Here is a 418,722-nt window from a genome sequence, read left to right on the forward strand (position 1 = left end):
CCAGTTTCTTCAAAGTAGAGTGTGATAGGACATGTGCAATGAGCATAATATGAGACAAGGAATGTTCAGGATGGAAAATTGAAAAAGGACTGGGAAAAGGACTGGAAAAATGACTTTTTTTTTTTTTTTTTTTTTTTTTTTTAATTTTTTTTTTCAACTCTGAAGACAGTCAAGCACTGAAACAGGTTGCCCAGAGAGGATATAATGTCTCCCTCCATCCTTGGAGAATTTCAGGACCACACTGAATAAAGCCTTATACAATTTGGTCTAATCTCACAGATGACCCTGCTCATAACAGAAGATGGAAATACAGATCTCCTGAGATCCTCCCAGCCTGAATTATCCTATGATCCTGTGTTGTATTAAAGAGTAAATGTAGTCTGTTTTCTGATGATACAAATCTGTTCTGCAGCCTGAGGATACCAGTACTGTGGCCAGTATTGTGTCAGGAGGCAGAGAAAGAAACCATGAGAACACCATGTCTGCAGAGTGGTGTGTGCTCAGCACCTGCCTTTGCCTTTAGACCCTCCTACAATCCCACATGCAGGATTTGGAGTATTTTTCAATTTTATGTCTGAAAATCATTAGAGAAAATTATTTTGTAATCTCCTAACAAGCCCTGTTAATTCCATGTGTAAGAGTAAGGTCCAGCTACTTGGAACTTGGGTATAGATATTGATATTTGTTTCAAGAAAAGTAATTTAAGCCAGACTACTATTATTTTTAAATCATCTTTCCCCTCAAGATCAGAAGGCCCAAAGCAGATTCAGTCAAATTCAATGATACACCTTTCCCTTTTTTTCCCTAAAGTCAGCAGGTAACCATATTAGTCTAAGAATCAAAATGGGACTTCTAGGATATGAAACATTAACAATCATAAAACATGAGGGCCACTATTATTTTTATTTTAATATAAAATTTTTCATATGTGAGCAAATGATCATTTTCCAGACTCATTCAGAAGCTAAGTTAAGTAATTTGGTTTTCCCATCCACTGGCGTCTGGCACTGAATCAGACTTAATGTACAATAGTGAAAGTAAGGCTGGTAGGTTTGAGTCATATTTCATTCATGACAATAGATCAACTTGTATTAGAGAAGCAGTAGACAGGGTTGTAAAGAAGGTTAATTCCCAGGCATATAAAGTGGAAATGGATAATGAAAGACTGTAATAATGAAGGGTTGTGAAAGAGTAAAAGGAAACCAAAGTTGCTGGATGAGTGAGTGTATGTCTTATCAGTTGGAACTTAATATGGATGAATGTCTGGAAACAACAATGTAAGGAAAAGTTATGATCACAATGTAGAAGGACAAGATCTTTTCCAAAAACTTGACTCCCAAACTGAAGACTAAATAAGAATTTAGGTGGCTAACCAGGAAGACCAAGCACTTAAGAATTTAGGAATAGTGTTGGATCAATGGTCTCATCTTCAAAATGAGGTCTGCAAAAAATTATTTCTGCAAGAGGTATATTTGCATGTAGAAGTCAAAAAACACACTTAGCAGAAAGCCATATATAGCATGCATTAAGTTTTGCTAGTCTCATACAGTCCAAAACATTATTGACTCACAGTGGTGATACGTGATGTAATGATTATAGGTATTAGTCTTACCTACTTTTCCATAACCCAAGATCATCACAGGACAATTAATAGAGTGATAAAATCTCTGTAGCTGTGATAGTAACTTGTTTTCTCTTAGTTCTTTTTGAGTTATCCTGTTTTTAAGCATAAGACTTTTTTTAAAATAAAAACAAAAGTGAAAAAAAAAATCTGAATGCACCAGCAAGTGAAATATATGCTTTTTATTTGTATCTGACTATTTAAAAGAGGCTTACTCTTGAATGAACTTGCATTAGTCTTATAGGTCATCCTCATTATCAGTAGAGCCATGGTGTATTAACAATGAACACAAAGATACTACAATATAATACAACTGATAGAACAAAATCCTAACAAGACTGTATTGCTTTGGAATGTGTTGTTGCCAGACCTGTTTAAATACTTCTTAAAAAGGAATTTTTACTTGGGAAGTGGGACCTACATGCATGATTTGAAGTCTGAAAACCATGGCAGGAATGACAAGAGTAGATTCAGATGGTTTAGTGAATTTAATCTACAGAACTTATTCACAGTCCTGTGATATATAAATGAACTCAGTGTTACAGGTCTTGTAAACAAAATTGCAAGAAGGGTAATTGGATATATTTTGCTAAGTATCAGAATACATACTGATCATTTTCTGATGTTGTTCCTGACCCTGGTTTTGTTATGTTTTCTTCAGTTTTATAGCACTGGAATGAGGCTGAGCTAGGAACAACTCAACAGAAAATCAGTTTCACCTGAAACCATCAAAAAAAGTCATTCAACTCGTCAATACAGATGTCTTCAGGTAGCCCAAGAGGGAACAAGAAGGGAATGAATGCTGCAGAGCTCCTGTCCTTTATTGCTTAGCTTCATTTAAATAATTTACTTATCACTCATGTAAATGCGATATTAAAAGAAAAATGTTTCCTCCTGGGTATGAAGCCTTAAGGCATCTTACTGGCAATAAAAACTAGAACTAAGCTTAGATTTTTGAAAGGGAAATGCCAGGCATTTTGAAAAAAAAAAAAAAAAACAAAAAACAAGAAAGACCTTGTGAACATTAGAAGGCATGAAATTCTATCTAGTTTGTGTTAAGGCTAATAGAATAGGTATTGATAGACCCAGTGCATAAAAAGGTACGGCTGATATACAGAATTCCTTGTACAAATACTGTAAGAGGGAGGATGACAATTCATGTCATCCAGATGGATGCAGAATTCCCCAAAAGCTAAAATACTCCTCTTTAAATTGCTTATGTTCCTTTGCTCTCCCTATGTTTTTTATACATGACAGATTTGGTTTTGTCCCTACTACAGAAGGTTGAACTGCCTTGTTCACCAGGAAGGAAGAGTAGCTCACAGCTCTGAATGAGACAGGTGGCCTAGAGTACAGTCTGTGCAGATAGTGGCTGCAGACCAGGATTTCAGCTTTCAGTTGCCCACAGGTCCTTCAGTTAAGTGATCTGCCAGTGAGACCCACAGTGAACAAATTGCATTAGCAAGGTTGTTGGGATTGAGCTCATCTTACTCCTGTGCTCCTCACATCCTCTTGCACCAATTTGTTTCCAGATGCAGAGATAGAAACACAGGGATGTTCAGCCAGGTAAGTGTGGAGTGGTCTTAAGGCTAAAGGCATTTTAGATATGTTGGATTACATATCTACATCCTTATTCACATGTTGATTCACATGAGCAGTGTCTCTAAGTAAAGACAAAAATAATGTAAACCTGACACCAAGTGGGTATATAATTTTGAAGGCCACCAAATGAAAAGATAATTTATATTGAATAAGTGTTTTCCTAGAAAATATGTTTACTTGTCTAGAAGTGTTGTGGGTGCCAAAAACTCAATTTTAAAAGACAAATGACTCTGCAGGAAAGCGGAAGGACTGTGCAGGCCATGCACTTCCCTCAAGCTATTACAATGATTGACTCAAATGGCTTATTAGTTTAAGAGACTTCTAGCAGGAACTGGAGCATGCTGTATACAGTTTATGTTTTAAGAAAACATGGACTATGTTGATTTACAGCTCTCCAGGTTTCTTCTTTAAGCAAAAATACAGACTACAGAAAAATTCCATAGAAGGAAAAGAAAAAAAAAAACACCAAAATAAATGAACCCACAAAAAATTCATAATTCTAGAGTTAGAGGACATTATACTCAGGCGAGTAGCAGCATTCAGTTTCCTAGTTTCACCATCTGCTTTTCAACTTCACTCCCTACATGCAAAGCTAAAAGTTTTAGAAGGGCAGAGGGTCACCATTACTTCAAATAATTGGTATTTTAAATATGTCAGAAATACCATGAGTGCTGGCAGGAAGCCATTAGCTACAGACAAGGAAGCAAAATTTGTCTTCTCAGATTTATAATGAAAACTCCATGCATTATACTAAATCCCTGCAAAGAGGAATCATTAGATATCAATTCAATTCCTCAGAGTTTCACATTTTCATCAGACTATTCCTCTGCCTTGGGCATTTTAAATAGCTATTTGTGCAAGAGAATTCATAACATAGAGGAACAGAGCTCACACTGCATGAATTCTCTGGTTTCATGCTTTTGAGAACAAACATGAACTTAAATCCCTACTTTCAAATGGCATGTGCACTGGGTTTTCATTTTATTTTGTTTTTTCCTTAAATTCTGTTAATCTTGTCATTCTCCCAGTTAGTAGCACAAAATTTTTCTTTAGGTTCGTGAGCACAAAGGCTTCAATTTTGTCTGATTGTTAAGATACAATCTTAAAACCTTTAGCCATTGTATCACAGAGTGCGACTAAGCCTCTGAAGTCAAATATGCCACACCAAAATACTTTTCCACGAAGAGCTTAGAATACAAAGGGAAATCAAGCTAAGCCTTTCAAAATGCAGTGCAGCCCAAGTGAGTCCAGTTAAGGAGACATGCACGAGTGACCCAACAGCTGATCTTGATTAATAAATTTATTTCTTCACATAGGCACGTCTGAGTGGCACCTAGTATAGCCTGACTGAAGGGGATAGGAACTCCTGCACCTATTTCGTCTGAAGTGAAAATTCTGCACACATGAGTGAGAGTCATACCTTCTCCACCAAGTCACATCTATTTTGCTTTACTCTGGGGAGAGTCCATCAAGTCCCGTTGAAGGGAGAGGGAGAATTTAACAGCAAGAACTTTTTAAAATTCAACACAACTTCTACTAGTCATTTTTAATTCAGTGCTTCTTTCATGAAAATGGTACTTATTAGGTAAAATTTCATTTATCCCATGCAATTAATTTGAACTAATAATGCTTAGACAGTTCTTAGAAATATGATATTAGTGTTGGCAGAGTTTCCTCTATTGTCTGCCATGTTCTCTAAAATTATGCCAAGCCACAAACTAGGTCGTCACTGCTTATAAAGAGTCAAGTAAAGCTAGCTAGCAATAGTATGTTTTGGCAATTTTGGACTTGCTATTTTAAAGCTCCTTTGCCTGGAGCTATCTAGTCTCAAGGGTTACAAAAGGAATCCTTGACTTTCCAATGTAGCATCCTAGAAAAGGATGTATCCTGACTTTTCAGTAATTGAGAATAGCCATAGGATTAGACCACCATTTGATACTGTGTTTGGATAAGACCCTCAATTTAGATGTTATTCATATCAGATGTTTATTTTAAAGTGAGGCATATTTAGGGTTTTAGTAGCTCAAGCCAGATTCCACATCAGTTTTCTCCATGCTATACATAGCCACCATCTGGCACAACTGCACCAGCACAACCCCCCAAGGCTCCAAAGGGCAGCTCTCTGTGACACCAGTAGAGCTTAGCACAGTTCCAAGCAGGTGCAAGTTCAACTGGAGCTGCAGCTCAGCCTCTGCAGGACTAACACTAGAGCAGATCACAGGTTTCCAGTACCTGAGGTTTCCATACATGAGGCTTGCATCAGATCAAGCTCAGATCTCTGTTCTCTGTTCACCTGCATTTGTCTAAATTATGGACTGAAAAGCTTCAAACAAGCTACCATCTGATTTCAATGAGCCTGCTGGGCCTCTTTTCTAACATCACAGTGCTGAGTCAGCTTACTCATGAGCAGGGACTTGCCCATCAAGCCTCTAGAGAAACAGTCTGGTGTGTATGAGAACTGCGTTACAAGAATCCAGTTAAGGAGAACAAACTTTAGGTAGATGAAAATATTTCATGGTGGGCAACCTTGTCAGTATTCATTTCTTTCACTGCTGACCTCTCAGACTGATACAGATTGTTTCAGCTGAACCCTTTAGGTGAGGTTGTTGATACTCAAAAGCTCAGACCTTCATCTCTTAGTATGATCTCTAGACCACTCTTGAATAAATCCAGCTGCAGATCTGACATTAATTAGTGATACCAAATATTTTATGCAATCATTAAAGATTAACTGTATATGCAAAGTACACAACAGTCTGCACAAATATGCTTGAACTACCATTATATTTCTTTGCAAAAGCCAAGACGGACTGCCCTTAAAAAAGTATACATAAACTATTTCTATTTTTCACAGGGCAGCAACTTCCAGCCAGACCCCACAGAGCAATGACTTAATTGGGCTATGAGGTAGTCAGCCCACATAACCATATTTATCACATTTCCTTGCTTTGTTTGCAAGGATAACTAATTGGAAACATCACATCCAAACATATTAGGAAAGAGCTGAACACAACACCTGCTGTGCATAGTTTGTGTGCTGCATACACAAAGAGTGCAGAATTGCACACTGGAGAAAGTCAACATGTGGCTAATGAGAGACTCTGCCACTGCAAAGCAACAAAGCTTTTGGCATTTCATATATAATGATGAAAGGGAAGGTAAACAGTTTTGAAATTATTGATTTTATGCTAAGAGTCAAAACAGTAGCTTTCTTTTTGATTTGTGTTCTGCTTTGCATTGTGACACAAAACTGAAACACAGAAATTAGAGGGATAAACCTCTGTGATATCCTTAGGGAAATACTTGTAAGGGGCCAGGCTTCTGCCAGGGCAGGAAATGGTATAACAGTTCTGCAGGGTTATACCAAAGGTATGGCCAGAATAACAGCTAATACCTGGAAAAGAGTGTGGCAGCACACTCATGTTCTGACACATTCCCAGAATACTTTTTCATCCTTTAGCAATTTGCTGTTTGTTGGCTTCCACCAGTAGATATTGCAGACTTGGATGTGGTGACCTTCAATGGATACTCTTCTGGGAATGCTTGGCTGCTTTTCGAATGTGTGTACACCAGCAGTGTCCACAGCACCCCTTGGCAAGAGATTTCTTGCAACCATTTAGCTTTACATTGGAAGAGGAGATACTTCCTTTTCCTTTTATTTGAGCTCTCCCTACTTCTAATCTGGCATGCTGACCAATTCTTCTCTTGGGAGAACAGTCAAACAGCCAATATAACCTCACCATCTCCAGGGCAATGGATTTTTAGGACTGAGTCTCTCTCCAGTTATCCCTTTTCCAAACTGAAGAGTCCTGATCTTAGTGGGGAAGATCTTTCACATTTTGACAGCTTTCACTAGACCTCTTCTAATTATGTTTCATCCTTATTGAATTGAACATGCAGAACTGCACACTAGATCTATAATGGGGCTGTGCCATGGAAGTATTCAGAGGCACACTGATATAATCTGTCTTCTACATCTTTGCTAGTAACTTTCAACATGATTCTTGTTTTCTGAATGCTACTAATGTATCCACACATTAATAAGTAAATTCTTACTTGTGAGTTATAATAGTTTGTTGAGAGTATTTGAATTGTGAGCATGTATTTTCATGAACACCACTTAATACTGAACTAAAATTGAAGTTCAACCCTCATTTGAAATTCCAGCCACAATAAGGGCTACATGCAATTCATTCTTCCTATCCTCTAAAAACTGAAATAATTGGAGGATTTTCTCATATTGTTGCTTGTGTCCTTCCAATTTCTTTATGGCTGTGCTGAACAGCCTATGTCATCACATCAGCCTTACCACATTTCACCATTATGTGCGCTACTGATGTCCCTCTCCATAACTAAAATCAAACTTTTTCTCCTGTCCTTGTATATTAACTATTTAATTATCTACGGAGTTTTCTTCTCTTGTATGCAAAGGCCACCTCCTTTCCTTGAGAGCTCTCTGGAAGTCCAGGAAGACTAAATAAGACTGCACCTTCAAAAGTTACAAGAGATTTTTGAGACGTGACTTCCTTTACAAAAACATTGATCCTCTGAAGTGTGTCATTTATCCACGTGTTGGTTATATAAAGTAGCTCTGCAACAACAGCCAACTCACTGATCGAGTTTCCTGAACCTCCCCTGGAATTTCTTTTTATGAAAACATCAAGGAAGTTTATCCAGATGATTTTAACCTGTTAGGAAGAATCTGCATGCCAGCCCAAACATGAAGATATTTATAGATTTCTTGCTGGAATTCCCTACAGATTGTATCAAGAAAATCATACGCTAGCATGCAAAGTCTTCTGCATTGTGCTTCATTAACTCAGAGCAGTAGTATAAGCAGCAGGGCAGAATTAAGAAAAAACTGATAGAGAGGGGAAAAAAGATCCTCAGAGCCAATATCAGGTTCAAAGGAGCCTGTCTTTATCTATAGCAGTGATTACAGACACATATATAATGTAGATATGTATATTCCTCCACAATCAGTATTTTCTAAAAGAGTATATAAGTTGGAGATGATAACTCCTATGTTATCTCACTTTCTCACTATGAGAATAAAAATCATTTGTGCTTGAGCCACACGGGTGTCCTGTGATGCCCCAAGAGGGGATGCAAGGCACCAGAAAGTAGTAGCTGAGTGATAAAGCAGATGTGTTTCATCTCATATTACAAGTTTTATATTAGAAAACAAAGTATTGAGAATGTGTTTTCAGAGGCCACAAGATCCCACCACTTCTGATCAGGTGGTATTTCAGATGCTTCAGTACCCTGTGAATTGGGCTTTGTACCCTGTGAATTGAACATTTGCAAATACGCTAACCAAAGACAATAAGGTCTTTACTGGGCACCCTGTTTTGAAAACACAATTATTGTGTTGTACTTTTCTTAAAGCACAGTGATTTGGAGATTCTCTTTATTACTTACATATTTCAATTAGAACATTAATTGTTGTCACTGACAACAACTGGAAATTTCACAACATAAAATGACACTTCACGTTATCTCAGACTCAGTGCAAGCCCATAAGTGTGATTGCAATTTGAAGAGAGCCATACATTTTGAAATTTGCATTAGTCAGAATACTACTGGAAAAAATGCATATCAGGTGACTTCAGTGCTGCGGGGGTAGTGGATCAATGGGGCGTAACCACATTAACTGTGGTGTGTAACTAATGCATAACTAACTTTCACCTTTCAGTAGGGATTACAGTGGGCAATGGAAACTTTAATATTGGTAAGGTCTTTGCTGTACTCCTCCGATATGTTGAGACTATCTGCCATGGTTGTTCTGGGAATTAATATGGTTAGGAACAAACTGCTAAACACAAAAAAAAATTTCCAGGCCTAAATGTACCACCTCACTGTTATTGTTACCCATTGGCTTCTTAAGCTCCTGACTGAAACAAAGCTGTGAATATTCATCTTGCAAATTGCAGTGAAAATGTCAGAAACAAGAAGAAAAATAATTCTTTAATAGCGGTGATTTTCTAAAACAGGTTTAAAATCTTCCTGAGAAATCTGAAAGCATCTATAGGGTGACTGCCAAAGAGAACTGGATGATACATAGGGTTTACACTGCATGCATTCAAAAGCTTCTCTTACTTCATTTGTGGCCACAGTTCAACTAATTCTGATAAAGCACCTTTTTGGACAAACAAATGGGAAAAAAATCCATCAAATTCTATTAAGTAAAAAGACATCATCTTTCTCAGTGAGTCTCAGCCACAAAATGGCAGAAGCTGGGAGAGCATTTAGAAGATGTGTCTTTATATAATAGCCCCACTCTTGTATTTCCCCTACGTCTGCTATAAGATACTGTTTTTCCCATAAGCACTGACAACTGTCCCCAGAAGAAATGGGAGGGTAGAGAAACACCAAAAGGGAGAGGTAGAAGCAGCAAGCTCAGGAAGAAGCACAAGTGAACCTACAGAAGATGTGTTAAAAGGATGGGGTGAAGGATTAAAGAATCAAAAATGCAAAGTAGCCGGATGAGATGCTTAGCTGGAATCTCCAACAGTGCCCATTGCTCCACAAAATGTATGAGGAAGCAGTGGATTCTGACAGGGTACTCTATGTGGAGACACAACAGAAAAAGAGCAGAAACAGGATCTCTACAGTTGCTGAGGTGTCCCCTTGTCATGCTGGTTTTTTTGACTGCAGTGGGGGTCAGTTCAGTTTGGACAAGAAGAGCATGAGTAAGGATGTCAGGTACCAAAACTGAGTGGGCAAGTGCAGCCAGAACCTCAGCAATAGGGTTTGGATTCAAAAGAAAGGGTACAGCCTGGGGCATTTGATACACTCAATATACTCCCCTTTCCCATGAGTTGGAAGCACAGCCATGTCCATCAGTCTAAAGCTGAGTTTTCAACTCCTCTGATCTGTAGGAAAACATACATCAAACTTAGGTCATATTCTAACACCCCAAATCACAAATCCAATAATGAGAAAGGTTTAGGTTATAACCTTGAAAAAAAGTAATATTCTGAACTATATGGTGGAGTTTCCAGTCACAGAAAAGGAAGCTGTTCTGAAAACTTGGTTACAGTACATTAAGAAACACAGAGGGTATATAACTAGTGTGTAAGATGTGATATTTGGGATATTTGTGCCAGCTGTGAAGCTAACTGAAAGTTTCTGTGGCTGGGCACCCAGTTAAAATTATTTAAATTAAAATTCTTCCTGCAATGGTACTCCCGTGTCTTTCAGGAATGGTGACAGTTGTTTCATTACTATTTTTAGAGCACATATGGATATCTTGACCAAAAATTTGAAATGGTAGGTACTATTTTATTCCAATTCTTTGTTATTGAACGTGACTAAAACACCACAAGATCTAAATACTTTTTAGTATACTATAGAGCTTTCTATTTCTTATTTGAAAGTGGCAATACTACCACACTTTATTTTTAGAAATAAGACTGCATTTTTAGAAATAAGATTGCATTAAGACAAGTTAAGTTTTGTCTGTTTAGTCTCCTTTGTTCTGACAACATTATTGCCATTTTTGGTAAGCGTGTGTCTGCATTTTACATGGCAACACTATAAGAAACAATAAAAAGTTGCATCTTGGGAATTCTGCCATATATGGATGATATTTTAGCTGTGTTCTTGGATGCACATGGTTGAATAAACTGCTTATTCAGCATATTGGTGAGAAACGCTTTCAGCTAATTGGTGGCTGAAGCTCAGTTTTAGTTTAGGCCAATACATTTTAATTTAACATAACTTTTCTGATTGGCTAGAAAGAACAGCTAGAATAATATTGTCTCTCCAACATTACCAAAGGTGTCGTTTTCAGGAAATGACATAAAATGGAGAGGAATTAAAATTAAAACCTAGTCTGAGTAGCTGCAAACATTGCAAGTGTTGGGAGTTAGAATCTAAATTCAGCATCATCTGTTACATTTGACCTTGAATGTGTGAGTTGGGATAAATCCATTGGAGAACCACATCAACCTGGAGATCAACTCTCACATTTCTCTTTTTGCCAAATCAAGACCTAGTGGCCATTCCCTCTGCCTTCAAAAGTGAATCCTGGTGTACATGTTACTGCAGCTGTGGTGTGTCTCTTACTTGGAAGCCTGGCCCCTATGGTCCCTATATCCAGGGTGCAGAGGAGCAGTTGTGTGAGATGGGAGCTGTACAGGCTTTAGACCATATGATCATTCTCAGCCAGTGGCTCATATGAGCTCACTTTCCTTCTCTGCATGAATAAAGAGTGCTTTGTTTGTACTGCAGAATCAAAGAATACACACAGGCGATTCCCATGGTATAGTAGGACTGCAGAAACTTGGCAGGAGGAGAAGCCAGTGCCAAATATGCTGTGTGCCTCCAACCAGCCTGCACCCTGGTTTGCATCCCATAACCACCCACTGTTACAGACCAGGAAGACTAGTGAGAATTTTCTTTCAAAGCAGAAGACCATGGAAAGGAGCCCAAATGTACCTGTCTGCTCTGTGGGGACCTAATTAGTAGGGGAAAAAAAAAAAAAACAATTGGAAAAAAGCCAAACATATCCAGACAGCCAGCCTTCCTCCTTCAGGCTCTGCTGCCATCCTGCTGCTCTGCCAGACACTCTGCCCTGCCTTCACATCTATCTTTTGTCTCCTAGGCTCACCTCCATTTCTCTTTGCTAAGACAGGGAATTAAAATCCCTCTTTCTGGCCAGTGTCTGACACGTGCTGCCGTTGCCAAGAGAGAGAAGCCCTTTTCAAACACTGCTCCTTCTTTTCTCTGTGCAAACACAGCACTTAATTGATTTTGCAAACAGTTCAATCTGCTTTTCCGAGGGTTATAGCAAACTGTAAACTTTGCACTTTGCACTACAACTTAGTGTGGAAAAAAATAAAAATTGATCATTCTTGGGCCGTGAAGAGTTTCCACACTACATGGCAAGAGCTGCCTGTGCTGACAGAAGCAAGCATTGCCAACTGCATGTGTTGAAAAATGAGATGTCCCACACCAAAGAGCAGGGAGCACTTCTCTTCCCAAGGATGTACTTGTGTGTTAGTAAGTAGCAGCTTCTGTTAAAAGAAAACGTATTACCAAAGTACGTGATCCTAACAGGGAGTAGGGACTGTTACCAATCATCCCTAAGTGCAAAAACCTTGCAAAGTGTTTGATATGAGCTGCCACATGTGGGTAGGACAAGACTGCAGAGTCTGAAATCATGGACCCATATTTTAAGGCAGAAGCTTGGGAGTTGTTAGGGTAACAAAATTTTTATGGCAATCCTTTGACAAAGGCTTTGGAGACTGACTTTGTAAAGATAGAGAGACTGTCACTCATTTTTCACTACAGAAGTTAAAGGCAGGGTACACATTAGTTTGAGAGCAGCTTGGATATCCTAAACTAAAGCCCTAGTTTATTTTCCTGCTTCTCAGCTCCAAGTGCAGTTGCATTTCACTGCTGACTCCCACATGGCTGCATGATGATTCCACCCAGATATGGATCCTCTGAGAAGTATCTAGTAGAAATGAGAAATTGATAGAAAACTTCTGTTGCACAGAATTTGCATGAACTATCTTAATCAGGCAAATTCAAAGTTTATAAGCCTTGAGAAGAATTAGAGAATCTTTTATATACATGTTTTATTCCTTTTTAGCTAATGTCTTGATACTGTGGATTGCAGATAGGTATTTCAGTCCTTCTTGTAGATTATCTCATCAAAACTGAGTGAACGGAGAAGGACAGCTGATAGCAAATTTTCAGAACAAAAAGGCACTGAAGAAATGACATAAACTTCTTCCCTTTGATGAAAGTAACTGAAGTTTGAAGATGTAAGAGGCATTAGTGTTTACATTATTTTATTTTGTTTCTATTATTGTCCCTAGTTGGGAATATTAACTGATGATACACTGAAGTGAAAACAAGCTTGGTTTACAGAAGACCTGTCCTTGCCCCTCATAACACGTCTTTTTCTTCATACACTTCTGGTATATTTACAATGTATATAGTTTTAACAACAAGGCAAACCTTTGTCCAGAAGGTTTATAGTGGTGCCAGGCTCCCTGTCCTTTCCTCTTTAATTTGAATCTATATTTCTTTGTGCATTAGTTTAGAGACAACAGGATATTGCATCATTACCTTCCCTGAAGATGTCTTCCTTTATTTTTCTGAAGCAGCCATAATTGCTAGCTCTCAGTAAACTGCTGCAACCAGCTCCTAATTGCCTTTCTTTAATAATAAATATAACATATGTTGGCTACTTAACTTTTAAATTTGAGATAGCCAGTGGACTTAACATCACACTATCTGTGTGAGGTTACAAAAATATAGTTAAGGAAATTTGTATTTGGAAATCTCAGCTTTTTTGTCTAAACTAGCAGTGTACCATGCCCATTTTATGAATGGCAAAAAAATGGAAATTAACATTGAAGACAGCGGTTTGTTCTTTCCAGCATGGTGCACATTCTGTTCCTGGCTCTTGGAGGTCCCATCACAAATGTTCCTATACTGCAGTAGTAATAGATCCTACTCCAAACTTTGTATTTTCACATATGTGAAAAAGAAAAGACACATTATGTAACATTTTCTTAGAATATATGTATAGGGAACCATTTCTTGGCAAATATTCCCAAAAGGACTGTAATTATATGCCCCAAAGTTTAGGGCCAAAATAAATTATTAATTATATAAATATCAAAATGTAGAAATATTTCATTTTTTATTTGATTCTGCTCCAGTATATTGTACCATGTAACACTACCTATTTTATAGTGCCTTCTTACTGAGGATGTAATAATTAGTATTCAACTTGTCATTTTTTAAAGTTGACAAATCCATTATATTCAGTGTGTGAAAGTTACTAGAAACTAATTAAAATTACATCCAATTGTCTACTGTAGCTGCATTCACTGTGTACTTGAGGGAGTTTGACGTCATGCCTGTGGCTGAAACCTCAGTGGATACTCTTAGGACAAGCAGTGACTAAAGAAGTACTTGGGATGGGCACAAGTCCCTGCTGATGTACACGTGGGCTTGGCTTGGTCAGCCAGACCTGGTCTGCAGAAATGTTTGTGCTACCACTGCAAAGTCTTAAAACTGGGCACTCTGCTATTCATATTTGAAACAGGGGATGAACTACATGTTTCTTGTGCCCAAACAGGGTTAAAACCTGCAGGGTGAGTGAGTCTAGATCAGTTTATACAAGTACAGAAGAAGAGTCAAAGCTATAATTCCCCCTCCCCTCCACTGCTTCACACAGCTGAGCACTAACAATTCTGGAACAGTTCATATAGCACCTTTGCAGAGGATTTTCCTCTTCCATTCTTAAATCCCAGAGGTCAGGTGTAGCACCACCAAGAACCTCCCCCTGCAGGAAGAGAATTGTTGAAAAATTACTAGTGAGCATGTTTGAATAGCAGGATTTAATATACAGCTTAGCAAGAGGGATAGTCACACAAAAGCTTAAGAGAAGAGTTTGACATTACTGAGATGCCCAGAGGCAGCAGGTTTTTTTTTAAATGTGCATTTGGATGTTGCTGGTTTTCATTGTTGCTCTTTGCTCAGTAAGGCTGTGTTCATGTCCAGGTCTGACGTACCTTCCCGTACAGGGGCTGGCTGGCTGAGAGCTGGCAACTGAGGGCTCAGCAGGAACCTCAGGAAATCAAGTCTGGTTTCTCTTACTCATATGCAGCACAAAGAATGTCCTTTTTTACTCTGGGGTGTAAGCAAAGAACATCTAGTTTAATTTTGTTTGATCACTTTTTAGTTTATAGTGCTGCGTAGAATCACAGAATATGCTGAGTTGGAAGGGATCTTCAGGATCATTGAGTCCAACTCTTGATCCCAAGCAAGAGTCAAGAGTTGGCAACCCAAAAATCACAGTATGTGCCTGAAAGTGTTGTCAAAACATATCCCGGACTCAGACAGTCTTGATGCTGTAAACATTTCCCCAGCAAGCTTGTTCCAGTGCCCAAACACCCTCTGGGTGAAAAGTCTTTTCCTGATATCCAAACTAAACCTCCCCTAACTCAGCTTCATGCTTCTCTGACTCCTGTCATTGATCACTAAAGAGAAGTGATCAGTGCCTGCCCCTCTGCATCCCCTCATGAGGAAGTTGCAGACTGCAGTGAGGTGTCCTCTCAGATTCCTCTTCCTTGGGCAGAACAGACCAAGTGACTTCAGCCACTTCTCATGCAGTTTCCCCTCCAGACCCTTCACCATCCTTGTTGCCCTCCTTTGGATGCTCTCTAACAGCTTAATGTCTTTTTTTTTATATTGTGGCACCCAAAACTGCCCCCAGAACTCGAGGCGAGGCCACCCCAGCTCAGAGCAGAGCAGGATAATCCCGTCCCTTGCCCAGCTGGTGATGCTGTGCCTGATGCACCCCAGGACAGGGTTGGCCCTCCTGGCTGCCAGGGCACTGCTGGCTCATGTTCAACTTGCCATTGACCAGGGACTCCAGGTCCCTTTCCACAATTCTGCTGTACAGCATCTCATTCCCAGTCTATACACATAATAAGGCTTGCCCCACCCCAGTTGCAGAATCCATAATTTTTCTCTCTTTAATTTCATATGGTTGGTGGTTGCCAGCCCTCTAATTTGTCAAGGCCCTCTCTGCAGGGCTTTTCTGCCCCTCAGGGAGTCAACACCTCCTCCTAACTTAGTGTCAATGGCAAACTTACTTAGTGTTCCTTCAAGTCCTGTTTCTTAGTTGTTGAAAATGTTGAAGAGAACTGAGCCCAAGTTAGAGCCCCGTGAAATCCCACTAAAGACCAGATGCCAGCTGATGCCACCCATCACATGATGTGGCGTTTATCCAGCTGTGTGCTGGATATTTGGTCCAGAAGGATACTGAGAGAGTATCAAAGCTTTGCTGAAGTCCAAAAGATCTACTGGCATCTACTGGCTTCCCTTGATCAGTGAGGTGGGTTACCCTGTAGTAGAAGGAAATTTTCTCCCTACAACGGCTTCTGTAGTATTAGTCTTCACTAATCCACTTTCCTGAAGCTACAGCACCCAGATAATTGAGGGAAAACAGCCCAAAGAGATGTAAATATCTAGCAAAAGTGACGTGGGAACTCTTAAAATTAAAACATTGCCTTTTCAAGTTTCAAGAACAAAATGTTTTCTTCAATATGAAATCACTCTTTTGGAGGAATTCTTGCAGCTTCCAGATCTATCAAATATGTTTCCCCTGAGCACCGCAATAAGAAATCCACTGCTCAGAGCAAGATTAGGTAGCTGAAATGGAAGATACATGGAACCATTATGCTGATAAACCTAATTGTCTTGTCTCTCTTTTACCCCAAAAACTATTAATATCACAAATTGGGAATTCCTCTGAAGTAATGAAGGAAGTGATTAAACTGACTGTGAATTTGACAGTATACCTGAACAGTCAGCATGCAAATCAGAACAGATGCTAAAATAGCTGTAGATGGCTCTGGTTCACATTGTCTTACTTTGCTTCTATGTACTTATCTTTTGGTCTGACGGCACCAGCATGCACATGAAATGAGTACCTAGACACTGTAATGGAAGCTAAGTGGAGTATTAAAAACCTCTTTCCATCACTGCTTATCCAGAGAGGAGATGAATGTTTTCCTAGAGAATGAAATAAAGTAATAAAGCAGAGCAAATCCTCAGGGCACAGCATCACTTGCTGCATAATAAATAACAGCATCATTATGAAGGATCCTGTTGTTCCAGGTGTAAAGATTCTGCATGACATTGTAGCTATAAGAAAACTGATTTTGGGTGCACTAAAATGAATTCCTTCACCTTTTGTGAAGAGAAGGAATAAATTTCCTCTCCCCATCTGTTTTGCTGCTTCCAGGTCATGAGAGATTCCCCACCTTTTTCCTGTAACTGCTACAGGGAAGCCTGCAGTGTTGTTCTGCAGCCTGTCTTTCACATGTGTTGCTCCAGAGAAAGAGAGGGCATGGGAGAGCAGGAGGCCAACAACAGTTCCTATGGCATAAGTTCTTCAAGCAGTCCTTACCTCACCAAACACAGCAATTTTAGTGAATTTTTACCATTTATCCATCATCCACAGCACAGGGGATGTATCATATTTTTCTTAACAAACAAGATGGCACTAAGGCAGGTGAGCAGGTGAGTTTTAGAGAAGACGCTCAGGTAAGATCAGCTGGTTAGAGCATGTGCTAATAATGCAAAGGTTGCAAGTTCAATCCCTATTCACTTAAGAGTTGGACTTGATGATCCTTATGGGTCCCTTCCAACTCAAAATATTCTATGATTCTATGACATCAGAGTAGGTAGGACTTAATTTATCTTAATACAGACTTGAAAATAGCTACTAACCATAAATGCAATAATGGAGATTAAAGAATGGATAAACTGTTTAGTCTGAAAACACATGAGCTGGAAATTTCCAAGGTCTCTGAGGATGCAACTGTCAGGAAAAAATTGCCAAACATCTTGACTTCAAAGGTAGAGCAACTTCTGCTTATCAGGATGACTCCTTACTGAGCCTCAGGGGAGGCAAGGCTGCTTCCCTTTGTACATCCCTGGGAGATGAGATGTTACACACTGGAGTGCTGTGCACAACACCTGCACAGAGTTAAATGCTGATGGACCTGTTTACATGGAGTGAAAAGGTGATGTTGAAATGAAGTTCTAATTAAAAAAAAAAAAATAAAAGTAATGAAATACTGTGTTGGTCCTCACGTTCAGGGTGGCTCATGCGTTGGACTTGAAGATCAAGTTGCGTAAGAGCTCTGTTTTCCAGCCCACACTCAATTGTTAGAAAGAAGAGCAAAAAAAAGTGAATTTCACTGGTCATTTCTACATGGTATTTGCCCTGTTAACTGGTCTTGTTCAGTGGAATGGGAGACATCTGATTTTCATCTGCTGATTTGGGTGGAAGTGAGGTCATCCCACAATGTCTGATACCTTTACTAATGTGTTGGGAATGTGTGCTCCAGCCATATCATTCCTCCAAGTGAATAATACAAAGTTCACAGGTATGAACAGAGCCAAACAAGCCAGGGACTATTTCTTAGTCATGCTAGTGTGGGAAAAAAGTCATAGGAGAAGGGTAGACAAGCACTATGTCTCTAGTCATCATAGCAGTAAATTGGGTTTGAGACAGAATTCAACCTCCTTCCAGTACCTGGAAACTGGAGACCTCAAACAGGTCATAAATTGAATATTTTGAGTACCTACTGTAGCTCTGGGCAAGGGGAAGAAAGTAACCTATTTTTTAGTAGCATTTTGTGCTGAATAAAGCCTAGTGTTTGTCCACCAGTTCCTTTGGGTAACTGGATTGGGCAAGGAGTAGCCAATGACCCTGAACTGACTGTTAAGATGAAATTTGCATGGGGAAATGTTGGGAAGTGTTTGGAGACATACAGCCCAAACTGAGCAGCTTTAAGGTTACACCAGGAAAGCCAGCCTTCTAGTATATATTCATTCACGAAGGTAAATGTACAGAAACAGGTTCCAAAGCCTTTAATGAAAGGGATGAAAAAGTTTTACTCTTTGGTTACTAGGTCTCAAACCCTCAGACATATAAAAGATATCCTTAGGCAGAATCAGGTCAGTGCTATGGACTCAAAGGCACTACAAGTCCTGAATGTCCCTGCCAGCCTCTCCTTGGTTACAGCCACACTACCCATGGCTCAGGACCTCATCTTAACCCTTCCTGAGGCACACAGACCTTTGAGCTATGCCAGAGGAGTCCTGGTCTCCAGCCTTGCTTCATGGATGGAAGACCTATGCTGCAGCTTCATGTCCATCCCTGGCTCTGTCTTTGTCCCTTTTTGCTCCAGAATGCACCCCCTGGAGGAACCCTGAGTTGGCTCAACGGCTGCTTTACATGTGGCTGCCAACAGACCCTGACATCAGCCTGATGTATTTAGATCCTGTAAGACAGGCACCAAGTAGAACCCCATCTTCTCCTCTCTTGTCAAGCAGCTCCACTTTCACTGCTTCCTGGCATTCTTGGATCATGTTTTGAGATTAAACAGCACTGTATATAACAGCCCCTCAGCAGTGTTAAATAACAGTAAGATGTAAAACTGAGCCTCACAACACTAAGACCTTTTTTGCTAATTTTTAAAAACACTGTGTTGTGTTCTTTCATAAGCTCCTCATTTGAAGATTTTTTTGGTAAGTATTTCATTTTTAGTTACTTGTTCTGACTATGGGATTTTCCCAGTATATTTATGCACATGCAACAATAACGTCCAAAGGTTGTATATGTCACCCAGGCACAACAAAATCATGCTGGATTAAGTTGTCTCTATTCAACCCATACTTGACACTTCCTACTGTCACTAGACCAAGCAAATAGCTCAGATGTTGATGTGCGCAGTTCAGATGCATTTTTCCTTTCTTTTCTGTCACTTGAAACTCAGCATTAAAATTCTCAGGTATGGCTTCTTAACAGAATAAATTGTTCCTATCGAATTTTCAGGCAAGGATAAGGGAGCAACATTAATAATTCAAAGATTTCTGCTTCTTTCAGAGTTTCAAAAGCCAGGTGTGTTGTGTGATATTTTCCAAAAGGTCAAAGGCTTGTTTTAACTGCCAGTGAAATATTTCATATTTGGGTATTATGACTGCACTTTACATCAAGTGAGCACTAAAAATCGGACAGTCAATGCATGTTTAGAAAGTTTGTGTCAACCTGAATGCTTCTGCTGCAGATGATTATTTCAGCTGTATCTACTAATCATGTGGCCAAGGGAACTTTTTCACCAAACTGTGAAACAGTTCACAAAGAACAGCCTCAGGCTGACCTTTAGTGGTGTTTTCCAAAGACTTCTGCCATAAGAAAAAATATTCCATTACACATTCAGAGTAGCCCTAAGGAGACATGGATGGGCTTTTCTAGTAGGATAGGAGTGTGGAGAACAAGACAAGTGTTTGGCCTGCTGGTTTGTGTCTAACAAATTTATCTACCTCTAGCAGCCATCTAAAAGACAGCCATCTAGCTAAAAATTGATTTTTCTATGGAGACACAGAAGATTAGTTTTAAAAACACAAAAATGGAATTATTTCTTGCAATCTGGAGCATTTCTCCATAGCACTAACTTACTGCAAATTGAGAATATACTAATTTTTTTTAAAAAAGGTAATGTAATCTAAGGATAAAGTAATCTTTAATGTGGTATAGCCATGATAGCCCATGCATCTAAGCATGTAACCTTAGCTCATAGCCATGAATTTTGGATAATGACGTGTCAGAGAACACAAAAATCTCTGAAGCCATGGTTGCATCTATGTATTAAAAAAACCCAATAAATCCTGTGCTTAGTAAAAACAGTGAAGAAAGTAAATCCCCAACTGTAGGGTTGGGGTAGCTGTAGGATGCTGACAAACTGTGGGAGTCAAGATCACTAGAAGTTGGTCTGTTGACTTTATCCAAGTCTAATTAAGTTAGAAATCTTTAAAGATTTAGGTTTCTTGCAAGATTTACAGTAATATGTGATTTTTGGCTTGGGAGGAAATACCATGAGAACAGTCTTTTCATGGACATTAAAGCAGTAAACTTTGGTTGGAGCCAACTGCACAGAACATGATGAGGTGTTTGCCAAAAGGGAATTGGAAAAGTTTAAAAACTTAAACATCTTAGGCCAAAAAACAGTGATGAAATGTAAGCATCAGGGAAAATTCAAACTGGTTTGTGTATTACCTGAGTATGTTTCCTTTCCTCTTAAGGTGATGGCAAGGCTCCTGTTGTCTTTTTTGTGCTTTGAATTGTATTGGCACCATTACCTTAGTTCCAGTACAGCTGTTTATTATGAATACTTTGAGTGAAAATTTTGATGAAAAATATATTCAGCCCCTGCTTTTCTTCCATAACACATTTGCATCTTCATCTCCTTCTCATGCTTACTTTCTGTAGAGCTGTCTTGAGCATCTGATCTCTTACTCATGAGCACAGCCATATCCTTAAAGTCATTACCAGGCTTTCTTTGGGCTTAGCTGCTCCACACTGCCAGAAAATATCACAGATCTCCATCTTAGCTTATAATGAAAGTGTTTGAAAGGAATCAATAATTCTTTGTAGGGTGGGGACGTGTTGGTGGCATATCACAGTGAAGTTTCACTGAGCTTCTAACAAGGCCTCAGATGGACTACCTTTTATACTATTATTCTTGCATATTAGAGGTCTGCTGTTTATATAGTACATGATGGGCAAAAAAAGTATTGCTTCCCAGAGCTTGCTGCTGATCAACAGCATGAAGTTATTAAACTAGGCCAACAGAAATAATGCTGCATGGAGGTTCAGTTCTTTAGAGAGCAGTCCATTTGGCTGAGAGATCTGAGAATGTAAAACTATAGAACTTTAGAAACAGGCTGCAACTTATCTTGCAAACAAAATTATTTTCAGACAAACATCTTTTTTCTCTGTCATACATATACACATGATAATATGTGAAAAGTTATATTTATTATTTTGGCCAAATGAGGACAACTGGATTTCAGAGTAGTTTGAAATTTTCTAGCCTGAAAATATTGTCATTATAATCTATATCAATTCACTTTTGAACTATGCTGTTGAACTAAGGATCATCATTTGCTTTTCTTAGATTATCTACATACGCACACCAAGCTCTGCTCTTCTAGATAAACTTATCTACTAAGGAAAAGACAGTACTTCTAATAGCAAGATGAGATATATTTCCATGCAACCTATTCAGTATAGGAAAAAAAAAAAGCATAAAATATGAATTACATCAAAACTGAATCAGTGGGAAAAAAATTCTGGTTTAGGACAGTATTAAGGACAGAATATCAGCCATGATAAGTTGTTAAAAGCACTGGTTAGAAGCTATGCATGCTTTTATAAGGCCAAGTAGTTTTCAGCTCTTTCTGTTATGTACTGATAACAAATAACTTTAGGTTTTGGCTTATTTTATGAAAATATTTATGTTTCAAAGTCCTTGGGGGAAGGAGAGCTCTTTTTATTTTGCCTCATCTTCAGGAGTCTTTCTGAAGTTATTGAAATCAGAAAAAGGTGGGTAGATGAAACCAAAAGATTGCCAACATGACAAGTCACAAAGCATCACACTGTGCTTTCTGTCATTCTATCAGCTCAAGCCTACCATGACTGTTCAACTCAACAGTGATAATTTATTTCCTCACCTCATGAAAGTGTCCTGTTTAATTCCCTGAGAGACTAAACCACGGGTGATTACACTGTCTTCAGCCAGTTGTGGCCCTATTCACCCTCCCAGTCTTTGAAATACCACAGATGAAAACCCCTACAATAATTACTGTAAGCTTCATAAAAAAAAGAATGACTCAGAAGTTTCTACTTTGATAACTACTACAATTTTTTTTTGCTTGTTTCCTTTTTAGATGTTGAGAACCTCACCCAGAAGAAATGCTCAGAGCTGAGATGACTATGAGCTCACCTGTAGGAAATCAGACTCCATTAGTGCTCACAGCCCCACTGATCCCTAAGGTGCTTTGCAACAGCTAGCAGTGGATATCCTCTTCCTTTTCTGGGTCATTACTGGGCAAGAAAACAAAGAAACACGCAACAAAGCCACCAGATAATACCCATTCACTTCTTGAGTAGATCAAGATCAGACCTAGCTAGGAACAAGCAGTACAGCTGAGAGGAGTTTCTTGTCCTGTCCAAGAGAACTACAGTCATCATCCTATGCCCTCTTTAATCTATATATAATGGGTAAAAAGGTTTGGATTTTCAGAAATTTATCACTTACTTCAAAATAATGTGAGCAAAGAGGTGAATTGTATACTCTTCAAGACTATAAAACGTTTTTTCTTTCACCAAAGCTATTTTCATTTTGTTAGAAGTTACTTGATGTATTAATTCACATAGCAGCAGAATTGTCAGGGCAGAGGACTCTACCTTAACCTTTTTCTTGTTTTTTTTTCCCCAAAGTATGCAAGATTTCTAATTTTGACTTTAGCAGGATAGCTTCCCCTACAATCCTAAAACAAAAGTAATTTTCATCACTGTGCAGTCCAGTATAAATAGCCCTAGAAAAGACCTTCCAGGCTTCCAGCAGCCACTTGATATCCTCTTTGGTAACTGTTTGGCTGCAGTAGGGATAAAGAGAACCTATGAATCTATCACTTGTTTGATTTTTGCAATTGTATCTTCATCACTGCTAGTTATATTAGTCCTATTGCAAAATTGAGTTAGTGGTCTAAACATTACTTAAGCAAGCATGTTTTCCATTCCCCTCCTTTCTTTCCTGTTCTTTCAGTGCTATGCAATTTTTACCTTGGGTATCCTAGATGTTTCTTTTCCTTTTAGCTCCTCTAAATTAACATACCTGATATTATATATATAATACATAATGTTATATATATTATATATAATATATTGTATTATATGCCATATATATAATGGTATATAATATTATAAAGCATTATATATCATTCGCTGATATTATAGTCATGTTTTACCTACTGAAATATTAAGGACAGGCTTTGGTGTTTTTAATTGTCCTATCATTCCCAGCTAGCCAGGCCTGCTGTCAATGATTCCTGGGCCTTCTATAAGATAAAGATTTTTTCTTCTCCAATATACACTAGGGGTTGGTGGAAGAACAAACATCAAGATGTTGGTGTCTATTTCTGGGGATATCTGAGAGAAATTTTTTGACTACTCTAGAACTGGCAGTTGTGCAAACCTGATGATCACAGCTTTAGCTGATGGCCAGCAGAGATGAGAACTGTCCTCCAAAAACTTGAACCAGCAAGAACCTTATATTAACACAAGTCACAATCCTACATTTGAAAGAGTGACTTGTCAGGAACTTCAGAAAATAAAGGAAAGTAACTACAAGTTACTAAGTTTCACAAGATGAGGCAGGCTTCATTTTCACTGGTGCTCTATTATATTCAGAACATTTCTGTTAAAGATGGCTATATTTTAACCTTGGATGAACATTTATTTGCACCAGGAAGTCAAGTGTGCTGCACACTAGAGAGTTCACATAAATTCAATATTGTGGACTAGAAGCCAGTCTCAGAGTGTCAGAGTCTAGATGAATTTGGTTTTATAACATCTGCATTTTTGTGTGTTTCTGGGAATATGGTCAACTGTTGTAGGTTGGGTTGATTTAGTCAGGACTTTTATTAAATGTTAGTTAGGTTTGTTCCTTGTACTCCCCTATTTTTCCCCTCACAGTGGTTTGCTCCAAGTTGTTTACCCCGAAAGTTCCTGCCACTCAGATCCACAGTTACCTGTCAGTCTTCTCACCTCTCCCTGTTTTCTCCTTGTTTGGTTTGATCACTCCATGTTGAGTGTCAATCTTGTAACCACCCCCAGCTTCTTCATGAAAGTTCTGTATCAATCACCCCACCTTAGCCCTTCTATTAATCCCAGGACTCTGAACCCACCTCTGTTATGTTACCATTGGTTGTTATAATCAATGTCGCTTCCCTATCATTTGTCCCCATTAGGTGAGCCAGGTTTCCACCTCTGTCTGCCCACCCCCTACTTAACCTGTTGTTGTTCTTTGTTCTCTGGCATTTTGCATTGCATCGCTCTGAGAGCATTTTGTTCTGACCACGCATGGGGGAATAAAAGTTCTTAGGGCTCGCAAAGTGTCCTTCTCTCGTCCCTTCATCTCCTCTCAGCATGAAGCTACCAAAGCTGCATTACCCACGCCACAGCACCCAGCACTACCAGGCTGGCAGACACCGTTCCCCTGGAATGCCCGAACACACATGACGGCCACCCAGCCTCTCACAGGCAGTGCTAGCCGGCGCTTCTCGACTGCTTGAGGTTGTGGCAGGTAGCCACCACAGTCAACAATGAGATGTGGCAAGGTCTTAATTGTCTATGTCTGATTTCATGCTGCCAAACCACAATGCAGTGGGCTCTTCTGTTTTGATGTGGCAGGTGAAGTTAATAAGGAGGCGTTAGGCAAGATTGTGAACTGTTGGCAAGCACATCCATGTAGGTTTGAATAAGGTGAATTATAAAAAAGGTAAGGATTACAAAGTTTTCAGCTTTGGTAATAACACATGTAATAGCTTTGATAATTTCACATAGTAGCCCAAAAGCAAAAGTTATGACTCTTGACCTCATTAGTACAGGCAGCAGGCTGAACATGGGCTTCAGTTGTTCCTGTGTTTTTTCTTCCTTGTACACTGAGATACACTCATCCTCCCAGGAATGTTTTGTTCATGTGGTTCTGTGACTTAGAAAAATTTTCAATAAAGAACAAGTCCTGTCCAATGTTTTTTGGCCTAAATTATATTCTTTTTTGTCACAGACCAACAAAAATGTTTATGACCAGAATCATCAGCACTGCTACAAGTCCCTCAGTAGTATCTGTGGCAAATCAGTGAGACACCAAGTGTCATCCTGCGGGCCCTGGGCAGCCTGTCAGTGACTGTAACACAAGTTTAAATATTGCAGCTCTGCCAAATACAGTGCTTCAATAAGAATCTCAAATTCCTATGTTCTGGCATGACAATCATAGCAGTCACTCTCAAACTGTACAAGTGAAAAAAAAAAATGGAAAGGAATATTTTCTTTTAAGCTTTAAAGTATAGCACAGACAATTTAAGAAGTATCAACTAGCATTTATACTACACTACTATACTGTGGGAAGACTTAGAAAGAAGCTATGGAAGACTAGAACTGTCTATTTTGTAAAGACTAAGCTGGAACTAGTCTGGGATGTAAGTCATAACATTGTCACCCCTGAGTGAACTTGCCCACATGAACTTGCCCATCAATAAAGACAGTTCAACCATTTGTTTTCTCTTTCAGAAAACAAAGAAAATAATAAAGTAGAGCTGGGCTGTGGAAGCTCACAGAGTCTCAGTTGCATCATTTGTCAGTTCTTATTGCAGAAATACTCACACAATCATTGAAGCATTGGTTAGGGTCAGCATCTGGATACCAGTCAGTCCATTCTTCTGTTTAAAACAAGAATATAATAATTCCCAGTTCATTACATCTATCACCAGCTACCATTGACTTTAAGCAACAGTAGAGCAATGGGTTTGCTTACTTGAATATTTAAAAGCAGAAAAGTCCACCCTCTCTCTTCCTAGCTTCTTTCAGTGTTTCACTGCCCTGCTTGTGAAGAAATTCATCCTAGTGTCCCATCTGAAAATTCAAAGTCAGAATACATGTTTCTTGCCCCTCATTAGGTTGTCTTCTACTGCCGTGAGAAGTCTGTGTTATCCTTGTAATATCAAATTTGTGGACAACACTAAGCTGGGTCAGAGTGTTGATTTGCCGGAGGGTAGGAAGGCCCTGCACAGGGCCTGGACAGGCTGGATCAATGGGCCAAGGCCAACAGCATGAAGTTCAACAAGGCAAAGTGCCAAGTCCTACATTTTGGCCACAACAACCCCATGCAATGATACAGGCTGGGGACAGAATGGCTGGAAAGCTGCCCAATTGAAAAGGACCTGGGAGTGCTGGTTTACAGCAGCTGAACATGATCCACCTGTGCCCAGCTGGCCATGAAGGCCAAAGGTATCCTGGCCTACATTAGCAGTAGTTTGGCCAGCAGGACCGGGGCAGTGACCGTCCCTCTATACTTGGCATTGTGAGGTCACAGCTTTAGTTCTGTGCCCAGTTTTGGCCCTCTCAATTTGTAAGGACATTGAAGTGCTGGAGCAGAGAAGGGCAATAGAGCTGGTGAAGAGTCTGGAGCACATGTCCTGTAAGGAGCCTGGAGAAGAGGAGGCTCAGGGGAGACCTTATAACTCTCCACAACTCCCTCAATGGAGGTTGCAGCAAGGTGAGGGTTGGCATCTTCTCCCAGTCAACAACTGACAAGGATGAGAGGACACAGTTTTAAGCTGCACCAGGGGAGGTTTAGCTTGGACATCAGGAAGCAATTCTTCACAGAAAGTGTGATTAGATATTGGAATGAGCTTTCCAGGGAGGTGGTGGGGTACTTGGAGGTGTTTAAGGAAAGGCTGGATATAGCACTTAATGCCATGGTCTCATTAATATGGTGGTGTTAGGTCATAGGTTGGATTCAATGACCTCAGAGGTCTTTTCCAACCAAATCCATTCTGTAATTCTGTGATACCCTGATGTCTTTGTGTAGTCATAGTCTGCTACTGAATTCCCTTTTAGCCCTTCCTTTACCAGACAAAGAAGTACAACTCCCTGAGGTTTTCCTCGAAGCTCATGCTATTTATGTCCCTGGCCATCACTGACAGACAGTTCATAGACCCTCTCCAAATTTTAACATTGTTCTTGAAGTGTATGTAGGTTCCCAAAAGTACACAGTAGACCAGCTATGTCCCGTTCCTCCAGCAACAGATTAAGCACAGAATAACCTGCCTTGATCTGCTAAGTTATCCCCTAAGGTGGGGAAACCCTTAGTGGTTTGCTTTGATCATGATGGGAGCACTTGGTTGGCACATGTTCAGCCTGGCATCAACTTTACTGATTGTTTTAAGAGATGTGTTATATCTGGATGCTTACAGTGGATCCTAAGTTCTTCTCCTGGTTTGCAATGTAAAAGATCTCTCCTGAATGGACTGGACCCTAGGTGAATAATGCTAAGAGAAGAAGGTGACATGTAATAGTCACCAGATGGCTTCTGCCCACATGGTACTTTTTTTAGAGAAGAACTGTCCTGTGCTGCTTTCTTACAAGCTGATCTACTTTAGCTGCTCAAAAAACAGCTGTGGTAGTTCTTAAAAAGTGTTTACTGATTGAAACCATGTCATATTATTAGAAACATTTAGCAGTATTGAAAACATAACAATGCTGAATGATCTAGCATCTTCATGGAGCAGTTGATATGCTGGTACCATTCTCTGAGATACGTTTTACAGCTGTAAATAGTGATTAAAAGAGTGGGGGAAAAGGAGCACAACAGTGGGAAGAGTTCCAAGGGCAGTGATAAAGATCTCCTTCCTTGTCTGGAATTGCCCTTTAAGCCCTAGACTCTTAATCAGCAGCAAAAGGAAGCAAAAGCTTCCTTCCCTGACTAGACCTGATTTCAACAAAGATGTGAGAGTGTCTTTCACAAAATGCTCCTGTCACAATCTGTGTAAGAGGTGCTTTAAAAATAAAAATCAAAATAGCTTGGTTGTTCGCTTCCTTCAGTTGTTAGACTAAATAATAAGGGACCCTTTCTGATGGTCACTTTCATGAATACAAAGCTGCCCCTGTTCCACTGAGATAAAACACTTCAGCAGTGTGTGTTCTGCTTCTCCAGATACAGTTTATCTTTTTTAGATTATGACATATATGCAAGTAATCTACATCCAAAAAGTGAGATATAATCATCTTTATAGGAAAAAAAAATTAAGTTTAAAAAATTCTAAAGTTTGCTGGTAGATGATTGTATTCTTCAAATTTTCCCATCAGTAGAAAATTTTTTCCAATTCCAGATCTGACAGGGAATTAGGACTGTTGTCCTAAAGTGTATTTCACAATGTGTCATGTAAAGAGCATAAATTTCTGTCTTACTAGCTCAGGACAGAGAAGGAACACAGGACAGACTGAAAAGCAGAGGGACATCTGTACCTCATTACTATGAAAGAGCCTCTGCCCTTTCCAATGCTAACATAGCCCAAAGACAGTGAAACATAACGGAATAATGGTGACTAGGCCTGAAGAATGATGAACCCATATGGAAATGGGCTTTATGAAAGGAGCAAAGGAAGACTGACAGGAACTGGGGTCAGAAATAATAGCAAAATGTAGTCAGCTGCTGAGGCAGAATACTCTCTATGTTTTCAGTGCTTGGCTTGGCAGGTTGCTTGAACAGTCTCCTTGCTTGAACAGAGCAATGGAAAATTGATAAATGCTGGTATTTAAGTATTTAAAGAGCATGCTGCATCTATATTGAAGGGAACTTTTATTCCAGGCATAGATAAGAATTTGGGTACTTTAAAAAAGTCCCATTAACCAGTTTTATAAATCCTTAAGTGACAAGTGTGGTAGTAAATCACAGAAGAAAGTCTTCCATTGTATACCACAAGAGGAAAGCTGTTGTGTTTTATACAGGATAATCATTATTCCAAATATAATGAGTCAGGCTGTAGATCTGTCATGGAGAGCTTTGTACTCATCCCAAAAAGCCATAACTCATAGCACTTACAATTTGGACTGTTTACTTAGGATTGCATGTGGCCATTCCTTTAAAGAGACTAGGAAATGTCACTAAATCTGCTTAAACAAACTGACTGTACTGTAATAAGTGTTGCTCTCATATTTCTTTTCCCTTTTACCAGCAGATTCTCAGGTCAGAACTAGAGCCCTGAATCTGTCTTTCCCTAAAGGAAAAACATCTTTTCCCTTTGTTTGCCTATCCTTGTTACTTTTATGACCTCCAGTAGCTTCAGAAAACTGCTCCATAGAAGACAAAAGAGCTTTAGTTCCTGTTGTATGACTGAAGAAGTAGGCATGTAGGCATGTCTGTAAGAGTTGGGGAATGGAGCAGTAACATACTTCAAGTGCTTCTATCTGGGGCACAGTTGAATATTATGCTAAATTAAGTTTGCTGACAAGTACCACAGACCAGTCTATGAAACCTCTTTTTCTGTTTAGGTTTGCTAGCTTTGATGTTCTTATCTGCAGTCCTTTAAAAATGCAAAGGCTACCCAGAGAAGTTCAACATCTGAAGTTAAGTGTGAATTTAAACCTGTATAAATACTCCCTTTTTCTTTGAGCAGTTCCCATGGTCTTTGGTATAGTTATTTTGATCTTGCAAATATTGGTGAAATGTGTGGATTTGCACCATCTGCATTTTTGTTCCCAATAAGTTGTCTTAGTTTACAGTTGATATTCATGTTAAGTGCTGAAGAAAGCACTTTACTTAAATATTAATTGGAGTGAGTCTGAAAAATATGTTTCAACTAAAAAAAAAAAAAACCTGACAGTTTAAAATCCTGACCCAATTAAAATTTTTAAATTAAGCATGTTGGTCAGCGTAATATGTTAATTTTCCTTGCCATGTTGTGTAAGATGCTTTAAGCAGGCTGTGCTGTTCAGCCTAAGCAGAGTATAGACAGAGTATGCATAACTCCAAGGAAACTTTTCCCATCTGTGGGGTTTTTTTGCCCTGCAGCTTTAAGCCAACTCCCAAATGACAGAAATGGGATGTTTGACAGGCATTAGGAGTTTGTATGCAAAGAGCAGAGAAATAATGAGTGAGCAGGGCAGTTTTCAGCTGGAAACTAGAATCTGCAGGGTTTACAGGTGGCTGTGGGATATCCTTTGTTAACTGGTCATGCAAATTGGATCAATAGGAAAGAGCTGATAGCGGGGCTCCAAAGGGCAGTGGGTTTTGGTGAGTGCAGGAACAAGGCTGACAGTGATGCTTCCCTACACAAGGGTAGTGTTGTTGCTGCGGGTTTTAATCTGAGATAGATGCATGAATACAGATGTCACTAGGAAAGAATTTAAAATGTTCAGGTTGCCAGAGGTTGTGAAAGAAATTAACAAGGGGTGATAATGTGATTGGTCACATGTTTATTCTCAAAGTATTTTTTCCCAAGAAAGCATTAGCCTGGGTCATTCATGCTGCACAGAGTAGAGGGTGTCCACGATGGTTTTGGCTACCCAGTGTTCAATATCATGCAGTGCTTAATTCAGAGCAATAATTATGAATTATGGGGTTTCTTATCCATGTATTCAATTACCATTCATTAGCTTTAGGTTTGAGAAAGGGTTTGTATGAAAACAGAAGCATATACAAGTGAATGTGTGCCTGCAGGGTGCCACAGTTTGTCCTTGCTTTTAGAATTTTTCAGAAAAAAGTATGAAGTTACCATTTTCTCCACAGAAGCTGATGCATTGCACAGACATCACTGGGTGAAGGCAGAGCCAGGCTGCAGATATGAAAATGACAGGGAGGGTTAGCTCCTATATTTCATTTTTAATGATTGAATTCCAAGCTAAATTTAGAGGGCCTTGTTTATTACAAGCTCTTCTGACACTGTCAAAGAATCAGTTAACTGCTACAGACAGATTGGTAACTAGGATTTTATATAAGCTCCTTTTTACCAAATGCTTCTATTTGTCAAATGCAATTGAGACTGAACTTCCTTGGGATATTTGCATAAGGAGAAGTGGGTTTTGATAATCAACTTCAATATTGAAGTTGTTTCTATGACCAATACCACAGAGAAAGACATAGTTCTATTGATAGAAATTCAGTAAATTGGAGAAGATTCAGGGGACAAGGATAAAGAGGATAGTATGGGGTATCAACAGGGATCAGAGAGGGGAGAGAAGATACTAAAAAAAAGGACGAGTGGTGAGGATGTGGACAGACAGTAGCAGAAAAGGTCTACAGAAGTAGGATAAAATAAATTAGGCAGTAGGGACTGTGAGGAACTAGAAGGAATTGGATTCAACTACCTGAAAAGGCTCAGGAAAAGTCACATGGGTCTCCTCCAGTAATCTGCCTGAGCAGAGAGGAGCAGTCTATTGTAATTACTGTTGCCTCAAATGATAGAGGTCTGTGCCATGATATTAAAAATCCAGCTCTGTTGATAGGCATTGCTAGAGTTGTCTTTTATAAGACCTGGAAAAGGGCCTGACAATTACTGCCTGTGAAAATATTAAGACTTTAAAATGAAACTCTCGTGAATCGTGTCAGAAATAGTTACCTGTACTGTTTAAGTTGATTGTCTGTAACTTTCTATATAGAGCATAGTATGACCTTTTCCCTCTCACTGTCTTCATGATTTTGGCTTACATTATGTCACCTTTCACGATACTCAGGCGTTTGTTCAATATATTGAGAAGTATCAATAATACATTTTGCAGGCACTGCAAATATTTTTAGAGGACTACTGATTTCTTATACTGTAATACAAATCTGAGCCAAATTTCTTTACTGAATAATATCATGAATTGAACCACAAGAAGACATTATCTGTTTGAAATAAACTGGAATTGCTGTGTTTTCCTGAGAGGATTCAGCTTTAAAAATGGAAATTCATTCATAAAAAAAAGTAAATGTATCTCATGAAATGCCTCTTTCAAAAGTTAATTTGATGTTTTCAAACTACCATGTTTTGCAGGCATGTCAAAAGATCTAGAGAGCTTGTAGGGATTTAGTAAAGTACCAGCTTAAAAACGAGCTAAAGAATGCTTAATGTCTCAGCTTTCTCACTGATTAATGTGTATTTTTAGTGGCTCCTGTCTTTTAACTAATTAAAGCAATGTATTAAAGCTGTGTATGGTTGACATACACCAAATAACATGTGTAACATATTTTAGTTAATAAAAGGGGAATTGCTGATCAGTAGTTTATAAATGACAAGAGGACACTGCTCTTAGTTATATAAATTATTCTTTAACTTGAAGGCTGCTAATGTTGCTAATATAGCCCATTGTTGAATGTAGCCTGCTACAAAGTTTTTAGTACCTCTGACTTTCATTAGTACAAAATCCTTGAGTGGTTCTTAATCACGTTGCCAATTTTTAAGCAGCTTTGAGACACCAAGAGAAATTACTCCTTTTAAACCCAGTAAGTCCTGACCTGTAGTTCTTAACCTATCCCTCCTTAGACAGTGTGTAATGTTTAATGGGTGTACACACAAGTTCTAAATTCAAATTCAGCATCCCTACAGAGAATGGTTTCAACCACCACCATCAGTCTCACCCCCACCATCAATACCCCAGAGGTACACAACTTCCAAAAGGGTAAATGTGTGAAAATTAGGAATTTGTTAAATTGAACCTAAAGTGAGTGAAGCTTTGCAGGACAAGAAAGTTAGTGTAGAACTGCATACTGGAAACCCAGCAGTGCACCACCTGTTAAGAAGGCTTGAATAAGGGTGAAAAGGAAGCAAGCATGTCTAATCAAAACAATAAGCAGATTATTAGAATAAGAAGACATCTTTCAAAAAGATGGAATTGTACCCAAACGAGGAAAAGACAAAGGATTTTCAACTCTGGCAGATTAATTGTATAAGTGCAATAGTGCATGTCAAAATAGAACTCAAGGAACAATGAGCTAAAAGGATCAAATGAATATTACATTTTCTTGCAGACATATGAAGAGCAGGAAGCATGCTAGAGAGGCTGCAGAGCCAAAAGGTGCTCATGGCATTGCAGGAGCACTGAGAGAGCACAAACACTGCTGAGAAGCCATATACATTCTTTATTTAAGCTTTCTTTGTGAAGTAAATTGCAGATGCATGTTTGGAGAGAGAAGATGTTCCTCAGAGAGTATGTCTGACTTAAGTGGCTAGAGAGGTCAAGGAGACATTGACAATGGAAATGCTAACTAAGGATGGACAGTGTTTATACCTGGGCTTTAAGAGAAGTTAAGGATGAAATTGTTGAATTGACAGTGGTAATGTGTAGCCACTTCGTTTAAAACTATTTTGGTACATGATGACTGGAATGATGGCAGATAGTATACCTGTCTTTAAAACAGGTTCCAGGGAGAAGGAAGGAAACCACACATCTGTAGCACAAAATTTAAATTAAAAAAAAAGTTAGTAAAACTCTGAGAAATAATTTAATTAATGGACATATGAATACATGTGATTTGTGTGGGAAGGTACCTGGTTCAGAATTAGTCAAGTCATTTTCCTTCAAAAGCTCTTGGGAATCCAAAGAGCCATGTGGTAAGACATGGATCAGCTATGAGATGGAATGTGAGGGATGAAGGAAAATGTTAATTACAGCCTTTCAGAAAACTCACCAAAGTCTGTGGGTGTCCATGCTTAAATCCAGGCTACCTAAATGACAGGGGAAGGAGAAGACAAGGAAGATATTGAGTAAGAAGTGAAAGGATTTACAGATGATTTGTGTTCTTTCTGATAGTAAGGATGAAGACAACAATGAAGAAGTATAGCAGAACGTTCTGAAACTAGTGACTGGAAAATAGAATATTATATGAAATTCAATGCAGGTAAAGGTAAAGTGGAAGAATTCCTTTTTGCATAAATAATGGATTCTGCACTGACCAGTGACATTCAGGAGTCAAGCCTTTTGATTATGAACTGCAATTCAATGGAAAATGTACAATTCAAAATCTATTGAATAGAGTTCAAAAAAAGGCAAAATAAAACTTAGGCATGATTTAGAAAGGAATGAAGGGAAAATCAATAGCATTATTTTGTATGCATAAATGCATTGTTCGCCCTCAGCATTAATTCTCCATGCAGTTCTGCCTACCTTATCATAAAAACAAACAAAGAAACAAACAAAACCCCTAAAACTCAAAAAAAAAACCCACATAAAATCATAGAATATGCTGAATTGGAAGAGACTCATCAGGATAATCAAGTCCAACTCCTGACTCTGAGAAGGACACTCCAAGAGTCACACCATGTGACTGAGAGCATTGTCCAAACACTTCTTGAACTCTGTCAGGCTTGGTGCTGTGAACACTTCCCTGGGGAGCCTGTTCTAGTGCCCAGCCATGCTCTGGGTGAAAAACCTCTTCCTAATATCTAACCTAATCCTCCCTTGACTCAGCTTCATGCTTTTTCCTCAAGTCTGTCACTGGTCATGTGAGTGAAGAAATTGGTGCCTGTGCCTTCTCTTCCCCACATGAGGAAGATGCAGAAAGCAATGACATGCCCCCTCAGTCTCCTCCAGCCTGAACAGACCAGGTGACCTCAGCCATTTCTCCTATGGCTTCCCCTTAAGGCCTTTCACCACCTTCATTGCCCTCCTTTGGAAACTCTTACGAGTTTAATGTATTTTTTTATATTGTGGTGCTCAAAACCTTATACTGTACTCAAGGTAGGCTGCAAAAAAATTAAGTTTGACTAAAACTGGAAAATCATTTCAAAGAAGATAAACAAGGATGATTGAGTACATGCCAGAACCACAGCCACGGTAGGGTTTCCCAATTTGAAAAATAAAGGATTTATAAGGCAATGTGATAAAGGTCTTCACAATGCATTCTGTAGACATAATGGTACAGATTGTGAGTTCGCCGTATTTTGCAGTGTATGACAGGCTTTTAGTAGGAACTGAATCCAAAGCAAATGGAAGAAGGGAGGTTTTGGCACAGTTGGTGGCAGACTTGAAGTCCTTTCTAAAGAATGTTGTGGATGCTTTAATTTTGTGTGAGTTGAAAAGGATAACTTGGAGAAAAGATCTATTTAGGGTTTTTAAATGGAAAAATCATGTTAGGCCTAGACTATGTCGATCTAAAAATATGTGGTGGTTAAGAGAGTATTTGAGATAAGTCTCGTGCCCTATACTTACTCTTAATCAGCATCTGTTTATTGCCATTGTTGAAGAGAGGTTATGAAACAGGAAATTGGTCTGTACTGGATCCTCAATGAGCATGCCTCACTGTAGGCTTTCCACTGGGATTATTCTAGGAGGATAAAATATATTGTTGTGATAAACCTCTCTTGTTAGGAGACTTGAATGAATTATCTGCTCTGAAACAAATTTAATCTGTGGTTTATGAAGGATACTCTTAAAACTAGAGAACTATTCAGGCAATATGCTTTATTGTGGTCATTCTGCCTAGAGTTTGAGAGAGTTAGATGTGCTTAGTAGTCCAAATTAGAAATGGTACTCATTATTTAACCCTTGCACAATGTTTACTATTGCCAAAATCACCATAACCCTCTAATCACAGGTGAAATTGGATCATCTACTGCCTGGTGACAGTCAGCTTTATTTGATTGAGGATTTGATTAAGAACATAAGGAGAAACAACACTGATTCATACTAGCATCTAATATCTTGCCTATGACAGAAGCCAACAGAGAAAGAAGATAATAAGGCATAATGGATATGTTCCTTAAATACCTAGATCTGCCCTTAGGCAACTTCCTATATGGAAACGACTCCATGTGTTTTCCTTTCTCTGCATCTCTTCCAGTTCTCCTGCATATATTTTGAATGATAATGGATCTGTATGAAGTATTTTACATGTAGGGGTACATTTAGCAGGAGTATTTAAACACAGGATTTTATATAGTGGCATGATATCTTCTGCATTCTTCTCCATTCCTTACTTAGAACTTCCTAATATGTGGTTGGTTTTGTGCTTGTATTGGACACAGAGTCAAAGATTTTGGGGAAGTATAACTCCTAGATCTTGTTACTGCATGGAAACATTGATTTCAGATCCTATAGTAAAGTGTGTATAAATTTAAGATTGCTCTAAATTTATCTGAATTTCATCTGCTATTTTATGGCCTAGTAAATCTCATAACATCTTTCAGCTAGACATTTCTCTTCATTGTCCTCAAAAAATTGCCTTATAATGCAATTTTCTTGTCTTATCCTTTGTGTGTCCCTTCACAGTGACCTGCAATGAAAGATACCTCCAAAGAGAATACATGTTTAGAGTCCTGCTTTATTTAATTTAGCCCTGACTCTGCTGTTAGTCCAGTGTTTTCATAGTGGACTCTGGCAAAGTATTTCCTCTCCGGACATTATGCTATGAAACAATAATGTAAAACAATTCCATTTGTCATTGATTTCATGCTATGCTTTTCTACAGCAGATCAGCAAATACTCTGAAATAGTTTCTTTGTGGGAACTCAAGGGCTATGTTATTTAGAGTTATTAAGATTGTGACTGCTGTATTAAGGAAGGAAAAGCTTCAATGGAAGCCTGAGGCATTTTCTACTAAAGTTAAATACATTTTATAAGGGCATTGTTGGCCAAACCCCGTCAGGATCACAATACAATCAAAATGAAGTGGGTGCTGCTTGATACTGTGTTTCTCACTGCATGATAACATGCCATTGTAGTGACCTATGAGAAAAAAACAGTATTTATCATGTTTGTTACTCTCCTCCATAAACTTTTATGATAAATTGTCGTAGTTGAGACGGTTACAATGCAAAGCAACACACTCCATTTTCAGAAGGCTTCAAACCATTTTTATTATAGTATGCATGCTTTTTATACATTCTTACAAAACTCATAAGTTTACACTTTACTCATTGGTCACGAAAGACAAACAAAGTGCTTATTGGAATAGGCAGTTGCAGGTTTCTCTTATTTATCCTTATTTCTTTCTTGGTTTCTGTGTCAATGACCTTGATAGAAAATTCTTTCAGGGGTAGACATGGATCCTGGTATCAAACTTCTCTCTGGCTCACAGAAGTTGCTGTAAAACCTCTTCCACAATAAATGGCATTTGACACCGTTGGAGGAAAATAAATGCTGGTGTAAAGCAAAACTCAGCACATAATCAAATGGAGACCAGTATATAGTTTAAATACTGTCCCATATGGTTGGCATATTAGCCACAACCTCAAGGCAGCACAAATGTATTGAAGCAAGCTACAATTCCCTAAAAGCCACCCCCCAGCACTGACAATATTGATTAGGTGAATTCTTGGTAAAAGGGGTCTAGGGTGCGAAACCTGTCAAACACCAACCTGATAAAAAAGTTCAAAATTTATTCCTTTTTACAACAGACTTTCTTACTGCCAGACCAAACTAGCATAAGTTTGTGCAGGGAGGGGACTGGGAGCATGTGGCTGGAGAAAAAGAGGGCACCCATAGCAGCTGACATTCTGTAAGTTCTCTCTCTATAAGATATATATGCGCCTTCTTTTCTCAATGTATTCTTGACTTATACTGCATGATTGCAGAAATATTCTTACTTTGGTACTTTTCTTCCTTCTGACATTAATTTAAAATCAGCAGAAGATAATTTCTTATTTTGTGGATAGAAAACAGCACTTAGTCTACTAAATTAATTTTTATGACAAGCAGTTTTTCAAATTTGTGTATAAACAAGGGGCAAATAATGTACTTTTCCACTTGTAAAAGTTCAAGAACTTTATTAGCCTTGATATATTTTCCTTTTTGCTACTCACTTTTTGTAAGAGACATATAATATTAATTTTAGAGAATAGTCATTACCGGGGTCTAGCAGTCCCATTTTGGTGGTTCTGCATTGTAAAGGTATCACTTGCAAATAATGGGAGAGAAATTTCACTTGTAAAACTGCATTTTCAGACCAGTGATGATGTATAAGAAACATAAGAACAGGTCTACCATAGTTAAAAGTCCAGTTTAACTGTAGCCAGAGCTGAAACACAATGCCATCTCTTTGTTTCATTCTTCCTGTGCTGAACTTTTTGAATTTGTCATAAATAACTGCAAAGAGCATAGGCAAAAATTAATTCAGATGATTAATTCAATGGCAACACTGTTTAGCCCCTTTTTTTCCAGGGTTACAGAACTTTGCTTCTCTATACCCTCTGCCTGGCCTTAAATCCTGAGATCACAGGCATTGTGAAACTGTAAAACAGAAGATTTTAATTAAAGGTGACTATTTAACTATTGTGTCATGAGCAATTAAGTAACCCGGGAATAAAGTTTGTGCAGAAATTCTGAAGCAAGCATAGTAAAGACTGGCTTCTTTCGTCAATCCATGGAAGATAAATGCAATCTCTGTTAAAAAAAAATAATTATAGGCTTGACATCAGAAAGGAAAACTAAACAAGTATAGTTTCACAATCAGTGAGGGAATTGGAATTTCTATTTATCTTCTGCTAATGTCTTTTGGTATAACACAGGATGAATGGCTCACTTTATAGAGAAGTTATTTGTGGTAGTGGGACAATGATAGAATCATAAAATGTTTTGTGTTGGACAGGACCCTAAAGATCATTTAGATACAACCCCACATGGAGCAGCATGTCTTCTGCTGTTTCAAATTGCTCAAAGCCCCATCCAGCTTGGATAGTCTCAGTCTTATCTGTTTCTTTACCCTAATTCTTTTCACTTGTTGCTCCATTTTCATCTCCTTTATGTTAGTCTACTTCAGATCTTGCTTTGAAATGTATCTCTTGTTCCTTGTCCTTGTCCTCATGCTCTCCATTCCTCAAGCAACACTGCTCCAGCCTCACAGTTTGGGTTCAGCTGCACTCCCTCACAAGTGCCCACCATGCTTTGACCCATCGGAGGGGGTTCCTATGTTGAACTTATTTGTTAAATACTGGACTCTACTTGCTGATGAACAAAATATACCTGAGGCAAGTTGTGTTTCACTGACCTAAGATAGGTTTTCCATGAAGAGCAGTCATTTCTCAAGAAGTCCCATGTTCCCTATATCTCACTGATAACAGTATCCTGGCTTTCTGGCCAGAGATCCCTACAGTGCACCAGGCAGGATGAGCTGTGGCAGCCTGGAGCTAAGGGTGCTCTCCTGCTTGCAGCTGTCCAGCTGGCAGGAGGGTCAGCCTCAGCTTCTCTCCTTGGGGACCCTATTTTACATCAGTCACAAAGCTTGAGGAAAGAAAACATTTATAGAAGTCTGTCCACATATACTATTTTAAAACCTTATTTTTAAAAGTGGTACGTTTTTCCTCTTAAAACTCACATACATAAAAGTAATATTGCTTACTAAAAAAAAAAAAAAAGCATTTTGGTTCTCTTTTGCCATGTGAGAGTGAATAAGTCTTGGAACTTATTTCCTATATAATTCTAGAAGAAATTAAAGATTTTAATTTTCTTCCTATAAAGGATGGTTGATTTCTACATCATAGGAATGGTGCTATTTACACAGTTTATAGTGGGGATGCCACTGTATCAGACATTTTGAATAGAGCCCCTTTTCAGAACTGCTGCCCATCTGATAGGTGCAAAATGAAATGAGGGAAATTCTCTCTCCCTCAAACAGACTGTGTAGCCTCCTGACTTGGTATTTGAAAATTTCTCCTTTGTCATATGTAGTTTTAAAGAAGTAGATGTAAGGAATGGGAAGAGACTCAAGCAGGCCTGTATGGATTAAACCTGGTAAGCAAGACTGGATTTGACTAGTTAGGATTTACTGTTTTCTGTATTATCTGTTTAGCAGAGGCCATGCAACTTTCACCCCAAGCAATTTACATCCAGCATGGTAATTTATGTAAACTGTAACATACTGTAAAACATTGCATTCTGAAAGGAAAACAATCTTCCTGTGTAAACAGTATAAACAGCCATTAAAGCTTGTACCTAATTTGTGGTGTGAACTTCACCTCCGCGAACTTCATCTCTGGCCACTGAATATTGGAAGACCTTTATTTCGTGAGCTCTCTATCAAATCTTCATCACAGCATTTGTGACTCTTAACCTTGCTGCAAATAAGCACAGAGCTCATCTTTTTTTATTCCTCTGGCCTCTACATGTTTGTTTGACCTCTCTTGTTTCACCCATAGCAGCTTCTTCCAGTGCTTATGATTTTTATGTCATCAGTCTTATTTTAGCTCATAAATTCCAACCAGGAACTTTTTTTACCCATTGCCATGTATTAACACTGCTGTCTAAAGTCAAATTTTCACTATAAGAATAAATTGTGTTGCATAACCCAACAATAATTCTAATACCAGTGTTCTGTTATTAGCCTAAATAAATATTCTGAGTGGTTTCTCCATGTTTGCCACAACAGTTTAGGCTTTTTTTTTTTTTTTAAGCAGTAGTCTTATGTGATTTTTAGTCCTGAAGTACAGGTCTTTTCTAAGGACTTCTGTAATGCTAAATTAAACATGTATATGAACTTTACATCCATACCTGAAGTAAGTGAGTTTGAGGCAGACATTTATTTACATAATACCCAGGAAGTAAAAGAAGAATCAGTACTTCCCTATAGTTATGTCTCTGTATGATTTGGTCCTTTTCAACACTGATAAATCAGATTTGCTCAAGTTTCATATTGGAACTACTAATGATGGCAATTTTTTTAGTTTTTCCAGTGAAGCCTTTTAGAGGCCAAAGTACATCATCACCTGAGGGTGAGGGAAGTGTGTTCTTAACCATGTATTTTGTAAAATGGTAACATTTTGTGAACTTCCTATAAATGGTAATTTGTGCTTGCATTAAGTAGTTAGGGTTAAAATTACTCACTAGAGCACTTGTTTTACTTAAACTGACAAGAAGTATTTTAGAAATGGCATTACTTTTGACAATGTTAACAGCAGAATATACTCCAGCATTTTTTCTCACCTAGTTATTAGATATAGATCCTTTAAATCATTTACCAACTGTTGATAGCATAGGTGAGTTGTATTTTGATAGGAAAGTTTACTCAAATGTCATTTATATCAGAGAATTATTGGGAAGACCATAAGCCACTAACTCCAGATGCTGAGCATGTGCTTGCCTCTAAGTCTGTAAAAGTTTATGAGTGTTTTGTTCCTCCAGCCCTGTTTGTGTAAGGTACTTAGTCAACATTTGAATGATAGAAGGAAAAGCACAAATCATTTATGCCTTCTCAGGACTCCTTTGTGACAGTCTGTCTATGTTGAAGCCACTTCTGTGGAGACAATACTATGTAGACCTGACTGAACTACCTATAAACTGGTTAGTATGGCTTGTGAGCAGCACAGCAATGTAGGACTGCACTAGACAGAAAATGCATTCATTGTTCCATTACTTGGATAGCTTTTCAAGGGCGTGTTTCAACACAGGTCATATCTTGTAGCTCCTCTTGACCAGGCTGGCATAGGAGGCTGCAGCAGTATTCCCAGTGAAGATGTCTTCTTTGATTTTTGAGTTGAGTGATTTCAAATCTAAAACTGTTGTGTGTCAAGTCCACTGGTACTGAACACAGGGCCAGTGCCATCATCAGGCACTGAAGTATGGTGTAAGGAGCCAGAAAAAACCTTGTACAGACTTATGTATCCCCACAATGCAGTGAAGCAGCTGTGTGAGCAATGAAGTTCTTCTGGAGTGGCACTACAGGAAGCAAAGCAAGCCTGTCTCTTGAACGTGAAGCCTCTTGGACCTTAAGCACAGAAATGCTCTGACCCATAAGCACTGCTTCCTTTTCTGGAGACTGCTTCTAGAATACACATGCCCAACTCCATCATGTACTTCCATTCCCTAAAAGAGCTTTTGTACAAAATTCCAGTCCCCTCAGTCCATGCTTTGCATTAGCTTAAAGGCATAAAAATCACAAATATAAATTTCCTGCAGATCCTTGTCAAGTATAATAGAAGAACATCTTGTCAGACATTTCCCATTTCCCATTGTAAAGGAAATCAGATATAATATGAACCTCTTATCTACCTTCTGAAAAACTTCATTATAAATATTTTTTTGTCATGTTGTCCTAAGTCATCTTAAAAAGTCTTAAATAGTCTTGAAAATACTATTCCAGTATGTGTAGCATTCCAGTTGTGCAGCATTCTTTTTGGGAGAGGATGACCAGGTGAGGTTGCACCCCCAGTTTAAGGAGAGTTGTGTCTCTCTGGCTCTATTTTCCCTGTCCCTTGTCCATCTGACTGCTCTGCCAGTAGCTTTGCACAGCTGGTCTGTCATCAAAGACTGTCATCATGGTGTTCCTGAAGTAACTGGCAGCCAGCTGCCCTTCCTGCCATGATTTACAAAGCTGCAGGCAGGAGTCTGGCTGTGGAAGCTGCATGGGATAGAGACCAGGGCAGTCTCCTGCCCTGCAGTACAGAGATAGCTGGGTTTCAGCTTGAACATTAGAGGAGGGAAAGCTCTTCTTTCCCAAAAGTATCTCAGGAGGTGGTTTCTGGAAGAAGTGGAGCTTTGGTAGCCTCCGAGAGCAAATTATGCCCTATGAAGTTCTGGAATGATAATTCTTGTGTATCTCGCTCTTGCAGAACCCATGAGGCAGGTGTGAGTAGTGTAAACTTTGCCTACCAGTCAATACTAAAATTCATTTCTCAGCTTGTTGTCCATTCACTTACTGATGTCGTCCCAAATTTTCTCACATCTCTTTTCATGACTTTCACATTACTTGAAAAATGCTGCTATCCTTTCCTTGTGCTCTCCTCTCTGCTCACATACACAGTGATACTAAGCACTGGAGCAGACTGCCTAGGGAAATTTTGGAGTCACCATCCCTGAAGGCATTTAAAAGATGTGTAGATGTGGCACTTGGGGACTTGGTCTAGTGGGACTTGGCAGTGCTGGGTTAACAGTTGCACTGGCTGATCTTAAAGGTCCTTTCCAAATGAAATTATTCTATGATTCATGACAGAGCTTTACTGCAAAACGGCTACATACAGGAATCAGAAATGGGGCCAGGCTACAAAAGAGGGCTTAGAGATATTGCCCAGACATGCAGAGGTGGGGTTAAGAAAGCCAAAGCTCAGCTTGAACTGGCAAGGCCATCAAGGGCAAGGCAAAGAGCTTCAGCCTCTGCCTGAGCAAAAAAAGGCCAAACAAGATGTGAGCTCACTGCTAAGCAAGGTTCTTGATATCATGTCTGCAAAGACGGAAAATTAACAAATTGCTGCTACATTCTGAATTATAAAAACAAATCTTAACCCATTAAATCTCAAAAATATACATAGATTAAGAAGTCCTTTAGGACTGGATAACTGTATGTTCACTTGCTGGCATACGGCACACATGTTTTTAGCACATGAATCTTTCCTGACTGAAACTTAAATTCTTAAGGTCACACAGCTTATAGTACTAATATTGGGTTAATCCTGTTTCAAAGATAGGCAAAGTAATAGTTCTTTTTTAAAGGCAACACTAGAAATGAAAGAATATAAAATATTTTCAAATTAAGTATTGCATGTCTTTGTTGCTACAGAAAAAAAGCTTGAAAACTTACAAAAAAATGTGACAAGTAGGAGGCTAAAAGAAAAAAGAGTCCAAATTATTACTCAGTTCTTGAAAGATAAGCTCATCACCTGGATTTTGAGGATCAAATGAATATTTTTGATTAATAGTTTGAGTTGCCTGATACAAAGCTGGATTATATCAATGGACAAGCTCTCATTAGTTGTTGCGACATCTGCTGCAAAAGGAAAATTACAAAGTAAAAGTACCTTTGCTAAGGCACCATTAAGAACTGTTCTGTTGAAATGTTTTCTGATTCCCTTTTGGTATTGTGCAACATATCGTGTTTGTGGTTATGACTTCAACATAATGAAGTATAAAATATCTTCACGTACTGCACCAAAAAGCATAATTTCTTTCCTCATAATGATAATTATTAGAACTGACAATTATTGTGAGATGCATGGAAGCTTTAGTTCCTTTTAAATACAAAATAACTGTTTCATGGCACTGTGTCCCAAGGCAATGTCAGACATTGATTCAACAGTGTTACAGGGAATAGAAGATAGACCACTGGACCCCTAGTTTTGCATCATAAATACAGCAATCCCTTCTGGGTTGCTTAAAAAAAATAGGAGAGTGCTTTGACATTTAGAAAGCTAATATTAGAAGAGTTGATGATCTTAAAAAAGCTATCAGGGATTTATTGCCACAGTTCTGTGAAGCATTGAATTTGTAATGTGTTGGTTAATGACAAAGATAGACTTAACCATCATCCCATCCCTAGCCAGTGTTGCAGAAGGTTAACATCCCCCATCCTTTGATGGTTTACAGCAGCAGTTCATGCAGAATTGGGTGACTAACAGTATGGAGCAGATCCAGACTCAAGGGACATGATGCATATTTCCTTCAACCCCTGCAGCTCTTTGACAGTACACTTCAATTATGATTTGCATCATCACTGCAAGACCTGTCTTTCATGTTTCCTGAATAAAAACAGTCATTGTTTGACACGTGTGCAAAGGGCTGGAAACAAGTCCCCTAATATTATTTTTAATACTGTTCTGTTGAGAATGGGAGTAGCCTTTTTTATCCAGTAAGAGATTTAATTTGCAAAACAAGACTGGAACCTTTCTTCTGACTCACCTGTTTTGTACCATGTATCTCCCATCTTAAGTGTTTCCTTTGCATTCCCTTTATAAATACCATCTGTTCTAAATAAAAAGTAAGTCAGGATGCTGTGTTTATATCAAAGTTCTTTAGTGCATGTAGATACTACCATATGGTTTTATTTAATTTCTAAAAGGAAATTCCTTCAAGGTCCACCTGTGCAACAGCTGAATAGGAAACCTTCAGAGCTATTACAGTTCTCAAATAAGTTACTTCCTGCCCAGATTTCCACATAGAATTCTTCCAAACCTCCAGAGAGGGTGTGCTTTTGACCTATAGCTGATTTTCTACTGAATCCCAGCTTATTCACTTAAAACAACCCCAAACAAACAAACCAAAAACAAACCCCAAAACTTAAATAATATCATAAGTATTGGAAGATGTATGTGAGGGAGGAAGTTCTTCAGGCTGGGACCTTGTTTTCATGGCATCATTGGCTAGGACAGCAGGATTGTACCTCATCAGAACTCCTGGGAATGACTCCTATACAAATGCAGAGGTGGGTGAAGATAACAGTATCAAGTTGAACGTATACTTTAAAAATTACTGGAACAGTTTCTTCTGCAGATGCAGAAGAGAACTTATAAAGGGTCAGAACTAATTTATAGTAATCTCAGTGCAGGAACGGATTTTAAGCTAACTTTGTGTTAGCTAACAAAAGCCAGATGAGCTTTTGGTGAGACTCCATATAGCCACAGGGCTAGAACTGCGTGGGAATGTTTTACCTATACCACACTAATTTGTGTGTTAAAAACTGTTTGAAATCCACCAAGCTGATGAAGGAAGTTGTCTCAGAGTAGCTAATGTATCTGGGTGATCCTCTAGGCCACTTAGGGTAACTCCATATTCCAGTGTCTTCATTTATACCAGGATATGTTACCCCTGCAGGGTGACTGTTCTTGGAAAGAGTGGTTTGGGCAGGATATTTCTATTTCTTCCTTTGAAGCTTTTCTGTGTTAATCATTGAATATTTTGGAAAGCCCAGCCGTGAGATCTGTAACTTGGGGCAGTGGAAACTAAGGTTCAGGTCCTCACTGCACAGAACATGACAAAAACCATGAGAAGTAGACCATTCCAACAGCAGAGACTGGGAAACCTGCTCAGCATTCACCTGTAGTCTGGTTATCTGTGTTGGGAAGCTGAATCAGACTAAGGAGTAATTTAAACCTTAGCCTGGCTTATCAGCTATTCCAATGTATATAATCTGGATCAAAAGTCTCCCTTAATGAAATTTCCATCAATATTAACACATTCCCACAACCTTTTCTTAATCATTGGTATCTTCTGTCAGTTTACTTGGAGAATTTCCCATTATCTATACTGGGTGTTAACAACGGTGTGGTATAAAAATAGCCAAAGACTCACAGGACCAGCTGAGAATAAGAAGAGCTTAAGAGAAAGAGATGTGCTAGTCCTAGATCTGCTGACAGGGAGAGCTAGCAGAGGATCACACCGGTAGCTTTCTATCTTTTACTGTATTGCTTTCTTGTAAGGTGTACCCAGCACAATACAGGAATACAGGAAATAGCACAATATAACCTTAAGAGAAAGATATGGTGGTATGGAGATCAGAAAATGATAATATGATAACAACTTGTTATATGTGAAAAGTAATTGTAAGAAGACTATGTTCAGAATAATTTTATTTATGCCAAAAGATAACAAAATGTCTAGAAAGTCACTGCCAAAGAAAACTGAGAAATAGAGAGGTTTTCCAGAGGGAGAAATCAGAGCTAGTTTAATTGTTAATCTATTCACAAATTACTTTATGCAAGACAGAATAATCAATATTATCAGTGATGTTTAATTACCTTATCAGAATAACAATATTTTGTGTAGCTCAGGAAAGTTTTACATTAATAATAACACAGTAAAAGAAGAGAGATCTTCCGAGACATTGCTAAGCAATATCTTTGTGGGAAATAGTAAAGGTAAGAAGATTTTTAGAAAGCTGGGAAAAGCAGGCCTTAGAAATGGAAAGAACAGAGAACTAGCTGCAGCTGCAAAGCCTGAAAGTAGGAAAGTTACAATAATATGGCAAGCAAAGACATTAAACAATAGCTGGAGTTATAGGCTTGGCTAAGATAGACCTTAAGACTGCAGAAAAATATGCTTAGCAAGATAGTAGAAGGTTTTAAGCTTAATAATAGTGTATTGTGTATTGCTAACAGAAGGCATACAAGCAAGTATTGTGTGAAGCAGGTGTACCTGTACTTTTATTGATTGGCTAGAACAATTGTCTGTAAGCTTTAGCAATATGCTATTGGCTAGAAAGTTTTTTAAATGCTCTGTAACAAAGAAATCTTTGGCTGTTGTTGGCAGTACATGAGCTTTTGCCATCTTTCTATTGTCTCAACCAAGTAATGAGGGTGATGCTGCAATAAAAGCTCAAGGAACATCTCCCAGCAGTCCTGTCCTGTTCGTGAAATAACCTCCAAACATATATCTTGACCTGCTGCTGCCTTCAAATCTTTGAAAATCAGACTCTGAATTTACATAAGAAAACTTTTCATATTTTATAGAATGGATTTCCTATTTGTTGTTTTCTGAAATAATATTCTAGGTTTTGAGTGAACTTTCTATTCACCCAATTACTAAACTTACATGTGCATCATTGCTCTAAATCTCTAATTTATTATTACAAATCCCTCATGATACATAATTTTGTATTAATATTTATTTATCTGGCATGTGCATATTTGAAAATTCAACTTATCTTTTAAAAAATACATTGTTGTGACAGCTTAAATTTTGGGAGGTGGGTTCACTGACCTCTTCTGGTTCCCTGGTGATTAGCATTTGTGATTTTTATTTTTAGTTACTGCTCATCTGTTCACTATTTACAAAAAACTAATCTTTTTTTTTTTTTTTTTTTTTTTTTTTGTGAATGGCAAATAATTGGTGGGTGATGTCCTTCATATGGTATCACAATCCAGACACTTTTCCAAGTATTAGAAACTATAGCCAATATTACAGATCTTACTAGAATACTAAGTCTCTCATTTTATAATCACGTTAGTTAGATACTTTTAACAGTTCAGGCTGAATAACTAATCCTAATAGAATTGTTCTGTTAGGCATGAGTCCAGGTTGTCTGGCTTACATGCCCCTTTTTGCCAAATTACTAAACCTCTTTGTGTGTCACTGTTTCCTTAAAGTGGAAATAGCACATGGAAATAGCATGTGGAGTGTTAAAGAACATTTAATATTAGAAATGGCTTTGAGATCCTTGCATAAAAGATATCACAGAAAATTGTAAACATTAGATTCTGTAGGTTCCTATCCATGAGGACTTTATTTCCAAAATTGCTATAAAGTTCCAGTTAACTGTGTATAAATGGGCTTCAGTATGTTCTACAAACTGAAAATAAACATTCTAAATCTCCTTGAATACATCAGCTCTAGCCAAACTTATGCCAAACTTGGTTTTGAATTAAAAGGGTTTTGAATTAAAATTATTTTGAATTAAAGGGTTTTTTTTTTTTTCAGATACAAGGCTAGAGATGGTGAGATAAATGAAGTGATGTTAGGCACCGGGAAGCCCATGTAAAATTAGCCGAGACAAAGAGCCCCAGGGATGAGCTCAGAGTTTCCCACAGATCAGAGTGCATTTTTGCAGTGTGCACAGGCAGGTATTTAGTGAGCTGCTCACAGAGATGATCTCGATGGATCACCACTGGCATTTAATTCCTGGTGTTGCCAGGGGCTTGTGGAAATGGAGGTGAGTGCTGGCTCTTTCAATTCCTGCCTTCAAGCCATTGTGTTAATTTAAAATCCTAGCTGATTTTAGGGAGGATTTGTAGCAAAGCTGTTCTGAAAAATGCTGAGATAGGTATATCATATCACTGAAAATCACCTTATTTTTACAAGCAGTACTCCAGTATGTTACTTGTAAATAAATAAAAGTGCCTTATATTACCATTAAGCTTTAATTGAAATTTGGACAAGCCTTTAAGAAATCTAAGAGGCATGAAAACAACAACAAGCAACTGCAACACCAAGGATAATGGAGACTGCAAAATTTAGATGACTTCAACTGCTGACCTAGAGTACAAGCTCAGATAAAGAAGCTGAAAGAGCAGGAGAGATGGAAGCTCTATCAAAACCATTTATCAAAATACATTAATAATATAATGCACAACATATCTAAATTATTGCTACAGTTTTATTTCCCCATGGCCAAATCCTGATGCTGTTTTCACAATAAAGAAAGAAAAAATGTTTTTACCTGAATGGGAATACTAGGATTACTGCATTCTCATGGGGAAATGAGAAGAATGCAGAAAGACAAATGCTGGTTATGCATATGGATGTAAATTTGATGGTGAGTGTAACTCACTTTCCCATGTTCTTCTTTGCAATTTGGTATCTGGTGAATATTATTCAAACCCTTACAGCTCTAGAAAAATGTAGGCAGAATTAGTAATTTTTAGGAAATAATCTCTCATGATTTTGAATTCATCTATTTCCAAGCAGGTCAAGTCCAGAGTTGGCTAGCTAATATAAATGTTGATTATCGCCCCCAAACCAGCTTTTATTCATAGTGTTTTTTACTAAAACTATGCACTATAAATAATATAGACCATTTGCAAGAACATGAAGTGAATTTTGACCACCCAAGAGTGAATTTAAATTTGCTCCAGGCATGAATAAGAAAACAATTAATTTAATAGCAAGAAAATCACATTCCCTAATTTCAAGTGGGATCTGGACTTTATCATCCCACAAAGCAGATGAGCTGCCTTAACCACCAAACTGTTCGTTCTCCTGGCATGCCTTCTTCCTTTTCAATAATACTTTATTCTGAACTGAAAATACAATTAAATACCTTACACTTTTTATTTCGGTGAATATTTCAGAAAAAAAAAAATTGTCCAAATAAAAATTGTAAAGATTCTTGCAAGTTTCTAATCTGCTGAACAGAACTACTGAAATGAATCTCTGATTTAAACCTTCTGGTTACAACATGCCTTGGTTGTGCCTCTGTCCCAAATGCACGTTGTTTTTCGCATTGCCTTAGGAGGTCCTCTGCTGCTCGCCTGTGCCTGGAAGAAGAGCTGATGGGGGGAGTAGAAGATGCTCAACTTTCCCCAACCTCATCCTACTCCTGGACGTGGATTAAGTCAGCTGGATCCAAAACTCCGCATATTCCTGAGCAGACCTCAGATGTAGGGTAGCTGAGCTTTCAGATGGCTTTGGGTACAATCTGATGGCTGCTTGATTTTTTTTGTTTTTGATGCCACTCCTCTAGCACTTCTTTCCTCTTAACAAGAAGTACCAGAAGTAGCGGCAGGAGAGCCAAGCGTGAGGAGAAAAGGTGGTCTGTGGGCATCTGCAACAGCCTCTCTCCTGAGACTAGGGCAGGGGAAACACTGTGAGCACTGCCAGACCCACCCTAGGGAAACTTGACAAGAAAAGAGGATTTTTCCACTCCCTTCCCATCTGTAAGCCCCTCATATCAGCCTCTCGTGTCAGCCATAGCATAATGCCAACAGAGAAAAAGTAGAAGCAGAGAGTTGAGAAAGACCTTCGTCCTCCCTGTGTTACTGGAAAACTTAGAAACCAGCACCACAAACCTGCAGCCCCTGTTCTATTGCTTTTATTACATGGATGGAATATCTTTGGACTGGACTGATGTTTTCAGCTGGCTTTAAACTCCACACTAAAATTCTTATTTCAAAGCAGCAAGATTATATGTGCCCTTGGGTACAAAAGCCTATGGATCCTGCTGAAATGGAAGAAAAAATAAGAAAAAGGGATTGTCATTAACACTTTTCAAACTCTGATTAATAACCTGATTTTTGTTTTGAGGCTAACATACTAAATTTTAAGGAGATCTGTTGCAGGAGATAAGTGACACCAGAAGAAAAATGAGAGATTATTAATGAGTGCCCATGATCTGCTTGCCTTGTTTTTCAGAGGAATTTTCCAGCTTGGAAAGGTTCTTAAATTAATTTCATGCTGATTTATTATTACTTCATCTTTTCATTTTTGCTTAGTATTGTTGCTTGTGTACTTTTACAATTTCTTTCTACAGAGTATACCCTAGACTCATTTTTCAATTACTTTTGCTTACTTTAACAGTAATAGATCACAGCCTCCACCTGCCTTTTGAGATAAACACTGATTTCTGCTTTAGAATTTTGGCCCACCTATAACTGAAAAAGAGTGAACCTGACACATGTAGAGCCCTTGTATTCACGAGTAAATAACAGGGCATTTGATTACTCAGTCAGCATGCAGTAAATGCTGCAGTTTAAGCAGTATGGGTAATCTGTTTTTTAACTCTGTACCATCTTCACTGTTGTAATATAATGGGGTAGTATTTATACTGGATAAAGAAATAGCCAATTGGATCTTTCCTATCTAATATTTCATAAATGTTAATGTAGATATTCCTCAATTGTCCTAGAAGCTCTTCTTAGTCTGATTACTAGCTAAAAAGGAGAGGATTATTATTTATGGTTTTAGTACAACACAAAATCCTAGCATAGCTAATCCAGTGGGTAGAAATAACAATCTTACTGCATTTCCAGCTGGGGTCTCTCTATAAAATTACAAAATCAGCAACTGTGTGTGCTATAAACAGCCACTATAGAAGCAGTGTAACAGTTACTGTTCCTCTTTTGCCTTCACATTTGTGAGAGTACCAGGGAAAGCTTCTCCCAAAAGAGAATTTCTAAGAAATTTGATCTTTGAAAATGTTTTGTATTGAACAATATTTTATAGTGTATTGAAAATAATTTTTAATAGAATGAGGTTTTTTTCCCATTTATGTAAACAAAAATTTCTTTGAAAAATAAATTTGATGGCTAGGAAACCTTGAGAAACAGAGCTTGGTAGTGATCTCAATGGATCTTCTAGCAACATATCTGGTTTTAGATGTGCTAAAGAATTGGATAAACTCTCATCAGCATCCCTGAAGAATAATTTCTATATAAGATGGACTTTACATGCAGTTTTTTGTGCTTCCTTTCCCTCAGTTTTTCCCACTTTTTGTACAAGAGAAAACTGAATATGTAGGAATTGCAGGGGTTTTGTTTGAGCTGAAAGTTTAGCAAATTTCCATGTGGGTTTTACCATTGCTTTTTGGTTATTTTTTCTGGCACAGACCACCTCGATACCATAAACTTGGTGGTTGCTGGTGCTGCTCTAAACATCTGGCAGAGAAGTCTGCCGAAGGAGAATCATTACCGTGTGATGACAAAATAAAGCCCGCACAAATGGAGAAAATTAAGGTTGCCGAGGTTACCTTAAGGCATTTCCTGTCTGCTCTGTGCTTTGCCCTGCAGGATGGTTGGTTGTTCATTTTGATATGGCATCTGTATGTACATAAACTCCAGGACTTTAAAATTGCAAACAGAACTATGTCCTAAAGTGAAAGGTCCCAAAGATAATTCTCCTGCTCTTTTTCCATGCAACAGTTCCACAGCTGTTCTCAGCATGGATAAGGGGCCAGTGCTGCAGAAAACAGCTGCCAGAGGAAACTTGGTCTGTCAAGATGATTCAATAAACAATTAGGGCCTGTTGCTGAAGGAAGTTGTTTTTCTCCGCTTTTTGTTGCTTAGGATGAGTTGAAGGAAAAGAGTATCTGATAAAATTAACTTACAGATTTGTCAAAGACACCTTTGCATACAAGGTAATCTTTCCTTTGAGGATCCAAATATGTAAATGAATGCACGGACACAACATTGAAGGCCTAATCATTTCACAAGTTTACTAAGTCCCACAGGAATCAAGTTTGCCTGGCAGTGGGCCAGTAGACATTTTTAGTGAGTTGCCCAAGGTCAAGAGGAAAATCAGTGACAAACTCGCATGCAGAATTCAGGTGTACATACCCCACATCATACAGGCATGTTTCATTTTAGTGATGTGGATACACTGTTAGGGTTAGGCCGTTCAAACAGCACAGTAGGTCTCCAATCTTTATAAAATTGCATGCATTATACTCAGTTAGATGTGATTTAAATTCTATTAGAAAAATGTGTAACATTCAACATGGGCATAAATCCCTGCAGTGTCATAGCAAATCAAAGATTATAGCTGCACATAATGAACAACTTAAATTGCTTTCAACACAAATTTTTATAATGACCTGAAGATAATTTTTGCTATTCATGCATATTTTAAACATCTTTGCAGTTCTTGAAGTCAGTAAATTAGAGGAAGGCTTACAGATTATTTTCCCAACAAGCACATTTTAAAAAGTTACTGTAATTTACATTTAGCGCAGTGTCCTGGCACACTGGTGACTCTCAAGGGGATTTGCCTTGTCTGTGCCAGTGCATGGCCCTTTTAGGCAGATGCAGTTTCCACATTTTTTCCCAATATTTTTCTCTTGAAGTAATAGGATTAGCATTGTATTAAAGAAAATATAAAGTCCCTGTAACAACCATTTCACTGGGAGCTTTTTTATTGCATTTTCTGATTTGATTTTAGATTCTTACTTTAATAATAAGTCTTGGTTTCATATATCAGACACCAACAATATCCTTTCAAAAAATTTGAATCTTCAAAACCCTTGAATCTTAAAAAAAAAAAAAAAGTCTTCATTGTTGCAAATGCTCAACAAAAATTAGACCATGATTAATTTTTAAATTTTCTATTGGCATAAATGGGATTGTTCATGTGTTCAACGCCTTCAACACCAAATCTATGTTTACTCTGAAAAATCAAAGATTAAAAATTAATATGGCTTTTTTGTACTGATTGATTTTGCCCTGACCAGTTACACTTCAAAGGAACAATAAGACTGAAATTAGGTTGTACTCTCCTGCCAGTTTATGTTCTTCTTCTAAAAAATCATCTGCAGATAAGCTGGTGGTGAAGAAGGTGCACTATCAGTATGGTGAAATGATCTAAGCTTTGTTAATCCACTTTGACCAAGGTGATACATCCAACAAACCATTAGTTTTATGGATATTTACAGTCTCCATAAGTGCTTACTATGAAAGGTGAAAATCAGGTAGATGTAGTTTCCATTTTAAAATGGAAGTCTGCAGGTTTTTTAAAATACTTTTCCACATCAGACTTCAAAATTGGGTCCTTCTGGTCTGCAGGGACTTTCCCCACTGCCTAATTACTGCTAATGACACCAAAACATAACCAGCATCATGAGCATTATTTCACTCTGTGAAATCCTGGACTCACAAGCACAGACTTTGATGATGTGCAATGTCCCTGCACTAATTACAAGGGAATTTCAAGAACAATTTTAATTAGGTCCTTGGCTAGGATCACACACAGCTGTCATATTTCTGCACCTGTACAATCTGCTTTCTACTGCCAAATTCTGCAAGTCCTGGCTTTTTGCAGCTCAGCTTCTGGGTTTTATTTGCTAGCTACTAGGTTTATTTAACCCTTGCTAGCTATTAGATTTACTTTACCTTTCCAATATCAGCTGATCTGCAATGTTTTCAGAAAGCTACAATACGTTAAATTGTGAGCACTAGGGAAGATAAGGAGAGGTGTAGCTCATCCAGGTGTAAATTATGTACACCATATATTTTTATTTGTTAACATTTCAATAAAGTGTGGGCAGGCATTAGGTGACACGACTGAGTCCCAGTGACAAGGGCTTGGTGCACTGCACTTTGAAACCAGTGTGGGTCCTGGAGCCCTGATGACTCGCTGGCACTTGGCTGCACCTACCAGTGCACTGGCTGGGGACATGGAAGAGGTTCTTCCTCTAGTTTCCAGGTCCCCTGACTTTGCTATTAAATATATTTTCATTCAGTGTTAGAATTGGAATGAACCACAGGTCTGCATTTGTCAAACATAAGCGGTTGAGTCCTGGACAGACTGCATGTGAATGTCACAGCCATATATATACACCGATATATCCTCACAGGAGAGGTAAAATTCCCTTTCTGTACTGTGCCAGGCAGTACAAACAGGGTAGGAAAATGCACAGTGGATCATCAAAAGAGCTACAATTATGAATGCCTTGGTTTGCCTGCTCCTTTAGAGAAGGTGGAAACCCTTTCTCCCTGGGTTGTGGTGACCAAGGTGGTGGCACAGACTGACAGTGCATCCCAAGAATTTGCATCAGGATAGGGGCTATGCTACACCCCAGATACACCATTCTTCCACCAGGAAGTTAGGACAGACACTTTCATTGATGGATTACTGGCCTGTAGACTTCTGTGCATCATGAATTGTCCCATATTTGCTTTTGCTGACTTTTCTGCAGAGGCAGTCCAGTGTTAATGCACAGTAGAATAGACAGACATTAGGATTCATGAGCCTTAAAATTGCAGCTGAGATAGTGACTTTATCTGCCACTCAAAGCAACATGCCCATGGATGTGAGGAGTCACAAAAACAAGGGAAAGATGAAGCAGGAGTTGAGAGAAGTGAATCTAGGTGAGGAGGTGTATATGCATCAGTATTTCCTCACAAAGAATTTGTATGTATAATTGCAAATAAGATGAAGTTACAAATCTGGGATTTTTGTGAATCAGGCTCCTCTCCTGTGGTTCATGACATTACCTGATGCTTTTAATAGAACTGCAATCTGGTAATTCACAACTGGTTGTAATTCATGCATTATATAAATCTGTCAAAGGCTTTCAATGATCCCATAAACAATGATAGCATAAATTTAAAATTTAAAGTAAAAAACTTTATACAGCTTATAATTGGACAAGGTACTGGCATCCATTAATTTTAATAATGTATGAGTAAGATGAAAACTTGTATTTAGATGTTAGATGCACATGTAAAAATCCATGCCCAGTGTATTCTTTTGACAGTGAGTATCTTTTACAAAGACCATTTCTGCTAGAAAAGACAATCTTCAACTTTTTTTTCAGATCTGTATCTGTTCATCCCCTTGCATATAGTGTTGTATTTCATCTGTGCACCATAAAATTCTAAACCATAACATACGTATTCCAGCAAACTAGAATATTTATATACAACAAACATAAAGCTAGCTGTCATCTAGTAATAAGGAAAAGCAGTAAATATCTGATCTGGGAATAGGTCAGTGGGTATTTCATTGTCCTCGAGACAGATCAATAATAGCTTGTTTGCTGTATCTCTTGTCATCTTCCCTGGGCTCGATGGTGTGCTTTTATTGACCTTAATAACTACTATAATATATCCAGAAGAAATTAAAAAAACCTCTTCTCTGTAATGAAAATCTGATCGCTTATCTGTCAAGCTGTCCTATGCAAAGAGCTATGTCCATTCTGCCCCATCCACCAGGAAAATTGCCATTAGATGTGTCACAAGATTATGAACTACCACAGAATTTTATATGAGGTTCATTTTGCGACTTCTCTATACAGGGGTATTTCTCCCAATCTCAGTTTTATCCTCAATAAATTGAATCCTGTTTCTTTCTGTCTTTTATTTTTAAGAATTCTTTAACTGAAGGGATTTTTCATCAGGGAAAAGGACAGTAAGTGAAAGAAAACTAGGCCCATAATGTACCTCATCCCATTCTGTTTTAAAAAAAATAATTATTATATGTATTCAGAGATTAAATTCCCCATTCTTATTGCACAACTTTCAACCCAGGAAGCAGCTCTGAAATTCAGATTTTCCATCACTGTATAACTAAAGTTCCTAAAACTAGTGATTTTTCGAAGATCTTTCAAAACATAGTTTACCTTCAGAATTATTTGGACTCCAAACCATTAGGTAAGAGTATGGTGGCACCAGTTTTGAGATGTGAATGTTTAAGGGCTGTTTCAGAATTTCCATATTGGCAGTATTTTCTTCATTTCACTCTACTTCTGCAGAAACAGAGACTGCATGCTGGTTTTATATGAAGTCTTTACTTGCAGACTTTAAAGATCTGATATTATTCGACTGTCACTAATTGGATGACCTATTCATATGCCTGCAGACCTCACTCTCATTGCCATCCCTGTGGACTGTGATGTTCCTGAACAAGCATAGCTTTAGCACAGCTAAAGAAACACCAGCTGTTTCACAAGCTTATGTGCTGCTATCAGGAATATTTAGTATTGGTGCTTACTCTTCGTGGCAGGCTTCCAGGCAAAAACAGGATTATATTTAGAAGCTGGATTGCACCTGGTTAACTGAAAAAGCCTCAAAAATACTTTTACTTTGAAAAATTTCAAAAGCTGGAAACTGCCAGCAGTTGAGTCAAGAAAACATTTTCTGATTTTTATTTGTCCATTGCATAGCATCCAAGTTTGAGTGTGGGTAATTAGACATAATGTGCCCTTTTTGACTGCTGTTTTATCATGGTGAACATAAAGACTGACCACAAAAGAAGTCATGAGATTACTGTACCAGAAGCACTGATGCTGTTCTGTCAGCATTTCAAATTTTGCTACTGAGAAATATATAGATAAGTCTAAAGCTGAGGTCAAAGCAATTTGACAATAAACTTCTACAAAATGAAGACAATATTCTCTTTGTTGGCCTGTTTCTCTAGATGGGAATGCTTCGGTCTCCATTCTGTTTCCTGCTGGCATTATTTTTTGGAATCTCAATTCTGCCTTTGTGAATTTTTTAGGAATAGTGTAAGACTGGAAGAAGAAAACCTCATGAATAGATCTGATGTATTTTGGACAAAAGATGTTGGGGGAGGACTACAGAGCAAGAAGTGGCCACTGTGACTGTCCTGATCATGCCACCCATTGTATAGTCTGGGTAAGTTAAGGTCATTCAGGAAAAAAATCTTCCATTCCCCAAAGCCAAAAAGAAACCCATTTTGACTGACAGTTTTAAAGCAGTAGAGACATTTTAATTAGAAACCATCTTGATGTCTATGAACTGGGAAGTCTTATTCAAATTTGTGCTCTTAGAGACTGACCAATCGCTTGCTGTGCCAGCACTGCATCACACTTTGCAGTAGCACTGCACTGCCAAATTGCACAGGTGAGGAACAGTTCTCAGAGCCCAGACAAGTGCAGAAGAACACCAGAATACCCACAGGACTCAAGGGTGCAGCACAAAGCTTTCCTCTTCAGGTGTTACAGTTTCCAGCACAGAGTTCTGGCAGGGCTTAGCCACAGGCGGAAGACTTACATATTTGCCCTGTTCATGCAGCAGCATGTGGTAATGGGCAGCTGCAGAATGAGGCCTGAGCAGCATTTACTCCACTGAAACTGGAGCTGCTTTCCCACTGCATCACTGTTCAGAGTGCAGTCCAACTACTTGAATGTCATTTGTTGGTAAATCCCAGCACATTTCCAATAGACCATGGGAGTAACTTACAATTAGATAAAAATAACGTTGGGCATATTTCATAAACATTGTTATCAAGTTTAAATGTTTAAAACAGGAAGGATTTAAAAATTAACATTTAAAATAGCTCACACATCACTTAATGTTCTTGGGTTTTATTGCTGAGCAGTAGCTGTGTGTTTTAAGGACCACTTCATGAAGAGTACTGTCCTTTGGTGCAGTTCAGTAACAGCTGAAGCATAAGCTCATCTTCAAGCAGCTAAGCCATCACAGCAACCCTAACATGTAGTGTGAAGGGAGTCTGTGAACTGCTCACTGCTGCCACTCATGCACAGGACTCTGTGCCTTAGCCAGAGCTCCAGGCAGTTCCAAAAGCCCACTCACATGGCAATAATGTGGAAACAAAAGGTGCCTGGTAGCAACAGAAACAAACAGGCAGAGGTGAATAAGAGAGGAATGAAAAGAAAACTCTAGGAGTGCTTCAGCAGGTTCCTAGATCTGTGAGCATCCTCAGGGCATCTTTTCAGTGCATGCATAACTAATTTGCTCAACAGAACCCTGCCCAGACTTTCCAAACTGCATTAGCACTTTACATCTAAGTATGGAATCTTGTTGGTTTTAAAATTTTCTAAGCTTGGGTGCTTCTATAAAACACATGGACTACTAAAAATAATTAACTGTAAAATTAAAAATACATACTTTTTCTGTAGGAATAGTTATGGATTGCTACCTTGCTGCAGTCAGGCCAAGTGTTAGGAAAACATACAATGACAATTCTGCAATTCTGACTGAAAGATACTGATAATGATAATCCTTTATTATCTTACCACTGGGAAGGTCCATTTCCTACATGCTACATTTAGTGCAGCATGAAGGCAAAACAGGCCTTACAATTGCTACTCCCTTCAACAGTGCCAGCATCACAGAGACTTCACTATGATTTTGACTGCTAGAAGGTCCTGGTAAACATCTAGTAGTGGTAAAAGAAGGTGACTTCCGGTATGATGTTTGAATTGTTTATCTCTTTTCCTTAAAAGCAGATGTTTCCCACAGCAGTAATCCTGACACCTGAGTAATAGGAAGAGTTGAATTTCTAATCAGGCTAAAACACCTAAGTATAAACACAGTGCTGAGTCAGACATGTGCAGCCCTTTAATCTAGCACTTCCTAGGAACAACAGAAAAACAACTGAAAGTGTGCAAAGAGAAGACACAGGAATTTTCATCAGAGAGAGGCTCTGAAGGCAGCCAAAATGGATGAGAACAAATTAATCCAGCTGGCTCCTTTAACTCTCCTCCTCTGACCAGTTGTGGTCTGTCTGTGTCCATAGCTGGCAAAGCCCTCCTTGCTGGGAAAGGGTGAATGGGTGACTTGCAAAACCAATCACTGGTCTGACTGAGTGGAAAAAGAGCAGTACTTAAAGGCTGATGAAATCCTGATTGTTCCCTGTTAGAAAACCTCACCAGTAGCTGAATAACCTCACAAGATAACTTGTTCCATTTTAGAGAGCCCTACTTAAGTGCTTTGCTGCCCCTATTTCTTAGTATTGAAGCACACAACAATTGAATCTGGAAGCTTCCTTATATTAAGAGAAGAGCTTCCCTAGTTCTAGGATGAGTGACTCAGGATGGGTCCCAAGCCACAAGCACTTCCGTCATCCAGTGAGTCAGGATCCTCTGAGGATGCCATTAATAAAAAGCAAAACATACAACCCTAATTTAACACACATTTGGTTCTTAACAAAACTCAGCTCAATCTCTTGATGTTTGTTTTTTAATGCTGACTTTTTACCTGAGAAGAGATTCACCTATTTTTCTGAAGATAAGAGGAAATCTTCTCGCAATGATTCTAGGCAAAAGTTGATTCGCTGAATGGATACCCACAAAGTTGATCTACTTGTCTCTTTCAACTAGTAAAGCTTATTTAGGTCAGTCAGTAGCAAAGGCTGCCTTGAATTCAGCCAGGCATTCTTATTTTTAGTCATGACAAAATGTCCTTCAGATTTGTTGCCACCAAGAAAATTAGTCTAGATTAGAATTTAAAGATTCTGTCTCCAGCCTAGGCAGAGTCCTTCTGCCAGATTTGTTTTCAGTAGATGAACATTGGCTGCACAGTTTTACCTGTGCACAGAGCAAGGTCTTGATCTTCTGCACTTTTTACACTGATAACTGTGACTGGGAGCAATGGCACTATCTGCTCACCCTCCAGATGATTTCCCTCCATCTGAGTTGATTCTGCTGGGATTGCCCCACAAATACATCACTCTTGGCTTCCTCTCTGAAAAGATTTACACTTGCTTTTGAAGTCTTTAGACTTGAAGGAGAATTTGTGCTAGATGCAGAAAGGGTTAGCTGTGTTGCAGGGCTTCCAAAATGGTTTAGAATGCTTTTGAGCAGAAAAACCCTCTAGCAAATATCCAGTAGTTTTCCAATGGAAAAAATTACCAACATAACTGAAGGGCAGATCCCACATACACCACACTGTTGTACTCAAACTTTTGCCCACAAATACAAAGAAAATAAATATTTCCAGTTGTGGAGTTCAGAACCAATTGTGGAGGGGAAATGGGGAAAAGGGTTCACTGCTCAATATATTCCACTGTATCCTATTTGTAGCAACTGTGCAGAAAAGGCAAAAAGGAACAAAGTTCTGGTAGTGCAAACACACAGGTGTTTGCTGTTTCAAAAAGAGTTTGCAAAGATCCAAAGACAAGTTCTTTCCCAGTTTCCGGCTGAAATCCCATTGGAATTAGAAGGCTGGATACTGTCAGGCTGTTGAAAAATACCATGTTTGCTACTGTGTTTGTTGCTCAAATGTTAACAACTGTATTTATGGAATTGTTTTCTACTTCATTTTTTGTTTACGTCTTGCTGCTGCATCCTGTGCAAATCCTGTAATTCATTGACTAAGAAAAGAATTGCATTGCTATGGTTTTATGGGTGTTAGGGGACTGGTAAATGGTAAAACAGTTGGGATAAGAATCAAGGGAAATAGAAGATGAAGTCTCACATATCCTTTAACCAGCCTTGTACTAAACATGACTATTTACTTGCTACATATGAATGTGTGGCAAGTAAATAGAAACACCAAATACTGCTACAGGCAGACTGCATGCCAAGAATGTAGCACTGGGCTTGCTAACCCCCAACTTCCTCTAACATCTCACACTGGAGTGCTCAGTGTCTGTGTACACAAAACAAAGGTTTTCCTATTTCTAAATAGGGACCTAAGCTACCTCAGCAGCCTTTGATTCTATTCTGGGACAACAGACTGATGTAAGCCAGGAACTTTGCTTTTGTTTATAACAAAGAAATGGCATGTTTATTCACTTGAATGCATTCAGTAAATAAGCAAACTTACATAGTTATAGTTTGACTGAGACCTAAACACATCCTAAAATTATGCACAATAATATACTAAAGCAAAACAAGTCTATTTGGGCAACAATTTAGCTACCAAAATGGAACCTACCACATCAGTGCAAGACCAGTGAAGGTTTTTAAGATGATTTCAGACAAGATTCGTTAAGCTGTAAATGTGATTATAAAAGATACAATCATTACATTTCATTTTCATATTACTAAATACTATTTTCAAAAAACTTCTGAATAACATTCTCCTCTAAAATGTGTAGGTTCTCAAGTGTTCTGAGTGTCTCACTAAGACTGTGTGGTTGTCATTTAAGCCCTCACAGACTTTGTGGGAAACTCTGTCTCCTTTGAAATGAATATTTAGCTCTCCTGTGCTATGATGGGATTTCTTGATTTCAAACACAGGAAGGAATCTAGGGGCAAAGGGGAAGAATATTTCTTACCGTAGCAGACACATGGAAAGAAAGTTCTTAACAGAAGAGAACTGACGGAAAGTATCAATTACCATTCAGGCTGATAAAGCCTTAAATATCCAAAATGGATAAACTTTCTCCGAAGCACAAGAGATTGTGGAGGTTGTTCCTCCTGGCCCTTTGAAGCTGTGACCTGCTCCAAGGAACAAATGCCAGCAGCAATGCAGAGTACCTTGTTCCTGTACTTTTTCATGTTGCAACAATAATTGTTTGAGAGGTGTTTATATGAACCTGCTCAGGTAATTGATCAGAATCAAAACTTTTTCTGACAAGTTTTTGTTTTAAGAAAACAAACACAAAACCAGAACCCAAACCAAAATAATAGTTCGGATCAGTTGTTCTATCCCCCATTTGCTGCCTCAACCCACAGAGATAAAACAGCTATGCTACACAAGTAAGGAGTACAGGAAAATAAGAGCACATCTGTGGAGTGAAATATCACACTGGGGCCCATTACCCATCCTAGGTGCACTTCAGAAGCTGCATTTCAGACAAGCACTAATCTGGTCCTATATCCTGATCCTTATTTACCAAGACTGTTTCTGGAGCATAACTTTTAGCTTGATTTTCCACAGAGGGCACTCAGTTTGCATACTCTGGAACTGTTCCCCAACAGGAATCCAAGCCTGAGAAGTGGGAGATATCTGGAAAATAATTTGTAAAGTGCCAAGCTACAGGGCTCAGGTAGGCTTACCTTCACACACCACAGCTGAGGAAGTAATAAATGGTGGGGAGAGAGCATGGGCATGGTTTAAACTGGCCTGACACCACAACTGAGAAGGTAGCCTTTGATTTATATTTGCTGGCTGAACAGTGCCAATTGCTTAAGGTATGACTGGCCCTTGCTGGGCTTTGATGCCCTTTTACTGAAAATTTTCCCTTCCACAGCACTGCCAGCGGCAAGGAAAGTGTGGGTGTTGCTCGTTTTCCTCAGCAGAACAAGGATGACCTAGTTTAAAGTGCTAGGGGAAGTGTTTTGAACTAACCTGGCTTACATGGCACTGAGGCAGCAAAAGGTGCCCTCATGGGCTCCCCTCTGGGTCCTGCTCTGTGGGCGGTGACCTTCAGAGAGGTGCTGAGATGTTTTGCACAGGTCTGACTACCTGATAAATGAACATATCATAAACTGTGACTTCGGGGTTTGCAACTACAAGTTGCCTTCACACACCTGTCTTCATACATGCTTCCTGGGTGAAGGCAAGGAAAACGTGTTCACAGATTGATTCAGAAGATGAGAAAAGCTTTCATTTATTTTTATGGTTTTTTTTCTTATGTTTTACTACTGTCTTTATCCCTTAAATGATTCTAAGCTTTTTGATAGTTTTTGTCTGTCACTTCACTGCTTTTCTTCCAGTGGGTATCTTTATGTGATAAACCAATATTCTTGTACAATACAACTCTTTCTCAGTTGACATCTTCTGTAACAAAATATATTCCAAGTTCATGAAGAGAATTTAACTTAATAGGTTGCAAGTAACATTGTAGAGAAGACCAACTGGATTAAAAGATGCTAGTGACAACTAAGTGCAGCATCAATCTTAAATGAGACGAAGGGTCAGTGAAGCTCAGAACACCAGGACTGAGCTGCACACAGGGAATAGGCTGCCACCACGAGCAGTGGTGCTGCCTGAGGGGCCCAGAAGGAGGCAGGTCACTTCATGACATAAAGGATGGAGGGAAGAGGCATACAAAGGGTTGTAAGCACTGAAGAGAAAGGCTCTGCAAAGGGGCTGAGTAGAATTCAGGAAATGGGTAAAAACATACAGAGTCTGTCTTCATATGTGCTGCCAGATGTTGAATGAAGAGGTGGCTCTGTGACATTGGGAAAAAAGTCTGTAGTCTGCGAAATCATATACTGAAATCTTGTAATAGAGAACATTTTCTTATGTGGAAATTAAAACTTAGAATCTCCCAGGTAGAGGTTCTGCTCAGAAACTCAGTATAACCACACATACTTAATGGCCTTCACCAGACCCTAACCTGGTAGTGCTAAATGTGCTGTCACATGGCAATCCAGCTCTGTGATAACAGCTTTGGATCTGTGCATCCCAAAGAAGAAATGGGCATTCCTCAAAACTGGTGTGGTCTGTACTAGCAGTCTGCCTGTACACTGTCACCCACTGTGGAAACATTTGTCAATGCCCAACATCTTGTCTACAAAAAGCTGGTTAGCTAAAACCTGACAGGAGCTGACAAGTGCAATTGCAGCCCCAGAGTGGGGGTAAAACTCCTCTTTTGGAGTCAGTTTAAAGAAACAGAAATTCTCATCAGAAATATAGACCATAAGCAAGCCTGCTCAAAAATTATGTGTGCTGTGAACAAAGACACCAAGGGGAACAATCTGAGAGCAGATTTTACAGATAATACTGGATGAAATGAGGCCTTGAGCCGTGAATAAAAAAGCACTGCCTCATTTTGGTGAGTAGAGAATGTTAATTTAGGCTCCTTTTAATCAATAAGATTGAATTAACTGAATGCATCATTTAATTCTTTGACTGAAATCAATCCACATGCCTTACAGAAGGGACAGTAGTGCTTTGGCTAAGGCAGATAACCTACTTCAGTGCTATCAGTAGGGAAAAGAAAACTCCAGAGGGTGAAAAAACCTTTTGTGCAATAAACCTGTAAGGCATGCAAAAGCTAAAATCACTCAGTTCAATGATACCACTGTGGAAAAAATGTCAACTAAAAATAAGCTAAGAAAGAGCAAAGCATCATATGCATGCAATGAAAATTCATCAGCCTTTCTAAAAAATCATTCAGTATAAAGCCTTTAGCATAAAGATGCCCCCCACAGATCTTCTGCTGAGGTTTGGTTTTTGTAGGTGAAAACCAGGGGAAAGGTTACTTTTAAAAAGAGGCATCTAGAATTTGACCAAGTGTCCTCAAAGTACTGAATGAGTTAATGGTTTGTTGGGATGCAATCACGTCGACAAACTTTGTAATATATGCAATAAATCTTTAAAAAAGTCCCTACAAATCTGGTCTGTGGAAATTCCTTGTGAAGAAACACAGCTCAGGTGAAACATATGATTTATAGATAACTGGGCTGTAGTCAGTAAGCTGGTTTTGCCTGTGGAGCAGAAATGGAAATCTGCATGCAATGGGATAGAGTTGTTGATAGAGACAGGAGTAATTTAAATCTGTTTTAAAAGTCCAGGGTCTTACAAAAGCCCCAGCTGCTAAGAATTCTTTGGGATCCAAGGAAGGAAGAGATGTCTGTTTTTGTCAGACACTTTGGTCAGATACAGACTTTAGCAACTACTGGGGGAAGGGAAAAAAGATCAGAAAGACTGGATGAAGATGAGTCCTGGCCCATGTAATGCAGCAAATGTAACTGAGGCATACTAAAATAGCCTAACAGACCAGCTGAGAGCAAAGCCAACCTAGCAAATGCCAAAGCTCTTGCATGGAGCAAGAGAGAGGCTGGAACAAGGAAAGGGGACCAAGGACCAGACACCTCACCACCAACCACCCACACAAGATCTTCATGGCCTGGGAGGTGTCTCATCAGGGAGGTGGAATGGAGCTTTTGGTCCATTCCTGGTCCTCACCGGAGCTGAAAGCTGAGCCGGCATGCATGTGAGCAGCTTCAAAAGGAAGTAATTTACCTTAGGCACACAATCAGTGAAGGAATTTCTACCGATTAAAAGAAAATCGGAGCTGTGCAGAACTGGCCAAGTCTCCAGATGTTCATGGAGCTTTGTACACTGTGTCTGTGGGGTTTTCCAAATTCCAGAACAATTGCATAAAACGAGTAAGAGACTAGTTTGGGGTCATTTTCAGAGCGGGAAAAGGAAACGCCATGTTTCAAACCCCCTTTCCTATGAAACACAGATGCTAGTGCTTACAAACTGTGAGCAGAACTGACACAAAAAGACACAGAAGGAGAAAAGGAAGAAGCCTGTTGGAGTGTCTGTTCCCCTCTACTCCTGCAATCCTTTTCTACTCTACTTCTGCAATCCTTCCTGCAACTTTTCAGTCATTCTAAATCTTAACAAAGTCTCAGGAGTTCAACAACTTTTTTGCAATGCCTCCCCACCACAAGAGAATACTCATTCTTTCTGCAATGTATTTTTAGGCTTCATAAAACTATTCTATTGGTAATGCTTTCTTGTAATTTACTGAAATTCTCATTTAAAAAAACACAGGCCACTTTTGTTAGGTGACTGGTTCAAGGTTTTCATTAATTCCTGTGCCAGTTGTGTTTCACAGACCTGAGTACAATGCAGTAGCCAGACATGCATGCTACATTCTGATAACATGGTGTTAAACAAAGTATTCAATCAGAAGTCAAAATAATTTAACAAATACCTCTAATCTGACTCAACCCTTGCCAAACTAGGGCTTGTATGAGAGGGGAAGCTTTCTGTCACAGTGATTGTGGATAACAAACCCTGTTTCCCTGGAATAACTTTCAAAGTGCAGTAGTTTGAAATAGAGTTATGGAGCTCCCACACTGGAGCTTATACCTTAGAATCTACAGAAGCATAATGATTTAGGCTAACTTCTGTTTGAGCTGATACCGTGTAGACAGGTGAATTCAGGTGAAATCACTTGCAAATCTTGAGTTTCAGAGGAACTGTAAGAAGGTGCAACCTGTTTACCCAGGAGTAGATGTTAGGGGGGTGACAAGAGGAGTGATCCTCCAGCAGTCCCCAGGGTGCTGCAGGGTGTCCAGCAGGATATCTCCCAGCTGGGCTTGGCAAGCTGCAACAGGGATGCTCAAGGGGCTCTGTGCTGTGCTACAAGCAAGCTGGGAAGTGTTTCTGCTTTTTCTGATGCAAGCCACTGTCACTGGCTGTGGGAAGGTGAGCTGGGGAGAGCTGCTGGTCTCTAGGAGCTAGCCATGTCCAAGGCAGTTACTCTCTGCCTGAAAACTTCCACCCACCTGGTTTCTGTGTGATGGGACAGGAAGCCAGAGCCCCCACGTAGGCTCTAACAGGTACTTGTGTGGCAGAAAGTCCCTCTTCTGTTGATTTGCCCCAGTGCTAATCTTGACAGCACATCAGTTTTCATGGATGTCACTGTGTGAATCTCCAAGACCAGCACAACTCCATTTTGGACATGACCTATCTCAAAGTCAAACATCTTTTACCTGCTCTCCTCCTTATTCAAATAAAAATGGTTTTTTGACACAAAGGTGAAACTTGTGTTATGTATCTAATCTTAAACTTGCTTTTTCTTTGTGGTGCTTGTGCTCTGTGTGTTGGGCATGACACCTTAAAAAATGACAGTTGCAGACTCATGGTTATTTCTGCTATCAAGGGCTGGTCTCCCATATCTCTGCTCACATGCTTAAGCTCCCAAACCATTATTAGGGTTCTGCCTGTGCCATAAAAGCAGAATACTGCATTTGCTTTCTTTATGGCTGTGACTTTTTTTTTTTTTTGGTACATTTCTTTCTGCAGTGTGAAAGAAATCAGTGTCCACAAGATTTGAGTCTTCTTTGCTGAGTTTCTTGGGCTGTTAGCTACTACAGGGTTAGCACAAAATTATTAACAAGATATGTCTCCAAAACCTGAGCACTTTAAATGTGCTTTGCAGAAATATAAAGGATGGAAAACTATATAAAGGAGGGCTATTTTCATTTGCAGTGATGTCTCAGTGAGTGGCTGCTGCAAGATGTTTAGTAAAGGAACACGGATAAGGCTGAGGAGAGCTCCTACACAAGTTTGCTACACATTTACCTAAGGGCTACCTGTCCGCAGCAGAACCCTGCAGGTACGTATTCTTTAAACACCTCGGGCAGCACCTTTCTCCGGATGGTGGAGCTTTGCACTGCTGTGCCCTGTCGGGCACGGGAGCGGAGCCGCCCCCAGACCGGGGCGAGCCTCCGCTCCCCTTCCAGCCCTCGCGTTCCTTTCACTCCGCATTCCAACGCGGGTTTCCGCGCCCCGAGCAGACGGGCACGCGTCCCCAGGACGCCAGGGCCGACGTACCGGAGGCAGCAGTGGGACGGGACGGGACGGGACGGGACGGGACGAGCGCGGAGCGCGGGGGGCGCTGCCCGCACTGTGGCCAGGGCGGGGCGGGGCGGGGGCGCGGCTGAGAGCGGCGCAGGGAGCGGCGCGGCCCCGGCTCCGCCTCTGCTCCTGCCCCGCCTGGACGGGACGGGGGCGGCCCCGGGCAGGAGCGTGCGGCGGCGGGAGCTTTCCTTGTCCTCCTCCTCCGCGTCACCCAAGCTGCCGGCTCCCCGCGGCGGCTATGCGCTGACGGGACCGCCCGGCCGAGCGGCGCTGAGGGGGCGGGCGGACAAAGGCTGCAGGCTGGTGCCGGCTCTGGGGCGCGATGGAGCGGCGCGGCGGCTGAGGCGGCTCGGTGGGGCGAGCCGAGCCGAGCCGAGCCGGGCCGGACGAGAGCGGCACATGGTGCGCGGCTGGTGCCCGGCGCTGCGCACCCGCGGGCGGGCCGAGGGGCCACCATGGACAACTTCTTGGCGGAGGTGAGCGCGGGCCGGTGGGATTCTCCTCCTACTCGTTCTCCAACGTGGGGTCGCTTTGTGGGACAGGATACCGGCAGCAAAGCGGCGGGAGGCTCACGGAAAATGTTCGTTCCCTCGAGTAGTTCGGTTTGCAGGGTGTTCACAGGAGCAGCGCCCGGGGAGCGGGAAGCAGGCGGAGAGGGAGGGAGAGAAGGAGCTGCGCCCCCCAAATTCCCGGCCTCTGTGGCTGTGGCCGAGGCGGAACTCGGAGTCGCCGAACTGCAGCGGTGCTGCCGCGGGCTGTCCGCAGCCGGGCGGGCTCACGGCGCTGACTGGGGCTCATTAGAGCGGCGGGGGATGGAGGCTCCGGTGCCGCCGCGCTGCCCCCCAGCCCCGCGCCCACCGGCGGCGCTTCTCCTCGGCCGGGACCCCGCGGGACGCGGGCAGCGGGGGCGCCGGTGCGGACCCTGCCCCGCTTCCTGCTGCCTGCGGCGGGGCAGCCTCTGAAGCCGTGCCTGGGTGGGAGTGGGGAGTCCCTCCTCGGGGGTTCCCCGTGTGAAAGCCGGGGAGCGCGCTTTGTCCGCCTTGCACGGGCACCAGAGGCTTCAAACGATGAAGGTTTCAGAGACAGGGCTGCCGTTGGGCACCCTTTTTAAAAGGTTTGTTTATTGAGTGTGTGTCATTAAGTACAGACGAAATCTTTTATACAAAATGCAAAGGAGGCAGGCTGAATTCCTGAAAGTCGTTTGAGCTTTACCGTGGTCTTGTGGATCTTGACAACTTAAGTATGTCGGGTGAGGAATCAAATCAAAGGTGCTTTGCTACTGACTCAGGATATTTGATAAAACTCAGAACCTGGGTCCTCTTCTGGTCCAAGCTAGCTGAATTTTGTACAACAATACTTTACTGGATCAGTTTATCCCGCCTGGTGTAGACACAGCCTTATGAACTTAAAATGTGCAAGATCAATGTCTTCTCTGTGTGTGGGTGTTGTGTCTGTAGTTTGCTGGCAAAGCCCGTGACTGGGTTGTGACTTCTGGTGACTGCCTGCACACTTGCTTTAATTGCACCTCTTGCTAAAGCAGTTGTACTGTCAGGGTTGTAAATACAGGCCAGGCATCTGTTTTACAGGATTGTGATTAATCTGCAAAATTGTCCTTTGCCCTCATGAAACAGCATCCTTCGTGTTCTTGGTGCTACTGTTTATGCTTCCGCAAGAAAAATAGGTGATCTGTTTACCGAAATAGTAATTAGTCAAATAAAAGAAGGTCATACACTTTATTGCTTGTTGGCTTTTCATTTGTCAGACAACAAAAGTTTTGTCAACTGCACTCAGAAGGAAGAAATGCAGGATTAGCTTTGATGAAGTCTGAGTTAAGTAGTAATACTACCTTTTTTTTTGTTTAGAGGATGTAGCCTTCACCTTTCAAAAGCTTGTGAGCCATGAGCAATATGGTAGTATTAACCTAGCCTTGCAAAATTAGTCTGAAGAGTCATTTGCCCCAACACAAAGTACTGCAGTGTGCCCTACATAAAGGTGAAGAAGAGTTTTCATGGTTTTGACTCCCCTATTAGGCAAAATTACTTGCTCCAGGGAAAATACAAGTAAATTTTGCCTGTCTGTGTTACCATTTCAGCATATATTTATGTTAATCTGCGGTTGCTTCATGTGGACTTTGATCTTTCTTAAGAACTTTGACTCCCTTTCAACATGCAGATATTACTTTAAAAGATCAGTAAATATAGCACCTTGACTTTAATCTGCATCCAAAGTCCCACCCACAAGTATAAACATTTTCCTTCCCTCACTCTGGAGCAGAGCATATGTAAATGGAAAATAGAGAGGATGAGGCACAATAGCAGAAATGCACTGAATCTGACCCAGCTACCACAGAAGAATATCTGTTGAAGGCACTGGATTGAGCCACTAGGTAACTTAATTTGTGCGAGGCAGACATCCTGCAGCTGCTCTTTAAAAAAATATTTGCTGACTTACCTAAGGGAATTACTGTTCTCCTTAAAATAAGTTATAGTATAAGGAAGAAGGAGGAAGCTAGATGAAAGGCACAGGTGAAAAGCCCAACGTGCTCAGCTCTTCTTTGTCAGTGATGTAAGCCTGCTGATATAATTATATTTTGGGAGAAAAGCTGGTAGTGGGAAGGGTAAATACTGGCACTTCAGAGGGCTCGTTCCTCAGTGTTACTAAGAAGCTCCTGTTCGCCACACTGGAGGCAGAAGTGTCTTCAGTCTGGGTTTTGCAGAAAATATTGTACAACTTAAAGGTTAACAGGAAAAAACGAAAACTCTGCATTATTATTTCTCCCTAGCTACATGCTAAATATAACATGCCTCACTATAGGGTGATGCTTACTGGAATAAAATGAGGCAACTGAGTGAGACACCTCTGGAAAGCAGGAGGTGCATCACAAGGGATGTACTCCTGTTGGGACTTGCTGCCTTAAGTGAGGTGTGGGTTAATGCCAGGCTCGTGCCAATCATCTGACACTGCCATCTTTTGTGACTTACAGCTCTTTGACTTCTCCTTCTTGCTGCCCAATTTCCTTTCTTTACTCTTTCTTAGTATTCATAGCTTTTATTGTTAAAGGACAACAAGTGGTTGCACTTGTCTCCTGGGAAGCCTTGATTTCCATCCCTGTCACAATTTTCTAGCTCCACCAATTAAAAAAAAAAAAAAAAAACAACATGGCTCTAAGTAAAGAATTAGGCTAGAAAAGTTTGTCCTGTAACTTACTCCCCAACATGCTCTAATTGCTGCAAGGTATTAATGTAATAACAAAGTTGCATTCTAAATACAGAGGAAAAGTATTTTCTGATGCTTTTTTTAAAGGCTATTGATTGGTCTATGCTACCTTACAATCTTTGAAGGAAAGTTGGAGGTAGAGTTTTATTTTTTTGTTTGTTTGTTTTTGTAGACATATTTGCTTACCTAAAGTATTGAAACCTGTAGAAATCCTCTATGGGTATGTGCAATAAAGCCATTTGGCTGTGTTGCTTAAAACAGCCTGAAAAAATTGTTCCCATATGTTTTGCCAACAGCGAGAACGGTCTCAGGGGAACAGGCTCCTGTGGTAGCTGAGGTCAGACTTTTTTCCAGTGAGAATGCATCCCTGCTTGAGAGGGGATGTATGCCATGAGGGAAGGAAGAAAGTAATTTCCAGATGAGGCAGAAGACAAGGAGAGGGGAGCTCAAACTGCCCCTTCAGCAGCTAAAGATCCCAAGGAGTGCTTATCAGGGCAGCAGGGGAAGAGGATGCAGAAGTCAGGTTTATCTTCTTCCTCTTACATGGTAGTCACTTTGACCAATACGTACGGCATGTTGCACCCAACCGTGATTGCTGTCCTTGTCACAGAAGAAGTCTGGCATTTGCTGACCCAGCAGAGGTCAGAAAGGGCTTGAAGTTAGGAGAAACTTCTTTAGGACATCTTGTCCTAACCTGTCCTCAAAGCTGGTGCTTAGCTTCTGGGGAACTAACTTGCAGCACGGTGTGTATAGTGGTGGCTGCAGGGATTGTTTGGATTTAGCTATTGCCAACCTTAAAGGAATCCCCCCACCCTTGCAACTGGGGAAATTGAGGAAAACGGAGGAGAAGAACTGTGTGTCATGCCTTCTGTGTAGCATGTCTGGCTAGATGATGTTGAGGGAGATCACTATAAAGGCATCACCGACATAGAGGTCCTGCTGATGTTTATCCAACACTGCAAAGAAGTTTATTTGGAACTGCAAGGTACCCTCCCAGTGTCCTTTGAGGCACAGCAGATACTTTGTGCCTGCCATGCTTTTAATTTTAGCATTACCACTGGTACCTGGAGTTCCGAATGGTTTCCTTAATTTCTGCTCTCTGCAGTTGCCGATACTTGCCTGTGTACCCTGTTTCAAGGAGAGGGCTCCCAGCATGTATTCTCAGGGAGCAAGTGTTGAACCTCCCTCTGTGGGAAGGATATGGGACAAAAATTTAGCTTCAGGAAGATGTCAGAGGAGGTATCTGCTTGAACCTGGAATCTCTTAATTCAGCAGCTTGCAGCAAGCTTTTTCTGTATTCTCTCTTGTTGCAACATTTGGCAGATCACAGCCTCGCAGCACTGAGTCCTTTGAGGGATTCATCATCTCCTGCAGACAGGTGGCCTTGGCACCACCAAGGTAATTCACCTAATGAAAAAACCTGGTGATGCAAATAAATACCTGCATTGATATACATGGGTTCTGGCTGTGCTGTGCAACACAGTGTATACGTTTGGGATGACCTTTGAAGTTTCCCCAGTTTTCATTTACAAATGTTTTGATGACAACACAAGCATGGGTCTGATGTTCCAGCTTTTAGTATTGGTGTAAGCTGTGTAGCTTACACCAGCAAAGTTGTCCTTTAGTCTGGTGGGGCAAAGCCTGTGAGTGATGGCATAAAGGTGTTTCTGGAGACCTTCTTTGCACCAAAGCCATGCCAAGCAGAAACAGTGTCTCTTTTGGCTGTTGACGTTGGCTGTGTTCTCTGAATTTTCTGAGCTCTGACTTCTCATATTTAGGTTTTTTTGAAAGCTGATGGTTGCTCTGTCTGCAGTTATTTTTAGGTTAATTGGAGAGCACTGTGTTTTGAATAGAAGATGTTTCAAGGGGGCTTAGATCTACCTTATCAAGTCAGAAAGATGAAGTTTTTTTCAGATTTATTGCTCCAACTTGGAAATCACATTCAGCTCATCAGTATCATGTAATGGTTACTGCCCACCACTGATACTCACATGTGCCTTTCATAAGACAAATTTGTGCAACTGAAACATTGTCGTGGCTGGGCTGGAGCCTAGCAATCCAGTTGGCACTGCACGTATTGTAAAATGACACAAGAATTCTCTTAAAGCTACAAAACACGTAAGTTTTGAAGTTGGCAGTGGGAGGCTCTACATTCTGCAGGGTCTGCTTGTGGTTTTTTTTTTGTATGTTCAGTCAGTCTCCAACCAAAGAAAAGCTGTGAAACCCACTATTACAGGAGACTTGGCTGCTTCTGAGTCTGGTTTTTTTTTTTTTTACATTCTGGTGACACCTCACTGAAATGTTAACTTATTTTTTGGTCTTTTCCCTAATTGTATATTTGTGTTAGCACTTTGTCTGTAAGCTATTTTGCTCTAAGAAGATGTTCTTCTTTATACATGTTTTAAATTGGTGAGTACTGTGTATGGGTGATATTGACCATGGTGAGCCTCTTCAGTGTTTTGTTTGTTTGTTTGTTTGGTTTTTTGTGTTTTTGTTTGTTTTGGTTTTTTGATTTTTGATTTTTTTTGTTTGTTTGTTTCAGGGCTGTCACACAGCTTGATGGCTGGTAAAAGGGAATAGTGCTTGAAAGCATGGCTAATCCCAACTTATTTTTGAGGCCAAGTGGCACAGGTTTTTATCAGAAACGTTCCACATTTTTTTCCATGATTCTGTAATGGCAGGAGAGAACCACTTTGAAGGAGAGAGGGAAGCAAAAAGAAAGGGTAGCTTGAGCTTTTGATGTCATGTGGGGAGTTTAGTGCACTGGTCCAATGAGTAACCTGAGATACCTTGCAACCTTTCAGTGCTCTTGTTGCCCCAGTGTGCCTCAAAAGATAAAAGGAAAAGTTTGGGGCCCCTTATCAATAATTATGCATGGTTGTACCACAATAGGCTTCTGCTCTGGTGATTTCAGCTGAATCTTTGTTTTCAGTGTGATAAGACCAATATAGCCTCATGAATCTGTTTTTTGACTTTAGAAAATAGCTCAAGAAAAACTGGTAGGTCCGTGGCTCTGTGTGCTGGAGCATATATCTGAATATCTATATACATTGTCACTGTGGTAATCAACCCCTAGCAAGTGAATAATGTGCCTCCTTCTTTTTTTCTTTCAATATGGATTGTTAATATTGGTGGTACTTCTAAAAAATTTCTAGCAAGACAAATGCCTTTTTGTGTCTCCTGGACGGGTGCAGACCCTGTGGAAGGTACAGCAGCCTCCAGCCAAGAGCAGGAGAAGCAGCTCCACCCCTGGAGTGCCTGGCAGGTTGACTCCAGTGCAGTGGCAGTTCTGAAGGGAAGCGTGTCCTCTGGGTAGTTTGATCTCACCAACCTTTTTGGCTGCAGGGCCAGTACTTTTCCTTAGTGAATCACTGTCTCCAGATGTGGTCAGAGCCAGGAACATAGTTTTGGGTGGAGTACGGGTAGAAGGGAAGGAGGTAAAATTCACTCTGAATTAAGACTTTTGCTGAGGGGGCAAAAGAAAAGAATTATCAGCCTTAAGTCACTAATTGTGACAACTTTACAAGTTTTAGGATGTGACCTCAAAACTTGCTTGATTAATTATGACTTCAGGCTTGTATCAGAGGGTCATGGCTTAGATGTTCTTGTTTCTCTTGGTTTTTCCTGATATTTATCATTATGTGACATTTTAAACCATTAGTGAGACATGAATGAGGATGATGTGGTGTTGGGACCACAGCTAATGGTAAATTACTGGATTTAGGTATTATTGGTTCAAATTTTGCCTGGTGGATTTTTTTTTTGTCTCCAATTATTTAGGATTTTCTAAGATGTCCTATGTCTGACATATGAGCATTATCCACTGGCCATATTTACTGTAATGCAACTTTGTTCTGGACAACACCCTGATTAAGAAAGGTTAAGTGGATTATCCTTTTCTTAAGAAGTCTCCTGAGTAGCTCAAACACTCCATTCTTATAAAGGCAGAACTTTTTAAGTTTGGATTCAGAATGGGAACAGATAATTGACCATGGTCCAGATCTGCCTTGTGAAGTAAACTATATCTATGCTGAAGAAGAAACTACTCCTTTGCCATGTGGAAAATATGAGCATTATATTAGGAAAACATACTGGGAAAGATTCATTAGGAGAGAAGAAATGAGTAAAAATTGTTTGTATTTCTAAATGTTCCTGTAAGAAGAAGGGGGATGTTTGGGGAGAATATACTGTCCAGTTCTAGACTCATTTCTGCAAAGCTGGTGATTAATACTGTAATCTCAGGTAGGTTCAAATATCATTTATGCTTGTTCCTGATATCATGAGCCAGGACAGCCAATGTAGGGATGTCTGTCAGCTTTTCTGCAAGGTCTTGTTCTGTAGGCATTGTGACTGGATGGACACTTTCCCATTGCAGACCGGTGACTGACTGAGGAAGGCTGCTGAGTTGATTCAGCTGTAAATGCGTCATACCTGTGCTTGTTTTACTTATAAATGTAAATACTTGCTCTCTATTTAGCTGCTGTTTTCCTTTGGGCCAAGTGACCTTTTTTCAGTCCAGCCTGTGAAAGCCTTCTTATTTGGAATAAAGTTTAGGGAGTTGAGGTTTTGTTGTTTTTTTTTTTTCATTGAAATTGCAAGCATGAGTGATGTTGGAGTAACTTAATAATATATAGGGTTTTCTGTTGAATAGGTTACTAGGAACAGACACAATTTTTGTTCACACTGAAAGCATGGCAGAAATTGGGGTGTGTTCGGTTTTGCTGGCCAAAGTTAACATTTCTGTTTTCTGTAGGCTCTTCTGTAGAGGGGTTTAACATAAAATTTCTCTAAGAGATCTTGTAGTTTTTCCTAGTGTGCAGCTGTGCTTAGGTACTTTTTCACCAAGGGGTAGCCACAGTCAGTAACTGGAAAAAAAACCAAGACACACTTCAGCCCTTTTAAGGCTTTGAGGAAAACTCTGCAGTTTACTGTGGTGTATGGAAGGAAGTATTCAAAAGTGAAAGGTACTGGTAATTTGTATGGTTTTTTAAAGTTGCATTGAAAATCAGATGAAATAAACCTTCAGCTGGATTTCTTGTGTGTTTCAATGACCTTGTCCCCAGTAGGTAAACGTGAGCATATTGGAGCAGAGCCTAAATATGGGAGTCAGTTTAATACCTTTTACTCCTTCTAGGATTAGTGGCATACTGCAGGAAAACCTTCTAGAGGATAGACTTTACTCATGTACAATCCAGTGTCCTGCCAGACTTTAGAGTTTAATAGGTTTCCTGTATTTGTATGTTAATACCTTATAGCAGATACATACCTTGTTTCAGTGGGGCATGCTGCCTGGTTTATGGTATCAGACTTTCTTTTCTTTGAGAGTATGTTGTCTTCATCTTGCAGCAAGCCTCACTAGGCTTTTGGCTTAATATTAAGCTAAGGTGAATGTTCAAGAAATCAATGCTTTTTTTAAACCAACTCTTAGATGGATTAAATGTGTCTATGACATTTTTGGTGGGTTTGGTTCTGGTTTGTTCCAAATGAGGGAAGGAGGAAGAAAGAGAGGGTAGCTCAGCAGCAGATTTCAGGGACCAAGCTGTGCCTTCACACAGGATCCTGGCTGGTGGCATGTACAGGGTGAAGGGCTGTGTTGGAGGACTCAGGAAATAAAAGATTAACTGCTCTTTGATGGATTAGTATTGCCTTTTCCTATATATTCTTGGGAAACTATTCATAATCTTTTATTATAAGTCAGTGATACAAGAGTGTGTTAATACAAGTCTCTTTTGTTTTGGAAAATGCCCTAAAGGGTGTTGCTGTAAGGACACCTTAGCAGAGGAAAATGTTTGGTTGTTGTTTTTTCCCCTGGGGGGCAAAATTATATTTCCACTCTGAGCAGGTTTACCCGAGGGCATTTTATCACGGCACATCTGGCTCTATACTGGGGTTATCATTAAAAGTATTGAGGGTCTTCTGGGTTGTGTTCTCTGCTCTTAACTTCTTGGCATGGTAATGCTGACAGAGTGGTACCCAGCTGCCCAAGTCTGCAATCAAAGTCAGGATTGATTGTGGTGCCTGTAGCACAACCTCAGGTAGAGACCTGAGGCTAAAGGGTTGTTAAGTACCAGCTGTCAGCTGGAATTACAAAGCAGAGTATTACTGAAAGTTGTCATCAGAGTTAACACCCCAAATCCCTGGGCCCTCTTTCTCTTACCGACTTTCAGAAGTCTTTAGAAAACTACTTTTGATGAACTTTCCAGCATCTGGAGAAAACATTTCTGCAGTTCTTGAAATGACTGTGAACTGTGAAAGTGGTGCTACTGGCAAAGCCTTGTGTGGTTTTGGTGTTGTGTGCTGCATGTGCCTGTTGATCTTGCTGAGAGAAGTGCAGGATTTCTCTGAAAGGTTCTCACGCCTTCTCTTTTGCATTCAGCTAAACTGGCCCTGGGTTTGGGGACAGGAGATAAGAGAAGTTTATTCGTTGTTTTAAAAAAAGTATTGATGTTTATAGCATTATCGGAAATGGATTATTTGTTCTTATTTTAGTTGCTGTTGTTTAGAGTGACATTGAAATGTTTTCTCAGATTAAGTTAAATATATTTGTTAAGAGAATGGGATTGTTTTTCTTATGAAGTTGTTTATTTTGAGGAGAAGTCAAATCCTTTTGTTTAATGTATACATCTGATTACAGAGCCAGTGGACATCATTTCTATTTGACCATTTCAGTGGCTCAAACCCAGCTTTGTGTCTTGGTTAGGTTATATTTTTATTTGCTTCAGAAAGGAGCCAAGTTGGCGGGACACGAGTCACGTCGGGAGTCACACTGGAGTTCACGTCGGGACAAGGAATAGACGCTCATTCTGTAGGTCAGACTTCTTGCTTTGTTGGTTATCTTCTTGGTTCTCTTCCCCTTATTAAATATAGACTGGGTTTGTGATTAGGGTTTATCCCCTCATTACAGCTTTCTGGTGATGGGTATGATGAATAGGTTTGTTTGGTGTGTCCAATCAATTAGTATATTCCCCAGAAGAAAATAAGAGCAGCGTTTACAGCAGGGCTTTGAAGGGTGGTATTTCCTGCTGCCTTTCAGACCGTGTACCAGGAGGAGTGTCCTATGAAGTGAGCTCTTTGTTCTTGAAACTCCAGTCGGATTCTGCCCTGTGATACTTGATAAGCTCTTTCAAGGAATAAACATACCCAGAAAATCTATGCTAGGAGATGTAATTTGCAGCAGACCCTTTTTTTCCTCCTTGCAATAACATTTCTAGTAATTTGCACACCAAATTTGAGAAGATTTAACAGATGATAAATGGGACTTCGGCGTTTTCACAGCACTTAAGGCAAAAGGCTGATTCTCTGTTTTTTGTTAGTTTTAAGAGTCTCTACTCCCAATTTCTGTTCCTATCACACCATCATTTTGCCTTGGTGATGCAGTACCTTAAATGACTAGGACTCTGGTGCAGTAGTTAATACCCCAGATTTCTTTTTACAGAAGCCCATGAATAAACTTAATTGCAATGTGATGAAATAGTTATATTAAAATTTTACTGTGTAGTTACACCTTTGTTGCATGCCTTTGTACCATGCAGTTAAGGTGGAGATGCCATCAGGACCTGGTGGAGGACAGAAAGTGGTACAGAAATCTGTGCATTTTCTTATGAGCATCCAGTGATCCTTTGCTGGTGGCTTGTTCTCAGCAGTCCTCACTGAGTGAAAAAGGAAAACATTGAGTCATGGAATCCTTTTCCTTCAGACAGGGAATCAGCAGTTATTGTGTTCCAGGTGCTTCTGGACTCAGGCAAATAAAGACAGTAATTCTGAATTTTGATTTCTTGAACTTGTGTGCCGCTTACAGAAACACTTCTTTATATTGCTTGGAAACATTTGATTTGAAAAGTGCACAGTCGCTTTATGCAGTCAGAGAGGCCACAAAAGCTTTGCTGTTTTCCTGAGAATTTTTTTTTCTTTTCCTGCTGGAAGGCATCGGAGGTTTTGGTAGGCAATATGAGCTGTGACTGTCGAAGAGCACAGGGATGTGCCTCCCACTCTGCATGTAGACATTAGGCAAGAAGAGTGGCTGCACATAAATCAGTGGCTAAATTGAAGGGACAAGAAAGGCTTAAGGCAGCCAAGGCCCAGACACTGGCAGCAACAGATCATGGGTCACACTGCTGCTGGGATGGCCCCAGGCGCTCCTGGGGAGGTTCAGGAGAGGAGCTAGCATCAGGCTCTGAGCAGGAGCAGATGGTTTAGCAGGATGACTCCTCAAAGGGGGCTCCTTGTTGGATACAGTGCCTGATAGCTACTGCTTTAAAATGCATGAATTAAGTTTGGTTGTGTTTTTTTTTGTTTGTTTGTTGTTTTTTTTTTTTTTTTTTTTTTTTTGCTTTGTAATTCCTTTCAACTTTGTAGAATAATCTTCTGTTGCTGTCCTCTAACCAGCTGGAGTTTTCTTTCCTAGCTGTAGGTTTTGAGTGTGTATTTGCTGGTTGGGTCTTGGGTCTGTGGTATTATTGGGAAAGACCCACAAGAATCACTGAAGTCCAACTCCTGGATGTGCACAAGACAACCCAAGAATTACACCATGTGCCTGAAAGCATTGTCCAATGCTTCTTGATGTGTGTTGGGCTTGGTGCTGTGACCACTCCCCTGGGGAGCCTGTTCCAGTGCCCAATAACCCTCTGGATGAAGAACCTCTTCCTGGTATCCAACCTAGACTCCCCTAACACAGTTCCACATCATTCCCTTGGGTCCTATCACTGGACACCAGAGAGGAGTCTCCCCCTCTGTTTTCCTTCAGAAGGAAATTGTAGACCTTGATGAAGTCTCCCCTTACTCTTCTCTTCTCCAGGATGAACAGACCAAGTTACCTCAGCTGCTTCTCGTATGGCTTCACCTCCCGATTCTTCACCATCTTTGTGGCCTTCCTTTGGATGCTCCTTAATGGCTTTATATGTTTCTTACATCGTGGCACTCAAAACTGCACACAGGACTCAAGACTGAGGCCACCCCAGCTCAGAGCACAGCAGGACAATCCCCTCCCTTGTCCGGCTGGCGATGCTGTCCCTGATTCCCCCACAGGACATGGTTGGCCCTCCTGGCTGCTGGGGCACTGCAGACTCATATACAACTTTCCATCAGCCAGGGCACCCAGCCCCAGTCTCTCCATCCCCAGGCTGCACATACATTCAGGGCTGCCCCATCCCAGGTGCAGAATCCGACACTTTTCCCTTTTTGAACTTCGTATGGTTGGTGATTGCCCAGCCCTCTGATTTGTCTAGGTCTCTCTGCAGGGCCTCTCTTCCTGTGAGGGAGTCAACAGCTCCTTCCATTATAAATGCCAAAATTCTGGAAATTCTTGCATTTTATAGTAGTCTTTTTAAATATCTTTTTTTTAGTGGTATTGAGCAATGATGTGCTTCTAGATAGTTTGGTATAGGCATATTGGAGAAACCTGTGGTTTTTCTCAAGAAAGCTGCTGTAATACATGTTTCAAAAAATGGGATTTTGGCATTTGTTATTAGTGCTTCATGGGTGGCAAAAATTATTGTAATAAAATCTTCCCTTTTGCGGTTTCTCTACTTTTTGTTACTGTGTGATCATCTTTTCCACTCATTTTGTTCCAGACACTCTACCAGAGGAACAAATAGTCAGCAAGTGGCTCTTTCTTTCCAGAAGTCCAGTTGTGGTATTACTGCTTGTTTTTCAGGAAAGAGCTGGATTTTTATCAGATCTCTGTAACTGTTAGAAAAGGGAAAAATTTCGGGAGTTCTGTCACTTGGCAAATGTTTTGTTGCTGGAGGTAGTCTGTACCTGCAACCATAGGGATTTTTGCTCTTTACATCTTCACTTGTGGAAGGGTCTCAGACCACTGGGAAGTAAGGATGCTCCTTATGTGTGCTTTGCAAAAGAAAAGGTTGTGTCAGTAAGCTCAAAGGTCTGATTCTATAAGGTGCTTGTTCCTTTGTAGGTGTGTGTATTTATTTAGCTTGCTGATATTTTATTGTACTCCAGCTGCAATGCTATGCTGTTCCTTCCTTTCCCTACGTACCAATGAGGAGGAAAGGCGTGGGGGAAGAGAATACCTTGTATTGTTTGCTGGTGTAGATCTAAACAGGATATTTGTGCCTTCTGTTAACCTGTTGTTCCTTGCTAATATTGATGTTACCTATGATTCTTGTATATTGCATGTATTTTTTTTTCCATTTCTTAAATTTAAGTAAATTATTAGGCACAGCTGTTGTGTCTGCACAGGAGGAAATATAAGGCGAGGAATTGCTTCAAGGTTATTTAGAAGCAAAAAAGTTTGGTTAGTTTGTGTATCTTCTCCCTCTTTCTTATTTTGTAGTTTGAATTAACTGAAGCAGCAAAAAAAAAAAAAAAAAAGAAAAATCTGTTTGTTTGTTTATTTTTCCCAGTGACCTTGTTCACAGCTCAAAAGCCATACTGAGCAAGAATAACATAAATGTTGGAATTGCTGAAAACTTAAATTCCCTGATGGAAAGGTGGTTTGTTGAGGAGAAAAAATAAGGTCAGAACTAGTGGCCATTAGTGGCTATAAATAAAGTTTCTCATTTAGGCCCTCAGACGGGTAAAAGAGAGAAGTTGTTTCAGTTTTTCATCTTTACCATGTGGTAAAAAGTAAGGTATGTCATGCCCTGCTGTTTTTTAGGTGGCTTTAAAAATAGCTCTACTTGTGCTGTTTTCTGCTCAAAGGAAGGTTTTCAAGCATACTTGGATAAGTGATGAAAGCTGTTTGGCCCTAGTCTGAAATAAATACATGAGCTTATGAATCATTTCACTTCTAGTAAGTTGTGTTCCCTGCAGGGCAGTGTCTATTCTGTCAGTACATTTACAGTTCTGATAAAACTCTGAATTTTGTTTTAAACCTGTATCTGTGATCATGTGAGCAATATGGAAATGGTGCAGGGAACAGCTAATGTGTACCCGTGGGTCAGTTGGCCTCTTTTATAAAATAAAACATGGTTTGCGACCTCATGAAGGAGCAGACTGATTTTCTTCCTTGGGGACAACAGCCATGGAAGTGAGGAGGAGGCAACAAACCAGCCTAAAGTAGCAATGCACTGAGACTGCCCTGGGGACCCTGGCAGAGTCTTGAAGAATCCAGGGGCTCCCTACTGAGTTTGGAAACCACTTCAGACAGACGGCTGGTTTTCCTAGGCTCCAGGTGTTGCATTTAACCTTATTTCAGAAGGGCACCGAGTGCAGTCTGGCTCTTTCTGTGTCTTTATTGCACTGTGTACAGTGCTGAACCCACAAATTACACTTTTAGTTTAAAAGTCTTTGTTTAAGAAGCAACTTTCTTCTATGCTTAGCTGTGTTTTCACCCAATTAAGTGAAGGATTTTGAGGCTTGCCTGAATAGCTGAATAATAATTAGCCTCTCTTTGACTTAGTGGTGCAGAACTGGAACGTTCGTCTTCAGAGCTAGATTTCTTCTGCCTTGGTGGTGTTGGCTGACCGAGCAGTGACATGTGTCATGTCCTCTTTCCTCTGTAAAGCCAAGTGTATTTGTGGACATGTTACATTTTTCGGGCTTCTCTGGAAAGTAATAATAAAGATGCAATGCTCTTGGGCTTATTCTGAGTCCTTTATTAGGACACTGATTGTCCTACTCATTGTGACTCCCAGCTCGCTGTGTGCATTTTGCCCAGCAGCTCTTCCGAGGCTGAGTGGGCTGTTATAAAGGTCTCTCCTGATCCATGGGGGATGCAGGTAAGCAGATTGTTCCCAGTCTGTGAGATTTGCTTCTCTTATCAGCAGATGTTGGCAGTTCCCAAACAAGTGGATGCAGTTGCGGTTTCTGACTGGGCAGGAGCAGGAAGTTGCTGGGTAAGCAAAGGCTTATGGGTGGGTAGGCTTAAAGGCACAGAAGAGTTTTAGGGTTTTGATGATCTATAGCTAAGCTATGTGATCATGTCTAAAGATAATGAACCCAAAACAAGCAGTGGGAGTGAGTTTCTAAAATTTGGTGCCTTGACCTGCATAGTACCGGGCTGTGTAATTCTTTCCATGGAAATTTCGTTCCTGATGTTGCTCTACTTAAAATAAGACATGGTAATCCCAGGATGAATATGGGACACAATTCCACCAGAGTAAGAGCAGAGTCATAATGTGTTTAAGCATTTTCTGAAATACCTCCTATTTTTCATTTCTAGTTGCATGCAAGTCCAAGCTTGTTGTGAGAGAATTAATGAACATTTAGGGAAAGATGTCCCTAACTCTGACAGGGAAGGCTGAACTAGATGATCTTTAAAGATCCCTTCCAACATAAACCAGTCTATGACTGTGAACACTGCATCTACTGGGATTCAGGAAACTCCCAAAAATCCACTTAACAGTAACCAGGAAAAAATGATTGAAATCCAGGAGGTAACTACTGCTGGTCTTGGTACAAGTTATATTGAAGTAGCAGCGACCAGGCACAGCTTCTGCAGATCTGCTGTCACACTCACTGCAATGCACACTGCAGGGCCCCACTGCATTGCTGCCGTAGCTCCCAGGTGGGCAGCAGTGGGTGGCACAGCCCGGAGTGGCCTCCGCAGCCATGGCCGTCCTGTCAGGGACGAGGGCAGGAAGCCTCTGCCACAGTCATGTCTCTGTGCTCTTCACACAGACATGGCTTGGTTAGCAGATGACTTGTCTAACTTACCACTGCTTTTTAACCCATCTCAGGATCATTGTTACATTGATTTGTACATTGACTGTAGAGCTGCTTTTATTGCAGACACGTCCTTGGAAAGACAGAAAACAGGTTTTTATTTCTAATTAATTTCTTTTAATGAAGCTACCAAGCTGTCTCCTTACCTGTACACAAGCATGGCATGTATTGAGGGAAGATCATTTACCCCAGTGCCTTTTGAAGGGAAGATGTTCAAATCTGATCCACAAGATCCACAAGAGATATTTTTTGTTTTTTAGGAAATTGTCCTTAAGAGACTACTGTCTTTGAAAGACTACAAATACTGCTGCCATATTGGCACACAGAAGGTCAAGTTCAATGGTGTTGCCTTTAAATTATCAGAAAGGATAGGCAGTTATCAGCAGGATAAGCATCAAAGCAGTGTATGAAGTTGAGAGTAAAGAGCAGGTGCCGTTTTTACCTCTGCCAGTGCAACAGAATTGCCTCAGGGCTGGATAGGGTTAATTACACATCAGCCTTTGTCTTTCAGGCACCAGATGGTATCATGAGAGCTGCTGTTAGGAGCACAAAGTCCCAAGCTGGAAACACGGTGAAGAAAATAGACTTAAAGAAGAACTGGATATTGCTCTTTCCTCCAAATGAGCAGGAAGAAGTTGCGTGTGACATTATACGTTATTCTGTAAAGTAGTAACCGTGTTTTACAGGGCAAGCAGTGCTCCACACCTGTGGCACAGCATGGTCCTTGTTACTCATGCAGCTGCCTCGGGAACAGCGGGTGTGGATGTGTGTGCACTTGGGGTGATCCATCACCAGCCCATGCTCAGTCTTGAGTATTCAAGAATCAACTTGCTGGGGAAAATTTCTGCTGGAAGCTTTTTTTTTTTTCGCAAGAGAAGAACCACTGAATGATTCACATCCTGTATTTCTGTAAACGTGTCCATAAATCATTTTTAGACAAAAAATAAATGGATACAGTTTTATCTGAGAGAAAGCCTTGTACAGCATATTAGGCTGAAAAACCCCAAACAAGCTTCTTGCAAGTTGTCTGAAGTTGTGATATACCTCTGGAAATTGGATATGTTTGAGGTGGGTCTTAATGTGATCTGAAGGAATGAAAATGGAGCAAGTGTCTCTTCATACTAGCTATGGACCTATATTCTGTAATTCTCCTGTACAAATGGGATCTTGCTTATGTGAACATGAGGTGTGGGTCTAACTCCTACAAGAAGAGAATGTCATGAAACCATGTGTATATCTGAAAATATACACAGAAGTTCTGAAGGTCACATTTGAGCATAAACAAATATGCTTGTGTCTCTGGAGATGAAAGGGAGCTGAAAACGTGACCAAAACAATGCCATGTCAGCGCTCTCTTAACAAGATTTTTGTTCAGTGATAAACATGCTGCCAGAATTGAGCTGTGCTCATCTTATGAGTAAGCAGCTAGAATTATGATGAAATTATAGTAATGTCTTCAAAATAAAGACAAGTTGATACTTGAAACAACAGTGAAATTGTAGGAAGAGTGGCTCACGAGCAATGCAGGGAAAGTGATGTCATGTGAATGCTGTCGTGGGATTTGAATGATTTAAATTGCATTGCTGCACATGCCAAAGTGCTGCAGCCCTCAGCAAGGGCTTTTGTCATAGTCCTCGAGTTACTACAGCGTTTTCCCTTGCCAATATGTTTTTCCCTCTCCTTGAGTGAAGTCGTGTAGTGTATAAATAAGACTCTTGCCCTCCCTTGGACTTTGCACACATGCAAATAAAACCAGATCTACTGCCTGTGCTAAGCTCTGGGTAACTTGCTTGGAGGAGGAGCAGCAGGCACATAGTCCCTGCAGCTTGCTATATTTTCCACTGCATACATGAAAATGGTATGGAGCTCTGAGGACTCAAAATTAATTTCCTTAGAGGTGAGGAAATCTCCGTTCCTGCCTGCAGAATGAAGTATTTCATACGCTGCATCATGGGTTAGAGGTAGTATGTGTGATAAGCAGAAAGTGCTGCAGCCCTCAACAAGATGGTGATTTATGACTTCTTTGAAGAGAAATTTGGTTATTTTTAAGGCCAAGTCTTTTTGACCAGCCAAGTAAAAGCTTGGAGGAAGCTAATACAGAGCTGGCAGTGTAGGAAGGCATTGCTACTCTAACATTTATTTGGAGTAAAGCCTAAGCAACTTTTCGTGTTGTCTACTTCCTAGAGTTCAGGAGTGTTGAAGAGCCACCAGCTTCAGGTAAACTGTCTTGTAAGGCTGTGTGTCTTGATAGTCACGAGCAAGATGCTTCTCAGTTGTTTCGACGCTGAGATTAGTGATAATAGACTTTTGTGTTTGTTTTTTGGAGATTAAAAATACAATTTTGGCTAAAGCAGTATGAATAATTAGTAACATGCTTGGAAACATTCACTTTTTTTGAAATGACATTTCTGAGAGTAATTCAGTAGGGATGAGGACCCCTCCAGGTGACCATGTTAGAGCATTTTTCCTAGAGGAGGTCTGGGCTGAAGAAGCAATCATTAATTCTTGTGTTTGTGTCACATTCATCTCAGCTGAAATGAAGCACGTGCTCTTTCTGACTAATGAGGCTTATCCAAATCCTCCTCTAATTGCTCTACACTAATTAGCCAAAAATGCTTCTTTTTGCACAATTCCATGCTTCAGCATTTGTGGGAAAGGGTTTTTATCAGTCATTTTATTTTACCTAAGAGTTCTTAAAAAATCCCAACAAAACAAGACAAAAACCACCACCCCAACAGAACAAATAGCTGGTTTGTTTTTTTTTTTTTTTTTTTAATTGACAGCATAGTAATATGAGGAGTGACTTTATGATTAGCGTGGAAAGTAGTAAAAGATACTGTGTGGGTATAGGCAGAGGAAGGTATTTATATTTGTTTTATACTTGCATTCTTTTGTGCCATAAAAATCTGATTATGAGCATGTACAATTAAATATGTTTTAATAGCACTGTATGAAGCAGTCATGGAAAATTCCCAGTTTGAGCTTCTGCAGGCCTGCTATGAAGCCCATTTGCTTTGAATTTTGTTTGTGTTATTACTTCTGCTTTAGGGCTTTGGGTTTGTTTGTTTGTTTGTTTGGGGGGTTTTTGTTTTGTTTTGTTTTTAATTTAAGAATAAGCATGTTTCTGGGCAAGGAAGAATCAGCAATACTGCATTCTGCGTGCTGCACTTGCTTTTTAATTTAGGCACACTGACAATTTAACTTGAAATTATTGTGCAGTCAGCTTCTTTATAGATAATTTAAAGCATCATCCTTGTGATGGAAAGCTTGCAAAGCCCTCCCAGGTCTCACAGACTGGGGAACTGCACTCTGCTGTGGGAAGCAGGTGTTTATGGAATTGTCTGGGCTGACATTTACAGAGTAGTTGGCTGATTTAATTCAAAAGTTTATAGAGGAGTTGGTTGATGTAATTCATTGTGAAGTAAAATGAATTTCCATGCAAACATTTGTGCTGCTGAGTAGACACACTTTCAGAGGTAACTGAAGAGAAAATTCATGGTTCCCTGGGCTTTAGGGTCAATGAAGGTTGCTTGTGAGGACTTCCAGCATACCTTTTGGGTGGCAGAGTGAGGGAGGAAGCTGGGAGATGCAGAGCAGGGTTGCGTAAATCTACTGGAGCAGTTACCTTGTAGGAGAAAATTATGGTTTTGTCAGACTTAAAGTTGCTCTATGATATGTGTGTGTTGTCTATCTGTTGCCTGATAGCAGTGTCTCTCGACAAATATCTGTAAGGAGGTGAAAGCCGGTGGGGTTGGTCTCTTGTCACAAGTAGCAAATGATGGGACAAGAGGAAACAGCCTCCATTTGCACCAGGGAAGATCTAGACTGGATATGAGCAAAAATTTTTTCACCAAGAGTGTTGTCAAGCTTTGGATCAGGATGCCAAGGAAGGTGATACAATTACTATACCTGGAGATATTTGAAATATGTGCAGACATGACACTTTAGGGATGTGCTTGAGTGATCAATGATCTTAGACGTCTTTCCCAACCTAAATGATTCTGTGATTTTATGTTGGTCTGTGGATAGTCTGAAGTATTGGATGATGTGCACTGAAATATGAGTACTTCTTGAAGACAAGATGTATAGAATGGAAAAAGGAGCTTGCTCTTGGCTATGTAGTAGAGCCTACTAAAAAGTAGAGCTTACTCTTTTTAGTAGAGCCTAAAATTCTACTGAATTTCAGTTTTGAATATCATAGAGTCATAGAATATTTTGGGCTGGAATGGACCTTAAAAACCATTTCGTTCCAACCCTCCTCTGCATGGGCCCTCTCATTGCCTGGGCAGGGAGACCTTCCCCTAGACCAGGTTGGTCGAATTCACATCCAGGCTGTACTTTGACACTTCCGGGCAGGGGGTGTCCGCAGGTTCTCTGGGCAACCTCACAGTAAAGAGTTTCTTCCTTATATTTAATGTAAACATGCCCTCTCTCAGTTTAGAGCCGTTTCTCCATGTGCTTGCACTACATGCTCTTTCAAAAAGTCTTCCTCCAGCTTTCCTGTAGGCCTGCTTTAGGTACTGGAAGACCATAATAAGGTCTCCCTGGAGCCTTCTCTTCTCCAGCCTAAACAACCTCAACTCTCTTTGTAAGGGAGTTGCTGCATACCCCCACACATCTTCATGGCCTTTCTTTGTCTCCTATATCTCTGTCTCAAAGCAGCTGTGTTCTTGCCAGCTTGTTCCTCTGGTCTCGTATCAGTTTTTCTAATATGGGGAACCACAGCTTTCCACAGCTGGCTCTTGCAGGCTCTTCCAAGGCTGGGGAAATGTGACTGTCAGTCACAGCTAGCAGGTGTTTGTGTGAAGGAAACGGGACCTCCTCCCTGGTTGAGTTTGGCATCTCAACCCAAGTAGGTCACATTAGTTGGTAAAGAGTGTGATTTTTTTTCAGACCTGATCCTGGAGAAATGGGGGGTGGGGGTGTGAAATTTTGCCTCTCTGCTGCAGCAATGCTTCACTGCTTGCTTGAGCTAATCTGCTTGGCTAATGGGAAGGGCTTAGGTGCAAGGGGTTCCCACCTTGATAGATGATTGGTGCATCTCTGGGAGATTACAGTGTATAATCAAAATTATTTGGCTGAGGAGGTCCTTTGCCTGCTGACAGGCATGTAGCTGTTCAACCCTGGTTTAATGATGCTTTTGCACACTGGACATAGTAAACTAGAAGAGAGTCTGAACCCAGATGTATTTCCTTATTCCTGGTTATCTCTGGGATAAATGCCTGTTTTGTCAGGGGGCAATGCTTTAAATCACTTCTGCTTGGTTAAGCTCTTCTAATTGCTTTGTGTTTTAGTTTTAGATTAAATCTTCAACAACCTGCTGTACAGTAAAACACACAGGTGTGCAAAAAAATAATTACAGAAACAACTTCTTTGTGTTTCTGCTTCTCCTACTCCTGCTATAAGTACTAGGTTGAGGTAGTCATTTTTCCTTTTGACAATTACCAGCTCTTGTAAACATGCACTGAAAAAAGAAAAAAAAAAAAAAAAAGTAGCAGAGTCATACAGTAGGTGTCTGTCCTTGTCATGGAAACAAGGATGCAGAATGGGAATGCGTCAAGTCTCTAGGTGTGCCTGCAAATGAGGAAACGTGATGTACCTTTCTGTTGAAAGGTGGAATGCAGATTTTAAGCTTCTTTGGAAAAGGTGCTGCAAGCCATGAGGAAGGGTGTGTCACTGCACATCCAAGGAACCTGTGAGCTGCCTTGGGGGTTTGTCCATCTATGTGAGATGGAACAATATGCAATTACAGTGTTCTGTCCAGTGTATGATGTGTAAGTATCCATGACAGGAGGAGAGGTTTGCTTATATAAAATACATAAAATACTCTATTTCTGTGTTTCCTACTAAAGGTGTTCCCTTCTGACAGTTCAGTAGTGAATGAAATTTAAAGGAGTAATTTTTTTTAATGTAATATCTAGGAAAAATGCCAATAAAAGCAATAATGACATGCCATAATGACTCCGCTGATTTGCCCTGTAGACATTTCATTTTCTAGTTGCTCAAGTGCAGAAGAACCTAAACAGATACCCTAATAAGGGTAGCATTACTGCAGGGAAATGTCTGTGGTCAGGGAGAAGTGGAGTAAGCAAAAAAGCAGGAGATTGCTTTTCAGAGGGTTGTGACCTTGGGCAGCTGAATATAATGAATGCAGTGTTTCAGGCTGCCTTTTTACCTTGCAACTGCTGCATACCATTGGTATTCATCAGCAGTGACCAGGCTCTGCAGTGGGGAGCATTGCAAAGCAACACCTTGTTTCCGAGAAGTTTAAAGTTGATAAAATGCAAAAGCATTCAAAGTGCATGCAGGAAATGCTGTCTTTCATCTGAACTTCATGGATTTCTTACTTTACCTGCTATATAAACATTATTGCTAAATCTTCCTTCAACATGGATCCCAAACTCCCTTTTATACTGAGTTGCACCTTCTGCCTGTGTTACAGTGGTGTGAAATGCCACCTGTGCAGCCTGCTTTGGTGTCAGGTGTCCTCTGGGAAAGCAGAGATTAGCCCTGATTGACAGTGTTATGCTCATACTGTGCAACAGCTAAGGAGACTGGGCTGGGATTAAATTTCTCTTCCACCACTGCCACCTAAATTTCCTTGTCCTGTGTGTTGGCAAAGTGAATCAGATGTTTTCAACTGCCTGTTGCAATTTATTCTTCTTTAAAAACATATGAATACAGGTTTGAGAAGTAACTCATAAGTAGCTATTTCATATTTACTGACACCTTTGTGTTTGTTTTATGGTTGGTAGGTTAGATCCTGTTTATAAACTACCTATTTGAATTGAATAACAAGTTATTTAAGTTATAGGCTTCTGTCCTTTGCAGTTTGACACATTGTCTTCATACTTCAAGAGAAAATGGAATAACATTGAAAGGCCACAATGATCAAATCTTTATGTGCTTTACATCTTTGTTCATGGCTGAGTTCTAAAATTTGTTGGGGGTCTTTTCTGAGTTCCTGACCTGGGAAGGAAGAGAAGAAGGTAATCATTGGAGAAGGGGGGAATGGGAAGAGCTAGCAATTCTCCTGTATGCTCCAGGCCCAAGAGAAGTGTCTACCAACGTCTCAGGGAGTGTTTCCTCCCAGGCATCCCAGAATATTGATCAGGGTACTTACGACAAAAAAAAAGATCATATAGGAAAGTGGAAGAAAGGACACTCTTCAGGATTGTAGACAGGTGCAATAATTTTAGAGTGCTCTTAGTATCCTTTTTTCAGATGCTGGAAATGTGAATTAATTCTAAAATAAATGGAAAGTGAAATAAACTTTTTTTTTTTCTGTGTGTAGACTTGTGTGTCTCTTCGCAGGTGTGCTGGGGAGTCTAGCTGAGGGTCACCTTTCGACTCTTTCCACCACTCCTTCTCTTCTAAAAATGGAGAAAATCTATTTAAACAGTGTTACCCAGATTACTCTTTTACTTAGGTACTTAGTTCTGTTCTGTTGACTAAAACTCCCGTAACTCTCCAGCAAAGAATCTTTTCCTTTTCTGTGTAGAAGTACAATATCCATTAGTTAGTGTGTTATGAATGCTTTCATACATTGCTGGAATTTAATTAAAGCACTGTTGCCTACTTACTTTTGTTTTTTAAGATGTGCATTCATTGCTGCATGCAAGGCAGTGAGCTTCAGAAAGTCAGAGGGCAAAAGGCATCAGATACTATGCACCATAAGAAGTGCACACGTCCTTCTGAGTTACAAAATCTTTCCCACAGTGAGGCTGGTCACGAATATTCTGTGTGAGGAGCCAGCCTGAGCTCAGGCAGTGCTCAGCAAGCCCAGCAATGTACCTCTGCATCCCCCAGGCTCCCAGTAAGCATGCATGGTGCTTGCCACCTTTCTGCCTCGGGTGCATGGGAATAAGCCAGTGCTCTGCCCTCTAATGATAGTGTGCCATTACGTTTTGCTTAATTGGTTGTGTTTTCATCAGGTGATCTCCAGACAGGCAATTTGGAGTTGCTCAGTGATTATTGTGGTTTGCAGTGTACAAATTAGTGTGGGAAGTTGCTAACATTAGCCTTCCAACTTAGGACTTTAGTGGCAGTGTCGTCTCTTTCAGTGTTTATCCAAATTGCAAAAGGCAAGGAAGGACACTGTGTTGCCTGCCATTCACTGGGACACCCATGCTCTGGCAAAGAGCATTTTCCAAACCTGCTTCTAGAAGCCAGGCAGCACAGGTGGAGGAGTATGATTCCCTTCCTCCTTACCACCTGGATTTTTAGTATTTTTTTAAATTTAATTTTTAAGGATGCTTAGGTCCTGGGAATGTAGTACTGGCTCCCCAGCACCTCAAGTTGTTTAATAACCCATGTTGGACCCATTCTGCATGATGCTGAAAGCCTGATAACGTCTGCCCAAGCTTCCCAAATGCACCTCAGTGCTGCTGCTACCCACTTGCTGCAGGCCAGAAATCCATGTTTTTCTGGCTAGATGTAGACATGATGTGTTTAATCTTCAGCAGGCTTCCCTGGGCTCCTGTTCCTGCCTTTGAGCTGTGGTGCGCTACCTTGTGCCCACTCTGAGGGACCACATGTGTGTGGGGCAGGCTGCTGGGCTGCCCAAGTGTCTCATCTGTTGGAGCTGGTGTTGTGAAGAGATGCTTGTCCCGAATCCAGGATATTGGCCCTGAGTTTTAACAGAGCATATAAACAGGATGGAGCTGGGGCTGCTGGTGCAAGCTGCTCTGAGAGTCACTGTGGCTTGTGGGAATGGAGGACCTGAGCTCTAACTGCTAAGGTCTGAGCAGCCCAAACCTCTCAACTGCTTGTGGTCAAAGTGTAGCTGGGATTTGTTCCTCAGTGAGGGGTCAGACCGGTCAGATGGGCTTGAGAAAAGCAAGGCTGAAATGCTTGTTGAAAAGGCTACTGTACAGGTGCAACAGCACATCTTAATTTACCAACCGTTTTTCATCTGTTTCTCCTTATTCTATAGGTATTTACCTATATACGGGGTCCTGTGGACATCTGAAGGACATCATAGGCAGGCAAGGTTAGCAAAGAGTTCTAGGGTTTGTAGGGCAAACCCCATATAGCTTACCAAAATTTGATTTAAAAAACAGAAAACAAAGAAAAAAAACCCAAACCAACCAAACAAAAAAAACCTCCCAAAAAACCAAACAAAAACCCCAAAACACCCAAAAAAACCCCAAACTAAAGCATGAGCTAGCCAAATAAAAAAATAATTCAGTATAAAATACATACTTCTAATATCTGTGTCCCTGTGTCAAGAGAGAGATATGTAGTGATCATATTGTGAGAGCAAAGTTGCCAAGTGAAATGAAGCATACTAAATCATCAATTGTAATTGATCCCCTCAATGTGAGGGGATCAATGCAACTTAGCAAAAGAACTTATGACCTTTAAAATTCTCCTATTTTCAATAATCAGTGTTTATATTAATAAAAGAATTAAAGAACTGTGGTCCATTATTCTCTTTTCTCACTCCTTTTCACGCTTACTCTCTTAGGCTTGGAATTAAGTCTTGCTAAGTCTTACAGCACCAAAGTGTAACCTGTGTCTCTACAACATCCTGAGTTTTAATTTCAAGCAAATATGGTCCTTGGAAGAAGAGAGGGGGGAAAATACCCCAAACTACTTACAAAGAATGTGGGCTGGGTGGGTCAGTTTGTTTTTGTCTTATGGCTCTGATCTTATAGCTGGTTTTTTCAACAGTTGAGTCTGGGAATACTTTCCTTGCTTGCCCATCCCTCCTTCAATGCATGAAAATTGTTCATGTGTAAACTGATATTTTTGACTTAGAGAGAGACATAAACAAAATACAAAAAAATCCCGTTAATGTTTTCAGACCTGTAAAAGGATCATGAAAACTGACAATATGGAATATAAAACTAAATTGGAACCTTTTGTACTTTGATGCTAGTAAATTGAAAAGTGAAAGTGGTAGTATTAGTCTTGGGAATAATTTGTAAGTATGCTTGTTACCTTGCACAGTCTGCTGTTCAATATGGATTAGTTTTTTCACACCAGAATCCCACTTGATACCTTGATAAAGGTATGCTTTCCTGGAATTGCCTGCTTCTTTGGCATGAGAAGAGAAAAAAAGAAAAAGGTGACACTGAGCTTCCTAGAAGCCAGGAATAATCCTTACTTTGCTAAATGCAATTCCTCCTGCTTGCTTTTAGGTGCAACACTGGCATTGTATCAGTGATGCTTCTTGATGCAAGAAGACTTTGACTAATACTACCAGAATAAAAACAGATCGCTGACAAAGACTATTCAAAGGTAGAAGATGTATATTGATCAGAAATTTCATCTGCTTTGTAAATTCAAATCAGGCTGAATCATTACAATGCCCTTCTAGACAAGGCATATCCATGCTTGTGTAGCACAACTAGCATCTGTAGAAAAACTAGTACTACTGTGTAGTTGTTTCATACTGGATTATCTTCAAAAATTTCCATATCCAGGTACATAGAGATCAGTGTTAAGAACTAAACAGTGCTTGACTGATGAACCCTAGGAAAAGTCTAATGTCTAATGAATGTAAATGATAAGTGCTTCTCTTCAGAACAAATGTGCCAAAATGAATGTTTTTCTTTTCCTACTTAATCATCTTTGAAGTACTCAATTAAGATGTTCCTCCTCAACAAAATGTTCTGAAATGGGACTGAACATGTACATTTGCAAGCAGAAGTTCGTATTTTGGAAACAAGAGTCTCCTTGGGCTTTACAGACAGTCAATGAGAAACATCCCTCAAGTTCAGTCTCAAACTAAACCTTGATTCAGAATGGTTGTCTCTCCTATGCCCTGGGGCTGGTGCTCATGAGTTGGCTTGCCTGGCCTTTGCTTTGTGTCCAGACAGGAGAGGCAAGAGGAAGGTGAAAAAATTGCTTGGTGTTTTGCAAAACTTGTGAAAAGTGGCTTTGAGACCACCTGTTCAGATGACTTCTGTGTTTTTAAGGGCAAAGTTTCTGAAGAAGAGCAAAGCTCTGTGACTGAGCCCCAGCAAAGAAGGTAGTGAAGAAATTTCTACCATTGCTTTGCCTCGTTGGTTTTTGAAACCCCAGTCCCAAGAGAGCAGCTTAAGCAAGGAATGAGAAGAGAGTGCTAGCATGACTTCTTACATGTGTGGATTTTAAAATCCTCCCCCTTGATGTGCATTTATAAGCATGTCATGTAGCATAAGCAAAACTTAGGCCAAGCTGGCAGCTTTTGGACTGGAGACTGCCAGGCCCAAGCAGGCATGGTGGATGAGCTACAGGCATTTTGGCAGGCTGTTCTCCTTTTCCCTGAGTCACTGGTAGAGCTGCACAGAGATGTAAGAGCTGACTAGAGGATGTGGCAAAGAGTATGTAAGCAGAAGCTAGTGGTGATTGAAATTGTCTTGTTTGGGCAGTCGTGCTGGGACAACTGTTCCTGCTGGCTGCATTGCTGTAGGCTTTGGTGAATGATTCTTAGTGGAGTCTCTCTTCCCCTGCTGCTCTCTTGTGCACTGTCCTTCCTTGGTTCTGCATTCCTTAAAATACCTGTTGGAATTTTTGTGTTTGGCTTTGTTGTTAGTTGTTTTGTTCATGTGTTTTCACATTTGTGGTCATGACTGCAGCTAATTAAAAAATTAGTTTCTGAAAAAAATATGAGTGCTTGACAAGACTTTACTATCATCAAAGACAGAACTGCAACTCTGCAACTCATATTGAATTCTTTGGAAGCAGAGTTAAGTCTTGTTTGGTTCTCAGGATAAATTTTAAGGGGGTTTTTGAGTGTATTGTATATTCCTCTTCAAGAACTCAAATCAGGGGAGAGAATTACATGCTACTTTTAAGATGACCTTGAATATACCAGGGTGTCTGTCACTTGCCTGGCCATTGGTCCCCCCTGCCCCATGTAGACCCGGAGAGAAAGATGTGCAGTGGCCCTAAGCTCCATTGCCCTACATCTCACTGCTGTCATCAGTAGTTGTCTCCTCTTCCTTCTCCTCACCCATGTGTTTTCTTTTTAGTTTACTTATCTTCCTTATTGAGTTTTAACAGATCAAAATCCTGCCTCCTCATTCCAACCTAAGGTAGAGGGGTGAGAGTGCTGGAGGCAGTGCCATAAGCCAGGCAAGTCTGTGATACCCGATGATGTTGATGTAAAGTAGGACCTGAAACTGTAGATCCAGTAGGTAAAGTTACTGTATGTGTTTCCCTGTTTCATTTCTGCAGTTCTATTCATGGTCAGTTGCCAAGTAGTACTTGGAGCAATTATTTTTCATTTCAGAATTAACCAATAATGCCATTGTCTGGACTACACAGAAACTGTTATTTCGTTACCTTACATTTGCAGGCATGAGAACAAGCTGTTGTCTGCTAGCAGCCTAATTTGACCACAATCGATAATGGCAGTAGGCTTTCCACACTCCTGCAATGTCATGTGTTTGCAGCCAAGATGCTGGGGTATGGTTAGGCAGTCTTGAATGTGAAAAACTTGTCAAAACAAGTTTGCTGAATCTCTCATGAAAGTCATAACTCAGACTGTACCAATACCAGTAACTCTTCCAAAGAGACTTGATGGTGTCTTCTTGCTGGATTTGCTTTTGATAAAGTTGCTGCGTGATAAAGTTGCTGCTTCCTAGCCATGTGGAAATCTGTTGTCCTCAAGAGCTGACAACCACATCTTCAGAAGCTCTAGCAGAGAAGTTCAGTTGCTTTTTGATGGCGTTGTCTTTTGGCTTTTGAGTGAGGTCTATTAGTGATGTGTGTCTTCACACTCAACAGCAGAAGATGAGGAGGAACATGCTTGTCCACCTTCATATATTGAGAGTAATGTCTGTGTGCTGTTTGTGTTGGGCATAATGGAAAGATAATTTTTTTTGTGCAGTTATTTGTTGGGTTTTTTTAAATGTATGTAGAAAATACTATCTAATACGAAGCAGTGGTCTTTTAAGAAGTGCTGCTGCCTTCAAAGGGATGAGGAAGGTACAAATTTATTCTGGTTCCCTTTCAAGTCAGTAATAATATATGTTTTAATCCAGTTTCTTGTTTTTAAAGTAGCATACCATCACTAGCTCTGTGCTATCTCCAGTTACTGAAACAGGAGGAGATGGAGCCTATTCAAGGTTAGTCAGCAGCTGTTACACAGACCTCAGGAGCAGGAGAGCTGGTGCTTTGATCTGATGTGGGGAATTGACAGACAACAGAAACATCTCATTTTCAAGGACGTTTTGCTCTGCAGGAAACTAACCCCCCTGAACTGGCCTTATATCCCATGGAAACATCTTCATGGCTTTGTTCTGCTTTAAAACAGGAAAGAAAATAGTATAGTGTAAGAGACAGAATGAAATTTGTTGAGGGGAAGTTGTTAGTATTTTACCCCTGAGTGTTTTCTGAGGAAATTGTGAATACTACTGTAAGGATTTGAAAAGTAATTTTACCGTATTAAGCTGGATTAAGTATATGCCTTGATTTATGTAAATAATCAGTTCATGAAGTTGAGTTTAAGGAACTGAAATTTAGATTGCCTTTTCAAATAAATTTAAAAAGTACTTTCTCTCACTACAGGGTTCAACTAGTCCTTCTCTGTAACTCTGTCCATCCCTTTCCACCCAGTCATCCTTGAATAAATACTGCTGATTCCTTACTGTTGGCAGAGAGGGGTAGCCTGGCTGTCGAGAAATGGAGCCTGTTGGTGGCACTGTCTTGGAGAAATTTCTGGAGTGTCCATTTATTTCCCTTTTGTACATTGTGTGACAGTAGTAGCCACAGACCTTTATAGTAGGTCCCACATTCAGCCACCACTGATGTCCAGCTCTTCTGGAAGCCTTTTGTTGATGGAAAGCAGCACCAGGGAAGCCAGACAGTTCAAAGGGGGGCATCTAGACCAACATTTTGAATTAAAGAGCAATACATTAGACAAATGGCCATTACTACTTGTTTTCCTGGACTTAGATATGGAAGAACAGGTCTGGTTTTCTGCTCAAGAGGCTGAATGGTTCATATGTGAATCGAAATCAGTGAAGGATATTCAGTTTCCAGTGAACTTTCCACTGAGTAGTCTGGCCAGGCACTTAATATGTTTTTGGGTACCTAAATGTAACTGTTTTCAGTAGCCAAACCCAACAGGGAAGGGTGAGTTTTCAGCACAATAACTGACTATTCATATGAAATTATGAAAGTTGTGGTCTTTTTCTTGATGACTTCTTTCTTTTCATGTCCACTCCTTAATTGCCACCAGTTTGTGACTTAGGAAAGAGAAGGAATGAAGATATATGTGGTTTTGGTTATCTTTTGCATTAAGAAGCTATGTCCTGCTTGACCCAGTTAATAACATCTCTTCCTGTCTCTCAGACTTTGTATTTGGAGCCAAGCTACTGAGATGAATAAACAAAAAGTTCTCTAAACACATATTGACTATTGTTCCTTTCACTTTGCCAAGCCTCAATAGTGACATGCTTTTTGAATGCAGATGCAGCATAACCTACATTCATAGCTCTTAATTTAAGGCAATTTTAATGGTTTTGAATCAACTGCCTTGATGTATTGACTGGATTTCACATTATAAGGTGTGATTGAGTAGCATTTGCACTGAGATGAGAACACAGTTGTTATACAGTATCTGCTTTTTTCTATGTAGACATTTATATGATATCTATGCATATAAAATGTAATTAATGTGCAGTTATTTTGTTCAGCAGACAGCATGGATGCATATCAAATCTAACTTGTTAATTAGAGTTTTGCAATGAATGCTCCACCATTTTACTTAATTGAGATAAAGTTCTTTATTAATTTTGTGATTTTCAGCATATATATCCAACAGAAAGTTAAAAAAGAATGGATTTTTGTCATCTCCAAGTACAGAATACTGAGGAAGACAAGAAGTAGTGTTTGCATTTTCAGCATTAGGATCTGTGAGGTTGAAGGACCCAAGGCTTCTCCAGGTGGTCTTGCAGCTGTGAGATCTCCAAAGCTATTTCCTTTCAGTTTTGCAGTCAGGAGAAATTTATTTGCTACGGAAATTATGGCATATGGCTGTTCTTCTACAAACGCTATTCCAAGTATTTTTACAACCTTACTTCATGGAAATAAAAAACACTGGGCTGTAGTTAGTGCGCCATGGCTTTCTTTGCCCTCTTACCACAGAATGCTGCCTGTCAGGGAGCTCCAGAGTAACCCAAGACACCATGCTTGTCCCTGCAAAAGAGGTTGAGGTCAGTGTAGCCACGATGTGCATTGAGAGGATTCCTTCCTCAGGTGGGTCCTGTCTGCCAAGTCGTGTCCATAAATAAGCAGTGGTGATGATTTTGTCACCAGTGCATGGTTAATGCACTGTAGAGGGATGGCAGCTGGATCATTGTCTGTAGCTTGCATAGTTGGTGAGGTATCTCTTTCCAAGAGCTTTTTGTTTTGCCCCCACCCAGAGGGGAAGGCCCATGGACAGACGCTCCATTGTAGAGTTACCTTGCCAGGGAACACGTTGTATTTGCATTCCAGATGCCTCCGGCTTTGTGAACTGCATTGTTCCAGCCTCCTTTGAATAGCAACTATTGACCCCTAACAATGTACATTTGTTTAAATCAACCCCTTTCCCTGCTTTAAAAAGCTTATTATAGCACTAACTCAACCAAGTGAAGGCTTCTGTGCAGGCCCCTTCTTTTCCCCTTCATAGCCAGAAAAAAAAAAAAAATTACAGCGTTAATTATTTAATTTCAAGATGGAAAATATTCTCCTCCTTCTGAGAGGCTTTTTTGAATGCTGAGGTTTTGGCAAATTTTATTGTGGCTTAATGTTTACAAGCTTTTCATTGCTCTTGAAAGCATAAACTTCACGTTACTTGAGCTTCTGAGATGCTGGCAAATAATAAACCAGTGGAATAACAGGGTTTTGATTGTCCTGAGACACTTGAAGAACTTGACTGCATTTTGGCAGATAGTTTTTTTTTTGCTCTTTATGTGTGCATTTAGGTGGATTGAGCTCACGTAGAAGGTGACGGTAGAGACTGACCAGGACAGGCCTTTAGTGCCCAGCAGCAGGCTGGCAAAAGTATTTCTGGGCGGGGGAGGTAGGCTGGGACCAAATTCTCTTTGCTGCTTGGGCTTGGGGTGACAGTAGTACATTCATCTGCTCCTCAGGCCGTCAGGTCTCCAGAGCCTGATGGTGACACCATTGTTAAATCCCTTGAAATTTGTGAACCAAACTATGGCTGTTTGCTGTGGGTGAAAGCTTTGCTGTGCCTTGCTCCTGTGGAGTTACTAGGTCAAGGCAGAAAAGACCAGTGAAATAAAAATTTTCTGAGTGCTGGACAACTTCTAGCCCTTTCATTTTATGCCATAATAATCCCACTAATAACAAAAAAAAAAAACCATTCAAATGTGAAACAGTGGTTGTCTGATTGAGTGGGATGGTTTAATGAGCTGAAGATTCTTTCTTCTGGTGTCCTGTGTTAAGTCAGGAGTATATAATCTCATGAGGTTTCTATAGACATTACTGTTGAACATATTAGTAAAGTTGCCTGCAAGTTGGTGGAGGTGATCCTACCCCTCTTCCCAGCTCTGGTGAGCTGTGAGCTGGAGTGTTGTGTCCAGTTGTGTGCTCCCCAGTGCAGGAGGGACATGGATATACTGGATAGGGTCTAACAAGGGACCAAAAAGATCATGGAGGCTCTCTCTCTCCTAGGACTACAAGCTGAGAGAGCTAGAATTCTTAAGCCTGGATAAGGCTCAGGGGGAATCTCACCAGTGTATGTAGATACCTGGAGGGAAGATAAAAGAGGAGGGGACTCTTCTTGGTGATGCTCAGTGACAGGCTCAGAGGCAGTGGGCACAGGCTGAAACACAGGAAGCTCACACTGAACTTCAGGAAACACTTTCTACTGTGGGAGTGACTGAATGCTTTCACAGCCAGCTCTGTGTGAGCCTGCTTGAGCCCCTGGGCTAGAGGCTCACCAGAGGTCCCTCTGTGATGCGCGAATGAAGTGAGGTGGCTGAGGACATGCAGGAATCCCAGGCAAAGCTCAGCTCACCTTGCTTTCATTGTATGGCATGGTGTAGCATGGTGCATCATCACACCATCTGTCTTGCTGTGCACTCATGCTTATGGGTTTTAGACCCATTACATGGTGAATTAAGTGGGCTCTGCATCGCCCAGCCCCACAGGGCAGCTGCAAGCCTCAGGTTTCACTCTCAGGCACTCTTGGGGACAGTGAGCTGATGGCAGCACCTGCATTAATTTGAAAAAAAAACCCTTTGTCTCTATATGGTGGTTGTGGTAGATATTCCTTAGTACCAAATATGTAGCCTTCAAGTTACCGTTGCTCCTGTGTCTGTACCTGAGGGACACAGGACATTTCTGTTTGCTGGCTCTGGTGCAGAGGAAGTCCAAGAGCAAAGCCCTCACATCAGGCTTCCTTCCTCTGGGAAGTGAAGGGTGAGAGGTACCCTTGAACCAGTCAGCATTGGGATGTTTGTGGGGTTCAAGAGAATAAAAACAGAGCAGTGCCCTTAGTTTTCTGAACACCAGAATCTGATGTAGACCAAGGAGAGTGGATGGAAGTGTTCCAACTGCTGTTACTGGATTTTGAATTTAATGTTCAAGTTTTATCTGTTGCTTTTACCACTTCTGGGGAGGTGTCTCCCCAATCCCCTGCTCCCCGCTACCCACCTCAGGAACTGGTGCTCTCCTTTCTGCTTCCATCTGCCTTAACCCTGCACATTGGAGTTTATGAACATGGCATTTGAACTGCTTCAGAATTGCTGTATATCTAGAAACCCGAGAAACCATCTGACTTGAGGTTTTGGAAGTAAAAGGGCAAATGCTCTACAGGTGTTTGCAGCATTGAAAATGGAAAGCAGTTTGTGAAAAGATGTAGTAGCAAAAAATAAAGAGGGATGCTCTTGCCTCATCCTCTTTGTCCAGGTGAGGTCTTCCCATTTAGGGAAACCAATTTTGTCTCAGTGCTGCTATTGTCCCACCATAGAAAGAAGAATAACATTTATTCAACACTGTCTAAGAACATATGTAACTTGTAATGTGGCTGAACTCCATGGTAAGCTCATGGGCCACTCATCTTAAATAGGCAGCAGAATAAAAATCTGTATTTGTCTTGATTATTAATCAGGACTGCACCCCCTCTACCTTAAAAAGACTTTATGTCTGGTCTCCCTGTGAAAATTCAGGCAAGGACAGCCTTTGGATGCTAGCATGCAAAATTACATTAATTGGTTTTTTTTTTGTATGATTGTACACCCAAACCTTATGATTGTCAGTGTATATCCCAGCACTTTCCTATCACTCCTTTACTTTTTCTTTAGGAGGATGTTTGATTGTTCTGGTGAAAAAAAATCTCTGTTCTCTGAAAGCCACTAAAATGCTGTTGCCCTGATATGGAGCCAGATGTTTGAAGAGAACGGGAGTGTAGTTTGGGTTGGAAGTCAGGCCATGGGTCACTGCTGCTAAGTGTTTTCATGCCAGCTAAAGTCTTCTCCTACGCAGGAGCAACTCGAGTGGCTGTTGCTTATGGGATGGCTTTTGCTGCAGATGCAGCATCAGCTGTGGTCCTCCTCCTTTGTTCTCGGTGCTAGATATTTCTGTTTTCTTAATGCTGCATCTGCACCACCAGCCAGGTGGTAGATGGAGCATTAAGCTCTACCTGCTATACTAGACTGGCTTAGGTGTCTCACTGGTAGTGTCTTCAATGCCTCCATAGCAAGTATCAATTCTTTGTAACCTTGCTTGCTACTAGTTGGTGTTTTTTTTTTTAATCCTTGCATTGTTGTGCAGTCAAGAGAGGAGAACCATATAAAGGGAAGTAGTTTAGAAAAAAGGTGAAAGATAGAAGTACTGGGAGTGTCTGACTGAGGTTGAAAATAAACAGGTAGGGAGCCAGCTGGCTTTGGGGTGGATCTTCTAAACTATGTGTAAATTCAAATACTGTTCTGTAATTTTACATGTGCTAGCATGAGGCACATGACTCAGAGAATCAGAGGATTGGCTCCAGCTGCTCTTGCTGGCATTTAGGAACTTGTGGAAAAAAAAAAAAACAAAAAACACTTCAGTGTAGTTCTCCCATGTTTACTGATCAAGCAGAAACCAACAAATACTTGCTAAGAGCTTATTTTATTTTCTTTCACTTGCTTATTTGGATTTTGCTTTCTCTTTCTCTCCTATTCCTTGAGAAGTATTTCCAGAGAAAAATAGTGAGTAGAATTATTTTTTCAGTTTTTCTGCTATGTCATCTATAATTCTGTTTGTTTTTTTTTATTGCAGGGGTCTCGGGTCTGGCTGAGAGAAAATAATCAGCATTATCCCAGCACTGTTCATTCCTGTGCAGAAGGAGTTGTTGTATTCAGGACAGACTATGGTCAGGTATGGGCATTTCTTCTCTATGTTTTGTCTTTCTCACAACTCTGTAAAAAATAAGCTTTCACAGAATCACAGAGTGGGTCAGGTTGGAAGGGACCACAGTGGGTCATCTGTTCCAACCTCCCTGCTCAGGCAGGGTTATCCTAGAGCATGTGGCACAGGATTGTGTCCAGGTGGTTCTTGAATATCTCCAGTGAGGGAGACTCCACAACCTCTCTGGGCAATCTGTTCCAGTGCTTAGTCACCCTTTACCTGCAGTAAAGAAGTTTTAACTTCTGTTTAGGTGGAACTTCCTGTGCATCAGTTTCTGCTGGTGACTTATTTTCCTGTTGTTTGGCACCACCAAGCAGAGCCTAGCTCCATCCTCTTGACATCCTCCCTTCAGATATTTATACAGATTAATGAGGTCATTTCATAGTTGCCTCTTCTTGAGGTTGAATAGGCCCAGCTTCCTCAGCCTTTCTTAAGGCTGTGAATAAAAGAGATTGTCCAGACTCTTTACCAAGAGGTCTCAGCTGGACCTGCTCCAGAAGCTCCATATCTCTTGTACTGTGAACTCCAGAACTGTACACAATACTCCAGATGTGGCCTCACCAGGGCTGAGCAGAGGGGCAGGATCACCTTCCCTTGACCTGCCAGCAATGCTCTTTCTAATGTATCCCAGGATACCATTGGCCTTCTTAGCCATAAGGACAAACTGTTGGCCACCAGGATCCACAGGTTCTTCTGTGCAGGACCCTGCAGTTGCCTTTGTTGAATTTCAGAAGGTTCTTCTCTGCCCAGCTCTCCAACGTGTCCAGGTCCCTCTGAAAGGCTGGACAACCTGATCACAACCTTGTGGGATCTGCCAGTTGGCCAGTTCCGAATCCGTTCTGCTGTCCACTCATCCAACATAACACTTCTTGAGTTTAGGATTGAGGATATGAGGATTTAGTGAGAGACAGTGTCAAAAGCCTTGATGATGTCAAGGTAGAAAATATCTGCTGCGCTCCCTTCATCCATCCAGGTGGTTCTTTCAGCACAGAAGGCAATCAGTCTGGTCAGGCATGAGTTACTTTTAGTGAACCCATGCTGACTACTCCTGGTCACCTTCCTGTCTCCTTTGTGGGTCGAGATGGCCTACAGAATGAGGCCCTCCATCACCTATCCAGGGATTGAGGTGAGGCTGCCTGGCTGGTAGTTTCCTGTGTCCTCCTTCTTGCTCGTTTTGAAGACTGGGGTGATGTTTGCTTTCTTCCAGCCCTCAGGCACCTCTCCTGATCTCCATAAACTTCCAGAGGTGATTGTGAGCAGCCTTGCTGTGGTGTTCAACAGCTCTCTCAGCAGTCCATGGATGCATCCTGTTAGAGCCCATGGACTTGTGAATGTCAAGTTTGCCTAGGTGTTCTCTGACCAAATCTTCCTTGACTAAGGGAAGGTCTTCTTCCTGGCGTTCATTTGGTCCCTGAGGGCTGATCTTGTCAGTGAAGATTGATGCAAAGAAGGCATTCAGCAACTCTGGCTTCTCTGTGTCCTCTGTTACCAGGGTCCCCCCTCCATTTATTAATGGGCCCACATTATCCTTTGGTTTCTTCTTGTTACTGATGTTTTTGAAGAAGTTCTTTTTATTATCTTTTACATGCTTGGCCAGATTTAATTCTAGATGGCCTTGGCTTTTCTAGTCTCATTTCTACTTATCCTGATAACCTTTCTAAATTCACTCCAAGGGGCCTGACCTTACTTTCATCTCCTGTGAACCTTTTTGCTTATACTTGAGCAATGACAGTTCTTTATTAATTCACAGAAGTTTCTTGTGCCCTTGGTCTGACCTGTTTTTCATTGGTTAGCATTGTTCTTGAGCCTGAAGGAAGTGAGCCTTGATTATTGACTAACTCCCCTGGACCCCCCTTCCCTGCAAGGCCTGCTGTCATGGAATTCTTCCAAGAATATCCCTAAAGAGGCCTAAGTTAGCTATCTGAAGTCCATGGTCATAATCTTGCTCACTGCCCTACCATCTCTTTGTTCAATACTGAACCCTGCAATCTCATGGCCACTCTAGCCAAGACTGCGCCCAACCTTCATCTCCAGTAAGGCCTTCCTTGTCGGTTACTGTGAGGTCAAGCAGCACAACATTCCTTGTGGGATCCTCAAGTATCTCTGGAGGAAGTTGTCATCAGTGATTTCCAGGAGCCTTCTGGCTTGTTTGCTGTGTAGCTTTCCAGCAGATATCAGGGTAGTTAAAGCCCCTCCCATGTGACTTTGAGGCTGCTGTAACTGCCTAGAAGGGCTCACCCACCTCCTCCTCCCAGTCAGGCAGCCTGGAGCAAACACCCGAAGTGTCAGCCTTACTCGTCTGCCCTTTTATCCTGACCCATAAGCTCCTGACTTGCTCATCATCCACCCCGAAACAGAGCTCAATACATCCCAAGTGTTGCATCACTGAAAGGGCAACTCCACTACCATGCCTTCCTGGTCTGTCTCTCCTAAACAGCATGTAACCCTTCTTAGGAACATCCCACTGTGGGAACTATCCCACCACATCTCCATAATCACAGTAAGATTGAAGTCTCGCTGACAAAGGTGAGTCACATCTATGCCAGCATGCCTGGCGCTGCATAGGCCATTCTGTTGTCAAAACCCCTAGAATTATGGTGGTGACACCAGCTGTGCATTTTCTCCTTGTGTGGAGGGCATAGTGGAACGCTAAAAGGTTTGTGAATAAAATATTCATTTTGTATGACCTGAATGTGCAACTTGGTTTTAATAGTTCTTTCTGTTGCCTCTCGAGTCAGTTGCTATGATTGTGTCTGACAAAGCTGAAGTAATACTGCTGGGTGTGAGAGCCTTGTTCCACATAGGTTGGTGATTATGTAGTTTACTGGAGAAAGGTGGCCTCTCAAAGGTTATATTCCCTTACAGTAACAGAAAGTTGGGGCTGGCACATGGCCAAAAAATAAAAGCATGTCTTTCAGAGACAGAGAACCCTTGCTTTCTTTACATGCCTTTCTCCAGGCAGGAAAGGAACCAGACAGAATTGCAGAGTGGCTTTTGATGGGCAAAATTTAATGTACTCATGATTAAATTGCTGTTGTGCTGGCACTGTGGGATGAAAATGATGGAGAAACCACATCAGTGAAGAAGGGAAGAGCTGTGCATGTCATCTGTCTGGACTTCTGTAAAGCCTTTGACACGGAACCCTGCAACATCCTTCCCTCTAAATTGGAGAGATAGGTATTGGATGGATGAACTGTTCGGTGGATGAGGAATTGGTTGGATGGTTGCATCCAGACAGTGGTGATCAAGAGCTGAATTGGTGGCAAGGGTGTCCCTTGGACTTCTGGGCTGGGACCAGAATTGTTTAATGCCTTCATCAACAGCATTGGCAGTGGGATAGGGCACAGCCTCAGCAAGTTTGCAGATAACTCCAAGCTAAGTGCAGCAGCTGACAAGCCTGAAGGATGGAATGCCATCCAGAGGGACCTGGACAAGCTTGAGAAGTGGGCACATGCATATACTTCATGAAGATACATGAGGTCAAGTAGAAGGTCCATGCATTTGGGTTAGGGCATCCCCTGGTATCCATACAGATTGATTGAGAACAGCCCTGCCAAGAGGGATTTCAGGGTACTGGTAGATGAAAAACTGGACAGGAGCTGTCAGTGTGTTGACAGCCCAGGACACAAGCTGTATCTTGGGTTGTATCAAAAGCAGCATTGCCAGTAGGTTAAGGGAGGGAATTCTGCCTCTCTACTCCACTCTTGTGATACCTCACCTGAAGTGCTGTATCCAATATCCAACTCTGAGACCCCCAGCACTGTAAGGTCATTGACCTGTTGGAGCCGTGGAGGAAGGCTATGGAAATGATCAGGGGGGTGGAACACCTCTCTTATGAGGTCAGGCTGAGAAACTTGAGGTTGTTCAGCATGGACAAGAGAAGGCTCCAGGGGGACCTTATAGCACCTTCCAGTGCCAAAAGGGGGCCTACGAGAAAGCTGGGGACAAACCTTTTAGCAGGGCCTGTTGCAGCAGGACAAGGGGTAGTTGTTTTAAACTAAAAGAGGGTAGATTTAGATGAGATTAAGGAAGAAATGTTTTATTTTGAGGGTTGTGAGACAGTAGAACATATTGCCCAGGAAGCTGTGGATACCTAAAAGACTTAAAGGTCAAGTTGAATGGGGTTTTGAGCAACATGGTCTAGTGGAAGGTATTCTCCCCTGCAGCAGGGAGGTTGGACTGAATGACCTTTACAGGTCTCTTCCAATCCAAAATATTCTATGATTCTGTCATCCTTTTCTCTTGCACCAACTTATTGGTGACCCAGACACCAGGTGTCTGGTGGGGGATGGCATCCATGAAATCAGACTGAGAAGAACAACTACCTCTGGGTACAAAGCCTCCTCTCAGAGAAACAAGAAAGCCACCTATGTGCTGGTGTGTTCCCTGTGAGTTGCATGTAAAACCTTTAAGGTTCTCAGATTTGTGACGTTTCATATTTTGGTTTTTCTTACTGAAATTTGAAGTCCAGTTAAGTGGAAAGGCTGAAACTGTCTCCTCTTTTGGCTTTCTCAAGCTAAAATAAGAAGGCTCCATCACATTAAAACATCACCATTACAATTGAGCTGCAGTGTAGAAAGGCTGCTGTGTGTGTTGTTATGCTAATATACTCCAGGAAATGCCATCTTAAACACATCTTTCATCTTAAACACAAGCCCTCTCCAGCTCCTAGTACTAGTAACCCACATGCTTACATGGGACACTGCCTGTAATTTTCACAGGATTTTTTAATTTGGTTGTGTAGCCATAAAGAGCTTGACTTTGACAAGTGTTTTGAGCTGCAAAATCCTTATACTTAAGGGAACCACAGATGCCACTGTAAACGGGACAGCTTGCTTTGGTGCCCTAGCAAAGAATGGCAGAGCTAGTGCTGACATCCACCAGCAGATATGTTGTTTGTTAATGGTGTTCTGTGTGCGTGTTGTGTGTGATGTTACTGCCTTTCCATGGTGTCCATAATGCGAGCTGAAACTTCAGGTAATATGGAAAAAGTCTCAAGTCTTTACTGTGATGTCATCCAATTTACTAAATTTGCTTAGAAAACCCTGGTGTTACAAATATCACTGGGCAAAAAATTGCCTCCTTTGTTTGGGTGTGCATGTGATAAAATCAGGTGGTGCAAAATGGGAAAGACATAGGGATCGGCCTTCAGACCTGTGCTGTGGCATTCCACGTCCTCAGTGGGTCTGAGCTGGCTGCTGCACAGCCAAAGGCAAAGCAAAAATTCACTGCATTTGATAACTGCAGTCATTTTCAGGGCTTATGGTTTCAGGAGTGGACTTTGTGTGTAAAAGGACTGTGCCAGCTGACATTGGTCAATTATTATCTTTTCTTCCATTGCTTTTCCTGATGTGCTTTTAGACCATCCTCCCCTTGCTGTTTGGTTACCTGTGGGATGCAGAAGGTTGCAAGCAGGTGAAATGGAACTGAGATAATGCTTGACTATTACCTTTGACTGTTTGGCAATTCCTGCAATGCTCGATACCACTTTGAAGAACCAGAGAGGGGAAGCAAGGAGTGAGGTTGCAGAAATATGGGGTGATGATGCTTTTTGAAGCATGGCTGGTGTATTGATTCCCACATCATTTTTGACAGCTGGAGCTCATGTTCAAGTCTAATGACAAACTGATGAAAACATTGGGACCTTATCAAAGCACAGCATTGTTATTCTTCTTCTCTGATTCAGTAGCTTCTACTAGACTTTGCACTTCTCACCTTTCCACTGAGCTTTCTGCATGTCTTCCAGTGACATGATTGGCCGGGCAGTGGGAATGGGAGGATCTGTTGCTGGAGTTGGTTTCGGATTTTACTTTTATGAGTCTGGACTTCAAGTCTTTGCCAATGTTGGTTTGCAGAATTATTAAATTTTCATATCACAGTACACTACTTCTTAGTTTCTTCTCTCTGTTCTGTTGTGAGTTGCAGAAATTAATTTGCCAGAAAAACCTGTAGCAGCATACAGTTGTATGCTGAAGGGGTGGTTTTAGGGAATCCTACCCAGTGTGAAGGTAGGATTATATAATTATATTTTAACAAGCTGCATAGCAATTTCTTGATTATCACATAGTGATACAATTCTCCTCAAGTGTTCTTGTATATATTACCTGAGTGTTGCAGTTAAACAGTTTATTTGCTAATTATCATTATAGATAACTGTGATACTGTTTCCTGCTGTTGTCATCCTCTCTGTGAGATGGTTGTAAAACTAGCTGATTTGATGGTCTGTGGGAAATACCCAATACATGAAATGTGGTGTACTAAAATGGGACTATCACATTGTAAGTTTGGATTTCCCTGAGCAAATAGCAGTGAAAAATTCATAGCTCTTTGTGAAAAGAAGAAAAATGTGGCACTGTATGGGGGTAGATGAAAGCCTCATTAAATACAAGGAGGGGAAGAGTGCGTCAGGCCTGTGTTTCAGCCTGGCCCAAGATAAAGGAGTGGGAGATGAAAGGTGTGACCTCCCTCTTAGCACATGTTCATGATGCTGGGTTGCAGCTGGCTCTGGAGTAGCTCTCCAAAACTTCCTGCAGGCTCACCTTCAAAACAGAGAGTCTGCAGTAACTGGAAAAGCTACCATGTGCAGACAATTAATATTGTAAATATGTTTCCCTTTATAAGCACAAACCTCACACTTTCCAAAAGAGAAGATGCTGTACTCATTTGCTAGCTAGTGGGTGGGTTGGTTGTGTTGTTTGTTTTTCTGTTCCATTAGTGCAGAGAGCTGGTGAAGGGCTCTGTCCTGGATATTTCGGAAACATGTCTATGACTCTACTGTATTAATACAGTATATTCATACTTAGTAGGAATATATTAAGTATGTCAATGAAGTCTATGAATATTTAGAATTAAAAAAGTAGGTCCTAATCTTTCCTGGTGTGTTTAAATACACAATTGTATATAAGATGACGTTACAGTTACGGAATTTTTTTTTCATGTTTGAGGGTATTTTTGCTGCATTTAGTTTTGGTGTTAAAATTATTTCTTCCTTAAAGGTTTTATTTATGGTAAAGCAGACATTTCCTCATGGTCTTACTGTATTTTTAATGAAGTTGTGTGAGCTTATAAAGTTGGCAAGTGAATTTTAAAATAAAATTCTAAATGCCCTGCTGTCATTCTGTGCTTTGTTTGAAATTACTTTCTTGTGTATATTCAGTAATAACGGTTCCATTGAGGGAAAAACCTCTTTCCAGTTCCTATCCTTTTTCTTTTTTTTTTTCCTGAATACTGTGAACTTTACTTTATTTCAGATCAAAGAGGACTGCATTGTGCTCCTGACTTGTACAGACACACGTGAAGCTGTCTGCAGTGAAGGCACAGACAGCAAATAGAAAAAGCCTGGGGGGGAGTGAAATCTTTCAGAAGAGCTGTGTTGTTTTGCATGGCATTGATTTCAGGAACATTCTTCTACTCACCTAAATAGGACTCTCTACTTTTTCTTCCATTTATACATCCAAGTATATATAAAAGTAATGCCAATAACTATATAGTCAGCGCTATAAATATATAGTCTGCAGACCAAGGACTCTTTTTTTTTAATGCAATTATTGCTGTTGGTGTAAGTAGCACTATGTTTGAGCCTTTGCGAATTGAGGACTTCCAGAACAGTACCTGAGAACACACATTTTTAATAACATCCATTCCCTTGTAAGGGAAGAATTGTATAATGTAAAACATAACTAATGTATGTGTGTGTAGGGGAAATCTTATCTGAGCAAACTCATCCAAGGAGAAGTAAAAGTTGAATCAATTGCTGCAAACTGTTCTCAGTCTGATACTAAAATTTCAGGATACTTAATTGCATACCTACTTAGCTGACTGACAGAAACTTTTACATCAAATATTATAAATAGAAGCAGCTGAGTGATAATATGCAAAAAATGTAGCCTCTTTAAAAACAGATGTCATATTTCACCAGTAAAGACTTTGTCAGTTAAACCAGCTTTCAGTGAGTTTTCTTCACAAAGAAGTCCTTCACAGCATGGTGTTATGTCAGCAAACAGAGTAGAGCTTGGTATCCTTAGTTTCAAGTCAGAGGCACCTGTAAATGGTTTGGGTAGCAACAAAAGTATTTTTTCCTGCGTGTTTAACTTATTGTGGCTCTTCTGCGGCATTTCTGCATCTCAGGAATTGGAAGGCTACAGATGTTCCTTGTTAAACACAGCTCAAGAATGTTTTCCATGGAGTTTTCACTTTTTTTTTTCTTTCTGGTTAGAGGGCTGGGAGAGTTTCTCATCGTGACCTCATACATAAGTTGTAGACCTGGGTTTTGTTTGAGGTTTGGGGTTTGTTCTGTCTGTTTAGGTTAGTCTGGGGAGGGGAGGGGGGTCCTTTTTTTTGACTTTTGAGCTAGCAATAGGATTATGTTGACATTACTGTGTGGTTATACCAGCAGAGCTCATGTTTTCTTCACTTCTAGTTTAAAATTAAAAAGAAAGCCTCAAATGCAGGTAATGGCTAAGCATTTCTCATAAGGACTCTTTTCTTTGCCTTGTGTCCTTTCTCACCCTCACTTGGGACTCTTTTGTGCTAGCCTTTGCTGTTGTGAGGAGCCCTTTTAAACAAGAGTCTTCCGTTCATATTCATAGGGCATGAATAACGCCACTGAAGTTACTTGGCTTAAGTTACTGAAGTCAGTAGGACTGTTTATCAGTAAATGCTGTGTTTGGCTGCATCCATAGCTCATAGGATCAGGCATCAGAGAAGTAAATCCTTCTGGACAAGGGTTTTCTTAGCTAGCATTGAAAAGCATCATGATTGTTTCTAGCTGTTCCACATGAAGGCCTAAAAATATTTCCAAACAGTGATTTTCTGGACATTTCCCTGAATTCAATATCTATTACCCTTCAAATGCACATTTACAAGGGAACATTTTAAAGAAGCCCTTTGTGAGCTCCCTTGTATATACAGCGTCTTAAGAAAATACACAAATATATGCAGTGAGCTTTGGTCTTGGCTGCTCTTAGTGTTGAATGAATCCATCTCTTATTTATGAAGACTTTAATGCTTTTTAATTTAATGGTGCATATGAAGGGTAGTGACTACTGATTCCGGACATTGGGTAGCTCGTGCGTGTTTTGGGCAGCAGATCCCCTGCCTTTGGGGATCAGCATCAATGCCAAATTCAGCAGCTTTACAGCAGGAAATCAGATTCCATCTGTCTAAACATTGTAAAGTTCATTTTATTCTCCAGTTAGTTATATTTGGCTTATTTGTTTTAATTCTACTGATTAGCATACTTTAAAAACCTTGGTGCTGTGGCTACTGGTATATTAATTTCTTGGGGGTTTTTTTGTGCTTTGGGTCTTTCTTACTGTTGTTGTTTTTAAGGGATATGTGTGGGAGTTTTGGGTTTGGCGGATGATGTGGGGTTGAGGAGGGCCAGAAGTCAGCCAGAGCACCTTTTAGTACTGAGAATTTATCTTCTATGGAGAAGTGTTTACATCTTTATGTTGGATGTCAAAGTTCAGCGACTCTCGCTGCAAGCATCTGTTGGCGCGCCTGTAAACAGAGTTCGTGACAGATGTGAGCCGGCAGCTTCCTCCAGGAGCATCCGCAGGGAGTCTGGCCTCCCTGCCTTGCACAACTGCACTTGGCTGGCCCAGGGGCCCTTTGGTACCCCAGCCTGTGGGGCATCTCCTAGAAGGAGCTGCAAGGAGGGATGACTGTGCCCCGCTTGCCTGTGCTTGCTCCATCGCGTGCTCTTTGCAGAAAGAAGCCAGTGAAGCAAGCGACATGGCAGAGGCTGCACGTGCCCTGCAAGCCCACGTGTCCCACAGGCCCACCGAGCTGTGCCACCCCAGCCCTCCTGTGGAGCATTTAATGGAGTGTAACTGCTATGCACAAAAGCCTCCCCGTGCCTAGTAAGGATTTAATGCAACTGCAGCAAATGTTTTCCTTAATGGAAATGCTACTTTTAAACCCCAAGCATTACTTATCACTACTGTGTTTGAGCACTGGTTCAAGTGGAAGCACTCACAAATTGAACAAGTGTTTTGGATTTTTTCCATGTGTCCCATCTTCTTTTACTTTTTAAATACTTGCTAATTGGAAAAAATCATTAATTTGTGTCTCTTAAATTCTCCAACATGGAAATACTAAAATTAATAATTCAGCATATTAAAATAAAATTTAGCATAATTTAATTATGCTGAAAGAAGCAGTATCTGTATCTGTAATAGCAGAGAACATTTTCCTGCCCCTAATTCACGAGCTAATTCAGCTTGTCTTTTTATCCCTTTATATCAAGGGTGATATTTTTACATGACTGCCATTCTCTGAATTTTTGTCAAAGGGTAATAGGGAAAGCCTCTTTTTGTGTGTACTTTTCCCTGAACTATGTATCTATTACATAAAAAATACACAGCTAGTTATGAATTACTTCTTGGATATGTTGCACATGTTCTGTTCTTACCTTTTTCCTGTTACTTCCCTTTCTGCCAAAACCACTATCAGTTTGATTGATTTCAGGAAGGGGAAAGTTTTAATCCTGAAGTGAGATATTTTAAAAGAAAGGCAGAATTGTAAAAAAAAAAACACCAATGCAACACAAAACAAAAACCAAACCCCAAAACCTATCCCAACTGCCAGACTAAGGTGCTTGTATTATCCCTGCAAAATGAACTTTCAGGTTATCAGTGTGTGGCCAGTTTTGGTCAGAAGTCACAGAGTTTGCAAGTGAGCAGTCAGGAGATTTCTAATGCACAAATGATGGGGGCAGGAGGGCTGAGCAATGACCATAAATAAGTCCTTTAATGTCAGATTTTCAAGGGTTGTGTTCTGTGCTGCCTAAACAGAACAGTAGTGTTTGCTCTAGCTTTACTGAAATTAATTTGTTTGGCATTAGTGTGGCCATTGTTAAGTGTTTTCCTACTCATATAAATTAAATCTTCATGAACAAAAGCATTTATCTCTGAGCAGAGTTGTTTTATGCTTTTTATAAGAGCTGACTGAAAGCAGTCGGCGTCTGAGGCGCTGACAAAGAGGTACTTTCTGCATCCCCCCTGGTTTGCTGTGGCCACGTAATGGGTTGTGGCTACGTAAACAGTTGAGATGTCAGTCTTCTCTCTTGCTTTCTGCAAAGAAAATCCAAACCATCTGTCTTTTTTTTGGTGCTTTTATTATGCTTGTACTAAAGATAGCAAAACTGCTTTGTTTTAAGATTAAAGCAGATGTACACAGGCTGCCATATTGATTTCTTTTGTAAGGTAACACAGTTCAGCTGTTCACAAAACATGGGAAGGAATTCAGGCAGCATCGTGCCAAAAAACGACGACAACAATGAATCTTCAGCTCTGTGATGAACAAGCTTGTCACTTTGGTTGTTCCCCTGTTCCTAAATTCCACTGGATGTGAGGCTGGTCTCATTGTTCAGCATTGTTGGTGTTTTTAGGAACATATGGTTTAGGTTAAGCACAATTACATGGCGGGATACTTCACTCTACAACAGGGCATTGCTCAGTTTTGCTCTGGTGAGGCTTTGTACCTTACAGTGCGGATAAATGGTGGGTGGCCCCTGAGATTTTTACTTGGAGAGGATGAGTTGAGAAAAACACAAGTGGCCTAGAGCACCCTATTTTTTTATTATATGGATTTTTAAATTCCATAGTATTTTTTTATTTTTTTAAATTAAAAAGTTAAATGACTGGATAATTCTGGACAGGATTTTACACAGTGATGGCTTCTGAGAAAATGCTAGTGCATGTGCAAGCACCATTTTAAAAAGTTGGTAGTGGTGACCAGAGGCCACAGTCAGCCCCCTGGGAGCCACTCTTTGGAACAGCCATGTCCCATCCCCACCCCACTTCACCATCAGGGACTGAAGACTGCACTTATGGGGGTGAGCTGTGAAAAATCTTTTTTTTTTTCATTGCTATTTCAAGTCATTCAAATAATTTTAAAAGTGTAACCATTGGGCAGGTGTGTGGGGTACTGCATTAGATGTGCTGGTGATCCCAGCCCGTGGGCTGGACAGCAGGTATGGCGAGGTGGAGTGATGAATCTGTAGGAAAGGAGACTGTGTCTACTGGCAGCTCCTCTGGGGAAGGCTGATGGTGCTGGTTCTGTAGATGGAAAGCTCATTTGATCTTTCCCCTATCCTGTGGTCACTCAAGTAGTTCCTGAAATCTATATTACTTCTGTGTACCAGACAAATACAGAAACAAAGGGGAATCTTCTGCAGGTAAGCTCCAGGTACCTTTCACTATACAAGCTAACTTTAAAGAAATTAAATCTGAGCAGCCAGACCGGTGTTGCAATGCCAGATCACTTTCAAAGCTTGATGTTTGAAATACTGTTTGAAAGATGAGGTACTTCTTGCAGAGCTTCAGGTTCTTTAAGCGGGCAACACAGGAGCTTCCCTTTGTGATAAGATGTGTCATTGCACCTTTGGGAGCCTCATGACATTTGTATTCTTGAACATTTCAAAGTGACTTGTTTGAAAACGTCAAGTGTTCTCATGAGAACACTATCAGAGCAAGATTTCCCCTAAAGCATTTCTGCAGTGTCATAATAAACTCTTTCAATGTTAGCTGCAAAAGGAACTTTAAGCGCTCTTTCATAGCGGAGCTTTTATTTATGCTAAACCAGGGGAAGAAAATGTTAGTGTAGGTCATGTGCCTCCTCCTCATCCAGCACTCTTTATTTTGTAAAACAAGCCAGGTCCTGTTTAGCATACACATGGTGAAGCTGAGAGAAAATTTAAGGAGATTTATCTTCCCAAGCTGACTTTACCAAGAACAGTCACAAAATGTACATGGAAAAAACTCCTCTATGTTGCAAAGTCATACCCTGGAGAGTTCAGAAATGCTGCAGGGCCCCTTTTTGCACTGTAGAAAAAGCAGTGTGCTGCCCCTTTGCAGTTAGGTGATTGTGGCACACACTGGAGAGAAGAAGGACCTGTATCAGGGAAAGCAGTATCAGTCATCTCTAAGCAGCTTCTGGATGTTCTGGAGTTATAAGGATATGTACAAATGGGGAGAAAAGTAAAGGGTGCTTCCTCAAAGCACCCTAGTAGTCTTCCTTGTTCATTTTTTTTTTGTTTGTTTGAAGGGGGTTTTTGTGCCTCCTACCTGCCCATTGTTCTGTCTTCCATGCATGGGCTCCTGTGCTTTTATTTGTTTGGTCTCTCCAAGCTTCTGCTTCAGATTCAGTTCCCATTCATTATTCATCCTGCTCCTTCATCCCTGCAGCCTTACTCCCTGCTTTTCTCTCAGACACCCGAGTACACGTGCTCACACGTCGGGGCACAGGGCAGGCTGGCAGTTCTGGGGCTGGGAGCACAGGATCTGTCCGGGTGGGTGATGGCCGGGGCCACTGCGCTCCCCAGCCAGCAGCAGGGCAGCGGGGAAGGAAAGGCAGCAAACTGTAAAGGCAGCAAACCTTTACTCTCTGTAAAGGCAGCAAACCTCAACAAAGCAGCAAGCCTCACGTAGCCTCCTTCGGCTGATGAGGAGCCTAAGGGTCAGATGACCTTCTCATCCTCCATTCCAGGATTTGGTCAGGGACAGCATGAACAGCAAGCAGCATGTTGGAGCTGCCAAGGGAAGCTCCAGGAGTTCCTGCTCAGCAGCATGTAGAGCATGCCAAGGGCAGGAGGCCTTTCCCAAGGTGTTTGGCTGCTAAATGTCTGAGCCTCTACTGAAGGCTTGCTGCAGGATTTTTCTCCAGTGATTTGTAACTTTGTAGAGCTGATGACTTTTTCAGGAAAGATAAATGGAAACAATTGTTCCATTTTTAATTTAAATGTGCCTCTCCAAAGAACGCCTCGGAGAATGTTCATGTATCAGATCACCAGAGTTATTGTAGGCCTGAATGACACCAAAGTACTGTTTTGCCTATGATAATAAAATAAGCTACTTTGGAAAACCATGCATTTCTAGTGAGATGTGTACCTGCCACTGAATACTTTGTTCAAAGCTTTCCACATGTAGCAGAATTGGGAAACAGATTTGGGAAGGGAGCAATCTTAATAGGTAGAAGTGACACAAGCCTATAATGAAAATAATTACACGTATTTTACTGCTGATTATTTCTCTCTTGAAAGTGTGTTTTTTCACTAGCATCAGCAAGGAGTTCTAATTAGAAGAAAATAATAAATCCATTCCATTATTAATGCTGCTTTCAGGCAGGCATTTAATATACATTGAATTCTGATGGTCAGACTTCATTGGTGTTATCAGTGCATCATTAATGGCTTAAATGCAATTACAGAGAGCTCCTGTCACCGCAAGATTTGCTCAGGAAATGTGAAGTTCTGACAAGGATACTTCAAGGTCTGCTAGGCATTTGAGATATGTTAATGTTTTTCACATGTCCTCAGTGGAGCGGGGGAAGAGAAGGCAGTATTGCTGCGTGATCAGGAAAGCAAAGGGAGCGTGACAAAGGCTTGGTAAGCCCAGCACAAGAGCATGTATTTCTAGGAAGAATGGGATCACTGCACTGAGTTTGTACATGAACAAAACCCTTGATGTGGGTACGGGCTGCAGCCAGCAAAGACTGTGCAGAAGGTGAACAGGAGGCTAAGAAGTATAAGGCTGCTGGGGGTCTGTTTTTTCTTAAGCAGTACCCTTGGTTTTCTTCTGGGTTGATTTTCTGGGCATTTTTAAAAATGCTTGCCCTACATTCCCTGTGTGTGACCGTGTTAACAGATCAACTAGACGCTGCTGTGAATATTCAATTACTCCAAATTGATTGCTTATCTCTGTTAATCCCAAGCATGTTGACAATGTACATATCAAATACTTTTGTCCACATTTCAGAAATAATCAGAGCTATTGCAATGAAATGCTGAGTCTTAATGCCCCTAATATGCAGATACAGCTCTCCTGGAAAGTATTGTCATGCATACGTATATTGTATAGATGATGAAATGGGGAAATGTGTGTGTAGGTGCTCACACACACACACACACACACATATACATATATATATATGTATATATATATGTGTGTGTGTGTGTGTGTGTGTGTGTGTATTGTTTCTTAAAATCAATGGACTTAGAATGTGTTTACTCTGCATCGCATGCAGGTCCATATCTGTAGAAAAAATGGTGGACAACAGAAGCCTGTAGAAGTTTTCTAAGTGAAGGCTTAGATTTTTCAGTTATAGCTTCACACTGATGCTAGATTAAAGCAAAACCCAAGGTCTTGGCTAAAGAAAACACAGTCAGGTAGAGTAGTATTCAACTTGTGGTATTGATAAGCTCCACAGATGCACTTTGAAAAGTCCTTGAACATTGCTACTTGAATCAGTGCTGTTTGAATATGGAATCCTTAAATCTGACTCTCTGCAAGCTGAACAAACAGCATACTGTACATTATGTCCTTAGAGAAGATTAGGCAGCTTGAAGTTGACAAAGATTCAGACACCACAAAGATTCAGAGCTGTGGAAGCTGCTCTTGAGCCATGCATTTTTTACATAACTTCTAACTTGTGTACAATGTAATGCACTTATCAGTTTTAGTGTGGATGCTTTGTAAATACTAAGCACCTTATCACATGTGGTTCAAGGTTGCAGTTACAAGCAGTGCTTCCTCTGTTTATGTATGAAAATTAAAACAAATGTCTTATTAGAAGAGTGCAATTGAATAGCAAACCAGGGACGAGTATTACCACACTGACAATTGTAAAGCAAATTCACCTTTAAAGTGATAGCAATGGGAAACAGTAGCCAATTCTCTTTTGTCGAGAAATTTCTAAAGGGACAGACTAATTTTTATAATGGAAGATGAAATTAACTGATAACGAAGCTGTTGGAACCTTGTTCCAGGTTTTTTCTACTGGTAAGTGGTATCTTGAACACTTAGGACCTGTGAATTAATGGTGCCAGACTTTGCCGTGTGAAAGGGAATCCAGTCAGCTCTTTCCCTTGCAGGTTTTACCTCTGTTTTTAGTTTGCATTTGGGATTATGTGTCAGTGATCAAAATACACTAGTAGAAGTGTTACTCTGAAGACAGTGTCCTGTCACCTCCATAGAATCTCAGGTACGGAGGGATGTAAAGTAGCAGGTCCTGCATTTGCAGGAGGACACAATGGAAGCAGGTGAGTTACTGGCTGAGGTGACCCCTCCCCAATCTTAGCATTAAGTTTTCATGGCAGGCATAAGGGAAAATTGAGCACAAGTTGCGTAAGGAGACATAGCTGTCCTTTGTATTTCCAGACTTACTTACTGGTCCAAAATATTCTTGCCTTTTGGAAGAGTTTGTGAGATGATGGACAAGTGCAACAAAAATCTGAATGCTAAGATAGTAGTTTAATCTACTCCTGTAATTAAGCTCTGAGCACTTGTAGCTTTGTTGAATCTCTGTTTTATTTGAAGCTAATGTGGTTTCCAATCTGGCAGGAACTGTCCCCTTAATGTCAGTTTTTCCTTACCCTCCTTGTCACAGTGCATGCTTTCCAGAGACCAGCATGTTATTTCTGTCTAGTGAAGGCACCACCGCCATGCTGATGTAGCTCTTGAATCATACAGCTACTAGCATGCACATCCCTAGAGTGAGTAACAGCTCTTTGCAGGACATGTGTAAATATTTACATCAATTTCCCTCCCACTTGGTAAAGCACTCCATTTTTCTACAGTACAAAGTGCTTTGTATACAGAAAAAAACACATTGTTTAGTTGGTTGGGTTTGTTTTGAGGGGGCGTTATGTTTATTTAACAGAAGGCCAAACGAGTTGCAGCATGCATTTTGTGGGGTAGTCCTGCTTTCATCCAGTTTCACAGTTGGCCTGGCAGATTTATGATGAGGTGAGGGACTTCTTCAAGGTCAGACAGTGAATCAGTGGTTGAGTAGAACTTCGGGTCCTGCTGACTCCAGCACTTTGTTTAAAAGTTCCAGCATACAGCTCTGGCTTTGCAAATTAATGCAGAAAATAAACCAAACTTATCCTCAGCCCCACAGTAAATTTCAATAAACAAATTTTGTGGGGGCTATTATGCTTATTTAAAATGAGCTTGATTGGTACTGAGAAGCTCAGACCTGTCCTTGCAGTAGCAGGGAATTCTGGAAATTATTGTGGTGCTTCTTTTTCACTCTTTGAAAAGGTCTGAGTGCTTAAAGCCACAAATTTAATACAAGTTGATTTGTGCATCAGCTGCTGCTGTTTTATCTTTGTTGCAGAGCAGTAACACATGAAGATCCTCACCCACTTGTTACACCACTGTACCAAGTAGGACATAAAAACAAAAGTGACAAACTTGTAGTGCCAAAACCATTGGAAAACTCATGGAAGGTTTAGGTTGGCATCTCGCTGTGTTGCAGTCACATGTTGTGAGCTGCAGCAGTGAGGATGGCTGGGGCTCCTGCAGCCAGCCCTGGCAGCAGCTGTACTTGTAAGGAGCAAGTGCATCCCTGGTATTTTCCTTTACAGCACCATGCAGTATGGCCATTCATGTCATCAGAGGGACCAGCTCTTGCTGCCCTGGACTTGCAGTAGAGAGGTTCCTTAGGTTTAGAACTCTCTCCATGTTTTTTGTGCTTGTGATTTTAACTTTTTCCAGCATTTATATAGATGGCAGGTTCTGGCTGTTGCCTTCAGCCAAGGGCACCGCAGGATGGCTGCTGACTGAGGTGAGTTTATGAATGCTCTTTGCTAATTTCCAGTTATGAAACTTAAGAAGTGATCTGCATTTCTGTTAGACAAAAAGTTATGAAACTACCGCTGGAAAAACAATTAGTGTCTGTGTCAGCACAGGTTTGCCAACAGCAGAGCATCTTGCTATGTTGTCCTGACATGTCGACTGAGTTTGGAGTCACCCAGAGTGGTGGGATTTCCATGATTTGTCAGCAATAATTCCAACTTCCCTTCCTTTTTGCTGTTTCATCTGAATTCACACTCAGCTATCCATGTCTGAATGTGCAAGGCCTTGTGAATAAAGTCTGGAAAATGTAGCAATTAAATTATTTCTTTAACTGTCTTGGTTTAGATTATTTTCTTTCTCAGTAAGCTGTATTTAGGACAGGCATGTGGTTTAATTTAATTTTCTCATCAAAATGTGTTGTTGCTAACTTCAGATCTTAAAACTTTCTTTTGTTGTGTATTGACTGCAGTATTCCTGAGGCACTTCTTTGTGCTTTTATTTTTTTGTCTTCTACATATGGATGCAAATGGATATATTCAATTCAGTTCTTTTATGATAACTGAGTTCTGGCCTTGATTTGAATTCCTCTTATCATTTCTGCCTACATGCAAAAGTTAGAGCATGTCAGAAAAGTAAGGTATGCTCTCACTATCTGTCAGATGCAAGGCAAAAATAAAATCTCCAGCTTTATGCATTTAATAGTAAATTAAGAGAGATCTTATCATTTGTTAGAGATGTATATTACTAACCTCAGCTGAAAACTTGATGTGTGGTAGGAAATCAAGCTAATACTTGCTCCATCCATTAATAGGAGCAAGCACAGCAAGAGGCCAGGATAATGAGATGAGCATAAAGGGAGCAATGAATTTTACTATAGTTTTGAAAGCTCATTATTGAACAAGAGGTTTGTGAAGAGGTTTGGAAGAAAAGCCAGCTCTTGCTGTTGGAATACAAATGGAGTTCGAACTTTCTTTTAAAAGATCTTGAATCTGTTACAAGTGTATTGAACTATATAGTAGCGGTAAGTGTCTGAGTTTTGGTATCTGAGCTCATGGAAATCTTAGTTTCTGGGTGTATAAATTTAGTATTAAAAGGCCTGTTATTTACTTCTTGGTTTGTGTTTGAAAATAGGTCTGGGAGTCAAAAAGAAAAACAAACCACCCTCAAATGACACGCTTTGTTTTCCTATTTCATTTGAGAAGAATTGCAACTTTTTTAAATTGTAAATAGTCAGAAACAGGTCTGTGTCCATGGGAACATAAGCATTTTTCTTAATAGAAAATACTAATGAATACAGCCCATTACACTTTTCAGCTCCAGTAAGTTTAGCAGCCATATGTGCAGCAGTTCTGTGGGCAGTACCTACAGTGATTTTCACACATGTGTGTTGGGTTTAGCCAGAGATTCTGTTGCTATCCCTGCAGGGTGGATGTAGCCTGAGGTTGGCAAGGTGAGCATCCAAGGGTGAAAGCTGTCTGTCTGAAGTGAGCACAGTGTTTGGTCAATAGAGTAACCAGAATCTGCACTCCTGGCAGCCTCTGACCACTGGAAATAAACATTTACTGGTTGCTGATCTGAATGCACTTCTTCGCCCAATGATCTAGCGGGAGTGCTTGCCTGAACTTGTCTCGGCAGTGTTATCTTCTGGGATATTTAGACAAGATGGTAGTGGTAGGGTCTTACTAACAGTTAAAACTCCTTTGTGTTTCAGGAGTGTGTCCTGTGCCCTTGCTACATAGCATATTTTGTGCCTTGATAGCTTGCATTGTGGAATCTGTTTCCTGTGGTCAGTATCCCATTCAAAGCATCTGCCTGTCGTGTTGTGCTCTAAGGGGATGTCTCTCCACTGCTTCAAAACATCTTTCAGAGATCACTGATAAGGCTATGCATGCTAACTCACATCTTGCACCACTGTTTAGAAACAAGTTTTCTTTCACCCCTTCTTTTCTTCACAGCACTTTTTCTTTCTAGGAAGTGGATTGTGCAAAGTCAAAATAAAAATCTCTGTGTGGGCACTGCTACCACTGTAATTTCAGCTGATGTAGCAGAGTGGTTTCACTGTAGTGCTGCAGAGTGGTGCAGTTGTATGAGAGGAAGGAGGACATGCTTGCAGTTAGGTGCTGATTTTCTGGGGGCAAAGCTGTTGTCAGTTTCTTCTCAGCTGGGCAAAAAAATTCCTTTATGTCGAAGGACCCCAGGCCAGTCAGCATGGTTTTGCCTCAAATGCACATGGAAAAGGGTCAAGTGATTTCAGAAATAGCTGATACAGCTCTCTTGGAAGGAGTTTGACTTCAAGTTGCTGGCACTATAGTAGAGGGAAGGACCTTTGGACTGCTGTAGCCCACAGCACCAAGGGAATAATTTTTGAGTTTTATTGCTTTTGTGCGTGTTTTAATTGGATTGAGCTGTGCCCCAAGGGACCTGGAAAAACGTTTTGGCAGATGTGTGCTAGCACTTCCCTGACTGTGTGGACAGCCTGCTACCCTGGAACAAGTAACCCCAGTAGCCCCATGAGCAAAAGAAAATTCACTGAAAAAGTACCATCAGTGTAATCATGGTGAGGTCAAGGGCCTCTGCTGGGAAAACCTCATATCTGTGTTTCACAGGATGCATCAGCAGGCTCTGGTGTAGACCTGTCTTAACCGGAGAAGCCTTTGGTGATGAGAAGTGAATTTGTGTGGAGACCAGCGGTTGCTTGCTCTCTGTTGGCAGCCCTGCGTATCTGGGTGCTTGAGTTACCTTGCAGGAGCAGACAGAGGGGATCAAAAAGAGTGCTGCTTCAATTTCATTATTGACTTAATCCCTCTGATGAGGTCTGTGCCTGGCATGTGCTCTCTTGGCTCATCCTCTCCAGAAGTGCATCCTGATAGTCCAGGTTAAACCTTCCCCTCACCAGCAGCCTTCCTCTGCCAGTAGCTCGGCTGCAAGTACTGCGCCCCTGCCTGGGAACGTGAAGCAGAGTTTATGGACAGTCTCGTGGTAGGGTGGAGGTTCTGTCTTTTTGTGCAACATCTGATAAGGGGACCTATTTTGGTCTTGGTCAGAACAGTTAAATCAAACCCTATAAAAAATGATAATTGAAATCAGGTGCTCTAATTTAGATAGTGGTAGGAACCTGTATAGCTTGCTTTTAGGGTTGCTAAGTTTCTTCCCAGCAGCTGTTGAATATTAGATATTAAGATTTTGTGCTCAACTTCCAGTGCCTAAGTTGCAGCCTTTTCAAGCCATTTCCTTCTCTGAAAATTTCAGCTACAAAGAAACCTAATTTGGTGCTTTGGAAACTTGCATTTATGCCTATGCTTTTGCAAGTGGTCATTCTCTAGGTATGCTCCTGTGACGTGTTTTTTTCTTCCCACAGCATAGTAGTATTTTTGCAGAGATGCACAAGATTGTGTATTTTCTGTTGAATCTGCAAAGCATGTAAAGCCTTGTAAGGGTAGTATCAGCAAATTTGTTGGTTTGACTGAACTTTTTCAGATGAGTGAAGCCCAGAATTGAGAACATCAATACAGCAGTAGTTTTATATTCTTTACAACAGAGGGATCTCATAAGAATAATTTAATTTTAAAAATTAATTTAAGATTAATTTTAAAACCATACTAAATTTTTTTTTTGTTTTACCTATCTGTCTTGAACTACATGAAGTGTTGGGTAATTCCTCACTGGTGCCTCTGGGTATAACTCATTGTTGAAGGTCTTTGTGAGCTTTGCCTTGTTAGTTGTGTCTTGTTTCTCAAAGCATATGCTAACAAAAAGTGTGTGAAGATACTGGTATAAAGATTTCTACTTGAAGTTGTACTAATGGCATGCACTTTTTTTCCCTCCCTCTGTGTTCTAACTGTGACAAGTGTAAGCAGTTACTCAAAGGCCCAAGTCTGGCCTTCAGTCCAGAGCACTTGACTTTCAACAAGACATAGTGTCTTTTTTAGAGCCCAGCTGTGCTGCACATGATGGTGCAGTGGGAACCATTCTTGCCCTGCTGTGTCCACAAGTGCACTTTGCTCATTTGTTGCTTCATGAAACATCTTTCTTGATTGCTGAGGCTGTGTTTCCATGATTGCCTTGATATTAAACAGAACTACAACCACACTTGAACTTGGATATTAGGTAGTACCTCTGTCCCACCTTAGTGGAACTGCCCAGATGTGTCCTTCCTATGGTCTTTACTTTCCACACCACTGAGAGTGGATTTGCCTGCATGATGTAAAATGTGATGGTACATGATCAGAGCGATGGGCTTCATAGCTCTTGGATGAGGACAAGCGAAGATGGGTATCACACAGAACATCACTAAACTCAGGCTTTAAAAAATCAGATGGGCAAGAGTTGGGAGCCATTAATCTTGCACAAGAAGTGCCCATAGAGAAGTTTCCTCTACTAGTTTAAGTTAATATTATGAATAGCAAAAATCCAAATGGATGGTAGTGAATGCAAGATACTTTAGGGGGAAGGAAAGAGATTTGCAGTATTTCAGGGTTCAGACTTTGCTAAACAGAAACTGAATTTAGGTATTTCTGGGTTTTCCTATGTTACGCAGCTGCTCACATCAAAAGATCATAATGGTTTCTTTAGCTTCATAATCTTCAGCTGTAGGATTGAAACATGCTCTTGTTTCTAGAAACTTCTGATTTAATCTGCCAGGCTGAAGCTATTTGCAAAAAAATCATGGCACTGTCAGAGCAGGAGAGAGCTTATGTATGGAACTAAGTCACTGGATTTAACCAGCGAACATAAGCGTAGGACTCAGTTCTGAAGCATACACTGGTAAGATGGAACAGGTGAGAAAAATAATAAAATAATAGAATAATTTTGGTTAGAAAAGACCACAAAGGTTATTGAGTGCAACTGTTAACCTAGCACTGCCATTGCTTGAATCGCATTAGGTCAGTACTCCCAGGAAGAAGTGGCATTTAGCTCAGGCTTTGGGTAGCTAAATTAAATGTTTTTTTTAATGCATCCTTTGTCTCTTAATCTGATGCTTTTTGTTCTGCAGGAGGATTTTTTCAGTGTTATAGCTTGTATGCTGTACTGCAGTAGGTTCAGGCAAGTATACCCATCAGCCTGTAAGTTACATGGAAAAATAGACCAGCTCTGCATTTTTTTTCTTCTACATCCCTTGCAGCAGAACTTGTTCTCTTTCTAATGAGGAGGAATAAAAGAGAAAAAGAGAAAAATTAAAAAGTCCTTGCTCATCTTTTATTCCACAGATATCATAATGAACAACATAAAGAACTTTGTAGACTATTGGAAATTTATGGTGAATAATTCTAGCATTTAGAGGGATAGGGACTGGGATATAAAAAGCCAGACAACCCATACAATCCCCAGTGTCCTTCGGTGCAGGGCATTCTGACTCAGATCTGCCTGGGCATATCTGCCATCAGGTCAGCTCTGTCCTGGCTGGACATGCAGCTTCATTCCCTATTCCAAGCCTGTTTCAAGTTCAGGCTTATGCACTGAAAGTGTCTGTTACACAAAGAACAACTGGTTTGTGTCCTGACAGGGAGATTGCACCCTCAACAAGATTGTGTATTTATAAGCTGAACCTCTCTTGGGAGATGAGAGGAGTCACATCTTTAGGGGAAGAGAACATTGAAAAGGCAGCCTTTTGTCGCTAGCAGGGATCTCTAAACCTGAATTCTAAGATGTATATTTTTCAGAAAACACAGTAAAAGAAACTTCTTTGAGTGCTGAGAATAGCCTGGGAAGGTAAATAGAGGGCAACACTATTCACTAATCTATGAGATTGCCATGTCCATGTATCTCTCTCACAACCCTTCCTGCAATGCAAGAAATCAGAAAAGGTAGTCCAATTTTAATGTGTCTGTTCTAATTGGGTTTTAGTAACATGTTAAGGTAATCTCACAGTATTTCATGTCAGACTTCTGGCTAACCCTCATTTTAAAGAATATAAACTGGCACTTTTACAGCTTCATGTGCTTGAGGTTTGTCAAAGTAAATTCAAAAACAAACAGCAGTATCCTTACAAAGACAGAAAAGTACTGGTGTATTTTTCTTTGCAGCAATAGTTTGGGTTTTTCTTTCCAGAGCTATAAACATTATGGTTAGGTGTAAAGCTACTAAGTAATTCTCTGAATATAAGACATCTTTGTTTTCTGTCTCCATAACTCTGACACAACTACTAAAGTAGTACTGTCCTTATTTGGGGTGGAAAAAGTAGTGCTGTGAATTACTCTTTGCTGGTATCATGGGAACAGTTGTAATTGGGCTTCTCCAGCATACACATATGTGCTATCTGGTATGTGATTCAACTGTGGTTTTCAAATGTAAGCACAGGCAAGCTGTGGAAAATAAAATCACACACACACCTTTTAATACGGAGAGCGACCTTCATGTGTGTTCGTTTTGCCCTTTTGCTTCTTGCAGGGCAGGAGTTTTATAGTTCAAATGCAAACCAGCCAGTTTATATGCAGATTTTATGGGAGTAACATATAGAACAGTCTCTCAAACTTTTACAGCCAAGAGCAACTTCTTTCCCTTACCTGTATATAGTGCATGTTCTCACACATAAAGCAATATCTTTGCTGTGCAATAAGACTTACGGCATGGCTTTGAAAAGTGTTGCATCTCTCAACCACTCCATCTGCCCATATCTGTGGATTCATGCTCTGCAATGAACAATTGGTGCTCCTGTCTCCTCACCAAATTCTAGCAGTGCCACTTGTCCTTTCCCTCAAGGAAGCCTACCACAGGAATATGATCAAGACATAGTCAAACCTTCTATCATTGCTTTTTTTAAAAAAAAAAAAAGATTTTGCATTTAACATCCACAAGCTTTTCCCAAGTGCAATGAAAGGAAATTCTTACCTCCATGATAACATAAAATGAACAGTATTATATGCAATATTATCTCTAAGGATGTAAGAAAGGGGAACTTGTGGAGACTCTTAAGACAGAAAGAAGAAATGGTCTTTTAAGCTGTTCTGTGAATTCTTGGGCTCCTGGGCCTGGTATATTTGTTCATGCTCCTTGTAATATTATCAAGCAGAAGAATGTAATATTGTTTTTCCCAAAACTAGACATATTAAAATTTAGAAGTGTTTTCATATTTGTACTTTAAAAATCTCCAAGAGGTCTTTGTGCTAGACACTGTAAAATTTTATAGCAAAGAGGTAGGGTTTTTTCCTAAAAAGGTTTCAGTCAAAGAGCCCACTCTGGCATTCCTAACAACGTATGCTTTATTTGAGTAATAATCAAATTTACTAGTATGCATTTGAGAGAGCCTAAGTAATTGGTACCTGACTGTGCAATCAGTCTGAGTAATGCTCCTGCAGCAGCCCAGGAGTGCACTGTGCAACTTCAGTGCGAGTTAGAAGGTGACTGTGCTGCTTGTAAATGAGCAATTTCTCTTTTTCACATCTTTTTTTTAAAAGACTTTGAACTAGAGGATAAATACGCATTTGTGCCCTCTCCCTTACTTCTGCACATTTTCAAAACAAGATATGGTAGAGTTTATTTATTGTTTTTAATGAATGCATCACCTTTTTTTTCTTTTATTTACTCCACTGCTTCCATCTCTCTTTGCTATGGTATCATGATTGAACCATTGGGCAACATTCAGCTGGTTTTGTTGATCTTTAATCAGAGCAGTTGTTGGGCAGGGGAAGCCTGGAAAACTTAGTCAGGTGGTGTTCCCTCCCCCCTAAATGTAAATGAAAATATCATAAATAACCTGCCAGGGGCATTCTGACCCCTCTGACTCAGCAAGGGCTGGCATGTGGCTGCAGGAACCCTCCAACTCCAGCTGCACATGGCTCTGAGGGACCTCAGTTGACAGGGCCCAGTTGGGCTCTCCGGGTGTGGATCTGGGTTTCAAGTTTGTAATGAAAAATGCTTAACAGTCTTGGCTGCTATCTTGAGATACGTGTAGCTTGGTTTCATGCTTGTCCAAACCTGTTTTGTTCTTCCTGGCAGCAGAGTCTTCCCTTGCTGCAGCTAACAGTGCTGGGAAGGGCGGGGGGGGTGGAGAGCCAGTCCCCATTTAGGCACGTTTGGGAGGTTTCAGATTTCCTTGCTGAACACTGTTGAGGCTGTCTAGGACAGTTCAGCCTAAAATGTTGGTGGGCACCTTGTTGTGAGAGTAACATGCAAACAGGAGAGCCCTGAGAGTCTTGAAGTTTTAAGCTTTGCTGTGTAGCACAGCTAGCAAAGGGCCTGGGTAACTTTTTAGGAGGAATTCCTGGTTGAAGAGAACGAAACAAAGCCCTACTGCAACATGCTGGCTGACCAGTAGCAATGCTGACTGACCTACAGTGTTTCTCCAGGAGCTGTCAATGGTCATCTGCTGGAGACTGCTGCTGTTGTCTAAGCATGCTTATCCTGGAGAAAAGTAAGATTCCAAGGGCAGAATATACTCCATAGAACTGTAAATAAAGATGGCTTCATGCTTTTTGAAAATAATGTTTATGATCATTTTTGTTGCTGAAATCTCCTTGATTAGTTAACCTATCAGAATATATTATTAAGAAGAGCCCAAGTTTTTGCTTACTGTCTGGAAATTCCTGATTATTCCAGCTTTTTCCTCCTTTCTTCCACCTTTCACCTGTCAATTGCTATTTTTGCCAAGTCTCTTGAGCAGCGGTAGGAGCAGAGGGACCCCCTGCCCTCTGACCTGTGGTTGTCTGCTGGTAGGGAGGCAAGATCCCTTGCTCCTTCCCTCTGCAGACACAGAGTCTTTTGTCACAGTCCTGCTTGCAGGGCATGTGAGAGCAGTGCCTCTCAGGAGGGATTATTGTATATTATTATTGCACACTTGGGCAGCCAACCCTGCAGTAATCAGACACTGGCAGGTTGCTAGCCACAGAAACAGCACTGTGGACCTGCCTGTTGAGGTTCAGTGTTTGAGCCTCTGAGAAGAGGGGTTCACTGGGGTGCAGAGCGGAAGCTGATCTTCTCTTTATCTCTGGCAAAGCCAGTAAATCCATGCCTGCTGCATGAAGCTTTCTGCTGTGGCCTGTTGCTCTTTTTGGCACTGCCATGGGTTGTGGTGAGCTCACTACGAGGTCCAGGGAGATCAGCAGGAAAGCTGAGTGAATGATCAGTCCTTTCCTAGACCCAGGCTAGTTCTATACCATGGACTGTCATGTGCCTCTCGACCAAATGTGCTGGGATCCTGGTTAACATGTATGAGTAGGAGGAAGCTGTGCTCATGCTGTGTGAAGCCAGCTGAGATTCAGTTGCAGCCTAGACAATGAAATAGGGCTAAAGCCTCTTCTGTCCCAAGACAGTGCTGCCCCTGGCAATGGTACTGGCTAATTCTGAATGTGGATAAACCACCTGCACTTATTTTTTTTTATTTGACAATGCTTCCATGCTAGCAAAAAATAATTTGTTGATATTTAGGGTGCCTTCTCAGGCAGGAGAAACTATGCTGTTGTGAGACCCAGCACTAACTTGGGTAGATTAAAAGGCAGCTTTGAACACCTGCTGAGAGCTGGTCTGTCACTGCCTACAGTATAATTACAATTACCTCTGCATGGTCAGATCCAGGCACATAAGTAAGAGGAAGTCACCTCCTCCTGCACTTATTTAAGGGCACCTTCTATTATCTTGGGTCAGAACTGGAAAAAATCCCAGTTGCTGTTCAGCTGATTGAATGGCTGTAGTGACAGAGGGATTGGCCTTCTGTTCCTCCTCAGACAGCATTTTCCTAAAAGCCCGATGAATTGTTTTCATCATACATCAGCATACATGGTAAAAATCAACTTTGAAATGGCATAGCCTTGTTGACTAGGCTGTTGTAGAAACTGTATTCTGTGCTTAGGTTTGGGGAAAATGCCCAATGTTTCATGTTCACCTGCCCATAATCCTGCTTTGAGCATTCTCCATTGTGTGTTAGGGCTCATCGTGTCCATATTTGTTTTCATGGATGGATGTTCTTAGGAGCTTACTGTATTCGGGGCTTCAGTTCCTCCCTTTTCCACTTCTTGCCCTCTCTCTCCCCCCTGCAGTGTAAGTTACCATTGTACACCTGCAAGTTTTGGGGGAAGGGAAGTTGAGTACACACGGTTACCTTCTTTAAAGGACCGCTTTGAGCTGTAGATAAAATATGCCCTTGGCTGTGTTTCTAGCAGCATAGCTGTGTCAAAACCTCTCACCGCAGGCAACCTGCAGGAACAGCAGGTAGTAAATACTGGCTTAATGAAAAGCCCCTCTGATCCTTTAAAGATGAGAAAAGAGTGAGTGAGGGGCTGATGTTCACGCCAGGGTTGTACCCAGTTCCTATTTTCTGGGCTTGAGCAGCAGTGAGTAGTGCCAGGGGTGTGGATGGGAGTGTGGCATGCTGGTAAAGGGGAGAGGTTGGTTTGTATTTACAAGGCAATTAGGAATGCTGTAGAAGTGCCATTTTGTAATATTGTAGAAAAAAAATATTAAAATTTAACTTTAAAAATAAATATAAAAGGGCTTTTTCTTCTAAAACAAATAATGCATGGTTCAATTTGGAGTTAAGCTTTCACAAGTGGAAATTACATGAAGTGTGTGTGTGAGGTTAGGTCAGATATTAGGGGCAGAATCTTCACCCAGAGGGTGGCTGGGCACTTGAACAGGCTTCCCAGGGAAGTGGTCACGACACCAAGCCTGACAGAGTTCAAGGAGCATCTGGACAATGCTGTTAGTCACATGGTTTAATTTCAAGTAGTTCTGCAAGGAACAGGGAGCTGGACTCCATGATCCTTAAGGCTCCCTCTCAACTTGAGATAGTCTATGATCTGTGATTGCTGCAAACTCATACAGAGCTTTGTACCGCCTGTCATTTAGATTTTTTATTCTTGTAACATAAAGGCAAAAAAACCCTAAAACTATTTTTTAACAAGCAAATATCAGAGTAGACCCTTATCTAAATTTCACTGGAGTGGGTTCAAAAGAACTTGAAAAGGAATCCAATCCCTCAAAGATAATGTCAAGCTCCACCAGTTCACTCTCATGTCAATCTCTTGCCTATTCTGCTTCTCTGGAAACATGTCAATACATAAAGATCTAAAAGGTGTTTCTTTAAATTAAGGCAGGAAGGTCCTATAGGAGCTGGCACATTGCTGTTGTGAACAAAAGGTTGTTTGATTAAAAAGCTGAGTACAATCAAATATTGTTGCTGTGAAGCATACAGTACTTACACTGGCAAAAATCAAGCCAAGATTTGGAGAAATTTAAAAAAACAACTGAGGGAAAATTAAGAGTTTTATAGCTAAAACTTGTCAGGAGATCTGAAAGCTGAGATTATGTGTTTATGGACTTCCTCTACACATATGCAAGGTGTCATGTCTTTAATTCACAAACAGCTTTAAATATAGTCTGTGCAGTGGGTTTTTTTGCCCTCAGCACTGGATTCATGACTAATGCCTGCCAGTATCCTATTCTTGCTCCTATTATTTTATTGCCCCAATGTATTTAGGGCATCTCACATGATGTTTACACTCCTAATTCAAGTAGAGCATTAATTTGATGTCTGACAACCCTTCTGTGTTTTCTGTGACATTGAGGTCCTCCCTTGGGTGTGGGCAGAACATACAGGGTGCCAGTTGACTGACAGCTGGTCTGAGGTGCACCTCTGCCAGATTTCAGGGACTGGACACTTTAAATTCAAAATGAAATGCATGTGTGGGTTGGAAAGCAAGTTCTTGCCTTGACAGCTGGGACAGGGTGGTTCCAAAGGGACAGATCTCCCCATGGGGAGGTGATGGGCAGGAGAGGGCACCAGGAGGGAAACTGGGACCATAATGGCAAGGGGCAGAGGTGTGTGATGGGGAGGAGAAATGACTGGAAATAGGGGAGGTTTTGCAAGAGAAACACAGAGGTGGAGTTGGTGGTGGAAAGCCCTGGAGGAGAAGCATGCTTTGCTCTGTTGCCAGTGGTGTAAGACCTGCAGGAGAAGAAGGTGTGAGCGAATTGGGTCTGGGATGTTACTGCTCGAGCCTCTGGGTGGTGCCTTTCAGGATGGAGGTAGTTGAGGGTTGTAAGGCCTTGCAGTCCTCCCTGACTGGTGCATTGCTGTGGGAGTGCACTGGATCATGCTGCCAGCAGCTAAGTGCAGTCTGTGCTGGCTCTTCTCCAGCCTGGCTCCTGGCCATGTTGGTTGTGAGGGTGGCCCTGGCACTGTAGCCTGCTGGGGTGCTCCTGCAGGTCTGCCAGCTCCTGACACCCAGCTAGTACCAGGGAGTGAACCATGAGCTGCAGCAAAACCTTCAGTGTCTGGCTGCATCTGACCAGAGCTGAGGGGTTGGTTGCTGCCAGGTAGGAGGGCTGAATGAAACTTAAGCCCTAAATTGTCTCAGCACATGGAAATTTGCCGTGAAGACCATCCATTCCTATGCAAAAACCTTTCTTCTGTGTCTGTTTTCTTTTTATTCCCTCCCAGTCCTCTGCAGCAGCAGCTGCCTTGCAGGGGGAGGAGCACCCCAGCCCAGTGGCTGTGGTCCTCCTGTGCAGGGGGACCAGCTTGCACTGGGTTGATGTAAGGACCGTTCATCCATTACAGCTGGTGTTGTGGCAGAGCCTCCTTGGTTCTGGCAATACTACAGAGGTGATAAGTGCCAGAAACTTTCCTGATGGGAAATTCCTACCAGGCAGCTGTGCCTGGTAGCAGCTTCCCAGGTAGCTCCTGGTCCCCCTGTGCATGACTTCATGCAGGTGGGACAATTCCTACAGGGCTTAGGCACCATCAGCACCCACAGGCCATGGGGGCTGCACTGGCAGCCCAGGCAGGGTCAGTTCGTGTAAAGTGCTGGGTTGAGAAGAATGTAGAGGGAGGAGGCCAAAAGGCTCACGATGGCATTGCTTGGGTTTTGTTTGGAATCCCGGAGAGCACCACTGGAGTATCACCTTCTCTGGTGAGCCTTCATCTGGGACAAGGCTTGCTCTATAGGGATGCTCCTTTAGAGCTCCAGCTCCCATAGAAACATTGCCTCTGATTTCACTGCTGTGGAGTTGCACACAGCCTGCTCCTATTCTAGTCTTGGAGACAGTCCAGTCAGCTATCTGTCAGCTATCTATTTTTCCTTTTTTATTTTGTTCTTAGAAAAAAGACCTATTGAAATTAATTGCTTTGTGTCTCTAAAAAAGCTGGTATAATTTGTAGGCTGCTTATTGACCATAGTTGTTCCACTTCTTGATAGTGGGGCATATTACTCAAATCCAGCTTTGTTCATTCCATTGCAGATAGTCATTGTTTATTTCTGTGAATCACAGAATAAATACAAATTTGAAACTGAAACTTTCACTTGAGCAGTAAGTAACATTGAGAGGAAAGCTAATGCTTTCAGTGCCTGGCATTGCCCGTAGTTGCGCTTTTCCATTGTGTGGAAAATGATGGATAAAGGGTGAGTGATTTTAGTGTTCTGGTCTTCCTCCTGCAGAGACCATCAGTTTTCACCCCCTTGTCCTTTGAGCTAGTTATGGTGATGTACGCTGAAAGCAAAAGGCGTGATTGCCATTATATCTCTTTGCTGGTTGCTCCTTACAGTAACACTGATTTGGGAGTGCCTTTGGTGGGGTGTCCCAAGACAGATGGAGATTGAACCCATGGGGAACATGGGCCCAGACCTTCTGTTTCTCTGCTACAAGACGGGGTCTGCTCTCTGTCTCATCTCACAGTGATGTGCAGGTCAGAGACCCCTCCCTGGGTTTCTGCGTGGCTGGAGCTGGTCAGACTTTGCTGATGCCTGGCTGCCTATCAGGAAGCTGGAGACATGATGGGGTACATCTCCTGTGTCCTGCCCTTGGACTGCTTCGCTTGTTCCAGCATTGTGGGAAAGCTTGGGCAGCTGCAGTTCTCTCACTTTGTTCACAGACAGAAAGGAACACTTTTGCATGGTGAAGAAGGTGCTGGTGACATGTGAAGGGTGTTGCACATTTTCTGTAGTACTGCAGTTGCAGTATTTATTGGTGGGCTTCTTAAACTTTGAGCTTTTTGGTGTCTGCAGGTGCTTTTAGTTATACGAGATCACTTGGAAAGAAGATTAAAGATGCACTTCTGTTTTTTCCTTGGAAGAATTATATGGACTGCCTAGAGGCTTAGCTTACAGTAGTGTAATCTAGGTAGAATGGATGTGTTTAGTTCCAATGAAATTTCTTAATTGTCTGTGTAGGGAAGCCCAATTGAAGGGTCATAAGTTCTGAACCTGTAATTAGAAGCTTGTTCATACTTGATGGCAGAGTTTGTCTGTGAATGGAAATGGTTCAGAGAGTGAAGTAAACTTTAATACCTCTTGTGGAATGGGTGTTAGGTGGGAAGTGTTGATCAGACAAGATTGTTGATGGTGGTCAGCATGTAAAGGAACAACAAAGAGGCACAATTTAGTGGGTTGATGAGCTCTGCTGTGGCACTGACCAGGGCTGTCATCCTGGCAGTGTGCTTCCTGTCACTGTGGAGCTTGGGAGCAGAAAGGGATATTCTGCGTGGGTGTGAGAACCTGCAAGTTGTAGTAGGAAAGCCATTTGGAGAGGTGCTGCGAGTCACTGCTGGTGCTATCACTGCTGGAAGCTGGGGAGAGGGTGAGGAAGGCTTCAGGGCAGGCTCCCAGCACTTGAACCTGGGAGCAGCTACTGACACAGGTGTCTGAAGCCCCAACGAGCCTGAGAAGAGATATGAAATGAGGACTGAGATGAAGGGTTTGGAAGGGGGTTGATTGATAGGACAAAGAACAAAGACTGAAAATGGCAGGAACCAAAGTGAATAGAGGGTAAGGATAAAGTGTAGGATTGCCACAATTTACAGGCTGTGTGTTACTAAATTGATGGGGTAGGTACCATTAGACATTTTCCATTAGAGATCAAGATTAACATCTAACAGGTAAGGGAGGCCAGAGTCTGCAGTGGTACCCAGCACAAAAGGGGGAGAATTTTTACAAAACAGATGGAAAATAGGCTGATTCTCAATAGATGTGTGTATGGGATTGTTGCTTGAAGACAGGGCCAGAAGGTCACAGATACCAGATTGGTGGTAATTTTTTCCTGACATCAATAAATGTTTTACATATAATTATTTTATTTTCCTCCATAGTGTCATGGGTAAGAAACTTCATTGTGGAGTTTTCTGGTTACTCTGATAGAGATTAAATTACCTTACATCAAAGCAAACCTTGGGCCCTAGTACATCTTGTTATCTGAAAGATTATTTTGGAACAACACAGTGGGTGTCTAAGGTCAACTGATGCAGAAAAATAGTAAATTACTGGACAAAAACATTACTTGGGTTACACTCTTGTCATTCTAACTGTAGAATTTTACAATGCCAATAGTTCTTCTGCTTTACATTTGATCTTAAATTACTTCAGATTTATAGGAGAGCATCCTTGTCCCGTATTTTAAGTTTCTAATTAGGCAGTAGATCTCTCCAGGAAAAAAGGGTAAAATACTACATTTTTATTTTTGTTTTTAATCTCTGGATCCTTGGACTTGTCATGATTTATTTTTCTCCCTGGAACGCTGCATTCCACAACTTTTAATGGCCTCCTTTTTCTGCTTGGACTCATCTATAAAGACATTTTGTAAGATTTATTGCATTCTTTTAACTTCTAAACATGAGGGAAACACAAATGATGATCCTCAGTTCAGACCAACAGCAGAGAATGAAAAAAGAATTAATATTTTTAAGTGGATGTTTCTCTGTACAGTCCTGTGTGTTTTGTTGGGCTGTGCTCATCTCTGCTGTAGGGTCAGTGACAATAGGCAAAAAGATGCCTCACATAACAGAGGGCACTGATGTTGTGAAGTTGTATGTTGTATGAGCCAAGTCCTCTGGAGCTGCTCTTGTGTCATGCATTTTTATGGACATCACAGTAGCCATTGGGATTAACCCTGTGGAGAGTTCACATAGGGCAGTCCATGGGAAAGCAACAGGAAGGCTGTGAGCCTTTTTGGGGTCAATTAGTTTTGCTTTCTGGTGCTTGTGGACTGCCCAGATGCTGTAGCAGCTAATTTTCAAGTATCACAGGAATTACTGAAAAAATTGTGGTTGTTTGCTTGTATATTTTTACTTTGTAAACCTGTCTCTCAGGTGACTTCTGTACAGTAGCTCTTTGTTTTCACTTTGCCTGTCCTATTAAATTTTATGTTTACCATATTTTACATTATCCTTCTGGTTATATGGATTTGAGCAACTTAATTTAAATTAAGTGTGTGACAAAACTTTAATATTTTTGATTTATGTGTTTGGATATCAGGATTATCTTCTGTAAGGCCCTGCAATTTATAGAGTACACCTAGGGTTGATAAAAAAAAAAAATTCTTGTGCAGGAAAGAGCAGCCTATGGTGATTGGTTGCTCCATGTCTGTTACCCCTACCAATAAACCCTCTTGATTTACTGGAACAAGACTGACAACAGGGACATGTTAAGCTGCATAACCATGTCCAAGCAGGCTGTACTTGGCATCAGTCAGGCAGTACCACGTTCAGCATGTGTTATTAATGGTGAGGCTATGGCAGGTGACCAACTGATGCCCACGTGGTGGGTAATGGGTCAATGTGTAGAAGGGGTTGTTCTAAAATGGTTGCAGTATGTGAACTCTTCAGTAGGTGACTTTGCACATTTTCAGAGAACAATTTTAATAATAATCCAGCTCATGTCAGGGCTTCCATGGTGCATATGTCCCTACTTCTGCCTTTAAATAAAAATCTCACAGAAATCTCACTAAAACAATGAAGGTTGTAATTCAAATACCGACTTGTTGATCAGGAACATTTTGGAGTAACTTCTGCCTTCCTCCCATCCATATGGGTCACCAGCACCAAACCAAAACCTCATCTCCTTGTGAAAAACACCCTGAATGATTCAGTTGTGTATTGGCTCCATGCAGGCTGGAAATCCCTAGTGTGACTTGTAGCTTTTGCAAGATGTGGGGATTGTGGGGGTTTTTTGATGTACATAAGCACTTAATTCAGCGTTCTCTTAAACTCAATTGACTCAGCTGTTGTGAAATCAGATGCCATTTAATGATCTTTTTTAAATTTGGCATCATGTCACAAAATGGTGCCATAAGATAGAAAGCATGTGTACTTCTGTTGTTGAGAGCCTATTTTGATGTACTTTGCTCATGTTAATAAATTGTATTACAAATTACATCTTTTGTTAAAACACAATTTCCATTAAATCTTGAGCTTAGGGGTATTTTTTCATGTAGAAAATTAATTTTACATTCTTTTGTGGTATTTCCCTTAAATGGAAGTCTTGAAAGACAACTTTTGTTTTCCCCCAAGATGCCAGATTAATTGTGCAGGGTAGCATTTGTCCTCTGGCTTTTTAGGCCACTTCTTCATTTGAGTCCCTTTTTGGCATGTTCATCACAGCACTAGTAAGCTGTGGTAGGGACAGCAGGGCGGTTTTGAAGGGTTCTCCTTTCTCAGTAAAATGTACTTGACTGTTGTTAGGCTGAGTTTGCTGTTTTGTTTTATATTTCTTAAGCTTGTTCTTTTGCTTGTTGCTCTTTGCATTGGTCCATCCTATCTCAACCTCTAATTTTCATTTCCAGAATAACATTGAGAGTTCTTATTTTGCATGCTGTCTCTTTAAGGTTTGTTTCAGAGTTTTTCATGTGTTCAGCGTGTTTGTTATCTTGAACCATTTATATCTAGAAAGGAAAGAAGTTTTTGCTGAATTCTCATTTAGGCTTGTCTTAAATCTTATTCTAGTTTCCTGCATATTGCACTTGACCTTCCAGAAATGCTGGGAGGGTCCTTGAGGATGGGTTTTCTTGCACTCTGCCAACGAGGTCCTCTTGAAGTTCAGGAGCCAACTTGGTCATCTTCCTGTTCTTTGTGCTGACCCTGCAGAGTGACTCTGGGTTCCTATTTCCTGAGGATTTCAAGTGCTGTAATATTTCATAACATGATCTTCTAGTTAGTAATGATAAAGTTCAAGGTAGTTTTTCCAAGTCCTTATCCTAATAAAGGCCTGATTCAAGATGAAATAAAACAAAGCAGGCTTTTTCAGAGCTTGAGCAGGACTGCAAAAAGCTCGTTTTAAGGAGATGAGGTCTGTACATGTGATCCTGCAGCCCTCTCTCATGACTTTGGTCTTGTTAGATGATTTTGATTAAGTGTTAACGGTGGTTTTAAGAAGTATGAGGGATGCATGGTTCTGGTAAAAATGAAAGGAAAAGTAGCTACTCAGTTTTCAAGAAGAGCTCCTCCTTCTTTCTTATTTGTGTGGCAGCTTTTATTAGAAGTTGATGTGTTTTCTAGCTAAGTGATACACAGTCCTATCTCTGAATCAGCTCACAGAACAATTTCTTCACCCAAACAAGAAAGCAGTGTGTGGCAGAGATGGAAGTATTAGAACAACTGGACTGAAGAAGAGAAAATAGTGAGTTTGAGTGGGAAGGATGAATCTGCAGAAACCATCTTCTGTCGTGCTGCCACATGCAACTCATTTGTCGTGTTGTTTTTCTTGGTGTTTGTGAATTCTTTACATTAATAAACTTGCTAAGTGATGTCCGGGGTGCTCTGCCTACCCTACTAACCTGTGCATCACTCATCAAAGGCTAGACATCACAAATATGGAGGTTATCCTCCTAGAAGTGATATTTTGCTTCCTTTCCATGTTCACATGAGATGCACTCACAGGATATGTGTCGTCTCCTTTTGGTTTCCTAATTCTCTCACTGAGTCTGTTTTTCTGTATCCAGGATGATACATAGCCTCTGTTAAGTAGCTCCCTTTCTAGGATTTGCTCTCCTTATATCCCTTTTATTTTCAAATCCTTCAGCTTGTGGTATTTTTGTTCTAGAGTATGACCTTTGGGTTTTCCTTTATGGTTCTTATGACTAGGGAGTGCAGTTAATAACTTTTGAGATATAATTACCTCTAATTCCACTTACAGTTTGTGTGGTTAATCTTAGGACTGCTAATATATTTTTCAGCCCCAAAAGCTTTACTATCAGTTGATGCTCTTCACATTCATTCTGTCTATTAGATGTTCTGTCTGGACCACGTGCAAGTGGCTACTTTCTCCATCTTGGCAGGGTCCCTCTGTCCTGTACAAATCCTTGTCCTGTTATCTTTATGGCTCCTCACTGCAAAATGAGGCTCTGATCTCTCCATGTTTGTCTTTTTCCCCTCAGCCAGGGATTATACCTAGGATGTTCTGAACCTGTTGGAACTTTGTGATGGTTTGCTCGCATACCCTGTCATGGTCTGTGATGCGTCCCAGCTCCTGTCAGAAATGTCTTTCCCAGATCTCCTTTATTTCCCCAGTTTTCCTTCAGTATGCTTTGTGCTGGTGCAAGTGACATCTGTAACAGTGTGATGGCAGTTGCTGTGTTTAGGATACTATTTTAATGAAGAAATATCTTCAGGCTGTACTCCTCTGTCAGCAGTTAGGATATCCAAGTACAGAGCTTCGGTGTTTCATCTGATCTGCCTTCAGCCTCTGGCTTCTTCAGCCTCTCTTTTCTCACTTGTCTCAGCAGGACAGATAACATCACTGTTTGTCTGGATGGCCTCCTACAATGTCACTTGTTCAGTCTTTCATTGCCAGGAACATACATAAGGTTTTATGGTGAAAAACCTCTGAGGGGTTTCTTCCTCCTGTGCAGAGGTGGCCCCTCAGGCATAGTATGACCCCCAGCCCACAGCAGCATTCCCACAGTGCTTGCTGGTGCTTGGCTGACAGTTATAGCTCTGCTTCTGTTGGCTTCATAAATATTATTTTAAACGATTCTGGAAGGGTTTCGGTTTTTTCTAATGTTCCACATAAGTATTTCCACAAAGTAGTTGCATTAGTTCCATGCTTTGACTTTTTAACACCGAAATGGTGCCATTAGCAGGGACAGGTATTGGCTGAGGAGCGTTGGCTATGCAAATGTGGGCATATGTCTATAAGGATGAGGTGCCAAGATGCAAATTTGCAGGAAAGGGGATGATGAATTCAAAATCAATTGTTTTGTAGTCTATATTGATGTTATTAGTATTCATAAAAGTTTAACTCTATTGAGATTGTGTACATCTTCGTGCATATTTGTGATAGTTTTACAGAAGATATATGGAAGTGTTTTCTAACAAAGTATTTAAATTCTTTTTTAGAGCTTTTACTGTTTGTTAAGAACTGGCTTCAGAAATTAGTCCCAAAAGTCAATTAGGAAATCTGTTGGCTTATTAATTTCTAAATATCTGCTGCAGATAGAACGTAAAATGCTACTGGCATTAGGTGTAATGACTATTTCCTGACTGGAGAGTTGAATGGAAACATTTAAGTGGGTTTCAGACCAAACATATGAACACTTGCAGCCTATTAGAGCATTAATTTTATTTTGCTGTTTTGCACAGTCAAACGTTTCCTCCCAGAGCAATTTGAGTGTAAGTGGGTTTTACTGTAAGAGGTGGTTGATTGTTTGGTTGGTTTTGTGTTTTTAGGAATGGTTATTGCTTGGTTTATTTTTCTCTTGATAAAGTCTAGCACTAATGCAGTGTGAAACAAGACTGCATTTGCCCTTTAACAGGAAAAGCCCTTACAGTCCTCAGTGCACTGTCAGTGTGTTCTAGTTTCTTATGACCCATGTAGGTATTTGGGGCTTCAATCAGTGTCAGAGAAGCTTTAGAGGAAGGTATCCCTGCCAGGCTATTATATTTTGCAAGTCTGGACACCGATAAGCTGGATAGGGGATATGAATGGGTATGAAAGCTCCATTCTCAAACAGGAGTTTTTGAATGTGTGCTCTGACTAATATGTTTTTGTTTCCCCTCTTTCAGGTATTCACTTATAAACAGAGCACGATCACACACCAAAAAGTAACGCCTATGCATCAAACAAGCACAGAGAGTGTGGAAGACATGGCATCACTTGTAGATCTCCATGAAGGCTCCATTATGCACAACTTATTCCAGCGATATCAGCAAGATAAAATCTATGTACGTTTTTTCTAAAATTAAGAAAAATATCCAATGGGAATGTTTTTGAATGTATAAGTGCTGTGTGTGTTTTGATGTTCTGTGCTATCTCCTCTCCTAATGCTTTCCAATTCCTTGTGTATCCACATAGAGCTGAAGCATGCCTCATGTAGTGACTTCTCACCCACAGGGATGGAAGGAGAAGGTAGCTCAGACTGAACATGCAATCCCATGGAAATCTTGAAAAACTGGCATGCTACGTACGCTTCTACACTTTCAGTGACAGGGCTGTGTAAAAGACGCTCGTTTTCCTCTTCTCCTTTAGACTCTCTGCCCCGACAACATGTGCTGTGTATGTCACCAGAGAGGATGTGGTGGAACTTAGTCTGTCACTGCCATTTGAGATCCTGTTAGGAGGCCAAGATCCAATTCTGATCAGCTTCCCCTCTTGCATTGTAGTAGAAAGGTTATTATGAAAGAAGCATACAATTGTCAAGCTGAGCATTTGTACTGTTAAAAAAAAGACAGTTGGAGTTTGGGGTCTATGGGAACAGACAGCTGTTTATCAGTTTCCAAAATTAGGAATTAGTCCAGACAGAATTCCTTTTCTTAACTCTGTAATGAAGATTTTTATTATTAGATTTACCTGCTCCTTCAATATTTTCATTAATCTTAAATTAGAAACAGATCTTTCCTGAGTCTGGAACTGCACTAAATGTGAGAAAGATACAAAGAATATTAGCAGCTGCTACAGGTTGCAAAATTGCACTTCTCAGTGGTTCAGTGGTTAGCAGTTTTGGTTTGGGTTTTTTTACTAATAATTACAGAACACAATTTTTGTTTCATCACATGTCTGGGCCCTTGATTTGACCATATACATCCTTTATTTCAAGCTTCATCTACTGAGTTTGGCTTCTTATTTTTAAATATTAACATATCTAAGTGAAAAAATAAACTTTCTCTGTATTTAAGATTTGATAAAAAGCAAATAAGGGCACAACGAAATAATATTCCTTTGCACATTACCCTAAAAGTGGCTAGCATGGGGAATCCTCAATACTGAGGCAATTCTCTTTACGTAAGTCTTTATGTATATTATCTTTCTAAAAACAAATGAACTGTTTTACCGTTCAGAAAAATCAGCAAACAAAAGATGAATGGCATAAATGAACAACCCTGCATGTGCGAGTAAAAAACATACACTTGTTAAAAATTTAGTTTTCCATCAGTGTTGTTAGATTAGCATATGGTACTCAGTGTGAGTCAAAATTTTTAAAAATTGTTTTATGATGTGCGCTTACATACAGGACACGCCCCCTTTTAAAAAAACATGAGGGTATGAGTGTGATTTTTTTGATGAGGCATAGAACAGCCTTGTTCTGAAGAGACATGTCCTAGCTTCTTAGCTTGTCAAGGCAAGTTTAGGGTGTTCTGATCCTTGGTGCTTAGTGCGGTGTACTTTTCTAGACAAACAGGTTTGTGTGCTGTTAATGATGACAGATCTGCAGTTGCTACTGACTATGCATTGTCCCTTCAGTTTTGCTAATTTAACTGCTTACTCTTTTGAATCCACCTGAAAAATGATTGAAAAGGTGGTTGGAAAAAAATGTGTGTTTTGAAATGGGTATGAAAGCTTTTCTCTTGCCCTGTATATGTAACCAGGACCAGACTATAGAAGCTATCTTCTTTTCTCCAACCTTATTGGTACCCCACTCCTACTGCAGCAATAATATTGTTTTAGCAGGAAAGGACTTCAGGAACAAAAATATCCCAAAAAACTGATTGAATGTCTTGAATAATGTCATGAAAGTTTATAAATATAGGAGCGTGTATTTTAGAAAGGGGTGTTATTATTGCAAAAGGAAGTCTGTCATTTTGACCCAAAATTGCTTCACTATATTGAGCAATTCAATCATATTTTAATGTTAAAAAAAAAGATTGAAGATGCATTAAGCTTACCTTTGTTGAAGGTTACTTTGCAGCTGATCATTCAAACTTGCTCAATCATTCTGCTTTGGGACCAAACTAGTTCTAGTACAGGACTGTAAAGGCATTGGAATTTATGCCAGGAGCAATCAAAACTTTACAGATTATATATTTGCCTTCTTCCTTGACCAGGAATGGCTTCATCATTGTAGTTCACACATTGTCTCTTGTATCTGCCTCATCACCTTGGCTGGATCTACCCCTGGTGCATTAGGGATAAATTGGGAAGGCATACCACTCTCCACTGTGGGCTTAGGGCTGATCATCCCATTGAAAGACTTCTTGCCATCCCCGGATAGGCCACCCTATAATTGCTGTGTTCTATCTTTTAGCTTACAGATCCCTTTTATCTCAGTTCTGTGCACCTTCTTGTTCACATCCTGAGTAGGGGGATGAGATATGCAAATGTGTATGCTGTCATTTTTTGAGTTCTCTGCTTGTAGTATTACAAATACATTAGTGTGGTTCTTGAGCATGGCAGCTTTTTGTTCCTTTTCTCAGTTGCATTGAGACCATGAAGCACCTTTTTACCTTAACAAAGAATACACTTAGTTGGGATTTAAGTTTTGGGGCTTGCTTGTTAACACACACATAAAAATATCAAGTGCAATATACTTAATTGTAGTGTAAAGTGTATGTAATTTCAAATGTACAGAAGAAAGAATTAAAGGGAAATTTAAGCAGTTACTTTCTCAGCAAGACAGTTATTTATACAGATCTTCCACTGTTAACTTAATACAGAACAAGTGTGTGTTGTTCTGTATTTGAAGAGCTGTTTCTCTAGCAATGAGAATTTAAATAAATATCTTCAGATGTTTGAGCTAAGTTTAATCTTCTGTTACTTATTAACATTTTTGTCTCACATACTCATACCTGTGTTCCTAAACTTTTCACTACTTCCTAATTCATACTACAGGGTTATTTGCTGCTGATGCCAAGTTTTGTCAAACATGTCAGTGACTTTATTTGCTGCAGCCAACAACTGTAGCTTTAAAGTGTCAGAAGAGGATTTTCTATATTTCCTGATATCTCCTGGGGAGGGAAGAATATTGACTTAGATTACAGATTATGTTCACAGTGTGAATGATGCCTGGCTCTGAACATAATTGAGGCTCTAAGCTGAATTTTCGCTGTTTGTGAGAAGGTGAATGACAAAATGTTCTTGTCTATGTGCAACCATCTTTTTGTATCAGTGTCAAGTCTGTTAATATTTTGTGATACATTTTGTGTGAATTTCCATAAAAGGGTGTGTGCCTTCCCTTTTTGGCCTGTGAGAAGCATAGGACATACAAGTCCTTTCTTAATTTTTCCCAGCAGCCTGGTACTGTCTGGCATTTTTTTCAGGCTTTGTGATTAATACTGCATTTATTTGAAAGCTTGGTTCTATGCTATCACCACGTTTGTTGTCCAGGAAAGGACAAAATTTAGGATGGCAATGATCATACAGTGCACGAGCTTTCATTGCTACTTCATCTCCCATTTTGTTCCTATTGGGAACAACAGTGGGTGATCCAGCTGTGGACATCAGCATAAAAGGTTTAATGCTCATCTTTGAATGCTCAGATTAGCTTGCATGCTAGACTGGTATGTGGCAAAATATGGAAAGATAAACACTAATGCTAAAAATGGAGGATGCCCACATTTGAAAACAGAGCCTTTTGTGAAGCACTTGGGGGATTTGGTCACCTCTGAAGCGAGGCCATCACAGAGCACGTGGTGTGGAGAGGGCAAGTGCTGTGGCAGCCACTCTTGTCAACATTCAAAGGCAAATTATTCCCAAGCTGTTGATTCTGGTTTACTTTTAGTTAAGTACACACTGCAGAGCAGACTGGCTCAGCCTTGGAGAGAATGCCATAAACCACACGGCGTGGATTGTGCTGTGAGTTGCACAAATTATGGTGTTTGGACTGGCTCTGGGATGAGTTGCAGTTGTCTCGTCTCTGCCAGTGGTTGGTTATTGATGCAGATGAGCAAATTTCAGAAGAGCAGAGTGGAGGATGAGAGAACAGCATTTGCTGAGGTGAGAGGCAGGTTGGAAATAACTGCAGTATATATTGTGCAGGTCATTGCAGAGGCTTTCAATGTCATCTCCACCCTCATTTGCATGTGTTCAAGCAATAAACAAGTTTCAAACCTCTTTTGATTAGCTTTTTCCTTTTGAATTAAGTTAAGAAATGCTAGGTGGGCACATCCACCTTTGAAGTGGTGATGATGATTTGACACGTGCCTGTCTTGTTTAGGTGGAGAATGTGCACCATGCCCAGAGCAGCCTTCTGCTTGGGCTGCAGTGTGGTGGTCACTTGGTCACCCTCCCCTGATGGGGGAAAAAGTGACCTCCAGGTTGTCCAACAGTTGGGTGTGGTGTCCAGGAAGGGTGAGGGACAACACAACCTATTTTTGCTCACTCTCAAATTAGGACTGCAGCTCGCCTGCCGATAATTATAACCATCTGTTATGTTTGCGTGCATATGTATGAAAAGTTCTGTACCAGCCACGTCGACATGTATTGCTGTACCAGCCACATCCACATCAGAGGGAGGATGGTGGTAATTAGGAGCTCAGTTTTCATGGCTAGCTTCCCTTCTCTCTTCAGCTGAAGCAACAAACATTGAATAACTTGGATGAAAAAGCAACATTTATCCGATTTTTGAAAAAGGTGTTAAACTGGAAAAGTTGTCTCTTCCCTGACAAGGTTGTTACACAGCTCCTAGCCACTTCATTGTGCAGAATGCTCAGTCCTATCTGTTCTTAAAAGGGATTTTCAGTTATTTATGCATTGATTTTTAAATCTATTAGTGTTTATTTACTTAAGCAGCATGTTCAGTTGTAGTTTGTTAAGCTTGCAGTAATTAGATAATTTATCTCCCTCGAAGTCATGAGGGCTCCCAGAGGCAACTAGCTGATGTCTATGCAGTATTAATCAATAATCACCACAGGGTTTTTTTCAAATTCTGTTTGCAGACACAGACACTTTAGTATCTAGGTCAGTTGCTCTCTGTGACTTGTTTTGCTGGGTTTTTGCATATTTGGTTTTTTTCCGAGTACAGTAAAACTCCTTTTTAATCCAGTGCAGTTGCTCTGTACTGTGCTTTGATGGTCAGCAGGAAGTGAATACTGCTGCATGTTACAGTGAGAAAATAGTGGGGCACACTACAGTCATGTTTGATGTAATGCAGACAGACATAATTCAGACACTTCAATAGCACTCCTGCTCAGATGTCCTCTAACATGGACACAAGTTGTAGGTGAAGGCAGAGGAACAAAGGAATATCAGAAGAAGATACTAGAATCATAGAATCACTGAGGTTGGAAAGGACCTCCAATGTCTTCAAGGCCAACCTTTGACTGAATGCCACCATAAATACCACTAAACCATACCCTTAAAGTGTTTACTGATAAAGACAAAACCTCATGACTGGTTTCTTAAATGGCAAAAGTTGGACACACTCCGTGCGGAAACTGAACCTAAAAAGAATGTATGTCATGGACCCCTACAATGTCCTGGACAGCTTGACAGCCTTGGTCTTTGGCCTATCATGTGCCTTGTTATAAATAATTGTGGGCCATGGACTAAAAAATCCCCAGACAGCGGTACCCAGAAACTGTGTCATTAATTAGTACCATAAAACATGTATATAAAACCAGTACATGTCCCTAGAACAATTACACTAGCCCCTAGAACTACATTTATCCTGGTCTTGTATGCAATCCAGCTGTGGTTGCATAGTTCCTCTCCAGAGGCATCTACTGCTGTAGAGCAGTCCCAGGTAACCAGTTTGCAGGATCTGCTCTGTGGTCACTGGGGAAGCTGCTGTTTATTTAATTGCTCTCCTTTTACAGTAAAGAAATCTTAAAAGTGTGCTGATGAATCACAGTTTTTTTCATGCTGTGCTGCTGAGAAGATGGGGAAAATTCTTGCCACCAGCTCTTTCCACAGAAGTGTGGAAGCAGAGAATGCTGTTGCTAAGAATGCATGACAAATGTCTATACATAGCTGCTTACCTCCATAATTAGAATGTTATGCTTGCACACATCAGATAATGTTTTCAAAATGCGGTTCAAAGCGAGTTCCTGTCTCCAAGCATTAATTACAGCTTCCATTTCACATCTGTTACTAGAGAGCAGCAGACAAAGATCTATAAAAACACAGCAGGGTTTTAATTGGAAATGTAGTGAAATTTATTACTGGTGATTGTTATTTCTAAAGGCTGGTCAGTTATATAGATCAACAATTGTCTACCACAGGCAAATTAACATTATTTTTTATTTGTGTTTTTTCAAATATGTGTAATGGAGAAACATAGCTGTAATGATATGAGAAGTAAACAAATGCCATCAATTGGTTAACCAACCTTGCTTCTGACTTCCTCCATTCTGCATGACTTGTGGAACTGCTAATAGTTATAGTAACAACAACAATAGTGTTTGTTTGAACTTTGTCCTCACAAAGTCTTCAACTGAAAATACCGGGGATTTTAAAGATGCCTATTTTCAGATCCTAGGAAGTATTTCAGCCTGAGGTGTTGTGATCAATGTGATACCATTAAAAGAAATGCAAGGTGTGTGTCGCTGAGTACACTGCCATGTATGCCACAACTACACAAACACTTTGCAGTGTTTGCAGTGGCTACATGTGCGCAAAGCCTACACCAACACATAAATTTATATTACGGTTTGCAGTGTATTAGGTGGTGTTGGTAACCTGCTGGGTATACACATGGCAGTAAGGATCTTACCTAACATCAGTGGGCTGCTTTAGTGAGGTGGAAAGGGTGAAGAGGTCAAAGTTTTATTAAAACATGAAAGCTTGCTCTTTCTATTCTGCTCTGTACCAGTATTTTTTTTCTCGGTTGGTTGGGGAATAAATAATAGATGCACTGGCAACAGGGTCAGTTTCTGTTGACTTCCACAAGTCTTCTATTTGTAATACAAAAGCTCTAAGCTATCTTTGATGGTAACTTTATATAGAAAACTGCAAAGTAGAAATCTGTCATCACGTGCAGATTTTGTCATTGGTGATGGTATATATTGCTAATGTCTTCCCAGATTTGAAGGCTAGTATTGATTTATTGCATGTCACTTCTAACTCTATGAGCCAAGAACAGAAAGCAGACCAACATGCAGAATCAAAAGAAAAATTATAAGTCATTTGCACAAATGCCAACAGCAGCTTAGTGCTGTTCAGTCAAGGCTTTTGCAAACGGTGCTGAATGTTTCTGCATGTGCCATTGCCCTACTTGGAGGTAAGCTTTGGCTCCTTTCTGTAATGTCTGTTGTTCCCAGTCCAGCAAAGTCATTAAAAGGAGGGCAGGAATTTGGGCTTCAAAACTTAGGGCACTTACCTGTCGCCAGCATGTTTTACATGAGTTAGGCTTTTACTGTAAAGCGAGCTGTGCAAAATTTCCTGTGCTGCACTGTCCAACTATCTTATATGCATATTCCAGCAGTTTAATACTAGAAAGGCTGCAAACAACCAATTTAAGTTGGGAGTGAATTAATTTTTATAGCTATTGTTTATCTGTGTAAATGGATTATTGATTCATAGCCAGCCTGTTACTTTTATTTGAAAAAAGGTGGTCCCTTTCTCACAGGCAGTTTCAGCTTTTTCCCTTTGACGTTTGTCAGTCTCTCCTTTTAAAAGCAAATGGAATCCAAAAGTTCCATTTAGCAGATTTTTGACAGTTAATTCCATTTGCCATCTCAGTCCTGATTTCTCAACTGACAGCTATTTGGCTGCCGTTCAGTGCCATCCAGCTAACTACCTGGCATAGAGATAGTTTTCAGTTATGCCGGCTTTTGATTTCTCTTTTCATGCTCTGTTAAAGAGTAATTCCTGCTCTTCCTGCTTTCCTCCTAAAAAAGCCATTTCTATAGAAGAGGTCTTCAAATATTAAAAAGACACGGAAGTTATGGACATCTGGATATCAGTATGTAAAATACTTTCAGGAAGAATTAAACGGATCTGTGAAGCTTTATATAAAAATATTTCACCAGTGTTCTAGAGACACTGCTCTTTGGTTCATCGTTTTACCAGTATTTTGGTTTTCCTTTGTGTGTATTTTCTCTGAAAAGCCCCTTCATCTCTCCAGTATGAATGTATAGGAAGGAAGAAGACCATTTTTTTCTTTTCCTTGCTGGAGGCTAAATTAGACCTTCAGACAGTTTTAAAAGGCTCATTTGAGCATTGTGCAATAACAGAGCAGGAGGAAGAACTAGTTTGTGCCACAGGCCATTTGAAATGAAGTGATAAGCCATGGGGGTCTCTGCTTTTTGTGAGGCCTTTTTTGATTTGAGCTAGAGCTTGCCTGGTTAAAACTGTGCTCCCAGATTGCTACAGTCTCATGTGGAAACTTATTTTCACATGCTGTATTGCAGCCCATGAAAATAACAAAAATCAATGTCTTGTTCTAATCAATCATATTTGTGTTCAGGAGGTCACCACCTCTATCTGCTTGGCAATGATGAAGAGAGAAATTCTTCAGTAATTGTTTATATGAAAACTGTACAAAAGATCATTATTCTGACCCAGTAGATAAGACTGCTGCACAGTAGAGATTGCATTATATTAGTCAGCAAAAAAGTAGAGTAAAAACAAGGAGACTCGGTACTTTTTATACACGAGAAAAACTGCCAGAGACCTATGAATATCTTAAAGAAGGAAAAAATGTCTGTCTGACATCTGTATTATTATCTGCTGGTTTGGTTTTTACCTTTGGCTGTAACAGTGCTCTGTTATCAACCTTTCTTTAAATTGGTTTCATGCTTCCTAACTGGATTGCTTTGTGTGTGGATTCAGGATAACACTTGTAGTGTTTCCTTGAATAATCCCTGTTGACATGGAACAACCTGTCCAATAGGAGAAAATGAAGAGAAAAGAAGATGAGATTAAGCTGTGAGCTTATCTCTTAACCAAGGGGAGAGGTCTTCACCATCTCTGAGCCTTCTGTGGAAGCAGAAAGGTGTCTGCCTCCATGCAGTTTTGGGTATTTACATTGGCAACTAAGGTGACCAAATCCCAGTCTTTTACCTTTAAGAAACAGACCTAGACAGATTCATTTAACTTCCTACGACAAGGACTTAATAAATGTGCAAGACTGAAGCTATAGGGAGCGGAAGTGTAGAAGTGTAGTGTTCTCTTAGTGTAGAAGTTAAGGTAAGCTGGGTTACAAAGTACAACTTTTTTCTTGAAGAGATAGCTCAGCCTTTGTCCTCAGAAGGGTTTGGGAACAGGAGGGTGTTGCTTAATACTGTTGGACCAAGGGAAGCTTAAGGTCACATTGAAGGGATTGAAGGGTCAACATAACAGACAAAGCTGCATCTAAGAGGGTGTCCTGTTGCCCAGCAGTTGCCTGTGATCATGTGAAATCACGTTTTAAAATAGTCCAAAACTATTCCAGAATCTTCTTGTGAACTGTGCTGGTGGAATCAAGCATAAAGCCTGGCTTTGAAAAGTCCTTGGTCTGTTATTCCTTGGATCCGTTCTGTGCTTCACAGAAGGAGAAAAGGCCAGCAGGGAGGTGGCTGGTAGAAGAGGCTGCTGCAGTTTCCATCAGGAACTGAAGGACGTGGTTTGAAAGTAGAGCTGAGCAGTGTGAGAAAACACTTTTCAAAAACATTGACAGGGAGAACATGTAGAAGGTAGGTCTTGGCTGTAGGTAGCTGATCTTTCTAATGATATTCCGTGTCATGTTCTGGTTCCCTTCTAAAGGTATTCTCCTATGGGTGCTAACTGTTGTATTTGTAGTGTGGCCTGTGTATTTACAAGCAGCTCATTTTGCAATCAATCCTACAGCTGACCTTAAGAAGAAAAAAAAGGACAGTTGAGTGCAATGACAAGAAGCACAGATATTGAGAAAAGCAAAGCTGATGTAAATTTGGGCAGTTTGAAGTTCACTGTGAGTCACCAGACATGGTGAAGACTTCTGGAGCCCAACCATGTAAAGATGATTATAGAGTATGCCATTTCCATCTTAGAAATGGCTTGAAAACATTTAAAACATGTAGTTTTAAAAAACATTAAATTGTAGTTTAGTACTTCACTTTGATTATGTACTTCACTTCTAAGAAGCTTTGCTTCAGACATGAGACAACTGGATTCTGTCCCACTGAAATTAGCATGGGACTAGCTGAAAGACAGGGTATACTTACCACAGTGAGGATAAATCAAGGTCCTACCATGAATGAGGGCATTAATTACCATCCTCTTTATGGCATACCATTGCCCCTTCTTCTGCCTCCCCTAAAATGCATACGAAAATGTGGCCCAGCCATCTTTCTCCTTTTTCTGCTGATGTGTATGTGGTAGACATTTGGTTGTCTTTGCCACAGAATAAACTCAAAACTGATTGCCATTAATCCTTTCACCTGAGAGAACTCTGAACCACAAAGGCCATAGCTGCAGTGTGGATCAAACTCTTCGGTTCCCAGGTTTTTCATCCTGATACCCTAAAATTTGGTGCTGAAAATGTAATGAAGTGTGATGGCTATTTTGTGGTCTTTTAAAAGTTGCCTGCCACTGCATGTTCTGTGAAAACACCAGCTTTGTTATTTGGTAATATTCCTGTAGCTGTGATGATTTAGAGGTATGTGAGATGCAGAGTTTGTGTGGAATGGTGATAAAAATCTTTTCCCATACCTTTTGTAAAAGTAACATAGAAGTAGCTTTGAGGTGAGCCTGCATTTTAATTTGAAGTTTCCCATATATTAAGGATAAGCCCAGAAAGTAATACTGGTGGAATAAATTGGCAGGTTGATACCAATACCCCATTAAAAAAAAACCAAAAAAACCAAAAAACTTTTACTTTTCAGAAACAGAATCAGTTCCTTAAGAGACTCCAGGAAATTCAGGAGTTGTTCAGAAATGGTCCAGAACATATTTTTTGAAGCGTCAGTAAGCATGCTTTTCTTTCTGTAATAACATAGAGTTTTCATGCTCTGAAGAAGAAAGGCTTGAAAGTGCTCTTAAGAGAGTAGAACAAAGTCCTGTTTCTTGATGTTAGTGTATATATCTGTAACAAAACATCTTAATTTCTGTGTTTGATCTAGTCCAGCATCTCTAGTTCCAAACTGTGAGGAATATTTTGATTTTTGGTGGTAGTGAAGAAACACAACGATAGAAAGAAATAGAGTAATGCAGTCTTCTTATGCCTGTTTTAATCATGCAAGCAGTTTTAGTTTCTGTTGAGATTGTTGATCAAACATTTACTTCAGGAGCAGCACATAATGTGCTTCAACAGAGTCCTCCAGTCTGCTTCTGCCTTTTCTCTCCCACTCTCCCTGTAGCATGAGATATGGAAAGCTTAAGTGTGTGTCCTTCCCTGCTTCCCCCTTTTTATTTATTTATTTATTTGTGAAAGTAGGAAGACTGGGATGTCTCAGATGCTAGAGGTCTGTGAAGTACAGAGGGACACCTTGATGTAGAGAGTGAAAGGTCATGAGAAAAGCAGTGTAGAATAAATTTAATGACCTTACATGGGAAAAGCGAGATTGGGTAGAACACAGATATCATAAAGGATCCTCAGAAACAGAAAAGTTATTGTGAAGAAGTTTTGACATAATGGGAAGAAGTGCAAGGTGTATGGTTGCTGGATATGGAACAAACCTGAAAGGATATACCCCAAAATTCTAAAAAGCATCTGTGAAGGGGAAAAGATGAAAAGCAGAGTAGCTCTGGTGTATTTGGTATGTTTGGTTTATAGGAATAAAGACGTGGTCTTCCATTACGGCAATTTTCTTTTTCATTGCTTTTTCATTGTAGAGAACCTGAAAAAAAAATTGAGGGGGAAATTTCCTACTCTACTTTTTTCTCTTTTAGTCTGAAAGCCTTTTCTACATGGATAAGTAAGACATTTCAAACTGTACTTTGTTCCTACATTGCAAACTTTTTTCTTGCAATTCTAAGTGTAAAATACACTGAAGTGTATTTAGATCAATAAAACCTTGTATATAATTTAGATTTGTTTGGCATCAAACTAAAATAAATTGATTGTGTCTTTATTAAAAAATCCCCGCCCTCTCATGTGAGACAGGACTACTCTGACTATATTAAGTTTTGCTAGAGTATTTCTGTGGGTATCAGCAGTATTTGTCAGCTCTTGTTAAAGAACAAATTGTTTTTCAGTGTTTGAAGAGCTGTGGGATAATTTCAAGACAGAGGCTCAAAACTAATTGCTATCAGAAGGCAACAAACAAAACAAAAAGCATTCAAAGAATGATAAAAAATCACTTCCTTTCTAATGTACATATTTCATTTTGTCTTTTCTTACTCAATGTCTAGCTGAGAAGATAGGATTGGAACTTCTAATGTTGAAAGTCCTTGTAGAGGATCAGCAAACAATCTTGGTTTTCCTTTTTGCTGAAAGAGGGAGCAGGAGTGTCTGTGGTTTGTGAGTGAAAGTGTTTTAGGAGATGAATTAACAGTGTAAGGTTCCAGTAAAAGTTTAAAAGTGCAAAAGGAACCCAACCTTTAATATAGTAATCAAAGTGTTGCATTGGGATTCAGGCTGAGTAACTTAACTTTCATTTATTCTTTGGCTTAAATAAATATATTAGTCCTGATCTGATAACAAGTTGTTGCTGGTTTAGTCTGTACCAAAGTAGTTCAAGAGTTTGTGTGTGGTTCTGTGTGAAGCCTTGAGTCAGTCATATATCAGGGAATAGTAAACTGCCCTGTTCGTTGCCATGGATTTAAAAGGTCAGGCTTCTAACAGGAGTTCTCACAATGTATCACTGGAAAAACTCTCAAACTATTTCAACTGTAAGTCTTCAGAACTCTCCTATCTGCTTGCTAGTGCTCTGGCAGCATTTCTCCCATTCATAAATGCTTTGGAATGCTTTCATTAAAATAAGTAATTATTGACTTCCAGAATCAGATTAGAAACTGCAAAGAACAAAAAGAACATTTAGATTACTGTCTTACAAGCAAAGTGGAAGTGTCATTCTTATGTGAAAATACCTTTTCTGAAATTTCACCTGCTTTGCGATGTTGGCATAATACATAATTTAGAGATCCTGCTTCTTGTTGCTAACCCATTTAATTTGCCATATGCTGATGTTTGGTGCAGAAATAGTGCTTAGGAGACAACACACGTCCACTGAGCAGTCCTGCATTTTTTGTGTATTTTTACACCGGTTTGACCTGCTGCTAAGATGCTTGCATTTGCCAAACCAGAAGGTCTGCCCTGCAAGAAAGGGGTTATGTGATGTGGCTGCTCAGGGTCTCCAAGGGAGGGGAAGTGGAGGAGCCTACAAGAAAGATTCAGAGGGACTTTTTACAGGGGCATGTAATGACAGGACAAGGGGGAATGGCTTCAAAATGAAAGAGAGAATGTTACATACTAGGAAGAAATTCTTCACTGTGAGAGTGGGGACACTGGAACTGTTTGCCTAGAGAAGCTGTGGATGCCCCATCTCTGGAAGTCTTAAAAGGCCACATTGGATGGGCATTAAGCAATCTGTTCTAGTGGAAGCTGTCCCTGCCCATGACAGGGGTGTTGGAACTACATGATCTTGGCTCTCCTTCCAGCCCAGGCCATTCTGTGATTCTATAAAACTGGGAGATGGTAGCTTTCTTTATGGGAGTACATGTATCCTTCCCTCCTCCCCCAGGTCCCTAACTTTGGGGCTCTTGAAGCTGCCAGTCTAGGATCTACTACTTATAAAATACTACTGCTAGTAAGACCTTGTGATAGATACTGGATGGGATAAGTAGTAAGCCTGGAAGTGATGTAGGCAATGATTCTTGCAGCAGCAGATCTTGCTGCAGTGGAGTATCCCAGAGGCAATTTACAAAGACTTCTGGAAGATTTGTCTTTTAACATGACCTTTTAAAATAATTGGAACAGTTTTTTAATAACAGTGCTTCAGCCCATTGATACTTTGCTGAACTAACTTGGGTGAAGGCAGAACTTTTGCTTGGGCCAGCTAACTCCTTAGTCCATGCAGACTAAGCTGGTGGTGGCTACCCCTGGGTCAGACTGTGACACCTGGTAGGTGATAAATGTGATACACTGCATCTGTGAAGAATATACTTTTTTCATGATCTTGCCTTGGGATGAGGAAGTTGTTTTTTGAAGTCCTGAGTTTGTTCTGTCACGTGCCATTATAATTTGGTGGCAGTCTGTGCAGGCGTTTAACTTGTCCTGCAAAGAGGTAGTACATACTTAAAGCACCAGAAGACTGGAACCACAAAGCTGCACCTTTGTCAGTAGAGACTGTAGTTCTTCACATTTTTGCTGAAAGAAAAAGATAGAGAGACAGGATTTTTAAAATAGTGACATGTCCTAAGCATTACTCAATGAGGTGATTCTTTTCACCAGTATGATTTGTGCTGTTCAGCAGGTTTCTTTTATTGCCTTAATACACCACCCATTTCTCTATTATACATTATTGAATTACAAGGCAATGAAGCCAGCTCACTTTATTCAATAAACTTTTATAATTCACAGTAATGACTAATATTCTGGAAGTCTTTCTATCACTTTAAAAATAATGTGCTTAAGTCATGTGGAAGACTACCCCATTTTAGATGAGTGTATGCAGAAGTGGACTGCTGTCACCTCTTCTGATATTCACTGTTTTGAAGAGAAGCAAGAAAAGTCACAATGTGTAGCCCGTGGTGATGCAGTTTGGCCAGTGCTTTATCGTGGAGGTATTGTTCTGTCAGCTATTTACACTTGCAGAAGCTATAGAGTGATTATTTACTTATGAAGCTAGATGATACCATGTTTCATGGGGATTTTTTTTATTTACATCTTTGCCAAGGCATCTGTTGTGATGATGTGTCTCAAGTTACTCTTTTCCAAAGACTTCAGCCAGACTTTAATAAGGGAAAGAGGAAGATCTGTAGCAGTCTCTCTTATTGGTCATTCTTGAACTGCAGTCATGTAATTAAAAAAAAGAAGCCTCTTAAAATTTTTCCCTGTGCAATCTGTGCTGAAATATGTATCAAACAGAGGAAGTTTGTTTTCAGAGCCTTCCTTGTTACTTATTTAAGAATCTAAGAGGAGATGATCGCAGGAAATTAAGCTGTTGTCTCAGTGCTGTAATTGCCCTGTGATACAATCTCATCGAAATAGTATCTCTCCTCTAGATGAAATCTTCTGAGCTGTTGCACAGCATGGGAGGGTGGGGCATGGTGTTATAAAACACACAGATTGAAAATTCACCACTCTGTAAAAGGGGCTAGAGTTACAGTAAGGAGCTATATTCCCCTTACTGCTAATAAAATTGTCATGATTTCAAGGACACTGCTGCAGTTCCCTTAGCAAAAGCTCAAAGCTGCAATTTGTGTCGGACCTGATGGAGGGTGAACAGGTGGATAATGGGGACTGGAACAGCAGGGTAACAGTGAGAAAGGAGAGCTGATACACAGTGATAATTGCATGTTAATTAAGGAGAAAAAGAGGGAGGCTGGTAGATGTGGACTGTAAATGCTGCAAAAGAGACTGATAGAGGGAAAAGGAAAGTATGGGGGAACTGATGGTCCCTTTGTCTTAGTGAATGCCCTGTGATGGCTTGGAGAAGGAGGCTGCAAGGGGAGCACATGGGGCTGCCTTTCGGTGGCTTGCAAGATGCTGCTTCCCTTATCCATCCGTCTCTGGTTAGGGTGCTGTGGAGAGGAAGAGAGCCCCAGTCCTGCTGTCAGCTTCACAGCTGGTTCCTGTCGGCGAGGAGAGGGTTGACTGCTGGTGAGGCATCTGTCTGTACATGGGGGCTGTGTTACAGGGCTGGAGGCTGCCCAGCCTGGCTCTTCACCAGTCCAGAGCAGGGCTGTTGAAGCCGGTATCAGCTTCCTGCCTGTAACTGCAGAAAGGGCATTTAACGAAACAAAACTGGTACCGCAGAAGTAACACTGCACACACAGTGTATCAATTAATTTCACATGCCCCAGAAACTCTGGAGATAGCATGCTTAATGTTATCTCCTACCTCACTTAATGGGATTTTATTAGAAAAGTATATTGAAGTGGATAGAGGGTGAGGGAGAAATTGAACAGCATTGTGAACAGACTGTTGCAAATGATCAGGTTACCACAGCCTAATAAGTTAAGGCATGGGAATGGGCATAAGCTGCTACCTGGGTGGTTTTGACTGATGTGCTCTCTAATTGCAGTGGGATAGAAATTAATGACTTGCCAGCTGCTGTTCTGCATCCAACTAATATTAAAAATGTTGTGGAAACCTAGTGGTTCTGGAGCATCTGCCACTTCACATGCTTTTCTTAGAGCTTGCTATTCTAAATATAATGGTCCTAGTGTCTACCATAATGCCTGATACTTCTGTTTTAAAAGTGAGTAGCAGAGAAGGACTTGGATACTCTACATGGAAATACAGACTTTACCACCATTACTTTGGGCTCAGTCAGGTTTTTAGTAAGTTTAGCAAGTCCCTAAGGACACATGAGAAGCAACTGTAGGCCAGTGCTGATAGGCATTACCATGCAGCTGTAAGCAGCATTAAGGCAAGGGATTTGTACAGTCAGTAAGCTCAGTGTTATAGGTGGGGTAAGCCTGAGAACATGGCAGAGATGGGAACAACTTTCGTCCTTTTGTTGCTTTTCTTGAAAGAAAGAAATCAGGGAAAATTGCTGGCCACCTTTATCCAAAGGATTGTTACAGTTTTGCAACATGTATTTCTTGTCTGTCATTAGAGAAGAGTGTTGATCTGTTCCACCAGGTATGTGCTAACAGCTCTGGGGGGTGCTGTGTTCTTGCAGACCTATATTGGCTCAATAGTCGCCTCCGTGAACCCCTACAAGAGCATCCCGGGGCTGTACGACTGCGCCGCCGTGGAGCGATACAGCAAGCACCACATGGGAGAGATCGCGCCTCACATCTTCGCCGTGGCCAACGAGTGCTACCGCTGCCTCTGGAAGCGCCACGACAACCAGTGTATCCTCATCAGGTGAGTGCTGGCTGCTGCTGCTCCGGGTATCCCTGATGGTGAGCCTTTCAAGGTGATTTGGGAGCATGGCTGTGGGCCACCTGGGGTGAACTCCAAAAAAAAGCAGGCTTTTAAAACAGCACCATTTCAAGAGAGTTCTGAACTTGTTTTGTGTCATGCTGTGCACTTCTAACAAAACATTAACTTTTTTTTACGCATCTTACAGTTACACTTTGTGAAAAAAATCTGTTGTATTTTTGTGCATTTTTTGGTCATCACACATCAAATGTTACCCTAAGTGCTTTCCCACCAGTTTAAACTGAGCTCTGTGCAGCTCAGTAGTTTGTCACCACTAGACCCTGATTCCAGTATGGAGAGGAAGAGAAAAAATTAACCTACCAGTTCTTGAGATATGCAGTAAATAAGAATAGCAAAAGAGAAACCCCTCCACATTTCAGCCACTTAATTCTGCCTGATTAATCTTCCTTGTTTAATCTTGTTGTGCTTTAATTTAATGGTGCTTTAAAAGCTTCCCGTTTGAGCCACTGTGTTGCTGGTGTTCAGGATCTGGCTGGGACCGAGTGTGTCTTAAGGAGCAGTTGGCAATTCAATACCTTTTCACTGCTTTCAGCTCCTCCTTCCTTCTGGCTCCAGAAGAGCTGAAAATGCAGCCAGCTCTTCTCCCATTCCCTAGCCTGCCAGCTCAGCTGTGTTGGCTCACACACAGGCAGGGAGACCAAAGTCTGGCCCGCTGGATAGGGAGGAGCAGGTCACTGCAGCATGGCCCTGGCCACGGGGCTCCGGACGGGGGGGTGATGCTCAGAGGAGACCTTGTGTTCCCCCTCCCTTTCCTCTCTTGCCTTCACAACATTTTTGTGATTAGGACTACTTGCTGTCACTTTCCTGCACCACAAAGTTACACGTGTAGAGTTCTTCAGGCACAAGTTGACATGATTTTGGCTTGTCTCCCGACCTCCCCAGGAGTCCTTGTGGTGGCTGTAGGACTGACTGCAGCATGGGGCAGATGGTTGGACACAGAGGGGATGAGGCAAAGTGAGAGCAGCACCTTTGGCAATAGGCAGTTTCTACTGACATTTCAGATTGTGGGCCAGGTTGCAAGGCTTCATGATAAGAGGGGGGATTTGGTGTATGTAGTTCAGCACCCAAGCTGTTATTGGAAATGTAGATTAGCTGCAACACAGCCAGGCCTGCTTGCAAATTTCTTCAGGCTCTCAGGTCACTGTGCCCACCTGCCCTCACCTCTAGGCAGGTTCTGCTTTGCAGTGACACAAAGCTGAAGAGTGTGTTTTTTCCAGCTTTCTTTAACTGTTTTTCTCCTTCCTATTACTTAATACATAGTTCCATACATATAAAGATGAGCTCAGGTAAGGGTCCAAGCAAAAATAAAATTCACAGAGATCTTTGTCATGTGACAGTAGCTAGCTTGGAGTCATGATTTTGTGTTTTATTGCCAGGCAGTTACTTGTGAACAATCTGTGTACACAAATTTAGGGACCAGACCAATTTCTGGTGGCCACTGGTATTTTTGCCATTCTGTACTAGTCTCAGTATTTTACCTTTCATTCCTGTTCCTTACAAGCTGCCAAGAGGAAAGGAGGTTATGTCCTAAAATGGACATAAGCAGAAGTCTGTGATCTTCCAGGGGAATCTTCAGCACTTTCTCCTCTGTAAACCATGTGCTTTGGTACAGATGAGCTATAATGTGGAGAAGTTTTGTATTAGGAATCTCTTTTAAAATTGTTTACTGTGGTCATGGTTTGAAACAGTGATTTGTGTAAGTTCTGTGTTTCAGATAAGTGGCACAATACAACCGTATAAGGGTGTCTTGTTACTGCAGAAACTGAGGAAACATGCAATTCAAATTAAAAAAAACTGAATGTCAAATCTTCTTTCCTAAAAGAGCATTATCTGATCTATCTGTGAAGGACTCAGAATAGGATTTTTAAAAATTACTGTGGGTTTCCATGGCCTTCCTACAGCTTAGGAAAGTCCCTGTTGTCACATGCCTAGTTTAGGGCATAGGAAGCGGAGGTATAAAAGTGTGCTTGGCAAATTCAGCATCCTGGTAGTTCCTGCATCTTTTACTGGCTTAGAATTAGACATTGCAACAAGTACTGTCACTTTAACTTTCTTGGTTAGTCCTGGCATTTGAAAAAAAAAAGTAACCAAGTGGAGCTCTTTAGTATTTGGACTCAGACAAATATTCTGGTCTTGCATTTAATGTAAGAGATGATGAAGAGGAAAATTCTGTTGCATCTCGAAAACACAGTGGTTGAAATAACGGAATTATTCACATTCTGATAGGCAGTTTGAGCTGCTCCTGACCTTGGGATGTCAGCAAATTATAACAGCCCCACAAAGGAAGGCGCTTGGAATGGTTTCTGATGATCTTCTGGACTTGAAGTGCCCTCTGCTGGCCCCCAGAGTTAGCTCAGCTTTGGTTTGGAACTTTGGTTTCTTCAGGCTTTGGGTTCAAAAACCTGTGAAAAAGCTTCTAGTGTTTTGAAATATTAATATTGGGATATTTTTCTAGCTGGGGTAGGTTGAGAGGGTGAATTACAGAACACGAATTAGAAAAACTCAGAATGTCATTAAAATGTGAGACCATTTTTCCAGTATAACCATCCAGGTCAGAGGTGAAAAGGAAGGAAATACAGAAAAGATGATAAATTGACCAAAGATGACCCAAAGATGCTTATTTATTGGTGTGTGTAACAGGCATTAATTCATGATAATGCTGCATAAAAATGTCAACATTTAGCAGCCTAAAATGTCAACAAAACAGCACACTGAAGAAGCTGTACACAATTGGTGTATTACAATATATACATAGTTGTGAAATTGTGTTTTAACTCTCCCAGGCTAAAAAAAGTAGGATTTTTCTGTAGACAAAAACATCTGCATCAATGAATTCTCAGTTTCACGTTGGTCTGAACCATTACTGCAGGGTCCAGTTTCATTTAAAACAAGGGGGGAAAAAAGCCCACCATGTTAAAAATGTCTTCTGATTTTTCAGCTGGGTGCCTCAGGAACCTGAAGAAAGTCCATCTAATTTGAACAACAGCCAAACAACTTTTCCTGGTGTAGGAAAGGGGCTGACCTCCCCCATGATTAGCTGAAGTTCACAGGTTGAGACCAATTTCAAACCTCTATGCCTTTATTACAAGAATACAAAAATATCTTTAGGTTTGGTTTGGTTTGAGGTTTTTTTTGCTGCTCTGTTTAAGGTGATCTAGTCTGTGCAGAAGCAAACACATGCTCTTCTCTCAGATAAAATTGCAATTGATCCACATCAGAGCACTCCCAAAGAAGTGTAAAGGGAGCCACAACCATTGCTCTCTGTGACATTCAAGTCAGTGCCATAAATGGGAAATCACTGTCTGATACCAATTTGTTCTCTCTGTTATTATTATCTCATAGCCTGAAACTTCTTGTTACTGTTTTTCAGCTTGAAAATCGATATGAACCATATCTTTTATATGGGACTCAGACCTGTGATGGGTGTGATATCCTTATCAGACTGATGAACCAAAGTTCAGATGTGCATTTGATGAAGTATATTTGCTGAAGGGGCCTGTTTTATCTGTATGTATCTGTCTTGGGGTTTTAAAGGCAGCAGACTGTAAGGCCCCAGAAACCTCACTTGAGAAGGCTCTTAGAAGGATTTATGGTTGTTCATGTACTCAGATGCATGGGAGAAGTACTGTGAAGATATTTTCAAGGGGTCAAAACAACAAAAAACTTTACTGACAACTTTAGAAAATCAAAGAACTTTTGCAAAGGTTTAGAGCAGCCTTCCATCAACATGAAACACTTCTCAAAGCATTAACTTAGTCCTTTAACTTTGCAAACTCTAAGCTTATCCAATATTAAGTTACACAAAACTCTGAGAAGAGGGAATTAGAGGGAGAAAGAGAGAAAGGCAGAAAAGATACAGAAAATAACAAAGTATAGCTATCACTCCTGGTTCCAGCAGTGTTCAGCTGATAGAAATTCCAAGAGGAGGTAGGGTCAAGACATGTGTTGGCCTCCTGTCTCAGTTCAAGTACCCTTTGGCCTTCCTGGGCCTTTCCTCCATGTGGAGCTTCTGGTCATTTGGCTCTCAGTAGCTGGGTTAGGGGTTCCAGAGGTGCTCATGGAGCAGTGCCTTTAGTGTGTCAGCAATTTGCAGCCACTACGGACTGTTCTTCTGTCTCTTACCCAGACAGAACAGGGAAATTATTTAGTGTTATGTCCTTCAGAAGGAGGAGTCACTCTCAGTGACCCCTTTTTATGCTGTGGCAGTTATGAGTCCAGGCTGCTGTGCCCTTAGCCCTGCATAGAACAAGTCATGGAGAAAGTCTAAAGATCTAAGTGGGGGCCTTCTAGCCTGCTGTCAGACTTAATATGTTCACAGTCCTGAATGTAGTGATGTGGAACAAGCTGGGCACTTAAACTCGTGGGCTGGAAAGGTTACTGGAAAGGTTGCACTAAAAAATTTGTCCTTTTACTGACCTTGTATGCAAAAGCTTTCTAAGGACTCTGAAAGATTGATCCCGTGTAACTGTAAAAGTGAATAGAATGGAGTGCTTACTACTAAATTAGTAGAGAACATTGTGTAAACCCATCCTTTGGTGGAACTGAAGGTGGTTCAGAGGAAAATTTTAAAAGTAATAAGAAGTATAACATGGGAAATGGCTAATGGAGACAGGCACCTTCAATTTGGGGCACTAACCATCAAGTCATGCACAGCAGAAAGTGCACCAGGATGAATTGTTGGTTTCTCCTTCCACCATGAGAACTGAGAGGTATCAAATGAAGCTAAAAGGAGGTGGATCTGAAAAAACAAGACTATTTGCTTTTTAAGGGAGTATGGCTAGAAACTCATAGAAGATAAATATATTGAGGGTTACAAGACATGTAAAAACCAGATTTAGATCAGGAAGCCTCTGAACAGTGAATAACTGGAAGCTGGAATAACACACAAGGGAAATAATTGCATGTCTTCCATGAGCATCTCCAATTGGCAGCTGTCAAAATAGGACACTGGGCAGGTTCAGAATCTAACCAGTTCTGAGTCTCTCTTGTTCTAAGAAAAAAAACAAAAGCATGTAATTGTGCATAATGCCAGCTGTACCAGAGAGAGGTGCAGGAGATATTTTTCCATCAGCTTTGAATATCTCACTTGTAGAATTGCTCTCAATTACAGTGGGGTGACTTTCAGCTTCCATAGAACTACAGATTCTCCAGATCAGGGGACAGTGGGTGGGGGCAGAGGAAGGACGATATCAATGAAAGCAGTGATGTCCTCAGTGTCACCCTGTGCCTGCTATTGAGCTATATGCATAGCTCAGAGGGAGAGAATTAGGCAGGAGGAGGTGTGTATCACCTGATGATTTATTGCACTAAACAAGAATAATGCAAGCGTTTGTGAAACTCTCTCAAAACTACTAGTAAAAATGGGTTTTTTTTATGGCAAATATTGAATGCAGGAATATGAATTATTTCTTCTTGGGCAGAAGAGATGAGTGAGTGAGGACCTGCAAAGAAAAAGGGAAGGAATACTGAAAAGGCCAGACGTCAAGGGTAAAATTACATTAAAAACATTACAGAATTTGTTTGATGTGATATAAATATAATGGATGAATCACACTTGCTGGAACATATTGGCAGTTAAGAAGATGTCTCATTATGTTTCCTGAATGTCTCTTCCCTAATTTTGTTGTTGACATTCATCTGCAGGAAAATGTCATGCTGTATTTATGGGCAGTACCTTTCTTCCTTGCATTTTACTACAAAGCATCATTATACTTTGTTGTAATCTAAAGTCAGTGGGGTCATTACCAGCAATGGCACAACAAAAGACTGTCAAATTATCTAGGCTTGCTCCACATGCCCAGTTGTGCTCCATCAAAGTCAAAATTCCCACGTGCTCCAATGAAAAAGGTGAAGTAAGACCAAAATGTACCCCCTTTCTTTGGGAGTAAACTGGAATTAGGTACGGCTTAATTAGGAGCTAGGCCATAGCTGAGGATACAATGCTATTTCTGTAGATGAAGAGTGAGAAAATTAGACAAACTTTCCCTACAAGTTATATTTCTTAATGGCTCACAGTGTGTGTTTCCACTACATAATTGAAGGGAAAGGGTATTAGGGAAATGAGCCAAATCTAAACTTTCCCTTTTTAGAGTGTTGGTTTTGAAAAGAAACTGAGTATATTGCTTTCTATTTTTATTAGCAGGGTTGTTTATTAATAATTTGGTTTTAAAATGTCAATTTAGCATTATCAAACAGCTTTGTTCTCCTGTGGGTGGTGATGAGAGGTTTTATATCTCTGATGGTAATGAGAGGTGGAAATTGGATATTTTGAACTCACATGAATCTGGTTTGTTTCAACAGGTATATAAAAAGTTTGTTTAAAGAGTATGTAGCTCACTAAGAATTTCAGTATTAATTATATGAGTAGCCTTTATGTGTTACAATGTGCACTGGTGTCTCTAACTTCCTCCTCCTCCCAGCAGGGCTCCTTCATTAGCTAGATTGCTGCAATGTATCCCAGACTTTCCCATCCTAATTCTTAGTTTGGTCTTTATCCCTGACCATTGCCATGTCTTTGTTGTGAGTTTTTTTTAACGTGATGGTGGGAAGTGTTGGATAATTGTTTGCATTCAGAGAGCTCTTTCTTGCCTCCTAGGTGCATGTACATACGCAGTCAGTGCCTTGAAATGCTGTCTGGGCAGTTATAAAACTTAAGGACAGCTGGTGTTTTTCACGGGATGTCATGTTCAGGAAGTTTAACAGGGTGTTCTGGCTTCATTTGACCATCACGTCTAATCTCCCCAGTCTTCCTGACCTCCAGTAATGTAGAGTTTGGGTGGCTAGCCAGAGGGCTTCTTTGCTGGCCACTGGGACTTTGCAAATCATTTCCTCCTCTTCTTTCCTTTTTTCAGTGGCGAAAGTGGTGCTGGTAAGACGGAGAGCACTAAGCTGATTCTCAAGTTCTTGTCTGCAATGAGCCAACATTCACTGGAGCTGTCCTCCAGAGAGAAGACCTCCTGTGTGGAGCAAGCTATTCTTGAGAGCAGGTACAGGATCTTTCAGTACATGGGTATTTTTTTCAGAAGACATAAGCCTTGACATTTAAAAAAGAGCTTGCAATGTAATCAAATATGTGTGTGTGTTTACTGAACAGTAAAATGTATACTGGAGAAAGGGAAATACTCCATTAAACAAAATTACCTGGCTGCTCTAGAGAATTGTGAGCATGGTGCTATCTCTTAGTGAAGCAAAAATACGCAGTTTTTAAATGGATGAAGCTTTAATGGTGGCTTTCATTTTTGTTTGGGGCTGAATTCAGATAATCAGAGTAAGGGAAATGGGTAATGGGAGGGGGAAACCTTTGGTTCAGTTTGTGTAGCCTGAGGATACTGTAGAACAAGATACAGCATGGTGAGGATAAAGTGCTCAAGTGGTAAAAGCATGCTGAGGAAAGGGAGGATAAGGAGAACTGATAAGACAGATGAGTAAATGCATCAGATAAATTGGACACAATCTATGCAAGCAAAAAAGAAATCTTGGTGTTGACGTGAAATGACATGGTTCTAAACTATTTAAAAACAAAGGCAATTTGAGATGCTATTACTTTTGTTTATCTTGCTTCATCTCTGCTGTACATGCTGTATCTTGATGTAGTTATTTTGTTTAATTTCCCTAGGACAAGGACTCTTTGCATCTATCTAGCAATTTGCATGTGCTGAGATTTCTTATTTCTATAATTTGAGTACTGCAGTGTACATCTTTTTGAGCGATTACAAAAGAAGTAGCAAGTAGCAGTTACTACTCTGAAGCTGCAGAGTACTTCAGTATGATTTATCTTCCTGTTGCATGAATACTTCCATCTTCTGTTAGGAAACTGAGATGCCCATTGCTAAATGGAGGGTAATGCTAGGATGTATGCTGCTGCTGAGGAGAGTGTCAGAGGGGAGCTTGTCAGAGTGCTGTTCCTTTCACCAGCCCCATGTGAAGTTGTTGGCATGCTGGTCACATGTTAACACTCCTGTCATTCTCTGTCTTCACAGTCCAATTATGGAAGCTTTTGGCAATGCGAAGACTGTTTACAACAACAACTCAAGTCGCTTTGGGAAGTTTATTCAGCTGAACATCTGTCAGAAAGGAAACATTCAGGGAGGAAGAATTATGGATTGTATCCTTGTTTGGTGATTTGACCCGTGTTTGTGGGAAGTGCCTATGTACCTCCTTGATGGAGGACTGAGGGAGAACTGGCTTGCCTTTTTCTGTCCTTTCACCCCATCCTGAAATATACGCAGTTAAATTGAGCTGGTGTAGGTTGGAAGGGGAAGCAGCAACACCAAATTCACACATGCACTCATGCTTTTGTGGTGGCGTGGGGTGTATATACTCTTGGAGGAGCAACACTTCGGGTTGCTGCCGCTAGCGTGACATGGCTCATAAGCATTTCCCCTGTAATGAGCTAAAACAGCCTAAATCCTCGGGAATAACTTGAGTTGTCAGCCATTTCCCTCATTACTGTATCCAAAGATAAGCTGCTTACTCCTCTGGAAAAGTACTTGAAAGAGCAGAGCTGCTCAATTTCTGCAGTGTGAGTTTGGGTGGGTTAAATCCTCAGATTGGTCCTGCATTTGGCAAAATCAGTCTATGAGCCAGCTCCACCAGAGCAACAGAGGTGTGGGGATGAGGAATATTCCAAGGAGATCCTACCTGCTGTTTTAAACATAAACTGCTTTTTCAGTGGGAAAAATTTAATTCTTGAGGTTGTTTCCAAGCTTTAGAGGAAAAAAAAAGGCAAAGGAAAACAGATGTCATTTAAAATGCAGAATCTGCCAAGTCCAGTTTTGATGAGATGGAAGAGAAGGTGTTGATACACTGATACTAGAACTGCTACAACATTATCATTGTTGCTACTTTATTTATCTTGCTGTAGGTGTATTGTATGAAACAGATTTAGCATGTTTTAAGAAAAGACCATGATAGTCTTCCTGTTGTTTCAAACGAAAGAAGGACGATTATAAAAAGCCTCTGCATGAATTGATTTTTACTTTATTCCTTGACTGAAGCTTTTCTTGCTGGCTCCAGATTTATTGGAAAAAGTAAGTTGATGTTTCCTTTTGCTTAGTTAATTTTGTTTGATTAAATTTTTTTTGTCTGAAACTGTGGATAAAAAATTTGTCTTCAAAAATGATCACCTAAGTGGAAACTATTTTTTACTTTGACAGAATCGTGTAGTAAGACAAAACCCCGGGGAAAGAAATTATCATATATTCTATGCTCTGCTGGCAGGGATAGAAGAGAGAGAGAAAGGTGAGTGGCAAAGCACAAGTCACACAGCTGTAGTGGTTTTCTGCTAGCAGTCAGCAGTGGTGACAGCAGTGAAGAATTTAACTGCAGAAACCCACTAACCCAAGCTGAGAAATAGGTTATTTATTCAGCTGGGATTCAGTGAGTGTGAATTTGAGCTCAACTTGATAAAGGAACCTCCTTAGCTGAAGAATGTCACTGAGCTGACGGTAGTTTTCCTCCCAGCTTCTGCTGTGGCCTTGGGAAAATTACGTGGGGACAAACATGCCTCATTGTGTTCAATCTGAATATTTTTGCTGGTACTAAATAACTCCACAGCAACAAAGATAAATAATTCTGGTTGCTCTAATCCTTTCTCATAAAGAGTAAATCCACTGAACAAAAGAAATGACATTTGTATATGTGCAAAATAGCCTAAAGCTGTTTCAGCATCTCCCTGTGGGCCTGCTGTCTTTGCATGCTAAAAAGTAGAGTTAACTCTATTATGCAGCTAAAGCAAAATAACACCCCATCTGATTTTAATACAAAACCTTGTCTTGTGCATTGTCATAATTTCTGAGCAGATGAATTGTGAACTGTTTAAGTCTGACATAGTAACTTGTGGAGTACTTCTGTTTTGGTATTCCTTTTCACTCACCCTGTTTTCTCTCATTAGATGCTTTTTACTTATCTGTACCTGAGAACTACCACTACCTGAACCAGTCTGGATGTATAGCGGATAAGACAATCAGTGACAAAGATTCTTTCAAGGAAGTCATTGTGAGTTGCTTCCCTAGTTCTTTGCTTTAAAAGTGTTGGAAGTTCAATTGTGTGAGGCCCATTGACAGAGCAGGGTACAAAGCCTTCCTGTGCTTTTCTACATGTGCAGCTCTCTCATTGAGGCATTTATCCTACAGGGATTTATATTTTCTCAAAATGCTTCACTGTCATTTTGAGCATGCCTTTATCTTTCCTCCACTATTTCATTTTTACTCTGTTGTTTCAAAGTGTGCTGTAATTTAGCAAAATGTTTACGTTTTGAAATGAAAATAATATCTGTTGGGAAGTCAGTAAGACTTTTACATTCCTTTGCCTTTCCCTGCATTGTTCTATATTACAGATATGTATGCATATACATATATTTATATATGTGTGTCTATATATAAATACATACACACATATATATATATATATCACCATTTTTCAATCCGAAAGCTTTGCCCAAATCATGTGGCATCTACTGGGTGGAGTCTGCAGTGCAGCACACAGGGAGCAAAGCACCTGTGACTCTTTTAAGTTACAGCTGGGAAATCCAGTTGTGTGGAGTAACTTATACAATAGATTTATGAAAACATAAGCACAGATTAAAAACCTGGGTCCTGATGGAATATCTCTGAATGGCTTTGTATCTCACTTACACAGCAATTAGTCCATACTGACCATGCTAATTGGGTATTGTAGCACTGAGGTGCTGTGTGTTAGATTTTAAAAATCAGATAAAACATTTGGTTTTATGCCCTTCACCAAACTTTTTTTGCTTTGCTATGTTAATCTTTTTGCCAAACTGATGAACTAATGTCTCGCAGATGCAGCAGATTTTTTCATTGTAAAAATCCCTCATCTTGTATGGCAGAAGGAAGTGTTGGAAACGTTGATAACTTACCTATATTGTAGTCACATGCTGAAGTTGATTATCATGACATTTAATTTGTGCTAATCATCCCAGGCTAGGCAGACCATGAAATCATTTGGGCAGGTGATGTTTGCCTGCTGCCTGCAGCATGGGCAGGCTGGAAGCAAGGCTGCCAGGCTGTATTCCCAGAGCAGGAGGTGGGCAGAAACCCCCACAGCTCACCCTCACCTCTCTTTTCCTGTTACAGTTATCTCCTTTGCCTGCTTTTATTGCAGTGTAAGTCTTGGAAATGTTACTGAAGGGAAACTTTTTAATGGGAGACAGGAAGGAACAGCACAGTGCTCAGGGAGATGGACTTGTAGCGCTGCTTCCCTTTTGTTGTGAGAGGTTTTCTTTACAAAATAAACCTTCAACCATTATCTCTACCCTGCTTTGAATTGTGGAATGAGTCTGAGACTTTTCCATCTGTAATGGATGATTTATGAAAGACAAAATGTGTCATCTGTCAAACACCTGCAGTGACTATAACATGATGAGTCTGACTGTAAGGGTACAAAACAGTGATCTGGTCTCAGACAGGCTCATATTACACCCAGATTTGGAAGGTTTGGTCATTTCAAGAGGCATACAATTACGCCTTCTGTGTCAAAGGAAAGTATGTGTTTAGTGTTTTAATATTTTACTGTTTGCTCTTCTCCTTATTTATGTAGTTGAGCCTTGATTGTTGCCATGTTGTTAAATCATAAATTCAATGCTTTTTATATAGATACCTTTCTTCCTCAGTTTGACTGGAAGTTGTCAGACCACATTGGTGAGGTTCATGTTTGGGCACAAAAATGATCAAATCTTAAATGCTGCTGTGTTTTCTCCCCCGTGTCTTGTTACCTACAAGGCCAATAGGCAAATTTTGGTAAAAACATGCAGGACGTAATCAATTAATAATTCAAATGATAGTAATTGCATCTGATGCACAACTCAGTGGGTCGTTCCAATATTTATACTATTTTAATGATGAATTTGAAAGCAAATTACATCATCATTACAGCATCAAAGTGAAATTTCTTAAAAGCAGAGTGATACTTTCATGTTCCAAGATGTCCCAGTGATGCCTTAGAGTGGATTCAGTTTGGGATAAAACCAAAGGAATGGATTCGAGCCAGCTCTCTTTTAGTCCTGACTTGCTTTCCTGAGGCCTCTCATTTTTGAGTCTGTGCATGTTATTGAAGAAGCTCACATGTCATTCCAGACTGCAATGGAAGTGATGGAGTTCAGCAGGGAGGAAGTACGAGAAATTCTGAGGCTGTTGGCTGGCATTTTGCATCTGGGAAATGTTGAGTTCATCACTGCTGGTGGGGCTCAAGTGTCCTTTAAAACAGGTGAGAAGGCTGTGCATCAAAATCTAAATGTTTCTTGGGGTTCTGATAGCCTTATTTGTTGTTAGTATATTGAACATAGCAAGGACAAGGAGTAAAAGGGTTTTACTGCTTTTTAACATCTGTAAATGTTGATTAAAATATTAATTTGGGAGGATGGGGTTTGACAGATAAGGCAAAGTAGTCTGCTGCTAGATGCTGGGTCTTAATTTGGGAAGACCTTGGGCACATACTTATTCCATTAACAGTAATGAAATTCTATTTGAATCTAATTCCGTCTTTGAAATATTCTCAAGCTGATAAAACATAAGTGCTCAAATGCATTCCCTAACCAAGATCTCCACTGAAAGTATCTTTTTTTAGAGCTTTCAGTATTTCAATTACATATCTGAAAGAATGTGCTGGTATGTCTAAAGACTGAGCTGGTGGGCATTTAAAATTAAAAATATTTGTTTAAGTATGGCATGAGAGAGTAGCATTATGTACTGCTTTATATACCACATTATAGCAAAACTGAAGATTAAAGTAAGCATGGAAGAAAAATTTCACTGGTTTATCCTCATCATCCCAAGCAAATCAGAAACACGTTCATGCGGACAAAGAGTCAATTTCTGTTTGTGTCTGGAAAAATGTGTTAGTAGATTGTTTGAGTTCTTGACATGTAACATTAAGAGGAAAATAAATATTTGTGACTACTTGTTATGTGCTTCTACTACCAATTTCCTTCAGTTGCACATATTTATGCCTTTTCATGAGCAGCAAAACAGAATTTCTCACTGTGTTTTCATCTCTAATCCCTGTCATTTCAGGAGTGTCTTGAATGGTTGTGGTGGTTGTAGTAGTAGTAATAATAGTAAAAAACCAAATTGGTATAATAGCTTTATATATTTAGGGACATGTTTGTATTTGTCTTTCTCTTTTGTCAGCCCTGGGTCGATCTGCTGAGTTACTGGGATTGGACTCCACACAGCTAACAGAAGCATTGACTCAGAGGTCGATGATTCTCAGGGGAGAAGAAATCCTAACACCTCTTAGTATACAACAGGTAAAGGCATCTCAATTTTGACATATTTTTAGGGTCTTTGAAAGATGTCTTAGTCTTCAAGTCCAGAGAAATCATTGATCACTCAAGAACAGAAGCTTAGCTCATGCATCAGAGTTGTAATCAAAAGTACTACATAATTTTTTGGGGAAGGGTGTAATCTCTTTAGATCCCATCCTATTACTCTGGCCAGGGCTTATAGCTTGTCCCTTGATATTCTTATGAAGACTGATTACTTCCCATGTTTTTCAAATTCTAAACATGTAGGCTGATATTTTTTTTACTGTGGACACTTGTGTCAGGGGGGTGTTTTTTCAAAATTTTCAGGAGAAATATTTTTGTAATTTAAAATAAAAGAATTAGAAATAGGTATGCATAACATTATGTTTCCCTCTGGAAAAGGGTGAATTAAGGTATTGTTTCCTACACTTCTCTTTCCTTCCTCCACACCTGAAGTTTATTATTTCCTAGTTTTTTGAATGCTTTAGCTCTGAAACATAATTTTAAAACCACATTTTAAAGTACAGCTGTTTAATTTAAACTGTTAAAGCTCAAATTGTGATGCTTTGTAAGTACTACTACAATTGCTGCCAAGCTACATAGGAATAGGAAGCTGCTTGCATTATGTATTGTTTTGTGCTGTGCTAAGGACACTGACCAGCAGAGTCTTATCAGTTCCCAGTCATGGGGTGGTTGATGTGTTGTGTATTCCCTCTTTACGCAGGCAATAGACAGCAGAGATTCTATGGCTATGGCACTTTATTCTCAGTGTTTTGCATGGGTCATTAAGAAAATCAATAGCAGAATCAGGAGCAAGGAAGACTTCAAGACTATTGGAATTTTGGACATATTTGGATTTGAAAACTTTGAGGTAGGTTTCAAAAGCTTATTCAAATGGATTGTATAATATTTATGCTTTATTGCTTTACATATTTTTGTCATCTTTTCTGGAACTTGATTTTTAAACATGTTATTACCTAACCCATTCCCTTGTTTGCAAAGTGAAATACTTAAAGTGTATGCATTTTTGAAAATTTCTTGTCTCTTTAGGTAAACCGTTTTGAACAGTTCAATATTAACTATGCAAATGAGAAGCTTCAGGAGTATTTCAACAAGCACATATTTTCCTTGGAGCAACTGGAATACAGCAGGTAAGAGAGAGAGGAGAAATTGGAAAGAATTTTGACAATATCATATTCACCTGAAGTCTTAATTCGTAGCTACCTTAGCTTCCTTTGAAAGTCTCTGTCTGGAGCTGTGTATTTTATAAAACAAGCTGATTTTGCTGTAATTTGCAAGATAAATACACCAGCTTCTCCTATTTTTACAACTAAAATAATTTCAATAAAAAGGCCCACTTTATTTTCCTTAGGGAAGGACTAATTTGGGAAGATATTGACTGGACAGACAATGGAGAGTGCTTGGATCTTATTGAAAAGGTAAGAAGGAATTTGATACTGTTACCTATTTTTAGTTTTTTTGTTCTGAGGTGATATGTCTTTAAAATATTTGCCAACGCAAAGAACAAATGAAGAAAATGGTGGATCTTGCATGTTTAAATAGCAAACTTTTAATCACATCATTTTTGTGTAAGGCTATGTTAAGGATTATATTATAAGCTCTTTTCCTTGCAGCAACTTTTCTCTGTCTGTGATTATATACAAAAGCAATATTTGAGATGATTAAAAAGAGCCATTTGATCCATGCTCTCTCCTGCCATCAGTACAAGGCGGGCTGTGTGAGCTTATCTCCATGGCAGGGTGTGTGACTGCAAGAGTTCAGACGGGCACAGAAGCGAGTGGCAGCAGGCAGGGCATCCAGCGGGCAGGACGTCAGGGCAGTGCTGCTTTTCAGGAGCTGCTCTGAGCCCTTGGGAAGTGGCTTATTAAAATGTGCACCTGGACAACCATGTTTTCCTGAAAGGCTGTTATCAACCTGGAGCTTGCTGGACACATTAATTAACTGTGGGGTAGCTTGCTTTGTTTACCACATTTTGTAGCATGAAAAGTGGGGAACATCAAAGGAAATCACACAGAGGCATATGTAAAGCAAAGGGAGGTTGTGCTTCACGCAGGGTGAAGTTAAACTGTGTATCTTTTGCTCTGCCCCTGGGCACTGTGGGTGCTAAAAGTTTGCATTGGGTCAACAACTGAGTGGATAATTATATGGAAGAAACTTTTTTGAAAGGCTGTTTTACACAAACTCCTCAGACTTCTGATCATTGGAGATTTTGGAAGCTGGGGATATATTCTGCGGCAATGTCATTGTATGCATCTAAAAACTGCCTACGTCAGGAGTACTGATTCTTCCAGTAGCTTGTTTTTATTTATTTTGCCCACAGATCATATCCTCTATATTTCAAAAGGAGCGTTGCCAGAAAAACAGGATTACAGTCACCTTCAATAGTGGGGTTTTAGTTTTGTATAAGTGGTTTTGTGCCTCTCTGCACACAGCAACTTCAAGGACTGTGATTTTTCCAAACTGGGAACAACAGCTGTGTCCATCTGTGCACTAATTCATCTTCTGCCTCTTCTTGCTGTTCTAGAAACTGGGACTACTAGCACTCATCAATGAGGAGAGCCATTTTCCTCAAGCTACTGACTCCACCTTACTGGAGAAGTTGAATGCCCAGCATGCTGTATGTGATGTTTTGCTGATATTTGCTGTGCAAATTATGTAGGATCTCTTTGCTTTGGTAGAAATTCATGGTTAAAACATATGGGTGCATAGTTCTAGAGGCTTTTTTGGATGTGGTCCTACTTCCATGGCAATCCATATACTTTGTTGTCAAGGCTGAGTTGGTTACTGGAAGAACATACCCTTGTTGCTGTTCACGTAAAGGTTTCTATTGTGGTTAGTAAGTCAAATTCTTCTCTTAATGAGAGCTCTGTCAACCTGCAGTAGCTTAGATTATTTAGATCTTCAATTTCCTTTGATGTAATAAAGCATTTACCTTGATGTCATTTACTGAAAGTTTTCTGTTTCCTTTGTCCAGATTAGTATTACCTTTATTTGTGATACTGGAATTATTTTTCACAATTTCTGGGATGCAAGCATATCCACCAATCTTCATAACTGCCAGTTTAAGACAGAGCCTTCTCTTTCAAAGTGCTTTTTATAGATGGTTCTGCCAGATGGGGTTCAAGTTTAGTATAATGCCTTTTTATGTGCTATAAATCTGTTATTACTGCATTTGAAGCAGCCCAGACTAACAAATCCTATTATCATGAGTTGCTTGTTTGCTTTTGGAGCACTAATCTTCCAGAGAGTTTACTGGAAGACAATGGTCTGTTTAGGTATGGGTTGAGAGGATTATATGACAACCCCCTCCAAATATTTTTCTCTTTTTTTCCCCCCTCCAATTAGAACAATCCTTTTTATGTAAAACCAAGGGTTGCCGTCCACAACTTTGGAGTGAAGCACTACGCTGGGGAGGTAATTTCTTTATTTGCTGAAATTATTCCAAGCAGAACTTTCATTAGCTTAATTTTCCCCCAAGGCTGCTCAAAATTAACTAAAGCACTCTGTTCCCTCAGCACTTTTTACAGCACCACTCTTGTGAGAGGTGCCTGACTTTTTGGCTTGTTGTTTGAACCAGCTCTGTTTCCTTCTAGGTCCAGTATGATGTCAGGGGGATCTTGGAGAAGAACAGGGATACTTTTAGAGATGATCTCCTGAACTTGTTACGTGAAAGCAGGTAAGTTTCTGTGATTTTTGTTAAGGACATATGCTAAGGGGTGTTGTATTAACTAATTCTGGCAGGATTAAACACCTAATTCTGCTGGGGTTTGAGTACATTAGATGTTGCATAGCAGCAGACATTGACAGACCTGAAAGGAGCACAGAATGAAATAGAGATGAGCATATCATATCACAGAAATGAGCATATCAGAGTTGCCTGTAAGCAGGTCTGACTGTAATCAGTTCTCACTAAGTTGGGTTTACATACATTGTAGTATTGTTGCTGTTCAGTCCAGGGGCTTCCTGGAGAACTAACGTGCTGCTCTGTAATGAGTAAGGATGCTGGAAGGCGGTCGTGGTTTTTAACTGTTTCAGAGTACCTCATAGGCAGCGTGCATGTGTGAGTTTTTACTTCATGTTTGTATTTCTGGCATTCCCTAATTGGTTGAACACTTGCTATCGGAGACTACCACAGTGCAAACTGCCATATAGCAATTGCTTTAAGGGGAGGACTTCTATTAAGATTTATCTGACTGAAAGTCTGAGCTTGGATGCCTTTGGTACCTGCATGTCTCATGTCATTCTGCTGTGTAAGGTCTTAGGGTCCTTATGGTGGTACTCTGTGAGCTGTGGTGGTACCACAGCCCTTTTTGTAGATATTTGGTTGAGACTCAAGAACACACAGAGGAATGGCAGAAGAAAAGGGAGCTGAGCCTGGATGTTGCTGTCTCATCTGGTGCCCTTCCCTATCCCCTCCAGTCATCCTGCCTTGCTGTGCGAGTTGCTTGTTTGTAAATCCCTTAAGCCCTTCTGTGCCAGGGAAACTGTTAATAAGCAATTCCCTCTGTGTTATTTGTTCTGGATTTATGACATTTCTGATATAACATCTGTCAACTGAAGTATCTAGGTAAAAACATTAAATGAGTTAAACTGGGCTGGGTCTGGTTTTGCTTTTGCACCAAAATCTGTGTGGAGTTTGAATTAAAATGTCTGTGTTTCTGTAGAAATGCTAAGAGGAAAGTACCCAACCAATAGGGTAGAAAACAGCATGCACAGCTGTTATCTGAAAATGAGGCTTGCATGGATGGCTGTTTTGTGTTATGTCCCTAACCAAGCTGGAAATCTTGTTTTTCAGTCAGTTCAGGTACAATTCTGGTTGAAGTCAGCTGCAGTTTTGGTTGAGTGAAATGCAGTAAAGCCTCTAGGATTTCACACTTCATTTCCCTAATGAGGTGTTTGGAATTGAGAAGAAAGAACCTCCTTGTTTTGTTGGTTTTTTGGGGGAGGGGTTTGTTTTTTTGTTTTGTTTTGTTTTGGGTTTTTTGTTTGTTTTTTTGTGGGTTTTTTTTGTTTTGTTTTGTTTTTTCTCCCCTGGAAAATTCTGCAAAGGCAAAATCTATTGTTTATTAAAGATTGTGGAGAAAAACAATGAGCATGTTTTTGATGATGGAGCTTCTTGCTAAGAGACAGTGCTTTCTTTGCATTCTACAGTGATGAACCTCATAGTCTGTTAAGATACCCTTTAGAAATACTATTTTTCTTTTCCGTTTCAGTCTTGATTTCATCTATGATCTGTTTGAACACGTTTCAAGTCGCAACAATCAGGACACTCTTAAATGTGGAAGCAAGCACCGAAAGCCTACTGTCAGTCTCCAGTTCAAGGTTAGTTAATGTGTTGGCTCTGCTCTGTAGCTCATCAGTGACAGACAGACCCTGGTCAGTAAGGAACAGGTGCAGATGGAGAAAGGCAGAACTTGAGCATGAAAGCACTTCTGTGTCTTCTATGACACTGCCCTTGCTAATTGATTGACTGTTCTGGCTAGCTTCAAGTAGACACTAACCTTTCCATCACACCATCCCCACAAAACTTCTGTTGCATTCCCCACTTGCCTATTTGTTCTTATTTTCAAACCTCTTCTATGAAGTTGGTCTCTCTTGTCCTGATTTGTCTTTATAATCTAAATCTAGCCACAAAATCCCACAAAGCCTTACAGCAGTGCCTGTAATGCTGAGAAAAATAAGTGCTGAATAAATACCTCATTAAGGTGTTGCCTTGCTTTAACTTAAAGTTTGGAAGGCATTTTTGTTAAACACCTTTTTATGAGGCTTTATAGCCTCTCATCAAAAATGGCACCAAATTGAAATGTAGCATAAAGTCTAATCTGCAAATTATTTAAAAGGGAAAGATTGGCATGAAACATCTCCTAAATTGCCTGAGTACAAGTCTGGATTAGTTGCCTTTCATTTTGTTTGAATTAATATATTTTTGCAGAGTTCATTCACTTTTTTTAAAGAAGAGTAGACTCAAACCCCTTAAGGGCAGATTTTATCCTAATAGACTATTGCTACGTGTTGGACAGAACAGCAAGGAGTGTATGCTGGGGCACCCACAATGTGTTTTATTAAAAAACACTGATGTATTTTCGGGACAGCTTGCTTTATGCTACCATAACTCATCTCAGAAGTACCCATTTCTTGTCATGAGATGGTGTTATTTGCTGGTTTTCTGGGATAGCTGAAGGTACTATTTCCACTTGGTAATTTCTATATGTGCAAAGTAGACCTTTAAATGTTAACCTTACAAAAACAGACCATATTTTTTCGCTCATTTGGCAAGGTAGAACAAAGTGTAGTAGTCCTGTTCTCTGTCAGGGGCCCTGGAAAACATAAGGGTGATAAAACATGAAATCAAAACATTATTGCCTCTTATCTAACACTGCAGTAACTGACCATTAACCAGCTGGGCTGCTTTACAAGATGTTGACCTTCACATCATGCCTTCCCCAGAGAATTAGGTTGGGTGGTTTTTACCTGTTTTAAAGCCTTACAGGGATTAGTCCATCTTATTTCAACTGAAGATTAGAACTTTGCCTTCACAGTTTTATTCTCATGATAAATTGGTTGACTCTTCTTTTCATTTGATGACCTGCCTAATGCAGGCCTGGGGGTGCATGCAGGATAGCAGAGTTTAGATACCATCTGTTCAGCCTGTTGATTACCAGGGCAAGCTCCAGATTAGCTCATCACCTGACAGTGACTTAGAGGCTTGCAGCACTGTGGAGAATCTGCTGGCTGTACTACAGGTGAAAGTGAAAATAGTTTACATCATTTTTGTTTAGACTGACCAGCTTTTCCAATCTGCAAGTGGGAGCCTGGGATGAGAGAATTGTGCACAGATGTAATGTTCACACAGGTTTAATATGAATGAAACTTATTTTTCAGAGCTGTAAATATTTGTCTTTACACAAAGATTTTCGTCTTTGTATATTCTGTTTAATATTTGCTGCCCAACTCCCTGGTCCATAGGCTGGCAAAGGCAAGCGAACCAAGGACTACCATTTATGTTCCCAGTTATTTTGCTGTTTCCTCACTTTGCCCTGCACCAGCGTGTGCACAGCCATAACTCTGCCTGCTGCCTTTCTCACTGCATGTTCAATCACCAAGTAAGTGCTTGGTCTGCAGATTAAAGCAAGAATTTGTTATAACAGACTGACATTGACAGTTTTGCTCCAAGACATATGGCAGGACACACAGTGTTGCTCCTTTAAAATGTGCACTTTCTGCCTCCTTGGCAGCCTTCTCTGTATTCTCTCTGCTGCCTGGAACAAAGTGCCACCTTTGAGGGGTGTAACTTTACCATTGCTAACTTTGTGGGCTCTTCAGAGCCTGAGCTCCTCTCCTGTACAATCATTTGTATCTCTGCAAAGTAAATGGAAGACTTCAGTTTAAAAAGGCTCATCATACTTAATGATACAGAATGAGGCAAGTTGGAATAAGATACAGAATGATGGCTCAGGCGGGAAAGGGGCGGATGTGTAATTAAAGTAATAATCATAAAAGGACTGAGGGATTTTGTGATTTTTATCTCAAGGCTGAGGTTCAGACAACTGATAGTCTAATGTGCATTGGCTCATTCAGAGTTCTAAAGCTAGGAAAAAACCTGTTGTCTTCAGGGAAGATGGAAAATGAGTGGGTTTGGGGTAGTTGAAATGAAAAGAGGAAATCTGAGTTGGTGGATTTTGCCATAGACCCCTTATCTTTCCTTTTGACTTGCTCAAGTTTAGCTGTTTGGGAATGTGGATCCTAACTCTTAAGCAGTCATTTGAAAGATGCCTGAAACAACAATTTTGTGTTTCCTTATGAACAGTTGTCTTCATATCAGTCTGTGAATCTTGTTCATTGTTAAACGGTGATGTCAGTTTTGATCAGAAGAGCCAGTGGAAGAAGGGAACACACACGTATTGACCCCATCTGTTTGGAAGCAAGAGCTTCCACGGTGCAGTAACTTCTGGTGTGCACCACTAGGTGTTGCAGTTAGATGCTGTCTGCAGGGCTGAGCTGCAGGACCTCTTGTCCAGGGTTATGTTGCTTGTACAAAAATCCAGCTTGTGAACTACTGTCTTCTCTCTGCCATTGTTTCAGGAATCACTTCATTCCTTAATGGCGACACTGAGTTCTTCAAACCCTTTCTTTGTTCGGTGCATCAAACCCAACGTGCAGAAGGTAAGATTTTAAATGGTGTCCGTCTTTTCTGTACATCTCAGGCCTAATCTTTTGTTGCCTGTCTGGTCATTTACCACTGTGTGAAGCAGAGGATAGCATTCTTCACTGGTTTTGTAGAAGGCTTTCAAGGGAAAGGCACTGGGAAGGGCTTTTGAATTTTTTTTTTTTTTTTAGCACATGGCCTATGTACCTCTTTAATAGTCATTGCTCACAACTCTGATAAATGACTGGCTCTAAGGAAGGTTATAAACAGAAGGTAGAAGGCTGAACTTCTTGTGTGACACCTCTGTGAGAGCCTTTTTAGGGAGAAAATATCAAAATCGCAAAGTTTTAAATCACTAGAGGCAGTGATTCAGATGTGTATAGAAAAACCAGTGTGAATGACTCTGTTGTCAGACTCTTGGTCTTTCAATTTATGAAAATACCTAGAACTGTACATGCTGGATGTTTTGTTCTGTTTCAGATTTTTGTTCTTAAAACAAAAAGAAGAGCAGACTCCAAGGAGATTAAGGCTTACAATATCAATTTGTCTTTTGAGTTACAGATAATGAAAGGCAGTGTCAAGATTTGCCTAAATGTGTTGGAGGGCTCTCTAGAAATGAAGTGGTAGTGGTACAGTAGTAATTGAAATTAATTTTATTAGCCTGGTTCTGGTATCCTGGGGTTTTCCATATCTGTTTTGGGCATAATAGACTGTTATTCAGGCATGGTCTGCTTTTGTCAAAAATACAACAGCCAGAGATGCTAGTGAATCTGATTTATGGCTTTCACATGGCAACTCAGAGATTAGTGACTTTACTATAAATCCATTTTTAGATGTTCCATTTTTCTGGGCTGCCTAGTTAATCAGGATAGCAACAAAACAGATGTGTGGATTTCATTGTAGGTTTTAGTGCCACCTGGACAGTGGGCATCCTTTACTTTACATGTTTTCATTTGCTGACTGTTCTGCTACTTGTGATGTGCCAAATGACACGTAGATTTTGGGCACCTTAGCCAGAGGAAGCAGCCTAGAAGCAAATAAAAATAACTTTCTGTGTCTTGAGGTGTTTGGTGCTCTGAGGTGTGAAGCCACCCAGGCGGCTGAACCCACATGGATGACAGAGCCCTGACGAGTAGCTGGCATTTGTGGGCTTGCATGTTTAGCAAAGTCAAAAGGCAGTTTTGAAAAGCTTGTCTGCTTCCCTGCTCCTGTTCTCCTGTTTCTGTCTGGGAGCCCCATGGCCCTTTAATAGAAGGATTTTGGTAACAAACTCACAGGTTTTCCTTATCTGTCCTTTCATACCTGACTAATAAGGCTCATCTCCACAGTAGCAAAGGTACAAGGATTTGCTGTGATTGATGCAAGAATCAGGCATTTCTTGCATTTCCATAGCAAGAAAAACACCGAGTTCCTACTCCTATGTTCCTTGTTCTTCCAGTCTTTTCCCACTAAAGTGCTTCATCTCTGACAGTTTTGGCGAGTGTTACTGTATCTGCACATATATTTTACTACCACTAAAACACAGTTCTCACAGAATTAGCAGCTGTGAAAGGAGAAGAAGCTTGAGACAGTCTCTGGGGACCACCTCTAACTGCAGGAGTGCATGCAGGAACGGATTGGGAAATTTCTGTAGACAATCCATTTCAATGTATGTGTAAAATCTCACTGAAATCTTATGCAAAAATGGTTGTTTTCCATTTGCGTTTATTTGATTGCAAATTTAACTTAAATGAATGGCTTTACTTAATAAGAAATACTGTTTGAAGAACAAGAGTCAAGGGCTTCCCTTTTGTAGCTGACTCAGTAGAAGACTTGACTGAAAATGAGAAGGAAAGCCATATATAATGCTTGTCAATGGCATTCTTCATTCAGCGAAGTGTTACCAAAATGCACCTTCGGGATTCACTGTTGGAAGTTTTGCCTGCTGTATGCTGCTCTCTATCTCCCACTCCCCGTTGAACAGGCACAGTAATTTTTAGTGCTGACCTCGTGACATCGGTGGTGCCTCTCCTTCTGCAGCAGTGGAGGTATTGGAGCAGGCACAAAGCCAGTGTTTTGGCTGCTGTGTACCTTTGCTGGGTTCTCTAGGTGCACATCCCATTGAGTGGTATGCAGTTTATCCTCTCGTACAACATGTCACTTCTTTCCAATTAGACAAAAGAAAATAAGGTGACTCAGTTTGCTGTGAACCAACATGGCTCAGAGACAGAGGAGCTGTGCATGGACTACCAGGGATCACCACATACATGACTCACTGTGCAGGGCTAGTTAGAAAAAAACAAACTGCTTGAAAGATTTGGATGAGCTACTGAAGTGGAGTAAACTTGGATCAAAATAAGCATTTTCCTGACCATTTTCCTCTGTGTGTGCAGTCATAGTGATATGGAATGATAAATGTCACTCAGAAGGTACTTAAACAGTGCTTGCCAAATACCTAAGTATGTGGAAGAAAGGGGTGTTTTACTGCTTTTTTGAAATACACAGCATTAAAGGAGAGCTGGACCAGAGAGATTTGTCAAGGAGAGAGCTGAAAGAGGGTTATTGGGAGCAAAGCCTCTCCATCTACTTGTTCCTCTCTCGATTGGATACAAATAGGGATACACCTGTTGATAAATATCCTTTGTAACTGGAGGGGAGGAGCTGGGGGAACTCAAAAAGTATGTTTGAATTCTGTAGGTGCATGAAGTTAAGCAAATAGAAGTAAAATTCAAGCCTTTGAAAAGCAGAATGTATAGCAAGATACTTTCTCTGCTGTTCTAGATATTGAAGCATATTCATGTTGGTAGCAGATGTGATAATTTACAGTAATTATTTCATTGTTTTAATTTTTCTAAAGTTCAATTTTTAAATATGTTGCAGTGGCAAGCAAAAACAATTCAGCTTAAGCAGTAAACCACTGAACATTTACATATGAAAGCAGGTTCTGCACTCATTAGTGCAATTTCCTAAAGGGAGCGCATGGAGTACGTGACCTTTTGTCACAAGACATTTCAGCAGGCAGGCCTCAGACAGAAGGACAGAGGACCCATTAATTTTTGGGAGACCCCAGAACAATCAGGGTATCTGTTTTCACAATTTCCAATCTGTTCTGAACTATCCATAACATGGAAACTTTTCCACTTGGTATGCTTAATGAGTGTTTTCTGCTAATGAAGTGTCTTTCTCCTCAGCTCCCCTTATCTTCACTGCAGCTGGCAGAACTATGTATCATTTCATCCCTTTGAACTTTAGCACATCTTTCTGTTTCTTGGTTTCATGTTTCTTTTTCTGTCTCCTGTTTTACTTGATATTGATTCCTCTCTGCAACCTTCCCTTTTCTGATCTCTGTCTCCTTTTCTTTGTGTGCCTTAAATTAAAAAACAAACACTACAAAAAAAAAACCCAACAACAAAAAAAAGACTGTCTTTTTAAAAGAAGCTGCAGCCATTGCTAAAATCATCAGCTGAATGTTCTTCCAGCTTGATGCTATTAATAAAGTTGCTAAGCCTTAGTGCTATTCAGGAGACTGATCAGAGTAAATTTAAGATCTAAACTTCCTATTCAAGCTGTTTCAGAGGCAGAAGTTTTCCTGTTGCCCAGAAGCAGCCACCCTTGGGCAGCTTGGCTCAAGTGCTTTCTCAGGTTCCTTTTTCCATTTAGGCTATTTCTTGAAAATACATTGTCATAATCTCCAGTGGCACAATACTGGTATAATCATAGTGAGTGGCCCCACCTCCAGCATCTGCAGGTCCTCAGCTGTTCTGGTCTCTCAAAACCTCAGTTATTACAGTTTGTTTTTATAATCCCCTGTTCTCAAGACTTCAGCAGGTTCAGATGTGGTCATTCTCTCCTGTGCATAAATAGATGCATGCACTTCTCTTTGGTTACAGATCTAAGACCAGTTTGGTCCTGATAGACAAAATTCTGGCTTAATTATAGTTCACATAAATTTTTGTCTACATCAAATACTTTAACTTTTTAAATAGTTTTTGTAGGAAACTTGTATGAGTTACACCAGGCAACAGGATTCCAGGATCCCAGTCACGTCTGTCTGGTCATTTATTGTCAGTGTCATTCTTCTGTTGTAGTGATGGTCCTGTCACTGTCAAGATAAAAGCTGCCTTCTCTCAGACCTTATGATCTCTAAAGGAACAATTCTGTTTCTCTTTTTACATTTTTTTAGGTTTTTACATTAACTTTTTTTTTTAATCTTAAAGTTTAATTAGGTTTGGTAAATAAGTGAGACAAAATTAAACCGTATTGTAAAGCTACTGCAGGATAGGGGCTACAGGGAGCAACAGAAAAAATGAAAGTGGTAATACCTTAGCAGTACAAAGGAAGATGGTAGAAAAAAATCTGTAATAAATTCTGTGAAGTCTACTGCTCTTAGAGTCCTATCATGCTCCATATTCATTCTGGGAAAATTAGTATCAAGGCAATAAGATTGTTAACATCGCTCTGGGGACAGAGCCATTTGAAGGGATCAAGGTATGGCTATTGGCACCTGCAGTGTACTTTGAGGTATAGGTCATTAATGACCATGAGACACCCTGGAATAGAAAGCAGTTTGTCCTCTAATATGAAATAAGATACAAACCTATTTTGCTTGGCGCCTGAATTAAAGTTGTGTTCTTAAAATAGATCTGAATCATTACAAATGTAAGTTTAGCATGATACCAGCCTAAACACCAGGTAGAAGTACAGCTCAGGAATGCAGTGCAAAGGAACAGTGATAGCACAGCTTGACCCCATCTGCAAGGGTGATTGTGTGCAGGGTGTGGAGCAGGTACAAGTGCAGGGAATGCAGTAGGTGAGCTGGTTGTCAAGCTGGAATTGCAGTATTGTCATATTGAGACTCAGTATGAATTACTGAGTTTGCCTTCTGGGGAGATTTTTTTTTTTTTTTTTTTTGCAGAAATATGGATGAGAAGAGTCCAAGTCTAATGGTACTGCCCTGGGAAGAGCATTGACACATAACCTTGAAAGATTCAGACAGAGAAATTCTGAACTTCAGGGTATTCTGTACCTGAAACACAGGATTGCTAAGCATCTGGATAACTTCACTTTCAGAAGTCCTTTTTTAAAAAAAATTATCCTTAATTAGGTGGTCTAGTTCCAAATTTCTCTGGCCATCCTATTGGAGTTGTATACCACGCGTTTGCTTTATACAGTAAAATTCAGTACATTCTGGGTCTCCTTAGAGGGGAGCAGATGCCTTTGTGGGTTTTTAAATATGCTGAGCCTAGCAGTTAAAAGATAAAAAGTGTTAGGCCCTAAATGGAGGTGTCTCTATGGTTTAGTCAGTTGCCAAGCCCTGGGATATCTCTTCTGCAGCAAAACTGCAGTGGTGTCTGGTACTGAGAGCTAGCAGATCACAGGGTAAATTTGACTTGCTGTCCAAAAGGGAAAGGTAATAGATAGCCTGATCACGTTAATAGTTACTCTGTCATACTTTGAAAGTAGAGGAAATAGATAATATAGCCCAGGTGGAGCTGCTGGGTGTGTGTGTGCCTGTCTGTAGAAAGTTAAGGTCTAGCAGTATTCATTTACAGCTGTATAAGCAGCTCATATATAAGAGATCCTTTTTGCCTTTTTAAAAATCTCTCTTTAATCTCAGTTGTTCTCAATAAATACTTGGTTTAAGAAAGCTTTCTGGCTGCCAATTGCTGCTGTCATTGCTTCTGGAGGCAGCAGAGCCACAGGCTGTGAGCACAGACTACTCTTGCTTGGGCAGCTTGGGTCAGACTCAGGCAGCTGCTGCTCAGGCTCATCATTTGGGAAAAGAGCAACTGTTTCCCAAAAACACAGCATGCTGGCCTGATCTTGCAGGTCAACAATTGCGAACAATTTATCCTCCTTACCCTTTAACTAGCTCAGAAGGCTTTATTATTCATAACCAGGAAGGCGCAGTCGGAAGGTGTGGTGTCGTGCCTGGCCAACGCCAATTAATTCAGCTACCTGGATCTTGTCGCCTTGGGTTTTGTAGAATTACATAGCTTCAAATCAAGACTTGTGGAGTATGTCCCAGCTGCATCATTTTCTGACACATCACTTGAGTAATTAGGTCAGGCGCTAGAGGACTCATTCCTTAGGTAAAAGTGGTAGGGAGAGTGGGTGTGAGGAAAGCAATCGCTCCTGCTCGCAGAGTGCTGGCAGTAATGTTACATGTGAATCTGAATCCCTGTCTGAAAGAACAAGGTGTTTCGTGCTGTATGTAAGCCATGCTTCAGTGTCTTCTCTGAAAGATCACTCCCATCACTGCTGTGGTGCAGCCTCTTGGTTATACTGCCTGAGAGCCACTGGGTTGTCCCTTTGTCCCCATCTCAGAGTATCCCTGCTTGCTGGGCTGAAGTAGGTCATTCCACTCGCCGAGCAGTCACCCAGACAAGGCATGTTCTTCTCCATCAAGGTTTGTTGTTTGCTAAGCAGGGCTGACAAGGCATTCCTTTGCTAAGTGTATTAGGGTTTGTCTTTCAGTGACCGTGGTTAAGGGGTTTAAAATTGAGCTGTTTAAGGCTAGGGACAGAGAGCTGAGATGGGATGCTGCAGGCAAGGCAGCAGACACTCTGCTGTAAAGGTTGCACTCAACTCCAGGCAGAGCAGGCAAACAAGAGTTTTGCATGTTTTACAGCATGGACCATTTGGTAGGACTCTGTCCACAAGTGGTAGGAGTAATTTCTGGATCTTGGATAGTAACTGTGGCAGTATGTAAGCAGGATGGAGGGACACATGGGGAGCAATTGCTGCTTCTGGAGGGACTTGGATGGGGGTGTCCCAGATGACAAAGTATCAGAACAATTCTGTGGAAAAATCAAATGCCCGGAGATGGGATATTTTTAATGTACAATGCTTGCTGTGTAGTTCAGTGTAATATCTAAGAGTGAGAAAGACTTTGACTGCTTCAGCAATTGATCTGCCAGCAGCAGAGGATCTTACTGCCTACAGCTGTCTTCAGGCACTACAATAATTCTTGCGTGTTGTGCCACCTGATCGATTTTTTTGTGGCTTATGAATTCCTTTATATGTGGCTATGTGGCATAGATAGGCAATCGAGGAACTGCAACTACTGATCCAAGTCTGAAGTATTTGCTTTTTATAAATACCAGCAAAGAACTTGGCTTTTCTTTCTTCTTGTGCGCTCTACAAAGCATTTGAATTGCAAACATTGTCATGCAAATGTATGCGTTCAAAAACTGTGTACTTCATCAAGCTCTGGAAGTTTTCTTCTTTAACTACTACAAAAAAAAAAAAAATCCCCCCATCTCTAAATGGCAATTTACATTCAAATCCTGTTTGCTGTGTTCTCATGGTAACTACTCTGAGGGAACATGCACAGTCCATGATAAATAGACATCTCTAGAGCTCCAAAAGCATCACTGGGGTACAGAGCATTGTTCTTTAGCAAAAACTTTAAAGTTTACAGATCTCTTCTTTGCTAAGCTGTGTCATAGGGCATATTGTGCATTTTATCTCTTAAGGTTTCGGAATTTGTTGGCTGTGAAATAAATATATTTACATTCTTGCTGCCTATAAGGTGAGATTAGCCCTCGTGTCCTGTTAGTCAGGAATATCTTCAGTGATTGCTGTAGAGCCAGCCCTCGCTAGGCTTGACTTCCTTTGAGTAGCAGCAGGAATGAATTAAGCAAGTACAGCCAAAGATATCACATGAAAGACTTGAAATACCAGAGCTGAAGAAAGCTCTGTTCTGTGTGTGTCTCTGTGTGTGTGTGTGCATAGCTGCAAAAAAAAAAACTGCTAAAGATTCGGTTTTTCACAATGGATGAACGCTGAAGAGGGAAAACATCTTGAAAGGTAAGGGGTTTAATTCATGCAGGTTTTTAAATTATCTTAATTTTGCATACTTGAAGCTGCAGTGGACTTGTAAAAAAAGTATAGAAAGTACCTGGAGTTCGCCTGAGCAAGCTGTACTGGAAATGTTTCTACGCTTGTATTTTCTTTTAAAGAGGGTAAATGCATGCAGAATCAAGTTTATGAAAAAAGAACTAAATTTACTTGTCTAATCATATTTTCGAACTCCAGAAGAGCTTTGCTGCCAAGCAGTCTGCTTTAATAAATCACACTTTGTTTGAAAGTTAAAGGGGTGATTGTTTGCAGAGCTGGGAAAAAGTCGACAGAAGTAGAGCTGTGTGTGCAGATGGGGGAAGACCTCTGTTGTAGTGATGGGCTGCTTTCTGGAGAAAGATCTTTTCTGTTGATCAGTCCATAGTGTATATTCAGTAAAACCAGCTATATGAAGTTAAGGATTATAGTATTCCTGCCATTTATTAAGGCAAAAGGCACGTATTTTTGTATTGATTGCATTATAAGAAAGTAATACTGGGGACAAGTGTATTTGGGGTGGTGGTGGGAGTCAAACAAGGTATCTTCAGAACCCAGAAGTCTCAATTAATTTTGAATTTTACTGGAGAAACTTTGGTGGGGCACACTTGAAACAGTATTTTTTTGCCATAGAAATACAGGAAATGGAAGATGCCTGGGGAAAAAAAAATACTGCAGTAGTAATGGAAAGGACAGCATAGCAGTTGGTATATTTTGACCTTCTTTGCTGTGTCAACTCTCCCTTCTGCCCCCAGTGAAATAGCCCTCTAATACAGCAGGTAAAATAATGCTGTTCACCACTGATTGCCTTTGCTTCTGGGATCTGCACTTTGTGCCTTGCTTTCCCACTTAAAGTGCTTGTCTCTGCAAACATTAGAATTCAGCCACAGGGTAGAAAATTAGGATAAAATTGCTTGAGAGAACCTGTTATGAAGGGAATGGGTTTTGATCCTGCATCATTGAAGTCTATGGGAGTTTTATTCTGGTCTCAAGAAGCGCAGCCCTAGATTTGCCTTGCAAATCTAGATGGAGGGTACATGATCTGATAAAGTGCCTATGAGACCAGGAAACAGTGTTGCCATAACTTGCAGTTGTTCTTCTCTCACTGATGGTAAAATATGTCCTTTTAAACCCCAAGTGCTAGCAGAGGTGGTTGGTCAAAATGTAGCTGATTTTGTTGTATGCACATTGATGATATGTATTCAGTATTTCTGTTGCTAAATCTGCTTAGTTTCAAAAAAGATAAAATTTATTTTGTTTATCATTTGTTGGCTTATTCAAAAAAATGTATTTAAAACCTGTAGCATAAATGAAAGCTTAACAACAGTGTTTATAGCATAAAAATCAGATTACTGAAAGAGTGCTGTCACAGCTATTCACAGATCTTTGTCAAATCTACCCTCAGAACACAAAATCTGTGTGAAGAGCAGAAGTTAATGTTAAGAGTAGAATTTGGATCAGTTACTAAAGCTTTGTCTCTTTGACTGTATCTATCTGTTTACATACATACATACATATATGTGAGTTTTCTTAATTTATTCTTAACAGGATGTGGCAAAGACTTCAGGGGGAACCTCACTGTGATCCATTTGTAAGGACTATGTATGCTTCAGAACATCTGGTGCCATCTCATCAGATGAAATATTAAACACAAAATGCTTACTCAAAGCACATCAAAGTGTTTTATCTTTATTGTTTTATACTAAGAATTTACTGTTTCTGGTGGGTTTAGGCAGTTTATAAACCTCAGTAGCAAGGCAAGTCCATCACTGTCCGTAGCAGTCAGGTTGTGGTTTCAGTTGTATGAAGTGGAATGTAGTAGCTGTAAAGTCTGTGTTTGAGGACATCATCAGAGATGGAAGGGTGGTCAGTCTAACCTACAGGAAGTTTTTGGCTGATGCATGATGAGGTTTGAGGTTGCTTTCATTGGTTTGTCTCCTCTCCACCTTCCTGATGCATATTCCCTATTCAGGAAACAGGGAGATGGGCAGCTGGTGCTGCTTACAGGAGCTTTGCTGGGGAGGTGATAGCAGCACAATTCCTCAGGCTTTGTGGGCAGTATTTGTTTTATTGCTTGGTCCCAAACACCAGGCAAGTGCACAGAGTTCAGGTTTGTGAAGTTGCTGGTTGCCAAGAAGCTCATTGCACCATGTAAATCATTTGGGACACTGGCAAGTTTTTTTGTTTTGGCAGGCACCTTGGATTGTGGCACACACCCATGAGTATTATACAATATCTAGTGTAGAGAAGGCAATTTTGTCACCAAACTCATAGTGATATGTTCTATTTCCACTGTTTACATGATGTAATCAATCATGGAATTTTTGAAGCTCACTCTCAGTAGATCTAAAAATCTAAGTATGTAGCAAGTAGGTGCTTCGGAGGGGTCTCCAAACCTTTATTTAGCAAACCAGAGATAATGTAGATGGGTTGGGAGAAGACATCCACTTTCAGAAAGCCAGATAAATGCCAGATCAGCTGTGATACTGGCTTTCTCAAACAAATGGCTGCCCCAGATTCAGCATTATGAAGATGAGTATGAGCTTGCCAAACACACCATTTGTGCATACTTCATACTTAGCCAAAAAGAAACAGTGACCAGCCTCATCAATTAAAAGCAGTATTTCAAAGGGAGAAATGATGATTTTTATTAGAAGTGGTGCAACACTTAAATTAGCTTCATGGAAGTTTTAAATGTAGGCACACAATTCACATGTCAAACAAAATTGCTTTTAGGAAAGCTGATTTTATCTTAAGTGTTCCCTTCTGAGTCACACATTAAGGGTTATATTGGGTTGTATACTTAAGCCAGCCTAGGAATTTCTCAGGGAAGAAATGGCTGTTCAGCCATCTAAAATTGCATTTCCCTGTGACCCCTGGCATGCACAACGTAGTGCATCTCAAATCAGCCTGGTTCTTACAAGATATGCACATCTCATTGGCCTCAATGAGCTCCAAGCACACATGTAAATGCTTTGCATACATTATTACTGGTTTGATGCTGTTTTGGCCAGCATGTAACAGAGCACCTGGAGCCACAATACCTCTTGTCACACAGCTGTGAAGGGGCGAGACATTTGTGCACCTCCCTTACAGTGCATGCCCAGCCTAAAGTCACAAATCATCTGCACAGAGAGGACAAGACTTGTTACATCCATTGCTTCCAGTTGTGTGTGTTCCATGCAGCTGACCAGTTCCCCGGGAAAGAATGCTGGTAAAGCAGCAGTGAGAATGCACTTAACCACTCATGGAATCTCAACACTCTGTTTTCACCATGATCAGAAAATATGGAAGAGGGATAGAAAAAAATCCACTTGTAGGACAAGAAGAGGCATATTCTTATTTGAATATGACACAACAGATTGTCAGGCTGTAAGTAAGGGCAGGAGTTTTCTCCACAAAATCATCTTAAAAATGGATAGAGTCAACCAAATGTGTGGTTCATGTAACTAAGTGAAGATGGAACTAAACCTTACTGAAACAAAGGGCTGTTGACTAGATTCCATGGCTGTGAATTCTGCAGGCTTGGAGGAGATGAGCAGTGGCATCACAGTTAAGTCCCTCAGAAGGCAGTTGAATGGTAAATTAGTTAGATCCTGATATACTGCTACCATTTATTATAATTCATTCTTTCTATCGCTCTTTAGATATGTGTGTGTAGATAAATCAGTTAATAGTTACTTTGATGACCATATTGATGTTAAGGAGGTTTATTGCTATTCATTTTGGATAACCCTGCACCATGCTAATAAAGCAAAGTGAATTTACTCTACAGTTAACTCTTAGTTCATAGTTGTATAGGAATTGAAACAATAAAATCATGCTAATGCTTGTCAATGCATAACCTGTTGCAATGATGTGACAGTGGTGGGTTTTTTTTTTCTCTACTAAATGCAATTAGTATCAATGCAAAAGACACAGGAGGTTTCTGCTGTTCTGGCCCAAGGTGATGTTGACTCACCTGTGTGTGGCCTCTGTGGCAGCACGGAGAGCTGTGATCCACAGTTCCTCCATCTCATGTTTATATAAAATATGAAGAAATCAGTAAAGGGGCTTTTGGTTTGACTTACACTGGAAATTTCAGAATTGCCATAAATATCTATTTTGATTTTGATGCAGTTCTCAGAAACATTAAAGAACTGAAGGAGGAGAATCTCCAGCTCTCAGTGGGAGGATGGGATAGGACTGTTGTGTTATAACAAAGCTGTCCAAGGAGAACATATTTATTGCCTTTTTCTGTGAAATTGATGTACGCAAGAACAAACAACTCCCTTCTTTTTCTGCCCCTGCCCTGCAAACACACACATACGCACATTTCACTGTCTTGTCTCTTGTCTAGTCATTTGCAGATCTGCAAAGCAAGTCCTGAGTATATAATGTAAAAATATATAGGAATACAAGAACAGCAGGTCAGGGGACCAAATTCTAAGAAAAATGCCAAAATTAGACTGACACTTCCTGAGATGCACTGAGCTATAAGATGCAGTAGTAATTAACACACCAGTTACATGGGATTGAGCTGGGCCGTTCATGTGGACCATCACACAGTTCTTGCTGTCATCTAGGTAGACATCTGTGCTGGTCACAGGGATCTCTATCACCTCTGTAAACTTGAATTTCCCCCCTCTAGACGTAAAAATGGTCTTAAATGCCATGTTACAGGGTTCCTGATAACTTAAAGGAGATCTCCAGACAACACACTGCAAGTCTGCTGGATCCCCACTCTGGAACACCACCCCGGTACCCTGGGCTCCCTCAGGTTGAAGCAAGCCTTTGGAAATGATCCAAATCAGCCAGAGCCATGTGCAGCCCACTGGGGCATTTTTGCCCCAGAGGGGCTGGTGTGCTGGGCACTGTGGCAAGTGCCAGCGCAGGGAGTTGGGAGGCAGGGATGCTCCGGGAGGGCTGGGTAGCAGAGCCCAGAGGCAGCTGTGAATGGAGCCCTGTGCTGGGTGGGAATAATCTGCCCTTTCAGTGCTGCCCGACCTCGGGTGTCCTAGCAACACAAAGCTGCTTGGCTGAATATTTTGTTGCGTTCCTCATTTGCACATAGCAGATACTGGCTGTGATTTAAGCCTGGCTGATTTCCCATTATGACTTTCGAACAACAGGCTCGGTACAGGAAGGAGAGGAGAAAGGGCTACTTAGGAGAAAATTTTATAAGACCACATACTTTTTCTCGGCAGAGGAATGGCTCTGAAACATTTCATTGCTTGAGAAGGCACGGAGCAGCAAGTCTGAGCATTACGTCAGCCTTGTGCTTTGTAGGCATCTTACATGGAGAGAATGAGCTGTGTGCAGTGGCAAAATGCATTGCAGAAACTGCTGGTGGCCTCAGTATTGAAAAGGGGGTGTGATCAAGTGCTGACTTTTTAATGTTTCTCAAACTTGATTTTAATTTTTTTAGCTATGCAGTTGCAGGCCTTTGGGGCCTTGCAACAAGCAGGAGCACTCCACATCTAAATCAACTGAAGCCAACCGACACTTTTATTATTCTAAATCTTGTAGTTTGCAGAGGTCTGATTCATGATTGTTGTGTCACACAGCTGAGCAGCACAGGTTTACTCACAAATCACTGAACTGACTTCCAAAATAGCAGCGAATTTTAAGTATTCTCTTTAAATCAATGCCTCAAAATAGAAGAATATCAAGAAGTAAATGACATTTGGGCATGGGATCCTAAAGAGATAGTGTGTGATGAGATCTAGAGAAGCAGCAAGTGGGTGCCCAAGACTGAAGATGGGAATAAAGACAGATTTGGATTCAGAATCCTCTTTTACTCTTGTGCTTTAGGATTTGATGTCCCTTGTCCCTCTGTGGAATGCAGTGTTAGTGCCCTCCACCCATGAGGTGGAAGTGAGGTTCTTCCACCTCGGACTTTTCACTTAACCTGCAGTGAAGAAGAGAAGACAATAACCCTATATCCTCTCTTCCTTTGAAAGCAGCTATAGTCTGAAAAGAGGTTGCTGAGTTTTGTGTCACCAGGGAGAGCAAAGAAAATTGTGATAATGTGGATCGAAGTTATTTGCAATACCACTTGAGGATGTACTGCTGAAGTGATCCTGTGTTAGCATATCAGTGAGAACTGGCTTCTTGGAGGGTTTCAGGGGTGAGATTACTTGTAGTAACAGTGCACCAGGTACTAGAAATGCACAGGACTAGGTTCTTACGCAGATTGCTGCACGATTTTACAGCCATGTCAGGCTTTGGCTGTGCAAGAGGAAATGAATCTTAAACATGTTCTCTCAACTATTTCCATTTTAGTTTTCTATTCCCTGATGAAACTTTGTATCTTCTGGGAATAAATGCTTGATACCAAGCACTATTATTTGAAGAAATCATGTTAGAGCGACCATGATAAAACATGTTTTACTGCTTTTAAGCATTTAGTAATGTAGTAATGTGTTTGTATGTCCAGCCTGCCAATAAATTGTCAAAAAACATCTTGTAAGCTATTAATAAAAAGTCTGTCATGGAGGAGTGATAGTACAGTGGAAAAATTGAAACAAAAAAACAACAAAAAAAAACCAAAACAAAACAAACCAAACAAAAAAAAAAACCCAAAAAACAAATCCCCCCCCCCCCAAAAAAAAAAAAAAAAAACAAAACAGAAGAAAAAGAAGGGTGAGGTCTCAGTCTGTATAAATTATTAGATGACATGGAGGGTCAGGGTTTCTCCCTGCAGCTAGTCTGTGTGCAACCTCAGCAGATGTGGAGTGGTGTGTGCACAAATCTTCTTAACCCAGAATGAACAATGGCGATGTTGGTGTTGGTTGTCTTGACATGGGGTTGGTAAGGAAGGATAGCTCTCCCTGCAATTAGTACCTCACAGCATGTTTCTTCATGTTAGGTCTGGGGCTCAGGCAGCCTGATTGATTTTCTTCAGAAGCCTGCTGATTACTCACAATGTGAGGAGAATGAGGCCAGATTGGGGTTTAGTCTGCAGGGACCAGAGGCTTTAGTAAGGACGACCTCAGATTAAACGGCAGCAGATTACACACAGGTGGAAAGGAGGGTCCATGAAAAGTTCCAGCTGGGGTCTGTGCTGTGAGTCACACCTTCTGTCAGTGTTCTGTGACCCTGCCAGCAAGGCTTCAAACCTTAAATCCCTGTTTCCCAAATGCTTTTAATTGCCTGTCTCACATGGATGGTCCTGCAGCACTGGGACAAACAGCACATGGGACTTGCTGTGCATTTCAATGGAGGCCCTGAATAATGTATTCAAACAACAAGGGTTCACTTCAGCTGAAAGTTTAGGCAATTACTTACAGAGCTCTAAATATGCCCTTAGAAAACTTTGGTATCTCCAGCATTTAAGCCTGTGCCTTTAACAATCCTTTCCTATTCCATGAAATTGTAACCAGGGTGTAAGAAATAAGTAATTCTGAGTAGCTAGCATTCCTCTGGGCCCATATGAGAGAAGTAGCAAATCCTGGCTTCCTTTAGAAGAAAATACGGATACCTTTAAAAAGGAAGGTTCATGAAGAGGATGTTGTATATTTACGCAGGAGTAGTTTTAGTCCATACAAACCAAACAGAAAGATTGAAATGCAAGTGTACACGGACAATGACTAATAAAAAGTCTATTAAATAGCCCTGCAATTGTGATTTTATTGTTGTTGATGAAAGCATTGAAATCTCAGCAAGCCAGTCAGAATCATTTGAGCATCTTTTCCCCAACAAAGCAGCTACTTCCAGCTCTTCTCTTGCTGAATATAGTCAAGCAGGACCTGAAAAACGACCACAGCATTTTTGTGGATGGATCTTTTTCAACAGTGTCTTGATGAGTTGAAATCTTTAAACACTAGTGCAAATAGTCAGTGTAGCAATGCACTGCCTCATAGTTCTTAAATGGGTTGCAGTCTTAAAAATGTCCTTGGGATGCCCTTACTTGTAAAGTAAGCTGGGTAACAGGCTGAATATAAATACAAAAGCATTTTCACATTCATTTATTGAGGCTCCTGCTTTGACTGTTTTGGTAGAGTAGAAGACCTCTAAAATTACAGTGTTCCTTCTATGCAGTACTATTTTTAGCACAGGAAATTGTAACCTGTGGCATGAGAGTGGCTAATTTTGCAGTCTGCCTCTTATCTGAAATACTCAGGGCTGCAAGATGAGTGATGCAGGTCAGATGCAGTAGTAGGAGTTGAAATGATCAGCTAATGGTGTAAATGATTGCTGCTGGTAAAGGCAGTGCTTTCAGGTTCAGACCTGTAGAGACTGTAAAAAGAGCCAGAATGTCATTACTGAGCTTGCAGTGAAATCTGGCATGGAGTTTGCAGCGGAACTTCTTTGAGGCACCAGAATTGTTGCAATATATCCATGTTCTTTTTCTAGTAAGTTGCACTACCAGCAGTGTTAGTCATTTTTAAAGGTTGTTCATGGATTTTTGAGGTGGGTGTATGGAAAAAGGCCAGGAGAACTTTGGACATGTGAAACACTTCCTGTTATTTCAGGTTTATTCAAATATTCCTTGACTTGCCAGTGCCATACAGTAGAAATCCCAAATAAATAATAGCTGTGGCATGTTCTTTGTTTTCATTGTCCTGCATTTTTATGTGTTTATCTGGACACAAGTACTCTGGGACAGCAAAGGAATGCCTTCCAAAAAACTTGTCTGTGTTTCGACCCAACCTCTTCCAGTTGGAGCTGGCTGCATGCTAGAGAACAATGTAGAGGGTTTCTTCCTTGGAAATAGGCTTTTAGGTAAGTGGGGTCAAATGCTCCAGGTCCTTGGGCAGGACATGCACAGGTTTTAATGCTCCTTACTTTATGTGCTGAAAGCACATAAATTCTGAGATTGAAAATCTGTTGAATAAACTGTTGTCATCAAAGCTGATGGTGCAAATGACTGAAGAAATGATGGCTAGAAAAGCACAGGGTGAAATGATTTGTTGGAGGTAGGAGGATGACACAACACAGCTGTGCAGCTGCAGTCTCCAGGTTTGACAGGCCTTATCCCTGCCTGTCCTGGTGTCCTAGAGCATTTTCCTATTGCAGGCGAGGGCATTTCCCTTTCACTTCTTTCAGATTACTGGCTTGAATCTTTGACACCAGTAAAGGCTGCTAAGCAGTACATTTGGATAAGAATCACTGATCATAATTTGGTTTAGAAAAGGCAAGCAATGGGCATGCAGAATTCTTCATATCAGTTCAGCTAGATTATAAATATTAAAAATTAAATTTGTCACATTTTTCAAACTTGTCTGTGAGGAAAGCCTGGCATTTGTTTTGACTCATGGAGCTGTTGTCTGAAATCAGAAGACCCTGGGGACCATTTCAGAAACATCTAGCTTAGTAAGTCTTGCTATTTCTGACAAAATATATACATTTGTATGTGAAAACTAGTTCCAAACCCCCTATAAAGCAGAGAAAGACTGGACTCTCCTTGATTTCTGGTGGTTTTCTCCAGAGTAAAACTGCCAGGGTTTCATTTTAGGAGTGAAAGAGCAGATTTAAAGAAAGTAAGACATTGAATAAAAAACTTACTAGTGTTTAAATTTAGAAAATTAGTTTTTTATATCTTATCTGTTTAATTTTTTCTTTCTCTGTATGTATCTTCCATGAAAGACTTTCCTAAGCTGGAAAATCAACAGTTTAAAGACACAGTAGCAAAACTGACGTAGTTCTACTGAAGTTCTTACAGAGAAATCAGAAACAAAGGAGCGGGATTTTTTTCCTTCTCTCCTCTCACCCCTATCCCTCTTGCCAGTCTCTTTGTTAACTGCCTCCTGCGTACCTAAAGTGTGTGAGGGTGCTGTAATTCATCATTATTGCGTCTGTACTCTGGTGAGACAGCCAGAAGTTCAGGTAGGAAGAAGGATTTCTACAGGGTGAAGTCAGGTATCTGCTGAAACACACATCTCTGTGTTTCAGCAGATGATTGATTTCTGTGCAAATGATGCACAGAACGAAAAAAAATGTTGGGTTCTCTGTGCTATTCAGACCTTGGGGTCTTCACTAAAGGTACTGTCCAAGGAAAGGGGAAGAAAAAGAAAAGTTTTAAGAAAGCTCAGTCAAACTGTAATCTGAAGAACTATTTTATTATTAAAATTACGCACAGGTGTTAAATGTCTGTCCTAATGGCTGCTCCTAATTGTGATTTCAGGCAGAAGCTTTGCCCTTCTGGAGACTCACTGTAGATCAGAGCAAGCATTTAGCAGCTTAAGGAACCAAAGTCTCGCCAGTTGAGACTCCAGGTCATGCTAAAGTCCTGGCTTTGGTGCTGTCTGGCGCAAATTCGGTGGAGACTTTTGGATCTAGGAAATAATGAATTACAAATTGTGTCAGCAACACAAAAAAAAGCACCCTTATCATGTGGAACAGACCTAGCTTGTAGTTATTAATTTCACACTGATATTACTCAGTGCCTTAACATGACTTGACTGATGTGATTCTAGCTGTTGTCCAGTGATTTTTGTGTTCTGGAGTGGTTCAGCACTGCCATTCCATGATAAAAGTGAAATATCTATTGAAAATTTAGTTGGCTGCATTTTGAAAACTATCTGTTGACTTTCTTTTCTGTTGCTTTCTCTTTTGCAAATTTGATCTTACTTTGCAGGAGTCTTAGTTTTAGGAATGGCTTCAAATTTTTACTATGGAAGATGTACTGTTTTAAAATCAGTCATGGTTCTGTTGTCTATCTGAAGTTTTCCTAGAGAATACAATTGCTTCCCAAGTGTTCATTTGTGAGCCCAGTCAAGCTTTAACAGCAATACTGATAGAAATTCAGCAGACCCCAGAGGTGAGTCCTGTCCTGTATTACTTTGGTATCAATCAGAAGGTTAGCTTGCTTACCACAGAAGTCTGAAGGAGCACCAGTAAAGAGGGAAAGGTGATCATCAGCTGCACAGGTAACCCTTTGCATGGAGATTTGATGCTATTGCAAGTTTAACTCATTGCTACACCAAGCAATGTTCAAGTGGTGATGGTTGTCACTCTGAGAAGTGTCTGCAGTTCAGTAGTGGGATATGTGCAGTTCTTGCACTCTAGTTCAATAAAGGCACATGAAATTGATTTCTTTAATTGCGAGGAGTCCTGCTAGAAGTTATGCTTAAGGTTATCCCTGCTATGGGAGGAGGGGGGGGAATCTTTTAGTATTTCATATTGAAATGCATAAGAGATAAGTCCAGCGCATCTCTTATCACCAGCTCTCTGTTTTCTCAAAGCAGCCATACTTGTTGCAGATGTAATTCCAATGGTATGCCAGGAGGATTTGACCCTTCAATTTAATGTCTCATGTGTCTGTGAGTAATTAAAAATAGTGAGTTATGTAAAGTGATGGAGTAGGCATTTAAAGTGGTTGATTAAAGTTGCAATGGTCTCCATGTTGTCTTGTGTTGATAGCATGCTAACATTTCTTGCAATGTTTAATGCTTTTTTTTAAAAACTGCAGGTGTTTGAAGTTAGGTATCTGTGTGACATTTCCACCTTCTGGTGACAGAGCAGGGCTTTTTCAAACTTATATAGTTGTAGGGAAAATGTTACCAAAATGTTTCTTCTTCCTCTGTGACTCAAGTTTTTTTAAAACAGTAACGTGAGCTTTCAAGCCAGGTGTGGTGTCTGACTTCTGTTTTATTAAGTGCCTGGAGGTGGCAATAGAAGGGTTAGGTGATACATCAGCCATCTGTGTCTTAAAGCAGGAGCTGCTCCCTTGCTTAGTGAGAGAGACATCTGTCATGTCACCAGCATTTTGTCTGGCTGTGGTGTATCCCCACTCCCATCCATGCATGTTTCTCCCCATCTCAGCACGCCGAAAATACTGTTGTGTTTGCAAGTCTTGGGAAAAACGTCACCTTTTGAGCCAGCAAGTTTGGGTGGGTTAAAAGGACTAAAAGTAGTTTTAGTGTTAAAGAAAAAAAAAAAAGAGCTGTGTCTGCTTGTGGCAAGCATCAGCCTTGAGTTACACAAAGTGAAAAGTGAAAGCTTTTCCTTACGATTTCTGTGTGTACGTCTGTGTCCATTCCCTGCCTTTCCCATCGGGCATCATCAGCCATCTGCACAGAAAGAGGCAGGCATAAACATGCAAAGGGCAGCTTTGCCAGGCTGGTTCCCTGACATTTGGATGCTGTACAGTGGGCATGTACAGGAGACCCTCCTGGCAATACCAGCCATGACAGTATTGATACCCTCACTGAAAGCATTCATGCTGCGTGTTCACTGAAATACAGAGATTTTACTCACCATGGCAAAATCCAGATGAAACAAATTGTTGAGGAAGATGGGTTTGTTCCCATCTTTCACAGAGAATTTTTCTCCCTCTCGTGTCACCACCAGCAGACAGCATTTTGTTTCATGAATAAAGGCGCTGATGGAAAAGGTTATACTGGATAGTTAAAATGAACTTTTGAGTCTGCTTTCTTGAAGGTACATTTTATAAAAAGTTAAAATTTGGGGGTGTAATTTATTTCTTAAGTAGAATTTATTTGTCAGGTTAAAATCCAGAGGAGTAATTTGTTTGCTAAGTTGAACAAGAGGCATCATTAAAGCCAGTTAATAAATACCAAGACAGTCCTCTGACTGATGGTTTCCCAGGGCTTAATCTTGCTGTCACTTTTGTCAGCTGAAGAACTTCAGATCTTTATGTGAACCATTGACTGTATCTGTGAGATCTCATCTCCTGAACTTGCAAAATACTGAACACTGTGCTCCAGCTCTGCAAATGGCTGTGGAGGAGGGTAGCTGATGGGTTAAAGTGGATGATGGTAATTCATGCTGATGAATTAAATGGCGTGTTTACATGTGGTGGCATTTCCGCATGGGGGTTGCCCGTGTTTTGCCAGGCAGCAATTAGTGCTGTCTTGAGCAGCTTTGCATGGCTCTGTTTGGGTTACCTCAAACCATGGTGAAAACACCAGTGACTGGGGGGGTTCTCAGATGGGATGAGAGCATTCTTGAGGCTCCCAATGGCAGAACCATACTGACCAGTATTCACAGGATTGCATGACTGAATGGATGTGGGGTTATCTGTTTTCTGAGTGGAAAACTGCTGAAAGAACTGCAGGAAAACTAAGGGAAAATTACTTCAGATGAGCAGGGTGGGGTCTGTTTACACAGGAGACTATTTCTACTGTTCAGAATATCAATAAATAGAAACTCTTTTAAATACAGCTTATTTAAGATTTGAGACATCACTGCCAAACTTTCCTCCCTATCCATTGCAGATAATTGTCAGTACACCAAAAATTGAATATTTTCTGTACTTCTGGTTTTGTTTTTTATTAAATCCGTATGGCTTGTATTTGTGTATCTTCAACATTTGGAATCCTCTACAGAGACTTTAAATTAAATTGCTGAAGAAGCAAAATAATCAAGCTTATATCTGTTGACCTGTTAACTGCCTATACTTCTTTCTGTTGTTTCTGCCTGCACAGCAATAGCCTGCAAATACCCATGAAATGGAAAGAGACAGTTGATGAGATTAAATGGCTGTAAATGCCCTTTCTATGGAAATTATATTCTGTAATTACCCCATGATTTCCATTATGTAGATATTTTTATATGCTCAGGACTGCTAATATCCTTTAAGACATTGTGTAGCCAGTTATTAGTCTTTGTGCATTTCAGATTCATACAATTTGCCCTTCTTTATTTCCCCTGACATCTCTTACCATTTCTATTAAAATTGTTGTTTTGAACTTGCTCATTTCAGATGCCAGACCAGTTTGATCAGACAGTGGTGCTTAACCAGCTGCGCTATTCTGGGATGTTGGAGACGGTCAGGATTCGGAGGGCTGGGTTCCCAGTCCGGAGGCCCTTTCAAGACTTTTATAAAAGGTAAACACACTGACTTGTGGACTTCAAGTGTAAGTCAATATTCCCATGTTGAGGAATAAAAGTAAAAAGAATCATATGGCAAAAATAGAACTTAATTGCTTAAGTGAAGCAATAAAAAAACTTTTTGGTTGCCAGGTATAAAGTCCTCATGCGAAACTTAACTCTCCCTGAAGATTTAAATGAGAAATGTGCCGTCTTACTTCGTCTGTATGACAACACAAGCACTGAATGGCAGCTTGGAAAAAATAAGGTAAAATAAGCTGACTGTGCATATTATGGTGCTGGTGCATATACAAAGCTGAGGGGACAGGATTTAGACTGCACAGCTGCAGAGATGTAGTTCTAATGGTAATTACTTCTGGCCTTTAAAGAAGCTGCGCATGCCTGTTGGTGCTCTTGAAACTCTTAAAGCAACAATTAATGGTTGTGCTGAGGAATTTGCTGTCTAAGGCACTTAAAAACTGACTGGTGATTTCAGTCACAGAGAAAGAGTCTACCTGAATTTTCTGTCACTGCTCACAAGTGGTAGCACTGGTGAGGATCAGAACTTAAAATGTGGTATTTGGATTTTTTTTTTTTTTTAGAAGTATGGAACATGTGCGTAAACATTTTTGTTCTGCAGGGAGCTCCACTCATACTAGTAAACTGACCTAACCGATACCTCTTCAGTGGCAGAAATCAGGGGGAAGAACTTTAGCCAGTCTTCACGTGGCAGAATTGAGCTCCAGGTGTATTTGCCATCCTAGTCTGAGAGTCTTTTCCAGGGGTAGATTAGACTTTGATGTGTGTTCTCCTAGACAACCTGACCTTCACCCATATATTTTTTTCTTTAAAGAAAAAGAGATCAAATTATTTTAGAATAAATTAAAGAATCAAATTTTAATTTGAGAAATAAAATAATCTGGGTGTTTTTACATGCTCATTTTGCAAGTTGGATTGTAGACAACAGCTTGTGATTTGTGTCTTGGATTTCAGCAAATGATATTAAAGCATTGCAGACTCAGGAGAAGATTCCCCATTTCAGGATTTGAGATCTAAATACTAAAAACTTTTTAAAAACACTTTTTAGTGCCATAAGGTAGCAAATATATTTTGTAAAATCTCATTGATTTCTGTAGGAAATGCTCTTCCCTTCCCCCTCTTCTCTGCACAGCTGGATGGTTTGGAAGGGTTTCCTCTCTTCCTCTGTATGCTTAAGACTGTATGCTTAAGGACTCAGACTTGCATTGGGAAAGTTGTTTTAATCATCTTACAGTTGCTGTAAGAAAGAAGAAAGAATCTGAAATATTCTGATGGCAATTAATGTCATCTTCCATCCCATTTTTGTAGCCAATGGCTCTCAAATAGCACAGTGGTAGCACTGGGCTGCAGAGCTGGGCTGTGCATCCCATTCTATTTCAGATGTAGCATATTAACAGTATTTATACATGGACCATGGACCCATGGACCTTGGCATCTTAGAGACACATGTTTATCAGAAATTGGTTTTTATCAACTGCTCATCAGGACCTCGGCAGGAGCCAGAGCGCTGTTGTAACTTCCCTTACTGTGGCCTGGGCTTATCCTCCCTCAGGAGCTGCCTGCGCATTTGTGAGACTGCATAAATAGGAGAAGAGCACAACAGGATGCTGCTTTCAGACTGAACATGGGATGAGGCACTGTCCTGCCCCTATATTATTTTAGAGGGATAATAGTGACATTGCAATGATTTGGCTCCAGTGTGATCTTTTTTTTCCTTGTCTTTTATATCTCAAGCTGCAATGCACCTGGTCAGGAAAAGGCATTAGTCTGAGCTTAACATCTGCTTACCATCCATTTTTGTTCCAGAAGTAGCCAAATGCTTTTCTGAAGAGTTTTGCTGTGTTTTTGAAAGCCTGTGTGTACAGCAAAGAAAGATTGCCCACTGAGTGAAAGAAAAGGTTTTTTCCGTGAGGGAAAACTTCATACAGAAAGAGCTGACCAGTGCAGCTCTGACATTGGGACTTCAAGATTTTCTGTGGAACTTTTTCTGTTCCTGTTTCTTGAGTAACTTCTGCTATAAAGTCCCTTTCTAGCTTTATTCAAAACTCACAACTGTGCCTCTCCTCGAAAGTGCTGCTTTGGCTTTGATGATAGGCTTTTTTTCATGTAAACACAGAGGAAAAACCAGCTCCGTTTGCATGTGAACACCCCCAAAAGTCCACTGGGTTTGTTGGTTTTTTTGGTTTTGTTTTTTTGTTTGGTGGTTTTTTGTTTGTTTGTTTGTTTTTGGTGTTTTGTTTTTTTTTTTTTTAGTGGGGGAGTGTGAGTGTGGTTGGATTTTTGGGTTTTTTTTTCGCATCAAGAGAAAACACCCACCACTTCAAAGATGCATTCCTGCTTGTAGATGTTTTTGCAGCCCTCCTCCCTTAGCAGAGCCCACCCTGTCCATGAGCTTTCCTCATCCCCACACTGTGGCGTGCAGCCTGGCTCTCATCCCGCATTATCAAAGTGTCACGGAACTGGCTATTTCCAGCTGCCCATGTGTGTGGCAGCAGCATGCCAGGCTGTTGTCACCCATAGCTGACACCAGCATACTTGGCCTTTAGGAAAGAAAAGTTGAGAAGAGCTGGAAAAAGTGCTGACAGCAGATAGCTCACCACTATGTGAGTGTGTGGTAAAGAGCAGATGTCAAGACAGGTGGAAGAGGGAAGCCGCCTCCCCCATGCCCCTGCTCGACTGGAGAAGCAGTTTTACTCATTTAAGGCGAAAGAGGCTGTATTAGCTCAGTTTATGTCAATGCCAAAGCTCATCTGATAGGCACTAGGCAGTGCAGGTGAATGGTCCAGGTTAGTGCTTGGAAGAGAGCCTAGGAAGCATTCTGTGTGTGGGAGGGTGGCCGGCTCTGGTGAGGTGTCTGGCTCTGGCAGCTCTGTCCACGTAACGTCAGGAAAACATAGTCGAGTCCATGTGAACACAAAGGCACTCTCATTTCTGCCTACTTCTGCAGTCCTGTAGCAATGTCTTTGGAAGCAGCAAGCCTTGTAAAGGGTATGTAGCTTGATGTGCCTGTGAAAAAAGTAAACGATCAGGGTGGTATTTCTGCCCCTCTGATTAGAAAGTCCATGCTAAGCCCTGCAGCTTCTTTGGCCTGTGTTACTCTGGTGGGAAAGGCTGTTTAATGAATCCAGTAATTACATTACATTTGGAAAAACCCTGCTCCTAATTAAAAGTTACAATAGAGTAATCTGACCCTTCCCATTGAAATCCAAAGTTACAGGATCATCTGCAGGTGTTCTCTTTTAAGAGGATTACATTTTGTTTTACTTTTTTCTGCTAAGGAAATAGTACATTTTTCTCTGAATTCAAAGCTGAGGATTGCTGCTTAGACTGATCTGGCTCTCTCTTAAATATGATGCTCACCAAAATTTGTTAAGTCAGAAGTTTTCTTATGTAGGTGTTTCTCCGGGAGTCCTTAGAACACAAGTTGGAGAAGCAGCGAGAAGTGGAAGTCACCAAGGCAGCAATGATCATCCGAGCACACATCTTAGGTTATGCAGCCCGGTAAGTGACTACATGAGAATATTAATAGTAAGGATTTGAAATAAATAGATGAGTTGTCAAGAAGTTAAATCCTTCTGACACAATTCTCAACTTTTTGTAGGGGCCAGGCATTCAAATCCTGTATGTGGCTTTTGAAAATAGCAGCTGAAAATACTCATGAATAATACAAAGTTTGAATTGTTTTAATATAATGAATAGGACAATACAGAAATTTGGAACTCAGCCACTGTCCATCTGATTGTATCATGGCATTAGAGCCATGGTAGGAACTGTAGTTGGATGGCACTAGTGGGGCCCCCCCAAGTCACCAGCTGAGATCCTGATTTATCTTTGCTTCTTCATGGTAAGAAAACAGAAGAAAATAAAACTAATCAATTTGGTTCTCGGAGATGAAGAATATATGTTACTGATTAATGTTTGACTTGATTATCTGGCTTCATGCATTATGTGTTAGGTGGAGTTGTTCATCCCATCTATTTATTTCTCTGCTTTTTCTGTAAGTCAGTTGAGGATAGTTTAAGGAAGCTTGTTTGCATAATGAGGTAATTTCTTTTCATGTGCTTATTAGTCCTGTTCTTATATTCTGACCAGTATGTTACTTAAAAACAATATTTCTTTTTTAATGCCAGCTATCCTGCTACGCATGGTCTTTCTTTTCAGAGATGTGAGATGGCTGTATATATTCTTTCTCTGCATGTGTGCACACACACAGAACTGTCTTTTTAGCAGCTCCTTGGCAGGGGCATAATAACATGTAAGACATGTGCATTTCCTTAATGAAGACACACTTGGTGCTGTCAAGAGATGAAAGAATCTTGCTTCTCAAAGGGAGAAGAATGTGAACAATGTGGGAGCTATCACAGAACTAGAACTACCATGGGCTCACTATTGCAGGTCACCATGGCAAGATCCCTCACCACTGTTTCATTACAAATTTGCTTCTTCTTTTTCTCCCCCCAGAAAGCGGTATAGAAAGGTTCTCTACTATGTGGTTGTGATACAGAAGAACTACAGGGCATTCAGTGGTAGGAAGAAGTTCCTGTGCCTGAAGAAAGCAGCCACTGTCCTTCAGAAGCAGCGGCGAGGCCAGCTTGCTCGGCGTCTTTACAGGGAGCGACTGGAGGAGAAGCGGAGACAAGAGGAGGAAAGAAGAAAAGAGGAGGAAGAAAGGTGCAGTCTCTGGCTTACATCACTCTCCTGCCTGTGCCATATTAGGTGTTGGTCTGAAAGCCTTTATTTCAGGCTATTCTTGAACAAGTGATTTTGGAAACCTTTGCTGCTTTTGCTGAAAGACCTATATAGCTATCATGGTGGTTTGATAGTCACAAACATATTCGTTGTGATCTTATTTTTGGCTGTCTTTTCCAGGTGGCAGATGATCTCTGTAAGTTGAGCTATTGCCATAGCAAAGGAATGCAATGAGCTTATGTTGAACTTGATTGACTTGACTTTTTTTCTTCACTCACTTTTAGGGAAAGACAAAGGCAAGAAGCAGAGCGTCTTGCCCAGCAGGTAAATTACATTCTTAATGCTTTCAGCCACCCTGTTTATTTGAGTATCTCAACCCAGCAATTAAAAAAATAAAAGGTACCTGTAGCATTAAAACTAAACTAATTACAGGAGCTGGAAGATAAAGCCAAAGGAAACTCAATATAGTTTGCATGGAAATTTCTTTCACCTGATGCTTCATTTAATTTCTGGCAAAGATTGAATTTTCTGCACATACTTGGACTTTCTCTACTCAGCTATCTCTGAGCAAATGTCATCATGCTTTAGTTTGTTTCTTTTTCTTTCCTTTTCATTTCTTGCTCAGAAAGCTAGGGCTCATTTTAAATGAATGAGCATGGTGAAGTATAGAGATTTAGAAACAAATTTTTAAAAAGAAGCTTGCATTTAGGGGCCTAACTGGATTTTATTTTGTTTCATTTTATTTTTATGCAGGCTGAAGAAGAGAGAAAGAAGCAGGAACTGGCTGCCATTCAGAAAGCTCAGAAGGAGGCAGAACTGAAGCAGGAGGTGGAGAAGCAGAAAGAAAGCAGGCAGGTGGAAGAAATCCTGCGTCTGGAAAAAGAAATCGAAGACCTGCAGCGCGTGAAGAAGCAGCAGGAGCTGTCCTTGACTGAGGCTTCATTACAGAGGCTGCAGCAGCGTCGAGATGAGGAGCTCCGGCGGCTTGAGGATGAAGCATGTCGAGCAGCCCAAGAGTTCCTGGAATCTCTGAACTTTGATGAGATTGACGAATGTGTCCGAAACATTGAGAGGTCTCTCTCTGTGGGCAGTGGGTATCCTGCTGAGCTGGCTGAACAGACTGGAAATGCCTGCAGTGAAAAGCCCAATTTTAACTTCAGCCAGCCATATCCTGAGGAGGAGGTAGATGAGGGCTTTGAAGCTGATGATGATGCATTTAAGGATTCACCCAACCCGAGTGAGCATGGCCATTCTGATCAAAGGACCAGTGGCATCAGAACAAGTGATGATTCCTCAGAAGAGGATCCTTACATGAATGATACCGTGGTGCCAACAATTCCTGGTGCCAGCGACACCATGGTCGTACCTCCTGCCCATGACACAGTGAGTCTCCACAACTCTTCAAGCGGCGAATCCACGTACTGCATGCCAGAAAACATATCCTGCAGACCCCCAAATTCTGTGGAACTTATTTCTCCTGACGGAGACTATGATTACGACCAGGACGATTATGAAGATGGTGCTATCACTTCTGGCAGCAGTGTGACCTTCTCTAACTCGCACAGTAGCCAGTGGTCACCGGACTACCGGTGTTCCGTGGGGACGTACAATAGCTCTGGAGCATACCGGTTCAGCTCTGAGGGAGCTCAGTCTTCTGTAAGTAGCGATGTTTATATTATCTAATAATTGATTGGTGCTTTCTGATTTTTTTTTTCCCCACTGTGCAGCTGCAGATTCACTGTAGCTGTTCTTAGAAAACATTGTGTAGCTTGATTTGCTCAGAGCACCTATGGAAATAGTGGTCTGTTGCCATCTAGATGCCACTGGGGTGAGTGCATTAGAGTCAGAGGCTGCTCAGATGCTGTTTGCAGTCCTGAGCTTTTGCACAGATATGATTTTAACTGCTTTAATGCAGCACTGTGTGTTACTTGGTGAGGAGCTCAGTGCGCAGCGAAGTTCTTCTCCGTGCATGTGTTTGGAACTGGGTACCAGGTAGCATGTTGGGGAATTAATTTCAGGAAAACTAAATTTAGTTATATGTGCAAGTTGCAAGAGTATTGATGAATAAGATGCCTGCAGAAGTCCCTGACGTGCCAGGTATATTTTGAGATTATTTGGAGAGTAAAGTTCATGCAATGGAAAATGTTTAAATTACTGAGGCAGACACCCATTCTGCAGAGAAATTTTTCAGTGCTGTTTACTGAGTATACTCTGCGGTTTCCTTCTACAAATAATTTTGAAAGAATAGGATTTCCTCTACCACTTACCCTGTGTTTCTGTGAGACTGTCTGATTGGGAAAGTGAAAAGGTATTTCAGGAACACTGACTTGTTTAGAAGGAAAGCTTTAATGATATAATATCTACTACATTTGAGGCAGTGATAAGCAGTCCAAGAACCATTGTAGGTGTTGGGATAAGTTGACAATTCTTGCCTGAGAAAAAAACACTTTCAGTGTCTCTGTTGAGGATGCCTTCCTGCTGCATGACTCTGGATGTGTGTCAGATACAGAACAGAAATTCTGACTTTCTGGGGTGAGGGAAAGCTAGTGCCACAGCTTGTGCAAGATTTCCTTTTCAATACATTTTTAAGCTGCTCCCCATAGTACTTCAGTGATGGAGCAAATAGCGCAGGATAGCTTACCCTGACCATACTCTTGCAAAGGGATAACTTTCCTGAGTATCTGCAAAACTTTTACTCAGATTTGTTGTGTAATCAAACAATTCAAGCTGAAACTTACTACAGTGTACTCCTTCCTTCCTTTGTTAGCTGGGTAAAAACCAATGAGGAACCTTCCAATACATAATAAATGTTTCAGCTAGAGTTTTCTAACCAACTTGATCTAAACTCTTTCCTGAGAGATTATGACCTTTCTTTCCTTTCTTGTGTAGTTTGAAGACAGTGAAGAAGATTTTGACTCCAGGTTTGATACAGATGATGAACTTTCCTATCGGAGGGATTCAGTCTATAGCTGTGTCAGCCTGCCCTACTTCCACAGTTTTCTGTACATGAAAGGTACTGGATGAATCAGAATTTGCTAAATAGACAAAATAACCAGAAATATTTATTGTGTATTACACTTCCAATTCCTATAGAGTTAAGCTATTTTCTCATTTTTCAAAGGGTGATGGAAAAGTGACTTTATTTCATTTGAGCTGTTCTCAAGTTATTTGCAGTGGCATATATCTAGCAATGTTTTTCCCCTCTGCAAAAAGAGATCAATATTTTGGGATGCCTCTGTTTCATCTTACATCTTTGCTGACTCGCAAACAATGAAATATTCAGTATACATAGAGAAAAATAACTCACAAATCCAATTGTACCAAATTTTGAGGAAAGCTGATTCCTGCTGTCAAAAACTTGTGACATAGACCGCATTCTACATTGCAGACCAATTTTACTTAGTCAAATTTCACTTTGGATCTGGAAGACATGAGAAGGCTACATATAGCAAAGACGTGTGAGAGACTGTGAAAGAACATACACAGGAGTTCTCTGCTTAAAATTCTTGGGTTTATCTTCTGATGATTGATAGCAAATTGTAATCTAGCTGAATACTTGTATGATTTCATCACTATAGTATACCTTATTTAGGTATGGGAGCAGTGATGAGTGTACACACCACAATGTTCTTGTGAAAAATAATGCAGTTGGAAGTAGCATGGCTTTTACTTTCTGACATAGCCAGCAGTCAGTTTTTGTGGGATGACAGGATTTGGTCATCCAACAGGATTAGTTTGGTTAAGGTTTTTATGACTGTGTTGTAACTCCAGTGCAAAAGGTGCATTGCCTACTGCATGGCCACACTTCGAAATGACTGAGCTCACACTGGTGTATTTCCTGCTCTAAACGTAACTTTGCTAAACATTGTTACCTCCTAATAACCCGGAGAGAGGAAAGAGCTTAACACTAATTTTTTTTTAGATTATCACTGAAATACATTGAAAACAGTCTTAAAGATCAGATTCTCATGTGCAGCAAGACTTTTCAGTAATTTTTGTTATAGATATGTTATGTATATGTACATGTAATTATATGTATGTTTCATATATTTTTTGTAATACAGAGACCTACTACAACTTAAAATTTAAGGATGTTTAGATTGACAACAATATTGGTGGCCATAAGGATGTGCAAAAATGAGGTTTTGTGGCTTACAGCAGACACTCATTTTAACTGCAGTGTTGTTGGTCAGCACCTTCCAGTTTTGGTGCTGTTCACAGCATCTGTTTTATGATACAGCTGTTTGTTTTAACTGCATATAAACCCACATTTGTCTCTCTTGTCAGGTGGCTTAATCAACACATGGAAGCGACGCTGGTGTGTCCTGAAAGATGAGACCTTCCTGTGGTTTCGTTCTAAGCAGGAAGCACTTAAGCAGGGTTGGCTTCACAAAAAGGGGGGTGGATCATCTACGCTTTCCAGAAGGAACTGGAAGAAAAGATGGTTTGTTCTCAGACAGTCCAGGTTGATGTACTTTGAAAATGACAGTGAGGAAAAGCTAAAGGGTGCCATGGATGTCCGAACTGCCAAGTAGGTTTACATGGTTTTATGTTAGCCATGGTTCCTTCTAAGCAGTACTTGGGGCTCAGTCTGGGAAGACATTGAGTGCCCTGCCTATAAATTGTGTGAATGCAAGCAGGAGAGTGTGTGTGGTGAAGTTAGTGAAAGCAAGTGTTGTCCTTAGTTGGCTCTCTCTTAAGTCTAGAGAGTGCTCCAGAGCTAAGGCAGTGCCAAATACTTCAGAAAAATGCTGCTGTAATGAACCCGTCTATGCTTTCTCCCAGACTAGAGGCCCTACTTACTCTGTAATGATTCCCAAGGCAATCTGGGGCATGTTGCCAAGTCTGTAGCTGCAGGCAAACCCAGAATGAACAGGGTGGAATTAATAGGCCCTGAGTATACTGAAGTTCGCATGGGTCAAAGCTGAATCTTCTGTATGTATTTAGATTTTTTTTCATGCTTTAAATAATTGTGGTAGTCTAGAAAAGTCTTTAAAATGCATATATTCATTAAAAAACCAAGATTATTAAACCTAATAACTTATGCCTTGTTAACTGAAGTTCCTTAAGCCTAAGAATTTTATGTTTCCTGAAGCATGCAGAAAAAAAAGTTTTCTACTGGATGGTATTTCTCTTTCTAAACAATTTAGGATTATCTACCTAATTTTAAAAATTAGAGTGTGCTAACATTAGTTGTCTGTTTTCTCTTAAAGTGTACCTAAGCTTTCATCCAAAGCAGAGAGAAACAGATATGGCTAGTAACACTCAATTCCACTCTGTGCCTTGTAATCTGCAACTATCCAAATTGTTTGTTACTTCAACAGAGAGTTTAAACTAAATTTAAATATTTGATTAATCTTTTCTTTGGCGGTCCTGGCTTGAGCCTGATTTCAAGTAGGACAGAAAGGAGTTTCGGTGAGAATCCTGACTTGCTCCTGAAATTCAGTGGGCTGTTGGCAGTCAAGAAAATCTCTGAATAGAAGCTGAAGATCCTACGTTTTTTTTTTCCTATTAAAACTAGATTTAACGCTGTCTCATTAGCATTTATTTAGCATATTTTTCTAATATGTTCAATCAGTCATTCTTTTTTGTTGTTGTTGCCTCATTGCTTCATTGGCTGTGCCCTACAGACGTTCTTTAAAATTATCAGACAAAGGTTACTGAACCTAGTTTGAACTGTAGGTTCAATCAATAACTATTTGTTTATAAATTAGCTAAAAGAAAAGGTACATGTATTTAAAGAACTGTGTTTCATAAGACATAAACAATAACTTTTCTAGATAGTGTTAATATTTACTGAGTACATTCCTAACCTATAGTGCAACTCACGCATTTCACCACTCTCTACTAGGGACCCTGTTCAGTTTAAAAAATCTCAGGCTGATTCACTTAAAACACAGAACAGGGAGGTATTCTATTGGACACTGTTACTGAGAGAGAAGGAATCAAACAGTAAAAAATTACAGCTTTTTGTATTGATAGCAGATAGATCGTCCTCATGAGTCTGATATGCAGAGCTTGCATATATTGTTTATAGGACTGAGATGTAAGAGAATAGTATAGCTGATACGGAATTATAGTCAGTTAATGAAATAGTAACCTTCAGGCAAATACAGCAAAACAGCAAAAATGAAATTAGGTGTATTTCTTAAGCTACAGGGAATTCTAATGTCATACTTTAATTATTACTAAAATCTTCACAGTTGTTTTTATATCAATATTTAGATGTCCAAACTAAAAATTAGAAATATGTAATTTTTGAACAGATGAGTGCTCAGCTTTTTCTGTAAGTCATGTTTGGAATTGTCCTTTTGCTGACTCACAGCCACACAGAATCACTGATCCAGGTTTTGTTTGCTTTTAGTTTTCAATCTTCGACAGCTTTCCTTTAGCACTCCAAAAATCGCATGGTTATGCAGTCAGTTCAGAAATATATCCATTTCTTAACTCAGTTATCTTTGCCTCTCTTGGGGTTTGATAATGCTTTGCTTTTTCTTTAGCTCTTGGTAAAATGGTAACAGAATGGTCACTTCGTTATAGTGACATTCATAGTAGTTTGAATATTTGTACTGTGTGGGCAGAAAACACAGCTGTAGTTTGGCAAACTAATACTGGGTCTGAAAAATCACGTTGCGAGTCTTACAAATGAACCTGATGAAGACTGCTGTTATTTTAAGTATCAGTAGTTTGTGAGCTTCTCAGCAGAACAGAATTTTCACAATGTTGATAATCTGTAATGCTCAATATTGGTGTTTTCCTTTTTTTCAGAGAGATTGTTGATAATACAGGCAAAGAAAATGGTATTGATCTAATAATGAGTGATAGGACCTACCACTTAATTGCTGAATCTCCTGAGGATGCAAGGTAGGAAAATTATCAGGCCTATCTTCTTTTCCTTTTCTTTTCCTTTTTAACCTCTATGCCATTCTGACTTTGGCTTGTCACTAATTTGTTTGGCCACTGTCACAAAATATTCGGGCTGTGTTAAACACGTTACATTTAACACACTGTTTGAAAGGCTTGCTGAGGAGAAAACCTTGTGGCAGACAATTACTGGGAAGACTCAGATTGCCAATGAAAACATGCCTAGAATTTGGCTGTTACCCATGTGTTAGTAGCAACTTTCTGAAACACAGTTTGTCTATGGAGAGGAAGTCATTAGCCACTGATGCTTTCCTTGCGGATTACCCTGCTGTGTTTAGCTGCATTGATCAAATCAATATTTGAGACCCTGTAGTCTGCCTGAAATGAAGCATTTTGTTCTTAGGGGTGGGGTCTGTTTGTTCAAGTGGAACCTAAATTTTTTTCAGATAGAAGTTGTAATGCACTCACTGTATTTTAGAGCAAAAGCATATTCATGTAAGAGTGTGTAAGAGAGTGCTTCCATTTCTGCATATTTAAAAAGGGTCTTGCTTTTGTTGCTAAAGGATCCATATCTAACCATGGAGGAGGCAGGTGGGTGAGGAGCAAGTCTGACTTGTCCTATCAGTTGTAGAGCATCTTTAAAAAAAATCACCATGCCACAGCTCATGCAAGATAATAATATGCTTGCCTATAAAAATCAAGCATTTAAATAAAGTTAACTTAGTAATCAGAGCTTATTATCCATTGCCTTGCTGCACCAAGGCCAGAATACAGTGTGCCTTTGTCAACATCACTTGAGGCTCAGAAGCCTCAAAAATTCTTTCATATTCTGTTCTTTGCAAAGGTAGAATGCCTTCCTATATCACAGGACCCTGAGTACAGATGTAGATGTAGCAATGCAAAATCCATCCTCATTTTTTTAGGTTTCCTTAAAGTCATCCTTAAAATAACTAAGGAGCTTTCTAGCAGTTACTGTTAAGATTCTTGTGGGATGTAAGCATATTTTAAAATGAAGGCTTAGCTGAAGTCTCTTCTACCAGACTTGTGTACGTGCCCTAGGGACCAATAAGCAATTATCAGCACATAGATTTGTCTGTTGCCATGCATCTCTTTCATTTCTTCCTTAAAGATGCAGGAGGAGACACTATACACTCTTGTTGTGTATAGTACAAATAACAAACCATCCAGATTAAATTACCTTTTACCAGTGTCTTTCCTGTTTCTTTTTTCTCACTCATCCCAGAAGATTTAATGAGGAAGATGTATAAGGATTTGCAGACAGGCTTAAGTCAAAGCCTTGTTAACAAAGCATTTTAAAAAGTGAAGTATGAATAATTGGGCTGTGTTTGGTCCATATCTGCTGTAGAAAAAATATTTTGTACCTGGGCTTAGATCAGGATCTGAGGTTGCTTTTTGTTCAAATTAAGGGAAAAACGAAGAAAAACATGGCACAAGCCCCCAGAAGAGGAGTTACTATTACTGAAGAAGTAATGCTTCAGTGGGCAGCCATTGCTTTTAAATCCCTAGCCTTTTTCCCTATTTCTGTGTTCTGGGACTCAGCTGAAAAACAAAGGAGATCTTGAGACAAAAATAAAGTCTGCCTTTGTTTTTTGCAAAGTGCCATGATTCATTTCGTTTTCATTGTTTACACAAAGATTAAATGAAATCAGGAAAACTCTGAATTGTTCTTTAAAATCCATCCATAAATTATCACTAGATGTGCATACAGTGCTAGGAAGTCTTTTTTCTTTTTTTAATTGAAATAGAAGTTTCGCTTTAAATACATTTGTAATTCCTGAGCCCAGAAAGGAAAGATGAATTTAATTTGTGGGAATCTTTTGGTTGGTGAGGCTTAGTTTTCTTCAGTTTCTTTACTTTGGTTTCAGCTTTACTTCAGCTGGTGGTTCCTCCTCCATAGATGACAGCTTCTCTCCTTTTTTTAGTGGCATTGCCTTACATCCAGCAAAGTGTTATGTACAGTCTCTCTGTGGGTGTCTCTGAGTCTTAAAAAAAGAACCGGAACTAAATATGTTCTTGTCTGCTTTATGGTCTGGCACTCTCAATCTTCGTTTTTCTTCATTGCTTGCACTGTTTCTAATAAAAGTGTGAGCCGATAAAAAGAATTTAGGATACAGCAGTGATGGTACCATTTGACAGCCTACACAGTTTTTCTCAAGCTATTTTAGCAGTTCCGTTTCCAGAAATCTACATTTTGGGAGAACAGTTGGCTTCTGAATGCTGGAGTTAAGGAGGTAGCTCTTCAGTGTCCTAGACAAAAATTCCGTGACTAAAAGCAATTGCAGAAAACATAACTTCATATTTAAGTCCAGTGGTTTTGCAGTAGGTTGAGTTTTTCCTCAACCCCATGATGGCAGAGGAGCCTCTGCAGCAAAGTGAGGAGTCTGTTCTAAAGGCTGGGCTTTTGAGCCCTTTGAAAACTTGGCCCCAGGTGGTTTCCATTAGAATGGCAAATTCATATCTCAAAGAATGGCATTCAGGAACCTGTTGAACAGGCCAAGCTCTGTGCCCTTAGATTTCAGTGGGATTCCTTAAAGCAGTTGAGCTTTATCATGTACAAGTGCCAGAAGGATGGAGGTTTCCCAGAAGCAAAAGGTGTGGTTGGAATTAAATCCATCTGCAATCGCTGCTCAGGACTAGGGACTGAAGCACTGGAAACCTCTCTGCCACTTTTCCTATTGTGGATATGTACAGTGCCACTGGAGTGGCACAAATTTGCTCATCCTTCCAGCAGCTGGATTTTTCAGTGCTCCACAGAGAACAAAAAACTGTAGAGGTATTTGCTTGGGGGCTTTATTCTTTTTTTCCCTCTCAGTTGTGCTTCTACAGAGAACTCAGTGGACTTGAGTGATCTTTGCAGAAGTAACACTGTAAGAAATTACTACCAGTCATGCTATCGGTGCAGCACAATTTATAATCTGAAGGTTGGGATTCCCATTAAAGGCTTTGTGTGTAGCTAGCAATGTATTTTATTCCACATGAAACATGTGGAATGTGTTACAAAGACTCTCCAAGCACTCAGATGTTTCAGTGTGCTTACAGCAGTTTTTCAGAGATGCCACTTAGTGTACAAGGTACTTTTTGTCAGGAAGAAGGGTATGACACAAGCTTGGATGGAAGATCTGGAGCGGCTTGCTTGCACCCGGTGTTACTTGAACTGACATAAAGCCTTGCTGCTTTTATGCCTGTTGACAAAAGGAATCTTAAGCAATTTCAAAAACCTGCAGAACCTGCTACATCTCTGCAGAACAAAGGTGACAGAAGGCTTGTGCAGAGCCAAAATTTTACTCACACTGCTGCCTTTCTCTCCCCAGCCAGTGGTTCAGTGTACTGAGTCAAGTCCATGCGTCCACAGAGCAGGAGATCCGGGAGATGCATGATGAGCAGGCAAATCCACAGAATGCTGTGGTAAGTCTAAATCTGAAGAACTTTTCAAACCAAATATTTTTAGAAAACAGGGACACTGTGGTGTCAGTTTCTGAGAGTCACAACCTACTTTGTTTAAATGTGGTGGTAGCTGTGACACTGGCTAGAGCTCTGATGTCTTTGGTCCCATAGCTGTATGAGGAGAGAGTGTGACTTCTGATTCCTCTCCCATCATTCACCTTGATGAAAAATGACTGTTGGTTTTGGGGGTGGTTTTTCTGGTCCACTTCCTTATCACATCACAATGTATGCTTGATTTTGAAATTTTGCAAAGATACTGTTAAAGAGTAAATTAAAAACCCAAGAGTCAAAAACTCAGTATTTCTCTGATCCTTCATTTACCATTCTGTGCAACATATATTGGTAATTAATAGAATACATCTGGAACCTAATAGCAAGCAAAGGAAAACAAAATCTTCTGCTTAATGGCTTTAGAAGTTGGTTTTGAGAGAATGCCATTTCTTTTGGGATGGCAGTTTTCAGTGAAAAATCTCAAGCATGTTTGGAAGCATAGAAAAGAGCAGCTTTTGAGCTGTCTCCATCCCAACTACAAATAATCTTTTACTGGATCTATTCGTCCGAGTCTCTTAGTTTTCCCCTCAGCAGTTTTAATGGTTGAGAGAAACTGATGCGCAAACCTGCAGTTCATTTTGCTTGATCAAAGCTGCTGCTTCTTTCTCCTGTCTCTCAGAAGAATACTGTGAGTAATGTAACAGTGAATGTCTTCCTCATTTTCTGGTTGGGTATTTGTTTATAGGGTACACTCGATGTAGGACTAATTGATTCTGTCTGTGCTGCTGACAATCCAGACAGGTAAGTCAGAAGCATGCCTGGTGACTTTCTTTTTCTCCTGTCTCTAGCCAAAATCAGACACTTTACGCTTTAGTCTCTATATTCTACTGGCCAAACATGTATTAAAATGATTCATTATTGCCTCCCTTTTCATAGCACTAAACACCACATGTTAAAACATGGAGTAGGAATGGTGGTGCATTTTGGGGAGGCTTCAGTAACTTCCATGACACTGCTTCATACCCAAACTCTTCAGCTCCTAAAGTGATCCAAACCTGGAAGATTACATATTTCTTTCATTTATACAAGTAATGCTCCTGAAAAAAAAAATAACAGCAGATTTTTGAGTTCCTTAGTAATGTAATAGGCAGAAAATTTAATTTTAATGTTTTTTTTTCTGTTCAGCTTCTCCTTCATGAATGTTGTATTCTCCAGAGAGGAAAACTACTTCCCCAGAATAAAAATGTCTTATAACAAAGAAGACATTGCAGCATAAGAACAACAAAAATGCCCGGTTATTCTTAGTTCTTGAACTACTAATGGTGTTTAGGGAAATAAAAAGTAATCTGGGTTCAGACTACAACTGGTTTATAAGTTTACTGGATGTGAGGTGTTATTTGAACTGCAGGGGTTCACTCCAGTTTCTCCTCATTGTGCACATATGTAAAACAGCTGGTTTTAATTTAGTGCTTTGTCCTTGGCAGGCCAAAACACTGATACCAGAAGTAACAGTGAATTTACAAGCCTGGGTTTCCTAAGCTATACAACACAAATGTCCAGAGCTTTCACATTTCTAAATTAACATTTCTCCTGCATTAAGTTAATGCAATAAGTTAAGCAATTCTCTTGTAAGCATTTTTCACATGGATTTTTTTATTTTTGTGGGGGGATTTTGTGTTATGTTTTGGGGGTTTGCTCCAGATGAAAAAATTAGTGCTAAAGGGTTAAAGCAAGCACTGTAGTCCAAGGATCCTGCCTGTCTGATCCAGAGAGCCATCAGCACACTTCTCTTGGGCTAGTTCTTCATGCTTCAGTGAATCCTGGTGTAGGATTGGGCAAAAGCCAGACTCTCATTAAAAATAGATTGTATTCTCTGTGAATTGGGTTGCACTGCATTAAAAATAAAAGAATCCATGTTCACATGCTGCTTTACTATAGACCTTTGTATACTGTAGTTTGTTTTAGCTAATGTAGCTACTGAAGCAAATACTCTAAACAGATCTGACCCTGAAACAGTTCTGATTCACATGCAAAAGTGAATGATTAAAGTTTGGAAGTTTTTCTCACCACAGATTTTTTTTTTTGAGATATGACAAGTTGCAATTTAATGTGAATTATCCCACCATTCATAGCCCTTGCATTTTGGTGTAAATGTAACATAACTGAGTCTTTTCAAATGCTTAATATTTTTCTTTAGGTGATAACTAAGTAACACATTAGAGGTGGACAGTATTTTTCTGGATAGAAAATGCAAACAATGAACAATTTTTATGATTATGGGGAGTGAGATAAAAAGTATGCATGCTAATTATAAAGACTGTTTCAATTGTCATTTATTTTCATAGACCCAATTCATTTGTGATCATCACTGCTAATCGTGTTCTTCACTGTAATGCTGACACTCCTGAAGAGATGCATCATTGGATAACCCTGCTCCAGAGGTCAAAGGGGGACACTAGAGTGGAGGGACAAGAATTCATTGTGCGGGGTAAGAACTGAGTGGGGCAGTAAAAAGTAAATAACATCTGTTATGCTTTGAAGAGATTGTTCCCACAATACAATGTGGGTAATATGCCAACACAATTAGTATTGCAGCCTCCTCTTCGTGTGGTGTGGTAATACAGCTGAAATTTTTTTTGAGAGGATGCCATTTCTGTTGGGATGGCCATTTTCAGTGATAATTCTTCTAGTGAAACATCAAAATGGAGAGGTTTTCACATTAATTTTATCTTCATAATTTCATTGTTTGAGAATTCTACTCAATGTTTTTTCATATGTGAGCTTATCAATTCACACAATGTTTTGTTGTTGTTGAAAGTATACAACTTACTTTTAGCAACCTACTTTTGTCCAACTCTGTTCAAGAAAAAGAAGTGTGATTCAAATTGTGTTCTAAACAGGGTGGCTACACAAGGAAGTGAAGAACAACCCGAAGATGTCCTCATTAAAACTAAAGAAGCGTTGGTTTGTCTTGACACACAATTCTTTGGACTACTACAAGAGTTCGGAGAAAAATGCTTTGAAATTGGGTACACTGGTCCTGAACAGCCTCTGCTCAGTGGTCCCACCTGATGAAAAAATCTTCAAAGAAACAGGTAATTGCTCTTGTTCAAGTATGCCTTCTAGCATGCCTGCAAGTATGTCCTTCTAGCTAGTAGTGCAAGAAACAATGCATGAAAATATTTTAAATGGATTATTATGGGTGCAGTTCCATGAACAAATCCAGTTCCCAAGTCACTGAGGTGTTCTACAGAGTATTATTGGGTGAAAAACAAAGGTAGAGCAGTAAAATTTCTTCTCACCAACATTCAAATTATCACAGACTGACACTACTGCCAAGTTAATCTGAACACTTACGTTTGCACATCAAAGACCTAGGGAAAACATGGGTAGCAGTCTCCTCATACATTACTTTATGTGGAATTATGAGGGCCAACATTGGAGCAGGTATAAGGAGATGCAGAGTAAGAGTCCAGTTTGTGGTAACCTACATCCTACACCTGAGTCAGCTCCGCTGTGCATTTTCAGAACTGGTTTTCAACTCGGAAGCGTCTGTTTGCAAATGAGAAGTGACTGTTGACAGTCCTGTATTATCTCATTGGGGTCACTGACACTTCAAAGAGGCTTTCACTAGTGAAAGATGAAACACATTTCCTTTTACTGAATCTGTTTCATAAAGAGCCTATACAGTGATGCAGCCAGAGAATTTGAACTGAAATGCTCTTCCTGTTATAGTTTCCACTTCATTGGTGTAAAATTAAAGACAGAGGAGGTAGTTTGTGCTTTATGCCTGTTTTGACGTGTGCCACAGACTATGAAAGACTCTCGCATACAAAGCAAGTCTGTCTCAGATTTTCCTGTTACAGACAGGACTGGAGAAGTAGGGCCCACAAGCTACAAGGACCTAAGAGTACTCCACAGTATTAACAGTGTTGTCTTACAGTGATTTTTACTAAGATTACTGGGTAAAACAGGGAGCTGCACGATGCATAGTTGTAGTCTGAGGCTACTCCTAGGCTTCATTAAAGGAGAAAATCTCCTTTAATTCCACAGTATCTGTATTGTGATACTTAATAACTGGCACAACTTTAGTTCCTGAAAGACTACCAGCCTGATCTGGGATGCAGCACTGAGTGTCTGCTGGGCTGCAGCTTGTAATGATGACCAATTTTGCTGTTGTGCCAGGTTACTGGAATGTGACCGTGTATGGACGCAAACACTGTTACCGTCTCCATACGAAATTGCTTAATGAGGCGACCCGCTGGTCAAGTGCCATCCAGAATGTGATTGACACAAAGGCACCCATTGATACTCCAACTCAGCAGCTTATTCAAGATATTAAGGTAGGCACAAGCAGGATGGCGTGGGGTAAGAAAGAATGGTTCCTTAAATCATTGTTTTGGCTTTGCCATATTGGGTAATAAAGCAGAAAATTACGTTTTAATTACATAGTGACATGGACTAAAATTGTGAAACCTAAATGTCTTCTCTGACCTGATAAAGGAATTTCTGTCTAAACATTAGAAGAGCAAACTTTGATGTGCAGCTTGGAGGGCAAGAGGGATAACTTTTTTCCATTAAAATAGTAACAAGTTTTACTGGTTTGTGTAACTTGACAGGCTACACCTGGCAGTAGAGCACATTGTTCAGGTTCATCAGTTAGCAGATGTGTTTGGCTCTGTCCGCAGTGAGCAGCACACCACAATGAGGACTACACAGCTCTTCTGACTTTTTTTTTTTTTGTCATTATGGTTCTTTTCTTTTCTTACGATAGCATGGGCTAAGCATCTCATATCTCTGTGTGATGAGAAAAACATTCAATTAATGTTTACTGTTTTACAATCTCATTGGAGACAGTGCATGCATAGCCAGAGAATGTGCTACTGGAGCTTTTTGCTAATGTGCATTTATGAGAGGATGAGGATTCTCACAAGAGACCAAAGAAATAGGCAAGAGGGGAGAACTGCTACTGACCTTTTCCTTTAAAGAGTGCCACCTCTTCTCTCATGGAAAAGAAGTATTAAGTTCTCAGTTCCAAGATTATGAACGCTATTCTTCGGAGCAGGAGAAATATATGGAATTCAGGACTGATAGAAGACAGTGGTCACACATCTGTCAAACCTGGCCTAAGAAGAACAGTAAGAGCAGTATTTGGATGTGTAGAGTGGGTGCACCAGGTTTACAGCAGCACTTTGGACTATTTTGTTTGGTAGCTTGTACAGTTTCTAACTGAAAGGCCAATTAGTTATGCTGGAGAAATACTTTTAAGTAAAACTTTAATGCAGGTATCGTATTTCCCATTATGAATTACTGGAATAAAAATGAATATAAAATGAAAACACACTTCAGAAATTGTTATGATAGTTCATTTTGGTGTCTTGCAGCTCTGCTGTAGTTTGGTTTTTTTCTGCACAGATAAAGCAAGCCTGTCCAAGGCCTGAGATTGGCAGGTATTGAGCATTCATAGCCCACAGCATGCCATGGCAGCCACAGCACCCACAACTGGATTTTGCACCAAATAGTGTTGGTAAAACTGATTGCTCAGTTTTTTACAACCAACCTAAGGGCACAACACATTGCATTATTCTTAAAGCTGGACCCCAAAACCTCTTTTTTCTTCTTACCCCAATAGGAAAACTGCCTGAATGCTGATGTGGTTGAACAGATTTATAAGAGGAATCCCATTCTCCGTTACACTCATCATCCATTGCACTCACCATTACTGCCACTGCCATATGGGGACATCAATCTAAACTGTAAGTTTTCCAATAATAGAGCCACTTTTCCTTATGAAAGACTAAACCAGAGGATGGAATTTTTAAGTCTACAGTGAAGTAATGGTGGCAAAATACATGTTTATAATACAAATAGACAAGCTTCCCTGTTCTCTTTTGAGAGTAGCAGTTTGCTAGCAAAATGCCATAGGCTAGTGGTATTCCTTCAAGAGTGTTACAGAAGGGAAGGTTTCTATTTCTTTCAGCAATGCAGCTAAGACTGAGTTTGAAAAATCTAGCACTGAAATAAGCAACTAAACATGATTCAGTCAGTCCCCTTGAATCATATTCTTCTCTTCAAATTATTGTTGCTTCTTACCCTCTGCAGGAAGCTGCAGCTGCCACAGCTTCCAATTAACAGGTGTACATTTTATAAAATGGGAAAGGAAGCCTTATTTATGGGAAATAGCATTTAGGAGTGTACATGGTTTTAAAAAGTAATGCTTTGTTTAGTCCTGAAATTAGTGTAATCCTCTCTTTTAATATTCCAGATTAAAACACTAATTTAGAAGTCTCTTTTGAATGAATGGTTCAGAGTATTGATGACTGTGAACTTGGTGTCCTTAAAAAGGATTTGATTATCTTAGATTGCAACTGCATATTAAATAAGATATTACTCAGACCACAGGTTTCATCCTTTGGAGGAGGGTGAGAGGTTAATTTGGAGTGTGATATGGCACTTCAGCAGTGTGACTCGCTCTGAAAGAAAAATTCTCCATCACAAAAAAGCAATCAGTCAAGATACACCTTTTCAATTAAATTCGGAACAAATCTCAATAGCAAATAAGCTCATAAAATGAGTTTGCATCATACATTTGAAATGGAAAATACAGATTCTAATATCCTGCATAACAAGGGTCACAGAGTAGCATTAAGTGATTTCCACATTAAGGCTGAGTGCTTTTTCTTTCATATCTCATCTAAGCACATTTCTCCCAATATTTCTTTCGTAGTGCTGAAAGACAAAGGCTACACAACTCTGCAGGATGAAGCCATCAAGATATTTAATTCTTTACAGCAGTTGGAGTCTATGTCTGATCCCATCCCTATAATCCAAGGTATCCTCCAAACAGGACACGACTTAAGACCTCTCCGAGATGAGCTCTACTGTCAGCTCATCAAGCAAACCAATAAAGTGCCTAACCCTGGGAGCGTGGGGAACCTCTATAGTTGGCAAATACTCACCTGCATGAGTTGCACATTTCTGCCCAGTCGCAGCATCCTCAAATATCTCAAGTTTCATCTCAAAAGGTGAGAAGCTTTGGTCTACTAAAGCAGCACAACACACAACAGTGTTTAAGTATATAGAAGTGAGACTTCAAGTGGTATTCACTTAGTAAATTGGCTATGCCAAACAGTGAATCTAAAAACAAAATGTTATAGGAAAAGTGTGTATGAGTTGGTCTGGATCGAATTACACACATTTGAGGAATCAAGCAAAATGCCACAAAGTTGAATGCATGGTTCCTTAATGTTGGCAAAAGGGCTGCTTCCTATAACTGTATAAATGTAAATGACTTTCAGCCCATATCCCCAGGTCCCATTCTCAACTGTCCAAACTGTTAAAAATTCTTCATCCTGCTTACCTTAATTTTACGAGATATGCATCGTGCACATAAAAGAACAGTATTACATTTAAAGATGTATTTGAGGTACAAACCTATGATTGTAAATCTGATTTTAAAATATTAGTGAATGTTAAATAATAATAAATCATTGTTGTTAGTTTAGCATTAACCAGAATGTGGAGTTCCTCTTGCTATGATGCACTGGAGGAATGCAGAGTGTGTCATTAGGAAAGTTAGTCCACCAACAAACTCAATAATTAAAAAGCTTCATCTGTACTTGGAGTATGCCAGTTAAGCAGTGTACTGGATACAGAAATACTCTCAGGGGAAAAAAATTCTCAAATAAGCAAACTTCCCAGACTGGCAGCTTAAAGTAATAAGCTTTGTCTCACAGGGTTCGTGACCAGTTTCCAGGAACTGAAATGGAGAAATACGCACTTTTCACTTACGAATCTCTGAAGAAAACCAAATGCAGAGAGTTTGTGCCATCGCGAGATGAAATAGAAGCACTAATTGGCAGGCAGGAGATGACATCCACAGTTTACTGCCATGGTGGGGGCTCCTGTAAGATTACAATCAACTCACACACTACAGCTGGAGAGGTGAGAAGTGGTGACAGAATGTCTTTGTAACAAAATCAGCATGTCCCTTCACATGCCAGTCCCAGGCAGCAGTAGTGTGGTTACACTTTGGAAGCTCTGAGGCTCTCTCTGCCAGTCTCTCCTTTTTGGGAAGGAAAGGCTTACAGTGTTGTGCCCCCAGGACAGCTGTCCCTCCCCACAATAAGTTCTGGAGAAATCCCTGCTATAAAAACTTTGTGCTGCAGAGGCTTTCCCAGCTGTAGTTGCTTCTTACAGGAAGGATTACAGGAAACACTAAGCAATTAGGCAGAGAGCATTACTGGAGAAACTTTAGTAGACATCGGTGTGTATGAGAGCCAAGCTGCTTCCTAAAACTGGAAGACTCTTGCTGAGTTGGTGAAATACAGGGGGTTATGTCTGGCCGGGAGATAGCACATACCTATTCTGAAAGAATAAAAATTACAGTGGAATTTGACAACAATTAATAATGCTGATGAGGACAGCATTATTAAGCAAGCAAAAATTAATAATATTTTTAACCTAATGTAAAACCCTGTTCTAATTTTTTTTCAAAGTATCTGTCTTACTCTGTGGTACTGTTTTTCCATGCTATGGTTTTTTCATGTGCTGTTTTTCCATTAGGTGGTTGAAAAGTTAATTCGTGGCTTGGCCATGGAGGATAGCAGAAATATGTTTGCTTTGTTTGAATACAACGGAACTACTGATAAAGCAATTGAAAGCAGAACTATTGTAGCTGATGTCTTGGCAAAGTTTGAAAAGTGAGTGTACCTCTCCTTCTCTCTTCACTCTAATAAGTAGCAATTAAATAAATTTCCAATGTCAGTAATGCTGAATTTTCCCTTTGACTTGCTTGTTTGTGATGATGCAGCTGAATTATACACGTGGCCATTTCTGGAACAAAAGGATCTCTTTTTTTAGTTTCCTTAAAATAATTAATAGCCACTTGTGTTGGTTTTCTTCTGTCCTGACACCAGTAGAGTAATATTTCTCATCACTATTTCCACATTTTCTTCTCCACTACTACAAATTTTTCCACCGTCACTGGCAATGTGACTGTGAGAACTGAGCTCCAGGCAGTCACTGCCATTCTGACTATCTAACTTCACATGGAAGTCATCACAGTACAGCTCACAACTTTTCTCTTACCAGTAAAATTGAAACCACATTATAGCACTGCAGTAAGAAAATGCAATACAAGCCTAAATACCTGTTTGTCATCCTTACTTTTTATGCATGGCAATGGGCCCCCGTTATCCACATAAAAATGGGGAAAAAAGGAATGTTTTAAGTGTTATGCAGTTCTATAACAGGACTTAATAATGTCACTTTTATTATCACCTGACTTATCTAAAGTCAACATTTATTAAGAGAATATGGGTTAGAAACCTTTGACTTCAGAACTGAGCCAACATTTGCCCTTGACTTTGCTGTAGGCTCTAAATACACAGACACACATAAAGCAAAGTTCAGCTGATGCCTTGCTTAGATTCTGCAGGTGGCAATTTAGAAAAGAGTTTGATTTCACAGATCTGATCTCTCTTAACACAATGATGCAGGCTTGCTGCCACTGCTGAAGTTGGGGAGATGCACTGGAAGTTCTACTTCAAGCTCTACTGCTTCCTGGACACAGAAAACGTCCCAAAAGATAGCGTGGAATTTGCCTTTATGTTTGAGCAGGTAAAGAACAAAGATTCTGTTTTGAGACACTTTAAAGAGGAGGGGGAAGACGGTTCTAGGCAGCAAAGAGAGTGTTGTTATTTTGCTTCTGTTCAGCTGAATGCACTACTACTCAAGCATCAAGAGCAAAGGAAGCAGTTCAGTAGTCAAAATAGGCCTATCCTGACATAAGTGAAGCACATATGATTTTTCTAGTGTTATGTTTCTTACTTCTGCATTACTTGTGAATTGTTTTCTGTATAGTGGTAGAAAAATGAGTAACTGGATCTAAGCTGCATAAAAAAGAATAATACTTGCTTTTAATTTTCCTCTTCTTGAACTATTTTCTGAAGAAATTGTAAGAAATAAAATGAAAAAAGTGACTGGCAACAAATTAATTAATAAGAGATTCCTGCTGGAGCTCTACAGAACTAATTGAGCAATAGCCTTTTATCTTTTCAAAAACTGATTGTTTCATAAGTACCATAGTATAATAGTCCAGTCTCAGCAGTAAGACAGCTATGATAAACAGAAAACCACTTAGTGAACATGCTGAGCCCAGAATGAGGCTACACTGCAAAACATAAAATAAGTTAAATTGATTTCTGATGAAAATTAAATGCATCAGCAGCTGGATTTCTATTATATCAATCCCTGTAGTTGCTCAGAAACTCACTGATGGCTTTTATTATTGTTGATTGATCTTCTCCTGTTCTACTATATTGCAAATGATTAAAAATTCTTCCAGTAGTCAACTTCTTTCAGTGGACACTAGACACAGATAAAGATTTCTGTAGAGGGTTAAGATTTCTGTCTCTTTGCAACACCAAGACACTGACATTCTGTTGGTGAGCAACAAATGTGATCAAGAACTGACATACCTCAATTTTCGTACATATGAAGGGTTTTCCCCTTCTACGTCTTCCCTGTAATAGAGTATTTCTTCCTTGTTCAGTTTAAGTTTTAAGACACCATATTACACCACAAGTCTACCAAAAGTCTCCTTCCACAGCCTACTACTGTAGCTCAGCCCAGAACTGTTTATTGTTGGCTGAAGGATCTGGGCAATAGGTTGCCCTGGCTGGGCTTAGAGTCATGGCCAATCTGTCTGTCTGTTGTGACCTCTAGAGGAGTCCTCCAGTGCCTTCGTTAGGGAGGAAGTTCAAACATCAAGAAGAAAATCTCTGAGAACTCTGCATCCAATCTGCTACGTTACATTAATGGCTTAAGAAGCAGATTCAGGCAGTTTTCTGTATGAACAGCTAAAACAAGCACATTTGCTGAAGCAGATTGTTTTCATGTGGCATTCTGTGCTGACTAGTGTTTAGCCAAATACTTCATGTCTTGCCAAAACCAGTAGTATTTGTTATAAAGCATGACATTCAATCCCTACCAGCAATATTACAGCAATACCTTGAAGAGGTAACATTACATTCTAACATCAATTCTGTTCTGTTTTTTCTAATTATCTGCTTTTGATGTCTGACATCAACTTTTTTCAGACAATTATTAAAATTCCCTTTTGTCATCAGTTTTAACTCTGCAGTCTCCATTATTTTAAAGTCTGAATCCTTTAATGATCATAAGGCACTGAAGAAAATCCTTTAGTTCTTCCTCATTAAAATACTGTCCTTCCATTTCTAAAAGACAGCTCTTTCTTCTGCATGTGTAGAATCTCAGGTAAACAATTTTGCATGTTTAAAGGCACATTTTGTACACCTAAACAAACTGGTTGTTACTTAGGTGTGAGTTATCTCTGTCTGTTTACTGAACTTGCAATTCCTGGATCTCCAGACACGATGGGTGTTTGTTTCCTCTACTACTGTCATATGAAAGAAAACACCTAGCTGCTGCACATTTTCACATTCACATTTTGAATGAGTGTGCAGAGAGCAGGGATTTTGAAAGAGTCTTCTTGATTCAGAATCTCATCCCCAATGGTACAGAGCACTGCAATATGTAGATGTTGTACTATCTTGATTTGGGATCCATTGAAGATGTATTGTTTCCCCTCAGTAAAATTACAAAGCTGTCCTAGAGCTTGGCTTGTTTGGCTGGAAACATCGGTTTTCACAGCCAGGTTATTCATAGCAGTAAACAAAATAGGAGACCCGTTTCTTCCTAATGCCCTTGAACATAGATGGCTTCTCCGCAATCAGACGTTTAGATCCTGTTTTCTCCTCTTTACATTTTATTTTCCTTTTTCATAGTTCAGTTACTCTTAGATATGGGAGTTCACTAAAAGCTGTCCTAGTAAAAGTAATTCCCATTTAGCAGGTTTCTCAGTTGCCTTGCAGTTCTTCTGATAAACCCAGTTTTATCCAGCTTCAATTTGCCAAGAGATTTATCCCATTTAATTTATTTAATAGATCATTTATTTCAGGTCCTGGGTTGGCCTGGAAGTAAATTTACTCCCCATGTTTCTCGTATTTCGTTCAAAGACTGCTTTATAAAAAGTTACCTTTTTTTCCCCTTGATAGGCTCATGAAGCAGTGATTAAAGGACATTACCCTGCTCCTGAGGAAACCCTCCAGGTCCTTGCAGCTTTGCGTCTTCAGTACCTTCAGGGAGATTACACTGTGCACACCACCATACCAGAACTAGAGGAAGTCTATCCCTTGCAAAAGCTGAAATCTAGGATTACTCAGTCAACCAAAACATTTACTGCATCAGAGAAGGCTGAGAAGAAACGAGCCAGCTTTCTTGAAGGAACACTGCGGAGGAGTTTCCGAAGTGGCTCTGTCAGCAAACAGAAGGTTGAGGAGGATCAGATGTTAGACATGTGGGTCAAAGAGGAAATCTCAGCTTCCAGGACTAGTATTATTGACAAATGGAAAAAACTCCAGAGGATGAATCAGGAGCAGGCCATGGCAAAGTACATGGCTTTGATTAAGGAATGGCCTGGCTATGGTTCAACACTCTTTGACGTAGAGGTAAGACCATATGAACATTCAAACCACAGCTTACACTGTATAGGTGATGATTTCATTCCAGAGCAGTGAAACCATAAATACAATATCACAATGCTCAGACAGCTGATGTGATAAACTCTGAGCTATTAAAAACCTACTCCCTTTAGCAAGAACTGTAGCTATTTAAATCCACCAGTTAACCCTAAAATAGAGGGACAGAATGCTATTCTGACAGGTTGCAAACAAGTATAAGAAGTATAAAAGGCTACATTTAAAGAGAGACAAGCAGTATGCACTTTTTAACAAATGGTTACAGACAAAAACATCAACAGTAAGTGTTGTGTGGCTCCCACTGTTCCCCTGCTGTTAATTTACATTTTTTTCTCTAGTGTAAAGAAGGGGGATTCCCACAGGAGTTGTGGCTTGGAGTCAGCGCTGATGCAGTTTCTGTCTACAAGCGTGGGGAAGGAAGGCCTCTGGAGGTGTTCCAGTATGAACATATCTTGTCATTTGGTGCTCCACTTGCCAACACGTACAAGATCGTGGTGGATGAAAGAGAACTGCTTTTTGAAACTAGCGAGGTAAGAGCAAGGTAGTTTTGTTATTGTGGTCTTCCTGTTCTCATAGCCAGGCCGCTTAGTAATTCAAGTGATGGCTGCAAATGTTAGAGATTTGTTCAAGATCCCTGTAAAGCTAAAGGGAAGATAGAATTAGATGGAGAGAAGTGCTGAGTATTTTTATTTCTTTAGCTGCAAAAGGGTTTTGTTGAAAGCTTGACAGTTTTTATACTGTTAGTGTCCAAAGAAATTCATTCATTTACTGGTACCTTACTAAGAACTGTGCTCTTCATACTCTTGGCAGGTGGTTGACATTGCAAAGCTGATGAAAGCTTACATCAGTATGATCGTGAAAAAACGCTACAGCACCTCTCGATCCGTGAGTAGTCATGGAAGTCAAGGCAGCTCCAGGTGAAAACAAAACCAGTTCTACTGCACCCTAAATAGAATATATCACTCCTTGGCCTCAGAACAACCTGGGGACATCGATCACCTTTGTTGACAAGCTAACCGAGAACCAGAGTTTCAACGGAAAATATCTTCAAACAATGTTTTAGAAAGACCACAGGGGAGTAGGGGAAAATCAGCTGAAATAGTCACATACTAGAACTGCTGGCTCATTCAAAACTTTCCAAAGCATTATTACCTTCTGTTGATGTAACAAATGCCTTAAGACTTGATCCACTGCAATACAAGCAGTAATAAGTGCCTTACAATATTAAGCCTAACTTGTATTGACCTAAAATTGCTGATAAAAGCCAAGAGGATTTCCTTTGTCCTTTCAGAACACTGAAAACAAAGTTATATTCATCCATTCTGCACTAATCTACTGGCCTGTATACAGGTGGGAAGGGAGAGGGAAGAAGAGCAAGGTATATTTTTTGGAGCGCTGCTGGCAGCTTTCCTGATGGACGCCAACACTTTGTTTCCCCTTGCTTCCATGGATGTGCACACTGTGTATGTGTATTTGAGCTGTCAGTAAAATTTGACAAATTTTATTCTGTTTCACAAGTCTTTTGAAGCAAAGGGAATAAGTATGTGCAATGGTGTAAACAGTCTTTCTGTACATTTTAATAGTTCAGAGTTATAGTTGTTGCAATTGTATGGTTACTTTATAAGCAGTTTTATTAACAAGTAAATTCCAAAATTTTCATACACTGATTTTACTTTTGCAAATATGTATTACCATATAACTAGCAGAAGTCTGCATTCTGTATCTGCTGTATGATAAAGAGAGATGTAGCTGAGAATATTTATAGACTACCCTAATATGGAAATACAGTTATCAGTTCAATTCTCCATAATGTCAGCTTAAGTTTTTAATATTAATTTTTACTTTGAAAGACATCACTGTTTTATACTTCTGGCTGGACTCCTCAACCCAGACTGACTGCCAAAGGCCAGAGCCCTTCAGAGTTGACTAGAGAAGGCAACGTTATACAATGCAACTGCTTTAATATTTTACCTGGTTGCCTGATGAAGGTTCTTGACAGTACCCTGTAAATAAATTGGGGAATATCAGCTAATAATAATTTGATTTTGGACCTTTATTTTTGTACAGAAATACTGTAATATAAGGCAAAACTTTGTTCAAAGGTATCTTTTTGTCCACAGGAAAAAAAAAAAAAGAGACCTGAAAAACCTTACTGTTGTAAAAAACCTCAGCCTTTAAGGAATCATGCCTACTTACTGGGAAAAAAAAAAAAGTCCAGCAATAAAGAAAATATATGTAATGTGCTCTGTTTCTATTTCCTACCGAGTCAGACTTGCAACAAAACTTTAATTTCCTGTCTTCTCCGGAGGCAAGCCTACTGCACAGGCTGTGTGTGTGCGCTTTTGCCTGTGTGTAAAGAAGCTCAGAGAAGTCTCTGCACATCATCATGATCAGTAATTGGTTAACAACCCAGGAATACACATTATGACAGTCTTGTACAGGGTCACAGTCTTGAGAAGCAGGCACCACTACCTAATTAATTTGCCTCCTGACTGACTTCTGGATGCCGTCAACCATTGGGAGGGATGTTTGCTCTTGGTCAGTACACAGAAGTGCTTGTCACTACATCACTGTAATTAAGAGCTTCTCTTCATTCATGCCAAGCCTATCAACCTGCCATGCAATTCTTAGTCCAATAACTGTTACTGAGGCAAAGAGAAAAAAATCCATAATTGTCGATACTCAACAAATGCACAGATTATCAAAATAAATACAGCATAATAGACACATGTGAGTTTGGAAGTGGAATACCTGTCCACGTGCTTGGAACTGACCCCAGTTGTGGAACTGCCACTCATTCCCCCTCTGGAAGATGGGGGTTGCCCCAGGTGGTTGCACCAACTCTGTCAAAAACCCTCCAGAGCACACATTGGATTCCCACAGCCTGGGACTGCACCTGGTGGAATACAGCCACACCAAGGAGAGCCCAGGAGCCCATGAGCCAGGCACCCTGCAAGAGCACAGGGCTGAGCAGAAACCATGCAGTCAGGCCTAGGAACAGTGTCAGCTGCAATAGAAGTAAAATTGCATAGCTTCATCTTAGTATGCCCTTAAATCATAAAATTGCAGAATGGTTTGGGTTGGAAGGGATCTTAAAGATCATTTAGTTCCAGTCCCCTTGATGTGGGCAGGGACACCTTCCACTGGACCAGGTTGCTCAGGGCTCCATCCAGCCTGGCCTTGAACACTTCCAAAGATGGGGCATCCACAGCTTCTCTGGGCACCCTGTGCCAGTGCCTCACCACTCTCACAGTAAAGAATTTCTAATATCCAATCTAAACCTTCCCTCTCTCAGTTGAAGCAATTTCCCCTTGCTCTATCATTACATGCCCTTATATAAACTCCTGCTCCAGCTCTCTTGTAGTCCCCTTTAGGTACTGGAAGGCTGCTCCAAAGCTTCCCTGGAGCCTTTACCAGATAGAATGACCCCAACTCTTCCCAGGCTGTCTTCATAAAAGAGGTGTTCTGTCCCATGTTAGATATAGGAGGACAATCCCTTGTATCCATCAAGTTGTCACTGTAAGCCCCCTCCTGATAGTTGAGCAGATGTATGCAGATATTGTCCCCCTAATCATCTTTGTGGCTCTCCTCTGGACTTAGCTGGCCATGCTTCAATTCCTCCTACATCGTCAGGCTTCTGTCTAGCACTTTCCCTGTGCGTCATAATACAATACAACCATTTGTCAGGGCACCAGAATTCTTAATAAACTTAATTACAGAAGCTACGCAGAGGAAATTGCTTTACCCCAGAAGTGTTGCATCAGAAAGCTAGGTTTCAAGCACCACATTTCTGAGTCATTACACGTACTCACAGGTCTGCACCAGCTCAAATGCTCAACACAGGCACGTTGTTGCCTGCCAGTCATGCTGGCCCAAGTCCATTTTGCAGAAACATGGCCAGAACAGTGTCTGCTTTTCAATGCTCTGACTCTTTCTCACAGCACAAGCACTCCACAGCACTCCACATCATTTACGACTCTGTGAAGTAAGTACAAAAGGGTACCAACCACATATGACAGCATTGTCCTGAATAAAACTAATCCACTTTGTGGAGCCCAGCCTTATAAAGTCACTGCATTTCATTCCACAACCTCCCATAATACCACAACAGACACAAGGCCTTTGGTGCAATGCAAAAACTCCCCATGCCACAACAGCCTTGGGAAAGCCAGCAGAAGAGGGCAGCAGCGATCCAAGGAAGTGAACTATACACCGAGTGGTTCCACCTGTAGTATGAATTTACCTGGTCTTTATCAGGAATTTGGGGTAGGAGAGAGAACAGGGAGGGAGCCTTCTCATTATTCTTGCTCTCCATGTGTCACAAATTGCTCAAATCACCAGCTAAAAGGTACCAGCAAAAGCAGGTTTAATATTAAAGTGTGACAAAATTTGTTTAAAGGTTTGCCCTACTGCTTACTAGATGGTTAAAGAACACAGAGAAAAATTAGACCAAAATCTAAAATCAATCAATATAAATCTAAAATCTACCAAAAGTAACTTACATGGAGGCTGGAGATGGAAAAAGGGTGAGAATGGGAAAGGATAAGGATAAAAAGGAATGAGGGAGACCCACCTATTGAGTCACAAGGTTCAGAGTGGACCCCTTTGCCAAACTTAGTTCCAGAAGAGACCAGTGGTTTAGGCCTAAAGGTTTAAACCACACTTAACAGCACTTAATTGATAACCTAATTCAAACAATTTTAAGAAAGATTCTACAGAATTTACTACAAGTATGACAGTAACTCACTGGCCTCACTTACTTATTAATCTAAAATATTTAAGAATGTAAGAGACCAATATTCATGGTAAATTTTCTATGGCATATTCAGACTTGCACGCAAACAAACCTAAAGGAGTTGTACCTGTGAAAAATTCCCCTTGAGTTCAGCTCATGTTGGATGCCATTGCACCTTTTCAAAGGGGCAAAGGGTTGATCCTCAAGCAGTGGGTGTATCATCCAAGGGCTGTCAGTGGTTCCAAGTATAGCAAATTTGAGAGTTCACTAGCCCTGAGAGGCCCCACTCAGAAAGAGGCTGCTGATTGCAGCCTGCTGTGGTCCTGGGGAGTTCACAGGGTCTCAGTTAGGACTGATGTTTATGGGGTTGCCTTAAGAGATCTGCCTTAAGTCATAGTAATTTTCCATCCTGGCAGCAGTTCAGGTCAGTACTTTCTTTGAAAGTTTGATAACAAAAACATTGTTCCACTTGGGTTGTTATTCAGGCAGGAAAAATAATTTTCTAAGGGTGTTTGTTAAAAAGCAGGAGCTCATCAGACAGCCCAAGTTCCTGGGAACAGTGTTTCTGATGAGCTCAAGAGGAGTTTAGCCCAGGTGTTATTTCCTTTTTCTTGCATAAAAAGTAATTTTTCCTTTGCTCCCTGACACCCACACACATCTCCTTGGGCAGACAGGAATCACACTTCTGATATTTATCAGCTGACCAACAATAAGGGGGACAGGAACAGGGATAGGGCCAGACCTGCTAGAGGTTTAGGAAAGGGGAGAACTATAGTAACCAATCTAGCAGCAAAAGGAGGCTTAAGAGGCGATACTTCAATTAAGCACAAGCAGACAAATGGACAGCCACTAGGCAGGACTATGGGGTATCCCTCTGCACCCCCACTGGGATATTAAACACTTCTGTTAAATGTCTGTACCCCAACATGCAGTGGGGGAAACAAGCAGGAGAAGTGAGAGCTCTATGTGCAGTCACAAGGCTTTGGCCTCACTGCAGTTACAGAGATGTGGTGGGATAACTCCCACAGTGGAATGTTGCCAAGAAGGGCTACACTGTTTAGGAGAGACAGACTAGGAAGGCATGGTGGTGGAGCTGCCCTCTCAGTGAGGCAACACTTAGAACTCTGTCTTGGGGTGGATGATGAGCAAGTCGGGAGCTTATGGGTCAGGATAAAAGGGCAGATGTGTAAGGTTGACACTCCGAGTGTTTGCTCCAGGTTGCCTGACTGGGAGGACAAAGTGGGTTATCCCTTCTACAGGCAATTACAGCAGCCTCAAAGTCATGGACTCTTGTTCATGTGGGGGACTTCAACCACCCTGACATCTGCTGGAAAGCTACACAGCAAAGCACAAACAGACCAGGGGGGTCCTGGAAAGCACTGATGAGAACTTCCTGCCACAGGTAGTGGAGGATCCAACAAGGAACAATGAGCTGCTCAATTCATAAACAAACAGGGAAAGACTTGTTGGAGATGTGAAGGTTGGGTGCAGCCTCGGCTGTTGCGGCCATGAGCTAGTGGGGTTCAGCAACAGGAGAGGAGGAAGCAGGGCAGCAAGTGGACTTCAGAAGAGCTAACTTTAGCTCAGGGACCTTCTTGGAAGAATCCCATAGGAACAGGCCTTGCAGGGAAGAGGGGTCCAAGAGAGTTGGTCAATATTCAAGGATCACTTCCTCCAGGCTCAAGAACAATGCATCCTGATAAGCGAGAAGTCAGGCAAAGGGAGCAACACACCTGTTGGATGAAAAAAGAACTGCTGTCATTACTTATGCATACATGGGAACTATACATGAGATGAAAGCAGGGTCAGGCCACTTTGTATACAGAGCGGTTGTCAGAGTAAGCAGAAATGAGGCAAGGAAAGTCAAGGCCCACCCAGAATTAAATCTGGCCAAGGATGTCAAGGAAAAGAAGGGCTTTTTCAAATACATCAAAAACAAACGGAAACCAAAGGATTATGTGGGACTGTTACTAAATGGAGGGGGGTCCCTGCTGAATGCCTTCTTTGCATCAATCTTCACTGACAAGATCAGCCCTCAGGGACCTCTCACCCTGGAGACAAGGGCAAATGAACATCAGGAGGAAGACCTTCCCTTAGTCAGGGAGGATTTGGTCAGAGAACACTTAGGCAAACTTGACATCCACAAGTCCATAGGCCTTGATGAGATGCATCCGTGCATCCTGAGAGAGTAGGTGGACATCATAGCAAGGCCACTAACGATCACCTTTGAAAGGTTATGGAGATCAGGAGAGGTGCCTGAGGGCTGAAAGAAAGCAAAGATCACCCCAGTCTTAAAAAAAGACAAAAGAAGGACTCAGGGAACTACCAGCCAGCAGCCTCACTTCAATCCATGGAAAGGTGATGGTGTGCCTAATTCTGAAGTGACAAAACAAAGCTGGGAGAAGTGGCCAATACCCCAGAACACCGTGCAGCTTTTCAGAAGGACCTCAACAGGCTGCAGAGAGGGACAAAGAACTGCCTGAAATTTAACAAGGGCAAATGCAGGGTCCTGCCCCTGGAGAACAATAACCTTATGCACCAGGACATGCTGGGGCCCGACCTGCTGGAAAGCAGCTCTGTGGAGAAGGACCTGTGAGTCCTCATGGACAAGAAACTGTCCATGGGGTGCATTAAAAATAGCATTGCAAGCAGGTTGAGGGAGGTGATCCTGCCCCCCTGCTCAGCCCTGGTGAGGCCATATCTGGAGTGCTGTGTCCAGTTCTGGGCTCCTCAGTACAAGAGAGACATGGAGCTCCTGGAGCAGGTCCAGAAGAGGGTGAAAAAGATTATTCTTTTAATCTGTTGATGACTGGAGCATCTCTGTTATGAGGAAAGGCTGAGGCAATTGGGCCTGATCAGCCTTGAGAAGAGAACTGAGGTGGAGTCTTATCAATGTTGATAAGTATCTGAAGGGAGAGTGTCAAGAGGATGGAGTCAGGCTCTTGTACGCGCCAAGCCATAGGACAAGAGGCAGAAACTGATGCACAGGAAGTTCCACCTGAACATGAGGAAGGACTTCTTTATGGTACAGGTGCCAGAGAACTGGGGCAGATTGCCCAGAGAGGTTGTAGAGTCTCTCTTACTGAAGATATTCAAGAATTGTCTGGACACAATCCTGTGCCATGTGCTCTGGGGAACAGGGATGACCCAGTTGGACCAGATGACCCAGTGTGGTCCCTTCCAACCTGATCCATCCTGTCACTCTGTGAAACATCCTGTCATTTGAATGCGTTAGAGTTAAGCAATAGTAGGTTCTGATGAAATTCCATCTTCAAGTCCTGTTTTTTTTCAATCATAAGGAAGGCTCTTGCATGCACTCTGCACAATTCCATATAAAGGAGACTATCTCTTCTGCATTCTGAAAGACATTTCCCTTTTTTCTTACACCCTGCCTTCTGAAAGAGTATTTCCCCATCCATTTTACCACATTCAGATGTCTAGGTACAGTGCCAGTATCCAGGCATTTCTCCCACTAGGAACTTCTAGTTTACTAAACCTAACATTGCACCTAATGTTTTTACTTAGATCACTCTTTCTACAAAAAAAAGCCAAAATGTCCAAACTTGCTGATTCATAGTAATTTTGATTCTTCCTTGACAATGACAACTCCAGTACGAGCTTGCCCGTTTCATAAACTCTAAATAAATGCTAGATTCAAAAATGTTGCTGGCCTGCTTGGCCTGCTCTCACGTGAAGTTGATTGAAGAATGGAGCTAAACCTATAAAGTCATTATCAACTCTCCACCACACATAATCAAACAGGTAATGCCATCTAAGAGATTACAGTAATTAGCTCCAAAATTAGATCCATGAAAATCAATTATTCCTACTGATCTTCTACATGATATGATTACACAGACAGGAAGATCAGCACAGTTTGGTGTTAAACGCCTATAAATTGTTGCATAAATATTTTATGAGATTGCTGTACAGTACTGTTTCTGGGCTAAGAACACTTGTTTTAAGTGGCTTAACTGGGTTTGACCATAGCTGTTGAGCCATACATTTTCTCCTGTAAACTCCCTTGTTCCAAGTCCTAAACAGTTACATCAGAAATGCTATTCTTTCTAATAACTCAAGACATATAAATAATTGCTAAAATAAGTGTATATAATTGCTACATTAGCACAACTCTATAAAACCAGGATTCAGAAGCAAACAACACTGCATTTGAGCATGCAATATTTACTACTGTCCTCGCACACTTTTACTAAACAAAAAGTAATATCTGATGTGGGAGATACTAGAGCTCCCTGATCATCATATCTATTACAGAAAATATAAAATTGAAGCATTTTTCTTCCATATATTAATTCATTGTTGAGTTCTAGTCTTAAAGCTTTGAGTTCATAGGCACTAAGCATAACCTCTAGAAGTAAGAGAAAAAGTCCCAAACACTAGCATTTTTGAATAAGAAGGAGCATCAACACTCATATATTTTTGTCACTTGTGTTAAATTTTTCATCTTATGCCTTCTGGTATTATGCACCTTGTATTGGGTTTGCATGGCAAGGTGCTGGTAGTGGCAAGGGGAAGAAGGAGGGGAACTACAGGGGTGGCTTCTGTGAAAAGCTGCCAGAAGCTTTCCCTGTGTCTGCAGAGCCAATGCCTGCCAGCTCCAATGCAGACCTGCTGCTGGCCAAGGCCGAGCACATCAGTGATGGTGATGGTACCTCTGGGATAATACATGTAAGAAGGAGAAAAAAACTGCTGTGCAACAACAGGTGGGAGACAGGAATGAGAACATGTTGGAGAAACAACCTTGCTGACACCAAGGTCAGTGAAGAAGGAAGGGAGGAGGTGCTCCAGGCACTGGAACATAGATTCCCCTGCAGCCCATGGTGCAGCCCGTGGTGGGGTAGCTGTCCCTCTGCAGCCCATGAAGGTCCATGGTGGAGCAGAGATCCACCTGCAGTCAACTGATGATCCTTTTCGGGTCCATCCACATTTGGGCAGGTGGGTGCCCAAATGAGGCTGTGACCTTGTGGAAAACCCACGCAGGAATTGTGACCTCACAGGAGGCCGTCACTGGAGCAGCCTGTACCTGAAGGACTGCACCACATGGAAGGGACCCTACACTGGAGCAGGGGAAGAATGTGAGGATTCCTCTCTCTGAGGAGGAAGGAGCAGCAGAGACAATGTGTGATGAACTCACTACAGCCCCCATACCCTGTTACCCTGCACCACTGTAGGGAGGAGGAGGAGGATGATGAGAAATCAGGAGTAAAGTTAAGCCTGGGAAGAAGGGAGTCATGGGGGGGAAGGTGTTTGGAAGGTGGTTTTATGATCTTGTTTTATTTCTCATAATTTGATTGGTAATTAAACTAATTTCCCAGTGCTAAGCCTGTTTTGCCTATGACAGTAACTGCTGAGTGATCTCTCCCTGTCCTTATCTTGACTGCTGAGCCTTTCGTTGTATTTTCTCTCCCCTGCCCAGTTGAGGAGGGAAGTTATGGGATGGCTGTGTGGGCATCTGGCACAAAGCCACAGTCAAGCTACCACATAGTTTTAGTTTACAAGGTCAATCAGGTCCCATGTATTCCAACTGCCCAACAGATAAATATTTCAGTGAACACAAGAGTATTTTGAAATGCACAGACTTGTACATAAACTACTTTAAAGATATGTCACAGTTCTAATTATATTTTGCATATCACAGGACAACACTTAATGCACTCCTGTTCCATAATTAAATATTATATTACAGTTAAATAAAAGAACAAAGAGGATGTAGTTTCAAACATATTCTTTAACAGAGACCTTAGGGATGCTGCAAAGGCTAAGAGGGTGTGCATCAAAGGAGGAAACTGTTTGCCAATTATTAGTTGGAAAGTTATTCTATACTTAAATGGTAACTGGGAAAGATATCAGAGTTTAGTGAAAAGACACAGGAGAAATTCCACAAAAGCATGCATGAAGCTTCAGGATGAAATAGGATTAACTAAAAGTGCATGGTATGTATGTCACCTATGACACCAGTCTTTAGAGTTTTGAGGAATCTAGGCAACTAAAGACTTTCAATGTTAACTACTCAATATTATAATAAACCATATACTGAGTGGACACCTGAAGAAATATGATTATTGAGAAGAGACAGCATCAGTTCTGATTATTAAAGCTCTGCCCTAGAAGTCTGCTGAACTTCTCTGACAGATCTCTGAATGAGGGCAGTCTGGTTTACCCAGATTTCAAAAATTGTTTTGGCCAAATTCATCACCTAAGGCTTAAAGGAAGCTATGTATACACATAAAAAGTCCTGATGTGGGTAAATAATTGGCTAGAAGTTAGGGAAAAGACAGTAAGAGAAAACAATCCATTCCAAACAAAGGAAGGAGATAATTCCCGAGGTTCAGAAGAGGCTCTAAGATCTTCAACCTACAGTGAACAGTGAACTGGAAAATGATGAAGAGCAAGCTTAGAGTTTAGTGATGACACCAAGTTATTCAGGAAAGCCAGGATAAGTGCAGACTGAAAAAACCTGCATGACTTTACGAAACTGAATAGTTGTCCAATGAAATGACAAATAAATTTCAAGTAGATAAAGTGAGGCAGGTGAGGTGATAGGGAAGCCCAATACCAGAATGAGCTGTATGGCAGGCTCTGAAGTGAACATTAGCACTTAGGGACAAAATGGTGACGTTTCATTAGTTACAGAAAAAAAAGAAAAAAAAAAAGGAAAAAAAAAAAGAAGGAAAGCAGTCCTTAGGAATTAATACAAAAGCAAACCACAGTGTTATGAACTATTCAAATCTTTGATCTCTTTCTACTTCAAACAAATGCAGAGATGATGTGACTAGAACCACACAAGAAAGTTATTTCTTGTTGAGAAATCTTATTTCAGTTATAGAACCGAAAAAAAATTCAGGGTAAGGGAAGATGGATGTTCAAAGTCATACCTTATTAAGAGTGACTAAGACACAAGAGTGCTGCCATAGTAAGAGTGACTAAGACACAATTCCTCAGCCTCAAAGCAGAGACTAGTAAAGAAGTGCCATGGGTATGACTGGGCAAAGAGTCAATAATCCTGCACTAATTACCAGTCACCAGTAGGACAAGGGAAGCAATTGTTCCCCTCCCTCTACCATTTGTGAGACCACATATGGAATACTTTGTCCAGTTTGGGCCAGCTCAAAACAAGACAGATGCTGACGTATTAGAAGAAGCCCGGAAGGTACCTGGAATGTAAGTGGCACACAGCTCATGACAAAGAAGGAAAGGCTGGGAGAGTTGGGTTCACTCACTCTAGAGGACAGGGGATCTCCTTACAGAGTACCTGATGTGTGGTTACAGAATGGATGGGGACAGAGCCCTTCCCTGCGAGGTGCAGAACCGAATTAGAGGAAATAGATGAAATAAGAAATTTTGAATAGATAATAAGAAAATACTCTTCACAATGAATGTGGCCAAATGTTCAAACAGGTTGCCCAGAGTGCATTGCAGAATCTCTAGCCCCCAGAGATGATCAGAGCTAATCTGGGCATGATACAGAGCAACATGTCCCAGCCAAGTAACAGGGGTGCTGAGTGTCTATGTGGGGAAAAAGGTCAGATCAAATGTCTTACAGGCATTCCTTCCAAACTAACCTAGTCTGTGATTCTGTGAGGAAATGAAGCTAATGGAAAACAAGCTTAGACAAAAAAGAAAAAGGAGGGAAATTAATTCCATTTCAGTTGGAATTCTCAGCTGAATTCAATACTTTATGATGACATTATTTTATTATAAATATTATTTTCAAAAATATTTCAGATGCATTAGAATGCTTTTATATTTGTAAACTCCTTTGAAACAACCACTTACAAAGCTTTCTTCTTGGTTTTCATCCATCATTTACACTGTAGTCCCTAGCACCAGACCCACAGTCCCTAACCTAGTTCTATCCATTACAGCTCACCCATGCAACTGCTCACTGGTTGCTAGTCCTAGTTTTTCCCATCCCAAACTCAAACTGCACACAAACCTTTTAAACCCTGGCAGGCAAAACATCAAAGTACAGGAAGATCAAAGCCAGATGACCTATTTACTATTTTTTTTTTTTTTGAAAAAGACATCTAAACTTTCAGTGGCTGGGAATGAAGCATCCATTTCTTCTCTCACAGTAATGATTATACCAGAGTGCTTTCAGTAAAATCATTCATATAAACAAAGCCCCCCAAAAAAACAACAGTGAAAAAAGGAGAACTGGCATCCATCAAGCATTCTTTTTTTCCATTAGCTAAATTACAGAACCTATTCTGGGAGAGCTTTTCACTAATTTCTGTTCATATCCTTCATGGTATATGTCAGGAAAGCAGAGGCCAGTAATCTAGAATGGATGCAACCTTATTCAAAATCCAAAGGAGTTCCCTTATTTGTAGTCTACCACTTCCATGGAAACCTCACCTCATCCTCCCTCACCCAGATTCCATTCCCCCTTTTCTGAGGAGAGGGGGGAATTTTTGAACACCAGTGACTGAAGGGAGTGTGACAGAGAGTAAAAATTTGGGGGAGGGGGAACATACAATTGTCCTCAAATGTTTAAAGAAAGAAGTGAAATATTGGTAAGGGAGGATTGCCTGAAACCTGCCATGGTTATGATCCTTAGGGCAGTGGGATTACATTGCTATTATCCTATAGCTGGTTATACCCAAATTTTAACATTTTAACCCCAATGTCTAATTATCCCATGGTCACTTTAAAAGTGCGTGAGGAACATCTGACTCCTTCCCAGGCTTACCTATTAACTGTTTGGAGTCAGCTAGATTTGGGTGCTGGAGAGAACCACCCACATTACTGAAATAACTGAATGCTAGCAAGGGAAAGCAAATTGCCACTGGCTAAGCTGGGGATGGTTTTTGCAAGTTATGGGCAGTGTTCGCTAGAGCAGCAGCTTGGCATCCTGCAATGACCTGAAAAAAAGGGTGAGTATAGGAGAAACTCTCTCATTTGTGCCTATCTCTCTACCTCATTTTCCTTGCAAAAAGGCTGGCTTTACTCCTGTGGACTGTTAAGATTTTCTGTTAGGATTTCCTCTGCTCCCTATTTCAAAACCAGGGAAGCAAACAACTACTACTCAGCCTAGGAAAGCATGAGATGCCCAAGTGACAGCAGGAGGAGTGCTCAGTAACTGTGAGCAGCTGCACACATAGGAGACAGCTGCCTGCTTTCCAGAACACCCTGCTTTGACCAAGTCTTTTTAGGACAAATTTTTATTCATCAGCACAAAACTGAAGCAAGAGAACAAAGTATTACTCCAGCCTTGCTGCAACTACTTCCCTTTCTTTTTCACGTGTGTTTCAGGTTGCTAGAGGAGCCTGTCTCTTTCCTTTTGCTCTCCCAGACTTTCAGAGACAACACTTAATCGCATTTTAGCTGGGCTTATTAGGTAGGTCTGCCTGGCTCTGGGTTTTTAGACATAAGAGCATAGAAGTAAAACTAATTAGCATAAAACTAAAATGTCCTTTAGAAAAATGTTTATTGCCTATTTAGAATAACATTCTGTATGTTTCCTCTCAGGTGCTAGAGAGAGCATGTGGAATAAGAAAAATAAAGTAACTCCTTCCCAAGGCTATTTGGTGAAAACACACAGTAGACTTGCAATCCGCAGCCAATGTTACAACTTAATGCTGTAATTTTATTTTGTCTCAGAGAAAAAAAAAAAGACACATTGACCTTCAAGTGAGTGTGACTCCTATTCCATTAAAAAAAAAAAAACATTCTAATGGGGTAGCTCAAGCTTGAAATAGACGTCGATTCCCAATCCAAAATTATTATTCTTGCTCTTGCAGTAAAAAATATTTTATTTTACACACTTTATCCTGTGAAACACTTTCAATGATTCCAATTTTTGGCTCTTCTTATGCAGCAACAGATGCTCAAGTGACAATTCTCACCAGGCATGCTCCCCAGAATTCAGATTCCCAGCAGTCACATCAGGTATTACACACATCACCAGCTTGAACATAGTGCCACGCTTCCATCTGGAGCCTGGGGCTGGCCAGATAGGTAGCAGTGCAGAGGACAGGACAGCACGGTATAGATTTTAGGTATGCTTTTTGGATATTTAAGATGCAGATGTAAGCCATCAAACTCCCATAGGCTCCTTTGTGGTCTTAGAAGCTTCCAGTATTATGACAATAGCAACTTACTTCCATTTAGTTTTTTTAGGATTTTGGGGACTGTTATCTTAGAATCATGGAATCACAGAATGTCAAGGAGTTAGAATAGACCTTAAAGATCATCAATTCTCACCTCTCCTGCCAGGGGCAGGGATACCTCCCACTAGACCAAGCTGCTCCATGCTTTATCCAGCCTGACTTTGAATGCTGCCAGGGATGGGGCATCCACAACGTCCCTGGACAACCTCTTCCAGTGTCTAACCACCCTCACAGCAAAGAATTTCTTCTTAATGTCTAACCTAAATTTCCTCTCTTTCAATTTGAACCCATTACCCCTTGTCCTATCACTGTAGTCCCTGACAAAGAATCCCTCTCCAGCTTCCCTGTAGACTCCCATCAGATACAGGGAGGTTGCCATGAGGTCTGCACACAACCTCCTCTTATCCAGGCTGAACAGCTTCCTCAGCCTGTCTTCGTAGGGGAGGTGCTCCAGTACTCCTATCAACTTGGTGGCCCTCCTCTGGACGTGCTCCAGCTGTGCTTGGCTGTGGCACATACATATACGCGAGGAGCAGATGAAGGACAAGTCTCAGTGGCAACACCTTCCGCTGGGCTTCACCTTCCCAAATCTAGAACGCGACTGGGCTGCCCAGCTTTCCCCCGGCAGGGAACCGGAAGGCTCACGCCGGTCTCTCCTGCAGCCGGGGAAAGCTCCCGCCAGGGGTGGCAGCCTCGGGCCCGCCCGCTCCCGGAGCCTCCCCCCGTCCCCGCCCGCCGGGCACCGCCCCCGCGGCACCTGCGCGGAGGCGGGCGCGGGGTAACGCGGGGGCAGCGCCGCGCTCCGCCCCGGGCCCGCCTCCACCGCCCCGGCACGGCCCCGGCCCCAGCCCCGGCTCCGCCCGGCCCAGCCGCAGCCCGGCGGCCGCACCGAGCCATGGCGAGCGCGGCGCTCCCCGCGCAGCCCCGGGAACCGGAGGCCGCGCAGGAGCGAGGCGCGGCGGCGCCCGGGGAGACGGAGCCGACGGAGGTGTCAGGCGGGGCCGGGGCGGCGGCGGTGCTGGGAGAGACGGGGCTGGCCGTGGGCTGCTGCATCGCGGCGGCGCTGAGCTGGGAGCGGCCCCTCCGCAGCCTGGGCGGCTTCGTTTGCGCCAACCTGCTCTTCTGGTGAGCCAGCCGGGCCCGGGTGGGCGCCGGGGCCGGGGTCGGGACCGCCCCCCGGGACGGGAGAGCCCCCGCCCGGCCCGCGCCGCCCCGCCCGCAGCGGGCGTCTCCTGCCCCCGCCCCGCGCTTCCCTCGGCCCCCGGGAAGAGCGTTCGCCCCCTGCCCTGCTCTCCCGACCGCCCCTGGCGGGGAGCTGACCCGCGCCCCCAGCGAAGGAAGGTCCTGCTCTTCGCTTCACCTGCGCCACGGCGTTCCCTGCCCCCAGCCGCTGCTTCGGGTCTGGCCATGGCCCTCGCGCTCAGTGCATCTGCTTGGTCGGGTTCTTTCACCCTCGGTTTCTGCCCCAGCCTCACACACATACACATTCTGCCCCCGTATCCCACAGCCTGATGCGCGATGATGATGAGGAGGAGTCTCGCATGGAAGCTGAGCAGGGCGGCTGCAGGACACCCCGCCGAGATCTCGCGTTTGTCACAGCCGAAAGGAGCCGCGGGCCCGCATTTCTGTGCAGAGTTTTGAAACCTGCTGAAATCAGGTCCCGAGCCCATCGGTTGTGCTGTGCTGATGCCTTGGTCCAGTGCTTTAGAGTTCACTTTGGGTATATGTGCTTTTCCAAATTGGTGGCCTACTTAGTGGAGTCTTTGTGAAGTGGGCACAGCCGGAATGTTACTGCAGTGCACCAGTTCTCTTTTTGGACTAAGCTTTTTGTAGTCGGAGACAGTTTAGTTGAATAAGCCCCAGAGATTAACATAGGGATGTGTTCATTGTTGTGTTTGTCATGTCTCTTCTGTTAATTTCTGTAGGAAAAAAGTTGTCTATGTGAAACTTCTTCAGAGCTTTCCCATGATCTTAGGTTTTGCCAATGCCTATGTTTTGTTTTTTTTTTTTTTTTGCTTTCTGATCTAAAATGTTGTATGCCTGCTTGATCATGTAGAGCAATTTATAAGTTAGTGCACTGTCTAACAATGCTGCAGAGGCTCTTACAACTGAATAGTGTTTCCTTTCCTGTGGCTAGAACAGCCTCCTTTCCTCTTAAGCAAATAAGAGGTAAACAAGCAGTGCAGTGAATTAACAGCAAACTCCTCTTGGTTCTCTATAACCCTAGCAGTGAGATCTAAGTCATAGAAGGAAGACTTTCTGGAGCTTTGTGCTGCACAAGAAAATCTCAGCAAATATTTTCAAAATCATTTTATCCTCTTTGATTCCAGGAGCAGAGTGTACATGACATCTAATTTAGGTTGACTTTTATTTTCCATCTTGCTCTTAGGTATCCATGGTAAATCCTTTCATTGAGGAAGTTACATGGTTTTGCTCTCATTTTCTGCATACTTCAGAGGTCACCTGTTCTTTCAGCCATTTGGAAGAGTCATAATGCTTTATATTTCTTTGCAGTGTGGCTCTGATAAAACTTTCAGGGGCAAAATCTAGCAGAATACATTTCCATGTCTCAAGGAATAGCTGCTGGGCAACTTGTTTGCTTTTTTTTTTTTTTCCAGATGTGACCCAAGCAAGGTATAAAGTGCCTGCATTATTCAATGCCTGTAAGAAGTCTCCTTTGGTAGTCTTACTGGAAATTTGTTATGGTGACCAGTATTTGAAGTTATTTTATCAAAAGTCATAGCTCCCTCTACTTTGTTACTTTCAAGATGAGTTGGAACAGCAAAAGTCAGGGCACAGATTGCTCATTTTAATTTGGTGGTATTGTACCTCAGAAGGAAGCTCGCTATCCTAGTGCCAGGGAGTTTTGAAAGGTGTAGACAAACAAGGAAATGTGTAGCAGGGATGATGACCAGTAAACTTCTGTGGTTTGAGAACATAAGGAAAGATCTCGTTAACAAACCTATGAAATCTGACACTTTGAAAATTAAACATTAAAATTTAAATCTAAGATCATATTTCCCTCCTTTGGTGTTGGGATCGTCAGTGTTTGCAGCGCAGTGTTTGCTGCTTCTCCTTTTCTTGTTTGAGATCCAGCTGGTCAGCCTGGTTTGTGATGACTCAGACAGTCACAACTGTTTCAGGACTTGGAACAAGTGTCCACCCCTGCTGCCTGTGAAGTCTCTTCTGGCAGGGCTTTGTGCTGGCTGGAGCCAGGTAGAAGGGACATTTCCTAGTTGCTGTTTCATGTGCCTTTTCTTTCTTTGTCGTGTGTCTACAAGTATCCATGCCCCATAGGGGGACTCCCAGTGCATGTGGCCTCTAATCAGGGTATCTCTGAGTTCAGAAGTCTGTATTGCTGGATGGGAGACTTCTCCCACTATAGCAGCAACAGCATTGGTGGAAGAAGGAGAAAGGGGAGGTGAGGTTTAATTTTACAGTTTTCTGAATTTTGGAAAAGCAACACCAGGTCCTTCCTCCCATCCGTTTAATTTTGTTGGGACTGTTTTCCTCATGGTTAGTTTAGTTCTTGTATGTTCACCCATCAAAATATTTCAGGTGTAAACTGTTGGAGTAGGGGCTGCTGAGAGTGAACTGTTTCTCTGGTGTCACCAGATTTTATTTTTTTTTAATATATTCCATTGTAGCCTCTTTTGTGTTAAAAAAATCTCTTAGCCATTGTACTGTATATAAATGCATTTTTGATGGTTACTACTAAAATATTGTTCTTGTAAGTACAAGAAGATTACTAACTTAATTTCATTCTGATTTCCTTGATTTTCATAATATTCCTGACAAATTATTGTAGACTCTTTAACAAGAGAATAGTAAAAGTAGACACAAATCTGGCTACTGAAAAAGCATTTTTCAGTTACCACCTCCATTGTTTTTTCACTGTGAACAGCTTTAAGCCTCTTGCCCTAAATGAACCTGACCAAAAATCTTTTAAATGAACAAGGGTTAAATATATATATATATTATTTTGCACCCAACCATCTGAAATAAGATTTAGATTCTTGTGCTGTATATAATTTGCAGACTGAAGTCAAAATAACAGGAAAACAAGGCTGTTTTTTCCCCTCTGTTTTATACCCATTGTACTGAAAAAGTGAGCGATTGGGCCACGAACAGAGAAACTCTGTGCTGGTGCCAGAAGTTCACTCCAGGTGTTGTGAGTGTTAGGCTGTTGACTGATATCTTCCAGTCTTGGGTTTAATCTTATCCAAATATTAACATTCAGTCCTAGACTTTTAAGCTAGAATTCTATCCTAATTATTATTCTCTGTGTGCATGGAATAGAGGGGATAGTGGCAGCTTTTTGTTCTCCCAATCTGTAATTTTAAATTTCTACAAGGTCAGAGGGACAAGTTTATTTTCAGTAATTCCGTACTATTCCATGTGTTTTGTAGTTTGCAGATATCTATCTCAAATACATGTTTTCTATCTGCAGATAAATCTTTCAAACTAAAGAGCATTCTTGTCTGCAAGGTCATCCCTATATACACCAGTTGCATCTGTTCACCAATTGTCCAATTTCCTGATTTCCCTAGGATTTTTTGTGAAGGGAGGCAGCAAAAAGACTAAGATGTAATAGATCTTTTTTCTTTTCCCATCTCCTTGTGGAACAAATGTATTGCATTACACTATTTGCTATTCTCTTGACCAGCCCAAATCCACATTTTTCTTTGAGGATATTTTAATACACCTTCTGACCTCGGAAGGTATATTTGCATGTTACTGCAGGTCTGTTTTTAACAATGTTACATAATGTTATTTTACTGACTCAACAAAGTAACTGACCAGCTGTGTAAAATACAAGTATCAGTCCTTGATTTAGACAGGGGTGCAGGCAGGCCTAATTTTCCATTTAAAGTATCTTTTGTCACCATCCATACCCATACTTTTTGTTTGTTTGTTTGGTCTCAGATCTAGTGAATATTTCCATTGTCTGAGATAAACAATCAAAAGAGAAAACAATATTGCTTATATCTGAATTGTCTGTGTGCATTGCATCAGGTAAAGATTATGTGTTTTCCAGACAGAAAATCTAATTGCTCTTTAAATATTAGCAACAAAACACATTCAGAGTTTAGCAGCTTGGTGTGTTTTGTTTATAAGTATCCAATTTGTTTTAGGAGGTGTTATTGAAGTGTTTGTTTTAATTTAAAGTATCCAGTTCACTTTAAGATTTGTTCTTAAAGTGTTTCTTACTTGAAATCTGTGCTTAGCAATGATAAAGTATACCATGAAAAGATCTCAAAATACTTTTCATTCAGTAATTTATTCTCTCAATGTAAGAAAGCAGTACTAAGCTAAGCATTTCTTTCATGTATTTGCACACAACTTGTAAATGCTACCACTACTGTACCTCACTTGTCTATAAATCAAGATTTCTGCCCATTTAGAGAGCAGCGTCCATGCTCTCTAATAAAGAATAGCAATGCTTGCATTTTTATTCTTTGTTACAAGAAGAAAGACATGCAGCAGCCCTGTTTTATGTTTTTGTGGACTGTATGTTTTTGTTCACTGTCGGCACTGACTGTGGAAATGTAGTCTAGGGGACCTACTCAGACATTCTTGGTGACAAAATGTCAAATTAAGTGAGAATTGGAATAAAAGAAATCTTTGAAATCAAAGCATAAAGAAAATACATGAAAATTAAGTGAGTTGGACTAAGGCAGGGTATTGATATTCTGAGGCCAGTTTGTAGTATGCTGGTCTTCAGATCGCTTAATTAAATTTATAATATCTTCCAAGTCAGTAGAACACCTATGGATTTTTCATTATAGCACCCAGATGCTAAATATGGTTTTGAATGTGGGAAATTTTGGTCTTTGGCTATCTTTGTTACAGGAAATCTTAGAACTACATTCGTAGTTGTCTTAACTTTACCAATTACTTTTCCAAAATCCAAAGTATCAGGATAGCACACAAGTGAATACTCCTGCCTTAAATTCTAATAAGAGTTTAGGTCTCTGACCACTCAAGTAGGAATAGTAGAGTAGGTTAACTATTGACATTATTATTTTGTAATGTTAATACCTTCATTATCAGAAAATAGAAAAAAAATTCTGGCATAGACAGTTTTGAAATTCACTGTGCATTCACATGAATGGGTTTCTTATATGGTTGCTAGTTTGTTTCTTCTAGTCTGATAGTCCTTAACTTATTTAATTTGCTGCCTTTTGCTAAGTCTTTGTAACTTACTGGTATTGCAATTTATTTTATTCTGCATAGCTATAGTACAGCAAATTGCTGATATTTCTTTAAGCATAAACAAATGTTTATGGTTTATTGTTTTTTCCTTCCTAGAAGGTGGTATTCCAAAAGACTCTTCCTCACGTAAAGCTAAAATTCCAACTTCAGCACAAGTTGTGATATAATTTTAGAGTCTTCTTGTTTTTACCCAGGCAGTTTTAGGCTTATGTTCACTTTTCCAATACAAATTATGTATACTTTTGAACGCTTTGAAGGTAGAAAAGTGGAACAGAAAGTTAAATTAATTTGATTTAGTTAACAAAAATGATTAAAAGCCATTAACAGCTTTTTAGTGACAGTTTTCATACTTCTGGCTGAGAGATTAGTTTACAGGAATGAAAATTGACATTGTTTAAGAGCCAGACAGTGTTACATAAAAACCTGGACAGTTGACAGCATTTTTCAACCAATAAGATGAAATCAGGATCAGTCAGAAAAGAAATCAAGTAGGATAATTGAGGAAAAGCAAGCATTACTGAAAAATTTAGGATCAAATCTAGGATGAGAACATTATGGAAGATGGAAGTCCGGAACAAAGGAGAACAGAAATTAATTGCAGCATGGCTTGTGTTTATTCTGTCTTGCTGAAATGTACTTATGCTGTGTCTAAAGCAGTTGTTTCAAGAGAGAAATTATAATTTCTTCATGTATTGCTTCAAAATAATGAGACCTTTCAAATAGTAAGTAGAATTTTGAGAACAATGGACGTTTTAGGGGGATATGCTATGCTCCATGGTAGATGTTACAGGACTAATGAGAGCATTAAAGAAAAGGAGATTTAGGGCACCACGGTAGAGGTGCTACTGCTCAAACTGCTGCTACTGTATGAGAAAATGGGATTAAGATTTCTTCTGTGCTTTGCCAGAGCACAGGTTAATTAAGGTCATCTGGGCATTTGTCTGCTAAAACAAAGGAAGCAAGGTTATTTGATGTTATGTGTTTAAATCAAAATAATTTTAACTTCCATGGAAATATCATCCCCTCTTTTCACTGATGTAACAGTAGGATTTGATGTCATGGTAGACTCAGAAGGTAAGTAGTTTAGGTCATTTAAACTTTCTCCTTCTCAATTGTTTATTATGTGCCTGTCTGAATGCAACAGGTTGCAGTAAATCTGATCCAAAAGCACAAATATTGAAACATGATTCTAACTGCTGTATTCCTCAAGAAGTTGTCTTGCAAACAGTGTGAGATAATTTTGCAATGTGAAGTTATTAACTTAATCCTATTTCCCTGACCACCAATATACTTCCAAATGTACCAGTTTAAAAGCACGTTTATCTTTGGTGATTAAATGCAAAGCATTGGAACAATTTTTCCAGTGTTTTTTCTTAGGGACTTAGACTATTTTTTGTTTTATTTAGACTTACTTTTAAGGGTAAGAGGTGGTTTCTTGAGTTGGAGTAGAGAAAATACACAATTTAAATTCCCATCCTATGTGTTAAGTTAGCGTTGTCCAGCTGTCTTTGCTTTTGCCCTGAAACCTGTGCACAGACCTTCCAGAGGTACCCCTTCGACAGACGGCTGTCAAAGTAACAGTAATTTAAATTTCTGGGAGTCTGTTTCTTAGGACAAGAGGTTTATTTATTATTCAAAAATTTTTGAATTCTAGTAAGTTCTAGAAGGTTTTCTAAAGAAAAACTGATTTGGTCTGTGCTTTCTGGCTGAATAAATACGATCCAATCTTTTCAATGAAACCTGACAAATGAGCTCTTTGAATAAAAGGTTGATGGCTGAGTTTTCTTTGTCTTAACAAAGAATGAATTTTAAAAAATGATCCAAGTTTTAGAATAATAAGCATGCCCTTTCTGCTTGAGGGTTATTTTTTTTTTAATTATTTGTTTATTTTTGTGTACCTAGTGATAGAATTTTTAGATTTCTGGCTGCTATCCAATGGAACGCTCTTTGCTAGCTGGCACATAGGTTACAAATCAACTGCTTTTCAGTACTTCATTTTACTCCATTTGAAGTATCTCAAAGACCTAAGTCTTTCTCTTATTTAGAGAAAAACTTGAAGTGAAAAACGGTGTTCTTTCTAATTTATGCCTTTATGGAAGGTTTTTCTCCACTAAGTTAGACATGATCTAAAACATTTTTAATGTACGTGTTTTTAAGAAGCATTCTATTACAACATTTCACAGGTTTTCAGCTAAACAGATATACAGCTTTCTAAGTTCAAAATCCCAGGCACCCAGAGTGCTAGTGTGTATATTTAAAATTTTAATTAACATTAGATGTGGAGTAAATGCTTTTGAAATTATTTTATTCAACAAATTGTACTTTTTGGAAGGATGGGGAGTTTGTTTAGACTGAATTTAAGCCCTTGTTCCTTCTAAAATTTTTGCTAGAACATATACAAATGTGGTTTTTACATGTAGTTCCCTTTCTTCAACATGGAATCTGCTGTACCGGTTTTTATGCATTTCTCAGGCATGCAAGCTAAATATCATATAAATATAATAATATTGTATGAAATTCTATTCTATAAAGAGATTCTACCAAAAAGTGTGCATAACTTACTCTGATTTAAGTGAAAAACTATATGTTTTGTGTAGGAATTGGGAAGGGATTTTTGCATTTTAATTCTTGACCAGGTGTCTTGGTTTCAGCTGGGATGGAATTATTTTTCTTCCTGATACAGTGTTGCAGTGCTATATTTTGGATTCAGTATGAGAGAAAAGTTGATAAGAAACTGATATTTCAGTTGTTGCTGATCTGTGTTTACCCTAAGTCAAGGATTTTCCAGTTTTCCATGCTCTGCCAGCAAGCAGGTGCACAAGAAGCCAGGAAGGAGCACAGCTAGGACAGATGACCTGAGCTGGCCAAAGGGATATTCCAAACCACACTGTGTCACGCCCACTACACAACCTGGAAGGAGCTGGCCAGGAGCTGCCCATCACTGATCAGGTTGGGCTGAGCACCAGTCAGTGGGTGATGAGCAGTGGTACTGTGCTTCACTGGGCTTTCTTGGATTTTATTCCTCTCTCTTTTTGTTGTATCACATTTCATTTATTATTATTGTTACTCTTATTAACTTTATTTCAATTATTAAAGTGTTCTTAAGCCCTGGCATTTACTTCTTTCCATTTTCCCTCCCATCTCACCAGGGCAGGAGAAAATGAGCAACCTTAATTGTCAGCTAGTGTTATACCACAACGCCAAGATGTACTAAAGGAACAATAGGAAAAATACTGGAGTTCTGACTCCCAATGTTTTGAATACTCGAGGATTGGATTTCTGTATGTGTAGATAAAGCATTTTGATATTTACAGAGGCTTAGTATGAAAATCATTTATATAAAAGATCAATTCACATAAAAGTTGTAAATTTAATAGACGTAAACAGCAGGATTCGCAAACCTGCTTTGGGATGGTTTTTCAGTTAGGAGAGTTTAAGCATTAAATAAAATAGTGTTGAATATATTTTTTTCCTTCTTGATTCACAGGAGGGCAAACAAAATGATTGACCCTCTCATCAGTAAGGCAACAAACTTTCTGATACTTCCTTTGCCATATATTTCAAATATGTTGCTCAGGCAGTGTACTTCCTTCATGCAGTAATTAGAAGAAAACAAGTCCTCTTCCACTTCCTCAGAATTCTTGCTTGAGACAGTCATCAGAATTCACTGCAACCAGACAGGTGTTGGTTGCTCCATCAGTAAGTGTGGAGGAATGGTCTACATTCAGCTCCAAGCAGGAAACAGTTACCACCATGAAACAGTTACTGCTACATCTTTTCCTTACCCAAATACCTTCACTGTAGATGTTTGTCTGAAACAGCATTAGGTGGTCCCCTGTAAGAGCGAAGTACACGTAGCTTTGAAATTAGTAGTTCAGTATTCTCAAAATGCACTAGAAATATTTCCTCTCCACAGGGGAGAGCCCTTCTCTATGTGGTTTATGTCACAGGCCATGCTTGCTTATCAGTGTCTGATTGGAGGGAGACCAGTTCTATGGAAATCTCTGGCTGAAAGCTGTCAGTAGATTTTCACCTAAACATTTTATGAGGAAACAGTTATATACGAACCTGCACTCCTTAGAACTCCATGGAATTACTCTGAAGAGTTTGGCCTCTGGTTTTAAGATGTAAATATGAGTTTGTGGAACACTGAACTGAAGTCCACAAGTCACTCATGCAGCCAGTAAATGTGCCATAAAAGCTGATGGTGAAGCAAAACTCAATGTTTACATCTGTGTTATTGACAGCTTTCATTTATTTATGTGACTGTCTCTGAATTTCATCTAGGGATATATGGCTATTAAAAATGAACCTGCTAAGGCTTCCCAGAAATAACTAGCACTGGCTGCTGATAATCTAAATAATTTAATTTTTGATTAAATGTTTTCTTATGTTTTGTGTTTACAAAGTGCAACTCATTCATAGCTCTAGAATGTGTTGTAAAAAACCCAGAACCTTAACAGCTGAAATGAAAGAATCAAATTGATTTATTTAACATTTGAAACAATTTTGTAGGTCTGCACCTTCCCTGTATCTCATGATACAATTGAAAACAGCTTTTGTCATGCCCTATAAGTTTTATTATGTTTACTGACTGCAATATTGTATGATATCGTTAACCATCAAAATTTCTTACCTGGTTCATGACACTTGAATAACTTTGTACAATCCGGTTTGTGCAGTTCATTGTCCCAGGTGCTCTGGGACAATTCTGGTGTGCTGTGAGATACCTGCTTTTTGATACAGCAAATTGACAGTATTGACATATGACCAGCCCTTACTTTAAAGAACTAGAGAAAAGACAAGAAGAAGGTACCTTAGGATACTTTTCTGTGTTTAGGTTCACCATCATGCAGTTGAAGAATTTCCACTTTTAATTGTGGAAGTTGTCAAATTTTGATTCTTACTTCTGCAGTTTAGAATCATTTCAGAACAGCTACAATATAACCAGGCCCAGAAAAAGAAACTCTTGTGCCTTTAAGGTCAGCATCTTACCAAAAAAATATTTGCCAATCACTTCTAATAGCCTACAATAGTCACAGAATGAAAATACCATTAGCATTGGTAGGGGCTTCACGAGGTCTCTAAAATGGCTTGCAGCTCAGAATAAGTTCAAGTACTTAATTCAGATCAGATTGCTCAGGGTTTTGTCTTCACAGCCATCAAGGTTGGAAATTCCACAACCTTTGTGGACAAGCACTGCTTAATTATCCATTGATATTGCTCCTATTTCATTTTACAAAAATGGTTTCTCAATCTTCCACAGTGGAGTTGAGTGGCAGGCTGGCTCTATCACACTTACATTCTTCCTACATAGAAGAACATAGGATAGAAGAACAGTCGGACATCAGCTAGTCTGGCTTGCTCAAATGAGCTCCATTTGCAGCACATTGCTCAGATTCTCACACAGCTAAGCTTTTGAAAGTCCTACTCCATTGTGGTCTGCCACCTGCTTAGCACCTCCATTAGCTCTTTCACTTGAGTGCTCTGGACCAGAGGACATCCTTCACAGTGAGGCCACTGTTCCTTCTTGCAGCCTCAAAGCCAGGTGGCCGTATCCCACCCCTGGGGCTGTGTCTGAGTGAGGGCTTCACTGTGCAAGGAGTGCCTGTTTCAGCCAGTGACAGGGACTGAGTCCTGGGCACCACATGTCTGGGTTTTTTTGCAGTCCTGCACTGCCTACAGCAGAATTTCTTGTCCCCTTGTTGTGCAAGCTGTCCTAGTAACTGCTGAAGTAGTTATCTGGAATGCATTATTCTGTACACTGTTTCTTAACCCCTCTGTTCCCCCCAAAAAAACATTCACAAAGTGCTGCAGAACTCAAGGGGGGAACAAATCTTGGTTATGTCTCCAGTAATCGTTTTTACTTCCGCACTATTTGTAGAAGAAATTAAACAATTTGAACTCCAGTGTGTTTTGTTTATTGCTTAAAAAGGAAAGCATGTTCAGTAAGCTTCTCTTACATGGCATTCTTCTACAATACAGAAGGAGTGCAGTATATGAAGATTTCATTCTGGAGCCTTTAATTTTTGTCAGATCTGTGACAAGAGTACAATCTGTTATTTTTTAAAAAAAAAAGAAGGAGCAAAAATGCCCTAACTTTCATTATTAAGCAAAAGTAGCACAGAAACTGTTAGTTTGGTTGCTGTGCATCATGTTGATAACTCCTAGAAGAATTATGAATCCTGACAGTGGTAGTAGCATATTAAGTGGTTTTCAGATCCCTGCATGTTGAACTAACTGTTTGATAAGCTTATGTTTGATAGATATATGCCAAAAGAATGCAAGGGGGCCATAGCAGCTTTCCACCAGGAAGAGCTTCAAGGACACAGATCTCTGACACATAGCTCACAAATAGTTTTTCTAATCTATGTTGCTCTGGCACCTGAGAGCTGACACAAGCTGGCTGAGTGAATTCACAAGGGATGGTCTTTCTTGCAAACATCACAGTCTAGATAAAGAGCTAATAATGTTAAGATATGGGAAGTTCAGTCAGAATGATTCAAAGCTCTCCAAAGAAGTTAAGAGTCCTTGTTTGGTGACTACATTAGCTGCTTCAACTGGATTACAGGTTTTTTTCCTCAAACATTGGAGCAGGGACACTGCAGTATTGAGAAGGTGTAATGACATGACTTGGAAGCATCTTTCAGAAGGATGCTACCTTGTTAATCCTTGCTTGCTAATCCTAGTCTGCATTAGTGCAATTGTTTTTAACAGCAGGTGACAGCTGTGATTGCAGTGAAACTAACAGTGTGGTTTAGTTGTGAGCATAAAGTAGGTCAAACATGTTCTGTACATTTTTTGAAAGACACACTAAGCTTCTTAGTAAGCATCTGATCTTACCTTGAAAAGCTAGTAAGATGTGTGTATATGTACACACATGCACACACTTGTATATAAATTTTGGTATTGATGTATGTATTTGAGACCATCAAAGAGTGGCAATGGTAATTGCTAAGTCAGGGCATTCTGTGTGATTCTATAAACATTCATGCATAAGCACCATGAAGACCCTATAGAATAGACATGGTATTAAGCCCAAACAGTTTGAAGGTCTGCATTTGTTATAAACTCCTGCTGCCTAGAAATTGGATGAAAAATTCTTCATTTGATTTTTTTATACAGCATCACATCTCTCCCCCAGCCCATTATCAGTAAATTAAGTAGGTAGGGTAAACAAAGTCTTCCATGCAGTGGAACTTAACACTTAAACACAATCAAAGATTTTTTAATGCTGAATAATATTACCAAGAAAAATAGTAGGACAATATGATGCAAAGCTGTTACAAGTTTTGAATTACTGAGCTATGATTGGGTAGTTTTGATAGAGTTTGCCTTGTAATAATTTTTCTCTACACTTCTCTGTTGGTTTTCTTCAGCTGGCTGAATTATACAAAGGTGCTGACTTTATATATTTATTGTATAGAATAATCTTATAATTCAAAATCTCTATAGATATAAAAATCCTTTGTGTTTGGATGAAACCTTCAGAGTGAGCTTATTTGTTTGTATTGGAATTCGTATACTGGTCTGCTCAGGGTGATTGGTATTATGAGTTTGTGTTAAATGTGGAAATTAGTGGCATGTACATTGTTTAAATGCAGATTTTCTTTTTGAGGTTTTCAAGGAATAGAACTGGAGCAGTTTGCTACTGCAGCAGTGTGTCCTGAGCTTGTTAAGAAATATTGTGAAGTCAATTATCTTTCTAAAAAATCCCAAGTGTGCTCAAAGGGTACCTCTTGGATTCCTGCAATGGCCATGTTTGCTACAATTTTCTCTCCCTTTCCCCCTCTTTTTTGTAGAAAAGCTCTGAAGCAGAAACTGGGTAGAAGATGGGTAGCCTGTTTTCAAATCTGAGAGGTTTCTTGAACACATCCCAGCTTTGTATGATTTTCTTTCTGTTGCTATTCTCATTTAATTCAGTGCCTTGGACAGTGGCTTCTTACTGGTTTTGGCTAACCTCTACTTTTTAAAGTTAATTGCTTTTACTTTGAAAAATTAACTTGTTCACTGTTTCTGTTCAGATCACTGATTTAAAGTGTTCAAAACCAGCTATTAAAATACTTTAGCTTTTTTTATTTATTTAGTTGAATTTTAATTCTTTTTACTTCATACTCCCTTTTTTTGTGAGTTAAGATATTTGCCATTAAAACACATAGAAGAGCTAATCTCCAAACACACCAGCAGCAAAGTCAGCAGTGCATGAGATTATAATTCATACTTTCTGAGTCTAGGTCTGTTTGACTTGACTAGACATGTTCTAAAAAATTATGTAATTAAAACCAAAATTCACGTTATGAAGACAAATTTTAGTGTTACGCTGCTATATATATTTACTTCATCTTTGTGTTTGAAAGAATGATTTGTATAAAAATATTACTTAAACATAGGTTCTGTAGGAAGCAAACAAAAATTTTTGACCTTTTTTGTGCATTGTGCCAAGACAATTAGTTTTAATGAAACCACAGTTAATTTAAAAGTAGTATTTTCTATGCAATAATTAAAATATTTTATTTTCTTTATTTTCTCTGTGTGTAAATAAAAGTATGGACAAAAATCTACTACAAACTCAATGTTTAATCTTTGTATCTTTAAATGCCATGCTTAGAGCTCTCAGTACTTGCTTCTCATGGAAAGGTTGTGGGGAGAAACTGAACTCAGTTATTGCAATTACTAAGTCTATTACTTCCTATTTATTTTCAGTATTAGTAGCAGCTCTTAGTTTTTGCATGCTTCCAATGAGTTTTGAAGTATTCAACATTTATTTCTTCTTGATATTCTAGGTTTGTTGCATTGACCCCTTGGAGAGTGTATCATCTGACTTCCCTTATAATACTTGGAGTGTTAATTCTTCAGATAATGAAGGATTTGATATTCTCAAAGATAAAAGGTAAGTGTACTGATAGACTTCTCTGCTTAAACACCTGCACTTTGGAGCATGCTAATTCATTACTAAAGCCAGGTCAATATTATGATTATTGTAAAAGTATCAGCTAATTGTAGAGAGTGATAATAGATCAGTGATGGTCTATTGCCATTTTTAATTAAATTTTGCTATATTTTGTAGGGAGGGCATTAGGAGATTTGTTTTAGCATTTAGATGAGTGTAATTGTTAGGAGTGGACAGTCATTCTTGTTTCTCAACTGCTAGGTCTAAAAATGCATTCTTTTCTAAAATACAATGTTTTCCTAGACATTCATACTTCTTCCAACATTAATAATGTAATTTTTGGAAATTTTGGGACATCCAGTATATATCAGTGAAATCTGTAAATAGATAGAGAAATTACCTATCTTAGCACAGTTGAAATAAGAAGTGAACAGTATTTTCTTTTTACTTTGTATAGCATTTAGTCTCCAGAGCGTATAAAGTCTTATGTGAATACAACCAATTTTGAAAGGGATTTTGAGTCTGTTGGCTGGTCTGGTGTTTTGGATTTTTTTTTTTTTTTGCAATTCCTGTCCTGTATTTCATTACCATCTTGAAAATTCTTTGACAAAATGCTTACCATAAGTTTTTAATTTCTATTGCCATGACGATTGTTTTTTTCAAGATTCTTATTTTGCCTTTTGTTTATTGTTAAATCCCATGCAAAGTGTTTGAAAAACCATCTGAACATAGTACAAAAGCAGGAGATGGATGTCAGAGAAGCATGGTATTCCTCTGTGATGTACTAACACTTAATTTCTCACTGCCAAAGCCAGTTGTTCCCTGCTTAGTTACAGCAGGTATTTGCTGCCTTTTCTGAAGGATGATTTACTGTCATTCCCTTTTCTGGGAGTCTTGGTTAGCTTTCTGTTTCCTGCTTGAGTATTACAAGCCCGGAGGCCAACATATAAAGCTAAGCAGAATTTGATTTTTTTCAGCTCTGTGCTGTATAAATCACCACAAACATTGAACACCTTGCTAGCTGGAAGGCAATGATTTAGGTAAATTCACTTGTACCTGTAAATAATATTTTTGTAGTGACCAAATTCAGGATGTACCACTCACCACTCTCACGTTTGTGTGGTTATTTAACCATTCATTTTAGAGATGAGGCTAGGAAGACCTCTGTTTCCTAGCTTATAGAGTAATTATTTACTGTAGTAAATGAATTTATTCTGCTATTGCCTTTGATGCCATTGTAGACAGAGTTTAAGAAAAACCAGACCCTCAAAGTAATACTGTAGGAGTCTTGTGGTAATGAACAGAAATCAATTAAGTGCCACTACAAGAAGCAGAAAAAATTCTTCCCTTCTTCCTAGTATATCACGTCCGTGTAGCTGCTTCACGCTTCCAGCCAGCCACTAGATGGCAAGACTATTACAGATTCATGAGGAATGTAGAGTGGTTGTCAGTGTATAGAAGTAGATGGTATGTTCATGTTAAAGTTATGTTATCATCTTAATGAGATTCTTCCATGTGGAAATGTAGCCATAGAAGATCCTTACTTTTTCCATTAATAATTTTAACTATATATTAAGTTTATAGAAAGCAATTCAAGAACTGTTACTGTAAGATGATATAGCTTTCCTATTTGACTGATACAGAGAACTCCTTAGTAATTTTGTCCCAATTCTGAATATGTTCTATGAATAAAAAATAAAATTCTTTGTGATTTAGTGCATTGTGTTTCATCTTACGTTCTTACAATTGCAGGTGCGCAGCTCTGGAGGACCATCACTGGCAAGTAGGTACTTTATTTTTAATGCGTGGTTATTTATTACTTTATTTTTTATAGTTGACCTGGAATTTTTTTTAAAGTCTGTTTTCTTCTAATAAGTTGCTGAATTATTTTGATTTTAAAATATTTTCTAAGTTTATTAGTGCTTGTTCATGATTTTTAATAAATTATTGCTTCTGATTTGAGGAACATTAAAGTATATAGTAACATATCAGAATACCTCTAGAAATGCTTTATGTTACACTGGGATTATCATGCTTTGTGTTTTCTGTGAATTAGTGCTTTCTTTGAAAAGCAGACTATTACTGTTTTGGTCAAGGGGGTAATATTAGAATTTATAGAACTTTTAGAACTTATACCAGTGCTGCTGACTAGAAGTAGGTAAGATGGCTGTAGTTTCTCTTTAAGTCAGCATAAGTAATTGATCATTATAATTGCAAATAAATATCAGTTGATATCCATATGAATAGAAATTAATAATTTTGAAGCCTGTTGACTTGTCTGTTTTAGGCAAATGTTTATGTCATGTTACCATAGAGTATATAATTAAGTTGTTGGCAGTTGTCCTGGTTCCTGCCAAGACAGAGTTTATTTTTTGCAGTAGCCAGAAGGGGTGTGGCCAGGACTCAAAGGTTATTCTCTAGCACCTCTCCTCATTTTCCTGGGATGGGGCAAGGAGTCCCTTCCAGGTCAAGTAGTGTGGCAGCACAGTCAGGTGTTGTTGGGAATTTACAGCTGGTGTGTGAATCATTCACGTCCCACCTACACTCTGATATTGTTGCTGTTGCTGTTTATTGTTCTTTCTCATTGCTGTTTCCCATAAATTGTTCTTATTTCAACCCATGATCTTTACCTTTTTTGTCTCTAGTTCTCCTGTCCAGCCCTTCACAGGTGAGGGGGTGATGGGGGAATGAGCGAGCAGTGTGTGGTTTGGAGTGTTTCAGTGGAAACACTGAACTGGCGAACACCATTCTTTAAGCACAACAGCAGAATAATCAATGTCTAAACGATTGCAGATAATTCATTTTCGGAACAAAAGGTTGCATATTTAAGGCATTATTCTTCTTCTAAACAGACCACCAGGATTTATTATATATCTGACATAATTTGAAAGCATATCCATTAGTACACTATTGTGTTGTAACCTGACACTGAAGAAACAGTAATGCAGACTTGAAAAAGGGAAGATGCAGGGTTTTGTCCTCTGTCTAGAGACAGATACCAGTGTCATAGCAATTACAGGAAGCAGCTCAGATGTGCACCTCCTGTTCAGTTTCATACCTCTGAACTTCCACAGGTAAGAAATCTCATAAGCATAAAATTGAGCTGTATGGAATTGATGACTGCTTAGTTTATAAACTGAGCAGAGTAAAATGCTTTTACCATAGCTAGTGCTACTTCATGTATCTGTGTGGAGCAGCAGTGCTTCAAAAAATTTAATTGAGGAGCCATTCCTGTGGCACAGTAGATTAGTGTGATTTATGTTTCATTTCTCCCTCCTGTTATTTGCCAGAGTAATTTACATAAAGTTTACTGTCTTTCAGGGTTTTGAATCTGACTTTACCTGTCTGTTTACATTCAAAAAGAGGAAGGCAAAGAAAACTCAATTGCTTGTGAAGTGAAAGGAAACGTAGGTTTTTGACTGCCTTTTATTTCCATGAAAAATAATTCTGCAGTCTGATACATTTTTCTTCTCTTACTCCCCAGTTCATCAGGTCACCAAAGCAGAATAGTTGATTTTAATGAAAAGGCTATAAGTAATACTTGAAATATCTTGGATTCAGGTTTTCAGTTGTTCAGAATGCTGGACTTGATTTGCTGTTCTGCAGGGAGACAATGCAGAGAGTGAAAAAGAGAATTTGATGAGCTCACCATAGCTCATGCCTTTGGGTAATATAATACAAGCATTGTATGTGTCCCTCTAGCCCAGCATCTGCTCTCTGAAGGGATCCAGCCTGGAGAAACATGACCTTGGGTAATGCCCTGCATTAAAGCAGGACAAGCTTGCAAGGTTGTCCTGGTGTATTTTCCCAGCAGCTTCCAGATGAACCTTACCCCCACCCCCCTCCCAAGCTGTTCTAGGTGGACCTTCTGTGAATTTGTCTCATTGGTTTTGTTCTTAGAAACTTCCGCTGTTGGCAACATCCTGTACACAGAGATCCACAGATGAACCACATGCTTTGTCAACAGTCTTCTGTTTGTTTACTGCTCTATAATAGTTTGTAAGCTCTTCCTATATTTTTTCTTGTTGGAAGAAATACTGAGCAATTACTCTATTAGCATTCTCCAGGAAGCTGTGACTTTTATAAACTTCTGTCCTGACCTGTTCTCTTCAGTTCATGACTGCTTAATTGTTCCTAAAATAGAGGTTTTCTGAGTTTTGATGTCTTCATTGTGCTTTTCTGCAGTTTTCTTCCATTTCTGTGCCCCTTTCTGTTGGAGAGACAGAATTACAAATAGCATTCAGGGAGATCTTTGGACTATACATTGTCCCTCTCTTATTTTCATAATAAATCCCAACATGTGACTGGAGGCTTTTTAACCTCTGCTGAGCTCTGAAAAGATGTTTTCATGGATCCATGTTTCCATGGATAATCACTTCAAGGTAATGTCCTGAGTAGTAAAGATCAGCTTAAAGCCCATATGACTTTAAGAGTTTTGGGAGTTTTTTTTCTCTTTTAATTTCTCCACATTTCATCTGACTTTTTGCAAGAAATCATGTGGTACTAGATTAAATTCTGCTAATCCTTGCACCTGGTCTCTGTCCTTACCAGAATAATTCCTCTCATTTGTCATGGCTTCTTAGGCTCCATAAAAGCATTTTATGAGAGACCTTGTTGAAAGCCTTCTCAGAAATCCAGGTGACTTTTTATGGACATCAGTGTTCATCTAAAAGCAGGTTCACTTCTGGAAAGAACAGAAGGTTTGTGATATGATGTTCTTTACAGCTTACATTAGGACAGGCATGGATGTCCTTTGTTCATTTTCCTGACAGTTTGCACAGAGCAGAGATGAGTGTTTAGTGGTTTGCAGTTCTCTGGCTCTTGTGTGCCTTCCCTAAAAATAGATATTGCTCTAGACACTTCACAGTCCTTTGCCTTAAGGCAGCTTTAAGAGATGCTGTTTAACCGAAATGAAATTTCAACTGTTGCACCCAACCTTTCATTTATAGCTTTTATAAGTTCACATAAAGACTTGCATTTGTTTGCACTGTGGGTGGGTTTTTCTTTTTCTGAATGCTACTATAAATGTGCCTGTTGTTTGTGTTGAAATTGAAGGAACTGCTGTAAGATGTTGAGGCTGGGTGCACGGTTCCTTTTTATTTTACTCAAAATTGGATATGAAAAACTGTTTTCATGTTATCATATATGAGCAAGACATGCCAAATATATCCCCATATCCAGCAGAGAATCACCTGCTCTTAAGTAACTCACAGAGAAAAAAAATGTGGTAGATCTGTGATACTTTCAGTGAGAGACAACACCTATTCTAATAAATGTCTATTCTAATAAATTAAATGTGTGCATGATTTTTCTTTGGCATCATGGCCTTACAGCCCTGCATCCATAGTTTGCAACTGCCTTAAGGTCCATGCAGAATGACTGTGCAGGCAGGAAAGGATTTCTAGTCTGTGCCAACTTTGAAACTCTTCTGGATTGCTTTGGCAAGTTCTAGTTGGCATCCACCAAAAATGTGCTAAGAGCTATTTTAATGGTTTAACTGCAGAACTGACCAATTCTAGTGCCTGACAGAATTGCCACACACAGTTTGGTTTATCAAAACAGATGTAGGTAGTAACAAAATTATCTGAACAGACTCGTTTCCTGCCCTACCTTTTTGTTATGTGATTCTGGTTTTGAAAATTAGTATCAGTCAGTCACCAACACAATAGAATGTTTCATAAATGGTGGCACCAATTTCTGATGAGTTTTATAGTGAAATGGTAAACTTTTGGTAGTTGGAGGGTGAATTACTAATTGTGACTGTTCTGAAACTTGTATTTTTTCAACATTCACATGCATTGTGTATTTCGTCTGCTGCATGTACATTCCAAGTATCAGAGACTGAAGGACTTAAATGAAAATGCTGTTAATTTGTGGCACTTGTTTTTAGTCCTCCTTCATCTTTGTTGAGCACTGCTGACTAATCAAAGCAAATATAGCATTACTTTTTTCATTGCCATAACTTAAATGAAGAATGCTTGTTATCTCATATGTAAAATGTGTCTATGTAAGAAGACCTGTGATTGTATTTCTAATGGAGTCATTTAGTACTATTTTAAGTTTAAAATTTCAAACTGAAGATAAGCTGAACCTTCCTTAGGGATGGTAGCACCGTAGCACTTTTTTTCCCCCTAAATCTTGTTCCATTTCTGAGGAACTGCTGTACAAGTATCTTTTCTTTTTATTAAAAATGGGTGACAGTTGTTAAAGGAACTCTGGAAAAGGTCACTTATTAAATTACTCTTCCTCATTATAAAGCTGTTTTATTTCTTCCTGTCCTAGAGAGATTTCTTTGATTTCTCTAGTCAGTAGATGTATTAGAATATCCACAGGAAGTGTCACACACCTTCATTTCTTGAGTGGTCAAACTTAAGAAGGCCAAATTAATATTAACGCAGAATTATTATTTTATAGCAAGCCTAAAAAAAACCTAGTTGCAGCCTGAGAAGGGACTAAGTAACAGTCCTTTTAAAAGGCCATCAGAGAGTCACTGAAGAGAATAAGCCAGAAAGAAAGGAGTTAATGCTCTGAAGAAGCTCTGCACAACTTGATTTCCGTCCTCTGTTATGTTTTATCATTTTCTCAGATCAAAGCTACCTGGGACTTCTGGGAAGAGCTTTGCCTGACCAGTCATGGTGTTAGGCTCCCTACTGCACTAATGGCTGCTTCAGCCACACGGACTGCAGTAGGTGTGTAGTACCTACAATATTATTAAACGTTGAATTTTGTGGATATAATCCTTTGTGCTATGAAAATAAATCCTGAAAGGGTTCTCTTGGCCTTGTAGGTTGAAAGAAGGGTTTTTTTTATTCTCAAAGCACACATTCTCCTCTGCTCCCAAGAGGAGGGAAAAATAAGCAGGTGCAGCACCATGAACAGCATGTCTCATCCACTGTTGCTCATGTGATCAGGTCAATGAAGATTTGGAATTCTGTTAGAAGAAACAGAACATTTACAAGAGAAAAAGGACACTTCTTGGTGGAAGCTTTTAACTGGCAGCTGTCTTTATTGGAACACTTTAGGACTTGATGTTGAAAACCATGGTTAATATTGAAGTGCTCTTGAAGCTCAGTAGTTAGCTAACTGGGATATTTCTGAAGCTATAGCCTTCACTGATAGAAGGTTACAAACAGACACACAGAGGTTATTTTCTAAGCCCAGGACATTCCTGTTCCTCACCACCTCCCTCCTCCAGTCTCTTCTTTGTGGAGTCCTTTTATGAGAGTTAGCTGTGATGAGACTTGTGGACTCTCAGAGCCATCAAAGTTGCTGCCCCCTTCCGGGCAAGCATTTGGTAGGTAACAACCTCCATTACTGGGTCAGCTGATGTGACAGATCAGCTTCAAATTCAGGTCATAGCTTCTCCAGACCTGAATTCATCTTTTGAGCTACACTGATTTCACACTTGCATCAGCCCAGCTCATAGACGTTTGTATGCATTACAATGGTCAGTGTGTTCTCAAGAACAATATTCTGTGCTAGCACCATTCAGAGCTTGACAGACTTCACGTAATGTGTGGCTATTGGGCTTTTTTTTCCAAGAAGAAGAAAAAATGATCTTTTGAATCTAATAACTCCGTAACTCTAATAACTCCATAATGCACTTGTGCAAAATTATTCCTAATATTTCACTGAGAGCAATGAAAAAAACTCTTCATGTTGTCCCTAAATAGAAATGAGACAGTTGCCCCTTTCATCTAATTACCATGCTTTGTTTATTATGTCAGAGGCTTTGCATAACTCTGATTTACGTATGTTTTGCCTGCTGGGTTTGCTTAAGACAATCTGCAAGTCATGTGCCTAAATATTTCTGACATAGTCTGCTTAGTCTAATTTCATGATCAATGGAAAAAGATTTGAAATACTACATGAGATATATATCCTGATCTATGTCCTCCCAAACAAATGCCTGTAGATGGGTCAGGTATATTGTGTGTTAAAAGGTTACTGTTTCCCTTGAATATATAAAAGCATAGGGTGGTGAGACAAGTGAGGGCATTTACAACCCTTGTGTCATTGTCCCCTGTTGATCTGAAGGCCTGTCTGTTTTGGAGATACATTGCTGCTTGTGGCTACAATAAGAAACTGACTCTTGCACCCTTGGCACAACACACAGGAATACCAATCCTCAGCAGTAACAACTGCAGGGCACGGGACTTGATTTATTTACCTCTTTGTGTACATAAAGTTTCTCTGAAATGGTCTCAGGCACGGTGTGATTGTGTATTCAGATCACTCTTGAGACACCAAGGATATGCTGCTTCACTGTATCTCAATATAAAAGTCCTGTCCTTCAGGGTGTTGCAAAGAGATTTCTTTGCAGATGAGCAGGTTAGGAAATAAGAGGTCTTTTTCCATTAGGAACCCCAACAAGATCAAGGCTGTAGCTGAAGTGTTTCTGTTTTACACTTGCTAATCTATTTCCTTGATGTTATAGATAGGAAAAAATGTAATGTGAGCCAAGGGCAGTCATGTGGGCCAGTCAGTACCAAAACACGGCATCACCAGTTCCAGTTTCTGTTGCACAGTCTGTTTGTCTTGTTTTGGTCATCCAGACAGGATCCATTCCTCACACGGCCCTACACAACTACACAATCTGGTGACAGACTGAAGAAAATACTTCCTGTGGACCTACAGCAAGGCAGAGGGCAGAATACAGTCTAACAGATAAATAGATACAAATAGGCTCCAGGGAGCAAATATTTGCTTCTTCAGTTATTTTAATATAGTCTGAAGGCATCTGGAGTATTCAAAGGCTTCCACCCTTGGTATTTCATAGTGGTTGCTGTTCTGTTCATTTTACCTCATATATTCATATGTGTTGGAAGATATATATGGCTGGATAACACACCTCAAACAATTCTGCTTCAAATATGGTTCCCCTAAATGCTCTTAATATATAAAAGGTGTTGCAGTCCTTCAGGAAGTGAATGCAGACTTGTGGAAAGCAAATGGAAATTGAGTTTTATTTGCAGCCTAAACACTTACTTTTTCAGTAGCCACTGTACTGTTCAAATATCAGATTGTAATTATCCTTTGTTTTATAGAATGTGTTGCTACAACTCAGATAGGCAGCAATATGTGTGGTGGGGTTTTTTCTAAAGGCATTTTACGCAGGAATGATCAAATCTTCCGCAGATTGCAGAAAGAATTGTCTATAGTACAAAAACCTCTCGATGCTTCATTTTTTTTATTTTTTTTTTTTAATATCATGTGACCTTATTTCTCCTTTCTGGCTAGTTATTTCCAAGTTGTTAGCTACCTTTCCAAGTAATATATCCTCCTGTATTTTTTTTTTTTTTTTTTTTTTTTTTTTTTTTTTTTTTTTTTTTTTTTTTATATATTGATACATGATAAAATAAAAATACTGGTAAAGATTTTCTTACAGGAGCAAAAACCAATACTTCAGTAGAAAGGCTGTAACTTTAGCACAATTATCATACTTAGTCTAAAAACTGTTTAATACCTTTTTCTATACAATTGCAGGAAAAGGTTGGTGGTTGGTTCGTTCTTTTCTTGTTTAAGGGGAGGGGAAATGAGGGATTTTGCACAGCATTTGTAGGTGCCATGTATCTCACTAGTAGAAAAAGTTGGCTTGTTTGGCTTGTTATTTTTCTTATATTTGCCAGAAATTATGTAGTACACATAACCAATTTCTTCTCATATAAAGTGGTTTGCAAACTTTTGAAGTCAGGCCTACTCTCTGTGGTTCTCTAGTAATTTGGTTATATCTCAATTCTGTCTTAGCCATCACAAGGCATTTTCCTCTCTTCCTTGTCCCCAGAAGCTCAGCTCACCTTTCATTATGGAGGGTGCACAGAAGAGATGAGGAGAAAATGTTGGAATCGTCCCATTTCTTTACAATTACAAAAAAAATACTGCAGTCCTCTTTCTGTAAACCTTACTTGTCTTCTGTTCCTATTAGTTAAACATAAAGGTTAAGCATTATTTTGGCTGCAGGAGCAACTTCTGAAGAAGTAAGGGCAGAAACAAAGGACCAGCAGAATTGTACTGGGGCTGGTTTAACTGTCTTTATACAAGGATATATTCTAACCCAGTTATATTTACAGAAACTGTCATTATTCATGTGTGAGTATCTCTATTGTTCTGAGCATGATGCTCAAACTGAGCAACATCAGTAAACACTTATCAGTATCATATAAAAGACATGACTGGTGGTACATATGATAAATGTCTTGTAAATGCATCTCAGGCGTAGATTTTTTTTCTTCTAAGACTTGTAAATAAGTCAAGCAGAAACATTATCCTTTTCCGCTGCACTGCTTGTTTAATAAGTTGTTTCCCATCTTGCATTTATGGATTTGGTTTGTCAAATATGGCATATTCCTGATGAGTTAGGGAAGTTGATTTTGTGCCATTTCCCAGTCTGAGCTCCTATATATTTTGAACCATGATTCTGTCCTTTGCTGTATCTACCACTCCTCCTGGGGTATTGCAGCTCACTCTTCTGAAGGATTAAGGCAAATACTGAATGAAAATGTTAAGGACATACCAGTCTCATATAACAAGGCACTTCTAATACCCTGCTCTTGCCCTTTGGTATAACTTTTCAATTAAATGTGAAGTTATGGGGATTGCATATATGCTGTATTTTTTCCAGTTTGCTTTTAAGTATCATATAGCTGAATTTCAAAAGCATTGTAGCAGTTGAGATGTATGCTTTCATCTTCAGGACAGGCTGTGAACTTTTTAAAAAGAAATGTGCCTTCTTTTTACTTTTTTGGATGCTGAATAATCCTCCTTGACTGCTTTAACAACTTCTTAGCTTTGCTACTTACTTGCTCAGTATCTTTCTAATATCCAAGTGAGAGCAGTTGATCTAAAATTGCTTGGATAGCCCTTTTTTTTCCCTTGTTTTACTTTGTAAACTGCAATTCCTAGAGAAATTTATTACTCTAATTCTTTGTCTCACAATCCTGTCCTTTCCTGTACCCCACTGGCTAGTTGTAAGCAAAATTATTCAGAACTATTTTAAGCTTTTTGTTCTACTTAGAGACCTCTGCAAGCATTCCATATTGTTTATTTTGGGGTTTCAGTACTGAGATACAAAGGAAAAATTTAGAAGATTGCTGTAGTGTACATCTGTGATTTTTTTTCTTTCTGTTCTGGTAACAGAAGTGTTCTTACACAAATATTTAATCAAAATTTTGAGATTCAAAAGAACACCTCACATTGTCTGATTTAACAGTTATTTTTTGGTCTTGCTAATCTCACAAACAGGTGATTTCAATTATAATTTCTAAGCATAATGTTTGAAAGTCTTTTGGGGTGTGTGTATGTTCTGTTTGTATCTTGTCAAGGATAAACAAATATTATTCGTCTATTAAGCCAGAAGGATTGATTTCATGAAAGAGCACAAGGCAATTTCATGTGGAGACTTCAAAAGATCCTTATACCTAGCATTGTGGTTGGACTGGATGATCTTGAAAGCCTTTTCCAACCCAAAAGGTTCTGTGGTTTTGTCAGTTTGCCTCCATGCTGTAAAAAACGTTCATTGGGGTACTGTGAGATGTGTATTTTTACTATACTTAAATAAAATAAGTGTGAAATACTTATTTTTTAAATTTTGCAATACTTTGTTCAAGTGAAGTCTCTGTATCCATGATTAAATGTGTGAAATAAATACCTGACATAAGTGCAGTCTTTGCAAACTGCAGGGTGTGTTGCAACCTGTGCAAAAGTGGCTCAGTAATTAACTTCCTTTGTTACACATTGGTAAAAATGAAATGCTACACTCAGTTGGAAAATGTGATCGTAGTCTGTGGTGATGGGAGGATGGATATCCAGCCTTTGTTCATCATTTTTTGTTGAAATATAGTGCATTTTTTCTTCAGCAATTTTCAACATATAGTAAAGCCTGCTCTATTTATTCCATGTTTGATATTTTTAAGTATGGAGCTGCAGTCACCGTTCAGTTTTTTGTGAGTGTTTTGCTTCTGGATCCACTTGGTCTAAAATGAAGTTCTGTTAAAGGCATCTGTGAGCACAGGCAGGTGGATTTGCCCGTTGTGAACAACCTGAGAGCTGCTAATTCTGAGCTGACCCAGTTCTGACATGCTCACTGGCATGTCATGTGCCACCCATATTGTCATCACTGGGGAAAAAATGCAACATCCCCACTGCTGCCTGCCATCATCTCGGCTTTCTCACATCTTTTTTTTTGTCACTATATTTATTGTAATGATAGAATGTTTATTTTGATCACAGCACTAACCAAACATTAGGAAGAAGATTCATAGAATTTAAGATATTTGAGGGTTTTTGAAGTACAGTTTTTTCTAGCACTTTGAAAATAAAATAACTTCTTAAAAATGATGGAGTTGAAAGGAAAATTAGAAAACAAATACAGAAAATGGCACAGAGGGAGGTGAGTGGAGAAACAAACCAGGGATTCAAGGAGAAAATTGCTAAAACAAGTTAGTGTTACTCTGAAGGTCTCCCATGCCACTTGTCCCTGTCTCAGCTTTGTGCTTTCTCAGTAGGGAGTGCTTAGATCTACTCTTCCATCTTAGACAAGAGCAAGTATGGCAAGTGCTGCATTTGAATTTGCAGTCTTGTGTCTGCAGCAGGTGTGGTCGCCTGCTGTTTGGCAAGTTTTCCCAGCTTTCAGCGAGGGAGTCTGGAGGTGTCCTTCATCTTTTAATACATTCATATTTCTTACTTATACAGCAATATTGACCAGTATTTTTTACCAGCTGAGCTAAAGCTTTTAAAATCTTAATTACAGGGAAAACAAACCATACTCTCTTCTGTTTTGAGATGTGGGCCACACTTTGGTCATACAATGAAAGCTACAAGCTTCTCTTAAAATACTTGCCTATGCCATCTTCATGGGTTGACTTAAGTCTGTGAACATCTCTGTAGAGAAAATCTATCTGAAAAACTGCAGAGGAATTGTGCTGGTACCATCCATCTCAGATTACTTTTTCTGTTTTCAGGGACCTCTTGTGAAGCAAGCAATTAATCTTGTTGTGGAGTGCAACACCCCACAGAGACTATCAAATGAATTAAAAGGGACAATATCTGGTTACCTCCTGAATCTAATGAAATGTTGTTTTCTGGCTGTTCTTGAGCAGGTCAGCTTTTTCATGCTAACCATAGCATCTGTTACTCTTTCCCTTTTTTTTTTTTTTTTCAAAGCTGCTTGGAAATTGTCAGTAATGGCAGGCACATTTACATATTGTTGTCAATTCTGAATATTACTGCACTTTCAGTATAAATACTTTGCTTTAGGTTTTGGTTTTTTTTTAAACTTGTTTCTATTTACAAATTGTTGATATAAATAGAAGGCTTCAGCGCAGGGTGGAGGAGGATACACTCTTAATTTGGCTGCCAGCCTAAATAGCATTACAGGAGAACCTGTCCAGGGATGTGATTGACAGGTATGTTGTCAATAAGAAAGTGAAACTTGGAATTGAGTGTATCTGGTGGAAAGTGACAAAGACCCCTCATATCTTAAGTAAAGATTCTTCCATTTGAAGGATCCAAGAGGCTTGGACATAGTCTTACAAAATGTCAGCCAAAAAATAATGCCATGTACTTCAACTCATGTGTTGAACTTACCAGGTTCAAGTTACATGAATTGCCTCTTGAAGGGTGGCAACAGCCTTCCCAACCAGCTCAGCCAAGGAAAGGAGATGCCTTGGAGTCAGTCACATCATTTTGAACAGAACAACTGGTCACTGCCTCTGTCAGGTCTCACCCTGATTTATCCCTAATCCATAAAGATTTATGAACGAGTATTCTGTATTCTGGGATTTTCTAATTTTTGGTGGGAATCCATGTGTCTTGCAATTTGTGACTATGCAGAAGTAGCTTCATATGAATACAGTAGAACTGACACTAAGTTACTGACCAGAGTGCAATCTTTAATTCCTTATTTTCAAGTGGAGATACTGTACTCCAAGGCTTTGCAGAGAGCACAAAAAGTCAATTCCTTGTAAAGGACATTTGTTTTCTAGGGCAATTCTCCAAGTTAGCAAGGCTATCTCTTCTAGTTCAAAGACTTCAAGAGCTTAGGCAGACGTAGTAAGATGTCTAGACAGTCAGACCTTAGCTGCACATTGTTGTAAGTTTGAATTGGTTAACAAGCAATAGTACTTTTTTTAGAGTACCAAGGTGCCAAGCCTTGCAAAAGTGAACAGAAACCTGACATACAGTTGAAACATCCTTTTTCTAAGTCTTTGTAGGCTTACACCATAAATGTAACTACTGCCTAGTCTGGAAGCAGCCTGTCAGATTGCCACAGAGCTGCTGGATATGTTTGCCTGCCTTGGAGATTTGTTTTGCTTGCAAACATAATGTTGCTATTTTTCACATTTTTAATGTATTTTTAAATGTACATTATTATAGAATTAGGTGGGTTACATCAAATTAGTGCCTAAACTAGCAGAATATTGTTGCAACAAGTACCAGACTGATCATAAGTAAAGGATGACTGCATTTTTGATGAATGGAATGACAGACCTCAAATTGCTCATCAGGAGAGAAGTTCACAAAGCTGACCTTTTCAAAGACTAGCGAGTAAATTTAAGTGAAAAGAATAATGTTAAAATGGTCATGTCCTGTGTGCTATGTTTGTCCCATTGCACATGTAATATTTTTGCCATTGGTTTTTTATTCTATTCTTACCACTTTCCATTTTAACGGTTGAACAACTGTGAGAGATAACTTGCAATCCTGAAGTCATTTGACTTGTCATCTTAAAGGGTATTTATAAACTATAGCATTCAGGGAGCTCCCAGTGTTACCTTAAATAGAGAGATTCCTTTTGGGATTAAGAAGAAAATTGGACTGTTTCATTTTGGAATGGCTTTCCTTAAATGTAAGTCTAATGATGGTTGATTAAAATCTCTATAAAAATAGGTAGCAAGCTTAACCATATTTTGTGTTTTTATATTATCATTAAAGACTGTGTGAAAAGCAGATAGAATGTCTTATGCTAAACATGTGAAAAAGATGTTTTTCTCCTGCAAATACAAGTAGCTTTTATCCTCTTTTAATATTGGCCTGTATTAACTGTTTCCTGTAGGCAGAAATGCTGCTTTTGCTATATATATTTTTTTTTAAGAGTAGGGTTTGTGCCGCAAAAACAACAACAAAAAAGTGCTGGTCTCCTACCAGCCTATTGAGTTAATTTCTGTCAAGCTTTCAAATTCTAAACAATTTTTAAAGGACAATGGAAATCTGAGGGTAATAAGAAAGAAAAAGAAGCAAGCAATTTTGATTAATTTGAGAACTCGATAAAAGAAGCAAGAAACATTTGTGATCAGTGAAACAAGAAATATATACTAGTTATTGACATGGAGGGAAGAGGACATCCTTGCTTATTTGGAATGGTGATAATCAAGAGAAAGATCAGAAGTAGTAGAGTAGTCAGGTACTTTCAATAGTAGTCAGGTTTTGACCTTTAATTGCATCTGGTTTGCCAAATGCAAGCATTAGATTACAAAACGCATGATGGAAATTATTTATAGGGGACACAAGAACATATAGTTGTAGTTGGGGTTTTTTTTGATTTTTTTTTTTTAATGCTGCAGATGTCTGGGTGGTTGTAACATGTGAGGGTGTGCTTCCCAGCCCAGCATCTGATTAGTCACTAATTTAGGAAGGAATGTCCTGGCACAGTTTTGTTGAAGCATGTGAGTCTATCAGCAGAATAACATATTACACTCTTTTAGGTGTTTCAACATGCAGTTGAATAAAACAGCTCAGCTGTTTTGAAACAAACTTCATGGTATTCCTTCCAAGTCTCCTGTTCGTCTCTTATTCCTTATTGACACAAGAGATGTTATATGTTTACTTACTAAAATATATTTCACACTTTAAAAACTTTTAAAATTAATATTCCAAATGTTTTAAAGTCTAAATAACAGTGAAGATAAATTCTAGACAGCTATAAGTATTTTATTTTTACAATAAGGGAAACAGAAAGTTTCTGCTCATATTCTACATGTTCTGCAAGTTTCCACACTCAAAGAATACAGATGATCAGACATATTGAGGTGACCAATTTAATTAAAATTTTCAGAGATAAATATTTGCTGTGGTGCAGAACCACATTCTCCCAAGTCAACCTGTATGCTATGGCCACAGCACCATATGACATACATTTCCTTTCCCTAGCTTAGATTTTCCCTAGCTCCTCTTTCAGAAGTTCAGCCTTTTTTTACCAAGTGCTTGAATTAGTAGTATGATTAACAGGTAACTGATGTAGTTGTGGCCATTGAGGTTATTCTAGCTCAGTTCATAGCAAGAGGTAATGCTTAAGAGAATTTCACAGTGGATAAAAAAATATCCGCTATTTGAGCTGGAGCTTTTCTGACAAATGCATTCCTAAGGGATGACCAGGTACCAAATTATTCAAGAAAATTAAGACAAGGATCAACTATGAAGAATTCGAGAAGGTCCTTACAGGATTATTTCCCTGTAATAAAGTAGCATCTGAAATTCAGTGTAGATAACTGTGAAGTTATGCGGAAATACCAGTACTAAATTCACATATAAAATAATAGTGTCTGAAGGTGACTGTAACCACTCATCAATAAGATGTGGTCTCACAAAACCAGCATTAATCAACAGACTAAGTCTGCTTTTAAGTATCATTAAAAAAGACATGCATGGAAAAAGCAACGACAGTCACCTGCCACTCTCGTAAACCTATTGTATGTCCAAATCCTGAATACTCTCTGTGGGACTGATCTGCTACCTTCCAGAAAACGATACAGGAGAAAAAATAATCCAGAGCACAGCAACAAGGTAGATCAAATTCACAGAACTATTTACTGATAAAGAACAAGTAAATGAGGTAGGACTTTTAAAAAGAGAAAATGAATAATTAAAGAAAAATACAGTAGAGGTCTCTCAAAATATGACAAGGGGCCTTCTCTCTTTTGGAATGAGGAGACATCAAAACAGCAGGCAGAATGGTGAGGAAAAATAAAAATATGCAATACGTTTCAGAAATCCTTGACACATGATTTTTGTGAATATTAGAACTATAGATGGATTTAAAATATAAATTACAGGACAATTTTTTAAAAGAAAATTAATGGAAGGCTTTTAAATAAAAAATCACCACCTGTGACTCTGGAAGTTCCTAAGAGTTTCAGAAGCTCTGTTATATTTTATGGAGCTATAATTATGTATTATCCCATATTTTTATTCTGTTGCTTAGGTATGCCCAAGTATTCAGTTTTGGCAAGCGTTAAAGACAGGGCACAGGGCTAGATGTGCCTTTGGCAGGCCCAGTCTAGCTGGTCGTGGTAATACCCAAGCATTGACTTTTTATTCAGTTAAGTGATACAGTAAGACTGAAATAAATGTAACTATTTTTATCTGCATTTGTATATAAATTGTATATAAATGTTAAACTCTGAGAAATCCGAGAAGGGCACGTGAGATGGCTGTTGTTCAGTTTTAGATGGAGTGTCTGTTCCTACCACTACATTCCAAGGAAGTTGCAAGGTCAGTGTGTACCTTAACATCATGCATTTATGCATTTGGGCATGAGATCAGAGTAATATAATTAATCAGAGCAACAATATCTGAGGTTTGCATGTCTGATCTTTAAAAAAATACTGTTCTAAATATATGTAGCTTGCCTTAGAACACAAATTGAGATGTGTCCGAACAATTACTGGATGGAGTTCTCATATCAGGGCTGTACAGCATCAAGCTGTTTCCATTGTGTGAAGACAATTTTCTTAGAATGTGTACCTTGACAACTTCTGTCCTAACCACTTAGCTGAATCAGATATTTTTTATTATAATCAAAGTCTCAAAGTGTGGGAATTCAGCTAGAAACTCAATATGATGATACACAGAAAGAGAAGTGTCTGAAAACGACACATAAATATAACTTTTTTATTAAAGTTTCAAATGTTTTGTTCAAAATTCTTGCAGATGTACCTTGGAAAATACTTATTTCTTCAATCAATAATCAAACTCAAAACATACTGAAGAGGGGCTTTCTTTTGTAATGAGTACTTTTAAAAGGAAATTAGTCTTTGGGGGCTTTCTTAGTCACTGAAAGAAGGTGAAAAGCACTGCAGGTTACCTGAAAAGCAGTTGAAAAATTATGTATTTAAAGTGCTCTGAATGTTTCCCAGATAAATTATTTGGGGGGTTTAGAACACAGGTATGCACAGGAGGTTTTTTTGTGGGTTTATTTTGTTTTGTTTTGGATTTAGGAGGGTTTTTTGTGTTTTTTTTCCTTGCGTTTTTTAATATGAAAAAACCACCTCACTGAATTAAAGTAAAAGTCTGAGTAGAGAGGGGTTTTCCCAATTAATTAATTTTTCAGTCTTCTAGCAACAAATTTCACTTTTAAAGTGTATTTCATACAGCTTAATAAAAAAGGATTCTTTATACGTTTTTTGATGTCCCTTTAGAAGTGAGGAAAAGGAAGTTTTAGCGATGACCGGAGCGGCTGTTGTGCTGTACAATACAAATGGTGTACACCTGTGTTCTAAACCACCTTCTGAAATGCCCTGAATTTAAATAAAAATTAATAGTAAAGGAGTAGGGAATGGCAAATTTATCTCTGGGACAAAAGCCTAGCTAACTGAAGTTAGTTTTGACTTCCCAGCGGTTCTGTCAGCCCTTGAGCAGAATGCCATGGGTCCTGTCATCCTCTCCAGCAGGGTGAAGGTTATCAGGTGCTCTGCCCTTCTGGCTGAGTGCTCTGGCAGCGCTCGCCTGGCCAGCTCGGGGGATTCCTCTCAGTCACAACTCAGCAGGTGCCCTTGCTGACAAACGGGTTAAGCTGCAGGTCCTCATTGATCATCATCCCTTGTCTGAACCCTTCTTGACTTCTACTAGCCCAGGTGCCACTTGACTGTAGTTTTTTTGGTGGTTGCGGGAGAGTGCTGAGTTCTCTCTTGCAGTCTTGGCTACCCCTCTGCCTTTTCCATGGAGCTGTGTGGTGTTGCATTGGCTTCTCATTGCTTTAAATTTGCAGATGTTTCACAGAGGGCTGGATATTAAAAGAGCAGAATGGTTGGGTTTGACAAGTATTCACTTTAGAGAAGCTTTGTGAAGCAAGTGGTTTACCTAGTCACTTCAGGATAAAGTTAGCTTTGTTTTAATCAGTGCACTCAGAATTAACCATCTTACCCAGCTTCTAATTGTGTATGTGTATGAATTGCCATTGTGTGAAGCGTACTGTTGCTTTGTATAATGTATTTCTTGCTGCTGCTTCTCATTATTACCTATCTTACCGTTCTATGTTGTCACAAGTGATACTAGGAAGAACTATTTTCTTTAAGTTTTGATGTTAGCATTTAAGAAGTTTATGTCTGCTTTCTTTCTTCAGCTGGTAGTGCTATAATGTGAGGTCAAAACGTAATATCAACTGTGGTTCAGGTTCCTTTATTTTTTTTAAACCAGCTGATTGATCAGCGTACACAAATACATGCATTCTAAAGTGGCATGTACTCTGACATTTTCTCCATGATTTTAGTTTGTAAATACTTAAAAATTTGCTTATATAAATTGTTACTGTTTTTCTTATAGTATATCAGAATTACTAACTTGCTGTTATAAGTGTTGGAGTTGGAAAGTAGCATACAGATGTAGCCTACAGATTACCAGTTTCTTCATCACATAAAATTATAGCCTTGAAATTGAGTAATGTTAGTGATAATTTAATAATCTTTTCTTTTGCCACAGTTGCACTACCACACTGAGACTGAAGAAAGACAATTTTAATGAAAAAAAGCTCATTTAAAAGGGAGAGAATATGATTGCAATTTTACCATTGGACATGTAAACACCGGAGAGTTCATGTCTTGTCACATAGTAAGCAAACAAATAGATAAGTTGATCTTAGTAAGTTGATGAATTTGCAGCCATTTACTTATCTGTCTCACTTCCACTACACAGGCATTGAAAAAGGCTGTGAAGCTTAAGGAATCAAAATGAATCATACCTACTATGAAAGCGCTCAGCTAGCAATTCTGAATATTAATCAAAAGTTTGGCTATTTGTGCTGGGACAGAAGAATAGGGTTGGTGTCAGTGAAAATGATGAATGATATATAACTGTGTGCTGTGTTTACATTATACTGTATTTGAAGTCCTGAAGTTATTCATCCTTAAGCTTCTAAGGTCTAATTGAGAGCTGGTGACCTGGACTTGGATCTAGTTATGGCTTGAAATTGCACTAATCTCTCTCTGGAGAGATTTTCTTACTCTGCACCAAACAAGAAATTATATAATTAGGTGGAAAACTGTCTCCTATCCTCATGTTCATAGGATGATTGCGGCGTTGAAGTAATGGTGTGTCATCTAAGCAAACTGTGAGCATACCAGCAAGATCTTTTAGACATAGGTGCTCTCAGAATGTGGTCTGAGTATCTTGCTGTATGGTCTGCCTTTCATATAGTTCATCTTTTTGTCAGTAGGAGAAGAAAACAACTGCTGAGAAGAAACAGATTCAGAGTGCTACAAAGAGACAGGGAGATGGGCAGGTTTCAGAATCTTGAGTAGCATGTATGCTATGCCTAGGGGGAAAAAAAGCATTTTAATATGACTTGACTGAATTACAGATCATGAGAACTAGGAGAGAACTAGTACCTTGGTAGAAATGCAGTATAATAAATCAAATAATTTCATGAAACAATATGTAAAAGGTTTCTTGAAAATTTTGAGAAAATACTCAGTTATCTTCAGAAATGGTTGAGACATTGCTAGGTGGGTTTGGGTTTTTTGTTTAGTCTTTTTTTTTTTTTTTTTGCCTCCAAATATGTGTTTCTTTTATAGCTGTTTAACAAGATTCCATGGCCAAAAAGTCACAGAGCAGTTGAGATTTTCACCCTTAGTGGTAAGATCTACCTTCCTGTCTCCAGCTCCTGTTTGTCACACAAATCCAGCATGATCTGTCATATTTGTAAACAGCAGGATTTGCTGTCTTCATGTGACTAAAATTTAATAATCTGCTTTTAAAACTGCCGTTGACGTGTCTCTTACTTCTTTTAACTCCTCTTTCTGCTTGTGTTTAAAACTTGGAAATATTGTCATGCACCAGAGAGCATTATTATGTGTGCTTTGTGAGAAACACTAAAACCTCATAGTGACAACTCATTGTTGCTGATACAAATCAGGTTTTGGTGTCTGTTTAGTCAGTTTGCTTTCATACTCAATTTTTTATGATTCTCTAAAAATACATATTAATGTGCTTTGTTCTGCCCAGTGAATATTTCTTGCATGTGGTATCTTATTTAGCTTTTTGAATGTTGCACTACTTTTTTTTTGTCAAAATGGAATGCTGTTTGTTTGGGGTGCTTTTTTCTGAAAATGCAACTTGTGATCTTAAAAATGTTTAACAATTAATTATTTCATCCAGGTACAAATAAGAATCCTGCATAAAATGCAGAATCCCGTGAAGAAAGAAAAATTTTCCTGAGCACTTTCATTCTTTGCTTTTATTCGTCTTCAACTGTTTAAAGATTTTTTTTTTCTTTTTATTTTATTTCCAATCCTGAACCTTGGTACAGCTAAATACCAGACTATGTTTTGTGTGTAATAGGTGTCTTAATATTTTTTAGCACACTGCTTACTGCTTGTGGTTTCATCTGGAATAATACCCCAGCAAAGAACTGAGCGGGTCCAGCAGGTCCAGTCTGAGTATTTTTCACTTATGCTTGTATGAAAGGTCTCTTCTCTTTTAAAACCAGCCTCCTTTGTATATCTCACAGTGTATGGAGAGACCTCAAAGTTAAGTAAATATAATAAGTATTTGCAGTTTGAATTCAGCTTTACATAGAAAGAATCAGGACAGGAAACCTTTAGCAAATTTTGGCTGAAAATACGGGAAAATCGGGCATGCCCTTCAAATTAATGAAATATGGTAAAACAGATACTTTCATATGTGTGTGCTTATAAATATATAAATGTACACATGCCCGCACACACACAAAAATGTGATCATTTTACTCAGTTTCCTAAATTGAAGAAGAGGGGAAATAGGTAATTTTGGAGGACTTCATGTATGTTAATAATATGATTTTTTTTCAATAGCATTAAAAGTCATTACACATTCATTTTCATCCTAAACATGTCTTTGACAATCATGGTAATTTTTAAACCCATGCTTCTGCTGAACATAACATCAGTACAAACCATCTACATAAAGTAAAATGATAGACTTTTCCATTAGTTCTGGAAATGCAAACTAAACTAGATGTTCTTTTGGGAGTGGGATTGTGTGTGTGTATATATATATATATATATGTGTGTGTGTGTGTGTGTGTGTAGATTATATATACTTTTTCTAATGTCAGTTGAGGGTTTTTAGGGTGTCTTTAAGTGTACAGTAGGGAGTTCATTGTTTTTCATTCACATTATTGGAAGTGAGACTCAGGGTTATACATTGAAAGCACTGTGTTTCCTTTTAGGTGAGGAGAGACATAGAAGGCAGCAGTGGTTGTGAGTGGTTCTGGAGCTGGTTGTCCAGCTAAAGCATGCCACAGGCTGATTAATTAAAATCTTTGAAAGCTTGCAGCCTGGGTGGGACACACCACCTACCTCCTAAAACCTTTGAGCATCATCAGTATCTATCTGAATTTGTAAAACAGTGTATGTGACACTATTTCCAATCCTTTTTAGCTTTTCAGTGGGGCTGCTTCCTTGTCTCTGGCAAGAGCATAGCTTTTATTTCCCTTCTTTTGCTGAAGGCTTGTGCAGTCTTTGGTGCCTGCCGGTAAAAGGAAAATTTTGCATAGATGTCCATGCTATTTGGGGAAAAGGTCATTTACTTGATAATTTTCATACATGTTCAGTCCAAGTCTGTACTCAGCTAGAGCAAAACTGGTAAGATTCTCTGGATTCCCTGATCAAGCAATATGTCAGGCAGACTGTCAATCTGATATACATGCCAGCACATCTTTTGGGGTGTCTTCATACCTGACAATAAAGAGCTGTTACTCAACAGCTCTCAAGGAAGTTTTCAGAAAGGTCTAGAAGAGGTCAGCTTAGAAAACAGGATAATGGAGAGAAGCAGAAGTAAGAAGAATTTATTCCTAAAGTTATCCAAATAACATAAAGAAGATCAGGTACTCTGGAAAGCTCTGTGTAAAAATGTGGTAATGACAGCCAACAGAGCATGAGAAAAGAGGTCAAAATGAGTAAATAATAGTATGCTCTCACTGGGAATAACTACATTTCTGGTCTCTCCTGCCTTAAATTAGTTATGGTAAACACAGGAAGAATTTACAAAAGAATAGTGAGGATGTTTGAAGGCATGCAAGAGCTTACACGAATGAAACAGGTGAGCAAAATTGGACTTTTAAAGATGAATGAGCTGACCAAGAGCAGGACATTGTAGATAGAATCTTCTTCCTCTTGATTACGAAACCAAGGGCTTCCATGTTTCTTTCAGAAGTAATAGCACAAGGAGGAGGAATTCACTGTAACGTAGAAGGGGTTGTTCTTTCTGTTGAAGAATCAACAGAGCCAAGGGGAGGGAAAATTTCAGAAAATGATGCAAGAAGTGAGAGAGACACGGCAAGGCTGGAATCTAGCAGCTCAGACAAAGAAGTAGCTCAGAGAAGCATGGATTAGTCATGTGAGTTGAGGCCTCAAAAGTGGCAAGAAGGAACTTAGAAGGACAGAGAAGCGTGACTCAAGCCCACTGCAGTTAATGCAGGGCTTAGCTGCAACTAAGCAAGAAAATAAGGATCTCCTTGAAAAATAACATGGGTAGGAAAATACTTTCCTTTCTTATTCTGTCATTTCTAGTCACTTTAAGTTTTCCATATTGGAGAAGTTTAAAACTGATTTTTAGCAATGATAAAAAATTGTAAGCTCTTTTCTAAACAGCTTTGTCTTTCAATTTTGCAGTCCCATCAAAAAACAACTATAATGGTCTGCAAAAACAATAAATCGCTGTGAAAAGCTGAAGAGAGTTAACTGTCATCTACCTGCTCCAGTATCAGACATCTTGGAAACCAGTTGAAGTGGCTAGACCAGAGCAAACAATATTGGGTGGGGGTTGGCTGGTTTTTTGTTCCCAAACAGTATGCAGTTAAGCTGCAGATGCCCTTGCCACAAGATGTTGTAGGTGTTACCATAGGATGGAAATCCACTCAGAGCTAAAATACAGGCATCACTGCTGGCTTAAATCACCACAAGCTGGAGTCTGGAAGACTATCTGTAGAAGGCAGCAATGTATTTTTTCCTTGGCTGTTCCTTTTGGACACAATAAAAGATGCCAAAGCCCTTTGGCCTGATTTGGTACAGTACTTCTGTTTACCTGCTGTTTCCACCCAAGTGTTCTTGGAGAGGTCAGTCCATCTCATGCTGCTGTGAAATAATATGGAACCTGTTCTGCAAGAAACCTCCAGATGGGCCAATACAAACTCCAATTCCCTTGGGTGCAGAAGAATTTAGAATGATGAAAAAAATTAGATGATTTTTCTATATAGTCTTTGTGATATCAAGCAAAATACTTCAGTGTGATTGCAGTTCCACTAATTATGTACTCATGCTGTTCTCAAGTATGATTTTCAAAAGTGATGAGCAGTGATACCACTAGAATACCACTTCAATACTAAAGTATTGAAGTGTTTTATAAATGCTCTAATTCCAGCTTAACAGGTCCTTGACATTTTAGATAGGTACTCATTTAGTAGACAGTTTTGAACCTAATCTTTCCAGGTCTTCCTTATGAATAAGTAAATAAGGTGATATTATCCTCCTTGCCTCAGTGAGAGCAAGAAAAGAATTGTAAGGAATTGTAAACGTAAACAGTTTTTCTGCTGTAGCAATAAGCTCTGTGTGGAGAGTGTGACAATGAAATGAACAGTCCAAAGCTGCACTTTGAAGAGTTTGGAGTACATCAAGTTCCAAGGCTGAAATACAAGGATAGACTTGATACTGAAAGCTTTTCAGCTTCTGAGTGCAATCATCAAATGCATTAAAATGGAATATTTTGTAAAAAGGCATTTAACATAGTAAATTTATGTGATTGTGTAAGAGTATATTGCAGTGCATGGAAACTAAAGCAGCCCAAGTTGCATAAGGGGTTCAGTTTTGTTTGCTTTCATATTTGATGCTGCATTTAAATTTTGATAGATGCTCATATGTGTTTGCAGATTTCCTATGTGTTTTGCTTTGTTTCCTAATTAGAAGACATCACAAGTTCAATCTGAAGATGAAACTGTTATACAGAATCATTTCATTCATTAAGATTTTTGAATTTAGCAGCTCTGTTTTTTCAGGGCAAGCTTGAAGAAATTCAACTTTTAGTTATTTCATCTATAACTATCAGAAGTAAGAAAAGAAAAAAGAAAAAGAAAGAAAACAAAAAAATGATTACATTGGAATATGGAGGTATCAGTGATCATGGAAAGTCTCAGTTGTAGGCATGACATTTATTAATGCTTCTTTATATATTTCATTGCATCATTTAGTCAGAGGACTTTACTCCTGGTTTTTTAGGCCTTACTAGTCCTTTTGAAGAAATTTGTATGAAAAAAAAAAAGAAGAAGGGGTAGAATCCTTCATTGTTCTAAAAGTTAAACAGCTTTCCAGAAATTATGCATTACTCACAATGCACCACATATAGCTTAGCAAATCAAAGATACATGGCATATCTTTTTTCCAGCTTTGCTTTTTATTTTTTTTTATTTTTTATTTTTTATTTTTTTATTTTTTTATTTTTAACATTTGACATCCCAGGACAATTCTTACTGTCTCATGCAGGACAGGCAGGTGTAAATCTTGCTGGGTTTTTTCCTAGAAAAAGAGATTTCTTACGTGAAGGTCTCTGGATGTAATGTGGATTTGAAAATATATTAAGAACAACAGGTCAGCCTGTTCAGTGAGGGAGGGGAGCTGTGTGAAGGAGCAGTGCTGAGCCATGTGCTGAACAACAGACATACGGATCCTTGGAGTCTTGGACTGTGTGACAAAGCTTCACCAGCACAGATAAGGTTGCGGGGGTGTTGAAAATTAATAGAGACGTAGCTGGTGTAGCTGGAGTGACAGAATCCTTGTCTTGCATGCAGCAACAGGAGGAAAAGCCGTAGGAGGAAATCCATATTCAATTCACCTTCACAGAATCAATCAAAGTATTTTGGCAGAAAGCTTCCTTCTGCCAGCATACTTCAGTTTTTGAGGACTCTTTCAACACAGTGTTCTGGTATTCCTATCTAAGATTAGTTGTGGCAGATGTGTCACCCTGATTCTTAAGAGTTTTTTAAAGCCTTCTGAGTTTACATTCTTGTAGAGAACTTTCTCACACAACTTTCTGTAAATAACCTATTGTTTTGCATTCTTTCATAGAGGCGGAGAAATTTGATGTACAGGTAGTTTGTCCAGTGTCGTTGGAGAGGTGGCACGTTCACCCTCCAATCCACTGGCACCTTTTAAAAACTATAAATGATTAGAGTCAGAGAAAATAAATTAGTCTCTTCATCGTGACCAAAGCTGTGGTGCGTCGTTTTTGCTTGTGTCATCTAGTAACACAGATGAGCTTGGAATCAGAACGTAAAAGCAATGCAATTAATCATTATTGAAAACTTGCCTTCCTATTCCTTATTTAAAAGAATTACTAAGTTTTTGTGCATTTTTTTCATCTGTGAATTTAGTCATTGGAGAATAATTTGGCTTCTTCTGACAGCTTGTGACTGATGCTTTGCAGGGAGAAAAAAAAGGATTTTTTATAGTTTTAAGAATAAATTCTTTGCTCTCATATTTTCAAGCCTTTCACTTTATTAACATTTGAGTGATTTAGCTTCTCATCCTTTGGGTTGCTACTTACACCTGAGCAAAATGGGAGATATTGAGGAAGATTTCCAGTAGAAGTAGAAAAATAAAAGTACTAAATGGGTGGTGATTCTCCCTCACATGACCAGAAGGAAAACAAACTGTTTGGCTTTTGACTGTGCTTGCTACTAAACACCCTGTCATAGTGTGTGAGGTGAGTCACGACTTGTTTATTTATAGCCACGGCCAATCAAAGCCGACCGCTCTGAACTTCATTCAAGACCAGCAGCTCTTAGGATGTCTTGTAAACATTTGCTCTCTGAGCAAGGAGCATTCTTCCTGGCAGTGAGCAGCACAGGTGCCTGGCTGGTGGCTCCTAAAACACAAAACAGACTAGAAGATTGTTGCCTGGATTATCTAGATTGGTAGAGAGAGACTGAGAACTCCCTTTTACATCTGAAATGCCAGACAGTGAGGATCTGGGACAAGATGACAGGTACTGTACTTTGCTTGTGCTGGCCCTCCCGTGCAGTGCAGCAAGGATTGAGGCTTCATGTAATTAATCTGTGTGTGCTCCTGAGTGCTCAGCCTGAGATCAGTTTTCTCTGCGTTGTAAACGATCTTCTGCTTCTCGAGGGCTTTGCCTCTAATGCTAACCTTCTCAGGAGGGAAGTGTGAGTCTTAATGTCTGGTAGGGGGTAAATGGAACAGTTCTGAGATACTTCTTAAACTGAAGGTGAAAGGAAGAAAATAGTGTGGTTTCTAACCTGGTCACTTTTTCCTTCAAAACCTCAATATGCCAGGCATGGAAGTAATTTAGTTGGAGCCATGCTACTGACAGAACACTAACTCATTTCTGTGAGATAGGGCACTGGGTCCCTTTGAGGTACGCCTGTGTTTCTGAAGTTCTGCTTTTATTTTAATTAGCTGATAAAACCAACAGTCAGGACAAAAAAAAAGTTATTGGATCAATTTTTTTTTGGATAACAATTTTCAAAATACTGTTTTTCTCAAATATGATTCAACACATTCCTATGAAATGAATATCCTAATTAAATTTAACCAAATAGTTTTTAAAATAGATATTTGAAATGTAGATGTTATTGATGTTTGGCTATGACAGAGTTTATAATCTAGAATTCTTAAAGTTCACATGGTTTTTCCATAGTCTTGATGCTAATCAAAATGGTGTTAATGAAATATTTGATGTTGTAAAAAGAGCATTTGTCACATATGTAGAAAGAGATGCTTTTTTTTAGAAGTTAGTGAACAAAATGCCAGCATACAGAGGCAAATCTAAGCAATTAAGCAACTACAGGGATCAGAATTGGGCATTTCATTATGGTTTTGGGTTTGATTTCTTCTAGTTAAATTTAAATCTAAAATTTAAATTTATGTGGATGTTTTTCCAGTATGTTTGTCAGTGTGTTGGGAGATGAAACACAGGAGGTAGCTCTGGTTGTCTGTTTTAGAGCAGCACATTCAAGCACGGCCCCCTAACTGGATGAGCGTGGGTGAATGGATCCCCAGGGGCAATTGGGTCTCTGCAGGGGTGGGGTCACCTACACATTTCCGTTTGCAGGGATATCTGGGCTGTGCCCTATATATATATGACATAGATTACAATTAATTGTAGTTGCACGTAGCATTTTTTCTTCTCTTAAGGAAATGTTGACTCATTACTGATAACCACCAAAGTGTTAATTGCTCTTCTTCAAAAAATGTTTGGTGAGGTCTCCACTTTGTTCAATTGTTTCTTTTTCAATAAAGAAAACCAGAAATATGTGTGACCCCTTAAAAAAAGTTTTCAGCTTTGTAACGATATCTAATTTGTTTTGTTCATAATTCTTTCTCTATAAAGGCTTGCAGCAAAATTTGGCAGCTAAACAGAAGGCCTAAGACCCTAAGACCTGTTTTTCTATCAAAGTTGAGAGTTTTGGTTTTGGAAGAAAAAAGATGAACTTTTCTAAAGCAGTAACCTGGGAAAACGTAACAGAGCCTGCTCTGGCCATTTATCATTTTTGAAGCTACTATTAAATTAACTGACCCTGATGTTCATCCCTCATCCTTTTGTGTCTTCCAATTTCTTTTCCTGAAATTATTTTGCCTTTTTGTCTTGGTCATAACAAATAGGATACAACTGGAGAACATTGCTAAAGAAGTGCTAATGAGGCTTGGTGGACGTCAGAATATTTTAGTCCAAGTTAAACAAGAGGGAATAGAAGGAGGAACTATGGGAGCTGTACAGGGGCAATTAATCTTACAATTGCAAAGGAAGAAATTGTAATGTAAATGTACAGATAATGGTGTAATTTTAAGGGCACACTGAATCAAAGCTTCAACTTGTAAGCATTTAAAAAAGGAGAGCAGTGGTATTTTTGTGGAAGGTGCAGAATGAGCTTTGATCCCTGATTGGTTTCAGTGCAGTGCTCTCCTTGTAAGCCCTTCTCAGATGCAAATACTTCTTACGTCCTCTCTCCAAGTTCATGTCCTACATCAGAAAATATGTAATATTGTGTAACAAGTGTATTTCATGACCATTGTTACATCATAGTTAAATATGTGGCATTGGTCAATACTCTCTTATTCATACTGCGAATTAAAATGAAAAATAAGCAAAGGAACAGATGCACAACTACTTCTTAGTATGGCTAGGCAAAAAGTGAAGAGTTGTGAAGAGCAGGTACCCACTCTATCTTCTGTTGTGTTTTGGCACGTGATCATGGCTGGTAACAGTTGAAGAACAGTGAGGAAACACATGGCTGCAGGTAGAGGATTGAAAACAATTTAGCAAAAGGAGATATCTTCCCTCCGTAATTCTTTATCATCGGGTCCACTGCAGTTTTGGTGTAAGGCAGTATAATTTTTTTTTCTTGAAATTGACATTTTGTGAGGAATCTAATTATAGTCAAGAATGTATAAAAGACACTGTGAATATTGATCCTGAAGTGGTAGGAACATTTGGCTTTAGGAACTTTCAGTAAGGCATCAGAGTAGTAAGCGATAACCTACTTCTACAAAATACCTTAAAACCCATGGAAAAGAGACAAAATGAAGTTGTGCACAGAAAAAGTTACAGTCATCTTTTTAGGTAACACAGAGAGTAATTAAAAAAAATATTCTTTGGCACTTTGGCACATGAAAATACAGTTTTCCTTTTGTTTTCTTTTTTTTTTTAATTTTTTTTTTATTTTGTGCAGCTATTCTGCACTTCAGGGAATACTAAGCTCATCTTTCCTAGCTGTTTGACTTTGAAAGGCCTTGAGCTAGGAATATCCCAGCTGAAGAATGTGGAAGCTGTGAAGTAGAAAAATCAATTGATTTTGTGAGAAAGCACTAAAAGAGTTGTCTTTTCAAGAGAAAAATAATTCCAAAAGAATTACTTCCAACAGCTGGGCAGATCTGTTTAAAGTTCTGCAAATGGAACTTTATGGTCTTGTTGCTTAGCAAGGAGTTTCCTTACTTTTCTGTGCAAAAATATCTCTTTTGTGTTTGTAACAGTTGCAAATGGGAACCTGACCTGAAGGATCCCAGCCCTTGGACCATCTTGGTAAAAGGACAGCAGCACATATTTACCAGCATTATAGTCTTTGCTAAACAGCAAGCAAGTCAATAATAGTATTTACATGGCACTGAAACACTCCCTTCTCATGCAAAGAGACGTTTAAAAAAAACTTAATGACTTAAGTGATTAATTTGGACTAATGGCACTTGACTGTCAGATCATGCTTTGAATGACCTCGAACTGCAGCAGTAGCTGTTGTTCTCCTCAGGGAGCTGGGCAGGAGGAGTACAGGTCAGAGGAAGGGTTTCCTATGGGAGCTGGCCTGCCAGTCTGCTCTCCAGAGTCTGCCCAGAGGAGCTGGAAACGCTCCAATTTAGCTGGAGTATCTTTTGTTTGTCTTAGCAGAACATTCAGCAAAAAGTGACAACATTTAATCCCATCTGCTGTATTGAGGAACTTGTATATTGGAATCACCTTCAAAAAAAGCTGGAATTAACCAGTTTGTGTTCAGTCAGCTGAAGAAATACAGTGCAGCTCCTTATTAAGACTTCATAAGATGACTGATGTATTATACCTGAATAGATGAACACATGCCCTCTAAAGTAAAATGTTGTTAGTAATGGGTCATTGTTTTCATTTAAGCAATCTGTTGGACAAGATGAATTCCCCTGTCTCTTTACAGAACACTTCAGTGTATTTTTATAAGTTTGCTTTCATTTTCAGAAAACTTTGTTCTCTACTAGTAATATAAGCAAAAAAACTACCTTAATTTATTGAATTAATATTGTTTAGCAGGACACCAGTGGTAAAATGTTCCTGTGTCAGTTGAAGAGAAGAAAATATAATTATGGCTTTGGTTTAACATTCTGTGCAAGGAGTATAAGGAGTTAGGGATGAAAAGTTGCTTATCTGTCACATGGCCCCACCTGCTATGCAGTCCAGTGGGAAAGGCATATCCAGCCTCATCAAATGCTGATGATTTAAACATATTTCTTGTACAGTAATATTACAAAAAATCATCTTGGTCAGGAAATAAAAGGAAGAAAGCTGTGAAATAAGATTTTTTTGCCAGCTTTTATTCCACACCTTCCCTTGGGAAAAAGCCAAAACAGGAACAGCAAATTGGACGGATGCGCTGTTAATAGAAATTGAAGTGTCAGATGCAGATAGACGAGGCTGGGAACAAAACACTTTAAGAGTTTGAGAAGCAATGATACACAGTATTACACAATTCATTTTGTTTTAATAAACAATGTATTTGTAGTACTGGAGGTATGATAATTAAAGGAGATTTTTGGATTGGGAAATGTTGGCTACTCTTTAAGGTTGATAACTACATTCTCCAGCTTCAATTTAAAAATGAGATCTGTCTCTATATCTTAGAGATTCCAAGGTGCCAAATACTCAACATTGAAGGGATGGTCAAGTGTGATCTGTTGAAGGATGTCAGCCACAGTACCATGTTAGTGAGCCTAAATCTATGCAGCACCTGTGGATTAGCAATGGGAAATAGGGTACATATGGATATCTACAAGCTGAAGAGATTTCTGTTAGAAAAGCTTTGCAATATTTGGAGCAAAAAGGTGATAGATGAAAATTCTTCCTGAAGAATGGGGTATATTTGTAGATGCATCCTGCTTTTGCTTTTTCTTTTGTGGAAGTCTTTGATGCAAGGACAATTTTACATAGTATCCCAGTGATTCATTTAAATTGCAGGTCTTGTTAACTTGGTCATGGCCACATGACACAAATACAATTATTTTAGTATACTTAATGATTGCATAGGATCCAAAAGTGGCACAGGATAGAGCCCAGTTTTACATAGTCACCTTTAAAATTAGCCACATAGGTCATTAGGATGCTGTGCTGTGAGTTTAGTAGTGCTGGCCATTCTGTCTTTCTACATAGTGCACATAACATTCACAAATGTGTTACATTGTGTGTTTGTAAGGCTAATCAATAGTGCATTGTGTTCCACCACAGTTCAATAGTAGCTTTTAGAGGTTTTGCCACTGGTACTTTAATATACTTAACTGTGAAATTTCCTTTTAACACTATTTTATATATTGGAAAGAGAAAGGGGTGTTTATTTTCATTTTCAGTATATGTCCTCCTTAAATTTCTATGTAAAATAAAAACACAAACCTTTTTAGTCTAGATACTATTTTAAACCCTTTATCTCTATACCTTAATAATTTAGAAGACAAAATTTAAAACCTGCTTTTTTTGTATAGGTCTTCAGGTATAAAATGTTTGCTTCAGAGAAAAACTGTATCATTATAATCACTCCCTTCTGCACTGTGATGACTTCTTTCTTACAGAAGAAACCTGTGAAAGCTCTGAAAGGGTAGACCTGCTTGATTGGGGTTTGCTAACAGTTTATACCCTGGATTTCATTTGATTAAGTTTCATGATGAACTCCTGGTTGCCTATTTGTCCTTTGATATCCAGATCCCTTACAGTTGCACCATTCTATAGGTTCTATATACTACCTTTTTAGAAACTACCAAATAGCCATATTACCCATATTTTAATTTACATATCTTTAGCAATGTAACTTTGGGTTCTTCCACCTTGACTACTACATTCCAAGTTACCCTGAAAATTACAGAGTGCACAGGCTTCTAATGTGTGTGGTTACAGCTGGGAAATCAAGAGAGTTTAGAAGCTCTATAATTACAAACTCTATGTTTATGTGGGTGCAGTCCTTCTGATCCACCACATCATGGTGTTCTCCTGTCACTGCTGCAGTTCTGAGTAGCGTATCTGCATGAAGATACATAGAAAACTGTGTACGCATAATTCAAAACAATCCAGCACAGCACGAAGAGATCTTTAAACCAGTAACATGAGATCTGCTGACCTTTCTGAGAGAAATGTGATGGGGCTTTGCTTGAGCAGATGTCTAGCTACGAAGTGGGAGCGTGACACCATCAGTCATTTTTAGCAAATGTAATGCCTCTGCCTCTTCTGGCCAGGGTTTGTGACTGTGATCAGTGGAAGCGTCTGGGTGGTAGAGTGTTTTGGCTAGGTTTTTTTTACAATTACTAGGCAACAGTTTATATATTTGCTCAGTTATAGAAATGATGCAATAGGCAGTCAGAAGGATGTGAGTAATATATTTTTTCTGAACGCCCTCAACCTTATTGACAGTAGTTTTAGAATGGAAGTGTAGCACTGTATATCAAACTAAGGATAAGTGATGGGAGCATAAAATGTTATTCTTTCTAAATGACCCACGAAAGCCTTTAAAAGTCTTCAGAGTTGGCTACTTATCCCCAAAGGAGCACTGGGACACCAGTCCCCAAAGCTGTTTTGGCAGGAAGTATAGGGTTCACATTTAAGTAATGTACTAATATTATGCTGAAATAGATTTATATTCTTGGTTGAGTTATGTCATAGTCAGGCACTCCACATTCGTCATCTACATGAATTCACGTGTCTTCTTTTTCCCTTTTTATCTTTAAATGTGACCACTGGAAAATTAATTTCTCTGGGGTATGCATTATTGTGTGCCTGTTTCCTTTTGATCTAATGCAGGCTTAATAATTATCTCTGTTTTTACAGGGCCATGACATAACCTCTCTGTCTTTGTGTACATACATTATATGTTGTACCTGCCACTATATGATGTACCGCCTTTCTTTCTCACTCCCCCTTCACCAGGATCTGTTGCTTCCCCCTTGTTCCAATGCTCTGGACTGTGGGTAACCCTGCTATTTAAGTCAGCTCAGGGTAAAAAGACAGGAAAGAGAGATATCACCAAGACTGGTAGTTGTTGGGAGGTGTGAAAAAGAAGAGGCAGCATGCGCATCTGGTGGTCACACCTAAGATCAGCAAGCTGACTTTCTTATGCCTCTAATTGCCTAAGATCAGAATAAGGCTTCAAAATAGTCCCTGGTGTTCCTTGTAAAATAGAAAATTGTAGCTATTATAGAACTAACAAAGGTGTCTTACGATTTCTTGTGGCCTAGAGGCAACTGCCAAGTACTCTTTTGTGGAGTTCAGTAGTGGTTTTGCAAGGTTTTGAAGCAAATTTCACCTGTACCATCCACTCCTCTTGCTTGTCTTCTTGTCCATGTACCACATGTGGACCATAGGGCCAAAGCATATAGCAAGGTATTTTATCTGCACTGCAGCTCATGCTTTCAAAAACTTGGCTAATGAAAGCATCACTATCACCAAGCGAGGCAACTGCAGAGAACTTTCCCTGCAAATGTGCATTTTTTCTTTATAATTTGCATTTTTGTTTTTGAATTGTTACTAGTTATCCCATTGTGCCTTGTTATAGCTCCTTCTCTTTAATCTAGATTGTCTTTATATTAGTGGTGAAAATAGTTTATATTTTTATTGTACTTTCTGCTTTTGTCTTTCCCCGTCTGTTTTTGCTGTCAGCTTAAAATTATTAACATATCTACAGTTGTCCTAGGTATTTCAAAGCTCTAATTTGATAGCAGGCATCAGGCCTGTTCATTTTTGCTTTATGCTTCCACAAAGTTCTACTTTGATTGTCAACAATTTCAAATAACGGGTAGGAGTAAAAGTCTGTAAAAGGATTTTATTATTCAGAGCACTGTCATAATAGTAGTTTTCAGTAATGGAATAAATGGGCAGCTCTTAAAATACTTATTATTAATGCTGTAGAATGGTTTACAGAAGGTGGAAGCAGTGTTTCTTTAGGGGGAGTAGCCCTATCCATAAAAATTGCAGTTCCCGTAAGCCAAAACCCTTGTATGATACTTTCCTGAAGCCACTAATTATCAGAGATTATGGAAATTGAAATCTCTACTGTGGGTGGGATGCAGACAGAAAGTTCTGTGTAATGTTGCTCATCCTTCCAGCTGGGTTCCTGCAGTGAGCTCTCTGAGTTATGTTATGGTTTTATTTGCACCCTGTGTCACGGGCAAATATCTGCATTCAGTGACTTGCATGGCTGGGAAATTGCAAAAGTCACCTAGTCCAAGACGCAGGGCTCTGTGCATTTCAGGGCATTTTGGGCACACTGTTTTAAACAGCTCATTGTTTGTTTTCCTCAAAGGGAGGAAAAATCCCTCACCCTGACTATTTCGTAGTGTAAGAGGAAATCACATCACTGTAACACCATAAATACTATAATGCAGTCAGGAACAGGGCACCAGTTTTGGGGTTCGGACTTCAATGAGCCTTACCCCGTGGCTGAAACCGCTGTTTCATGCAGGTGGCGATGCCCGGGCGGTGTGGCTGTGTCCCCGCCCTGTCCCCCCCGCCCCTCCCGTCCCCTCCGCCCCTCCCGTCCCTGGCTGGTCCCCGCGGTTGTGCCATCCCCTCGTGGCGAACGAGGACCGCCGGGAGGGAAGGGTCTCCGCGGAGCATTTCTGAGCGAAATCGTGCTTTTTTACAAAAGCGAGGCTTCAGAGACCGCGTATAGCTGATAGGACTTGCGAGTTTGATCTGACCGTCTGTGTGTCCCTTGTTGGCTGTGCACCGACCCATGTACAGTCATTTTTTCATAATGCAGATTTTTATTTATCTTGTAATTCAATCTACTTGTGACAAAACGTTTACTATTAATGCATTAGACATGTAATGGGTTATATATCTCAGTGAAATGACCAGAGTTGCTCATGGCCAGCTTGCATTCACTGTGATCAAAGCTGTGTGTACTCAGCAGTGCGTTTTGCAAAAAGTAACTCAATAAAGCTGGTGTAGAATTGTCTTCAGATTCTCAGTGTTTGCACAATGGTTTGTCCATTCTTTGTGCCAGTTTGACTTGACATGGACTGGCCTGTGCATGTCTTTATTATTATTTGTTGTTTCATAAACCAGTTTTTTTGTAGATGCTCTGTTTACTCCACAAAGATGATATGACCATTTCAGCTCAGTATTGGATAAACTCATCAGCCCCAAATGTGATAGACACATAATGCTGTCCCATGGTTTCCTGAAAATTCTTTGGTGAAGGTTTTTTTGGGGGAGGTTGTTATTTTATTAAAAGCACTGAACAGTCATAAGATAAGCTTTAGAAACAGTCCTTTCAATATAATAAAAAAAACCCTAAAATTCAGTAGGAAAATTAATGTAAACATCAAGACTCCAAAAGCAATTTCTTTTTTTCTAGGTTTCATCATCATCATTTGCAGAACAAAATCAAAAATAGAAAAGAAAAAGCACAAGGATTAAATGCATAAAATGAAATGCATTAATATGTGTTGCCATCTTGTGGCAATAAAAAGTACTGTGGTATATTTTTAAAAGAAAAAATAGGATTTAAAATCAAGTTTGGGGTCAGTTGCTTGATTTCGATGACAACTGTGCCTTCAACTCAATGTCTTCATATGACAAGAATGAATAAGCAGTAATTTTTTATGGACTGAAAACTACTACTACTGAACAGATTAATTTCTTTTTAGTTAAGAAGATCAAAGTAGCTCAACATAAAATACAAAGAAAGAAGCACAGGTTTCTCTAGCATAGCAACAGCCATTGGATTGCTAGAGGCTAAGACTTTACATGATGTTTTCAACCAATTTCAACTTCCATATGAACTGTAAACAAAGTCGGGTATTTTTGTTTGTTTTACTCAGCTGGAAAGTCACCGATTCCAGTCAAGACTACAGACCCAGAATAAATCAGTGCATTGCAGAAACACTGATGAATTTATTTGTATTTCTGCAAGAAATGTCCCACTTTAAGGAACAAAACCCTGGCAAGGTAAGCACTCCCCAGTAAGATTTACAGTAAGATTTTTTTAATAAAAAGGTGAGAAAGATTTAGAAAAAAAAACAAGTGAACAAGAAAAAAAAAAAGGTACATTCTGACACATTCAGTAATGAGTTTCTGCTTCTTTTTGCTGTGAATAATATGAGTAGGTAGTCAGTGGGAAAATCTGTTCACAGTAAAGTTTATAAAGCAATACAGTCCATCCCCTTACAGCTGTTGGAACTTCATCAGTTATTCCATGGACTTTTTAAAGGAAATTGAAAACACCATAATTTAATAAAAACTTGAAAAAGCAAAGAATAGGCATGTTCCTAAACATAAACTTTTTTTTTTTTTTTCTCAAATAATTGTAGTTTTCAGGAATAGCTGCATGAAGAGAGTTCCTCATACTTCATTGTGGCAATTTTTCTTCTATACACTAATACTTGGTGATTTCCCCTTTTTTTTACTGGAAAAAATGAGCTGGAGAACCCAGCTCATGAAGAGGCAAGACAAGAGTAAGGCTTTTATTTTCCTCCAGGTTGGAAGAATATAATTATTTACTTCTAGTCAAACATGAAGCATGTTTTTTTTTTCCCAAAGAGAAATATAAATAAAATAAATGTATATTATGATAATAATATATGACATTTTTATATTTGTATTGCTAAATACAAGTTAAAAGAAGACTCTTTTAAGCTCTCTTAATTTTGCCAGAAAATCTTTCCTGAAAACAGGCCATTCAGAATTAGCAAATAGAACATATATAGCACCACACTCAAATATTAGCAGTTTAGACTGAAAATACAGATGAGCAACTGGATGAAAAAAAAAAGAAAATTATAGAAGAATGAAAATTATCTAGAAAAAATTAATAAATTATATAAAGAGCAGTTGTATATTTGGACAATAAAGTCATATTTAAAAGAAGTTTATAGTGAAGTAAGGACATGTGGTATCAGTAATGTGGTAACATGACAGTAACTGTATGTTAAGAGATATCTAATACTAGTTTAGAAAATACAATTTTGATAGCATGTTTTCCCTTCTTTTCCCTGACCTCATTCTCTAAGCCATGCCATTATTTTACTGCTATAATTAGAAGCAAATTAGGCAGTAATGCTGTGTGCAAAATTTCTTTGAATTAACCATATTATTGCAATTCAGCTCCAAAAGCAAATGGTTCCTTTCTGCAAACTTTCAACAGATCAGTTGAGCACTGTGCAGTGGTGAAAAAATGCACTGTTATGTCTCAGTCACCACAAAGGCCAAATCTCAAATTTTATATTGAAAATTCGGCTCAGCCTTGTCATTAACAGGGGTGCTAGAGCAGCCAACAAGCATCAAGAGATTGCTTGCCAGCATATGAGAGAAAAGAGTTTCACAAAGTAATACAACAGGAGAGAGAGCTGTAGCTGGAGGAAGGATGTTTTGCTTTTGTACACATGCAGCAAGCATGCATTGTAATATTGCAATTAGTGAGTTGGGTTTTTTCCTGCATATAAATTATCTAGCCTATTTTCACGCAATGAGGGTATAATTTCTAATAATTTTAACAATAAACATGAGTTTGTTAAATCTTTACAGTAAATGAATAAAAATAGCATGTTTTTATGGTAGAAGAGGGGATGCATCCCTAATTATCCAAAATGGACTGTTTGAGGCTTATTTTCACCAGAAGTGTTAAAAGTAATTCCCAGTTTTAAAAAACAAACTTCAATTTTGCACTGCATTCTAGATTTCATAGCATGCAACATCTTCCTTTTGCAAAATGACCTAATCATTTAAGTGAAAGTGTTAATTGTGTATTTTAATGTTTTTGCCAGTTTTGCCTACTAGTCTGCAGCATATGTACATTTTTCACTGTCTTGGGAAGTTACATTCCTGGAGTTGTCCTCTCCTATGTCTTGTGTAAGTATGGTCTCTTTTCCTGTCATGATTTGTGTATGTGTGTAGTGTTCATTATTTGGTCTCTGCGTAGGGACTATTTACTTATTTATTTATATACCTGTTTACGCACTCATGCAAGTTTGCAGAAGACACCAATCTCTGTGGTGCTGTTGACAAGTCTGAGGGACAGGATGCCATCCAGAGGAACCTGGACGAGCTCGAGAAATGGGCCAGCCTATGGGAATCTCATGAGATTTAATGAGACCAAGTGCAAGGTGCTGCTCCTGGGTTGGGGTAAACCCTGGTATCAACCCAGGCTGGAGGATGAACAGATCCAGAGCAGCCCTGCCCAGAAGGACTTGGGGATGCTGGTGCATGAGAGGTTAGACATGACCCAGCCATGGGCACTCACAGCCCAAAGAGCCAGACATGTCCTGGGCTGCATCTAGAGCAGTGTGGCCAACAGGGGAGGGAGGGAGGGGATTCTGCTCCTCTACTCTGCTCTGGTGACACCCCACCTGGAGTCCTGGGAGTCTCCAGCACAGGAAGGACATGGACCTGTTGAGTCCAAAGGAGAGGACATGGAGATTATCAGAGGGCCCTAGCACCTCTCCTATGAAAACAGGCTGAGCAAGTTGGGGATGTTCAGCCTGGAGAAGAGAACACTCTGGGGAGAGGCCTTTCAGTTCCTAAAGAGAGCTTTTAAGAAAGCTGGGGACAAACATTTGAGCACTGCCTGCTGCAATAGCACAAGAGGTGATGGTTTTAAACTGAAGGAGGGTCAATTTAGGTTAGATAAAAGAAAGAATTTGTTTACAATTTTTTGTCTCGTGGAAGTCGGCTTACAAGTTTTTTCATCGTGTTGATTCTGGCACAATGTTGCACAGTCACTTTCGTCAAGTTGAGATATCAAAATCAGACTAAGTCAAGGTATTGATAGATATAATGACCATAAATCATGTCTTACTGATAATAAAAATATGTCAATTGGTATGTATATAATGGTATTTTCTGTGATGAGTAGGAATGGCTTCTGAAAATTGGATTTTACCTTAAAAGTGTCTGACATGGGTATTTCACAATGCATTTTTATGTAAAACTAACTATATTATGTAAAGTTAATAGTTATCTTATGCAAAGCATCGTTTAAGCTTTTTGAGTAACTTCTTGTACAGCAATATTTCAATACCATTTTTTTCTCTGTCTTCATTTTTATCACAGTATTGTGTGCCTTTTTATGTCCCTTCCTTAAGTGCAATGAACTTGGACAGAAACTGTGCAGCAAAATAAAGGCTGTTCTGATGAAACTAGATTTTGGAATTGTGGAATATATCAACCAGAAGAAAAAAGAAAGATATGGTGAGTAGTTAATTATAGTCCCATATATTATTATATAATATTATTGTATTTCTGTATGCAGAGCATTTTATTTACCTTGCAGAAAGTTTACTTTCTCCTGAGAAGCCAACTGTAGAGATATTTCTTGCTTTGAACCTGGTTACTGTTATGAGCTTTATAAGGAGGGACAACGTATGTCAAATATCTGGGTATGATAATAAGAAAATTATTACTTCATGGAAAGAAACAAGGCAAGCTCTTTGTATGTGATTAGATGTACTGCTTGTAAGTTTTCAGAAAAAAACCTGCTTGCTGTAAGCTTGCAATGCTTATCTCTCTTTAGATAAGGCAAACTTACCCAGCAGAGAGACTCACTCAAGAGTCTCAAAGTAAGTACATAACAGAATTTTCAGTAAGAGACCAAGCTCTGTTCCTGTATCTAAATCTGCCTTGGTTTTACTCCCTCCATCAAAAAAAAAATTGTTTTCTTCTCCAAATATTCCAAAAGCATATAAGAATTGCCACAGGATAGCAGCTACAAATTAATCTGAGTTTCTATGTGGAAAGGGGAGAAATCAATTTAAAACAAAATCTCGCATATCTCACCCAGTATCTTTCTAATACTGAAAACTTAGATTTTAAATAGTAAAGCTATTTCAAGGAAAATCTGTATATGAACAGTGTTAGTTTGTTTCTTGTGCATGCTCCAGTTTTGGTAATTAAACCTTTGCAGTGTAAACCCACTATTTGCAGGTAGCCTACCCTTTTAAATTAGTGCTACATCAGTCGACTTAATATCTGCTTTAAAACATGCATTTCTTGTAACCATTATACAATTCATTATACAATGTGCTGTTCCTAGACCCAAGGAGAACCACCATGTGTCTTTTCCCCTTCTCTTATATGTAAGGTGATAGTAATTGAAAATAAGGAATAATGCATTGGAAATTTTCTCTCATGCATTATTCTACTTGTTCAGTTTTTAAGTGAAACTGGCAGAGAAAAAGATCAGACTATAGTTCAATAAACTTCATAAGCACTGGGAAAATGGTTGAGGTTAGATGTGTTCTTTCCTGCATTTCATCCTTCAGTTGAATTTAACACAGACAAGTTCTCTACCTTGCTTTGCCTCTTGGGTTCACCACATGGGCTCACAAACCTTGTGTTGGCACAAGAGAGGAAAGAGCAAGTTGCAGGATGAAGCAATCAAGAACACTTTGACTGTGTTTTTCATTTTATATTGGTTTAAAAGATTCTCAGACAAAGGAGGCAAAATTTGTATCTCTGCTTACCTGTAAAGAGCAACATTCTACCAGACTTCAGAGGATGCTTTGTATACATATTTGCATATGACTGTGAATGCAGGGTAGCTGGGTGTTGGTAGAAGAAGGGGTTTGTGAATGAAGATTACATGCAATTATCAAGAAAATTGCACGTACTCATGTAAAAGTAATGTGGTGGGATAACTACACAGCCTGTTCTAACAACACATTACACCTGTGCATTTTACCAGCAGTGTAGTCTAAAAGAGAGACATCTATTTGCCAGGGCAGATAACATTCTAGTGAGCAACAGAAACTCCTGAAGGAAGTACAGTGCAGGTAAATAGATCTACTGGAATATATTCAGAATAACATTCTTTCTGCCACTGTGGTTGCTGTATTTTGATAAGCAGCCAGTCTCTCAGTCAGGCTTGTTTCCCTGGTAGCATAGCACATAAAGGATGTACTGTGTCAGCAGGTGGAGAGTTATTGTGCTGCACAAGCTGTGTGACAGAGAACACACACTGAACCTGGAAATCCATTGTCATGAGTAGGATAAAAAATATATCTTTTTTCTTTCAGAAACAGCAAAAACAAAACCCACAGAAGATGACAGTGAATTAGACATATCAGCTCTGTGTCCTAAGGTGACTTTTTTCAGTCAGCCCTGTCTTGCTTTTAAAATCTAAATAGATAATGGGAGGCTATCTAGATTGCTGTCTCTGTTCTTCTGTGGAAGACTTTGCCCTCCCCAGGAGGCTGTTTTCCTGAACTAAGCAGTATGTTTTAGAAGTGATTCGCAGTCTCCACCTTTAGCCTTATACTAATCAACCTACTGCATTTGTGACTTCTGGCCTTCAAGGTAATGGTTTCATTGCCCTACTGAGCTAAGAATATGTTTATTTTGTATTGGCTGTAGAATGATTACATTAATATTTAAAAGCAAAGGTGGTTACTTTTATTTCCAATACTAAAATTGCAGTTGATTTTTATCAAATTAAAATACAAATGGGAAACATTAATAGAAAACTGTAATGGTTCTATGTAATTTGTCAGATATTTTTGTAAACACTTGTCTAATAATTTTCAATGATGGTGCAAATAGGTATATTATCTATAAAATCTTTCTAGATATGTATGAGAACACTCAAATTTCTCATTTTTCTTCTAGTATTCTAAATGACTGTATGGCAAAGCTTTTTCTGTTATAATCAGAATACCAGTTGATATTGAAAAAATCATCTTAATAGGAATTATTATGCAGTATTTGATCAGTAGTGTATAAAGCCTGACTTCAACAGGGATTGCTTTGGAGGTAGTTTTGTGCTGAGAAAAAAAAATATCCCATGGGATAAAAATTTGTAGCTGGCATAACTAAATATTGTTCAATAAATTGGTAAGGGATAATGATATTTTTGTTCTGCTAATTTTTTATGTCTTATAGATATTGGGCTGGTTTTACTGGTTCAAGTTTACTCATTTTGTTACATTAAGCCATTTTGTATTTTCAGGCTCATTTTGTTTTCATTACAGTAACTGGAATTTTCAATGCTTCTTTAGTATAATACAGCCTTTAGTTATTACAAAGAGGGATGCTTCTAAGCATTGTATAGTATTTTCATGTTTCTTCAATTAAGGCTTAAATAGGAGGTGCTTTATGTTGCTAGGGATTTTTTTCAGTCTCTAAGCACTGGCTTTCTGTAGTGTGATTTTAAAAAAATTATAATAATACCACGTATGGGACTATTTTCTGTGTAGGTTAGTCCTGCAATTGTTGCCAAAGAACTGTCAGTGTCTGACACAGATGTCTCAGAAGTATCCTGGACTGATAATGGGACCTTTAACTTATCCGAGGGGTATTCTCCACAGACAGACACATCTGATGGTATGTAACAGCTTCATCTATATCACCACTGGATTCCAGACATGCAGGTTACCTCAAAATTATTAGACAATTTGAGGACAGAAGGTTTTGAGGCTGTTACTTTTCCCTGTGAAATTAATTTAAGGTTAATCTTAGTGTTTTGTATAGTTTTGGATACATCTTGTGTAAGAACTGTCTTCATCTTAAAAATGTTAAAGTACATCAGCAAGTGTCTAAAATAAATAAGTAGCGCCTGGTAAAACCCAACACATTCAATACATGCCAGGTGTAGCACTCTCTTCTACCAAACCTTTTAAGCAAATAAACCTTTTAAAATTACTACTATTGCTTTTGTGGGTAAGCTAAGCAAATAAAAGCTGAGAAAGAAACAGTGAATACACTGACTTGTTAAACAGCCAATTAAAGAAAGTCTTATCAGGTTTTATTACTAGAAATTAAGACAGCCAGCAATGAGCCTATGAAGACTTAGACTAGAAAAGATTCTCAAGCACTTGGCTAGATCTTGACCAGAATAAAGTTCTTACTTTTTATGGACCAAGCCATCAGTAAACACTTTGCTGGAATAAAGATTAAGAACAACAGTAGTTTGATGTAATCTTACCTGTGGATCTGTTGCTCTGCTCATCTTGCATTTCTCCTAGGAAAAGTTCTTTGTAAATGGCAAGCAGGATGATACTACAGGCCAAATTAATAATTTCAGTTATTTTCCTAATATTTCAAGTTGTAAATAGGCAGCATTGTATGATCACAGAACTGTAAGTTGTAAAAAGCAATTGTCATTCATCTCATCTATCTTCCTATCTAAAGCAGGTTCAAAGCTCTTCATTAAAGCTTTATGAAGTTTCTCAGGGCTGTGACCACTTGAATTCTGAACACCTCTAGTGGTAGAGATTCAGCAACTTCCCTGGAAAGCCTTTTTCAATATTTGCTTACCCTTATGATGAAGAGGTTTTCTTCTCATAGTGAGTCAAAATTTCCCCATGTTCCAGTTTGTGTCAGTTTAGTCTGATCCTTTCACTGTGGACTAGAAAAGTCAGGCTCATCTTCTCTCTACCTTCCCATTCAGCAGTTAAACTGATTCCCCCTTTGCCGCCTTCTTTTGGGGCCAAACAAGGCCCATTCTCTCAGCATCTACATACATCCTGTTTTCTAGCCCCCTAAATAATCATGCTGGCCCTCCATGGGATTCAGTCCTGTGTCTAAAACTGGAGAAGTCAAAACTGGGCAAAGTACTTCAATGTGTACTCTCAGTTGCTGAATAGAGGAGGAAAATCCCTTCCACTGACTTTCTGCCTTCAATTTTGCTACTAGAGCTCAGTGAGGTTGGCCTTCCTTGCTACAAGGGCATACCACTGACTTGCTGCCTACAGAGCTTTTTCTGGAAAGCTGCTTTTCTTGTTGCCCCCAGCCTGTACTGATGCACAGGTTATTCCATCTCAGATGCAAGACTTCACATTTGCTTTTGCTGAATGTCATGATGTTCCTTTTCAGCCTGTTCCTTTCTGAAGCCTGTTGAGGTCCCTTTGAAGGCATCCTGACCTCCAGAATATCAAATACATCTGCCCCACAGCAATTCCTTTCTGCCCATGAACTTGCAGAGTGCACTCCAGCCTTTAATCCAAGTCATTAATAAAAACCCCAAACAGTGCTAGTTTCAGTCCCTGTGACAGACACCAATAACCAGCCTCCAGCTGTGCCTTGTGTCGCTGCTGAAGCCTTTGACCCCCACAGTCCGGCCATTTTTCCAATTACCTTACAGTTCCCTTACCCTGTTTGCTCACCAGCTTGCCTGTAAGGATCACGTGGGAAACTCTATTCAAAGCCTTGCTAAGTGAAAAATAACATCAGCTCTTCTTCTCCATGGAGCATTTCAGCAGATGGGACATACAAAGAAGTGCAAGACCAAATGGGATGCATTCAAGGACTGGCTTATCTCCTGTCAAAGCTCTGTGCATTTGGGCCACCACTCTGCATGCAGCACAACCCTTCCTCCTCACCTTCCCAGCCTGTCTTTCCTAAAGAAAATGGAGAAAATGACATGAGTAATTTTTAGGATTTATTTCCTTAACCCTTATGAATGCTCCTACAACAAGCTCCTATTGCTTGTTTTCATAGAAAGTAAGTTCAAACTGATTACTTTTTACCTTCTCATTCAAATACTTGATGAAAGTATTAGCTTGTGCCGATTTAGGCTCTTCCACAGGCCATGTACTCCACATGTAAAATATACGTGGTATGTTTTGCACATTTCTAATAACAAATACTGTGTCATTCATTAATGCAGCCATTAAAATCCAATGTTGATTACATCCTACTTTTTATCCTTTTGACAACATGAAACAATTCTGATCATCTGTAGAGTTTCCACTTTCTGTTTCCTTTTTAATACAAGCATTGGCCAAGAGAGGAAAAAGAAATTAGTCTTTACATTGGTTTTATATCTTTATTTAAATAGATAAACATTCTTTCTATTACTCCATATGCATGTTAAAAGCTTGTAACACATCCTTACATGTTTACATATTTGTAGTTTATATATATTGTGAAGAGAAATAAATTTTAGGACTTCATGTGGTTGGTATATTTAGAAATAGCTGTGTTGAAGATTTGCATGGGTTGTTTCATTACAGATAGATACCTAAAAAAGTTAGCTTTAAAAAGTTATTTTGTTCAAATAGTTAAGTTGATACCAGCTGATTTGTGGTGCTAGATTTATGACCTCAAAACCATTTTGTTTTAGATGTCACACAAAGCTCCTTCTAGTAGCGAACTACTAGAGTAGGGACTAGTAAATGTATTCGGAAGAACACTTGCTACTCGCACTGTTACATGTGGCTGCCTTTTGGGGAAACATTTTGTGAGTGCTAACACTGTTTTCTTCTGTTAACCCTGTAATAGATTTTGACCGACCTAGTGATCATGAAGAAGCTTTCGCTAGAGATCTTTTAGAGTTTCCCTCTTTAGAAAATGGTGCCGGCACAAACGATGACGATGACTCAAGCATTGGTTTGCCCACCCAGCAAAAACGAAGGAAAGAGCAAACTGATGTCAAGGCGGATCATGCTTCCAGACAGAGTAAAGAGAGACCATCCACTGCAGGGCTGTCCTTGCCTTTGACCAGTGACCAAACCTTTAATTTAATGAGTGGAATTGCTGGCGATGTCATCACAGCTGCGGTGTCTGCTGCCATCAAAGACCAGCTGCAGTCCCTACAGCAAGCTCCCTCACAGGCAGCGCCCAGTTTGAGTGAGGAGACAGACACAGAGGAAGCTGATGATTTTGAACTGCTTGACCAGTCTGAGCTAGAGCAGATTGAGAAAGAATTGGGACTTTCACAAGGTCAAGAAGCAGAATCCCAGGAAAAGAAAAAGTCTTCAGGCTTCCTTTCAAATCTGCTTGGAAGTCATTAACCTTGAAGTTGCAGCTGGTAACAGAGAAGAAACTAAACATAAAACACAAAAAAATACCATCAAATACTACAAAAGAAAAACAAAAAACAAAAACAAAAAAAAGAGAGAAGAAAATTCTGAGCTGTAAGCTTTAACTATCCCTTTAGATGTGTTGTAATAATTTCCCTTATGCAGAGTGAATTAACTGGATAAGTATCAGCTAATACTGATAGTTTAATGTTTCTGGTAGTTATACCTCAATGTAATAGCATGGAAATGAATTCTCTATCCACTGTTTGGTTGCACTTGCGTGGTGGAAGTCAGTTGTTCAAAATAGTTGGGGGAGAGATTTCTTTTACCTTTTTGCCAACCATCTATTTTGGGGTCCTGAGCCAAATTTCCAATATCAGCAGTTTATTTACTCTAGTTTTCCAATCATGTAATACAATTAATGACTCATATTATGAGGGCAAGTTACCAGAGGGCTGCAGTGAGATGAACTGTATCTCACCTCCTTCAATCCTACCAAAAAGTGTGGATCCCTGCATTATGTGTAGTGCATCTACTATATATGAAACACATTAACTGACACAACTCGAGTTTAAATATGTGTGCAACACTACAAACCCCCTAGATTTCATACTTAAAACATTTGAATTATTTTGGATATGGTGATGCGTTTCCAAGTTTTTTGCTGTTATAGGCTTGTAGAGTTGTAAAGTGGCATGTTATAGGACCACCTGCTGTGTTCCTTGATGGAGTCTGGTCCTTGGCAGTATTGCCCACGTGAAGTCAGCCAATGAAACTTTATGTTTAAAAGTTAATATTGTGTAAACTGAACAACCTTTTTGGGAGCAGGTGAGGGTAGTTATTGTTTGGAGTAGAGATTAGAGATTAAAAAAAAAAAAAAGGCAAAAAGGCTTTTTAGGTGCCACTTCCTTAATTTGAGATTCTGTAGGTTTTGGTTTGGCTTTTTTTTCCCATGATAGCTGCTTCCACTTGCAACAAAAGTTGTGTTGCAAGGTGATTATTTTAATATACTTAGAAGCATTTGGTGAGGTCAGTTGCTAGAGAAGACACTCAGAATCTTCTTCTTGGCATGTAATTTAAAACAAAAAATTAACTTGTTTAAATTGTTTGCCAGTTTAAAGTCCACACATGCTGAGTGAGTGGCATAGGATCTCAAGCAGATAACTTATTTTTCTAGGGCTTTTTTGTTCACTTGTGACAAAACTGCATTGCAATACCAAGCAATAGTAATCCAAGAGATAGTAAGAAATAAAGCTAGCTTTTTTAATGTGATGTAAACCATTAGCAAAGTTGAGGGACCATGTCAGCTGCTACTACTACTCAAGTAAATTTCCATTTGCTGGCATTTGAAGAGGTAAATACTGTCATCTAGGACCCTCAAAAAGTACAGCAACAGATGATAAAAATCTTCCACTAACATATATGTGTAGGTAAACCTGTGTTTGAAATTAACTTCATTTTGTATTTTTTTTTCTTTTGAGGTGGAAGAATAGGCAGATGGCCAAAAAGAGCATAGCAAAAGGAAGGATGCCGAGATGTTTTGACACTAGCTTTATTGTTGCTTGTGCTTTTTGTGTCAGTAATGCATATTGACTGTGTTTGCTGTCCTTTACCAGTAAAAGGGTAAGCCTGTGCCTTCATTATCAAATACATTATCAAATAAGTGGATGCTGGATATAGGTCCCACAAGACGCAGCTTTCAAATTACAATATCTCACACCTGAGTTTCTGGAAATCATTAGAAAACATGGCCCACATCACTTCCACAGCATTAGTTGTTAAGTTTCTTCTTTAGCTTTCACCAGGTTGTTCTTCTCATTTGGAAAAAACAAATTTAAAAACAAAATCAAATACCCAACCAAAATTTAAAAAAGATTTTTTTGGAAAATCAGTGAGTTTAAGAAGTTCTCAGATTATTTAAAAGCCTCATTTCCTTGCCGCACATTTAGGACAATCTGTACAGTTAAAAAGAGTACAAATCCAAGTTGCTGATGAAGCTTTGTGGGATGCCCAAACAACTGTGTGCTTCCTTGTCCAGGAGTACTGGTGCCAGAAGGGGAAACAGGCTGCAGGAGAGGGAGAGGCAGGAGGGAGGAAGCAGTCCTCCACAGGCTTTTCTGGAGCAGATTGGCAGGACAGACTAGCTGGCTGTCAATGGTGGCATTGTAATAGTGTGCACTTTATTGTTGTTTTATGGAAAATACTTGTGGTTATGGAAGTATGTAACACAGGGGAACTCTTCTAGAATAATAGATTAGATCAGAAAGAAAAGCAGTTGGAGGAGTTTCTCAGACTTTTTGTAAATTACCCATTTTCTGGTTTCAAGACTGATAAATAGATTGATTTTTCTCCAGTATGACTCTTTTTTTTTTTTTTTTCAGAAAGAAAAAAAAACAACCAAAACTTGAACAAATAAATCATTAAAGTTAGGGACACTGTTACTTATCTGAGAGTCTTTAGAATTTTTTTTCTGCTGTCATGATAGTAAATTACATTCAAGCCCCTAAATACTGTGTAATGGGAAGGATGTAATTCTGTAACATTTAATATTCTTTCTCAGGTAGTAAAAAGATGTCTAATTTTCTGCAGGAAATTATCTCTTCCCTTCCACACAACCACATGCAAGAAATACTTCACATGGACACAGTACATTCCACTGCCAGCAGTTCGCCAGCAAAACACAAAGAAAATGTTTCTCTCCATTGTGGATCCTCTCCACACTGCCCTCAGTTGGAAATCCCCTGAGAAAACTTCATTTTGCTCTATTATAGCAGCAGCCAAGAAACAGCAGTTCCTTAAAAATTCCTGTCACAATGGTCTGCAGCGTCTTTTACCAAGCACTATCGTCACCTTCCCATCCTTCAAACGGAATGCCTGGGCAGGAAGACAGGCAAGGGGGTATAAGGCAATACATAGCTTTGATACATGCTGTCTTTCCATGGAAAGCCTCCTTGCATGTAATTGCCAGTCAAAAGGCACACGGGCAGCGTAGAGGGCATAAGTGTGAGCCAATGCCATGGGGTAACACTGTGTGATCCTGCCCAGCACCTGGGATCGGTGCTGCTCGTGTTGTGTGTGTGTGTGTGTGTGCTTGTACCTGGCAGCAAAGGGCTCATCCTCTCGTGCCTTGCAGTGGCTTCTTCACGCATCCTGATGGAAGAAAAGGACGAATGTCAGGGCAGGGATTCAGGTCACTCGGAAAATTTTGTATTCTGAAAATTTCCCCTTGTGTCAGTACACGAGTGACAGGATCACCATTGGATTCGTGGCCTTTGGTGTGTCAAATCCAGTGCAAAACCACCCATTCCCATCACACAGGTTTCCATGCATACGTACCACACACCTACTGACCACTCTTCTGTTTGTTAGTTGGAAAAAAATGCTGTTCTATGCAGAGGAGGTTAAATAATTGTAACCCAAAGTAACAGGATGTGAAGAGATACTCGTTCTACTTGTTCTGTGTTCATTGTGCACTTTTTCCAGGCTGTCCCAGCCTTCTGAACAAATAAATCCCTGTAGTCTCCACGTCTGTTCTCAGCACATGAGCAGCGTCGCAGTCTGTGAGTACCCCCCACCCGGGCAACCAGAAACTGGAGAATTACAAAATGTCCGTATTTAAGTATTCTGCAGCACTTTACCTGCCTGATCACTGTTTTGTAAACATGGAACTACTATATTGATTGTTTTAATAAATATGTGTTAGTTTTTATCTTTCATCATCTCATTGTGCGTTTGCTCCCAGAAATGGAAATAAACCCTATAACAACAAACGGGGTGACCTTACTACTCTCTAGAACCACCTGAAAGGAGGTTCTAGCCAGGTGGGGTTTGGCTTCTTCCCCCAGGTAACCAGTGACAGGACAAGAAGACAGTCGTAAGCTGCAGCCAGGGAGGTTTAGGTTGGTCATCGGGAAGAATTTCTTCACGGAAAGGGTGATCAGATACTGGAATGGGCTGCCCAGGGAGGAGGTGGAGTCACCGTCCCTGGAGGTGTTTCAGGAAAGACTGGGCGTGGCTCCGAGTGCCGTGGTCTAGTTGACGAGGCGGTGTTCGGCTCGATGATCGGAGAGATCTTTTCCAAGCTAACTGATTCCGTGAAAACAACCAAACAAACGAAACAAAAAGAAACAAAACCAAAGCAAACCCAACCCACCGAAGGCGAAAAGCCACACCCGGCACGGCCCGTGGGGCGGCGCTCCCGCCGCTGCCGCGCCCTCCGGCCGCCAGGGGGCGCGCGGGCCGCCCCCACCGGACGCCGCGCGGCCGCTTCCTGCCCGCGCGCCCGGCATCGCCCGCTCCGCCGGCCGCAGGTGCGTGTCCCGGGCCTGACGGGATGGGATGAGATGGGATGGGACGGGATGGGATGGACCGGCCCGAGCCAGGGAGGGTAGCAGAGGCGGGGGTCAGGCGGCGTGGCCCGGCCGAGCCGGCTGCGCTCCCTTGGGATGCATGCTCCCTGTGATCCCGGCCTGGTCCGCGCCTAGCCTGGTGGCTTCCGGCTGCTGCCTGCGCCCTGTCTTATCTCTTGGCGGTTTTTTGTTTTTGTTTTTTTTTTTTTTTTTTTTTATTTCTTTATCTATAGGTTTTGCGCGAATTTTAGTTGTCTGTGCCTTGTGCCAAAATTCGGGAGACGGGCTCAATTTAAATCCAACCGAAGACAGCTAAAAATCAGCCGTAAAAAGGAGCCTCAGGGGAGATCGCGATTTGGCTGGAAGGGCTTGGCTGTGCTGCGGGCCTGTGAGTGCCTGGGGTTTGGTTTTCCTGAGCCCCACACAAGGGAGGACTCGGGGCTTCAGCCCTGGGGCTTAAAGCGGGAGGGGAAATTGCAGGCGGGTCATGGGAAGGTGTTGTGTAACTACACGGGATTTCTCTGTTTCGTGCAGTTTGAGTTGTAAACACGTCTCCACGTAATAGTCAGAGGTGAAGGTTTACGGCTTTAGCTTCTCTTAGGTACAAACCCCTTCTTCTGAGCTGCCTTGTTTTGGGTGGGGCGGAGCGGGAGGAGGTTGGGTGTTTTTAAACGCCCCCGTGGTAATGTAGCGTGTAGCTTCTGTCTGTCCGTCATGGACACAGTGTTCTGCCTCAGGGTCCTGCAAGGGGTTTGTCACTAACAGCCAGCGTGACTCTGAGTCAGTGGTTTATGGCAAAGGTTGGTGCTTGGGCGGGGAGAAGGGCAGGGAGCGCTGCAGGTGGCAGGGGAACGCCTCAGGGAATACTTGGGATCTGTCAGTGAGCAGAGAACACATTTTTCTCTGAAACACAAAAAGCATCTGTTACACTGAGTAGATGCTTATAGTACTCCAGATGATATGGCCTTTATTTTCTGCATCCCCCCTGTCACTATCACACTGTAGATAGCACAAGCAATAATAAGTAAAGAGCCCAGTGGTTCCAGGGAATGAGCATTTAATAACATGTGTTTTGACTATATTCACTGCTTCTCCCTGTTAGTAGCTTCAGGGAGGGGCTGCTTTTCCTCTCCCTGCTTTCAGACCCGCCTCAGTCTGATGTATTATTTCATCTTTCTGCAGTTTAAGCCATAGTTTTTCTAAATGAGTTAAACAATGAGGGTGCTTTCTGTGATCTCCAATGTGGGAAATGAATTTTTGAGAATTTTTTTGGTTTAGGAGCATTTGCTTTTTTAGCTCTTTGCTTTTGGAGCATTCAGTAGATTCAATCAACTTTGTTTTAAAAAATTTGAAAAACTAAGTTTCATTAAGCACTGAGAAGGAAGGAAATGTGTGGGTTTGGAAAGGCAGCATCAGTGGACAGTGGAGGGAGACCAGGCTTAGCAGTGGCTTCAAGTGCTAGATCTAGGTATGACTGACTGCATCTCCAGATGAACAGCTCTGCAGGGTAAAATGTTGTCAACACTACATTCCTCCAAAGTAGCTAAGAAAGTATTATTTTTGAATGCAGTAACTTTTTTTTTGCCATTTAAAAAGGCTGTGGAAAATAGATAATAGCCTGTAAGCAGGTTTTCCCTTTTTACCCTTGTTTCTGAGGAATCACTGGTCTCCTTAAAGTCTTACAGTTGGCAGAACATGAGCTTGTTAAGAACCTCTAGTCACTCACCTTCAGTGAAAAGCATAGAGCTTTTGAAATATTGTTGCTGTGTGTGGGGGCCCTCTCATGCATCCCAATTCCAGCAGGCACAGCGGGTTCTGCATCCAGGGCTGGGATGCTCAGCTGCTGTTGTGGTACAAGTAAACTCAAAGTCTTTTGTTTATAAGTTTCCTGTTGTGCTCCTGCCCGTGAATACTGTGCTCATTGCTGATGCTGGTGTCTAATAAATTTAATTCTGTGCAAGAACTGTGTGTCTAACATTGCCTTAAAAGAAGGTTGTCAGGCTGTTGTGTTGGGGCATTTTGTGTCTGATACTTAATGTTTTTAGCATGATTTTATTTTTTTGCCATTTTCTAGTAATGGCCACCTACACTTGCATCACTTGCCGTGTGGCTTTCAAGGATGGTGACATTCAGCGTGCCCATTACAAAACCGACTGGCACAGGTACAACCTGAAGCGTAAAGTTGCTGACATGCCTCCTGTTACTGCTGAGAATTTCCAAGAGAGAGTCCTGGCACAGAGAGCAGTAGCAGAGGAGCAGAACAAAATCACTGCCACGTACTGCACAGTGTGCAGCAAGAGGTTCTCCACCTTCAATGCTTATGAGAATCACCTGAAGTCCAAGAAGCACCTGGAGCTGGAGAAGAAAGCTGTCCAAGCTGTCAGCAAGAAGGTGAAAATATTAAATGAGAAGAATCTGGAAAAGGGGCTGGCCCCAGAGAGTCTAAATAAAGATGAAATGAACACAGCTATTCAGCAAGCCATCAGAGCCCAGCCATCTTCATCTCCAAAGAAGACACCTCTACCTCCTAGTAATGCGAGTAGCTCTCCAGTTTCCAGGGAAAGCACCAGCTTGTCCCAGAGCAGAGAACGACCAGAAATACCTCCACGGCTGCAGTGGTTTGAACAGCAAGCAAGGAAGCTGGCCAAGCAACAAACAGAGGAAGAAGAGGGTAATGAGGAAGGTAAGGCAGTAAACACATTGACAGAAGATAGCTTGGGGTAAGCTATGGTTTCAGCAAAAGCTTCCTCCTAACTTCTGTGAAGTGTAGCATTTTCCATCACAGAAGGTCTTGCTGTTGCTGAAATTTTCAGTTTAACAAAGGAGTTAAGGTTGGCCCATGTTTGCAGTCAAGGACTCTGTGTTAGTGTCTGTACTGCCAGCTGTTCAACGTACAGACAGACATTAATGCATGTAAAGATTGAGTATAAATAGTCACTAGTATATCTATATAATAGAGCACTATTTCCTACATAAAACGTCAGAGGAAGTTTCCTTTAAAGAAGGCTAATGTAACAGGTTACTCTAAAACTACTTCTGAAAAATAAATGAACAAAAATCCAATTACAATCATATGCTATTGTCCCAACTCACTTCCTGATCTGTTGATGGGAGGTGGGACTGTGCTTGATTTTGTTTCCCTCTGCCCATCAAGACTGGAGGAGAAAGTTTGCTCTTTAACCTGTGTGTCATCACTTCTCAGCATTTTGATGTCTGTGTTAAAACAGGTTTAAGAGTTGCCACCCCAGTGGCCTTTTTCTATGAATACAGCTCTGTGTTAGAGGTCAGCCTGGAAAGAAGACAGCTGAAAAGATCATAGCTTCAGAATTTCCAGAAAAGAGTTATTTTTAACCTTTTATTTCAGTGCTGTAGTTGACAGTGCAGTTCCAAACGCATCTGTTGGAGCAGTTGAATGGGGTGATTGAGCTGTAGCAAGGGGACAGGTATGAATGAGATGGAACTTCATTCCAGCTTCTGAAAGCCGTGTGTCACATTACTGCATCTATTACAGCAGTTTTGTGCTCTTGAAATTTCAGTTGCAGTTTAGTGAATCTGTTCTACATGAGAAGAAACATTTACCTCTGAACATACATTGTAATACCTAAACAAGAAGCCAGCTTACACCTCTCTAGTGTTAATGTGTTAGTCATAAATTGTATTGTGAAAATCTTAGTAGGTTTCTGAATGTTAACTGTTCTTTTAAGTGTGTGAACAGGAGTGTGTTTTCTTCACTGCTGGAAATGAGTATTTTCCTGATGTCACCAGAGTTGTCTTTTTTTCAATGAGCCATGCTTGTGTTCTTGCACTGTGGTGAATTAAATTTAAGGCCTAGAAACAGCAGTAAAGTGTTAATAGTTGAGAAAATTGAGGGGGGAAAGTATCAGATCTGCCAGCAGTTTTTATGAGCGACCTTTTGCTTTGCTGTACATCTTAAAAAGAAATGTCTTTTACTGGCAATGGTAAATCCTTGCACCTGGAAGTGACTGTGTGGCACCTAGCTGTAAGAACAAAAAATGCAATATGTTCTGTGATGGCTTTTTCTGATTTATTTGGGACTTACTTTGCTTGGGAAAAGTATAAAATAAACATGTTTTTTTTAAACTTCCTTTAAAAGACTGGGAAGATATGGATTCTGATGAAGACATTGGCTCTGATGAAGAGATGGAAAGTGTGGAAGAAGAAGAAGAGGAACAGCAGGCAGAGGCTGAAAGCATTCCTGCTGTTGGGGCCATACCAGTCACAGACTGCTTGTTCTGTCCCCATCACTCAAGATCTCTCACAAAAAATGTGGCGCATATGACAAAAATCCACAGCTTCTTTATTCCAGACATAGAGTACCTTGTGGATCTCAGAGGACTAATCAAGTATCTTGGTATGACTGAATGTTCTCTAATTTTTTGTCAGGATAATTATATTCTGATAGTGCTTATTTTCGTTTGGATATGACACCAAATGTTTTGGTTTGGGTTCCTTTATTTTTTTTGTCTGAGTGCTGTCAATATTTTGATCATGAGCAGGACCACAGGCTTTCCAGGGAGAATGAGAGAAAACTTGGATGAGCAAACATGGCCATGTAGCCTGTAGGTCTCACATAGTTTTCTGATGATGAGAAAGTTGTTCAGATAACGTGAAATTTGGGGCAGAATTCTGTTGCTAAAGTGTACATATGAACTGTGTTGTCCTACCAGTGAGTCACAAGTATTTGTCTCTTTGGTTTACAATAGTTGTGAGAGAGCTAAAAAGGAAAATAATGTATCATCCTTCAAGTCTAAAAATAATAATGAGAATAAAATAATTTTGGAGTATTGGATAGAAAAATATGTTGGAAGTGTGAAATTTGTTACTGAGAATACTGAATGACCTTGTCACAAGAAATCTTTAAATGGCCAGACTTGTCCCTGGTGGGGCCATATGGTCAAGGCATAGGAACAGCAGAGCTATCCTGGAAATTAAGGGCTTGAGCCTCCTCTTAAGTCTTTCTGTCTGCAAGCTGTGAAAGCTTTGTCACAGAAATGTTAATTACTGACTAGGGAGATTTTGTTCAGATCATTAGAAATGCCAGTATTTTCTGCAGGAGAGAAAGTCGGCGTTGGGAAAATCTGCATCTGGTGCAATGAAAAGGGGAAATCCTTCTACTCTACGGAAGCAGTCCAGGCTCATATGAATGATAAAAGCCACTGCAAACTCTTCACAGATGGAGATGCTGCCCTGGAATTTGCAGATTTCTATGATTTTAGGTGAGGTCATTTCTCTTTGAGTGGGACACAGATGGGGACAGACAAAAGAACAGTTAATTATTACATTAGAAACTATTATTAATTCTTAAAATTTAATGGTGTTTTGGGTTCCAGTACTTATTTTGCATTGCTGGTTCCCCATTCTTTTAGGTAATGGTAACAAGAAGATTGGTGGTCTTCTTCTGTGCTCATTATTACCAGTCCTACATCAAAGTACATTTTGAATTCTGTTTTGTATGTTTGCTGTTACTGAATTGAGATTTCAGTGCACCAGCAAAGGCTATAAAAGGTCATAACTGTCTTTCCCACTACCTTATAAACAGACTGTGGACTTAAGACCTACTGTGGGTTTCTTACATCAGTTTCATTGTATAGCTGGAGTTGAACAGGACTGCTTTGATTTAGAGGTCTCTTGTTAAACTTCCTGCAACTTATCCTAAGCTGTGTTCATTTTAGTCAGAAATACCTCACATTATGGTGACAGGTGGAGCTTCTGGGAGCACTCATTCAGTAGCTGTGCAGAGCTGGTGATCCGCATTGTGGTGGGCTTTCACCATTAAGTCACTGTTAAGTGTGCAGCAGCAGAACTGTGCTGAGTTGCAGAACAGGGTGGAGGAGAGGGGTTCCTTGTCTCCAGGCTCTGTTCAGGGCAAAGTTCTGACATTAGGAACTCTAAGACCAAGGCAGGTGAAACATGACAATGTTTGTGCCTTGCTGTAGCCGTGCATCGTGGTACTTTTGTAGAGTGGGTCTGGATAGTTGTGACTACTCACCATGTTTAAACCATGTATTGCTGCTCTTCCACAGGAGCAGTTATCCTGATCACGAGGATGGGAAAGATATGGAGGGTCTTGGAAAGCACTCTGCAGAGAAAGAGTTGGATTATGATGATGACACCATGGAGCTGATCCTTCCATCAGGTGGGCACAGGGTTTTTGTGTTACAGCTTACTTCCCCTGCACTTCCCATATCTGCCTCCAGTACCTGCAGGACTGGCCATTGTTGTGTTTTCCTCTGGGAAGGGAGAAGGTAGTTTTGCATTTTGGGGTTATATCCTCACTTTCCATTATTTCATGGGCAAATAGTTTAGCTTCTTCAGCACTGATGGATATGTGGACTGGGGCAGTGGGTTGCTTTGCCCATTTTACATCTTCATTGTCATGTGACTCTCATGGTTTACTCCATCAAGAGTTTCCATATTTGTTTGAGTGCAACTTGGAGAGGCTATAACTTAGGTTATCTAGTATAGGAGTTTTTTGTAGAGAGCCAGCTCCCACCTAATTCAATAAACTAGTTCAGTAAATTAAATTATTAAATAGTCTTTATCTAGTTCAGCATTTGGCACTCTAGCTTTTTTTTTTTGTTGTTTGATGGTTTTTTATGAGGGGACCTCAGCCCTTTCATTCTGAAAAGTGCTGCCAACTCTTCAGTTACACAAGTTTCCCTGAATGTCAGCAAGTGGCTTCACTGTTTACTTGAAACAGCATTGCCTCTCTGCTCATTCCACTAATTAAGATTTTCTTTTCTGATATCTGTGTGTTTATTATCTGAGCTAAGGCCCTCTAGAATAGCAGCCCATTTTGTGTTTTTACTTCAAGCTGCTCTTACAGTAATTACATTGAGTTCCTAATAATCCTAACATTCTTAAGGTTCTGGATCCTAAAAAACATTTTTCAGCAGAGAGGTTTTCCATAGTTCTCACAAGGTGCTTGAGTACTCCATTTCAGAAGCTGTTTCATGGTGGATAATAAGATGTCCCCTCCTGTGAACAGGTGCCAGAGTGGGTCACCGTTCCTTGATGAGGTACTACAAGCAGCGTTTTGGTGTGACAAGAGACGTGGCTGTTGTGAAGAACAAGAAAGCCGTGGGTCGGGTGCTGCAGCAGTACCGAGCCTTGGGCTGGACAGGGCAGGCAGGTGAGTGACGATGGGAGGGCTTTGCAGAGGAGGAGGCTCTGGGATGTCATCAGTCTACAATTGCAGAGGTCAACTTTGCTCTACACGTGGGTTTTACACAGTAGTTAGTCTTCCATTAGTTTCATTTTAATTCCTGACATCCAAGCAGATATATGAAGTTTGTTTCTAAAATCCAGTGCAGCTTCTGTGCAAGCTTTTCATTCCATTGTTTGTGATACTTGGTGACTTCCTGAGATTTCTTGGTTTCTGCCTGTCCAAGTCACTACTCTTGCTATTTAATAATGTAACATAAGTCATGCTTTGACAGAATGCTTTTCCAGTTGGGGAACAGAGTTGTGGTCTGTATCCACTTTTGAAATACAAGAATCACACTTGGAATGCAATACAACCTTTTGCATTAAACACAGACATGGGTATTTGTAGAGGGAACTGGGCTTTCCCCAGAGAAAAGTGGAAAGAAGTGTACCAGTATGGGAAGGAAAAACTATGGGTAACTGCTGAAGTATGTGGGCAAGTCAGCTGGTAAGTAAGGTGGCAGACAGTGATCCATCTCTCTTCCTTCTCTCTCCCTGCAGGGGCCATCTCTGCTCAGCAGCGTGACATGCAGTACCTGCAGAGGATGAAGTCAAAATGGATGCTCAAGACAGGAATGAGTAACAATGCTACAAAGCAGATGCATTTCCGGATGCAAGTCAGATTCTGAGTTCCAAAGAGAACTGCCTACACCTGGTTATGGGAAGGGGGATTTAATGGTTTCTGGGTTGTGGATTCTCCTATTAAAATGGACTTGGTACCTATGAAATGCTGATGAGTTTGCTGGTGTGTCTTCCTCTGTAAAAAGAAGAATGACAGGGAACTTGTCTTTTCTGAACTAATGGTGGGCCTAACTTAAAAATAAAGTATTTTCAGTGGAATGTGTCAGAGTAGTGATGGCTATGACTGAAGGTACATGCATAGTCTTGTTGCCCATCTTTGTGCAGCCCATTTCTGGGGGGCAGTTGACATTGTCATTTGTCTGAATATCTTCAGTTTCCAATTCTACTAACTGGTTGAAGCCAAGAGGAGATCCTAGATCTAAATTCTTAAGATGGAGTGTATTGAATGTTTTCAGTTGTGGTGCCAGACATATTAGCTGGTTGTTTTGGAGTTCTAGCTGGCACTATTGAGGTGAAAATTTAAGAGCAAAGTTTCATGGAAGGTTAAGTAATAATTGTTTGAATAAATGCACTGATGGAAAACACAACTCCAGGATTAATACTGTGCTCAGAAGCTGACTGTACCTGCCTAATGCTCCAGCTCAGGGCTGGATTAATAATCTGCAGCGTAGTTGTTTTACATTTAATGTAATAAATTTTCATTTCCTGAAAACTGCTCAAAATTATCCTAACATTTAGATGAATGTCAATCAAAATTTTGCATTTCCTGCTTAAAACTCTGAAGATACTGTGGATGACAATGTTTGTTGTTCCCACTCAGTACTGGTGTTCGGTTATCATCATGCAGTGACCCAAGACATGCATTGGATGGAACAGGTAGGCTGTCCCACTTAAGCAGGTGAACTGTTGCAGGCTGGTGCAGAGAAAACCTGTGTGTTAGAGCTGAGGCAGCAGCACTGTATTGGTCCTGCTGGTGGAGATGTTAAATGTTTCCATGACTTTACCTGTTCTGACTTTCCTTTTAGGAAGCGGACAGCTTCAGAGTCATGGGCTGCCTCCTGATGCCCTGAGTTGTGTGCTGGACACTGAGCATATGCCACAGGAACATAGCTGTTTCCTTGCCAGTCAGTTCTTTGGGAAGGCAGCTGGCTACAGCCAGGTTTCACTTTTGCATTTAGGATTGCTCTGGATTCCCAAGAAGTGGCTTTCACTGTGTGGTTTTGATAAAAGTTTTCTTTCTTTCTTATGAGTGGTATGTGCATGATATCACTGAGAATAGTAGAGAGCGATTTGTCTGTTAATGCTGTATTTTGATTTAAAGTAGTTTTCTAGTTTCCCTAAGAGGTAAGTTCAGAAGTAGCAGCACCATTGACATGTCAGCACTTCTGAGAGAGCAGTGGATTTATGCGACTCTCAGGAAAGTGATAATTTCATTGTGGAGGTGCATGCTGTGTGGGAGTTTTGGTTTTGTGGATTTGTCTGTGGTGTCTTGCTCATTAGTGCAAGTGCTCATTTTCTGGTTCTTCAGTGAAAATTCTGCTGCCTTGGAAATTTTTTTGCTGTTCCTGTATTTACTGAGAGGAAAGAGCTTGAGCAGTAATGGAGGCTACAAGTTTGGCACAACATTTAGCAAGTAAACTGGCTAATACATTTAGAAAAGGTGTAGATTTAGAGTGAAGGGAAAACTGAAGCAGAGAGAATTTTCAAGAAAGGCTAGGTTCATATCCAAAACCTTAAAGTTGGATTTATTAATAAGTACCTCCTTTTTCTTGACAAAATAAAGTTACTGCCATTGTATATCCCTAGCTGGATCTGGTGCACATTTGAATTTACTGTAGAGGGTTCACTCTGGGTTATTAATTCTCAAAGTTAGAGGTAAGACACCTGGTCTCAGCTACGTGACTCAAGCTGTGTGAATCTTCAGACACCATATCCCTTATTACAGTCATGACCTGCCCCAGCCTGTGATTATGGTATGGATTTCTAGCACTGAGAATATACCCTGCTTGTATCTGACAAGTCTCACCATCTGGCCATTGGGAGCTGGACATGTTTTTTTCCTTTGGAGAATTACTATCAAAGGGTCTTACGTTTATGGATAAGTTAGATTGTCTTTATACATAAATACACAAAAATACAGAAGTAGAAGGGTTAAGACTTACTAACCTGAGTATTGAAACCTGGAGAACTGGCTTTGAATGCCAGAATAAGTCACCAGTGAGAATCAGAACAGTATGCAGTCGAGCTTTTGTAAAATATATTCATGGAATATACAAAACTTAGATTAAATAATTATTCTGGAAGAGTTTTGGGAATAACCTAGTACAGTTGCTTCAATCTTAGTGGTTAAGTGTTTAAGGAGGCTTGGCAGTGAAGGCAGAAATACAAGGAGATAATTCATCCACTGACAAATTACTTTGTCCGACCACAGGGTTCAGGCTGAAGGTGCATGGAGTTTGCCACTCTCCTCAACATGAAAGGGAACCAAAGGCAGCTCCTGTTCTCTGTGCAGACTTGCTTAAAGAAGCCTGCTGTTTATGAAGAGATGGGGATTGCCTGAATTTCCTGAATAGTCTAGTTCAGAAAAAATGCTGGTAAGTAAACATGAAAATTGGTAGTCGTTTTGCAGGTCACAGGGAAGCAGGAGGAAGTAATTGCTATAATTTGCACCTATGATTCTGTCCTATACATCTTGCTGTAGTTTAGTCAGAAGAAAATGGAAGAGAGGTATGGGAACCTACTGGTATTTTACAGGAAGAGTTGTAATACTCGGGTGAAAATGGCTGTCTTGGAAAACCAGCAGAGGGCGTAGGAAAGGTTTTCCCAGAGTTGTGTTTACTATGAAAATAAATAAAGCCTAATAAGAGTGCATTCATGCAGAATAGAGGTAGGGTGAGGCTTCAAAGCTCACCACTACCATGAGTCAAGATCAGCAGCAGGCTTCTGTGAGATGAATTGCTATTAATATCTTTATGTAGGTACTGGGAGAGTATTGCTGGCACAGGACGGCTGGAGCAAATATATGGGGATTGTCAGCAGGGTTAAGTGACAGTGCTACAGTCTGCACAACTTGTAGGTAATTCAAGCTATGTCCAAGTACTTGAGCATATTTTTATTAAACACACTTCTCAGTATTTAGTCTTTTACCTCCCTGTACAAAGGATAGCTGAGGGCAATTTTTTTGTTTCCTAAGAAAATTCCAAATTATGTTTGTTCCTATCAGGAAGCTGTATTTCCAGCTATGATCCAGCCTTGCACTTGTGCTCCCCTCCTCTAACCTTGCATTTTCTGGCTCTTACAATGAGTAGATTTGAGTGTCTCTGTGTCAGAGTACAGTGGATACTCTGGAGCAAGAATTTCCTGGTATGAGTGTAATTCTGTGGGTATACTGTTCCCAGAGCAGGAGATCATCCCTTCTCAATTGGTGCATTCATTATAGGAAAGGCTGGTAAGAAGCACAGCAAAGGTACCTCATTTTGGACCAGACTGGGGTTCTTCCTGCCTGTCCATCCATTAACAGCTGGATATTGAAGTGATCCCAGTGCTGCATCAGGCACTGCAGAATGAAGCAGCAGAATGAAAGCACTGGTGAAGCTGGTGGAGCACATCTGTACATCTGACATCTCCTTTTGGAAATAGTTCTGTTTTGTACATTTTAGTTACCTAAAAACAACCAAATTCTACTGGAGGGAAAAGCATGTACCTGTCATCTGAAAGGAAGGGGCTAGGAATGAGAGAGAAGCATATGAATGCAGTGTAGCAGAGACACAGGGGACTCAGAAATGTAAAACAAATTAACAGCTAATTATGCTGAAGCTGCAAGTCAACAAGCCCCTTTAAGAGTCTACTACTGACCCCTGATTGGTTTCTTCAGTGCAAAGGGCCTGACATGTAAAGGTGTTGGACTGTTACCCAGCTGACAGCTGATGCTGGAGGGGCATCTCAGGGAGATTCTCCACTGCAGCTCTTAGGAGTTACTTTTGATCTGTTAAAACTGAGGCATCCTGTGCTAAAGGGCTTCAACTGCTCAGGCTTTGGTCATCTCTTCCACGTTATCAGCTCAGTGCTGCTGGTGGGACACTGCACTGCAGGGACTTGAGTGGGTTTATACTATCATGACCACAATGGATGGAAGGTTATAAATAAGCTTTAGGACACATCTGACTGAAAATTAAAAACATATCTTTAACTGCTTGAGTCTTAATGTTTGATTGCTTTAATCCAACAGTTTACCATGCTGCAGTTGCACAACAGCAGTCACCAGACTATCATCAAATCCTCAGCAGCTGGCAGAGCCTGAATATTTAAAATGACCATCTGAAGGCACTTCTGACCCAAAGGAAATTTCTGTTGTCTCCTACTGCATCCCAAACTGTGTAAGATGCAGCAGCCAGGCACTTCAGGAGCCATAGAAGTGGTGACAGGACACCTGTAACTGGTTTTGTGTTAAGGATTTCTGCACGTCTACTGTAGCAGACTAAAAGGCAGAGTGATAAATTCTAGCTGGGCTAGGAAGGGAATCAGAATCACTCTGAAAGTGCTTCCCAGTGTAAAGTTACCTGACTCTTCCCAAAGGCAAAAAGTGATGTGTAAGCAGGTTTTTTAATAATGGCATTACCAAGCATGTATTTCTTCATACAGTTCTCTGATGCAAGGAAAAGGGTCATCTAACATTGAGACATATTTTCTGTCATTCCTTACATTTGCCGTTGTGGATTTTTTTTTTTTTTACTGTATTTATGTATTCATATTTGCCAGCAATTTACAGTGATAAATTCCATAACATTTCATGTCGAAGTAAGAGGCTTGCTTCTCCTGCATCATATTAATAGGCAAAAGAGAATGTGTATCAGGACTCAGAGGAACTGCATGTTCACATCAGATAACCTCATATCTTAATATTCCTTTCCTGAAGGATCTTCAGGAAACAGGTCTGGGTAGGAATGACTGGCAATCAATAACCCGAATAACAGACTTAGCAGCAGCAGCAAATGCTATTGATTACAGAAGGTCAAAAGGAAAATCTTTACATTTTGTATGAGCTCTAGAGGCCATAAAGAATAACCTGATGTTTTACAAAAATTAAATTTGTAGCAAGATACACTTCTCCTTGGAACATTTCTTTGTTTATTCTGCCAGCTCAGTGAGAACTTTAATATTTAAAGCATGTCCCAGCAAGAAGTTTACAAAACTGAGCGCCTCACTAAATAGTCACAAGACCAACACAAGTTGCATTTCTGAAACAAATGGGTAAACCAAGGACTTCAGATGTGTAAGAGCAGTGCAGCAGGATAACCTGTTAGCCAGCTCTGGCAACATTTTCCAGCAAGCTGAGGTGGAAGGAGTCTTCCTGAGCCTTCTCTCTGTGTCACATGGTTGCAGTGCTCCAGAGCTTTTGGCCTCTGCAGCACGCTCACATCAGGCTCTGCAGCACATGGAGGTGCAGCCCTCAACTTCAGCTGAAGCTGGAGTGTGCTGTCTATGCCTCAGCTTCGTTATTTGTGTCTCTTTTAAGCTAGAAAAGAGGGCATGCTTGTAAACCTCAGGGCAAATTTGCCTTGCATTGCTCAACCAAATCCCCCATGCTAAAACAATTTTGCATTTCCTACCCCTGCCAATCCCTGTTAATGGTTTGCAAGGTTTATACAGTCATCTACAGATATGTTGGCTTCTCTTTTTCTGGCTTGGGTAGCTTTCCACCCTTAAATTTCTGCACTTTTCAGACATGAAAGCAGCCTGGCTTTCCTAGGCAAGATCTGCACTAACTCTCTGGTCTTTCACTGTTCTGCTGCACTAACACTAATGTCTTAACAAATAGGGCAGCTGTGTGTTTGTTCATGATATATGCACTGAAAATCTTGATAAAATATTCACTGAAGTGTTCCAAAATCCAGGTATTTTCTAACATCTTTCATAGGAGCAGTCATACCTAGTTTACTTAATTCCTTGCAATCACAGTGTTTCAGTAGATCCTGCCATTCAAGTTGCCATATTTTAACTAAACTATACCGTGCAGGCTTTCAAAATAAGGCATTTAAAAATGAAGAATTGTTTCAAGAGGTTTTCCTCACTAAGTGCTAAGCTTTACCAACTGATATTACCTTAAAATGGCCATAGGCCAACAATAAACCCAGACTTTTACTCTAATAATGTGTTACATTGATCCCACATCCAGGTAAATGACTGGTAAATGGCATTGCCTTTCTTAATTTTCAGTACAGGACATGGCAGTTGCCTCTGCTTTCCTGCCAGTGGAAGGTTCATTGTCCCACAGAGAAGGGAAGACCTGTGAGGTGTGGAGCTGTGTCCATGACCCTTGGATATGTGAGAGTTTTGCCGACAGGTGTCAGTAGAAGCCCCATAATTCATCATAGAGTCTGTCTTGGTTTCCTTCCTTGTTTGCTGAACTCAGCCATGCCTGACATAGCTGCATGAGAGAACACACTGTGCTTAGGTTTGTCCTTGACTCTTTGCCACCTAAAGGCATCGTGGTTCTTCCTGCAACACAGTTCCTGACAGAAAAATGGCCTTTTATAGAAGAGGGGAGGAGCAGTGCAATCATGGCACAGTTTCATAGGCATTTACAGAGCACAGAGAGGATTAGGTGGCTCAGCTGTGCCCACACAGTTCTCCGGCAAGGAGCTATCAGGAATTAATCAGCAGGATCTAATGCAACATCTTGCCTTTCCCCCAGGTCTGGGCACTTGTCCTGAGTTGTAATCTGAAGCAGAGAGTCCTCTCCTAAGGGCAGATGCTTTCAAAGAGCTGACCAGAACTGACTTGAAGGTTTAAGTGCTTGCAGGACGGTGCCCTCTTCTTAATTAATAGGCCAGCTGTTCAAATTCTCGTTACTAGGCAGCTAAATATAGAAATCAGACAGATGCCTTTGAAGTTTTATTTTAAATGACTTGGTCTTTTGGCCCCATGAATCATCCATTTTTTTCTGTACTGTGGCATGGCTCCAAGAAGCAATCCCAGCACAGCCATTAAGAATAGCTGAGGTACTTTGGGCAGGATTACAGCCAAAGCTGTACGTGCGTTCCGAAGTTACTCAGGGTCAGGAATCAGTGCCAGAAACTGCAGTCAGCCCACCTTGAACATTTATCATGTCCCAACTGCGAGATCACCCAGACTCAGAAGGTCACGAAGCATTGAATCATTTGAAAATCCACCTGTTCTTTCCATGGTTAGATACCCTTGCACTGTGTCCTTGTTTTGCTGCTGTTCCTCTTGTTCCTGAGTCATCTCAAGCTGGCTGGGAGCTCACAGGGCTCAGTAGAGTAGCCCCAAATCCATGCATTGTTCCTTGACACCAGCCCTCAATTAGGAATTTGAGCTCTGAGTAAAGCAAAAGAAGCTGCTTGGTAACTCTAGCAAGCAACCAAAGGAACTCAGATAGCAAAATAACATTTTACATTTTATTCTTCATGCAGTTTGTGTCAGCAGGAGCAGATCACAGCTTCCACACTCACCTAAGTGAGGCATTCCAGTATTAAGGCTCCTGAACTTCCAAGCCCATATATATGCCTATCTGTGACAGCAGGAGATATTAACAGCAAACCAGTCAAGCAGAGAGAATAAATAAATAAATCCTCTGTTATTTTGTGTAATATTTTACTGGCTCACTGATTGTGGGGAAATAATCCCCTTCTGACTGACTAAGGGATAGTTTGATGCCCAGTGGCAAATGCAAGAAGTAGCCATGCCTAGGGCTGAAAGTCATACAAATGTACTGAGTCATGTGTCAGGATCATCCAGGTAAATGGTGCCCCTCCTGCCCACATGAGCAGTAGCTCTTAGGAGCAGTTTTACCATAGGCTTTTCAAACCTTCAAACACACACACAAAAAAGTCATAACCTTGATGTACTTAATCAGATCTCTCTCAGTGTTTTTGTGTAAAATCATTATAAGAGCAGTTTATGGGCTTTCTTCCCTCCTTAGCATTCCATTCCTGCTAGGGCCTTCCACCTTTAATAAATCTTTGCTTCTTAGGGTTTACTGTGTGCCAGTTATATTTTAAATGCTTGTGGGGTCTTCTTGTGTGACCAAGGCATGCATTCCTATTAGATATTGTATCAGAGGGAAACTCTTGAGAATTCTGAATATATGCACCCTGAACTTCCCTGTTTTAATTCATTAGTCACCTACCAGCAACTCTCAAGGTTATCAGAGCAAAAAATGAAATCTGCAGCACAGCTTAAAGGGTTTGGAGGAAAAGAATAAAGTAGTATAATAAGGGGAAAAGGGTTTGTGCAGTCCAAGACCTCTGCATGCTGAATGTGTAAAATTTTGCAGCCTGCAATAAAGGAATCTCAATGGACTTTTAGGGGATAGTATTTACAGAGTAATTACTTAATGTTTTAAAAGTCCATTGAAGAAGTAGGTGAGCTATTCTTATAAACTAGCCAAATGCTTCAGAAAAATATGAAATATGGCCACTTCAGCATTTTTCAGATATAGAACAGGTGACTGGTTCTCAGGTAGATGTAATTTATTTCATTTAGTTCCATTTTAACCTTTTTGCCTCTTTTTTTTTTTTTTTCAGTCATGTACACAGGGCTTTTGCTTTTTTCTCTGTACTGTACTACAATTAGTAATTTTTTTGAGCCATTGAAGACTATACTGGAATTCCTTCATTAATGCAACAGCATCGATTTATGAATGAGTACCCAGCAGGTTTTGAAAGGCCATCTTCCTCCTTGGCCAAGGTGATGATATTGCAAAAAGCCTCAGCATTCCCACACATCTGTTCATCTTTCTTTGTGATGTGCCCAATATGGAGTACAAATACAGATCAAGGTTACAGCAAGAAAAAGGTAAGTGTATTCAGACAGAAGGAAAAGGAAATCTTGCAGTAGGCACCAAGGTCTCTTCTATGGAGAGCCACACAACATGGGGGATGTTTTCCCACAAAATGTAGCGTTTTGTATGGGCTCTGAGTCCAGCTGATGTTTTGGCATAACATAATTTGCATTACTTACAAACATGATTTTAGTTGTTCAGTTTCTTTGGCTAACATGGGATGTGTTAATCTGATTGCTTTCCTCTTCCTGATGTCTGATGTCTGCTTGTCCTGAATTTTGAGACTAAAATACAGAGAAATGCTGTAGTCATCAGATCAGCCCCCTGTGCAGTGATCTCTAAGCTTCCTTCCAGCAATGTCTCCTATCCAGTCACTTGTGGAAAAAGCTCATCTTTGCAAGGACCCAGCACATTCGGAATCAAACAGACAAACCATTGCATGTGGTTTCTTCTGTCTTTGGAGACAGAACTTGCTATCTTACACTAGAATTTTGTTACAGTCTTCACCAGAGGTGTAGAACTTCAAAGACAGTACACCAGCCTGATCAGAAATGCAAACTGTTGTCTACATTCAACAGCAAACACAAATTGCCTTGGAGTCAAATACAGCCCATGCTAGCCACAAGAGGACAGAGCAGGCCATTACTTCTCATCATACAGTTGCCGTACTACATCCATTAAAAAGCAAGACTATTTCTGATGCAGGGAGAAATTGCCTCCAGAAGGAAACCACCACAATGTGAACCTCAGCCAGTTGACTGTAAGCAACTGACTCCAGCTACCAGGAGTGTAAGAGCTCCTGTGCTGTACCTTGACAGCTTTCACCACAATCCAGATTTATCAGAACCCGTTATACTGCAGTGTCTGCCTGAGAGGGAAAATGCTGTCTCCTATAGCCCTGGGGAAAACCTGATGCATCCTGTGAAATTAAGGGGCTTGCATAGGAGATCCCACCTCTGCTTCCCACCTGGCATGTGCATTGAGAGTCCAGTGGAGGCCATGGCCTAATACGTGATATGTTTGGTTTCAGTTCTTTGTGCTGAAAGGAAAAAAGAACAGAACTGACTTCTCTGAACCTGTGCTTGGAGATAGCACCGAGTCATTGTCTTGGTTTGAAAAGACAGGTGTCTGCTACATTTCCCTGAAACGGAAATGTAAAACACTCCCTCTGAAATGCTATAATTTTGTGATTAAGGGGGCTTTCAGGCAAAGATATGGGAGTGGGAAGAACAGTTCTTTATTAGGGAAGTAAAAAAAAAACAAAAACAAACCAAAAACAACAAAAAACCAAACAAACAAAAAAACCCCAACCAATGCAGTAATACAAAACAACACTGACAGAGTCAGAATAAGACCTGCCACCCTGTTGGTCAGGGTGTTGGTAGCAGTCCAACTGAAATAGTGGCTGCAGTCCTCCTGGAGTGACAGATGTGGTTCTGTTGAAGCAGTGATCCTGTAGAAGAGTGTAGTCTTACTCTGAAGATCCAGTGGTGGTGTAGATGGGCCTGGTTTTCCTCAGAATGCAGTGGGAAAGAGCTGCTCCTCTGGGAATCCAGTGGAAAAAGCTGCTGTGGTCTTCTAAATCTCTGATTACATCCAGTTAGGAATGCTTGTCTCCTCCCTCTGGGAAGAGCTTCTCACAATGGGGCGATGTAGTTTTATCAGTCATGCAGTGGGACTCAGTGGCCCATGAACAGAAGATATCTCCCCAGAGGGAGGATGGGTTGTGGAAGAGATAAAGAAAATTGCCCAATTAACAGAAGATAAGTGCCCAATCCGATAGGAATAGAATACACACACCCATTTTCAACCTAAGACAGTCATGAAATATTTTGAGAAGGGAAATTTTTCCCTCAGAGCCCTGAGGTAAGCAGGTTAAAAAAAAAAAAAAAAAAAAAAAGAGAGAGAGAGAATGGAGCAAAAGATGCAAAGAAACAATCACGCTAGAAAATAACAAGTCTGTGCACTGCAGCAAAGACCACTTCACCTTTATTCATCTAAGGCAATTGCATTTCTGCCTAGCAGAGAGACACAGCCAAGATTTCTGACCACTTGCACTACCTCTTGTAGCTCCACTTACAGACCAAACTATTTGCCACCATAACAGAAAACCAGTCTTTGATAAATAGTGTCACTATGGGTATTTCAGAAAATACAGACACCATGGCAAACAATGCTGGCAGGACTCCTGAAGACACAGTCTGCCCTCTGTTCCCTCTGCTTTCACTAGGCTATTCACCCTGGAACTTCTTCCTGCTTTCCCTTGCTTGATGAACTGGGCAGATGGCATGTGGGGGCATGTGGATGAAGAGTTTCACATTTGTTAGGAGCAGCCTTGTTGCCTTTCCCTGAGCTGGTACTTCACTCAAGCTGAATGCTTCTAATGTTAGCTCAGGCACCATATGGGTGGGAAGTGTGGAGTCTTCCTGCCGGGACCTGGAGGAACATGCCTTAGGTGGCTCATGTGTTCCCTCTGGCACCTGCTCTGTGGAACCTTCCACAGCCATGAAGCTCTCTCCCCACTGCTGCCCAGCACTCTCCTGCTTTCACATACTGCGTCTCCATCTGCCCCACTCCACTTCTGCTCCTATGGCCCATCCACAGCTACACTTCAGCTCCAGCTCCATGGCAAGCCCCCAGGATTTCCAGCCAAGAGAAAACAAGGGTTAGCCTTTGCATTCCAAGCTGACCTGCATGCAGGGTCAGAGAAGTAACAAACTGGACCTTGTGGTTCAAATTCAATAGTCATAAATTCTGTGTAATCTTAAAGGAAATGTCAACCTCCCAGCTTAAAACCAACGGCTTCTTAATTTGGTGCCAGTTCACAGCTTCTCTTTTCACTTTTTTATCTCCTTTAATAGTCATCTTCTCTGATTAAATGAGGGCCCATAGCATCACAGTGTGAGATGTAGATAGCTCACTAGTATAGCATATGTTAATTTACCTAGGCCTGCATTTTATTTGGCTCCTAATGGCAGGAGCCCAACTCATCAGCATAGAGAGCTCTATTTACATCGTTCATGACCTGGACTTTTTATTTCACTTGGAGCCTCATTCTTTAAGTTAACGTGAACCTTAAAGTGGGCTGCACTGAGAAGATAGCCCTGTTAATCAAAATCTTTTTTGCATATTGTTAGCTTGGTTAAACAACCTTAAAGAAGTTAATGACTGAATGGAGGAGCAGTATGCAGAAAATTAATATTGATGCTGATACAGCTAATAAGCATGTATTATTTGTAAATGGGAATTGTGCTAAATACCTGATCAGAATAAGCAGAATATTGTGGACTGAGTGCTCAGGTGTTCCCTTTTGCCAGTGCCAGGGGGAGCAGGGGCCAGAGGCCCAAGAGCCCAAACAAAGCCCAGAGCCGAGAGCAGAGAGGGAGCAGACCCAGTGCCTGGGGTTTTATCAGATGTCCCATGGGAGGAGTCTTAAGATCAGATTACAGCCTTGTCAGAACAGGAAGGCTCTACATTCCAGTATTTACAGGGTGCCTACAAAGATAGGGACTCTCTTTTTACAAGTAGTCATATGGAAAACACAAGAGATAATGGGTACAAGTCACTCCTGGGGAGATTCCAATTGGACATGAACATTTTTCATTATGAGAAAAATCAACCATTGGAATAACCCCCCCCAGGAAAGCAGTGGATTCCCCAGCATTGGACACTTTTAAGATCCAGCTGGACAGGGTGCTGGGCTATCTTGTCTAGACTGTGCTTTTGCCAAAAAAGTTTGGACCAGATGGTCCTTGAGATCCCTTCCAACATGGTATTTTATGATTCTGTGAAGATGCTGATGTTTTCCTGGAGCTGAAACAGTCCATGAATCTTCAGCTTTAAGGAGCAGCTAAGGAACAGACCCTACTCTCTTCTCTCTCTACCTCCATGCCCTCCCAAAGCTCTAACAGCTGACTCCATCAGTTCTGCCAGCTTTCCTCCTCAGTCCAAAAGTTTATAACAAGAAATGGCATCATCTTGTAAGGTAAGGATGGATTCCACAAGACATTGAAGGAGAGAACAGAATTAATGGAAAACCTTTTAAAAGCCTCAAGGCTTTAACTTCTGGCAGCATTGCTCCATGGGTACCACAAAAAAGCTGAGCAGTTGTTTGTATAAACAACATGCAATCTTTGTATATGACTTTGACTCATTTTTCCTTATCCTACTCCCAAATTAGCATTGCCAGATTCTCACTAGCCTTCCTTCCCTAGTGTCCCGCAAGCCTTGAGCATCACTAGACTCCAGTTGTCTTTGTCTACAGCTTCTTAAGTGTATTTCATATACTTTCCTTATTTTGTTTTCAAGAAAGTGAGTTCCCCTGCAGCTGCTCAGCAGAGATTTCCCTTCCCTCAGCTCAATAGTTTAGGCTGTATCCTATAAGCAGGTTACATCTCCAAGGTCAATTTTTTTGAGGTTTCTAAGGCTAGTTTTCTAAGCCCAACTGTTTGTGCTAGACTACAGCACCTGTGTTGCTTCTTGCTGTGTCTTGTTTTAGACTCCTGCTTACTAAGGCAAAGAAGTCATTTAGTTCACACTCTGTAATGCAGATCAGCCCTGTGAGTCTGGTTCCTCCTTCCCTTCCTCAGCACCCTACCTCGGTGTCCAAAGTCTGTATTAGAAGCAGCTGAATAATGATGATGGCCTTAGGCAGAGGATTCTGGTGTTACATACTCTGTTGTCTGACTGTGGTTGAGTTGAGTTTGACTGCAGGCTCCTTCATAAAGTTGGGGCAATTGTTTTCATCCACTGATGGTTTTTTTGAGTCTGCCCTCCAACCTAGCTTTACTCAATGAGGTTGGCTGTAGAATTAGTGTCTCGCAAACAAACAGTGCACATTCTCCTCTGCTGAGTTTTTCTTCAGCTCCTCATCTCCTCAGAACAGTAAATCACAGCATTTCTTTCTGGGAGTCCTCAGAAAGAAATAATTAGATTTGTTCAGATCTATCTTACATGCTTTTTCTTGATTTTCAGCTCTCTAGGAACATGAGAATATCTGTACTGGGTCTTATGAAAAGGCACTTAATTTAATATCCTGTTTCCAGTAGCAGCCACAATGCTGTGGAAAATCCACTTGAACAAATTGCCCATAGAGCCAGCAAAGGCAAAAGGAGACACTATCAGGAGTCTCTGAACCTGGCCTTTTTCAATTATCCTTCCTCATCTATCCTCAGCAGTCATATCTCTTCTAATAGCAGCACTGAAGATGCATTCCAGCTTATTTCCTTTAGCATCTCTCCATAGTCAAGGAGTTTGTCCTTGAGCCTCCTGATCCAGTGTGCTTCCAAAAGCTGCCTGTAGTGAGTTCTAGAGGTTACCTGGGAATAACCTGCACATCTCCAAACTGAAGGTCCAGGCTCTGTAATTGTCTTCTTACAAAGGCGGGTGCTTATTCACCTGACTTTTTACTAAACCTTCTCCAGCTTTACTCCCTTTCTTTAGATGCAATGAACAGGACTGTAGACAGTACTTAAGATCATTGTGGTTGTGCAAAGTCTTTTTAGGGCCAAAAGTCTTGTTCTTTCATGATGATTCCCCACATTTTGTTGGTTAAATGTGCAGCAGTCAGTGAAAAAGAGTTTCAGTGAGCTGTCAGTGGTAACTCCAAACCCCCTCTTGAGTTACAACTGCAGGTTCTAATTTCAGCATCATGTACATGTAGGATTAGATTTTTTTCCCTCCAAAATGCATAACATATATTTTCTGATCCTGGAGTTCATCTATCCCCACTTCCACCACACAGACACACATTTTAACAAGTTCCTTGACATCAGGTGGGCATTTTGCTGCTGGAAAGATTCCAACTACCTCCACCATTGTGGAGATTTCAGTGTTCCTTTTCCAGGGAATTGATGAAGACATTGAAAACTACTGGTCTCAGGACCAGTCCTTAGGTGAGCCCTTCATTAGTCCACATCCTAAGAAGTCGCCATTAAGGCAACCATCTGCTTTCTAGCTTTTAAATCCAAAGAATGAGCTTTTCTTCAGGACACCCCTAAATACCATTCACATGAAACATTATGAAACAATTTTTGAAAACCCAGGTGAATGAGGCTGACTGGATCTCCTGTATTCATGTGCTTATTGACATCCCCACAGATGTCCAGAAGGCTGGACCAGAGGTTTTCCTTGGAAAGCTTATTTTATGTACTCTTATTGATTATAGAAGCTTTGCTGGTTCTTTCCCAGCTGGTTGTGTCCATCCTGTACTCTGAGAACTTATTTTATAAAGCAGAGTCCTTCTTATCAGGGGTGGGAGGGAGGGTCACAAGTCTGATTCCCAGAACCTCCTCTGAGCTATACTTTGGGATGGAACCAACCCTGGCAGGCAGCTCTGTGTATGTGCTGTTTTGGTGTTGCAGCATTGCTGGCCAAGATATGGGATATGTTGCACAGCCACATTTCCACTGGGTTGGGAGCAGATGTCTCCTCATCATCTTCATAGGCAAAAACAAAAGAAAAGATCTAACTGAGCTTCTCTGCCATGACTTTTTTATTCCCGAATGTCCTTTCTACACCTTGGTCATCCAACCATCTCACAATTCCTACTGCTTCCCACTTTTGAGTATACACCCTTGCTGTCAATATAAGCATCCATTCCAAAGTGGTCCACTAGTTCCTATTTCGCCCTCTTAATTTCCTGTTTATAATTGACCCAAATTACTTTATGGCCATTCTTGTTCTTATTTGAGCATTACCATTTTTAAGCATAGGCTTCTATTAATATACATTGCATCCATTCTTTACAGATTATTCTTGTCTCCTAGTCTTAACACGCATAAATCCCTCCTTTCTACCCAAAGACTCAATCACCTACTGGCACTCAGGACTTCTACTTGCCCCCATGGTTTCTCACAAGAAACTGGAAGTATTCTGAAAAAGTCAGGATAGAGGTCTTGGACTACATTCTTGTTCTTAACAGCAGACCTGATCATAAGCTTACCATCCTACCCTTCCCTACCATTTAGTGCCAGCATTCCTGCACTCCTGGGGTCCTATTCTGGTACCCTTAAGTACCCTCCCTAGGCATCAAACCTCACTGCCTTGCTGCCCAGCAAGCAAGTGTCCATGCTGCCCTCTCAACCACCGCAAACCCAGCTGCTTGTTTTCAGTCCGAAATCCACTATCACCACCTTCTTCTTCCTGTTCTTTAAGGTCCCCTTTACCAATGGATTGTATTTGGTGCAAAAAGACATTAATATGAGCTGAAAGCCAAATCTTGTCAGTGACAATAGCACTTTCCTTCCACTAGGACACTGGTCTTCTTGGAAAAAATTTCTTAAAATCCTGCCCAGACCAGAGGTGTGCAGGAGAGTGAAGAGAGAGCATCTTTATCTGTCCTACAATTAACAAACAACCAGCACAGTTCACCCATTGTCTTTCATGTCCAGGTGATGAGAGCTGACTTCAAATAAAGGGCTCTGTGCAGGCTTTCTGGTTTGGATGGAAACACCATGGTGTTTCCACTGTTATGTGTTCCTAACCTGCGCAGCTCAACAGCAGCTGGGGCCTACCTCAGAGGAGGTTTCATTTTACCAACACAGTACATACAAAGTACTCCTTGACTGATACTTTATTAAATGCTTTTCCTGTGATCATTGTCCTTGATATCCTGCTCATGCAGAGAGAGAAGTGTTGGCAGGAGTTTTGTGGGTTTTTTACTGCAACTGTAGATTTTAGAGATGTTAATCTGGCAAATAAAACAAGGAATAAGAGTAAATGGGCTTCATAGTCAGACTGTGAAATGAAAATATGTTCTTGCACTTTATAAGTGTTTTAATGGTATGGAACTTTCATTTTCCCTTCTTTAAAGAGTTCTGATTTCTCATCTGATAACAAAACAATGTTTAATCCTCTCTGTGCATTCATCACCATGGTACCAAAGTGCCTTACAGAGAAATAAGACAGGTGGTTGGCAGTCTTTTCCTTGAGACTTTCAACAGAAGTGGCCCTTGAAGGATTTTGACACCCTGCCTGTGTCAACCTGTTAGTATTATTAGTATTACATTGGCATACATGCATCAATGAAACAAACCCAAGGATTTCTAAGCTGCCTGGATGCCACTGTAACAGACGGCTGGGAATAGGAAAATAGCCCAGAAAGCATTTCTGCATGCAGTAGTGCTGCTAGTTGAAACAAACCTGAAAGCGTTTGTTCACCCTGAAGACATTATCAGATGCTTTAGTGGATTCAACTATCACTGACAATGTGGCCAAGTTAGTGAATCACTAAATTATTCGCACTTTCAGAGATGGGTTTCAAATGTCTTGAGTTGAGCTTGTTACTTACTGAAGAGATTAGCATAGACCTATTGCAGTCTCCCTGAGACTGCCCATCATCCCTGAGGGAACAAGTTCCTTTGGACTGACAGACATGACACTCAGCAATATGTGAAAGTACACATCTACATTCATGAAATTCAGTAACAACAGGCCAGAAATGGAGCCTCCAACAACAGATAGGAACATTTTTATTCAAGAATAACTTTTCTAGTTCTCTTTCTCCTTTACCACATTTCCCTACCCTCCACCCACACCCCCTGCCAGCTCTTCTACCCCAATGGCTGGCTTCTGGGGTGCTGTGCAATCAGTGCACAGAATTTATATAACTCTTCCCATTCTGCTAATTCTAGTTGATGGTAGATACATGTAACAACCACATTCAAAGAGAGGATTCTGTAATTTATTTTCTGAAAGAAGAACACTTTCTTTCTGCTTTGTGCCCATCTGGCTGAAGGTAGACCTTGATTTTATAAGTATTTTTATTTATCATTGTGCTCTCCTTTCCACCCTATAGCTGTTTCTTTCCTCCCAGAAGCCATAGTGTGGATTAAGTGCCACAATATGAAATCTAATGACAGTTCAGTTTCCAGAAGGAGGAAACAGTTCCGTTTTCAGAAGAAAGTAGATATACTGCTCTGGTGGAAACAACAGTTAGTCAGAGAAGAAATATGCATGTGTTCATCTGCAAGGTGCCTTTTTTTTTTTTGTTAAGCAACATCAACATAGATGTAAGCAGATGCAAGGGAGCAAATACTGTGGATAAAGTTGAGCAACTGATCTGCTTTGAAACATGGTGAGAAAAGAATTAGAAGAACAGAAAAGCATCATCTTAAATTTTCAGAGGACTCCTTAAAACCTTGACACCATGTCAGGCAGTGTGTGTTATATATTACAGATAGCTGAGTTGCATCTCATAAACATGTCTTAAGGTTTCATTTTTCCACATGCCACATCGCAACAGCTGGCATGTTGGATTTTTTTCTTTTTTTCCCCCTTACTAATACAAAATTCTTGAGTGGGTTGGTTGTGAATTCCCATCTTTCTAAGCTAAAAGCATCCAATTCTGCTTTTCTCCCCACATTTTGAAGAGCTAGACATGAGACACAGTGGGGAACTGAGCTGAGAGAATTATTTTCTGTATCTGATGGGGATCTGAGTTACAGTGAATCTGAGTGGCCCTGTACAGAGATGAACATCATCAGTATCCCTTAATTAAATGCTGTTTCTCCTTTTGTGAAAGGAAAGCTAGATTCATGGACATAAAATTTACTCTGGATCTCAGGACACTGAGAATCAGGCATTTCCATTCTTTCCATGCCTACCAAAAAAAGGTTGACACAGAAGCTGGGCAGAAGAACAATGAGAAATTAGACAGGTTTCTAGCAGAATTCCTACCAAATTCTAGTCAAATAATCTGCCAAAATTATTTCTATCTGAAAGAATAGACAAATCTGATAAAATCATGTCTTTCTCTGAGCACACCTAGTTGGACTTGTTTATGATCTAGTAGCTCTTAATTGTCTCCCATCTCTGCCACTATCTTGCACATAACAGCATATCTCCTCCTTTTATTAACTTGCCAATAATTTTGTTGTTCTGGTTTCAGCTCTGTGGGCACTGTGCAAATGATGGAAATCAGACTGGAAATCCCAACCTTAGCTGAATAAAAACTTACAGGGGAAAAGTAAAGACGGTAAATTGGCTTCAGTGGGGACATACAAGCTGGGCACCACCTCAGGTAGAGCAATTGTAAAACGCAGCATTCCAGATCCTGAGAAAGTTACAAATACATTATCTGATCCAAAATACTAAGGAATGAAACCAATACTTGGAAAGGGTGGGATGAAGAGAAGAAGGGAGCCTGCTCCAATACCCAAACTAGATTCACTTTGACAAGTGCTAATCTGGTGAGTAGTAAACACAATCATATTCCTAAAGAAGAATTTGAAAAGGTCAATGAACATCACAGAAATGTAAGTTAGGTTACTTAGAAACAGAGCTCAGTGATTCACAGCCATTTCTTAAACCAATCTTTGTTTTATACAGTCCCTCCAATGCAGGTAACAGAAGAGTGATTCAGTCTGTCTGACACAGACTATCAAGGTCTGTACCCCCATTCCTCCCCATCTCCTTCATTTCCTTCTCTGAAGCAATGTTATTTGTGAATTGTGGATTGGCTCCCAGCCAGGAATATCTGAAAATGCAGTCTCATATTGCCTAAATCCATAAAGAGGAAACTATTCAGACAACTGATGCACCTTCAGGGCAGAACATTAAATTCATCCTTTGGCAAGGAACACCATGTGTAACTTTACACAGCAATTCCCATAAATACTACTAAGATTATCAGCCAAAGCATAGATTATCTTGAGCTGTGGTTGTCTTTAAGGAGTAGCTATGAGAACAGTTTGTACTGTGTGTAGGTACTTGTCCAGTCTATATGTCCCCCCCGCCTACCACCCCAAAATCTGTACCTTGAGAAAAGCTGGTGACAATGCCTCATCCAAGGCATAGCCAAGGTGACTATTTTAGTGGAGCATGACAAATCACCCAGTGGAAATGGCACTATTGGGTAGTCAGAAGAGAACAGCTCAGATATTCTTCTGCCATAATTGAGTGGAAGGGAACTAGCTGTTGCTTCCTACATCTCCCATTATTTTCTTCTATGTGTTGAAGGATCTCAGGGTAAGTTTTGTGGGGTCTTTCTGGGGCAAACAGAGCCTTGATTTCCTTCTTGCATTTTCTCAGCTGAGGGAGTGGCCTCCACTGGAACACTGTATGTTCCAGCTCCCCCTTTTCAGTCCCTAAATGTTTTCAGTCAGCTTACATCTCTGGGTCAGCACTATATGCAGCTGTGTGTACAGGTAGAGTTGCATATGTATTCCCATGCACATTCCAGATCTGATTTACAGTTCGAACTACAGAACAAACTAGGTCATTTTCTGAGTTGTCTCCATCATTCTGCAGAAATTTACTGTTCCCAAACCATTTTGCTTGGCATTTAAATGTAGTATATACAAGATTTGAAAAGAACATTTTCCATAATTTTTTAAAGAAAGTCTTAAAAAATTAGCATATAATCCTGAAAACCCTTCTGGCTGCCACTATGCATGATTTTATGGAATGAGAGTTTTCCTTTCTGAGAAACATAAACAAGACTCTTCAGGTTTTTCAGCCTAATATTTGTGACTCTCTATTCCAATGCACATTTATACCTTTTGGTCCCTCTTTGGTAACTGGTTACCTGTTGAGCAATAGAGTAACCTTAAGAAATTCACTCTAATGGAACATTCTTTGTAATCAGGATGAGTTAAGTGTTTGTTTTAACTCTGGATGCAGGGTACATTTTTGTATATGCTTGGCTATTTCTTCGCTTGTTTTTAAGTTATTTACCAGGCAACAATGACATGCAATGTCATCATCCATAACAACATCTGCTGGTATTGAAACACTTCTCTCAGCAGATGCCTCCAAACTGGTATATGGTGGCATAGCTTCAGTGAAATTCTTAAGATTCAATGACTTGAGAAGGCAGTTAAATGGGTTTCCTCAGTTCATGTGCATGTCTCCCATGTGCATCACTCTACCCCAAGAGACGTAGAGATTTGGATCAAATTCAGCATGGCAACTGACATTCCTGTGATCAGGAATCTAGCTGGCACATTACGAAATCTTTCAATACAGGCTTTCCATTTTGAGTGGGCTGGTGATATCTGCATTTTCAAATTCCTGCTAGCATTTGAAATCAAGAATAACATCGCTCTGAAATTCCACCTCCAGAGAGCTGCCAAATTCCTCCACAAGAACAGCATGAAGGATGAGGATGCTTTTCCTATTCAGACTCATTCATCCTGCCTTAACACAAGGCTCTGAAGGAGTTAAATATTCAGTCTAGTAAAGATTGTGGTCTTGTCGATCTTTTATCTTTTTTCCTTTTTTTTTTTTTTTTAAGGTGCCAGACGTAAAAATAAAGAAGATGTATCAGCACACTTCCTTAGAAGCTGAGCTTCCTGATTAAGAATAAATGCAGGATATACAGTGTATTTCATGCTGAAATGCATTCCCTTCTAGAATTTCATGAGTACAATTAGCCATTAGCAAAATCTCCACAAACACACAGGACTCAGATCAGGAAATAATAGAAAAAAAACACATACTGCTAAAATATGTCTGTCTCTCACCAGGCTGAAAAGAGGGAATGAGTGAGCATGTTGTAAAATGCCCAGCAGGGGCTATGATGCAGTGTGTTTGTAATCATAATCACTGTGCAGTAGTGATGGCTGATCCTGGAATGCTGCATTTCACCAGTTGAGTCCAGGGCACCTATATGTCACTGCTTCTTAGGAGTATCTCAAACATCCATGAATTAGAATTATTTCAGTGACAGGAAATTCTTTCATCTTTTTGATGTCCAAGTACTAAAAATACCAGTGACAAACCTGAGCACTCAAGTGTTAAAATGAATTTGAAAGTTCCCTACATGTGGTGCTACTTGCGGGCATCTCAGTGAACAGAAACCCGTTCTGTTTTTTTTTTCTTTTGTGGTTTCTTTTCCCCTGCAACTTTTTCCTTATTGGGTGTGGGAAGGACTTCTATTGGATTGGTAAGTGCAGCATGTACATGACTACCTGATTCTACTCTCTGCATCTTTACACCTGTGGTGTATAGAGGAACCTGGCTGCTCCCACATTTAAGACATTGTTCAGTGCTTGGGGTTAGCTTGGGGTTACCTGCATCTGGTATTTTGAGGAAAGTCTTCTCTATGTACCTTTTACATTCTACTGAGTGAATTGCAATGTTTTCCATTTTCATATGTTATACAAATAATAATTGCATCTTTCATCAGTACTTGCAGATATTTCTGACACCCTGGTGAGGAGACAGCTTCTATGGTGTCAGGGCTAAAATGGGTAGATACATGTTGGATTTGTGACTCTGGAGGTAGCGTCCTACCTTGGACTGAGTATTGTAAAAGGAAAGATACAGATTGATGTCCAGAACATCGTGTGGAGCATCCACTCTGCTATTTCAGATTCAAAGTGGATAGTTTCAGAGGAGTTCCTGATATACAAATGAATGTGTAGAACTCTCACTTCCTGAACAACAATGGAACATCTCCCCACATACTTCAGGATATTTTTAAAATCAGGATTTAATATTACTGTCTGTGTTTTAGTGCTACAGCTGATTCTTATGCCTGATGCTTTTTTCTTCTCCCACTGAGTCTAATTTCCTCAAAACTGAAACAAATCATATAACTCTCTCCACGATCATGCTGCAATTATGTTGTCATAATTATTTTTATCTTCTCTTGTACAAGCCATATTAAATAGTGGCTATTATAAGGTTTTTCAATTTAGACTTAATTGGCAATCTGAAGCCTACTATTTTTTTTCCCATTCATCATAATGACTTTAAAGTGTACTCTGCCTAAACTCTGGATCCAGTAAATCAGGAACAGAGTATAGCTCTAGGAAAATTAAGAATCCTAAGGAGGAAAGTAAAACATCTAGGCAGAACCTGCTTGAGATCCAGCTATGTTCCTATGTTGAGGCAAGTAATAAATTGCAATGCTCCATTCTAAAAAAAATCTCTGGTGGACAGATGAGCTGAAGTCATACAGTAAATATTTGGGAGAGTTTGTGGCATGTATTGAGAATGGACACAGAAACACATTGCTGAGCAGGACCTAAAGTAGCCATATGTTTTCAATGTGTCTTTTCTTTCTGTTTGCCTTGATGAATGGGATTATCTGTTTCCACATCCTAGTTACACTCAAGAGAGAGTATTTGTACGAGCTGAGCTAGAAAAGCTGTGTACAGGCTAGTAGTGCCATGCCAATGCTCTCTAGAAAAAAACATCAAACAGGATACCAATTCCTCTCTGAAATACCTTTTTCTGAACTGGGCTTGATCCTTTTTTTTTCCTCCAGAATTGCCCCTTCCTTGCTTTTCTGTCTCCTTCCAGAAATGCTGTGCTTCCCATGCTAGTTCCTACTTGGATCACAAGCCTCTGTTGATTTTCATTCTGATGCTCTCTCCATAAAACTAAATGCAGAGCTCAAGGCCACTGTGTGAAGCAATAATGCTTGCATCTTGAATGGGCACATCTTCTTCTTTAAATGTTCATTATATTGTAAAAACATGCATAGCACTAAAATTGTCTGCCTGTCCCCTACCTCCCAAGATCAATACATATGAGACTAGAGAAAGATACAGTTTTTCTAAAATTTACAGTTATAACTGAAGTTTAATACCTTGGTTCAACTAAGTTCAATACCTTAGTTGTCTTGATCTCTACTTGGCTTATTTAATAGGTCCTAACATCAGCTCTCTTCAAGGATTTCTGAAATACATATATTAAAAAAAAAAGTTGTTTTTTTTTAATGTTTCACTGTAGACCTCAAGGCTCAGACCCTTATTTACAGACTCTTTATTCACTTTTCTTTGGAAAGCAGATTTTGCAGTAGTATTCTCAAAACCTGAAAGCAGCATCAAGGATTAGAGAAATCTAAAATTCATCATCTACAGCTCAAGTGTGAATTTAATATGAGAGAAAGCTGACACTATTTTTGCTGCCAGGGTATATGGCTCTGAAACCATTCAGCAGGGCCAGAATTAATTTGGTTTATATCTGAAAAGGATGCCTATTGACAAAAATGCATCAGCCCATTTCTCGAGGGAAAATCAAAACCATTCTTTTCCAGTATTCACATACAGAGCTTTGGAAAGCATTTATTTTACAAACAAATCTAGGCATATTGCTTCCTCTCTATGCTGCACTCATCAACTCAGTATTCTAATAGATTTAACAAGAGGCACCAGTAAAACCATGGTTTGACCAGACCAAATTATTTACAATTATTGCTTACAAGCTAGATTAATTTAGTCTCATTCCTCTCAAAGTGACTGCTTTGCCTATGAGGGTGTTTCACCCATTGCTAACCATGAAAAAGCCACCTTTGAGGACAGGTGTGAGTGACCAGCTCCATCAGAGGTCATATCCAGACAGAGTTGTCCATTACACTGCTTCCTACTTCCTCCTATTGGTCTTGGAGTTGTTGCAGAAAAGTACTTGAGATTTTATTATCTGAACTATGGGATCAATTATAATTAATGTGAAATTGTTTGTTTCCTGGCAGGATGATGCCACGTCTCAGGGTGTGGGTAAACTGATCATGATGATGGTCTCTCCCTTTGGGTGAGGAAAACTTGGAAGAAAAGCTGAGGAAGCCACACATGCTTTTATTTCTTCAGAAAAATTGTGGCAATTTAAAGCCAAGTAGCAGAGAGAGCTACAGATCTTAAACTAATAATATTGATTTTCATTTCTGAAACACACACCCCGTCTACAAAACATTGCTCTGAGAAAAAATATTAGACATCGGCTAAGCTGTTTCCTAACAGAAGTATTTATGTTACTCTTAGACTGAATTAAGCAGGGTGACATATAGCAAATACATAGGACTAGTAATATGATTTAATAATTTTCACCATCTCTACAGTTATTCTTCTGATCTTGCATACTGAAATTGAAGTGCTTTAGCAGAGGCCCTAACATTGTCTCTTAAGGTTTCAGAAGTTACTCTTGTACATTTCAGAGAGCATTTTTACATACTAAGTTTTTAGATAGATACATAGATATAGACTCCTGTCTGTACTTTTGTAGATAAAAGTATTTTTTGCATTTTAAATAAACTGAATGGGAATAAAAGAATGTAATAAAAGAGGACCCAATTTCTTTCTCTATTTGAGGAACCATGGTCAGGATCGAATGAGCTGTAATATAAGGAAGGATAACTACTGATCAAAGCAGCTGCAAAATTACATGTAAACCAGGGAACAGCACGCAGTTTAAAGGACTCTGATATCTTTTATCATCTCTGGATAAGGTGAGGAGTATCAGAAGGGTGCGCTCTCAAGAGGGTGCCCTCAGCCAGTTTGCTGATGACACAAACTGGGAAGAGTGGCTGACACACCCAGAGGGTTATGTTTACATCCAGAGGGATTTGGGCAGGCTGGAGAAATGGGCTGATGGGAACATCATGAAGTTCAACAAGGGGAAGTGTAAATTCCTGCACCTGGAAAGGAGCAGCCCCAGGCACCAATATTTGCTGGGGGATGCCTGTCTGAGAAGATGCTTTGCAGAACAGGACCTGGGTCAAACACAAGCCAGCAGTGTGTCCTTGCCACTGGGGCAGCTAATGGTATCCTGGGCTGCATCTGGAAAAGTGCTGCCAGCAGGTCCAGGGAAGTGGTCTCCCCCCTGCTTAGCACTGGGAAGGCCTCACCTTGTGCGCTCTGTCCAGGTCTGGGGATCCTCTCTACAAGAGGCCCTAAGACATACTGGGAAGAATCTAATGAAGGGCCACAAATATGACAGAGGGACTGGACTATCTCTCTATAAGGAAAAGATGAGAGAACTATGGCTGTTCAGCCTGGAAAAGAGAAGGCTCAGGGGGATTTTATCAATGTGGTAAGTATCCAAAGGGAGGGTGCAAAGAGGACAGAGCCAGGCTCTCTTCAGTGGTGCCCAGTGAGAGAACCAGAGGCAATGGGCATATACTAAAATACAGGAGGTTCCCTCTGAACATCAAGAAACACTTTTTCACCATGAAGGTGACCCAAGCACTGACATAGATTTCCAAGAGGGTTGTGAAGTCTCTATCCTTGGAGATACTCAAAAGCTGATCATGAAAGTAGTCTTGGGCGACCAGCTCTGAGTGTCAGTTGCTTGAGAAGCAGGGATTTGACCAAAGGACCTGCAGAGGATCCTTCCAACCTCAGCCATTCAGTGACTCAGTGAGAATCCCAGGCCAGGCTGACATAGTCATAGTTAGGATTCCAAAACAGTCCCTTGGTTTCCATCTCATTTGAGCAAGTGAATTCTGCTTGAGGGCCCATCAAGGGAGGCAGAATGAGAGGCAGGAGGAGATCTAAGACTGCAAGAACATCTTTGTGTACCAGACACTAAATCACCTGGTTTTTGGAGTGAAAATGAAAAGTGTAGGAGCCTGTGAGAGGTCAAAATTACTGCCAGCTGCTCTAAAGGGAGACAAAAAGAACTGGATAGAGCCTGTCCACAAGGACTACTGAGAAATATTCCTCATGTGAGTCGTTTCATGAGATCAGATGCCACTTCTCTACACCTTCCCAAACAGCACTGTCTGAATGCTTTAGTGATCTCCTGGGGCTCACTGCCTTCAGACTGGCCATTTCTTCACTATATTGACTATGAAAGTGTATTAAAGGAAGCAGCAAGTGCCAGAGAAAAGAAAGACTTCTGGGTGATGCTGTAGAAGCAGCACTAGAGAAGGTGGCAGCAGGTCATAGAACTTAAACGCAAGATGAGGGAGATACAAGATTTTTTTTCATTAAAAAGCCCCCAGTGTTTGCCCAGGCAAATCATTCATACTCATCTGAAACTATATTTAACAAAAATGGATTTCAAAGGGTCAGTAGTACAGGGACTTAAAGAAAATGCAAATGTGAGAAGACCTTTTCCAGTGAGAGGATTAAGAGGACTAATTTGAGGACAAAAAACGTTTTTTAATTTTGCTACAGATGTTCACCGCTCTGCACCTTGTTCTGCTCAGGTTGAACTTAGATACCTGATTTTATCTTCATTATCATATTAATTTCCAGTTATCCTAAAACTAGGAGAAAACTTCCCAGGTGAAAAAATTATGAATGCAGAGTACAGACCTAGCTTACCTCAGTCCTTGCTGCCTGTGTAAAATACTGCCAGGCCAGAATGGTAACTTTTAAATCCAAGTCTTTTGATACAAATGTGTCAAATGGGAAGAACTCACCCTTGCACTTTGACATATCAACATCTATAGTTCAGTTAGGACAAAATTTGACAGTAGAACATTCTTCTACCATTAATAACTGTTGTAGCTTGGTGTAACGTGAGATTATATTGCTAGTCATAACATGAAAGTTCCACAAGTCTTTCTCTAACTGACAGAAGAGAAAGCGTGCCAGGCTTTTCAGCCCATGAATTTTGGGAGAGGACTGAAGAGAATTGGAGAGGGCCTATGAACTGCCCTTGGCAATTAGAAGATTCAATGGAGACACATGTCTTAGTTCTATATAGATTTTATCAGTGTACAGAATAGCCCATCAGACTGCATTTTCCATATTTTCACCAGGTTTACACATCTTTTTGCAATTAACACATGGTTCAAAGACTGAAATAAAATATCATTGATACTTCATGTTTATGTCATCTGGCATTCATCCATAATTTCTCCCTGAATTATTCCATGTTGTCTGGGAACAGCATTTGACAACATCAGCCTTCAAAGGGTTAGTCCTGCAGGAGCTGTGTAAAGCAGATCCTGCAGACTCTCTTACATGGCTAGTCCTGGTTTAGTCAGATGATGATTAACAAGGAGAGCTGATCCAAAACAATTGAAGTAATGTAATGTCTTTTTAATGATTTCATGCTGCTAGGCTGAAATACCTGATTTTATGGCATAATGCCTAAGAGGTGGGTGTCCATCCAACACTTCAGGATCTTCAGCACTCCACCCATGCTATGTTAGACGTGTGGAGGAACATGTAATGTCTTTTACCTATAAGGGACCCTTCCACAAAACTAGTGTCTAAGGATGCAGGAGTAATGAAAGATGCAATTTTTCTTAATATTAGTAACATTGAGATTTTCAGTGTATATTAGCTTGGAGAGATTCTATATTGATACCAAATCCTGATTACAGTTTTTCCAATAAACTTAGGTTTCTGACCAGTTATAGTGATCCAAGTGATTTTATATTCCCAAGCTTGTTGAGTCATATTTTTTTCCATCAGTATTAACAAAAAATCATGAAAATGAAGCCAAAGAGGACCACTGTTAGAAAAGCATCTACTCATTGAAGTAGTGGCAAAATTTAGCTTTTAAAAAAGAAATAAAGAATATTTATGCATTACTGAATATTGTTATAATTACTATAACACCGTATTCCTACAAGCAGGAAAAAAATTCTGAAATGTAAAATTTTCATATTATGATGGTGGGTGTTAGTGCTTAGCTAAAAGTTATGGCAAATGTAAACAGGACCAGTCCTACATCTGCCACATATTGTCATAATTCAAGGTTTATGAAAGTACATTGAGTGATATCAGCCTCTGGCAAATCATTACTGATTGAATGTCTGCCTCACGTAGTCTGGCACAGCAGCAAAACACTGGGATGAGGCTTGGCCTGAAGTCCATTGTACAGCTTTACTGAAATTACTTGCAAGACATGATAATGTGCAGCTGCACAGTCACTCTTTTGTGCACCAGCTTAGCATTGTGAAAGAGGGCATTCCCAGGGGATGTACAGAAGTATTTGTGCCACTGTGAGACGCATTGGTTTAATCTAGATGTACAATGAAACCAAGGTACAAAACATGCAAAGAGATCCTTCTGGATGTGGCAAACCTATGTCTTGTGAGCAAAAGCTATGGCTCTGGCTACATTGCAGGTACTGCTCTCTGTACCTGCTGGAAGGCTTCCAGCCATACAGACTGTGCTGTCTCATGTGGCGAGTAGTGCTTACATCACATCACATCACATCACATCACATCACATCACATCACATCACATCATCACATCACATCACATCACAAAGACTGCTGCTGACGATGTGGGGCAGGTATATAAGGTGAACTCCTCAGGAGTAACCCAATCCCTATCAGGATGAGCCATGGGTGATATCTTTCCTGTCCTGTATGTCTGGTTTCCTTTGCAAAGATCCAAGAATGCAGGCAGGAAGGGAGCAGTAGCATAGAGCAGTAACTCCTTGATCTGAACAAACATTGGACCAAGAACTGTGAGACACAAGATTAAGAAATGTAAACAGTGAGATTGAAAAATTAGGGCTAATTTTAGCTGATACCAAGACATTTGCCATCAGGTGTGCATTTATGTTTCTTGAAAGGTTGAACAAAAACAACACAAAGGATCTTCTCTACTTGCCAGTCTGGGATAAGTAACAGTAACTCCAGTGCCTCTGCCTGAGGTAAGTCATGCCTCCATTACTCACTCTGTATGAGAAGGTTTAAACTGCTTCAGTGAAAGTATTGGGCAGAAGGTTTAAAATGAAACAAAAAGAAATAATTTTTTACACATGACTACACTGTAGATTTCAATAATGCTGCTTGGTGCCAGTTTAAGACTACAAGCGGGTTGATGAGAGCCTTGGAAAATCCATGAGTGCATTAGAAGCTGTCAGCTCTAGAAACCCTTAAAGAGACCTTAAACAGCTCATAGAAATTGGGAAACTGCAACGGAGGCATGTACTGAGACTTCACATTAATTTATATTAGTCTTGTTTTTATGGTCAGAGTCAGAGCATTGAGTTAATGAACCTTGAAGAGTGTCTGAGATGTATTTGTTCACATCTGTGACTATCAAAGCAGACACTTAAAATGGATGTTGAGAGATTACCTTAGTCACTGTCTTACCTGTATACTTTCAGCCTGTTTTTTTCCTAGTTTGTTATTTAAAAATTCAGTTAAAGAGAATGTCATTTGCCTGAGAAGCATTTAGAATCTTTATTCTCAACCTTACCCAGAAAGATTTCCCAGAGAACTGATTTGCAGTACCTTGCTGCAGAGTATCACTTGAATACTGCTGGACCTTCATAGAACCCACTCAAAACAAACACCCACAGAGACTGTGCACCTCAGTAATCTGTTTGTCTCTCTTTCTGATGTGGGTTGTGTCTGTTCAGTTCTAGACTCATCTACATAATGTGTTCTAATTTACTAAGATGAATGTCATGACCACCACCATCAAAAGCCCTTCTAAAGTAAAATAACACAATAGCAATTGCTTTTCCCTTTGTCTGCAGCATCTGTTACCCATTATAGAATAAAAGTAGATTATTCTGATATAATCTATTCTCAAACACTCAGACACAAAATTTCATTGTTTTTTACTCTCTGTGTGTTAACCTCCAGGTAGTCTGATAGTTACTTGTTCCATTACTTCTATTTCCAGAAACAGAAGCTTTGCTGATTGGTTACATTTTCTTCCTGTCTTTTTAAAGCTCACAACATGTTTACTCTTCCCATTAGATGAAATGCCACTTATTATCCATAAATTGTCAAAAGTGGTTTTTAATAGCTCCGAAATTTCATCAGCCGGTTCAAGATGTGTCCTAGGACATAAAGGTGACATCCTTGCCTTGGCACTGACCACTCCACTAACCAAGCTAATTAACAGTAGTAAGTCAATCAGCTGTCTGATGATGGAGAAGGTCCGTGGAGCCACACTGAGTTTCATTTATCCATGGACTGAGGCATACCAAACAGGATGCTTTGAAAATGCCACCATTGCACTTTTAACTTTTACAATGTGCACTCTGCTGGTCTGATCATCTGCACTCTGTGCAACATCTGTAGTTCTAAGTGATTCTTTCCATATGGTGAAAGTTCTGGAGACTGACAGGCTAATTTGTCCAACCAGAATGTACTTATATAAATAAGATTACACTAAGATCTTAGGGGCAAGGGGAATTTGCAGTGCCATATGTGTTAATTTCTGTGCCAGATAAAATGATTTTAATCCACTGCAACTGTATGTGCTTTGCCCGGGAAAATTATACTCTTGATATCTTATTCTCTCTGCTACATTTCTGAACTTCTCAGACAATGGGAATGCTCATCTGTACTTGAATAAAATCTCATCTATTGTTTAGTCCCCATCCTTGCTTGCTTGATTACTCAGTATCCCATAAAAACAGGCTCCTGTAGTCTTTGATCCTTACCAACATTTGCTAAAGAGGATAATGCCAATTTCAAAATTGGGGTCTTTTTTGGTATATTATTTGGTGGAAGACAATAATATTTTTGTGTCTCTTAAATAATTTCTGTAAGTAAATAAAAAGAGCATGACAGAACGTCAGCTGGCTGCAAACAGTATTTGAGTTATAATAATGAATTGTGAAGGCGCAAGCTAGGGATTGTGAGACTGTTTGGACTGAGCATGTTAGATATAGGAGGACAATCTCTTGTATTTGTCAAGTTCTCACTGTAAGCCCCCTCCTGATAGCTGAGCAGATGTATGCAGATATTTGACGATTAGGTTTGACAGGAAAGGGAATTGAAGCTGACTACTGAACTCTACAAGTACTGAGCATAACATAATTTTGGACACTGTCAGTGTCCCTATTAAAAATTTGAAAGTATTGTTGAAGTCAGTGTAGGATTTGTGATTTATTTTCCATCAAATACACATGTGAAGAAGTCTTCACAAAGTCAGTTTTGACAGTAAGCGCAAAAGCATCTCAAGCGAAGACTGTCAAGATGACTGAAACCCCCTGTAAATCATTGCTTTGGATACCTTTCTCTCCAGCTGGACACCTTCAGAAACTTCTCAGCTTGAAAGAATTATTTGGTCAACTTGCTTCCAAAGCCTATTTCTTTTTTTCGGTGTAGCTGCAAATACAATAAACTCAAGCAGAGTGAAAAGAACTGGCACTTCAGATTAACGTCAACATCTGTGTGAAAATACTTCCTATCATTGGATAGCACTATTAGCTATATCTAGTTTATTTGGATAGCTGCATTTAGTACTGCAGAATTCTCTCCATTGCAGCTGCAGGCTATTAACCTAGAACATGACCTCGTTTAGTTATTACTTAAGGCAGTAATAGTAGTGATACAGATTACAATGAAGATCCCTTGAGAAAAAGTACAGAAATTAAACTCTATGTCACTAGAATTTTTCATGTCCTATAGTGAAACCAGTATATTAATGAAAAAAAAAATATATGGGGAAATAATGTGGAAACACTTAGCTAAAGGAATCTCATTTTTTGGATTGACTTCTTTCCTAAGTATCAAAGATGAGGTTAAAGGAGCAGTGTGTGGGGGCAATAAGAAGAGCAAACTCATATTAAAATGATTGAGGAAACCAAATCAAATGCTTTAGGGCACAAGCTGAACACCCTTGTGACTAGGATTTGAAACATACATTTCAGGTAGGCTTTACTCAGTATGGAAATAGGCCATGTGAACTTTCTTTGAAAGTTAATTACAGACCGTTGCAGGAGGCAGGACATTTCATCATTTGGACTCGATATTTTCTGTCTTGTTGAGACCTATGTTCCTATGAACACCTGAAGTTACCACAGGCTTCTGTTTATTTTCTTGCCTCGGAATCACTTAGGGATTTTTATGCTGTAGTTTCATGTTTATTCAGAACACAATATCAAATTTGATAAAAATTCAATGATGGCATTCAATTGGACAAGAATGTATGGGTTTTTTTTGTTTGTTTGTTTGTTTGTTTGATATCAAAGTTACTAGTGAATGCATGGGCATGAGAAGATAAAGTACATAAATAAGCAGAAAGATCAGTTAGTTGCTGAACTTTGCTCCCAGGACATACAGCTTTAAAGTGCTAATTAATGGTAGCTGGTAATGTCTCATATGTGTATCAGGTGTGTAACATTGCAAATTGGGTATGCTTTGCAAGGGAACATTTCTTATTAAAGACGGTAAAACTCCTTTTCCCTGTGATTCAGAGGAGCATGATCCAGACATAAAAATACAAAAATCACTGAATATTACTTTTTACTTTGGACAAGATCATCTTACTCACCCCACTCTCTGAATGATTCATTGCAATATTATCAAAGAGAGAGCTGGGAATGTGTATTATAAATAAAGGACAGACCAATTTCAAAAGAGGTGATGCTATAAGGAGAAGCATCTATGAGAAGAAAATAGATACAAGGATGAAATTTAAGGTAACATATTCAAATGTCTTTCTTCAGATTTTAATTAAACACCCAGATATATCTTTCAAGTAGTACTATGGTTCCAGCACTTGGCTAAAAAGAGCTAGGAGTCTCTGGGACATGCAGAATTTTAAAAGTTCACAGCCAGTCATGGAAGCTTTATAAAGGCTGTTCTGTTTCACCTGAAGACAGATACAGCCGCTCATACATATTCATGCATTTTAATTCAATAAAAGGTAGTAATTAGTTTATACTGTGCACAGTTTCAGAATGCTGTCCTTCCTCTCTTGAGTGCAAAAGGCACATGCTTACCAGAAATGATGAAAAAAGCATTTTAGTTAATCCTGAGGCACACTACAGATTGATTGCTTTGTAAGTATCCCTCATCTACTACAGCAGGTGAAAAAAAACAATCAGTCATCTATAATACTTCCCTCCTGCACCATGACTCCATAAATATGTAACACAGCCAGAGCAGCCTGTAGCAGCCTTTCAAGCCAGTGAGAAAAGGTACCCATTTCTATAGTGTGTGCTGGCCAAAAGCCACTTTCTTTCCTGCAATGGAGAAGGTTGGAAAAAGAACACTTTTTTAGTTAATTCTGCATCTTCCACACACAACATGATTTGCTATTTTCCAAACTGTTAGGACGGCTCCTTGAGGAGAGATGCCCTGCAGAGTCCTTTTACCCTTGGCAGCACAGCTCCTCAAGATGCCATGCTGCTATTTGTGGCTTCCTACCACAGCTGCACATCAAATATACAAAGCAGCAGCCAGGCACACTTTGGCAGTAGGAATAAAATTATAATGTGAGGACTGGAAGAGATGTTACTTGGTTTTTATTGTTCTGGTAAGAAATTAGTAATCAAATGTACAGAAGAAAGTAATTGCTTGCTGTTCTAAGCAATTGTTCCAGAAAGAAGAGTTTGTTACCAGGAGAACAAGGGTCAAATTCACTAATTGTATATTCATGATTAGCAGTAGGCTTAATCTAGGAAAATTTTGAAGCTGTATCCAGGATCTGATAACCCAAGTTAGCATTTTCCATGTATCTGTTTCTCCACCATCACCACCCCAAATGACAGAGGTAGAAGAGGAACTGTGACAAAACAGAAGTGGGAGTGGTAATGCTTTAGTTCTTGAGAAGTCTAGAGAAAAAGTGAGAGGCTGAGATGCACTTAAATGCAGTCTGACTTTGCCCCACTTCTATATTTGAGGTGATTGATGAAGCTTTTATGTATTTGCATGCACATTTGGTGCCATTTTGAATGCCCTTAGGTACCCTGCCTGATCTCCAGATCTCCAGATGCTACCCCAAAAAGGCACCGATTTCCTACAGGTCCTATAGCATATCTGCAAGTTCAGTGTGAATGCAATCTTAGCTTGCATCCAGAGGACACAGATTTCAGAAGAGCACACTTTAAGTTTTCACTGAAGTGTCTGCCACTGAGGCTGAAGCCACTCCTGCCCCAGTGCCTCCACACTTTCCAGGCAAGTTATATTTTGCAGTATAACTCAGGCAAGTTATATTTTACAGTTTTAATAGTCGGGGACTATTCAAACTGGTTGCAGGACAATCCTGCAGTCTATCCTTTTCCTGCAGCCATTCTTCAAAAGGGTCACATGCCAATAGCACATGCCTTCATCTCTGCAGGAGATTTTATTCAACTGAGTGTTCAGGTTCAAGTTTGCAGTAAGCTCAATAGCCTTGCAAACTCTTACGTGTGAAGCTACATCTGATAGCAAGAACACTCATTGCTAGCATGCCTTCCTGTAGTGAACAGAGTGTGCAGCAAAGGAAGCAGGTACCCCATGGATGTGTGATCAACCCTTTGTGTACTTGGTGTGCTGGGATGTCATGTCAATGAAAGACAGAGATACTTGCCACAGGCCAGCCCTCGATTTTACGGCACTGTAGGCATTTCCATGGTTCCCTTTTCTGTCCCTGCCCTGTCCTACCTTGCTTGCAAAGTATCACAGAGCCATAAATAAAGAATCTTTCCTAAAAAACTATCCTTGAGTTTGCATAAACCCCTACTCAACACCCACCTCCAGGAATCACCTCCTAGCAAGGTACAGAAAATCCTACTTACTACAGATTTCAGACCTTGATTAAACATTCATGAGCTTCCACCAACCATTTTCTTTTCCTTTTCCACACCAGATAATACGGTCCTGCATTACCTTGCATTTTTGTAAGGTTTTTTCAGAGGAAGAAAATGAACTAAAAAAGTCCCTAAATAACCAACTTAGCCAACATCTCAGTCATCTGGCAGGAATCTGGGATCAGTGAGAATGAAGTATTTACTGTTTCCCCTTTAAGAAGCACAGAAGATGTCACTTTTGGTTTATATAACTTTCTAAAACAAGTCTTTCTGAAATAAGATAATTTAATTAGCAAATACAGTGGATTTTGTAAGAACTAGAAGATCCTCTTCAGTAATGTAACACCTTCCTAATCTAATCCAATGTGGCTCATGGTGACTTTTATATATTTTCCTACAAATTTATCACAAGAAGGAGAACTTTGGCTCCCAGTACACATGAGCAATCTCGCAATCTCATGAGATAGCATTTTCTCTTTTTTATAATTCTTTTTTGGGAGGGCTGGGGGGTAAAAAGATAAAGAGAACAAGAGATTATTTCATGGAAAAACACACTCAAGCTGCAACCTTGAAATTATAAAGTCTATCTCCAGCTCTTCTATTGAATCTAACTAATGTTTTGGAACTTTTAGGAAGGAAAGTCTCATATCTTCAGGAGCTATTCTCTTTTTTAGGAGTTAAATAACAGATAACTGACAACTTCCTCAGGTCACTTCTGGCAGAGCTGGAAAACTCTCAGTCCAACCAGAGCAAAATCTGTCAGCTTGCATTTTTTCTGCCACAGTTTCTCAGAAAATGCTAGATTAGGTAATTCTGTAAGTTACACTGATTCATCTTAACTGTGACACATTCTATGGCTGAAATCACACAGGCTGCAACAACTGCTGCTGCATCAAGGGTGAAGGACTTGGTCTTTTATTCAAATAACAGGGTCTTGTATTTTTAATTTTTAATTGAGACTAATCCCTTGAAGACAAAACACCTGTGGTGTGAGAAATAACCAGAGCAGTGCTTCTTCAGCCAGGAATGAACATCCCAGACCCAAGTGGATGCCCTTTTCCGTTCACCATATAAATAGCAGTAAAGTATGTCAGCAAAAATACCTTCTTAGTTGCCCTTTGTGGTTTGGTTTATCAAGAAAAAATTTCATTCTCACTTATTTGTCTCATTTGACTTGAGTTTTGACATCATGGTATAAGTATGACAAGCTCCAGTTCCCACCATCACAAAGTCTCTGTTGTGAAATTCTCACCCTGCCCTGTGTGTACTGAGGAGCTGACCACACCAGGGTTCAGCCCAGAAAACCAGAAGGCCCCCCAGAAGGTGTTTCCATAGAAGAAGCCACATTTCACTGCTTTGCTACAAGCACTGGACAGTTTGAAGTTTTTCAAGTTGTCGGACATAGACTGGAGGCATATTGAATGGACTAATGGACAACTACAACTATCTGGGAAGATGTTACAGTATTTTTGATGTCTCATCACTACTTCTCAAGGTTTGATGGTACCTGTACTGCATATTATAGATGCCCATACTGCATATTACAGTCATTCTGGTGCTTATAGACAAGGAAATAAAAAGAAAATGTTTTTTTTTTTTTTTTTAAAGGTGTTTTTTTTTTTTCTTTTGTGAACATGTGAAAAAGGATCTGACCACCTGATACTAAAATAAATTCACTTTGGCCTTGTACAGTAGCTTTTGCTCATATAACATCTAATGGAAAAGCTAATTGACATTCTGTCATTTCTGTTTCAATTAACTGAACTCACTGATGCCGCCCTCTAGAATTCGTGACAGCTGATCTATTTCCAAAATAAACCAAGTAACTAAATTTATTTGCAAACAAAGATTACCTCATTCTGGAATCTATGCTAAGCCTTTTTTCTGTCCGCATCAACTGGTACAAGAGAAAACGTTAAGAAAATGCTCTCAAACAGTTAAAGATGAAAAGGGAGACTATGTCACAGGAAGATCATGGTTGAGAAAAATTAATCCTAGGTAGTTTCAAATGTTTAAAAAAAATCAGCACCTTTGATAAAAAGCAGCATACTGGCAATTAAGACAGGAATTCTAGCAGAAAAAAACATAGCAATTATGGATGGTATGATATCATTTCAAGAAGAAAAATGTATTATAATGAAAAATCAGAACTTTTATGTCATCATCCATGTAAGCATCTGAAAGCATGCTGCAATAGTTAGGGAAGGAAAGGAAAGGAAAAGAATACCAACCACCATTTCTTGGACAATGCAAACAAAAAGCCCTACAGAGATCAGTCAGGGCACCATAGACTCCTGTTCCAGGAGTGCTAAGAGGTTCCCAGGTGCATGATGGTTGGATCTGGCAGTCAGGGCATCCCTGGGTCACTTGGGCAGCCACAGTCCTGGGGTGAGGCTGGCACTGGCCAGGCATGGTGGGAGCTGTGGCTCAGGTCAGGGCCAAACAGCAGAGGCTCATCTTAAAAGCCCCTTTCACAAAAAGGGGCTGTGGCTTCCCCAGCATCCCCAGCTACAGAAGGAAGGGGATATTTTCATATTTCCAAAAATTTCCATGTTTCCTTCATGACAGAGAAATACACTCAGAGCCCCAACATGTACGGAAGTTTGAGAAATGCCTGTCTTCTGCTGAGAATGGATGCTTCTGCCTATATAGGGATGTATCAGTGTTGAGCAATACTGGGTTGGATAGGAAACTAGGTATGCATTTCCAAAAAGTGCAAGAGAGCAGTGTGAAAATAAAGATTGTCATTGGACAAGTGATTTCTGCCTGCATGCGATTTGAATTGGTTGACATAACTGTAAAATCTTCCACCGCAGGATGAGTGTGTGTGTTTATAACAAAAATCAGGCACGCTCAGTGAACCAGCAAATAATCCACTGTCACTAGCATGGCTATTAACCATCTGCAGGGATCTTTTAGTGTAATAAAGTTGGACATGGAAATGTGGGAAACAGCTTTATTACTCAGGAGCGTGTTTTATGTTGCATTAAACATGCAAAATGTATTTAAAATTAAACACATTCTTACAGCCAAAATGCCTCATTTTTGTTTACAGGTGATCTCCACCAATCTGAGTTTCATTGTGAAAGGGGTGTACATGTGGTATTCAGCAAATAGAATGATGTGCCTGTATTATTATCTAAGTAGATTTAACTTTCTACTGTCTCATTAGTATTTTGTTTTGAATGTAATACACTGGCAATTACTCTCTTTGCTCCCTTATTAATATTTTAGGACTGTATCATCTTGTTTTCCTCAGAGGTACAGGAAGCAGCAAAGAGGAAGAAACTCATCATTGAGTTGTTTTGTTCCTCTATTTATGGTACAGGTCAATGTGTTATGGAAATTTTTTGAGAAAAAAAGAAGAGCGGTGTTTGGCTTTTCAGCATGTGGTAACACAGTGCTTCCATTCCCATAACTGCCCGAGTAGTTTGCTATCTGCACACCTTATTCCTGTGTAACCTCTTCTATACATAAAGATTTGCATAAAGTGTTTATCTTGATATACAATTTAAAAAAAAGCAACAAACATCAACCAAACAATACTCCCTATTCTGTTTATTCCCTGAACATTTCTCTTCCATTCATTCAAACACTTCCCTCATATTATTTTGGTTCCTGGATGTTCTACCTAGAGCTGATTCTCCTCAGGTACAAGAATTGGTATGAGCTTCCATTATTTTATTTGGAGGAAAATATTGCACAGTGCTGAGCTGGTGTCATGGAGAAAAGAATGTACCTGGAGCAAAACAGAGGAAAATAGAGGAGCAACAAGTTCTGTTCCCTCAGGGGTTGTACTTCTCCTGCCTGTTCCACTGCCTGCTGGAAATGCAATTCATTTCACTATCCCACAGTCTTATTACTTTGGTGTTATTTTTATCCGTATCACTGTTCCTTATTATTTGTCTTAATGCCTAGATACTTCTGCCAAGATCAAGACTGTACAAATATGGCCTGAATCTGCCAGTAAAATGTCACATATTATAGTAGAAGAGATAGGAACAAGAACAGAGAAAGTGAACATTATTGTTTCAGTTTTATGTAGAGAATAAGCCAACCTAAGGGAAATGTTCTCGCATCTGGGAGTTTAGTGCTGGTTTGAATGTGTGTCCACTGTTCCCAAAAGAGATGGCAGACGTGACAGCCACAATCCTCTGGAGGCTGTTGGACACACGTGTGGGAGTGCAAAGAGCTGCCTGTGTTTAAGCAACCAGATGCCTCTGATCAGCCCACTTGAGGTCACTTGCTCAAGGTTCTTCAAGAAATGTATAGCAAAATGTGCTTCAATATACATCCCATCAGCTCCAGTTCACTGTCTTAATCACAAATTAATTATTCCTGGTTTCAGCTTGTCTTTTTTTGCTTTCTCCCAACCACCTACACTACTGCTGTTATGAAGTGAATTATCCTTTCTTGCTTTAAATTTTTCTTCTTTATGTTTCAATCTTTGATTTTGGCTCCAGTCCTCCTCTCTCGCTCAGCAGAAGGCTGAATGCTGCTTTGGTTGGAGGCTGTGTTACAGAATGTTCTCCACCCCTTCTGCTCCTTTGTTGGCATCTCCTCCCACCCCCAGCATGCCAAACAACTCCAATGTTCTCTGAAGCACAGGGATCAATAGCCTTTGTAATTCTGTTTTAGCCAGCATGCCAATAGCTGCTGGTAGACAGGCAAACAGGTGATGTATTAAAAAACTCATGTCTGTGAAATACCCACTCACAATCAGCTCTCCAACATAATTACATATGTGTGAAAAAAAAAAGATTCTGATTCATGTCAGATGTATTTCCTTTCAAGAGTCATGTTATACACTTATTTCAGGCAAGATTAGGTAGAAAAGACTGACCTCCTTAAAGCACTCTATTATTCTCTACAGTTGCATTTTTCTTTCTTTTTCTGTCACTAAGAAGTCATTCAATTTCTGTGTTGACATTTTTATCTTCTTTTTATAGCCTTTCCAAAAGCCATGTCACTTGCTGAACTTTTGCTGACAAACAAAAGGAAGAGAAAGAAAAATGTCATAAACCTCCACATACAGCAAATGGCAAGGGCATGCTGTATTACTCAGATACGGTTGAGTAACTTTTTATCGTTCATTTCTCATTTCACTCCTTTAGTTCCCCTGTCTTTTCTGGTTTTGCTTTAATTCTCTTCTATCCAGTATTTTTGACTCATCTGTTTGTTCTGACACTTCCTTTTCTTTCTCATAATTTTTTGTGATTACCACTTCCTTCTTTAGAATTAATCTATTTGATTAGTTCTGTCTTCACTTTTGTTTAGCCTCTCTGCCAACCCCTTCAGGTGTTACATTGCTATGAAAAAAATTATATGTAGAGAATTTCCTAACTCCACAGCATCTGCTGTTCATCAAAATGTCTCTGTCAATGTGCCATTTTTTTTGCTTTACATTATCAAATCTGGACGAATCCATGTTATTTACCTACTTAACAACTGCCTTGTGAACAAACGTAATTTTAGGATTGACACATGTTGTTCTAACGCCAAGCTAAATGGCCACCACTGACTTAGCTAATGTAGAGCTTCCAGAAAAACAGATTTTAATGAGAATCGGAATTAGTGGCTGATGAGAAAAGTTATAATGATACTTCTTATTCCACTATGAGAAGTCAACCTCCGAATATGCATTTTTTTAGAGCAATACTGTAAATAGCATTGGTGTCCTTTGTCCTTAATGTATCTGTTGCATGGCCTCCATAATAGACTCAGACTCTAGGGGGACTGAAATTGCTTTAACAGCACCTTGCCCCAACTGATTTGAATGTCACTCTCCTGCAATATGGGGCCAATGCTTTTCTGCCAACAGCACATTGCTGAGCTGGTCTCCAGCCAGGCCAAAAGGTCGGACCATGTGTTTGGAATATATTCTGCAAGTCTCTCTGAAGAGCTTGAGAGCCATGTGATGCCATGAGATCATGGGCTGAGGAATGCTGCTTTGGTTCTGTGTGCTGCTTCAGTCTTCTGATAAAACATCCACACCGAGAAAGCCACTACTATCACAACACAGCCAGTGAAGGCACAGGCTGAGCTCATCAGGTACTCCCTCATCTTGAGACTACAGATAAGTGGCCAATGAGGAAGGCGTGTGATTTCATCACACTTTGGATCTAAATGTGGCTATGGAAAAGCATATGGCTTTGTAATTGTTTTTGGGGTTTTTTTAGGTTTTATTTCTCTCTCCTTCCCTGCACAGACAGTTGCTGTCATCTTCACGAGATCAAATGTGCACTGGTGTCATACTTGATGCTGAAATTCACACCTACTTTCCTTCAGCAGCCCCAGCCAAACTTTAAAGAATTTTTAACTGCTGAAGATTTTTTTTAGAAGGTATTTGATCATTATGCTTTTAGCAGATTTAATTTTGAAAATGAGGTGATGTAATGAATTAAAGAAAAAAAAAGGCAGCCACAGAAGACTGGGAGAGCTACTGTTTCACACCCAAAGAACAACTGTTGAATACTCGTTCTGCAACCTCCTGCAGCTAAAACCCCGATAAAGTAGAAAGATTTGTAGGTGTCCCCTGAAGGGCCGCATCCTGCGGCGCTGGGGGCCCGTAGTTAAGGCACCCCCTGAGCACTGGGCGCAGGGAGCAGGGCCAGGAGGTGGCCGCGAAGAGAAGGGAAGGCAGTGCCCGCGGGGCGGGGCAGGGGCCGCGGCCGCCGGGGTGCGGGGGAAGCCGGTGCTGAGGGCAGGAACGCCGTGGGGCGGGCGGGCGAGCTCGCAGCGATTTTCGTCCCAGAAAGGGGCAAGGGTTCCGCCCGGCTGGGCAGGCGCCAGGGCGCTGGCGAGGGCGGCGGCTTTCCCGGAGCGGTGCGGGGGCGGCGGTGGCGGTGCCCGGTGCCGGACGCGCGCCTCTCTCCCTTCCCTTCCTCCCTCTCTCCCTCCGTCCCTCCCTCGCTCCGTCCCCCGGCGCGTGCCGCCCGCCCCGCCCCGCCCCGCCGCCCGCGGCCCCGCGCGCCGCTCCTCGCACAGCGCCGGGCCGTGAGGGAGCGGCCGCGCCGGGTCACCTTCCCGGCCGCCGGCAGCCCGGAGCCGCCCCCTCCCCGCCGCCATCCGCCGCCGCGGGCCGTCCCCGCCCCGGGGGAGCGGGTGCCCCGGGGCATGAGCTGCGCCTCCGGGAGCGTCGTGCTCCCTGCCGGAGAGCCGCCGCGAACCGCCGCCGCCCCGCTGGAGCTGCCGGCCGGGGCGGGGGAGGCGAGCGGGGACAGCCCCGAGGAGGGCGAGGGCCCGAGGGGCGGCTCGGAGAGCGGGGCCGCCGGCGGCGACAAGCCCGAGACGCGCTCGGTGTGCAGCAGCAGCGACAGCGGCAGCGGCGGCCACGCCGGCGGGGCCGGCCCCATCTGCAAGATCTGCTTCCAGGGCCCCGAGCAGGTGAGGAGAGGCGCCGGGGGCGGGCGAGCGGGCGGCCGGCACTCCGCACACCTTCGCACCCCTCGGCTCCGGCGTCGAGCCCTGTCCCTGGTGCTGATCTCGGCGTCGCTCCCCGGCAGGAATCGCCCTCCCCGGCTGCCGCTGTGCGGGCTGGTTGTGGCAAAAACCTGAGGCGAACCTGAGCCGGCGCAAAGCTTTGGGAGAATTCAGGGATTTTGCCGTGTCTGGCTTGCACGCTGGGTGTCCTCTGGCGCTAGCGCTTCCTGATTCACCTCTGAGGGACTCTACACAATACGAATTTCTCAGGTTTCTGTTAGACTTTAAAATGAGAGCGTTAGCTTACAGGTAGTGCTGAGAAGACCTCTAAGGATCATCTCTGTCGTGACGTTACTGGGCATAATATCAGCAATAGATTTGTAACTAGCATTTTATAGCTTGTGTTGGAGTTGGAAAGAAGAGAATAGCTGATTTATATAATACAGAAACTACTAGGGGAATTGCTTACTTTCATTATTTAAGGTCCTGGCTGACAGCTAGCTAGCTGGACAGCACAGAGCCGTGCTGCAAGAGCAAGGTTCTCCTGGAATTGTGACATCACACATTTCTTTCTGAGCGATGACTTCAAATAGCTGTTGTAGAAATGTATCCAACCACTTCTGGTACCTTTTGAGGTATTTGAAATGGCTAATGGTACTGTTTAATGCATGGTAATATTTCAGTTGTTTCTCATAGGTACGTGAGCATGTGTCGACAGCTTTCTGGCTTTTCTCAGTAGAAGCAGCTAGGTATTTTTAAGACAGTTACATTTCTGAGTATTTCATAGCCAAAAATACATGCTTTTCCACATAATGAAATTGAGACCAGGTCATTGTTACAGACCCCTAAAGATTTTGATATTGCGTGTACATGTATGTGAAAGGTTCCTTTAAGTTGATGTTTCTGTATTGCTTTTCCAGGGTGAATTGTTAAACCCTTGCCGCTGCGATGGCTCAGTACGATACACGCATCAGCTTTGCCTCTTAAAATGGATAAGTGAAAGAGGGTCATGGACCTGTGAACTCTGCTGTTACAGATACCATGTTATAGCCATTAAAATGAAAAAGCCTTGTCAGGTAATTTGTTCTTTTTTAAAAAAGTATGTCTTTTCTGTCCTTCTTTTTAAAAACAAAATTATTCTTACTTTTATTTCCAAGGTTTTTGGAAAATGCAGCAGAAGATCCTATATGCCTCACCAGCTATCACTTGCACCCACTTGAAGTTGGTTTTTAAGATCAGTTACATACTAAAATGTGTAGTCATTTGGTTCTGTTCTATTTTTTGGCTTGCTATAGAAATAGTCTTTAGAGGTTGGTAAATTCTTTAAGTAGTTAAAGCATGCTGAGATGTGACAGAAAACTTGGATCTCCCAGATTCACTTTCTTAAACTTTAAACATGTCTTTATTGTTTGTTCAAGACTCACTCAAAGGTTGATTTTGTTCTTTCTTCAATTTGGGGTCCAGAGGGGAGAGGTGAAGAAAGCTTCTGTTGTCTGTGTATTCATCTACTGTAAAAATATAAAAGGAGGTGAATTATCAGTCTTGGCACAATTCAGAGCAGTAGAATACTCTTAAAGTTCTGTCCAGCAGTGGCTCTTTCAGAAGCTGAAATGTGCAGTAACATTTTCCACATCTCAATTTCAGCAGCATCAGAACATGAGATGCAAGTTAGAGCATTGTAGTGGTAGCATGTTCAGGGAGAGGTGGGGGGAGAAGCTCAAAGCTCTACCAGATCTCTTAGAGAAGCCTTAATACCACTTTGCATATCAGATTTTTTTAGAGGCTTTAAATTCCATCTTGGAAACTATATTTTATAACATCTGAGGAACACATTTAGTAAGATAATTGTATCTTTTTTTAGTTTTGATCCTAAGAGCTCAGAGATGATGGAGCGCTCAAAGGCCAGAGCACTCAGGTCATCTTTTTGTGCCTGTGTTTGATTGGAGTTTTATAGAAAAGACATGGTTGGATGGTAATGGCAGTTGTGTGAACGTGATAAGCATTCCTTGGATACAGAATATCTGGAGTATTTGCTTACAGCTGTTCAGATTATGGGCAAGTACTTTCAGAGCCAGTGGACTTCAATTTTTTTCCTTTATAAATCCTCAAAGGAAAGGTTTTGGTAAACTTTCCTGGATAGAATCTTTATGACATAAAAAAGTAAAGGATTTGTAAAACACTCTAGGAAATGAAGGTTGTAGATTCTGTTTTTACACAGACATGGTTTGGCATGGGGTTTAATCCTTTTGGCTTTTTCCAACCTTTTAAAAAGTCTTTATTTCTTGCATATCCAAAGCAATCTCATCATTTTCCTAGCAAAGATAACAACTGCCAATAGTTTGCAATTATAGTATCTGAAAATCGTTGTTAGACAGGAAAGACATGACACAGTTGCCTGCAAAGAGGCATCTAGTACTATTTGATATGTCCTAAGTTAGCCAAAATGTGTACACACAATAGCAGATATGTCAGAACTTATGAGGGACTCTGGAACTGCAGATGGAAGCCAAGTGGATATTAAAGGACATCTGAAAAGTCATTAGACACCTATCTGTGGACAGCAGAATCAAGCCCAAGTTTGAAGAACAGCTATTCAGTTTCTATAGAAAAGCGAAGCAAAGAAGAGTCAGTAGATGACACAGTAGGCAACAAAGTTTGACCAAGCTTACAAGGGAAGTAGAAAGAAACTGAAGGTACAAAAGTTAAATGCCACTCACTGCATTAGTTGTCACCTCTTCTTTCTTTTTTTTTTTTTTGTGGGTGGGGGGGGAGGAGGGAAAGAAACCAGATTAATGTTTCTCATTCAGTGGCTTAATACTTGATTTATTCTTAACCATGTTTTTAATTCTTTAGGCAAGTCATTTAAGTCTGTCCATTCTTTCCTAACAAAATAGCATACAGAAAGATTTCATGGAGTTGCAACTCAATGAGTTGGACATACAATCCTGAGGTCAAATTCCTGACACCCAAAAGATCACCCATCTCTTTGAGGGAACACAGTAGTACCTTCCTCAGTTTCCTACACAGAATATTCCTCTTGTAGTAACAGAATCTAAAAGGAAATATCAAACTGCAGTCATCTGAGTAATTTTATAAGGGGAATAATTCTTAAAATGCACTCACTCCCCCATATTCTTGACTGTAATAATATTGGCCATTTTTAGCAACTGTCTTGGCTTAAACCTTTGGACAGGTTCTGAGTATTCTACACAAAAGCTCGTTTTAAGGTAACTTTTTGGCTAGTTTTGGCAAAAAGCAAAGAGTGAGACCATTTCAACAAAGAAGGAATATAAAGCATCATCATCTGAAGTAGTGAATGTACTTAGAAGTTCCCAAAAATGCAGAACTTCTTGCATTATATTAGTACAGTATTTGGACAGGAGTAGTTTACTCTCTCAACAACCAGTAGTCTGCCTCAGTCCATCTTCCCAGAATTGTCTCTACCACTGTTTTATTTATTAGAACTTTGTAGGCAGTGTCATAGGAGAGAAAACTGGTGCTATTTACAAAAATAGCTTTTTCTCAGGTGAATGCAGGTTTGTACCAGGTCTATGCAAACCTGGTTTATTTACTCTCAGCTATGCAGATTTACAACAGCTCTTCAGATTTGCTTTCACCTCATGTATTAAAGGAATGTAACAATATGTGGAGACATAAGAAAGAAGACATTTCTCTATCTTTTCATTCAGAATGTTGGAATAGATGTGAATATTCCGTTTAATATCTAACATGTTCTGTGGTTTCCATTGCTTCATGGAAGGCAAAGTTATCTCCAAGGGGTGTGTCTCCTGGGGCAGTACATTCAAGAAACAGAGTATTTATATTTTGATAGAAATTCTTCCAGTGCCAGTGTTTCAGTTCCAGATTCAGCAGCTACTACATAATTCACTTTTAAGAATCTAATCCTGGAAACATATAGATTTTATTATGGGAATAAACCTTTAAACATAAACAAAACCCCAAATTAACCCATGGGCTAGTGGAAGATGAGCACACAAACAAGTTGATGACATTTGATGTGATGTATAACAGAGATTTCGAAATTTTCAGTATCCTTTTTAGGATCATAGCAGAAAGACATATTTAATCTTGCACTAGTCAATTAATGAAAACATACGTTCATGTTACTGGACTCGCTCCATTGGCAGGGTGGAATTTGATCCAATAATAGACAGGGCTATGTTAATAACTAGAAAATTCCCTTACTGCCCCTCAAACTATAATGAGGGGAGCTGGAATAAAAACTACTTTGGGCAGGGAGTTTTGGAAGGTTTTTTTTGGAAGGACTTAAAAAGGAGAGAGAAACTTCAAATGTGTGACTTGGAAATTAAACTAATTTAGAATTATATTTGAGATTAACCAAAAAGAAAAAAGTGCAAAAAGAACTATTTATTAGTTTGTTAAGGTTATAATTTGTACAGATTTCCTTCCTAAACAAAATATATTCCTAGCAGAAAAATAAACACATTGTTTTATTTTCACTGGTGCTATCTAATTTTTGTGCTGTTAGGAGATTAGTTCACTAGACTTGCACTTAAGTATGAATGTGTATTGAAGAATGTCAGTGCTCTTGTAAGATTCAGAATTAATGTTTAAAAGTGGAATAGAATCATGCAAAGGTTTGGAATATATACTTTGGTACTAAAATCTGTCACTTCTATAAGTCAGTAGTAAAGATATTTAGAGAGTAGCCTTTTCTAGACTGTTAGTGTAGTCTGTCATAAAATAGTGTTACATTAGATGTTTGATAAATCCTGTTCATTAAAACATTATATTCTGTTACTTTGGTGAAATGGACCTGTTGCGAAAGTGATACAGTAGATGAATGTGCTAATTTAAAACCTAATTGTGTGGCAGTTCAACACCTTTTCTGATACCAGAAAAATCACAGAACTTATTTAAATAAGTAAATGCTTACTTGTTAGGCCTGATTTCTTCAAATAGAAAAAAAATTATGGTGGTACTTTTCAAAGGGTAAGGCTTCACTTTTCCAAATTTTGTTAATGTGTGTAATTCTCATTCATCTGAGAAAGTTCACTGGCATCAACTAGATAAGCATGGGCAAAACTGTGCAGCAGACTGCAAGTATGTGAATGTGTGTTACACTAAAAAGTACAAAAGTCAAGTTGTTATGTACTTCTGTATGGAGGTCAGTGTCCAGAAAAAAACATAGAGTAAATGTTTAGTAAAAGTTTTTGCTAATGACTATGCTCAGCTGGATGACTGCATTAAGTTCTTCTAGGCATAACTAAGAAGGGGAAAGGGAAAAGGCTGAAATCTCCAATTATGCATTCTAAGCTGCAGAATGTACTAAGAACAATCTATTAATGTCTCTCCCTGTACTGAAGATCCAGAAGAATACATTGTGCTATTCCATATGTCAGTGGACAAAAAAGAACAAAAAGGATTGTTCCAATGTTGGAAAATTTACAAAGAAATTTGAACAAGTGATAAGGGTCAAATCTATGGTACACTAGCTCTGGTACCAAGACCCCTGGTACACTAGCCATTTCTAACTATAATTCAGTTTTTGGCATCTCAAATGAGATATGTTTTAAAAGGCCTCTTAAAAAGAAAATAATGAAGCTTTGCAGGCACCATTTGAATATGAAGGCACTATACAAGGGTTGTTGGAAAATAAAATACTTGGCTGAGACAGGTATCATGAACTGAATGGAAATGAGATTCAATGCCTGAGTAGTCATTAGAAGGTAATTAATATGTCAATAAATGCCTGGAAGGACTTAAAAAAATCAAATCAAGTCTTTTTAATTTCATATGATGGAGAAGACAGTCTGTCATAATGGAGAAAGTAGGCCAGTAATATGGTCAAAGTAGTGGAATAAAAGGAATTGTACTTGAAGCAGTTTGTACTTGCTGAGAAAATTACTTTTGTCATAAGCTTAAAAGATGTGTTAGAGTAATTGAGACATAAGATAAAAGTGATGATGAGAAATTAAATGTGCTTTCTTACATAGAAAGCACATGCAAGCTTTAGAAATATTGAGGACAGGAGGATCCAAATATATATTTAAATTTAAGATAATGCCTGATAAATTTAAGATCATTCCAAGAACAAATTCAGGTATTGGAGCGACAAAACTATAGGGCTGGGACATGAAAATCCTAGAGATTTTAATGAACCTAGTTGAATAGTAAAATCCATACAGAAAATGGTAGAAGCAGACTAACGCTTTAGTTTTGACAGAAGAGAGAAATCTGAAACAGAAAACTAGATGTCAGTCATCATCATAAATACAGTACCTGTACTTCTCACACTCTTTTTTTTTTTTTTTTCTGTAAGCATATTTTGGCCACTTCTAGGGAGAATTCACTAGACTAGATAGACCTTTTAATATGATACACTCACAGTCAACTCAGTGACTGCACTGGGTAGATGGTGATTATGATCAGTTCTAAGTATCATGCTTAATGAGTTTAGAAACAAAAGGATAGCAGAGGGCAGTTCAGGGTTTTTTTTCTGTGGTGGGAAAGGCAAAATACATTTTCTATCTACTTTCTGTTAAAGATCTGAAGGTAAATGAGAGTCTGAAAAAGAGAACTGGGTAAGCAAATGTCAGTGGTGCAGAGTACAGAGAGTATAAAAGAGAGGACGTCAACTTAAAAAACAGAAATGCAAAAAATGGGAGGTATCAAAGAGAAAATTCTGATGTGATAGTGAATTTCATGTTGTGTTTTCTTTGTTTTCTTGTAATTAATGCACAGAAAGACTTGGAAATAAAAGGAGTAGAGAACTGGCAAATAAAGGCGGCAAAAAGGTGTGGAGACAAAAGTCAGTTTAGCTTGAGAAAAACATTTGGTTGGCCATTCAGATGAGAGAGCACATTTTTCACAGAGCAAGTAAGCAGAGCACTGGTGCACTGCTAGCACACTAGGAGTTGAATATTTGGCTGTTAGCATACAGAGCTGGAGGAGTGCAAAGTGGACATTACAGTGGAAAAGAAGAACAAAGCTTTAGAAACTTTAGAAAAATGGATATAATTGATAATTAATGACAGGTGAGAGAGAGCAGGGATGGAAAAATATCCTAAGTACCAATGATCTGAAAGTCATGAAGTAATGAAGAATAGTAGTTGAACAAAGGAACTGATTCTATCATTGCAGTGAGAATTGGATAGGGATAGAGAAGAACTAATAACAAAATACTAGATATTGACTACAAATACTGAAGCATATTTTGAAGTTATGAGAAGAAATTAAATTAATCTTAAGACATCAGAGGAGACATGAAGTGGGAGCTGAAACCATCAGGAAGGAATATGGGGGATTACAGAGAAAGTCAAACAGTTCAGCAGTTCTGTCAGACTTATAAGTATATCCAAAGGTAATCAAATAGAATACAAAAAAAAAAAAAAAAAACAGAGCCTAGTTTAAAAAAAGAATAGTATTAAAACTATGTGGGTGCATGCCCCTCATGCGTTACATTTTTATTTTCTGTAGCTTATTAAAAATTCAATTGCTTTCTGTTTTTATTTTGTGAGATGTGTAGATTGTGCTCAAGGCAGTTTGACTGCTAGAATAGTGTGAAAAAACAGTACAGTGTAAACTGTGAATGGTACTTGAAAATAATTTTTTAATTACAAGTGTCATCCTACTGATGTAGTGGTAAGACATTTATAAATTTAAAGAGTGGCATTATCTTAGTATATTAAATAGTGGGTTAACTACTTCAAGGAAAAAAAGGTGGATTCCTTCAGCCTACAATTTTCATGGGGCAGAATGACTTGCATGAGATACAATGCCAGGTTGTTTTTCAGAGGAAATCTATCCAATTACAGTTATTGCTGGAAATATAAGTATAAATTACATATTTACAACAGATTTCATTATAAAAAAAATCCAAAAGTAGAAAAGGGTGTCAATGAGAATCAGGGTTGCTACATATAGATAGATGCTGCCATTTGAAATGTTAAGAATAACAATGCAAGGCTTAAGATACGGTGTCAGACCTGCATTCACAAACCTTTGTGTTACTGTTTATCATTTTCTCTTCTTGGGTGTTTCCCAATGGCTTGATCTGCTAGAAATTTGTTTAGTGATCAAAGATTTCTGAGTTTTCACAATAAAATTTTTTGTCTTTTTGTCATGTCAAAAATCCTGAATATTCAAGTCTTTAATTTCTATCAAAAGAGATTAGTGGAAAAATACTGAAACCAAGAAGTGGTTGTTTCAGGAGGCTTCTTCTATTTCTTAATACGAAAAATTGTTAATACATGATGGTGTACTGCTTTCATACCGTGTGTCTATGATTCCTTACCTTATGCCGATTTGGCAGTGCAAGTAGCCTGCTTTGAGCACCAAATACTGTCAATACATACTGACTCCTCTACCAGTCTGTGTTAACTCTGAAGTGTCCCTGCACTGTTATCCACAACTGACATTTGTCAAAGAAAGTTTTATAAAATTAATTTTGAAATTTACTTTTAATACTTCTTGGTTTTGAATGTTGGTGTGCTCTCACTGAAGTCTTCAGCACTTCCTCCCAATGACTGGCAGTCATACCAACTTACTTCTTTCTTAATTTGCTGTGTTGGGGAGACAGCTTCTGCACCTATTGCACTTGTATTTTTAAAATGTTTTGTCCCATGTGTAGATTCAAATTGGATGTTTGGTATTCACTCTGAAGCCTCTTTCTTATTGCTTCAGTAGTGTGCAGAAAATAGCCCCTGCCTGCTTTTATGCCTACAGTGCAATGGTGAAAGAACACTTTGACCTCAGTTCCTTTGAAGTACTTGTCTTGAGTCAGAGCACCCTCATTGTGCGTTTTGACTGCATGATGCTTTTGCCATGGGGTTCTTTGCTTCTTTTTAAAATTTATTTCCACTTTTCTTTTTATTTACTTTTATTTCTTAATTTATTTTTTTTTCTCCTCCTTTTGTTTACATTTCAGTGAAGCTTATGAAGAATGAGTATTCTCATTCTTGGCCACATGCTGTTTCCTTACTCCCTACTCTATTTGTGTGTATGTGTCTCATTTTTGCATATTTTTCTGGCAGTGTCTTCCCTCCAGGGCAGACAGTTCTGTGATGAGCATATTCCCAGTCCATACTGTTACCTTCACAAACCATATTAGTGGATGGAGGCTATTCCCTAAGCTAAGGTTCATTTTTCTCATGTTTTATGGCTAAAGAAGAGATATAATAAAATAATTCTTCAGCAGTTTCACAAAGTCATGTACATTGCTATCAAGATGAAATGCTAGCTAGCTTTATGTGCATTTAACTACTCTCCTAACGCTGGAAGCATATTGTTTCAAGCACTACAAATATTTTGGTAAAAGCAAATTCCATGAAACCACAAAACTGGCAGCCAGGAAGCTGTAGCTGAAGAAAATGAGAGTAAACTTCAGTATGCCTTCTCTTCTTTCATGCTAAGGAGGCTCCCTCTGCTCCATGGGCAAGAACAGACAGATTGAGTCTACATCTTAATGGAACACTTTATCTATCTCTCATTGCTTTATCTGAGCAATCTGCAATTTACAATCTACTAGAGCTTGTGGTTACTCCCGGCACATTATGTTCCTCCTTGAATGACTAAAGTCCGCATCTGTTTCAGGGCTGCTCTTTCATAGGAGTAGAGCAGTAGGACAAATTTTACTTGAAGGAATGGGTGTAACAGCTGATGGGAGCTCCCTGAGTCACATCAGAATAACACAAATAGAATATGGGAGACTTGCACTTTCAGCCTTTTCCTGCACCTGCAGCACTGTTCCTCCAAAAAAACACTGTCTTTAGTGACCACAAGAATCATTGTAAGCTCAAATCATTTGATGTCACCTTCCAAAAAGGACACTTTGATGTACAAGCTGACTTAAAATCCTTCTGAGACTTAATAAAGAGGGCGACTTCCTCCTCACCCACCATTTACAGAGTACTGCATATCACCTCATTGCCTTCTGGATGCTTGCACCAAATAGAAATTTGATTAATAATGGATGCTTTTCTGATATATGTCAAACTTACGGAAAAGATCTTCATATCCACCACTACCCAGTATAAACAGAGGGACCTTCAAATACATCTTGTAGAAATGCATTCATGGGTGCATCATCGCTCTCTACAACTACCTGAAAGGAGGTTGTAGTGAAGTGGGTTTAGCCTCTACTCCCAAGTGAAGAGCAAGCAATAGGACAAGAGGAAATAGCCTCAAGTTGTGCCCAGGGAGGTTTTGATTGGAGATTAGCAAAAATTGCCTCATTGAAAGGGTGGTCAGGCATTGAAACAGGCTGCCCAGGGAAGTGGTGAAATCACCATGTCTGGAAGTGTTCAAAAGGCATGCGGATGTGGCACTTGGGAATATTGTTTAGTGCTGAGTGGAATTGTGCTAGGTCAACAGTTGGACTCGATGATCTTAGACATCTTTAGCAACTTTAAAATTCTGTGATCCTATAATCTCTTGGATTTCAAAATTCTCTACTTCAGCCTGTCCTTACCTTCCTACAGCCTTGGTTAAAAATCTAGAAAATATGTGAAATTGATGGTTGTTCTGTGGAAATATGCCTTCTTCAGAGTTTCTCCACTGAGAATTGATGCCATGTACTTGACTGTGTTCAGAAATTTGTGGAAAATCTATTGTGCATTCAGTGGGAAGTTTTTATGGCTGTTGGACTTTTAAAAGCTTGTCTTTCCCCTGGGCCTTACCCTCCTGCTTTTGTAGATGTCACTGATACAACTGCTGTGAACCTAACCCCAGCAATTAAACCTACAAAATCTAAGGACTTCAGTCTTCTAGTCTAGATTGTTTTAGAATAGAAAGCAGTTTCAGTAGTTTAAGTACTTCCAGATGTCTCGGTGGTCATCACGTGACACAAGTGAGTCTTTGTCTTCATTGTACAATTCTCATGCATCTGGTCCTCAAGATAACCTTCAAAATTTTTCCTTCCTTGATTGGGTTCAGATATACAGGCTTCCAACCTGTTTACTTAAAAATCATCTAGAATTCCTGCAGTGCTATATCCTACAATCCTGCATTAGCATATCTAAAATGTGGATAAGAAGCCATGTCTTTGTCCCAGGGTCACTCTCTCTGTTTTCATCACCGCTTCTCTGGGCAACCTGTTCCAGTGTCTCACCACTGTCACTGCAAAGAAGTTTTTTCTAATATCTAATCTAAACCTACTCTCTTTTAGTTTAAAGTTGCTAAGCCTTTATCTATCCCTGATAAGGGCTCTCTCCCTGTCTTTTCTGTTGTCCCTCTTGTAGGGGAAGAGAGTTTTGTAGAATACGTTTTATGATAATAAAAAGAAAATTACTTTAGAAAGCTAACTATTAATTACAAACTCAAATTCATACACGAATTTGCATGCCTCCAAAGGGATGGTTAATTTGCACATCTCATGTTTATTTTCTTTACTAAAGGAAAAGCACTTTCAGAAAACTTCTGTATGTGCTTGGAGACAGCTGGAAGACTGTTCAGACGGTCTGTGGCCATCAGCATCTCTAAAGGATGTGGGTCCAAAGTTGCAGCTACTTAGCTTCCTGCTGGAGGATTCCAGCACTGGACTTGGTTATCTTCTTGGTTGAGAGTCTGGGCTGATTCATTTTGGTGGACCATGAGCAGGCATTCACCAAGTGCCATTTTAAAAGCTCTTTTATTGGAAAGTTGCTTAGGCTTGTTTTCACAGTCACAAAAAAATACCAAACTTTCTCCTTCAACACCTCGTTCCAAGTTCCCTGACTGGAGAAATGATGCATTCCTTCAATCTCTCTTCTCCCTTAGAATCCTCTATGAGTTAAGGCCAATACAACAGAAACAGTTCTCTTCAGTGCAGCATAGCAAAAAATAGTCTGGTGTCAGTATATTGCCCCTTTAAATGATTTTTTTAGTATAGTTTATGATAGTGATTCACAGTCAGTTTTCTATAATTCAGAGTTGGATGCTGGATAAGTTACTAAGTCAGCCAGGCCTGACTGGGCAAACCTACCTGAAGAGTATTAGGTCCTTTCTCTACCAGATGTCTGAACCACTTACCTCTTTGAGTGCTTTGAGCTGTGAGATCTTACACTACCTGTTTCACAGCCCTGAGACATGTTCCATTAGCTCTGTCTGCAGCCACTAGTCTTAGATGCTCTGCACTTTCTCAGCTCACAGGCTTAATGTTTCCCAGAGTCTAATGAGTAAGTGAGAATTCCATCTGAGTTGAAGAAACCTTCCGTGCTTTTTCATTAGACATCGTCCATGTAAGGATGAGTTGCCCACAAACTTTGGATATCAAGAAATGTTTGTCTGACTACAGTGGCAGAACCAGGGCCTATTGAAGATCTTCTTCCCTATTTCTTTCCATTCAGAGAGGTGAAAAAGAATCATAGAATGGTTTGGGTTGGAAGGGACCTTAAAGACCCTGTAGTTCCAGTCCCCCGTGCCATGGGCAGGGATGCCGCTCAGTAGATGAGGTTGCTTAGGATCTCATCTAACCTGGTCTTCAACCTGTTGCAGTGCTTCATCACTCTCTGAATAAAGAATTTCTTCCTATTTTCTTTCATTTTTTTCAAGTGGGTAGCAAATTGTTCCAGGGCCTATATGCTACCAGAGCACTAAGGTGTTTTTCTAAAAGTGTCCTAAACTAGTTTAATCAGAACTCAAGTGTTACTGTTAATATTGGTAAGGAATCCAGAAACAGTGGTGACTGTGAGGTAGAACAATCTTACGAGTTTCTGTTCTGAAAAGAAAATCAATAGCTCCATCATATGTAATTAGTGAATGTAAAGAGGGGACTATTGTCTAAAAACAGCAAAATGTGACTGTGTTTATAGTAATAAATTTTAAAAATTACAATTGTAGAACAGTAAGTGGTTCTTCCATAAGTGTGTTTTCCATATGAACAGCATGTACTTATCTTTCATTCTTTTTTGTGCTTTTGGTATTTGAGAGAAATTGATGGTATTTTTATTTTATGTCTGTTTGTACTGCAAGAGATGGTACATAGGTTATGTGTAAACCATATAAGCACCATTAAGCCAAGAACAATTTATAACTTGTGATATACACAGTGATATGAATGGCTATTGCAGTTTTGGTATTGCAACCATTGTTTCTTGCAGCACTATGATTGCTGATGCACAGTGTAACAAGTCAGATAGCTGGAAATTTTCAAAAGCATGTTGTGTGATTTAATTTAATTATGCCAAGGGATTTCAGACATATTCATGATATGTTTAGAGAGAAATAGAGAGTTTCTGATATAGTGTATACTATAAAAGCAGCTATTCTCTTTTTTCACAGATAGAGCTGTAGTATTAGATGATATGTAGTATCTAAATTGCCACTTTCTGTAATTAAGTACTACAGCTTAAATGTTTTTATAAAAATGGAATCTTATAAGTAAGTGGGTGATCAAAACCATGGCTACTCAAACTATTAGAAAAAATTTAGTACTGATTCAAACAACAGGACCTATTAGTGTGTAGTTGTGATTATTTAGCAGTACCTGAAAAATCTAATGCAATTGACTGCTAAAATTTTGCTGTTTAATATATATTTAAATAACAACTTAATAAAAATACTTATTAATAACAATATTAACATGAATCCATTATACTAATTCTTATAAATGTATTATGCATATTTTTAAAGCCTTTTAGTTACTATACATGATGTGTGATATATTAATTAATAAATTACTTAATTCTTCCACTAGGCCAAATTTTCAAGCAGTGTATATTCATTTGTACAGCCTAAAATTCTATAATTTTGACTAACTTCTCTTCAAGTGAAGATTTATTGCTAATTTAATTCACTACAAAATCAATCTATTTGACTTATTTATCTAAGAAATTGCATTCAAATTGACTTAATCAAGCAGACTCTGCCAGATTTCATACAACTCAGAACCCAGGATTGTCTTCTTCATGATTACATGCTAGCATATAATAGCTCGGTAGTCTTACCATCATGCCTTTGAACCTTCATCCAAGATACTCATTATCTTACTTCGGGATTAGACAAGGCAACAGCCTGAACTCAGGACATGTTTTTTGAGTCTTTTTGTTGCCATTAAAATCTGAAATTCTCTTTGTTTCACATCTTACAAAGAAACACATGAAGTCAGGATTGCTTCTTCTCTTATGAGCGTCCTCCCTATTTTCATATGAAAATTTTGTGATTCATATGAAAGGTCTGTGAATTAGTTTTTGCTCAGGGCCAAAAGTAGCAGAGGCCAGTATTTGTACTCAGTGGATTTCTGGTGAGGTTGTATTTTTTATTGCTGAAACACATCATTGCCTTATAGCAACAGGAAGAAGACTGAACAGGGAAGGTGCATCTTCCTAACTAAAGGTGGGGAGTTGCTTTGTTCCAGAACTACTGTACAATTATTGTGACTAATGTTGCTCCAGGATGCAGGGAAATCCAGTGACAATACATGGTGATGTTACTTGATTGCATGTTTTTGGATTCATAGAGTATCTAGAAGCAGATAGTGGGAAGCAGTTAATTATTATGTACTTTAAACAAAATTAGGCTTTACAACGAAACTGTGCTTATCCAATTGAATGTGTTTGTGCATCTACATTCTGAGGGTCCTCTTCCAGTCTTCTTTCAGTGAACTGGAAACATTGAACTCTGAAATTCCAATTACATGCAAATTCTTTCACTTTCTATGAAGTGAATTTCTATGACACCCTGGTTTCTATGGTTCTTTTCCATTAAAGCCTTTCCATGGCTTCTGTTCCTGCATCCAGAGCCCACTGAAAATGCCAGTGTCCGAAATAGTTCGTAACACTTTCTTTGTACCATGCTAAAATAATTTCCCTGTTTATCCCTATGGAGATGATGTGAGTAATCAATTTCATTTGCTTTCCCTTTGGTTCAGTGAACATCTGTATATTGTATGGGAACTGGAAGTGTTCCAATAAATTACTTGGAAGAAGTTCTTCTACTGAATATCCTGAATAACGCAGAAATCGCAGTTATTACAACAGTATCCTTAAAGGTGAAAGTTTAAAACTTTGCTTTAACTCAGGTGAGCAGTGGGTTTGAGGCAAGGTTCTCATAAGGGAATGGACCAAGCATTAAGGTGTAGAATATTCTCAGATAAACTCTATATGTTTCCTTTTGCAAGGGTTGTAAAAGTTATTTAATTATTCATAGAGTCAAAAAGACAGAGAAAGAGTAGCCAGCACTTTAGCAAAGTCGAGTTAGCAAATGAAATGTGAGTTTCAGTAAAGGAACCAGAATTAATACTTGAATACTTTCAACATGATAGACAAAAAGGCATCAACAGAAATGATGAAGAACAGATAATCCCTCTCTATAGTGACTAGTGCCCTGGGTATTTTTGTGGAATGGCCCCCCCATGCTGAGCAATTTTTTACATACATTTGGTGAGTGCATCAATATCATCATGAACTGAACAATCTTAGCCTCATGCTCAGCATTTTTTTTACATTTAAAAGTTGTCAACAACTTTTTAGCTGTTTTAGCTAGAATTTACACAGTTCTTTTTCCCAGGAGAGAAGGAGAAAGCAAATCCAAAATCCTTTCTGATGTTGTCTATTCATGTTCAAAAATTGCAAAATACAGAACTGTATAGGCAAAACCCCCCAAAGTAACTACATGGCATGAAAATTGTTAATACCTCCTTCATATCACTTATTTATGATCTTGCTGGGGTTTACTTCCTCGGTGCAATTATACTGAATGTTTTTTCTCTCAGTGTTCTTCCAGGAATGTGGATCTGATCATAACAGGACAACCTATGTTTGAGCTAAGCTTTCAGCTTAATTTTGCTGATCATCTTTAGGTTGCAGAGACTGCAACAACCATGGCAGACATTCATTTCCTCCGGTCATTAATATTTAATTTTCAGATAATGCTATCAAAAGCACAGTAGGTTGTAATGAAATTCAGTATTTCCAATACAGCTGAAACAGAAATTGAACAGTTCCTACTTTACAGTAGGAATACTATTTATTCACACAGAATGACAATTTAATTTTCACCAAATATACACATCCATGGAATGTGCAAAATACCGATGAGCTACGCCACTAAGCCAGTGCACATGGAATGTGCAAAATACTGATGAGCTACGCCACTGAGCTAGTGGCGTAGCTCATCGGTATTTTGCACATTCCATGAATGTGTATATTTGGTGAAAATATATGCTATATATGGTGAAAATATACGCTAGTGGCGTAGCTCATCAGTAGTTAGTTTGAGTCTCATAGGGGTTAAAAGTTAACTTGTGAATTATTTACCTGACAGTACATATTTCTCATTTCCTCCAGGAACTCTCCTAGACTGTTTCCTCTTTGCTGTGCTGTATATCAGCAGACATCTTGTTTGTTGTAGTCCCCCATGAGAACAAGGGCTAGCAAGCATGAGACTTCTCCCAGCTTCCTACAGAATACTTCATCTGTGTCTTCATCCTCCTTGGATGGCCCGTAACAAACTCCCACCAGGATGTCTGCCTTGTCCCCCTTCCCATAAATCTTTGCCCATAAATGCTCAACTCTATTGGCACCATCATTAAGCTCTAGACAATCATAACATTCCTAATGTTCAGGGCTACCTTGCCAACTCTCCTTTCTTGCCTATCCCTTCTGAATATTTTGCAGACATCCATTGCTGCACCCCAGTTGTGCATGTCATCCCACCATGTTTCCATGATGTCACAGTTTTTCTGCTGCCCAATGGCTTCTAGCTCCTCCTGTTTGTTGCCTGTCACATGCATTGCTGCAGATGAACTTCAGTTGGGCTATTTGTCCCACCACCTTTTTTAGGGGGAGAAGCCCTAATTTCTACATGACCATTTTCAGGTGTTTCTGTGTTTTCTAATGTGTCAATAACTTGTGCTGTTGCTGACACATACATAGATCTTCATTCCTGCCTTACTGAGAAGGCAGACCAAAGGACCATCGTAGCACTCTGCCTCTCCAACAGTGGTGTGCTACCCCCAGGCTGATCTCTAGCGAACACGGCTTTATCCCTTTTCCCTTCAAGTTTACTTTAAAGCTCCTTCAGTGAGCCCTGAAAACTCCTGTGCAAAGATCCTTTTCCTGCTTTGTGACAGATGCACCCTGCCTGTCACTGGCAGGCTCAACACCATGTAAATTGACCCATGATTAAAAAACCCAAAATTCTGCAGGGAGGGAGTTGCAGAGATTTGCCTACTGTGCTCAGCAGGAACTTGTCACCATTGTCCCCTATCATTTAGGTCGCTGCATTGGACAGAGGATAGGGAATCCTCCATATCATGCATTCTGTCTGCCCCTTTTGGCCTGTCCCAGGGAAGGTAGATGAACTCTTTTTTTACTTACTCTTTCTTTTTTACTCCCATATTCCTCGACCTACTTGCCTGCTCCTGGAGCTCTGTCAGTAAGTGGAGAAGCTCCCCTGCCTGGGTACGTCCCACGCCACAGGGACGCTCATTGCTGCTGGCCCCTATGGCACAAGAGCAGGGCACACTCTGCAGCCTGGCACCAGGGTGTCAGCATATTCCACTGGAGCTCTGCCTGTCTTGCCTAATTCCTTTTATTTTTTGGCCATCAGCAAAAAATAGATACTGATATTTTTTCAGAGAAAGAATAATGTAAGACTAATCTGCTTGTGGTCTCAAATCCCGATTCTAACATAATTTAAAAAATCGTAAGATAAAAGGTGGAACTGTTCTGCTTTGAATGTAGTAAGATTTTGAAAGGTGAATGTAATAGAATGTGAAGATTTTGTAGATTGACTAGGATGCCAAAGCTTCTGGACAGCCAGAAATCCAAGGTGTTCCCAGTGTAGGTGTAGATGTTCAGTCAGTTGTGTACATGCAGTAAGTCAGCACTTCCAGGACCTGTCAACTAAATTGCTTGAGTGGTGCACAGATGGACAGGATCTGCATGGTAAATGTTATGTTTTCAGGATGCCCCAAGTAAAATCCTGATGCAGCCTTCCAAGCTGACAGAGAAATTACATACAGCCCAAACTATCTGTATTGATGAGCTCTCTGCCAGATGAAAAGATAACGGGCATCATGCCTCTATGTGTTAATAATGTATCAAAATAGGCAGGCATTAATGGTGTGCTGCATTTTTTGTGACATTGATTATTTTAAGAAAAAGTTATAAAAACAGAAGCCTATATCTAAAAATGACATTTCTAATTGTGTGTGTGTGTGTGTGTACTCAAAACTATGCATTTTCTGTCCAGACTGGTCAGTAAGTTAACTATCATTACTGAATCATGTAGTCAGTGTGTGCTTACTGCAAGACATTTTAGAAATCCTAATCATCAATCACATAGACTACCAACAAGATAAAGTAAGGAACAGCCATTTCAAAAATTATTTGTTTGACTTAAATCAGTGTGCTCTTTTGCTTCTCTGTAAGTTTTATTCATATGTACGCAGATTATAAATCCTGTAATGGATAATGAATGACAATAGAAAACTTGTTCTTGTAAGAGTTGGTTCTAGCAATTAAAGCAATCTAACAAAAGGTTTTTGAGGTTTTATATTTGGTCTTCAGTTTAATCATGTTATGTTACAATAGGTCACAGCCAGACATTGTTACTGTTATGTAAAATATTCATTCCAGAATGAGTGAAGGGATTGAGAGGTTTCTGTCAGCAGTGCCCACAATAAACTGTGTTTCTGAGAGAACAGAGTGGGATAACCCCATAACAGCTCTTTGGCTCAAGGAATTTGGTGGATTATAAATTGGTACAGTTGAAGCTGATACGTATTTGGGTATCCATAAGGAAATTTCATATGTTCTTTATGGAGGATGTAGGAAAACCTGTCATTTCTTTGCAGACGTTTTTAATGCAAAGTATTCTAAGTACAAGCACAGTCTTGGTTCTTTTGAGATCACTTTTCTGCCCTGTATTATACAATGATCAGTGGGATTTTACAAGGCATTATTAAAACAAAGCCAAGTTAATATTGATTTATCTCAAAAATGACAGACCTTTGAATATTTTATCCACCTTTATGTTAGTAAGGACATGCACATAACTGTATTAACTTTATTCTTTAACAATTATTCCATCAAATAAATACTTTTCCAACTTCTGAAAGTTTCAACCTCAAAAATAAGGAATTATTTTCTTATATTTGTAGTTTTGTTTGACAGAAACCTTAGAAGAAAAGAGGAGCAATGTTTCTGGGATCAGAATTTGAACTCTAGAGTACCATTAATGTACTATACTCCCAAATGATTTATCAGGGGAAGACCAGTGGTAAATAAAAGTTTAAAAGAACCAAACATAATGAAGTATCAGTAGAAGTAAAAGTCTAGAAACTTTTCAAGGGTAGACAGTATTACATTAAAATCAGAAGCATTAATTATATTTTGTTTAAAACACCATTTTCAAAGGAAGTTTTTGCCATCATTGTAAATTAAAATAAAATGCTTTTTTTTCATGGGCAACTAGGTGGCATGGTACATCGTAACAGAAACATCATAACACTGCAGATATTATGGGAAGGAATATAAAATAGGATTTTATTTCATAGAAATTTAAATGAGGTATTAAAAAAAATTTTATCTGAAACCTAGAGTATTATTATAGTTATATAGATACAAAATTTTTCACATTTCCTTTCCATTTCTAGTTATTGAGCAAAAATTCCAATCTTTCTCATAATACTTCTTTTTTAGGGTCATCTACTTTGCAGAAGCTGACACTAAAATCCTGCCTAGATCTTTCCTAACTTGGCAAAATACTTAGCTAAAATAACTGTTACTGATTGTGGAATGTATAGACAGCAAATAGCAAAAACAAATTAGGAAGTCATAATATTATTTATGATCATGAATGATAAAAATTTTTGAAGCAAGTTATATGAAGAAAAGGAGAAAAACACTAGTGGAAATAATGGATTTAAATTGTGACACACTAATAATGTGATTATTCAATTTACAATGTTAAATAATTCAGACTGTTATATTCTGAATGCAATTTCTCAACATTAACTATCACTGAATTATTTTTATTATTTTGTGACTTTGTAAGCTATTAATTTGACATTAAAAGGTGAAGTGATTATAACATAACATTGAATATAATAAGGAAAATGACTGTGAGAAATCAAAGAAAATTTAACTGACTTTTGATGCTATAAAAACACTCTTAGAAAGTGCTTTCTTTTCCTGGATTTCTTTCAGTTGTATTCTCACATGTGTTAGCCATGCTGTGAGTGAGACTTCAGGCACAAGCAAACGGTGTCACATAACTCCAGTTCCTCTTCACAAGCCTTGTAATGAAATGCAAAGCAAACAAATAATACAGCCTTGTGCAGTTCATCTCATTGTCTAATGGCTAATGCTGGCCATGTTTAAGAAAGGACTGAACATTCCAAGCCTATCCACATGTGAATAACATGGTAACTACAGAGTACCACCTTCATTATGTGAAAAATATACCTGTGCCAGGAACATCTGCTTGCTTTTTTATAATTTCTACCCAAACTCAGTCAAATTTATGGGGAAAAAAATTAAGACACTCATTTCCCAAGAGGCAATCTCAAACTGTTACAAAACCAAACATATTGGAGAGGGGCAAGGAGGAGGAAATTTCTGTTGGGGTAAGTTAACTGTCAGGACCATCCACAGTCTTCTTGCCATTAGCACTAAGGACTAACACAGAAAATGATGTCCCCAAGCTCATCACATGTTAGAGCTGAACACCAGTCCATCCCACCCCATCACTCCTGGGGTGCTGGATTCCTATGGCAGACTGCCAACCTCAAGGAGGCAAGTTAGCGGTTTTACATAAATTTTCTAGGCCACGAAAATGTCTTCCATCTTACACACACAGTCCTTCCTCACCCATCTACTATGGAATATCATCAAACACCTTAACTTAATAGGGAGGAAAATATCCTAAATTTTTTTAATTTCTTGATTATTGTTGACCTTCATACTGAAGAAGGTGGAGGACTAAAATTTATTTTGTAGAACAAAGACAGTGAATACCAAAAAGGTTAAAATAGTTGGGTAATAGTAGAAAATATCCAACCTTGTTTTGGAGTTCTTGTTTTTTTATTGTTTTGATGGGGTTTTTGGTTTGTTGGTTTGGGTTGTTTTTCTTTTTTTAAACTGTTCTTTCATTTTTAAAGGCAGAAAATTTAGGAACAACAACCTCTGGAATGCTTGTGTTTTTTCTCAGTAATTGTAGTAATTTGATAGCGTGCTAATATGCTGAATCTTTGGAATTACTGACTTTATTGAGGTTGAGAGATTCAATTGCTTGCATGCTTGACAGATCAAGAGAAGAGCAAAATAATGAGAATACATTCTTTAGAAGAGGCTAGGAAGAGGTGAGGATCATATCTATGTTTCTTAGAACTTTTCAAGGTCAAGTTTTTATAGAAATAAAGAGTTGGGAAAACCTAACAAAAAGCCCTCATGAAATGGGTAGTAGGAGTTGTTGACACTGAGGAAGAGACACTGGTTTTCAGGCAACACCTGAATAGAGGATAAGCTATCTAGACTGCATGCTACTTTATTTATCCCAAATGTTTGGATTGCTTTTCCTTTTGTTCATCACTCTCTTTGCAGACTAACTATGAGCAATCTAAGTTAAAAAAAAAAAAAAAGAAAGAAAAGAAAATCAAAATAAACTGAAATGAGTTTAGGAACTTCTGCATTACTGAGACTGCACTGTGACAGATCTGCTGTTTATTTCATTTATACACGTCTCTTCAGTTTATTGCCAGCTTCTTCTGTGAATTTGACAGTGTAATATTTTGTGACAGTTAAAGCTTTACTTCATGTAAATGGACTTTGATTTCAGGCATTCCAAAGAAATTTAATACAGTTCTGTCTCACACTGATAAAGAAAGAAAGAAGACAGACATACATAACCAACAGCATTTTTGACAGTTTTCTGCCAAGTCATGCTATGTAGCTTCAGCTGAGAAATGAAAAATAATTTTGTCTTACATTACCCTATGGAGTCTAAAGAATGTTCAATGAATTTCAGTCCTGAACTTCCAATCCTGTATAGAGTCATGAACAGCTCACACCATTCTGTCATGCATCACTTGTTAATGACCTTCTTTGACCTTTATAAAAAGACTTAACAAAGGAAATTAGTATCTATTGTTGTTTTACATAAAAAGGTAGTATTTAGCATGAATAGCCCCATTCTAAACCCTCAAGTTCCATAAAAAAAGCTAGTATGCATTTCATGAGTTCATTATAAAGGGATAATATTTCAAGACAGAGAATTTACAAATTGTTATATATCTATCTCTTTGTACTGTTATATTCAGAAGGTTGCAAGAAGAGATGGAATGCAGCACCAATTGTGCATATTAGGCTACAGTAGAAAAGTTAATGGGAAAAGCTGAAAGAGAAGAAAGGGACAGAGGACCAGTTGCTCACCCAGGCTCTTCACGGTGGTACTTGATGGGAAGAAGAGTGTAAGTGGGACAAAAGAGGATCAGAATGAATATAAGAAAAAATGTTTTTGAGGAAAAACTTTTTTCAACCCAGATACAGTCAAGAAATGGAGCAGGTTGCACAGAAAGGCTGAACAGCCTCCATACTTGGAAGTTTTCAAGGTATTACAGAATAAACCCCTGAGCAATCTGGTCTGATCTCATCCCCTTATCGTGTTTTGGGCAGGAAGTTGAATTAGAGGGCTCCCATAGTCCCTTGCAACCTGAATTATTATTTTATCCTATGATTATATGGTGCTGGGTACCCAACAGCTGTAAAAAAGAGAAGGCTTTAGTAAAGTAACAGGAAAACCAAAAAATTATTACCAGATGGGAAAAGAGGCAAGAAAACACTTATTGCAATAGCTTTCTCCACTTGTTCCCTATTGCAGCCATTGAAGGGGGCAGGTACATCCAAAATTAGGAACAGGAAGGATGGCTACATCTACAGGAAAGATGTCTACAAAGTCTTCACACCAGCCCTGGAAGGAGTGATGGGGCTGGAGTGGGGAGTCTACCAAAGTAATTTACATAATTATGTCCAAGAAAAGCCATATATGTTAAGGGTTATCTAGAACAATTAGTTCCTTATGCTGTGTTTTGTTTTTGTGACTCTTATAACAGAATTATATTTTTCTTATCTTTGCTTCTGCACACTGTCTTATATTTAAATCTTGTAACACCATAAACCAGGGTCACATCACATATGGAAGATACAGCCTTCCCTGGAAATATGGACATAATTGGGGTGCACTGAAATGAAATATTTGTGCTATCTATATTCAGGGCTCCTCTTGAGTTTTCATGTTGCTTCCACACTAGGTTGCAGGAGTCTTTTTTGCTGTTAACACTGGTTTATGCAGAGAAAGACAACTCCCTTGGTATGTCTGGAACTTTTTTGATGAAAAGCCTGAAAGTGGAAAATGGCTTCACACTTCAGGAGGGAGGGATGGAAAGGAAACCTGTCACACAAACATAACACATATTTGAAAAAGTATTCTTCCTTTTTTATTCTGTTCATTGCCAGAATGAATAAAGATGAAAGACAGAGTTCCATTCCTAAGACTTAATATTTTTTTTTGCCTACATATTCAAAACAGAAGTAAAACTATTAAACTCTTCGGAAGTTCACAGCCAGATCGTATTGATAGTGACACTGGAGGAAATGGGAAAGCAACTATTAGCTTCACTTTAAAAGTGAAATAGGAAGAAAGATATATAAAATGTCAGTATCAAGGATATTAGTAAATACCTATGAAGAGATGTGTAAATATTAAAATAATTTCTGATTTCAGGAGAAAAGATGGAGTTGAATGTGCAACCATGGACAATAACATTTTTATCTTATACAACTTTGTTTCTCTTTTAGTGGCAAAGCATTACTATAACACTGGTTGAGAAAGTGCAGATGGTTGCTGTAATCCTAGGATCTCTGTTCTTAGTAGCAAGTGTGACTTGGCTTCTATGGTCAGCCTTCAGCCCTTATGCAGTATGGCAAAGAAAGGACATCCTTTTTCAAATCTGCTATGGAATGTATGGTTTTATGGATCTAGTATGCATAGGTAAGCTCAAAATCTTTAAACAGCACAGACTGTGGTTTAAGACTGTGACTATTTCTATTTTTCTAATTGGTCACTCTAATTGATCACTCCAGTTCTTTGCAGATTTATTCTCAGATGATACCTTTGGCAAGTGCTGCTTTTTACAGTGTTGCAAATATTGTAGAGAAAAAAGATCTAAAGAAGCTTTACTCTCAGATTCATCGGTGTATTCCCAAAATCTTAGTGGTGAGAACAGGATTAGTTTAAATTTCTTGATAAAGTGACTAGCAAAGTTCAGGGAGTTAAACAGATGAAAACATGAAAGACATTATTAAAATAATTAGTAAAATTACACACTGTCATCTTCTGATGCCAGTTTGAATTAGATTGTACCATCATGAAGCACAGAAGAAGCCCTTGAAGATGTCATCAAACTGCACACCCAAAATGAGGTTGCACAGATTTATATAGGTCACTGTGCTAGAAATGGAGGAGAACAGAGAAGGCAGGCATGAGTTCTTTGCACATCATAAACAATTATGAAACACTCACACAGTGCTAATTATAGTAACTTGCTTTACTATTAAAAAGCCTCAAGTAATTTAGCTGAAATCTTGTACAAGAGAATGCATTTTACTGCAACACTGTATTGACCACTTTTGAAATTTCTGAAAATACACTGGGCCTGGGAATATTTGAATAGAATTCTCTTTAGGATTTGGTAAAACAACCTGATTTGATTGTTAGAATATTTATGATTATTTGGAGAGAAAATTTACATTAAATATTACATAATTATATAATTTAGAGAATTAAATTTACATAATTAGTAATAATGATTTACATTAAACCACATTCACAGAATTTTAATTGCAAGAAAATCCAGAAGTTAAACACCATCTGATGTTTGCACTGACATTTCTGAGAGATAAATGTTACCTGAATCTTATATATGGGAATTGGGACAGTGCTGAATTCTGCTTTGTAAGGAACAAAGAAACAGAGTGATTCCTAATATCAAGGGTTTTGCTTCAACTGTAAAGCCATATCGTCTTTTATTGAAACCATCCCATTACAGTGAAAGTATTTAGATTTCATGTATGTAAGCAGTTCTGCTCATTTTGTCATTTTTGTTAGAGAAGCCTGCTCTGGAATATTTTATAACACAGGCTTTCTTTTGTGAACCCAAATCTCAGACAGAAAAGTGAGCAGAATCTCATACTTTGGACAAGTGCTCATCTTTTAAATGAATAAAAGGACTCAGCTTACATGTCCTCTTAGATGGTCATTTCTGAACATCCCCTCTTCCAGCTTAACACTTAATACTGAGGGCTTTTCTTTTGTTTAAAAATACACTAAAGGAAGATAACATGTGTTTCAGGCATTCCAAGCATTTCATTTATATGTAATTCTGGTTTGTTTCGAGCTTTTTCTCCAATTAAAAAAAATACTTTGGTATGCATCAGCTAGTTGAAATAACCAGTTACTTCAAATTATTTTCATTTTCCCTATTTGTTTTACTGTTAAAACACCTAAATCAGATTAAACTGAAAAAATATCTGTGGGTGATCAGAAATATTACTGTATTTATCCATAGACGTAAATATTTGGAAGGTGACTTTCCATAGATTGGTGCATCCTTTAGCTACCTTTCAAGCCAGCTAGGCTCAAGCCACTGCTGAAGTGGAAGCTGCTGAACAAATGTGTACCTCACATGGAGCTTCTGGCTCAACTACACCCTGCAGGAGCAAAGCAAAGACACAGATAAACTGACTTGCAGGTCATCTAATAAATGCATATTTTATAGAACTGTCATAAGTAATACATGAAAATTTAAATGTAAAGGTGACTACAATTAAATATATTTGGACACTGCATTGTAATTACAAAATTCACTGCAGATATGACTTAGGAATTTACTAGACTGGATCTGGAAATTCAGAAAGCTGTATAGAGGAGGTTTTGTAATTGAGGAAGTTTGGTAATCCAGATTCATTCAGACCCACTTATTCTGCATATAATTTCAAGTAATTTGCATTCTGTTAGCTTGTAAGCTCAGGACTTCTTTTAACTCTTAAAAGTATTCATTAATATAGTCAACCTTATTCAATTTCATCTTTTTCTTCCGGGATAAAGTGAGGGGTTTAGATTGATCATTTTAATTTAAAATTTTCAAATAAAATTCTCTAATAGATATATGTAAGTATTACTTATAAATTATTTTTAAAACCCCAAATACTTTCCATTATGCTGATGACTTCCCAAGGAATTAACTTATTTTACCATTATTATCTATAAGCTCTTATATCATGAAGCTTGTAATGCTTCTAACCAGCTACAGGTCTCACTTATGATCTCCTCTCCTTTCATTTGTGTTTAGTCATCCATGGCATTGTCTTAGTTTTAAACAGAATTTACAGTGAGCAAATATCTCTACTCCCACTGTAATCTCTCTTTATTTCAATGAAAAATTTATGCAGACATACAGGTTTTCCTGTGCATCACATATTTCAAGATAATGCTTGAGATACTGGAGGTATGACCAAGATTTATTCCACCTTCTTTCAGTCATGCCTCCCTACACCTTTGCAGAAACAATACAAATACTTCTTAGTTTGTGAAGTGTAGATATCTTCACACAAAAAGTATGAAGCATTTTTTGAAATGTTTTGCTATAATTTTTAAAAGCAGTTTGCCAAAAGGTACTGACATATTTTTATGACATATTTAAAAATGTGCACATAAAAATTTATTTACTCAATGATTGGCTTTTATATCACATGTAGCACACCAGTCACTTTCTTATTAAGTAAATTACACCTAACTTGTATTTTACTTCTTTGTTTTTACATTTCAACAAAAGAAAAACCCTGAGGATTATAGATCACCAGAATATGTTCTGTTCATTCTAGTGTACATGTTTTATTGGTATCCACTGTTCTCTTTCTTCTAGTCTGAATTTTCCCAGAATTATTCCTGACAATAGGATTGTTTTTATTTATCAATGTCGGTTTTAACCCTACAGGTCATTACCTTGTACCTTTCTGCATCCAAGCTGAGTGTAAAGCTGTTCTCTTTGAAATTTGCTATTGGTTGAAGTTTTCCTAAAGCAAATCTTGAACACCCTGATCAAGCAGAATTACAGCCTGTGAAACCCAGAGCTATTCCAATGATAGTGCTAGGATCAGACCATCCATGTAGGAATTACCAAAGGGAGTGAGTTCATGAAAGGAATGAATAATATAAATCCCTTACATACTCACTGAAGGACAGTATATCAAGCCTTTGCCATTCTACTTTCTAAACCTAGCAATTATTTTGCATAACAGAAAAGTAGTAGAATTTTATATTTTTTTCACTGGAAAATAGTTATAACTATTGGTCATAAATGGTTCTAACATTAACAAAACCTCTCACAAATAATAACAGCTGACTTGCAATCCCAGAACAATAGTGCTGCTCCTTTTCCAGCAGTGAAAAGTAGTTGTTACATTGCACTGGACACATGACTGGTGCCAGTAGTACTGTGGCAAGGGAGTAAGAGATGGGAGCCAGTGTGGGGTGTGAATTGCCCTCTGAAAGCCTCTTTCTTCCCTGCTAAGGAACTTGATGCCTTGCAACATTCCTATAACTCCTTGGTTGTAAAAAGGAACAGGCTGAAGTCACTTACAATGAACACATCTAGCTGCACTTTATATGTCTTTACTCAGTCTTTTTTTCTCCCACACTGGATCTAATTCTAAATAGTTTATAAAGAATTATATTACTATTTTTAGCATGGCTATGTTTCACTTTAATGCTGTGAGCAATTGATTGCTTTTTTTTATATCTGTGGGCTATAGAATAGTTTTAAGACATGACATTACTCCAGAGGTAAAGTCTGTTTCTGAAAATGATCTTTCATCCCTGGATAAAATCTGGTGATGTTACTGGGAGGACCATTCCTAAATGATTATATATAAGATTAGTATGATAAATAAGATAAAGTTGTAACCTAATACCACCAAATATGAATATAAGACAAGTTGACTGCTTGGAAAGACATTCAGCAGTAAAAAATGTCAAGTATCTTGTGAGGTAAGAAAACCCCTGAATACAGTGAAAGAATAGAATAGTAATTGGCAAAAAGATAAAAAAAAAAATAAAATTAAGATTCTTCGTAATCCTATTGGCTGGGTCCCATTGCAATCCCTCCATCTTAGAGACAAAATCTAAAGTCTAAAGGTAAAGTCTTCTTAGGACCATACAACATTTAGATGGGTCCATCATCCAAAAACTCTGTTCCTTGTAGATATTAATTGGACAGAACATCTGAACAGCTAACAGTATTGAATTGAGTCAAACAAATATTTTTCCTCTACAAGTGTTCAGCTGTGTCCTCTGTGCTGTGTTTGAAACAAATCAGTATTCTTCAGGGATTTGTTCTTGTTTTCTCTCTCATAGCTACCTTCATTGCTGTGAAACCCTTAAGAGAAAGGCAATTATTTGCCATTTTCTTACAGCTCCACTCCAGTGACTAACTACTTATATGTTGAGCATCAGAACTCCTCTGGACCTGGAAAATCTCTAGCATTTAAAATTTACCTGGAGTTCCTCTTGTTGTGGTCTTGGAACTGTTTGTGCCATGAACTTCCCCTCCCCCAGTTCTTTTGCCTCATCTATGTAGGTATTTTTCAATCTATAGCTCTATCAAGAAGGGAGCTAAAACTTTTTATGAGAGGAATTATGAAAGTGCTGCTTTTCTCCTTCAGCACTGCCAAATCTGACAACTTTATGCCAAGGCTTGCAATATTTGATCCTTTGTTTTGTAGCTCTTTTAAAGTATATGTGACTGACAACTTCCACTATAAAGGAAATTTCTCATCCTTGCCAATGTTTAAAAACTTTGAAAACATAATTTCAATAAATCCTGAAAGCCCCAAGACAGTAAAAAAGAGCTCCCTGAAAGAAGTCATCCTACAACTTCTTCTGTTGTAATTTTGGGAAGATATTTTGACTGTTTAAATGTACTATGTACCTTAATGATCCTTTCACAAATACTTCCTTCTCTGTTCTGAAATATGTTGTTCAGATTCTAGTGGAGTGCAGACATGTATCTTTACTTTGGAGTAAATAGGTTCTTTTAACTTTTCTTCATCACAGACTTGAGAGAAGTTGGATCAAATAATGCTCTGTTCCAGGAACAGGTTGAGGAAGATTATTCTCATCTCCTTTATCAACTTTATAGGAAATCCAAAAGAACACAAAATAATTAATCTTTGTCCCAGCAGTAAAACCATGGCTAATTTGGTTTGTAGATTCTGTACAAATACAGAATCAAATACATTTATTCTTTTTTGCACAATCAAGCCAGTCTTGAAAGTACAGTTATGTATCAATTAATTATTACGATAAATTTTAAAGACAGGTTACTTTACCTATATCTGAGAAGATAAAGATAGAAATCTTGCAATCAAGAAAAAATTCCATTAAAATGCTTTGCTGTTGCAAAATATATTTAGAATGTTTACTATTTAATTAAGTTTGTTTTGTGCTACTTTTGCTATATTGGACACTTCAATGAATTCTAGGCAACTTGAAAGCCTTACAGATATGCTGCATTCACTATCATGTCCTTCTGAAAGAAAGCTTTGTGTTTCTCCATCTTTCAGTGTAATGATCTTTAAAAACATGTTAGAGTAGGCGTTGCTATCTGCAAATCATTGCACTTGAATATGAGGTTTGCTGTTCATGTAAATATTTTTACTACCCTTTCAGCTTGTGTCATCTTTCTGTGAGCATCTCCTTTCTGGTATGAGTTAATCATGCTAAAGGACCTCAGACACTTAAATCACAATTTTCCTGTGTAGAAACGGGTGATATACAATCTCTTGGGCTAAAGGACACCACAGATCATATTATAGATGTGGCCATGTATAGGAAAATCTTAGGCAAGGAGCACACTGGACAAAAGATTTATAAATGTTTTTGGCTAGGCAGATTGCTCTCTTCCCAAAGCAGGGAGCCAGAGAAAACAGGTGGTGTTGCTCAGAACTGTGTAAGTGTCCTCAACCAGGCTGGCTGAGGAAAAAGCTAGTAAGAAGGCAGAAACCCCTTGTGTCTCCCCAGTAGATCCCTATTTGAAATACTCACATATAAAGAGTCATTTATTTAAATAAGCTGCTTGAATGCATACAATAGGCATAAATATTAGTTACATGGAAATTCATAAGTAGATTGCTCTCTTGAGGACTCCAGAAATTCTGTATTTTCCTTGAAAGACCTTTTAAAAGATTTCTGAATCTCAGGGAAAAGATAATTTACAACTTTTTCCTATTGAATACTGAAGAAGAAAGTATATCATCCTTACCACGCTCGTTGTAGTTAATAATAACATTTAATTTCTTCTTGTTCTAAAGAACAAGAGAGGAAAGTCATTATATTTACAGCTGTTTCATAAATCTTCTGTGCTCCGAAGTTGAACTGGGAATATGAAAGCAGTTAAATTTGTCAGTATCTGTACTGAATTCTACAAAACACTCTTAAACAAATTTAGGACTATCCTGTTCATTGCAGGAGGTCTACCCTACTTAAAGGTCTACTTAAACCAGTACAAATCTCAGTAAATAAATAGTACTTATCCATGAACAAGGGCAGCACTAGCATAAACAGTCAATATCCAAATCTGCCAGTTTTGCATTGGTTTACTTAAATCTGAATAATTTATTTAGTTTGGCATGCTCAAATTATTCCAGTATTGGTTATGTTGAGCTGTCATTCAGAACAACTTTATTTCCTCTGCATGTCCCCGCCTCCCAAACAAATGAATAACCAGTTAAATTGCATATGTACAGTTTGTTTGAATTATTAATGTTATGAGTAATTTAATTGCATCTGGAAATTGCTAGAGTCATTAAATTGTGTTAAATCTCTATTTGTTCTCAAAATGGTATCCATTGACATTTTGTATAAACACTTCTTTTTCCCTCTTACTTTCAGGACTGATAGTCCATGAAGGTGCATCTGTTTATCGAGTGTTTAAGCGCTGGAGAGCTGTGAATCTACACTGGGATGTGTTAAATTATGATAAAGCCACGGACATAGAAGAGAGCAATCGAGGAGAATCCTCAGCAGGGAGGACTTTGTGGCTGCCACTGACTGCATTTAGAAACAGAAGTTTAGTTCATCCAACACAGTTAACCTCACCGAGATTTCAGTGTGGCTATGTGTTGTTACACCTGTTCAACCGCATGAGACCTCAGGAGGATTCTTCAGAGGATAACTGCTCTGGGGAAGTAGTGATGAGAGTGACCTCAGTGTAAAGATTGTGCTCACTGTGCTACACAGATAAGGATAATGTGCCCTGGTGATACAGGACGGCGGAATGTAGTTATGATGAATGGTGAAACCATTAACACTTGAAAAAATATATACACTTCTTTTTTTTTTAAATTTAATGTTTTTTATATGATCAGATAAAACACAAATACATTTTTTCTGGGGGAAAAAGTCTCTTGCTTTTTATATAGTCTGATTTATTGAATCTTTTTTCAATTTGTACCTGAGGTGTATGTAACATAGCTGAACTCTTAGGTCTTTGAATGATGAGGAAACTCATTTTTAAGTAAAAAGATATATTTAAATGTATTTTCTTAAACTCTGGCTTTAATCCACTACTGTTATTTTTTTCCACTTTCATGAGGATTAAACTGGACAACATTCTTCCAAAAAGAATAAGAATGTTGACACGAGTCAAATATTTTTCCTTTTCTGTCTTTATTTTGCTGTTGTTTGTAGCTAATTTCAGGCGTGTGAAAGTAAGTGAGAGATATATTGTCCTTTGCATTTTAGTAGGAAGTCCAGTGGGTGTTCTACAAAACCTAAAAGAAGATGGGAAGTCTTTTCTTTTAGCTCTCCCAGATGTCCATGCAAGATATCAGACTCAAGTATGACACAGACATGAGAAGAGTCTTGTACTGCCTCTCAAGTCTCGTAAGATCTGGAGAGGGCTGGTGCTGTGCCTGTGCACAGAAGTGACATTACCTTCTGAACAGCACTGCTGGAATTAGCAATGTGTGAATCTTTAGTATCATTCTAATTTTAAGTCATTGACATCCCCTTTAAAAAAAAATTAAAAAAAAAGAAAAAATGTGCTTTGCAACTTCTGGAATAATAAGAAATCCTGATAGAATCTGAAGTATAAATAATACAGAATCTTAATTTTGCCAGGAACAAATCATCATATTAATAATGAGCCAATATTATGATAGATCAATGCTGTGAAATTTGCTTCTCTTGTTTCTGTTTCATGGCAAAAATTCTAATAGAATTTAATCAAATAGTAATGGAAATAGAAATAATTTTAAACTTAATAATAAGCCTGTTGAAGATTGAGATAGAAAAGTAAGGCTGAAATTACTCTGAGTGCACTAGCTTACTCAAAACAGTTTTGTAGCATCATAGAATATACTGATTTGGAAGGGACCCATCAGGAGCATCAAGTCCAACTCCTGGCCCTACACAGGACCCCCCAAGATTCACAGCATATGCCTGAGAGCGTTGTCCAAACGCTTCTTGAACTCTGTCAGGCTGGTGCTCTGACCACTTCCCTGGGGAGTCTGTTCCACTGCTCAGTTCACCTCTGGTGAAAAATCTTTTCGCAATACTCAGTCTAAACCTGTCCTGAGTCAGCTTCAAGCCACTTCCTTGAATCCTGTCACTGGTCATGAGAGTGAAATGGTACCCGTCTGTCGTGGTTTCACCCCAGCCAGGCAGCCACTTGCTCAGTCCCCCACCAGTGGGACATGGGAGAGAATCAGAAGGGTAAAAGCCAGAAAACTCATGGGCTGAGATAAATACAGTTTATGAGGGAAAGCAAAAGGCACACGCACAAACAAATTTAAACAGGGAATTCATTCACCACTTCCCATGGGCAGGCAGGTGTTCAGCCATCTCCAGAAGAACTAGGCCTCATCATACGTAGTGGTTAATTGGAAAGACAAAAGTCATCACTCCAAACATCCCTCCCTTTCGTCCGTCTTCCCCCCACTTTATATACTGCATGTGATGTCACATGGTCTGGAATATCTCTTTGGACAGTTTGGGTCACCTGTTCTGGCTGTGTCTCCTCTCAGACTCCCAATAACCCTCACCCTCCTCACCAGCAGGGCACTGCAGAAATCAGAAGAGGCCTTGGCTCTGTGTGAGCCCTGCTCAGCCATAACAAAAATATCTCTATCAACATCTTTTACCAACCCTGGGCTCAGCATAAATCCAAAACACATTCTGTACCAGCCACTGTGAAGACATTTAATTCTACTCCAGCCAAACCCAGCACATTCCACTCCTTATTCCATAGCATTTACATCATGCCAGGTGTCCCATTTTTCAATACAATTGCAGTAACCACCACCTTAACCAACACACTGCCCCCTGCTTCCCCTCATGAGGATGTTGAAGACAACAGTGATGTCTCCCCTCAGTCTCTTCTCCAGGCTGAACAGACCAAATGCGCCCATTTGCTCCTCATACAGCTTCCCCTCCAGATCCTTCACCATCCTTGTGGTCCTCCTTTGGGTCTCCTTTGCATGCTTTTTAATAGTTTAATGTCTTTCTTATATTGTGGCATCCAAAATTGCACACAGCACTCGAGGTGAGGCTGCCCCAGTGCAGAGCAGAGCAGAGCAGGACAATCCTCTCCCTTGTCCAGCTGGTGCTGCTGTGCCTGATGCCTTCCAGGACAGGGTCTGCCCCCTGGCTGCCAGGGCACTGCTGACTCGTGTTCAACTTGCCACTGACCAGGACGCCCAGGGCCCTTTCGCCAGCACTGCTTTCCAGCATCTCATTCTATGCATACATCCAGGGTTGCCCAATCTAAAGTACAGAATCCAGCACTTGATCATGTTGAACTTCATATGTTGATGATTGACCATCTCTCTAATTTGTTGAGGTCTCTCTTCAGGGTGTCCCTGCCCCTGAGGGTATCAACATCTCCTCTCAATCTGGTGTCATCAGCAAACATATTTAGTGTTCCTTTGAGTCCTGTGTCCAAGTCATGAATGAAGATGTTGAAGAGATCTGGGTCAGGGATGGAGTTGACCTTGTGTGGCTGTCAGATCCCCACCCAGCTTCTCTATCACCCTTCTCAACAGAAGAGAGAGGGAATATAGCATGAAAAATCTTGTGGGTTAAGAAAAAGATAAGGGCATCACTAATCAGTTACCCCTCTTCTTCCCAGGATCAGGTTCAACTCTTCACTCCCAACTCTTTTACCTTCTCCCCACTGGACAGCACAGGGGGATGAGGAATGAGGCTCTGCACTTAGTCTATAACAGTTCCTGTCTGCTGCTCCTTTCTCCTCCTCACACTTCTCTGCTCCAGCCTTGGGTTTCTCCATGAGTTTCAGTCTTTTCAGTATAAACCTGCTCCAGTGTGGGCTCTCCATGGGCTACAGTTTCTTTGCCTGCCAGTGTGGATGTCGGCTGCACCATGGTCCGGGGTTTAGAGGGAAGTACCTGTTCCACCAGGACCTCTCCAGGGTCACAGGGCAATCTCTGTTTGGGACAGACTTTGTTTAGCATGGGGCAGTGCCAGCCTCTCCTCACAGAGGTCACCTCTGCAGCTCCCATCCCCACCTGCCCCCTGGGCACCTGTGACCAGTACAGAGATAAACATTTTTCTGTTTCAAAATAAGTTTATCCAGTGGCTATAAATGGAGTGCCGAGGCTGGAAAATTCCTTCTCAGAAATCAAGAGGATGGTGCTGAAATCAGTGCATGCCTTCATTTTATAAGAGGCTTATGTGCCACGACCAGAGACAGGAGGTCTCTGTAACTTTGGAAGGAAGATAGAAATAATTTAAGCACTGGTGCTTAAAAACTCCTTATATATTCATAAACATTTATCTAATGAACTCTACACAGGGGCCAGCATTCTGTGTTGCAGTCTCACAGTCTCCAAGTTACAGTTACTAAATTAGAGATGTCTTACTGCTCTCTAACCAATTCATGTGAAAAGCAGTACATAAGCCATGAACAACAAAATGCTATCTGAAAACCCCAACTTATCTCCCACACAGCAAATTACCAGCATACAACAGGCACTCTCCTTGAGAAACTATGAGAATTCACTTCTAGGTTATCTTTAAGCAATTTCCCAAAGGAGGAATCTGGGGAGAAATAAAAGATGAAACTATGACTTGGGAAACCTGCTCTATCACTGGGAAATACTTGTTCTTAATTACTGCTTAAATGAAGGCTACTTTCCCAGAAGGACCACAGCTCCACTTGACCAAATTGAGATCACAGTTAGTAACTCAAAAAGCACTTGCAATACCAGCATAATAAAGTATGCTGTGATCCATATACTTATGTTTCACACCTTTTAGGTATTTGTGATCTCTGGGATTTAAAGAATATTTAAGTGATCTTTTACAGGATCCTAAGAACAAAATTAAGAACTATTAGAAAACATTTTATTGTTAAGAAATCTTTTTGATTCTCATCCAAATGAGTAAGGTGCTGGGGGAAAGCAAAACTCACCAGAAAAAAAAAATCAATAGATGTAATTTAAGAGAGGACAAGATTTCTCTACACAAATATTTGAAAGACACCTAGGTCTAGAACACTTAACAACTCATGAATTAAAAAAAATGGTCCAACTAAGATAAATTCAAATTACTTGTAAGATAAATATTTATGGCAAATATCATAAAAGCCTTTTTTATGGTAGGAGAACTCAACATTAATTTCTGTGGCACAATAATTTTGCATATGAATGCATTTATGTATTTCTGTATGTAGAAAACAAGATCAGGAAATTATAAACAGCAACAGGATTAGTATAGACAGGATGCAGTTGTTAAAATATAATGGAATTGTGTTGTCCTGCAAAATATTTTTAGTAGTAAGAGTGCCTAGTGCAGGATATGAACATTTTTTCATTGACCTTGTATTTGGATTAGTGCAGTACTTGCAATGCTGTAATCACCTACATGCCAGAAGATGAATTAAAATGAGAACAGGTGCATAGAGAGGATATTAGGATAAGAAAGGAGCAGGGACTTCTATTCCAGTCACTACAGGGAGGGGAGGAGGGGTATGCACAGAATTAGAAGAGACTGGCTTGTTCTGCTTAACAGAAGTAGAGAGCGAATGTTATTGTTCTCAGTTAATACATTGCAGAATAAAATTTATTTTAAGCAAAGGACAAGCCTAAGACAGCAGAAGAACTCAAGGACACAAATAGATCAGAAATAAATTTAGCTAGAAGTTCAAGGTAGTTTTAAAATATTCATGGAATGAATCACAGACAAAAATTCAAGCTGGAAGGACCCACGGGAGGACATCTAATCCAAGCTGCAGAGTCAGCTTTGAGGTCAGACCAGGTTGCTCAGGGCTTTAAGCCATCAGGTCTTAAAAATCTTCAAGGATGGAAATTGCACAGCCTCTATAGGCAACCAGCTCCAGCTCTTGACTGTTCCCAGAGAAGTATTTCCTTCTATCCCACCTTTTCTCCTGTTACAGCTCACACCCACTGTCTCTCATTCTCCCATAAAGCCCCACTGGGAAGTGGGTGACTCTGCCTTCTTGATAACCCCTCGCTGGGTCCTGGCCAGCTGCTGTTGGGCCTCCCCTGGAGCCATCTCTTCTCAAGGCTGAATAAGGTCTGATTCTTCAGTCTCCCTATGCAGAGCAGGTGTTTCAGCTGAATTTGCTCTGTTGCTTCATGTCTTTTCCTGTACTGGGCTCTGCAAAGCATTAGAAGATGAAAGAACTTGGTGGTGAAGACAAAGGCAAAGAAGGCATTAATTACATTGGTCTTCTCTGTGTCGACTGCCACAAAATCACTCTCCCCACTGAGCAGTGAGCACACAGCTCCTTGTTTGGCCTTCTACTGCTCACACAGAGGATGAAGGTCTTTGTCTTGCTCTTGATGTCCCTTCCAGTTCCAGCTGAGTTTGGCTTTCTTAACCCCTCCTTTGAAAGCCCGGCCAATATTTCTAAAGTCCTCCTCTGTAGCCTGGCCCTGTTTCTGCCTCCTTTTTGTGGCCATTTTCCAGAGGGGTTCTCTCATGAGTTCTTGGCTTAGCTGAACAGGGCTGCTGATACACCTTGCTTGTTTTCCCAGGTATCAGGATGAACCATTCTCATGTAGTCCATATAGTCATGGCAGTTCCCCTTAACTCTTTCACCCTTCAGAGCTGCTCTTGTGTGATCTCAGCTGCCTCCATCCTGAACAAGATGCTCACCTGGTGCCCCACATTCAGGCTTTGCCATTCTCCTCCCTCATTCCCCTCAGGATCTTCCTCTCCTCTTTTTTACACTCACCATAACTAAGGCTGCCATGGGTCAGCACCTCCCCTGCTGGTGTCTCCTTGAAAGGGATAGCAGATCTATCAGTGTGATCCCATGGGATGGCCCAACAAGGCCCTGTATCAAGAAGCTGTCCATCTAGAAACGTACTCCTGCATGTGTTCTGACATGCTGCCTCTCCAGCAGCGACAGGGAGGTTCATGGCCCCAAGGAATACCAGGCTCTGCCCTCCCCATACTCCCTCAAAGGTTTTAAATCCCCTCCTTCAGTCTGACCCCATGGAGGTCCCCCCATGCTGCTGCCCTTCCTTCTCTTCACTCGGTTTTGATTCACGTCCCTCTGACTCACCAGACCCTCAGCTGGCCCACAGGAGAACTCCACATATCCCACCTGCTCCTGTAAGCCTTGGGCATTCCTCCTTCTTATCCTCCCTGCCTGACCTTCCTTCTTGTCTTTCTTGAGTTTGCCACCATTAATTACTGGAAGAGCCTCCAAGAAAAACAGTGACAAAAAAAATCCAGCCTGAATCAGGGGGGTTTTGATGACTTCATGAAAGTAATTGACATGCCATTACTAGTGGTGGCAGAAGACTAGGATTAATACCCTTCTGTCCTGGTTCTGGACCAGGACAGGGCTAATTTTTGCATACTGGGAGAGGCATGGCCAGGACCTGGAGGTTATTCTGTACCACCCCAGCTTCCTCTCTCTTCTGGGAAGGACTGATTCCTCCTGGTAAAGTCAGCATGGGGGAGGGAGATGTCTGGTATTGTCTATTGTTGGGAGGGAGTTGCGTGTGAATAATTTCTTTTCTTGTACTCTCTGTCTTTAGTATTGTAGCTGTTACTGTTAGTTTTTTCTCATTGCTGTTAACAGTAAATTGCTGTGATCTCAACCCATGATCTTTACCTATTGTGCCTCTACTTCTCCTCTCCAGAGCAGTGCATGGTTTGGAGAGTCCCAGTGAGGGCAGTGAACTGGGGAGAACCATTCCTAATCCATGACACCTTCCCCCTCTGTGCTCATTTCTGTGGACACAAAATGCATACATCTCCTCTTCTGAAGAATTTAATGTCTAGTCCAAACAATTAAACTTTTTTCTAACTAATCTAGTTAAGTGAGAGACATTTAATGGACACCAGAAAAACCACCATTTACTTAAACTCTAGGACCAGATATAATATAGGGTGAGGTTTTGCCTGCAGTTCCAGACAGAGGAAAAACACTGGAACTCAGACCACATGTCAAACCTGTGGTAACAAGGGGGAAGGGATGCCACCACCCAATGGGGGGATTCAGGGGAGTGGAAGGCAGAAGGACAGACAGACGCACAAACCAATGGGGAAAGTTCAAGGGAGGGACCCCTGGCCCTCCTCCACTCACTCGACGCCTGAGGTGGAAGATTCTGGGAGAGTGGGATGGGGAGCTGAGTGATGGACAGGGTACCAGGGAGGGGACAGGGAAATGACTGAGCATTTTCAGGGAGATTGGCATTGAGGGGAAGGCAGGAAAGCTCTGGGTGGAACCATTGGGAGAAAATGGGGGGTGAAGGGGCAAAACATTACAGAACTGTTACAGGGGTATAAAAACACAGTACAACAACTCACCATCCTGTTTGGATGCTGAAACCACAGTGAGAGAATCAAGCTGTTGCACAAGCTAAAGGTTTGCACCATCACCTCTGGGAAGTCACATTTTTTCCATTTTCTTTGCATTAATCACCACTGACAATAAAACAGCTTAACTACAAGCAGCATAAGGGCAACTTTTGAGTTTGTCTTTTGGGACACAGTAGAAATAGCAAGAATTGTGCAGGGAACAGCCCTCACATTCATATGACTTTGAAAACAAGGAAGAATCAGATTCTGCTCACTCAAGAATAGAAATGTTGGCTCTTAAACTGAAGATCACTATCCCAAAACTGTAGTGGTGAAACACAACAAGGCTCTCAAGGAAAAGCTATTTCCAGTCACTACTGTATACATAAGGTTTAAAGTTTACTTTAAATGTTTAAAGTAAAAAAGCACAAACAACACAGCCCATAACAGATAGATTACCATTAGAGGCATATAATTTAGGGAGTCAAACTGAGCACCACTCCTTAGACTGGAAAGACTCAATAATTCTTTTGAACATCAATAAGAAAATTGATAGAAACCAAAAAAATATGCTTAATAAAGAGGTTTTTTTGACAACAGAAAGCTGATATAATGGGAGCTCTGCAAAATAGCTCCTCAAATAGACAGTAAAACAGGTTCTCATATCTCTCCTGTGGAATTACATTTAAAGTTCAACTTTTAAAAAATGTAATATTTAAAGCAAAACTTTACATATATTCTCCTCTTGCAGCTGGGCATCATCAGTATTAACCTGCTCTGGTGTGTAAATCAAATTCAGTAATTCAAACAGCACTGCAAAGATATAGGCAGGCCATTTACTGAGCTCTGCCAGTCTGATTATACTCCACACAAAGCCACAGTGGTTTGACAGGAATTTTTTTACTCCATTCATAAGGTACCATGGAACCCATCATGAATGCAAAGCAAGCTGCTGATGGCTCCTCAGGAATTAATTTGCAACTTGGACTCCACTGCAACAGAAACTTTGAGGAAAGGGTATATTTGATTTTGTTGTTAACTTTTCATACTAGTTGCTTCATAATATTTCTGTGTTTTTTAACTACAGAATGTCTTAGTTTATTGCATTTCTATTCTGTAAATGACATAGCAATGGAATGATTACCAGTACTGAAATCTAACTCCAGTCCAGGTACAGCAGAGCACAGGACAATACAAGGGGATGCTACCACACTGCAAAGCATAGCTCTCCCTCTGAAAACTTTACCAGTGTTTTCAAAAGAACTGAAGATTTCTAGTGGATTGAATTTGAAAATAATTTATTATCTGTCAGATCTGCAAGTCTGTAAATTATGTACCAAGAAATATGAACATTTTCTAATGATTGTAAAATATGAACTGTTAGCCAGTTTTGTGAAAAGAAACGAAGACACTCTTTAAAACATTTCATCTTTCTTGTTTGCCTTAAGTAAAAAAAATAGTTTTAATAAGCCTCACAACACTTTCAAAAAACCTAGAAATACCGCTTGTATAAGAGGAGATAAAGCAGTGTTCAGGGCTGAATTGACTACCTTAAAGAGGACACCAAAAATATATTTTAAAACCAGTAATGTTGGATTTTATGTATTAAAATTAGAAAAGAAGTTTTGGTTCTTTACACATTCAGAAATTTGTCAGGTGGGTACTAGCATTCCCCCTAGATTTAAGAAGAGATATTTATAATGCATTGTAGAGTGCAACCATAATCTGTATTAAAGGTGATGCATACATTAAAAGCAGTCACATGGCAAAATAAAAAGGAAACAGTAGGAAACAGCCTTCTGAGAAGCCTAACACCTTTCAAAGATCACCTGCAGATAACAGGGGAAAAAAGGAATCGTTAGCATAATTTCCTCCTGCTGTGGCCATTCAGCAATCCTGCAGGTTTGTAGAAACCCACAAATGTCCTCCTGCTTAATGAGTTCCCTCCTGACAGACCAAAGCTATCCTTTCCCCTGGAGCCTCCTCATGTACAAACTCTGGCTGAATTTGACCTTGACATGTCACTATTTGCTCCCTTACTTTAGAAGCAGTGGGCTTGAGGGCCTGTCCTCTGAACAACAGAAGACCTCTCAGCTGGCCAAAAACTCATAAAAGCCTCATAAAATGTCATTTTAAGCAGGAAGCAGCTGGCTGGAGCTTGTTTTTACAGAACTTGTTTTAACACCAGACCAAGCAAACTGTACTGAACTAGATCCACACCTGCAAGTCTGTCCAAATGCCAGAATTTGGGATCAGTCATGGACAGGGACCAGAAATGGCACCAGGGTCACCAGAGGAGGAAGAGTTAAGGTGAATGAAAGGGACTTAGACAATGGTGGCATAGTGACCCAAAAGGCTTTCTTCAGTGTCCACTGCTTCTTCCTAGCCCGAAACCTCGCTTTGTCTTACACATGAAGCTGGAAAAGGAACAGCCAAACTTCTGAAAGCAAAAATTATGTTGAATAATTTATCCAAAGGTCTTGTTTTTCAGGCCTGATCAGGACTAGTTCTTGAGGAAAGAGTATTTCTCCCCTGTTACAACCTGCCACCAGAAGGCAAGAGTAACTCAAGTCCTTGTTAATAGATCCCTTGGGACAGATTAGAGGGATGTGACACTGAGTGCTCAGTGTTTATAAATATATATATATGTTTATTTTAGAACAATTTGGTTGCAATGGAAAGCAGGTATGTATCCCTTTTGGTTGTTATTATATATAGTAATATAGCATATAAAAGCCCAGACACCACACAGGAACCTGAGTAAGAAAGACAGTTTTATCATTTTACCATTGGGCATAAGCATACAAACTCCTCTGTGTAGGTGCACAGACACACTTGGATTTGTTTTTTCAATGCTACTGGTCAAAACAAATAGTAGCTTGAGTCTTGTTCAGGGACAGAAATTCAGTGTCAGCTGCATTTCTCCTGTCCAGAAGCATCTCTGAATAAAACTCTTTCATGTCTCTAATTAAGAAGGCAATTAAATCCAGAAAAAAAACACAAAATAATTTTAGTATAATATGTTTTGTGCAATATGCCCCGATCTACTGGACAAGGACATCTATCATCCAGGCATAGACTGGCTCCATCTGGTTTGTGTTTCTTGTTAGACTTTGCTACCTCTTCTCCCAGACAGATTCAACTTGTATTCACAAACTTCAGAATGAGTTTTTACACTTTGAAATGGAAGGTCTTCAGTACATGGGCTGATGTTAGCAATACATTTCAAGCTACATTCAGTGCACACTGGGGTGGGACATTTGTTCCCACTGAACACATCTGGGCTATCACTCACTCCCAGACATTAAAGCAATTTATCCACATCCCACTTTGGCACTGATGACAACTTGGCATCTGTCCATGAAACAAGAGTATCTGAGAGGCCTGTTCAATATTTATCCTCACATCAAGTGTTTATCACCTTCGTAAGCTATTAATTTGGGTATTACATATTTAATAAACCCCCCATTTATTCCAGTGGAGAAAAGTGTACTTTATTTTGTTTATCAATTAAACCACTTAAAAAATGCAAACACTGTCTCTGTAAGTAACAGTCCCTAATGACCTATCCACCATTTCTAGTCATTCATAAGGATAAATTAGTTTTCCTGACCTCTTCCCAAATTCTCATGCTTTCTGTGATGGTTTCTAACCCATTACTCAAGTAAAGCCCTGGACACTCATGCCTCACACACTGAAAGGTGTATTCTTCACATGACAGGACAGCCCTAAATTCACCATTTAGGTCAAACTAGCATTCAGCTCTGCTCTGTCACCCTGTCAGTGGAAATTGTAAGGGTCAGTCTCTTCCCAAGCTCTTCCCACCCCTGGCTGGGTTAAATGCTGTAGTTAGGAAGCTGTGTATCAGCATTTGCCTGCTTCCCCAGCTGACACAAACTCAGCTCACACAACAGCAACCTCAAGAGCTGAGACACACTGCTCTACAAAAACCATCAGAGGCCAGCAGCTGTCCCCTCTGTGCACTGAAAACACAACTACACACTGCACAGTTCAGCTGAACAGGTGTCATTCTTTTGCTACATCTCTCTGTTCTGCATTTACCTTCTCATCAGCACACCTTGTTCATCTTGCTCCTGGCATGGACAAATGTAGTGACCCCACTAGAAGGGAAAAGGGAAGTTACCTGTGACCAGATTTCTTGGAGATAGAAGCTGTGCTGTCCTTTGCCCAGGCCCATTGCCTTGTGCTGTCCCTCACCACAGCAGCAGCAGTGAGGAGCTGTGATGGCTGCAGCACTGCACCCTCTCGCTGCTGCACTCTGTGAACTCAAAACCAGCCCTCCCCTCAGGAGAGGCAGGGCATGCAAAGCCCAGTCCTCCTGGTATTGCTGGATCTGATTGAGCCACTGCCACCAGCCAGAGACGGGCACACTCTACAAGGAAGGACATACTGAGCTCCCTGGCAGTGGACAGACAGCTTTCTTACCCCATTAGTGACTTCATGTCTAAGGATGCCCAAATATTCCCTCACTCCCTCCATGCACAGGCCAGCAAGTCGACAGCGTGAATCAGCTGGTGGAAGAAATCACAGATAAAGGCCAAAGGCTCTTCAGCTGAGTTGGTAAGTGGCCAAGGTAGCATGGGAAAAACAAAGTTATTGATGGAAAGGGACAGAGGCAAACAGGAACTTAGGCTTTCACCCTGGGCTCTAGTGAGGACTTTTCACTCATTTTGCTCCTCTGTGCCTGGATTCCCTCACCCTTTGTGTAGTTAGATTAGACTTTCGATTCTTAGATCTTTTTATTTTCATATACAGCTGCCTCTTTCTTCATACATAGCATATCACAAGGAGCTCTGCTCTTCAGCAGGGCCTTTTAAAGCCTACCTAAAAGGAACATAATGTAATGTAATATGGCAGCATCCTCACTCAAAACTGTCTGGATAATACTGAACTTGTACTAAATACGAATCTAGAATTTTATGCTGGCTTGAACACAACTAATTTGATAAATAAAGATATGGCGTAGAAAAATATATGCAGATTCAGTAATACAGAGTTTCAGTAATACAGATTTACAGTTTCAAGAGAAATATTTACAGTAACACATGCATCTTTTGAAGCTCTGGTTCTAATGCATACATTCAACTGCCATCATTTTGATTGAGAGGGAAGTTAAAAAGAAAATGTAAAGCCAGTGATTGAGATTGAGTTAGTAAGGAGAAAACTCCAAATATTTTTATAGAGCCTGTCTTTATAAGAGTAAGGCATATTTCTGAAAAAATTATCATCCTGATCTTACAAAGAAACTTTAGACCCTGTAGCATTTTAGCGTGGGCTAGCTTGGGCCTCTCTGCTTACATTAAGTCTTTTTCAAACTGAACTGCCATTTGCTCTTTCTGATTTTTGTTTTATTTCCTTTTGTTCAGTTCAATTCAAATTCTCAAGTGGTTTCACAATGACGGAACAGTTCTACTCAGCCAAAGTGGAAGACAGCCAAAATACCCAGATAAAGAGATTTTCAGATGAGCTAGGGGAAATTCATTATGCTGAAGGTACATCATTATTTTCAGTAGCATTTGGTAAAGTGGAACAGGCAGTAGGTGATTATTAATCATAGAAACATTAGCACTTTGTCTCCTCTATGCAACCTTTCTTCCTCTGCTTTGGTTTTTCTGAAGTCACACTTGCTCTGGGCTATAAGTCTTGAACTAATATTGTACCTACTGCTCAGCATCAGCAGTGATGGAGAAGTTTCCTCTGCAAAGTTAAAGCCAGAGATGCTGCTGTTAAAAAAAAGCAATCAATAATGTTATTTAATCCAGAACACTGAGACTGCTACAGCACACAGAGCAAAAGCATGCCATGATTGCATTTTTTTTAACACTCATATTAAAAAAAAAATTATAGACTGGCTTGGGCTGGAAGGGACTTTAAAGGTCATCTTGTTCAAATCCCACTCCATAGACAGGGACACTCTTCACTAGGTTGTTCAGAGCCCCATCCAACCTGGCCTTGAACACTCACAGGGATGGGACATTCATGGTTTTTCTGGGACACTTACAGTGTTCCAGACACTTTCCATTGACACTTACAGTCTAACCTTTCCTTGGTCTCATCTGCAAGTTAGATAAGTCAGCCTTGATGGTAGCTGGAAAAAGAAATACAGAAACCCACCTCTAGGACCCTGAGCTCAGAGCCAGACCCTGATAATGAGAAAAGAACAACAAAAGCATGTCGTGAAAATGTCCCTATATGCATACTGCAGACCCACCAGCTGGCTATTGTTTTGAAGGAAGCTAAAAGATTGAAAAACCTAAATGGTGGCATGTACCAAAAAAGGAAAAAGTGAATTTCAGTAGTGGCAGACAGGGCACAACTCCAGCTTATTTAGCCCAGATAAGGCTCCTGTGAGGCTTACTTAGAAAAAACCCATGTAAATGTCAGAGAGAACATCAGCTGACCTTGCTGCAATGAACTTGTATCTTAACAACATTTACCAAGCAACAACTGCAAAAAATCCAACCACCCATATACCAGCTACTTTGGGACAGTGAAATACTTGTGCTACATCAGCTATGTTTTGTTTTTTAGGTTGTTTGAACTTACCTACATTCAATCTATAGAAGTCAGCATTATTAGACATAGATTGTAATTGATGTTCTGGTACTGAAATTCTATCATTTTTTCATGCACAGTGGTCAGAGACTGATTCATCCTGATGGAGCTCACATTTCAGTAGAGGAAGAGACAAACTAGCAGGCTATGGATGCAATGGATGACAATGTGATAAGAGATGTGCTGTGGCCTTCCTTGTGCATCACCATAAATCGTTTCAAGTAGACCTGTGAACTCCAGGTAGTGTAGAGAGGAGTTTTGCTGCAGATGACAGAAGAATGACAGGAGCACAAAGGAGCTCCATTCAGTAATGTTATTTCTGAATCAAAGCTCAAGCTTTGCAGTCTGCAAGCAGATCAAGTTACCTGATGACTAAGGGGTTCCTCATGAAATCTGTACTGGGTTCCCAGTGTACATGCCCACATTTGTTTATTCCTGAAATATGAAAAAGAAACTAATAGTGATAAACCACAGTATTGAGACACATGCTACAGCCATTTGACTGAAAAGAAGAATTCTCTCATTATTGGCAGTGACAAAAACCATAGAAGCAGCACCAGGTGAGGTGGTCCATAAAGTAAAGGAAATCATATGTGTGTCAAGCTGCTGCATAATACAATACTATATTCTACAACCGAACATAGATATAGACTTTCTCAAGTCACAGCAGGATTGTCTCGGTTAAGACATACAATTAATTCCCCATAATCAAGAGGAGAGAAGGATAAGTTTTATATTTTTCCCCAGATGATGCTTCTGGATGGTAGCAGTGTCTGCTCTCTCCACTGTAAGAATGAAGCAATAAATAATGATGCAAAGACCTGTAAAAAGACCCTTCTCTCCTGCATTCCCAATTTTTGTTGCATTTCAGAAGTAGGTAAAGTGATATCCAATTTGTCCAATAGGTGTTTTCTCCTCTAGAGCTGGACATAAATGAATTTGAATGCATATGAAAGCACATTACCTAAATTGCATGCAGTTTGTTCTTAAAAAAAAAAAAGAAAGAAAGAATTCTGCTGTTGTGCAATGCCCTCTTCACATTAGGTTAATTAAGCCGGTACCATTAGTTGCATGGGGATGAGATATTTTGTTCCCTGAATAAGCAGGGCTAGAAGACTTGGGCCTTGTGTTTTCTTGGGATGATCAGTTAGAGATGAAAAATCACAAAGGCAGTGACTGCTTGTCTGCTATGACTGCTATGAGCTTAGCTTGACAGCTGGCCAGCCTAATGCTAAATGTGCTAATCACGATAAAAGTAGATTAATTAATCAGAGCACAGCAAGGACATGCCTGTTAACAGTGCTGAAAGCAAGGAGAGGAAACCTTCCCACATTACAATACATACTTTTCTTCCCTAGAGAGCTTTTGGGATACCTATTATGGAAATGTTTACCTCGGTACGGCCGAGGGGGAAATGGTGCAGTGACGCTGCTGATGGTGATAGCCTTGAGGTTTTACAAGGGAAACCAGCAGTTATCTCTACAGAGGGACAGCAGCAAAAGGATTTCCTACCTTCTCTGTGATGGGTCTCATAAGAAAACTTAGACCAGAGAAGAATACACAGTATAATTCAGAAACTGACCTGCGCTAGTAAGGGAAGACCTTCTCCTATTACAGTCAGAGTAAATTGCATGTGGTTAATAATTAGGAGACACCTTTTGGTCAGATGCAATAATCCATGGAGTTAAAAAGGATTGCTGTTAAGGCACAAGAGATTCCTGCTAATACTTCAGATATTGACCAAGGCTGCTTACCAGGATTTCATTTTTATTTTTGGTAGAAATACATTATCTACTTTAAGGAATAAAAATCCTGTGGAAACAAATGCCTGAGTAAGTCATCAAATGAGCTCAGAGGAATATCTGGGTGGAAACTCAAGATGTGCTGCAGCCCCTCACACAGCCCCCAGAGCAAGCCCTGCCTTGGTTCCTCCATGTACATGTGGAACCTTGCCCCAGGAACTGGATGATTAGGAGGAGCAGCATGACCTTCTAGAAAAGGGGCAGGGGCAGAGAGTCTGCCTGAGTGTTCAGGGCTGCTCTACTCAGCTGGCACAGCACTGGCTAGGAGAGGATGTGGTTTGAAAACCGGACACTCCGTGTGCAAACAGTTTTGCTAGCTCTGGGTTTTGCTGCCTGTGGCTGTGTGGACTCCCACATGATAGGTTTGTTGTTTTTCTGACAAAAATTACACAGACTGAGCCAGTGCAAATTACAGGACTGTTTCATGTTTCACCCAGAGTCAGTGGACCTTGGGCTCCTACTAAACTATTTGCCAAGCTGTAGGAGGATTTCCATGTGAAGAGGTCACTGGATTCATAGCCTCTAAGGCCCAAAGGAATCATTTTCACAAGCCAGGTGTGTATCCTGTAAAGCGTAGACTGTAAAATGCAGGACGTGTGTGGGGACCTGGAACAAAATATTTTCTCTTTTATCAACAAGGAACTGAGCTTGGATCTTCTACAGAAAAAATAAATCCCATTAAGACCATACAACAATAATGGCAATGGATGGGATCTTCATTAGCTGATGAGAAAAATAACAGGTAACATCTATGGAATGGAAGTCTCTGTGCCCAGAAATAAAACAACATTGTTGTCATTGGCAGAAGATACCCCGGCTACCAGTGAGCTACATTTCTCCTTTTCTGAACAGAGGGTTTGCACTTAGCCATATGTTAACTCAGAAGATGACAACTCACAGAAAAATTAAATGAGGTAGTAAAAAAAAAACAGTAACAGGGAACTAACTGCTGGATTGTTATGAAGAATTGCTGTGAGAAAATGTTCATCCTGCTAGGCATTTCCAGGAGCATCAATATTCAGCTGCTCTCCCACTGTAAAACTATCTAGGAATGCCAGCTGCCACCTTTGTTAAGTGGTGTTGGAACAGATTCAGCCATGGCAGGGGTCATGTACAGAAAGCACGTTCTTTCTCACAGGTATGACACCAAATGCCTGTGCTTTGCATATATGGCAACAGCAAACAAACAAACAAACAAACAAAAACCAAAAACAAACAAACAAAAAAAACCAGACAAGAAGAGTGGGAATGCAGATGGAAAGGAAGAAAAACAGAAGCATTCTTAATTTGCTCTCACACATTAAATGCTCAGATAACCTGCATTAAGTACTGGTTCCAAGCAAGCCCTAAAGATGTAGTTACTTAACATCACAGAAAAGAAAATCCTTACCCCACCATCATCACTGATGCAGTCAGGCTTGCTCTGCTCACTGCTGGAACATGCACTCAGAGTTAGTTTTCCTGTGTGGGATTTGTGGACAATACGTCTTAGCCCAATAGTAATTCGCAGTGCATTTGGAGAGGAGAAACCCTGAGGGCTTTCCTCTTTGTTCCAGAAGGGAAGATCCCCTGGGCAGGGATGGATGCGGGTCCTTTCCCGCAGATGGAGCCCTTGCCCCAGCGAGCAGCCGCTCCTTGGCTGAGCCCCGGCCCGGGGAATTCCGGGCGGCAGCACAGGCGGGTTTCAGCTGCTCCTTCTCTCGGTTTTATCAGACTGAGATTTTATTTTCATTCCGGGACATTTGCATTAAATGAGCTGGTTTTATTAGCCAGTTCCAGGAGAAGCCAGGATGGTGGGGAGCTGTAGAGAGGGCAGCTCAGTCCCAGCCTAACAGGGGATCAGGATCACAGAGGGAATTGAGAAGAAATATGAAAGCAGTTGTCAAGTAACTTTGTTTGTTGAGGCTTTTTGTTTGTTTGTTGTTTTTTTCCCCAGAAAAAAAATCCGTTCTGCAGGAATTGTAAAATCTGACGGTGGTTTGATCCCTTTTCCTATTGTTGCCTGTAATTAGCCCCTAAGCATCCTGCAAGACTCATTTATGGATAACTCTGTACTTGCCCAGGTGAGAGGAGTGGGGTGTGTATGCCATTCATGCAAGAGGGAAAACTGAGTGGTTGAGCCCAGCAAGGCATGATTCCTGGAAAAAACCAACACAAATCTGTGAATGAACTTTTCCCTAAAACACTCCAGTTTTCAAATTTTGTTTTATCCTCAATTAGGAAAAACCAATTTTTAAAAGTGCTCACAGAGTAGGGCTATACATCCAAATGAATCACATTAAACCCAGTAAAGTGATTCATGCTGATGAACTCCAAATGTTTTATTTGGAAGCTGATATAATTTCACTGAATTTTTTTAAGTGGTTTTGTTCAAAGAGTGACTGGAGACATTTTTTGGAGGGAAGCTGGTCAGGCTGGTCAGGAGACAGGTCAGACTTGGAAGGAAGAGAACATAATACAGGTTTTATCCAAGCCAAAATGAAAGCTTCAGCATTTAAAAAGTTTTTAAATAATTTCAAAAATATTTTTGTTCTGTGTTAGTGAAACTGATCTAATTTCACAATTCACAGGGAATTGAATAGTTTCATCTGAAAAAATCTTTTTTCAAGAACAAACCCAGCAATATTTTTGATCCCAAAACACCACATTTCTTGGCTGCCAGTGCATCAGAGAGCTAGATTATAGTACTGAGACAGATGTTATCAATAATAGTAGGCCAAGAAATAACTACATGTCTCAGTATGAGAGAGTCCTCAGTATTCTGAATCTCGTCAGGCTATGAGGGAACACAAGAACATTCCAGGGAAATCCAGAGCGGTGACATTAGGTAATGTCACTACTCAGAGAACATGGTGAAGTTAAATGCATGTACTGAATGCACTGCTTTCACACTGGGTGAGCAATGAGCCCCCACAACTGTAAAACTTTGTATGATACTTTAAAAATATTTAATTATTTATGTTACAGAACCATAAACTTCATCAGTTTGGAACTGAGCCTCCCAGGTTCTCACCCAAACCTTGTCTTGAGTGAATCTGACAAAGTCTAGGTACTCCTTTCCTTGTAAAGCTGAAGAATTTCAGTGAAACACTATATGCCCTCTGCAGCAGAGGAAAGCTGTTCAGGATCTGCTCAAGGACCACTGTCTCCAGACAGCAGGTCTTTGGAAGAAATCTTCCTTGCCGTCAGAGGCACTGCTTTTCTCAGCAAGACACAGCCAGCAGAAGATCCTCAGACCAATTTTGCAAGATAAAAGAAATATGAAGAATCTAATCGTCAAAACTGCCATGAACACTTAGATGCCATGCAACCAGAACACTTCTTATATCTATTATATTTGCTATTTGGCACTTGTATAATCCAGTATTTTGAATATAAAGTATCTTTTCATAGCTGATATTATTTTTCCTAGTGATTTATGAGAATGGACTCTTATATGCACCATAGCTTTTACCCTAACACTGTTGTGACAATATGTGGCTTTATTTAGGGTATCTATTACTTAAGTGAAATATAAATTTAATCACATTGTTCATTAAGGGAATTTAATCTTATTAGAAAGGATGAAAAAGGAAAGATGAGAAATTTGCTCTGCAGAATAAACCCATTAACACCTTTTTCTTACAAAATACTTCAGGATAATCTTTCTGCATGGTATGAAGAGGGAAAAGGCATTCCTAACCTCTTATTTTAATAGGAAGTGTTGCTAGCAATGAGAGCTGATACTGCTTTCAGTGAGTATCCCAAACACTGCAAGTCAGCAGAAACATTTATCATTTTCACATGAATCGTTCAACTTGGGTAATGATCCAGGATGACTCTTCTGCAGTAAAACATTCATGCACAAAAGAAAATTAAGTTTATGCTGTCATCAGCTGCCAGATTTTTCCACACAAACCAGCCTTTACTTGCAAAGGATCTATCAACTGTTTTAGCTACCAGAAAAAAAAAATCATTTGGGGGATAGCTTTCAGCATTTAATAGTCTGAAATCATGGACAGCAAGCTCCTCTTTTATATATGCAGTTAATGTTTTATAGTAAAATCTTCCTAGTTAGGCCTTTTGAATCAAATAAAGGAGGAAAAAAAAAAAAAAAAAAAAAAAAAAAAAAGGAAGGATTTCTCAGAGGCCTTCAGGGTATCTCCTAGGTGGAGAGAAAATTTTAAATCAAAATGAAGCAGGTAGGTTGTAAAAGCCACCACAGAAGCAGGGAAAATGAGGTAGGAAAAAAAAAAAAAACAAAGCAAAAATACCTAGGGAACAAACAATGGACAGAACAAAGAAACTATTTAATAGCAAATTCTTTAGTACTGAAAAACAGGCAGGAGTGTAAATTGCCATTACTTTGTAAAACATCATGCAGGAATAGAAACCCAGGATAACCCCTTGCAACTTGCAACCCCTTAAAGGTAGGCTTATGTCTGAGTGTGCTGCAAACAGATGTTATGCAGCTGCTGAAACCTGTGCTGCAGTCCCTACTTCAGGAACTCAGCTGGGCTTCAGGTTTTCATCCCTCTCTCCCTCTGATCGCCACATCTTCCTGGGACGTGCAGAAGAGGAAAGAGAGGAAGGAGGAGACACAAAGACCTCCCCACAGTTCACCATGTGGACATCCCCAGCTATGGGATGAGGTAGGGCTGTCCCACAGCAGGCTCTGGGACAAGCCTTGCAGGTGTTGCCTGACACCCATCGCTCCCAGCAGCCACGGCAAGGCCCACCGAGCTGTACACCGTCCCCTGCAGGGGGCTGGAGGAGCCTGGCTGTAACCACAAAGTGTGGCTGGTTCCGGGTCAGTTCCTGCACCCCTGGGTCCAATGCGAGGAGCTGTTTCTTCAGCAGCTAAAGGGCAGAACCAAAAGAAGAGCACGATTATATCCTCACAACTATTTTAGGTATTAGGATGTTCTCAGTGATTTCTAGACTGTGACTCTACATCCATGCTCCTTCAGCTGGGGATGAAACCGGCGTCACACTTTGCAATGACTTCACCTTTCAAATCCCAGAGATCTTCAGCAAAGCCCAGGCAGTAAGAGCTAGGATGTCTCAAATTTTTTCTTTTTCTTTCCCTTTTAAACATCAGAAACATTTTGGTTTTGAAAAGGAAGCCCAAACTGTCCTTTCTTCAAGAATAAATATTTGCACAAAAATTGCGGCAGACAGCAATACAAAATGATCACATCCTCACATGACCGTCATTTCTATGCTTGCCTGCACAGTCAATCATTTGTGGTTCATTTTTTGTGTGTTTGTGGCCCAGCCTGTCTGCCCTTAACCACATACATTTTCCCCATGAGTTTCAGAAGCATATTTGCCCAAGGAAGGGCAACTGAAGGCATTTGAGATGCCTGATGGCATTTGCCTGGCCTCCCTCTGCCAGTGTAAACGGGCACAAACCTTCCTCAGGGACTGTCATCCCAACCAGCCTTCCATGGATGTTTCAGATACCCTTGTGCCTCTCTCATGGCATCCAGCACTTCTGTCTTGTCAACTAAATTGAGCCTTTGGTATAACACTTTTCCCAAAACTCTGGCCTTCATTAATGTAAATAAGGAATGAATGTAAACCTGCAAATGTGTCATGGATCCAAAAATGTGTAGCTTGCTTCACAGCAACAAGTCTCCCTGCAAACAGCTGCTCTGCACTGATATGATTTTCCCCAATGTGAGTCTACATTTACATTAATCTTAAGGGTATTACTGGCAGAACATTTTATTAAAAAAAGAAAGGCAGGCTGAGATTACACAGCAAGAAGCAACTATCGATGAGCCTAGAGAAGAGTCAGAATATACTTAAATATTAGTGGTATTTTTTCTACCTTTTCTTCAGGCACTAAATGGGCAAATAAAGCAAAGTTCTTAAACACACAAAGTATTGCCATCCAGTAGGCAAATTCTGCGGAGAAAACTAAGTGAAGCCCTGGAGGGTTTCAAATAGTGTCTCAGTACTCCAAGGTCAGCACAGTAATTCTGTATGCACTTTTTTTCATTTTCTTGGTATACCATGGGTGACTTCAGTCCTTGTTCAAAGCAAGGACTTGATCATCTCATACTGCCATAGTTTCCTATTTTTCTCCATGTTTCCCTAAAAAAAAAATATTAAAGAAAGAGTTAAGTTCTTCAACACTCGGGTCTTGGTTCAGTTGTGCATTTACATGGGCACATTTGGGGCATTTGTCTGAGAACCTGAGTGTACCTTGACATTCAGCCATGAGGAGAAAGGACTAATTTTTTCCAATCTTGGCAAGACGAGCACACTTAAATCAAAACAACTTAGTCATATTATGAAAGCTGAGACCCTTGCAAATTTATATTCCTCGCTGTGTTTGGGTATTTGTGTGGGCCCAGGGCCAGAAGTAGTCAAAGGGTTTGAAGGAGCAGAGAAGGGACTCTGTGTTGCTCATTTGGAGATAGTTTCTGCCTCCTCCAGATGAGTCTGGGAAACATATGAGCTGGCACTTGGGGACAGTACAGTTTCTGTCAAGCATATATTATTCATTGCTTGTGTCCTGCCTTCTAGGCATCTAAGGGAGATTTAATTCTGATGCCAAACACCACAGCCAGTTTGACCTGACTGAGTGGTCAACTGCCCTGATACAGCTGCTTGTGTCTGACACATGGCAGGCTTTGCTAAAAATTAATAAAGGCATGCAGAGATGCTTAAACTCCTTTGACTGAGCAGAGGCTCTGGGCAAATTCTGGTCTTGATTACAAAGTTGCTTGTAATTCTGGTCTTGATTACAAAGTCTTACAGAAATCAAGAGGTGTCTTGATTTCCAGAATTCTCCCTGTAGATGAGAGGAGTGAGAGAGACCTGGAAAATCTGTGTCTCTGTGACCAGATTCCCAAATTGCAGGAGGTGGAAAGAGCACAAAATGCTCTCCTTCCCCTGCTCTCTTTGAAATACAGACATGCTCTCACTGCAGCCTGCCTCAAAAGGGCTTAAACTTGCAGAGTACCAAGCCCTCAGCAAAATTTCAAGTGCCTACTTCCATGAGAATCAATAGATGAGAATTTTACCTCCTGAGTGGATTGGGTTTTCCAGTCTGAAACACAAGGATTTCAGAAAAGAGGGTGACGAAAATATTTGATTTGGAGAACCTTGAGCAATTCTGAGTAAGGGCATTGCAAACAACAAATGAATATGTGTTCTGTGTCACAGATCTGCTGAGACAGATACCAAAAGATGAAAACAGCTGCTGACAAAAATGTCCATGTAGCTGAACAGTCTGGCTGACTGTAGCCAAAACCAGACGCCTAGAGAAGCACAAGAATAGAGCAAGCATATTTTCCTGGCATAGCCTGCCAGGCTCCAAGACTTGGTGCCTCAGGCATTTCCTGAGCCAGAGGTTGTCTGTTGTATTTAATAGCTGCACACACACTTTTCCTCCACTAACTCGTCCAATCTCTTCTTAAATGACGTGAACATTTAGCATCCACAACACCCCATGGCAGGGGTCTAAGGCTTTAACAAATGGCAAAGAACTACTCTAATTTGCTATGGATCTCTTACCTACTAGTTTCATTTGATGCCCCAAACTTCTTTTTTTCTCCATTATTATTCAGTCCCTTCATCCTTTCAGCCATCCATGATTACATGACCTTTGTCATGTGTGTCTCATCTCACCATAGTTAACTCTTTTCCAGACAAAGAACCCTAGCCCACACTGTGATGCCAGACACAGAAACCATTCTCAAAACTTTTTTGGTGCCCCCAGCTCCACAACCTGACAGGTCCCCCTTGTATTTATTAACACTTTGGATTTCTTGTAGAAAAGTTGTGTTGGTTCTTCCCTACAGCCTCATTTATCCATGTGCTCACTTCATGTATTCTTTATGATAATTTCAATTTACCCTTCAGCTTCACAGTACCACATTTGACTCCTACAGGAGAAAATACCTTATAAGCAAGAGATTACACATTACCACTTGCAGTTCAGCTTTCAGCCCTGAATTCCTTTGCTCTCTTTATTGGGGATTTTGATGCATTTTTTTTTTTTTTTTGCTTTTTCTTTTTTTTTTTTTTTTTTGGCAGGGAAAAGGGCTGCTTTGTCATGCTTTCAAATCTAACCTGCCAGAGATTTATGAACTCCAAAGTTTACAGTGCAAGGCCGTCTTGTATCTTCATCAATTTGTCTTACAAAAAAAGTAGACCAGTGTTAAGAAATCAGATACCACACTGATATGAAGATAAGCCAGTATCAGTGGTTTTGGATGAGGTTCCCCTACAAAGGGTAAATACCAAGCAATTCTAAAAGGCTGCTACTTAAAAAAACCCAAACCAACAAAAAAACACCCTTCCCTTCTCATTTTACAAAAATAATTTAAGAGCCTGGAGTCTCTCAACATGTCTCTTAATGTGTCTCTTAACATGTGTTGCATCTTCAACAACCTCCCCTTAGCTTCTCAGAACATGGTCACCTCGGCCTTGTCACAGCTCCCTTTGCTGCTTCTGAGCAGTCCCTGCTCTGTGTAAACTCTTTGGAGAAAAATCTGTCCAGGTTGGATGCCAGGAAAGCCCCTTCTGCAAAATGCACATTTCTAGAAGGAGCTCCTGACCCCTTTCTAGCAGATATATTTCTGTGATATTCTTCTCCATCTTGAGAGATCAAGTGACCCTGCATGGCTCTGTGATTACTGCCAATTGCCAGGCACTTGCTTGCTTGCTTGAACTTTCTTTTCCTTCTGGTTCTCTGGAAAATGCAGGAAGTCCCACCACAGTGGCACCACTGCTCTCCTGCCTGTGTGAAGGGAGAGCTATTGGTGGTGAGCAAATCTCAAGGAATGGAAAAGGGAGAAGCAAACACATTTTGGAGGGAACAACAGCAGGGATCCAGGTTTCAGCACTGAGAGAAGCTGTCAGCCCAGCTGGGGAGGTGGCAGCACCAGAGATGATGCTCTTGGCCAGTTCCCACTAAGAAGTGGCCATCAGGATGGATCCCCAACATGCCAGCTGCTGAGAGAGAGAGGGAGGACAGGAGGCTGTTGGAGATTAAAAAGCAAAACACCAAAAGTTCACAGTCACTTGGGGCACAGATGCAGAAAATTTGGGTAATTTATCTGCTGTTCAGGTACAGGAATACAATGCCAGAGAGAAAAAAACCCCAGTGGTGCTGCCCCAGCAGCATCACCGAGGTATGACCTGACCATATACATCATGGTAGATGTATACCTGATTTTCTACACTACTACACTACTTTAACAAAGAGGATTTTAATGGCTTGATTATGCAGACCACTTTCCCCCAGATGATTCACATATCCCCTTAAGAAAAAGCATCAGAAAACATCATATTTATTGACATTTGTGCATGGACTTCCCACCTCCACTGAGAAACATCAGTAAGATCTGGCCACTGAGTAACTTGTAGTCAATCCCCTCAGTTAATCACCTGGATTGCCTGCCAAATAAATGGCCTTACTCATCCTATTAATACTGAGACATCCATCATTTGAATTGTCCAGGACTGTGGAGGTGGAATATCTCAGACTGTCACAGGAACTTAAGCAATTATATGAGGGCAGAAGAAAAAAAGGAAAGGACAGCATGGAGGAAAGGTCATGACTCTATGACCTTGCCCAAAGCAGGTGTCGTAGTTAGAGTTTGGTCCTGTCATTGATGCCAAATAAAACAGAAGATGCTTCATGTAGTTAAGGAATAAATCACACAAAACTAGGGACACTGCTATGGGTGGGTATTTTAAGACCCACAGCAGCCACCACCCATGAAAATGCAGGCTCTGACAACTGCTATGTCACAGACATCAGATGTTAGTCCATTCTATTTCCATGCTGAAATGCAGGTAGTCACTCTGCAGTGTCATGCTACAAAAGACCCATCAACAGCTATGACACCACATGAGATCCATGACTCTAGAGCAATCAAATAGAATGTAATTCAAGTCCAGAAATAAGCCCTGTTCTTGAAAGTATTTTCACAGCTTACAACAAACCAGGAACAGACAACTCGGGCAAAATTGGGGTGTCAGAAAAATAGAATTAGTTCTAAATATTTAGAAATATTTTTGCAGTTGTCTTGATAAAGGCTTGGGATATATCCTTTATAGGACAAGTGATTAAAATGTGAAAAAACTTGATAATGCTTTGTCAGAACCCAAAGTGTCCCTCAGACACTCTTGGATGTTCCGGGCCCAGGTCAGAAGCATTTGAGAGCCTGGCATGCAGCCAGAAACCCCTGTGGCTTTGAATCTGATCCATGGAACAATTTACCAACCTTGCAGGAAGAACAAGAAATCACAAAAGTTTAGATATTATAATAGAAGTAGTCACAAAGTGAAAGGTAGGATTTTTGAGTGCTGTACAGGGGGGTTTTAGGCCTTGGACAGAGGGGTCTGAGTTTTGTGCATGGGGGTCAGAAGTTCTAAGATGGAGGGCTTTGGGCGTGCCCTGTCCTCCTTCTTCCTCCTTCCTATCCTCCATGTTCATGGTGATGTTGGCACTCACAGATTGGTTTAGAGTAGAAAGTCACTGTTCAACATAGGTAATAGGCATTGGGGAAAAACTATAAACATTTAATACATAATGTGTGATATAAAAGATGGCACCAGCCCCCTGGGCAGTCAGAGGGTGTCAGAGACAGTGTTGGTGTGTGTGTGTGTGCCTTTGCCTGGCCTGCTGAAAGAACCGCAGCAGTTCAGGAAGAAAATCTTTTAGATAACATACAATAAACTACCTTGAGACGGGACGATTGAAGACTACTGAGTCTTTCTTTGAAGGCACGGGTTGGAGGAGAGACTTTACCACCTCCCGGGGTCACCCCAATCTGGAGGTGAGCCCCGTCAATGCTTAAATTAAATTAAATTATAAATGATACATTAACTACACTTATTTTTCATATCTAGAAATTAAATTTTTCCAAAGCTCTGATGTCTGTCTGCTGAGGCAACTGTGTGAATGGAGTATATTGAAGAAGTAACAAAAGATCTCAAGAATGGCCATTTACTTGTTTTTAAAAACCCTATTTTAAGGGCTATCAAAGATAGACAATGAAACATGAAACTGTTAAAAATATTCATTCCTTTTGGCACAGACCCCTCTCAGCATTCTTTCTCCACTTTGCAAGATGACTTTTTCCATTTCTACCATTCGTGTGAGCTTGAGCCTATAGCATACAATGTTTCTTTAAAAAACAGAGGAAAACGAATCTATTCTAACCCAAAGAACACAGTAGCTTTAGTGCTAGAAGGAATGGCTAAGATTTCTGTTCTGCATTAGAAGTACCAGAGAAATTTATAAAAGCCTGGGAGGGTTATTTGTTTTAAAAGATCCCTTCTTCTGGTTCCTCTGGTTCTTCCTCCAATGCCTGTTTAGTAACTTCTATATTGGCTGAATATGACATATCTATGGCAAACTGGATTGTTGCACTCATAATATTTTAAAAATATTTTATAATATTATATATATTATATAATATATATATTTTTATAAAAATATATAAT

The 418,722-nt window shown here is 40.0% G+C and overlaps 4 protein-coding genes and 5 long non-coding RNA genes across 13 annotated transcripts; 7 read left to right on the forward strand and 2 right to left on the reverse strand.

Annotated features, from left to right (window-relative positions):
• Window positions 1-20,929: 20,929 nt before the first annotated feature.
• LOC128798909 (uncharacterized) lies at window positions 20,930-26,635 on the reverse strand. 2 transcript variants are annotated; one of them, XR_008434593.1, is made up of 5 exons: window positions 26,558-26,635; window positions 26,152-26,249; window positions 26,001-26,056; window positions 22,558-22,658; window positions 20,930-21,131 (listed from the first exon to the last, which is right to left on the reverse strand). It is a non-coding gene; the product is annotated as an uncharacterized LOC128798909 (long non-coding RNA). The 2 variants fall into 2 exon arrangements; XR_008434595.1 differs by lacking the exon at window positions 22,558-22,658.
• Window positions 26,636-48,219: 21,584 nt separating this feature from the next.
• Window positions 48,220-50,340, forward strand: LOC128794018 (uncharacterized). The gene is made up of 2 exons (XR_008432966.1): window positions 48,220-48,441; window positions 49,741-50,340. It is a non-coding gene; the product is annotated as an uncharacterized LOC128794018 (long non-coding RNA).
• Window positions 50,341-67,887: 17,547 nt separating this feature from the next.
• MYO10 (myosin X) lies at window positions 67,888-231,122 on the forward strand. The gene is made up of 41 exons (XM_053942574.1): window positions 67,888-68,178; window positions 102,749-102,847; window positions 141,161-141,319; window positions 158,000-158,187; window positions 165,117-165,251; window positions 166,245-166,369; window positions 167,281-167,294; window positions 167,421-167,505; window positions 168,158-168,261; window positions 170,361-170,490; window positions 171,414-171,532; window positions 172,254-172,400; window positions 172,580-172,680; window positions 172,902-172,968; window positions 174,075-174,167; window positions 174,896-174,964; window positions 175,144-175,226; window positions 176,764-176,872; window positions 179,633-179,713; window positions 201,166-201,290; window positions 201,426-201,540; window positions 204,706-204,812; window positions 205,773-205,982; window positions 206,285-206,324; window positions 206,754-207,656; window positions 208,890-209,013; window positions 210,288-210,531; window positions 212,769-212,864; window positions 216,197-216,290; window positions 217,066-217,121; window positions 218,666-218,808; window positions 219,221-219,415; window positions 220,506-220,663; window positions 221,953-222,076; window positions 223,048-223,345; window positions 224,057-224,264; window positions 224,886-225,022; window positions 225,821-225,941; window positions 228,401-228,853; window positions 229,222-229,413; window positions 229,694-231,122. Exons 1-41 carry the CDS (start codon window positions 68,158-68,160, stop codon window positions 229,802-229,804), a joined length of 6,183 nt encoding a protein of 2,060 aa, XP_053798549.1. The 5' UTR covers window positions 67,888-68,157; the 3' UTR covers window positions 229,805-231,122.
• Window positions 231,123-244,646: 13,524 nt separating this feature from the next.
• Window positions 244,647-309,277, forward strand: RETREG1 (reticulophagy regulator 1). Its single transcript, XM_053963053.1, has 9 exons — window positions 244,647-244,876; window positions 258,751-258,857; window positions 260,610-260,640; window positions 295,655-295,781; window positions 297,596-297,680; window positions 298,881-299,018; window positions 300,842-300,906; window positions 302,018-302,144; window positions 305,043-309,277. The coding sequence occupies exons 1-9, from the start codon at window positions 244,647-244,649 to the stop codon at window positions 305,552-305,554; spliced, it is 1,422 nt and encodes a 473-aa protein (XP_053819028.1). The 3' UTR covers window positions 305,555-309,277.
• A 560-nt stretch (window positions 309,278-309,837) lies between these two features.
• ZNF622 (zinc finger protein 622) lies at window positions 309,838-319,454 on the forward strand. 3 transcript variants are annotated; one of them, XM_053953967.1, is made up of 9 exons: window positions 309,838-309,873; window positions 310,146-310,300; window positions 310,447-310,513; window positions 311,987-312,595; window positions 314,027-314,284; window positions 314,987-315,149; window positions 315,957-316,069; window positions 316,922-317,065; window positions 317,641-319,454. In XM_053953967.1, exons 4-9 carry the CDS (start codon window positions 311,989-311,991, stop codon window positions 317,766-317,768), a joined length of 1,413 nt encoding a protein of 470 aa, XP_053809942.1. In that variant the 5' UTR covers window positions 309,838-309,873; window positions 310,146-310,300; window positions 310,447-310,513; window positions 311,987-311,988; the 3' UTR covers window positions 317,769-319,454. The 3 variants fall into 3 exon arrangements, with proteins under 3 accessions (XP_053809942.1, XP_053809932.1, XP_053809951.1); XM_053953957.1 differs by lacking the exon at window positions 310,447-310,513 and having other exon boundaries at window positions 309,844-309,873; XM_053953976.1 differs by lacking the exons at window positions 310,146-310,300; window positions 310,447-310,513 and having other exon boundaries at window positions 309,844-309,873.
• Window positions 319,455-346,509: 27,055 nt separating this feature from the next.
• LOC128796394 (uncharacterized) lies at window positions 346,510-348,407 on the forward strand. The gene is made up of 3 exons (XR_008433795.1): window positions 346,510-346,649; window positions 346,736-346,816; window positions 347,800-348,407. It is a non-coding gene; the product is annotated as an uncharacterized LOC128796394 (long non-coding RNA).
• An 11,248-nt stretch (window positions 348,408-359,655) lies between these two features.
• MARCHF11 (membrane associated ring-CH-type finger 11) lies at window positions 359,656-391,742 on the forward strand. Its single transcript, XM_053964279.1, has 4 exons — window positions 359,656-360,034; window positions 360,991-361,146; window positions 383,833-384,025; window positions 390,983-391,742. The coding sequence occupies exons 1-4, from the start codon at window positions 359,765-359,767 to the stop codon at window positions 391,303-391,305; spliced, it is 942 nt and encodes a 313-aa protein (XP_053820254.1). The 5' UTR covers window positions 359,656-359,764; the 3' UTR covers window positions 391,306-391,742.
• On the reverse strand, window positions 371,500-376,673 carry LOC128799697 (uncharacterized). Of its 2 annotated transcripts, none has more exons than XR_008434802.1 (3): window positions 376,602-376,673; window positions 376,288-376,429; window positions 371,500-372,200 (listed from the first exon to the last, which is right to left on the reverse strand). It is a non-coding gene; the product is annotated as an uncharacterized LOC128799697 (long non-coding RNA). The 2 variants fall into 2 exon arrangements; XR_008434803.1 differs by having other exon boundaries at window positions 376,288-376,349; window positions 376,602-376,643.
• Window positions 376,771-381,343, forward strand: LOC128799704 (uncharacterized). The gene is made up of 3 exons (XR_008434804.1): window positions 376,771-376,850; window positions 377,247-377,324; window positions 381,284-381,343. It is a non-coding gene; the product is annotated as an uncharacterized LOC128799704 (long non-coding RNA).
• Window positions 391,743-418,722: the final 26,980 nt, after the last annotated feature.

Source organism: Vidua chalybeata, chromosome 1 (assembly GCF_026979565.1).
Source record: "Vidua chalybeata isolate OUT-0048 chromosome 1, bVidCha1 merged haplotype, whole genome shotgun sequence".
Lineage (NCBI taxonomy): Eukaryota > Metazoa > Chordata > Aves > Passeriformes > Viduidae > Vidua > Vidua chalybeata.

Coding starts and splice junctions, on each gene's coding strand:
- MYO10 (XM_053942574.1), top strand. CDS start 68,158: ATGGACAACTTCTTGGCGGAG. Junction 171,533..172,253: donor CACCTCTTAGTATACAACAG/GTAAAGGCATCT, acceptor CTCTTTACGCAG/GCAATAGACAGCAGAGATTC. Junction 218,809..219,220: donor ACAAGAATTCATTGTGCGGG/GTAAGAACTGAG, acceptor TGTTCTAAACAG/GGTGGCTACACAAGGAAGTG.
- ZNF622 (XM_053953967.1), top strand. CDS start 311,989: ATGGCCACCTACACTTGCATCACTTGCCGTGTGGCTTTCAAGGATGGT. Junction 312,596..314,026: donor AGAAGAGGGTAATGAGGAAG/GTAAGGCAGTAA, acceptor TTCCTTTAAAAG/ACTGGGAAGATATGGATTCT. Junction 315,150..315,956: donor GCAGATTTCTATGATTTTAG/GTGAGGTCATTT, acceptor GCTCTTCCACAG/GAGCAGTTATCCTGATCACG.
- RETREG1 (XM_053963053.1), top strand. CDS start 244,647: ATGGCGAGCGCGGCGCTCCCCGCGCAGCCCCGGGAACCGGAGGCCGCG. Junction 260,641..295,654: donor TGGAGGACCATCACTGGCAA/GTAGGTACTTTA, acceptor TGTTTTACTCAG/CTGGAAAGTCACCGATTCCA. Junction 299,019..300,841: donor GAAGAAAAAAGAAAGATATG/GTGAGTAGTTAA, acceptor TTTTTCTTTCAG/AAACAGCAAAAACAAAACCC.
- MARCHF11 (XM_053964279.1), top strand. CDS start 359,765: ATGAGCTGCGCCTCCGGGAGCGTCGTGCTCCCTGCCGGAGAGCCGCCG. Junction 361,147..383,832: donor AAATGAAAAAGCCTTGTCAG/GTAATTTGTTCT, acceptor TTTCTCTTTTAG/TGGCAAAGCATTACTATAAC. Junction 384,026..390,982: donor TATGGATCTAGTATGCATAG/GTAAGCTCAAAA, acceptor TCTTACTTTCAG/GACTGATAGTCCATGAAGGT.